The sequence below is a fragment of the Sus scrofa genome, chromosome 2, assembly GCF_054392235.1.
Source record: "Sus scrofa isolate SSC_HxYL_T2T_F1_AM1 chromosome 2, Sscrofa_HxYL_maternal_Yorkshire_Landrace_v2.0, whole genome shotgun sequence".
In the NCBI taxonomy this organism is placed as follows: domain Eukaryota; kingdom Metazoa; phylum Chordata; class Mammalia; order Artiodactyla; family Suidae; genus Sus; species Sus scrofa.
In genome coordinates this window covers 133,454,738-134,031,453 of record NC_139384.1, presented here as the reverse complement: position 1 = coordinate 134,031,453, position 576,716 = coordinate 133,454,738, and the positions used below count along the sequence as shown (strand labels likewise).

The window sequence follows — 576,716 nt, the reverse complement described above, 5'->3', positions numbered from 1 at the left end:
TTAAAGTTTATTAAATTCCCATGGATATATGGGTCTCATTCTGAGGACCTTATTTTCTTCCACCTGTTTATCTGATCTTACACCAATAGCACATTGCTTTTATTACTCTGGCCTCGTGGCATGTCTTAATATCTGGCAGAGCAAGTTCTTCATCTTTATGACTTCTCTTTAAGCAACCAACAGCCATGAACTTTTATTTCTCTCTACAAATTTTACTGCAGCTTTAGTAGTTTCTCTAAAATATCTAACTGGAATTGTGACTGAAATTTCAGTGTATTTATATATACTGAATTAAAGAAAATCTACTTTTTAAATTTTATAATGATTTTTATTTTTTCCATTATAGCTGGTTTACAGTGTTCTGTCAGTTTTCTACTGTACAGTAAGGTGACCCAGTTACACATACATGGGTACATTCTTTTTTCTCACACCATCATGCCCCATCATAAGGGACTAGATGTAGTTCCCAGTGCTATACAGCAGGATCTCATTGCTTATCCATTCCAAGGGCAATAGTTTGCCTCTATTAACTCCAAATTCTCAATCCACCCACTCCCTCCACCTCCCCTTTGGCAACCACAAGTCTGTTCTCCATATCCATGATTTTCTTTTCTATGGAAAGTTTCATTTGTGCCATATATTGGGATTCCAGATATAAGTGACATCATATGGTTTTTGTCTTGCTCTTTCTGACTTACTTCACTTAGTATGAGAGTCTCTAGTACTACCCATGTTGTTGCAAATGGCATTATCTTGTTCTTTTTATAGCTGAGTAGTATTCCATTGTCTGTATATACAATATCTTCGTAATCCATTCATCCATTATGGATGGTTTTTTCCATGTCTTGGCTATTGTGACTAGTGCTGTAATGAACATGCAGGTGCATGTGTCTTTTTCAAGGAAAGTTTTATCCAGATATATGCCCGGGAGTGGGATTGCTAGGTCATATGGTAATTCTGTATTTAGTTTTCTGAGGTATCTCCATACTGTTTTCCATAGTGGTTGTACGAATTTATAGTCCCACCAACAGGGTATGAGGGTTCCCTTTTCTCCAAACCCTCTCCAGCATTTGCTATTTGTGGACTTATTAATGATGGCCATTCTGACTGGTGTGAGGTGGTATCTCATGGTAGTTTTGATTTGCACTTCTCTAATAATCAGTGATGTTGAGCATTTTTTCATGTGCTTGTCGGCCATCTGTATATCTTTTTTGAAGAAATGTCTATTCAGGTCTTTTGCCTATTTTTCAATTGGGTTGTTGGCTTTTTTGCTGTTGAGTTGTATAAGTTGTGTTTATATTTTAGAGATTAAGCCCTTGTCAGTTGCATCATTTGAAACTATTTTCTCCCATTCTGTAAGTTGTCTTTTTGTTTTTTTATGGTTTCCTTTGCTGTGCAAAAGCTTGTCAGTTTGATTAGGTCCCATTGGTTTATTTGTGCTTTTATTTCTGTGGCTTTGGGAGACTGACCTGAGAAAATATTTGTAAGGTTGATATCAGAGAATGTTTTGCCTTCTAGGAGTTTGATGGTGTCTTGTCTTACATTTAAGTCTTTAAGCCATTTTGAGTTTATTTTTGTGCATGGTGTGAGGGTGTGTTCTAGTTTCATCGATTTGGCATGCATTTATCCAGTTTTCCCAGCAACATTTGCTGAAAAGACTGTCTTTTCCCATTTTATATTTTTGCCTCCTTTGTCGACAATTAATATGACGGTAGTGTCTGGGTTTCTTTCTGGGTTCTCTATTCTGTTCTATCAGTCTGTATGTCTGTTTTGGTACTGATATCCCACTGTCTTGGAAAATCTGCATCTTAATAATATGAATTCATCTAATTCAAGAACACGAAATGTCACTCTATTTATTTCTATCATCTTCCATGCTCTTCACTCAAACTTTAAAGTATGTCAGGAAAATTATTTAAAACTTGGAAATAAGTCCAAAAAAGGTGAATGGCCTATCTTTTCAATATGACATGAGGGCAAAGGCCACCAAAGGATGGTTATGAAATGTATTTCATTTATCTCATTGTTGACTATTCATAAAAGGTCTCAGACTTAGTGAGATTCCATGTTAACTTCCAGAATCTTGTCCAGTAGATACAAATAATTTTGTGTCCAATGAAAGAGATTACACCAAAGATTAACGGTCGTATGTGGGACATTAGTTTTGTAACTAATTCAGTAATCCTAATATTTCTGTTAAATCGCCTATAAATCCCTGGCTTCTTAAGTGCTCTTTGAACTGACCATAACACCTTAATGGTTCCTTTATTAATTAATGTGTTTTAAATCTTTAACACGTTGATTTTATATTTGCATGAAAGTCATGGTTTTAACTTTTTGAAAAGCTCAGTTTGGCAAATTTCTTCAAAAAGGTCTTACATATGCTAGGTTACTTTAAGATATTTTATAGTTTTATCGTAATTATGAATGCAATATTATTTTCCTGGAGATTTCTGACTGATTATTGCTGGTATAAATATTTTTGATTTTGGTTGATGTTGCACCCAAGAACTTTCCTAATCTCATATTGGGTCTAATAGACTTTCTTAGGATTCTATTAGTTCTTTTAGGTAGATAATAATAATATCGGCAATTACTGAGCAGCTCAATACTATAGACGAATACATTTTTATTTATTTATTTTTGGGGGACCACACCTACAGCATATGGAAATTCCCAGGCCAGGGATTGAATCAGAGCTACAGGTGCCAGCCTATGCCACAGCCGCAGCAACTCAGGATCTAAGCTGTGTCCATGACCCACACCACAGCTCATGGCAACGCCAGATCCCTAACCCACTGAGTGAGGCCAGGGGCTGGACCTGTATCCTCATGGATACTAGTTGGGTTTGTTTCTACTGAGCCACAACAGGAACTCTCTATATAGGAATAAATTTTTAAAGGTAGATAAAAGTGGATAATTTCCCAGAAAATTATCAAATGCCAAAATTAGCCCTAATTTTACAAATAATTCCTTTGAGGTTGATCTTAGTTCTAGCTTCTCTCCAAAAAAGTTCATATTTATGGTATTTTTACTTAAATGATCTCTTTTGATAGCCACTGAAATTCTATGTGTCAAGCACTAAGCCCATCATGTACTGAAGAAGATTAATGTGTAAAGGGTAAATGCACTATACAAGTCACAGCACTAATTCTGGTGGATCCCTGTCAAAATTTCAGTTTTTGTGCCTTGAAATTTGGTACAATTTTCTATGGGAGAAACTTATGTCTATCTTTCCACCCCTGTCCTCCGGGTAATTTTACTACCTAGAAGTTCACAAAAAACAAAGTTGATCATAGCAAAGAAATGTTCATCAGCTAGTTGGGTAACCATTCATACAAGATTTTACTTTTGCCACCCTTAGAACCAGAAAGGAAGACCAACTTGTTACTGGAGGAAAATGAGAAATACAAAATGAGGACATCTCATCAGGGTCTTATTTTCTCTTTGGACTTTGGAGGACATGGCAGGTTCTTTAAGCACCTTTTAAGAACTGCTTATGGAAGGGTTGCCAGATTCGGCAAATAAATGTACAGGGTACTCAGTTAAATGAATTTCAGGTAAACAATTATTACATTAAAAGCCCATCCCATGAAACATTTGTGATATATCCAATACGTTTATGTGTATGTACTATATATCCAGTGTATATTATATATACACAGTATATGTTATAATTTTTATAATAACCCTGAAAGATTATTATCAACATTTTAATATAAATAAGGAAGCTGAGATTCACAGATATTAAGTAAATTATTCAAGGTCACCAGGTGGTAACTGGCAAAGCTAACCAAGAACATCTAAAGCCCATGCTCTAGTACTGCCTCTCCAGTTCCTCAAACATCCCTGTGTGGCAGGCACTATTTTTCGGTTGACCCCAATTCCTCTCCCAGCCCTCTCCTCCCTTGCTAGAGCAGGGGCTGGGAAAACTCAACTCTCCCTTTCTAGCCTCCATCGCAGACAGAGCAGACCCTGGGATACAGTTCTGGCCAAAGAAGTGGAAGCAGAAGTTGACTGGGGCTTTTGGAATATCTTGATTTTCATGATCAAAGGGACAAACATGAGTCACTGATCTTCACCTCCTCTCCTTGCCAGGGTCACAGATTTGATGATGGGAGATGAAGCCTTCATCTGCGATGACTGTTAAGGAAAAGCCAAGGGATCTATAGACATGCCACCCATCCTTGATGGTTCTGAACCTCTTAACCAAGAAGAGCAGCACCTACGTCCAGACTTGTTATTGGATAAAGATAAAACTACTTGGTCAGCTACAGTTTTTCAGGGTGTGAATTTCCTTTCCATACTAATGATTGGATGTTAGGATTCTCAATCAATTCAAATTCAGCCAACGTGTATTAGATGCCTAATACTTTTAGGCTCATTGATAGATGTCACCATAATTTAAGCCTTACAATACCCTTCTGTAGTGGGGATTATTGTACCCGTTTCACAAAAACTGTGGTTCAAAGAAGCCTGACGATTTGTTCAAGAGCCACAGGTAGCTCTGTCAGGATTCAAAGCTCTGTCATTTGAATCTTATCATAGGCCTTTCTCTTTCAGATATCTGGAAATACTCCTGTGATACTGAGCTAACAAATTGGTTTCATTTTGGAAGTATGCATTCAACAGGAATTTTCCAATTTTCAGAGATGGATAATCATTTTAGAAGGAAGTTTCACTTGTACCAAAACTCATATTCCTTAAAATCACTGAATACATCAAACTGGTCTATGGTTTTTTTATTTTTATGTAGAACAAGCTGAGTTCACTACCATAGAGGAAAGATTTGTGGTAAAAATAAAAGCCAAAACCCAAGGAACAATTTTTTAAAAAACCAAGAAAGGCCTTAAAAATGCTATGTTACAGATGTGGGGGGAAAAAAAAAAACACGGCATATAATAGCAATAGTTACATCTCAAATTGACAGAATGTTAACACTGGAGAATTCTTTTACAATCACATTTTACCCTGAGTTCTTAAAACTATACTGACCACCAATCTCTCTTCATCCAAAGAGTCTTTCAGCAGAAGAAAAGAAAAATAAGTTTTCATCTTAAAAAAAAAATATATATATATATATACACACACACACACACACACACACATATATATATATATATATATATATATATATATATATATACACACACACACACACACTACAGAAAGGGAAAAATATCTGGCAAAGGGCATCACAATAACAAGTTGTGGGAAAGCAATACAAAGTCAGAGAGCTGAGTTTCTACTCATTTGCCCACCGTCTTAATAGGATCAATCCCTCCGGGATCTTAAAAGATAATGAGCACAACCAATTATTTTCTCAGGGCACAGGAACAGGATGAGGAATTATTGCTGTTTTCAGACATAATAACACAAGCTGAACAAGTCGGAAATGTCGTCCTCAAGCAGTTGTCCTTATTTGAGCAGAGAAATGTTAATCACAGGTGAGTCTTGCCAGTGGCTCTCCCATCACAGAAGTCAGGGTTCATCTGCAGTTCAAGCATGATGCTCTTGAATCAAATCTGGTATTAACGAGGTCACACAATCAGGGGATTTGCAGCAGCTGTAAATCTTTTGATCTCCAAGTCAGTTGTCTATTTGTCCTTGTTGGCAAAGAGCACGTATTTACTCTGCTTTCAGGGCCAAATAATTCAAATAGATGCCAGAGATCAGAGAAGACAGCAGTGATTCATGAACCTGGGTAGCTGTGCAGTAGGTCTCTTGACATAATAATAATTGCTATTTATTTTGTACATTAAGAATAATTTCCAGGTACAAATATTACACTCTGTTCAAATCTATTAAGCCTTCAGAGGAAGTAACATGGGAATTTTTGTGGTAGCAGCAGTCCTCTCAAATTCTTTTCCTGTTTCTATTTCTGTTCATTTAGGCTTTATACCTTAAATTTTTTATTTAAAAAATTTTAAACCAACAAAAATATTGAAAGAAGGAAATAATAAATATCACTCATCTAAACTCATAAAAATATTAACATTTTGTCTCCCCTGGTTCTTTGTTTTGTTTTTTTGTCTTTTTGCCTTTTCTAGGGCCACTTGCATAGCACATGGAGGTTCCCAGGCTAGGGGTCTAACCTAGCTATAGCCTATGCCACAGCCACAGCAACGCTGGATCCAAGCCGTGTTGCGACCTACACCACAGCTCGCCACAACGCTGGTTCCTTAACCTACTGAGCAAGGCCAGGGATCAAACCTGCAACTTCACGGTTCCTAGTCAGATTCGTTAACCACTGAGCCACGATGGAACTTGTCTCCCCTGTTTTAATTTCCCTTTCCTTCCTTCCCTCCCTCCTTTCTTCCTTCCTTTCTGTCTCTGGGTTAAGCTTATATTTTTTATATATGAATATATACACTTTCTTGCTCTACCATTTGCAAATAAGTTCCAGACACCATGACAGTTCATCCCAAAATAGCACACATTTACTAAGAATGAGTATTCTCCTATTTAACTATAGTATCGCTTTCATCCAGCCACAATCAAATTTCCCCATTTGTCTAAACTGTCTTTTAAAACTATTTTCCTTTTTTCAATCTAGAATCAGCTCAAGTTCCACATACCGCATTTGCTTATGTTTTTTAGGGTTTTTGTTTTTTTGTTTTTTGTTTTTTGCTTTTTGCTTTTTAGGGCTGCACCAACTGCACATGGAGGTTCCTAGGCGAGAGGTCTAATCAGAGCTGTAGCCGCCGGCCTACGCCACAGCCACAGCAACACAGGATCTGAGCCACGTCTGCGAACTACACCACAGCTCACAGCAACGCTGGAATCCTTAACCCATGGAGCAAGGCCAGAGATCGAACCTGCAACCTCATGGTTCCTAGTTGGATTCGTTTCTGCTGAGCCACGATGGGAACTTCCAATTATGTCTTTTTAATCTCCTTAACTCTTCCTGAAGAGTATTCTTTTTGTTTCTGTTTTCAGAACATTGAAAAATCCAGGACAACTGTCCTATACTACCATCCACCTTCTGGATTAAACTGTTCTTCACCACTAGAATCAGGGTAAATATTTTGGCATAAGTACCACATAGCACACAAGGAATGCTGTCTACTTCCTATTGTCTCAAGTATCTGTCCTAAAGGGTAATTTTCCTTGGCAATGAAAACACATTTTCCATGGGATAGATAATACTTTGATTCCATGTCAATGTCTTGCTACCCCCCAAGAATATTTTACTCAAAAGCTTTGGTATCCTTTAATGATCTTTGCTTGAATCCCATTCAGATGCAAAAATGTGATCTTTTTAAAATCCTCTCTCCTTTTTCTATATTAACTGGTGAATAATCTTCTGTAAAGAGCTTACCTACTAATTTCTTCTTTTCTCTCTCTTTCCCCTCTTCTCTTTGTATCATGATAGATTTATATTCAATGTGATATAATCTATTACCATCATTATTCTTTTTAATGCTCAAACTGTCCCATTTTGACAAGTGGAAACCCCTTCATCCTGGCTTCTGTTATTCTTTTGACATGACCCTATTAGTCTTTGAGGACTTCCTTGCTTTAGGGCATGACAAGATATCCCAGACTTACATTGTATGGTCCTTGCCCCAGACCCAGACTCAGCCAGTTCTCCAAGGAAACCTGGTTCCTTTCAGTACAAGCCAGTATCTGTGTGTTGTAACCACTCTGCAGACACAGAATGGAACCCCTAACCCCAAATTCGGTTGGAATATCAAGACTGATGACACACAGGAAGAGGGTACAGAAGGTTTCGTACTTACATAATGAGGCTTTCTGGAGAGAGCAGGGCCGTCTTCTTAAGCTGGTCTGAAAATGGTTTGCAAGAGCTGAGGACAGAGACTGGAGGGGGCTTTTTATGGTACTTGGAGGGTGAGGCTGCCACAAGGGCCTCTGTGCACAAGCAGGGGATTGTGTGGTTTGAACTTCCCACCAGCACCAAGGGTGTAAGCACCTCAAACTTTCCTATCAGCTTTCCCAGAGATGGGCCAGAAGGGGTGGAGGATGGTGAGGCTAAGATGTCACCAAACATCAGTCGTATTGGGCTACATGTATATTCTTTTTTTTTTTTTTTTTTTTTTTTTTTAGGGTCACACTCATGGCATATGGAACTTCCCAGGCTAGGGGTCAAATCAGAGCTGTAGCCACCCACCTTCACCACAGCCACAGAAACACCAGATCCAAGCCGCATCTGTGACCTACACCACAGCTCATGGCAATGCCAGATCCTTAACCCACTGAGCAAAGCTGGGGATCCAACCCCCATCCTCATGGATACTAGTCGGGTTTGTTAACCACTGAGCTATGACAAGAACTCCTACATTCTTTTCTATAGGTCCATAAGATCAAGATCTGTTACCTAGATACTGTGTGTGCTCAAATTTCCTTCATAGTGTATATGTGAAATACATGCAATACGAACACAAGGCACTTCAAGCTCTTTGAAGGGGAATCAACCTCTGTCAACACACAGCAGCAGCAGCAGCAAAATCATTATTCCTTTCTAGGTTGCTTGACATTTTCAAATTGTTTCTAAATCAGTTATAGACAGGGCTATCCATTTTCTGTTTAGAAAATCAACTTTAGAAAGGCTTTGGGCTTGCATGATGTCAGAAGGCTCCTCAGAGGGTCAAAAGCATTTGAACTTATCTCTAAGTCAGGACATCAAGGCAGTTTTAAGAGCCTTTATATTTCATATAAAAGGTTAGATTAGAGTGGCTCATCATTAAATTGAATTAAGGGTAATAACTTTAAATACTCAAAAATAAAGCTACAGATCTTTGTCACAACAGATAATGATAATAGCAATAATATTAGCAGCTAACATGAAATGAATGCCTTAATGTTCCAAACACACAATACTCATCCTCGTAACAGTTCATTGGATTAAACACCAATATTAATCTCAATTTTGCAGTGAGGAAATTGAAGCCCAAAGATGTGAAATCATGTAACCAACATCCCACAGTGGGTAAGTGAAAGAATGAGGATTCAAACACAAAGCAGAAAAACAACATTGAAAATCCAACATTTCATAACTATTTTAGTTCTGAAAGTAGAGCACAGATTAATTTCCACTAAAGATAGGAAATGCCAAACTGGCTCCAATTTTAACCGAGTCAGCATAAATTTTTATTCTCTTCTGTTTCCTTTTTACTTTAGAATATTAAAGGTACAGCGCCCAAGAGAACAAGGAGCTAAATAACCAGGCGTGGTGCAGGTGAACTGTTTGGACTTTTCCAACCCTCAGGGTCACATCAGCAATCAGTTTGGAATTCAATATGTCCTGTTGGGGCCTTGAGGTGATTTTTTTTTTTTTTTTTTGGCTAAAATCCAGGATTTCTCTGTGTTGTAACTACTCTGAAGAAATAGAATAAATTTGGTTGAAATATCAAGACTGCTGACACACAGTAAGAAGGCATGAAAGGTTTTTTACTTACAGAGTGGAGGGTAGTGAAATGAGAGAGGTGTTGATTTCAAAAGTACCCTATAGTATTTCCATCCCAAACCCCCAATAAAATTAGATTGTGATGATCATTGTACAACTATAAATGTAATAAATCCATTGAGTAATAAAAAAAAAAAATACAAGAAAAAAAAGTACCTATAGACCGATGAGCTAAAAAACACTATTCAGCCACTGATTGACCTTCAGCTTTGGAGATCTCATTGTCATATGTGTAGTGTAATACACTATAGGATTTACGTTTTTCAGAGCACCTTCCCACACACCTTGTTGAATCTCCATGATAACACAGGGCTAATGAGAGAAAATTTACCTACACACAAATGTGAAGCAAATATCTTATGCAATCAATATGTTTACCCAAGTAGAGGGAGTGTGTCAAACACCCTTAAACCTCTTGGCCCACCACTATGCTCAAATGGCTGTGGCAACCAGCTGTGCCGTGGATATAACCTTTGACCTCAGCTGTGCTGCTCATCACTTGCTCTCCCCCCAGGCTTCTCTGTCCACTGAGATTCTGAGCTATGACGCAGCATGGGCAAAACTCTAGTACAAGCAAATTAACAACTCTGGAGCAACCCTTGATTAAAAAAAGTACAGGCACTGGTAAATAAATACTTACCTTTCTCTGTCCCCAGTGAATGATTCTGAGGCACATTCTGCACAACTCCAGGAAGGGCCTGGTAGCAATGAACCCCAGCTGCACACAAAACTGCATCCTGAGATTGGCTTTCTTCCTTGCCTGTTCCACTGTTCCCAATGTGTAGTGTCTCTTCTGCTCTATCAACAGTCAGTTAATACATAGTTAATATGCACATCAAGAAAATTCATAGTCCCTGGGAAGCATTCATTAAATGCTTATCATTCTTAAATGGTAAGATATGCTTCAGGGAGGAATCCAAGGAACATCAGGAAATTTAAGCAACTTATAAAAAAGTCAGTTAATGTTGGAATAAGAAACCATATATATGATATGATATGATTAAAAACATATATTCTTGGAGTTTCTGTTGTGGAGCAGCGGAAACAAATCCGACTAGGAACCATGAGGTTGCGAGTTTGATCCCTGACCTTGCTCAGTGGGTTAAGGATCCGGCGTTGCCGTGAGCTGTGGTGTAGGTCGCAGACACAGCTCAGGTCCTGTGTTGCTGTGGCTCTGGCATAGGCCAGCGGCTACAGCTCCGATTTGACCCCTAGCCTGGGAACTTCCATATGCCGTGGGTGCAGCACAAAAACAAAAAAGACAAAAACATTCATTCTTAAGTCACCTAGGTCTAAAACTGAGATACCTTCAGAATGTGTCTTGATAATTCTGATGCTCAATCATTTAATTGTAATATTAATAAAAAATAATAATAATAGTCAATCAATGAGTGCTTTCATGGCACACTCCATTCTAAATGTTTTGCATATATTACCTTCTAATCCTCACCAGAATCTTGTGAGATTTATAGTATCACTGTCACCATTTTGCAGATAAAGTAAGTGGGGTACAAAATGTTACTATGGCCAAGGTCATAGAGGCAATAAGTGGTACTTCAGGGATGCCAGCTCCAGACAATCAAACTCTGGGGCTCACACATTTAAACATTATTAAACACATTTAAACACTATTAGCATCCTCCAGGGGTTGTAATAATCAACTATATTAATACAATTTAAAATAAAGCATTTAGTACGGTGCTGGATGCATAGAAAGTGCTTATAAACATTAACTTGAAAAGAAAAATACTTTTTGAAAAGTGTAAATCCTGATGGAAAAGTTGACAAGCACTTCATTTCTGTCCATTTATCTTTGTTTCTCTAATTTCTTCTTTTCTCAAATTTCTTCTTTTCTCAGACTCCTTTCCACTGAAATGTTACTGCCCTTCCATCACAGTAACTTGGTGATATTTTATCTTTCCCTTGTTCCTGGTCCCCAATCATCTTCTCCAACTTTTCCCATCTCTTCCTCTCAAAGCTCATTTGTCTCAATTTCAAGGCTGCTGACAGATCAGCATGAGAAACATTTCAGAGTTATTTTCATAATGCTCCGTTCAGAATATCATCAGAATAAATGTTTTTGGGGTACTTGAGACAAACACCCCAAAAAACTTACACAGCTGCAAGCAGTATTTGTCAGACCCATCTATATGTAAGTGGAGGCATCTCAGTGAGCAAAAGGAAATAAGAAAAGCATCTCCCTGCATTGTTGTGGGGGCTGCCTGTAGTCTGAGATACAGAAGAAACAACAAATAAACCCTCAGGTTCATTGACAAGATCTTCTTTTTAATTAATAGTATAAATGCTAACTCACTTACCATAATCTTTCCTCACAAATGATACCACTGAGGATAATTTGCGTATGCAAAAGAGTCACTCAGGGAGTTTTAATTAAGGTGCCTGACAACTTGTCTTGATTACATTTTTCACAACTGCCAAGAAATGTGGAACCACAGTCTGAAGTTCTTTCCCCTGGTAGAAAAATACTGTTTATAGAATTCTGAATGAGTCGGCCATCACTAGTGAAATGTCAGCAGATGACACATCGATGATTACACAACTAATGCACTTTGTCTCCTTAGTTGACCTTGAATTATCCTAAGTTTTAGGAAAGCAACATCTATATTGGCTTGAGTCTTCTCTGGGACTAAGTGGAGTGTGAATTAATTTAATTTAATTATGCATTAAGTATTGCCCAATGAAGAAACATTCCCAGGCACTATAAGTAGACTTATAATTTAAGATCTCCCATTGGTAGACCCAATATTTTATAATAAACTGTAAAAATGGTCAATTACTATATTATATATCTGTAATTTACATAATATTGAACATCAACTATATTCCAATTTTAAAAAAAAAAGATCTTCTGGAGTTCTCTTATGCAGCAGCAGGTTAAGGATCCCGTGTTGCTACTGCAGCAGCTCAGGTTGCTGCTGTTGTAGGTTCAGTCTCTGGCCCAGGAACTTCCACATGCCATGGGTATAGCCAAAAAAAAAGATCTTCTATTGAACAGCTTTTTCAAGGTGGTTGGCATGCTGACACTTCCAAGGTTTTCATTAGTTCCTCTAAACCATTTGCAACTGTTTGTTCCAATTTCTGGACAATTAATGGTTAATTAGTAAAAAATTAATCCACACATCAAGAGACCCTGATGAAATACTCCCCCAGCTGAAGTGTTTACACACTGTTTACTCTTTCAGTCATCACTTGTTCCAAATGAGTAATTAAAGGAAAAGCAAAATTCTTGGGGCCCGCATATTAAATAGCACTTGTGTTTGTCTAATGTCAAAGAGGTGCATTCCTTACATTTTAGGAGGTAATATTCTCATGCCAACGTCAATATGCCTCAGTAGTGACCATATATACATCTATAATTTCGGTTTTGTGTGTGTGCTTTCAGTTTGGTTAACTCAAATATAGTCTCCATGTTAAACATTCTGGAACACTGTCTTCTAGCTTTAATAATTGAAGAAGTTGTCTGAACTTTGAAAAATAATGAAATAAGAATTTTTAAAGAGGAATTTTAAGCATCACTTTTACAGAACACTCTTGGTACAAGAATCAAAATTATTACCAGTGATTTTTTTTTTTTTTTTGGCTTGTTTTAAGAGACTTTTCACTTTTGGCTGATGGTTACATCTCTAAATAGACATATCCACACTCCCTGCTTAGAGATACAAAAGCCCACACAGCTCTCCTAATCCAAATAATAATCTCTTTGCTCATCATCACAAAAGCCCAATATGTATCCTAGAACCTATTAAATTAACAACAAAATCTTTGCTGGTTTCAAGGTGTCACAGAAAAAGCATGCCTGTGAAGACATGTTACTTATTTTATCTCACTATTCCATAGGATGTTCTTACATTCTAGAATGTACCTAAAGTGATTTTAAAAGGTCCTTTCCTGGAGTTCCTGTTGTGGTGCAGCAGAAACAAATCCGACTAGGAACCATGAGGTTGTGGATTAAGGATCCGGCATTGCCATGAGCTGCGGTGTAGGATGCAGACCTGGCTCGGATCTGGTGTTTCTGTGGCTGTGGTGTAGGCCGGCAGATACAGCTCCGATTAGACCTCTAGCCTGGGAATCTCCATATGCCACAGGTGCGGCCCTAAAAAAGACCAAAAAAAAAAAAAAAAGGAAAAAAATAATAAAAATAAAAGGTCCTTTCCTGTGATCCTGTGAATTAATCATAATGACTGCTCTCAATGATGAAGGAGAGTCCTGAGTGTAAGAACTACTGCTTGGTAAAAACTCCAGCTTAGGGCTATGCCATCAGTTAGTCATGGGAAATTCAACTGACGGTAGTTTAAAAACAAGAAAGAGGTTACTTGCAAAACCCAGCTAAAGATGGTAACAATCCGAGAGGCATTTGAGTCCAGGGGAGGTACTGGTGCCAAAGTTAAGCAGGGATCTAAGAGACTAGCCACCATGTGAGGTCAGAAACAAGGCCATAAAGTAAAGGTATCAGGAATGGGCACAGCAGGCAAGCAGCTAGAGGACACCTGCTCCCCAGGTGTGGCACATCCCCATAGGTTCTTAAAGACCTACCACAGCAGCGGTGCCTGGCAGGAAATATTCAGGAGAGATTAAAGCTTTTCCTTTTGAAGATTCGATGGCTATCCATAGCCTTGTACTACCCAAAACCATCCCATGCTCCTGGAAGGCATGCAGCTAACAACTGAGAATGGCACTTTAATCAATTTGTTTCTCGATTCTAGAATGCTATCACTTTAAAAAGAACATTTGAAAGAGGTCTTACACTTAGTTCAGAGAAAGGGGACCCGTTGGAGCCAATATGTTGTTATACCACAAATCATTTAGTGCTGACTCTCGCTCTCTCTATACCACCTTCCCCACACCCATACCATCACTATCAGTCATTTTACCAGGAACCATAACCCAAATTACCCAAAGCTACCAAAAATTTAATTTTTAATTTCAAAAGGGTTCCAGAGGAGGTCAAGGTTGCTAATGCTGCATGGCCAAGGTCAAAGCTTCTCAAACTTTAATGTGCACACAAATATCTTGAAGGATTTCTTTAAAATCCTATAGCTCTGGGGTGATAGCTGAGTTCTTGCATTTCTAAAATGTACTCAGGTGAGGTCAAAAGCTGCTGATCTATGAATTACACTGTTGAGTCTCTTGGTGACTCAGAACCCCATAAGTGCCCAATATTCTTGGTTTTCCTTCAGATTAGAATTCAGCCTATAACCAAACAAATTCTCTAAGGCAAGGGTTCTTAAACTGGACTCCATGTGTCTCCAGCCCTGGTACCAGATGCCTAGGTTCTAATCCCATTTCCTCTGTTTACTTCCTGTGTCACCTAGCTGCTGAAACTCTCTATGCCTCCATTTCCTCATCTTATAGAATGAGTGCAACACAGAACCTGTCTCAGCAAGTCATTGTAAGAATTGAGATGACTCAGGTAGCATGCATCATATGGTACTTAGCATGGTAGTCAAACAACAAAGTTTAGATTTAGAGGAATCTTAGAGGACCCTAAAATGAACTTCATGGCATTTTATGAAGACATCAGAATCATTTCTAAAATAGTCTATTATTTCTAAAATAGTCTATATGCTGAAGTTCATTCCCCCTAGAGAAAGTCTATATCTTTCTTTACCAATGCCATGAGCCAAATTTTTCAGTTTTGGTGGGATAGGTATAGGAGGACTGGACAGTAAACTAACTTTGTGCAATTTTGTATTACTTAGTGTCACTATTATCATAATCTTATTAACAGGTTTTTATCAATTGGGATAAAGTTCTCTTGTGAATTCAGAGTTCCAAGGACATAAAATGACACTGTGAAAATTCCCTCAGGCCACCAATGACTTCACATAGTTGACACATTCAGTTTTTAAACATCATCACCTGCATGGTTAGCATGCCTACTCAACAGATCCCTATGGGTCAGTTCTATCCCAGCATGTCACAGAACTGGGCACATCACTATTACAATACTGCACCAAAATGTCAGAGTTCGGAGCAGAAAAAGGGTTATTGCAGGGCCATTCAAGGACTTGAGTGGCTCATGTCCAAGAAGAATCCCAAACTCCCTGAAGGCTTTCAACAAGGACTTTCTAAAGGCAAGGCAACTAACCTTGAATGATTAATTGTTACAAACCACTTTGTGTAGGTTCCTTTGCTCTAGCAGCTGTCCAAGTAGGTCAGGTCATGGTCACAATGTTCCTATAAACCTCCAACAAAAAAAATTTATTTTCTGTTCTGCAACTTTTTATCTCCATATCAATGGGCTCTTAAAGGTCAGAGACTTGGAAATTAGCTATCCTGTATATTTCAGGTTATAGGCAACATTCATTTCCAAAAAGTGCAGAGACAGCATGACTTAGCAAAGCTTACCTTCTTTTACAAAAGATGTAGAGCCAACCTGGGGTCCTGGGGATGGGTGAGGTCAACCTGGGGGTCACAGGGATGGTCAGAGTCAGCATGACTAAACACAGACAACAAAGCACAAAGGTTAAAGTAAAAAGGAACAGATCTAATATGGAGTCAGATTTATTCTTCCTTTTTACAGCAGAAGGATGACAGCACCATAGCAAACATGTCCTGACTGCTTGTTGGGACAGAGTCAGCTATGAGCAAGGCAGGCAGAAAACAACATTTCATTGTTCCTGAAGAACTTAGCATTTACAAAGACTAATGGGACGTATTAAAGACAGTAGCAAAAGAAAGCTGGAGAAAATTCAAAACACACTCATGAACAAATTCATGAACAATAATCAGAGTTGAGAGGATCAAAGTTGAGGTGAAGGAAAATAATACTGAAAGATCTGCTGTATTCATCATCTTGCTTACTGTTTAGTGGGCAAAAAGAAGGCCAGATTCAGAAGAGAGTAAAGAGAAATTTTTGAGTGTATGTATCATGGGGAAGATGTGAAAGCCCTGAATAAAGATTCAAAATGTTCCTTTTGCTACAAAAATCAGTTTCAAGCAATCCATAGGACTACACAGAATATTAATATTACACACACACAAAATAGAATCACATGAGCATTCAAAGAAAATACATCCAATGAATGCTATTATGAAAAATCAAGGTGAAAAACTTTGTTTTCTCAGATAAATACCCAAATATCCAAACATAAACTTTCTTTTAAATTTTATAGGTAAACACTACACCACAAAATATCGCTAAAAAGTGCACAAAACACAGCCATTTTTTGTCAGGATATCCACAGACCACAACATCCCTCTAGAATATATGTGAATGGATAGCATAAAAATAGTTTCTATCTTCAATCATAATACCCTACCTTAATTTTTATAAGAATGATTATGGAATCATTCTAACAGCTTATGCAATTTATTAAATTAGATAACTTGCTGAATTTGTAATAACTTTTAAAACACTATTGAATAGTTAACACTAAGTCCAAGGTTATATTCATTTTTTATAAGAAATTATCACACCAAATAAAACTAATTTATAACACTGCTCAAAGATATAAGGGAAGGAGTTCCCATCATGGCTCAGCAATAACAAACTCAACTAGTATCTATGAGGCTGTAGGTTTGATCCCTGGCCTTGCTCATTGTGTTAAAGGATCCGGCATTGCAATGAGCTGTGGTATAGGTCACAGACACGGCTCAGATCCTACGTTGCTGTGGATGTGGTGTAGGCCAGCAGCTGTAGCTCTGATTAGACCCTAGCCTGGGAAATTCCATATGCCATGGGTGCATCCCTAAAAAGACCAAAAATAAATAAATAAATAAAAACAGGTATCAAGGAAGACTGTACTTGTATATACTTGAAAAGACATCCCATGCTCAAGGATGAGAAGACAATATCATTAAAATATCCATACTATCCAAAAAACTACAGATTCAATGCAAGTCCTATTGAATTCCAGTCCTATACAAAATTCCAGTAGTAGAAAAACATCCTAAGATTTATACAAAATCTTAGGTAGCCAAAACAATTTTGAAAAAGAAGAACAAAATTGGAGGCCTCATACTTCCTGATTTCAAACATACCACAAAGCACCAGTAATCAAAGTGGTGTGGTACTGGTATAAAGACAGATATTTAGACCAATAAAGCAGAATAGAGAGCCTAGAAATAAGCCCTTGTTTATATGGCCGAATGATTTTTGACAAAGGTGCCAAGAGTACACATGGGGAAAAGACAATCTCTTAAACAAATGGTATTGGAAAACTAAATATCCACTTGGCAAAAGAATGAAATTTTAGCTCCTTATCTTACACCATATACAAAAATTAACTTGGAATGAATTAAAGAACTAAGTGTAAGACCTAAAACTCTGACATTCCTAGAAGAAATCACAGGGGGAAAGTTTCAGGGCATTGCATTTATCAATAATTTCTTGGATATGACATTAAAAGCATATACAACAATGCAAAAGTAGACAAAGAGTACTACATTAAATACAAAAACTTCTGTGCAGGAAAGAAAACAACTAAAAGAGTGATAAGTCATCCTATGGAATGGAAAAAAAGTATGTGAAAATCATATATTTAACATGGGGTTAATATCCAGACTATCTGAGGAATTTCTGTAACTCAACAAAAAAGAAACAACTAGCTGATATAAAAAAGGGCAATGACCCAGCAATCCCACTCTTGGGCATATATCCAGACAAATCTTTCCTTGAAAAAGACAAATGCAGAAAAAAAAAAAAAAAAGAAAGAAAAAAAGGAGTTCCCATCATGAAACGAATCCAACTATGAACCATGAGATTGCAAGTTTGATCCATGGCCTCACTCAGTGGGTTAAGGATCCAGCGTTGCCATTACCTGTGGTGTAGGTCACAGATGAGGAACAGATCCCGTGTTGCTGTGGCTATAGTGTAGGCCAGCAGCTGTAGCTCTGATTGGACCCCTAGCCTGGGAACCTTCATATGCTGTGGATGCAGCCCTAACAATTAGAAAGAAAAAAGAAAAAAGAAAAAGATACATGTACCTGTATGTTCATTCTCTGCTCACAATAGCCAAGACATAGAAACAACCTAAATATCCATTGACAGATGAGTGGATTAAGATGTGGTATATATAAATAATGGAATACTACTCAGCCATAAAATAAAAAAAAATAATGCCATTTGCAGCAACATGGATGGAACTAGAGACTTTCATACTAAGTGAAGTAAATCAGAAAGAGAGAGACAAATGCCATATGGTATCACTTATATCTGGAATCTAATATATGGCACAAATAAACCTTTCCACAGACAAGAAACTCATGGTCTTGGAGAACAGACTTGTGGTTGCCAGGGAGGAGGGGGAGGGAGTGGGAGAGACTGGTTATCTGGGGGTAATTACAAATGGATAAGAATTGAGATCCTGCTGTATAGCACTGGGAACAATATCTAGTCACTTGTGATGGAGCATGATGGAGGATAATATGAGGAAAAAGAATGTATATATATATGTGTTTGATAGGGTCATTTGCTGTACAGTAGAAAATTGACAGAACACTGCAGACCAACTATAATGGAAAAAATAAAAATCATTTTTAAAAAATGAGCAACAGGCTTAAATAAACTATTCTTCAAAGAAGATAGATAAATGGGCCATGACCATATGAAAAAATGTTTAATATCACTAAGCATATGACAAGTGCAAATCAAGATTACAATGAGATATTATCTCACATCCATTAGGATGGCCACTATCAAAAGAATAGAAAATAACAAGTGTTGGAGAGAATGCAGAGAAAATGGAAACCTATGCATTTTTTTCCTTTTTTTTTCTTTCCTTTTTTTTTTTTTTTTTTTTTTTTTTTGGTCTGTTCTGTGGTATATGGTGATCCCAGACCATGATTCAGATCCAAGCCACAGTTGCAGCCTACTGTGCCCGGCAGGGATTGAACCTGAGTCCCAGTGCTCCAGAGACGCTGAAGATCCCAATCTGTGCCACAGCGGGAAAGAACCCTGTGCACTCTTATGGGAATGAGAAATGGTGTACCCATTACATAAAACAGTACAGAAGCTCCTTTAAAAATTAAAAATAAGTCACATATGGTGAATGTATATTTTATACGATTATTAAATATATTAGTGTCCTCAAAATACTAGAGAAATAAAGTCATTATTCAATTTTTTAAAAAAATAAAAATAAAACTATTTTTATTTTTTAAATTTAAAAATAAAACTACCATATAATCCAGCAATCTCACTTCCAGATATAAATGCAAAATAATTCAAAGCAGAATCTCAAAAATAAAACTGCACACTCTTGTTCATATCAGCATTATTCACAAGAGCCAGGAGGAAGAAGCAATCCAAATATCCACTAATAGATGATCAGATAAACAAAATGTGGTACATGCAGTGAAATGTTATGCAGCTTTTAAAAAAGAAGGAAATCTTGTTAAAAGCTACAACATGGATGAATCTTGAGCTGTAGGATAAATAAGTCAGTCACAAAAGGACTAATAGTATATGATTCCTTTCACATGAAGTATCTAGTGTAGTCAAAATCCTAGAAACAGAAAGTAGAAAAGTGGTTGCCAAAGGCTAGAAGGAGGAGGGTGGGGAAATTAGTGTTTAATGAGAAGTGAGTTTCTCCTCTGCAAGATGAAGTTCTAGGAGTTCCCATCGTGGTTCAGAGGAAACAAATCCGACTAGCATCCATGAGGACACAGGTTTGATCCCTGGCCTTACTCAGTGTGTTAAGGGTCCGGCATTGCCATGAGCTGTGGTGTAGGCCAGCAGCTGTAGCTCTGATTTGACCTCTAGCCTGGGAACCTCCATATGCCACAGGTGCATCCCTAAAAACACAGAAAAAAAAAAAAAAAGATGAAGAAGTTCTAGAGATCTTTTGCACAACAATGCGAATACACAACATGACAAAACTATACACTGAGAAATGATTAGGATGGTAAACCCAATGTCATGTGTTTTTATTACCATTTTTTAAATATATACTGACGTCTGAGTGCTAACCACAGAAAGCATCAATTAGTTTGTCTGAGATGCAGACTGGACACTGGGGGGTTTTTTAGGTCGCCCCCCCCCCCCCCCCGCCGCCGTGATTCATCAGTGCCATACAGGACCATGGGCCTAGTGCTGTCAGTTTACAATTTTTTTCTTATTACAGCTGTGCCTAGAAGTTCCCAGGTGGGGGTCGAATCAGAGCTACAGCTGCTGCAGACCTACACCACAGCAATGCCAGATCCGAGCCACATCTGCCACCTATGCCACATCTTGGTGCAAGAAGGGATCCTTAACCCACTAAACGAGGCAGTGACTGAACCCTCATCTTCACGGACACTATGTCGGGTCCTTAACCTATTGAGCCACAGAGAGAACTCCATGATTTTTCCAAGAGAAGCTAGAACAAAGATTTTTATGTAAAAATTTCTGATTTTTTAATGCTGGCAACTAATTTTTAAAATGCTACACAAACCAATCTCTTGTGATAGAACATAATGAAAGATAATATGAGAAAAAGAATGTATGTATATATACATTTTTATATGTATTTTATACATACATATTCTTTTATATGCATTTTATACATATATACATATGACTGGGTCGCTTTGCTGTACAGAAAAAATTGGCACAACATTGTAAATCAACTATACTTAAATAAAAAAATTAAAATAAAATGTTATGCAAAACCAACACACCATTTGCAGCCTCTTGGGCTATCCATCCCCAAGTTCCCTTTTAGTTTAAATTTTCTGTGCATCAAAATTAAGTTGCCTGTGTCTCAGTAGCTAACATCCTTACCAGGGAACTCTCCTCTGGCTTCTGAATCTTCCCTATGTGAAATACTGAATAAAATGAGTCAGTATGCACAACAGGATCTCGAGAGGCGTAGCATAGTTACAAGTCCTCAGCATGTGTCGGTGATCGTTTTGGCCAGTAACCTAGACTGGAAGTTTTTGAGCAACTATTTCAGGCAGAGAAACCTGTTTTTTTTTTTGGGTGTCTGTTTGTTAGATTTCCAGTTTGAGAGAACACCAGTTTCAGTTGAATGGTACAAGGATTCCTAAAGATATTCACCATAAAAAAAGCTGAAATGCTTTGATATCAGTAGGACTGGGGGACTGAGGAGTGAAATGATTGAGTTTCATTTCCTGCCTTACCAGCTGGCTCACCTATCCAGAGTAGACTTCACAGAGCCTCGGTCTAGGTTCAGAGGGAAAGCTCAGGAGCTTGAGAACAGAAAGCAGTGAGCTGTGCTGAACAGCTTCATTCCCTGCTCCAAACAGAGGAGCCGCTGCTGTTATCTGTTGTATTGAGTTTCCACTTAAGCTTTTGTTAGAAGGGGCTCAACTGCTTTAAAGAAGGAAATTTAAAAAAAAAAAAACAAACCAGACCCAGATGTACATACCTACAATGCTCATTAATAATTTTTCAGATGACACCAACAGAGGTAACACTAACTCCACAAATAAAAAATATAAGCAAGTGTGTTGGGGGTGGGGGGATGGGCTGGGGGTTTGGGATGGAAATGCTATAGAATTGGATTGTGATGATCATTGTACAACTATAACTGTAATAAAATTCATTGAGTAATTTTTTAAAAAGAAAGAAAATATAAGCACAAATGAAGAGTGAAGAAATAGATAGAAAAGAAATTGGAATTCTGAAGCTCTCCAGCAAACCAAAATAAATGTTATTGTTTAGAACACAACTCCAACCTGAGGGAAAGCATAACAATTCAGCATGGGGGAGTTCCCGTCGTGGCACAGTGGAAACGAATTCGACTAGGAACCATGAGGTGGCGGGTTCGATCCCTGGCCTCGCTCAGCGGGTTAAGGATCTGGCGTTGCCATGAGCTGTGGTATGGGTCACAGATGCGGCTCGGATCTGGCATTGCTGTGGCTCTGGCGAAAGCCAGCAGCAACAGCTCTGATTAGACCCCTTAGCCTGGGAACCTCCATATGCTGCGGGTGCAGCCCTAAAAAAAAGAAAAAAGACCAAAAAAAAAAAAAAGAATTGAGCATGGGGATGTAAGGCCCCTTAGCCATCCAACCTGCTCGCAATGGAACAACACTCCACATGGAGGAACACTCCAGCCTTATGTGTCTGTGGGAGTGAAAAGCATGCTTAGCCGTGAGCTTAATTAAATGTCTATACCATGAAGCTTGAGGAAAGAGTAAAATGACTAAGATTATTCCGGAAGGATAAAAAACACTATGAAAGATTTAATATAGAGATAAAGGCTACAGAAGCAGCAAAAGAAAAAATATCAGACTATATCAAAATTGGACTTTATCAAAATTTAAAACTTTTGTGCATCAAAGGACACTTTCAACAGAATTAAAGGTAACCTAAAGAATAGAAGGAATAGAAAAAAATATATGTAAATTATGCATTTGATAAAGCAATAATATCAAGAATACAAACAGAATTCTTAGAACTCAACAAAAAAACCCAAACAATCCAATTTTAAACATGAACAAAGAGAGGGTTTCCCTTCATGGAGCAGTGGAAACGAATCCAACTAGGAACCATGAGGTTGCAGGTTTGATCCCTGGCTTCACTCAGTGGGTTAAGGATCCAGTGTTGCTGTGAGCTGTAGTGTAGGTCGCAGATGCGGCTCAGATCTGGTGTTGCTGTAGCTGTGGCATAGGCTGGCAGGTCTAGCCCTGATTAAATCCCAAGCCTGGGAACCTCCATATGCCACAGGTGCACTCTAAAAATTAAAAAAAAAAAAAAAAAAGGGACAAAGGGAGTTTCCGTCATGGCTCAGAGGAAACGAATTTGACTAGAATCCACAGGACGCAGGTTCAATCCCTGGCCCTGCTCAGTGGGTTAAGGATCTCTCATTGACATGATCTGAGGTGTAGGTCACAGATGTGGCTTGGATCCTGCATTGCTCTGGCTGTGGCAAAGGCCAGCAGCTGTAGCTCCAACTAGACCCCTAGCCTGGGAACCTCCATATGTTATGGGTACAGCTCTAAAAACACAAAAAATAAAATAAATAAAATTAAATTTTAAAAAATAGACAAAATACTTAAGTAGAAATTTCTCCCCCCAAAATATACAAATATCCATAAGCACATGAGAAGAAGCTTTATATCTCTAATTATTAGGGAAATAAAAACAAAACTACAATGAGATATCATTTCCCATCAATCAGAATGGTTATTATAAAAAAAAAGAAAATAACTATTGCTGAACATGTGGGAGAAACTGGATCCCTCTAGCAGGAATATATAACAGTACAGGAGTTCCCGTCGTGGCACAGTGGTTAACGAATCCAACTAGGAACTGTGAGGTTGCAGGTTCAATCCCTGGCCTTGCTCACTGGGTTAAGGATCTGGCATTGTCGTGAGCTGTGGTGTAGGTTGCAGATGTGGCTAGGATCCCACGTTGCTGTGGCTCTGGCATAGGCAAGTGGCTACAGCTCTGATTAGACCCCTAGCTTGGGAACCTCCATATGCTGCAGGAGACTCCCTAGAAAAGGCAAAAAGACAAAAAATAAATAAATAAATAGATAAATAGATAAATAAATAAATAAAATAGTACAGTCACTGTGGAAAATAGTATGTTAATTCCTCAAAAAATTAATAATAGAATTACCATATGATCCAACAATTCCACTTCTGGATAAATACCCAAAAGAATTGAAAGTAAGGACTTAAAAAGTGATTTACCCAGCCACATTCATAGCAGTATTATCCACAACAGCCAAATGGTGGAAGCAACCCAACTGTTCATCAACACATGAATGGATAAAGAAGGTGGAATATTATACAGCCTTAAAAAAGAAGGAATTTCTGACACATGCTATAACATGGATGAACCTTGAAGATATTATCTGAAGCGAAATAAGCCAGTCACAAAAGGACAAATATTATAGCATCCCACTTATATAAGATACCTAGAGTAGTCAAACTCATAGAGACAGAAAGAAGAATGGTAATTGCCAGGGGCAGGGATGGAGGGAGAAAAGAGGAATTAATCTTTAATGAGTACAGTTTCTGTTTTACAAGATGAAAAAAGTCCTAGAGGTGGAAAGTAGTGATGGCTGCACAACACAAATGCCATTGAACTGTAAACCTCTTTATAAAATGGTTAAAATTATATATGTATGTTTTACCACAATTAAAAAATGTTTAAGACAAAAACTATAACAATCATGAAAGCATACTGGCCCACAGGACAGGTGAGTTTCATGAGCTGCCAGTCATAGGGACTTAACATACATTCTATTTACAGTATCTTCCCACTTTATTTGATAGACATGAGAATCCATAATACATCAGGGTGAATTCTGAGTGCACCTGCAAGACTCTAACCTGCACAAAGACTCTAACCTGGAGAGACAAATCAGCAGAAACAAGAAGGAATGCTCAGAAGGGCTGGTTGAACACAGAGTTGGGTAGGAAGAATGAGAAATTTCAGGTGAAAAGGATTTTAGTGAACCTATGTTTCTTATTGGCAATGCTGCTTACAACAGACATTCAGCTACTTATTATCACAGGATAGGTAAAAGTCAAATGGTGCCGTTGGTGAGAATGAAGTCTTTAGACTACTAACAGAACAATACTGCAGACACTAGGGATTATTTATCAGATGCTGAATGTAGTGCAGAGAGAAACTAAAGAAATCTCCTCCTAAAAGCATATATAATTGCCTCATGGATACTGCAACAATCTCATGGCTTGAGACAGCAATGATTTCACACATTTCATAATTCTGAAAGGTCTGGCCTTACTTCCTCTGAAAAAGTGAAGATTATGATTTGTTTTCATCCTCTGTGCTTCAGATGACTCTGAGAAATTCAGACCTGGTTAGCATGATCAAATGCAACCATTAAACATGCTTAAACGTGCTGAAAGAAATAAATGGATAATAAATAATGTAAAACTAACAATGAATAAAGCATATTTGATATGCACATGGATCAAGAACTAATAGCAAATTCACAACAAATAAGGGGAAATTCTAACAAAATCATTGGAGAAAAGCTCCAAAAAACTTGGTTACAAATGTGAAAAAGAATTTTCAAGAAAACATCAAGTCGATTAAGCTTTTTGCAAAATCTAAGGACATAATGTATATTTTCAACACTTGAAACAACCAGCTTTAAGAGCAAATGCAGAGCTCTCAAGTTCATGGTAGTACCAGAGAATACAAGTCCTGATGTGCCCGAGGTGAGCAGTGAAGGAGGAAGATAAAGGCATTATGTCTAGTAGGGGTAAGACCAGCATGAAGACACATGAAAAGCAGCCAAGAGCTCCATCAGCAAGTGGTCCCCAATCCACTGGCAGCACAGTGGTAACCAGACACCTCCTCTCAATGGTAGAAGCATGTGAGAGAAGGATGCACAGTGTCCAAAGCCATGCCCAGCTTCAGAGGCCAAGTTCTATCCAAGTGGACAAAATGTAACTCACCTACATGCTTTTCCTCTTTTTACTGAAACTCCTCTTGGCTTCAAGTTGCTGAATAGTCATATCATAAAAGCTTTGTCCCATTTCATTGAGAAAGCCTTTTCACGGTTCATTTTTTTTTTCACCTCCCCAACCCCATGGCATATGGAAGTTCTCAGGCCACCATAACACCAGTGTGTTCCACTGTATTTAACTTGGACTTGTATTCAGACCATTCAGACACAAGGATACAATCATTTCTTAAATTGAAAGGAATTTAAAGCTTTCCCTACCCTCAGTCTCTACTGTAAGGGCTAAAAGATTTCCCTATTTGTCTCCCTTTCCCGCTCACTTTAGACAGGCCATGCCCCCTCAAAAGCATTTATCCTATTTCCCTCTCTTCCATCTGTGTTTGGGTGAAAAAAAAAATCATCCATTCATGTCCAATCTTTTGGATCATTTCTAATCAGTTTTCTTCATATCTCAGCCCAGAATTAAAACCTTAGGCAATCCTTGAAGAGTAAACTGCAGCCAACTAGCAAATTCAAAACAAGTCCAAGGTCAGCAGCAAGCAAATCAGTGAGACCAGGGTTCATTACTTAGACATTAGAATCATTTGACATGAAAATGAAAGGGAGGGTTAATTAGTTAATGAATCTGGCACAGTAGCAGCCAGAGAGGCAGGGGAGGACAAGACAATGAATGAGTTTAGAAACCGAGAAAATATTATGAACAAAGAGGATCATGGCCTCCATGTTCCTGCTTCTCTCCTTAAGATCCGAACATCCTCTGAATCCTTTTCTTTAAGAGTGCGACCCTTTCTAGCTCTGGGAGGCTTGACTGCCTGTAGTGAAATGCCAGCATAAATGAAAATCTAATAGCTTTTCACCTGCAGCACCTGGGCAAAGTATACCAGGCTTCAGACAAGCTGAAGAGCCTCAGTGTGCTAAGGACAGAACAGCTGGTCCAGTCAGTGCTCATTTGTGGAACAGTTCCTATAATCCCAGCTGGAGCTGGAAAGGAAACTCTACAAAGATAGTTAACTCAGAGCTTCCATGCAAGAAACATCTGCCACCTAAGCAACGTTGTGCAAGATGCCTGCCTCCTTGGCTGTGGCAAACGGTCACAAAAACAGCCACCAGAAAGAGTGACGATGTTGGTCAAAACATTCTTTCTGGAGTAACACAGCAAGTCTCTGCTGCCACCAGCTCAGGCTGTTAAACGACATCTGGCCTAGGAATAAAATGAACCCTTGGTTATTTACAATGCATTTGGTCCTGTTCTGTTGAGAGGTACTTTAGCTACCTTTTATTTTATCAATAGAGAATATATTCTATGTTATTATATCTATTCTACAAAACCTATAAACATTGTTATCAAAAAGAATAGTAAAAAAAAAGCCTTTTTGGGAACATAGTGATAGAAACCTTCAAACGACCCAACTAACTTCAGAGTACTTTCTTACCCCAGAATTATTCCTATAAGCACATACTATGGAGATAATGTATTATCCACATAAAAAGTTCTCTTTGTTTGTATGTAATAGCTGAAACATACCCTATCTTCTCATGCAATTCTTAGTTATTAAAGTTCTTTATATGAACTATTTCTTAAGATCTCTCCTCTTCATACCCATTAACCATCACTGATCTTAGGCACATCCTATGCCAGAGATACTCAGTAAAAGGAAATGAAAAGATCGCATATAATCAAAGTGATTATAATCAAACTATATAATCGCATAGTTCACATCTGCCATCCAAAACTAACAACTCAATAAAGGCCATAAACCACCAAAATCAATCATGATAAAAAGAAATTCTTCCATGTTCCACTCCCAGCTGATCTCACATTGTTCTACTTCTACTCTTGGCTTTCTCTTCCCTTTCTAGGTCTTTTCCCATCTCTGGGAAAAAATCCAAACTTACCTTCTGAAAGAGAAAACTCACTGCCTTTAGTGAATACTTACCCCTACATCTTCCATCACTACGCAAACCTTGTCATGCACTGTCAAGGAGGGTACCTAATTTGAGCTCCCCCCACCACCACCACTCCGCATTTTGAGGGGAGGAGAATGTGCAAAATTTCCCTTAAGAATGAGATTGTATGCAAAGAGCCATCCAAACCTTTGGGCTAGAATATTTTTTCTGAATTTCACTCTTTGAGGAAAAGGGTTTCTTTAAACCATGGTCCTAGAAAATGCTAATGTGTTGGCAATGGACTTACTCTAACTTTAAGGGAAGACAAATGATAGCTTGTTTCCTACAGACACTTCCCAGTCTACAAACTGAGTTGGTTAATGCTTGATATTCAGTACAACATGAAGGCTCAAAAACTATTAGGAAGATTATTATGGATGACCTCATAGCCTAAGACAGTGGCCTACAATTCCTTCCCATTACTGGTCTGTCCTCAAAGCCTAATGATTATTCCTGCATATAATGTTACACTTTGGTTTTTTATCATTACCAAGCTGTCAGACATAGATTAGGAGCAAAGTCAAAGTAATAGGAAGTTATGTCCCCATATTATTTTTTAGCAACCAATAGTTCCCAGTGAAGGAAATGAATTTTATTTTTCACCAAAGTCAATGATACAGCACTAGTCTGGAACTACAGTGCTAGACTCTACTTACTGGAAGTTTAGTTCATGAGATCTCTGGATTTCAGCACAGAAACCCAGAGCTCCACTCTTCAGGCCTGCCTCTGAGTTACTATGTAATCATGCCTAAGTCATTTTTTGGTTTCTTTTCTTTTTCTCCATTTGTAAAAGGGTGATGATCCAAATTTTCTAAGTCAGAGACCTTACTTCAGTATATTTTTTGTTTTGCTTTTTAGGGCCACACCTGAGGCATATGGAAGTTCCCAGGTTAGAGCTATACCTGCTGGGCCACAGCAACACAGGATCTGAGCCGCAGCTGTGACTTACACCACAGCTTGTGACAACACTGGATCCTTTAACCCACTGAGCAAGGCCAAGGACTGAATCCGTGTCCTCATGGATACTAGTCAGATTCTTAACCCACTGAGCCACAACGGGAACTGGCAGGATTTATTTTTAAGCTGTAAAATAAAATAGCTTTTTTGTTTTGTGTGTGTGTGTGTGTGTGTGTGTGTGTGTGTGTGTGTGTGTGTGTGTGTGTTTTGTGTGTGTGTGTGTGTGTGTGTGTGTGTGTGTGCGTGTGTGTCTTTTTAGGGCTGCACTGTTGGCATATGGAAGTTCCCAGGCTAGGGGTCAAATCGGAGCTATAGCTCCCAGTCTACACCACAGCAATGGCAGATCCAAGTCATGTCTGTGACCTACACCACAGCTCACAGCAAAGCCAAATCCTTAACCCACTGAGCGAGGCCAAGGATCAAACCTGCATCCTCATGGTTACTAATCAGATTCATTTCCACTGAACCACGATGGGAACTCCCTAAGCTATGTTTCTAAAAGCCCTAAAATTCTATAGTTATTTCAGGTGTTACATATAATTTGATTCAAATTTTTCATTTTTAACATATACTTTAACACCTTGGGAATATTCTAGGAGTCACTAACTCACACGTGATATACATTGGATTTTAACATATTTTGGTGAACCCTACTTTTAAGATATTGTCTGGTTAACTCATGCTTGTCTGCAAATCTTAGTCTAAAACTTCTACCAAATATGTGTATATAAACCACCTTACTCTGAAGATGTTACTCATCAGTAAAGGTGTATATTAGTCCCAGTCTTTTTTATAATGCTAGTACCTGGCTTATTCTCATTTCTAATGATGTGTAATCAAGTCCTCACACATGTGAAAAGCTTTGGCAAGGCCTACATGCTAAGCAAGTCCATGTTGGGTGTGTGCAATACCTAGCCTTACAGAACTTTTGGGCAATGTGACAAGACGGTGCCAGTGGTGTGGTGAGAAATTATGAGTGCCAAGTTACATGGGCTGGCTGGTTAATGGCAGACCTTGCAATCATGTTGGGGACTCATGTCAGATTTTCAGGATGACAAACAATTTTAAGTCACAAAGGCTTAGATGAGACCCCGCTCTGGGTTTCATACAACTGGATAGGATCCCAGACAGGGTAGAACTGAGGAGAATGGAGAATCCATGGACCGTCTTATAGCCTAACCCTTCAGCACAATATGCTCAGTATGTATCCTTTAAGTTTATCACAGTAAACTGAAACTTCTCTAAGATTCATATGATACAGAACTCAGTTTTCCCATACCAGGAACCCTGTCCTACAATAACATGTCCCTCCTACTTATATACCACATAAAATTCAGACCCATCCCCTGGGAACATAGTCTTATCACATAATAGTCCATTATTTAATAACAAATTAATTTCCAACAGATAACGTCTTAGTATTATTGAATTATAAGTCTTGTCATGCTTATTAGAAGTTTGCATGCTTCCTGTCTGACTTTGATGCTTATGAAAAGAAATTCAAGCAGTAGTTAAGTACTGCTGGTGATGCAGTTTTGAAATGGAATTTCCTATTATACCTCCCTTGACTTTCTGGGTAAATAATAATTTGCAGAATGTCCTCAGAGCATATAGCATTCTCTTACCATTTTCAACTACCTGCCTATTGAATCAGTATCTTCAAAGTAGAGTTTATACTTTGGAGTTTTACAGAAAATTCTACTTGTGAAAGGATCAATTACTGGGGAAAAAAATATGGAAATGGCTATATTGAAGCTATAAGCACTGAGAACATTTGCAAATCATCCTGATAAGTTTAGCCAAAACATCGAATGTTTAGTTCATGCTTATTTTCTCCAAGATATGAATAGGCATCACAAATAAAAGAGGGAGACTGCTTACCTCATATCAACTCAACACACCGAACGGCTCTCCAAAATCAAGTATGCAGTTAACGCATGAACATAAAAAAGTAAGTTTTGTGGGGAGACATGAAATTTGGGCTTCAGCTACATCAGAAAGAATGCAAAAAATGGTTCAATATACTCGAAGCAATCAACATCATACACCACACTAACAAAAGAAAAATAAACCATGTGATCATATCAATAGATGCAGAAAAAGCATTTGCCAAAATCCAACATCCATTCATGATAAGAACTCTTACCAAAGTGGGTACAGCGGAAACATACCTTAACATAATAAAAACCGTTTATGACAAACCCATAGCCAATATAATACTCAACAGAGAAAAGCAGAAAGCCTTCCCATTAAAATCTGGAGTAAGACAAGGATGCCCACTCTCACCAATTTATTCAACACAGTATTGGAAGTCCTAGCCACAGCAATCAGACAAACAAAAAATAAAAGGTATCCAAATTGGAAGACAAGCGGTAAAACTGTCACTCTACAGATGACATGATACTATATATAGAAAATCCTAAGGGCTCCACACAAAAACTACTTGAACTGATCAATGAATTCAGCAAAGTAGCAGGACACAACAAGATTAACATTCAGAAATCAGTTGCACTTCTATATACTAACAATGAAATATTAGAAAAGCAATGTAAAAAAAAAAAAAAAAAACCTTTTAAAACCTCACCCCCAAAAATTAAATACTTGGAAATAAACCTGACCAAAGAAGTGAAAGACTTATATGCTGAGAACTATAAAACATTAATCAAGGAGGAGATACTCTTGTGGCTCAGCAGAAGCAAATATGACTAGCATCTACAAGGAGGCAGCTTCAAACTCTGGCCTCACTCAGTGGGTTAAGAATCCAGCTTGCCATGAGCTATAATGTAGGTCACAGATGAGCTTGGATTTCGAGTTGCTGTGGCTGTGGCATAGGCCAGCAGCTGTAGCTCCAATTAGACCCCTAGCCTGGGAAACTCTATATGCCAGGTGCAGCCCTAAAGACAAAAAAAAAAAAAATTAATCAAGGAAATTAAACATGATTCAAAGAAAGGGAACTATATTCCATACTCCTGGATTGGAAGAAATAATATTGTTCAAATGGCCATACTACCCAAAAACAATCTACAGATTCAATGCAATCCCTATCAAATTGCCCGTGACATTTTTCAAAGAAATAGAACAAACAATTCAAAAATTAATATGGAATCATGAAAGACTCAGAATTGCAAAAGCAATCCTGAGGGGGAAAAAAACAAGCATGAGGCCTAATTCTCCCAGAGTTCAGACAATATTACACAGCTACAGTCATCAAGACAATGTGATACTGGTATAAACACAGACACACAGACCAGTGAAACAAAATAGAGAGACCAGAAATAAACACAGACACCTACGGAAAATTAATCTTCAACAAAGGAGGCAAAAATACAGAATGGAAAAACATCTCTTTATAAAGTGGTACTGCGAAAACTGGAGAGCTGCAGGTAAACCAATGAAACTAGAACACACCTTCACACCATGCCTAAAAATAAATTCAAAATTGCTGAAAGACTTAAATATAAGACAGGACACCATCAAACGCCTAGAGAACATAGGCAAAACATTCTCTGACATCGACCTTACAAATGTTTTCTCAGGTCAGTCTCCCAAGGCAACAGAAATAAAAGCAAAAATAAACCAATGGAACCTAATCAAACTGACAAGCTTTTGTACAGCAGAGGAAATCATATAAAAAAAAAAAAGACAACATATGGAATGTGAGAAAATAGTTTCAAATGATGCAACTGACAAGGGCTTAATCTCTAAAGTATACAAACAACTTATATAACTCAACAGCAAAAAAGCCAACAAGCCAATGGAAAAAATGGGCAAAAGACTTGGAAAGACATTTCCCCAAAGAAAATACATAGATGGCCAATGAGCACATGAAAAAAATGCTCAACATCACTGATTATTAGAGAAATGCAAATCAAAACTACCATGAGATACCACCTCACACCAGTCAGAATGGCCATCATTAATGAGTCCACAAATAGCAAATGCTGGAGGGGGTATGGAGAAAAGGGAACCCTCCTGCACTGTTGGTGGGAATATAAATTCGTACAACCACTATGGAAAAGAGTATGGAGGTACCTCAGAAAATTAAATATAGAATTACAGGCAATCCCACTCCTGGGCATATATCCAGATAGAACTTTCCTTGAAAAAGACACATGAACCCGCATTGTTCATTGCAGCACTATTCACAATAGCGAAGACAAGAAAACAACCTAAATATCTATTGACAGATGAATGGATTAAGAAGATGGGGTGTATATATACACAATGGAATACTACTCAGCCATAAAAAACAAAATAATGCCATTTGAGGTAACATGGATGGAACTAGAGATTCTCATACTAGGTAAAGTAAGTCAGAAAGAGCAAGACAAAAACCATATGATGTCACATATCTGGAATCTAGTATATGGCACACATGAACGTATCTACAGAAAAGAAACAAACTCATGGACATGGAGAAGAGACTGGTGGTTGTCAGGGGGAGGATGTGGTATGGACTGGGAGTTGGGGATGGTAGATGCAAACTATTGCATTCGGAGTAAATAGGCAATGAGGTCATGCTGTATAGCACAGGGAACTGCAGCCATCACTTGTGATGGAACGTGAGAGAGGATAATGTGAGGAAAAGAATGTATGTATACGTGAACCTGGGTCACTTTGCTATATAGCGGAAATTGACAGAACCTTGTAAATCAACTCTAATTTAAAAAAGAAAGAATGCAAACAGGTCCCATGATGCCACTATTATGTCATCGACATTTTTTTCTTTTTTGTATTTTGTCCTTTTTTTTTTAGGGCCGCACCCAAGGCATATGAAGGATCCCAGGCTAGGGATCTAATCAGAGCTGTAGCCTCTGGCCTACACCGCCAGCCACAGCAACACCAAATCCGAGCCACATCTGTGACCTACACCACAGCTAATGGCAACGCCGGATCCTTAACCCACAGAGCAAGGCCAGGGATCGAACCCGCTCTCAGCCTTCCTGCCCACTCAGTCCCTTCTTTTTACCTCTATTCCTTTGCCTCCTAGAAGTGGGCTCCAAATTCAAAATTAAGCTCCTCCTATAAGACATGCAATTGACCTCCCAATTAAAGTTGTCGTTAAGAATATCAATAGAGTGTCTTTCATTAAGTAAGAGCTTACACTTTGTTTCCATATTTTCTCCTTTTATTTCTCAAATAATAGAACAACAAGAGAAGAGCCTAGTACTCTTTATTATGCATTTTAGTGGCTAAGAAGCAGAAGAATGTGAATGACCACCCATTCTCCTCCTGTACCTATTTTTTAAACTTGATCAATAGTTATTAACTTAATCTATTATTTCCAAGACAACAATCACTTTCATGTGCAGATATGAATTCAGCAGGACTGGCTTATTGCCTAAGATATTATAATTATTCTAAAATCTTTAACTATTTTCTCTTAGACTATTTTTCCCTTGGAATTTCACATATCTGATGCCTAATCTTATATGCTTAAACTGAATGCATTTAATTGTAAAATCAGATGTGCCTTTGTGCTTTTTGTATCACTTCAATATTACTTGATTATTTAAATAATACTATAGTCAAAGAATGTATATAGAGAAATATGAGTTAGCCATAGAGACAATTTTAGTGTTTCTATTATTTACTACCTTTGGGTAGAAGGCAACTTGACAGCTTTTTTTTCAGAAAATGACTTTATAGGGGAAGAAAATGACTTTATAGGGGTTCTCTAGATCCAACCCAATCATAAACATTCCAGTTAAAATTGTTAATATGAAAAGTGGAAGAAGCCCAACAGGGAAATGAGATAGCGAAGAGAAGGCAGGCATTAAAGGCTGTTATTCGCCAGGCAAAAGTGTGGGGAAGTAGAGCTAATCCACAGAGAAACTCTGGGAAACTCAACCATCCCACCTGAAGGGCCAGGGAGGTGGGGCATTTAGCTATCCACTCCCATCTGTTGTTGGTCAGTGGTTGCTGCTGGGAAGATATTAATTGCCCTCACTTTCTCTGTGCCATCTGCACAGGCAGAGCAGACTTCTACAGTTCCAGAAGCAGTTCCTGGGCTGGAAAATGGCAAATAATGTCACTTGAAAGTTTGCCAAACACACGAAATGGTAAAGTCTAAGATACAAAGGAAGGACACTGAATGAACTGCCATTAGCATACAAGTGACAAAAGCAAATTCAGAGGGCTTCACAAGTGATCTTAATAATTAGCACAAATAATAAGAAATCTCTCTCTGCAAAAGCCTGAGAGGCACTCTTCTCTATCATTTGAATAATGATTGCCAGTTGCCACTTAAACAGTTCTTATCTGCCAGGTACTGCACCAAATGCCCGGTGTCCATGATCTCATTTAATGTGGACAACAATCCTTTATTATCACCAATTTATAGATGAAGAAGTTGGGCTCAGAAAGATCAAGTCATTTACTGAAGTAACGGACAGCAGCCAAGGTCTCTCAGATGTCAAAATATTTGCTCTTTCTGCCTCTTGCTGTTTTCAAAGGTCCCCAGATTGACAGATATATTTTTCTTTAGCTTGAGTATATAATTAGCTCTGGAAATTCTATCTAAAAAACATCACAGTCCAACCCTTTCAAAGAAAGACCTGTGTCTTCAAATCTTTGAAACCTCAGTGTGTGTCCCAAAAATGGAAAGACCTCCCACTCTGGTGACCATGCTATTCCTGCCGTGTAGACTTTTATGAGAGGCTCTCATTTGGAACTTTGCAACTACCCCTTGATGGTTAACACTTTCAAAGACCTACATGCCCCATGAACTACAAAACCATCTCTCTTCTGCTTCTTTCCCTTCTGACTTCACTTTGCTTTGCCTGGTCATGCACAGGGAAGTGGGTTTTTTTTTGTACCAGCATTCCAGGCTGACTTTTCTTTCACCTCTTATTCCACCTTACACCAAGAGGCACTTGTGTTCTAAGATTGCCACATACAACTTTAAAATAGATTTTCAAAGAACATCTGACTGGTGGAACTTCAAATAGCTCAAATATTACCATTTTCAAGAATAAACCTAAATTCTAATCTATTTTCAATAGTCTTTTGCAGCCACAAAGACCCACTTCCTCTAGCAAACGACTTAGTGCCTATGTTGTAACTACCTTTTTAACTCACAAGTCTCTCTGACTGAACTATAAATTTCTTAAAGCCTGAGAATGTTTTCCTCACTATTTCATTTCTAAAATAGTACCTGATATGTGATAGTAAATAACTATTGCATGAATGAATGAATGAAAAATATGCTAGCCAGCTATATGGGGTCAATCATATTCCAGCCCCCTCTCTCTCTTACCTGCAACCCAAATCACAGCCCAGTACTTAAGGTTCTCCTCCCTGGTCCTGCAGCATATGTGAGATTACAGCAACATCCTTCCCATCCCAGAAACCTCCATTACTTATAGTGTCACTTTTTATTTTTTATTTTTTTGGTAGCAGCCAAGGCATGCAGAAGTTTATGGGCCAGGGCTCAAACCCATGCCACAGTAGGGACAATGTCAGTTCCTTAGCCGCTAGGCCATCAGGGAACTCCATATATACCTCTGCTTATGATAATTTGTTCTCCTTGACTCTAGTAATACCAATGTTGCCAAAAATTTGACCAGTCTTCTCCACCACATCTAAAATCTTCTCAGCCATTTGTAGCAGCTTCCTTTTGCAATGCCAGGACAGGCCACAAAACAGATGATAATCCCTTTGCATGCTTCAGGGAACAGCACCAAGGGAAGAGCACTTAGGGAAAGCCACTATCTGCCCAGAATATTTATGGCATTTCTGTAGCCTTGGCACTGTTCTCTCTCTCTCTGGGAGCGAAGGTTCAAAAAGAACATTAGCGGATTTTCTGGACCTTCATAGTTATAAACAAGCTTCACCTTTGAAACAGAGTCTAGAGAGAACCAAATATAAAAGCCTGTACAACAGATGAAGCCTAGGTCTCTTCCATGATCTTCCTTTTGGAAACTATGTGTACTCCCTTGCCATCTCCATAAGCCATGAAAGGTGAACTTGAAACTGAGGATTTTGCCCTGTCATCAGAAACATCCATACTTGGATCTGTCTTTCCAAGACCACATCTTTGCTATCCAAACCATTAGAGATGAGTCACATATCCAGAAATATAATAGAATTATTTCTGTCTATCAGGAGACCTGGAATCTCTCACATTGCTCCTGATAAATCACCCAGGACAGCAAAATTTTACTCATGAAGGGTAAAAGCTAGGTTACTCCCAATTTTCACAAGCCCCCTCATCACTTGTGAATCACATGCTGGCTAAGCCTAGCAACGAGAAATATGGTGGCGAGGATGAAACATACTTTGGGGCTCCCCTAGGATAGCATCTTCCAGACTTAATAAAAGGCCATCAAGAGAAAGGTTCACCCAACCTCAGGGAAATCCTAGGGTTTCTTGCACTGAAGGGCTGGCCGTAGCTTTTGAGCTCCACCCAAAAAGAACTTCCCACTGTACCTGGATCTCCTCAAGCATTTTCTGACTGTCCAAGAACCAGTACTGCCCTACCTGAGCTATCTCCACAGTGGATCATCAGTAAGGCTGTCAGATTTAGTCAAGGAAAAGACAGGACACTCAGTTAAATTTACGCTTTTTTTTTTTTTTTTGCTTTTTCTAGGGCCTCTTCCCGTGGCATATGGAGGTTCCCAGGCTAGGGGTCTAATCGGAGCTGTAACTGCCGGCCTATGCCAGAGCCACAGCAACATGGGATCTAAGCTGCATCTGCCACCTACACCACAGCTCACAGCATGCCGGATCCTTAACCCACTAAGCAAGGCCAGGGATCGAACCCAAAACCTCATGGTCACTAGTCGGATTCTTTAACCACTGCACCACGACGGGAACTCCTAAATTTAAACTTTAGATGAAAAGTAATTATTTGTAAAAATATATCCTATATAATGTTTGGGTCATACTTATATTTAAAGTGTTTTCATTGCTTTTCTGACACTCAGATTTAACTAGTCTATATTTTTTAAAATTACTCAATGAATTTTATTATATTTATAGCCGTACAACAATCTAAACAGCCTAATTTTATAACATTTCCATTCCAAACCCTCAGTGCATTCCCCCACACTCCAACATGTCTCATTTGGAAACCATAAGTTTTTCAAAGTCTGTAAGTCAGTATCTGTTCTGCAAAGAAGTTCATTCTGTCCTTTTTTTAGATTCCACATGTAAGTGATTGCATTTGATGTTGATGTCTCATGTCTGATTGACTTCACTTAGCATGATAATTTCTAGGTCCATCCATGTTGCTAAAAATGCTGGTATTTTGTTCTTTTTAATGGCTGAGTAATATTCCATTGTGTATATGTACCACATCTTCTTTATCCACTCCTCTGTCAATGGACATTTAGGTTGTTTCCATGTCTTGGCTATTGTATATAGTGAAACAGTCTATATTTCATGTTAACCCTACTCATCAGAAATTATGGAGGCTCATAAATATATGAGAGATGCTTCAAAGCATCTTTGACTTTTATCTGTACATCATGAATAGTGAGCACAAACTTTCCATTTCAATTAAATGGCTGTAATGAAGTGTCTTCAATTTTAGGGGTTTTTCTACTTATCGTCATTATCTTCTTTAGCAGAAGAGATGTTTATTTTTTCCCCCAAACTTAATGGCTCATCCACAAGTATTTGAAAGTTCATTAGACAAGGGAAAAATAACATGATACTGAACAGTGAAGGAAACCACCTGGTGTTTCGTAAAGAAATATTAGGGAGATTGAAAAAGCCAGACTGAATAAGCAAATCTCTCCAGGAATATTTTCACAGCTTGATATCCTCCCACACCCTGAAAAGATTATTTCATCAAGTTCTCAGGACCGCTAACCAAATGTAAGGCTTCCTTGTGATTTTATCAAATTGAGGATGCTTTGTACTAAGCAGTGAGCAGAGTAATTGCCCCAGGGACCTAGGGAGTTGGTGGAGCTCTTCTAAAGGCCTGGGACAAAAACAGCAAGCCCTTCTGTAGGTCTACAACTTGGTCCCAATACTACCATACTCTCAGTACTTGTCAATGTTAATTACTTCTCTACTTTTCTTCATTTTTCTGTTCCTATTTGGAGTACATTCCACATTCTTACATAAGGTACAATTCATGCTATTTTTAAAAGGTGGTTGGAAATACTGCATCTATACTTATAGCCCCTGGTTAGCTTTAATCCAGGTGCCCAAGTGTTTTCAAAAGTTGTCAATTTCAGAGTTCTCACTGTGGCACAGTGGGTTAAGAACCAACTGCAATGTCTCAGGTTGCTGCAGAGGTGTGGGTTCAATTTCCATCCCACCTCAGTAGGTTAAAGGATCTGTGTTGCTGCAGCAGTAGTTCAGATTCAATCCCTGGCCTGGGAACTTCTGGGACATTTAAAAAAAAAAAAAAAAAAGTAGTCAGGCCATAAAAAAATAAGTGGTCAGTTTAGTTATCCCACATCAAAAATCATCTCCTGGGTGGAAGCAATAGTGTAAAATGATTAGAGAGGTGTGGACTTTGATTTGTTCTAGCATCATGGGAAAGTCACTTGGCCTCTGTTTACCTGCACTTATCTGTCACATGGGGTTTATAATTGTACCTAGTCTACGTATTTGTTGTGAAAACTACATAAAAAGTAGTAGAAGACACAGAACAAAGTAAGTACTCCACAGTATGGACTATCACCTATTGGAAATTTTTCTCTGTGAAAAGGACTACTGTATCAGTGGATGAGTCAGTGGGAGAGAATGACTCATAAACTCAAGGAATGTTGGAGGTGACTTCGTTCACACTCTTATTTGAAAAAAAGAAAAGTGTGTATGTGTAGAAAAATGTCTGATATAGAGAACAGACTTGTGGCTGCCAAGAGGGAAGGAGTAGGATGGACTGAGAGGGTGGGGTTAGTAGATGCAAACTATTACATTTACAATGGATAAACAACAAAGTGCTGCTCTGTAGCACAGGGAACTATATCCAATCTTCTTAGATAGACTATGATGAGAAATAATATTTTTCAAAAAGAATGTATATATATGTATGACTGAGTCACCTTGCCATACAGCAGAAATTGGCACAACATTGTACATCAACTATACTTTAATTAATTACATAAGATCTTTCTTAAAGGCAAAAAAAGAAAAATGTCTGAAAGTTTATATAACAAATAGTTCCTTATGTTAACTTTGACGATTGGAATAAATTGGGAAAGGAGTAAAGAAAAAATTATGGGTAACTCCAATTTCTATATTACTTGAGTTTTTACACTGAGACTTGTAATAAACTGTATGTGTAACTTCTTTGTGTGCCAGGATAAATATTTTGATGTCTTCCTGATATGTCTGTGTTGTTATTTCGGAATTGCTGGCACTTCTTGACATCTTTGGCTTTACATGCATTTGAGTCATCAGGCCATTCTGAAAGGAGGATATCATAGAACAGAAGTGAAGTCGGAGAAGAGGAGTCTTTGGAATGGGAACAACTTACAATCAAACTTTTCGGGAAGGATTTCATGGAAATTGAGACAAACATCGTATCTTCATGATGAAAAGAATTCCTTAGGATGGATGGAGGGAAGTTGGAGGCAGCTGGACAAAGAAACTGCCTAGGAAGGAACTCACACAAGTACAGAGCAAGGCTCCTGAGACCACTCTGCCTGCCACTCTCCAAGAAAACATGTGTCTCTAGCTAACAGCACTTCACTCATGACTCCTCACCAAGAGAAGTACTTCTGTGGTACCAAGTTATTCTGAGTCCATTATGCCTGGGCATTCATAAACCCTTGTCTAATTTGGGAGGAATAAACTCTCAATGATTATGAGGAAATTAGGGAAGGGGATTGAAAGGTAACTTAAACAGAAAAGAAAAGTTCAGGAGGCAGGATGGTAGAGACAAGAAAAAGATCTTAAAAGATAGAAAGGATTTGCCAAAGAAGAGCAAGAAAATATTCCTAATGGCTTAGCCTGCAGCTAGGAAGTTAATGAAGATTACTGATGTGAGAGATTATGGAATAGAGTAGATAAAATACATTAGAAGTTGCTGAGAACGTGGTGAGAGGCGTGATTATCAAATTATAAGTTGGCTGCAACAGTAATTTAGGAGGACACTAGGAAAGGGCAGTAAATGTCCATGAAATGACAGTAGCAGGTGGCAAGTTGTTTCAGAGGAAGATCAGTCTTGTAGCGTGTGTATCAGAGGGGGCCAAGTATGAGCTAACAATGAAATATTAAGAGCACGTGGTTCCTTCATTGAGTGAACCCAGCCCCATGGCCAGCCCTGAGAACTAGCAGAACTTCAGGAAATCCTAGAGGCACTGGGGCTAGATTTTATTCATCAAGACTTGAGAAAACAACTGCAACTCAGACCTTCTCTTCGAACCCCATCTTTCCTCCCTCAGCTTCACTGGCCTCTTCCCTCACCCTCAAGCTATGGACTAATACCGCAGAGCAATATGGATCACTAGTGTCCTCCATCCCCTAGCTACTGGGTTCACATCAGTGGAGGACCAAAGACAATAACCAAGTAACAGAACATAAGGCTGTATCAAGAAGAGATTATGATAAAGTGGCTTTTTGTGACAGTGGGGACCAAGGCAACTGTACATGCCTGGTATCACCTTAATTACAAGCATCCTTAAGGGAGAAATTCTCAGAAGGCAGAGTCTAGCTATCTAGAGGTTCTGCCCCATCAAGCCCACTCCAAGATCTGAGTAACATCTTTGTCTCCCCACACACATCTCTCACTCTGTCTATTCAGAAACATGGAGTCTTCTTTCCTCCACATTTCTCTTGAGGGATGTAGAAGTAAGTGGTTCTGGCCAGCCTAGACTCCCCTGGGATCACCAAAGAATGCCTATCATTAACCTCCCACCTTCTGGGAAGCTCCTAAGATCTTCCCATTTGGAGGAGTTTTAATCTGAGCTTCAAATTTCTGACTGGAGATGGCCTGTTGGAAGATGTCTAAAGGCAAGCAGCCAAAACAAACAAACAAAAATAACTAAATAAAATGTCAATAATCTATAAGGAAACTAGAGGCCATTTAAAATATTTTATTCCTTCAGACAATATTACAAAGCTACAGTCATCAAGACAGTGTAGTACTGGTACAAAAACAGACATACAGAGCAATGGAACAGAATATAGAGCCCAGAAATAAACCCAGACACCTGTGGAAAATTAATCTTTGACAAAGGAGGAAAGAGTCTCTTTGGCAAGTAGTGCTGGGAAGACTGGATGGCTGCATGTAAATCAGTGAAACTAGAACATACCCTCACACCATGCACAAAAATAAACTCAAGGAGTTCCCGTCGTGGCACAATGGTTAGCGAATCTGATTAGGAACCATGATGTTGCGGGTTCGGTCCCTGGCCTTGCTTGGTGGGTTGAGGATCCGGCATTGCCACGAGCTGTGTTGTAGGTTGCAGACGCGGCTCGGATCCTGAGTTTCTGTGGCTGTGGCATAGGCTGGCGGCTATAGCTCCAATTCAACCCCTATCCTGGGAACCTCCATATGCTGCTGGAGCGGCCCAAGAAATGGCAAAAAGACCAAAAAAAAAACCTCAAAATGGCTTAAAGACTTAAACATAAGACTATAAAATTCCTAGAAGAGAACACAGGCAAAACATTTTCCTACATCAACCATACAAATGTTTTCTTAGGTCAGTCTCCCAAGGCAACAGAAATAAAAGCAAAAATAAACCAATGGAATCTAATCAAACTGACAAGCTTTTGCACAACAAAGGAAACCATTAAAAAAAAAAAAAAAAGACAAGCTATGGAATGGGAGAAAATAGTTTCAAATGATGCAACTGACAGGGCTTTATCTCTAAAGTATACAAACAACTTATATAACTCAACAGCAAAAAAGCCAACAAGCCAATGGAAAAAAGGGCAAAAGACTTGGAGAGACATTTCTCCAAAGAAGATATACAGATAGCCAATGAGCACATGAAAAAAATACTCAACATCACTGATTACTAGAGAAGGGCAAATCAAAACCACAATGAGATATCACCTCACTAATGATAGTCAGAATGGTTATCATTAATAAGTCTACAAATAACTAATGCTGGAGAGGGTGTAGAGAAAAGAGAACTCCCCTGCACTGTTGGTGGGAATGTCAATTGGTACAACCACTGTGGAAAACAGTATGGAGTTTCCTCAGAAAACTAAAGATAGAACTAACATATGATCCAGCAATCCCACTCCTGGGCATATATCCAGAAAAACTTTGATTCAAAACGGTACATGCACCTCTATGTTCACTGCAGCACTATTCACAACAGGCAATATATGGAAACAACCTAAATGTTCATTGACAGACGAATGGATTAAAAAGATATGGTACATATACACAATGGAATACTACTCAGCCATAAAAAAGAATGCAGCAATATGAGTGGAACTAGAGATTCTCATGCTAAGTGAAATAAGTCAGAAAGAGAAAGACAGACACCATATGATATCACTTATAAGTGAAATCTAAAATATGGCACAAGGAGTTCCTGCCGTGTTCAGAAGAAACTTATCTGACTAGCATCTATGAGGGTACAGGTTCGAGCCCTGGCCTCACTCAGTGGGTTAAGAATCCGGCATTGCCATGAGCTGTGGTGTAGGTCACAGACACAGCTTGGATCTGACATTTCTGTGGCTGTGGCATAGGCCAGTGGCTACAGCTCCAATTTGACCCCTAGCCTGGAAACTTCCATATACCACAGGTGTGGCCCTAAAAACACAAAAAATAAAATAAAATAAAATAAAATAAAATAACATAAAATAACATAAAATAAAATAATAAAATAAAAATATGGTACAGATGAACCTATCTACAGAACAGAAACACTCACAGACATGGAGAGTAGCCTTGTGATTGCCAAGGGGGAGGGGGAGGGTGTGGATGGACTGGGAGTTTGGGGTTAGTAGATGCAACTATTACATTTAGAATGGATAAGCAATGAGGTTTGGGGTTAGTAGATGCAACTATTACATTTAGAATGGATAAGCAATGAGGTATAACACAGGGAACTATATCCAATGACTTGTGATAGAACAGGATAGAAGATAATATGATAAAAAGAATGTATATATATATGTATATGTATAACTAGGTCACTTGACTGTACAGCAGAAATTGACAGAACAGTGTAAATCAAGTATAATAAAAAAATCTAATAAAAATAAAAAATAAAATATTTTATTTGACACTAATGATTCCACTGAATATGGAAAAGAAATTCAATCTAGTTAACAGATAAAGTCACAAGACAATTATAGGAGAAAAAGAGCATCTTTGTCAAAACGCCCATCAGTAAGGGAATAGTTAATTATATTAATGATTTGGCACTGGAAGAAAATAAATTTGCCTAAATAATGGGATTGCCTTACAGCAAAGATTCATGTCAAATCTCTATATTAAAGACATCAAAAGATCTCCAATCAAAATATTAATTGTAGAATAGAGCATAATTCATGGATCAAAAATCTCTATAAATCTATATTTTTATTATTTCTCTTTGCACCTTGAATTTTTTCCCCATCCAGTCAGCAAGGCACTCAGAGTTCATTACATTAAGAAGGTAAATACCTAGCAGAAATGAGAGAGAAAAAAAAGAAAATTCCCATTTTTGAATTGTTGAAATCAGAAGCCACAGTAAAAGTGAGAATCTTTGAACAAAAAATAAACCTGCCCTCAAGTGTAAAAAGTCTTCCCTATACTGGGAGGCAGGAGAGAGAAGAAGGGAAGAATGAAGGGAGAGAGATGGGTGTGGCCAGGAATGAGGAGACTGTGCTTTTAGAATGATATACCCAGGAACAGAATCAGAATGTAAAGACAGTCCAGCCTGCACTTGACTGATGCCTCCAGCCACCACTCCCAATCTCAGATGCTCAGGAAACTCAGAGTGAGTGAGAATAGGTCAGGAGGCTCACACTTCGTTGCACCTCCCAGACAATCTGTGTGGTGAGAGTTACAACCATTCCCTAATTGTGAGAAATCCTCGTCTCTTTTCACTTTTTGCTCTAGTTCATTTAAGAGGATTTCGGGGGGGTAGGAAGTTCAGTTACTAGAATCCTAGCCAATAGTTTCAAAGATGGTTTCGGATATGGCTTCAAGGTACAATGAGGTTACCTTCCTATGAGCAGGATTCAGTCTTACTCAAAATTCGTTTTGTCAGTGGCCTCAAAGAGAAGATCTCATGTGATCAATGTATGTACTTGTCACAGTCAGAAAAGCATTCAAGCCACAGGTCCCATTTCCCCGCTTCCTGGTCAATTCAGATCTTAAGAGAATATGTGAGCACAGCAATGACTGCTTCCTGCCACAGTGTGAATCCTACCGACAGGCCCTCGTTTTACTCCTACTCTAGGCATACAGGGAAGTCTCTATCCTGGTAGAAACAGCAGTGAGAACACTCACTTTATAACCAATATCCCACCATGGATTAAAAAAAAAAAAAAGATCCTACCGTATAGCACAGGGAACCATATTCAGTATCCTGGGATAAATCAAAATGGAAAAAAATATTAAAAAGAATGTATATATGTATATAACTGAGTCAATTTACTGTACAGCAGAAATTAACAGAGCATTGCAAAGCACCGATATTTCAATTAAAAAATAAATTTAAAAAAAAAGTCAAGCCAAAAAAAAAAACTAAACCAAAAAAAAACCAACATTCTACCAATTTATGTGGAATAAACCCTAGGTGTTTAAAGAAGTCAGTACAAGAGAGAGGTCAAAAAACATCCCAAGAAATGTAGAGGAGATAATATAGACCTAGGAAAAGAAGTGGGGGAGAGCTAATTCTTGGTGGGCTCAATGGCAGGTAAAAAGGAAAAAAGGTGAAGATTATAGAGTATGCAGAGGTTGTCAGAGTACCAGTGGCATCTCCCAGACCATGCCGTGAGTATGGAAGGCTGGGATAAGCCTCAAATTCTGAATTCTTCAGAATGTCAGTTAAAGGAGTCACTAGGCATCTTGAGGTAAGGGATATGGAAATGCAGGTGAGAAAGCCTCTTTCAGATGGAGAGGCTGGGGAGCTTAGAGCCAGTTAGGAAGCTGGCTTCCTCTTATTGTTATTATTATCATCATTATCCAAATAATAACAACGAGACCAGATCCCTGGAACTATTGTTGATTTACTGAAGCCCCATAGAAGTCTCCTTATACCTCCTGGAAAAAAAAAAAAAAAAAAAAAAAAAAAGGATGGGACTTGGGAGTTAGACCTTATTCTGCTTACATTGAGAAAAAATCCCTCAACTTCCCACTATTTCCTTGGAATTCCATCAGCCCTATGAAAACCTGACTCTGGCCCTCTATTCAGATTAGGAAGACACATTATTCTTCCCTTACCTTAAAGACCATGGACAATTTCATGCATCAAAATAAGAACCTCCTAGAAGCTTTTAGTTCCAGTGGTAGCAGTGGTGTGGAGATGAAGTTCAGAGGTGACAAGTTCAAAACCTTGATAGGCTAAAATAAGAATTTATTTAGCAGGTAAAATACGTCAAGAACCATAACTATATCAGAGCTCATTGGCTCAAACTCTTAATATAGCAATGTCTCCTCCCAATTCCTGATGGAGGTCAGGTTGCCCCTTTATGACACTTAACAAAGTCTCACCATCTCAGGAGGAACACGTTCCATGGACAGCTTCAAGACTGAGAAATTTCTCCTCTGTTCTAGTGGTTCCTTGTGAAGTCCCACTTCCAAGCCAGACCTGAAGAAACACGCACACCACTCCCTGCCTCTAAAGTTACTCTTCACAGTGTTTTTAAACATGACCCATTAGACATGGTTTCCATAGCCACCTGCCATTTCCCAATTACTTTATCTGAACTCAGTGTAATGAGTCATGTTCTCACGGGAGATGTGGTTTCCAGCCTGGGAAAAATAGTCATACAGAAGCCTCATCAATCCCAGGAGTTTGGGGACTGCTGCTTCTGGAAAAGGCTGGTGGATGTCTTTGGTGCTTATGTGAAACTTTGTTCACAAACTAGTAGAGGCACAGATAGAAATGATGGATACATAGAAACATAGGTAGATAATTTATTAATATATCCAAGAAAGGTTTAGAAAACACCCTTTATTGCATGTGATATTTATACGATATTCATATTGTCAAAGGATGTTAGACTGAACGCTGGTCCCTTCATCCTCCTTCAGGCCACTGGCATTCTGCCTGCTGCTGGCCCCAGGGCCCTCTCTTCTCCCTGGAATTGATACAACAAGTGAGGCAAAACAGGGCCAGACGAGAAGCGATATGAGCTCTGCTTGTCAGAGTTACCCTTCACCTTTGTCTTAGAGCTCAGAGCCATACACACCACAATGAGTTTGTTTCCAGATCAACTACAGCAAACTGAAGGCTCTGGAACATGTCCAGCTCTCTTGGGACCTCATTTCCACTTGACTCTCACGCACATTCCCCTCTGTTCCAGAAGGCTATGTGCAGTGGTCAGGGTGAGATCCCAGCTCAAGCCAAGCGCTCTTAGACCTCAGATTTCTGGTCCTGCCTTTGTCCTCTCTTCAGACCATCACTGGCTCTCTCAGCTGAGAAGAGCTGCTGGTAGTGCATCCTCTTAAAGTTGAGGTCAATTGTGGAGCGCCTGAGAAAACTCCCAGTCAAAACTCTCCACGTGCTTATTTAATCAAGAGAGGTCAATTCTCCAGAAGCTGGGTATGCCCCAGGTTGATGAAGGGCCGTGCCACCATGTAACCCAATGCAGCTCTGTGGCCCCTTCCCTTAGACTCCTCCAGGCCCTTGTGACATAGGCTCAGCAGACTGTGCCAGTCTGAGGTCTTACCTCTCCAAGAGAAGGCCACACCATGTTCTAGGATCTTCTGGCCCATGAATCTCAGTTGCTGTGTGGAAACCAAAAGAGAGAAAAGTGCTTTTTGGTGAAAGAGAATTCCCTCAGATGCTGAAAAGCTCCAGATCAATTCCCACATAGAGTCGAGACTTTATTAAATGCCTGGGCAGGAAGCAAGGGGCCCGGTTCTCCTCCCATTCAGTTGCTCCCTGAGGTGACAGAGCTCCCAGCTCTCCTTTAGGCAAGCAAGATCCTGGGTTGGAGAGCCAGCACCAGATGGCAGAAGGGGCAGGGACCAGCCCTGGGCAGTTCCCCCACCCACCTCGCCCCTGCTTACTTCCTGTCCTTTGGAGAATGAAACACACAGCCTGGGCACTGACTCCAGGGTCTCTTCCTGGTGAGATCTTCCCCTGTGGGCTGCTCTTCCTCATGCTCCTTCTCTTCTTGCTTCTCTTCTTTTTTCTCCTGCTCTTCCTCCTCTGCCTCTTCCTCCACCTCCTCCTCGGGGGTGATCTCCGACTCCAAGTGGCCTGCCAGCTGGGCCATGGTGAGGTGAAAGACATGGCAACTGAAGCCCTCCCGGATGCCATACTGCACGTGCTCCTGGAGGCTCTCCAGGGTGGAGAAGACCCGGCAGCAGGCCATGCACCTGAAGCCAGTCTCCATGGTCACCAGCCAGTCAGGTGTCTTGGCCCGGGGTCTTTCCTCCCCTGCGGGGGACCCCAGTAGGCTGTCTGACTCTGCCCTCTCCTCATGCTCCTTCTCCTCACCGCTGGGCTCGCCATCAGACAGGAGGTTCCTGGTGGACACATCGGAAGGGGGAGTGCCAACCCGCACATCCCCACGAAGGGTCACTTCTTCCATCCTTGGCTGCTTTTCTAGGGACTCTGAGGGTTTCTCGGTCTCCCAGGAGATAGCAACACCCTTCTTCATTTGTACCTGCATGTAGTATATTTTCAGGCCCCTTTCCTCTTTGTTTACATATGGAGAGGACACGCAGGTCTTATAGGATGAAGGGGATGAGAAGGAGATGTGTTGTGACAGGGGAGCAGGTGCCCCTTGTTCCCCAACCTGGACCAGGGGTGCTCTAAGCTGAGGACTGTCTCGATGTAACCTCCGGATTCCTGAGAAAGGAAGTGAAAAACATAAACACACAGGAGGGGCCACACAGAAGCTGAGGGACAGAGGGCCTGGCTGCTGGAGCTGTGTCAGGAGCTTGGTGTTTGCTGTCCATAGGATGGGGTAGTTGCGCCTGGGGGCTTTTTAGCATGTGTGTATAGGGATCTGAAGAGGTGTCGGTATAAAAGGGTGTGGAGTACGGGGGCGGGGGTGGAGGGCTGAGGTAGTGAGGGGTGCTGGTGGATGGGTATGCTATGAAAAAAATGTGAGTTTGTGTATTACTGGCGTGTTGTTGGTGGAGTATAGGCTGTGGTGATCATGGATCACATGTTGCCGGGGTTGGGGGGTTGCTGAGAACAGATATATGTGGAAAGAAGTTGTGTGCATGACATGTGTGGACCTGAGCTGGAAAGTCGTGTGCTGAACAACTCTGCCTGTTTCTGGAAGTAAAGGCAAAGACAAACCCTACATGTCTCTGAAGATGCTTAATCTGGTCCTCCGCCTTCCACCTTAAGCCCAGACCTTTCTGGCCCCTGCTCCTGAACCTTCCACTGTGATTGGACCAGAACATACACACCCCCACACTGAGCTCAGACCCACGCCCTCCTAATAGCTCTGCCATCCTACCTGGGCTCCTCCACAGAGCCTTCATCACCTCTGATGACCCTGGGTTTCCTCTCAGCCTCACTTGGAGCTATGTGCCTCCTGCCCCACAGTCAAACAGTCCTGCACCCTTACCGCCATGGATGAGCTTCCAAGGAGAAGAAACACAGGAGAAGTATTCAGAGGCAGAAGAGACCTCCCCTGCCCCTGGGCTGCAGCTCGGGGCCACCACAGTGGATCCATGCTGAGGGGCACCCTCTTGTGGCTTCAAGATTCCTGAGGAAGGTATGAAAGGCTCAGAGAGATGGTGGGTTGGACATGTTTATTCATCATTCATCTGTCCAACAAACATTTACTGAGTGAGTGACACAGGTCAAATATACATGGTTTAGAGTGTTGTTCCTGGCAGATACACCAGTATTTAATTTAAATCAACAATTATTCACAACCCACAGGATGGGAGAAAATCTTTGCAGATAAAGCAACCGACAAGGAAATAAACTCCAAAATATACAAACATCTCACACAGGAGTTCCCTTCATGGCTCAGAGGTTAACGATCCCAACTAGGATCCATGAGGATGTGGGTTCGACTTCTGACCTTGTTCAGCGGGTTAAGGATCCAGCATTGCCATGAGCTGTGGTGTGGGTCAAAGACACGACCTGGATCCTACATTGCTCTGCCTGTGGCATAGGCCAGAAGCTGCAGCTCTGATTTGACCCCTAGCCTGGGAACTTCCATATGCCACAGGTGTGTCCCTAAAAAGCAAAAAACAAAAAAATCTCATACAGCTTTCTATCAAAAAAAATAGTAATAATAATAACCCAACAAAAAAAATGGTCAGGAGCTCCCATCATGGTTCAATGGAAACAAATCTGACTAGGAACCATGAGGTTGTGGGTTTGATCCCTGGCCTTACTCAGTGAGTTAAGGATCCAGTGTTGCTGTGAGCTGTGGTGTAGATTGCAGACAAGGCTCAGATCCTGCATTGCTGTGGCTGTGGTATAGGCTGGCAGCTGCAGCTCTGATTCACCCCCTAGCCTGGGAACCTCCATATGCATCATGTACAGCCCTAAAAAAAGACAAAAAGACCAAAATAAATGGTCAGAAGATCTGAACAGACATTTCTCCAAGGAAGACAGATTGATGGCCAAAAAGCACATGAAAGGATGCTTAACATCACAAATTATTAGAGAAATGCAAATTGAAACTACATTGAAACTAACACAACATTATAAGTCAACTATACTAATTGTTCTATTAGTTTCTTGTTAGGAACATAGGCCTGGGCAGTAACTGTGATTTTGTCTGAATTGTGAGTATCATGAGTATCAGGTTTTTGATAAGTGGGAGTCATTGTGGAAATGTGTGCATTGGTTCCTATGGAGACTGTCTGCATGGTTTCTGCTCACAACTCAGGAATTATGGGATGTGTAGCTTTTCCTGATTACATGGTGTGGCTTGTATTTGTGGTGTGTGTTCATTCATTCCACAATATTCACAAAGAGCTACTATGTATCAGGCACTATTCCATTACTCAAGATTCTGATAATACTGAACATCCTAGTAGAGGAAAAGAGACACTAAGCAGAAATACAATAAGTAGAAAATAGGTCAGCTAGTGCTAAGTATATAAGGGTTGTCAGATAATAGCAAATAAAAATATAGGACAGTCAGTTAAATCTGAATTTCAGATAAACCAAGAATAACTTTTTAGTGTTCGCGTTCCCATGCAATAGTTGGTAGTACTTATTTGTATGGCCTATACACTATTTGGGGCATACTCATACTGAAAAATTACTGTTTATCTGGATTTCAATTTTAACTGGATATCCCATATTTTATCTGGCAACCCTGGTAGGGATTGGTGAGTTTGTATTTTATTATGCTTTGTACACAGTGGATCTGGTATTTCTAAGCAATGTGTTACAATGCGGTGTGTAGGACATGTGGCTGGTTCTTGTATAGATATTTAGAGATTGCTGAAGGCAGCTGTGTTTATGTGAGAACTGAGGAGATGCATGTATGCGTGTATGTGAGTGTGTGTGTGTGTGTATGTGTGTGTACACATGCACGCGTGCATCTAATCTCCAGAGCTTGGTGTGGGGGAGAGGATTGTGATACAAGCGGTTTGTATGAAAACGTAGTGATGAGAATATAGGGGTGATGTGTGTGAATACCTACATGTGCTGTGTGTGGTTTAATAAAGTTATATATATGTGTGTGTGTGTGTGTGTGAGATATCTTGCTGTACCAGAGTGTATATGGGTGTACGAGTGACTGTTGCTTGGAACAACTCTAACAAGAACTCTGTATACTCTTACATACACTGAGCATCACCCAGGCCCAGGCAGGGTGACAAGAACCTTACCATGCAGACTTGCTATCTGATAAGCATTCCACCCCCACTCTCCCTGCTGCTACACACACACACACACACACACACACACACACACACACACACCCCAGAAGATAGATAAACATGTTCTGAAGTGGAAGGGGCAGGAGCAATCATTGCCTTCCCCATCCTGTTCCAGCTAGTGCCTGAACATCTGCCTATTGTCTACACCTCCACTGCCAGAGCCCATCCTACAGTCTCCAGGGCCCTGGACCTGGTAGGAGCTGCTGGGCTCTAATTGGGAGCAGAGGCCTCCAGGTGGAATTCTAGGGTGGGCTCCATTCTGTCCCAATTCCTCCATGTGACCACCCCCTCTCCCAGGGCAAGCAACGGGCGTGCATTTAATACATGCAGGCACCAGGTGGCCAGAGGCTCTCAGAGGTCCCCACGGGACCCTGACGACATCCCTTACCCTCCCCTTCTGGCTTCAGTCTCTGGAAGGCCCTTCCCGTCCCTTGATTTCCTTTGGGAAATACTTCCCATTGAGGGAATAAAATCCCTTTGCTTCCCATATGATGCCACCCCTAAGACACACAATCTCCTTTCCAACAGGCATTTCACTTCTCAAGACATTTTTCCCCAAGACCTTCCAGTCACCAGGCTTCTCTTTTCTCTTTGAACCAAGCATCTCATGGATGTTGATCAGCACCGTTCACGTCCCCCACCTCACGACTCCAGGGAAAGATCAAAGAGAAGAGGAGAGAACCGGGGGACTGAGAAAAGCTGCATTTCTAAGTCTACACGAGCAGGAAGGCACCTGTTACAAGTCCTACATAGCTCCCAGGAAAACATCCTCAGACCGACAGGGTTGACTTTCCCAGTCATCCAGAGGCATCTGGCCTTTCTCTACATCTCTCACCACAGGCACCCTGGAGATGGACATGGCAGCATCAGCTGAGACCAGGTCTCTTGTTCCCTACTTCACAGGTGACAGGTACTTCACAGGTGGCACATGCTCCACAGCTCCCTTCCTCGAGAAGGCTCAGGCTGGCAGAAACCCACGTGCCCCAGACAGGTTGTCCCCCACATACCTCCTCCCTGCTCGGCAGTTTCCTGGGACTCTTCATTTTCCAGATGTTTCCTCTTTTGTCGCCGTTTCATCATATCAACTTACAGAGTCCCTTAGAAGATGCCTCACGTCCGGCTCTTCCTCTTCCCTATGGGCTGGGCCTTGTTGGCTCTTGGGAAATCGGGTGAAATGATTCGATACAAATAAAAACAGTCAAGTCTCCTAAATGGCTGAAGAACTTGGACCACTTAGTGAACCAGCAGCACGGCCCAGTGCTCACCAGAGCGCAGGCTGTTAAGGTTCAAAGGTCACCAGGCCCACGGCAGGATTCTCTGACCTCAATGATGACATCAGAGCATTCTGTGGACCGAGGCCCAGCATAATCTCTGCAACAGCACAGATCCCATTTTCAAGAACAATTCCTTTTTCTTGGTATAGAGCCTCTCCTGTGAATTCAACTCACATCTTTCAAAGGTGGCAAGATATAGAGATGTTAATGTTCCTTTTTTTTCCTCCCTTTATTTCATCCTTTCCCTTCTGCATTCAAGCATGTAGCAGACTCTGCGTTCACTGGCCAGTGGAGGGGCACGGCAGGGCGCAGTAGCAGTGGCATGCTGATAATCTTGGCTTTTATTTCTAAAATCCCAAACTCCATGGAAAAGAGAGAATACTTGAGCAGAAACATAACAGAAGCAGGTTTTTGAAATGAGGTCTTACTTCCCTGCTGGAGTATTAAGACTTGCTCATTAAGCCAGAGGAAGATGTCTGTGGATCTGAAGGAGAAGGCGCCTCTCAAATGTGGCTGGAGGGGTAGAAAGGGCAAAAACAAAGGAGAAGCCTGTGGGTGCATATAAGCAGAATCACGGCAACCTGTCCCAGGAATGGCACAGGAGCCACCAAACCTAAAGGAGGCCTGGCACCCAAGCCGATGGACATCTACACTCCAGTCCACAATGACCATGCTCTCGGCCTCACCCTCCAAACCTTGGCCCAGTGTAGGACTTCCAAATAGGGATGGGTGGTAGTCCAAACAGGACAATAGCAAGATCAAGGCTTGAAATACAAACTAAGTGGGGTTATAAAAATTTTTTCATACCATTTCTTGTACACCTCTGCTTGTGGGTTGTAATTTATACCAGTTACAAATGGGAAGGCTTCTGAATCCCTGTTTCCACCCTAGAATGAGAGACACCTGATGGTGAGATAATAGCCAGGACCCAGTGGGAGTGCTGGTGAGTAGGGAGGAGGTGGACTCCCAAAAGGTGGTGCTTCATTAGAAACACCCAGCGGACTAAGGCGGGTCCAAATTTGAAAGAGCACTGGAGAGTGGCAGTTTCAGGCAGTGGAAGAGTAAAGAGAAGGCAACAGCAGCCTTGTGAAGGGTTGCTGATAAGATTAAATTTTCCCATTTCTCAGAGAAACCCTAGAAAATAATTGGCAAGGAGGTTTTTGTTTCTTGGGGTTTTTTGGGTTTTTTTCTTTTGTTTGTTTGGTTTTTTTTTTTTTGGTAATTTTAGAACCACACTCATGGTATATGGAGGTTCCGAGGCTAGGAGTCTAATCAGAGCTGTAGAGGCCAACCACAGCCACAGCCACACCAGATCGGAGCCACCTCTGCGATCTACACCACAGTTCACGGCAACAGTGGATCCTTAACCCACTGAGCGAGGCCAGGGATTGGACCTTCAACCTCATGGTTCCTAGCCAGATATGTTTGTCTGTGCCATGACAGGAACTCCCTTTTTTTTAATTTTTATGGTAGAAATGTTCAAACCTACACAAAGTAAAGAGAATCATATAATGGGTATGCAGCCCCATTTACCCATCACTCAGTTTCAACAATCATCAAGATTCTGCCATTCTTGTTCTGTTACACATAGCCACACACACACAGAAACACAGAGACACACATGCACTGTCCACATAAAAAATCCACAAACTGAAAGCTGAGAGTTAAGTTTTATTTGGGATGAAATTAGGACTTAAGCCCAGAGACAGCATCTCAGGTAGCCCTAAGAAACCACTTGGAGGTGTTGAGGGAGGAGGTAGAATATATAAGAATCTCTGCAACAAAGGACAGGTAGCGGGAACAAAGAGGTCTTGGCTCATGGAAATCATTTATTTGATATCAGGGTCAGTATCCTGAGTTTTCACAGCCTGCAGGACTCACTGGGTCTCACCCTTGGAGGTGATTGCATTCACAGATAACTGTGACATTCTTTTATTCTTAACTACAGACAGCTCTGAAATACCACCCAAGGAGGAAAAGAGGGAATATATAAGGATAGGATAAAGGTGAGAGGGAGGTGCATGCAGCCATACACACATTTTACAGAAGTTTGTTGCTGATCTCCTGAAGGTTACTGCTAGTCACAAGGAGCAGACATAACCAGTGAGGATTCTGGTGTTTTTAGAGACATGAGGAAATACGAGAATTGGGCACATAAGATCTTTTTCTAAAAATATGTGACGGAGTTCCCGTCATGGCTCAGTGGTTAACGAATCCGACTAGGAACCATGAGGTTGTGGGTTCGATCCCTGGCCTTGCTCAGTGGGTTAAGGATCCAGCGTTGCCGTGAGCTGTGGTGTAGGTTGCAGATGCGGCTCGGATCCCGAGTTGCTGTGGCTCTGGCATAGGCCGGTGGCTACAGCTCCGATTCAACCCCTAGCCTGGGAACTTCCACATGCCGCGGGAGCGGCCCAAGAAATGGCAAAAAGACCAAAAAAAAAAAAAAAATTTAAATGTGTGACTATCTGAAGGCCTGTTCTTCCAGTTTTCCCAGGGCAGAGAGTGCCTTACTCCTGGTTTCCACCTTGAGCTCCACTCAGGCGGTGCTGAGGGTTTGTAGTGGCTCATGTTTTACCCCATGTAGAGGCTGATGGCAAGTGCCAAACTTCAGTTCACACACGCACGCACATACCATTTTAGATTTCTGTTCATTTATTTTGGCTTAGGAGTTTGGGGAGGGTGGGGGAGGTACTATGTTTTATAGCAAATCTCAGACATTAAGTCATTTCTCTTAAATGCAGTAGCATTATCTCCAACAGATAAGAATTTGTTTCTAACATAATAACAATACCTTTATCTTACCAAAAGAATATAACCATCATTTCTTCATACCACTTTATAATTTCAATTTCCTCCAACTGTGTTAAATTGTCTTTTTTATGCTTGGTCCATTGAAATCAAGATCTAAACAAAGTTCACACATTGCAATTGGTCAATGTATCTTTTGGTCTACAACACTTCTCCCTACCAATTTTTGGCTGGGTTTTGGGTTTTGGGGGGTTTTTTTGGCACTGACTTGTCAAAGAAACTTTTTTTCCTTTTTAGGGAGGCACTCGTGGCATATGAAAGGTTCCCAGGCTAGGGGTCTAACTGGAGCTGCAGCTGCCAGCCTACACCACAGCCACAGCAATGCAAGAGCCAAGGTGCGTCTGTGACCTACACCACAACTCACAGCAATGCCAGATCCTTAACCCACTGAGCAAGGCCAGGGATTGAACCTGCATTCTCATGGTTCCTAGTCAGATTCGTTTCCTCTGTGCCATGACAGGAACTCCGAAGAAACTAAGTAATTTATCTTGTCCAATTTGTCACACTTTAGGGGCTACTGATTGTATTCCTGTGATGTCATTTAAGATGTTCTTCTATTATCCTGTATTTCCATGTAAACTGGTCATTAGATATAGAAAAATATTAGATTTAGATTCAATTTCACGTGACTACAAGATTATTTTATAAGTGATGCTGTGTATCTTCCTATTGCATCACACTAGGAACTACAAAAAGTTGTTTTGCATTTAATGAAGATGTCCTATGTTTAATTTAAGGTGGGTCAGTGAGTTCAGGTACTGTCTATTAGGTCCCTTCATCCATAAGGATGAGGAACTACAATGTTCGCCAACTTCTCAACAAAGAGCATTTTGTTTTTGTTTTTTATTTTTTGTTTTTGTCTTTGTGCCTTTTCCAGGGCCGCTCCCTCAGCACATGGAGGTTCCCAGGCAAGGGGGTCTAATCGGAGCTGTAGCCACCAGCCCATGTCAGAGCCTCAGCAACGCAGAATCCAAACCGCATCTGCAACTTACACCACAGCTCACGGCAACGCTGGATCCTTAACCCACTGAGCAAGGCCAGGGATCGAACCCACAACCTCATGGTTCCTAGTTGGATTCATTAACCACTGAGCCACGATGGGAACTCCTCAACAAAGAGCATTAATGACCATGGGTGTTCATCACTTTCTTAGGGGTTGAACTTTCACTAGAAATTCTAATTCCATCTTTCCAAGGAGGATGAGTCTTAAGGCATCTTTCTTAGACCCTGAATTTCCGAAAGAAAGAACCTCTTCTCAGAAAAGGAACAATGATTCAAAGGGCACCAGCTCAGGTTCTCTAAGCTAGGGCCAATGGGGTTTTTCACTGTAGGCCCAGGCTAGGTTGGACATACTTTAGTGATTCTTTCATCTCTTCATTCATTCTTCATCCTAAAAATAGTTATTGAGTATCTACTATGTACCAGGCTCTCTATATCCTGTAGTCAAACCTTTATGAACAAAACAGACAAAAAGATTTTCTTCCAAGAAGATTAATTCTGGAGGAGTAGATAATTTTTTTAGAAATAAGTAAAATAGGTAGTAGGTTAGATATGTGCAAAAACCATGAAGAAAAATACAACAAGAAACTGAATTCGGGGCTACAGGAAATAGGGGTATTTCTACATTGAATGAATCATGAAAGGGTTCACTAAAAGGGCCCCATTTCAAAAGACCTAAGGGCAATAAATGAGCTAAGAGCCAACATTATATTTTTCAGGAAAAACAGGGCTGGAGTCCTGGGTCAGGAATGGCTTGCCTGTTTGAACACCACAAAGAAAGCTGGTGTGACCAGAGCTGAGGAGGGAAGAGGTGACATCAGAGAGATGATGAGGGATCAAATTAGATAAAGTTGTATAGGCTACTGTCAATGGCTTTTACTCTGAGTTACATGGGAAGCTTGGAGAGTTTTAAATGAGAAATTGCATTTAAAAAGATCACTCTAGGGGAGTTCCCGTCGTGGCTCAGTGGTTAATGAATCCGACTAGGAACCATGAGGTTGTGGGTTCGATGCCTGGCCTTGCTCAGTGGGTTAAGGATCCGACTTTGCCATGAGCTGTGGTATAAGTTGCAGATGCAGCTCGGATCCCGCGTTGCTGTGGCTCTGGCATAGGCCAGTGGCTACAGCTCCGATTCAACCCCTCGCCTGGGAATCTCCATATGCCACAAGAGCGGCCCAAGAAATGGCAAAAAGACAAAAAAAAAAAAAAAGAAAGAAAGAAAAAGATCACTCTAGTAGGAGTCCCCTGGTGGCCTAGTGGTTATGGATTTGGTATTGTCACTACTGTGGCTCAGGTTCAATCCCTGGCCCAGGAACTTCTGCAGATGCAGCCAAAATGAAAAATAAAATTTAAAAAATAAAATAATCACTCTTAATTGCTCCGTTAAGAATAGAAGCCATATTGGGAGGCAAAGGCAGAATCAGAGAGAACAGTGGGACACTTGCAATAGACCTGGAAAAGAGATGATCCATAAAAGGAAAAATAATTATATTGGACTTCATCAAAACTAAAATCATTTGCTATACAAAAGATTATTTTAAGAGTTAGAGAAGTTAAATTATAGACTGGGAGAAAATATTTGCAAACTACATCTCCAACAAAGAATATCCATAATATATAAAGAACTCTCAAACTCAACAGTAAAAAAAAAATTAACAATTCAATTAGAAAATGGACAAAAGACATGAAGAGACGTTTCACTGAAGCAGATATATAAAGAGCAAATAAGCATATAAAATGATGTGTAAATCACTAGCTATTAGGAAAATGAAAATGAAAACCAGAATGAGATATCACTACACACCTATCAGAATAGCTATGGGACTCAGGTAAAAAGAAAAACTTGTTTCTCCAAATAAATTTTTCTTAGCACCCGCGATGTCTCCATGGAAAGCAGAGTGACTAAAACTTCCTGCTGTCCACAGGAGAGCAAGTGCGTTAAAACTAGAGAGAAAAAACTTCATAAACCATACCAGATGCACAAATGCGAGGTGCGACAATTAACCTCAGGAACTACAAGTCTGAATACTTTTGAACTTGACTTTCTCTGACCCAACCTAAGATTTTATAGTCATCCCAAAGTATCCATGGATGACTGGTTCCAGGAGCCCCCATGAACACCAAAGCCCATGGATGCTCAAGTACCTTAGGTAAAATGGTGTAGTATATTCTGCACTCCTTATCCATGAGTTTCCCATCATCAGAGTCAATCAACCACAGACAGAAATTTGACTTATGTTTGGTTGAATCTAAGGATGAGTATTTACTGAAAAAATATCCATGAATAAGTGGACCCTTACCGTTTAAACCCTCATGGTTCAAGAGTTAACTGTATACCAATTCCAATGTAGAGGGACAGGGGTTCCTCACATCACCTACTGTCGCACAATGCAGCTCAATTCCAACACTATCTTTCCAAAGATAGATAGCATTAGAGTCCACAGGTTAAGGGTTCAGTCCTACAAGACTCCTCCCACCATACACAACACATACACACACCCCAGCAGCAAATCCAGGGTCGCCATTCATGCTTCCAAACAACCAAAGGTAGATCAGAGATTTCAACAACCCCCACTTTGAGGTATGATTAATTTACTAATGCAAAGTGGGCTCACAGAACTCAGAAACATTTTGCTTACTAGATTGCCATATATATATTTACACACACACACACACACACACACACCCAGGAAGAGCCAGGTGGAAGAGATACACAAGTAAAGGCATAGGAAAAGGGCTGGGATCTTCTAGCCCTTCCTCCCTAGAGGACAAGCAAGGGGTGGAAATGAAAGTTCCAACCTTCTAATCACTTGGTTGGCTCCACCAGCAACTAGCTCCCATCCTTAGGTGCTTTCCAAAGGTTACCTCATTAATGTAATAAAAAACATCATTATTGCTCTCAGCACTTAGGAAACTCCAAGTGTTTAAGGGACTCTGTGCCAGAAACATCTAAGATCAAGTATATATTTCTTATTTTATCACACAACAATCTTCAGCTTCTAGAGCACTGCCTTTGAGAGATTGCCCAGTCTATATTTCAATATTTCAAATGATAGGAAAAAATTCCCCTCAAGGCAACTTTGACATTTATCTATAGAAGACTGAAATTTTAAGACAAAAAAGGAGTTTCTATATCCCTTGGGCCTTTTCCCATTCACCCAAGTGATACGCTTTGGAGATCATATCAATCAAGAATAAGCTTGATAATTTTATTGTAACAAATAATTTCCCCAAAGTTCAGTGGCTCAAAGCAACAAAGGTTCATTTCCTGCTCCTTATGAATGACCATTGTGGGCTAGCTAGGTGTTTTGCTCCCCATTGTCCTTATTCCTGGGGTCAGCTTGACAAATCCGCCACTATGGGTCACTGTTATAGCGAGAAAGAATACTGGAGTCATACTAGCAGTGTGAGTTCTGGCCCAAAAGTAACACACATCACTTGCACCCAAAATCATAGACCAAAATCTTGTCATGTGTCTCCCCCTTTTCTAGACTCCTTAGGGAAAAATAATTGTGAGCAGTACTACTGAATAGCACAGAAAGCATATGGAAAAATTCTAATCCCTCTCCATTAAATATGAGACTTGATAAAACCGTCAAGCTGTGCATTCACAAAACTAGGGCTAGAACTCAGATCTCTGAGATCATGATTCAGAACTTTTTTCCATTGTTCTGGTAGGATTTTTATATCAGGACAATGTGGATGGGACTATATTGCACTTACTTTGCTTTTTGTTTTGTTTCTTTTTTACAAATAGATTCAGCAAGGAGCGTTTGGAAACCCCTAAGAAACACTTGCCATAAACTGAAAAGCAACTGGAAAATAATCTAATTTTTGAAATGTTTGACCTGGCAAAGATTAAATGTCTGGGAGACTTTTATATTCTGTATATAGGGAATACAAAGGAAAGAATCTTCCTAGGACTTTGAGAAATAGACAGAAAAACTCTTGACTCCTACTTTGCTACTTTGATTATCTTGTTGACACTTCAGGTCTTTGAGTAATACTGGTAGAAAAAGCTAGAATTTAGCCAAAATAAAAGTATATATAATAGTGTGGCAGTCCCTGCAGAATCACATATTATGGTAAATGCTTTAGCTCAAACCTATTTGCTCATAGATCTGTGCAAAGTAACAAATGGTTCTGAAACATTTATTCCAGATAGCTTTGTTCTTATTACTTTAAAGATAACTTGGCTGCCAAATACTTGCTCCGTGATGAAAAAGAACACATATATGGGAGGAGGATTTATGCATTAAGATATGCTGCTTATTTTGTTCCTGCAGATACAATGCATGTCTAAGAAATCAGAGGCAATCTTCCTCTCCACCTCAAACTATAGACAAATGAGTATATTGCTCCCTTCCCCCCTTCAATTCATCCAGTCATAGCTGTTTCTTTAATATTATTCCCCTGTTCAAATCTTAAATGACTTCCCAATATGAGAAGTATAAAATCTAAAATAGTCAACCAAACATTCAAAGCCCTGAAGGGTTGAAGCCCCTACTGAGTTTTCCTAGCCTCCACTCAACTAAGCTGAACTTCCCTCCCTCAACCAGAGCACAGGCCCTTGCTCAAGTCATTTCATTCAAAAGCACAAGTTTTCAAAGTACACTTTAGGTTCAACTAAAAGTTTACTCTCCACAAGAAGCCCTTCCGGATAACCCAGTGAGAATAGAGCACAGATATGCACAGCATGTTAGCTGTACCTCTGTGACAACTCTTTCCATATTCTTCCTTTGGTTGACAATTAGTGAATGTATCTGATTTCCACACAACATAGGGGAAGAACCCTTGGAAAGTAGGGCCAAGATTCCTTATCTCTAGATTTTCCACATCTCCTTGCACTGAGTATATGCTCCCCTACTTGCTCCTCCACCCCCCAAATAACAAGTGATTAAATAAATTGCCAACATACTGGAACTTCTTCCTCCCCAGGCCAAGCAATGTCCTCACCAGTGGCCTCTTTTTATTTTTCCCCATACCAGCACAGAAGCGCCATCTCTGCATTCATGCTGGCCTGTCACCAGGTCATGTAACTGAACAAAAGTGAGAACACTGTACATCCCATGTGCTCTGTAATCCACTCAACTTCCTAATCTCCATCTAAAACTATTTTTTTGCACTGCCTAAAATGTAACCATAGTTAATACTCAGAATATTTACCCTTCCAAGATTTTTATTAAAATACAAATAACCTCATGAGAAATGGTACTTTAACTTAAACCTTTATCAGCCACTGTTTTAGTAAGGACTAGGGGACAAAAAGGTGAGAATTGGGCCATTTTTTAATGGGACAGGAAATATAGAGATAGGGAAAAGAAGGAATGGTAGCTCATGGGGTGGTAGATATTGAGGAGGTGGCAAAAAAAAGTGCCAAAAATAAATATTTAACCTTCTCATAAATTTGCAACTGACAAAATCTTCCTGAGATAGTGCCCCTGTGAGAGGCCATATATTAAGGGCCTAAGAAATATAAATATATATCCATTGCAAAATAGTAATGTTAATAAACTGAATTGAAACAGAGTTCAAATAACTACGGAACAGTCAAAGTTTATTTATAAAAGAGCCCAAAGATTGGGGTATAACCCCAGGCGTTCTGGGGTAAAGGACACCTTCCCATCAGGACTTTAGCTGCTATGTATGAATTCTATGCAAGGGAAACAGCCTTACAAAGCAGGCTTAGATGATTACTGGTGCTGAAGAAAACCTCTGGCCCAAAGGATTAATCTGAACTGAGCCACATCTTCCTCTAAACCCATTTGGTAGGGTTTTGAAAATCTCCTCCATGAACCTAATACCCTTGGCATCAAATACATGAAAGTAAATGAAATTAACTGGCTCTCACCAAGATCTCAGTCTCTCTTCCAAAGGGTGGGCAGTGTATCCATAATGAGGAAGTAGATATGAAATGCTAACAAAACCCACACTTAAAATGCCTCTTGGTCTGTAAGTCATGTTTCCTGCTATTTATAGCTCTGAAAAGGATTGGAAAGACACCTACTCCTAAGTCTGACAACTGGAGTGACTGAAGATTAGATGTTGCCTTGAGCCTGCAGAGTATGCCCTGAGGAAAGCAATGAAATGGTCAAATCCCCACTCCTCTTGCTGGAATATACACTGTTGACACAGCGAGAGTTCAGCTGCAGGCTATGAGCAAAAACCTGTCAATCATGTTCAGTCCTTAAATGGATAAAACAAGTTAGAGATTCAAAAGAGCTGAAGATTCCTACCTGGCACAGAGCTGGGAGCAGTGCTGATAGCCTATAGGTAATTTTTAAGGCTACTAATTAGTGGGAAGCCCTTTGACTGGTTCTCTGTCTCTTGGGTGTCCCGAAATTTCCATCTCATTGAAATTTGGAAAATAATTCAGGTTCTGTCTTTCCACAGAGAGAGGAGGTAGCTGCAAGTTTTACAAACCCAGAGCTTGTACATACAGCCAAGTTATACTCTCTTACTGTTGAAGCCTGACAATACTTGATACCTGTTCAACTCATTGTCAAATAACATTTATAAGATCCCAGTGCATGAGATGGGATGCTAAATTGAGACTTACCAATTAAACAGTTACAGCAAAGGCCTCTGCATGCCCACTGTTTACAGCAAATACATGAGTATATAGAAAAGGCAAAATTTAAAAAGGCAAGACCAAATGAGAATGGACCAAGTAATGGCTCTGCCATTGTGGATTCTTTCCATTCCCTGTCATCCATCCATCCATTCATCCATCCCCTTAAAATATATTCCAACCCCAGGGACAAAGGTGGAGTCAAAGCCTTAAAGGACAGGCCAGGAGGTACTGAGATGCTCAGGATAAAACATGTCCCAACCCCAGGGACAAAGGTGGTGGCAAAGTCTCAAAGGCCAGGCCAGGATGTGCTGAGATGCTCGGGGTGGGGAAGGACTTTGATGCTTGTGAAATCCAAATCCACGGTACCTTTGAATTTCCTTTGCAATGGCTCCACCAAGTAAATTCCTGGTCCATATTCCAAGATATTCAAGGACTGGAACTCTACCTCTTTCTGAAAAACACAAAAATCTTACATATTTAGGCAGATACAAGAAAAAAATTCTTCCTTGTAAGGACAAATCTACTTCCCCGGAGCCTATTGCTCAGTTGCATCTTTTAGGGTTACAGAGGAAAAAAAAACCTACATTCCTCTTCCATAAGACAATCCTTCTAATATTTGAAGACTGTTATCTCAGTCCTTGAAGTGTTTTTCTTGAGCTACACAACCCTATTCCCCCAAACATCCAGGTTTCATTTTCCTGTTGTGATCCAAACTTTCTCCTTAAATATGTCTTAGTAGCTTCATATTTGTCTTAACGTACATTCCCCAGAACTGAACAAACAGAATATTCCAACGAAGATCTGACCCAGCTAAGTAGAGGGGGTTCTTACCTCCATTATTAGAAAGACTTCTCTTAAGTCTGGCGTTTGGGTAGCCACATCAAACTGCTAACTCCCACAGACCTGATACAGCCTCTTTAAAGTGGCCAAGTCAAAACTCAAAACCATTATTTCTTACCAAGTAAGGTAGCTACATAGTTTTTCCTGACCTCTTTGATCTCCCACCCCGAGACTATCCATCCACTTCACCCCCACAAACATAAAAGCATAAGAAATGGGTAATGTTTTTCACTTTGTACATTTAAAAAAAAAACTGAAAACTTTAATTTGCTCAAGATTCCTCAAAATAACTCAGGTCAAAAATTGTTATCTCAAATTGTTATGCCACTTTGTAAGCTAATTTCATAAATCTTTAAATCCCATGCAGAGATGCCTAATAAGTTAAATCATTTACTGTATCGCGCCTAACTAATAGTAAACCAAGAAAAAAAAAAAAAGGAGTTCCCACTGTGGCTCACCAAGTTAAGAACCTAGCTAGTATCCATGAGGATGAGGGTTCCATCCCTGGCCTCCCTCAGTGAGTTAAGGATCTGATGTTGAGGTGAGTTGTGGTGAAGGTTCCAGACACAGCTTGGATCCCGCATTGCTGTGGCTGTGATGTAGGCTGGCAGCTGCAGCTCTGATTCAACCCCTAGCCTGTGAACTTCCATATGCTGTGAGCACAACCCTAAAAGGAAAAAAAAATAGCAAAACATAGGAGAAAGAGTGAAGGTCTGTCAGAGTCCCTTGAGCTTGAATCTCAGCCAGGTTAATAAGGAGCTGTTGGCCCAGGACAACTTAGGCTGAACCTTGCTTTCCTCTCCTAGAAACGGGGAAAAATATTCCCATTTTTCCATGTCCTTATGTAAGTGTTTGACACAATGCCTGATCTGTGGTGGACAGACAGTAAATGCTGTTTCCCCTTGCACCACAGATTATTACAGCTCACACCTCATTTCCTTAATAGATTCCTTGCTCTTAGAGAAAGGGCCTGAGACTCCCTTGTCATCACATCTCTCAAACACTTGACACCTACCATGAGTAGACACACATTCTTCTTGAAGATAAATGTGAGCTTTTGGCTTCAAATTCAGTTGTACATCATATAGAAGGAATTACATTTCTGTTCAGGTCATTCGGTTTCAAGGAGATATTTTTAAATTTCCAGGGAATAGCTAAGATTACCTATTACAAAAATAATAATAATGGGCTCTCCTCAAGTCTCAGGCAATCATGTTCAAATGATGCTCTAGGTCTCATCGATTCAGGAAAACAGCCCTGCATTGACATTTCTAATATTCTTAATGCTGACCCATTTTTAAGCTCTATTTCTCTCCTGAAGTAATGGTGTTTCAAGATACAGCAAAAACAGGAGGGACAAAAGAAGGCTCTGACGGCAAAGGACAACATGTGATATATGCAATTTCTGACCCACGGCCCAGGCAGCTCAAGTAAAGTTTTGTGGGTCTCCAGTGTCTTCCCTGAGCAATAAAATTAAGAGAGTTCACCCCCACATGGCCTCAAGCAAGCTGAGGTAATTGTTATCATTATGGCTTTAGCGGTGCGAGTGGGAGAAGATGAGAATTCTGCAAGAGATTTATTTACTGCAAAGCATCCCAAATATCTCATTAATCTGCTTTTCATTTGGCAAACTTTTCCTTCATTAAAAGTGCCATGCTCTGCTCTGCAGTTTTTGACAATGCAAAAATGCCTCTGGGAGGCAAAGCAGCAAAATGGAAAGAACGTGGGCTCTGGAACGAGTTAGTCCTGAGTTTGATTTCTGAGTGTGCTACTTACTCTTTCTGTGACTATGGTGGTTTTCCCTAGCTTGTTAAAAACCCCAGCTTCCTCATCTGTCAAGAGAAGTGTCTTGAGTGGTTTACCACATGAGAACATCCCTGAGACTTTGAGGACTGTGTCTGTTTCTACCTTAAGGCTCAAACGTCATCTATAAAATGAAGATCATAATAAGAACAACTTCACACACTCTGTGATAAGGATTTAAATGGATGAACATAGGTAAACTGATCAGAACAGGATCTGGCACAGAGTAAGTGCCATGTACGTGTCTGTCATCATCATCACTGAGGATGGAGTGACACATATAAAGGGTGCTTTGCACGGTGATTTGCACCTGGTACAATAATGCTCTATAAATGTGTGGGAAAACCTCTCCCCTCACAACCAGAGACTTTTCTCTGGAGTCTAAAGAAACTCTTTGGGTGGGAGGAACTTTTCAAAATGATATGCTCAGAACTTTCAAGAAGGGTTATGTAGATTAAACCTGTTCACAAAGAAAGAGACCAGCAGAGGCAGACAGGGAGAGCAGGGATCTTCCCTGGCAAGGTGGCATTGTTAACAGAAAAGAAAATTCCAGGTCTCCTGAAACCCAGAGGACTACATTCTTCTCCCCACATCATGCTGCCTTTTAAGTATTGTCTTGGTTGAGAAACACCTTCCTACAAACAGAGTTCAAATTGTCAGGTGTTAATAAAGTGAGAATAAAGAAAAGACATGGAGTTAGGAGGGTTTAGAAGGATGCTGGAAACAAGAAGGGAGAGGATGTCTCTTCAATAATAATCCTAGAGGTTCCCTCTCAGAGCAAGGACTACTCACCTTACCCTGGTAGGTAAAACAGGGGCTGTGCACCCAAATACATGTGCCCACAAATTGAAATCCAGCAAGCTCTGCTTCCCTTGGTTAACTTTAAATGCTGATGTTATACCCCAGTTTAGGTTAGAGTTTTGGGATTTTTTTTTTTTTTTTTAGAGGCACACCCACAGCATATGGAGGTTCCCAGGCTAGGGGTCAAATTGGAGCTATAGCTGCTATCCTACACCACAGCCACAGCAAGGCAGGATCTGAGCCACGTCTGCAAATTACACCACAGCTCATGGTAATGCCAGATCCTTAACCCACTGAGTGAGGCCAGGGATCGAACCCACAACCTCATGGTTACTAGCTGGGTTTGTTTCTGCTGCACCACAACAGGAACTCCTAGATTTGTTTTGTGTGGACAGCATCACTAAGTTCCAGATTCCTTACTCCTTAGCCGAATGAGAGCCCTTGCCAGCTGATGTGGTGTCACTCACCACCAGTGGGAGGTAGAACATTCCTCCCTTCTGAGTGGAAATATTAACTTTACTTCAGTGCGTCTCCTTCATTTCCTTCCCTTCAATCAGGGGGATAGATCGGACCTTAGGCATTTTGCCTTTCATAGCAGTTTTCATTTCAATAGCTAAGAATTAAAAAAAAAAATTCATCTAAGAAACAGAATTCAGGAATACAAGAAAGAGAACAGAAAATAGATGGGGAAAAGAGAGCAGTCCCAGGTTGAACACAAATATCAATATTGGAGTCCCCTAGCTCTTGAGTCTAGGCTTGATTTTGCACTGAGATTCTGGGTCCCTCTGCCAGAAAATACTAGAAAGTATTTTCATGAGGAACTAAGTGGGAGACAAGGGGATGGTCTTAATATAGTTTTTAGTGTTCCCAGCTTTGTCCATGGCCTACCCACCCTCATGGACTCAGTGCTAAAAAGAGAGGGCTGTACATCTAAAAATAAAGAGAAAGACTACTTAACAATCCTGCCCTGCTTTGAGATCCATGCATATCCCAAAAGCATATCCTACTTCTGCCAGACTCACATCAGGAACTCCAAGAAAGAAATCAGAGGCAAAGTCAAGACTGGTACCAAGGGAGAATGCCGACTGAAAGCAAAACCTGTACCCCCTCTGACGGCAACCAGCCTATACCGGGCAGGTGGGGAGGAAAGGGGGTCTGAAGCAGGGGAGGAAGGAAAGGCATCATGGAACCCACTGGAGGCAGAGAGAAGTGGAGCACACAAGGAAGGATGACAAGTCCTGGGACTCCCCTAGAGGTGGCAGTGGTTTTTTTTGGGGGGGGGGGGTGTAATAGCCAAAGAGCTAAAAAAGTGAAAAATATGGGTTATTACCATTGATGTGACCGTTCTAAAACTCCAGCCTAGTGTGGTCTGAGGAAACCAGCTGACATTGCTAAAATCACCTCCTTCTGTTATTTCTCTACAATTTAACCTGCACACAATGTTATAATGAGGAACACTAGTGGGCTATATTCATCCACACTAACTCTTTTCTGATGCAAGTGTTCTCAATACAAGAAATATGACTCTTGATTCTTAGAATTTAATTCTGTGCTGCTCTTCATACATTAAAGTAATTCAAATGATTGTACCAGTAGGGTGTATGACTTCTGTATCTTTTCTTATAAGTGGGATGGGTTGGTACTGAATCATCCATTTTCTCACTCAGGTTCCCTTGCGACTAATCTCACACAACTGAGAAAGAGCAGGTCAGGGCTAGAGGCACAGTGTGTGTCCATAAGAGAATTTCTCTGCAAAGCAGCAATATAAAGAACTGTTAATTAAGTAAGGAGACCATTAGACTGAAGCGCCTCTAATACATTAGTAGCCTACATAAACAAACAAAAACCTATGCCTGTAATGCCTCAAGGTTAAGAAAGCAAAACCTAAGGACAACCAATCACTAATAGCCAACTCAGCTTTTCCAAATAAGGTGACTGCTTCAGCCAATCAGATCTTTCGCTTACTTTGCTGCCCCTGCATCTTCTCTTTAATACTCTTTCTCCCAGCTCCTACCAGGTGGAGCATTCTAACCACTTCCAGTTTGGTGTTACTTGATTAGAATCAATTTTTGTTGAAATAAATTCCTAAAATTTGAATACGCCTCAGTTTATCTTTGAATAGAATTAAGCAACGCTAGTCCAAAAGATACAAAAAATCGTTATTATTAGCTAGAGCCTAGACTTAAACTGCCTGGGCCTCAGTCTCCTTATGTGTTTAGAAAAAAAAAAAAAACAAAAAAAACTTAGCTTTCCCTGGTGGCCTAGGGGTTAACGATCTGGCATTGTCACTGCTATGGCATGGGTTTGATCCCTGGCCCAGGAACTTCTGCATGCCATAGCTATAGCCAGGGGAAAAAAAAAGAAAAGAAAAAAGAAAGAAAGAAAAACTTGCCACTGAGAAGATTTCATGTGCCTCCCTTTGAGGTTCTTATGAGAGCCAAAAGACAGTGTTTGAAACATTTCTTAACCTATAAAATATGATAAATATAAGGGGCCACCTAGTCCACTGGAGAAATAGAAATTTACTTTCAGGTAAATCAAAATGCCTGCTTCCCTAACTGTGATTTACAATTTAAAAATTTATAAAACATATCACTCCAGTTCATCATAATTCTCATGTGATGACATGAAGCACAGAGGCAAAGAAAAAACCTTCCATCATAGTTTCTGGACAGTTTTAGCTCATTTTAGAAAGCTCTGTATGATATTACATTCTAAAATTCAATATTAAGCTTTCTTTCGGAGAACAAAGAAAATACGTGCCAATACTAATTTGTTCTTGCCACTGTTATCTTAAATGCACGTGGGTGTCTCCTTAAGGCATTTTACAATTCAATATGCCACCAACCTCGTGAAATGTGGCCACACACACCAAAAGTATGACTAAAGAGAAGCATCCGTTTCATGAAAAGAAAAAAAAAAAAAAAAAAAAACTACTGGCTTTTAGTGAACAGAATAAGAAAGAAATTAAATTGGAGTCTGTAGGTGGTGACAGCAGAAGAAGTGGGTCATCCTTTTAAACCTCATTTCCTCCAAAGTTTTATGTTAATAGGGGCCCAACCTCCAAAGAGTGAGTTTCCATATTGCCTAGGGAAAATGATGTCAAAGTAATTTGAATATTTTTCAAATAACTTCCGTTAATACCCTATGCAACTGAGAAATCCCACAGGCTTGTAAATCTTAACAAAGTCATTGTTTCCCGCTCTAAATCCTGCCTTTGGGTTTGGCTCTCTCTTCCTTTCTGGATGAACAGCATTTTCAATCAAGTTGTTTTTCTTGTTACTCTAAGAACCCAGCTCCTTTTGCAGAAAGATAATCCTCATTTTTAGGCTCTCTGGCCTTACCTTCCTGTCTCATCTCTACTAGAACATGAGGGTCATATTCCAGGAATCCCATGCAGTGCAGGGGAGATGCTATGCAGTGGGACAAGTGGCTTCTGAAAACTTAAGAGCAGGGTCACTTCAGAGAAGATGCTTCACCCCTGTGAGTCAGGTTCTCAACTGTAACCGTGGACAATAGTGACACAAGTAAGAATCTGGTGACACTTCACTCAATGACCCTTCTCAATGGAAGTTCTCCTGTCCACTTGCCTCACCTTTGTCCCCCCCACCCTACCCGCCCCCCACCCGAGGTGGGTACCAACTTCCATCACAACATTCGGTCATTTACTTTGTTTATATTTCTGTCTACCCTCACCAGGCTGAAGAATTTTACAGGGCAGCACCTTCACTTTGTCTATTTTAGGAATCCCAAAATCATGTTTGCCAATGTTTGTGATGCAACAGCCTTTAAAGAAATGTCTGCTGGGAGTTCCCATCATGGCGCAGTGGTTAACGAATCCGACTAGGAACCATGAGGTTGCGGATTCGGTCCCTGGCCTTGCTCAGTGGGTTAACAATCCGGCATTGCCGTGAGCTGTGGTGTAGGTTGCAGACGTGGCTCGGATCCTGCGTTGCTGTGGCTCTGGCGTAGGCCTGTGGCTACAGCTCCGATTCAACCCCTAGCCTGGGAACCTCCATATGCCGCGGGAGCGGCCCAAGAAATACCAAAAAGACAAAAAAAAAAAAAAAAAAAAAAAAGAAATGTCTGCTGAAGGATTAATTTGTTAATTGACCAGTCGATTGGTCAAATGAATGCCATGGATGAAAGCACCTTATAAACTTCCCATCGCTAGACAAATGTAAGTCATTATTATGTAGAATTCCATGAATTAGCTTTGAACCTGAGGTAATTAGGCAATTCCTCAAAGTCAAAAGCTAATGGACCTTTGAAATGTTCTTATTTCATAGCATCCTTTGTTTTCGTTTATTTATTTAATCCAGACAGCCACCAAAATTTACATACCTTAAAATAATAACACACTTAAAAAAAAAAAAAAACAGTCCATGCAACAGAAATACTGAAAAATATTCTGCTGGTTAAATTAGCATTGCCTCTTACAGAGGGTTGTTTTTTGTTTTTTGTTTTTTTCACTATTCAATTCATAAATATTGGACACTTAGCTATGTGTCAGCTAAATAAAAGAGTCACAAATAAGGGCTTCAAGATGGAGTAGGGGTTGCATGAAAGGGTCTTGACAAGATCTCTGACATCACCATAACCCCAGCAGAATGAAAGGCCGTAGGACAAATACATATCTACCCAGTGCAGTGGGTCTAGACACAGAGAGGTACAGCAGGCAGGTGGAGAAGACATGAAAAAATTTCATGGAGAAGGTGGTATCTGGGATAAAAGGTCAGCTTTGGACAACATGTCAACCCACATAGACAGGGAGACCAGTGAGGTAGGGCTGGGGGAGGGGAGGAATTCCAGGGAGGCGGGATGCTCTGTGGAAAGTCCGGAAGGGAGGGCCAGTTCCCATGGCTGTTTTTAGCCTTCATTTCCAGAAGTTTCCATTCCATCTGCTCCTGGTATATTAATTTGGCTCTGGTAATAAGACATTAGTTGTACTTAATGTAAACTAACACTGATGTTATTACTGTAAATATCACTCCCTTTTCACAGCAGCAATAAATACTATCTTGAAGCAATGGATCAAATACAACATTTATATAATATCCTAGAGAAAGCATTCAAAATTAAAATACATTTTGAGTATACTGTAATTATATTTTCTTTCATTTTCATTGGAATTCAAAACAAGTATTTCTCAGCCTTTTTTGAAAATGATCTATGCTTAACATGGAAAAACCTTTTAATTATTATAGTGTAACATCTTGCCAACTTCTGCATCATTTCATCCTTGCCAAATTCTGAAGTCTAGCATTAGAATTAGTTTCTCTGGAATATTTTTAGGACCTGGGAATGGATATGTTTAACTGTAAAACATTTCTTAAAAGCATCAAATTCTAGAACAGACCTTTCAATGTGCAGTAGAAATAAAGAATCTGTTTAATGGACTCTCTGTGTTCTGCAGGATACTAGTAGGTGTTTCATTTTAAAATGAGAAATGTTAATGGAAAGAAGCTAAGTAATAGTTTCTGTTTTGTTTCCTCTGTAAGACTTCTCAGAGTCATTAATATGTTCTTGCCAACTGTAAACCTCCAAAGAAGGAACATATGTTTCTATGCTTATTTTATAATTAAATATTTTTAGCCATTATTTCCAGAATTTTGTTCCAGGAAATACTAATCTGAGAAATACTTATCTAATGAATGACTCTAGATTAAAGACAATGCCACAAGTAAACTTTGGGAGGTCAGGTAAGCTTGAGAGAAATTTTTCCCTTATATCCAAAAAAGAGCACAGCTAGCAAGAAAACAGAGTATCAGTCCAGAAATGAAACAAAAGTTATATGAATTATGTGACAAATATCACTTGGGTAATTCTTTCAAGATACCAAAACAGAAACTTTATTTATTAATTCCAAAGACATACTGCAATTTTCCTGTAGTACAAAAATATGCTAAGAAATAGGTATCAGTTACCATATATTAGAAAAGCAGATACACAAGCTGCTATATACAAGTTTTCTCACTTGCTGAACACTTACCATCAGAATATATAATTTAGGGAGTTCCTGTTGTGGCTCAGCATTAACAAATCTGACTATCATCTATGAGGTTGCAGGTTCCATCCCTGGCCTCACTCAGTGGGTTAAGGATCTGGTATTGCTGTGAACTGCAGCGTAGGTCACAGATGCAGCTCAGATCTGGTGTGCCAAGGCTGGCAGCTGCAGCTCCGATTTGACCCCTAGCCTGAGAACTTCCATATACTGCAGGTGAAGCCCTAAAAAGACCCCCCCAAAAAAGATATAATTTAACACTTTACAAAAGTATTTACCCCAAATTCACCATTCAAATCCAAAATATCACTTCAACACTGCAGAGGAAACATTTAGGTTGCACAAAGGCCTCAGAGAAAAGGCCCTTCTCAGCTATTCACCAGACAGTTTTGTGGCCATGCACTCTGATCAAAAGTATTGCGTATTATCGCATCACCTCCCCTCATGATACCGAGAGCAAAGTCTGCTGAAAGAGTAGAAAGTTGGAAAGTCCTGGGGAGAAAGCAGTGAAGTCTAAAAGTAGTGGAAAAGCCCAGTGGTGGAGAAAAGGGAGAAGGTACATGAAGAGAAGAAACCTTGCGAAAGCCGTAAGCTTGACCATGTACGTGTGTCTGTGGTCAGGTCTATGACCTGAGACTTACTCTATTTGTTCGGGTCCCCTCCCCTTTACAAGTAGATAAAGAAAAGACAAGGTTGAGGTGTTGGGAAGTGGGAGTAGTCAGCAGGTATTATCAAACAGTCATTTGACCTGGAGGCCAATCAGATTCACAAGACCAAATGATGGTTTCAGAATCTCTCAATACCTCCCAAAGAAGTCAGACAAACCTCTGATGGTTTCCAGTCACAATATTTATCATAAGTGAATTTTAAATAACCTTAAAGCTACAGTCCTTTTTAGAAGAGAACATAGGCAGAACATTCTCTGACATGAATCATAATGATGTTTTCTTAGGTCAGTCTCCCATGGAAGAAGAAATAAAAACTATTTTTGGGGGGAGACCTAATGGGACCTAATCAAACTTGCTGGCTTTTGCGCAGCAAAAGAAATCATTAAACCAAAAAAGAAAAGACACCCTACAGAATGAGAGAAAATAGTTACAAAAGATACAACTGACAAGGGTTTACTCTCCAAAATATACAAGTTAGCTCATACAACTCAACAACATAAAAAACAAACAACCCAATGGAAAGAATGAGCTGAAGACCTAAATAGACATTTCTCTAAAGAAGACACGCAGATGGTCAGTAGGCAAATGAAAAGACACTCAACATCACTAATTACTAGAGAAATGCAAATCAAAACTAATATAACATAATACCTCACATCAGTCAGAATGGCCGTCATTAAAAAGTCTATAAAAAACAAATGCTGGAGAGGATGTGGAGAAATGGGAACATTCTTACTCTACTGGTGTAAATGTAAGTTAGTGCAACCACTATGGAAGAGTATGGAGTTCACTAAATATAGAACTACCATATGATCCAGCAATACCACTTCTGGGCATATGCCCAGACGAAACAGTAATTCAAAGGGTTATATGCACCCCAATATTCATTTGTATTTATTCAAAATAGCCACCTAAATATCTACTGAAAGAAGAATGGATTAAGAAGATGTGGTACATATATACAATACTCAGCCATGAAAAAGAATGAAATCATGCCATTTGCAGCAACACAGATGCAACTAGAGGTTCTCATACTAAATGAAGTCAGAAAGAGAAAGACAAATACCATATGATATCACTCATATGTGGAATTTAAATACAGCAAAAATGAATCATCTACAAAACAGAAACAGACCCATGAAAAAGGTAACTAGACTTATGGTTGCCAAGGGGGAGAGGTGGGATGTTGGAATGGACTGGAAGTTTGGGATTAGATACAAACTATTACATTTATAATGGATAAACAACAAAGTTCTACTGTATAGCAGAGGGAATTATATCCAATTTCCTGGGATAAACTATAATGGGAAGGAATATAAAAAAGAATGTATATATGCGTATAACCAAGTCACTTTTCTGTACAGTAGAAATTAGCACAACATTGTAAATCAACTATAATCTCTTAAAGTAACAATTTTTTTAGAAGGCTATGGTTCTTTGCCCCTGAGTAATACAGCAATGGTGTTTTAAGACACCTGGCATCTAATGCACATCCTGTCCCAGCCAGTGGGGCTTTAGCACCTGAGGTAGAGAAGAACTCTGATTTGTTCACTAATAAATCCCAAGCACTTACAATATATACTTGTAGGTGCTCTATAAACACTTCCTGCAAGAAGGCTTAATCTCTCTAGGCCTCAATTTCCTTATCTGCTAAAGAAGGATACCAGCTTAGACCAAGAGACTCTAATCATAGTCATGAACTTACTAATGCAGTCTCATCATTTTTTCATTCCTTTGCTTTCCAGTGACAGAAACCTGTCCTCAAATTTCACCAAATAGCCAATGATCAGCTGTCTCTTCCTGATGTCTTACTACCATCTACATTATCAACAGACACTTTGCTTTCATAAACTCAAGATTTTCCAGAAAAAAGCAGGTGTGACTAAGAATGTGGAGTACGAAGACACTCAGTTTATCTCCTCCCATGTACACACCAAAATCACAACTATTTGCAGAGCAACTATCAATGAGAATGACCTAAAGAATAGCAGGAAATATTTCCCACAACTAAAGATATAAATGAAGAACCACAGTGATATGGGTAAGAGTGGCAAAGATGCAGTGAACCCAAAACCCATACCCCTGGGTTAGATGACCAAAAACTGGGAGCATAGCCACACTGAAAATGTTCTCTCCAAGGAGTAAGAGTTCCAAATCCACACCAGCTATTCAACCCAGGAGCCCTGCCCTGGGAAGATGAGCCCCCAGAACATCTGACTTTGAAAGCCAATAGAACTTGTATATGGGAGAGCCAGAGGGCTGCAGGAAACAGAGATTCCACTCTTAAAAGGCACATGCAAAATCTCACACACTCAAAATTCCAGTACAGAACTGATTTGAAGGAACTTGGGTCATACTCACTTGCTAACCTTGGAGAGCCACCCAAAGAGGCAAGAGGCCACTGGGACTGCCCCTAGGAACATAAAACTAGTAACAGCCATTTGGGGGAGCTCATTCTATCACGAGGAAACTGATGCTGGTAAGCACCATGGAGTCCTCCCTTTAATTAGTGCCAGAAACTTATCATCCCATTAATGGACTGGCACCAGCCCCAAGCCTCCCTAGCCCCACAGTCAGCTGGGCAGGGACCCAGCCCTGCCCATCAGAGAACAAAAGCTGGCTCCAGGACCCCCAAGGCCACACAATCAGCATGTTAAGATCTAGGCCCCCCACTACCACCACCCCACCAGCAAGTCAGCCACTTCAGGAAGTAGGCCTCACAGCCAAACTGTCTGGAGAGAGGTGGTGGCAGCACACCCATAGTAGTCAGTTCCACCAAAAAGAAAGACCCACACAGCTGACATAAGTGCAATCCAAAGCATAAATCAATGAAGACTAGAGAATAATATGCTGCTAGGCCCTATAATGTCTCCTACATAAGCCACTTCTTCAAGACTGGGAAGACAATCTACCGAATACATAGAAATAAGCAGAGAATTAGACAAAATGAGGAGCAGAGGAATATATCCCAAATGAATAAATAAGAACAACCATAGAAAAAGAATTAAATGAGGTGGAGACAGGCAATCTACCCAATAAAAAGTTCAAGGTAATGATCATGAAGGTGCACAATGAATTTAGGTGAAGAAAAAGAGAAACACAGAGATAAATTTAACAAAGAGTTATAAAATATAAAGACCCAGACAGAGCTAAAGAATATAATAACCAAAATAAAAATACACTAGAAGGAATCAATAGCAGTCAGATGATACAGAGGAATAGCTCAGAATTAGACTACAGAGTACTAGAAATCACCGAGGCCAAACAGAAAAAAGAAAGGAATTTTTTTAATCAAAATTAATGATAGTTTAAGAGACGTCTGAGATGACGTCAAGAGTACTAACATTCACATTATAGGGGTCCCAGAAGTAGAAGAAAGAGAGAAAGGAACGGGATAACATATTTGAAGAAATAATAGCTGAAACATTCCTAACCTGAGGGAAGGTAACAGACATCCAGGCTCAGGAAGCACAGAAAGTCTCAAACAGGATCAACCCAAAGAGGTCCACATCAAGACACACTGTAATTAAAATGGAAAAATTAAAGATAAAGAGAGAATCTTAAAAGCAGCAACAGAAAAGCAACTAGTTACATATAAGAGAACTCCCACAAGACTATTAGCTGACTTTTCAGCAGAAATTTTGCAGGCCAGAAGGGAGTGGCATAATGTATTCAAAGTGATGAGAGGAAAAATCCTACAACCAAGATTACTTTACCTGATAACTATTTTAAATATAAATGGACAAGATTCTCTAACCAAAAGAGCTAAGGTATATGAACATATTTAAAAAAAAAAAAAAACCAATATCCTGCAAGATACCCACTTCAGATCTAATGACACACACAGAATGAAAGCGAGGAGATGGGGAATTCCCATCGTGGCACAGTGGTTAATGAATCCGACTAGGAACCATGAGGTTACGGGTTCAGTCCCTTGCCTTGCTGAGTGCGTTAAAGGATCTGGCGTTGCTGTGAGCTGTGGTGTAGGTTGCAGATGCGGCTTGGATCCCACCTTGCTGTGGCTCTGGCGTAGGCCGGTGGCTACAGCTCTGATTAGACCCCTAGCCTGGGAAATTCCATATGCTGCAGGAGCAGCCCAAGAAAAGGCAAAAAGAAAAAAAAAAAAAAAAAGAAAGTGAGGAGATGGAAAAGGTATTATACACAAAGGGAAATCAAAAAAAAGCCAGAGTAACAATAATTATATCAGACAAAATAGACTGCAAAATAAAGACTGTTACAAGAGACAAAGGACACTACAATTGAACAAGGGATCAATCTAAGAAGAATATATAACAACTGTAAACATATATGCACCCCAAATAGAAGCACTTCAATATATATGGCAAATATTAACAGATATAAAAGACAATAACACAATAATATTGTGGGATTTTTAACACCCCCATTACGTCAATGAATAGATCACCCAGACAAAAAATCAAAAAGAAATATTGGCCTTAAAGGGCACATTAGACCAAAGGACTTAACAGATATGTTTTGACCATTTCATTCAAAATCAGGAGAATACACATTCTTTTCAAGTTCACATGGAACATTCTCCAGGATAGATCACATGAAAGACAAAAAACAAAGCTCAGTAAGTTTAAGAATACTGAGATCTTAAAAAGCATCTTTTATGACCATAATGCTATGAAACTAGAAATCAAATATAAGGGGGAAAAAAAAAAAAAAACACCTGGAAGGCTAAATAATATGCTACTAAACAACAAATGGGCCACTGAAGAAATCAAAGAGACAATCAAAAACTACCTGGACTTCCTGGACACAAATGAAAATGGAAACAATGATCCCAAACTACAGGACACAGCAAAAGCAGTTCAGAGAGAAGTTTATAACAGTACAAACCTACCTCTCAGTAAATGAGAAATATCAAATAAACAATCCAACTTTACACCTAAAGGAACTAGAAAAACAAACCCAAAATTAGCAGAAGAGAAAAAAAATTATAAAAAACAGAAATAAATAAAACATAGAAACTGAAAAAACAAAAGATTGGTAAAACTAAGACTTGGTCTTTGAAAAGGTGAACAAAATTAATAAACCTTTAGCAAGATTAATGAAGGAAAAATAGGGCCCAAGTAAGTAAAATCAGAAAGGAAAGAGAAGTTACAACCAACACTGCCAAAATACAAAGAATCACAAAAGATTAGTAGAAACAATATACAGTAATAAAATGGACAAGCTAGAAGAAATGGATAAATTCCTAGAAATGCACAATCTCTCAAGACTGAATCAGGAAGAAATAAAAAAGATAAACATATAAATTACCAGTAATAAAACTGAATCAGTAATTTTAAAAACTCCCAACAAAGTGAAGTCCAGGAACAGACAACTTCACAGGAGAATTCTACTGAACATTTGGTAAACAGTTAACAGCTATTCTTCTCAAACGATTCCCAAAAATTACAGAGGAAGGTACTCATTGAGGCCAGCATTACCCTAAGAACAAAACCAGGTAGCAAATTATACCACAAAAAAACTAAATTGCAGGCCAATATCACTGACAAACATAGGTGCAAAAATCCTCAACAAAATATTAACAACCCAGATCCAACAATACATTAAAAGGATCATACAACACAATCAAGTGGAATTTATTTCATGTTTTCAAGGATGGTTTGATATTCACAAATCAGTAATGTGAACACCAACAAATTGAAGAATAAAAACTATATAGTCATCTCCATAGATGCATAAAAAGCTTTTGATAAAATCCAACATCCACTGTGGTAAAAACTCTCCAGAAACTAGGTACAGAGGAAACATCCTTAATACAATAAAAGCCAAATATGACAAGCCTATAGCCAACAACATGCTCAACAATGAAAAGCCAGAACATACCAACACAACAAGGTTGTCCATTCTTACCACTTTTATTCAACGCAGTACTGAAAACACTAGCTACAGCAACCAAACAAGAAAAATAAATAAGAAGAATGACAATTGGAAAGAGAGAAGTAAAACTATCACTGTTTGCAGATAATAATATATAAAAGATTCTAATGATGCTACCAAAAAAGAAATCAGAACTAATAAATAAATCCGGTAAGGGTGCAAGATAACAAAATTAATATATAGTAATCTCTTGTGTTTCTAGATACAATTAAGTATCAAAAAGAGAAATTAAGAAAACAACCCCATTTACAATTACATCAAAAGAATAAAATACCTAGGGATAAATCTAACCAAGGAGGTAAAAGATTTGTGCTCAGAAAACTGTCAGACACTGATGAGGGAAAGTGAGGATGACACAGACAAATGGAAAGATATATTATGCTTACAGATTGGAAAAGTGACATTGTTAAATTGACCATACTCCCCAAGACAATCTACAAATTCAACGCAATCGCTATCAAAATACCAGTGGCATTTTTCACAAAACTAGTACAAATTATTTTAAAATTTGTATGAAAGCATAAAATACCCTGAATAGCCAAAACAATGTTGAGAAAGCATAGCAAAGCTGGAGGTATCACACTCCCTGATTCCAAGCTTTGCTACAAAACTAGTAATCAGGGAGCTGCAGTGTACCTCAGTGGGTTAAGTATCTGGCACTGTCACTGCTGTGGCTTTGGTCACTGTTGTGGCATGAGTTCAATCCCTGGCCCAGGAACTTCCACATGACATGAGTGTGGCCAAAAGACAAACAAACAAACAAAACTGCAGTAATAAAAACAGTATAGTACTCAAAAACAGACACATAGATCAATGGAAATGAACGGAGAGTCCAGAGATGAACCTTACTTACATGGGAAAATATTCTACAACAAGGGAGGCAATAAAATACAATGAGGAAAAAATAGTCTCATTAAATGTTAAAAAATTGAATCTGCAAAAATTAATTTTTTTAAAATACAGCTTCTTCAATAAATGGTATTGGGAAAACAGGACAGCTACATGAAAAAGAGTTAAACTGGACTACTTTCTCACATCAAGTACAAAAATGAACACAAAATGGATTAACATTTTACTTTTATTTTTTGTCTTTTTAAGGACACACCCACAGCATATGGAGATTCCCAGGCTAGGGGTCAAATTGGAGCTCTAGCTGCTGGCCTACAACCACAGTCACAGCAATGCCAGATCCAAGCCACCTATACCACATCTCACGGAAACACCAAATCCTCAACCCACTGAGCAAGGCCAGGGATCAAACATGCGTCCTCATGGATACTATGCATATTCGTTTATGCTGAGCCGCGATTGGAACTCCTGGATTAACATTTTAAATGTTAAGACCTGAAACCATAACTCCCAGAAGAAAACACAATATGCTCTTTGACACTGGTCTTATCAATTTTTTGGTTATGCCTCCTCAGGCAAGGGAAACAAAGGCAAATGTAAACAAATGGGACTACATCAAAATAAAGAGCTATTTCACAGCAAAGAAAACAATTAAATCAAAAAGGCAGCCTAGTGAATAGGAGAATATATTTATAAGTTATATATCCAATAAATGGTTAAAATCCAAATTATACAAGGAACTCATACAACTCAATTTCATAAAAAACAAATAATCCAATCTAAATATGTGCAGAGGATCTGAACAGATTTTTCCCAAAGAAGACAAACAGATGGCCAACAAACACCTGAAAAGATGCTCAACATCACTGATCATCAGTGAAATGCAATCAAAACCACAATGCAATGCCATCTTACACCTGTCAGAATGGCTATCATCAAAAAGACAACAAATAACAAGTAACAGCAAGGATGTGGAAAGGAAGCCCTCGTGCATTGTTTGTGGGAGTGTAAACTGGTGCAGCCAATGGAAACATTTCCTCCAATGTGAAACAGTATGGAGCTTCCTTTAAAAAAATTAAAAATAGAACTGCCATACAATCCAGCAATTCCACCTGTGGATAGTTATCCAAAGAAAACAAAAATACCAATTCAAAAAGATATATACACTCCAATATTTACTGTGACATTATTTTATTTTATTTTTTTTTATTAATTTTATTTTCCCACTGTACAGCAAGGGGGTCAGGTTATCCTTACATGTATACATTACAATTACAGTTTTTCCCCCACCATTTCTTCTGTTGCAACATGAGTATCTAGACATAGTTCTCAATGCTATTCAGCGGGATCTCCTTGTAAATCTATTCTAGGTTGTGACTGATAAGCCCAAGCTCCCGATCCCTCCCACTCCCTCCCCCTCCCATCAGGCAACCACAAGTCTCTTCTCCAAGTCCATGATTTTCTTTTCTGAGGAGATGTTCATTTGTGCTGGATATTAGATTCCAGTTATAAGTGATATCATATGGTATTTGTCTTTGTCTTTCTGGCTCATTTCACTCAGTATGAGATTCTCTAGTTCCATCCATGTTGCTGCAAATGGCATGATGTCATCCTTTTTTATGGCTGAGTAGTATTCCATCGTGTATATATACCACATCTTCCGAATCCAATCCTCTGTCGATGGACATTTGGATTGTTTCCATGTCCTGGCTATTGTGAATAGTGCTGCAATGAACATGCGGGTGCATGTGTCTCTTTTAAGTAGAGCTTTATCCGGATAGATGCCCAAGAGTGGGATTGCAGGGTCATATGGAAGGTCTATGTATAGATTTCTAAGGTATCTCCAAACTGTTCTCCGTTATTTTAAATCGCCAAGACATGGAAGCAACATTATTGTCTGTAGACAGACAAACGGATAAAGAAGATGTGGCTTATATACCCAGTGGAATAACTCAGCCATACACAAAAATTAAATCTTGCCATTTGTGACAATATGAATGGACCTAGAAGATGTTATGCTGAGTAAAAGAAGTCAGACAATTATCTCACTTGTATATAAAATCTAAAAAATATTATCTCACTTGTATATGAAATCTAAAAAACATAAACAAACAAAATGAAAACAGGGAGTTCCTGTCGTGGCTCAGCGGAAACGAAACTGCCTAGCATCAATGAGGATGCATTTTCGAACTCTGCCTTCGCTCATAAGAAGGATCAGGGGTTTAAGGATCTGGCGTTGCCATGAGCTGTGGTATAGGTTGCACACCTGTCTCAGATCCCACAGTGCTGTGGCTGTGGCATAGGCCAGCGGCTACAGTTCTATTTGACTCCTAAAAAAAAAAAAAGAAAACAGAATCACACATATAGAGAACAGCTGATTTCCAGGAGAAGGGGTGGAGAGGTAATGTCCAAACCTCCAGTTATATACTAAGTCATGGGGATGTAACACACAGCATGTGGAATGTGATAAAAAATATTGTAATAACGTTGCATGTGGACAGATGGTTACTAGAGTTATCATGGTGATCATTTTATAATGTATGCAAATGTCAAATTATGTAGTACACCTGAAATTAGCATAATATCATACATCAACTCTATTTAAAAATTTTTCCAGAAATGAAAATAGAGTAGGGCAAAAACTATTTCTTGCCTACAGAATACCTATTCTTTTCCTCTTTCTCAGCAGTAGAATTCAGTTTTGCTAGGACCAGGATATGCTCAGCTAAAACAAACAAAAAGCATTTCCCCATTTTCCTTCTGGGTGCTATAGTTATATGACACAGCTCTGGCCTAGGAAATAAAAGCAGTAAAATTTCATAAAAGAAGAACTGAATCAGTTGACAGAGCTGCATTCTGCTGACCATGGATACAGTGCTAAGATGCTGGAGGTGGGATCACATTCTATAACTTTGAGTAAATAGTAGGTAAGGGCCATTTGCAACAACGTGGATGGACTTGGACCAGTATCAAGCTAAGTGAAATAAGTCAGAGAAAGACAAGTACTATATGATATTACTTATGCGCAACTCTAAAAAATACAATGAATATGGTGAATATAACAACAACAACAAAAAAAAAACCCAGCAGCCTCATGAAGAACAAACCAGTGGTTACTTGTGGGGGAAGGCGGGAGGGGCAATACAGAGGTAGGGGACAAACTATTACATATAAAATAATCTACAAGGATATAACATAAGGAATATAGCCAATATTTTATAATAACTGTAAATGGAGTATAACCCTTAAAAATGCAAATCATTATAAACTTATATAGTAACTTATATAGTATACATGAAACATTCGATTTTTTTTTTTTTGTCTTTTTGCCTTTTCTAGGGTGGTTCCCGCAGCATATGGAGGTTCCCAGGCTAGGGGTCTGATTGGAGCTGCAGCCGCTGGCCTACGCCAGAGCCACAGCAATGCGGGATCCGAGCCGCGTCTGCAACCTATACCACAGCTCACAGCAACATCGGGTCCTTAACCCACTGAGCAAGGCCAGGAATAGAACTCACAACCTCATGGTTTCTAGTCGGATTCGTTAACCACTGCGCCACGACGGGAACTCCGAAACATTCGATTTTTAGAAAACAGTAGGGAAGGACCAAGAGAAGCACTGCCAGGTAGGAACTTCAGGAAATGAACATTGAATCAGAGATAGGAGTGTAACTCTGGGATAACTGGAAGAGTAGAGATAAAAAAGAAGGGTAAGTGAGAGAGGATTGGGCCACAAAAGCTATCAGATTTTCTGATATGAAAATCTGATCATACTTAAGAAAGGAAGGAAGGTAGTACTGGGCAAGAGGAACCTTTAACTAAAATACAAATTCGACAAAATTTCAGCAAACCCAAGGGGAACCTCCAGAGAAGAGATTGTCCATTTGATGATTCTATATTAGCCAAAAATGGCCATGCCCAAGTTGCCTCGGCTATGCTCAGTCATGCCCTGGAGGTTGCCTGGGATAAGTGTGGCCTTGGATCAAAAGCTTAGACAGATCCTGAAAGCACTGCATTTGGAAGCTCTCAAGATGCAACATTCTTCCCTGCAGGAAGATCAAAGCAATGGATCTGCTCAGTCACCACCACAGTGAAGTTCTCTGCCCTGACATCCTTACGCTGGAATTCTTGCCAATAACTCCCCATTTCCAGCTTTTCATTGTGTGAGGAAAATGAAATTCCTAATTTATTTAGCCTTCTGTTTGGGAGTTTTGGTTTTCTGTGCTTCTTCTATAAATTATCAACTTAGACTCCATAGGGTGAGTCCCTAGTTAACAGTAAATGAGATGTGTGGGGAGACCCTTCACCATTCCAGGCTGTGAGAGCTCTAGTCAATGAAACAACAGCCTGGGAGCAATGCTGTCACCAGGCAAATACAGATAGCACCAGTCTCCCAGGAGACCTTGGTAGTGACAACAACTTGAACAATTGCTTGCAAAAGCAGAAATAATACACTTAATGAGTGTCTTAGGGGGAATAACATTTGACCATTAGTGCAAGAATTTTTGGATAGCTATTCACATCTAAGAAATTACCATTTTCTTACTTTTGGAGTCTTAACTGCATCATCAGTGATTGAAATGCTAGAAGTCTGACTTCCAGATAGCCTTAGGGAGCGCACTTTTATCTCTCTGGACTTCAGATTCCTCTTTTCACAATGAGAAGTTTGATTATGCACCATCTTGAGTGTTTATAACAGAGGGCACTGAATGCACAAAATAGGCCACACAGGTGATGCAGAAGCTGTGAGATGAACAGGAGAGGATGTTGTAACCCAGATATTAGCAATAACAGGAAACCAGCACCACTTTCAGGGTAGAGAACAAAGAGAAGAGGCAGTACTGCTGGAACTCAGGTGGGGCCATCAGCCCACAAAGCTGCAACTACGGAGAGCCTGCACAGTGGGAGGTGGAGCCACGGGATAAACTGACCTGCTGCTGGAGCATCAGCCTAAGGCAGAGGGAGGAGGGAAAATAACCTGCTTGGCCCAACCTCCCTCCAGGCTCTCACTAGTGCCTCCACAGGCTAAGCTCAGTGAGAAGCCAGCAAATACAAGAGTTTGGTAAACCACAGCCTTTGTGGGTCAGCCCCTCCATGATAAGAGAACACAGCAGGGAAGGGCAAAAAAGGCCAGGCAGGTCTGAGACCACCAGATCTAGATCAAAGGCACCCACATTCTTTCAGTAGCAGGTCACATGAAAATAAAAATAATTGGAAGGACTGCTTGACCTGATGACAATGATAGGCAGAGAAGATCCATGATTGTCATGTAAACATGGAATTTTGCGCAGAAATAAGGCAAATTTTCCTAGGCATTATTCATACTCAAGATCTCTTGATTTATCAAATGCATCTGGTGTAACTGGCTGAATTCTGATAGTTTAAAATTATATAATTAATAAAACTTATTCCCATCACATTTGCTAATGTGACTCCTGGTAGCTGCCACATATTCAACATGAGCTACTGTGTGTGTAGCTTTTGTTTGGTCATTGTTTTAAGTTTACCCTAAAGTTCCAGGCAGGCAGGACCGGAGGTTTAGGTAGCTGTGGTGCTCTGAGGATCTTTTACTGGATTCTGAGCCAAGACACCAGGATTGCTCCTGATTATAAGAGCCTCCACTTCTCCAGGGTAAAAGCTCCCTCCAACCAGCAAAGGCTCCCAGAAGCTTTGAGGTTGTGGTGTATCTGTCACAGAGTCAGCCAATATTGTCAACCTCCACCAGGCCATGGGGCACTGATTCTTGGTTAGGAGGTTCTTTAAGCCTAGTTCTTAAAGTCATGCACATGATTCACAAACAAGCTCAGAAGAGTAGAGAAATTCCTGCAGCCATAAGCACTTAGCCATTTCTAGCCCTCTGGGGACCAGACTTCTAAAGTGAAATCTTTGGATGTCAGTTAGAGCTAAGCCAAAAGTGAAACTCCACACCCCCTTGGGCAACCATCACCCTGTTTGTTCTCTAGACGTCTGCTGGGCACCACATGTCAGTCAGCTGTGCTGGAGGGCAGAGTCGAAGCCTAGCACTTCTGTTTTTCATGAGTATCATTTTAATGTCTCCCCCCCAAAAAGCATATTAGTTAAAAACAATACACATAAACACGAACTGATGTTCTTCTTTATCCATTCAAGGAAAGGGTGTAATTCCGTGACTAAGGAGCTCCTGTACCCCACCTTCACATTCTCCTCCTCTGAATCCAGATTTCCAGCCAAGAGTGACACAATAACTGCAGCTCCAGGAGGACAATGCCATGGCTAAGTGAAGAGCATCACGATTAAGTTTTAGCTCAATAAAGCTGATCCAGCAAAAGCAGCAGTGCTTATCAGTGAGGTATTAGACAAAAATAGAATTTTAAGAATCTTAAGAATTTAGGAAGGAGTGAAGCAACCTAAATATCCATCAACAGACAAAGAAAGATGTGGTACATATAAACAATGGAATATTAGCCATAATAAAATGAAATACCATTTGCAGCAACATGAATGGACCCAGAGATTTTCATACTGAGCGAAGTAAGCCAGACAAAGACAAATACCATAAGATATCACTTATATGTGGAATCTTTAAAAAAAAAAAAAAAGATACAAATGAACTTATAAAAACAGAAATAGAACCACAGATATAAAGCAAACTTATGGTTACCAAAGGGAAAGGGGGAGAGAGAGATAAATTAGAAGGCTGATATCAACATATACCGACTACTATTTATGAAACATATAGGAGTTCCCATAGTGGCTCAGCTGAAACGAATGTAACTAGCATCCATGAGCACGCAGATTCAATCCCTGGCCTCACTCAGTGGGTTAAGGATCCAGTGTTGCCGTGAAATATGGTGAAGTTCACAGACACTGCTCGGATCTAGCATTGCTGTGGCTATGGTGTAAGCCAGCGGCTATAGTTCTGATTTGACCCATATATATATAAACACACACATACACACACACACAGTGAGCCATGAGAACCTAGTGTATAACACAGGGAAGTATTCTCAATATTTTATAATAACCTATAAGAGAAAATAATCTGAAAAAATATATATACGTATATACACGCTAACAGTTCTTTATTTGAAACATTTAAAAATCGTTGGACTTCCTGTCATGGCGCGGTGGTTAACGAATCCAACTAGGAACCATGAGGTTGTGGGTTCGATCCCTGGCCTTTCTCAGTAGGTTAAGGATCCATCATTGCCATGAGCTGTGGTACAGGTCGCAGACACGGTTTGGATCCCCGAGTTGCTGTGACTCTGGCATAGGCCGGCGGCTACAGTTCCGATTAGACCCCTAGCCTGGGAACCTCCATATGCCGCAGGAATGGCCCTGGAAAAGACAAAAATAAATAAATAAATAAAAATAAAAATCTTTCATTGTTGGGTTCATACTCCTCTGTTTTTCTCTATCACTTTTGAAGAGAAATGATATATAAAGTTTATTTATATATATAATTGAATAACTTTACAGGACACCTGAAACTAACACAACATTGTAAATCAATTAAACTTCAATTTAAAAAAAAATAATTTAGGAAGGAGTGCATATAGCCAACAGTCAGGTTAAGAAAAGAAATCCATGAAAACTAGGTGGGAAAATGTATCTGAGAAGGAAATCTTTTTAAGGAAGATATTTAAGGCAATATAAAGGTTTATTCTGTTTACATTTAACATTAAATGGGTGGGAGGTTAGCGTTTGGAACAAGAATTGTTATTCTTTGCCTAGAAGCAACTGAGTATATTTTAAAGAACTTTTCCCTCTCGCAGGTCTTGAAGGAGGCCTGCCATAATGTCAAGGCTTGATCTTTTTCTTAAAAGGAGGCAAGAGACAGAAGAATTAACTCTACAAAATGGCACTGTGTCACAGCAGAGCCAGCCTACACATCTGCCCTCAGGGGGGCTAAAAAGAAAGAAAGAGCAGACAGAGAGCCTGAAAAGGACAGGGGGGAGGGGCACCTCAAATTTCATGATAAGTTCACTTTGCAGAAGAACAGGATGTAGACTCTGTGATGAGCAGCCATGAGGTTGTTACTTCTATTACAGGCTGGGATGCTGCCGCTGATTTCTATCTGTCTCTCTCCTCCCTCTCTCTCTCTCTCTCTCTTAAAGTAGAGAGCACTTTAAGGCAACACATCTCAAAGGGAGCCAAATACACCAGGACCCCCGGCACCCAAGGATGGGAGTAGCAGCCACTTCCCTTCCACAAAGATTCTTCGGGTGGACCCGCGAGAGGGCTTTGCTGAAGGAAAATATGGGGAGGAAGAGGAGGTCAGCATCAAAAAGCACCTCAGCACCAACTGGATACCAAATAGGAAGTTAAAATAATATCATGTCAGACATGAAAGGATGACTTTGAGGTTTTCAGACCCAACTTTCCTAACTTTAATTTTTTTTTTTTTTTCCTACAATAAACTCACCCCTGGGGCCGCGCAGGAATCACCTGAGAAGCTTTAAGCTTTAAATCTGATGGCTGGTCCCAGTCAAACCAATTAAATAAGACTCTCGGAGGGAAAAGGGTAAGCACTGGAGCTTTAAATAACAACTCCCCAGATGATTCTAATGTGACAGGAGGGTTGAGTTTCCCCACCTTGATCAAGCAGCCACACTTGGAACCCGCCCCACCACCCCCAACCAGAAATTTACTACCTGCCCTGGGAACCCATTCCATCTTCAGACCATTTTGATTTTTTAAAGTTTTCTCTGTGTTGAAGCTAAATCTGCTTTTCAGGACCACCCTCAATTTGTCCTAGTTCTGCCCATAAGGACCATGGAAATCTATACAGTGCATCAACTACGGCAACGACACAAACCTGGAAGAACTTCTTTCCTAGCACAGTTGACAGGCTGAGGTCAAATTTAAGAAAATGAAATCCAACAAGTATCCACAACCTCTTTTACTTGGGGCTAGGAAACTACAGCATGAGGAGACGGTGGGAGAGAAAGGGATTTATCAGAAGGAACTCTATGGTAGATTTTTGGGCAGGGGGCCGCAATTCCACAGGAGTCCTGCTCTCCCAGACTACATTCAGAGACCTGAGATTCCCAGGAGAGATCTCAAGAGACACACTACAGGAGAGAACGAAGGGGACCGCACTTCAAAAGTGATAAACAGGCATATGAACCCAATGGTGAAAGATTTTTAAATGTTTCAAATAAAGAACTGTTAGGAGGCATGCAGATAAAAAAGAAAGCATTAAAGTGAGGCAGAGCAAAGGAGCATCTGAGAATGTACCCTGTGCCAGGTGCCCTACATACATCACTCCAGATAATCATCAAGACAGCCTCTGGAGCTACCTCATTATCTAACGAGATGTTTACATGGCCTCAAGGGAAAAAACTAGGAAGAAGGGGTGGGTTGGGAGCTTTAAAAAAAAAAAAAAAAACAGATATCTTCAATTTTTTTTTCTTTTTTCTTTTTGAAGAAGACTAAAGTAATTACACGCCTCAGTTTGTGGGGCTCAGTTCAGCGGTCCACACAGACTGCTCTCTTATTCTTTTAACTCCTTTATGTGTTTATTCACATAATATTTTTAAATCCCCATGGCCCACCAGCATTGCTCTCCCTCTTCAGAAACAATGTACATTCTTTTATTTGCCTATGTTCTTGTAAAATGTTCTAAGTATTCTGCCAATTTTCTTTTCCTATAGGTCACCATTTTCCACTAGAATTTGCCCCTCTGCCTTGTTAATTTGCAGTCAATTTCAGACCTCAGTAGCTTAATGGCATCAGTACTTTATAATCTGTTAAGATTCTAATCTTTGTAATAACATTGCTCGGATGTAATCAAAATCAACTTTTTTTCTTAAGGATTTCACTTTTAAGTTTCTGTTTAATAAATCCTTCCCCACTTTAGGGTCACAAAGGAATTCTCATTTTCTTCTAATAACTCTATAGTTTAAAGCTCACATTTAGGTCTTTAATTCATCTGGAATCTGCCTGTGATTCTTCTCCATATAATGAGCCTATTCAACCAGTAGCATCTATTATGAATCCTTCCTCTCCCTATTGACTGTGGTGCCTTTATATTAATTTCAGATCAACATACGAGGCTGTTGTTGAGCTCTCCTTTCTGTTCCACTGATCGATCTGCCTGTTCTTGTATCAATATCACTCTGTTTTCATTATCATGGCTTTACAGGGTATCTTAATCGCTGTCAGGGAATATATGTTATCCCATGCACTTTTCTTTCTCAGGATTGGCTTACCATGAAAGAGTTCTGGAGATCTGCTCTACAACCTTGTGCTTATAGTTAGCAATACTGTACTTTTACGTTTTTTACCAGGGTAAATCTCAAGTGTTCATCACAATTTTTAAAAAGAGATTTGCTGGCGTTCTCATCGTGCCTCAGTGGAAACAAATCTGACCAGCATCCATGAGGATGACGATTCAATCCCTGGCCTCGATCAGTAGGTTAAGGATCTGGCATTGCCGTGAGCTGTGGTGTAGGCTGGCCAGCTGTAGCTCTGATTCGACCCCTAGCCTTAGACCCTCTATATGCCACAGGTGTAGCCCTAAAAAGACAAAAAAATTTTTAAATTTCTTTAAAAAGAGAGATTTTCTTACTATTTGTATAAACTTTCTAGTAAAGGCTATCAAGTTCATCTTAAAGCCCAAATGGAATTTTTAATGGGAATTTTCAATTTTTGAGTTGAAATGATAGATAATCAGGGGAAATTGCCATTATATTAGTCCCTTCAAGAGCATGAAATGTTTCTCCATTTATTCAGATCATCTTGTGTGCCCTTTATTTACATTTTAAATTTTTCTCCACAGAGCATTTGCATAGTCCTGGATAAAGACTTATCTTCTTGCAGAAATTCCTAAATATGGACTAATAGACAAATGATATCAGTACCACAGAGAAGCCTCTGGTTAACATGGGTATTTTCCCAACATGCACGTATCCTGTGCTAGCCAGCAGCAGCAAATGTACACAAAGCAACAGACCCAGCTGCCACTGGTCCCTCTGGTCAAGCTCCTTCACTGTCTTGCTTGGTCTTTCCTCCATCTGCGTCAAGTCCCCGGTAAGTGATAGCCAGCAAACTTCTTAAAACTCATTCTGCAACCTCAGCACCACAGATCTGAAGATCTATTTCTTCCCAGTTGGTTGTTGTTCACCTTCCTAGTTCAGTGGCTTCAGAACAGCATGTTCTCAGGGGATGCCCAGGGGCAAGCAGACTTCAACTCAGACCAAGGAAGGACTTTCTGACCCAGCTGTCCTGGGAGGGGTTGGTGAATATCCCTTCTCTCTGCCTCACTTTCCTCTAATCAGGAGGCCCTGTGTGACACTGAGTCCCCACCAAACACACAAGGTCTCCCATCCTGAGTACAGGGAACTCTCTTTTGCTGGGGGCCTGGAGGAGGGGTGGTAGGGGGAAGAGTGGGAGGGGAGAACCACACACCTTTGTGGCACTGCTTTGAACTCAGTGGGCATCTGCCTGGTGCTGAGGGAGCCACCCTTCTCGGCAGAGGTACACTCACATTCACACTAGGACTCTCACTACTCTACATTCATAAAATGAGCCAGACAAGTTTTTATCCTCCAGTGTGGCTTAGAAATCAACTGTTTCTTGAAAGGTTCTTTCAAATTTACCTGTAAAACAATCTGAGTTTAGGATTCCAGAAGGGGAAGATGTTAAATGCCATTTCAATTTATTTAATATTTATGGTTGTATTTAGGTTTTCTATAGTTGGGCTAGTTGTGACAATTTTTTTTGAAGGACTGTATCCACTTCATTTACATTCATTTAAGTTCATTTATTTACATTCATTTATTTAAATTCACTCACACATAGTCATTCACAGTAGAGAAAGACCATAATTGGATAAGTAGAATGCAAACATTAAAAATTAGTCATGTGTTGGAGCTGGGTGCAGCAGGTTAAGAATCTGACTGCAGCGCCTCACGTAGCTGCAGAGGTGTGAGATCAGTCCCTGGTCCAGCACTGTAAGTTAAAGGATCTGAAGTTGGCACAGCTATGGTGAAGGTCACAGCTGTGGCTCAGATGCAATCCCTGGCCTAGGAACTTCCATATGCTGCTGGTGTGGCCATAAAATGAAAAAAAAATGCTTGTGTAAATGAAGAGATGTTTAATCGTGAGAACAATGAATGTACAGGATGAACTCCTCAACCAGAAACCATGAGTTGAAAAGTTGCATACTTCATATTCATCCTGACTAGCTGCATTGTGATGCCATCTAGTGGTAATTGCTTCACTGTAGATTGTATCAATCCTGGACCAAAACTTTCAGGTCACTGGCAGAAATTCTGGGAATTTCCCAATTAGCTGGTTGCCCAATGCTGCAGATTTGGGACTCCTAATTCCTTTGAGGCCCCTTCACAGATGGGGCCCCAAGGCCACCCTCACACCCCCACAATGGCCCTCCCAGAAAAGATAAAAACTTAAGCCCAAAGGCATTTGAGAACACAGGATATATCCTCAGTCCTGATATATAAGTTCATATTATTGTGAGATACTTCTTTGCTCTTTATTTTTAATTTTCCTGCTATGTCTGTATTTGACCTTCTCTTTCTATATCACAGTTAACTGTAACTACTTTCTTTTTCCTTGACACTTTTGTTAGAGTTTGTTGATCTCATTTATCTGGTCAAAGATAACATTTTTTCAAGTGTACAGTTGTACATTGGTCTTTGGTATAATCACGAGAATGGGCAACTGCTTTCACTACCTAATTTCAGAACATTTTCATTACTCGCCAAAAGAGCAGCCATACTCATTAGTCATTTTCCATTCCCTTCTTTTGATCACTGATTTCTGTCTCCATGGATTTCCTATCCTGGATTGATTGTGTAAGTGGAATCATGTAATAGGTAGCCTTTGATGGCTGGCTTCTTTCACTTACTGTAATATTTTCAAAGTTCATCCACATTGTAGCCTCTTTTTATGGTGGAATATTATTTCATCACATGGATATACTCTGTTTTGTTCATCCATTCATTAGTTGATGGACATGTAAGTTTCCACTTTGGGGCTAGTACAAACATTCAAGTACAAGTTTTTGTGAGGACATATGCTTTCAGTTCTTCTGAGTCTGTAACTAGGAGTCAAATGGTTGGGTCATGTGAGAAACCTATGTTTAACTTTTCAAGGAACTGCCAAAACTCTCCACAGTGGTTATACCATTTTACATTCCCAACCACAAAATGAATAAGGGTTTCAATTTCTCCACATCCTAGTGGAAATGAAGAGGTATCTAATTGTGGTTTTGATTCGAATTTCCCTAATGACTAATGATGTTGAGTATCTTTTCACATGCTTCTTGGCATCTGTCTGTCTTCTTTGGAGAAATGTCTATTCAAATGTCTTTCCCATTTTTAATTTGGTTATTTGTCTCTTTATTGTTGATTCGTAAGAGTTACTTATATATTCTGGATATTGGACTTCTGTCCACCACCTCTGAACAATTTCTTTGGTCAAGATTTTATGTGAAAATTCAGGGAGAAGCAGCTTTGAGAGGAGGCAGCTGTCTGAAGTTATAACCCACAAGCCCTAGGGGTGTGAAGAGGCAGAGGTTGCAGCAGATGAGGAACAGCCAGGTCAGCTGGCACATGTTTTTATCAATTATTTACCCCATCCGGGCTCTGGCATTGTCTGGATTTTACCATCCCAACACCAAAGATTTTGGTCTTTGCTAAAATTTCTGCAATAAATGCCTATTTTTAATCTATAACCTTGAGGATATTTTTGATCCTTCCATACTTCATCTGTAAAATGGAGATCGTATCCTTGAAGCTCGTCTTGAGGGTTATACGATGTAATGTATAGAAGCACTCGGCTTGTAGTTGAAATATTAGGTCCTCCTCCCCTCACTATAATGTTTATTCCCATGTTCTGCCTTCCAAAGTGTCTTTTTTTTGGGGGGGGGGGTTGGGTTTTTATGGCCACACATGAAACATATGGAAGTCCCCAGACTAGGGGTCAAATCAAAGTTGCAGCTGCAGGCCTACACCATAGCTGCACTGGATCTGAGTCACATCTGTGACCTATGCTGTGCTTGTGGCAACACCAGATCCTCAGCCCACTAAGGGAGGCCAAGGAGCGAACCCACATCCTCACGAACACTATGTTGGATTCTTAACCTGCTGAGCCACAGTGGGAATTCCCTTCCAAAGTCTTAATCTCACGTATTCTTACGGTTTAAACATAATGAGGGTTTTCTTCCCATCTGACTTTGGCGCTATAGGAAGAGTACTTTGCCTATTTAGATATGTGTGTTAGATGCACAGTGTATTTATTTATGTTTATCTATTGCCAACCTTCTGGGATGACCTTATGTCCCAGAAGGTTAAAAATCAGCCCTAAGTTAAAAAGAAAAGCCTTCTTTTCTGATTGCATTTCTGAATATGTGTTGTTGCTTATCATTTATTTCCCAGAGGGCCTGCTGAATGGACATTTACCCTGAAGCTTCATTTGTTTAAAAGAGTATTAACATAAAGAATCCTCACTAGAGCTCCAAGGAAGATATATTACTCCATTTTTTTTTCTAGACATCTAGGAGCAGAAAACACATACTTTATTAAAAAGATTCAAGACTATTGTTTACAAAAATGATTCATGAAAATCTGATTCACAATTTATTTCTAAAGCATGCAATGGGAAAAATAAGTCATTTAGTGGACATATGAGAAATTGAAGAATCATTTTTTAGTCAGTGTCTGATAAACTCAGACTTCTAAAAATCAATTTCAGTCTTCACTATTCTGGGATAGGTTGATAGGGAAGCTATTCAGCCAAAAAGGATGCTCAATAAGGAATAATTAGCACATAATGTCTATACAAGGAAAGGAGTAATTTTAGAAAATTAAGAGACCCATCTCTCAAAGCTAAGGCAGTCCTAAGGTGATGTTTTTAGTTTTGTATATGATTTCTCCTTTATGCATATGAAAGTTCTCATTTTCAAAAGCCTCAAATTTGGCTTGAAGTAAAAATTTGTTTCCTTTTAGTTTTGTATCCTTTTTATTTTGGTTTAACTCTGTGATCAAAAATCTTTGTTTTTTTTTTTTTAGGGCCACACCTATGGCATACGCAAGTTCCCAGGCTAGGGATCAAATTAGAACTGCAGCTGTGGCAGTTCTAATATGCCCACGCCACAGCAACACAGGATCCAAGCCTCATTTGTGACCTAACCACAGCTTACAGCAACACCAGATTCTTAACCCACTGATGGAGGCCAGGGACCAAACCCACACCCTCATGGATACCATATCAGGTTCTTAACAACAAGAACTCCATGGTCAAAAATCTTATTAATCCTTCATATGAAAATAGCTAACTGCTCTAAACACTGTTTGGAGAAAGGGTGAGAACACTATTACTGTTCTGGCCACATGGTAAACACATAAATTCTCATCACACTGGTGAAGGAAAATATACATAAAATTCCATATTCCCATTGCACTTTTTATGTTACCAAATGAATTAACCTTAACACAAAAAACAATTTTACACCTATAATGATTTGCAAGAGGGCTTTACATTTCATCTTTATCCATTTGATGCTCATAACAGACCTGTTACATAACTGATCCAATGCTTAAAATGACTAAAAATTATGTGACTTTGCCTGCTAGGAGGCCTCTGAGCTGGTAAGAAGTGAAAAATGTTAATCTCCACAAATGAAAATTACTTTTTACCAAAATTCAACAATTTCACAGTGATTATCCATCCATATATATAGTTTGCATATCCTCTCATGTGGATAAAATTTCATTTAATACCATCAAATAAGTTTTCTTTGGGGTGCGTGATTTTTGTATTGTCAACTAAAACTAGTCATGTGTGTCCTGGTGTTTACCAGACCCTTCCTTTTTTCTTTTCCTTTTGAAGTCAGTACTTTCCTTCTTGGGTTTGAGAATATTTCATACTGAAGAGGCAAGCTATCTTCCAGATTTTTAGAAAAAAGAAATTTTGTTGTTGAATCTGTAGCCAACTTTAGCCATCAAAACTCAACCACCTATTTATTTAATCACTACCTGGGAGCTTACAAACCAAGCTCTCATCTTCACCTCTTCACCAAGACTACTGAAATCCCATATGCCACTGGGTGGAATCAACTGAAGGCACATAGACAGTTGGTGCTCCTACCTAGGCAGGGATCAGAATCACCTGGAAACGTTAAAACAGCTAATTCAGTAAGTCTGATCTCGGCCTAAGAATTTGCATTTCTAACAATTATGTGATGAAACAAAATTTGTGTTTTAAGGGAGGACAAGATAAAACTAAACATAAAATTCTGTGCATGTGCCTTTGGGCCCCCCTGCCTAGTGTTCAGTGTGCATCTGTGTTAGCCATTAACCAGGGCTCCTCAAACATGGCAGTGCCTGCTCAACCATCAAGATCATTTTTTTTCTTTCTTCTGACTCCAGCAATGCAACTTCTTAAAAGAAGAGTGTTCTTACCCAGGTTTGTAGGGAGTCGCAGTGACTTGCTGTTCACTTTGTACATGTTTACCTGGACCACATATCCTTGGTGAGCTTTATGTAAAATATCAGTATGTTATTTTGATGTACGACCCTTTGACTCAAAAACGTACATGACTATGCCTTCAACCTCTAACAGGCCAAACAGTTCTCAGAGCTTTCTGAGAATCTGCTTCCCAGGGTATAATCCCCAGTTTGGCTTGAATAAAATTCCCTTTTTTCTTCTTGATAGTTAATTGAACTTTTGCCAACACCTGAATGATGCTGATGCTGCTGGTTCCATGGCTATGAATTGAAAACCACAGCATGAATCCCTGTGCACTAACCTCCAATCTGGAAAGATACTAACTTTTCTCAACACACACCCACTTTAAAGGCTAAAAAGATTAGAAAATCAGCTAAAACCTTCAAGAACGCGTTTGCAGCCTGCACCAACTCTAGAGATCCTGGATTCCATAATCACCTACTAAAGTCACTGCTACTGATTCTCTGGCCTTCTGGATTCTGGATCCTGTTCCCTGGCCAAGATTTTCAGAATTTTCCAGCCTCCCTCTGCTTCATTACTAGACCACTAATGTCCTTGGCCCAGTATCACAGCATTATTGTTATTTATCTTCTGACGCAGATGAAAGTCTAATGAAGGAAAAACTTAACCCATTTTTTGAAGGCAGATGCAAACTGTTCATCGGGTCATAATTTTTCTAAAGCGCTTTTAAGAGTTCAACACTTATTAGCAATTCAGTAAGTCCCTGTACATTTTAACAACATCTCCATACTCAGAGGGAGGGGAAGCATCTGGTATTTAGCCTCTATAACTGCAAATATTTTAATAGCTTGTGAACAATTCTGAGAGGTAAAAACACATCCTCAATGGGCTGATGATTTCAACAGTGACTGTAAGGGCAAGAGAGGCAGGAATGTGGCTACTCGATACCTCCCCTTACAGTCATCTTAATTTATTCCCCCTCCATCCAAGCCATTTACAAATACACTTAAAACATAGCTCAGACTCTCTTAGATCCCTGGCACAAAGCAAGTTTGTACAAGGCACTGTTTGGGTCATGGAGCAAAATTATATACTGCTTACCTTATGTCTAATACTATATGTAAGACAGTTCAGCTAATTTATGGTAAAGAGCAAAGATCTAAAAGCACCTGGTTAATCCAAGGTAAAAACATTATGTATGAGATAGCAGAGATTGCCTGTTTCACTTATTCAGACCTAGTCTCTATGTAACAGAGCCGGAGAGGAAAACTGAACTGCTACAGCTTCCAAAATGAGGTGGCCACATCCCAGCCCCTCAGTAGGCAGGGAAGACATAGCTTGCCTCCCCGGAATCTGAGGCCTCTTCCCCCGTCATACTTGAAGAGAGGAAAACCTCATACTGTAGAGGAATGAAATTGATTTCCACTGGCCAAAAATAATGGGAAGGCTTCTTGCTTCAAAAGCTTATCTCAGGGTTTCCCATTAGGGGCTTCCCTGCCTTAGACAGGAGAGGCCACAGAAGCGAGAAAGGCCTTTGCTGGTCCACACACAGACCAGAACGACTCAGGAGCAGCAGCTTCTGCTTTCTAGGCACAGCCCCCACCACTTTCTTCCCCTCTTATGAGGAAAAGTTCTCATCTCAACCCCGAACACTTGCCGGCTGATTAGATCTCAGGGTAAGTGAGGCCAGTGCTTCATCTCCATCAGGTGTTTGCTTTTATATATCTCATCACTGATTAGAGATTGACAAGTTTTCTCACCTTCGGGGGATTTTAGCCATCAGCAAGTAGATGGAGTGGGAATGTGTAGGGAGTGCCTAAGAAGCACTTTCTGGAAATGGAGGGATGTGGTGGGTAGGAGGCATGAGCCAGAGGACAGTGACACCCCAGAAACACAGCCCTAGGGATGGGAGCCCCTCCTTCCCCAGGACAGGTTTCTCATGCCATCTGAGCCTGAACGCAGAAAGCCTTCCCTCTCCTTTCCCAACTATGGGCCCCACAGGGTCCAGCACCAACTACCTGGACGCCAGGCTCCTGGGCTCATTTGTAATCATGGGTGTGTTTCTGTTGTCACAGGCACTCGGAAGTAGCCCTAGCATTTCCTAGATTTCCTTGTTCATCTTTTCAAACCAGGCAGAGGGTGGTGGGGTTCGCTCTATGTGTGGGGGTCAAATGCAGTAGCTTTTCATTTTAGTGTGCACCTGTAGGAGGGAGCTACCTTTTTTAATTCCAATATTGAGATATAATTGACATACAGCACTGTGTAAGTCTAAGGTATAGTGCATCATGATTTGACTCACATACATCATGAAATGATTACAATAGGTTCTACCCAAGAACAGCCACCTTCTTGTATAGAAACAGAAGAAAAAAAAGTGTCTTGTGATGAGAACTCTTAAGAATTTCATTAAGGGTAGCATTGGTGTTCTGCTTGTGTAAGAAAATGTTCTTGTTTAGAAATGCAGACTGAATTATGTAGGGTTGAAGTGATATGATAGTTGATTATAGTATTCTCTCTACTTTTGTGCATACTTGAACATTTCCATGATAAAAATCGCAAGGATTAGAAGAATATTGTTAAAATAACCACACTGCCCAAGGAATCTACAGATTCAATGCAATTCCTATCAAAATACCAATGGCATTTTCCTCAGGACTAGAATGATTCTAAATTTTGTACAGAAATACAGAAGACCCTGACCAGCCAAAACAATCTTAAGAAAAAAAGAACAAAACAAGAGGTATTGTGCTCCCTGATTTCAAACTATACTACAAAGCTTTAGTCATCAAAACAGTATGATGCTGGCACAAAACAGACATTGATTAATGGAACAGAATAGAGAGCCCAGAAATAAACCCACACTTATATGAGCAATTAACCTATGGCAAAGGATGCAAGAAAATACCATAAGGAAAAAACAGTCTTTTCAATAAATGGTGTGGAGAAAACTGGACAGTTATATGCAAAAGAATCAAACTAAACTACCTTCTCACATCATATACAAAAATAAACTCAAAATGGATTAATAAATCCAAACTTAAATGTAAGACCTAAAACCATAGAACTCCTGGAAGCAAACAGGTAGTATGTTCTTTGACACTAGTCAGAGCAGTATTTTGAAGGGTATGTCTCCTCAGGCAAGGGAAACAGAAGCAAACAAATGGGATGACATCAAACTAAAAATCTTCTTAAAAAAGATGTAGAGATGGCCAACACACACATGAAAAGATACTCAACATCACTAAATCATTAGTGTCATATATAAGGATTGTTAGAGTAAACAGTAAGGTTTCCAGATATCATCTAATACCCAGTCCGTAGTCACTCTTTAATTGGAGAGAAATATTTTTATTTTGTATGGAGAGCAGGAAAACTGAAAATATTGAGAAATTGATTATAGTAATATTATAGACACTACACAACTATCAAATAGAAACAAAACTTCAAAACTTTTGGTTTGGCTGTATTAAAATAACACTAATTAAGACAACTTATTCAACTGCTTGTAACTGATCCCTGATTGACCACAGATCAACATCACAAGCCTGCACGTCATTAAATGTGCACTAGATGCCAGCTGAAATCCCACAGAATGTACACAAGTAGTAGAGATATCTGCTTGCAACTTTAAAATTGTTTCCTTCCAAAGAAATTGAATTGACCTAGATAATCTGTGTTCAGACCCAGGGAAGTGCAACAGATATCAAGAGTGCAAAAAAAATTTTGAACTTCATCAAAGTCCTGGCAACCTTCCTGCCCTACCTTTGTCATGATATACTATGCTCTTAGCTAGGTGAGAACAATGCTAATGTGAAACTTCAGCACAATTACAAAAATGCAATTTTTCTGGGACCTCCGAGGAAGAATTTTCCTGTGAAAACCTTGGAGCCTAGAGGACCAGTGCTGCACCCTGTACCTGTTAAATAACTCCTCTCCCTACCCCCCATGCCGGCCTCAGTTTTCCCACCCACATTGTAACTGTAGTCCATTTACAATGTTGTTAGTTGCAGGCTTCAGAAAACTGCCCTTGAGCAGATCCCTTCTCATGACTCAGTTTGCCGTCTGGGAAGTACGGATGGTTCACCAAAGGCCTTCGGCAATATTGCTGCACTGCCTTCACTGCACATGTGCACAGTCCTTTATAAGTCTAGATATAAAAAGAATAAGCACATCCTTTCAAAGCAAAAAGGATTAAACAGAAGGCAAGAAGGAGCTCCATACCCTGCAGTCCCCTTCCACTCCGCCAGTTAGGGTTTGCCATTAAGGTAGCCCCAGACCCATGTTCTCCTCCTCTCCAGGCCCTATGGCCACTTGGTTCTTTGGACACAGAATCTAGTGAACTCAAAAATCCCAACTTACCCCAGTGGTCAACCAAGACTGTCTTGGACTCCATCTGACAAAACGAATCTCAGAAATGTTGACCTTAACTCGTGAGTGAGGTTGTAAGCACCATTGGGCAACTTTTGTTAGGTTCACATTCGCCTTAGCTTTCAGCAAAAGGGGGAAGGAAAGAGGGATGCGAGGGAGGGAGGGAGAGCTGAGCTTGGGAATGGTCTCTCTGAAACCCAAGGACTGGTAAGCTTGTTAGAGATTTTAAGTCTGACAGGCCAGTTTTCCCAAACCATGGCAGCTGTAAAGGAAATATAATTATACTTAACAGAAGCCACCTGCATTTTGAAGTTAGCCTAAATTTAAAGCTTCTGGGAGATTTAATTAAATTTAATGAAAACCAGAGCTGCTAAACAATGATGTATTGTTATTAGTTATTCCTGAGGAAATTAAGAGCAGTCATGAAGCCATACCTCAGCTTTCACATTTAAACCTCTAGATAGTAACGCCCAAAGTCTATAAATAAGGTAATGCTCTTTTCATGAGCTAAAAGCTTTGTCAAACTACTCATCTGCTCCTATAAGAAAGAAAATCAGAACTAGAACAGAGGAGAAAAGAAGGAAACACAGGGAAGTTATCCTGAGTGTGATACAGGGTTATATCCAAACTGACTTCAATCTTTTGGGCTTCTCCACCACCCCCACCACCGCCTCCAGCAGCATTTCTTTTGTTCTTTAAAGAATTTGTGTTATTTGCCATTGCAGAGCAAGTACCCAGCTAGGTCAGATGAGGATGGTCTGTAAGTCACAGAACCAGAATATGTGGCTTATTGTGCTCTCCTGGTGATCTTACTTAGCCTGGACTCTTGATATATAGAAATAATCATGATCTTTTTGATGGATTTGAGCAACAAGATGGTAGAGGTAGAATGAACACTGAAACTAGGCAGAAATCTACTCTAGGACTAGTACGGGGGGAGTGGGCGGTGAAAATGTGGTTGAAGTGGCCTCATCTGCCTTCACAGAGGACAACCAGACAGTGCAGGACAGGGTGTGAAAACATTTAGGTGAGTCAGAGTCCCCTGAAGGTGGATTGTTGGATCCTATCCCTAGAGTTTCTGATACAGTACAGCTGACATAGAGCCTAAAAAAATTGCATCTCAACAAGTTCCCAGGAGATACTAATTCTACTGGTTCAAAGACCGTATTTTGAAAACCACTCTTTTTTTTTCTTTTTTCTTTTTAACTGTAGTCCATTTACAATGTTGTGTTAGTTTCAGGTGTTCAGCAAAGTAATTCAGTTATGCATATTTTTTTCAGATTCTTTTCCCTTATAGGTTATTACAAAATATTAAGTAGAGTTCCCTCTGCTCTACAGCAGGTCTTTCTATTGTATCTATAGCAGTATGTAAATGTTAATTCACTCATCTAAGACATACTATCTCAGAAGTTTAGAAAACTGGAGGCATTATGTAGGAAATGGTTTCTTATTAAGTGAATCCAATACAAAATGTTGAACAGAGAGTTGAGGTAACTAAGGCACCAATGATAGAAAGTAGGCAGGTAATGGTTGAGTACAGAAGTCTCCCCGTAAGGGCAGGCCCTTCACTATCAGATGAGTAAAGTCTCACCCCAGGAAAGGTGAGCAGAGCTGGATTGGGTCCTAGAGCCAAGACCCACCTGCTGGAATCTGATCAGGACCTCAGCCCTCAAGGGACAAACTACTTCATTGTGGGAGGTCCTTGGGTGCTGATGGAATGAATCTGGGACCCAGAGCTTCAGGGAAGGGAAGCTGGGAGCATCTTTTACAGGAAATATCTGCCCTGCCTGCAGGTAGATTGGAACACGTGCTCCCTTTCCTAGCGTTGAAATATTTTTGACAACTAGAATCCACCCCCTACCCCCACGCAAACTCTGGGCTCGCAAGTGCTCCAAGTCTTGACAATTCCTGTATAATTAAGCAAAGTATCTGCCTCACTGCACTCTACACTCATCTGACTACATTTAGGGCATTGCCTGCCTCAATTTAATGACTCATAAAGTACAGAACAATAAAGTGGTGTTATTAAAACTGATTTCAGATTCATTTGCATTTAACTCTTAAAACAACCCCAAGAGATGCGCCTAGAAAACAGCCAAGAGAAGGGATTCTCGGGAATCGCACAAAGATGCAAGTGGCTCCTTACTCCACGTCTAACATTGTTCCCACAAGTTCACATTTCCTACATTTTGAAAAGGATTTGAACCACATCTACAAAACAGGAGAAATTAAATCTCTCCTGTTTCACTAAGCAAAAACAAAAATCAACAGATTATACCAGAAAACATATTTCATCATTACACTGAATTATGTAACACCTAACACAGCCCATTTCCCTAAGAAAGTCCCTCCCTGAATTAGGAAAGAGAGCTCTCCAACACTAGAGGTAACCAAAAAAAGGCTGCACAAACACCTGCCAAGGACATCAAAAAAGGAATTCAGGCACCCCGTGGGATGGATATTGATGGATGCTATTCATGCTATTGATTCTACATTCTCTTAATTTCTCCATTAAGCTACTTTTTAAAAACAGACTTGAAGTTCCCATCGTGGTGCAGCGGAAATGAATCCGACTAGGAACCATGAGGTTTCAGGTTCAATCCCTGGACTTGTTCAGTGGGCTAAGGATCAGTGGTGTCGTGAGCTATGGGGTAGGTCTCAGATGCGGCTCGGACTTTGTGTTGCTGTGGCTGTGGTGTAGGCTGGCAGCTACAGCGCTGATTCAAACCCTAGCCTGGGACCCTCCATGTGTTGTGGGTGTGGCCCTAAAAAGTAAATAAATAAATAAATAAATTCAATATCCCTATCACCATTTCCATAATTTTTATGTGCAAGATATTTCTGCAAGCACTGTATTTTCAAAAGACAGTGGAAACAGTATTTTCATTGCAACATTTAACCTAAATGATGTTTTTTCATTCTTGCCAGTTTATTTCTGACAAGTTGAAGTACATGGTAAGATGTTTCTTGACAGAACCCATGGTTTGGAATTCCAAAATTAGAGCAATACCCTTACCTCACAATCCCAAGTGTGTATATTTCTTGCCCAGTAGTGTCTTTACTATCTGAAAGTGTTTAATCTTCCTTGATGCACTCTTTCTCCTATTCTATTGCTCACACTGTAAACTTTAAAAAAAAAAAAAAATGTTCTCAGGCATCAACACTGTGATTTTTATTATAAAGGCTGGAAAAATTTTAATGGGGTCATTATACATTCTGCTTGTTAAGCCCAAGTAAAGGTACAGATACATGACTATTTTAAGCGGAAAGCCCATCAAGGCAACATGCCACATAGACTTAGGGTATTAGTGATGCAAGCTGGGTTTGACTCCTGGCGCCACCACATCCCAACTCTGAGACTTCTGGAAAGTTTATTCTTGGGGAAAAAAGGATGAAAATTGCACATAACTCACAGGAACAGAATGCAATAATGGATGCAGGGCGTCAGCATAATGGGTCAGGCAGCAGCAGCATTTTACAGTGATTTACAAAGTCTGCCTGTATCCAAATTCCAGATCTGCCACTCAGCATTATGCTCCTGAGCAAGTTACTGAACCTCCCCAAACCTGTTTCCTTGTCTTTATAGTAGGAGAAACAATATTATCTACCTCATAGGCTTGTTGGGATGATAATTGGGATAATACTTGTAAAACCCTTGCCCAGGGCACTGCAGGTGGTAAGCAAATCAGTGATGCCAATTTCCTTTCCCAGCATCCTCTTCCCAAGCTGCTTCCAAGTCTTCCCACTCACTACTCCCTAACTTGCCATCTTACTTTGCCCAAAAGGAAAAAATAAATACTTGTAAAGTGGAGGCAGCATTCCTTTTAGGGAAAGAATTATCTTTGTTTAGGCATATACATTGAAATCCTCCCAGGCTGCAAAGAGCACCAATGTTCTAGCTGTGAAACAGAGCTAAGCTGTTAGGTATAATAAAGTAGGAGTATGGAGCTTTGGGAAACATGGGGGGTGAGGAGGGCAGATGGGAGAGGAGTCAGCCAGTCTGGAACTTTTCAAAAGTGGGAGTGACCAAGGCACAGCTAGGAACCTGAGAGGCTGGTAAGTTCCACAAGTTGCCCACTAGGCTGAGCTTTGAGGTAAACCCTCTATCCTAATGCTTCAGTACATAATTATGTTGTGTGACTGATTTGAATAAAATATGAAAAAAAATGAATGCTATTCTGCATTTATAGTCAATGCAATGATAAAAGAGGGAGTAGCTGAAAAAGGAGAGCTAAGAGACTGAAAATTTAATGGAATCAGAATATTATATCAAAACATGAATAGAAAAAATATTAGCCAGTGTCCCCCTCCCCAAGAATACTTGGACATGTTGGTGGGGACATTGGCTTTCTCACTGTAAGCAGGACAGAGACTCTTTGAATTAAATACTAAATGAAAAGTGACAATGAGGCTGGAAAACTTGGGCCAGCACCACCTCCATTCCACCAAGACTGCTGGCATCTTGATTATGCCAACTCTTTTTTAATCACTGGTTTTCATTCAACATCCATATACAATATCACTCCTTTTTGATAAAGTGAAATACTTGGTTTGAAAGGAAGACTGGAACTTCAATCCTTATAGACTGCTAAAATCTTGAAAACAGAAGACCTGGTGATGACCAAGTTCAAGCTCTTAACAGCTAGATACCAGCCTGGGACATGACTTGCTGGATCCTCACACAAGTTACCAGCAGCAAATGGACTTGAGTCTTCAGCCAAGTGCAACTATTCCCTACCAATTGGGCGGGCTGTTTTAAATCAGGAAGGGAATAAAATTAAGCCTGAGTATGTATGAGGTCTCACAAAACTAGGGGGCAATTACTAGTTCCTGCATATGTTCCTTAGATGTTAACACATTTTAGCAACAGATAATCTATTTCAACTGCACCAATCAATAATGGCAATGCATGATTGTATCAGATAACTTTGTAATGCTCTCCCTAAACTATCACGATGAAACTCATTCTTTAACATATAAAAGTGAAATTGAGTATGAAAAGAGGCCCATTTGATTATCAGAACTTCTGAGGTTTTTCATAGAGAATAGATTTGTGGTTGCCATGGGAGCGGGGGGATGGATTGGGAGTTTGGGATTAGCAGATACAAACTATTATATATAGAATGGATAAACAACAAGGTCCTACTGTATAGCAGTGGGAACTGTATTCAAAATCCTGTGATAAACCATAATAGAATGAAAAATATATATTTGTATAACCAGTAACTTTGCTGTACAGCAGAAATTAATATATTATAAATCAACTATCATTCAATAAATAATTTTTTTTTTTATTTTTTGGCCAATGCCTCAGCATATGGAAGTTCCCAAGCTAGGGGTCGAAGTGGAGCTACAGCGGCCAACCACAGCCACAGCTACAGCAATGTGGGATCCGAACTGTGTCTGTGACCTACACCATAGCTCACGGCAATGCTGGATCCTTAAGTCACTGAGTGAGGCCAGGGATCAAACCCACATCCTCATGGATCCTAGTCAGGTTTGTTAACCACTGAGCCCTGAAGGGAACTCCCAACTAAACATTTTAATTAATTTAATTTTGAGATTTGTAACCTGCAATTTTTTTTTAAAATGCCTGAGTGATAGTTATAGCTCTACAGTAATTCAATGTTTTCAATAGCAGTAATTTTAAGATACACAAAGATAAAGATCAGCTACTATATAGAAACTGGAGTTAACAGACCATGTCTTAGGCCTAAGTATTATTCTTTTGTAACAGGTATAGTTATAAGCCTAATTAATTCAAGAAAGAACTTGACTTTGCCTAATTAATTCAAGAAATATTTTATCAGAAAAATACAAAGAATATTGGTTTGGATATTAGAGAAGGAGTAGAGAGAGGTCTGGAAAGGAGGAATCCCTAAGGTGCTATAAAAAGGGAATGGAACTTTAAAACATAAAGAAAGGAGGTGTAAGGTACAAGTGAGAAGCATATTTTCACCTCTGCAAGGAAAATCAGAAATAAAAAATGTCACTGGCCTCTCTGGTCCCAGTAATCATACAAAACCCAGCCTTCTCCCATTTCAACTTTAGTGAGAAAATGTTCTGTAATTCCAAAGTTACAGAATAAGCATAAGTCGGGCTCTATAGAAACAGCGCTTCTCAGAGGCCCGTTCTCCTTAATTAAGGAGTATAAGACAAATCATATTATCCTTAAGACAGGGATAGAAAGATATGTTTAGAGATAGTGCTTGGAATGCATAGAAGAACAAACACCAGCCAGGAGTTGGTGACCCTGTTTCTTGGTCTGACTCTTATTTTATTTCCAGTATGACCTGGGACAATGCATTAACTTCTCAGAGTTTCACTCCCTTCTGCCAAACGTGGGTTTTTTGTTTTGTTTTGTTTTGTTTTTTTGAATTGTCAATGCTGAAGAATAGGAACTAACAATTCATATGTGGAAAATTACATTTTTCTTAAACTCATGGGAAAATGTTTATTCTCTAATAATTTTTATAAAACCTGAGAAACCACTGAACATCTGCTAAAAAATGTCTTTTAAAGACAATCATCCTTAATAAGTAACGATAAAACTGGATTCACTCATTCAATTCAATCAGCTACTTAAGGATCAGATATTCTCTTCCTTATTCACATCCATATTTTTAATGCCCGATACACATTTGGAGTTCAATAAATACTTACTTACTGACTATCCATTGATGGCCTTGAATAACGTATTTCTGAATAGCTTACACATTAAGCTAAAGAGTGAGAGGAAATGGTTTGTCCCCACCTGTTCGAACTCCCCTCCACAGGTCTATAAAACTGAGGAGCCTCAACCAGGCAGAGGAAAAAGAAGATAAGCCTATTTTTAAAGGTGACAGTGAAGTTGGCCAGAAGGCAGTGGTACCAAATTCCCCTTTCTCTAATCTCCCACTCTGAAATCTAAGGTGAAATGCTCTATTGCTCACGTCTTCTGCTGGGACCTGGACAAAGATGATGGCTTTCTTTGTCAGAGGCTTGGATGCTACTGAACCCCAACTTCAGTTGAGTTTCAAAAAGGCAAGGAGTTCCGTTGTGGCTCAGCAGGTTAAGAACCCAACACAGTGTCTTTAAGGATACAAGTTCGATCCCTGGCCTCACTCAGTGGGTTAAGGATCTTGGGTTGCTGTAGCTGTGGCGTAGGCAGGCAACTGCAGCTCTGATTAGACCCCTAGCCTGGGAACTTCTATATGCTGCAGGTGTGGCCCTAAGAAAAAAAGGGAAAAAAAAAAAAAAAGAGGCAAAAGATTCAATTCATTATAACACATGTTCCTACCCACCTTCTTATGACATATTCTGACAATAGGACTGTATGTTCTGGTTATGTGCTCATTCCCTGTCAGATGCAGGGACCTGCTCCCCCGGGGATCACCTGCACACAGAAGCAAAGAATTGCCCAATTTACCCCCACAGCCACCTCACTCAATCAGAGGTCCAACTGCTTGTGTTGCTTCAGCTGCTTTTTCTTTCTTGGTGATAGAAATTTTATTAACTTTAGAAACTAAAACACAGTTGCAGTCAGCAGGCCTCAACTTGTATAAGGCTGTCACTTTTGATTTTTATGTCAGAACTCCCCGTTCATAAACATGCTGACATTTTGCTCTCCTTTCCTCACCTCCCCAAGTGGGATAAGCACAAAAAAAAACCTTGTGGCCTTAAAGGACTATCATAAAGCTGTTCTTACCCTTTGACCCAGTAATCCTAGCCCTCAAAGTTTTTCCTAAGGAAACAGTTCAGGAGTTCCAGCTGTGGCTCAGCAGGTTAAGAACCTGACTAGTATCCATGAGGATGCAGGTTTGATCCCTGGCCCCACTCAGTGGGTCAAGGAGCTGGTGCTGCTGCAGCTATAGCAGAGATCACAGATGCCTGGGAACTTTCATACACCATATGTGCAGGGGAAGGAAGGAAAAAAGGGAGCGAGACAGGAAGAAAGAACACAGTTCAGAAGTGGTAAGTCTAAAACGGTAATTTTTTTTCATCTTTTTTTTTTTTTTTTTTTTTTAGGGCCACACCCATGGCACATGGAAGTTCCCAGGCTAGGGGTGGAAGCTGTAGCTGCCAGCCTACGCCACAGCCACAGCAACGCCAGATCGGAGCAGAGTCTGCAAACTGTAATACAGCTCACAGCAAAGCCTGACTCAACCCACTGACCAAGGCCAGGGATCGAACCCTTGTTCCCGTGGATAACAGCTGGGTTCATTACCACTGAGCCACAACGGGAACTCCTAAAACACTAATGTCTACATAGAGTAGTGGTTCATGAATGTTGACAGAAAAAGTAAAGATCTGGGTGATACCTGAGTTACTGGTTTGGGAAACTGAATAAATGCTGGTGCCACTCACTGAGAAGGGAATGCACACGTGGCTGGGAGGAACAGAAGCACTGTGTGTGCTGTGAAGTTTCACCTGCCCTAGTCTGAAAGTAGGAGAGGGACTTGCATACTTTCACAATTCACTTGAATTCATACTTGCATAATTGTTTGAAGCAAATAAAGGTGACGGTTCAAAATTTTGTTTTCTAAATTGGCACTCCCAACACTTCTACCTACAGGCCATATTCAACCCCCAGCCTGTTTTGGTACAGGTTTTTACATTTTTTTTTTTACAAAGCTGTTTTTTTTTTTTTTTTTTTTAAAAAGAATGTGCTACAGAGACCATATGGTCCATATGTGGCCTATAAAAGCTAGAATATTACTATCAAGTCCTTTATAGTAAGTATTTGCTGACAGCTGATTTAACCCGTCATTGTTCTTTACTGACATGCTTGAAACTTCCAAAGAGGTTAAGGAAGATAATATATAATGCACACTTGAAGTGACACTTTTTAGTCTGTGTTTGCTGGTTTACCTTTACATCATCTTCCATGCTGCCTTCAGAAACTTCCCCAACCAACGCTCCCCCCAACACACAGCACTCTCTACTTCTCTAGTTTCTGATTCTTGTCAGCTGTGGACTCAAAAGTTATGCAACCAAACCAAAAAAAAAAAAAAAGGATTCTGGATGAGGCTACCAACAGCTCTTCCATGAGGAAATTTTGGATGTTAGTGCCTCAACACTTTACCCCTCAGATAATTTTTTTATTTTTTAAGCTCTGATAACCCTAGCAGCTAAATGTCACTTACTAGGCAACTTCAGCCAATACACTGCATGCACATATATTATAAATCTAAACACCTTTTTAGCTGATGCTCACAATTTTTCTTTTTGTTTTGTTTTGTTTTGTTTTTTTCCTGAACGATGTGGTGTATGTTAAATACCTGCCTTCCTTCTAGGAGTCTGGAATTTTGGTAGGCACTCTATAATTCAAAAAGATACATGCACCCCAATGTTCACAGTAGCACTATTCACGATAGTCTAGACATGAAAGCAATCTAAGTGTCCATCAACAGAGGACTGAATAAAGAAGATATGGAATATAAATACAATGGAAGGGGTTCCCACCGTGGCTCAGAGGATTAAGAACTCAACTAGTAATCATGGAGATGCAGGTTTGATCCCTGGCCTCATTCAGGAGGTTAAGGATCCGGTATTGCTGTGAGCTGTGGGATAGGTCAAAGATGCAGCTCAGATCTGTAGTTGCTGTGGCTGTGGTGTAGGCCAGCAGCTGCATCTTGGGAACTTCCATATGCTGCATGTGAGGCCCTAAAAAAGAAAAAGAAAAAAGAAAAAAAGAAACACATTTGAATACTACTAAGCCATATAAAAAAATTAAAATAATGCCATTTGCAGCATATTGCGAGCATATTGGACCTAGAGTTTATCATATTAAGTCAGTCAGACTGACAAAGACAAATATTATATGATATCACTTATATGTGGAACCTAAAAAAGTAATATAAATCAACTTATTGGCAAAACAAACTCACAGATATAGGAAACAAACATGCTTACCAAAGGGGAAAAGGAAGGGATCAGGACCAATTAGGAGTATGGTATTAATAGATACACATCACTGCATATAAAATAAAAAGCAAGGATTTACTGTATTGCACAGGGAACTATATTAAATATCTTGTAATAACCTGAAAAAATCTGAAGCTGTACCTCTGAAATTAATACAATTTTTTTAATTAACTATAGTTAATTTTTTCAAAGGAAATTACATATTTGATAGATTTCCAAGCATTATATGTAAGAATTTCCAGCAAAAGGGAGGGGTGAAGAAAGAAAACTACTTGGAAACATAAAGACCTTTATCTTGCCTTAAAGCAGAACACTAGCTATTACAGCAAAGTATGAAATTGAGTACTTATGTGAAAATTCATGTTAAAATTAGAATACCAATAAATCAGATAACAGAAAATAACAAAATAAAGTGTAATGGGCATCAAGTGGCCTTTACTCATTTAATTTCCCTTATAAGTTTTAAATGTTACATTATTCTAAAGAGACTGGACTTGAGTGAAAAATTATTATGAAGACATAGATCTAAGAACAGAAGGATAATCACGTGCCAGCTTACAGTTCCTTGTAAAAATAATAACATAAAAATTAGTAGAAAATGAGTATCTGAAAAGTTATCTGAAATCTGAAAATGTGAAGCAATTTCTCCTGTATCTTAACTCTGACCATTTTTGCTGAATCACTTTTGCGTATTTAGGTGAAGAGAGTATTTAATTTTTCTATTTTAATTGATATTGTAGTATGTCCTTCAAATCTTGGCATAGTCTTTAAGAATCATCTGAAGCTTCTGGCTCAGCATGATGTTCCCTCTGGCCTTCAGTCTGCCACTAAAGAATGCCTGGAAAGGAGAGGGGGGTAAAAGAATGCCAACCTTTAACATGTAACATTTTATACATTTTTTTAAAAGATCATTGTTTAGAATGAATACAATTGAGTTACTAACTCCAGACAGCAAAGGTAACAATGACAGTTTAATGATTATAGATAGCACCCATATTTTCAGATACCTAAGAAAAAAATAAAAAAAAATAAAGATTCCTTGCGTATTTTAGAAAACCACAGAATAATTTATCTGAATTGACAGATCTGCTTCAACCTCTGCTTCTGGCTTTAGTCTATGTTCTTAAATGTGCATGTGAGACTGTATGAATAAAAGGCTTTACTATATTGCTAACAATAAAAATATTCAACTCACAACTTTTAAAAGCAGATTTAAAACATCTACTACATCTTCATGAAACAGAAGGCCATAAAACGACATAATAAGACAGCATAGTGGTAAATAGATCCTGGGCTGTGGCATCAGAAGGCCTGAGTTCAAATCTAGGCTCTGCCACTAAATGCAAGGTGAGCTTGGACAAATTACCTAACCTCTCTGAGCTTCAGCCTCATCTAAAAAGGGCATGACAACAGCATCTAAACATAGCAACTTTATTGTGTGAGTTAAATGAAACAGTATGTAAAATGCTTAGCTTGGCGTATGACGGATGGAAGGAACAATTAAGTTCATTATTACCAACCAAAATGCTGTCATGTTAAAACACTACGAGTTCCTATACTAGTTCTGTATTTGACCTAACAACAGAAAACTTGTACCAGTTCTCCCTCAGTACCAAGTACTCTATCAGTCAGGTAAAAATGATAAAACATAGTACAACTTACTGAGAAAAGACATATGGAATAGATTTTTAGCCAGATTGAAAAAAACAGTAATATCCATGTCTACATAACATTACGAAGCAGCCCCTCAAATACAATCTCACTTGAGAAGCACACCCATCAACCTGAAGTGGGCATATCAGCAAAGTTCAGAACATTTAAATAACCTCTCAAGGCCACAGAACCAGCGAGGAGTAGGCTGGGACTGTTTCTTCAGTGGTCTCTGTTTAACAATGTCTCCTGCTTATTAACTAGCAGCAACTCAATCTCAGAAGCAAATCCTCATCAATTACTTAAAACTTTTTATCCCAGAAATAATAAAAAGAGAACTTCATTCGATCAGAATCAAGTCCTAAGGATTCAAATTGGAGACTGGAATTTCCAAACAGATTGATTTCACTGTGCAATTACAGAAATGATGGTCTACACAACTCTTGAAAAGGAGTCAGTGCTGAGACCACCTGGCCAGATGCTCAAGTCTGAGAGGGACTTGCAACATAAAATAAGAACACTTGTTTCCTTAAAGTAAATATATGGCTATTTGATGGTTGTTATTCAGTGGAAGAATTTTATAAACAAATCTTTGTTCCTCTCTTAACGGTTTTCTTAAGATAGATTCCTAGAAGAATTACTAAATCATGGCATTTCTTAAGTTTCTTGATGCTTCCATATCTGCAGTTTTCAAACTGTGCACTTTAGTGCACTGAGGCATCACAGCAAAGTAACACATATACTATGGAACATCTGATTTTTTGGAGGGAAATACAGTGACACTGGTCAAACACAACATGAAAACTACTCTTGTTTGGATCTAACTACTTAATAAACTGAACCACTGTACTCAAACCAAAGTTCTGAAACCATAAGTTACCACAAAGGAAGAAAGTCAGTGAAACAGCCAAGTGTTTTCCAGAAAGACTATGCCAAATTAATACTCCTCTAGCTACGTTTATGTTCTTATCCCAACCTTAACAGTATTTTCTTAATCTTTGAAAATCTGAAGCAAAAATTAGATACTTTAATTTGCATGTTTTAGATAATGGGAAAAATTAATAGTTGTTCTCATGTACATTAGTCATTTTTATTTCTTTCATTCATTACTGGTTCATGTCTCCTGTCAATTTTTTATATTGAGATCTTAGTGCTGTCCAGAATTACTACAGATTATTAATACCAATACTATGTAACATCATTTTTTTTTTCTCTAGGTTTATGGAATATCCTATGGAGTCCAACATGCAGAAGCCTAAACTACTGCTCTATTGAGCTTATGTTCCTTATTTCTACCCTTGCTTTAATCTACTAAAGGATTAACTGAGCATCTACAGTATACTAGGCAATATTCTATGCTAGGAAAGAGATAACTCTCTGTTCTAATGGAAGTAATGTTATAGGAGAAGAATCAAAAAATGAAATGTACACAAGTAATTAAAGCCTGTTATAAATGCCATGAAGGATTCCATTAGATAATATAACAGGAAGGAACTACTTTGGATAAAGCAAAGCCAGCCATGCAAAAAGATAGGGAAAGAAACTTCAGAAAAGGCAAATGAACAGACACTGAAAGAGTAAAAACTGATGAGAAGGAACTGAGAGGAAAGGCAATGTAAACTGAAGCAGCATTGCAAGTGATGAGGCAAGCAGTGTGGGATAAAGCTGCAAAAAGGAGCAAAGGAAACATCACATATAATAATAGCTGTTTGGATTTATTCAAGCACAAAAGGAAATATGGAAGGTTTTCTTCAAGTGGAATGACCTATAATCTCATTTACATTTTTTTAGGGCCCTACCCACAGCATATGGAGGTTCCCAGGCTAGGAGTAGAATCAGAGCTATAGTTACTGGCCTACACCACAGCCATAGCCATGCCAAATCTGAGCCACATCTGCAACCTACATTACAGCTCACTCAATGCCAGATCCTAAACCCAGTGAGCAAGGCCAGGGATGGAACCTGCATCCTCATGGCTTACTAGTCGGATTCGTTTCCACAGAGCCATGACAGGAACTCCTCATTTACATTTTTAAAGATAACTCTAGCTCCTATGTGGAGAACAGGCTGGTGGAAAGACAAGAGTAGCAGCGGTAAGGACCAGTCGGGAAGTCAGGTGAGAGACAACAGAGGCTTGGATCATGATGATAACCCTGTTGTTGAAAATGAATTCAAGATACATTCTGGAGAAAGACCAAGTAAAATCAAGGAAAGAAAGGATGGGATGCAGAGGTATAGAAGGAAGCCAGGACAATTCTTATACTACTGAGCATCTTAATTTGGGTAGACAGATGATATTGCCATTTACTGAAAAGAAAGACTGTGATTGAAAAGTAAATCACAAGTTCTATATAGGACAAAGTAAGATGTCCCATCAGAGATGCCAAGTAGAGTGCTAGCTGGATCACTATGGAACTCAGAGAAGATGAATGAGGGGGACAATTAAATCTGCAAGTCATCAACATATAGGTGGCTCTAAATATGAAAGGATAGATGGACTCATTTAAGAAAAGAGTGTTATTTTTAAAAAGCCCTGAAATGAGCCCTGAAAAACACCAAAATTCAATGGTTGGGGGTAAAAGAAGATACCAAAGGAGATTAGGAATAGCAAAAAGGAGATGAGGAAAGCAAAACTGGAGAATAAGTGGCATGAAAGCTAAGGGATGAAATTATTTCAAAAAGTTGGTGGCTAACTGAATCAAATGCTGCTGAAAGGCTGAGAAAGACATACATAAACAGTCACTGGGTTTAGCAAAATAGAGGTCATCAGTGAACTTGACCAGAACATTATCAGTGGAGTAATAGATGTTAAAGTCTGATAAGAGAGGGCAGAAGAGCAGTCAAGACAGAATGTTTAACACTTTGCTGCCCAATAAAGTAACCACTAGCCAGCCATGTGGCCACTGAGCAGCACGTTAAGTAGGGTTAGCCCTGGCTGAAATGTATCCTAAGTATGAAATACACTCTGGACTTCAAAGATTTTTTTCTAAAAAGGATATAAAAAATGCCATTAATACTTAATATGGATTATACGTTAAAATATTTGAAATTTACTGGGTTAAATAAAATATATTAAAATTAATCTCACCTGTTTCTTTTTTATCTTTTTTAATACGGCTACTAGAAGATGATGGGGTAGAAGGACTGGAACTTACCTTCTCTCATAAATGCAACAAAGTTACAACCAACTGCTGAGCAACCTTCCACAAAACAGACTGGACACCAATATGGCTACTAGAAAAATTTCCATTACATACACGGTACACGTTTTATGTCTACTGGACAGCTCCGGTTTAGACAATTCTTTGGTGAAAAGCAGCAAAGAAATGATATAACAGGCTGGATAGGGATGTGATATCAAGAGAGAGTGTTTGCTTTAAAATCAAGATGTTAGCTTGCCTCTACACTATGAAACAATTAGGTAGTGGAATGGGAGAGGATAGGAAAAGCAGCAATCACTACGATTAGATACCTGGATAAGTGAAGAGTCTTGGACAGGAAAACAGAAATTTCCTTCAACATAATGTATAAGAAGAAAAGAAGATGGGACAGATGCTGACAAAATAGATCTGATGATGGGAAAGTAAACATTTTCATCTGAAAGGTTTTTTTTTTTTTTTTTTCAAGTGAAGCAAGAAGAAAGGTCATGAGCTGAAAATGAAAGAGAAGTGGGGGAGTTTTGAGAAAACAAGTATGAAATTCTCATCTCTGACAACAAGAATGGAGGCTTATTTGAAAACCATAGTAAAAGAGCTAGACAGTGCTTATAGACTATTGGAGGCTTGTGATAAAAAATTTAAAAGGAAGCCAATATGTCTACTTGGATGGCTCTTCTCCTGACTTCTTCATCTATTCAGGTACAGATGCAAAGATAGAAGAGAATGGGGTTAAAACAGGGTGGCGTTCCAGGCAAGTAAGATGAGAGAAAGACAAGGGAGTTGAGGGCATTTTTCAAGTGAGCTATTATGAGGATGGACCATGGAATCTAAGCTCAACAAGGAGAAAGGAAAAGACAGAAGGGAGCTGACAAAAGGAAAATGGGGCTGTCAGCAAACTGGAGGCCTCCGTGAAGCTGGAATAACATAATAAGGTAACAAAGCTGTAAGTGATGATGCTGGAAAACGGTGATGTTTCAAAAACCCTCAGTGTCAATCAGAACCTCTCTGAAGATTATCATTAACAATAAACACCTAGGTTTTCACCAAGTTTTGCTTTTGTTTTAATTTTGTGACATTTAATTCCATTCCATATGGTAGTGACTACGACAAATTGAATGACATTAAAAAACAACCATTACCTAAGTAACTGCCTAGTACCACTTACTGAGTAATCCATTCACCCCCAAAGGTCTGATATTCCTAGCAATTATATAACTGTTTCCCTAAATCCTATATTTACTCTTTACATATAAGCATTTCAAATATATCTAAAAGAAAACTTAATTACCCACTTGGTAGCCAGAATGACTTTTCAAAATTAGATGATGTCACTCCACAGCTCCACAGCTTCCTATACACATGAAATCTAGATGTCTTGCCAAGAACTACAAGGTCCTATGTGATCTAACCTGTACCCACCTCTCCCTTTTCACCTCCTGCCTCTCTCCCCAGTGTTCATTTAACTGGCCTCCTCACAGTGACAGAATTCCAATAAGCAGAGCTGCCTCTGCGCCTGTTGTTTCTTTAGCCTTACAACTCATTCCCTCACTCTGTTCAGGTCTCTATCAAGCCTTTTTGGAGAATGTTATCTGAAAGAGTCCCTCTATCCTGTCACACGCTAATCCAGGGGTTGGCAAACGACAGCCTGTGGGCCCAAATCAGTCTGCTGCCTGTTTTTGTAAACACAGTGTTACTAGAACACAGCCACATCCATTCCCTTACACACAATCCATGGCTACTTTAACTCCTCAATAGCAGAACTGAGTAGGTACAACAGAGACCACGTGGTTTGTAAAGCTTAGAATGTTTACCATGGAACTCTTTACAGAAAAAGTACGTCAACCACTGTTGTAATTCCTTACCCCAACTTATTTTTCTTCCTACCTGAAATTGTATTTCTTTTCAATTTCCCTCTAGAACTAAGCTCACACAGATGGAGCCCTGTCTGGTTCAATCACACCTAAAACATGAATAAAAGGAGGTACTAAATAAATACCTGGGAAGGAATTAACTGAGGGCTCACTCAGTACAAGGCACTACAATAAATACTTAATACATATTACTGAATTTAGTTACCATAACAATCCTTTGGGATTATTACAATTCATTTTGCCAATGAGAAAGTTAAGGTTTAGAGTAGGTGGCAGGGCTAACTGAGATTCAAACTCAGATTTATCTGATGCCAAAGAACATGTTTTTAACCACTTTTTTAAATTAGCCTTTCTATCCAAGAAAACTGAACATTTTCCCCTTTATTCAAACTGCTCAGTTCCTTATAAAGTTGTATAGTTTTCTGCAAATAAGGTCTGTGCTTTTCTTGTTAGGGCAGTCATTGGTATTTTGTAATTGGGTAGTGATTATAAACAAATTTTTAAATTATATCTCCTAGGAGTTCTGGTTGTAGCTCAGAAGTTAACAAACCTAACAAGCATCCATGAGGACACGGGTTCGATCCCTGGCCCCACTCAGTGGGTTAAGGATCTGGCGTTGCCAGGAGGAGTGGTGTAGGTTGCAGATACAGCTTGGATCTGACATTGCTGTTGCTGTGGCTATGGCACAGGCCGGCGGCTACAGCTCCAATTCCACCACTAGCCTGGGAACCTCCATATGCCATAAGTGCGGCCCTAAAGAGACAAAAAGACAAAAAATTTAAAAAAAATAAATACATTATATCTTCTAGTTGATTCTGCTGCTTTGTGAAAGCTATTTTTAGATAATTACTGCATGTGCAACCACCTACTTCAACTCCTCCTAAGAATCAATCAGTTGATTCTCTTGGGCTTTCTAGCTGCATAATCATAATTCAAAAATAACAAAATTTTCACCTCTACTTTAATTCCTACATCAGTTATTTTCATTTTGTCTGTTTGTAGATTGGCCAAAAGTTTCAGAACAGTATTAACTCATAATGGTCAGAGTTATGGTTAAAAATGGTCCTCTTGTTTTAATCATGATCTTTCCACGGAAATGCCTCTCAATGTTTTGTCTTCAGTAAGACACTTGCTATTATGTTCCATCCTTCTAATTCCAGTTTTCAAAGATGATTAAAACAAGTTCTTAATCTTATATATTAGGAATAAATGTCTAATTTTATGAAATACCATACGGTTTTTCACCTCTGAACTAATAATATTAATATATTAAAAGGTCTAGATGTGGGTTTTATACTGTTTATCTGCTAAAGAAGAATTTCCAAAAATTCAGTTTTAAAAAGTATCAGTTGAGAACAGAGGCAAGATGGTGGAAGAGTAGGGGGACATGCTTGCCCTCTCCCACAAACACAACAAAAAAAAACACATCTATGGGATAAATGACTCGCACAGAACAGCAACCAATCGCTGGCAGAAGAACCTAAGCTCCAATAACGGCAAGAATTTCGTGACATTACTAGGTAAAACAAGAGAAAAGAGGAGAGTGAGAGAAGGGGAATCCAAGCTGGACGGACGCTCCTGAAAGGGAACTGCAGAGGAGAAAGGGATCCCACACTCTGGAAAGTCACCTACTCGACGGAAAGATCAACCAAACTGGAGGAATCTCCAGATGCAGAGAAGAGTGTAGCAGTAAGTCGGAGTTCTGAAAAGCTGAGCGAGAACCGAACAGATCATCTGAACTACGAGCACAGTCACCAAAAATTGAGACGCCTGGGTGGGGGCTGGGCACCGAGACCTTGGCTCCAGAGGTTAGTCCCCGGGAAAGGGCTGGGGGGGCAGGGAGGATCGGAGACTGCTTGGGAGGTCTAGAAACCAGTCTGTCAAGTTTGACTGGGCAGAGACTGCCTGGGAGACTAGAAAGCAGAGCGTTGCAGGGGGAGGGAGCAATACACTAAGGGCGAGGAAGTGGAAAGCCACATCAGAGGGAACCTGGGAGAAGAGCTGGGTCTGCGCCAGTGTTGGGGAGGGGAGAGAAGAAGGGTTGGCCCCCATAGAATACTCCCCATGCCACAGCGAGCTTACTGGCCAGCTAGCTATCAGAAAGTTGTTCTTCGCAGTACATCCCCCCCACCGCCCTGCCACCCATTACGTACATGCCGGACCTGGGGCTGCCTACCATCCAGGAGGGCTAGCCTCAACAAATGCTGGAAACCTACCACCGCAGGGGCTGTCCCTGCCCTGGCCTGCTTGCCCTTTGGAGGGGCTACACACCCACGGAGCAGCACCAAACACCGCCAGCCCCTGGGAAAAGGCCTGCAGCCCAGAAAAATCTAGAACAAGCTTGGCCAGACCGAGAAAAGATCTGCCTAATTCTGAGACAGTCCTTCCGACTCAGGCTGCTCTGAGGAAGAACCTCTTGGGTTTGCAGCGGCCCAGCTAGCTGCTCCAGCCCTCAGGGGGTGCTGCACTCCCACGGAACAGCTGCCCAGCACTGCCACCCCCCTGCAGGAACCCCCGCACCCCAGAAAAGCTAGAACAAGCTTGGCCGGGGCGTGATAAAATCTGCCTAATTCTCGGACAGTCCTTCCGACTCGGGCTGCCCTGGGAAAGAGACTCTTGGGTTCACAGCAGCCCAGCTAGCTGCTCCAGCCCTCGGGGGGTGCTGCACTCCTGCAGAACAGCTGCCCAACACAGCCAGCCCCCTGCAGGAGCCCCTGCAGCCCAGAAAAGCTAGAACAAGCTTGGCCGGACAGTGAAAAGATCTGCCTAATTCTCAGACAGTCCTTCTGAGTGAGGCTGCCTTGGGGAAGAGCCTCTAGGGTTGGCACTGACCCAGATAGCTGCTCCAGCCCTTGGGAGGCGCTGCACTCCTGCAGAACAGCTGCCCAGCACCGCCAGCCTCCTGCAAGAGCCCGACAGCACAAAAACACCAGAGCAAGCTCTGCCTGGCCAAGTGAAATCTGCTCCCATAGTGGTGTGGACCTCCCAGTCCTGTCTGCCCTCAGGAAGTCCTCCTTTGCTTCAGAGAGACCCTGTTAGCCCCATCAACACTCCAGAAAAGCCACACTGCCTCAAAGAAGACTGACCAAAAACACCAGCCCTCAGGAAACATTTCACAGCAGTGAAAAGGCAAGCACTGACGGGCCATGGAGAGTACAACTCCACCAGGAAAAAGAAAACAACAAGCAAGATGAAGAAGCTGAGAAACCACCCCCAGTCAAACCAACAGGGGAACTCACCTAACACAGTCAACAATGAAACAGATTTCTGCAGTCAGACAGACCTGGAGTTCAAAAGAGAAATAGTGAAAATACTGAAGGAATTAAGAGAAGATATGAACAGTAATGCAGATACCCTCAGAAAGGAACTAGAAAATATAAGGAGGAGCCAAGAAAAACTAGAACATTCATTTGCAGAGATGCAAATGGAACTAAGGGCAGTAAAAACCAGAATGAATAATGCAGAAGAATGAATCAGTGATATGGAAGATAGAATAATGGAAATCACTCAATCTGGTCAACAGACAGAAAACCGAATCAAAAAACTGGAAAGCAATATAAGAGACCTATGGGATAATATAAAGCAGGCCAATCAATGCATAATAGGAATTCCAGAAGGAGTAGAAAAAGATAAGGGGATGGAAAATATATTTGAAGAAATTATCGCTGGAAACTTCCCAAATCTAAAGGATACTGAGTTCAAGATACAGGAAGCACAGAGGGCACCAAACAAGTTGAACCCAAATAGACCCACACCAAGACACATTATAATAAAAATGGCAAAAGTTACTGATAAAGAGAGGATCCTCAAGGCAGCAAGAGATAAGCAGAATGTTACCTACAAGGGAACCCCCATAAGAATATCAGCTGATTTCTTTACAGAAACACTACAGGCCAGGAGGGAATGGCAAGAGATATTTAAAGTGCTAAAAGGAAAAAAATATACTCTATCCAGCAAGAATATCATTTCAAATAGAAGGAGAAATAAAATTTTTTCCAACAAACAAAAGCTAAAAGAATACAGCAACACAAAACCCAGGCTAAAAGAAATATTGAAAGGGCTTCTCTAAACCAAAAAGAAAGAAAGGGAGGAAAAAGGAAAAAAAAAAAAAAAAAAAAAAAAAAAAAAGAACAAGGAGAGGAAGAACTAGGACTGAGGAAACCGCAATCAGAGAGCAGTCACTCAAATAAGCCAACATACAGATTTAATCATGAACATGCTTCAAACAAAATAAAATTAAAAAGAAAAAAATTAAAAAGAGTCATCAAAACCATAAAATGGGGGAAGGGATGTTAGGAAGTAAACAACCCTTTTTGTTTGTTTGTTTGTATGTTTCTCTTCTTAATTTTAATATAGTAATGAAGTGTTTGAACTTACAGGACCATCAGGCTAAAACACACAATTAAGGGGTTAGCATACTTAAAAAACAGGGCAACCACAAGCCAAAACCAAACATTGCATTCGCAAAAAATGAAAAAAAACAAAAAAAAACAAAAACACTCAAACAGATAATAACTGGAGACCATCCAACCAAAGAAAGAAAGGAAGAATGGAGAACCACAGAATCAACTGGAACACGAAGTTCAAAATGGCAATAAATAATCATCTATCAATTATCACCTTAAATGTCAATGGACTGAATGCTCCAATCAAAAGACACAGAGTGGCTGAGTGGATAAAAAGGCAAAAACCTTCAATATGCTGCCTACAAGAAACTCACCTTAGGACAAAGGATACATACAGACTGAAAGTGAAAGGGTGGGAAAAAATATTTCATACCAATGGACACGACAGGAAAGCAGGAGTTGCAACACTCATATCCGACAAAATAGACTTTAAAACAAAAGACATAAAGAAAGACAAAGAAGGACACTATTTAATGATTAAGGGATCCATCCAAGGAGAGGATGTTAACTATCGTCAACATATATGCCCCAAATATAGGAGCACCCAGATACATACAACAAATATTAACAGACATAAAGGGAGAAATCGATGGGAATACAATCATACTAGGAGACTTTAATACCCCACTCACACCAATGGACAGATCCTCTAGACAGAAAACCAATAAAGCAACAGAGATCCTAAAAGAAACAATAGAAAAGTTAGACTTAATTGGTATCTTCAGGACACTACATCCCAAAAAATCAGAATACACATTCTTCTCAAATGCACATGGAACATTCTCAAGAATCGACCACATATTGGGACACAAAGCTAACCTCAATACATTTAGGAGCATAGAAATTATCTCAAGTATCTTCTCTGACCACAATACCATGAAATTAGAAATCAACCATGGGAAAAGAAATGAGAAAAAACCTACTACATGGTGACTAAACAACATGCTACTAAAAAACCAATGGCTCAATGAGGAAATCAAAAACTACCTTGAAACAAATGATAATGAAGACACAACCTCTCAAAATCTATGGGATGCTGCGAAAGCAGTGCTCAGAGGGAAATTTATAGCAATACAGGCCTTTCTCAAAAAAGAAGAAAGATCCCAAATTGACAACTTAACCCTCCACCTAAACAAATTACAAAAAGAAGAACAAAAAAGACCTAAAGTCAGCAGAAGGAAGGAAATTATAAAGATCAAAGAAGAAATCAATAAACTAGAGATTCAAAAAACAATAGAGAAAATTAATAAAACCAAGAGCTGGTTCTTTGAAAAGGTGAACAAAATTGATAAACCCCTGGCCAGACTCACTAAAAAGAGGAGAGAAAGAACCCAAATAACCAAAACTGTAAATGAAAAAGGAGAAATCATAACGGAAAAAATACAAAAAAAACGTAAGAGAATACTATGAACAACTATATGGCAACAAGTTTGACAATTTGGAAGAAATGGACAATTTTCTAGAATCTTACAGCCTGCCAAAACTGAATCAAGCAGAAACAGACCAACTAAACAGACCGATCACTAGAAATGAAATTGAAGAGGTCATAAAAACACTCCCTACAAATAAAAGTCCAGGACCAGATGGCTTCACAGGCGAATTCTATCAAACATATAAAGAGGAACTGGTGCCCATCCTCCTTAAACTCTTTCAAAAGGTTGAAGAAGAAGGAATACTCCCAAAGACAGACAAAGATACCACCAAAAAAGAAAACTATCGGCCAATATCTTTGATGAATATAGATGCAAAAATTCTCAACAAAATCTTAGCCAACCGAATCCAACAACAGATCAAAAAAATCATACACCATGACCAGGTAGGGTTCACCCCAGGTTCACAAGGATGGTTCAACATACGCAAATCATCAACGTCATACACCACATTAGCAAAAGAAAAGCCAAAAATCATATGATCATCTCAATAGACGCAGAAAAAGCATTTGACAAAGTCCAACATCCATTCATGATCAAGACCCTCGCCAAAGTGGGTATAGAGGGAACATTCCTGAATATAATCAAAGCCATTTATGATAAATCCACAGCAAATATAATACTCAATGGAGAAAAACTGAAAGCCTTCTCACTCAAATCTGGAACAAGACAGGGATGCCCACTCTCACCACTGCTCTTCAACATAGTTTTGGAAGTCCTAGCCACAGCAATCAGACAAACAAAAGAAATAAAAGGCATCCATATAGGAAGAGAAAAGATAAAACTGTCACTGTACGAAGACGACATGATACTATACATAGAAAACCCTAAGGACTCAACCCAAAAACCACTTGAACTGATTAATAAATTCAGCAAAGTAGCAGGATATAAGATTAACATTCAGAAGTCAGTTGCATTTCTGTATACCAACAATGAAATGTTAGAAAAGGAATACAAAAATACGATACCTTTTCAAATTGCACCTCACAAAATCAAATACCTCCGGAAACACCTGACCACAGAGGTATCATGCTGAGAACTATGAAACTATAATCAAAGAAATCAAAGAAGATCTAAAGAAATGGAAAGATATTCCATGTTCCTGGATTGGAAAAATCAATATTGTAAAAATGGCCATACCACCCAAAGCAATCTACAGATTCAATGCAATCCCTATCAAATTACCCAGGACATTTTTCACAGAACTAGAACAAACAAGCCAAACATTTATATGGAACAACAAAAGACCCAGAATCGCCAAAGCAATCCTGAGAAACAAAAACCAAGCAGGAGGCATCACTCTCCCAGACTTCAAGAAATATTACAAAGCCACAGTCATCAAAACAGTGTGGTACTGGTCCCAAAACAGACAGACAGACCAATGGAACAGAACAGAGAATCCGGAAATAAACCCTGACACCTATGGTCAATTAATCTTTGACAAGGGAGGCAGGAACATCAAATGGGAAAAGGAAAGTCTATTCAGCAAGCATTGCTGGGAAACCTGGACAGCTGCATGCAAAGAAATTAAACTAGAACACACTCTCACCCATGCACCAAAATAAACTCAAAATGGCTGAAAGACTTAAATATAAGATAGGACACCATCAAACTCCTAGAAGAGAACATAGGCAAAACACTCTCTGACATCAACATCATGAATATTTTCTCAGGTCAGTCTCCCAAAGCAATAGAAATAAGAGCAAAAATAAACCCATGGGATCTAATCAAACTGAAAAGCTTTTGTACAGCAAAGGAAACCCAAAAGAAAACAAAAAGACAACTTACAGAATGGGAGAAAATCGTTTCAAATGATGCAACTTACACAACTCAACAGCAAAAAAGCCAATCAACCAATGGAAAAATGGGTAAAAGACATGAATAGACTGTTCTCCAAAGAAGATATACAGATGGCCAGCAAACACATGAAAAAATGCTCAACATCGCTGATTATAAGAGAAATGCAAATCAAAAATACCATGAGACACCACCTCACACCAGTCAGAATGGCCATCATTAATAAGTCCACAAATAACAAGTGCTAGAGGGGCTGTGGAGAAAAGGGAACCCTCCTGCACTGTTGGTGGGAATGTAAACTGGTACAGCCACTATGGAGAACAGTTTGGAGATACCTTAGAAATCTATACATAGAACTTCCATATGACCCCGCAATCCCACTCTTGGGCATATTATATATCCAGACAAAACTCTACTTAAAGGAGACACATGCACCCGCACGTTCATTGCAGCCCTATTCACAATAGCCAGGACATGGAAACAACCCAAATGTCCATTGACAGATGATTGGATTCGGAAGATGTGGTATATATACACAATGGAATACTACTCAGCCATAAAAAAGAATGACATAATGCCATTTGCAGCAACATGGATGGAACTAGAGACTCTCATTCTGAGTGAAATGAGTCAGAAAGACAAACACCATATGATATCACTTATAACTGGAATCTAATATCCAGCACAAATGAACATCTCCTCAGAAAAGAAAATCACGGACTTGGAGAATAGACTTGTGGCTGCCTGATGGTAGAGGGAGGGAGTGGGAGGGATCAGGAGCTTGGGCTTATCAGACACAACTTAGAATAGATTTACAATGAGATCCTGCTGAGTAGCATTGAGAACTATGTCTAGATACTCATATTGCAACAAAACAAAGGGTGGGGGAAAAAAATGTATACATGTAAGGATAACTTATCCCCTTGCTGTACAGTGGGGAAAAAAATTTTTTTAAATTTAAAAAAAAGTATCAGTTGAAAAACTCCACTAAAAAAACTATATGATCTGTCAACTCAGATATTGTGATCAACTCTGTCTTCTTCAGAGTTGCAAGGGAACTATCTTTTAAATCAGAATTTTGGAGTCAGCTATAAACTGCATTTGTCAAACAGGAAGCAATAATGACAGATAAACATTTTAAGAACTTTACCTTCTGAGGGTCAAGCTTGCCCAAGACTACTTCCATGAAAACTTCATCCGAAAGTATGAAGGTTGCATCAGCAGAACCTTTTGCAGGGCCCTGATACACTTTTCCAGCACCATTTTTTAGGTCAATAGCTGTGAAAAATAGAAAGATACCAATATGCGTCATTTTTTTCCTTCACCATATTCTCATATAAAAAAATAAAATAGGTGTTCCTGCTGTGGCGCAGCAGAAATGAATCCAATTGGGAACCATGAGGTTTCGGGTTCGATCCCTGGCCTTGCTCAGTGGGTTGGGGATCCGGCATTGCCATGAGCTGTGGTGTAGGTTGCAGGCACAACTGGGATCTGGCATTGCTGTGGCTCTGGCGAAGGCTGGTAGCTGTAGCTCCAATTAGACTCCTAGCCTGGGAGCCTCCATATGCCGTGGGTGCGGCTCTACAAAGACAAAAAGACAAAAAATAATTATAATAAAAAAAAATAAAGCAAATAAATGCAGACATTTTTAGAGTTTCCAAGTTACTGTGGTACTTATTTTATATTATACCTATTGTTTAGAAAAAACTTTTAAATACTCTTTTTGGCATGTCCTTTTTATAAAGAATATGATCTTTAAAACAGCCAATAATAGTTGTTATCCATTGAAAAAGTTTACGCGATAGAGACGCTTTTAATGTGAATCAATGTAGAGTAATGTAAGGAAGTTAAGTTGTTGGAAGCTATATGGTTAAGGCCTTTTAGATTCAAATAAACAGTACATAGTCAGCAAAGGAAGAAAGCTAAATTTTAAAATAGTTGCAGATTGGTTGGGCTGAGTGAAGGTAATACACATTGTAATCACTTTCAAACTCCTGAATTCATTAAAGGTTCTGCATGAATAAAACGATAGTCAAATTAAACTTTTAAAAAATATTTTAACTAGTTTGTTACACATAATTTATTTATAAAATGTTTATTTCCCTTAATTGTTGTGAATAAACATTAAGATTAGCTTCTTTTCCCTTAAATGTTTTTGACAGATGGATTAAATGTCCCAGAAACAGGAAAACTGTTAAAAATGGACCTTCACTGCTCCCTATATAAGTTTTAGAGCTTATCCAGGAAGCCCAATTCCACTGACCTCGCTTCAGCCTCTGGCATGTGCTTTCTCTTGCTATAGTGAAGGAGCTATAATTGCATCACTCTCCCTAGGAGTGTGCAAAGAACTCCCAATTTAAGGTCAAGAAAAAGCTACACATGTTAAGAAAAAAACCTACAATCTGGTTAGCCAAACCGTGCTCCAAAGAGAAAATTATATCACTCCAATTGTCCAGAGACGAGAACTTTGCCAACGAAACTAAAAATCCCAACAGAGGCACCCAACCTGCTCAGAGATGTGTTGCTGGTATTTAGATAGCAAGACAGGGGAAGGAACAGGGAAGATGGGCACAGTCCAGGATCTCTGGGTTGGAATGAATGTTCCTGGCCATTGAGCCCAATCCCTTGGTCCTAAATTGGCTCAAAGTCAGGTACTTGTGCAACTTCAGTTACACAGGTGAACTGAGGACCCTGTTCTCCATAACCAAGTTGGGATTTGCCATAATGTGAACAAGACGGGGATAACTGACAGCAATTTAAAATACCACGTATTTTAGTGATTAACTGTTTGGCAAGACATTTTTAAATTGCACGTACAAGAAAAAAAAATTAGGTATTCCCTAAGACAAAGCATTCAATGATCTATTTTATGTCATTAAGCTCTATAATGCAAAAGAGACATGCCAATGTGAAATCTTCTTCTAAACTATCATATGACAAAAGACCCAGTATCTACTGATGCCAGCTACTGTGATTTAGCTGTGGCACAAAGACTGTGAAAAAAGTTACATGGCTGAGAATCAAATCAAATAACAGGCAGAGAATCAAAGAGAATGGCAAATCTTTCCAGAGAAAGCTCTAAGATCCAATATGATTGTTATCTTTTATTTAAAAAAAAAAAAAGACCTGAAGAAGAGATGATAAAACAAACAAAAGCCACAGGGCATTAATAATCAGTCGTTACTAACACGGTTCCAATAGTCCCATTTTTTCCAGGGTAAGAAAAAAAAAAAAAAAAACCTTTCCTAGGTTAATTAAAGGCAGTTGTTAAATGTAAGCACCTTTTTCTAATACTGTCAACAAGGAAAGTGGCACTGAGATAAGGGTAAAATCTTAGTTGGTTATTGACACTATACTGGAGAAATTACCCTATTTGCCAGAGAGAATCACTTGTATACTTTAAATCCCTATAGGGGTCTATTCTGCCGACTTTGAGACACAGTTCCAGCACCTTTTCTCACTCTTACTGATCTCATTCATTTCCCTCACCAGTATCTTCAAAAATCCTATGCATTTTTTTTTTTTTTAATGGCAGCAGCCACAGGATATGGAAGTTCTCAGGTCAGAGACTGAATCTGAGCCTCAACAGTGACCTACATGGCAGCTGCAGTAATGCTGGATTCTTTTTTTTTTTTTTAAGCTTTTCTACATGAACAAAATTAGCGATTTTATTATGGAATATAGTAGACATATGGAAAAATGTGCAAAACATGATACACAGTTTCACTGATAGTGATGAAGGAATAACCATCACCAGGATTAGACTACTGCCTGCATTCCACAAGCCCTCCCCTAACATACTCTTTCTTCAGTTCCCATTTTGGCCCCTAGTCCTCTCTAAAAGTAGTCATGACTCTGACCTTTATGCTAATTAATCTCCTCTCTTTTCTTTACAGTTCCCACACCAATGCATACATAGAACAATTTATCTTATTTTATTTTTGATTGGTGGTGGTAGATTGTCCAATGCTGGATTCTTTAACCCAATGTACCAGGTCAGGGATTGAATCCATGCCTCCTCAGCAGCCCAAGCTACTGCAGTTGGATTCTTAACCTACTGTGCCACAGAGGGAACGCCTTGCTTTATATTTATAACTCAACTTCTAACATAGTTTCATCTACAGAGAACGGTTGAATTCCATTATAGACAGAAGGACAGAAAGAAAGCAAAGTTATCATGTTATATCATGTTAATCTATGAAGTATTTTAGAAAAAAACTGACACTGAAATTTGGGGAACTAGTACAATATATTACATGTTTGGCTTTCTTTATCTTCATTCTGAATTAACTTCTTATAAGCACAAATGTCTTAGAGAAGAACAAATATCAAAATGCTAGCTGTGGGTTGTGGGATTATATACCATTATTTTCTTCACTATACTTTTATAAACCAAATTTTACATAATAAAAAGACACTCCCTAAAAGGAACAGCAATTGTTATAATAAAAACAAATCTATTTATATTAAACCAAAATTAATTAAACAAAACTCCAAATTGCTTCCTAGGAATATGTAATAGAAGATTATGTTAAAAACTTTTAGATGCTTTAGATACATTTTAATTTGTTTGCTCCCAATGAGTATATTCACATTGATCTTAGTTATTATGAGGAATAAAACAGTCTGATTTACAAGGTACTTGAACAGCCTACTCTACAAAGAAAGAATACTCTATAAATCAAAGTGAGGCTGGAATGCACCACAATATAAAGGTAAAAGAAATGATGGTCAAAGTTCATTAATAGCAAGTTTCATGATTCAAAATATGAATAGCTGTCAGCTATGGAATGGATGTTTGTGTCTCTCTAAAATCCATATTTGAAGCCCTGATCCCCCAGTAATAATGATATTTGGAAGTGGAGCCCGTGGGAGATAATTATGTTTAGATGAGGTCATGAGAATAAGAGCCTCCGTAACGGAATTAGTGTCCTTACAAGAAGAGACATGAGAGAGATGATCTCTCTCTGCCTTGTGGGGACACAGCAAGAAGGCATCCTTCTGCAAGCCAGGAAGAGGGTTCTCAGCAGAACCCAACCACACTGGCAGCCTCATACTGGACTTTCCAGTCTCCACATGATAAGAAAATAAATTTCTATGCTTTAATCCGCTCAGGCTATACTATATTTGTTACAGCAGCCTGAAATAAGACACTCTCACTGTTAGAAGCAGTGGCTTATCAACCTGTAATCGAATGATGATGAGGAAAGAAAATGGATGTATACTCTCTTCGCTGTCCCTTAACCTATGCAGAAACAGCAGTGACTCTCTTAAAGCCACATATTTTTCTGCCATGACATACAGGCACTGGATACTTAGAAAATTTCTAAAAGATCTGGCTGATTAGCAAAGTGATCCAATAAAAGTACTAGTGCTCAATTATGTGGACGAAATAAAAGAAAATTCCCTAATTTAGATAAAATGTTTTACTCGTCTTTAGTAATTTAGTAATGGTGTCTTACATCCTCAATTTTACTACAAGAATTAAAAATGGACACTGCAATCTTTTAATATACCAGAGCAGAGCACAGTTTGTGCCATGATTAAGAATGTAGTTACACAAGAGAGGCAAAAGGAGTGGTAGAATTTCTTTCTTTCTTTTTTTATTAACTCTAAGAATTTTACTTCATTTATAATTGCACAACGATTATCACAACACAATTGGTAGAACTTTTTTTCCCTTTCTCTTTTTATCACCTCATTTCTTTCGCTTCATAAAATGGCATCAGGGTCCTCTTGGACTTCCAAGTAAGTGAATGGAAATGTGACTGCTTTCTTTCTTTAGCAACTTGGCATATTAGAAGCCTTGCCAGGTTGCTAACATGGCACTTTGATAATTTCCCAGGTTAGATATAATTAGTACCTTTTTTTTTCCTTTCTTTTTATGGCTGCACCTGCAGCATATAAGTTCCCAGGCTAGGGGTAGAATTGGAGCTGTAGCTGATGGCCTATGCCACAGCCACAGCAACACTGGATCTCAGCCATACCTGCAACCTAAGCCCCAATTTGTTGCAGCAATGTTGAATCTTAACCCAATGAAGGAGGCCAGGTATCAAACCCACATCCTCATGGACACTATGTCAGGTTCTTAACCCACTGAGCCACATGGGGACTCTTTAATTAGTACCTTTGATTGCCATCTGTATAGATCAAGAAAATAATTATGATTTAATACTTATAATTAAGATGATGATCCATACTGTTAACTTTGGGGGATGAAGAAAACGATTTTAAAGCCAGTAAAATATAATGAGACTTACTGAGAACTTAAAAATATATCATTTGACCTAATGTGCTTATGTTTAAGAAGAATCAGTCAACTAAGATGACTGTTTAAAGTACTAATTTCAGATGTTACAAAGAAAACTTTAAAACAGTATTTTCATTTCAATTGCTTCCCTACATCTCTAGAAAACATAAGTGTCTTTGGATGCCCTGAAACCTGTTTTCCCACTAAAAAAACAATTTACCAAAGAAGATGAGATTCACCTACCTTGAAAGAGAGGGGCTTCAATTATAAAACAAGGTTATTTTATCTCTATTTATTAAACGTTAGTAAAGAATATTATAAAGCCAGGACTATGACTTACTCCACTTAGCTGCAATTTTTTCACCTTTAGTGATATGCCACTCAAACACAGCATTTACTTTCTTCACCATTTCTTGCCCAATATCCTGAAGGCGGCGACCTATCTCCTCAAACACGAGGTTACTCTGAAGATCTCCACCCTAGCAAAAAGAGAAAATTTAAGAATTTAACTTTAAAAGTTTTGTAGAAATGACTCAAGATGGGAAAAAAAAAAAAACTACCACAAAATAAATGTGTAATCAGGTGATTTTTTTAAAAAACACCTGCACATAAATAAGGGAAACTAGTTTTTTTCACATCAGGATTCAGTCATACCTTCCCTTACACTTATTTATGTCATCCAGAGCCTCAATCCTCTATCGGAATTCAGAATTTATTTAAATTAGAAATAAAGTAGACCAAGAACTAGAAAACCAATGACCTAACTTTAGCAGAAGATATTGGACAAATTCATCAACTTTTATAGTATCATTTCCTTATTTGTAAAATGGGACTAAGTGACAGGAAGCCTGAATTTCTTTCCAGCTCCAAAGTTTCTTAAGTTTCTGATCTTAGATTGTTTTTAAAGGAATTTTAATTTTCATTTAGTTACATGATAAGATGCCTAATAACAGACAAAGATTATGGGTTTGAAAATCTCAACATTACAAAGTTAATATTTTGGAGACAGAGATTATACACATTTTTATTTGAAGTTTCATCATGTTAATAGAGTATAACACAAATGTTTTAATAAATAATACATGCTACCACTGTTTTTAGATCTGTATATAGTCAAAGTTTTATACAAATCTCTAATTTTTTTTTTAAGAGAAAGCAAACACCAGAACGAGACATATACAAATCTTTAAATCAAGAAAAAGGTATAGGATATTTAATTTTTTAATCTATTTTCATCCAAAATACTCATTGGTTAAGATTTCTCATTAAACAACTGATTTACTCTAAAACTATAAAATTATATTCTCTTCAAATATATACTAATATGTTTTAAAAAAATTCTTAAGTTGTCAAAATATTCCTTTTATTCCAAGTAGCTTTGAATTAATGTCCTCCAGTTCAAGAATTAAGAATCAATCTTTCCTTGCTCTTAATTTTCTAAAGTAGCCTGAATATTTTTAAAGTGATCTTAACTGAAATTCATAAATCAGGATATGGCTTAGATATGAGTTTTTATAACCTACCTCAGATGGTATCTTAGCTAAAGTATCAGATGTTGGCACAAGATCCACGTATGCATTTGAAATGACAGTGTCTCCAGTTTCTTGGACCTTAGAAAGGATACAAGAGGGGGAAAAAAACAACCAGTTAATTCTAATGATGCCAATGAAAATACAATTTCATCATGAAAGAGTATAAAGTCTTTCAAAGAAATTTACATTCTTCTTCATGTGAAAGAGAAAATAATCCAAATTAAATAGCTCACAAATCAAATGTCAAGATGAATAAACATGAAGGCCTACTGGTCTGAGACAACTGTTATTAACCCTAACTGTACAATCACCTGGAGCCCTTTTAAAAAATACTCATGACCAGGTCCCATCTCCAAAAATTCCACTTTAAATGGTCTGGTGTGGAGACTGAAGATTGGTATTTGGGGAAATTTTTTTTCTTTTTTTAGCATAAGTATGTCTAATGAGAAGTCAAGATGAGAATTGTTTAATTCTTATAGATAGTAAAAGGCATGGCATAATATCCACATGAGGTAGTGGTACTCAGTGCATTTGCTGAGTTAGTGTAGAATAAATCTGAGGAGAAATACACCACTGTCTTTTTAAAGTAGTCATTTCAGTTCTTATTTCAAATAGGAAGTATATATAATATATATACTTAAAGAGCCTTTTATCAAAGCATTCATTAAAGGAACTAAAATTCCAATTTCTAATACTTCATCTCAAATTATTTCAATTGAATCCTTTCACGAAATTATGGTATTGCTACAAATGCATAGGATAATATCTAAAACTTAAGGTAACATTAGTTAAAACTGATTTTTACCAATTAGATAATTCTCCCTTGACTACTTCCCATTATACTTTAGAAAAAAAAAATATTTCAAAGAATCTGTTCACTTTATTTCAAATCATATACAGTGGAAAGCATGGAAAGAAACCATTCATGAACAAAATATACTTCGTATTACCTTCTTGCAACCAAGAGAGGGAAAGAAGGATTCTTGCAAATAAACTAATAGAAAAAGAATAGCTCCAAGCAACTGGAGGTGGGGGGTAAAATAGCAAATATACTGAAAAGATAAGATGTACTTAGAATTTATCAAAACATCAAAAAAGTATTATATTTAGACATTAAATTCTTTCTTAACCCTTTAAGTTTGTATCTATATAAATTATTTCTGTACCTGCTCATTACTAGAAAATAGACTCTATAATGCTGTCATAGTCCTTACCATTTTGAGTTCATAATCCCATTCAAAAAATAAAACTTAGATGAAATAATTAGAAAATAAGAGGCTTCTAGAATGTATGGCACAAGCATTAACTGCAAGAGGATTTCAGAGAAAGCCGGTATGTGTGTTTATACAGGTGGAGGAAAGAGGAGTAGTAAGGAACTGCCTCTAAGGACAAGGCACAACTTGAACTGAAGCCTAAAACATGAAAGAAATTTGAAAAGTGAAATAAACAGTGTGTATAAATGAGGCAGGAAAATGATACTGTAAGCAGCAGGAAGTAATAAGGAGTATGGCAGTCATACAAAGAAGAGTTCTGAAAAGTTCTTTATTTATGAAAGAAAGCATGATACAGTTTTCTTGAAAGAGAGAGAGAGAAAGAGAGAAAGAGAAAGAAAGAAAGAAAGAGAGAGAGAAAGAAAGGAAGGAAGGAAGGAAGGAAGGAAGGAAGGAAGGACGGACGAACATCAGGGCCTGAGAACTAAGCTTCGAGCCAGGCAGACCTGGGCATCTATCCCAGCTCCACCACTGACCATGAGCAAGTTATTTAGGCGACCTGAACCTAGATATTCCTGTATTAAATGTAGAGTTGTTATGCACATTAGAGGTAATGGTCTGGACTGCCTATAGGCACTCAGTAACTGGAAGCTGTTATTATTGGTGGTGATGTACAAACTGTTCAACACAAAAACAAATACCGTATGATATCACTTATATCTGGAATCTAATATACGGCACAAATGAACCTCTCCACAGAATAGAAAAACATGGACATGGAAAACAGACTTGTGAGTGCCAAGGGGGAGGGGCGGGGAGTAGGATGGACAGGGAATCTGGGGTTAATAGATGCAAACTATTGCCTTCGGAATGGATAAGCAATGAGATCCTGCTGTATAAGCACTGGGAAATATGTCTAGTCACTTATGATGGAGCATGATAATGGGAGAAAAAAAGAATGTATACGTGTATGTGTGACTGGGTCACCTTGCTGTGCAGTGGAAAATTGACAGAACACTGTAAACCAGCTATAATGGGAAAAAAAAAAATTATAAAAAATAAATAATAAAAATGGTAGGTAAAAACAACATTTAAATGGCAGCTTTAGAAGAAAAAATACCATTAATCAAATAAATAATAGGAATTTGATTATGTAAAACCTGAAGAATAAATAAAATAAACTGCTCAACACAAACTATCTTTGTAGTACACATGATCAAGCCAAAAAGTATTAGCCTGGTCACTGGTATTAACAAAAATCACCTTTAAAAAACTTATAAAGGATGACTGCATGTTCTTTTAGTATTTTATTGGAGTACTCCTAACAGCCTCACCCTAATTACTTAACTCTATAGACAGAAACACTTTAATCTGTCTTGTCACTTACTACAAGCCCAGATATAAGATGTTAATTTGTGAATTTTTATGTGACCAAGATGTACATGGTTTCTTGCCAGTAGAAAAGATAACCATAAAAGATATGGTTTTATTGTTCTATAGGACAATTAATTAGACAATTAATTATCTCTAACTCTGTGAAATTATTTAGAATGCCTTCCCTCTTGGATGACATAAACACTGTTGCTTTAGTTCTCCTTTCAACCAGTTTTATCATCTTGCTAGCTCCCTTACTAATTAATTTTCATCATGTTTGCATTTTATATCTGTCTGAGAGTCTTGCCTTTAATTTTCTGAAGATTATATTTTGACAACAACTTGAATGAAAGGTTGAGCCAAAAAGACATGGTTGGTTGGGCTTTCAGAACAGGCACTAATTTAGTGGAGAATAAATCAGAAAATAAAAAACAAGGTAAGGAGGCATCTTGGGTACAGAGGCATCTTACTTTCAACTAAAAGTTACCACTGATTTAAAAAAAAAAACTAAGTTTTACCTCATATCCACAGTATTAACCAAAAGAAAGCTAGGATGGAACCTAATTATTGTGTATAGCGAAAAGGGTAACAAAATAATGTACCTCTAACTACATTATTCATACCTTGGTTTGAAAGTGGATTCTATTTCCTTCCTTCCACATCTCAGTTTGTAGAGTTTGTCCTGGGTATACTGGTTTTGCAAAACGAACCTTTAAAATAAAAGTGTTTAGGGTTAAGAATGTTGTAATATGAAACTTTTCTACTTGGTGGGGGGAAGGTGGGAAGGAGCTTGGAGAGTATAAAAGAAAGAAACAGAGGTTTGACTATATTTGAAGTCATAAAGGAGTAAAAACAGTGATATGATAAATTAGTAGAGAATGAATATAGTTAGTTTAACTCTTTGTCTTTCAAACTATAGAATCAATAAATAGTTTAATCTTGACAAATCAAGAAACAAAAGCAAAATCATATTAAGTAGGGTCATACAGGTAATCACCAGAACAACTTAAAAAGAAGCAGTTAAAAGTGGTAACTAAGGAGTTCCCATCGTGGCTCAGTGGTTAACGCATCTGACTAAGAACCATGAGGTTGCAGGTTTGATCCCTGGCCCCACTCAGTGGGTTAAGGATCTGGCGTTGCCACGAGCTGTGGTGTAGGTCGCAGATGCAGCTCGAATCCCATGTTGCTGTGGCTGTGGTGTAGGCGGGCAGTTGCAGCTCTGCTTAGGCCCCTCGCCTGGGGACCTCCATATGCCACAGGTGCAGCCCAAGAAAATACAAAAAAAAAAAAAGGTGGTAATAAAGTCAGGGGAATAAGATCTGAAGTATAAAACAGAATAATTCATTTCATAATTTTCTATACTATCTTACTCTGTGTACATATTATTGGATAATAATAACTATAAAATACTTATAATAATGAAAATAATCAGTGTTATCAAAGGCAAGGCATTAAAAATAAATTTTCACTGCTTCAGAGAGCACAGACAGATAAAAGCTTTTGGAGCTACTTAACAGTGACTTAAGTTTTTTAAATGTGTATCTTTTGACTTATGCAAAGATACTATGAGCAGAGATAGTTTTCTTTGTAATTTATAATGGATGAAAACTTGATGCCAACTTAAAGATACAAAACTAAAATCAATACGCAGCCAACATACTGATATAGGTGTTATATTTATTAAGAGTTCGAATGCAGCCACTTAACATTTTCAATTAAATTTAGTCAAGTTATAAAATAGTAAAAAAAAATTTTTAAAGGTACATCTCAATTTTTTGTTAAGGCATATATGCTGATGTGTGCATGCTAATTAATTTATAAAACAATCAAATTAATCTGTTAAAAGTGTAACTCTGTATGGTAACTTTCATGATGCATGTGTAATACAGGTATTTACAACTACAAAAAGAAAACATACTGACTGCCAAGTCAATGAAATACTAAAAATAATAACGTTAGCATAACACCTATTTTAAGTCTCTAAAGCTAAAAGGGAAGTAATATTTAAATTCTTAATAATACACATATACCTTAATTGCCTTGAATCTCAACACATCACGATCTGCATACTGCTGTAAAACATGCCTGGCAGAAAATCCAAATGTACATAATCCATGTAAAATGGGCCTATCAAAACCTAAAAATTACAGAGAATTTGTTAGATATAAGTATATTTCATGTTTAAAAACCAAGAACAGTTCATTCGGGATTTCAAAAATGCATTTTTAAACTCCAATAGCCAGAATCATACCATTTATGTTAAGGAACATGGAAAATATTTTATAAATACTTCTCCTTGAAGAAAAATTATCACATAAATCAAGAAAGAAAGAAAGAAAGAAAACAAGAAAGGAATGTCAGAGATTTGGGAACACAAAGAACTACTTTAATTTTGTCTGGAACCATGAAATTACCCATGGTGATTTTAACATCCTATGTGTAAGTTGATCTTTCTTTAACCTTTCAGTTCTTTGCCCTCTCCTACCATGATCTTACCCTTCATGGTAACTCAGATACTCATCCACACAGTCCTGTCCTAGAACTTGAACTAGGAGGTGCTACCTTCCATCATAATCTGAACTTTAAGTACACCATTTTCTGAACAGTACTTCCTACCTTTCCATTCTATACGTTTTTCATAAACATACTAGGAGATAGCTATTTTTCAAATATTATTCAAACTACCAGTCATAAACAGTAATGTCCTTAAGTATTATTTAGACAACTAAGCCAATATATATATTTTTTTTGTCTTTTTGCCTTTTCTAGGGCTGCTCCCACGGCATATGGAGGTTCCCAGGCTAGGGGGTCTAATCGGAGCTTTAGACGCCGGTCTACGCCAGAGCCACAGCAATGCAGGATCCGAGCCACATATGCAACCTACACCACAGCTCACGGCAATGCCTGATCCTTACCCCACTATGCAAGGCCAGGGATCGAACCCACAACCTCATGGCTCCTAGTCGGATTCATTAACCACTGCACCACTACAGGAACTCCATGAGCTAATATTTTCATTGGCACTTACTATTAGCAACTCACCTGCTAAGCTAGCAAAGTCAGGATCAATGTGCAGGGGATTCCAGTCTCCACTGAGCCGGTACAAAGCAGCCTATGAAGAAAGAATTTTAAGTCACTAGCACTCAGTGCTTTCTGAGAATACATGAAAAGAAAAATAACAAAAACAGTTATTGCATAAGAAATGAATCATAATGTAACTAAACGAAGCTTTGATTTAAAAATAACTTTCTAGAGTTCCCAGTGCGGCTCAGTGGAAACAAATCCGGCTAGGAACCATGAGGACGCGGGTTTGATGCCTCTCGTTCAGAGGGTTAATGATCTGGTGTTGCTGTGAGCTGTGGTGTAAGTCACAGATGCAGCTTGGATCCTGCGTTGCTGTGGCTGTGGTGTAGGCTAGCAGCTGTAGCTCCGATTTCCACCCTGGGAACTCCCACATGCCGCAGGTGTGGCCCTAAAAAGCAAAAAATAAAATAAAATAAACTATCTCTAACAAAAAAAAGATTAAATGTAAATCAAATGCTTTGTGTAACTCCTGCCACTGAAATCAGCTGGGGAGAGGTGAGGACTGTCAAATGATAAGAAGGGGAACAAAGAACTACATCTGGGTATAACCCTAGTTACCACTGTCTAAGGAGAAATTCACAAAAAGGAAATGATCAATCCACTCTCATTAAAACCCAATGATGATAAGGTTAATGTTTATAGCCTTTTCTAACCAAACAAAAACTTATGCCAACTTTCCTAATGGGGTGTTTCAAACTGAACCTGCAACCCAATACTCGATATATAAACATCCAACACTTCTCACAAATTTTCATTCTACTAATATACTAAATTCTGAGATGGGCTCATCCTGCAAAAAAACCGGACTAATAGCTTACCATTAAGATTAGATTTCTGCTTAGTCCAGATCTTCACATTACTTCTGTACTTAGAAAAGGCAGGATTAGCAGAAAGATACAGACAAAATGTGTGGGTGGGGGGAGGAAGTCACCATACATAATCCAGCTTTGAATTATGCATTGGTCAAACTAGAAAGTACTTTTCAGTACCGAAGGAAGGAAATGCACAAAAGAGCTAACAGTAAATATTAATGCACCTATGTATTAACTTTGGGTCTGCTTCAAGACTTCACTTTCTTATCAATTGCTATGTTAAGTTTTTCAAGATGTTTAAAGACTAGCCATGTCAGCACACCTGACTTTCTTAGTGGTTTTTTTGTTGTTATTTTTAATTATTGACTATCCTTTTTTAACAAATTTTATTTATAGAAAATAATATTTCCTATAATTCATAGGAAAATGTCGTTTACTTTCTAATATGCTTTGTACAATTCCAATAAGCTCTTTCCCTCTTCCATTACTCTATTAGTTTTGTAAATTATTCACTTTTTTAATGACCCAGTATTTTTCCCTTTATATAGCTTCTAAAAATAAATCAAATCAACAGTTGTCAAATAGATGTGACTTACAAGATTCTGTAAAAGATGGCAGGGGATTAAATGATAATTTTTAAAAAGCTCTTCACAAAAAATAAAACACTCGGCAAATACACATCATCATGTGGCATACAAATGAAGGAAAAGACAACTTTCAGGGACCGGAGCACAGACAGATCTAGGTTCAAAGCCAGCTCTGCTGTTAATAGGCATTAATCTTTATCACCCTAAGCTTCAATTTTCTCATTTAAAAAACTGAGAGGTTAATAAAGCTTCTTCTTCTTTTTTTTTTTTTTTTTTTTTTTTTTTTTCGTCTTTTCAGTGCTGCAGCCACAACATATGGAGGTTCCCAGGCTAGGGGTCTAATTGGAGCTGTAGCCACCGGCCTACGCCACAGCCACAGCAACATGGGATCCAAGCCACGTCTGCGACCTACACCACAGCTCATAGCAACGCCGGATCCTTAACCCACTGAGCAGGGCCCATGGATTGAACCTGCAACCTCATGGTTACTAGTCGGGTTCATTAACCACTGAGCCACAATGGGAACTCCTAATAAACTTCTTAAACCTCTTAAAAAGCATTATCCTTGATAAATATTAATCAATAAATGTGAACCATTATTATTATTTTAAAAGATTTTAAAACAGTATAAGACAATCGAGTTTTTAAGACTAGTACCAGGATTCCAATCCCATAGATATCATCCCCATAAATGAAAAGAAACAACTTCATTAAATAAATCATATTAAAGGAATATGAAAGTGTTCATATTACTTCAACCATAGCATTGCCTCCCCCAGGTGGCAGAGTTAGCAAAGACAATAAAGATGAGTCATGAGAAATGACTAAAGTCAATTGATTGGATGTTTTGACTAAATTTAATCACTATGCAAAACAACCATTCTCCAAATAATAGGGAACAATGACAAGGACTTTCATATTTCAGAAGAAAAGCTAAAAGCTTCTTTTGTTTTGTTTCATTTCTGCCTAGATGTAAAAATCACTGAAATTCATACACACGAACTAAAAGAAACAGCTATATACTGTCTTATTTGTGCAACTACATGTACGTGGGAGGATCTTCTATATATGAGTAAATTAGTTCTTAATTTTATTTATTTAAAGGTACAATTAAGTTATACTAAATGCTAAATAAAAAGGCTCAGGAACTAGTTCTTCTCAAATCCTCACAATCTTCAAAACTACACAGATCCTAGGCCTACAGTGTAACTAAAGAGAATACCACAAACTTCAAATTCCTATAAATAGAAAAATAAACACTAACACCCAGCAGTGCTGTCTTAGAAGCACCCTCTCAAAGCTGCTACGGGGCAGTGGGGAGGGGAGAAAGGGAGCGCAGAGGAAGTGCTTGGAAGAGAGAAGAGGGAGAAAAAAAGAAAAATCACTTCTAGACAGAAGGTCTAACTTTAGCACAAAAATACTAAAAATCCTGGAAGATTAGAGTATGGACGACAGAGAAAAGAATTAAAAGTGCGGGAATTGCCAAATAAATGGTAGTCCTAGGAAGGCGATACTGCTGAGGGAGAATATGATAAAACAAAGACATTACCTTTGGAGAATGAATGGTGAATAAAAAAGAAGCAAGAGGATAAATTTATGATCTCAAAGAATAAAGAAAACTTTAAAAAATTTATTAACACCTCATCCCGATATCCCACTCCAAAAAGCCATCCATTAGAGAAAACGCCCTTTGCTACACTGACAGAAGATAGCAATCTTGAAGTGCTATCTTCTGTCTTGAAGAAGGAATATTGTAAACCATCCCAAACTACCAACTTTACCCACAAAATTCACACAGGTAAGTGATACCTTCAACTGCATAAAGCTACAATAAGACTAAAAAAAATAAGAACCAAAATATTAATATAAACTAAATTTCCCATGGCCAAAAAATAAAATAAAATAAACACACATATTAAAAAGGCCCACTAGCTACATGGGAAAACTGACCTGGAATGAGCAACACTGAGACATATCCTAGTAAAACTACGAGATTTTTAAAGATAAAGAATCCTAAAGCCTCAAGTAACTTAGAGGAAGATAACTAGACTGGCATCAGACTTCCCAAAAGCAACATACAAAGCCAGGCAACAACAGGACACCATTTTAAGAAACTCAAGATTTCATATCCAGCCAAGGTGTCTCAGTCATCTAGGGTACAGAAAAACAGTTTTAAATACATAGGAACCAAAGGAATACCATACACATGAGATCTTGGGGAACTACCAAAGAAGGAGCTTTATCCAAACAGAAGGTATGGGGGAATCTTTGCCGAAAGGACCGATATATATTCAATTGCAAATGTAAGACTGAGAGAAAAAAAAAAAAAATGGGGAAGTGTGGAAGAATAACACAGAAATTTTAGATGTCCTTAAAAAGTAAAATTAATGTATCCCAAAAGATGGGAGCACAGGGGAGAGAGAAAATAAAATAGGATCTTTAACTGTTACGCTGCAAGCAACTAGAAAACAAAACACAGCAATAAAAACTAAAAAGCCAAATAGTAATAAATGAGAAAATTGGGAATTAAGGGCATATAAAAAAGGTATAGGACTTCACGTCCAGCCTAGATTGAGTACCTGGAATGGACTTATTCTTTCACTGTAAACTAGGAAGAAAAAAAATTTTTAGGTAAGACAGGGAGACACTGTTTTTAGACATTTTACAGTAGGCAATGCAGGATTATGATTCTTGATAGAAGAGAAACAAGCAAGATGAACTCTACAATGGCCACAGGTCTCTGCCTGATGGCACTTCCCAGACTGCATGCAGTACAAGAGAAACCCAAACAGCAAATGAGTACAGATAGTCTCTAATTCACACTGCGAATTAGAACAATGCGAATGTTCTAATTTACTTTGTGAGTTACCGAGATAAAAATCAGAGTTCTGGGAGACAGAGCAGCTGGAGTGTATCTGTTCTGAAAAGAAAGAAGCTACACAGAAAGAGCTCTAGAAATTTAAAAGGAGTCCCCTTGAGGGCATACAGAAAGTCCCAGGAAGATGAGATACCACATGCAGAAGAGGCCATGTGGAGATTAGAGGCACTCCAGCCAACAGTCAACACTAAGACCCCAGACTTCTGAAAGAGCCATCTAGGACTTTCCTGACCCGCCCAGCCACCATCTGAGAACAGCTACTCGAGTGACAGCCAACATCATTTGTAGCAGGAGGACCACCCTGTCAAGCCAGAGTCATGAAATACAACATGTCATTCTTTCAAAACAAAGTTTTAAGGGTAGTACTTAAAATCCACATGGTAATTTAATAAAGAATTATATTTTAATGGATAGTATAAGCAATATTCCAAAGATTAACTTTATTTAATAATGATGATAGCTAAAATCCTAATTGTTAGAATAAGTAGTAAATGTATCTGGGGAAAACTAAAGATATTTGCTTTCATTCTCCCCAAATACAAAGCTTGACAACTGTTATCTATTTATTCTTCAGTCTTTCTTAAGTACTGGGGATGAATTTTCTCTTTACTAATTATGAAAACCCATAAAGTATATTTGTAATATCATACCAGTTAGATGAAGAAATTCTCCAAAAGACATGAAAAATAAAATATCCTAGAAGTGGTACTGGTAGAGCGAAAAACATGGTGGCCAGTGTCCTTACTGACTGAAAAGTTACATACTTAAATACTCGGCACAAAGTTTATGCTACAACAGCATCATTTGTTCCTTATTTCCACTTCTCCTTAAAGATGTGTACATCCCCAATCATTTCCCACCACTCTCCAATGTGAATGTTCTTTTTTTTTTTTGGTCTTTTTAGGCCACACCTGTGGCATATGGAGCTTCCCCAGACTAGGGGTCTAATCAGAGCTGTAGCCACAGGCCTACACCACAGCCACAGCAACGCTGGATCTGTTCCTCATCTGTGACCTACACCACAGGTAAGAGAGAATATCCATACACCACTTTAGTTCTGAAGCTCCAACTTTTTGACCAAACCCTTCTTTATCACTTCCTAACAAGTACCCCTCCTCTGAGTGTCTACAGCAATTACTTTACAATTTAAAGCTTTGTATTTGTATTTGTTGCTTGGAAGATGCCCTAGTTATTAAGACATCTATGTCCTCTACCTTAGTGTCGTTTCAGTTCCTTGTCACTAGACCACACTTCAACTTGACTTATAGCTCCTACAGTCAAAACAGCCGACACATCCCCTGAAATTTATGCAAAATTTTATGCAAAATGTTCTTATGTTTTTAAAGAAAAAGTATTTCATTTCTATCATATTCTCAAACGACCATACGAAATGGTCAAGAACTCTGTCAAATGATTAGTGCCCATGATTTAAACAAAAAATATTTGTTAACTTATAAATTGTCCTTTGTCACACAGCAAAACAGTCAAGTCTGCCAAAATCTAACAAAAAGTTCTATTCATCTGAAAAATAATAAAAGAAGAAAATCTCTCTGCTTACTGTATATAGAAATTCAAGCCATGGAAACTATTCAGCTTTTTTTATCTAGAGCCGATACATTCTATTATTTCAGTAACCCAAGAATAATAATGGAGCTCTGTTGGGCTCTTTTGAACCATGAAACCACAAAGCTTTTTCTATTCCTTAGTGCCCTAATAAAATTAATTTCACTCTAAGGCTTTAATTAAACAAAAATATGGGTGCTTTCTTAAGAAACTGATAAAAAATAGGATGAGAAGACTATTTAAAGGCAAAAACTAATTTGAGGAAAAAAGTATTGTTCTTTCAATCATACAAGTATACAGTGTAGAAAAAATACAATTATTCATTACAAACTTTGCCAATCCCAACCCTCTCCCCAATTTTTTTTTCCTCATCCAGGGCATTTGGAAGTTACCAGGCCAAGGACTGAATCTGAGCTGATGCTGCGATCTACACCACAGCTGTGGCAATGCTGGACCCTTTCCCACTACACCACATACACACTGTGGTATACGGAATGACTGGCCAAAAGGAAGAGTGCAGAGAAATGTACCCAGTAGTTTGTGAAAATCTCTATGGGAAAAGAATCAGAAAAAGAACGGATGTGTGTATAGGTATAACTGATTCACTTTGTTACACAGCAGAAATTAGCCCAATGTTGTAAATCAACTATACTTCAATAAAACTTTTTAAACAATGGAAAAAAACAACTTAATTCTTTCTCGCTCATTAAATTAATTTCTATTTGCTAACAAACATAAACCTACAGAAGTTCTCATATCAAGCATTTCAAAATTTGCATCAAAAAAATAAGTGAACTTTATAAATAATGTGCTATCATTATGTGCTCACTCATACTGTAACTTCAGAGCTTTACCTATTCTGTTCTCTAACTCTGGCCCCCTTAGAGAACAATCTTTAGGTCTCTCAAAAACAAAGTTGCTTATCTCATCTGTACGGTAACTTTTTATTCCTAAAGTAAATATTCACTGGAGTTCCTGTTGTGGTGCAGCAGAAACAAATTCGACTGGTAACCATGAGGATGTGGGTTCAATCCCTGGCTTCGCTCAGCAGGTCAGGGATCCAGCATTGCCATGAGCTACAGTGCAGATCCCAGACGTGGTTTGGATCCCAGGTTGCTATAACTATGGCAGCTGTAGCTCCGGTTTGACCCATAGCCTGAGAACTTCCATATGCCGCAGGTGCTGCCCTAAAAAGCAAAAATAAAAAAAATAAAAAATCTTTGCATGCTCACAGGGCATTTTACCTCTTCCATCAGAAAACATATTATTTATACCAAACAAAAGAGATTAAATCACCTACCCCTTCTATGATGCTTTATTGTTCCTTTAAAGTTAGCACAAAATAATCTGTCTCCAAGAAATGTAGCTCAGCTTTCTCTTCCAGTAGAGAAAAGGGTAACTAAAATTTGCCTTTTAACTCACTTTATCCTGCTCTTTCAGGTTTCCATGAAATTCTTCACTACCAAGCTAGGCAGTCTCTTTAAGGCAAGCACTCCACTGCCAACAAAGCACGATGCTTTTTCCAAGACTAATGAGGAGTTCCCTAGTGACCTAGTGGTTAAGAAGCTGGCGTTGTCACTGACATGACACAGGTTCAATCCCTGGCCCAGGAACTTCTTCATGCCACAGGTGCAGCCAAAAAAAAAAAAAACTCAAATAACCAATGAAAAGCTATTTTATATGTCCTTTTTCTTTAGGTTTTTTTAAACAAATTTTATTAAAATTGATATACAATGTTGTGCCACTTTCTGCTGTACAGCAAAGTAAGATAATGTGAGAAAAACAATGTAAGTGAATGTATAACTGGGTCACTTTGCTGTACAGCAGAAATTGTATATTGTACATTGTATATCAACTTTAATAACATTTTTTACATTATATATATATACACGTGTGTGTATATATATATATATATATATATATATATATACAGTCTCCTTCTTATATTATCTTCCATCATGGTCTATCCCAAGAGACTGGATATAGTTGCCTGTGCTATACAGTAGGACCTCATGGCTTACCTGTTATAAATATAACAGTTTGCATCTACTAACCCCAAACTCCCAGTCCATCCCACTCCCCCCAACTTTCCCCCTTGCATTTTATATTTTCTTTTGATAACTAGCAGAGAAAAAAACCGATGAGTAAAAATTCAGAAACAATGAATTCCAACTACAGAAATGTATCATTATTTTTATTACATAGAAGGACATAGCCACTACTTTTGGACTCACAAAATTATAGGGTATCAGAGCTATAAAGTTAAAAAGTGTCAGGAGTCAGGTGGCTTTATCCCTTTTCAAAAATACCATCTTACCTGATTAAGTGAGGTGGTATCTGTAAGTATAGCATCAGGAGGTCTATTAGGTATGGCTACAGCTACCTGAAATCAAAAAACACCGTATGTTAAATAATAATAAAATCATTATTATTCTGTAAAACCCAAAGTAGAATCTGATCAACAGCCATGTTTCAGTATACAGTGGTTTCTCGGGGTCCAAGGGTGATTGGCTCCAAGACCCCCTCATGGACAACAAAATCTGCAAATGCTCAAGTTCCTTATATAAAATGGTATAGTATTTGCATATAATCTATGCACATCCTCCTACATACTATAAATCATCTCTAGATTACTTATAATACCTAATACAATGTAAACGCTATGTGGATACTTTTAGAACTTCCTGGAATTTTTTTTCTCCAAATATTTTTGATCCATGGTTGGTTCAATCTGCAGATGCAAAACCTATAGATGCAGCAACCAGGGATATGGGGGGCCAAATGTAATAAAATCTGCAAGTTGGATACAAAGGTTTTTTAAATATTTTATGTTTGGACATAATGACATTTAAAATTTTATAAGTGCTAGTTTCATCTACATTATGATTTCCCTAAAATGACTCTGTTTAATGAAAGGAATTATATAACCAGATTCATTCTCTAGGCCACAAAGGAGAAAAAAGTCGAGATTGTTTTCCAATGCAAAGAAGACAATAACTAAAGAATTAGACAAACAATTCATATCTAAAGGGATTTATCTTTAAATGTACTTTACTAAGGGTGTGGATCTCTTTGCATTTATATGCTATTTGGATCTGTTGAACTTCTTGGACAGGTAGATTAATGTTTTTCATCAAAGCCATTATTCCTTCAATTATTTTTCTCTGCTTCTTTCTCCTTTTTCTCTCTCTCTCCTCTCTTTCTGGTACACCCATTACACAAAAGCTGGCATAACTTAATGGTATCCCACATTTCTCTGAGCCTCTTCATCCTTTTCCTTTTTTTCATCTTTCTTCTCTCTGTTCTTCAGATGGCGATAAAGAGATAGATCCATCTTCAAGCTTTTTGATTCTTTTTTTTTTTTTTTTTTGGCTGCCATGCAGCATATGGAGTTTCTGGGCAAAGGATCAGATCCAAGATGCAGCTGCTGTTAATGCCAGATCCCCAAGCCACTGAGATGGGCCAAGCATCAAGCTCACACCCCAGCACTCCAGAGACTCTGTCAATCCCAATGTGCCAACAGTAGAAGATTCAAGCTTTCTGATTCTTAATTCTGCCACTTCATATCTATTGTTAAGGCCCTCTAGTAAATTCTTTGTTTCAGTAATTCTATCCTCAATTCCAGAACTTCTATTTGGTTCTTTTTAAAATAATTTCTATGTACTGACATTCTCTATTTGATGAGTCAATATTATCATACTTTAATATTTTACATATTTTCCTTCTTTAAGCATGGTTTCTTTGAATATATTTATAATAAATGCTTTGAATTTTTTGTCTGTTAATCCTCTTAAAGGGAATTTCTGTTGTCTGTTTTGTTTTTTCCTATCTATGGGTCATACTCTCCTGTTTTTGTTGTTTTTTTTTTTTTTTCAGGTCTTATAAATTTATGTTGATAACTGGATATTTTATTTTATTTATTTGTCTTTTCTAGGGCTGCTCCTGTGGCATATGGAGGTTCCCAGGCTAGGGGGTCCAATCGGAGCTGTAGCCGCCGGCCTATGCCAAAGCCAGAGCAACACGGGATCCAAGCCTTGTCTGCAACCTACACAATGGCTCACGGCAATGCCGGATCCTTAACCCAGTGAGCAAAGCCAGGGACTGAACCCACAACCTCATGGTTCCTAGTCGGATTTGTTAACCACTGAGCCACGACGGGAACTCCACAACTGGATATTTTAGATAATATATTGCAGCAACTCTGGATAGTGAGACCCTGCACACTTCTGGGGCTTGTTGTTACTGTTAACTTGTTTATTTGTTTAGTGACTTAGCTAGATTATTTCAGTTAAGTCTACTTCCCCCAAGTGTGCAGACTTTGATGCTGAGGCTCAGAGAGTGCAGCCCTGGGCAAGCATGGTCAGTCTGGGATGACAATGGTTTTAGCAGGGCTCTCCGTGACCTTCTCCCCTTGATCTTTCTGTGAAACTGTTTTTCCAGCTATGAGGCTACACTAATTGCCAGATGATTGCTCTACTATTTTCAACAATGCCCTGGGGAATAAAACTGCTCTACAGTCTGATCCAATTAAAGTCAGGGCTCTTTGCAGAGATAGTCTTTGAGGTCAGTCTTTGAGGTTTCTAAAGATCCCATGACCACTCTTATCTATCTCTTTCCACCTGATCATCATTAAAGTAATCTTACCTTTGAAAGCACCTTTCTTCTGATCTTCCAAATACTCAGGGCCAAAATGAGTCAGTTTCCTCTGGAAGAGCTCCAGAGCTCTCTATTATTATAGCCTGGCTTGCCTTCTGGGCAAAACTTCTGCACCACTGCAGCAGAGATAAGGGAAGGATAGTGGCCCACTTTTCTCTAAGTGACATCCTCACTTTATAAGAAGGGTACTAGGCAAGGTTAGGCACTTTGGCCTTCTCAGCTTGCCTCTAGCACCAGAGAACCCCCACCCTACAAGCAGGTTGGGGTAAGCACAATCAGGACCCCAGTATTATCAGCCTGCCATGGTAGGACAGACTTTCCACCCTACAAGTGGGGGCTGGGTGGAAGAAGAATGCCCTATAATTCTTAGCCACTTTTTCCTGGAACAGAGCTTCTGCAATACAAACTGGTGGAAGAATAAGAAAAATTAGTGACCCGCTCCTCCTAGGAGGTTAGAATGGCCCTATTCTGGGAGCTGAGGAGAGGGATCCTATGTCCTTAGCTACATATGCTGGAGTGGAATTTTGTGACAGCAAACTAGGGGGAGAGGGAGGAGAGAGGTGTAGCTCAAATGCCAGAGTCTCATTGTTCTTATCAAGACACAGATTTTCCTGCATAAATATCTCTTCATTTGCTATATATCCAAGTCTCAGAGACTTTAAATTTTTTTTAATAATTTTTACCAGTTATGATTGTTTCACAGGTGAGAAGGTCCAAGGAATTCTTCAGTTTACCATTCCAGTAGCAGGCTCTCAATACCGCTTTAAGTAATACTTCACCCCAAATAACATTTATTAGAGTATCATCTTATTACCCCAAATAAATTAGAGGTAAAGGTCAGGTTAAACTGGTGTAAAATCCAAGTTACAAAACAATTTTAGGAAAAATATGTTTTTGGATAGACTGAGAACTGAAGGGCAACTAGAATTGTTTTATATGAGAGAAATGCTTAAGTCATTTAAAGAATGAAGATTTTAATTTATGCAAAAATGATTTTTATGTATTAGATTTTTCTAAAGAGTTTTGGGAAAAGGCAAAGTTAGTATAATAAAGATATTTCCATAATTATCTCGGGTACAGTATACTTAGCTCAGCCAGGCTTTTCTACATATATGTTATATATTAAAATATACAAATATAAACACCACCTCAAATCCAAGGAATACATTCTGATGCAAAGAAGTGTGGATTACTGAGACCCTACACTATGAAATTACACATAAGTTCAAAATACAGAAAAGGATCCTTAACAACACATGTATTTTGCTTAAGTCACAGTCTACCTTGTCTTTGTCCGATGTCCGTTTTCCACCAAAGCCTCCAGAGCCCATAACGAAGACAGAGAACTGATTATAACATATAAGTTCCTTTCCAGAGTAAGAGTAGACTGAAAAGTAAATGAAAGAAAAAAAAGAAAAGAAGTTATTATCAAAAGATATAACTAGTTAATCAACATACGATCAACAATTCCTTTAAAAGCTTCAAAAACAAAATCCAATTACTAAAAGGTTTTTTAATGTAAGAACACTCAACTATGGGTTACAGGGTACTTATTTTAATTCATTCACTCCCAGTCTCTCGAAGGCAGAGCAAAGAGTATCCTTACAAATCCTTTCGTGACTATGAAACAGCAGTTCCTCTCACTTCTTCTTAAACTTCCCCAACTGCCTTTCACATTTCAATTCTCTCTATTGCTAACATTTCAAACAATTCCATTTTAAAATGGAGGTAACCACATTGCCAAATTCTCAGACATTCTTTCAAAGCCTTCAAAAGAGCCTAGAATATACATGAGGAAATAAGCGAGAATCAAGGTATAAGCTTCAGGAGGGCAGGAGCATGGAAGCTTTTTGCTCACCATCAAACTCCCAGCTATTACAACAGTACCTGAGACAGAAAAGGTGCCTTATAAATACATATTAAATGAATTAATGAATAAATGACACGAGTGAGCACATTAGTGAATAAATAATGAATGAAAAACAGCTGTCCCTTTCTCTACTGACTGATTTCCTACTGAGACTTTGAATATCAGCTGAACTTCTAGCTCTACAAAACTAAGGATATGATTTTGAATTGCATACTAAGGAAAAATTGAATTATAACAAAAAATAAGGAAAATCATGGCAATCTGTATTTAAAATAATAGTTTTAGAATTCCCATCATGGCTCAGCACATTAAGAACCCAACCAGTATCCATAAGGATGCAGGTTCAATCCCTGGTCTCAGTCAGTGGGGTTAAGGATCCAACGTTGCCCTGAGGTGTGGTGTAGGTCGCAGAGGAGGCTTGGATCTGACATTGCTATTGACTGTGGAATAGGCCAGCAGATGCAGTTCCAATTCAACTGCTAGCCTGGGAACTTCCATATGCCACAGGTGTGGCCCTAAAAAGAAAAAAGAATAAGATTTTTATCTTTATTACACAGAAAATTGGATATATAATTTCATCTATACTTTATCTATAAATTCAGATACATGTTTACCATTACTAAGCTATAGCTAAATAAATGGGGTAGATCAAGAGAGAATATTAAAGCTGACGTTACTGTAGAACTTTCTCTGGCATGTCACATTTGACAGAATGGTAATACTAAAAAAAAAAACTGTGAGGCTATTAGCCAACATCTGTAATGATATCAACATATTCAGTATAACCTCCTATATATTTAGAACAAAAATATAAAACCTATATTCCAAATACCAGACAATATTAAGCTTTCTACTATTTCTGAATTTTTGATATTTATTTCTTCTGTTCTCAAACTTTAAAATAAATAAATTTTAAGCAATGTATCTTTACCTAGGTTTACTACTATGAGTCACTAGTATTTCAACATTTATTAAAGTACTACTATCTTTTTTTCAAATAAAATGTGGCTGTGGTATTTAAACCACATTATGAGTTCAATAGGTGTGAATGCACAAGGTTAAGAACCTAACCACCATTTACAAGAATGATTCAGGAGTCAGATATGTCCCAAGTTCCAAAAAGCTAACATAGAAAAGAATCACCCACAACACAGCTTAATTATCAATTGAGGGCTGTCTATGTATTTATTCCGGCAAAAACATACTCCGGCAAACATAAATCTCCTCTATGTTTGCTATACTGGCCACATTTCTCACCTCTGTCCTTTGGTTACGTTGTCACCAGTCCTCTGAAATATCCCACGCTCCTGACCCCTACCCGAATCTATTCCACACCCTCCTCCCTTATTTTCTAAAAGAGCTGTAAATTTTCAGAAAGATTATCCTGCGTTCTCACAAGTGACAACATAAATACAAACTTATTAATCAACTTCTATGGTAAAGTATTGTTACATAGAAAGCCTATCAATCTAACAAGATCATCATAAAAATTGGAAATGAGTTACCATCTATAAGAATTACTAGACCAGATCTTTTATCCAGGACATCAGCAACAACTGCTTCACATTTTAAGTCTCCTAAAATAGGAAGTAAAAAAATAATAATAAAGAGACCGTTTTAAAGACTCTAAGTTACTATTTGACGACATGAAAGAATCTGACATAACTTCTACTCTAAGATCAGCAAAACTAAAAAAGTCATGGTTTAAAATAATTTTCGATATAATCTTGAGTCATTCAACATTAAAAGTAACTAGAATACCTGAGTCACTAAATTTGACACATCAATAACTCTGATATTGGTTTTAAAAATTAGGTTTTAAAAAATAACAATTTCCAACCCATCAACAAACATTTGTTAAGCATACAAATAACACCATTTACCCCATTCCTTCTCAAATCTCTACTCTACTGGCTTCAATGAGACAGTGTTTCTAACCAATCTGTTCTTTTATGACTCTTCCTTCCATCACGTAACTGGTAAGATTTTGATGGATTATCATTGTTTGGGAGTGAACTCATCATCCTTTCTCTAACATGCTTTTTTCTCTTTTGTTCCCCATATGAATGACTGATACTATATATCCACCCAGCTGCCAAGCCAGAAACTTCAGCATGGCCCTGTCTCATAAAATAGTATCTAGGAGTTCCCGTCGTGGCTCAGCGGAAACGAAGCCAACTAGGAACCATGAGGTTGGGGGATCCATCCCTGGCCTCGCTGAGGATCCAGCATTGCTGTGAGCTGTGGTGTAGGTCGCAGACGCGGCTAGGATCTGTGGCTGGGGTGTAGGCTGGCGGCAACAGCTCCAATTGGACCCCTAGCCTGGGAACCTCCATATGCCACGGGTATGGCCCTCAAAAAGACAAAAACAAAAAACAGTATCTACATATGTGCCAAGACTTGAGTATGTAGAGACTGGGAGCAGCTGGATTATACAAAAAATTTCTAACCTCACCCTGAAGTCTACGAACAGCCATCTGGGGTTCTTAATAGGCAAATAACAAATACACTTGCATTTTAGAAGTAACATTCTGGCTGCAGTGAGATAAAAAGACCTGAAGAAATCAAGAATGGAGAGGCAGAAAGAACACTTAGAAAGTGAGAGATGTTGACTGTGGTGTAGACCAGCAGCTACAGCTCTGACTTGACCCCTAGCCTGAGAACCTCCATGTGCCTTGAGTGTGGCCCTAAAAAAAACCAAAAAAAAAAAAAAAAGAAAGAAAGAAAGAAAAACCACCACCACGAACAAAAAAACTCTATGCCAGTTTAACACACTGACACAGTTTGAAAGTCAGTCAAGAAATAAAATTATGGTATGATCAACAACTCACCTGCGTTGGGAAGTGGTTTATATAACTCCAAGTAATGCTCCCCATGAAGAACCTACGTTAAGGTAAGAAAATTTTACTAGTAGACTTTATTTTTCCACAGGTTCCTCTGTGGACACGGCTAATCCCAAGTGGAATTGCACTGTGCCCACATTCACATTTCTACTTCCCCCAAATTATCTGTCTCAGTTTGGCTCCTACTTCTTAATTCTGTGATTCAGAAATAATCAGTACCCAATCTAAAGACTGTCAGTTCTCTGGAACAGAGAAGAGACACGTGTTTTCTTTCTTGACATTCATCAGTCATTGTTGACTGATAATGGTGGATTATTTGCCAATGGAGATACTAAACTAGGTGTATTCCCAGTGTTTGTTATGGTACCTGGAACTTACTGGGTGTTCAATAAATATCTGCTGAATAAAAAAGAGTAAACTGGCCAGTACTAGTAAAGCAATTTTGGGTCACACCTGCCAAACACAAATGACTCAACCAAAACACAAAAATAAATCACATAAACACAAAGTAATAAAAGCATTATCAGTGTCAACATTTCCTTAGTATAATATTTTATAAATTACCTACCAAGAGTATACACTAAGGACCCTATGTAACTTCACAGTCACTTAACCCGAATGATCCAAAGCAGGAATATAAAACTATATGCTGGAAACCAAGAGGACAGTAAATCCAAAACCTGACCCTCATATCCAAATGGCCACAGTCCACTGCTATGGGACAGCTTAATTCCCCACCTTCCGCAGATCCCAGAAGGGAAAGGGGGCGGGGGAAGGTAATGGGAGGACAAATGAGGGACCGCCTCACTATTACACAGCCTGAAAACAAGGCTGGGAAGACTGGGATTCATATCCCAAGACGGCCACCATTCCCAGCTACAGATTTTGAACACCCTTCATGATTTCCAACTCCTTCCAACTCTGAAGAAGAATTTGAAACCTGTGCTTTAATTGTTTGCACTGACATTATCCAAACAGAAGAACTGTATGCAACAAATACCATGGGAGAGAAACTAAAACCAACTGCTCGCCATATATTTCTTGCCTCCCTGCTGACTTCATCAAATACTCTAATAAAATAAGAGTAGATTCTCACAGATTCAGAGCAGCAGTGTGCTAATCAATTCTCCACTAAATGGGTTCTCCAGTTCAAAATCACAGAAATCCCTTCATAGCTCTTCAATTCAACAATTATCATCAACTGGCCTTATGACCTGAACCTTACTTCAAAAAATAAAACATACCCCACACCTCAGAAGCTTCCTCTTCATTGCTAGCCCCTTCCTTCTTCAAACAATTTCTTCGCTTTTCTTCTCAAATACTCCAGTAATTCTCCTGGTATTCCTCATAGCTCGCCAGCTACTCCTTTCCAGTTTCTCTTGCAAATTCCTCCTTATCTCTTTAAACTCTAACCACTAAAGGAAAAGCCCTAAACCTAAGCTTTTCTGTGCTTACATTTACACACCAGAGGATTTCATCTGGGGCTCATGTCTTCGTTTTTATTTTTATTTTTTTTTTTTTTGCTTTTTTAGGGCCCCACCCATGGCATACGGAGGTTCCCAGGCCAGGGGTCAACTCAGAGCTGTAGCTGCAGGCCTATACCACAACCACAGCAATGCCAGATCCAAGCCACATCAGCAACCTACACCACAGCTCATAGCAACACCAGATCCTTAACCCAATGAGCAAGGCCAGGGATCAAACGTCCTTCCTCATGGATGCTAGTCAGATTCATTAACCACTGAGCCACGCCCAGAACTCCTAGTCTCATGTCTTTAAATCTCACTCCAATGCAAAGAATCCCAGTAGGACCTCTCTCCCAAACTCTAAACCACATATTCAACTGCTCACTTTCTATCTCCACTTAAATGTGTAATAGGCGTCTTATATGTGTCCAAAACCAACTCCTGACCAACCCCATCTTAAAGTAACTGTATAAAGCTATTTTATTATACATAGTAATATGTCATACGTAACTACTAAACATATTAAATATACTGTAGATAATTAATTATAAATAGTATATATAGATATATTTCATCCCAATAAACCAGACTAAAAACCTTCATCCTTGACTCCACTTTCTTCCATGCATATCCAGACTTTTGCTTGAATTACTATAACAGAATCCAAACTGGCATGTTTGGCTCCCATACAATCTATTCTCTACAGAGAAGCAAAAATGAGTCTGTGAGTGAACACAGTCGTATCACTCCCCAGTTCAAAGTACTACAGTTAGCCTCCCATGTTAGAGCATAACCTCAAATTCTTACAAGGACTACAAGGTCCTGTTTTACTACCTTTGCCCCTGTGCTCACTCTATAGCTCTATCAATCCCCCTGCTGTTCCAAAAACAAAGCATGCACCTGCATTGCGGCCTTTTATGCTTGTTCTCCTTGCCTCAAATATTCTTCCCTCTGGCTCCTTCATCATTATCGTCAGGTAAGGAATATCGTTCAATTTATAAGTAAGAACACTAAAGCGTAGAGACGTTATTTACCCTTGGTCAAATAGCAAGTAGTGGTAGAGAGAGAATTAATAACATTATGCCAGGGTTGTATGTGGGACCATACATAATTACCACTCCCTTCTTTTTGCTTACCTTCTCAACTAATTCTCTTTTCTTCTTAAAAAGAAAAATCAAGATACGTTAAATCTCTACTCCTGAATCAATCACTAGAAACTACTATATTAACACACCCACAGAGGATGTGACATTTACCAATCATATTTAAAGAAACAGAAGTAAAGCAAAATAAAGGTTTCTTATCATACATACCTTTGTGAAATTGACTGAAAGCCCAGGAATCTCTGCTAATCCTCCACCCCCAAGAGATTTCTGAGCTAAAATAACTCCAAAAGTTGGCAAACAGGAGAAATCAGAATTTCCTTCGTAAATAAATTTCAAATCTTTCGGTTCCTTGATCGACGCCCCCACTCCAAGGGCATACATAATAGTGTCCACCTCCGTATACGAAGAAGAAAATGGTGGAAATTTATAGCCAACAGCTTCAACCTATGGAACAGTTGTCGAAAAGAAAATTTTGTCACTGATACTTTTGTCAAATCTTTAAATTTCTAACTTTTCAAAACTATTAACTGTTTACCTACCTAGTTTTTTCGTTTTTTATTTTGTCTTTTTAGGGCTGCATCCATGGCATATGGAAGTTCCCAGGATAGGGGTTGAATCAGAGCTGTAGCTGCCCGCCTACACCACAGCCACAGTAACTCAGCATCCAAGCCATGTCCGCGACCTACACCACAGCTCACGGCATTGCCAGATCCTTAACCCACTGAGCAAGGCCAGGGATCGGACCCGCATCCCCATGGATACTAGTCAGGTTCATTACTACTGAGCCACAGCAGGAACTTCCCATACCTAGTTTTGTGAATAGACTACTCAAAAATACCAAAAAATATATAAATTTTTTATAAAAAGTGATAATGAACTGCAGTATAAGATCTAATATAAAAAATTCACTCTAAACAAATAAGCAAAGCACTGCTTAATGCTTGTAAAGTAGACAGTCTCATAGTGGTTGTAGTTAAAATGAGATTTTTTTACCTTAAGTTACTACATGGACCATCATGTATCTCATTGGGATTGTATTTTTCTACACATTGATGACATGCCTAGCTAATGTGTGAAGCATATATTAACTTATAAAAGAATGATGTCTAATCTTCCATCACATTCATTCTAAAGCAAAAGCGTACAGGAGTTCCTGTGGTGGCTCAGCAGAAACAAAACCAACTAATAACCACAAGGTTGTGGGTTCGATCTCTGGCCTCAGTCAGTGGATTAAGGATCCAGTGTTGCTGTGCCCTGTGGTGTAGGTTGCAGACGTGGCTTGGATCCCATGTTGCTATATCTGTGGGTAGGTGGGCAGCTGTAGCTCCAATTCGACCCCTAGCTTGGGAACTTCCATGTGCCACAGGTGCGACCCTAAAAAGCAAAAAAATAAAAATAAATAAAAAAATAAATAAAGCAAAAGTGTACAGACAAGAGCTGAGAGTTAAGGATTTTTTTTCTTTTTTATTAAAGAGTGGTTTTTAGGAAGGAAGGAAGAGAAAGAAAGAAAGAGAGAGAGAGAGAGGGAGGGAGGGAGGGAGGGAGGGAGGAAGGAAGGAAGGAAGGAATAAAAACAGGAATAGGTCATAGAAACAGTCCAAGAAGCCTAAAATACTCACTCTCTGGCCCTTTACCAAAAAAGTTTGCCAACCCCTTCTCTAAAGCCAAAGCACATTTATAAACCAATCATATTCTCAGGGTTAAAATTAGATTGCTAATTTTATCATTTTGTCTGCCCTAAGACATAAAACACAAGTGAATACATCCAATGGATTTATTATTTATGTACTATATTTTTTTTTTTTTTTTTTTTTGTCTTTTTAGGGCCGCACTCACAGCATATGGAAGTTCCCAGGCTAGGGGTCAAATCAGAGCTGTAGCTGCCGGCCTATGCCACAGCCACAACAACCCAGACCCTTAACCCACTGAGCAAGGGCAGGGATTGAACGTGCATCCTCATGGATACTGGTTAGATTTGTTACAGCTGAGCCACAATGGGAACTCCCCACGTGCTCTAACTTTTTGAAAGAAGTACTGGAGGCAGTAAATCAGCAAACTTCAACTTTTTGAAAGAAGTACTGGAGGCAGTAAATCAGCAAACTTCACATAAGCTATAACCACAAATCTATTAGAATTTCTGACACAACTTGCAATTATGTTGAAATACTTTCAAAATGTAATCTATCAATGCTCTTCCTTAAAAAACTCAGAGGAGTTCCCATCATGGCGCAGCGGAAACGAATCCAACTAGAAACCATGAGGTTTCAGGTTGAATCCCTGGCCTCGTCTCGCTCAGTGGGTTAAGGATCTGGCGTTGCTATGAGCTGTGGTGTAGGTTGCAGACACGGCTCAGATCTGGCGTTGCTGTGGCTGTGGTGCAGGCCGGCAGCTATAGCTCCGATTAGACCCCTAGCCTGGGAACCTCCATATGCCATGGGTGCAGCCCTAAAAAGACAAAAGCCAAAAAAAAAAAAAAAAAAAACCTCAAAAAGGGTTAAAAAACTTAAATGACTCAAAAGAGGCACTAAATCAAACATCCTTTTCTAAAAAGGTAGAAAGTGGCTAAAGTGGGATTATCAAAAATGCTCAAAAAAAAACCATTGTCTATTACACTGAAGAAGGTAAGTTACATTTAATATTTTAGCCTTAAGTTCATTCAAATTCTATAAATATCTAGTACATGTTTTATAGAAAATTTTATGGTCACTTATCTTTCCTATTAACAATAAGTTAATAGCTTGGAGTTCCTGTTGTGGTTCAATGGTTAATGAACCTGACTAGTATTCATGAGGATGCCGGTTCAATCCCTGGCCTTGCTCAATGGGTTAAGGATCCAGCATTGCCATGAGCTGTGGTGTAGGTGGCAGATGTAGCTCGGATCCCATGTTGCTGTGGCTGTGGTGTAGGCTGGCAGCTACAGCTCCAATTCGACCCCTAGCCTGGGAACCTCCATATGCCACAGATGAGGCCCTAAGAAGTTAAAAAGAAAAAAAAAATTAGTTAAGAGCTTGGAAAATGATTTTGTGTGTGTGTAAAAGAAAAGAAGAGAAAAGTAAAGAAAAAAATCTGCAGAGAAGGAAGAGCTTTAGGTTTTCTCCCCCACTTACAAGTCCTGATGGGGCTGCTGAAGTTGCATGACTGAGATTATTTGCTGAAATTCCTCCATCTGAAGAATCTATTTTACTTAGAGCTTCAATTACGGTGCTAACTGAGTCTTTAAAAAAAAAAAAAGATAAAAAAACAATAATACTTTTGTTAAAGATATTTTAGATAGTCATACCTGTTACATCCAGCAAGCCTGCTCTAGAACCTTTACTGGCATTCATGAACTGAATATACGACGCCAGGTTATTATAGGAAAAAAATTTGTGAAAGATTCTGAATAGACCAAAGATAACTGGGTGTTTTCAATGAAAAACCAAGACACCATCCCACACACCCAGGCTATGATTCTAAGAAGGCTTTGAGCTTTGCAATGTCTTTGTGTGATTTCACAACTCTGTAAAATAGAACCCCTATCCACAGATGTGCAATTTCCACCTGGCAGGGGACAGCTAATTTCCCCTCTCTCCCCACCATGCAGGAGGCAACAATGTCAAGAGTACTGCCCCACCCCACTTCCACCCCCTAAGGTCTCTGAACAAGTAATAGCTCAGAAAATAGTACTATAAATTCTTCCAGAGGAAACCACCATGATGACCAGTGACTCCAGATAGAGTTCAGCAGCTGCTGTCCTGGGGTCTAAGAGGTTAATAAAGGAGACTCATGCACATATGCCATAAGTTTCCACAGTCTCTGACACCTTTTAAAAACAAACTTTAGATATACGGGCCACCTTCTAAACTCAGACAAAACCGTAACTGAACCACAGAATATGAGATAACCAGGGATGTCTGCCATTCCTGGAGACACTAGTGGAGAGGTTTCTTGCTTATGAATCTTCCCCTTATTTCCCCACTTAGGTTGCTGCTTAGGTGAGAGGCTATCTAACTGAAAGTAACCTTGGTACAGGCAGACAGTACTGCCACTCAGAACCACCTGAGTTAACTCTTGGCTCAAACACTGAGAAAGCTTGGGCTACCTATTTAGTTGTTCTGGGATTTAGTTCTATCATCTGTGAGAAGTGGATTGGGTGTTCTGGAAGTCTCAATTCTATAGAAAAAGTAAGATTTCTTTTCTAAAACGCACTTCAAATACTAGAGATATCTTTAATTTATAATTACATAATTCACTTAGCTTGCTTTTTATCTTATTCTAATATTTTAAGGCAATAAAGTGAAATTTTGACAGCAGAGGAAAATTTTTAAGATATTTCTTCCTTTTTCCTTTCCCTCATCTTCACTGACAAGTGACTGTTATTCAGACTAAATTTATCTCAAATATCAATAAAAGGAGTTTCCGCTGTGGCTCAGCAGGTTAAGAATACCAGCAATATCCATGAGAATGTGGGTTTGATCCCTGTCCTCGCTCAGTGGGTTAAGGATCCGGCGTGCTGCGGCATAGGTTGCAAGCTGCGATGTAGGTCACAGATGTGGCTCAGATCTGGCATTACTGTGGCTGTGGGGTAGGCCAGCAGCTGCAGGTCCAATTAGATTCCTAGCCTTGGAATTTCCATATGCCACAAATGCACCCCTAAAAAGCAAAACAAATAAAAATTTTTAAAAATTAAAAAAAAAGAATACAGAAAATGCTATTGCTAATGGCATAATCATGTTACCATATGACTGAGAAAAGTATAAGGAAAATTTTAGTGAGTACACCAGCAGATAGGAAAGTGTCATTAAGGGTTAAAAGAAAAAATAAAATAGTAATTTTTCAGATATATTCTCCTATCAAACACTGAATATAAAATTACCTGTAGGGAAATAAAAGATTGTTCTATAAAATAATCCTGATTCATGATCTTTTCCGCAAAGATCCTTTAAATTTCATAATTATATGCACATGGGAGTTATACTAGAAGAACTATTATGACTTTTATTGCTCATCTATTTCTATAGCATATCATAGATAATTCAATAGTTAAAGGTAATGAGCATTTACTAAATCCCTTCTATGAGTTCAGCACTATGCTAGCACCCAATTAACAAGGAGGATATACAATATACTGTTTCTGCCTCCAAAGCAACTTACTATGCAGATAAGAAACCACATAACCTATGAAACAAAAGTAGTGGAAAACAGTTAGGACTAGATGCTCAAATGGTAACAGTTCAGCTAAGAGAGAGCTCGATGTAGCCCAGTATATCTGGGAAGGTTTTGTTGAATATCTGGGGCTTGAGTTTTCTAAAGAAGTACTCAATTAGCAGAGGTGATAAAAGTAGGAAGGTGCATTCTAGGAAGGCAGAGAAACAGCAGCAAAGACAAAGTGCTAAAACAAAGCAAAAACCTCTTCACTGGACAGAAAAGACCTAAGCCTAAATAGAATAAGCTTAAGAAAACATTTTAAGAAATGAAGAAAAATCAAGTCAGATAAGGAACATGTGATTAGATAATGAAAGACTTTAAAACCAATCATCAGATGGGGAATAAATGCATTGAGCACAAATGGGTAAACACCTCCTACCATCTCCAACCACACTCACACCAACAAAACAGGATTATGGACAGTGAGAGGAACATATATATCTTAAATTGGAGAGTTCTAATACGGCAGGAGCCGACAATATGCTCTAGATGATCTGCGTGTCTAAGTTACTACAGTTAATAAGAAGACAATTCCATAAGAGAAGAGAATGCTTTGTTGCCTCTGATTCCCCATCCAGGATTGCACTGACTTGGGACTTTACCTTGAATTCTCTGAGGCTTAGTGGCATTGTCAAAATCACAGATCTTCGTCCAGTTAGCCTTCACCGCCTCAGGAGTCATTGGCTGATTCTTCTGTCTTACAAGGGCTCCAAGGGTCCGCTCCCAACGTACTAGTTATGGAAAGAAAACTAAGATACTGAGCACACAGTTTAAGAGAGACAGAAAGCAGGAGTTCCCATTATGGTTCAGCAGTAACAACCCAACTAGTATCCATGAAGATGCATGTTTGTTTTTTTTGTTTGTTTTTGTTTTTTGTCTTTTGTCCTTTTGTGGCCGTGCTCGCAGAATATGGAGGTTCCCAGGCTAGGGGTCTAATGGGAGCTGTAGCCGCCAGCCTACACCAGAGCCACAGCAATGCAGGATCCGAGCTGCGTCCGTGACCTACACCACAGCTCACAACAACACCGGACTAGATGCTCAAATGGTAACAGTTCAGCTTAACTCACTGAGCAAGGCCACGGATCAAACCCACAACCTCTTGGTTCCTAGTCAGATTCGTTAACCACTGCGCCTTGACAGGAACTCTGAGTGCTCTGAATTTTTTTTTTTAACTGGAATTTGGAGAAAAGATTCTAACTTCTAAAAATTTTTACTACAACTCTTAAAATGCATTTTTTCCTAAAATAACAAACCCATTAGGATAATGCCAATTTTTTTTAAGTATCTGAAGGTAAACGGAAAAATCTCTCTTTCCTCTGACTATGCCAGACACTACTAAAGACAGAATGAAATGCTGAATCAGAAAAAATTAAATTATATATAACCACACCAAAAGATTGACTTTATGACTACTGATCACTCGGTAATACATTTCAGGTTAACAGAACAGAGCTTTGTGGGACAGTAAACTGAAGCCTAGTGGTGATAACAGGTCCAAGACTCCAGATAACCAAATTAACGTATCAGACAGTCCCAAATAATTCTCCCTTTTCTCTTGTTCCTTTTCCACAGGAAGTAAATGAGGCTGCCCAGATTCACAAAAATCATCACTGCTGCATAAGTTCCAAGAGGAGAATTTTTAACAATGTTTTTTTTTTTTTAAATGCTAGTGATTATTTATTCCTATTGAGGTTCAGCAGTAACAACCCAACTAGTATCCATGGAATAAATAATCACTTGTAGCCTTATTTAAACACAATGGTAAGACTTTCATGATTCTTAAATTGAAGACTTGTCTTGGGGAATGACAGAAATGCCTGCTTCTAGAGTTTTCCTCTTAAAGTAACAGATTCAGCTTTTACTGCAACAACTGATCTCTTCTTAAAATAGACATCATAAGATACTTAAAAAGGCTTGAATATTGCATTTAATAACTGGAGAGAACAGTCATTAATGACGAAAATATTTATGCTATACAATATGTGGTAACAAACTTGTCCAGTAATAACAACCTTTTAAATAACTTAATTAATACTGATAGCAGCAGCCAACTGAAAACTTGAATTGTGATACTGGAATTTTCACCATTTTTTAAAAAATGCCATAAATCAATTATCCAGTTTGGAGCTCACAAGGCTTAAGAACCTGGGTAAGAAAGGACTGAAGCCAAATTAATGTACTTTGGGGCTAAGGAGAATAATTTACATAGATTAGTTGCAATTTCTCTTCTAGAAAATTGTCCAACATGATTCTTCACTGTCTCCTCCTGCCTTATGCTCCAAGGAAAAAAAATCAGAACTTGCCTGTTGTGCCATCAAGGATAGGGCTCCTTCCATCTTTTCAAAAACGGCCCTCCCTCCCACTCACTTCTCTGCTCAAGAAGCATGTGGGATGTCAGAGATGCAGGAAGACAAATATCAATATAAAGAGAGACTGTGTTGTATGAAGCAAGAGTCAGTTCTGAATAAGACAGAACAAACAGTGAACAAGGACTGGAGACATGAAAAAACTTGAAAAGATTACTGAGGAGTTCTCATTGTGGCGCAGCAGAAAGGAATCCGACTACGGACCATGAGGGTACAGGTTCGATCCCTGGCCTCGCTCAGAGAGTTAAGGATCCGTGAGCTGTGGTGTAGGTCTCAGACGTGGCTCAGATCTGGCATTACTGTGGCTGTGGCATAGGCTAGCAGCTACAGCTCCGATTAGACCCCTAGCCTAGGAATCTATATATGCTGCAGGTGCAGCCCTAGAAAAGACAAAAAGACAAAAAAAAAAAAAAAAAGATTATTGAAAATGTCATAGGCCTGCAGGATAACTTCCATGTTTTAAAAAAGACCTGTTGTTATAACAATGTTTGACTTTGAACATGCATGCACTAGATCCAATGGTTAGGCATCTGATAAAGTCTTTCCCCACCTCTAGTTGGATATGCAGGTTTAAAGATTTAGAAATAATGTATGCAAACCAAAAACCAAAACAGACTTACATTTTCCAATCCATCCTGCTCCAACCTACCAAAAAGAAAAGAAATAATTTATACATCTAATTTGAAATCACTAATAGAATTTTCACAATTAAAAAAACAGGCAGCTACCTTTTTAAGTGTTAGAATGCTACATGACAATGGATGAAAATAACACTACTCTGCAAAAGTCCATTGGCCATCATGACTTTGCACCATCCATGTTATCAGAGTAGAAAAATAAAGCAGCACAATATATTAGGGATGCATGTCACAGAAAAACATGACTCTACAGAGAAACTAAGATTTGATCCCACTTGTACTGACTAGCTGTGTGACCCTGGACTTTCCTAAGTCCTAGTTTCCTCTTAGGTAAAATCAGAATAATAATGCATTCTTCATGAAATAACCATGAAGGTTAAAAAATATAAAAACAAAAATTTCCCAGCACATCACTTGAAATACAAGTCCCTCCAGAAAGACTTAGAGTGAATAAAAAAATAAAGAAAAAACAAAGTAAAATAAAACAAGGATTTGACTTAATGGTCTACATATTTAATGAAACACCTTTATACAGAGATAAAGCAAATGACTAACTACATTAACCACCATGTAGAAAAGATAGCATTTTTTCCAGAAGTCTTTCGAGGAAATTCTCAGGAGAAAATGTATGATGCAAAGAAAATCTGTCATATCCTCAAACAACACAACTACAGTGTGCCAGAACTTATCACAAGAAATTCCAACAGAAGAAAATGTATCAGTAGAGAGCACACTTCTCAGTGGCTCTAAACTCAAGGGTGTGGCTTTTTAATCACCTTTTCCTTTGGATTAATAGGCCAATCAGCCTTGATGATATGAGAGCAGTAAAGCACTAAACCGTATGGATGACCGGCAATTGAAACCTCATCTCTTACATATTTGGGGAGTAAAGCAATAAGCTGCAACCTACTCTCAAGTGCTAAAAACAACACTTTCAACTGAGCAAAACTTCTGTATCTGCCACTCTAAATACCTATCAAAATTTTATAAACAAAGTGGCAATTTATGTCAGGATATTACACACATTTCTTACTGTATTTTATCCATCTCCCATACCAAATGTCCCTCACTAAAAATGTTCACCAAACAGTAAAAAAGATAACAATACACAAAACTTCATCTACAGCATTGTCCTAAGTATCTGTGTATGTTTGCGTATGTGTGTAAAATGCATAACTACAAAAAAAGACTATTCATATAAAATGCACATCTGATAGAAGACTGGAAGAGAATACATAAAAATAGTAACAGAAGTTATCTTTGGATAGTAGTAATGTGGATGATTTTTATTTTCTTCTACATACTTCCCTGTATATTTGAAGTTTTCTACAAAAAGCACAGATCATTTTTGTTCACAGAACTAATAAATACCATAATAAATACCAATGTAAAAGACCAAAAAAAATGTTTTAATCCCTTAATGAGATAGAAGACAGGGAAGCCAAATTTTGAGCCCCAGATAGCTTGGTACTATTAACTTTTCCTCTTCCTTAAATCTAGAGTTGTAAAGTTCTTCCACCTCTAATTTTCCACAACTCGCAAGGACTGTGATTAAGAAAGAAGAGGCAACCACCTCTGCTTAGACATGTGTAGGCTGTTTTTCATTTACTAATCTGCTTTTTATTCAAATAAATCCGGTTAATATTCCCTTCAAACCCGAGCCAAGTTACTCTGCTACCAAGACATATTTTTGGATGTCACAGTAGGCCTCATATAACAGGTTTATTATTATATAACCATAGAGAATCAAATAAAGGGGGAGTGGTCTAAAACAGTTCACGGCAGAAAAGAAGAGAGATCAAACTCAAAAGAGGACTCAAAAATGTATAAATTAGCATCAAGAAATCCAAAAGAATTTGGACTATAAAGTGAAAACTGGATCTCAATGGACTATGTGTGTTTTTCATTTTTACAACAAACATTTAAAGTTTTGCAACAGGGAAAAAGAGAAAAGGTTATTTCCAAAGTTAAAATAATAAATTGTGTTTACCGACCTCTCAGGTGCAAACTAAATTCCTGAAATACTAATGTAATAGTTAAAACTGAAAAGTGATTGCTAAGTATGCTAAGAGTTTAAAAATACGATCTCACAACAAAACCCCAAGAAAACTAAACTCAGGGAGGTTAATCTGTATAATATTCCAGCAAGCCAGCAATTACCAGAGCAGGAAATAAAAACCTGGCCTGGCTGATTTTATTTCATTTTTTTCTTTTTCAGCTGCCCCCCCCCCACAGTATATGGAAGATATGGAAGTTTCCAGGCCAGGGAATGAATCCAAGCCAGAGGTGCAACCTATGCAACAGCTGTAGCAATGATGGATCTTACCCACTGCACCAGGTCAGGGACAGAACCAGCGCCTCCATAGTGACTGGCTAACATTAAACCATCAGCTCTCCCCTTCCACTTTACCACTCATTATCTCCAACTAAATGAAACTTTCTATATTCTGACTAAACACATCAAACCAGTTACATTTTCATTCAATAAGATTATCAGAAATGAAGAACTAGGGGGAAACAGAATAAATAAAGTTGCTATTACTTTCTCTAAAAAGGACACTAGTGGAATTCCCATCGTGGCTCAGTGGTTAACAAATCTGACTAGGAACCATGAGGTTGCACGTTCAATCCCTGGCCTCACTCAGTGGGTTAAGGATCCGGCATTGCTGTGAGCTGTGGTGCAAGGTGCGGCTCGGATCTGGCATGGCTATGGCTCTGGCAGTAGGCTGGCGGCTACAGCTCCAATTAGACCCCTAGTCTGGGAACCTCCATATGTCACAAGTACAGCCCTAGAAAAGACAAAAAGATAAAATAAATAAATAAATGAAAATAAAAAGGACATTAGTCGTACTTGTTCCTTAATTAGAACACACATATTAAAAAATACACAAGTAGGAGTTCCCTTGTGTCTCAGTGGGTTAAAGATCCGGCACTGTCACTGCAAAAGCTCGGGTTGATGTTGTGGTGTGAGTTCGATCCCTGGACCAGGAGTTTCCCCATGGCCAAAAACAAAAAATTATGTACGTATATGAATACATGTATATGCATATGTATAAAATATACATTACATATATTTTATACACACACACAAGTGATGTCAACTGATGCAGATTTTTAGAAACATGGAAAATACTAATTTTTGAATCATTTTTTACATTTAATTACACAAACATTGCTTTGGGCGAAAGCAGAAAGATGCAGAATACCTCAAACACGCTACCGTTTTCCTCACAACTCTCATGGCAAAGCCAAAGGACCAGGGGTGCCACATATTCTGGCTTCAGAGCTTCAATAAGATCTGAAATAATACCAAAAAAAAAAGAGTTTATAAACAAGAAACAAACAAGAAACATATACATATTTAATCAATCATTTTACTTAGTGAAAATTCCTTACTTATAAAATGATAGGATCAGAGCCTTTTTTACAACAAAAAAATTAGATATACATAATTACTTAATGTTTGGGTAATCTATTCAGAAGACCAGTTAAAGCCACCTAGGCAGACTGGTGATCAAAAGTATATACAGCGTAAGGAATTTAGGTACCATTCATTCTAAAAAGATTCTGCCCCCCCCCGCCCCCCCCACCCCCAGCTATTTAGCCAGAAGCTAGAAAACTACAAAACAGCCTTAACAGCTGTAATGGCAGTAAGATAATGATGTAAAATAGACCTTGCAACCCTTACTGAGTAACAAAGTACACGAAGTATTTTCCTGTGGCATACCTTCTGTGAGCAGCTTAAGACAGCAGAAAGGCACCACAAAGGGAGCATGAACATCTCGATTTTACTGCTGGCTCTGCCACGCTGGCAACTTACAATGTTGAACATATCACTCAACTCTCCTGGACATGTGTCCTCATCAGTGAAATGGTAATTAAAATGTGTTGCCTACCTAATCTACCAAGTTGTTCCAAGGTTCAAATGAGATACAATTTGTTAATACACTTATAATCTTAAAAGAATCAAATAAATCAAATAAATGCAAATTTTAATTGTGAAATGACAAAATATAGTTCTATATTTTAAGATAACAAAGATGACATTTACAGTCCCTGTAAATTAGAGAGCAGCTCTAAAAACCGTTTAATTTGTATCCTCTAAAAGTCCTGAGGTATGCAAAAAATCTAGTGGCACACTGTCCTCCATTCTCTATTTATACTCAGGAGGAGAAAACCAAAGAAAGACTCCAACCATCTCAAATTACGTAATGAAACAAATTCTTAACCTATATATACCATTCATCTCGATACCTAATATTCCTTAAACTTCCTTACTAACTAGCAAAATGGATGTTAGAAGATGGTTATATACAGAGTCAGATGTTTGAGCTGACTAATTTTGTATAAATGGCAGCTGGCGCTCCAATTAGACCCCTAGCCTGGGAACTTCCACATGCCCCAGGTGCGGCCCCAAAAGCAAAAAAAAAAAAAAAGAAAAAAAGAATTAAAAAAAATCAAATCGACAATCTTTTTTTGAATTTATGAGCTTTGTTTATATTTACGGTATCATTGATATATTTGGATTTTTTTAATATAATTTTGTTTGTGATGTCTGTTAATACTATTTTTTCTATACATCTCTTTTGTTACTGGAGATAATTTCATTTATTTACTCTTTTCTCTTAGAATATACATACTCTATTCTTTTTATGGTTATCTTGTATACTATTTTAACCCTTGTTCTGAATGGTATATTGATCTAAGAACACTTTAACACTAATAATTATCCACCTTGTAACTCATGTGTTATTGATTTTTTTGGTCTTTTTAGGGTTGCATCCATGGCTTATGAAGTTCCCAGGCCAAGGGTTGAATTGGAGCTGTAGCTACCATCCTACACCACAGCCATGGCAACACCAGATCCGAGCTGTTTCTACAACCTACACCACAAGTCAAAGCAATGCTGGATCCTTAACCCACTGAGCAGAGCCAGGGATTGAACTCGCATCTTCATGGATACTAGTCAGGTTTGTTACTGCTAAGCCACAATGGGAACCTCAGATTTGATTTTTCATTTTTTATTACTCAGAGGGGGCAGTTTACGAAAGAAATACCTAGAACAGAAAAACAAGGAAAGACTGAAAATAAAAACTTAGAAAAGGAAAAGGAATGAAATACCAGGAAAATATCTATCCCCGAAAAAAACATGTATTTTAAAATGAGACAAAAGAAAATTTTTTAAAATCTGAGGGACAGTACAACACACAATACAATCACAAACGATTTGATTGTTAATAATATCTGGTAATTCTAAACACATATAAAATCAATAAAATAGCCTCAAAAATTAAAAATCAAAAATTGATAGGGAGCTCCCACTATGGCACAACAGGTTAAGGACCTGGCATCATCTCTGCAGCACCATGGGTTTGATCCTCTGCCTGGCACAGTGGGTCAAGGATCTGGCATTGCCACAGCTGTACCACAGGTGGTAGCTGTAGCTTAGATTAAATCCCTGGCCTGAGACCTTGCATATACCTCAGGTGTAGCCAAAAAGAAAAGAAAAGAAAACTGATAGATACACAAAAGGAAACTAGTATCCATTTATATATTATTTCTAAAGCATAAGATTTAATACCTCTTATTTAACAAATGAAAAGTTGAGCTTTAAAAAAAGCCAATAAATATATAGAATATTTTAAAAATGTAATTATCAGGCTTGCTATGCTATAAAGAGCTCTGCCATCACCAACCAGAAGATACTCTTCTCAAGAACTCAGCGAACATTCACAAAAACTGATTATACACCAGCCAGTAAGAATTTGCTGACAAATTTCAAATAATCAGTATCAAATCATATTTTTGACTACAAAGCAATTGCTTAAAACCAGTAACAAAAAGATTATTAATTAAATCCTCACATATCTGAAAATTTAAAGTACTCCTACTACATTATGTGGTAAAATATATTTGAATAACATGTCAGAAGAATTCCTACATAGTAATAGGAAAAAGACAATTATTCAAAAGCAAAATAGCCCAAAAAAACATGTCTCTTCACAGAACAGGAACATGCATGGTCAATAAGCAAGCATATAAATTGATGCATTAAGCCATCAGTAATCAGGGAAATGAAAATCAGTATCATAATAAGATACAATTTTATACTCACTAGAATGGCACATACCGACAATGCCAAATTTTGAGGAGGACCAGGGTGGAGGAAAGGCTTAACTCAGGAGTCCTGGATTACTTCAACTATACAATTCCAACAAAGTGTGTCTTCAGACTGGCCTTGGTCAGCTCCTAAGAGATGAGCTCTGAGCCTTGGAATAGTCTACCTAGTAAAAGTATTTTTGTTTGCTCAAGTCCTTGGGCACAACTGAACCAGTCTGATCTGATACCTTCTGCTAACAATGTGATTTATGATGACTGTCTTTGCTCTGAGGGACTGGATTCTAGGAAAATGAGGTCCAGCCACACAGGGGTGGCATGCTTATCTATCTGAACTATAATAAAAAGCCTGGACACCAAGGCTCAAGGGAGCTTACCTGGTTGGCAACACTGCGCACATCTTGTCACACATCACTGCTGGGAGAATTAACTGTATCCAGGACACCTGGAAGCTTGACTGGTTTCTCCTGAATTTGTCCTAGTGTGCCTTTCTCTTTTGTTGATTTTAATCTGTATCTTAACTGTGAGTTTATCAGCTTTGTCTGAGTACTATCTGATTCCTTCCAGAGAATCATTGAGCCTGAGAGTGATCTTGGAGGCCATGACCCAACCAGAGATCAGTGAGAACTCTACAACCACTGGTGGATATTAAACTAGTTTAACCCATTTGAAAATAATTTAGCATTATCTAAGTTTAGCACCTCTATATCTACATTCTATGACTCAGTAATTTTACTTCTAAGTATACAAACTAGAAAAATTATTGTTCATGTGACCTAGGATGCTTGTATAAGAATGGCAAGAATGTTCAAAAAAACAAATTGGAGTTCTCTTGTGGCTCAGCTGGATAAGGAGCTGGTGCCGTCATTGCTACAGCTCAGGTCGCTGGTGTGGTATACAGGTTTGATCCCTGGCCCAGGAACTTCCAAGTGCCACAAGTGCAGCAAAATATCAAAAACAAAAACAATCACACTGGAAATAGGGAGTTCCCATTGTGGTGCATTGGAAACATATCCAACTAGCATACATGAGGATGTGGGTTCAATCCCTGGCCTTGCTCGGTGGGATGGCAAATTCAGAGTTACTGTGAACAGTGATATAGGTCACACACGAGGCTCAGATCCCGAGTTGCTGTGGCTGTGGCATATGTCAGCAGCTGTAGCTCTGATTCAGACCCTCGCCTAGGAACTTCCACATGCCACCAATGCAGCTTTTGGGCAAAACACACACACACACACAAAATCCACTGGAAATAAACCCAGATGTCCATTAATGAGATAAATTCACATGGTGGACTATTACAAAGTATTAAAAATGAATGAACAACATCCATATATAACATAATCTTAGAAATGTTAACACCTCATGGAAAAAAACAGAGCAATTTCCAAAAGAAAAGTACAGTTTATTACAATTTCATGAAGATCAAAAACAAGCTAACCAAGTGCTTAGTTAATAAATAGATGGTGTTCGGCCATCTATTTATTATTTTTTCTAAGGGTAAAAGAGTGAAAACAGAAATATTTTCTTTAAGTGATTGTCTCTTGGGAGGAGCACGGGGATCAGATGAAAGGATAACAAGACAGCTCCAAGTTACTGCTAATTCCCCAGTCTGGGGGTTGCATGACAGCGAGTCTTCAAGATGGCCCCTACAATTCCATCTCCTCTTATTCACCCTTGCTATAGTCCCAATGGGATAGAACACTGCATGACCACTGAGATAGGAAAGAAGTAACAGTATGTCATTTCTGAAATTAAACATTAGGTTATAAAAGATACTGCAACAGTCTTGGAGGCTGTTTCTCCTCTCTTTCAAATTTTTAGCTCCAGGAGAAGCCAGCTGCCTTATCAAGTGCTGTCCTACAGACAAGCCCACATGGGGAGAAACTGAAGTCCCCAGACAATAGCAGGAAGGAACAGAGGTCTCCTGCCAACTTGTCAAGTGCAGATACGAGCTTGGAAGAGGCTCCTCCAACCCAGCCAAGCTTTCCAATGATTGGAGTCCCAGCAAACATCTTCATTAAAACCTCCTTGGAGACACATAACCAGAATTTCCCAATTTATTCACTCTAGATTCCTGACTCCAGAAACTGTGTAAGAGAATATGTTTGCTGTTTTAATCCAGCAAATTTGAAGCAATGTATTAAATAGTAGTAAATAGTGAATACAGCTTGGGAAGTAAATTCATGGGTATTCATCTTAAGACTATGTTTCATTTCATGTAAGAAACATGTATGTTATAAATATATGTATATATGCAAAAGTCTCCACACAGTACTCATAATACCTGGGTCTTTAATAAATAATTCCTTTGATAGCCTACAAGTGAATACTTCAGAGGAATAGAAGAAAAACACTGTGGCAAAATAAATTTTAAGCTCTTTCTAAACTATAAAAGAATAATTAATGCAAAAATTTTAAATAACAGATTTAGAATCTGAAGAGCCTTTTTAAAATGATCTACAGTAACATTCTCAGGTCGAGAATGATTAAGTCATTTGTCTAAAGTAGATCTTATTCTCCAAACATCTTTCATTAGAGTTCGGTGGGCATAAAGGAAACTACATTAAACACTGATCAAACACTTCTAGGGGACACACCTGTCCAAATTAATGGAAGCTACATTCTTAAAGGAAAACAAATTTAAAAACTGAAGGTTTCAATATTCTCTAGAAATCTTGCTGCTTCCCCAAAAAAATTCCCAGCCAATGGCAAAAAGTGACTCAGGTAGAAGTCTAACAAAGAAATAATAAGCACAAAATTCTAAGTAGTGATTATGTCTTGGCATGAAGCTGAAGAACAAAATAGAAGATATAAAGTTAGTTGCAAGTAATGTTCCAGTTTTTGGGTTGAGTAGTGAGTTCCTGATTATTCATTACATTTTAATATTTTACTTCTTACCAGTAATCAATTCAACATTGTTATGCATATGCACGTAGTATTAAAACATGAATTATATCTGTCTTTCACATGATCTAATTATGAAACAAGAATTCCCTTAAGATACGAAAGTCTAAGGAGTTTTTAAAATAAGGAACTTCTTTTAAATGGCCCTGTTGACAAGGAAAAGGAAAAAAATTAGATCTTAGGTACAAATAGCTATTCTACACTAAAGCAAACTGGTTTGGCATAGCTCTTAGGAAAAGTTAGCAACTATACATTTGATATTACAAATCCCAAGTTCTATAATGAATGTTAGCTCAAACGTGAAAAGTAAAATGGTACTATGAATAAGCATGTATGTTTCATGAAGCAGCTTATTTTAAAATAATTTTACTCATCAACTGTTTTATACTATTCCAAAGATTAAATTATTATGGATGTTTTCTTTTTGGAAATATGTTAAAACCAAGAGTATAAAAAACCATACATAGTTTTCCACCAGTTAAGTATTCCATTTATTTTATATCTAAATAAACAAATACTGGCTCTCAATCATACATTTAAATTTTTTTTTTTTTTTTTTTGGTCTTTTCTAGGGTTGCGCCCACGGCTTGTGGAAGTTCCCAGGCTAAGGGTCCAATCAGGGTTGTAGCCACTGGCCAGAACCACAGCAACACAGGATCCAAGCCGAGTCTGTGACCTACACCACAGCTCACGGCAATGCAAGATCCTTAACCCACTAAGTGAGGCCAGGGATCGAACCCGCAACTTCATGGTTCCTTGTCGGATTCGTTAACCACTGAGCCACCACAGGAACTCCTAAAATTTTAAACTTAAAATTTTGTTTCATGTTTTCAAAGAACAAAGTTGGAAGACTCATTTTACCTGATTTCAAGACTTGCTATAAAACTACAGTAATCAAAATATCATGCATGGTATTGGCCAAAGGACAGACACACAGAACAATGTAAGAGAGAGAGAGAATTCAGAAATAGACCCACACTTATGTGGTCTCTCGATTTTCCACAAAAGTGCAAAGACAATCCAAACCAAGAATGAGGAACCGTCTATAGGACAACCAACTAGTAATATATTCAACAAATAACTGGTACTTTTTTTAAAAAAAAAAAGGAGAATGAACTACTAGGTGTTAAATGAAACAAGAGATACAGTAACAAAAATGCCTATGGACTTTGTTTAGATCCTTGTGGAATTAAACTAACTCTAAAAAGATATTTTTTATTTTATTTTATTTTTTGTCTTTTTTAGGGCTGCACCCGCAGCATGTGGAAGTTCCCAGGCTAGGGGTCTTATTGGAGCTGCAGCTGCTGGCCTACTCTGAGCCGCGTCTGCGACCTACACCACAGCTCACAGCAACACCAGATCCTTAACCCACTGAGCGAGGCCAGGGATCAAACCCAAAACCTCACAGTTCCTACTTGGATACGTTAACCACTGAGCCACAACAGGAACTCCCTAAAAAGATATTTTTTAGGTAAATGAGAAGTTTTAATATAAATCTGGTATTAGACAATGTTAACGAATTATTTTGTTTGGTGTGATAATGGCTTTGTAGTTATAATGTCCATATCTGTTACAAACATAGTTCCAAGTATTTATTAGGTAAAATATAATGTTTAAGATTTGCTTTGAAATATTACAGAAACAAGAGAAAGTAACTAACCAAATAAATAAATAAAACAAAGTCACTGTGAAATAGGCCTAGAGCATTTCTGTTATTTCAATCCTCCTTAACAAAGGCCTGTCCTCAAGGGAATCTACCAGAGGCTTATCTGACCTAAAGTAGGAGCAATCAGATTTCAGATAAGGGGAAGAAAAAAAGACTAAGCAATTCTTCTGAAAGTCAGAACCCAAGGACTTTGACTTGTTAAAAAAAAAAATGGGGATTTAATCATAAGATTATACAATACTTCCCCTCCCTCAAATCTTACTGCCATTCCGACAGGGCTCCAGGATAACAACAGTGGATTATAACTGACAGAGCTGCAAAACACATGCTGTACTTAACAAAGAGTTTCCAGGGAAACCCAAAGACAACGGGGGACACAAAAACAAGGACAAAGAGTAAAACGTAGCCTCTCACACCAAGAGCTAAAGCAACCAATAAACAAAGCCTAAATCCTATCCAGATAAACATGAAACTGCAGAATGAAGTCCCATTTATCTCACTATTACCCCAATACAGCATGTTCAGTATTCAACAAAAAATGTCAAGGCAGGCTAAAAGGTCAGAAAATTACTGGCTGAAAAGACAAAGCAAGCATCAGAACCAGCTCCAAAGAGCAGAGATTCTGGAATTATCCGACTAGGAGTTTAAAATTATTGTGATTAATATGCTAAAATTCTAATAAAAACAAACTGGACATCATGCAAGAAAAGATGGCTTCTATAATCAGAGAGAATGCAATTCTATGGGGAAGAAAAAGAAATGCTAGAAAACAAAAACAATATAGTAACAGAAATGAAAAAAAGATTCAGTAAGCTTGAATATGTGTCAATAGAAATTTCCCAATTGAAATAAAAAGGGAAAAGAAGAAGAAAATGGAAACAGAATATCCAAGAACTGTGGTATAATCACAAAAGATATAACAGGCACATAATGGAAACACCAGAAGGAGAAAGGAGGAAAAAAAAAACAATAGAAGAAATACTTTAAGTAGTAGATGACTGAGAATTTTCCAAAGTTAATGACAGACACCAAACCAAACCACAGATAGATCCAGGACACTCTGTAGATATCAAGTAGTATATTGCCAAAAATTGACACATATTATTATGCATACTATATTCAAAGTGCGGCAGAAAATCATGGGAGAAAACAGAGGGGGAAACACCTTACCCATAGAGGAACAAGGAAAGAATTATGTCAGACTTCCCTCCAGAAACCATGTCAGCAAGAGAAGAGTACAGTGAATTATTCAAAATGTTGGAAGAAAAACATTATCAACACAGAATTCTATATCCAGCAAAATTATCCTTCAGAAGTGAAAGACATTAAGAGAATAAAAAGACACGCTACAGACTGGGAAAAAATATTTACAAAACACATATCTAACTAAGAACTTGTTTCCGAGAGTTCCCATCATGGCACAGTGGAAACAAATCCAGTTAGTACTCATGAGAATGCAGGTTCAATCCCTGATCTCACTCAGTGGGTAGGGGATCCAATGTTGCCATGAGCTATGGTGTAGGTCACAGACGCAGCTCAGATCCCACACTGCTGTGACTGTGGTGTAGGCCAGCAGCTGTATCCCCGATTTGACCCCTAGCTGGGAACCTCCAAATGCTGCAGATTCGGCCCTAAAATGCAAAAAAAAAGAAAAGAAAAACTTTGTTTCCAAAATATGCAAAGGACTCCTAAAACTCCACAATAAAAAAAAAAAAAAAGACCCCAATTTAAAAGTGAGCAAAAGATGTGAACAGACACATCACCAAAAAAGACAAATAAATGGCAAGCACAGAAAAAAAATATACACATCAAATGTTATTAAGGAGCTGCAAATTAAAATGAGTCTATTAAAAGAACTAAAATGCAAAATACTAACAATAATAAATGCTGGCAAAGATGTGGAGCAACAAGAACTTTCACTCATTGCAGAACACAAAATGATAGAGCCATTTTGGAAGACAGTTTGGAAAGTTCTAAACATATTCTTATCATACAATCCATCAATAGTTCTCCTTAATATTTACACAAACAAGGTGAAAATGTATGTCCACACAAAAACCTGCACATGAACGTTTACAGCAGCTTAACTCGTTACTGTCAAAAACAAAAGCATTAAAATGTTCTTTGATAGGTGAATGAATGAATGAACAAATTGTGGTATATACCACATAATATTATTCAGGGATAAGAAGAAATGAGGTTCAATCCTCCCAGTCATTCGGGAAAAAGAGGGGAGGGAAGAAGAGATGGAACAAAGGGAATTTTTAGAGAAGCAAAACTATTCTGTATGATTTGTCATGGTGGGAACATAACCTTATGAGTTTGTGAAAACACATACAACTGTCTATCATAAAGAATGAGTCCTAATGTAAACTATGAGCTGTAGTTAATAAAAGCGGAACCATACTGGTTCATCAATTATAATAAATGTTGCACACTAATGCAAGATGTTAATAATAGGAAAAACTGTGTGGGAGGCAGACTACATGGGAACTCTCTTTACTATCTGCTCAGTTTTTCTATAAACCTAAAACTGTTCTAATAAACACAGTCTATTAATTTTTTAAATAATTATAATTATAAAACAGTAAAAATGCTATTACCTCATTCTACTAAAAAGAAAATGTATATATGTCTACCTACCCAAGGAGAAAGTTTACCTCAGTATAAGCTCATTTTAAAAAATTTAAAAAAATTGTTTTCCTTTGTGCTTTCCTAACTATTCTACAATGAATATAAATTACAGAGGATTTTTTAATTTGTAAGGAAATTTTTTTAGCTACTCAAAAAATTAAGTACTTTTGCAAAAGCTCCACCCACACAGGTCTGTAGGAAATAGCATTGAAAAATCTCAACTACTTACCTTCAGGCAGAAAGCCTTGGGTCATCCTTGATCCAGCAACAGGAGCAACAGTGTTACAATGAATGTTATTTTTCTTGCCTTCAACTGCAAGACTATTTGAAAGGCCCAAAAGACCCAGCTTTGCAGCACTATAATTTGCCTGGCCAAAATTGCCATATATTCCTGCAGCTGATGAAGTCATGATGATCCTAAAGGGAAAATCACTCTCAGCATCATCTTTTCTATGTTTCCATAATGTTGCAACTCTAAATATTTTTTTTTTTCATTACTACTACACCTGTCAAAAGCTATTCTGTATCCTGCCTTTAGGTTCCTAAAGTTATGACCCATATATCTAAATTAATTTTAATAATAAAAGTAATCTCTCTAAATTCAACTACAAGATTTAACTACTTTAAAAAGAATTCCTGGTCAGGACTAAATGAATTCAAGTGTAAGAATGTGCATTCATTAACTACTGAAAACAGCACTATTAATAAACAAAGTGTAAATTTACAAGTTAAAATTTTAGAGAGATATATTAAACAGTTCTAATTCTTTAGTCCTCATCATTTTGCTTCTTTCTCTTTCTGATATTAAATGCCTCATATTAAAACAATGCCATCTCATAATCTGACCCAATCTCACTCATTATACTTAGTAGAACAAATAAAATAAATCATATCATCTACTTTCAGAAACTGCTAGTATCAGAATAAAACAGAAACTCCAATAAGAGCGGATATCACTTCAATAAAACCAAAAAAAAAAAAAAAAGAACAAGTATCACAATTTCCTTCTACTAAATGTGTGTGAACCCTAAATTAACAGGAATAGCCTTTACATGAGTACATGGAGCTATGTGCTAGGTCTGCCACACCTGAGTCACGTAGATACAGCTATGAGAATCCTATGGTTCCTCATTGATAAAGACTAACTCATGTTGACCAGCGAGCTAGGAGAAAACAGCCACTCATCTCTCCTCAGCTGGTCAGTGGACACACAAAAGGATATTTTGGGGAATAAAGTACAGCTGAATCCTCAATGTCTATACTGCTAAAATGTCAGAGAACAGCAGGAAAATCATTAATAATGAAAAGCAGGAGGTGATAAGAAATATATAAGCTATTGCCCAATTCATCTAATCTGTGACTGACACCAGTTTTATGAGGAGGCGTGTGCCAAAACCACATTTTTAAAGTCCCTGCAGGAGTTCCTACTATGGCACATGGGGCTCAGAGGTGTCTCTGCAGTGCTGGGACACAGGTTCCATCCCAGGCCTGGCACAGTGGGCTAAGGATCTGGTGTAGCCACAACCACAGCATAGGTCACAACTGGGACTCAGATCTGATCCCTAGCCTAGGAACCCCTTATACAGTGGGGCTTCCAAAAAAGAAAAAAAAAAGAAAACAAACACAATAAAAATCCACACATTGTGCATTTTTCAGTGTCAGAGAAATTCTTCTTCTATGTACACAAGAACCTACACACAAACATGGTCCCCCTGACAGCCACACACAACCCTACCTTCCAAAATTCTGTTTCTTCATGTGATCCCATGCTGCCCGAGTCACCATGAATGAGCCCCGCAAATGAACTCTCTGGATCATATCTAAAACAAGAAATGTTTATTATGAATATTATCAAAAATTAGATAGGCATGTCTCAGAATCAACACAAGCAATGATATGTTTATATAAAGATGTTGATCTTATACCTAGTCAAAATCAACTGTCACAGTGCACACTGAGTAATCATTTTTGCTTTAGTTTCAATTACATAACCAATTAATAATTCATACGATTTTGATGGTGATTTATGATTACAATTTTATCATGAATACAATGCCACCTAAATAAGATATCTACAAGTATCTAAATACAAGGCCATCTTTAATTGATGCCTACTTACTTTACATAAAAATTAACTAATACAAATACTCAAGAATTAAATATATATAATTGGGACTCAACACAAACATTAATTAAAGCATAATCAAAACCACTCAGTTCATCATCAAGAAATGCTTATCAAGTGTTCAGTATATCCCTATACGCCAATTTTTACCAGGGTTTACAAATGACTTAGAGAGAGTTGACAGGGCAGAAGTAGAAAACAGCGGGAGGGGAGGGGGAAAAAAAAGAGAGAAAGAAGCCTATTTGTTTTTGGAAAGAAATACCAATCTAATCAAGAGGCAACTTAAGGGAATGATTCAGAGACAAACTCTAGATTTACACTTATTCTGTTAAGACTTGAGGCGGAAACACTCTAGCCCTAACTAAGCTCAAAGAAAATGGCCAACACATCTTTCTTAGCTCCTTTTTGACCCCAGTCATTTTTAAAATGGAAAAGGAAACTAAACTTTGCTTAATTCTAAGTCATAAAGATAGCATGCTTCTTTTCAAAGAACTTCTGGTGATACACTCTAATAGCTGATTTATTTCACCACAGGTATCCATGCCTGCCAACTGTCTCAGCCATCAAGGCTCCTTTTAGTTCTGAGGGCCAATGCAAATAAGGGCAGAAAAGGGCAGAGAAAAGGAATTTCATAACTGTGACTTCTCATTATCTAAACTCAGTCTTTCCAACATGATATTCCTAATGGAAAATTTTCCTACTTATTAGAAGCTTCTAAACTACATTTAGATTTTTCCCACCCCAGTTCTTAGATCTCCATCATTTTCAGTGCCTCGGAATCTCTTCCACAGCCTGCTCTTGCTCTTGAAATAAGACTTACAATGCCCAAAAAGTAAAAAATTAAACTAAATTCAAAAAACACTCTTAGAGCCAAAGACAAAAGGCAGTTACAAACAACTAATGCTGCAAGAAAATGCTAACAACCCCGCAAAGAGAAAAGGGGAAAGAAATGAAAAGCACAAAAGCGTTGGGATAACTTCTGATAACAGTTTTTAATTTTTTTCAATTTTTTTCAAATGTTAAAAAAAGGACTACTTCCAAATGTTCATCATTTTCAGTTGTAAAGCTTATTCATCACTTTCATTAGCAGAAGCAAAAATAGGAGAATAAAGTTTTCCCTTAAGTGTATAAACTTATCAAATTTAGAAGGCTAAATGGATAAGTATGTTCCCCAGAGAACATATATTTAAAACAACTTACCCCAGTCTTCATCACTTATTCTACTAAAGGAACGGTCCCTCAGAATTCTAAAAAATTGATATTATATATGTTGACAAGAGAAAGCAAACACTTAAAAAAAATTTTTGCATGTACATTACTTCACTGAAAACAAAAAAAGAGATACTCACCCAGCATTGTTGACCACAACATCTATAATATAAAAAGATTCAAGTCACAAATATAAAAGCGAACATGTTAATTTGTACCCTCTTACAACTCACATTTCTTTCAGGAAGAGTTTTCCCCCGATGAAAAAATATATATAATAGATAACAAGTGCTATCAGAACAAAATTTCATACCTATAGCAAAAAAAAAAAAACAAAAAAACTGATTCACAAAAGCACAAGTATCATATTATATCAGTGCTTTCCTCTCAAACCTACATATCGAATTTTTTCTCTAACTTCTGCCAAAATTCTATTAACTTATTTACAGATTATCAGTCACATAATTCTTAGGTTCTTAGAACTCAGTGATAATCATAAGCCATCCCTCGTTTAACCTCAAAACCTAGTGAGAAAGTTAAAAATGTAAATGTTAACTTGCCACTCAAAAGTCAAAAGCCCAGAAAGGAAACCATTAGACTAAATCAATGGCCTATCTCAACACATAATTGCATTCTCACTATAAAAAAGGAATTATTTTAGGCCAGGGATGGAAACAGCAACCTCATGGTTCCTAGTCGGATTTGTTAACCACTGCGCCAGTATAGGAACTTCCATATTCTTAATAAATAAAAGATTATTGAACTACTAGAGGGAAACTACTGCTGATAAGCCCAACATGTTTACAATGTGACAAACATTAACTTTTGTATTTTGGTTGGCTCCCCTGCTTTTTTGGTCTAGCACAGGTATTTTCGCTCTAGTGGTTCAATAATCTTTTACTTATGAAGAATATGTGGGACTGGGAGTTCCTGTCATGGCTCAGCAGTAACGTAACTGACTAGCATCCATGAGGACTAAGGTTCAATCCCTGGCCTTGCTCAGTGGGTTAAGGATGCGGCATTGCCATGAGCTGTGGTGTAGGTCTCAGAATCAGCTGGGATCCCATGTTGCTGTGGCTCTGGCACAGGCCAGTGGCTACAGCTCCGATTAGACCCCTAGCCTGGGATCCACAAGTGCAGCAAAGACAAAAAAAAAAGTTTCTAATACAAGAAAGTAAAATTTAAAGTAGTTCATTGGAAGGTAGCAACTGTTCTACTGGTACCATAAACTCAAAGAAACATCACCTATTCTTCCAAAAGCATCCAGCGCTGCCTTCACAATCTTCTCTCCTGCTTCCACTGAATCTGAGGGGAAGGTAAATTAGTACAAAGCTTTTATAAATGACTTCTAAATTCTGTGGATCAGAGCACAGGACAGATACTATTCCTTCAAAAGAATTCATTTCCAAGAAAAATACATTTATGTTGCAAGCAGACAATAAACTAAAACATAGAAGATCTAATGTTACAAAAGAAATTTAATCCCTAAAACGATTCTTTAACTTACAAAGAAAAAAGGAGAGGGAGTAAATAATAAGTATTTGACAAATAATATCTAAGCACTGCCTAATATGACTTTCTGTGAGGATGGAAATGTCCTATTTCTACAATGTCTAACATGGTAGCCACTAACCACATGTGGCTACTGGGTGCTTAAAATGTGGCTAGTACAACAAATTGAATATTCAACTTTATTCCATTTCTATTTAACTTTTTTTTTCTTTTTTTTTTTTCTTTTTTTTTTTTGTGTGTGTGTCTTTTTAGGCCCACACCCACGGCATGGAAGTTTCCAGGCTAGATGTCAAATTGGAGCTGCACCTGCTGGCCCATGCCACAGCCATAGCAATACCAGATATGAGTCACGTCTTCAACCTACACCACAGCTCACTGCAACACCAGATCTTTAACCCACTGAGCAAGGCCAGGGATCGAACCCGTGTCCTCATGGTCACTAGTCTGGTTCATTACCGCTAAGCCATGATGGGAACTCCAAACACAGTGCTTTTGTAACACTAACTACAAAAAGTAAAGCTCAACAAAATACTATAGCTTCAGTTATATTCTGCTAATGAGCCCAAGAGAAGGGTTCATTTCTCAGAGGTGAATGTCAAATGGTCAATTCAACATCACCACTGCCCCCTTCCACATTCTCTGCAATCACAGGAAGAGCCAGGTCCCTTCCCTGGGACCCATATGGTCCTAAGTTAGATCTGCCAAAAGAGATACTCACTTTAAAGTAACAGCAAAAGTAGAGTAAGATTGATGATGCAGGCAATCTTGTGAGTAGACTGCAGATGTAAGCTTGGCAGCACATCTACGTGAGCTCTGGAGAATCACCTGTTGCAGGCTGAGATGGTCACTGACAGTTTTTCTGACATGTACCAGCCAGGCCCTCTCAATGGTAAGCCTCTAATTCTCTGTATAAAACCTCCAGGCTTAGAAAACTGAAAGGGGTTTCTGCTTCCCTGACTGAATCCTGATTGACTTGTATATCAAAACTAGGGAACAGTGAGGAAATTTTTATCTCTATAAAAAAGGTTTTAAAGCCCCAGAATTTTTCTTTTTTAGGTTGAGAACATTTTTCTAGGTCCTCAATGTGAAAAGAAGACACTAAAATGTCTGGTCTCATTACTCTCTTGAACATTCAAAACAAATCATATCCAACTTCCTTTCCTCTAAAATTTCAAAATAAAGTCACTGGAATCTAATGTTCTCCCTCACCCATAAACACAATCTAATCTGCAGAAAAGTTAGTAAGCACTACCTTTTAAAGTAACACTATCCAAGAAGGTTCCTTACACCTGGCCTGGGAACTCCATATGCTGCAGGGCAAAAAAAAAAAAGAGAGAGAGAGAGAAACAAAAGAAGGTTCCTTATAAATACTATTAAAATCAACACATCAAATATAAAGGTTGTATTTGCTATTTTTCTAGTGGCTTTATTTTTAATGCCTAACTTTGACTCTTAAGTTGTTAAAAAGATAAGAATGATGACTGGGGAGTTCCCACTGTGCCTCAGTGAAAACAAACTGACTAGTATCCATGAAGATGTGGTTCGAGCCCTGACCTTGCTTACTGGGTGGGGAATCTGGCTTTGTGGTGAACTATGGTGTAGGCAGAAGACGAGGCTCGGATCCCATGTTAATGTGGCTGTGGTGCAGGCCGGCAGCTGCAGTGCCGATTTGACCCCTAGCCTGGAAACCTCCATGTGCAGCGGGTACGGCCAAAAAAAAAAAAAAAAAAAAAAAAGAATGATTACTTGTGCAGAATGGAATATGAAGGCGGGGTACAGAAACAGGACATTTCACTTAACACTGTATCACTTTAAGAAATATTTTTAAAAAACAATTTTAAAAAGAAGTTCATGTTATTCTGTAGAAACACATAAGCCTTTCAGCTATCTTTTAAGAACAAGAACATATTCAAATCCATATCTACAACAATGTACTAATTATATCATGTCATCATTAATAAAAATATTAAATAAAAAACTGAATAAAAGGTAAGACTCACGAAATAATCTACATGAAAAGTTTTAAAGTCTCACATATTATATAAAATACATTGCCAAACATCTTGGGCAGACATAGATAAAATCTTAACTTCATTATTAAATTGGAATGCTGAGATATTTGCTCAATGGTTATAAACATGAGGAAATAGCATTAGTTGAGGAAAAATAAAAGAACAGTGTAGTTCTCTAAAATACCATTACCAGGAGTTCCCACTGTGGCACAGTGGTTAACGAATCCGACTAGGAGCCATGGGGTTGCGGGTTCGACCCCTGGCCTTGCTCAATGGATCAAGGATTGAGTGTTAAGAATCCGGCGTTGCCATGAGCTGTGGTGTAGGTCACAGACTCAGCTTGGATCCCGCGTTGCTGTGGCTCTGATATAGGCTGGAGGCTATAGCACCGATTGGACCCCAGCCTGGGAACCTCCAAATGCCGCAAGAAGTGGCCCTAGAAAAGGCAAAGAAAAAAAGAAAAATAAATAAATACATAAATAAAAATAAAATAAAATACCATACCATAGTTGGCCACTGCCTTTCCGCCTTTCCTTCTGATTTCTTCAACAACTTTATCAGCAGCTAAGGAGCCTTTACCAACTCCCTTCATGTCCCCTCCTAGATCATTCACTGCAATGCAAAAATAAATAAGAATTCAGTTCTAGGCCTTAAAAATATGAGTTGGAAATAAAATTCTATTATTAGTGCATCTCTTCAATCATCTACCAAATTTCTTCCACCTCATTCCTATCTTACTGAACACACCATGAGATATGTACTTTAAAAACATGCCTCTTTGTTTTTAAATATAGATATGAAGCAGCAAAAATACTGAAACATGGGTTCATGTCATGAAATTTTTAACTGTGCAATACCTCTCCTTTTTTGGAAAGAGAAAGAAAAAGGACATGATTCAACCCACTTTTAGCAAGAGAAAAGAAAGAAAAAAGAAAAAAAAACACTTTTATGATTAAGACACAGAAAAACAATATGGACATTCTTCAAAAAATTAAAAACAGAACCACCATATGACACAGCAATCCCACTTAGGGGTATTTATTCAAAAGAATTAAAATCAGGAACTGAAGAGACAGCAACTCTCCAATATTCATGCAGCACCGCTCGCAATAACCAAGACGTAGAAAAAAAAATCTAAATATTGACAGATAAAGAAAATGTGGTGTACACAAGCAATGGAGTATTATCCAGCCTTAAAGAAAAAAAAAAAAAACAAAACAAGAAAATTTTGCAATAGGTAACAACAATGATGAATTTCGACAATATGATAACCCAGTCACAGGAAGCCAAACACTGCATGATTCCATTTACATGAAAGTACCTCGATTAGTCAATGTCATAAAATCAGAAAGTACAATGGTGGCTACAGAAATGAGGGGGAAGAGAAAATGCAGAGTTGCTAATCAATAAACATTAAGTTTCAATAATGCAAGGTGAATAAGTTCTAGAGATCTTATCTGCTGTACAACATAGTGCCTAGAGTTAATAATACTGCACTGTACACTTAAAAATGTGCTGTGTAGCTCTCATATTAAAGAGTTTTTACTACAATTTAAAAAAAAAGATTTAATACATAATGTGAAATATCATCTCAATGTTAAGAAAGCCTTTGTTTATACGAACGATGATTAAAAAAAAAGAGTACAATATTGAACTCTCAGGAGTGCCCATCATGGTGCAGTGGAAATGAATCCAACTAGGAACCATGAGGTTGTGGATTCAATCCCTGGCCTCGCTTAGTGGGTTAAGGATCTGGCGTTGTTACGAGCTGTGGAATAGGTCACAGATGTTGCTGTGGCTGTGATGAAGGCCAGCAGCTGTAGCTCTGATTAGACCCCTGGGAACTTCCAAATGTCAAAGATGCAGCCCTAAAAAGCAAAAAAAAAAAAAAAGAGCAGCCCTATAAAGCAAAAAAAAAAACATATACATAGAACTCTCGGAGAAGCACACTTGTGAATTTTCATAAAATACATTGTGTCATAGTCTACCATGAAAGAAGTAAAAAGTACTGAAAGACATCAAAAATTACATTAACAACTAATATGTGTTGTCACCAATTTAGACCATATGTAATTTATATGTCTAACAACTGACCACACCACCTAACATCCCCCTATATCCAATTATATAAATACAAACATTAATTGAGCATTTACTGTTTGTAAGGAAATCTACAGAGAGACACACAGATATATAAGAATGGTGCCTATTCTCAAAGAGCTAATAATCTATTTTAAGTTAAGTATACGGTAACTATTCTAATGCACCAATTTTACCATCAAGTGTATAAAGGCCACCACAACTAAATAACAGGGACAAATAACAGTTAATTTACATAATAATTTAAGGTAAAATTACAAAATAACACGCAAAAAAAACAGATGAAAAGATATACATATCAATGCCAAATAACTTGGAAAAAATAGAATTTAAGACAAATACTTGGGACAAAGAATTAATTTGCACTACAGAATAATCACTTTTTAGGGTTGTTGTATATACTATGAGGAATATAACAAAAGGTCACTAATTGATAAATGGCATGGAGGCATATACTAAAATTTAAAATCATTTAATATTATCAAATTGATAACTACCATACCTTAAAAAAAAGATTTTTTTTTTCTTTTGAGGAATAGCTCTCTAAGGGGGGGATGAGGATGAAGGATGCAAGTGGGGCTGGGTAGTAAAGGAGACAAAGAGATGATATACAAAAAAGCTAATGCCTAACACTTCAAATCAGTTAGTCAAATATGTTTTGGTTTTTTTTTTATAATTTTTTTTATTTTCCCACTGTACAGCAAGGGGGTCAGGTTATCCTTACATGTATACATTACAATTACATTTTTCCCCCACCCTTTGTTCTGTTGCAACATGAGTATCTAGACAAAGTTCTCAATGCTATTCAGCAGGATCTCCTTGTAAATCTATTCTAAATTGTGTCTGCTAAGCCCAAACTCCCAATCCCTCTCACTCCCTCCCCCTCCCATCAGGCAGCCACAAGTCTCTTCTCCAAGTCCATGATTTTCTTTTCTGAGGAGATGTTCATTTGTGCTGGATGTTAGATTCCAGTTATAAGTGATATCATATGGTATTTGTCTTTGTCTTTCTGGCTCATTTCCAAATATGTTTTTACATTTAAAGGAAATGAGTTTTTCAAAATGTGGACTGGGATATACTTTTTCTAATAAGATAGTCTTATCAGTCTCACTGCAAATAAAAAAAAAATGCTGCAAAGACACAAAATAATGGTGAAGGGCTTACATAATCCTTCAGAAATTTTTTTTTTTTAAGTGTAAAACAGATTCTCAAGACTACATTCCTATTAAATTTCCATACAATTACCCAAATGACAGGAAACAATCAGTAAAAATACCAACATTTTAAGACATGCAGCTAACAGCCTTTTACGACCCTTTTTAACTGAGCAAGGAAAAGTTCAAAAGCAAATTGACAAAGCCAGTGTTTAAGCAAAGAATTGCTCAATCATGCAATGAAATACTACCCCCAAGTGGAAACTGTTCAAAGTGCAATCAAGTGTAACCAAAGGTAAGCACTGAAGCCTAGCTAACTTACTATGATCAGTGACATGCAGTGAAAACAGTATCAGAATAGATTTATTCAAGATAAGTCTCTTTGTTGGAAAGCACAAATTTAACACTGTCCCCATTCAGTTGTGCCACCATCACCAGACCTATATGGCAGGATTACAACCTAACTAGAAAAGCACTGGTTCACAATGAAAGGCTTGGATAGCAACAATATTAAAAGACTTTTTGCAATTGTATACAAAGATAAATGTATCCAGACTATGTGACACTGCTACTGCTTAATGTATAACTAAAATTATAACTGTAATAATAGAATAATTTTTTAAAATACCATTACCATCTTATACTGGTATGTGCATACCTTACATTTTCAAAGACCCACTATATACATTTCTGCACTTTATTTCCATACACCTCTTTAGGAGTTTGGCAGAAACAGCTTTCCTATTTTCACAGAAGAGGAAACTGTTTAGGAAAGGTTAGGTAACTTGTTCCAGACACTGAGGCTTGTCCAGGCTCCAAGGCTGTATGAAAAGGCAAAATCCTCACTAATTCCTGGACATACCATAATGCCATTCTGTTCTCTAAGGTTGTAAACAAATTTCTTTTATTTGAATTATTTCCACCTAAAAAATAGAATTCACATTTGCTTGGGGAGAATATAGAAGAAACAATAAATCAGCCATCCCAGTCAAACAAATATCTTTAAAACAGGCAGTAAAAATAGTAATATTATGAAAAAAAACAATATTTTCAGCTGAAACCATCAAAATATTCTCAAATGTAATATATCTGTAAATCTTCCATATAAAATTCAGTTTATAGCTCTTAAGAATTTTTTTTTTGTGAACTGTAAAACCTTTTGCCTATTTCTGTCATTTTAAATATATCAGTGACTTGGATAGTCTATTAAACCTACATAAATTTTCTTACTAAAAAACGATCCTGATATTTTACTTAACACTTGCTATATGCCAACCACTAGGGCAGAAATATACGGATCCAGAGGATTCTAAAACACTCTTAGAACCGATAAAAGTACTCTATAAATAGAGAAATTGATACCTAAACACAAAGTACTAAGTTGTCAGCTATAGTCTAAGATAAGGACCATGTGTAGAGAGAACACCTGTTTCGCCAAATCCTCACAATACTGGACATTATCATGCTTTTCAGTTTAACAATTAAACAATTGTTTATAATTTGTAAGATGAGCTACAAATTATAAATTGTAGCTCATCTTACTTTACATTTCTTTGACCACTAGTAAGGTAATATTTTATTATAATAGGCTTATTGGTCATTTATATTTGTTATTGTTTTGCCTACCTAAATCACATTTCATTTGGGTGCTTTTCTGGCACGTCCTTTTTTTATAAAAGATTTTAATCCTTTGTCATGAGTGTTGCAAATTATAAATTCCTATGTTGAAATGTTAAGAAACAGACCTAACATCTGAGCATTCATATTATTTGATGAATAAGATGCCCTGTTTTTCAGCGTTTTGTTACATAAACCAGATTGAGCAATCTGGAATTGTGTTTAGTAATCCTATTTGCCCTAAGAACTTTGCTTTCAAAGCTGGTTTTCTTGTTCTTTCTACCCTCAGCCCAGTCTTCTCTAACTATTGGCTCCAAAGACTAGAGCAAGAAACATATGATGGGTCTCCTGATATCAGGGCTGGGAAACCAGCTGAGAAAATATACATCACTTTCAGTTTGACAGGGCCAGAGTGAAATTCAAATCGAACTGATCATCATCTTCATCAAACTGTCCCACCTTCTCAGCATCACTTTGCTGAATGATTTACCTCCCAGGTACTCTTGCCTTTCTCCCATTTCTAAACAGCACATGCCATTGAGCCACCAGGTCTTGTCATCAATTATATTCTTCAAAATGTTTATCATGTTCCCACTCTGTATTCAGCACTGTGCTAGATGCTTTGGGCTCTTAATATAGTTTCTACACTGAGGAGTTTCCAGTTCTTGTGAGGACTTGCTCCTGGCCATTCCTTTCTTATACCATCATTTCATACCCAGATTACTGCAGTTTCCTCCCCAGCAGTCTTTTCCCTCCAATATTAACCTCTCCAGGCCATTAGCAGACTGCTGCTGGTTAACGGCCATAAAAGAACCTTTATACTATGTCTTCTCTTGCTCAAAATCTGCCCTAGTGGAACCCTATTATTCACTGCCAAACTTTCAGGATGCCTTGAAGTCTGGCCTCACTTTCCTGCTTCAATTTACTATAGATAGTTCCTACTTTTTTCTGTAGCTCACTGAGGGAAATTTTCATACAGCAGTTTCAAACCTGCCACTTAATTATCAAGAGTAATAATGTTATAATGCTTTGTATTTGAATAATGCTTCATAACTATGCTTACACATATCTGTATATTTATTCAATCCAAAGATTTGACACCAGCTGAGTCACATCTATCATCAGTGACACATCTAAAAATTACTCTTATTTCCAAAATAAATGGTGGGAGTTCCCGTCGTGGAGCAGTGGTTAATGAATCCAACTAGGAACCATGAGGTTGCGGGTTCGATCCCTGGCCTTGCTCATTGGGTTAAGGATCCAGCGTTGCTGTGAGCTGTGGTGTAGGTCGCAGACGAGGCTCAGATCCCGCGTTGCTGTGGCTCTGACGTAGGCCAGTGGCTACAGCTCCGATTCGACCCCTAGCCTGGGAACCTCCATATGCCGCGGGAGCGGCCCAAGAAAAGGCAAAAAGACAAAAAAAAATATTAAAAATAAATAAATAAATAAATGGTGGTTCCAATACTACAAAATCAAAACAACTTTTATATCTATTGATTATATAACCGATATCCTTTTCAATGAGTAATCCAAGAAGTATATAAAAAGAGCAATATTTGTTTTTGAAGAAGTTATTTACCTTTTTTAAAATGCTTTTAAGAAATTCAAACCCTGCAGATTCAGAAAGTCTTTTCTAACCATTGCACTATCCCAGTCTCTCTTAGGGATAACTCTTATTAACCATTTTTTGGATGTCCTTCCAGACATTTCTGTTTTCTATGCTTGATGGTTTTCCTCCAATCCTGACAAAGTTTCCTATAGCAAACGAAAGCATTAAGAATCATTTCATTGATTTTAGAGCTGTGGGCCCAATAGAGATTTCTTCCTATATACTGTTTATGTCTTAACTGCTACGAAACTGCTACGAAAAAGTATTTAAAATGCCTTAAATATAAAATGCATGTTCAAGTACTATTAAAGATTAGAAAAGTTAAGAAAGTGTTATATCAGAGACTGAGAAGCCTACTGACAGCATGCACCACTGGTAGTTACTCTAGTTGGGGACAGTGTTAGGTTTTCCTTGAAGCTTCCTGATAGCCAAGGAAAAAGGGGTAAACACAGAGTTGCCATACTACTTTCACTGTTTGGTGGAAATAAAAAATCACCCTAGTTCATCAAGAATCTTTTCCCGAATGGCCATAAATGTACCTAAATATTTGAAGGCCTTCATAATTCAGTGTTAGTTTAGAAAGCAATGTCTTAAATTAGTTTTCTTTAAGGGACCTAATCTGTCTCAACAAGAACAAATCAAAGGTATCTTTAAGAGTTCCCATTATGGCTCAGCAGTAATGAACCTGACTAGTAACCACAATGACTTGGTTTCAATCCTTGACCTCACTCAGTGGGTTGGAGATCCGGCGTTGCCATGAGCTGCCGTGAAGGTCTCAGACACAACACAGATCTGGGGTTGCTATTGCTCTGGTTATAGGCCAGCAGGTACAGCTCTGATGTGACCCCCAGCCTGGGAATTTCCATATGCCACAGGTACAGAGCTTAAAAAAAAAAAAAAAGGAAGAAGAAAATGAGAGACTGAGTCCTCCAGAGTTCAGTTCTGGGACCTCTTCTCCTGTTTATCTGTGCTCACCACCTGGGTAAGCTGATCCAGTCTCCTGGCTTTAAATACCCCCTAGAAACTGAAAATAGTCATATTTATATAGCTTCAACCTATCCCCCCAACTACAAAGTCTTAAGTCCCATTGCCTACCTAATATCTCCATCTGAAAGTCTACTGGGAATGCCCCTCTATGAACCCAGCCCTCCCTTCCATCTTTCCTATCTCAGTAAACAAACACTCTGTCCTCCTTTGTCCCTTTCAACCCGCATTAGCAAATAAGCAAATCCTGCCATATCTACCTTCAAAACACACCCAGAATTTAACCTCTCTGCACCACTACTGCCTCCTAAGTCAACAAGGCTTCAGCCGCACTTTGATATGACCTTGAGCAAAGCACCCAGGACATGGTAGGCAGTCATTCATAATGGTTTTTTCCCCCCACCAAAAAATAAAGTAGGTTAAACAATAAAAGAACCAATGAACAAAGCATCTTCTTTACAAAAGGCAGTATTTTAGGTCCTTACGGAGATATAAAAGATAAAATGAGGTCCTTGAACCTAAGGAACTGAGTGGAAAAGACATAAATAAATAATTATAAGGTAAAAATATTAATAAATAAATAGCAATATTTTTAAAAAGGAAAGAAAAGAAAAAACAATAATTGTGCTTCAGAGCTCCTGCTGTGGCACAAATGGATCAATGATATCTCTGAAGCGGCAGAGACATGAGTTTGATCCCTGACCCAGTGCAGTGGGATTTGATCCTTGGCCTAGGAACTCCATCTGCCATCCCTAGAGCAGCAAAAAAAAAAAAAAGACTTTAGACCTTGGCATGAAATATTCATGGGAAAATGTGGCAAAGAAGGCCTCAACTACATACCCCCTGGCCAAATACCGCAATGTCAAAGTATGTTCTTGGCACAAAAAGCAAACTGAATTAACAGACAATGGTTATGACATTAAACAAGGAACATCCAAGGTCTCTGTGACCCTTTCATAAAGATAAGCTACATATCCACACTGAGAGAGAAGAGTATATTAAATATCCTGCCTTGGTTTTCTTTGTTTAGAAAACCTGGCTGCCTGTTTACTCTTTTGTTATACATATCTCCATAAACAAACTGGGGAAAATTTTTCTCTGTGTATTCCCTACTTAGATGTAGGAAAACTGAGATTGGGAGGTTACTGTGGGCCAACAATTTCAGTCCAGGAATAAGAACTACTGGGCCATACATCTGCCCTATGTCCCTACCTGGCACTGAGCACTCATTTAAACATTCCCCACAAAGGCTTGGCTGCAGACACTCCTGTCTACACCAACTGTCAAGTACACCAAGCACTGCAAACGACTTACATTATTAAAACCTCCCACCTTGAGCATTATAAAATACAGCATATTCAACTCACCCTCCCCCAACATAAACTCATGAAAATGCCCCTTCAATTAAAAATTTTAAAAACTGGGAGTTCCCATCGTGGCTCAGTGGTTAACAAATCCGACTAGGAACCACGAGGTTGTGGGTTTGATCCCTGGCCTTGCTCATTGGTTAAGGATCTGGTGTTGCCATGAGCTGTGGTGTAGGTCACAGACGTGGCTCGGATCCCACGTTGCTGTAGCTCTGGCGTAGGCCAGCGGCAACAGCTCCGATTAGACCCCTCACCTGCCAACCTCCATATGCATCAGGAGCAGCCCTAGAAAAGGCAAAAAGACACCAAAAAAAAAAAAAATTTAAAAACTGTTGTAAAAATTTTTTTAATTTTTGAAAAAAAATTTGTTCTGCTTTTTGGGGCCATACTCGTGGCATAAGGAGGTTCCCAGGTTAGGGGTCCAATCGGAGTTGTAGCCACAGGCCTACACCAGAGCCACAGAAACACAGGATCCAAGCCACGTCTGTGACCTAAACCACAGCTCATGGCAATGCCAGATCCTTAACCCAGTGAGCGAGGCCAGGGATCGAACCTGCAACCTCATGGTTCCTATTGGGATTCATTTCCACTGCGCCATGATGGGAACTCCTGCTGAAAATTTTTGATGAAACAAGATTAAAAAAACAAAAACAAAAACAAACAAACAAAAAAAACATACTTTGGATTCCGTGATTCCAAACTTCCAGTTATAAAAATGCACTTATTTCTTACCCTAACAATGTATTTACAAGGACTCATCATGCACCAGCCTTCTACATTGAAAAATTACAGCCCACAATACACCAAATTCAAGAATTTCCTTTTATATAATGAGTGCTGACCCATCTTTTTCAATTCTGTTAGGATGCAAATTCTGAGAACCTAGTTTACTTTAAGAAATAAGTTACTAAGTCAGCCCCAAGAGGGAACCTTTTTTTTTTTTTTTTTGCTGGAAGAAGGAAAACACAGTGATGAAATTTGACCTTGACAAATTACTGGATGTAAATACAAAGGTGACTGGTTTGTGAAGACAGTATTTTAGTTCCCAGCCACTGAATGGAAAAAAAAATATATCCACTTACCAACAACTGATGCACCTCTTTCTGCAAAAGCCAGGGCATAGGTTCGGCCCAATCCTATTGAAGAAAACAATAAATCAGAAAGTTAAGCAAATGGTAGCATAATTTTTTGGTCCACTCGACTCAATCCCAATTGTAAAGTAAATGGTGAACATCTACATTACAAGAGTACAGTCTTCAGTGGTACTCTCAGCCTTTACTTCATCCTCTTCTACTTGCAGGGATTGGAAAGCTTACAACTACATTTTCCACCATTAAACATATTTGCGTGGAATCTGGAAGGAAGGAATGAGGCAGAAGCCACCTTACTGTGACTTTTGGCTATTGCTGTTGTTTAAGAAGCTGATTTCTTGAAGCTTCCCAGATATTAAGTAGATACAGTAGAGGTGTTTAGATCTAGCTCCCTAATCTCTGGATGGCAGCTTCCATTCTCTAGACCTCTGGGTCCAGCGACTATTTGGGCTGTGGCAGTTCCAATGGCAGCCTCAAGAGGTAGTGGCTCCACTTACGGACCAGTTTCAAATTGTTCCATGAGGAATTCCAAGAGGAACTGTTTAAAACCCAATTGTCTATATTAAATCCTTTCCTGTTTTAAATATATAGTAGTTTCTACATCCTGCTGTGAACTTTGACTGTATAATCACCACACACAGGAAATATTTAATTCATACTCAGAGATAAGAGATGTAAATTTATACATCCAAAAATGGATACACAGCTACATAAATTTTATAGGCATAAAACATTTCGGGAAGACTATATACATAAGAGAATGGCGATTAGTGGTTACCTCTTGGGTACAGAATTGTGTGACTAGCAACAAGGGGTGGAAAGCTTACTTTTGCATTGTTTAAATTGTTTAACACATACAGGTTTTTTTAATGTAACTAATACATTTAATTTAAATTAATAAATTTAATAAATAATAAATTCAGTTTAAATTAATTGATAAAAAGTAAACAAATAACAAACTGAGATGGCTAAACTATCAGGCTCTTCTAAAAACAAGCCAAAATAAAATGTTTTCCAAAATTAAAAATCACCAAATAATTTATTTTATAGTTTAATCCACTCTGGATGAGAGGGAATCTAGCTAATAATTTAAGTCGCCTCATATTTTATCAGATCAAGGCTGAAGCACTTATTCTAAACATGAGGTTCTTATAGAAATCAAGTACTCATGATCAGAACACACACACACAAAATTATAGTAACAAAGTAAAACTTATCAGATGAAAGACGCAGGGTAGGTTTCTAGTAAAGATTGATCTAGGTTAATCAGAGAATTACCACAAAACCAAGCTATACAATTTTCTCAAAAGATATGTAAGTAATCTACTTTTATCATAAAGGCCCATGCAAACTGTACAGAAATCTGTATACAAAATTAAAAGTGACATTCTCTTCCCTGTTTCTTTCTAATACTACTAGCCCATTAACAGATACCTAAGCATCCTCCCATGTTTTTATATTTGTATTTACATAAACATTATTTAAATACTTTATGTGTTAGTCTGTCTCCCTAACTAAACTAGAAGGTCCTTAAAAGTTAAGGTTATGTCATTCTTTTGCATTTCCCACAATGCCCAGTACAGTTTTACAGCCAAAATGAACAAAAAGTTAAATCCAAGAGCCTCTATTTTATCTTAATCCTCTTTTAGGTCCTATCTTAACTTCCTCTCACATCCAAATTCATTGCCAATCATCCTCTCTCTCCAATTTCCCTTTTGGCCTTTTAGCACTGTCAAATCTCAGCTGATTCTTTTCTCAAGCTGTTTGTTCAGTGCTCTCAGCAGTGGACTTCTCTCTACTTCAACTTAACAGAGCCTCAGAGACTAGCTCCCTGGACTACTTCATTTTCTAGCTTTACCAGAAGTCAAAGGACCTCAAAGCCTCTCCTGACTTTAGAATCTGCAACTACTCACACACTTCTCAAAATCTCCAGACCTACAAGCTGCTATTTTATAACCATCTCCAATTCATAATGGCCAGACTTCCTTCTTCCATTGCCCAACTCCACCACTCTCACCCAGTTACTTCCCCAGCAACGCTACAGTCAGCTAACAAATCAAATTCCCAATATACCACCAATTAGGGCAAAATTGTTTTCGTGAAGCCTAGACCATTCTTAACTCCTTATGGGTCTTCCATTAAAGTATTCAAAATTACAAGCTAAACAACAGCACCTGAATACTGCAAAGATATTTCTGTTCATCTCTAAAATAAGAGTGGTTTGGAGGTGGACTACTTCCCAGACTCAGACCCAGGACAAGCAGGCAGGGAGGCTCTCATGGACATTCTCCTGGGATGTTCAGCAATGCCTCAGTTCTAGGTAGGTATTCTCAAATCACAACTCTAAGACCTCAAGGACAACAGCCTTTGTCCTGAATTAGATTGGAATTAGATCTCAATCTCTCATAAATGATGGCCTAGTGTGGACCTTACAACAGTCTCAAATTTACCACAAAATTATATTCCACCCTCAGATCAGTATTCAAGTCTAATGGCCAGTAATTGTACCATAATCCAGGCTCTTTAAAATACAAATCTGTTTATGAACAGGAGATGCTAAATTCATAACTCTCAAGCCACAACTCATTAATACTTCACAAAATCAATTTAGTGGACTGCAATCTGTATTTCTCAATGAAAGAGAGCAGAAAAGTTCAAAGTGCACTGCATTTACTATGCACCACGTCATGAATTTCTTTCAAATATAGATGGCGGGGTGTGCGCGCACACACACCAGGTCTTGGTGTAAAATGTATTTCATAGTATGGATCACTCACTGTCAAAAGAGATTTAAAACAGGAGACACAATCCTTATTTCCATCCCGTCAAAGTGTAAACAAAATGTTTTTCCAAAACTGGATCATTTTAGAATGAATGATCATTTTAGAATGAAGTATTTAGCTACAGGTACAAAATACTTGGCTACCAACTAATACTAAAGACATTTTTCTGAACAGAAGCATAAGAATTTACTTTATTAATGGAGATGTGAAGGTACAAATGAATTAACTGACAGAATTCCATTGTTTGTGATTTTTAACATACAATTCAAATTAATTCTTCATTAAGTCCATAAGGCACTACCAGTGGGGGATCAATTAAGACCAAGATCCCTGCACTTGGAGGTCGGAGAGGTCGTGTATTGGTGGTAAAAATAGAAAACCTCAACGCAAAGCATTCGCGTGGGTATGACTGGTTTGTTTTAATTCTGTCCTTTAAAAATAGGGTTATTTCTCATAACAAATCACCATTTTGCTTCGGAAGTACAGGAAGATCTGGCCCATGTCAAAAAGGCCTCTGCTCCTCAGCTCCTGCTGTCCCCATGACACTCTCAATTACGTCCTTTATCAGGCACTGAGTTCACAACCCACGCCAAGACTCCAGTGGACTAGTCAATATGGTGCTTGGCTTGATATACATACAAAGTCCAACCAGGAGGAATCCAATCAGATTTTTTTTTTTTTTCTTTTTAAGGAAGGCCCTCTAAAGAACTTAAAATCATCCAACAAAGGGAAGGATGAGTGACTTTTTAAAAGCAAGGGACTGACATATCTGCTACACCGGGGGTGACTGCAGCTCCCAGACGGCTTTTCCACCACATTTAAAAGACTTAAAGCGGCCTAGATAGTCTACTGGCAGGAAGAGTCCCAATGGATACTCACGGATGAGCTCCTGAAAGACCTTTCACCTAGTTCTGCAACCCGCAGCCCAACGAAGCCTCTCTCCTCAGGCAAGATCCTAAACCCTGAGAAGTCCACACGGGTGGGGGCTGCACCAGGAGTTTCTGGCTCTCCACTCAAGACTGGCCAGCCCCACCTCCCCCGCCTCAGCAGATTCGGCGTCGGGAGGACAGTCGTTGTCCGTCCTCCCACCACCCCCAGGGGATCCAGCCGCTCACTCCGCTAGCTGCCCCGCCACCGCTGTCCGCAGTCCCGACGCTGAGACCGCAGCCACCGCTGCGAGAGCAGCGGGACCGAAAAGGAGTGCTCCGGGATAGGAGCGACCCGGACGTCAGCCTTCCAACCTTTGCATGCCTACCTCCCCCGGCACCGGTGACCAGCACCACACGCCCGTAGAAGTTCAACATCGAGGCCATAAGTCCGGCCTGCAGAAGAACCAGCACAGCTCACACTGCCGGACAGGGAAAACCTGAGGCGAGGAGGAGCGGCGCCGAAGGCATTAACCGGCCAGTTTCTGGGTAAGAGAGTGACGTAGTATTTTTCCAAGTGCGCCTGCGCGGCCAATCCCTTGGAACTCTGGGAAATGTAGTCCACCGTGCCTCCAGGCGCTGCTGGACCCTGCCCAGGAGGCTTGGGTTGAAAGGGCTAGTTCTGCTGCGGAAGTAAAGGGAGCTGATGGGACCTTTGTGGTAAAATGGCTGACTGGGCCGACCTTGTATTTATCCATTCACCCGTCCCTTTGTCATTCACTCAACAAGCGTTTTCTGGATCTTGGCGAGGATGCAGCCCCTATCCTTAAGTAGCTTTCAAAAATAGCTCCTGAGAAGTAGAGGTACTCTGACCAATGGGTAAAAGATTTCTCAGAATGGACCTCTGGGAACTGTCAAAAATGCAAAGTACTGAGCCCCCACGCTGACATCCCAAATGGAATTGATTGACTCTACCGGTCCTGGAGTCTGAGACTGGCCAAGACCGCTTGTTTCTGCCAGGAAGGTTTTCTTTTTCCACTTGGCTTCACACAGCCAATAATGAAATCGATGTTGAAACTGGAACAGCACGAGCTTTATTTAATCACCAAAGAATGGAGAAGCGGAAACTTAGGTCACAAATCAATTTCTAAACCCAATTCAGATGGAGACACCACACATGTAGGACGATGGAGATAAAAGGGAGGTAATTAGGAAAAGTGGGAGGAATACTCAGTCATGACTTAACCAAGAACATCGATGTACTTCGGATCCAGAACTGAAAGAACACTCCTCCGTAGTCTTCGTAGTCTTCGTATGGGCCTTTCCCATTGTTGCTGTGGTAATTGTCAAGGGACAAAGCACTGGTAGGTGTCATTTAGTGTGCTAATCTATTGCAATGAATGTATAATGAGGCTAAAAGTCTACTGGAAGTCAAATGTTCTGCCATCTGGCACCTGGTTTGTTCTAACCTGTACTTGTTTTTCTCTTTGCAGCTTCCTCCTGAAACTTAGACTAGAGCAACTGGTTTCCATTCAAGGAAGGGGAAGGGCTATGATTCTGGGGCAATAGTCTTGGCCACAAAATATCAAGGGACAAAAAAAAAAAAAAAAAAATGTCCAGGGGTGATTCTAAATAACTTTTGCTTTTGGGGGTTGAATATAGTCATATTATTAAGCACCTAGGGGTAGTAAGCACAAGTTTACAGATGAAAAATAAGGTGTCCCTGAGCTATTCAAAATTAGGTGGTATAACTTTACCTACAGTACAGCATGCTAAGACTTGTGCCGAAATAAACAAACCCTTTCCCTTTTGGTGAGAAAAGGGGAAAACTTTCCAAAGGAGATGACAGACTTAAGAAGTGTGCTTTGCAAATAGAGGATATTATAGGTAATAGACAGAAGTAGAAGTACTAGCTTGACAGAGGTGGAGGTAAGTTCACGAAAGTAAGCAGAATCAGTCAGATCACATTTAGGTGTTTAAATTTTGAGCTTAAAACATGTTAAGCAAGATTACTCCAGAGAAATGTTTACATCATGAAAAGGTCATTTTGCCCCACTACTGAGAATTGACTGGAGGTGAACAGAGAGAACAGATAGACACCTATTGGAGAAAACTGTAGAGACCAAAAGTAATGCAGAGGAAATATGGAAGGAGGGGGCAGTAATACAGAGGTATATTTGGAAATGGAGTTAATAGGTCTTTTTTTTTTTTTTTTTTTGGCTTTTTGTCACCTGGTGCAAGTGCTCCGATCTCCATGTGTGGTAGATGTTTCAATCTTCTGTTGTAGTCTTTCTTGTTTAATCCAATAACCCCGTTCTTTGTGTGTTTTGTTTTGTTTTTTAAAGGGTGGGGAAGAGTCTATGTGCATTATTTCTACTTTCTAGAAATGTAAGTGCAAAAGCAACTCAACTATAATCTTCAGTGACGTGGGCTTAACCACAGGCCTGCAAGAAGAGCAAGATTGAAGGCTTTCTCACCCATCTCTGTGGTGTGAACAAGTTCACTTCCCAGACTCAAAACTAGGCTCTTAATAGTCCACAAACCAGAGCCAACAGGGCTAGGTAAATGCAAATGCCTAGTACAGTAAGTGCCCAAATAAATGTCTTGAATTTATTTTTATTTATTTATGTTTTTTTTTTTTTTTGTCTTTTTGTCTTTTTTTTTTAGGGCCACACCTGCAGCATATGGATGTTCCCAGGCTAGGGGTCTAATCGGAGCTACAGCTGATAGCCCACACCACAGCCACAGCAATGTGAGATCCAAGCCGTGTCTGCAACCTACACCACAGCTCACGGCAACACCAGATCCTTAACCCACTAATCGAGGTCAGGGATCAAACCTGCAACCTCATGGGTCCTAGTCGGATTTGTTTCTGCTGCGCCACTACGGGAACTCCAAAATATGTCCTGAATTTGAATGAGAGGCAATTCAGGTTTAGGAATTAGCCTTTGAAGTAGTGTGAGGTATACTGTACACTGCAAAAGAGTGTTGCTTTATCTTGCTCTCAAGTTTTCATTCTTGGGGTGGGGGTGGGGTGGTAGAAGAGGAGACTTAAATTTACCAGCTAAAGGTCACTTAACTGTCTGGGATAAATGCAGTCTTTCAGGATTTCTCCCTCCTCCCTTTAGCCTAAATGTCACCTTAAGATAGAAGAAAGGTTTGACAAAGGTAGGGATGATCCATGCTGGCCTCGGCTTTTCCCCCAAGCTACTTGTTGATAAAGTCTGTGACAGATAAAACTTGAGATTTTTTCTCTCCGCATAAATGAGGGGTCTCAGTGGTCCTTATCCTATCTGTCCTTGACCCCAACTCAAATCTGTCTAGCCTCTGAATCAAGTTTACATACGTGTGAGGGCTCGGTATTCTTAGAATCCCCTGTGCATTTTCTCTTACTCTCAGAATTATTTTAGCAACTTCTATGTGGGTCTAAAATTATTTCAATAAAAATAATATTCAAATAAAATTTTTAAAAAATCTCTTCCATGCCAGCTAGAAGCCAAGTGAGATGGAAGTAGGATATTCAGCCCATTAGCACAGAAACCAACAAGGCCACTGCCACTCTGCTGCAGTCACTTTATGGTTATTCCAAGTCACTTGCATTGGGGTTCCCATTGTGGTGCATTGGTAATGAACCTGACTGGCATCCATGAAGACCCAGGTTCAATCCCTGGCCTCACTCAGCAGATTAAAAATTCAGCATTGCCGTGGGTTGTGGTGTAGTTCGCTCAGATCCTGCATTGCTGTGGCTCTGGTGTAGGCCAGCAGCTGTAGCTCTGAGTTGACCCCTAGCCCGGGAACTTCCAGGTGCCACAGGAGCGGCTCTAAAGAAAAAAAAAAAAAAAAGGCAGTGTCATTTGTATGGTAGTGTATTCTCAGAGTCAAATCTATCTGGTGTTTCTATCCTTTTCACTTCCCCATCTCTTCAAGCCCTCGCCTGGAAGCGGAAAAGAGGTGTTGGGTCCCTGAAGATCCAAGACTAACCATAGAGCCTGCTATCTACCCTCCTAAAATTCTATTTAATCTTTCCTGCTAGTCAGAACTCCTTCAAAGGTTGTCCTCTTTGCTCAGACCTTGTGGATATCTCTTTTCTAAAGGGTTACTCTCACAAGGGGGACACTAAGCTTTATGAATTAGTGTGTGGTGAGCTGGGAGACCATGAAAGGATATTACAATAAAATAGTATTTTTTTTCTTTTTTTCTACTGAGTCTCTGAACCTGCTTCCTATTGGTGGAATACCTCCACCTCTTTCCTACCTCAGGCTGAGAATACCAGATACTCACCTTCCTAGCTAGACTCCCTGGCAACTGGGCATAGCATGTATCCTAAGTTCTGCCAATCAGCTGCTTTCTCCCCAGGCTTTGAGTTGGGATGGAGAGAATGACACACTCTATAGAATCCATTCTGTTACAGGTGATGGAAGAGGCCATGGCATCAGTTCTAGAAGGGGCACTGCCACCACTGGCAGTGGTGGCAGAGGTGTGAGTGGCCTCTAGTATCTGGCTGCAAGGATGACAGTGTCTTCATTACACCACCTGTGGCAGGATTGGGGCCTGTTTCCTGACTGCAGAGCCCTTGACCTCACTTCCTGGCCTTCCTGGAGATGCTGTCAGCTGTTACTGAGCTGAAGCTGGTTTGAGATTGCAGCTGCATGGGCTGATTTAGCACTTAAAGACCACAGTAGCCAAGTTTAATATGAAAATAGATTCATTTGGGAACCAACACAAGCTTTCCAGGAACTCATACTGCATAAGTCAGGATCAAGACTTGGATAGAGATAGAAATTTTTTCCTGAGATCATAAGAAGCTCTCTAGGGGACCCTGTCCTGCAAAAGCATCTGTAATTTGCATGAATTTAAGACCCACTGATTTACACTTTGGGATTAATATATACTCACTCCTATATATAAAATAGATAATCAACAAGAACCTACTATATAGCACAAAGAAGAATATTCAATATTTTGACCCAAAATGGAAAAGAATCTGAAAAGGAGGTATATATGAATGTATAATTTCATCATTTTTCTGTACACCTGAAACTAACACATTATAAATCAACTATATTTCAATTAAAAAAAAAAAAAGGACGTTCCCATCATGGCTCAGTGGAAACAAACCTGACTAGTATCCATGAGGACGCAGGTTCGATCCCTGGCCTCTCTCAGTGTATTAAGGATCTGGCTTTGCCCTGAGCTGCGGTATGCGTCATAGATGTGGCCAGGATCTGGTGTGGCTGTGGCTGTGACTGGTGGCTACAGCTTAGTTTCAATCCCTAGCCTGGAAACCTCCATATGCAGAAGGTGCAGCCCTAAAAAGACAAAAGAAAAAAAAGACCCATTGATAGTACCAGGAATCAAACACCTCAGAGCTGGCTGTTTTTTTCAAGCTCAGCTTAGTCAGTAGAAATCTAATGAATTTTTTGCTAATTTTTTCTTCTTTTACCTTGTTTCTTAGCCTTGGATGGATGCCCCAGAAAGTATCTGCAGGAATGAAATCTTTTTACCAGTGCATCTTTTGGAGTAGGAAAGTTTATTCCATGTGACCTTACTGGACCTTTGAAGCACCATCTTGGTGATGACAGAGACTACAGCACAGCTAGAGAAAGCCTTAGGTTTCTGCAAGAGGAGAACATGAAAGCACAACTCTCCTCTTTACGGAAGATTTTTCCCCCAGTTGAGTTTAGGTTCACAGACCCTAGTAGACAGGCACAGGGCAACTGGTAACCTGACAAGCTCAACCAAGGAGATTTTCTCTTCCCTCCATTCTGCAGATAATCCTAAATCAGTTGGCTGGCATCTGCAATAAAGGTCTGGACTGTGCTAGCATCTAGGAATATCCTTTTTGCTTGTGATAACTGCTGCTAATGTTTTTCTAAAGATCATGGGTGTGATGCTGTTGCTCCACTGACCTTATTTATGTGTGCTGTACTCTTTGGAAACGTAAGACACATGGTAAGAGAATTACAGTTGGGTTAATTAATCCTACTTCAGAGGATAGGGGGTTACATGGTATAATAGAGCAAGATATGGTTATAGCCCCTAATGGTGGCCTTGCATGCAAGTTAAAAGCTTTTAATAAAAGCAGGATCAGAGTTCCCATTGTGGTTCAGCAGTAATGAAGAACGCAACTAGTATCCATGAGGACACATGTTTGATCCCTGGCCTCACTCAGTGGGTTAAGGATCTGGCGTTTCCCTGAGCTGTGGTGTAGGTTGCAGATGGGGCTCTAATTCTGGGCTGCTGTGGCTGAGGTGTAGGCTGGCAGCTACAGCTCTGATTGGACCCATAACCTGGGAACTTCCATGTGCTGTGGGTGCAGCCCTAAAAAAAAACAAAAAACAAAAATAAATAAAAGCACAAACATGTTTTCCATTTTAAACTCATCCTTTGTGCACTCAGAACCCTATGCAGGAGGTAAGAGTTGAATATCCATGCATTCAGCCTTTCTCTATTAAGGGTTCTCTGAGTCAAGCACTGTTCTTGGCACTCAGGACAGAACAGACAAGGTCTCTGCACTTACAGATACTACATTCCAGAGAAGAGAGGGGATAAACAACAAATAGATAAATGACTTCTTATCATTACAAGTGTTAAGGAAAAATTGTATCAGTTTATCAAAGAATGCTCATCATGTTCTAGGCACTTTGTTAGTGTTTTATATAACTCATAACAGCCTAAAAATTAGGTGCTATAATTATTTTTGTTTTTAGATGAGAAACAGCACAAAAAAGTGAATGATTTAGCTGGTATGCAGGCAAGAGAGGATTCAGATCCCAGGGGTATAACTCTGTTGCCTGAAACAAGATAATAAGATTCAAAAGCGATCACAAGTAGAGACAAAGGAAGGAGGTACTAATTTAAAGACCGAAACCAGGAAAGGCTTTTGAGCCTGCGGATATTGAGCTGAGACTTAACTATTGAGAAGAAAGGTCAAGCACAGATTGAATGGAGCTTTCCAAGCAGCATGGACAGCACATGAAAAGGCCCTGTGGGGAAAACACCATTGCACCTCCCGGCACAAAAGGAGGTTCACAGAGGGGAGACAGGCACCGGACTGTGGGGAGTCTTGTAGGCCACAGGGAGGTAGTGTGGATTTTATTTTAGTTATGATGGGGAGCACTTGAGAAGCAGGAAAGGAAAATGATCCCATGCACAAAACAGTATATTCCCCTCTGTACACTTATAAGAATGTGAATGTGTGAAAAAAAAAAAAAAAAAAAAAAAAAAAAGCCCAGGAAAACATACCACCTGATAAATGGTTAGTTCTGGGCATGGGTTGGAACCATGGTAATGATCAGAAGGACTTTTGCTTTGTTTTTTACCTGAAAGCTACTTGTGTGATTATACACATGAATAAATTTGGATGGCAATTTATGCTCCATAAAAGTCCCATGTGTTGGGTAACTTAAAACTCACTCCGTTACAAGCAGATACATCACTTAGAAATAGGCGCTTAAGTTTCCTCTTGTCCTGGCTTGACAGTAGTCTTCTTAGCATTAAATACTATTTCTAGGACTGAATGTACTACACAGTTTATCCTTTCATCTACTAAAGGACATCTTGTTTGCTTTCAAGATTTTGCAAGCCACAGACTTTTTGTAACCTCATCTTAGAAACAACATCCTATTATCCCTGTGGTGTTCTGTTCATTGGAAGCAAATCTGTAAGTCCAGCCCACATGTCAAAAGGGAGACATCACACAAGAGTGTGGATATCAAGATGAGGAAGATCATAGAAGCCATCGCGGAGGTGGCCTACGACACCAGGGGAGACAAACGTTTACAGCTTGCCTGATCATGCCCAAGCTGCCATGCCAGTTAAAGATGCCCTTTATAGAGTCTGTGCCTGAAGAGTCTGCTTTTGTTTCATTGTAGCATAATTTACCAAAGTACTAAAAAGCACTGAGTAACACAGTGAATGTTCTTGGCCCTATTGAGAATGATCATAAAGCCATGCACAGCTTTATAAAATTTGCTACCAGCTCATTTTACCAGAAAAATAGAATCTATTCCTGGCATATTTTCTTGGACAGCTGCCCATCCTATTCAGGTTTTTTTAAAAAGGGACCTCCCAATTAAACCCTGCCATTTGTTCCACTCTTCTCTGTGCTCAGAGTGGAGTATATTATAAAGACAGCCAATAAATAAAATAACTCCAGCATTATTGCATATATCATATCACATATATTTACCTACACTTCTGTGCAGAAATGACAATGAACTGAATATGTGGTTTTACAAAGTACACATCCACTTGAGAAGTATTTGGATGTAACGTTAAAGTGCAATGTGCAAAATTTACAATAGAGGATATTTATTAATACTCATAGCAAAAGTATATATGAGCATGTAATATAATTTTTATAGAGATCGATAAAATATCACTGGGATGTATACATGAATTCAGATCCTATAGTTTTAGTTTTTGTAAAGATAATTTATTTACTCTCAGCTGGAATGCAAGTGGGAGATCTGGTGCTTCTTTTCCTCTTCATATCCTAAATTCCCTATACTAGCACATGTGGGGCAAAAAGTGTATGTGAAAACATTTCTTGGTGGCAATAGTGGATCTATATACTTATTTGCAATTTTTTTTTTTTTTTCTTTTTAGGGCCGTACCCGCAACATATGGAGGTTTTCAGGCTAGGGGTCGAATTGGAGCTGTAGCCGCTGGCCTACGCCACAGCAATGCGTGATCCGAACCACGTCTGCAACCCACACCACAGCTCATGGCAATGGACGGATCTTTAACCCACAACCAGGGATCAAACCCACAACCTCATGGTTCCTAGTCAGATTCGTTTCTGCTGTGCCACGCAGGGATCTCCGTATTTACAATTTTAGCAGATGAATCCCTTCACGCTCTGAGAGAGGTGTCCAAACGCAGCATAGAACTTCTGCTTTTTGCCTTATTGGGCAGTTACAAGCAGCATAAATGGGTTACCATGTGAAACAATGTAGTGATTCCTGCTTAGGCTAAAACAGGAAAGACGGCTATAGTTAGAAAACAGTGGCACCATGTCACCACAAGAGGGAGCGCAGAGCCACTGAGATGCTCTATCTCATTCAGGCTTTTTTAGGGATAGGCTCTATATTACTCTTGAGAAAACAGAACTTTTTGCTCTTTCTATGCCCCCACCCTCTTTCCTCTTCTAATAATCCAGGGACTTTCTTCTGGCCTAAGCCAGGACCAATACTTGCAGATCTCCGAAGAGATAAAGAAAATAGAGTTTATTACTCCCAGGGCTGTTCCAGGTTGACTTTCCAGAGGAATATTCCCCATGCAATACTGATTCACACAGAAGTGAGTTCCTGTCTCTGTGCTGAAGGTCCCCTCCAGTGCCTGCCTCTAGCTCTCTGAATTGTCGCCCAAGCCGGAATATCTGGTTTATAAGAACACATGCAATGTTCAGTTATTCAAGTAGTTTCTGAATTACCTTATCATGGCACTAGAGCAGCAAGTTGATACAGTGGCCACCAAGTAACTTTCAAAGGCCAACAGTAAGCATTCAAGAAGCAGACAAAGGTTAAATGTAGAGCCTAGGAAAATATGTCTTTCTTAGAATGACATAAATAGGAATCCTCAGTTTTAATCCACAATGCTTACTGAGTCCTTTGCGCCTGGGACAAATTCTAAAACTCCAAACTCCATAAATGGTAGCACATCTTACCCAATTAACCATAACCCAGTTAACAGGGTGTTTGGAGACTGTTTTCATTGTTAGCACAGCCTGCAGGAAAATAATGATGAATAAAGCTGAGTAAGATAGTTTTCCCTCAGCAGAATTAATCAGACACTGCAGGCAGAATGTCAGGCAAAGAACACAGGGAGGAGTCAATATGATGGGAGATAAGCTAAGACTGTGACAGTAGAAATATGATTCTTTGAGTCCTAAATAATGCTTAATAATACACACAGATTCAACTGAACAGGTTTCCAAACTATGATTTAAAAAATTTTTTTGGAAAATCAATGAGTTCATTCTTTCAATAGATTTCTGTGAGAACTCTTCTCCAAAGAGGTCCAAGTATTGTACTGAATAGAGATGTGAACTTTTAAAAAACACAGAGGCAAAGCTTAATCTAGTCATGGTGGTGGAAGAAAAGAATGGGACATGGAAAAAACAATAACCAAGATGGCTTAAAGACTGAAGATGACTCCAGATGACTGAAGAAAGAGCAATGGCTCAGTCTTTGGGCCTGAAAACATTCAGCTGGCTAAAGGAATGAGAATACAGCCAAAGCCTTGGACAACAGCAGTCTTGAAAACTTAGGAGAGCTAATTGCTATCTGGGAGACACTTCATATCTTGAATCTTGGAATCTTCCAATAGATTTCAGATCCAGAGTGTCACATGATGTAATTCCCAAAACTCCTCTCCCTGACACTCTCCTATGAACACTGGTCCCTCTCCTACGATGCTCTTTTTTATGGAGAAATATATGCCTCCGACTCACCACAAACTTGTATTCTTGCCATTGTATGAATGTTCCTTCCCAGCTTTACATCTGCCCTAGTCAATATGATTGTACAATTGGGGCCCCAAAGCTCAGGAACTTCTAAGAATCTGACCAGCCTCGTACTAAGGCTGAGAAGTCTCTGTGTCAAGTTCTGTCTCAGAAGCCTCAGCAATGAAAACGCTCCATCCCTGCAGTCAGGGGAATATGAAGCTTTGATTGGTCAGACCTGAGTCACATGCCATGTTTAGAGCTGGTGGTGAAATTAACTTTACCTACATTGCGAGGAGAAGGGTAGATTCCTAGTTAATGTTAGAAGCTATTATAAACAGAGTAAATGGGAGTTTCCATTGTGGTTCTGCAGGTTAAGAACCCAACATAAGATTTCCCATTGTGTTGGAGTTCCCGTCGTGGCGCAGTGGTTAACGAATCCGACTAGGAACCATCAGGTTGCGGGTTCGGTCCCTGCCCTTGCTCAGTGGGTTAACGATCCAGCGTTGCCGTGAGCTGTGGTGTAGGTTGCAGACGTGGCTCGGATCCCGCCTTGCTGTGGCTCTGGCGTAGGCCGGTGGCTACAGCTCCGATTCAACCCCTAGCTTGGGAACCTCCATATGCCACGGGAGCAGCCCAAGAAATAGCAACAACAGCAAAAAAAAAAAAAGACAAAAAGACAAAAGACAAAAAAAAAAAAAAAAGATTTCCCATTGTGGCTCAGCAGTAATGAACCCAACTAGCATCCATGAGGACACAGGTTTGATACTTGGCCTTGCTCAGTGGGTTAACGATCTGTCATTGCCATGAGCCGTGGTACAGGTTGCAGAGGCAGCTTAGATCCTGCATTGCTGTGACTGTGGTATAGGCCAGCAGCTGCAACTCCAGTTGGACCCCTAGCTTGGGAACTTCCATATACCATGGATGCAGACCTAAAAAGATCAAAAAAAAAAAAAATCCAACATAGTGTTTGTGAGGATGTGGGTTCAATCCCTGGCCTCGCTCAGTGGGTTAAGTATCCTACATTGCTGCAAGATGCAGCGTAGATCACAGATTCAGCTTGGATGTGACGCTGCTGTGGCTGTAGCATAGGCCAGCAGCTGCAGCTCTAATTGGACCCCTAGCCTGGGAACTTCCATATGCCACAGGTGTGGCCCTAAAAAGAAAAAAACAGGAAAGAAAAGAAATAAAGAAACAGAGTAAATCTGTAAATTCTGGTAGCCAAGAAGCAACCCTTGCCCCCTCCACCATTTCTCAGTACTTCTCTCTCCATCACTTCCTAGCCAAGCCCATTTGGCTTCCAGGGAACCATGGATGTCTGAATCTAGTGCAAATGGGGCCCTTGGTGTTGTGCAGTGTGGTGGCTCTGACTATCAGCAACCATGCAGTGGTCATTGCTGGGTGATGAGGACTGTTAGTAATCATTGTGCTCAATACTCTTTCACAGTTTTTGTTAATTTTTATTGTTACCAAGTTACTGCCCCCCACCACACATACACATCACAGGGAGACAAGCCAAGCCAATGATAACACCTGATGGCAACAAAAAAGACATCAGATAACAGCCATCATGGTGACAGGGGAAACTTCAAGGATGGTCAGAGTGATGGAAAGTATTCATTATCACTATTTTATTATTTTTTATTTTATTTTATTTTATTTGTCTTTTTGCCATTTTGGCTGCTCCCACGGCATATGGAGATTCCCAGGCTAGGGGTCCAATCAGAGCTGTAGCTGCCAGCCTACGCCAGAGCCACAGCAATGCGGGATCCAAGCTGTGTCTGCGACCTACACCACAGCTCACGGCAATGCCGGATCCTTAAACCACTGAGCAAGGCCAGGGATCCAACCCGCAACCTCATGGTTCCTAGTTGGATTCGTTAACCACTGAGCCACAACGGGAACTCCCGTTATCACTATTTTAAACTCAGCTTTGAACAAGATTTGTTATCCATACAAAAGTCACATCAAATAAATCATTTGTTTCAAAGAAATAAGTCTATTTTTCCCTTTTAGTACTGAATTTAAAAAATAAATAAAAACAGTAGATATTTTTACCCACATCTGGTTCCTATATTAACTACATGTAATCAAATCAATTATTGAGTGGTTCATTAGCAAAGAGTGTTTTTTCCTTCCACAATGAAACATCTCCAAATTTTCAGATCAGCAAGCAGATATCACAAGAATATAACAATTCTACCCAGGAAAGACATCCCTCTTCCTCAAAGGGATCCAGTTCTGCCCCCACAGTCTGCAGTTTGCCACTGGAAAATCTATCAGCCTTTTGGGGGAGGCTGGGGGTACTGACTCCTGGGAACTAGGTCTCCTGATGCTCTTGGACCTACAGTGAAAAAACGTGTGCTGGGGACTGGAGTGTGAGGACCCCATCCTACTAGGCTGGAGAGTGCGGAGGCAGGGCCGTGTGTGTGGTGCCTGTAGGATCAGGCACAGGATCAGGAGGCAGGCAGCCTGGGCTACTGCCCCACTTTCGCCACTTATCACCTGTGTGAGCTTCAGTGGTCCTTTCTTTCTGAGCCTGAGTTTTCTCACCTGTAAAATGTTGACAAGAGTTCCTACCATCTAGAGTTATGATGGACACAAGATGGTCCTGTGCATATGCCAGGCACATAGTACTAAATCAAGATTGGGTTGGATTAGACTTCTTCACTTGGGTTGTGGGTTTGTTTTTGTTTGTTTGTTTGTTTCCATTCTCTTTTTAAGTGCCCAGGAGGTAAACCTTGGCCTGAATTTTTTACTTCCTTCAGGAGAAGGACCGTCATTGACAACTTATATCAGCCTTAAAGTGAGCAAGGAGAACACCATTAGATAATTTTCCTAAATGTAAGAAAACAACCAGTACTTAGATTTCCCTTACCCACCAACTTGGAAGAACTAGCAAACGAATCATAGTCAACCTAAGGAATGTTTAAAATACCTACTATCCTCTTTCTGGAGAGCTTGTGCTTCTGGTTTATGTTATTTTTACACTTAGTTCTGGCTCAATAATACACTATAATGCATCACACAATCTAAAAAGGAAATGTCCAGAGCGTTATTAATGGTATAGCTTCTATTTATTGAGGATGTACTAGACATCCTGCTCTGAGGGCTTTATGTGTCTTAATGACTATTTGAGATAGGCACTCTGTATATGCCCATTACACAGATGAGGAAGCTGAGGCTCAAAGAAATAAAATCACTTTCCCAAGCTTCAACTACAAAGCTTCTTAACTCTAGGACACTTTGTTGCCTTCCAAAATACATTTAAATATAAGCACATTGGCTGCCAGTAACTCTAGACTCACAGCCTCATAGTTTCAAGTCCAATGGGAAGAAAAGATGGTTCTTTGCCAATATCTTAAGCAAAAGTCCTAAAATGATTCACAGTTGAGCTTGAATATTGGGATGCATTACATATTCATTCCTGAATCAATCATTGACACCAAAGGGAGAAGACGCTCTGATTGGCCAGACCCAAATCATGTGTGCAGCTGTCATCAGAGGTGCCATCAACATCTGGATAAAGTTTGGGACAGGTGGTACTCCTATCCTACAGGATGTTATTAACAATAGAGAATGGATGCTAAGCAGCAACATATAAGTAACATTAACCTAAGCCATGATAGGTCGTAATTCCCTGTGAGCCTAGGGACCCCACTACACATTCTTTTTTTTTTTTTTTTTTTTTTCTTTTTTGGCTGCCCCATGGCATATGGAGTTCCTGGGACAGGGATTGGATCTGAGCCGCAGATGCAACCTACACTGGATCCTTTAACCCACTGTGCCTGGCACTACAGAGATACTGCCAATCCCATTGTGTCACAGTGGGAACTCCTCAACTACACATATTCTTAATCAAACTCCATGTCCATGAACGACAACAAGACATAACAGAAGAGATCAGAACAATTCCTAAAATTCTGGCCAGATAATGACTGCCAATATCTTGGCAGAGGTCCTGTGTTCTGGCAAAGTAAAGATTTAATCAGCTAGTACAGAGCATTTCTCACTCAACAGTTAAGTTATGCCAGAGTCAATACCTGTGAGTTCAGAGAAGCGTAATCATTCCCCTACACTCACTTTGTCATGATCTTGGAAATTCCAGGATTAAAAACAAAGGAGTCATAACAGAAACTAAAGGCACTAGAGCCAAGCAGGCTCAGAAGATTTCAGCTTATCCTAAAGAGCCTACAGAGGAGAAAGGCTCTTCTCAGATGGTGTCCATATGGTTTATACATAGTATACATGGAATTTATGTTGAATCTACAGCCAGGGACAAAAGTGATGCAAAAGGAACTGACCAATCACCTTTCTTAGAGCTGGAATCCACTGAGAACATGACTCACTGGGATGAGAGGGGTCATTGTTGGAGGGAGCCAGCAGACTAGCAGGATGGAATTTGGTTCTGGTTGGATGAAACTGTTAGCATGGCCCTGGTACCCTTGGTTAAATATGTAATCATATTCCATAAGTAAAGAGAAAGGTCCACAACATAATAGCTCATGAATGTCTTCAAAACAAAGATTAACATTTATCTCGAAGTACAAATCTTCCTTAAATTATAAACTGCTAATTTAAAATGCCCAAGGATTAGGCCAGTCTCCTAAATCAACTCTCTGTGTATCAGATTGCTTTGACATAAAACAGCCTGGGTGACGGAGTTCCCGTCATGGCGCAGTGGAAACGAATCTGACTAGGAACCACGAGGTTGCACGTTCGATCCCTGGCCTCACTCAGTGGGTTAAGGATCCGGCATTGCCGTGAGCTGTGGTGTAGGTTGCAGACACGGCTCAGATCTGGTGTTGCTATGGCTCTGGTGTAGGCCGGTGGCTACAGCTCTGATTCGATCCCTAGCCTGGGAACCTCCATATGCCAAGGGTGTGGCTCTAAAAAGACAAAAGACAAAAATAAATAAGTAAATAAAATAAAATCCAACAACTAGCATTTTCTTCGAAAAGGCAGCTGCTAAGTGCAGAGGTACCTTAGCCCAATGACCTGGCCTCAGGTCATCCTCAGCACCATTCCCATCGTCTCCACTTCCCTGGCCACATTCTCCAGGGGGTGATGGTGGTGGCGATGATGATGATGGCGGCTAACAGGAATCTAGCACTTACTACAGGCTAAACACTCTTCTTTACCCAAGTGCTTTACATGGATTATATAAGTACTACAGTTGTCTCCACCTCATGGGAGAAAATAACCAGAAATGGAGAAAATAGGAAAGGCACAAGGTCACTGTTAGTCAGCGACTCCCTCATCCACAGGTTTAACCCAGTCATGGTATTTGTGAGCATGACAGTAAGGATTTTCTCACTTTCAGTAACGAGTTAGTTGTTATTTCTAATTATCATCAGCTTTCTCATTTAGATATGCATGAACAAGTCTCACATAGGTAAGAACAGGACTAAGATGATTTGGATAATTTAAAAAAAAAAATTGGGGGCGGGCTGCACTTGTCGCCTATGGAAGTTCCCAGGCTAGGGAGTCAAATACAAGTGGCAGCTGCTGGACAACGTCACAACCACAGCAACACCAGATCCAGCCCCAGCTGTGACCTAGACCACAGCTCACGGCAATGCTGGATCCCTAACCCACTGAGCAGGCAGGGGCCAGGGATTGAACTGCGTCCTCATGGATTCTAGTCGGGTTCATTACAACTGAACTACAGTGGGAACTCTGGTTTGGATAATTTTTAGACAGCAAATTTCTTTGACCTACCACAGGACATTCTGCCATTGAACATCTGAAACTAGAAAGGGGTGCTCAGGATTCACCTTAGCCACCTACCCATTTCTGGGAGCTACAGGCTACTGTACAGAGTGTAGGGTTCTCAGTATCTGTCCTGGGTTCAAGCCCTGGCTCTGCCACTTACCAGCTGAGTGACTGGGATATATTCTTATCTTTTCATTGTTAGTTTCTTTTCCATACAGTAAAGAATAATAAAAAGTACCTCTATGAGAAAGTACGCTATAAAACATTTATGTTATTTTAGCCCCAGTAAATGCTTCATGACAACATCATATTCAGGGTGGGAAAGCCTGAATCCCAAAATGATCCATGTAAGATATCTGCAGAAGGGATAGAAAATTGAGAAGACAGGAAAGGATTAAATTCAGAGGTATCCATTCTTTCTCTGCAAGAACTAATCCTGATTGAAATACCCTAAATGTTCTACTTCCACTTTCCTGGAGCAAAGAAACATTTGATCATCTGTGACAACTTCCATCAAAGTTTCCCTGGTCTACTCTCACTTGTATGGAGGTTTTCACATTCTAACTAGCAGCGGTGCTGCAAAAGGTGAAGAAAGGCAGGGGAGGGATTAGGAGGCACAGGCCAGGCAACCGGCCTCCCCCTGTACACGGGTGACCTCAAGAGTGCCACTTCTTGAGATACCAAGAAGCTGATGGTGATGGTTCATTGCCCTCATGGAAGTATGATCCCTGCTCCAACTCAGTGGTCTTGCTTCTTGATAATATCTGCTTCTTCACTCCCAAAACTGTCCCTAAAAGCAGCTCTTAAACCTTTGAAAAGATGGACTGAGCAGAAGGTTGAGAGAGTAGGAAATGGCCTCAGAAGTTTACATTTTAAAATTTACTTAGGTCATTTGTTTTTATCAGGCATCAGAATTACTGTTGGTTGACTGCTGACCTTAATCCATATTTAACTCTACAATATACCATAGAGAGTATATTCACAGTATTTGCTACCTGAAGTTGGCAGTTAGCCGCTCTTAGAGATGATGCTTCAAGAGAATATTGGATGAATCTTTTTGTGTGTGTATGTGTGTCTTTTTAGGGCTGCACCTGTGGCATATGGAAGTTCCCAGGCTAGGGGTCCAGTTGGAGCTGCGGCTTCTGGTCTACACCACAGCCACAGCATCGCAGGATCTGAGCCATGTCTGTGACCTACATCACAGCTCATGGCAACGCCAGATCCTTAACCCACTGAGCGAATCCAAGGATCGAACCTACATCTGCATGGATACTAGTCAGCTTTGTTTCTGCTGATCCACGATGGGAACTCCCTATTTGATGAATCTCGTGAGTAAGGGAAGCCAGACACAAAAGAGTACACACTGCATGATACCCTTTATATGAAGTTCAAAAATGTGCAAAGCTAATCTAGTGCTAGAAGTCAAAATACTGAATGCATTGGATGGGGGACTTCTTGGTAATAGAAATGTTCTTTTTCTTAACCAGAGTACTGGTTAACTGGTGTGTTCACTTTGTGAGAAATTTCTAACACTGTACCTTTATGATTTTCTCTATGTATGCTATAACATAAGTTTACTGAGGAGGAGGAAAAGAAGTAAAGGAGGAAGAGGAGAGAAAGGAAAATGGAAAGAACAAAAAGAAACAAATGAAAGTTTAAAACAAAAAAGTAAACACAGTATTAAGAAGCTGAAAAGATGTTCAACATCATTAACTAAAATCACAGTGAGCTATCACTATATACCTATTAGAGAAGCTAAAATAAAAAACGGTGATAATGCCAAACGCTGATGAGGATGGGGAAAAATATGGTCATATATCGCTGGTGTGGATGTAAATGGTATAGCCACTCTGGAAAATGAGTTTTACAGTATTTATCATATGATTCAACAGTCACTCTTGGGCATTTATCCCAGAGAAATAAAAACTCATTTCACACAAAAACCCGTGCACAAGTATTCGGAGAAACTCTATTCACAGTAAAAAAAATATATTGGAAAGAACCCAAATGTCATTCAATGGGTGAATGGTTGAATAAACTCTAAAACATCCAAATAATGGAACATTACTCAGCAATAAAAAGGAATGAATTACTGATACATGCAACACGCCCATGGATTTCAAGGGCATTATGCTTAGTGAAAAAGAAGTCAATCCCAAATAGTTACATATCGTGTGATTCACACACAGGTAACATTCTTAAAGTGATAAAACTACAGAGATAGAGAACAGAAGATTGGTTATTAGGGATGAGAGAGGAATGAATGGAGTGGGAATGGGTGTGAATAGAGAGGCAGGTAGCATGAAAAAGTCCTTTTGTGGTGATAAAACTATTCTGTATCTTGATTATGGTGGTGGTTACATGAGTCTATACATGGGATAACATTACATAGATGAATATGAAAAAGAATATATACATATAACTTAATCACTTTGTTGTATACCAGAAATGAACTGTACAGTAGAAAATTGACAGAACACTGTAAACCAGCTATAACGGAAAAAAAATCATTATAAATATGAAAAAAAATTATAAACAACTATACTTCAATTAAAAAAACTTTCAGAATAAAGGAGGTTTTGTTTTAAAAAAATACATACACACACAGGAATGCAGGTCAGAAAAAAGTGAAACATTTAGTGAAAATGAAATAAAATCATCATCTAATATCAATGTTGATTCGTAGTTTTGAAATTGTACTACATCTAAGTAACAGATCAGCACTGGACCAAGCTGGATAGGGGGTACAAAGCATCCTGCACTATTTTTACAACATACTATGAATTTATAATTATTTTAAAATGAAAAATTTAAAAGAAAAAGAGAAGAGTTTTCAATTCTATCCAATTTAGATTAGTCCTATGCATGTTTGCTAAGGCTGTTCCCCCCAGCCAGGGTTGTTACCCCAGAATTCTGTCTTAGTGCAGAGCACTGTCAGAAGAAAACATACAGTCTTTACGTGGAAGCACATCTAAAGAAAATATTCTCAAATGCTAAGAGAAAGGGGCAACCAAACTATGCTTCTTAGACACATTGGTTTATCTCTCTTGCATGATTTGCATAACAGGTTTCACCTCCACTTAGACTTTCAGGTTCTTTTCCTAAAACTGTAATAATTTATCTGTGGAAAGAATTTCTTAAATATGATGAGAAGCAAAGAGAGGAATTAAAGGTAAGTAAGCCACTTAGGGGAAATATCTGCATTGAAATCAGCATTAAAAAAGATTGCAAAGCTTAGGTGGTCACCTATTCCGAATTCATTTTCTACTGAGAACGACTGAGAGGAAGTCAGAGCCTCTCACCAAGAGGGCGGCCTTCCTGCCCCTTAAGCTGAAAGGAACAGGAGTTGCTCTCCTATTAGTGGGCTTGCTTCTTTTAAATTCTGGGATAAGACAGTGTGGCAAACCCAACTTTAATGCAGATTAGAGAGGCCATCCTCCTTCTTGGTCTGCTAATTATTAAAAGCCAGACTTTTAGAACATAGTTCAGGACAAAGGATAGCTTTTTAGGTCATCACTCATGTTTACATATTATTTTTTCTTTGTTGAAATTATGTGGCTAGTCAAGAGAGAAAACACACTTCAACTTCAAAAGACCAATTTTGTAATCAGGAGAAATTTCAAAATGCTGTCCTATTAGTGAGTATGGGGAAGTGTTGATGTGTCCAAATAGAACTTGGACAGCAACTATGAATCTGACTCAGTGAAAAGGAAAAAACCTCCCATCTCGTCTAGAGCCACAGGAGAAGCCACTGGGGATGCAACAGTCAGGGCTTAAACCATCCCCTGGACTTCATCCTCAGGCTGTATTCCTGGACCTGTTCTGTTCCTTTGCCAGCAGGGGCACAGGTGGTTTGTTAATGACCCTGGGATCTCAGGATAACGATTAGGGACAAGCGAGCAGACAGAACCAAATGGTGCGTAGGGCCCAGTGAGATCTGGCTCAGTGGCAAGGCTGGAAAGAAACATGGATGGGCCACCTGCACAGGCTCAGTTCAGTCATGTGTTTCTGTGTCCTGAGGCCTCAGGAGCACAGAGGTACCTCACTGAGGACAAGGATAAGAAACCAATGTTTACCTAGCTTCACAAGTTGGGCTACAGTCTATTTTTGAATAAAAAGGAATATTAAATTCCTTCTTGCTGCTATTTTTCAGATACTCCCAAGAGTTAAAATACTAATTTAATGTTAATTAAAACATTACTTCTCAGTTTTCACGTAGATTCTTTCACTTATTATAGTTTGTAATCAATATTTTTCCATGGGACTTATTTACAATCATTTTTATTTTGAGTAAAAAATACGGCTTGTAAACATTTCTCTTTTACCTGTGTATATGCACATACACTTTGAAAAAGAAATCTCTGGAGTCCTCGTCATGGCTCAGCAGAAACAAATCTGACTAGCAACAATGAGGATGCAGGTTCGGTCACTGGCTTCGCTCAGAGGGTTAAGGATCTGGCATTGCCATAAGCTGTGGTGTTGGTCACAGACGCAGCTTGGATCTGGTGTTGCTGTGGCTGTGGTGTAGGTCAGCGGCCACAGCTCTGATTCAACGCCTGGCCTGGGAACTTTGATATGCCACAGGTTCAGCCCTAAAGAAAAAAAAGAAAGAGAAACCTGTCACTACTTAAGCTTTTGCTTTTAAAGCATGAATTGAACACTCAAACTGAACATTTAAAAGCCAGAAAGCCTATGTGGGGCTTACAAAGCCTTTCTTGGACTCCTCCTCATCCTGGGAAGCCCAGGTTAGTAACTCACCTGTGCACTGTTAGGATCCCCACCAGTCAGTCAACTCCTCAGGTACAGGAACCAGGTTTTCATGCATAGTTCCAAGGCCCAGCCTGGTGTTGGCATCCAATAATAGGCGTCCAATCAATTTTTAAAATTGAATAGATTCATATATCAGGCATAGGTGGGATTCACATCTTCACATGGACAAGAATGTTGTAATTAACAGGTTAGCCCACTATTATTTTACTATATGCATATATACATGTAAATGTATATATATGCATGTATATATGTGTGTGTAAATATACACATGCATATATTTTTTTTAGTTTCTAGTTAAAAAGAAACTAAGAAACTCCAGACTCTGTAAGTACTCTGTTGTCTCTGTTGGAGCCATGAGGGAAAAATAATGATATGGCACCTAATCTCCAAAGATGTCTCCCCCGAAACATGCATCCTAGAGTTCTTATTCTGTGTAGGTGATCCTATATTAAATCAAAGCTGAGCATGTATGCAATAAAGGGATAACTCAGCAGGCTTGGCATGGTCAAACCCTGCAATTTCCAGAGAAAGTACTGACCCTTGACTAACTCCTGGGAGATAATCTTTTAAGGCCTTGGCATACTCTGTCTGATAAGAGTGCCTTTGTATATCTAGGGCCTTAAGCTACAATTACCTAAATTAATTATGTGATTTATAGTAAAATCTTGTTTTCATTCACCTGGGGCTCTGGACCAACCTCTATCAGTGCGACCTCTGGAGGAAAGGGAAAGCTCAGTTATGTGGGCACTCCATGCTTATGTGATTGACCTTTAATAAAAACCCTGGATAACAAGGCTCAAGTGAGCTTCCCCAGTTGGCCAGACTTTGTCTATGTTATCACACATCACTACTGAGACAATTAAGTGTTATCTGTAAAACTCTACAGGCACAGGACAGCTGGAAGCTGATACTTAGTTTCTCTTGGACTCTGCTCTATGTTCCTGTTTCCTTTGTTGATTTTTTTTTTTTTTTTTTTTTAGGGCTGCACCTTTGGTGTATGGAAGTTCCCAAGCTAGGGGTCAAACTGGAGTTGGAGCTGCTAGCTTACACCACAGCCATTGCAATGCCAATCTGAGCCGTATCTACAACCTACACACAACGCTGGATCCTTAACCCACTGAGCAAGGCCAGGGATCGAACCCGCAACCTAATAGTTCCTAGTCAGATTCATGGATACTAGTCGGGTTCGTTTCTGCTGCGCCACCACAGTTGGAACGCCTCCTTTGCTGATTTTAATCTGTACCCTTTCACTGCAGTAAATCTTGTGCGTATAGATTTTCTGAGTTCACTCTTTCTAGAGAAGCTCCAAACTTGAAGGCAGTCTTGAGGACCCTACACAAAGCCTGCAATTTGCTTAAAACCAGCAAAGTGAGACAGAAGTGACACTATGCCAATTCCAGGCATATGCTATAAGAAGGCCTGGAAATTTCTGCTCCTGTGCTCTTGGATGTCCTGAGTAAATAGTAAATAGAGACCCCAGGAAGAGGGGAGGCCTAGCCATTCCAGAAGCACAGTCAAAGCTCTGGAAGACGCCAGTCCTACCTACCATTTGATTGCAACCACGTAAGCACCCAATAAAGACAATGCCCACTTAAGCCCAGTCAACCCAAAGAATCATGAGCGATAACAAAATGGTTGTTTTAAACCACGACTTTGGCTTATTAGGAAGAAAGAGATAACTAAACCCACCAGGTATGGTAAAATAATTGAAGAGATTCAGAACTTATTTCACTGAGAGATCATACATTAGTAGCTGTCAGAAACTATTATTTAAAAACTCAACCCAAAACAATTTTTCTAATTCAAAGCAAGAAACTTTTTTTTTTTTAAGGGGACTGGAGGGATTTAATAAAATTCTCTCAGGTTGCAGAAGTCTATTGTTTATTTTATTTTAAGCTTGTTTTCACAGCTGAGGTGAACAATACCGCACACGGGAATGGTCTTCAGGAGGTTTCAAAGCCCTTCAGATTTTAATTTTATCCTGAAAATGAGACTATGAGGTGTCTGATTTTATCCACATTTTAGAGATAAGGTGAGAAACTCCCTGGCCAACAAGGAGCTGGAAACACTGGTTTCAACTGCCCCAGCGCACGTCCTCTGTATGTTGCTGGGTTCCATCCTGCCACCCTACAGCGAGCTCCCAGGAAGAAAAGCTTCCAGGCTCCTGACACACAGTGTTTGAAAATATCATGGAGCATTTCCACTCACGGATTTCACTGCATGTTCTTCACTGACTATTTCAGCAAGCTGAAAATGTGATTCCTTAGTCATGAGAACACAAAGTCCAAATGATTAGGGAACAGCCAGAATGCTGGCACTTTTATCATCAGCAAGTCCTCTCCTAGGACATCAAATGTCTTATAAAAATTACTAATTTGCTTGGCAAGTATTCATCCTTTAGTAAAAACAAGCGGTCTTAGAAAAGATCTGACAAATCACTTAGGATGGGTAAGTGGAGGCTCCTGCTCGACTGATAAATGTCCGCTTCCAGGAAAATGGAAACTGGACTTCTTATAAAACATCAATCATCCCACATAATGGTGACCATCTAGGCAGGTAAACTCAGAGTTGTCACTTCCACGTCTGTGTTTATACCTCACATCAGGCAGTTTTAAATAACTTAATCCATCTGTCAATTTTTATTTTTTTAATGATGATTTTTATTTTCTCCATTATAGCTGGTTTAGTGTTCGGTCAATTTTCTGCTGTACAGCAAGGTGACCCAGTCACACATACATGTATACATTTTTTTTCTCACTTAATCATGCTCCATCATAAGTGACTAGATACAGTTCCCAGTGCTATATAGCAGGATCTCATTGCTTATCTATTCCAAAGACAACAGTTTGCACCTATTAACCCCAAATTCCCAGTCCATCCCACTCCCTGCCCCTCACCCTCCCTCTTGGCAATACCAACGTACAAAAGAAGTGTATTGTTTTGGATCATTCTGTGAATCAAAACACATACCTTTAAAAATCGAGTATACTTTCCTTGTGTTAAGAATAAACCCCAAGGAGTTCCTGTGTCTCAGTGTTTAACGAACCTGCCTAGCATCCATGAGGATGCAGGTTTGATCCCTGGTCTTGCTTGGCAGGTTAGGGATCTGGTGTTGCTGTGGCGTAGGCTGGAGGCTTCAGCTCTGATTGGACCCCTAGCCTGGGAACCTCCACATGCTGCAGGGGCAGCCCTAAAAAGAAAAAAGACAGAAGAAAAAAAAAAAAAAGAACAAACCCAAGGGTTAATAGATGGGAACTATTGCATTTGGAGTGGATGAGCAATGAGATCCTGCTGTATAGCACAGGGAACTCTATCCGGTCACTTGTGATGGAACATGATGGAGGGCAATGTGAGAAAAAGAGTATCGAATGTACATATGTATGACTGGGTCACTTTGCCAGAAACTGACAGAACATGGTAAATCAACTATAATAAAAAAAATTAAAAAAAAAAAAAGAACAAACCCCAAGGGCTTGATCAGCCAGCCACCTTACTTCCCAGGGGCAGAAATACAGACACAGCTGTTAGTGGGGAAGGCAGAGAATCCCCTTAGCCACCCAGGAAGCAGGATGAGGGGTCTTGTCCACTGGCTAGCTACCCTTACAAAGATCACCTGGAAAGCTGGTGGACACAGAGCGCAGTGCTCTATACTTAAGATCGTTTTCCAAGGCACAGATGTTTTTCTCCTAACTGAACGCTGGCTGACTTGTCTGTATCCTTTTTCAGTGTTCAGCAGACAGTAAGTCTTTGCAGCGGCTTGTCCCCTATAACTTGGGGCTGATGTTCCTTGCTGGATGGAAAACACATCTTTGACTAGCCAGACATGAATCAATATTATACCAAAAATTCCATTTTGGGAAATTCCCTGAGATAAAAGGTTCTTTCTGGCTCTGGGCACATGTAAGTAACCATCAGGACACCCCAGTAAAAGAGAAAATGGATTTTCAATCATTTGTTATATAGTGATATGTGATGATAAGCTCCTAAATATTTTCCTACTGTCCCATTTTGGAAGCAAAAAGTTAACTCATTTTTCTAGTTAGCGCTGCAGTGATTTCATTAGGGGGTTTCTATGAAGGCTTTAATTGGATCATAGCCAGGAAAATTATTTCAGAGCTAGGATAAAATTGTATCCATCATAAATAGCACTGATTACTAAAACCTGCTTTGAGTTTAACAAACCACATAGAAACTTTATGTCCACAAATGCAACAGACCAAGTAAAACAGTAATTTTTCAACCACTGCAGAGTTCAACTAATTTAGATAATGCAAGACTGGCTAAAAATGTAAAAATATTATAAATACTAACATGCTAATTTTGCTTTATTAGGATATTTGGATTTCCTAGCAATTCAATAGTACTTAATTTTTTCACAACAAATATTTCATCATACAGATAGACACATTCATCTTTCATTTATTATTTGTCAAGATTGGTAGGCTAAATTATAACCTAGCTTAGGTGTTCTCATCAAGTGTCTCAAGGACAAATTAAAATCCTCAGGAAAAATTCAATCGATATGTACAGATGACAAAAAGTCGTATTTAAATCCTTAAGGGTGGAGTTTAAGCTTTCTGTTTTTTTTTTTAAAGTATTAATATGGTGGGAGAAAAATTTCCAGATAATTGTGAATGAGAGATACTGACACAGAAGATTAAAAAAAAAAAGCATTATTTCTGTATCATTCAAGTTCCTAACGCTTGCTCTTCTTTTAACCTAATTTTGAGTTGTGTAAGAAAGGTCTAATAATCAGAAACGCACAAGACTATTTTTAAACTTACTTACTCAGATATTTCCAGCCTCTAAACCTGGAAAATAATGTTGAAGCTTTAAATCGATGCCATACCTTTTCTGGGAAACACAGTGTGGACTGCTGCTTGTCTTGGTTGCCTGGACATAGAGGGGCCTATGCATCCATGGAGAGACCACCCAGGAGCAGGAATACACTGTACACAGGGGTCACTGTGCAAAGTCACCATTAATTGGAAGCACCTTGAAGTGAAATTTCAGAAGGGACAGAAATCTGAGTCATGAGATGGCCCCAAATTGGAAGCCACGTTGAAAAACTTCCCAAGATAGCTTTACATAAAACCTTACGCAGATCTTTAGAGAATAGGTCAGACTTGCATAATTTAAATACCTTCTAGGAGTTCCCGTTGTGGCGCAGTGGTGAACGAATCTGACTAGGAACCAAGAGGTTGCAGGTTCAGTCCCTGGCCTTGCTCAGTGGGTTAAGGATCTGGGGTTGCCGTGAGCTGTGATGTAGGTTGCAGACGCAGCTCTGATCCCACACTGCTGTGGCTCTGGCATAGGCCGGCGGCTACAGCTCCAATTTGACCCCTAGCCTGGGAACCTCCATATGCCGCGGGAGCAGCCCCAGAAATGGCAAAAAGACAAAAAATAAATAAATAAAAATAAGTAAATAAATAAATACCTTCTAAAATGCTGGCATGTGAAAACCCTTTTCAGAAGCACATTGTCCACTCTTCTCTGAAGCAATGATGTTTCTAGAATTGACTATCCATACCATCTTTGAATGAAAATAAGGTTTTATTGATATCTTGGTTCTGACAAAATTAACTATGTGACCTCAGGCAAGTTTCCTTAATTTCTTTTGCCTTGGTTTCTCCATATGTAAAATGGTGAAGGTTATGGCAGGGATTATATGATTCACTGTGCCTGGCACATAATATCCACTCTGTAATGTCAATTGTTAACACGAGTATTATCACTCACCTATTTACTCATGTTTGCAGAGAAGCCATCAGCACAAAATTAAAAAAAATCAATTATAACACAATTTATGATTTCTTTCCAAAACATAAGAAGACTCAATTTTTAAAAAATGTTCCTAAGACCCTAAAATGACATTGAACTTGACTCAGAATTATCTACCTAAGCATGTCTGGATTCTTTCCAACTTTCCACCCCAAATAAATTCAATAGGGAAGTCCCGTTTTCATCAGAAATGAACATGCTGATCAGACTTTGTCACTGGTCCTTCTGAAACAGGCCTTCCAGGCATAGGATTGGTAAGGAGCTGGGTTCCCTCCAGAAGATGATGCTGAGAGATGGCAGCAAACAGGCTTTCCTCTTTCAGGATACTCCTGCCTTCCTTCTGGGTGAAGTTAAGGGCTGTTCCTCCTCTCCCCCATGCCCATCTGAAGTTGGTCTGAAGGCACAACTCTAGGATCCAAAAGTGCTTGGACCGATCTGAATTTATCCCTACATCCTCTCTCTCCACTTGGTCCTGTCTACAGCTAGACATGAGCAAGAAGTGCCCACCAACTTCCTAGACACTGTGTTCTACCTTCCCTCTGCTGAGGGAGATATGATGGAGAGCAGAAAGCACCAGATCATTAGCTCCCAGAGAACATATCCTTAGCCTTCCTAAGTGAGGAAAGCAGAATCATTTAACAAAGGTTGTGAAGTGAAATTCAGAGGCTATTTAGCAGGCTCTAAAGCTAGAGGGGTCGATACTATAATCACTATGCTATTGTTATAACTTATAATGGTCACCTGCTGGACCTGAGAAATGAGAATGGTGATTTCAGTTCAAATCTTCGTGTCAGGATTTACCATCAAACAAGAAGATACTCTTAGCCTCTGCTGCTTGACTCAGACAAGCACATGAAGGTCCCAGAGAAAGTTACCACTTCCTTTAGGCCATAGTGTGTTAAAGATTTCAACCTCTGGAATTTTTATTTGAAGGACCTTTCCTAGTAAGCTATTATTTTAATGTCAATACTCTGCGAGGCAGGCAAATTCAAGGCAAAAGAGTACACTGAATCCCAGACACAGTGACTGTGCAAATATTTAGTGCTGGTGGCTGAGACTGTTATTTCCTAGGTGAAAGAGTTGGCCGGACAGTTTCTGTTTCTCTTTTTACAAAGTAAGCAAATGCTTACTTTATCATTCACACACATAAAATTATACAGAAACAAAACACAAACCACTTGGAATGCAAATATTCTTTGGTTTACTCATCAAAATAGCAAACAACAAAATAGCAAAAACCTTATCAGTTAAATAAAAAAGTGACATTCTTTATTTACCTATCAAACCTTACTCAACTTTGAAATGCATTAATTTTCATTCTCATGTTCCACAGCAATATCCTTTCTTCCCTCTTACCCCGCATCCCCCTAAATTAAGTTATTCTGATGGATTCATCTCTACTGATTTTTTTTTGGTTACACCCACGGCATGCGGAAGTTCCTCGGGCCAAGGATCAAACCCTCACAACAGGAATGACCTGAGTCGGATCCTTAACCTTGCATACCACGAGAGGACTCCGACTCATCTCTAAAGTAAGGATTGTTTTATCATTCTTAATACCGTTTACTTCTAGAATGGTCTAGCTCTCCCCTGTATCTCTTACATTTAAACTGCATGTGAAAAAAAAATGGAGATTTTGTCAGCACATTTTCAAGATAACATGAAAATAAAGCCCTCAGCAAGCATTTCAAGGCAATGGTATGCCATTTGGGGAAGTTAGCATGTTTTGGAAAGTATTACTGTTGGTACTAAAACACAGGACTCGATTCCAGAAGCACAGACTTCTATTAGACGTTATTCACAATGTTAAATACAGTTGGTTACTACAATATTGATTCCAGAGAAGCAGTTTTCTATTATTCTGAGGGTTCCATTTGATTGCCTTAATTCTTCAATGTCTTAATTCTTAAGATGGAATTCTTGAAGGTCAATGACAAAATCTTTAACAAAAAAACTTTAAGAAAAGGTAAACTTGAAAATGGAATTGTTTCAAAAGAAGAAATGATAGTAAGAGAGAGTTCTTGGCTTTTTAAAAGAGGTACACGTACATAGTAAGGAATAAAGGTGAATCAAAATACACAATTCTGTACACGTTAGAAATAGCCAATGTGCTACCAACACAACAACTGCCCTACGAAAGATGTCTTTGGGCTTGGAGTCATGTCTATTTTTCTTTATATAACTCTAGTTTGGCATTATATAACCATACGCTTTTTCTGTGATCTATTAACCTCTGGGAAGCTTTTTACCAGAATTTTTGGCATTATGCATTTCTTCAAATAGAACAAGCCTTATCAAGCATTGTCATTGATGTCAGACAACTGAATTACACAAAGTCTTTCTGAAATATGCATAACCTCTAAAACATTATTTTTTTCCTTCATAAATCAGCAGTGTTCCTCCTTCCAGTAAATCATGAGCAGTCACAATCCTAACTCACATGCTCATATGTTATCTTCATCCAACATTTTGTTGATACCATCACACAGTTTCTGTAAGTGCGGTTTGAAATTTCCAAAGGGATTATACAAGGCGGCCAAGAAATCACAATCTGAAAAATGATCAAAGACCTTGTTAATCCGTCCGTGTGACTTGGCGGTGAGGTGACGCTGGATGATCTGGTGGAGCAGCTCTCTGCACTCATTGAGCAGCCTGGATAGCACATTCCGGTCAAAGGTGAAATCCACCTGATGAAAACTGACCACGGTCATAGCAAGTTGGTGGACTTTCTTCTTAAATTTCTCCATCAGTGCTAGCTCATCTTGGTTAAATTGATTATTCCTGTAGAGAATGGCCAGCTTGATGACTGTTTTGATGAGGTTTTTTATGATTTTCTCTGCCTCCTTCTTGTTCTGGGTGTACTCCTTGGTCACCCTGTAGAGCTCATCCAGCACTTCGCTACTCGTGTCGTCAATCAAGGTGGTGGCGATGGACTTGGACACCATCTTACCCAAGATCTTCTTTTGTGCCTGAACGGCCAGGTTTTTGGAATTAAAGACATCTGTGGCCACTAAAAACAAAGTGGAGGGCAAAGATAAAAGGTTGGTAAATATCAGCAAGAGAAGCAAATTAAAGATCTGAAGGAGCATTTTCCTTCCCATGTCCCCACTCTATGGTTTGCCTCCCATCTACTGGCATTAGTTTCTGTTCAGAAAAGACCTCAAACAGGAGTTCCCACTGTGGCAGCAGGAGTTCCTCCTGTGGGGTTAAGAATCTCACCACAGTGACTCAAGTAGCCGCAGTGGCTAGGGTTTGATCCCTGGCCGGGAACTTCCATATGCCATGGTACAGCCAATAGAAAAAAATATAAATTAATTTTCCTACATTTTTGGCAATTAGGTTCTCACTGGTAAAATTAATAGGTGGTTGTGCATAACCTTTAAGGTTTTGGGAAATTCAAGAGTTTTACACCTTCTACTTTGTAGTCAATATTTTGTTTAAAGTTAAAGGGCTCTGATTATAGAGATAGTATATAAACAGTAAGTTTTTATGCAGTTTTTCCCTAGTTTTGTTTTGTTTTGTTTTGTGTTTCAGGGCCGCACCTGCGGCATATGGAAGTCGCCAGGCCAGGGGTCAATTTTTTTTTTTTTTAATGACAGCTGCACCTGCAGCATATGGAAGTTGCCAGGTCAGGGGTCAAACTGTAGCTGCAGCTGGGGCCTAACCACAGCCACGGCAATACCTGACCTAAGCTGCATCTGCGACATAAGGGGTAGGTTACAGCAATGCCAGATCCTTAAACCACTGAGGGCGGCCAGAGATTGAACCTGCATCCTCATAGACAACGTCGAGTCCTTAACACACTGAGCCACAGTGGGAATTAAAATTCGTTTTAATTTTATAAGAAATACATAAGAATTATAAATTTAACTCCGCAATTGCTCTCTGAGCAACAATAACCAAGAACAATTTAAAGTCCATTTAGGCAGAGCGTCCTTGCCTCCCCGCTTGCATCTCTCACAAGCGTCCTATCCTAGTCTATTTCTTGCCTATCAAAAAAAAAAAAAAAGTCCATTTAAATGTAAGAAGGATAAACAACAAAGCCATGAAATCGAGTAAATTGGCAAATTTGTGGAAGCTAATGAAAAGGAATGCCCTACTTTATAGTCTAAAATTTGCAAAAAGTCAAATTTCCCAAGACATTCACCAGCATCTACCAGTCTGATCATTCTAACCGTCCTGAAATTCAACCCTCCAAAGCTGAATGTTTGAAAGAAATATTCCTTGGAGAGCTTAGTATCACTTGCTACTTCTATTAAATGGTCATTGTGCCCTATAAATTTTTATACATTTTGAGGAAGTAACCCTACTCTATGAGCTAATGAAATGTGCTACAAGAACAATATACGTTGAAAAAACTGATGCTTAGAGTTCACTTTTGGAATTATAACATAATTGGACAGAGGTTTAAGATACACACAACAGGAGATGTATTAAATATTAGTAAGACCCTGTGTGATGCTTTTAGCTTGCAGCCAGTCAGTAAGGATGCTACATAAATGTTTATCCTCCAAAGCAAGTTTTGTTTTTCTCTCTGCATGGGCCAGTGTAGAAGCGTAGGCCTGGGTGCTGCAAAGCAGTAATTCACTAATAAAAGATGAAAGGCTCAAAAATACAGATATGTAGGAATGGGTCAGGGTATCAATGATATTATTAGAAATAATGAGAAAATGATTTCTAGTTTGGATAAGTTAGCAACATTAGCAAACAAAAAGGTAGCCACTCCCAAATCCATGAGGGGAGGGTATATAATAAAGCAGCTCCCTTAATGTGGAGCTGCCATGTCAGACTTGAAATGTGGGCCAAAGTAGCTCATGTTACATAGTACAGATAACTGCCAAGGGTTCTTCATGATCATTATACACGGCCATACACCCTGAATTAACATCTGGATTGAACTAGAAATGGTGCCTTCACAAATGTCGATATTTAACCTTGTAAAACATGAACTGAAACTGAAGAAGAAGAACTGAAATACTCTTTGAGAAAGAAAAGTGAAAAAACATGAGAAATAGCCAATATTATGAAGAAAGTTTTCGAATTTTTAAATATTTTCATAATTCAAGCAGTAGTCTATTTCCACTCCTGTTCTTCAAAGGTTTGCAAAAGAGCATATGGCTTAACTCACACTACAGAATTTATGTCAAAATCAATCTTACACATGTAGTTAATGTTATCATATTAAGACCAGTGACCATATTCCAGGACTGAACTTAAGATACAGACCTCTACAAATAAAAATCTAATTTATATAGGAAGGGATACTCCTAAATTTTCAGATGCATGGTAATTAACTAGGATTTCAGGAATCTGGGTTTTTTTTTTTTTTAGCCACACCCATGGCATGTGCAAGTACCTAGGCCAGGGATCAAACCTGCTGCCACACCTGTAACCAGAGCCACGTCAGTGATAATGCCAGATCCTTAGCCTACTGAGCCACGAGGTCATTTCAGGAATCTTTTTTTATATAAAGTTGAAAGTTATTCTGTTTTTAATCTATTAGAATGTTGCACAAACATCCCATCTGGGATTTACTGCAATGCCTGTTAGATGGAAATACTGTACACTGTGAAATGACTGAAACCAGAGGGAGATGGGTTCAAAAGATTCTGCTGTGCTCCTTCTCCCAAGGCTGAACTTGCAAGTTCATACCTTTTTCTCCCCTCCATTTTATGGCCACACCTGTGGCATATGGAAGTTCCTGGGCCAGACAATGAATCAGAGCCACAGCTGTGACCTATGCTGTAGCTGCAGCATACCAGATGTTTTAATCCACTGCACTGGGCCAGCAATCAAACCCGGGCCTCTGCAGTGACCCAAGCTGCTGCAATTGGATTCTTAACCCACTGCACTACAGCAGAAACTCTAAGTTTGAAACTCTTTTAAACTACTTTTCTTTCTTTTAGGGCTGCACCTGTGGCATGTGTAAGTTTCCAGGCTAGGGGTCGAACTGGAGCTGCAGCTTCCAGCCACAGCCACAGCAACACCAGATTGGAGCTGCGTCTGTGACCTACACCACAGCTGACGGCAACACCAGATCCTTAACCCACTCAGGGAGGCCAGGGATCAAACCTGTGTCCTCATGGATACTAGTCGGGTTCATTACCACTGAGCCGCAAAGGGAACTCCTAAACCACTTTTCTTATTCAATATAATTGTCGCATTTAATTGCAAACATAAAGACAAAATAAGTCCATGGTATAGTACTTTAATTTCTTGCAAGAGAAAGGCTACTGCCAACTAAGCAAGATCAATTTGCATTTACTGGGAACCAAATCTGAACCAGGAAAGAGAAGACGATCTCTGAGACTTTTGCATTTGTTTCAGGGGAACTTCAAATCCTGCTCTAGAAACACAGCAGTGGCTTCATACTTTCATTTTATCCTTTGGATCCTATCCAGTACAGTCAGCTTTGAAAACGAGGATGAAGCTGTTTCTCCCACTCTGCAGGGAAGATGAGCCTGCCGTAGATTTCTTTCCTAGCATTAGCGAAGGCTTTTCCAGAGCCAAATGGGGGTTGCGGCTGACAGTTGCTGGCCAGGACTGTGTGGTCAGTGATCATGAAATATGATTATTGCTTCTTGCAAATTAACTGCCCTTAGCCATTCCTGCTCAGGCTTGTTTGTCAGCTCCACATCCTCTACTGGATCACTTAAAGGCCTAGTGCAACTCACAGTCAGTCCTGGACCAAGCTCTTCTTCTTCACACTGTCCTCACCACTGTGTGACCTCATCCATTCCCACGGCTTCAGATGCCACCCATGTGGCAGCGACTCCCACAGTTATAACCCAGCCCTGACCTCCTTTCTGGACTCATTTTGCAAATGCACTCAAGATTTTCTTTTTCCCTTGGTTACTTTGCAGGCATCTTAAATGTGCCATATCCAAAACTGAATCCCCATTCCCTCGTCTTCCCCACAGCACTCCTCCTCCATTGTTTGTTATCTTAATTAATAGCATCACTTCCATCCATGTGCTCAAGTCAGAGACCTGGGAGTCATCCACCATACCATCCCCTCCCTGAGCCAGTCCATTAACAAGTTCCATTCATTCTGCCTTCCTCCAATCCTCTAAATTCTTTTTGCTCCCTTCCATCCCCATGGCCTAGTCCAAAGCCCCTTTCCACTCTCTTCCCACAGGGCAGCCAGAGCTTTTGAAAATGTAAATGAGAAAATGATGCTTCACTTAAATTCTTTGCGAACCATCCCACTTCCTGGTTCCTTCCCATCATTTGCTTACATTTTCATTGTCTGCCTTTCCTTAATAAGCCAAGGCCTTGGAGAGTCAATCCTCTATGTCTCTATCTCACCTTTCCTGGCTTAATCAAAGAGTTCATTTCATTAACATTTGCTGTAAGGGAAACTGATACTTACAGAATCCTGGTTTTAGCATTGACAATTATAAATGTGGAGATGAACACTGATATTAAAGACATAATGACCCCTGTACACACACACACACACACACACACACACACACACACACACACACACACAAAGGTGCTTAGAAAGGGAGAAAAACCCCAAACATTTTTGTGATGTTTAATTCATGAAAAACTAGTTTTCTCAAATTCACAGAAACTATCCATAACATTATCCAAGTTAAGAAATTGCTAATTTAGTGAAATACTCACTTTCTTTACAACCTCACAAGCAAATACATAATTTCTTTGCCCATCAAATTTGTTATACTTGGAACTTTTAAACAGTGACTATAGAAGCACATAGATGGCATTGCTAACTCCTGCCTAGTTAAAATTTGATCCTCTGGGCCCAGTATTAGAAAGGATGGAAAAGAAAGCAATTTGGAGAGCATGTCTGGCTGTTGTGGTCTGTACATAAAAGTTCTTTAAACAAATATACAAAACCTTACGTCTCTTACATTTGAATTACTCCAAATCTAAATGGGGCTTAGTAAAAAAGCCCCATTATCACTGGGAGATAAGAAAGTACCCATAACCAAGAGCAAGCACTGTCACTAGAAGTCAAATGGCTAAGAGTTGACCTCCCTACATTGGGATTTGGTAGCGCTCCAGGAGAAAAGCAAACAATTGTTGGGATATCAGACTTTACACTCAAAAATCCCCAAGTGGGAAATTTAACAGGCTAGAATAGAAACAACAAAAAGAGAGAAATAAAAAGAGAGTGATGGCTAGGGAAAGGGCCATAGCCAGCAAATGCAGCAGAGGTTCAAACTGTGAAATGGCCCGAGCCTGGAAAGGTCAAAAGCAATGACCATGGCAGCAAGCTGGAGGCAGTCTTATCCAGAGAGAAAAGCCAAGTGCCAGGAACCTTAATGCCCAAATCGCCCTTAAGTCACACAGATAGAGGCCCTAACACAAAAGAATATGTTCAATACATCTGAGGTCCTCAACTCAATGTCCAATGACAAATGCAGATTTTTGTAAGTATGCAGTTAGTTACCTGACCCCAAGTGGTTAAAAACCAATGGTATGCACCCTCACTGGGATAACTTAAGTCATTCCCTCTGCTCTCCTAATTCCTTCAGAAAAGTACATGCTCATTTTGAAAGGCAACATATTAAAGAAGGCAGATGTCAGGGAAGTTGGTGACTTTGAAAGGGGTCAAAGGTGGGGAAAAAAAATCACTGGGTGGTTTTCAATGGAGTACTGGGAATTGTAAAACACGCCCTTGCAGATTCCTCTATCTGTTCTTCAAGTAGCTATTTCATAGCTCTGAGGGTAAATTCAGTAGCGCTGCAAATGGCTCTCATCCATGGAGACACAAATAGATTCTGTCTAGTGGAAGTGCAATTGCTTCCTCATTCTCTTGTTGGCCTGTGTTGCATTCTCTTTTGAACAGATTATTAAGAGCTTACTGATTCCTCATTAATTAACAAGTTAAGTATAACATTTGGCATGTCCAAGGGGGGCGGGGTTTGGAGAGGGATGCAGGGGGAGGTTGGGGTTAGCAGATCTAAGCTATTATATGCAGAAGGGATATATAACAAAGTCCTACTGTATAGCAAAGAGAACTATAGTCAACGTCCTGTGATAAACCATGGTGGAAAAGAGTATTTTTTTAAAAGAATGTATATATATGTATATGTATAATTGAATCCCTTTGCTGTACAGCAGAAATGAACACATTATAAATCAACTATCCTTTAACTTAAAAAAACTTCAGCATGTCCATTTTGTATTTTTATCAGTCATGAGTTTACCTTCTTAAAAATACCCTTTAACACATTATTTTCATCAAAACCACATAAAAAAAACTGCAGTAATATACTCTTTAGTGAGAACTAGCATACATTTTCTGTGGTAATTAATCCCCCCAGGGCCCTGGAATGGAAGCATATACTTACAAAAGTCCACTATTTTCTAGCTAATGGTTCCATGAGCTGTCATACTGGCCAGGGATATTACTAAGACTTGACTTTTCCCATCTATGAGATGAGAATAAAGATCTCCACCTCGGGAGTTCCCATCGTGGTGCAGTGGTTAACGAATCCGACTAGTGAACCATGAGGTTGCGGGTTCGATCCCTGCCCTTGCTCAGTGGGTTAACGATCCGGCGTTGCCGTGAGCTGTGGTGTAGGTTGCAGACGCGGCTCGGATCCCGCGTTGCTGTGGCTCTGGCATAGGCTGGTGGCTGCAGCTTCGATTCGACCCCTAGCCTGGGAACCTCCATATGCCGCGGGAGTGGCCCAAGAAATAGCAAAAAAAAAAAAAAAGACGAAAAAATAATAAAAGAAAAAAAAAAAAAGATCTCCACCTCTAGAAGTTATTGCAGAGATAAAGGGAAGTGGACCACAAGGTGGGATCTCAAACAGTGCCTGGCACAGAACAGCTTTCTCCACAGGCTTGTTTAAAGAAGTCAGCAAATTAAACTTCAAATACCCTCTGATGTTCTTTAGAAGCATATTTGGTCAAAATTAATCAACTCTTTCAGGAAATAATATGGCGCTTAGAAATGCAAAATGCCAGGAGTTCCCTAGCAGCACAGCGGGTTAAGGATCTGGCATTACTGTAGCATCACTGTTGTGGCATGGGTTTGATTCCTGGCCTGAGGAACTTCCACATGCTATGGACACAGCTGGAAGAAAAAAAAAAGGAAGAAAAGAGAAATGCCAGATGGTTGTGTGAAAACACAGACCTCATATAGTTTAGTTAATGAGTTAGAGATCCTTTTCCATGATGATATTAAAAAACTAACATATTTAAATTTTATCAGGGAATTTCTCTTTAATGTGTTGAATCTGAGCAATAGATTCAGTACTACAAGAACTCTGATAGGTAGCATGAGTGGATTTGGTCTAGAGAAAACTGGCTCATGGGGAAGAGAATCGAAGCCTACTAGAAAAAGACAGACAGTATCAACAACCACACAAAACTGTGTTAACGGGGAAAATGTAGAGTAAGTGGGCCAAATATAAAGCCAAAGTAAAAACTCACAGTGGCCAACAAGATTACTCCATAAAGTCACAGCTTCTCACCCAGAGAACCTTCCAGAGAACAAGAGAACTAAAGGCAGAGATTCCAAGTAAGAACAGCATGGATGGAAACAAAAGCTCAAGGTCAAGAGTCCTGGGTTAAAGACTTGGAGAGATGTAATTTCTTTGAACCAGTTTTCTCATCTGGGAAGCAGGGCATCATTTCAAAGTGCATGGCTTATGTGAGAGTCAGTGAGCTATAAATCAGAAAACACGCAGTAGTGTGCTGAGCTTGTGACGAGAGATCACAAATGCACAGTTTTGCTCCCTTATTTAATACACTTGAGATAAGAAGCAGGATTCAAATGCGATATTTGCACATACCACTCCTTCTATTCGTTTCTCCTTATATCTTCTAGTTTCCAAATTTGTAGACAAGAGAAACTATGTACCAAAGAAAACACTATGAAGACTTTCCCTGTGTGACCTCAGGCTATTTTTGTTGCTTTAATTCTGGAATCTTTTCAGCACGATTTTAGTGTGTCTTTTATTCCACTGGCTTAGTTTTGTGATGATTTTGAAACTGAAAATGCCATTTCCGCAGTTCCCACTGTGGCTCAGCAGTAATGAACCTGACTAGTATCCATGAAGACACAGTTTCCATCCTGGCCTTGCTCGGTGGCTTAAGGATCCGGTGTTGCTGTGAGCCATGGTGCAGGTCACAGAAGCAACTCAGATCCTGTTTTGCCATGGCTATGGCGGAGACTGGCAGCTGTAGCTCTGGTTCGACCCCTAGCCTGGGAACTTCCATACGCCATGGGTACAGACCTAAAAAGACCCCAAAAACAAAACAAAACAAAACAAAACAAAAAAACAAGAAGAAGAAGAAAATGGCATTTCCTACATTTTGACAGCTTTAACTTCATATGAGATGCCATCTCTGCTTTTTTTTTCCACTTAATTTGCTCCTGGAATCATGTGATGCCTTGATTGCTTTGTGCAAGGAAGGAACTCTGACAAGACACCCCTGCTGTCTTTAGCTCTACTGATACCAGGATGGGAAAAAAGTCTGATGATATTTATAGGAAGTGATATTGTTGGATCCCACAGAATGTCTGTCTTATAAATATTGGGACAGAAGTCACAAGAATAGAAATGAATTTTGTGGCTACCTCAAGTCAGAGTGAGAGGTTTACAATCATGAGGAACCCCTGGATGGTCATTACATTTTGAACTTACACTATGCCCTCCCCAGAACTGCCTAGAATCTGCATTACCTTACTGAAGCTTTACAATAGCCCCAAGATGGAGGTTATTATCCCAATTTACAGATAAGGTAACTGAAGCCCAGGGAAATTAAGTGGCTCTCAAGGCCATACAATCAATAAGTGGAAGAGATGAGCCTGAACCCAGAAATGTCCACCTCCAAGCCATTCTTTTAAGAATTATGTTCTACTACACCAGTTTTAAAAAAGAATAATAATAATAATAATAATAATAAAGCTTCTTCATGAAGGTGCAGGAAGACCTAATAATATTTGACTAAGTGAAGCGAAATAGAAAAAAAAAAAAAGAAGAGAGGGAGAGACTAGGTCTCCACGTGGGGAGGATATAGATTCCATATGGAAGATCAATCCAGCTAGGCTTGAAATAGACTGTATTTCCATGGAAAACTGTGACTAGTTTTAAAACATTTAAAAATATAATTAAAAAATAATATCCTTACATTACTCAAAAGCGAAAGTGTAAATATATGTAAGTGAGAAGCCTTGCTCTCAGCTTTGCTACCCACTAGAGAGTCCTGACCCCAACCACTGCTACTCAGAGGCAACTGTTATTCTTAGATTTTTGGTATCCTTTCAGAGTTACTATTCTTCCTGCATAATTTAGCATATATCTGAATAGCCAGATACTGAACAGGGTAAAGAAGTCTTGAACATTTGCAATTCTTTTTTTCTTTTCTTTTTATGGCCACACCTGGAAGTTCCTGGGTTGGAGCTGCAGGTGCCCGCCTACGCCACAGCCACAGCAATGGCTGGATCAGAGTTGCATCTGCAACCTACACCATAGCTTGTGGCAACATTGGATCCTTAACCCACTAAGTGAGGCCAGGGATCAAACCGGCAACCTTGAGGCCACTAAGTTGTGTTTCTAAACTCCTGAGCCACAGTGAGAATTCCAAAGTTTGCAATTTTTAAGAAACATAACTTTTGAGTGATGAGGGACTATGACCTGGGTGATTCCAGTTTATGGAATTCTCTAATTCCATGCACGACTCTGCACATTACCTTTGTTCCCATGTATGCAATAGCAATAAGAGGAGTGGTGGGATGGTGGCAAGTGTGAAACAGAGGTCTTTATTTAGTTGCGGGGGAGGGTATGATTAGAGTAATCCTGTAGATTTTATCACCTCAATGGGATCCCTTTGAAAAAGACACTGTTAAAATTACACCAGAACACATCTGTGACTATCCTAGCAGGTAAATAAAAAAGGTCACCAAAGACTACTTAGGTACTCAATCACTAAAGACACTCAAAACTAATTAAGAAAGGGTCATAACTAAGGGATACCCAAATATTTAGGAGCTGAGAAATTTCTTGGGAATCCTACTGGAGCACTAGTCAGCTTTGATCCCAAATAACATTACAAACAAACAAACAAAAAAACCTAATTCTTCAAGAAATTAAGAGTCTTACAGGGGAAAAATTCTTGTTAAATAAGTTTGGGAAACAGTGTATATGACGGTCCCACTTGAGTTGCCAAAACTGTACTAGTGATAGTAAAGGTATTGAAATCAGTGCAGCAAAGAAACATTTTAACTTCACTTACCCAAGTTTTTCAAACTTCACAGAGGACCCATTAACAAAATTTGTAGGATGAGGTCAGTGAAAACTCTTGGCTAACAAATTGTCTTGGGTTCTTTCTATCCCTCTGGAATGGATTTACAATTGTTTTGCGTAAATAGGGGAGGGCAAGACAGACAGGCAAAGCCAGGCCACATAATGACTCTGGAGCATGGGTTCCAGAGGCTCACTGGGTCAAAAGCCTGCTTCTTCCTGTGTACCCATGTCCCTGGGCTAATTACCTAACCTCTCTATGACTCAGTTTCTTCATGTGTAAATGAGGATACCAGAGGTTTCTATAACGATTAAATGAGAATAATCCATACAAAGAGTTTAGAACAGTAACAGATATAAAATAACTAGATCAATTAACATGAATTCTTTTAATTGTGAACTATTGTCATCCTTATTATTTAGGTTGATATTGATGGTTCGGCTGGTATGGGATGATACAGTCTTATAACTATGACTTATAAAATAGGAGAGAGGGGAGAAGAGAGAGGATATTAACCCAAAAATATGAAAACAAAACTTGTGAATGTTTATAATGTATCTGTGGTTTCAGAGATAAATAACCTATCCTTGCTCTCCAGGCACTCAGTCTAACGTGGGATGGGGTCAAGGGGCAGATGAGCACACAGCCAAAAGCAACGGTAGCAAAGAGGGGAAACAATAATTTTGCTGGAAGCGGTGATGGCGTGAATTTAGGTTTGAGGAAGATTCACAAGAGCAGACTGACCCAAGAAACTGCCTTGAAGAAAAAAGAAATTCTGCCTTACAAAAATAAATATGACTGCATTCCAAAGCTGACCTGCAGAATTCGTATTGGCCAGTTAGGGATTAAAAATTTTGCCCAGCAGTGTATCTATATGTCAGAAACTGAAGAATGCATGTGGGTGGGATTTCAGAAAAACTTCAAACACAAACCATGTGTCACTTGTTGTCAAGGCCCAGAAAAACTCACTACAAAACTGCTCAGTTTCCAAGAAGGCATCAACTGGGGGAGGACAGGTATCGCAGGTCCTGGGGAAGCATCCTTCATGGCAAGGGGCATCTGCAGCAGAAGGGCCTGGAGCCTTTTTAGAATAGAAATAGAGTTGCCAGACCTCCAGAACTGGGATTCTCAGGACTGTAGTCTAAGAAGCTGCATTTGATGGATGGTTCTGATGGAGAGTAACGCTGGAGGACCCTTTCTCTGAGGTGTACTCCTTCAGTGCTGTACTTTACGATTTCAGACATAGTTTGGCTATGAAGACATGGTGTGAGAAGCCCATAAACAGATGGAACTCCCTCTCAAGTTTTTTCACAAGACTAGATAGGAGCTTGTGCACAGAATCCAGAGAAACTTTTTCAGAACAGTACTTTTTAAAGCCTCAAAGAGAATAGAAAAATTAGTCTCTTTTTTCCCATTTGAAGTTTTATTGAAGTATAGCTGATTCACAATGATGTAATAATCTCTGCTATACAACAAAGCGATTCAGTTAGATGCATAAACATATCCTTTTTTTTTTCCCACACTTTGAAAAGTTAATCTCTTTAAAACATCCTTCAACCAAAACTTCAACAGGGCCTGACTCTATAACTAGGCCAGAGATGGATTTGAAATTAAAGACAAATATTCTACACGTGTTTATAATAAGGTGACTTTAGTGAACTATTCTTTTTTCTTTTTAAAGCAAATGAAACCTTATTTATTATGTTGCATTAGGATACCTTATGTTTCTCCTAAAGACTTCAGTTAAGCTACCTAGGTTTATTTACATATTTTCTTGAGGACCTGAAGCCTTTCCACTGTTGATATAATCCAAGCCTCCACCAGACTGTAGAGGAAAATCTTCTAAACAAGCTCTATGATTTTCTACACTTTCCCACCCCACTAAGTTCTCCTATCCTGCCAGAGGCTCTGGTTCCTGATGAATATTTATATTCATGCAGTGCTTCGAACACCAGTAACAGACTCTAAAAGCCAACATGCTAGAGTGTGATTTAGTTACTGAACCAGCCCCTAAAACTGGCATCGATGGTCAACACCCCCTTTCTGGTCTCATCAGGCTGCTCCTGGATGAATAACAAGGACAATGAGACATGTACCGCTGGCATTTTTGTGGCACCCCAGTTTGCAAAATATTTTCACAATGAAACGTCCATGTGTTTTTGAAGGTGTTTGTTCTTCTTTGGTCCTCTTTGTACTTAACCCTGAGGAAGCCAGATGAGTCAACTGAGGCTCAGAAGTTAAGGGACTTATCCAAGGGCACTGAAAGAGGGGAAGAGCTGAGGTGCACTGCTGCCAGCTGAGGTGCAGGGCTACTTGGTAAGGAAAGTGAAATGAGGAGTGTTTGCCCTTTATGAAATTGCTATCAAACGTGGTGATGAGCCAGCTGCATTTTAACCCCACTTCCTACAGCTTATCTGCTCCCCAAGATAAAGCAACTCCTTGAACCAAAAAAGGAGGAGGATAGGTCTTACATGTCAAGGGAAAAAAAAAAAAAAAAGGATAATTCTGTGTCTAAAGTGCTCCCTTGCTGAAAAAGTCCTGCTTATTTTTAAGGCTCAGTTTAGGCATCATCTCTTTCAAGAAGCTTTTCCAAATCCAATGGCATAGTAATCTCTCCAAACCCAATGGAGAGAATAAAGTGTTTCTTCTTTTAATCTATTTGCGGCCTGCCTGGTGAGAGAGTTAAATTCCTATCTTATCTTACTTGGTTATGATCCTTGACAAGTAAGGTATCACTCTATTAATCTCTCTATTCTTCAGAGTGCTTAGCATGTGCCCTCCAACTACCATGCAATAAGTAAACTCCATTGCTCTCATTTGCTCCCATGAGATCAGCCTTTTACAGCCATTCATGAAGATGCATCAGGAACTCAATTCAAATTTCATACATCTAGAGCTTACCAAATGAATTTACTTGTACTTCACAGACAAAAACATCATCCCACTGCTTTTCTCTCCTGTCCCTTGCCAAAACAACAGAATAACCAGTCACTTTCTTTCTTTTTGTTTTTTACTTTTTTTTTTGTTTTTTGTTTTGTTTTTGCTTTTTTGCTTTTTAGGGCTGCACCCTCGGCATATGGAATCAAAGCTGGAGCTGCTGGCCTATACCACAGTCATGGCAATGCCGGATCCTTAACCCATTGAGTGAGGCCAGGGATCAAACCCACATCTTCATGGACACTGGTCAAGTTTGTAACCCTGATAAGTCACAATGGGAACTCCAAGAATAACCAGTCACTTTCATTTGGCGAAGTGACCATATTTAGCTAACTCAATCCTTGCAGTAAGTGTTCTGGAATCTTCCATGCGAATATCCCACACCCATCTGTTTGAGTATTTTAGAAGCAATAACCTCTTGGCCTCAGCTTGGGCATCTCTCAAATATGCATCTTGGCACAGCCTCCCAACATTCTTGTCAAAACCTTTTCCCCAAAACTGTATTAAAAGGTTAATAAGCTAGTCAAGCATTTTATAGTCATGTCAAGGCCTAAAAGGCTAGATCCCATTAAAGGTAAACAAATGGTAAGATAGGATCTGCTGGGCCTTAAAGTAAACTGTCTCATTCCAAGGATCAAGATACACTGAAGCTCTGAAATTCCAGCTTAAAACCTTGAAACAAACAAACAAACAAACAAAACCAGTGGTTTATAGAAGCAGTATGCATGTTGCCGGCTACCTCTAGTGTGGTACTTAGGTTCCCTGTGAAGTGGTTTCTACTCTTCTCTCTAACCCCTTTCCCCCTGTTCCTAATGCTCAGGTATCCATCTCAGTTTTATTTAGATCAGGATGCCCTGCAAAGGTTGTTACCTGGATACTCCATTGTTTGGCCAGTACGGTGTTGTACTGTTCTTAGAATGAGTGGTTCATGTTGTAAAAAAAATTAAAAATTTAACATCAAAATCTATATTTCTGTTTTTTTAAGGCCATGCCCATGACATATGGAGGTTCCCAGGCTAGGGGTCCAATCAGGGCTACAGGTGCCAGCCACAGCCACAGCCACATCAGATATGAGCCACGTCTGCAACCTATACCACAGCTCACAGCAACCGTGGATCCTTAACCGGCTGAGCAAGGCCAGGGATCAAACCCGCAACCTCATGGTTGCTAGTCGGATTCATTTCTGCTGTGCCATGATGGAAACTCCATAGGTTTTTTTGACCAAAATGGGCCCACATTTCCACCTAGCAACAATGGTCTTGAGGCAGACTGTGGCTGCTACTCTTAGAGGAGGGATACTCTTCCCGGTTTACCACAGGCCCTCCCTGACCATCTTCACAGGGTTATGTTCCATTCCCGGGCTCTGTACCATTTCTGTGGATAGCTTCTTCCTGATAATAAATGTGACTACATTTTAGAGCCAACCAATACAGCTGCTACTGGTTCTTTAGGAATTCGAAATCTGCCTTGCAGGGTACCTGTACATTAGAAACTGCAGGACATGACATGTGTGAGTCTCGAGGATTTTAAAATAATTTAAACCTAAATTATTTATAGTCAGTGAGTGTCTAAAGAGGCTTTACTGGAGAAAAAGGGAGGAAGGTTAGGAGTAATAATAGTATGTTTTCATAACACTTGTTTTTTAGCCACAGGCTTCAGGAAGCTACCTTTGGGCATCAAAATCTCCCCCTAATTTCTTGCATTTGGGGGGGGGCAGCACCTATAGCATGTGAAAATTCTCAGGCCAGGGATCAAATTTAAGCCATACCAGGGACCTAAGCCACAGCAGTGACAACACCAGGTTCATTTAATCACTAGGCCACAAGGGAACTCCATTTTCCTAATTTCTACAGAATGTACTCACTGGATCTCACAGAGGTAGTGAATTTGTTAAATTTATAACTATCCTGGGAGAAATTTGAACTTGAATTTTCCATATCAGTTTAGACCTCCAAAGAGTAAAGAAACTTTTAGTAAAAAAGCCTTCTCCCAGTAGTCACTCATTCATTCACTCAACACATTTTTTAAAAAAAAAAAAATTTATGACCACACCTGCAGCACATGGAAGTTCCTGGGCCAGGGAATGAATCTGAGCCACAGTGGTGACCTGTGTTGCAGCTGTAGCAATGCTGGATCCTTTAACCAGTGCTGGTTTGGGAATCGAACCTGTGCCTCCACAGCCACCAGAGCTGCTACAGTCAGATGCTTAACCCATTGCATCTTGGCCAGAACTCCAAAAAATCATCTTTTGATAACATTTGAAACTGCTAAGAATTACTGAATAACCCACACTCTGCAGAGATAATTCTGTTTTTAGGGTAAGTGTTGCCCTTTTTTTTGGGGGGGGGATGTTCCTGGGCCAGGGATTGAACCCATGTCATAACAGTGACAACGCTAGATCCTTTACTTACAAGGCCACCATGGAAGGAACTCCAACTACTGCTTTTTTAAGATTAAAAAAGGCATATTTTTAAGGATAAATTTATAAAAAACTGGAAATTTAATTAAAAAAATTTTTCTTTTTGACTTTTTTCTTTCTTTTTTTTTTTTTTTTTTCAGGGTCGCACTCAGAGCACATGGAAGTTCCCAAGCTAGGGGCTGAATTGCAGCTACAGCTGCCAGTCTACAGCACAGTCATAGCAATGTAGGATCTGACCTGAGTCTGTGCCTTATATATAACACAGCTCATGGCAATGCCAGATCCTTAACCCACTGAGTGGGGCCAGGGAGGAACCTGTGTCCTCATGGATACTAGTCAAGTTCGCTACCACTGAGCCACAATGGGAACTCCAAAAACTGGAAATTTTAAAAACGCATAAACTCTACTTTTCTTTGCTAGCTTGTTATAAGAAAAAGTTGAGGAGTTCCCTTGGTGGCGCAGTGGTTAACGAATCCGACTAGGAACCATGAGGTTTTGGGTTCGATCCCTGGCCTTGCTCAGTGGGTTAAGGATCCGGCGTTGCCGTGAGCTGCGGTGTAGGTTGCAGACGCGGCTCGGATCCTCCGTTGCTGTGGCTCTGGTGTAGGCTGGCGGCTACAGCTCCAATTAGACCCCTAGCCTGGGAACCTCCATGTGCCACGGGAGCGGTCCTAGAAAAAGGCAAAAAGACAAAAAAAAAAAAAAAAAAGAAAAAGTTGAAACATGAGGGTGATAACATAAGAATCTTGAGTTTTCTATTTTGTCCTTATTGTAATTGACTAAATATTATATGTAGAATTAAAAATAAAAGGCCCTCAACATCATAAAAACAAATAGTTTTGTTAGAATAACCATGATCCTTTGATGCTGAGTCATACTTGGTATATTAAACTCATTCTTCAGTTAAAGAAAATAACTAAAAAAGGCCAGTATAGTTGATCTCTTTTAAGGACTAAAAAATGTTTCCCTAAGTACATTAACTTTCTGTCTTGGAGATGGATTACTTCCCTGATGGTAGATATTTGGGTGAAATAAACTTTGGCAAATAACATAACTGATCAATTTCACCTCTAGTTGCCAAATAACACAATAAATCACATCTCCAAAACACTTTGGCAACCCCCACCTTTTTGCAGCTTTGTCTTTCCGCCTACTCACTCTGGGCTCCAGAATTAAGGTCACCATCCCACCTCTCCCCATTTCTATCACCAGTCCTACTTTTAGAGATGGAAGAAGCCCTGGAGACCACAGGAGGAGAAAGAGGTCCAGAGGTCAAGCAGGGTTACAATGTGACCCCCATTAACTGCTTGTCGCTGGCTCTCCTGGAAAGGTGCTTTGTGTTGGGTTATCAGAATAAGCAAAGAGTAAGTCCTCCATATAAAAGAGAGCTTACAAACTTTGGGATGGTAACATGTTTTGGTTGGGTCCCTATCATTTTTTTTCTCTTTTTAAAACTGAGATAAAATCCATTGCACATAAAACTCACCACTGTAACCCTTTCAAAAGTGTACAGCTCAGTGATTTTTATTTATATCACAATGTGCCACAACCACCACTATCTAATTCCAGGACTGTTCCATCAACCACGAAATGAGCAGTCATAATATTTTAATTTTCTTATTAGTAAAAACATGTAAAAGTTGGGAGCATGGACATTAAAAATGCACACTTCCAGCTTCTAAAGAAAAAATCTGACCTTCTGGTAACATTTAGGGGTGTGGGGGGGTGTGGGGAGCTAAGAAACAGGTCCTGTCTGGTTTCCCATCTGGCCACACACCCACAGGGCCAGGAAATTAGCCAAGGCATGTGAGTTGGCCATCCCTGCTTTGAAGGATCAGGGACTCAGACCTTTCTGAGTCACTTTTCAGACTTGGGTGTGACTGTGGCAGTGATTCTAAAGGGCTTGCAGTCCTCTGCTATCAAGCTGAGCAAGGCGGCTTCCTCGTTCTGACTCGTCAAAAGGTTCCCAGTCTTCCACTAGCTTCTAGAGTCACCTTTCCCTCAAAATGCCTTGTCTTTTCCACCCTAGGATATTTGCTGAAATCTCTCTCTTCACCCAAAAAGCCACCTGGTATTTACATGAACAACAATCTAAACCCTTATCCTTTGGGAACTGCTGTCACAACTCGCCTTTGTTTTCTTTTTTAATTAAGAAATGAGTAATGTAATTTTTAAAGGTTACTTTCCATTTACATTATACAAAATACTGGCTCTATTCCCTATGTTGTAACATACATCCTTGTAGCCTGTCTTAGCCCCAACATTTGTACCTCCTGCTCCCCTAGCCCCCATATTCCCCGTCCCTCCCTCTTCACCAGTAACCATTAGTTTGTTCTATATGTGAAGCTGTCCCTTTTTTGTTACACCTACTACTTTGTTGTATTTTTTAGATTTCACATATAAATGATAAATAGTATTTATCTTTGAGTTATTTCACATAGCATAATGCCCTTCAAGTCTATCCATGCCGCTGCAAATATTTGCCTTTGTTTTCTACTTACTATCTGTATTTTATTTCCCTCCAGTTACTTAATATCTTAGTAAAAAAATAAATAAATTTATTTAAAAAGGGACCCATCGGGTTCCCTAGTGACTCAGCAGGTGAAGTATCCGGCATTGTCACAGCTGTAGCTCAGGCCACTGCTGTGATGTGGGTTTGATCCCTAGCCTGAGCACTTTTGCATGCTGTAGGTGTAGGCCAAAAAAAAGGGAAAAAATGAAATAAAAAAATAAAAAGAGAACGACATACACTATGTGAAGGGAAACTGGTATTCTTCCCCCTAAATATACCATAATTATAAAAATCATTGAAATTTTTCCAATCATAAAAATTACGTCGATGAGAACCCAACACTGTTCATTTCAAGCACGATATTGTTGCCTGCCAAAGCCCAGGAGCCCCATGTCTACCTGCATAGCACCAAAGAGGTGAGTCAGTGTGAGAAAGATGGCAAAGGTCACCCAGTCCCAAACACAGGCATTCTCTGGAAATGATGCAAGGGATTCCAAGCGAGCTGACAGGGACTAATCGTCTTGTAAAGCTACTGAAGATGATCTAACTCTATCCCTGGGGCCTCCTAAAATCACTTACTGTACCACCACCAATGGCACACGCACCACACTTTGCAGAATCTTGTCCAAAACGTCCTGCCAAGGCTACTCATCTCCACAGCTATGCCTTAGCAATCTCAGCCACAGACAGCCTGTCCTGCACCTCGCTAACCCCAATAATGTGGCAGCCCCCTGACAACGACTTCCACATGCACCAGTCAGCTACCTCCTTCGCACTGAAAACCCCTCAAGGACAGAGGTAGGGCTTCCACGCTGCCTAACCTCTGCTGAAAGCCACTGGCATTAACTTACACCTGGCCAGACACCTGGCGTATTCTGCCTTGACATCCCTGGTGAGGAGAGTTCTGAAGTGACTTTCAGAAATTGCAAACCAGGTTCTAAGTGAACTGAAACATGTCCTAATGGATGAAATGCCCATATGGTGAAAGACACACTTGAGGATATTATACAGCATAGACTATAGTAACAATGGGGGTGCTGAAGTAAGAGCTATTCTGTTTAGTCAGGCTTTGTTTTATTTTTTATTTGCATTTATTTTTATTTTTTGCTTTTTAGAGCTATCCAATTTATTCAAGCTTTGTTTTATTTATTTATTTTTATTAATTTTTACTTCTTTGCTTTTTAGGTCCCTTTTAATTTTTGCTTTTTAAAAAAAATATTTTTTGCTTTTAAGGCATATGGAAGTTCCCAGGGAAGGGGTCAAATCAGAGCTACACCCGCCAGCCTACACCACAGCCACAGCAACATGAGATCTGACCTGTGTCTGCAACCTACACCACAACTCACAGCAATGCCGGATCCCTGACCCACTGAGCAAGGCCAGGGATCAAACGCCCATCCTCATGCATACTAGTTAGATTTGTTTCTGCTGTGCCACAATGGGAACTCCAGTCAGGTTTTGTTTTAAAGGAAAGTAAGTGTGCCTGGCGCGCTGGAAAGCGGGGCACGGTGCCTAGGCTTTGTCTCTGGGGTAGACAAAGGGGCTGAGTCTGTGACGACCCCAGGTGTCACTCACACCCAGGAAGAACTGATTCACATTACCTGGTTCTACTTGGTAGAGACACAGGACAAAGATTTCCACAAGCAAATAAAAGCAATGTTCACTAACCAAACATTAAAAAATATGTATTGGGAGACAATTTATATGGTAAATTTGTACTTCTATGGTATCCAGATTAATCTTTTAAAAGATTGGAGGCCTTAGAAGATAGTATACATGGTGCATTGACACTCATTTTATAAGGCTAGAAACATAATTTTACTGTGTCAAATGATTAGCACAGTTTATGATCATATCTTTGTTCTTGTGAAATATTCCTGATCATATCTAGTGGTTACTTTTTACTGATAAATAACAGAACCTCCAAATAAAACTGTTCCTATGGAGAAAAACAATCTGCTTTTTTTTTTTTTTTTTTTTTTTTTTGTCTTTTTGTCTTTTCTAGGGCTGCTCCCGCTGCATATAGAGTTTCCCAGGCTAGGGGTCTAATTGGAGCTGCAGCCGCCGGCCTACGCCAGAACCACAGCAATGCAGGATCCAAGCTGCGTGTGCAACCTACACCACAAGTCACAGCAATGCCAGATCTTTAACCCACTAAGCAAGGCCAGGGATCTTTAACCCACTGAGCAAGGACAGGGATCGAACCCCCAACCTCATGGTTTCTAGTCAGATTCATTAACCACTGAGCCACGACGGGAACTCCAATCTGCTTTTTTTTTTTTTTTTAATTTTCTTCCTCATATGATTTCTAACATCCTCATTAGTACAAAAAGTAGAAGATATCTTAGAAAAGTAATGTTGAGTTTATCTCTCAGATGTGAGACAATGTCCATTATAAAGACTAAACGCTTAGGAAAAACTTATTCAAGTATTTAAAATGTATGATTTGAGTCCGTTTTTAAATTTGAAAATTAAATCTTTCCTAACCGAACAGTTTTCCCCTTGAACTAATCTCCTGTTAATTTTCAATTCATGTCATGTAGTCTAATCCTGCTTTGAAATGGATGGTAAGGCGAGTTAACAGATTTGCCAAAAAGAAGGGCTTTTCCTCTTACATTTTCAGCATTCATCTTGAATGCCATTTGTTGATCTTAGAATGAAGGAAACAGATGCTACTGTTAGATATGAAATGTCATCTCCTGCAGTATTTTTAAGCTGTCAGCTGTACAGTTAGTCTTTATATAGGCAATAGACAAGTGCTTTTCTATACCTTTATTTCCTCAAAACATACAAATACACAAATGCCAGAACTCCACCCACATTCCAATGCAGGGCACATTCAATAGTAAATATCCAGAATGAATTCTGCCATATTTTCCCTCTTGATAAATCAATATGAAATCTTTTCCCACTACATCCTATAAAATAAAACCATATAATATACTGCTGCCACCAAAATTTAGAAATTATGTTTTTTTTTTTTTTCTCTTTTTGTTTTTTCTAAGGCCGCACCCACGCGTGTGGCACATGGAGGTTCCCAGGATAGGGGTCGAATTGGAGCTGTAGCCACCGGCCTATGCCATAGCCACAGCAACATGGGATCCGAGCCGAGTCTGTGACCTACACCACAGCTCACGGCAATGCCGGATCCTTAACCCCTGAGCGAGGCCAGGAATCAAACCCCCAACCTCGTGGTTCCTAGTCAGATTTGTTAACCACTGAGCCACAATGGGAACTCCTAGAGATTATGTTTAACTGAATGTTTAGAGACTCTAGCTAACATTAAAGGATATGTAATTCTTAAATAGCAGGTGTCTAGCATCTGTGAGTATTTTTCTTTAATTAAATTGGTATTTTCACAAAATGTAGCAACCTTAGATACGGGCAAAAAAAAAAAAAAAAAAAAAAAAGGAAGGATGTTTTAGAACTCTTGGATTAAGATTCCAGGTTCCAAATGTAGGCCTTAATAATCTTCTCGGTCTCCAAAGTTTTAATGGTTTCTAATAAGGTATCAGGGGTTAGGGGTTGGGTCGTATTTTCTTGAACTAATTTATGGCTCATTGCATTCTGATGGAGGAAAAGAATCTGAGATATTTTAATATAGTATTTTCCTTTATCATTGGGAGTGGCTGAGAAGATTCCTGGAACACTAGGTGGGGGCTGGTGTTCAGTCAGTAGAGGTCTGAGTAACAGCTATTTCTTTGTCTTTGGGCTCAAGGCAAAGTGGTGGCCCCAGCCTAGAAATGGCCAGCACATCCGGCCCCTCTGGTCTTAGAGGCAAGATTTTCTTTTTAGGCATAATTCAGATCATTTTGGTCAGCAATTTAACTTTATCATTCATTATTGGATAGAATTTCCAAGCACATATGTGCATGGTTAAAGAGAGCTGAGGCCTTTAATTTGCTTTCAAAGGCTGATAAAGCCCAACTCTCATCTTCTAGGTATAAACTAACAACCGAAAACTGAAATTTTAGTTGTTCAAAGGATTTACCCAGCCCCAAAGACTATTACATCTGGATCCACCCTGTGTCTCTGTCCCTCAATCAAGTACCATTTTTCTCTTCTCTAATCTTTCTCCTAAAATTGCCTTTTAAATTGGATTTAACTAGTAAAAAGCTAATTTGGGCTGATCCATCTATGTCCCAATGGCCAGAACTCAGAACTCCACAGATGTATGATTCCAATGAAATGAAAAGGAGATGCTTTTCTGGTAGAGCAAACAAAAAAACTAGTCAAGGAGTTCCTGTTGTGGCTCAGCGGAAACGAACCCAACTAGTACTCATGGGGATGAGGCTTCAATCCTGGACCTTGCTCAATGGGTTAAGGATCCTGGGTTGCCATGAGCTATGGTGTAGGTTGCAGATGTGGCTTGGATCTGGTGTTGCTATGGCTGCAGTTCCAATTTGACCCCTAGCCTGGGAACTTCCATATGCCACTGCTGCGGGGCCTCCCCCCGCCGCCCAAAAAGCAAGAATTTCAAACAAAGGTTGCCTAACCACTTCCTTTTCCATTGCACCAAAAGACGCACCAGAAGTGTTCTGATGATAAAACCTGTCAGACCGTAATTTTAAAGATAATTCTCTAGTTTCTATCACTTTTCAAGAGAGTAGTAAGTTAGCCTGTTACAGCCTCCATCAGCCCCAATGGATCTGGTCTGCTCCAAGCCCTCCCATGGGTGTATACTAATCTTAGGCCTGACCGCTGAGATTCAAAACACTGGCTAAAAGACTGGTTATCACCTCCATGGTCTCAAGGGAACCAGCAAAAAGAAGGCCCTAACAAGCCTTCTTAAATGCCCCTCCTAGGCACAACATATTCTGAATGTCTGCCTTGGTTTTAGCGGAGTTCTGGCACTGTGAATGGTACAACCACCTACTAAGCACAGTGCCCTCCTGTACTAAAGCAAGACCAGATGCTGGTCTGGATGGTCGAATCTCATGAAAAGAGCAGGGGTTTACATTATTCTGCAAAATAGTTGGATCATATGTTTACCCTCACACTTCATTGGTTATTGAGCATTTTCCATTTGCCTACAATGTACCCGTCACCATAAACACTAGAGAAGTCTTGCACAACAAAAGCACAAAGGTAGAGAAGATTAACATTATAGATCAGGGAATCATTTTATTCACTGAAAGCTTGGCTTGTATACACAGTTCCCCCTTCCGTCTGAAAACATCTTAATCGAACAGGTAGAGGTTCTTTGGAGTACAGGATTCCTATATTTTCAAAAGACTGGATTTTTATGAAGTTCTAACCCAAGGCATAGCAGGGACTACTCTAGTCTGCCCTGCCTTGGTCTTGAAAACAGAGGAGGAGCAATAAGGAGAAGCACAAAAGAAGCCTCAACGAGGAGTCAAAGCCACATATGGCCAAAGTACAGTAACCACGACTCCATTCTTTTTAAGTGTATGATTTATTACTAAATTTGGCAAATGATGCCTAGTTGTCCCAAAGAACCATTACTGACCTCAACCTAACCCAAACTAAAAATATTTGCATGCATTTTGTATCTTAAATCATCATTTCCCAGCAGTTTCTTATTTGAAAAACAGAAGTTCAGAGACAAACACTTGCAGAGTTAAGAGAAACCCTTTTTTTTTTTGGTGGTGGTGGTGGTGGTGGTGGTGCTAGAGACCTTCTCATCTAATAAATGTTCTATCTAACTTAGCATTTCCATAAAACATGGTAGTAAGACTTCTTAAATCCCTAGGATACACACACACACACACACACACACACACACACACACACACACACACACAGCTGTTTAGAATAAAAAAGAAAGCAGAGGAAAAAACTGTATTAAGGAAGGGAAAATTATTTAGGGAGACAGTTCAGACAAAATAAAAAATGAAGTTATCTTTACAGTTCTGAAACAATAGTAGGCAATAAAATGCCAAAAAGCCTTTCGGTATCTGTCAAAATAGCACAAATCCTTCCTGAGGTGGTAAGGGGTTATCTGACAAAAGAAATTTAAGAATCACCAGAATGATTGGAAATAATTTTGGGGGGCAAAAAAAATGCTGCTTCATGTGGGCCTTAGATTCAAGACAAATCACACAGTACATACAGCAGTCCGGGCAGGTCCTTGCTGCTTTCAGTTTAAGCTCCTACACAGGCTGGTAAAGATTATTTCCCCATTACCTACCTCAGGAGGGGGATGATTTAAAAGGAGTTCAAACTCAAAGAGGCAGCAAAGGAGAGAAAACGGACTCTGGCTGATTCTCACGACTATTCAAATATCCACTTATTACATTAAAAAACAAAAACAAAAAAACCCAAAAACCCCCCACTAACACCGTAAAGTAAGTTTCAATCGGTATAACAGAAAATGTCAGGTGAAGTGACGGCCTGGAAAAAGTGAGAAAGCCAAGGGGCTGCCATGAGCTTCACATTTATCAGGCATGTTGAAATGAACGACAAAGACCTATTCTGTCCAGAAATCCCCCACTTTATTTTTAAGCCTGGAAACTGGTTAGTCATATCTATACTGAACACTTCCTGTCCAGGGGCATGATGATGGCGACAAACTGCCAAGTTTAGTAGCTGCCTACATTCGCTCAATTGAGTCATTCATGGGATAAAAAACAGCAGCAAGCATTAAAAAAAAAAAAAAAAAAAAAAAAACTAGCTAACTGAAGCTTTAAAAAACATACAGTGAAAACAGGTTTGTCTGTTTCACAGAATGAGGATAGACAGTGCCATCAAAACAAAAAAGAAGGAAAACAACAAACAATATTAATCTGAGACTTTTTTCCTGGTAGTTTCTGTGATATTCTAGCATCACTACCAATTATAATAGTTCTCCCACTTCCACCCTCTAGATTCAACAGTCCAATTGGCATTCCACATCTTCATTTACAAAAATGCCCAAAGATGCAGAAGGTCTCAAGGAACTCAGCAGCAACAACAGAATCAATTTATTCCTTTTTTCTTTTAATGCGATCTAAGTATATTTTTTTTTCCATTTTTTTTTTTTTGATCTAAGTATATTTTAAAGGAAGGGTCTCCTGAGAATTTTAAAGAAATAAGAATGCAGAGAACTAAAATATGCATCAACAATGTATTTATCCACTGGTCCAATATTATGATGTTACATTAAAAACCTATCTTTGAGAAAGACAGGAAAGCAATTAAGGATTTTAAGAATGACCCTTTTCCCTAGCAACCCTGAGGGCTACGTCAGGCTTCAGCTAGGCTGCCTCTCCCAGCAGCAATTATAATTTACCTGATTAACCCTTAGCCGTGTTGAAACAAGCCAGCTTGGAGTTCCATCGCTGAGGAGCCCAAGGAGCCCCTCCCCTCCCCCATGCCCTAAGCACTGGCACAGAGGGGGCGACCCCAAAGCATGCTGGGGTGGATGGCGAGGACAGGAATGGCAAACACCTACTCCTGCATTTCTAGGTTATCAGCTTGATCATCAAGTCAGAGCAATGGTTGAGCTAGCCAAATAATTTAAACCAGTTCTGCCCATTAAACTCTGCTCACCATCAGACTTGTTAACCAGTGAAACCCCCAGAAATTAGATGCAGCTTCAATGGGTGTGTGTGTGTGAGAGAGAGAGAGACAGACAGACAGACAGACAGACAGACAGAGATGACTCTCTATGCCTGTAATAGTCACTTACTAAAAGTCCCACTGGCCTTCCATCAAATGGATGGCACAGTACTGCTGACAGCTTTGAGATGATTCTTCCAGGCTGGCATTACTGCTTTTCTAATTCATCTTCTGCCACAGGCAAGCTTTTTGAGGAAATCATTATTGTAACTGAGTAAGAAAGTCACTAGGAATCCAAGCCAATGCAAAACAGTCACCCTTGCTTCTGACTGGCCCCAATCTTTAGCTGTTGGAAAAGCAGCAGCATTCCTCAGTGTCATGTCCTTGTTTTGGGGCCCCTGCATTAATGCTGCCTGAGAAGAACTGGAGCCCTTCTGTGTCCTCCGAACATTGTGATTTAAAGGGCACCAAGTCTGCATTGTACTTGGGAGACTAGCGCCCCTTCAGACCTCCTGTTCACTGCAAAATCAAAATAAAGAAAACTGCCAAGATCTCTCACCTCAGTCACGGTGGTCTCTTGCCTAGTTATACTGCTGCTCACCACTCTAGTTTCCCTTTTTTCATTTCAGAGTTACTTCCTTACTTCTCCCTTCCTCTCCCTCCACTTGGAGGCTCTGCATCAGGCCTGGGTCCCACCTTGTACCTTCCACAGCCACCACTCCCCCTCACTCCCACTATTTCTTCCTCATTGTTCCTCTGAAACTTTAAAACCTGCCAAGGGGCCACTCCCTTGACTTCCTTCACTATTCTGGTTTTCCAGTAGTTCTCTTTCCCTTTCATTGGCATTGGCCCCTGAATTCTACCTCCTTGGAGCCTCTCTGGAGAGACACCTTCTTTAATGATCTCCTTTCTAATCTTTTTTTTGTTTTGTTTTGTTTGTCTTTTTTTTATGGCCATACCTGTGGCATATGGAGGTTCCCAGGCTAGGGGTCAAATAGGAGCTGCAACTTCCAGCCTGAACCACAGCTACAGTAACTTGGGATCCAAGCCACATCTGCTACCTACAATACAGCTCATGGCAACGCCGGATCCTTAACCCACTGAGAAGGGTCAGGGATCGAACCCACAACCTCATGGACACCAGTTGGGTTCGATACTGCTGAGCCACGACTGGAATTCCTAATTATCTCCTTTCTCTGAAAAACTTGCGCGTTTAGACTTGTGATACTGGGGAACAGTGCATTTTCATTCTATCTTTTTCACAACTAATTTGATTCTCATTTTAACCCTCGAAAAGGGAAAATGGTTTGGTCAGTGCTTTACAATAAGGAGAACAGTCAGCACACTAATACTTCACTTTCATCAGATAACTTTACAGAAAGAAAACGTTCCTTAAAGCCAGTCCACCCTTGCCTGCTTTCTACAAAATGGGAAATGAGTACTTCTTAACAGGTTAAATATCATATGTAGGCCACGGGCGGGTTCTGCCTCTGAGTGTGATTATACGTCTCCTTATTTATCCAGCACCTCCTGGGTGAAGCTGTTAATCACCAACACAGGCATTATCTCATTGCTTCTCACCTCAGCAGAAACTTAAAATTACTGAGAATGGCCCCTTACTTGTGTGGCCCAAATCCTACACAACACGTATAAGCCCTCAGAGGTTCACATTACATATCAAATCTAGGGTGCCCCTGGCAGAAGCATCAGCAGTTTGCCAAGACAGGCAATCCTGTCACAAGAAGAAAAAACTTGAGCAGAAAGGAACTGAAGGTGAAAGGGAAGAGAGAAAAATTCCCTAATTCTCAGAGTGGCCAAAAATTTTTCCTAGTATAAAAAGCTGGATTAAATTTCCTACTTCTATTCACTTCTTAGCGTCATGCACCAGAGCTGATTTTGCGAAATGCCACAGGGAGAGGTCAGGAGTGATGGGGGTGGAGATCAGGAAGGAATCTGCCGGCATTTAGCACTTGGAGGGTGTGCACTGGTGGAGATGTTGAAAGCCTCCCTTCCTCAGGAGCGTGGGTGCTGGCTCACAGCTAGGGCAGTCACCCCCTGGGCCCCACATGCCCTCCCTCACTCCTTCAGTTGCCTACTAGATAATGAATGAATGCTCATGAGGTATCCTGAGCAGATGAGCTCTTCAAACTTAGGCTCCCAGCTTTTGCCCAAGGAGAAGACGGCAACGCATATTCTACAGCACCTCTCCTTAGACATGGTTGACCGCCGTCTCCACGGGCCTCTCAGCCTCCTGGCTTCTAAAGCCCTGTCCTCTCCTTGGGTTCCTCCTATATCTTGAGTACTTCCTTTTTCTGTTTCCTTTATTGGAGGCATCTACCCCTTTCCGTTGTAAAAGTGGGTATTCTCAGAGGCTAATTCCACAGTCCAGCCCTCCCCTCTCTCTTCAATCTTTCCCTCAGAGATCACATGAAGGAAATGAATTCTCTTTTTTTTTTTTTTTTTTTTTTTTTTTTTTTTTTTGTCTTTTTGCCTTTTCTGGGGCCGCTCCCTCAGCATATGGAGGTTCCCAGGCTAGGGGTCGAATCAGAGCTGTAGCTGCCAGCCTATGCCAGAGCCACAGCAACGTGGGATCCGAGCCGTGTCTGCGAACTACACCACAGCTCACAGCAACATCGTATCCTTAACCCACTGAGCAAGGCCAGGGATCGAACCCGCAACCTCATGGTTCCTAGTTGGATTCGTTAACCACTGCGCCATGACAGGAACTCCAATTCTCCTCTTCTGATTGGACAGTCACACACTTTTCTATCCAGGTGCCTTTAACCAAGCTCAGATCGCCCTCCAGAACTCAGGGCTCGAGTTAGCTTAATATTCCTGAGACATTACTTTGCACCTGCCCTTTTCCAGCTCGATATCTGCCCCCAATTCCTCACACTAATCGTGTTTCCCTCCTAAATGGTATCATGGACATGCTTTAGTCTAACAACAAAGCCTTAATTTTTCAAATGAGGAAACTCAAGTTCAGAGAAACTTAAGCAGCAAGTGAAGGCTGCAGACAACCGAGGGCAAAGTCAGGAGGAAAACAGGTCCTTTGACTCCCAGTGCCTTGTCTATAACCCATAGCATCCCTCTGGGCAGCTAGGCTGACCCCATGTATCAGTGCAAGACAGCCCACCAATGCAGTCTCCACTCCACACTGGGGGTAAGCCTCCTTCCTTCTCTCTCATCTCCTTTCCTCTTGCCTAAAGGGCCTATGAATTCCCAGCACTGCTGCACAGGATGGAGTCTGGTAAACATTCTCCTAGATTCTCAAAGGTTCTGCTGCCTCATCCTCAGCCATACTCATCCTAAGCTCCTCATCAAGTATTTTGTGCTATGAATGCACATGTGATGTGTGTGATAACCTGAACACTAAGTTCTTCGAGGGCAGGGCTGTCTACATACACAATCTGCTTCCCCAGGCCCCTCAGAGGAAGCCCTAACTTGGCCAATATTGGTTTCTATGAGTATCCAGGGCCCAAGGAAGCAGCTGTGATTGAAAGAGAGAGGCTGCACCCAGCACACAAGCAGCAGAGCCTGTGCTCCCAGGAACACCTCTGGTCCCCAGCATCTCAGTTTAGCTGAGATGGCCACATGAAAACACATACCTGGGCCAGGTAAGCTGGCATCAAGATTAGGTGGCAGGTCAAACTAGAAAGACATTTCATGAATTGCTTATTCTTCTCCTAGAAGTTGGCCCTGACTCAGGCACGTGAGGTGTTAAGGTGTCAGGCCTCAAGCTGTTGTGGTCACCAAGGGCATTCTGCTTAGTGGCCTCTTTGATTCAGGATTTCCTTGGAAGAAACTTTGTTTCCAGTAACCTATAAAGTTAAATCTTGTTTGTCATACGAAACTGGAGAGTGTATTCCCATATATGCCCAAACATGATGCTATATACACAAACACATACCCCCATACACCTTCAAAACCATAAATACCACAAGGTACCAGCCTAACACACAGGACTTGCAGGCTTACAGCTTCCCAGAGCAGAACTCCCTCAGCCATTTACTGCCCACTCCATAGTCAGTCAGTCAAGACATACTGTACCTCTCATCTAACTCTTCTTCAAGATCCTTAAGCCCTTAGAACAAGATATTTTTTTGTCTTTCTGGGGCTGCACCTGCGGCATATGGAGGTTCCCAGGCTAGGGGTCGAATTGGAGCTGTAGCTGCCAGCCTACACCACAGCCACATCCATGCCAGATCCGAGCTGCATCTGTGACCTACACCACAGCTCACGGCAACACCAGATCCTTAACCTGAGTGAGGCCAGGGAATCAAACCTGTATCCTCATGGATGCTAGTTGGGTTCGTTTCCGCTGAGCCATGATGGGAACTCCAGAACAAGATTTAAGACACATGATAAATACCACTGACACTGCTATATGTCCTATATGAAAGTTGTTAGGAGAGTAAATCTTAAGCGCTCCCCAGATGGAAAAAAATTTTTCTATTTAATTTTGTACCTACATGAGATGATGGATGTTCACTAAACTTAAGTGGCAACCACTTCATGACATATGAGAATCAAACCATGATGCTATACACCTTAAACTTACACAGTGCTGTCGTGTCAATTACATCTTAATAAAACTGGAAGAAAAAAAGATTGAGGCAATTGCTCTTTCAGACATCTTGATCAGCAGCTGGAGAATGCCTGAGTGTGTTCTGAGTCCCAGCATGCACCAGGCCTGCAGTGCTCTGGGGAAAACCAGGCTGTGGGCCGCCCATCTGCTCCTGCAGCTGCACGTCTGGTGTCTGAATGCCGGCTCCCTTCCCACCCACACGAATGCACACCTTCTTTCCAAGGAAGAGTGCCGCTGCCCCACCAGCTACTGAGCTAATTTTCCTGAAGGAATGAAAACAAGTGAGCTCACTGTTAAAATGCCTCTCACTTGGTCTACCACTTTCAAAGCCAGGGATCTAATAGGACCTATTTGCAGAGCTAAGCCTTATTGCACAATGCCTCTTCATCTTTTACTCTCCTGAAGCACATGTAAGAGAAGGTGAAATAGGAAATCTCCATGTGCTCAACATTCCATTTAGGTTTCGGAAATTCCCCCCAAAAGGTAGTGGATGACACTCACACAAACAGATTAGCTTGCCCTGCTTCCAGATGTCTTGCAAAAATCCAGGATGCTAAAACCTACACTTGTAAAATTTCTTGTTTGCCAAACAGGCACAAGGCAGGTAGAAAGAGCTTCAATGCCAACTCTCTAGGCTTTGGTTCCTCAACTCTAACATGATAAAGGTTAGATGAAAGGACCTGCAAAGTTGCTTTTAACTGTAAGTCATGGTGATTCTACTCACACTTGTAGGGGAAATCATTTTAATTACAAAAGGCTTCTCACTGTAGAGCTTCCTTAAATATTACAGATAAATGTTATGATTTGATTTTTTTTTTTAAAGATAGCTTATACTATCTTTTTTTGTTGTTGTCTTTTTGCCTTTTCTGGGGCCGCTCCCTCGGCATATGGAGGTTCCCAGGCTAGGGGTCGAATCAGAGCTGTAGCTGCCGGCCTATGCCAGAGCCCACAGCAATGCGGGATCCAAGCTGTGACTGTGACCTACACCATAGCTCACGGCAACACCGGATCCTTAACCCACTGAGCAAGGCCAGGGATAGAACCCGCAACCTCATAGTTCCTAGTCAGATTCGTTAACCACTGAGCCATGACGGGAATTCCCAGTTTATACTATCTTTTTAGCCACAATCTACTGAAGAAAGAGAAGTATCAACCATGTTGATCTCACTGTTTCTCAAGTCATTAGCCTCTTTCTCATATGGATGGAAATGTTGACAAATAAATGGTTTGTGGCAAATCCAGCCACTGCGTTCTTTTGAAATGAAATCATTGGGTCCTGAGACTTTGTCTTACTCTACTGCATTCTCTTTTACCCACTCACTTTTGGGCTACTTCCTAGATCATCAACAGCCAGGAGCAGGGAATTTAATCATCCATGTTATACTGGTTGTTCCAACAGCATCCTAATATGAGGACAAGAAAGTCGTGATGTAAATCCCATCTGATGGACATTTCAGAAGTGAGGAAGAAAAAGGCCCCAATATAATTAAGCTTAAAGAGCTGGGGGTGTCAGGCAAGGCCAGGTTATCAGTGATGTCCACTGCAGAGGAGACAGTATGGCAGAGATCTCGAAATGGATTTTCCATTTTTAGTCCTTATCAGCATACCGCACCCAAAGGCTAATGACTACATAAAAGGAAACACAATGGCATCAAAGTCCAGTGTTTTGGAGCATATGCTGCATCTTCTACATTATATATGACATTAAGGTCAGCCGCACCAAGGGCCACGCATTTCATCAGAGCCAAACTACTGCTTCATTCCCTGTGCTAAGCAAGGATGGGGAAAGGGAGAGAAAAGGGGAGAAGAGTCATGCTGAGCAAGGAAAGTGATTATATAAGCTGTCACCGCATGTGAGATTAAAACCAGGAGGACACTGCCTGGTGTGGCAGCTTACGTGATACCACTGGGTGTTTTGATTATGTAAGGGGATATTAATAGTTACCAACATGAAATGACTTTTCTATGATCAATACTCTGACAGGTATTGGTCCCATTTGTACTGGTGGGAGTCTTTACTTTTTGTGTCCTTGAAGAGTTATAATTCCTAGGAGGTGGGGTGATGCTGACCATGAGGTCCCTGGAAGGCTCTGAAAGGGGCCCAGTGGCACATGAGCTTAGGGGGGCGACGCTCAGGCACACTTCATCCTGGCCCTTGATAGACTTCAGTCCCTTGACTGGCAAGTTGATTGATGCAGATGGGCTTCCTGAAAACCCACCAGGAAATGGGAATCCCAGCTCTAAAAGAGTATGGCTAGATGGACTCAAGATTACCTGGAGCTCAGAGAAACCACTGCACAAGCATTGAGAAATAGGTTAGGCGCCTGTTAAATGGTATTTAAGTCTAGGAGGGCTACAATTGAGCGTGCAAATGCCTGTGCAGGTACCCAACAAATTACCATATAATAAGGAGATATGACGGATTGAGTGAGGAGAACATAAGGGCGCTCAGAATCATTCACATGTGATCCTGCAGATTTTAAAGAAACTTGAAACTCCATGGATGCTACAAAGTTACCCAGTTGCGATAGTGCACATGTAACTGAAACTTGCTTCACATCACTGATCTGGGGAGTCCACGCTCTCCAATCACAAGCTGGTCACTGGCACAGAAAGTGAGGTCCCTCTCTTGTCCCATTGCACTCTTGTCCCTCTTGCTTCAGTGGACTCCAGGCACCTCCCGCTAGCCCTTAGCTTGGATTCTGGGCTCCTAGATCTTCTGCATCTGAGGTGGAAGGAGGGGCTCAAGACCCCCTGCCTGTGTGCCCGGGCCCTTCTCTTTCTCCTCCCAGACACCTGGTCTCTATGCTCCTGGCTTCTCAAAGTGGGGAGCAAGCAGACACAGGACCACAGAAGGCATCCTCCTGAGTGCCAAGATGACTTGAGGATGAGGGATGAGGGCAGCTTTTGGACATTCCCAGAAGTACCCCATCAGGCTTGAAAGCACAGATTCTAGGGATAGCCAGCTTCCATTCAAATCTAAATTCTATCTTTTGTCGGTTTAGGCATGGTTTTTAAACTCTTCAATCCTTAGTTTTCTTAATTGATATGTGGAATTGAAACAAAGGGTTATGAAACAAGTATAAAAGAAGAGATATACATATATATATATATGCATATGCTTAGAACTATGGTGGCACAAGAAAGCACTCAATACACTTTAGTTTCAAAATAGTTTCTTCAGTCGTCAAGGCAATTTGAGATGCTCACAAGCCACATTAGGCCCTGACCCTAGTGATGACAGACACTGCTTATTTTGCTTCTACCATTTAAAGTACTTTCATGGAAAACTGAAGAAACACTAAATAGATTTGTCTTCTAGGTTTGGAAGGCATTATTTCTGTAAAAGTGAGACTAGACACTTTGTTATACAGCACAAATGATCACAACCTTGTAAACCAACTATACTTCAATAAATCCAAATATTTCTCAAAAAAAAGTGAGGGGGCTATATAACTTCTAAGTAGCACTTTAAAAGTTTCATATCAGGTGATCTCATTTTAAATTGATTGATTTGGTAATACTTTACTAGGCCCTCCCATATGAGAGGCCCTAGATCAAGCGAAAATAAAATAAAACATGTCCACATCTTGCTTTCAAAAGAAGTTCATAATGGGAGTTCCTATCATGGCTCAGCAGAAATGAATCTGACTACTATCTGTGAGGATACAGATTCGATCCCTGGCCTCGCTCAGTGGGTTAAGGATCCGGTGTTGCCGTGAGCTGTGGTGTAGGTCGGAGACATGGCTCAGATATGGCACTGCTGTAGCTGTGGCACAGGCCAACAGCTACAGCTCCAATTCCACCCCTAGTCTGGAAAATTCCAAATGATGTGGAGGCAAAGTACAAGAATCCTAACAACAGTAACACATGAAAACATGGTACAACTGAGGGTGAGGCGAATATAGGATATTTTGGACACACTGTGAAAGATCATCTACTCCAAACTGGGTACAGTGGGAGAGAGTACCCACTTGAGGAGGGGCAGAGAGTGATCCCAACAAAGGAAATGACACTGGTTGAGGGAACAAGGAAGTAAAGAAATAGGGCACCACCAGGGTTGGAGGAACCAGTCCGGGGGTGTGGTAGATGTTGGTTGCTATTTTGGTGAACCACGTCAGAAGTTCTTTCCTATTTCTGAAGAAACCCTCATATTGCAGGTGGTCCTTGGAGTCAGATCCCCTAACTCCCACTCCCAAACTGGAACCAGGAATTCCCTCTCCCAGCGACAGCAAGGGTCAGAGACACGATCTAGCATGGACAAACCTGCTGGCTTATTTCTGAAATTTCTTTTCTTTTTTCTTTTCTTTTTTTTTTTGCTTTTTAGGGCCACACCCACAGCATATGGAGGTTCCCAGGTTAGGGGTCAAATTGGAGCTACAGCTGCTGGCCTATGCCACAGTCACAGCAACGCAGGATCCGAGCCACGTCTGTGACCTACACCACAGCTCACAGCAACACCGGATCCTTAACCCACTGAGCGAGGCCTGGGATCGAACCCGCAACCTCAAGGTTTCTAGTCGGATTCATTTCTGCTGTGCCATGATGGGCACTCCTGAGGTTTCTGAATGTCAAGGATGACCAACTACTCATTCACATTTGGAGTCCCAGCAGTGACAGTAAAAAATGTAAAGTAGGCAAAGGCCATGGGGAGGTCCTGACCAGGCGATTCTTGGCTGCATTTCCTGATGCGTTTTTTCAGAGGCGAATTCTTTTTGTGAATGTGTGAACCACCCCATATACTTTCAATAAATTCTTCTGCTTGTGATAGCAGGAATCAATATCCATTTCTGGCAACCAACAGCCCTGATGAAGAGAGGTGGGAGCTTGAACGGGGAGGGGGGGGGGGGCGGAGAGGAAGAAAAGCGGATATATGCACAGATAATGAGAAGCATCAGGTGTCAGCTGGAAGCTGAAGATAAAGGAGAGGGCAGGGTCAAAGACAACTAGGAGATTTGCAGTTTGGAAGCCCAAAAGACTGTGGTGAAATATTCACAGAAGTATTCAGGGAAAATACAAGTGAAGGATCAGATGTGTGAAGAGTACGCAGTGATCAGCTCACTATGGGCTTGTTGAATTTGAGATACCTGTATGATATTCAAAGCACGTGTTTATCTGGACTCATAGACACAGAGAACAAACTTAGGGCCACCAAAGGGAAAAGTGGGGAGAGGTGATAAACTAGGAACTTGGGATTAACAGATACATATTACTATATACAAAAGTAGATAAACAATAGGACCTACTATATAGCACAGGGAAATATATATTCAACATCTTGTAATAAACTATAATGGGAAAGAATCTGAAAAAAATATAAATACACTGAATCATTTTGCTGTACACCAGAAACTAACACAACATTGTAAAACAACATTTTAATAATTTTTTTTTTAAGACGTTCCTTCATGGCTCAGTGGTTAACAAATCCGACTAGGAATCATGAGGTGGCGGGTTCGATCCCTAGCCTTGCTCAGTGGGTTAAGGATCCGGTGTTGCCGTGAGCTGTGGTGTAGGTCACAGACGTGGCTCGGATCTGGCATTGCTGTGGCTCTGGCATAGGCCGGTGGCTAAAGATTAGACCCCTAGTCTGGGAACCTCCATATGCCATGGGTACAGCCCTAGAAAAGATAAAAAGACAAAAAAAATAATAATAGTAATTTTTTTTTTAAAGCATGGTGTTTACCAGGTCACTGGCAGTAAAGCTGGCTCTTAGAGAAGCCCACAATGGAGGTCTAGGAGATGGAAAAGAAACAGCGAGAAGAAGGAAGGGAAATCAGGACAGTGTAGTCAGAGGAATTAAGGAAGGAGTTTAGGGTTACAAGGATACTGTTTTCCTAGCATTAATGCTGCTGGAAAAAAAAAAAAAGTCAAGTAAGATCAAGACAAAAATATGAATGCTGGGTACTGGTAATTTTAGCACCTGGGAAATCACTGGTGTTTTGGATGATTTCAATGGAGTGGTAGAGAAAAAGACTTCAGAGGAGGAGGTAGGAGAAAGAGCGAGAAAGTAGGAACCACGCAAAATTTAAAAAACAAAACAAAACAGGTTTTATTGTTTTTTTTTTTTTTTGTCTTTTTGCTATTTCTTGGGCTGCTCCCACGGCATATGGAGGTTCCCAGGCTAGGGGTTGAATCAGAGCTGTAGCCACTGGCCTATGCCAGAGCCACAGCAACACGGGATCCGAGCCGCGTCTGCAACCTACACCACAGCTCACGGCAACGCCGGATCCTTAACCCACTGAGCAAGGGCAGGGATCGAACCCGCAACCTGATGGTTCCTAGTCGGATTCGTTAACCACTGCGCCACGACAGGAACTCCCCAAAACAGGTTTCATTTTAAAGGAGAAATAAATGTTTAACATTGAACAAAGTATTAAGGATTAACTTGAGAGACTGGAGATCATTCACTCATTTTATAAATATTTACTGATCACCTTTTACTGTGTAGGTCTAGGAGGCACCCTGGGGAATAAAACAGACATGGTCTGGCCCTCACGAGCTTGTGTTCTAGAGAACAGACACTAAACAATGTGTTGAACACGAGCAAGGAAATGACTGGGTGCTCTGAGAGCCGTAAGGGGTCTTAATTTAGGTTGGGGGTTCAGAAAAAGCCTCTCCAAAGAGCTGAGCACATAAAGGGGGTCAGGAAGGGAGAAGCACACTTTGGACAATAAGACCTGCATGTGCCAGTACTCCAAAGATGGGAGCTTGCGCCCATCTATATGCAGAAGGGAAGGTGCCAGGAAAGACAGGAAGCCAACTGGTACAGTGAGGAGCCCAAGGCAGAAGGAATGGCCTTCATAGCAGGAACTATGCCGGTTCCACAGACACTGGGAGGGTGGGTGTGGGTGAAGGTGAGTCTGTCAGTCTGCAAGCAGGAAGTTGAGGGAGTTGTCTGATGGTTACTGTTTTCTTTGCGAAACAGCAGGTCTGGTGAGGCATGAGAGAACTGGGAGAGGTGGTGGTGGAAAGTGCTATTATGGGCAGGAGAGGAGGAGCTGAGCTCACTCAGAGCTCAAGCCTTTTGAAGCACCCCCTGCTTAATAATGGCTTCCTCACTTTCTAGTACCAATGCTTCAATAACCAGGACTCCTTGATGCTTGGCATTAGAAAGATCTTAACAGATCTTAACTGCCATTCAATTTTCCTACTTCATCACTAAGTGATTTGCTCAGTAGGAATCAAGTAAATGCCAAAAATATGGCCATCAACCTATCTCTTAAGTAAGCCCTCATCCACTGGCAACTGATGATATTCTTTCAACAGCTTTCACCTATTTAATAAAGTCTATCTCCTCCTTCCTGTCTCTTGCTTTCCTATTCATATTTTGCCTGGATATCTTAAACTCATTCAACTCTTTATAAAGTGAGGTCTGGGTTCTTTTTCTCTGTTTAATACTCAAGCACAATCACCTATTCATTTGTAAGTAGGCAAAATTAAATCAATTCTTTAGGAGGTGGCTATTAACCAAGGATGGAGATTCAACAACTCCTGGCACAGAGTCAAGTACGTCCTAAGCTATGATCGCTTAACAATATCCCCAGTCATTTTCTTCTACATTCACTCACATACACAAATATGTTGGCCTCCAAGGATTTCTGAGTCTGACTTGGTATTTTTTTCAGATTCGACCCCAAAGTATATTAGTCTCTCACTGCAGTTCAGAATAATGACTTAAAAGTCTCTTCCATTACAGCAAATCAGGCATGAAGCATCCAAAGGCAATTTTCTTGCAATGCAGACATTGTGAAGAGCTTGTGGTGAGCTCTCACTAAACAGGGTAAATAAGTCCATAAGGAGAAAAAAAAAAAAAAGCTAAGGAGAGGGGCCAAGATTAATAAGGATAAAGTATATAAAGATAACGGCTTCTTTCATAGACATCTGAGTAGTGGTAGCTAAACAGAGGGTTCTAGACCATGGCCAATAGCCAGTCTTGCAAGAATTGACAGGAACACACACGAAAAACACACATATATACAGACACTAGTCCTCTATTTCCTGGCAGAAGCTACCGTGATTCCACTTGTTAATAAAGTATTTTTTCCATCTTCCTCAACAGGTATCCCATATCCTACCCTAAATGCCATCAATTTAAAACTCTAGCACGTCATATTATTTAAAAAGAAACATTCCGAGCTTTCTGAAAAAGCAGAAACCAAAAAATAATTTGCTACACATCTGTAGGAAGTAAATGATGGCAAGTGGAGGGGTAAAGTGAGGAACGGGCAGGGGTGGGGCAGGAAGACATGCATTAAGGGACCTCTTCTCACTCCAGTTTTCAGGCTTGCAGTGGTAAGCTGGGCAGGAGGGAAGAATGTGGGTGCTAGTAGAAAAATGTATCATATGTTCTGGGAGACTGCTTTTCCACCTTCTCCCCACTCCCTTTATATCAAAAGAACAAGAAAAAGAAAAAAGAACAAAAAACAAGCCTGGGAGAAAAATACCAGTTCAAATGCTGCTCATAATTCATACAAAAGTTCACCACTGGATTCTCTGAGCCCATTTCCTATGTGCCGTGGACTACTTCTGACTTACTGTAAATTGCCATTTAAAAGACAGAAAAGGAAAGCGTCCAGCAGCAGGACAGAGAACACAGCAGCAAGGAAACATTAACCGCCCCCCCAGCTCCACAGCAAGCTCAAAAACAGTGCTCCTAGCTGTCATTTTTCATTCACACCAGCCCCATATTTCTATTACACAAGCCTCTTTTTTACTGACTGCTTCCCTTGCAGGGCACAAGGTAAATGCCAGCCCTTTACTTTGGGAGGGGAATCAATAAAAGACAAGATGAGGAAAAGAGTTTCAAGGGCTCCCTCTGACTGATATCTAGCAAATGGAGAAATGATGGGGTTCCTTTCTGCTCCTCAGAGCTGCCCTGATTGACTTGAAAGTTACCAGTTTCTTAAGAGGCTACTTGAAACGAAAAGAAATTTCAGTCTCCTTTCTTATTCTCTAATTTTCCCCAACCATCCCCACTCCTACCTCAACTCACAAGAGGGCTTTTGTATACATGAAGCTTCAGGAAACAAAGCATACAAACACTCACGCACAAATAAACTCCCCACACTAACACCCGCGTATAATTGTGTTTGGGTTGGAGCTTTTCCAGCCCTGTCACCCGTTCTCTGTTAGGAGTAAGTGAAACCCTTGGCTTCGGCAAAGTTAGAAACAGACAAACTCAGTTTCAAGCTGCACAAGGCCTCCCTCATATCGTGCATGCGCCCCCCCCCCCACAAGCCCCCAACAAAATAAATCCGTGGCTAAAAAGCCAGCAAGGAAAAAAAGAAAAAAGAAAAAACCTACTCTCCGAATAAAAATTTTTCACTTCTCCCCCTCGCTTCCCCTTTTGGCCGGAAACACAGCTTTTCCAACTTCTGAAACCCGTTTCAAGGGACCCTAGACTCTTAGGGGTCCTCTTCCAGAGGATCCGGCTTTCAACTGTCCTGATACAGGCAGGCAGCGCTCTTCCAAGGATAGTTTGCTTTCTTGGAATCAATACTGGGGCCGTTTCGTTTCCAGGGAAATCTCAAAGGCAGCTTTTCTTGGGCTGGCCGAGCTAGGTCCAACTCTCCCTCCCCTCTCCTCTGAACGGCCGCTGGTTGACAAGGGTACAGGGTTCGGCGCATTCCGGTCTAAGGGAACTTCGAAGGCGCAGGGAAAGCAGACAAAGTACCCATCGCTCCCTTTTAAACTCCCGTCTGGTCCCCTACTCCGCACTACGTCCACATTCCTCCGCAGAACTTGGTGGGAGCCCCCCATCGATATCAAAAACATACCTTCCTTAGATTCTTCTGCTTCGGAGTGCATGGTGTCAGGGTGAGCAGCTGCAGGGGCGACCACCGCTGACATGGACTCGGACGAGCTGCAAATGTGCTTGGACGCCAAAACCCGCACACGACAGAAAATAAAAGGAAGGAAAGCCACTAAAATCAAAACCTCCGCGGGGCGGGAGGGCTGGTTCTAGTGCAGGGATTTTCAGGGGGAAAGTTCTGCAGAGTGACGAATCGCGTCTCAGTTGGGCGGCAGGAGTCCGCCCCCGGGGCCCGCGCGCCCCAGCCCGTCGTCGCCGGGAACCAGGCGGCTGGTGGCTGGGTGCATGCAGGTGGGGCTGACTCTGCGCTGGGGCCAGCACGGCAGGGGCGGGGGGCGGGGGGGACCTTCAGGGTCCCAGACCCGCCATGCCTGGGAAATCTATACACAGGGAAGAAAGAAAGTCTCATCTCAGCTCGCGCTGGTGTTTTACATAAATCATAAATGCATAGGCAGGCACAGAAATGCTTCTGAATCTTTAGGTTGCTTTTTTGCAGGCCCGTGTAACTTTCCGAATCTCAGGATCTTAGCCGCCCAAAATGAACGCTTTTCAAACTGCTCGGTTCCGTACGTTACTTTTGGAAGAAAGTAATAGGGATATGGATCCATGGGGCTGGAAAGACCTGCTTCACAAGCCCAAGATGGGGGGCCTTTTGAAGAAAGAGTGTGTGGCGGGGGGGGGGGGGCCCTCACCCCTTACCTTTGCACAGGAAAAGCAGACTAGGCGGTTTACTCATGCAGTATAATCAGAGCGATCACTCTTACTCAAACCCGACCAGGTGAACTACCGCCTCTGCAGCTGCCCCAAGGGCCCTCCGCAAAGGAAGGGGAGGACTCCTCCCAAGGAACTAGTAACTCCTTGGGATTAATTCCACCCAAAAAGCCCCAAAGAGGGGAGATATTTATGCTTCTGAAATGCTGACAAAAGCTGGAGAGCCTGGAGAACAGATCTCAATTCTGCCCCCTGGTCGTGTCCACAAGCTCCTACAACTGGCTGAATAGGAGTCCTCAATCTTTCCTTGAGAAGTGGGGACAGGGGCTGGCACCCACATACCTGTCTTACTGAGGTATTTTGCAGAGCTCTAGTTTTATTACCAATCTAGGGCAAGAGATCCTCAAAAAACATACCTGAAAGATCCATTAGGAAATTGTGAGAAAAGTTACATTCTTTTAATAAATTTATTTTCCAGCTGCTTTCTTTTTCTTCATTTCCTCCCTTTTTTTAATATGGGCAAAAAAAAAAAAAAAAAAAAAAAAAAAAGCAAGAAGAGAAGCTCTACAGTACATCAGGAAGTTCAGTGAAAAGAATATACAAAAGATAGACATTTAAATAGACATTTCTCCCTCTCCTCCTCTGGAAAAGGAGGATTAAAAAAAGTATTATGTATTATACAGATTTATGTGTTGTATTAAGTAAGGTAATATAAGCAAAAAGTGATATGAAAACCGTAAAATCCAACACAGATTATTACAAACTACTGCACCATTAAAAGGTAAATTTTTGTAAAAGATGCTTTTGGGTTTTATTTCAATATTGACTGTGAACAGACAAAAGGGGGGTTTATGCTATTCACAAGCAGTGAAGAAGTTATTATACATATTAATATAAGGCTCTAGATATTAAATCACTTCCTACTGCTGAGAGATTCTCACATGCCCAAGACACCAAGCAAAATTTTATCTCAGTTTCACTGAAAGGGCAGGATGATGAGAGGAAGACATAGCCAGTCAGAGAGGAGAAACATCTGGAAAATATCAGTATTGTAGAGCCTTCCGGAAAATGACCTCACTACCAAAAGGGTAAGAGCTGCACCCTTTTGAAAGTCACAGTTAACTGTGAGGTCCCCTCTGCCACACGGCCTCCTGAGCTGGCTGGGAGGTGCTAAGCCTCGTACCTTCCCTCTGTAACTTCAGACTCGTGGGGGAGACACGAAGGTCATTCTGAACCCAAAGAAATGCTCCCTCACTGGTCAGAATCCACCTTCCCTGTCTTATCCAAGCAGTCATTCTGGGAGCCTCCCCAGCCCACCAAACACCTACCATCTGTCCTTTCCCTCCCCGCCCTCCCAGCAGCCCAGACTCTCACAGATGTCCACCAGGAACCCCTCAGGATCTCACCAGGGCTGTCAACTCACAAAGATAGCTCCCATTCATCTATAATTGGAGTAAGATGCAACACCTTTTCAAGGTGATGATTATGCAAATTCACACAACCCAAATTCCAGGCCCCAGTAGCCACAGGAAGGACTCACTTTCACCCTGTTCTTTCAGAAAGTACCCCCATGAGAATGATTTATTAATGTCCTTTTGCAAATCCAATTTAAGTACACACCACATAAGGTGTGTTAAAATACAGGTCCTTAATGTCCAACTTGTTTTTACACTGGGTTCACCAAAAGGCCTTCAGCCCTGCTCAGGTCAGCCAAGGAGAACAACTGCTGAATGAACAGTTCAAGCACTGCTGTGTCAGCCGCCTAATTCAATTTAGAGTCATTTTAGCAGCTAGGTTGATCTTTGAACTTTCTCTGTGATCCTCAGGAAACCTGGCAAGAAACTTCTTTTATATTTAAATGTAGTCTGGCAGTCACCTTGGGGAAGAATGTCCTGATGGAACTCAAGAGCAAGGCATGCTCCGTTTATTTCAAAAGATGGTATCATAGCTTCTCTCCACTGTGTCTTACCCTCCCTACAAAAACCACTCTTCTTTAGAATCCAAATTTCTAGAATCCAAAGTGTCCATGTCTTTCTCAGAAGTTCTACAGACCTGTGTTTCGCTGTTTGGAAGCATTTATTTCTATGTTCTGTGGCTAACTGAAATTGTCTCTCAATTTCCTTAGCCCCCTAAAAGGAGAAACCAGCTGATTGTGTTAGTAAAATAAAGTATTAGTTCAGTGTCTGCCTTGAATGAGCTCTTTCTGACTTCTCACTTCATGCCTCCGAGGTACAACCGTATAATATGTAACATGAGAAAGTCAGTTAAACGGTTTATACATTTTGTATGTGTTCTAGGAAATCATCAGAAAAACTACCCAGGGCTTTCTATGTTTATTTTTTCCACAAGACTCTCTGGTAGTAGCCTAAAAATAGTAGATATTCAATACATATTCATTGAATAAGAAGAAAAAAGATTACATGGATAAGGATGCTCCACAGTCCTCATATATAACCTCAAAGCCACTTGCCCCTGGGCAAACTACCCTGTCCTCTCCCACCCCTCCCCATCCCTCTGCAGGATGGTAACAAAGATTCTCTGATTCTCTGCAGCTTCCCTGGTTGTCTTCACTACCAGACAGATACTAGGTCAGTCATTTCATCTTGATTTTGCTCTGCTTTTGTTCAAAAGGGGATTGGTTACTCTTCTGCCCTAGTAAATATGCTCCAGTGCATCATAATGATGTTATCTCCTGTAGGTAGAATCTGGTCCCTCGTGTATGTTTAAGGAATACTCCAATATTACCTCTTACTGTGGCTTGGAATATGCTAGAAGTCACATGACAAGCTCTTATAGACCACATGATACAAAATGGCAATTAAGTCAGCAACACTTCTCATTTAATACCGAACCGCATTTAAATACTGTCCTGCAGGAGTTCCCACTCTGGCACAGTGGGTAAAGGATCCAGTGTTGCCTCAGCAATGGTATCAGTCGCAGCTGTGGCTCAGATTCAATCTCTGGCCCAGGCTGCCATATGCGGCGGGTGTGGTTGAAAAAGTAAACAAATAAAAATAAAATAAATAAATACCATGCTGAGCATCTACCCATGACTAACAGAGGATCTCCTACCATGTGTGTCAAGATGGAAGAGTTAAAATGCTAAGAGTCTGGTGGTTTTTTCCATGCAGTCAGTCATTATCAAATATTTATATGTGTGACATGCAAAAGGGCTCTGTGCACCCGGAGCATACTGGTATGATTTTGGTCATTTTAACTACGTGAGTTCAACCTTCCAAGCTACCTTGGTTCTAAGGAAGATTTACTAACACTCTATCTCAAATGAACTTTATCACAGAGCAGCAGAAAAATCTCTTCAATTATACCTCAATAAAGCTATTTTTGTTGTTGTTGTTAAAGCCTGGGCTTTGGGCCTTTTGCTTACAGCTGCCCTGATGTCTGCTAAAAACAGGGGATGTCTCAAGTTTTCAGATTTACACAGAAGAGACCAGCAAAATTGTCAAGAGGAGGTGCAATTCATCCAGGAGGTACCACTTACTGCGCTCACATTCAAGAATGTTGTAAGTTCTCTGCTGTGAAAAAGACTAAGCATCTCTATCGACTTGTTATAGGCCTATAGCTTCTAGGCTATAAAAACCTCATGTCACAAAAACGGTCATTTCATCAATATTTTAATTTCTGCCTGGCTGACAAGAGGCTGAATGTATACAAATAACATCATAGGCCAGGGCAAAAAAAGAGTTGTTTACTTAGTATAAAAAGTGGCTTTCTTCTATTTGACTTTGAGGCTTTCCTCATCTTTTCTTGATTATGTCTATACCATTAAAAGTTGTAAGAGCAGAGTTCCCATCATGGCTCGATGGTAAATGAATCTAAGAACCATGAGGCTGCGGGTTCGATCCCTGGCCTCGCTCAGTGGGTTAAGGATCTGGCGTTGCCATGAGCTGTGGTGTAGGTCGCAGACGTGGCTCAGATCTGGTGTTGCTGTGGCTCTAGGGTAGGTTGCCAGCTACAGCTCCGATTAGACCCCTAGCCTGGGGACCTCCATATGCCGTGAGTGTGGCCCTAGAAAAAGACCAAAAAAAAAAAAAAAAAAGGTTGTAAAAGGCTTCTATCATCCATGTATAAAGTTGGCTTTCAGTTCCTCCCCTCACAGGAGGGTCTGTGTTCTTGGTGTCACCTGGTTGGGGCTGCAGACTTTTCATCCTTCTTACTCTCCTCAGATACTCTCTTACATTTAACCTCCCAAAAAGAGGGGTAAGGCTAAATGGGTGCCTCCCCACAGCTCCTGCCTGGCCCAGGTGATCTTGCTCTCCTTGCCTTAGTGAAGTTTTATTCACTAAAAGTGGAGAAAGGGCCACTCAAATGACAGTGAAGGTCACTTATGAATCTTCTCAGGAGGCTAAGCCCTGAGCCTCAAGTGGCTGGTACTGGGATGAGGTATGGGGGGCAGGCGAAGAGCGGAAGAAGCCTAAGGATGAGTGTGGTGACGGAAGAGTGGGAAAACTGCCTCTCGGGACCTGTCTCAAAGTCTCATTCCCTATGGCACTTTCCATTTATCCCTTGGCTCACTAATACTCTGGGTGCGGGTAGATAATTCTGAGGGGATGGGAAGAAGGGCTGACATAAGGGTGAGCACCATGTTTCCTAGGCTCTCATTGTTTTTCTTCCTCTCCTAAGAAATTTTTCTTGATAAAAACCTTTAGCAGATGATTACACACACACACACACACACACACACACAAGCATGCACACACACACGAACGCTTAAAATCAGGTCTGAAAAGATTATCTGAAGTATTTATGGCCCAGGGTCTTTCTTTCATGATACTTAGCTATGCTGCCTTGCATTTATACAGGTTTTATTCAGACTTCCCAGTTAGCTCCCTTGGGTCATCATACTCATTTTACAGATATGTAATTAAAGAAAGGGAGGTTATTCAATTTGCTCAAGGTCACAAAACTAAGTCATAATGTTCTTCAGACTACAGTAAATGCAGACTAGGCCTCCTGCCTCCTATATCCAGACTTTCTCACTCTATTAAACCACTCATGCAAAATTCACATGCTTTATTTAGCAGAGGGATAATTCAACGATTGCTATACTGCGAGATCCCCAAAGAGCTGGAGCTGGCCATGATTCTAGCATAGACCACTTAAACCACTCTGTTTGAAGGCTTAGATGACAGCCTCAAATCAAAGTTATTCCATTCCTGATATTCATTGTTTTAAATATGCCACAAGGTTTGTGGGGTTTTTTTTGTTTTTGCTTTTTGTTGTTTTTGTTTTTTGGCTTTCTAGGGCCACACCTGTGACATATAGATGTTCCCAGGCTAGGGGCTGAATTGGAGCTGCAGCTGCCAGCCTATGCCATAGCTACAGCAACACAGGACCCACGCCACATCTGCGACCTATACCACAGCTCATGGCAACAATGCCAGATCCTTAACCCACTGAACGAAGCCAGGGATTGAACCCGCATCTCATGGATACTAGTTGGATTCATAACTTGCTGAGCCACAATGGGAACTCCAAATAAGCCATAAGTTTAATAGCTTCTATTTATTAAGCTACATGAAACTATAAATCTCTTTTTTTTTTTTTAAATTAAAAGTTAGGCCAGGACCCTGACCAAACATCCATAGATGTGAGGTTGCCAAGACCAGGGAAAAGAACACCAGACTCAGTTGGGGTGAACTGGGCCTGATTACCATAAACCCAGTAAGCACTGCATCATTTATGTTAGGATTTTTTTCTCACTTTTCTTCTAAAAATGGGCAAACCATTGAAGCTCTCTGACCTTCTGTGTGCACATCTATAAAATGGGGATAATGCCACTTATTCAAGGTAGTAACAATAATGAAATGAGATTGTGACAAATAACTGAAAACTATCAAGTCGCCTTAATCACTTTTCCAAATACCTTCCTGAATAGGGCCAGATTATTTTAGTTTGCGGAGCATCTACCTGGAAGCCACAATGGCCCTGCAGATATTCCAGACAGGTGTAGCAATTTAGTGCGTGTGGTCCAGCGATGGAAGGTGAAAATAAAAGGGGAGAGCCTCACCGTTCCCAGGTTATCGGGGTCAACATGGATAACCTGAGAGGAGCTACAGAAGGGATTCACCAGGAAGAAGAGAGGCAGGGCTGACACTGGTTCCAGAAGGCAGTGGCACACCTGACCTCCGCATCCCTGGCTTAGCTTCTGAAAAAGAGCAGGATGAAAAAGTGGTCAGACATCACAGCCACAGAAACTCAGGCTGGGAAGCAACCTTAGAGGTCATTTATTCTAATCCTCTACCTAGCTGTGAAGTATCGCCTAGACTCAAGTCATAGGAAGCCAGCAATCATCCAGAATTTCCTTGATTATCTCTATTAACAGAGACTCCTTTAACAGACAGTCCACTTCCTCTCTGATCATTAGAAAGTTCTTCCTTAAAATGAACTGAAATTCAAGTTTAAGGGCATTAACATTCAAACTACTTCCACTCGAACCATTGTCTTTACTCCTGAGAGCAAGGAAATAATTTTGTGCTGAGAAAAATATTTTTAAAGTGAATTTTCTTTTTCAACAACCTAGTGAAGACCCCCCTCCTACTGCCGAGTGATTGCAGTTGAATGCAATCTAAGGCAGTTATGCAACTTTCCAGGGCCAGCTACACATCTGCTATTGATTATGGTGAAGAATTCAGAAGCAAGCAGCTCTGCTTGAGGTGGCAGCAGTGACAGTCTCTTTTCTTCTTGATGTGTTCACTCAAATGGAGTAGAAAACGAAACCCAAGACAGGGCAGGTAATGGCCCAATCTGATCACATCTGAGCAGTTAGGAACTTTGCACAGGTTTGTGAACAAAATAGGAAATCTACTAGAAAACAGAAGTTGTGCTCTTATGTGGAATGTGGACCACAGACTCCTGGTCTGAGATCTGTTTGAAAGTCTAATCCACTCCAAGTTGTCAGATTTGGATTTTAACACTGAGTTTCTGACATAGGGAGAATCTCTATTTAATATTCGCACCAACTCGTCGCTGTTTAAAAGACAGAAATCGCTGGGCGGTGAAGCTATAGGGCTATTGAAGGCTGCCAAGGGAGAGTAGCTAAGGCTGAAACTTAGCAGACAAACACAGCAGGTGGTGAAAATGTGAACCACAGCAGAACTTATCCGAACAGCGTTTCAGGGGGAACGGGGAGGCTGTTTTGCAGGTAGCACTGAAAGGCAAGGATCAGAAGTTTCTCCATTATAATAGGTTGGGTTACAAAACTGGGTTATTTGGCTTCTCCCAAAAGAAGAGCTATAGAAATATTTAACAGTTATGACTCACAAAGTTGTAAATATCACCGAAATGAATGTATTTTCTGGAAAACTGGAAAGATGAACAGTGTGCCTGCCTACCTATCTAAATAAGACTTTATTAAATCCATTCGTTTCCTAGCAGAAACAGAAGAAAGTTAAAAATCACTATCTTTCTGAATCTGAAAACCTTTTTTTTTTCGTCTTTTTTTTTAGGACATATGGAAGTTCCCATGCTTGGGATCAAATAAGAGCTACAGCTGCCAGTCTACACCACAGCCACAGCAATGCCAGATCCCAGCCGCATCTTCGACCTACACCACAGCTTACAGCAACGTTGGATCCTTAACCCACTGAGCAAGGCCAGGGATCAAACCTGTGTCCTCATGGATACTAGTCGGATTTGTTTTCACTGTGCCACAATGGGAACGCCCTGAAAAATCTTTCAACAGAATTTTTACCACTGAATTCAGCAATGTCCCGTTATATGCCATTTAACTTTCTTAATTTCAGTTATGTAAAATCAGTGCAAAACAGAAAGAGAGGAGTCCCTATTGTGGCTCAGTGAGTTAAGGACCTGACTTTGTCTCTGTGAGCATGTGGGTTTGATCTCTGGCCTCGATCAATGGGTTAAGGATCCAGGGTTGCTACAAGCTGCAGCGTAGGTCACAGATGCAGCTCAGATCCCACGTTGCTGTGGCTGTGACATAGGCGTCAGCTGTGGCTCCGATTCAGCCCCTAGCCTGGGAACTTCCATATGCTGCAGATGTGGCCATAAAAAGAAAAAGAGAAAAAAGAATCGAAATGGTATATCAGGCATGAATAAATGGTTTTATGCTGCAGAGAAAGCATGAGACAGCATTGGGACTCTCCTGGTCCCTCCCTGACTATTGTCTCTGCATTGGCTCTCACGCTGTGAGAAACTCATGCACTGATGGTTAATGTTGTGTTGAAGGCTCTGCATTTTCTCATATCAAAGTACCTCTAAAGACAACTATGTGGTCCCAAAGGAATAGGAACCTGTTCCAATGTAGTAAGTCCTATACTAGAGGACAGTGTGTTATTCTCCCACCTGGTAACTTCTCAAAACATTTTTAGGGCACAGTGGAAATGAGTCCTACTAGGAACCATGAGGTTGTGGGTTCGATCCCTGGACTCGCTCAGTGGGTTGTGGTTCCAGTGTTGCCATGAGCTGTGGTGTAGGTCACAGACATGGCTTGGATCTGGCATTGCTGTGGCTCTGGCATAGGCTGGCAGCTGTAGCTCCGATTGGACCTCTAGCCTGGGAACCTCCATATGCCACAGGAGCGGCCCTAAAGAGACAAAAGACAAAAAAAAATTTTTTTTCAAAATTTCAAAAATAATATTGACCCCACGCAATTTTTACTTGACACATGACGACTCTGTACTCTTAACCAAGTCGGTACCTTAGATTCTCATATGTTAGAATGATGTGGTCAGAGTGGGTGAGAGACACTTATGATTTTAGCCCTGAGATTCTTCATTTGTTTGCCATGGTGCCTGAAAGCACTACAGCAAACTCATGGGGGTGTTGCAGGATATTTCAAATTTTTGAGGAAGACACAGCATTATTCAACATCTCTCAGACACTGTGTGAACTACTAGTTCAAGGCAGTTCACAGTGTAACGTGAGACTGTGCTATATTACTTTTGATGACATCACTGCTTTGCGAAGCTAGGTTGTTGGCAGTTGCTGTACTAAAAAGCAAATATTATGTGAAAAGTAACGTGAAACAGGAAATTAGGGTATGTGATCCGATCTGAGTTTAAGGTTTGAGAAATTGTGAAGTGGCTAGTGATCGATTTATTACTTCACAGCCCCCAATTCACCCTTCATTACCTGCTCTGAAAAAATAAAAGTGGAACTTTATGTATTTTTTCTTCTGCCAGCTGATACAGTTCTAAGCTTTGGCAGTGCAGTGCTATGAAGAGACATTATGGGAAGAAGAACTTTTGGGAGTTCCTGTTGTGGCTCAGTGGTTAACGAATCTGACTAGGAACCATGAGGTTTCGGGTTCGATCCCTGGCCTTGCTCAGTGGGTTAAGGATCCAGTGTTGCCACGAGCTGTGGTGTAGGTCGCAGACGCGGCTCGGATCCCGTGTTGCCATGGCTCTGGGGTAGGCTGCCAGCTACAGCTCCGATTAGACCCCTAGCCTGGGTACCTCCATATGCCACAGGAGCAGCCCTAGAAAAGGCAAAAAAAAAAAAAGAAGAAGAAGAAGAACTTTTGCTTCCTGGTTCTGGTGCTCTTGGTGCAAACTGCTACAAGCATACACAGCTTCGCTAGCCTCCAGTTCCTGCAATGCAGGTACCTTCTTTAGCAACTGACTCCTGCTATACATGATGGTCAGCACCCACCAGCCTCCAGCAGCTTTTGCATATAAAATGCATATCACATAAAATTTACCATATTAATTATTTCTAAGTGTACAGCTCTGGAGTATAAAGTACACATACATTGTTGTACAACCCTCACCGCCATTCATCTCCAGAACTCTTTTCATCTTTATTTTTTTCTTTTTCTTTTTCTTTTTCTTTTTTTTTTTTTTTTTTTTGTCTTTTGTCCTTTTAGGGCTGCACCTGTGGCATATCAAGGTTCCCAGGCTAGGGGTCCAATCGGAGCTGTTGCTGTTGGCCTATATCTGAGCCGTGTCTGCGACCTACACCACATCTCACAGCAAGGCTGGATCCTTAACCCACTGAGCGAGGCCAGGGATCGAACCTGCAACCTCACGATTCCTAGTCAGATTTGTTTCCGCTGTGCCAGAACGGGAACTCCTCTTTTCATCTTTCAAAACTGGAACTCTTGTAAAGGAACACGATAGAAGACAATGTGAAAAAAGAATGTATATATGTGTATGACTGGGTCACTTTGCTGTACAACAGAAACTGACAGAACATTGTAAATCAAGCATAATAAAAAGTTAAAACAAAACAAAGCATGCAAAACTGAAACTCTACACTCATTAGACACTAATTCCCCATTCTCCCCTCCCCTCAGCCCCTGGCAACCACCAGATTACATTCTGTCTCTCAATGGGACTGCTCTAGGTACCTCATTTATGGGAATTATACTGTAATTGTCTTTTTTGTGACAGGTTTATTTCGCTTAGAATAATGCCCTCAAGATTCATCCATGTTGGAGCATGTCTCAGAATTCCCTTCCTTTTTAAAGCTGAATTATATTCCATTGCATGTCTATACCATATTGTATGTATCCATTTATCCATCAGCAAACACTTGGGTTGCTTCTACCTTGTAGCTATTGTGAGTAATGCTGCTCTTAACATGGCTGTACAAACACATGTTCAAATCCCTGCATTCAGTTCCTTGGGGAATATACCCAGAAGCAGAATTGCTAGGTTGGATGGTCATTCTACTTTTAAGTTTTCTAGGAACTGCCATACTGTCTTGCTAGCTAATATTTCTTTATATTAAACTTTCCCATTCAAATTTTGTGGTTTGTGGTCCTGTTTGGACCCTGACTGAAATATGCAAGGCCCAAGGGGGAGCACACATTCTATGAGTAACTGGTGAAAAATGAAATCAAAACATTATTTTTTTAATCTTTCAATTTATATGCATTATTTTTTCACATGGCTACAAAGCCATTAGTACATAAGTACGTATTAAGCTATTTGGACCTAAGCATTTAGTACATGAAACTATTAGGTATTTCCTGTGTCCTAGAAACGACATGAAAAAATGACTGAGACGTTAAAGGTTTCATGAGTAAAGATGTTGGGTGCCTTTGCTCCAGCCCGTTTCCAGCTGCCTGTAGGACCTGTCTGCTTGGAAAGTTCCTTAGGCTCACCTTGTCCTTATAATGAAGGGGCACTGTGACTGTCACTGATTGAGGCTGCCTTGTCTCCCCTTATTTCTAATCTTGCCAAGTCCCACAGTCAAGATGTTTCCTGAATAGGCTTCTTTTTTCCCCTCCATTCCCCCAGTTGTTAGTCTAACTAATCCTCTCTAGCTGGAATTATCTAACAGGTGCAAGCTAATTTCCCTTAAATGAGACCATGAGTTGAAAATTCAAATGCCCGCTGAGGCTAGAAATACAGTAATTCAGACCTGCCACAACAATTGACCGCCTCAGTCCCTACACCCAGGAAGGCAGCAGAGCTAAGCAGGCTGTGAGCCAGGTGCCCAGGATGCCAGTCAGAACACTGCCCTGTGTCTCCCAGAGAAAGTGCTGGCAATGCAAATGAGCATGAATGACGCTACTAGTGGCAAAAACATGAATGCCCCGCTCCCTCAAAACTCTCACAAGTAGATATGAATGATTTGAAAAGGGAGTAATCGTTCAGAAACTTTTTTTTTTTCCAGAAACTTTGACACTTGTTTTCATTACCTGGAGATTACTGGAAACAAACCTTATGACACATCATGGCATCTTGTGCAGCCATACTCTGGGAGCAAGGTGGTAGATCTCTCTTTTCTGTTTTGATATACTTTTTTTTTTTTTAATCCCTAGGCCTAGCTCATAAAGCCAGTGAACTCGACTTCCACTGTGAACTTTTAACATAAAGTTGATACACTGCATGCTAGCTTTGAGGCAGATTTGTTAAGCTTTTGGGGACACAAGATTATATCTTGTGGTTTTTCTTTTGTATTCCTTTCAAGAGAGTAGAGCACGTCAGACTCTGTGAAGGCACTACGTAGCTAATAAAATAATCATTCAATCATCTCACAATACTGAATTAAGACAACATGTAAGAATAAGCCTAATTTCTCCTTACCTGAAGAGTACACTACAAGGAACTGTGTACAGAAATATCTGTTATCGTCAAAGATCGAAAACAAGAAAAGAAAATTTGCATTGCATCTGGAGAACTGAGGCTGGTAATCTGCAACAGTCTGAAACTCTATCAGATAAAGAGCCAAGAAGAAAATAATTCTGACAGCTGCAAACCTTCTGTTTTACAACATGCACCAAATAGACGCACTTCCTTTTAACATCCTCATAAACAGAGAGGGCTGAGCAAATGCAAACAGCCCCAGTAGAAGCCACTGGAGTCATGGCTTCACCTAATGGATCTGCTTATCTTTCAGAGGCAACCTCGCCAGCCCCCTATTGAACCCTCCACAGTTGTCCTAACAGCCATGAATAAGATGGATTGAACAAAATTCCATTTCAATTGATGGGGTTTCCAGGACCAGCAAGGTACCAGCAGCAGCTGCCCACTTTAAAAGAGCAAAAGCCTCAGCTTCCTCAGAGTGGGAATGCTGTTTCCTTTAAGAACTAACATCCACCACTGGGCCACCTGAACATATATACTAATAAATCCCAGATGGGAATTCCAGACACCTCTTCTACTCAAGACGTGAACGCCTCTCAGGCAATAAACATTCTATTAAGCAAGTCTCTTAGGAGCAAGCTTTCCCTCAGAGGCTGTTTGCATTTATAACATACTGTGTTTTCTCTGGCCAATTTGGGATCCGTCGTTGTACAATATGTAATTAATTTAGTCATCTGTTTTCTTAATGGATGGAACTAACCTGTGAATGCAAAACAGCAGCACCCTGGTTGTCCCAAATAAACTGTACTCTGGACCCAAGGAACGAAAAAGTATTCCACTTGGCCATAGCCTTAAATTCTAAACCAGAACCCCAGTTTCGTGCCCATTTATGTGTTTAAATTAAGTGATGTCTTAACATAATCAGCAGTAATAAGTATAATTTATCAAGCACCAACAGTGTGCTAGATATTATGCTACACATATTACAGACCCTATCTCTACTCTTACTACATTTTATAGCTCTGGAAGTGCTTCCGCATACATTGTCACTGATGCTCATGATAATCCTGTCAAGAAGGCACCTTGGGTATTGCTAGCTCCGTTAGCTTCTGATGAGGATACAGAGCCTCAGAGAAATTAAGGGGCTGGCCCAAGGTCACATCTCTAGGACTGAATGTAAACTGAGACTGGAATGCAGATGCTCTGAGCCCCATCCTACTTTTCTGGACATCATGATGTATCTGAAAGAGCAGAGCACTAATACTTTTTATTTAAGGCAAATATGTCATATGCTCCAAAAGAAGAGGGAAACAGTGCAGTAAGAGAGGTCGGACAGCAAGGTCTGGCTGACTTGGAGGAAGAGGGAGCCAGAGAGAAACAGAAAAGGGGAAGTCCAGAGGAGGAACAGCTGTGACAAGGGGGAAGGCGGTTCCACTTCACACAACTGAGTCTGAGGTCTGAGCTGTGCTTGAGCATCTTCTGCCAAACCAATATCCCAGACAGCCAGGGCTCTTCAGGGAGTGCAGACTGCTCCCCCACATCTCACAGTCTTTAATGAAAACATTTCTACAAAGGGGTTCCTGCCATGGTGCAAGGGGATCATGGCATCTCTGCAGTGTCAGGACACAGGTTCGATCCCCTGCCCGACAAAGTAGGTTAAAGGGTCCAGTGTTGCTGCAGCCGTGTCGAAGTTTGCAACTGCGGCTCAGATCTGATCCCTGACCTGGGAACTCCATGTGCTATGGGACAGCCAAAAAAAAGAAAAAGGAAACAAAAGATTGCAACAGATTGCATAGGATAGCTCCCTTCACTAAACAAAGGCTATGGAACATTATTTTTTTTTCTACAGAGGAGACTATTGTTGTTAACAACATCCTTCTGTAATGTAGATATGAACCTACATTTTCTCACTAAAATTTGCCTAACAAATTTGTCCTTTTTCATGGTCTTTACACACCATCAACAATTCCTACCCAATTTCAAGAGACAAGAAGAAGCATGTGATCAAGGTTTCACATTCTTAATTGCTCTAGAAATCCTGTCCCAATACAGAGATCAACAGAACAGATGGAATGCTCTTAATATAGGAGAGTCATGTTTTCAGAGGTGAAAGGAGAGACTCTGGGTTCTAAAGTCAGTAAAATAAAACTGCATATAGTTAAAATTACCTTGAAAATTTCTTAAATGGCCCAGAAGGTACAGTACTGTCTACACAGTTTGTATCTACACAATACTTATCAGTTCCTGTAACTCTTAGTCTATGTTTCTCTGCAGCTGCCAATCAGAAATGAAGTTCTTCCTCCAGGATGATGATAAAATCATCATCACGAACTTGCCTGATCTCCTATACAATATGTTCCCCATTCTGCTGTCAGTCAGAACTTTTAAGCCTCATTGGTTCCATTGGTTTCATCATCAGGTGGCTATTACTTGTTCAAGATCAGCAGTGTAGTGGGTTACTGCCTGGTAAGGAAGTGGCTGAATGGGAATGACAAGGATTTCCTGACACCTGTCTTCTTCTTCTCTGTCAGATGTCACTTTTTATTGACAGCATCTAACAACCCCTCTACATCTTCTAACTGGAGATTCAAGGGACCTAAGGAGAACCGAAGGTCGATGAGGGAAGTCAGGGGTTTGTCATCAGTTCTAGAGGAAGCTGCAGATATGACTGTTCAGACGTCATCTTCGTTTAGCTATTTCTTCACTCCACAAATATTTATTAAGCATCTACCAGGCAAAAGGCAAATGGTGTAAATAAAGCCATCAGGTTACCTGCTCTCACAGAGCCCACAGCAGAGTGGGGGAGGGGAGGGACACTAATTAAAACATAGTTTGATAAATGCAATAGCACAAAAATATGAGGTGCTATGAAAGCTCAAAGGACAAGTATCTAAACTAGACCTGGGGGAGGGAGTCATCAAGGAAGGCTTCCTGAAAGAAGTGATGCCTAAGCTAAGACTTCAGAGTCAAGGAACTGGTCAAGGAAGTGGAAGTGAGAGAAAAGGAACAATGGCTCCGAGCAGAGTTAAGAGCATGTGTAATGGTCCACAGGGGAAAGAATAAAGAGTCAGAAAGGAAGGCTAAAGAAAAGGCCATTGGATATGATACTCAGCTGGCCACTGGGGATCTTTGAGAAAAACAACTTAGTTAACAGGACTAGATACAGAAGCCAAATTGCAACGGGTTGCAGAATAAACTGGTGTTAAGGTGGTAGAGAATGGATTGATGGATGGTTCACTTATGGAAACTCACTGAAGAGAATAAGTTGGGAGAGTACTCTGAGGAGGAAGCACTATCAGAAGAACACAGTTTTTGGAGTTCCCGCCGTGGCGCAATGCAAACAAATCTGACTAGGAACCATGAGATTGTGGATTCGATCCCTGGCCTCGCTCAGTGGGTTAAGGATCTGGGGTTGCCGTGAGCTGTGTTGTAGGTTGCAGACGCGGCTGGGATCCGGTGTTGCTGTGGCTCTGGTGGAGGCCGGCAACTACAGCTCCAATTAGACCCCTAGCCCGGGAACCTCCATATATCACGGGTGCGGCCCTAAAAAGCAAAAAAAAAAAAAAAACCCCAACAACAAACCCACAATTTAACACAGCTTGAATTCAGTGGCTTTGCCAAAGGAATATTTAAATTCACGAAGCTCCCTCACCAGCCAACACCAGACATAAAGAATCTGGGTACCATCAATTGCTCACAAAAATACCTTTGGGTAATTTGCAAGGACTCTAACACAAATTTAAATCACATAAGTAAAAAAGAAGAAAAGTTGAACCACCCGCCTCCCTCAAGCTCAGTGGCTGCTGCTGGTTCAGCAGGTCTTGCCTGAGCAGGGTAATACAAGGTGTTATCTCTGAGGCGCCTGAGAGGCTCCCAAGCCCCAAATTATCCTCTTGGCTCTACAGGAAATATTCTCATTGAGGGGTGGTACTGTGGGCTAAACTTTGCCCTCTTCTCTGTTCTACCATCAGTGTCTTTTAAAAAGACAAGCATCCTTTGGAGACAAGGACTGTGGCTCACTAACAGTTAAATGAATTCACTATAAATGAAGTCTTTATATTTGATTTCTTTATTCCTCCAACAGGGTATTCCAGGTGGAAGCAGGAAGGCAGAAATTAAGAGTGTGGGAGGGGTGGGCAAAGAGTGAAAGCAAGCTTATCGCCCTCCCAGTTGCACCCTGCTCCTTAACCCCAAGCCTGCCTAACACCACGAAGAGGTAGAGGAGTAAATAACCCTGCAGACAACTTGCCAGGCAGGTGGGTGAGTTTCAAACACTTGGGGTTTGTTAAATTTAGTGATGCAAATTTTTTCTAATGATGTAAAATACTCAGAATTCTTTTCATTGAAGAGAAAACCTCTCTGCTTCTCTTAAATTGATTCAGCCTCCAAAAACCATTGACCCAAAGAAACCATTTTCATTGAGGAAGTGATCTCTTTAGAAGTATTTGTAATTTGCAGGTAAAAATTATGGTGTCCACTTATCCCAATGAAAGCCTTCTAACTGAAGGTAAAAGCTAAAATCTACTACAAAAACAAAAATACAATAGGCTCACATCTACAAGATCTCTGGCATCTCTGAAGCTGAGCAAACATCAATGATAGCTGAACTTAGTCTGCCCAAGAAATCACTAACTGGTAACCTTAGGGGTGAATTCAGCTCAGAGTTTTTCTTAGACCATGTAAGCTTTATTTTTCATCTGAACTTCAATGCCTTTAGATGGGAACTCTTCAAGTTTGCCATGGGTCTAAAGACTTTCAACAGTTCATACAAAGCACTATTTGCACATTCATATTTCCTGCCTGGTTCTTGCAGACACTGGAGTTTAGGACCACTGCTTTCTATAGACTGATGTTAAAAACAACCTCCCCTGCTAAGATAGAGCTCCAGGGCTAGTGTTTCAGAGTGGAGCATGTGTGGGTTATTGAGCAATAGTATCGCTGAAAAATGATAAACCACAACAGTCTGCAATACCACTTGCAATCAGACTCCGAACCAAACGGGAGAGCAGAAACACCACTGGGGCTCAGTAGTCCCAGGACAAGCCACGTGACCAGAGCTTGGAAACCACTTTTGAACAGAAGCGTCTGCCACGAGTCACCGTCTGATGTTGCTGCTCCCACAAGATCCCTGACATCTGGATGTCACAGAACACAAGCTCGGCAGCCAAAACCCAAGCCTGGCTTGGCAAAGCAAACAATCCCTCTATTCAGTGAGCTGTGCCTGTACCCTAGTATCTGTAGTATCCAGCTAACACTCAGCTCTGAGCAATTCGCACCCGATGATACTCAGCCAGTTGCGACACTTGATGGCTATTTAAGATGTTTATCGCACACAACAGAGAAACTATGCTTATCACCCGCCTGTCCATCAGTGCTGGCACGAAGGATTAAAGGCCCCACTCCTACCCCTATCTCAGTCCTATGTGACACTTCTATCACACTTCGCTTAGAACTCAGGAATCAGAAACCTAGTGCTCAAAGGTAGCCTTTGAGGTCCTTGCAATCTCCTCCTTCCTCAAACTTGTTCACAAATGAGAAATTAGGTCCAGCACGTTGATAGAACAAGTCCAAAGACTCAGCACATACGTGTCTTAAGAGGGACCAGAACGTTGATCTCTGAGTCCTCCACCGTGGAGGTATCTTCTCTGTGACCGTCAGAGCAGCCTTCCTGTCCTTCTGCCGCCCAGCCCAGTGATCCTGGATGTGATTTCTGTGACCCACACAGACAACCTCATTCACTAGAGGTCACCACTAGGGTTCAGGTCAAACCCCACTGATAATAAAGGGGTTCCTCTGCTTTGACTGGTTCTCTGTGCACGTATTTCCCTCAGGGATGTAGCCGGGAACACTGGCTGGCTGGGGACAAGGCTTGAGAATTTGGGGTCCTATACCCTACCCACAGATTTCATCTACAAAGATAAACTGGCACCTCCAATTTACCCATCGCTAATTGGGGCTTTCTTTCTTTCTATCACCATGGCTTTCACTCCCCCAAGAGCACTCTGAATGTTGCCCCATGTCTAAGCCAATCTCCTGGAGATCTCAGCTAGAGTAAACTAAAGGAAACGCTTTGTGACCAAGTGCCCTGTTTTGTTTATCTGCGTGCAGCTCCAAAGTCTTTACATTATCCAGAGCCCAGGAATATCAATTAAAAAACAAAAAATAAGCAAATTTTGCAATTAAGCTCATATCTATAAAATGTAAGGACAGTCTTTACAGGGACATATAGTCTTATTACAATGAGCAAAAAAAAAAAAAAAAATTACACTGGAGTTCCCACTCTGGCTCAGCGGTAAGGAATCCGACTGGTGTCCATGAGGATGCAGGTTCAATTCCTGGCCCCGTTCAGTGGGTTAAGGATCCGGCTTTGCTGTGAGCTGTGGTGTAGGTCACAGATGCGGCTCATATTCCATGTTGCTGTGGCGGTGGCGTAGGCTGGCAGCTATAGCTCTGATTCACCCCTAGCCTGGGAACTTCCATTTGCTGTGAGTGTGGCCCTACAAAAAAAAAAAAAAAAAAAAAAAAAAAAAAAAAAAAAAAAAAAAAAAAAGCAAACATAAATAAATAAATAAATAAAATTACACTGGACTCCCATGTTACAGGGGGACATATAATTACCACAGGTTGAAGGGATGCTTGTAATTAATTTTCTTTGGTTCTTATTCTTTTCATTCAGTGCTTATCAGAGAGTAAGTTCTCATGGTTGAGAACTTGCCGTCCTCATCTTTACTGCTGTCGTGGCTCATGGAGTCTGTATTCTTGTTCTCCCTGGTGGCACCTGCATCATTTGTCAATGGAGGGGGGAATGGTGGGTAAACTAATATGCAGAGTTCCATTTGCTGTATTAGACCCTAGCCAGTCACCAAATAAGAAGCAACAGGGAGGAAAACCACAGTGAAAGGAAGCCTGTGTAGGAGACACTGTGGCCAATTCGCCAACACTTCCATCCCCTCATCCTTGTGGAGCCGTATGTTTGTTTGAGGGAGAAACTGGACCCCAGCCCCAGCTCTCAGGTTCAGCCCTGACCATTTCAACTCAGCCAGAGTAACCCCATCCCCCTCACCACAGAGTGACTAGTTTAGGTAATGAAAGCCTAAGCCAATTGACATAGCACATTCTTTTTTTGTTTATTTGTTTGTCTTTTTTTCTAGGGCGGCACCCCAGGCTAGGGGTCTAATCAGAGCTGTAGTCGCTGGCCTACCCTTTAGCTACAGCAACTCGAGATCCAAGCGAGCTTCATCTGCAACCTGCACCACAGCTCACAACAACGCTGGATCCTTAACCCTCTGAGCAAGGCCAGGGATCGAACCCACAACCTCGTGGTTCCTAGTTGGATTCGTTAACCACTGAGCCACGATGGGAACTCCAACACAGCACATTCTTTAGTCAAGAAACTGGCTTAAGATTGGGCACATGGCCCAAATGGGGTCAAGGAGACATCGCAAATATGCTGGGGGCTGACAGAAAAGGTCACTCACTCCTCTGATAGAATTACCAAAAGCCAGCTGCTCTCTCTCCTACTGGACAGTGTATCGTGGGTATGAAGTTAGAATTGCTGCACACCCTTAACCACCATGAGAGATGCCAGCTGAGGATGACTCTCAACCACAGAAGGTAGATTGGAGAGAAAGAGGGTTCTTAACATCACTGTACTGCTAAATCAAATCTCATTCTATTTATTTTGTAGCTTAAAAAAAAAAAAGAAAGAAAATCCTTTGTATGAGCCAGTCTCAACTAAAGTTCCTTTCTTACACAATCGGAGCCATAACTGACATGACATGCCAGGCAGTGAAGGAGAGGTGTGCTTGAGGACTTCTCATTTTGCTGCCAGCCTTACCATGTGCCCAGTCCCGAAGGGACAGTGGGCAATGGAGCCCAAGCATGCATGGCTGATCCAACTGTTCTCTCCAATTTCCTCAAGCTTGCTGCCTAACAAAGGTCGGAGCTTGGGCCAGACGCCCCCTCTCCTGCAGGGCCAAGTCTTGTCTGCCAGATGGTCTTGGTAGCTGAGGGCAGACACCCTGGTGGGGGTGGGGGTAGGAGGAAGGAATGCTGAGAAACCTTGGCAGACAGGAAGGAGAGCCTGAAAGGTGGGACCTGGGTCCCTGAGCATCCTCCTCCACTCCCAGCCTGGTGCTGCCCACCATCCCTGATGGGGCTTCTCGATAGACCATCCATGAGGACTCTTGCCTTAGAGGCTTGGCTGCCCCCTGACAGGCGCTGAAAGGGCACGACTTGTAGGGGAGGGAAAGGAGCTGGGATGGTGTGTGTATCAAAGCTCCAGACCCCAATCTGGAGTCAGGAGTCGGGAGCCAGGTCAGGCCAGCCCTGGGATTTCTCCCAGGAGCTAAGGATATGGTGAGAAGCTCAGGGACACATTCACTGAAGGTAAGAAGCTGTTAAGTAGTGAGCAGTGAAGGGGCAAATCAACAGTGGAAAGCACTGACCTATTAAGGTCAGGCCAGATTTTTGCCTTAGGATATACTCAAAGTCTACCTAAGGCTGCTTATTAAAAACACACACACACAATACACAGCTAATCAAATTTCAGTCCTTCCAGGTGAATTTCCACACAAGGACTTTCTGGAAGGTGGAGCAATCAGCTACACCCACGGCATACGGATGTTCCCAGGCTAGGGGCTGAATTGGAGCTGTAGCCGCTGGCCTACACCACAGCCACAGCCACAGAGGATCTGAGCCATGTCTGCGACCTACACCACAGCTCACAGAAACACTGGATCCTTAACCCACTGAGAGAGGCTAGGGATAGATCCTGTGTCCTCATGGACGTAAGATTTTGTTTCCACTGAGCCATGACAGGAACTCCTGTGTTTAATTAGATTGTCTTTGGAGGCACCTTAACAGAGTGCTCTCATTTTCTCTCTCCCACATGCAATAAATATTTAATCTTTTTTTTAAATTAAGAAAAAAATTTAATTTATAATTTATTTTTTATTTTTATTAAAGTATAATTGATATACAGTGTTGTGTCAATTTCTGCTGTACAGCGCAGTGACCCAGTCATACATATACATACGTTCTTTTTCTCACACCATCTTCCACCATTTTCTATCCCAAGAGACTGGATATAGTTCCCTGTGCTGTACAGTAAGACCTCACTGCTTACAGCAGATACTTGTTCCCAAGTTAGAAATGTAGAACTGCTTCTTGTCAAGCTTTCTTAAGCCTACTTACTGCTCGTAGCAGCCCCCATCAAAATACCTCCATTTCTGCATTTGCCTTTTGTCCTGAGTTGTGATAATGAAATTTCCTCCAGCAAGCCTTCTCAGGTCCTCCCCAAAGCTGGCTCCAAAGAGGAGCTCTGTCAGAAGCGCCACTTTCCTAAAGACCACAAACCCAGGGACCACAGGGGTCTGGGCCCACAGGCTTCAAGGGGAGACAAAACATTTCACTACTGAAAGGATTCCAAAGAATTCAACCCCTAAAGGCAGTGGGATTTTGGAGCTCATTTATAGACAATGTACAAATATAAAGATATGAAATTGCGTTGTTTGGCCAAAACAAAACAAAACAAAACAAAAAAACAAAAAAAAAAGGAGGGAAGTGAGAAAGTACTATGCAAACAAATGTAAATGCAAAATGAGATGGTGATGTACATTTTACATGCGACCTTGCAAATGATCTTGCGCAAAGACCTCATGTTCGTTTTGTGCAAGATACAGGTGATTAAGGGAGAGGAAGTGATACAGGCAACAGCATGAAGCCACTCTCCTCTATACTTAGCACTAATCTGACCTTTATCTGAAAGTGAGGTCAGAAGATTGGGCCTATGTCCAGAGGACAACTGTCATGGGATCCAAAGGAGAAGGAAAGGGAAAAAAACAAAAAAATAAACAAACTTGAATTGGCTCACAGCAAAGCAACAAGATACAGAGTGTTGAGCAAAAACTAACCAATTGCTCTCTCCTTACCTGGTAATCCTGTTTTCAAACTCCTTTTAAGTAATATGTAATATTCAATCTTACTAACTTTAATGGGGAGAGGTGATACTGAGAACTGTGATCAAATATTTGGCATTCTTTTGTTCCTTTTTTATGGCTGAGTAGTACTCCATTGTGTACATATACCATATCTTCCTAATCCAATCATCTGTGGATGGACATTTCAGTTGTTTCCATATCTTGACTATTGTGAATAGTGCTGCAATGAACATGCGGGTGCATGTGTCTTTTTTAAGGAAAGTTTTGTCTGGATATATGCCCAAGAGGGGGATGGACTGAGAGTATGGGGTTAATAGATGCAAACTATTGCCTTTGGAATGGACTAGAAATGAGATCCTGCTGTGTAGCACTGGGAACTATGTCTATTCACTTACGATGGAGCATGATAATGTGAGAAAAAAGAATGTAGACATGCATGTGTAACTATGTCATCATGCTGTACAGCAGAAAAAAATGTACTGGGGAAATAACAATTGACTACAATTAGAAAAAAAAAACATTTGGGACTGCAGAAATCGTAGGTGAACTATATCCAATTAACTTAGAAACAAACGTAAGGACTTTATGAGATGGTAGGTTCTTGACTTTAATCACTGGGAAAGCCCCGAGAATTTATCTCCATACTCACACAAAGAAAGGCAAGTTGGGCAGAGGACTCCTCTGAGTTAAGAATGATCCTTTCTTGTGTTAGCTGTGAGGCCTCTGCAGGCAGATAGGACACCCTGGGGGAGAAACCAAACAGCTGCTGAGGGAGCCCATGGCACTGGCTTCCTCTGGGACCGCTACACGTGGAAGTCCCAGCCTCTGTGTGGCTGTGCATCTCCCCTGGGCAGGTAGGGCGCTGGGAAGAACTCAGCGGTTAGGAGGCAGGCTCCCACCCTGGCTCTGGCACTGTGATGCTGAAAAACCATGGACATCTGACTTGATGTCTTTGTCTTCAATTGCATTTGTAAAATGAGATTAGACCATATCAGATGGCTTCTCCTCTCATGCCCATTAAAAGTTAAATTCATCGTAACTGCCCATAACGGGCCACGTAATCTGGCGCCTCACCACCTCTCTAGCTCACTTTCCGTTCTCTTTTCTTAAGACCACCATAGCTATTTCTGGAACACCATGCCCACCCCATCTCCGGACCTCTGCATCTGCTTGCCCTCTGCCTAGAATGTTCCTCCCTAGGATATGCACAGGTGTGGTTTCTTCCCATTTCTCGGGTGAGTCTTAGCACATTCTCTGTGACGACAATTGTACACCCTGCACACACACCCACACCAATCTTCATCCTCCTTTTCAATTTAAAATTTTTTTTCCTCCTTAGCACTTAATACTATCTCACCTACTACATATATTTTATATTTTTATCTTGTTCATTGTCTCCTACAGTGGAATGTCTGCTCTCCAAGGACAGGGATTTCTCTCCGCTTTGTTCACTGGCCTATCCCTGCTACCTGGAATAGTCCCTGATACAGAACAGGAAATCAGCAAGTTTTGTTGAATGGAGGCATTCACGGATGGGTGGAAGGGAAGAATATAACTGTCTTCTAGCTCTGGGCTATGGTCAAAGGGCTCTCCTCTGCCACCACTGTACAGGATGGACACTATCACCACGAGAAAAAACAAGCCAACCCAGACCCATAAGTGCTGTGCTTTCACTCTGCTGCAGAACCTCTCAAGTGCTGCTTCTTGCATACTCCATGCTCTGAGCTTAAGCGCCATGCACACCCTACACTCTGAGCATGACCAAACAGTATCTATGAGAAATTCTTTATATTGGCACTTGACTCCATTTTTCTAGAGTTGAAATTAACACCATTTGAGGGAGAACTGTTACATCTATCTTTCTCTGATTCTTTATCTAAAATCCCAAAGGAAAAGAGAAGTGAGCTCCTGTATTGCCAAGATACCCACACTCTGAATTCAGCTCTAGTGAGAGGAGGTGGTCATGCTCCCGGTGCATCCCAGCCACTTCCACTAGGTGGCAACATGGTCTGAGTGTGCTGGTATCTGAGGCTGACTTTTACCAGTAACACGGACTAGAGAAGCACCCCCATACCTCTCCTGTTCACTTCCTCACTGACCTCCTTACCTTTTCACCACTTTATTTATTTTTATTTTTTTAGACCCCCCCCCCCGCCCCCGCCCTGTGGCATATGAAAGTGCCCAGGCTAGGGGTCAAATCTGCGCTACAGCTTCCAGCCTACACCACAGCCACAGCAACCTGGAATCCAAGCCGTGTCTGTGACCTACACCATAGTCCATGGCAACACTGGATCCTTAACCCACTTTTCGAGGCCAGGGATCAAACTTGGGCCCTCATGGGATACTAGCTGGGTTTGTTACCGCTGAGCCACAACGGGAACTCCAACTTTAAACCTGGCTATTTTCAACCAGTGATTTACAATTTGCTCTTAAGTGGTTCATGCTTACTCACGCAAGTGTTTAACTCAATCACTTCAGCCTTGGAAGCTTCATGTATGCTTCTTCCTGCCATAGTACATTACGTACTCTCACTCCCAGGGCAGAACTTGACCTACAACTCACTTTTCCCCCAAAACTTGCCCAGTCAAACTGGCTCTGATCCCAACTGTAGATACATGATATATAGTCACAGACACTATCTTTCTATGTTGGATAGAATGTGCCTATATACATATATAAAGAACGCTGACAGGGCATCACTGCATAACTTTGGGCATCTGGTAGGCAAATGTACATTTTACATAAATGATATACAGGTGACCATATTCCATATAAGAGAAGTAGTCCTGGCTCTACGGAATAGCACTGGCTGCCAGGGGGTCAGTTATGGGCCAAGAAACTGCATATGTGAATACTCATTTATGTCCTCCAACTTATAGTTCCTTCCTAGTCTTCAATGTAAGATCTAGAAAGTCTTTTGCGCAGAAAAATTTTAGTTAAGCCTCAACAAGTATTATGTATAGACTTGAACAAGTGTCTAAATACCAACATAACTTTAAGGGCGATTTTAAAATGCTCTTATTTCAATCCTTGAAAACCTTTCCAACTTACCTTAAAATAAAGTCTACTTGTAGAAGCATTAAGTAAGGCTGAAAACAAGGCTAAGGTGTATTTTAAAACTACAAAAGGCTTTATGTGTGGGGTCAAATTGCTCACTGGCTGTTGGAGGAAATGGTAGCAGCAACATTCTGACCAACATCTACATAATGGGAGAGCAGAAATAAACACGCTTGTGTTTACAGGTCTCCGTAGCTGTCACCACCACAACCAGACCACTGGGAACCAGAGATGCCTTAGAATTAGTGAACACATAGGAACTGTAAAAAGGAGAATTTAAAGGCAAAAGTTATCCCTCGTTTCAGAGCCCCATTTCTGAAACATCTCCATCCTTCGTGTGCTTAAAAATGAAAACATCTATGTGCAAACTTCAGGTGCCATGTTTTTCACACACAGAACTTACACCTCCATCAGCTTAATACCAGTTCCCCGTACCCAGTCATAGCAAAAGACAAAAAGAAAAAAGCTGTGATTTGTTGAACACAACCACTTTAAAGCCATGACCAAAGGTTATTCCCCTGTAGACAGTGACAAACCACAGTGCTTAGTCATCTGAACATTCCACCAGAATCCACAGAGATGTTACATCCAAGTTATTAGTCTGAGGGCACTTTTAACTCACCTAGCTTCAGCATTTTCCCCCGTATCAAGCAGAAGGACAGCCGCACAGAGAGTCACACAGACCAGAGGAACACACAGCAGCCACCCTGTTGTATATCCTACAGCAACCGTATCACCTTCCGGGACTGTCAGTCCTCCCCGAGAATAATTCAGAAGAATCCGTATCGTCCTTTCAAAAAATCAGCCATAAGCTTACCAAACAAATGCACAGGAGACACTGGTCAACAACAGTCACTTTCAAAGTTGTCTTGCTTGTTATTCTGGGAGCTGGGTTTCGTCACCAGTGGAATGCATTATATAGCCTTTAATTGTGAATCCAGAGAGGTCTCCACTTCCACAGCAGGGACAGACTGGTTGCTGCCTGCACTTGCTACCTGTAAACTACAGTTACCCAGAAACACAGGGATTACCTGTGATAGGTGAACAGAAGATATTTTCCAAATCAAGCAGAAACAGGAAGTCTAATGTTTCAACATGCTAGAAATGAGGCGTAGATACTTAAAAAAAAAAAAAGGGAGCAGCCCCAGTCACAGATGCCTGGAAAAAAGAAAATTAAAAAAACACCTCATTCCTACCTGGCCAGTGTAAACATGTATGTCTATTCATAGTAAGTATTGCTTAAAAGGTGTTCTCACTCACAGGAGAACTAGAGAACAGAGCTTGGACAACAGTGCTGTTTAAAATCATTAGTTTTTTGTTTTTGAAGAGAATATAAGATCTTCCTAAAGAATGGGTTGTGTCCTACTGTACAGCACAGGGAACTATATCCAGTCTCTTGGGATAGATCATGATAGAAGGTAAAGTAAGAAAGATAATGTATATTTATGTATGACTGGGTCACTTTCCTGCATAGCAGAAATTGGCACAACATTGTAAATCACCTATACTTAAAAAAAAAAAAAAAAGATGGAGTTCCCGTCGTGGCACAGTGGTTAACAAATCCAACTAGGAACCATGAGGTTGCGGGTTCGGTCCCTGCCCTTGCTCAGTGGGTTAAGGACCTGGCGTTGCCGTGAGCTGTGGTGTAGGTTGCAGACACGGCTCGGATCCCGCGTTGCTGTGGCTCTGGCGTAGGCCAGTGGCTACAGCTCCGATTGGACCCCTAGTCTGGGAACCTCCATATGCCATGGGAGCGGCCCAAAGAAATAGCAAAAAGACAAAAAAAAAAAAAAAAGAATGTGTTGTGACTGCATTCAGGCACACACAACACATACATGTACATACAATGAGACATATGCATATGCACAGTCTAATAGTCTCTTTAGAAGCTTATTTATTTACATCACCACCCACAAATCTTCCCTTATCCAGCCCCCACTGGGCAGGGGCTACAGTCCCACAAAGCCCACTTTAAGAGCACCAACTCCATAAAGTCTTTTTCTGAGGATGCCATTCAGGTGCTAGGGTCCCAGCCTCCTCCTTTAACCCTCAGAGCACCTAGACTGAGCTTCCAGAGAACACTTTCTGGCTATTTGTCAAAGTTGTCCCTATGTTATCTTTGGTGGCATAGCTCTTTTACCCCCAACTACAAGGTAAGCGTCTAGATTTTTTTATCCTCTGTAGCACTAACGCTCTGCCTTGAGCCTGCAAGGCACTCAGCAAAAAAGATAACCAAGTGGAACGCAAGGGACAAGTGCTCTGGAGTCTGCTAGGCCTGGTGCAAACTCCAGCCATGCTACTTCCTAGTTTTCTAGACTTGCAAGTTACTTCACTTCTCTGAACCAGTTTTTTCTCTGTCAAATGAGAATAACCCCACCTACCTCACAAAAGTGCCATCAAGATGCAAAGAAAATCGTATAAAGCCAATAACATTTTGCCTGATGCCCAGCGAGCACTCAAATAGCAAGAAGCATTATTGTTGACCCCAATCAAAACCAAAATGCTTACCGCTGATTTGAGGAGGAAGCTGAAAGAAACCTATTACACATGACTGACTTTTTTAGCCTACCTGACATGTGACTAACTTGTAGAGGTTTGGTGTTTATATGTTAGAAACCACCCTTTCACATTCCCTTGTGTTACCTCCCCCAAATTGGGACTGGCCTCTTGATGCTATGACAACTTTGTCAGGGACTAAGAAGATGCCAGGAGAGAACTCCTCCTGCAAACACAGGATTCTAAATCATAAAGACTTCCCAAACCCTGGTTCACTGGCAATTCCAAGGGTACGTAAGAAAATATAGGGAGCAGAAATGTTCTACCTAAACAGAGGAACCAGTCTCATATTTCCTTAAAATGTGGCCTCAGTGGGATCTCCATGGTTAGGTGGCTACTGCACCACTTTGTCCATAGAGCAGCACAGTGAAGCTGTAGGAAAAGAAGGTAGGAGGGACAATGGCAAAGCATCACATAAAACAAATGCCACCATGGCGGCACAGCCCTCACACGTGCAGGCAGTGAGGGAGGCAGGGCCATGGTCCTGACTCCAGGCAAGGGCCAGAGGAGGTTGCTGGCATTATAGTCTCTTGTATCAGCTGGGCATCTCCACATGCCAAAGGTCTGATGCCTGGTTGTGGAGTGAGCGCTCCACCACTGGGAGAATAAAAAGGAACACATCTGGAGGGGCTACAAATCAGGCAGGAGGTCACTGCCTTAAGACATCCTGCCCTCCTCTCCTATTTGAGACAAGAACGCCCAGGTCCTATGCATTCAGAGCTATTCAAATCTTCCCACTTAAAGTAGTCTTAGCAGTTGTAAACTTATCTGTCTGTTTATCTGCCTATCTATTTATTTATTGTCTTTTTAGGATGGCGCCAGAGGCGTATGGAAGTTCCCAGGCTAGGGGTCCAACTGGAGCTTTAGCTGCCAGCCTACACCACAGCCACAGCAATTCAGGATCCAAGCTGCATCTTCGACCTGCATGACAGCTCACAGCAACATGGGATCCTTAATCCACTGAGAAGGGCCAAGGATCAAACCTGCATCCTCATGGATACTTGTCAGATTCTTAACCCACTGAGCCACAACAGGAACTCTAGCAATTGTAAATTTAAGTTCTGCTCCTCTCACTACATTTGGGAAGAAACAAGAATCAGAGACAGAGAGGCTAAAGATCAGGGAGATTGTGGAGTGGTCAAAACTCAAAGAACTAGCCTTATATAACAAGATATCTAACTTGCTTCAGCTGCCTTTGTAAATATGAATATAGCACTCCTGTGCTTCCCTAGGACTTGCAATGAGGACATTCTTGACAGATTCAAGGATCAACTGCTGTGATGGATGCCCAATGCAGAAGCATCATCCATGCTCTGAGACAGGGAAAGAGGAGGCAGCCAGGTCTTCTAGCCCTAGAAACCCTCCGTGATGGTCCAATGGCTGAGGAATCTTTCCAGATCCCACCTCATAATGGTGACTGGTGCTCAAAAGAAATCATGGCTCCATCTCTTTCCAGTGAGCTTAGCTTTGCAACTGAAGCAAGTTCCTGTCTAGCACCCCCATATCCACGGGCTTCCATGTGGCCCCCAGCTGGCACTGCTGGTGATGGAGGCACGCCAGGGCTTTGCAATAACAATAAATACGCTGTCGTTAGGGAAGTCTGGGTGCATCTTATCTGGTATTTCTTCTCCATCTCTCTGAAGCCACATGACAGTGGCTTTTTGAAAACCAGAGTCTCCTCCTAAGCGTGCATGCTCTCCACATTATCTCAACATCTCAGAGAAAGGCTCTATCACTTCAATCACTCCACTCTCCCCACACCCGGGGAAAGTGGGTGGGAAGCCCAGTTTCCAAAGAGGGAGGGTAAACAGCATATTCAACAGAGCCCTGTAAGATGGGGCAGAGCTGAGAAGCCATGAGAGCTAAGCCAGGAGACACAGAACCATGTCCAGAACACACACACACACTCTCTCTCTCTGGCCTAGTTTCATTGCCTGCTTATTACATGTCCCAGGGAAAACATTTCCTGCACAGCCACCCACATCCTTATCAGCAGTACATTTAACCAAAATTACCACAAGTATAACGCAATTTATGGCTGCATGAGAATGTGTGCCTTCATTTGTTTATTTCAACTGATTCTACAGTTTCTGAGGCAAAATGGAAATGGCTGCAAAACACCTTGATCTTTGCACTTTGGCATTCCCAAGATGCTCCCTGGCCCCTAGCACAGGATCTAGTAACTGCCAAGGAGAGTGTTGTTTCTTTTCTGCCCAACCCTCCTCTCTCCCCATCAGTCCTATCTGGACCCTCCTCTTGGGCCTTCTCCCCATCATCTCAACCCTCTCCATGGCCTCCCTAAAACCAGAGCCACAACCAGAACCTCCTCCTTGATTCAACTTGCAACTCTTTGTCCCTCTGCTCTTCTTCAACGAAGAAGGAGTCACTGGCAAATTTTTTTTGGGGGGGAGGGGAGGAAGGCTAAGGGGGAATTATTCCAGGGGACTTAGCACCCAAGGTTGGGAAGGTGTTCCAGAGGCATTTTCTGGATGTTATCACAGGGACGGCTGAAGGTCAGACTCACCTTCTCTCAACCAAGGGGGCTTGTGCCAGCACGGAGAGCGTGGTTCATGCACAAGGGTGGCAAAGTCCCACTAGATGCCCAGGAGCGTGGAGGCTTACCCTACGTTCACTAGGCTCTCACCCAAACCCTGGGAGTGGGCACCACTAGCCCCAGGTTACAGGTAAGGAAACCAAGCACCATAAAAATTTTTTTTTTTGGTCTCTTTAGGATCACACCTGTGGCATATGGAGGTTCCCAGGCTAGAGGTCGATTTGGAACTGCAGCTGCCAGCCTACGCCACAGCCACAGCAATGCCAGATCCAAGCCGCATCTGTGACCTACACCACAGATCAGGGCAATGCCAGATCCTTAACCCACTGATTGAGGCCAGGGATCAAACCTGTAACCTCATGGATACTAGTCAGACTTGTTTCCACTGAGCCACGATGGGAATTCTCCATAAATTTAAACATACCTGCTCAGTGCATTATCTGCATGGGGACACATACTAAACTATTTATTTCTTATTCCAAACCTGCTGGCTTTTTTCTCTCTGTATCATATCATGAAAGTGTCCTTGGTTCACCAGACAGAAAGCACAAATAGGGGACTATCTGGAAAATAAAAATGAACACCTGGAGACCCACCTTTCAAGGTCAGGCAAAGTAGTGAGCTCAGGAGTATGAAGAGGAGCTGCTGGCAGCCAGCTGGCCTCAGGGACAGGGCAGGAGTAGAGATTTCTCAAGTTCACCATCATACTAACTGCCACTCACAGCCTCCCCCAGATGGGCTGCATAAAAAATAAGTGTGGCAAGGACCAAATGTATAGCCCAGGGAACTTTACTCAGTATTCTGTAATAACCTATATGGTAAAAGAATCTGAAAAAGAACATATATATGGATATAACTGAATCACTTTGCTGTGAAACTAACAACACTGTAAATCAACTATATTCCAATGTAAAATAAAAACTACTAAAATAAAAATAAGCTTGGAAAGGCAGACTTTTCTATCACATAGTATTTCTGTGTTTTAAGTATAAATTTTATAAAATGTTACTCAGAAGCAAACAAATGAGTAACTACATAAATAATTGCTAGCTGGTCAGCAGCACAGCTGCAGTGAGAGCCAGATCTCAAGACTTCAGAGTGAGCATTTATGTCTTGTCTTCCTAGAATGCAAGCTCAAATCTCTCTTCACACTTGTACCACCAATGAAAACACTAAATCAGCCCTTAGAAAGCAAAGAAACACGGAGCCTGTTGCAATAAATATGCTGGCACTTGAATGCGGTTTGTTTTCTGCTGAGCTGAATATAAACAGAGTCCTGATATTTTACAGCTTTCTTCCACTGCAAACCTTCATGTAAAACTGAATGTCATACTATACCTGTAATAAAATACTAAACTAATTAAACTCTAAATTTGCCAAGAAAAACTCTCCAATGGTAGAGTAAATTTCTAGAATTTCTAGTTCACATGCAACATGTGGTATTTCCCAAGGTGAATTCCTCATCCTCCCTCCATCGCTAAGCCTGATCATTTTCCTCTTTGTTTTAACCTCACTGGATGCCAGCATCACCCTGTCACTCAGTCATCACTGATTCCTCTCTTGGCTTGGATGGCCTCTCATTCACCAAGTTCTGCTGCCTTTCCATCTGTGCTTCTCCCATTCTCATCTGGAGTCTGTTAAATCCTTTGCTTTCAAGGTGGCAGAAGGTGTTTCCTTGAAAAGAACTTCACATAGGTGGCCATCAAAAAATAACTTTCAGGGGGAGGGAGTGGGAGGGACAGAGAGTTTGGGGTTGGGAGATGCAAACTATTTAGACTGGATAAGCAATGAGGTCCTACTGTATAGCACAGGCAACTATATCCAGTCCCTTGGAATAGAACGTGATGGAAGATATTCTAAGAAAGGGAGTGTATATATATGTATGACTGGGTCACTTTGCTGTACAGCAGAAATTGGCACAACACTGTTATACTTTAATTAAAAATAATAATAATAGGAGTTCCCTTCATGGCTCAGCAGAAACCAATCCGACAAGAATCCAAGAGGATGAGGGTTTGATCCCTGGCCTCGCTCAGTGAGTCAGGAATCAGGCAATGCCTTGCCATGAGCTGTGGTGTATGTCGAAGATTCGGCTCCAATCTGGCATTGCTGTGGCTGTGGCATAGGCTGGCAGCTAAAGCTCTGAGTCAATCCCTAGCTTGGGAACTTCCATATGCCACAGGTGTGGCCCTAAAAACCAAAAATAAAAATGAAATTTGAGTTTCCGTGGTGCAGCGGAAATGAATCTGACTAGGAACCATGAGGTTGTGGGTTCGATTCCTGGCCTTACTCAGTGGGTTAAGGATCCAGTGTTGCCGTGAGCTGTGGGGTAGGTAATAGACGTGACTCAGATCCTGTGTTGCTGTGGCGTAGGCTGGCAGCAACAGCTCTGATTAGACCTCTAGCCTGGGAACCACCATAGGCCGCAGGTACAGCTCTCAAAAGACAAAAGACAAAAATAAATAAATAAATAAAATAATAATAATAATAATAATAAACCAACTTTCAGAAACATTTCAATGTAGGGAACCATCAGAAATAATAGCATGTTTTAAATCTAGTTTCTCTTGGATTTTGCCCTCAGGAAACACACATATCAGTTCTGCCTGTTTGCAGGGGAAGGATGACATATCACCCAGTTCTGGGCCTTTTCCCATTTGTACCCAGGGCCCCATACCCAAAATCAACACTCATTTTCCACCCCATCCTCCTCAGTCTAACAACTGAACAAATGAACCAAACGACAAGCTGACCTCAAGCCGACTTCTTCCACATGGTGACTGAGGAGCAGCCATGGCCAGCAAACCACCTCGCATCCCCTGGAGAGATGCCAGAGCCCCATCTTCCCTTCCCATTAATTAATCCTACTCTTACAGATGAGGAGGGGGCTCCGGGAGCCCAGAGACTCCTATCCTGTGGTATATTTCTGTCTCCCTCCTCTATCCTCTGTCACCCAAAGCCTCTCAGGACAAAGGAAGGCACATGAGCTAGTTGGTTTTTTTTGTCTTTGTTGTTTGTTTGTTTTGGCTACGCTCACAGCATAAAGAAATTTCCACACCAGGGATCGAAGCTGCACCACAGCAGTGACCTGGGCCACAACAGTGACAATGCCAGATCCTTAACTGCTAGGCCACAAGGGAACTCCCACATGGGCTAGTTTAATCTAGAAAATGCTCGCTAACACAGTGAAAGGATGGGCTGAAACTAAATTCATATGCCTCCTCACCCCCAAAGAGCTTCTCCTCTGAGCTCCGTATCTCATCTCCACATCAGCCACTTAAGACTTGAAACCTCAATGCTATTGTAGACCTCACCTTCCCCACCAGCCACCAAGTTCTCAGGTCTCCTCACCTACACAGCACCCCTCTATCCTCCCCCTCATCCCAACCCCATCTCTCCATCCTATCTCAGGCTTCATCCTCTGGTCTCAACTTCCTGCTCCTTTCACCTACTTGCCCTCATGGCACATCTTCTCAAAGAAGAGCACCAAAACATCAGCACCTGTGCCTAGAACGGGGTTTAAAAAATGATTCTGCACCCTCACTTTTCCATGTCACTCTCCACTGAGGAATGTACAGTGCTTGCCAACTGCTCATGGACCAGGTCCACACTGTCAGCTTAGGATGTAAGGTGGTCCCCAGTCCTGACCCACTATGCTCAGCACCATTCTACTCCCGGGCCTCTACTCACTCACTTGCCTTTCTTGGCCTCTGGAGTCCTTTCCATCACTCTGAGGTACAAAACACTGCCAACCTCCCAAGGCTCAGTTCACACAAGGCCTGTCATGATGCCTGTAGCCAGAGGCCAGCTCCGCTCCTCTGTTGCCCTATGCAACTCAGAAGCTTCCTTACAATACATAGCTTGTTTCGCTCTAAGGTAGAGCCATTGCTACATACATCTCATTGCCCCAGTGCACTGCACATTCCTAGGTGACAGAGAGATTTCTTCACTCGTTCAACAAAACTGACCTGCATTTACCTGGTACCTCCTGCACACCAGGTGCTGACTTAGGTGCTGGGCACATGGTGGGAAATAAAACACAGGAACTGACCTTCAATGGGAGAAAGATACAGCAGCCAAGAAAACACATAAGTAACTAAAGGGCAGATGGTGAAAGATGCTAGCATGGAAATGAACGGGGGCTCTGGTGAAGACTGCTCTCTGGCAGAGGTGGCATCAGAGGTCTATGCCAAGCGGCAGAAGAAGAGCAGGAAAAGCAGCAGGAAGAGCAGGTGCTCCAGCCTGAGCCACGACAAGCTTGGCCTGCTCCAGAGAGAGGAGTGGAAAGGGGGCCGGTGTGGCTGCAGAGCTGGAAGCACAGGGAGTCAGGCAAAGATGGGAATAGGTAGGGCCATACGACGCATGGCAAGAAGTTTATATTATATGGTAGGAATGTAAAACAGGTCAAATGTCTGGAAGGCAAAGTGGCAATAAAGATCAAAACATTCAAACTCCACATGCCCTTTGAACCATTTCCAGGAACACATCCAATGAAACAGAGACAAGCGTAGACAGCTGCTAAACACGAGAGAGCTGTGTAGTGTTATGACAATGGTGAAGATTAAAAACAGCTTACAAGATCCCCAAATGGGGGGTTTGTTAAGTGAGTTATGGCACATCCATATAATGGCATGTAATACAGTCTTTAAAATGATTTTGTAAAGAAATTAATAACATGAGGATTCTGAACAAAGGCTACAGAGCAACATGTAAAAGTAAAGAAATCATATTAAGTACTATGTAATTTTTATAGAGAAAAACTCTAAGCACACAGAAAAAAAGCCTGGAGTTAGATTCACAAAATGTTTTTTCTGAGTGCTGAAATGAAGTACCTTTTTTTTTTCATGTTTCTGTTCAAATTATGATTGATAAATACACTACACTACCATGTGAGGCTTGTGTAATTTTTTAAAAGCCTGTGAAAAGAAGGTACAGCAGGTGAGGTGTTCCCGCTGCGGCGCAGTGGGATTGGAGGTGTCCCTGGAGTGCTGGGACACAGGTCTGGTTCCCTGCCTGGCACAGTGGGTTAAGGGTCTGATCCCTGGTCCAGGAAATCCACATGCTATAAGGCAGCCAAAACAGAAGGAAGAAAGGAGGAATGGAGGGGGGAGGAGAGAGGGAAAGAGAGAGATGGAAAGAAAGAAAGACAGAGAGAAAGAAAGGAAGCAAGCAAGCAAGCAAAAAAAGAAAGAACCAAAGGGAGAGGGAGAAAGAGAGAAAAAAAGGAAAAACGAGAGAGAAAGAAAAACAGCAAGAAGGACGGAAAGGAAGAAAGAGAAAGGAAGGAGGGCAGGACGGAAGGGAGGGAGAGAGGGGAAAAAAGAAAAAAAAAAAAACAGAAAAAAAAAGAAATAAAAAAGATATAGCATGGTAGATACTCTATGTGATCACAAAAATAAATTTATGATTGTTTTGATCAAGAGATGGCCAGGTCAAGCTTCTATCTTTTCAGGGAATCTTTGGAGCAAAAGAGAAAAACAACCCAAAAAACCAAGCAAACCAAAAAATTCCCTAGAACTTCGGGCAGGAAGTGTGTCATTCCTCTTGCTGATCCCTCTGACTCAGCACTGACTGTGAGGCCCTGCTGAGTCCCATAGTGAAGACGTTAGAGCTCAGAGTTCAGAGAGACTGGAGGCTTGGAAACCTCGCCCAGGAGCTCCCAGCCCTGGGGCGCAAGTGTGAAACGCAGACCTGGACCTTCTGAGGAAAAAGCTGTCTCTAAGGAAAAAGACACTTCATTACAGCCAAGACCAACAGCCTCCCTTATATTAGCACAGGTTAAACAGGATTACGTTTCTGTCTATTTCTTTTAAATAAGGTTCACTGCACAAGACCCAAACATACCGTCCAAACAGGTTTGAAAATGTAATCAACAGTTAGGACAAGTTCCCACAAGTCACAAGTATTCTGATCCTGGCTTACGCAGGCAGGCCCAAGTTGAAAAAGTTCCCCACAGGGTCCTGTTCAGCCAGGGTGCCTCCCTGACGCAAAGGTGGTCTGGTTCCTGTGTCCTGTTAGGCAACCTCCTAAGCTCAGCACTCAATGGCCATTCCAAGTGCACAGACTGAAAATGATTTGCTAGCAGAATCCCAGGCACGTCTTTTAGTTCTGTTTTTAATAATGTCCTGGAAGCGACAGAGCTGGGGGAAACATATGCACACGACTGTACAAGAACGCAGACTTTTTTTTTTTTTTTTTAACTTTGGAAACCTTAAAATGTTTAAGACAAACTAAATCAGAATTTGAGGACACTGCCAATTACAATCCACGGCCTCTGCCTTCCTACATTCATTCAATCGATATTTACTAAGTCCTTACTGAGCCCCATGGTAGCTCCTAGGATAAAAAATAAACAAGGGGGCCTGACGAGGGATGTGATGCACTGGGGAGGTGGGATGGGGGTGTTGGGGGTGAGGCAGATACTTCCAAGATACTCTAATAGGTACAGTCAGTTTGGGAACAGGTTATTAAGGATCTTATGAGCCTTGCAGAAAAATTTATTCATTTATTTATTATTTTCTATTTTATGATTTTTATTTTTTCCATTATAGTTGATTTACAGTGTTCCATCAATTTCTACTGTACAGCAAAGTGACTTAGTCATACATATACATTTTTTTCTCACATTATCCTATATCATGTTCCATCACAAGTGACTAGATTTAGTTCCCTATGCTATCTAGCACCTATTGAAAAATTTAGACTTCATCAAAATTTTAATAAGGCATCTCAAGCAAGGGATGAAACAATCAGATGGATATTTTTATAAGGACCAATAACACCACAGCAAGCCAGACTGGTATGGAGATAGGAGCAGGGGACATGTGGCATGTCAACTATCTTCGAAGAAATCTAGATGAGATGTGATGGTGGTGACCTGGTCTCAGTTGGTGGCAATGGGCTAGGGTACAGATTCTACAGCTATTTAATGGGAGAAGTGATGATATTGGCAATTGGTTAAGGCAGAGGAAGATGCCTTCCAGGCTTCTGGGTAATCAAGTGGATCATTTACTAAGGGAAAACTGGAAGAGAAGGTAAGTTCAGCTTATTTCACATTGAATTTCATTTGCCTATGCTAATGCAAGTACTGATGAACAATTTATAAGTGGACGCACAAAGGTAGGTTAGGAGAGAGTGATTGGGAGAGAGGAACTTTTTTTTTTTTTTTTTTCCACTATGCCTATAGCAAGCAAAAGTTCCCTGGCCAGGGACTGAACCCACAACCAGAACCATTGAAGTGACAATGCTGGATCCTTAACCCGCTGTGCCACCAGGGAACTCCAATAGAAGAGCATTTTGGTGTTTGTTTTTTTGTTTTTCTTTTTAGGGCTGTACTCATGGCATATTGAAGCTCCCATTCTAGGGGTCGAATTGGAGCTACAGCTGCCGGCCTACAGCATAGCCACAGCAACTCACGATCTGAGCCACATCTGCAACCTACACCACAGCTCATGGCAACACCAGATCCCCAACCCAATGAGTGGGGCCAGACATTGAACTTGTATCCTCATGGATACTAGTTGTATTCGTTTCCACTGTGCCACAATGGGAACTCCCTAGAGGAGCATTTTGGATGGGCCTTTTCCTGGGTGGTATCTGAGCAGAAAGTTGAGAAGACGGAGGGAAAAAGCCAAAGGTAAGTGAAGGGGGAGGGCCTTCCAGGAAGAGGGAAGGGTGGGTGCAAAGGCTCTGAGGTAGGAACAAGCTTAGAAAGTTTGAAGAACCAGCAAGGCAATGTGGTCCAGAGGAAGTGGGGGTGATAGGAGATGAGGTTGGAGAGTTGAGCTGGGGTCAGGTCAAGGGAGCCCTGTGGCTCAGGGTAAGGAGGGTAGATTTCATAGATTGTGATGGGAAAACACAGGAGCACCTACAACAGGGAGTAATAAGGTTTTCTGACGACCTGAGGAGATGTGGCCAAGAGGGGACTGAGAGGAGCTACAGGGAACATTAGGACGCTACCGAGGCCGCTGAGATGAGAAACGAGGGTAGCACAAGTGGTGAAATGTAGGATATACATATTTGGAAGAGGAACTTACAGGGCTGGCCGTTGGATTAGCTGTGGAATGCTCAGGGATCAAGATGCTGCCTAGGCTTGTAGCCTGAGAGTTCTGCATACAAATGTGTCGACAGAGAAGGATGAACCCGGGGGAAGGGAGCAGGTCTGGGTGAGGGATGAAGGGTGGGGGTGGGATCAAGATGTGATTTCTGAGAGGAACTTCAAAAGAGACAACAGAAGAATCAAGTCTGGAGTTCAGAAAAGATGTGTGCAGTTCCCGTCGTGGCGCAGTGGTTAAAGAATCCAACTAGGAACCATGAGGTTGCGGGTTTGATCCCTGCCCTTGCTCAGTGGGTTATGGATCCGGCATTGCCGTGAGCTGTAGTGTAGGTCACAGACGTGGCTCAGATAGGCCGGCGGCTACAGCTCCGCTCAGACCCCTAGCCTGGGAACCTCCATAAGCCGCGGGAGCAGCCCAAGAAATGGCAAAAAGACAAAAAAAAAAAAAAAAAAAAAGAAAAGATGTGTGACCTACTTTGATTAAGGAGTCCTTAGCTAGCATTAGATGAAATCACCTGTCTTCTCAATCCTGGCTGCATGTTACTATACTCGGGTAAAAGAAACAAAAACAAACAAGCAGTAGTTCCCCTTGTGGCTCAGAGGTAATAAACCCGACTAGTATCCATGAGGATGAAGATTTGATACCTAGGTCCACTCAATGGGTTAAGAACTCCGATTTGCTGTGGCTGTGGTATGGGCTGGCAGCTAAAGCTCTGATTCAACCTCTAGTCCAGGAACTTCCATGTGCTGTGGGTGCAGTCCTAAAAAGACAAAAAAAGAAAAAAAGAGGGAGTCTTCCCCAGAGATTCTGAATTAGACTCGAGTGAGACATGGCCCCTCCCCGTTTTTACAGAAGTCAAGAACCACTGCCCAGGAGGTGTGGAGACTGCAGGGACTTCAGAAGGGGGAGTTGAGGTGAAAGGAAAGGTGGGTGTGAGGTCTGGAAGCATTTTAGGAAGAAGGAGGGCAGTGCCCCTTGTGGCTCAGTGGTAACAAACCTGACTAGTATCTATGAGGACGCTACTTCAATTCCTGGCCTTGTTCAGTGGGTTAAGGATCCAGTGTTGCCATGAGCTCCGTGAGCTGTGGTGTAGGTCACTGATGCAGCTTGATCTGGTGTTGCTGTGGCTGTGGTGTAGGTCATCGGCTATAGCTCCGATTTGAGCCCTAGCCTGGGTTGCATCCATATGCCTCAGATGTAACCCTAAAAAGACAAAAAAGAAAAAAAGAGGGAGGGATGAGGGTCTGCTGAGGCTGAGGGATGGAGAAGCAGCCACAGGTCTGTTAAAGCAGAGGTCTCTGTTGACCTGGCAGGAGCAGGTTTTCTCTGTTGACTTTGACAGGAGCAGTTTTGGAGAAGTGGAGGGGTGAGGATGGCAGCGAGAAGGGGAGATCGCATGCAGAGACACTTGGGAAACTTCCACCAGACCAAGAACAGAGAAGTAGCAAGAGCTGGAAGGCTACGTGGATTGAGGAAGTTTCTTTTTCACTTGCTTTTTTTTTTTTTTTTTTTCGCCTCTGAGTCTCCTGTGCTAACATTTCTGGCAAAGTGCATTCTTCTCTGCATCTTTGCTCTCACTTGCTTCTTAAGGTGAGTGAAAAAAAGGTACGTTCTGATGCTGATGAGGATGTTCCCACATGGAGAAAGAAAACCACGTTGCAGGAGAGGAGCTACAGTTGCAGGACAGGCAGAGGCTGGGGAGTAAAAGCCACTAGGGACCCTGAACTGATGAATCTGAAATTCCCCTTCAAATGCCAGGTGTCTTCATTTTCCATTGCTCAGGGGACATAGTGTCCTAAAAATCACAGACTGGCTAGAATGAAATGAAGCTTAAAGATCATCATCCAATGTTCACTCTTAGTCCAATGCCAGATGGCCACATCCTCTCCTGTATGTAGCCTTCCTGACAACCTCCACTGACATGGAATTTCTACACCTCTTCACTCCACCCCCTACTCCTCATAACTCCATGGTTCATGATCTCTTTGGACACTGCTAGAACTGAGCCAGAATCTGTTTTCCTGTACTTCTATCCACTGGCTCTGGTTCTATACCTTCAGGCTACAAAGAACATGCCTAATCCCTCTTCTATGTCTTTCAAGCATCTGGAAACTATGAACTCCTGCCCTACCTTGTTAATCCCATACTCACCAAACCAAATCAATTCTTTTTACATGTATTGAAAAAGAGATCCCCATTTTAGGGAATGTCTAGATAGGGGTTACCAACCAATCCAGCTGTTATTTTTTTATTTTCATTTTTTATTTTTCTATTTTTTAGTGCCAAATGGGAGCAACAGCTGCCAGCCTACACCACAGCTCACAGCAGTGCTGGATCCCTGACCCACTGAGTGAGGGCAGGGATCAAACCCACATCCTCCTGGATACCAGTCGGATTCATTTCCACTGTTCCACAATGGGAACTCCCCAGTTGTTCTTTAATGTGATGAAGGTGTAGAAAAATATACTGCAGTAAAATTTACACCAATATATATACAAATAACCCACAATAAACCTGGTTTCCAAGAAGCTGGAAATGCTCCAGGTGATTTCTACTTCAAGGTTTGGGCTTAACCCAGTCAATCCTTAAGCACTAATTTAATTCTCCTCCCCCCCATCCTGTCCCCCAATTCCAGCAGAGAACAACTCCCACCTCACCCCTTCCACACACACACATCACGTATGCACACTCACTCGTACTCTCAGCAGAATATCTGACCATTTACTATTAAGCACACCTGTTATTAAGCACACCTTGTAATGGTTCTCACAGCTATCACGTTGTAACTTCTACACCATAAATATGAATTAATTTTCTGCAAATTTGATTCAACAAAACTCGAAAGTCAAAACAAAAATCTAAATATTTACATATCTAAAGAGAACTTTTTAAAAAAATGCAATTATCAATTAATTTAAAAATAGAGCTACAGAAAACCAGGCTCACATTAAAATTAAAGTATCCCCTGGATCATGGAGTCATTGCTAAAACTCAATGAAGAAACAGGATATGTTATTCCAATAGACATTTAGAGTATTCGTGCCAAATATTACATGAGCTGTTATTCTTCTAGTCTTAATTTAAAACATTCCAACCACTGGGTGTAAAAGAGACCCAGCACACAAGACTATTGGCACAGTGCCTCAAATCACACTAAACTAGACTAAAACAATTTTAAAGGCATTATGGCAATTAATACAAAATGCAGGAGTTCCAGCTGTGGCACAATGGGATCAGTGGCGTCTTTGGCTGCTGGGATATAGGTTCAATCCCTGGCCTGCCACAGTGCATTAAGGATCCAGCATTGCAGCTGCGATGTTGGTTGCAACTGCAGCTCGGGTCCAATTCCTGGCCTGGGAACTCCATATTGCTGCAGGGCAGCCAAAAAAAAAAAAAAAAAGTAAGTTATTAAAAAAACTTACAGCAGAAACTGGAACACTATAAATCAACTATACTTTTTAAAAATTTAGGAAAACCAACAAATAAAAGCACATAGTAGGCCCTGAAATATTACTGAAGGAATAAACTCCATTGCACTGGAGTCAAAGAACCCTCCTCAAAAAAGGAGAAAAGTGAAAAACAATTGTAGATATAACCCCAGATTCACATACATGAATTTAATTCTAATACAAAATGTTGACGTTGAACATTAAAGATACTGCTTAAAATTTCTTGAAATCTCTTTAAGGAGATTAAATTTTTTTTAAAGAATTTGTAATCAACCACTTGCATAAGGATCAGTTAATTCAGAGCAACTTTAAGAGCTTTAACCATCCACTTTCATAGGTTTTTGGAAACAAACAGTTCTGAGTATATTCAGTATGCTATATTTACATATAATGATAAAATTCAAGTAAACACCTTGACAAGGGTACCCAGAAAAAGACAACTTGTTTGTGGCAAATATCGTTTATATGTGTCATACTCTGGAAAACTGGGTGTGTACAGAGAGAAATAAAGTTCACTAAATTAATTATACAATGTCATAAATAGAGGTTTAAAGAACCTGCTGAAATTAATCTTGAATGTCTCAAAATTAAACTACACTGCTCTAAAATTAAAAATGCCTTTCCTAGCCTCCCCTTAAACAATCAAAAGGTAAGAGGAGAAAGAATGCTCTATAGCACATAAAATCATATATCTTATAACTCATGTATAATCACTTTCAAATGGTTTACTCCCTAATTTTAGAAAACTGTGTGGAGTCCCTGCTGTGGCACAGTGGAAACAAATCCAACTAGTAACCATGAGGATGAGGCTTCCACCCCTGGCCTTGCCCAGTGGGTTAAGTATCTGTCGTTGCCGTGCGCTGTAGTGTAGGTGGCAGACATGGCTTGAATCCCACATTACTGTGGCTGTGGTGGCGGCTGTCACCTTCACAGGGTGAAAATGCCAGCTCTACAATAGCGACAACTTTGGGCCTGCCATCTCCTGAATGAGCACCACTAAAAGCAGCCTTGGAGAAATGCTGAGTTAGAAATAATAAAGAAGCATGCAAACAATCTGTGGGCTAGAGAGACACCCGGAGAACCCACAAGGGAAATGAAATCAAACCCTTTGGGTGGGGAGGGTTCATCCTTGGAACAGGTGATATTACCAGGGACCTACCCGGAACTGACAGCAAAGTTTGAGTCCTGTACAAAAGCTCCATGGCCATGAACTGCCCAAATTCTTCCCTCCTCCTTCTCACACCTCCACATCTCTGCCAGCCTCACTAGGCTCAACAACACTGGATTTAGTTCCAATTTTTGTAGAGAATGGCATGGCACTGCGCCTGAGGGCACCGTTCCCCTAAGTGCCTGTTCTCTGGCTGTGGCTTTCCCGTCAACCATGTGCCAACCTACTAGCTGTGCTAACAGATTGACTGCTGTTCTTTAATTAGGAAAAAAGCAAGTAGACACATGTGTATAAACATGATAGAGATTCTTCCCTCAGTTCAGGAAGAATACTAATCAGCAACTCATCTTGAGTATTTACGATGTATACAGTACTTTGCTAAGAGCTGTCCATGTATTATCTCATGAACTACTAATAGCACTGGAAAGGAGATATTACTACCGCTGCCATTTGTTAGCCAAGATTATAGAGGCTTATGTAGTTTAGGAAACTTAAGGAGTTCCCTTCGTGGCGCAGTGGTTAACGAATCCAACTAGGAACCATGAGGTTGTGGGTTTGATCCGTGGCCTTGCTCAGTGGGTTAAGGATCTGGTAATTCTGTGAGCTGTGGTGTAGGTCACAGATGCGGCTCGGATCTGGCGTTGCTGTGGCTGTGGCATAGGCCAGCGGCTACAGCTCCGATTAGACCCCTAGCCTGGGAACCTCCATATGCCACAGGAGCGGCCCTAGAAAAAGCAAAAAAAAAAAAAGACACACACACACACACACACACACACACACACACACACAAAGAAACTTAAGGCAAAGCTTCATTGGACCCATTTCTCTCTGGCACCGAAGCCCAATCACTACACAACGCTCCCTCCCCTGATTCTTCAAAAGGAGTCCAAATCATGCTTTAACCGAATCTACTGTAAATGTTTCAAGTTCTTACTGATTTGGGTTTTACATGCTAGGTCAGGAGAAAATTTCCCAGATACAGAGAGGATGTGTGATACCCAGATTCATCCCAGACTCTATCAACAAGACCACAGGATACTGTGTATGTCTTTGAACTTGCCTGAAGCCAATTCTGGAGTTCAACGTTGACTCCTCACACTCACCGGGCTTTACTGACTTTTCTTTCAAGTCTCTCCCTAATGCTCTTTTGTCCTTGCTAAGACTCTCATTTCTCACTCTTGGATTTGCAAGTGCCTCTGAGCTGGCTCACACCAGCTCATGTAACCGCAACCCATCTTGCACACAGATGTCAAATCTTCCTTGAGTGCGGCTTTCAAGCTGTCCCTCTTCTGCTAAAAAATTCTCCAAGAGTTCCTTTTTTCCGATGGCCCCGACTCTTTTGCATACTTCTGAAAGCTCCCACCATCCAGAATTCTCCTTCCTATTTCCCACTACAAAATCTCAAAACTCTAGTTTGACCAGCTTCCACACTCTCTGTTCACACCGATCTGTGTAACCTGGCTCTGAGAGTCCCATTCTCCATGTCTGGATCAAGCCCTAACTCCCTCACTTTGAATCCTTTCTTGCATTCATTTATTCATTTAGATTATACACATAATATATCATGTGAATATAATTATTTTTAATATATATTAAATATATAAATATATATGCTCATACATTAATTATAAACTACTATTAATTATAAGATACTATATAACCAACCATTTAAGTACTATATATTAATTTACTATACTTACACGTCCTATTAATATATTAGCACATTAATATAATAATTTTAATATGTATAATTTAAAAGTCTAAGGCAAAACTACCCTCCTGAGACACTCTCATCTTTGGATCGAGGGTGGTCTCCTTCCTCCATAAAAATTTTTGAGGCAGTGTCAGGCATTGTTTTGGGTGCTAGAGATAGACCTGTGAGGGCACGAGGTAAAGTTCCCTGTGTTCCTGAGAGTCCTTCTCCAGATTTCTACAGGACTTTTTATGGCCAAATCCATCTCTTCCAAAATTGCCAGGACCATACACATTCATGTTCAATGAGTTTAGTAAATAAATCCTATGTGCTATGTCCACCCTTCTTGAGGAATCAAAATGAGAGTCCTACAAAAGAAAGTGGGCCATTTTACTTGATCTAACCTGGTATTTATCACAGAAAACTTTTTGTGTTCAAGAGAGAAAAGCAAGTTTCCTCCTGGGAAAATCTAGTTTTACTATTAGTTTGTAAGTTCCCAAAGGGTGAGGACTATTGCTTTGAGCACCAATTCAATCCACAGCTCCTTACTAAATGAGGCAGGTCCTGTCCTACTTGCTGGAGAGTAACGGGTGAACAAAACAGACATCGGCCATTCTTAACCACTAGGCTACATCGCCTCTGCTATACTGTCTGCTAAAATTGCATTTGAACAAATTACTCAACAGTGTGAAATAATAATTATTATTCTACAGGGTGTAAAACTAACTCAATTTTGTTCTTGACCTTAACCCCAACCAACATACAAATACCTAGCACAGGGCAAGCACTCAAGAATTTGCTGAGTAAATGAATCAGTCAATTCCATACAATTCAGCATTTAGTTTAGAAACTAAACTAGATGCATAAAAATGTTTCATGTGCTTTAGCTTCATCTCCCCTGAGTATAAACTTCTCAAGCAAAGGATCACGTTCTGTTTATATATAACAACTAAAACCACTCCAACTTAGGGCTGCTCCGTAATACACAACCTTAGAATTTAAAAGAAGCATGTATGTCTCTGGTTGCAGATGACAAGGTATTATAAATAGAAAATACTAAAGACTCCACCAAAAGACTTTTAGAACTAATAAACTCAGTAAAAATGCAGGATACACAGTCAATGTTCAAAAATCAGTTACATTCCTAAACACTAAAAATGAACCACACAAAATAAAAATTAAGAAAACATCTCATTTAAAATAGCATCAAAAATTAATACTTAGGAATAAACTTAATGAAAGAAGTGAGAGACCTCTACATTAAAAATTACAAGTCATTGTTGAAAAACACGAAGACACAAATAAATGGCAAGATATCCATTTAACGGAAGAGATAAAATTGTTAAAATGTCCATATTACTCAAAGCCATCTAGAGATTCAGTGCAATCCCTATAAAGATTTTGGTGGCATTTTTTACAGAAATAGGAAAAAACAATTCTAAAGTTCATATGGAACCCCTAACAGACAAAATAAACCCAAATAGCCAAAGTAATCTTAAGAAAACAAAGCTGGAGGCATTACATGTCCAAATATACATGTTTCAAAATATATGACAGAGCTATAGTAATCAAAACAGTATGGTACTGGCATAAAAACAGAGACCTGAATCAATGGGGCAGAATTGAGGACCAAGAAGTAGACCTATGCATATACAATTAACTAATATTTGACAAGGGAGCCAAGAATAGTCAATGTGGAAAAGATAGTCTCTTCGATAAATGCTGCTAGGAAAACCATATATATTCACATGCAAAAGAATGAAACTGGACCCCTATCTGTTACCACTGACATACTGGATTAAAGATTTAATGTAAGCTTTGAAATTATAAAACTCTTAGGAAAAAACAAAGGGAAAAAGCTTCTTAACATTGGTCTTGACAATGATTTAATGAATATGGCACCAAAAGCACAAGTAACAAAAGCAAAAATAAACAAGTGAAACTACATCAAACTAAAAAGCTTCTGGAGGGCAAAAGAAATGATCAACAAAACAAAAAGCCAATCTATGGAACGGGAGAAAATATTTCCAACTGTACGTCTGATAAGTTTGGTTGCTATCCAAACATACACATAAGGAACTCACACAACTTAATTAAAAGTTACCTGATTAAAAAATGGTCAAAGGAATTGAATAGACATTTTTTCAAAGAAACTATTTAAAGGGTCAACAGGTACACAAAAAGCATTCAATATCACTAATCATAATGAAAATGCAAATCGAAACCACAGTATAAGATCACCTCATACCTGTCAGAATGGCTATTTTCAAAAAGACAGATTGCTGACAGGACATGGAGAAAAGGAAAGCCTTGTGCACTCTTGGCAGAAATATAAACTGGCAGGCCACTAAAGAACACAAAATAAAGGTTCCTTAAAAAGTAAAAATTGAACCACCATATGACCCACTTCTGGGTTATATCTGAAGGAAATGAAATTATCTCAAAGAGATATCTTCAGCAGCATGTTCACTGCAGTCAAGACATGGAAACAATCTAAGTGTCCATCCATGAATGGATGGATAAAGAAAATGGAATATCACTCGGTAATAAAACACACAAAAAAAGAAAATCCTGCCATTTTCAACAGTGTGAATGGAACTCAAGAGCATTAAGCTAATGAAGTAAGTCCGAAAAAGACAGATACTGCATAATGTCACTTCTGCAAAGAATCCCACACAAAAACGAATTCAGAAACAGAGAGCAGACTGGTGACTGCCAGGAGAGGAGGTAGGGAGGGAATAGATGAAGGTAGTCAAAGGGTATATCTCTAGTTTTAAGATGAATAAATTGTGGAGATGTAATATACAGCATATACCTCAAGCCACAGTAGTGACAATGCTGGATCCTTAACCGCTGGGCCTCCAGGGAACTCCTAACCCCTTTTATTATTGAAGCCAAAAATAAAGATTATAATAACCATTGAAACAAATAATTGCTCTTGTTTTGATTGGCAAGACTTTTCCCCAAGTACAAATTGTCCCTATTAATTTTATTTTCTCTTTAAAAGTATGTATCCGATTTAGTGCTGACAGAGCTTTAAATCAACCCATTTGCCTTTACATTCTTTCTCTGTACTCTGGTATTCTTTCACATTCTTATTTCCCAAACTTGAAAGTTCTTACTCTTCCATGTTAACAAATCTGTCCCCTTTGGCGGTTACATTTTAGTTCCTGAGAATGTCATTTAAGCTTCTTAACCTGAATTCCCACTTCCCACTGAAATAACTTTCCTTTTCCTCTGATGGTAGACATAAGACATTTTCTTTATACAAATTACAATATGCTGAACACTTACTATTTACTATATGCCTCATGTTCAACTATGTAATTTATATTTTATTTACTTATTTGTCTTTTGTCTTTTTAGGGCCACACCCACAGCATATGGAGGTTCCCAGGCTAGGGGCCGAATCAGAGCTGTCGCCTCTTGCCTACACCACAGCCATAGCAACCCCAGATCCGAGCCATATCTGCGACCTACACCACAGCTCACTGCAACACCAGATCCCTAACCCACTGAGTGGAGCCAGGTATCGAATCTGCAGCCTCATGGTTCCCAGTCGGATTCGTTTCCACTGCACCATGACAGGAACTCCTGTACTTTGTATTTTAAAATCTCATTTTAAAATAAAAATAATCCACACATTATGAGGTCAGTGCCATGATTTCTATTGTGCAGAGGAAAAGAAGTTAGGCAAAGAGTCGAGGTCACAACACTAGGAAAGAGCAGGGTCAGAATTTGAATCCAGATCTCTGTTTCCAAACCCCAGCTTAGACCACTGAGTCAAACCATAGGATCCTTCTCAATCTTTCCCCAGTTAGACTCACTGATAACATTTGTTTTTTCCTTTAGAGGTTTTTCCCCCAGCTTTATAGATATATAACACTGTATTTGTTTAGGATGTACAACAGTGACTTTATATACATGTAGACTGCAAAATGATTGCCACAGTAACTTAATTTAACATTTCCATCACCTGGAGTTCCCGTCGTGGCTCAGCAGAAACAAATCCGACTAGGAACCACAAGGTTTCAGGTTCAATCCCTGGCCTTGTTCAGTGGGTTAAGGATCCAGCGTTGCCAGGAGCTGTGGTGTAGGTCACAGATGCAGCTCGGATCTGGTATTCCTGTGGCTGTGGTGTAGGCCAGCAGCTATAGCTCCGATTAGACCCCTAGCCTGGGAACCTCCATATGCTGCAGGTGCAGCCTTAAAATGACAAAAGACAGGAGTTCCCGTCGTGGCGCAGTGGTTAACGAATCCGACTAGAAACCATGAGGTTGTGGGTTCGGTCCCTGCCCTTGCTCAGTGGGTTAACGATCTGGCGTTGCCGTGAGCTGTGGTGTAGGTTGCAGACGCGGCTTGGATCCCGCGTTGCTGTGGGTCTGGTGTAGGCCGGTGGCTACAGCTCCGATTAGACCCCTAGCCTGGGAAGCTCCATATGCCGTGGGAGCGGCCCAAGAAATAGCAAAAAGACAAAAAAAAAAAAAAAAAAAAAAAAAGACAAAAAACAAAAAAATACACATAAAAAGTTAAAAACATATCCCAAACCTCACATAGTTACATTGTTTTTTTCAATGGTATAACTTCTTAAATCTACTCTCTTAGCAACTTTGAAAATACAGAATACAGTATTGTGAACAATAGTTACCACCCTGTACTTTATCTCCCAAGAACTTATTCATCTTAAAACTTTGACCAGCTTCACCCATGTTCCCTACCTCCCTCTTGCAAAATGTTAAATGCCAAATAAGCCTGCCTACTCCTTGTCCCAGCACTTTACCTCTTACCTAAACAAGATCACATCATACACATTAGCTTGGAATTTAAGACTATATCGTGAGCATCTTTCAAAATGAATATATAGGTCTATTTTCTTCCTGTCATGGCTCAACTAGTCCACCACGTGGCAGTGTAACAACTTAGTTAACTAGTTAAACTAGGTTTGGTTAAGTCTGATAATCATTTAGGCTGTTACCAATTACTTTCTTCTACATATAATATTCCTGGGTCTATCTTAAGAATACATTTGAGCATAACACATCTATGCATATGTCCAGTCATTACCTGAGAATGAATTCCTAGAAGTGGAATGGCAGGGTCAAAAGTTATAGGTGTTTTAAATTTTGATATACATTGCCCGACTGCTCCCCAGAAAATCACCAATCTGCCATCTTATGGATAGTATTTGAGATTGAGAATGTCCCTATTTACCCACTTTCTCTGCCAACCCTGGCTTTATCAAACTCTGCCTTATCAGATAAAGTGGGAAATAACATCCCAAGGCACAGAGATCCAGCCAGTACTGCTCTGTATTACCCAACATTTCCTCCTGGATAAACATAATGCCTGGCTTCCCTCTGAAAATGTTCTAGATAAGAATTGCATTTACACCGATTCTGATTTATAACAAGGTTATCAGCTAATGCTATTTTCAACAGTCCATATTATGAAGCTAAATATAGTTTGCAAAAGAACAACAAAAAGAGCCCAGGAAAAAAAAAAAAAAAGGAAGAAATACAAAGAATGCAGAAGAAAGATAATCCAGAGAGGGAAGGAATGGTCTTTGAAGGATGTGATGGAAACTGGGTGAGGAAATATTTTGCAATGAAGAAGCCAGTTCCCGACTTTGTAATCATTCTGGAGAAACAACAGTTGTAACATTCTGCTGAACCTCAAAAGGACCACAGGTCTGTAGATATTTTATTCCTCTGCTTTATAGCCACATTCCACAAACCTGGGCTTTGTTCTTCCTTCCTGAATGAACACACACATTTCTTACTAATCTTACTCCACTTTTGCTAATCACCTCATTTTCCCCTCCCATTGATATAAAAGGGTTCATGCATTAGGCTCATATTCATTTTTACCTTTCAAAATTCGCATTGCCATTTCCCCTTTTGAGTCCCTTTAAAATGAATACCTTAGATTAGTTAAGCCTCTGGAGTACAGAGTTTTTGGATCTTGAAGGAAAGACAAAGGGAAAGAAAAGGAGAAGGACAAGGGCAAATGCCTACTTTTAGAGCATTTTCATCAGCTTTAATACTAGGCTGTAGCCCAGACCAGGTCGGGTTCTCTGCCTTCCCCAAGTGTTCTGGGAACCGTCCTTCCCTCCACTGTGGAGAGTTGTTCTGGAGCCCTCTAGGGGGCGCTACAGGCCTTGCCCTACAGCCTTGTGCCTTCCCCAGTAAGGCTCCCTGGCTGGGGTTCCTGTCCTGGGGGGAAGTTCAGTTTTGAGAATAAGGCCCTGGCTCCCTCCGCTAGCTCAGGGCCTCCCAGGGCGAGCCCCCTGTCTTTCTAGTCTTGACACAGTGCCCACCAGAAACGTGCCAGCTCCAGTGCCCATGGCAGCATCTTGTGGGGGAGGGGCACTGAGGAAACACCCAAACCCAGCAAAGTCACCTGAGTTCTGAGAGCTACAAGTAGCCTCAGTGCAGTTAGTGATGTCTGTCACCCTGAAATCCATCTCCTTGGGGAAGGAGAAGTGGAAAGATGGGTGGAGACAGGGAAAGCAAGAGCCACTTGCTGAAATTCTAGGTGCCAGGTATTTTTTTTCACATTATCCCAATTAAGCCTCTCACCCCCTTGTGTGCCTGATTTTATTTCTTCCCATTTTCAGTGGGAAATCAGTGGCTTAAAAGAAGTAATGGAAGTTACCTTTGTGACTCAGCAGTAATGAACTCAACTAGTATCTAGGAGGATGTGGGTTTGATCCCTGGCCTGCTTAACAGGTTAAGAATCAGATTCTGCCGTGAGCTGTGTTGTAGGTCACAGAGGCCACTCGGTTCTCACATTGCTGTAGCTGTGGCATAGCCTGGAAGATGTAGGTCCGATTCGACCCCTGGTCAGGGAACTTTCATATACCACAGGTGTGGCCCTAAAAAGCCAAAAAAAAAAAAAAAAAAAAAAAAGGTGAAGTAGCTCAACTCTCCAAGACATCACATCTGGGAAGCATTAAACTGAAGTTCACATAATGGTCTGCCCTCGATTCCTCGGGCCCACACCTAACTGCCATTAGCAGGAGAGCGGAATTTTCCAACCTGAGGCCCACACACCCCCTGCAGCCCCTGAGTGGGCCCTCAGGCCTCAGAATGCCCTGAGACTGGGGTGCTGTGCGTGCCTTTTGAGGGAGGGTCACTCCAGACATCCCCACACTTGGTCTCATTGCTCCTCCCACAGTGTGAATCCTGACCTTCAAACACGTGTAAAACTTCCCACCTTGCTCTCACCCTCTTTCCTCTACTGTTCTTTTCCTTGGTCTGGGGAGCCATCATGCTAACATACTATTCATTCATTCTTTCATTCAAATTTTTTTGGCCATGCCTGTGTCATGTAAAATTTCCCAGACCAGGCAGAGAGCCAACCCATGCCACAGCAGTGATAATACTGCATCCTTAACCACTAGGCCACCAGGGAACTCCTTAACATATGTAAATAACAACTGTTGGAAGTGAATGACTTCCAGAGAATGTGCTGGAGTGAACCACGGCTGTCCTAGGTTACCAAGCCTTGCCCCCCTCAAGCTTTCGTCAGACGCTCGGAAGGATCCATAACCAAAAAAAAAAAAAAAAAAAAAAAAAGGTGGAAACTAGTGAGGAGCACCCCCACAGTCTTTTTTTTCCTGTAAGAAATGAAAACAAAACATACTTCTAAACAGATCTCTTTGTGTTGTCAGGTCATCCATTCAGAGACAGGGGCACCCACAGATGTAGGACTACACCGCATCTTGGTCCAATAAAGTTATTGTGTGCCACTCAGGTTGAGCAAGGTGAATACTAATGTGTGTTACAGGAGCTTTTAATACAGAGGAAGGAAGTTGTGGTTTATGCAGAGGAGGAAACTGCAGAAGAGGTCTTTGATCTTGGTATTTCAAAAAAAAAAAGCAACTGAAAAGGTAAATAACTGTCACCTTCAATACCAGTTGACAGTTAACAAGAAACAGTTTCAGCAATTTCATTACACACATGCACAACGGCTTTTGCTTTTTAGCTTAGGTACCCTGCCAGTGCACTGCTGGAACAGTCTTCAGAAAAGACCAAAAAAGCCAAGACAGCCAAGAACATTTATTAAGTGCCAGCTGTTTAAGGCCTACTCGTAAGACCACCCCTGATGTAATGGAAGTTTTCGGTGCCAAGAGGCAGGAAAGTGCAGACTGCGAGATGTACTGCACATAAGCTGCTAAACTAAAAAATAAAAGCAGAAGAAGAGTGGTAGAGAGGAAAATACAGGAGATTTGTATTAATTAAACAGAAAGTGAGAAACAGGTGTGAGGGGCCAAACTCGCCAACGCCAGGCTCCTAGGAAATGACACAGACAGATCACCCTGAAAGAGTTTGCAGGCAGAAGACTGCGGGAACATCAGCAGGACAGGAGAACGGGCTGTCGTTTGCCCCAAAGCTGTCATTTCATGACTCAGGTGTGCCTTCAAGCCCTGCAATATTCACTTAATAATATTCTTTTACTGTTAATTATCAGTTGGGCAAGATCCACAAAATACCACATGTTCAGTCCTAAGTTTCCTCCTCTGGTAAAGAGGTTGGGATCAGCTTCTAAATTCTGTAATTCTAAGTGACATGGCATTAGTATCTCCCAAGGTGCTGTTTGTGACTTGAGTTTTCCTTGAAGAGGGGCTTTTTGGTAAGTGAATACTTGTTTTAAAAATTGCACATGCAGGAGTTCCCCTGCGGTGCTGTGGCTTAAAGGATCTGGCATTGCCGAAGCTGCAATGTAGGTGTCTCAGATTCAGTCCCTGGTCCGGGAACTTCCATATGCTGCGGGTGCAGCCAAAACATTTTTTTAAATAAATAAAATTACACAAGCAGACTGAAAGACAGTAGTAGTTGCTGATAGACAAATAGTGTGACTATAAGACTCTGGCTCGTTCCAAAGCTGCTTCAGTGGGAAAATAAAAACAACCGTATTTTCACATTAAATTAGAATAAGAATAATTTCCAAATATGCACATATGTACATACACATACATATACAGACACACTTACTAAAATACACTGTATTCTGAGTCCATTAATTATAACATACGAAATTTAATAGCAGGAGTTTTAGGGGAAGGACTACAACATTGCAATGCATCTCCAATTAGAAATGCTACAAAATGAAAAACAGCTGTCTTAGAATTGAAAGGCTATGGCGTGAATGGACAAAGATAGGTGCTTAACTAGCTGTATCTACGCACCCTTCCAGAAATTTTCTCAACAAGGGGCCCCAGCAGAAGCTGATCATTTGTGTTTTGGGCTCCTTCTCAACCTTGAAAACAGAGACACTAGTAAAAGAATTTTAGAAAAGTTGCACTAAAACAAGTGTTATGTGCATAGCTTTTGATCCAATAATTCTATTTCTAAAAAACTTATAAAAACTTATACTCCACTGTATAAAACCACTTATATGTAGTATCTAAAAAATACAGCTAGTGAATAAAATAAAAAAAGCAGACTTACAGATACAGAGAACAAACTAGTCATTACCAGTGGGGAGAGGGAGAGAGAGGTGATATAGGAGGGTCGGGGGGGGAAAAAGGTTATTATGGGATTATATGAACTCATGTGTGTGAAACTTTTGGATATTGTAAAGCCCTAAAGAATTTAAAGAAGCTTTCATTCAATACAAAAATAAATAAATAAATAAAAAGAAATGTCTCAGTTCTAAGAGTAACATCCTATATTTTATTGACTATAAAATGAACATTTCTTCATATCTTAATGTCCGGAAAACTGATGTACAATCAGTGGCATCTTAGAGTCTATGAAATACAGTAGTATGATCCTATTTGTGAACATATATACGTGCTTGAATACGCAAAGAAATGTTCTGGAAAGTTACTTCTAACTGGAACATAGAACAAATGTTTTATGTTTTATTTTACTTGACCCTATAGTCTTTCTTAAGGTTTGTGGTATTTCCTTCAAGACTTCCAAATAAGAACCAAGCAAACCACATGGAAGTAGTTCCAGATTCCTAACAGGTAGTAGCTTGGACAACCAGTGGGAAAGGCTATTCCTTTTGGGAAAACCATCTCCATGAGATTTTTTCATTTTACAAAAAGCAAGTAAGCAAAAAACCAAAGCAAGGCCCAAAGAAAGGGAGATACTGAGGGGAGAAATTCCTAAAATGACTATCAAGAAGATGTATTTTCTCAGACATTCCATTTTCTTTTGCAAATCAGCTTAAGTTCTGCTCATAGAGTGAACCTACATCTGAGAGTTCACAGCACCAAAACTTATACTTGAAATGCCTCTTCCTCTGCAGTTTCAGTTTGGAGTTTATAGGTTTAAAATTTAAATTAATTTTAATTTTAATTTTTTGTCTTTAGGGCCACACCCACGGCCTGTGGAGGTTTCCAGACTAGGGGTCTAATCGGAGCTACAGCTGATGGCCTATATCACAGCCACAGAAATGCCAGATCTGAGCCACGTCTTCGACCTACACCACAGCTCACGGCATCACCAGATCCTTAACCAACTGAGGCCAGGGATGGAACCTGCATCCTCATGGATAGTAGTCAGATTCGTTTCTGCTGAGGCACCAAAATTTAAATTTGAAGATTAAATTTACATCAATCCTCCCTCTAAGCAATGTGGCATTATTTTTCTCTTTATATCAAGATAGAAGGCCTATTACATTGACTTACTTACCAATGATTTAATCATATGTCCTCTTTCAAAGATAGTTTTCACCTCACCCATCATTCCTTTAGGACATTTCCTGGTACAGCGCAGCTTAAAATACAGGGTTAGAATTTAGGAAAATGTATCACCTAAATCAATTCGTATTAAACAGAGATGTATTGATTTGTTTCCTGAGGCATCCAAAAGGGAAATCTGTGCTACAAGATTTATACAGAAGATCATTTGAAATAATTTCTAGGAGTTCCTGCTGTGGCACAGTGGATTAAAGATCTGACTGGAGTTCCCGTCGTGGCGCAGTGGTTAACGAATCCGACTAGGAACCATGAGGTTGAGGGTTCGGTCCCTGCCCTTGCTCAGTGGGTTAACGATCCGGCGTTGCCGTGAGCTGTGGTGTAGGTTGCAGACACGGCTCGGTGTAGGCCAGTGGCTACAGCTCCGATTCGACCCCTAGCCTGGGAACCTCCATATGCCGTGGGAGCGGCCCAAAGAAATAGCAAAAAAAAAAAGACAAAAAAAAAAAAAAAAAAAAAAAAAGATCTGACTGAGGCAGCTCAGATCACTCAGAGGCATAGGTTCGGTCCCCGGCCCAGCACAGTAGGTTAAGGATCCAGCATTGTCACAGCTGTGGAACAGCTTACAGCAGCTGTTCAGATTCAATGTCTGGCCTGGGAACTTCCGTATGCCATGGGTGTGGCCAAATAAATCATCATCATAATAATTTCTAAGAGGATATTATCAATTTATTGAAAGGAAATGATTCCCTGAAGAGAAAACAGGGATATTTATGCTACTTCCATCTGAGAGAAGTGAGTTCATGTAATCACAGGCTTTGATTCCATAATATCATCAATAAGACGGTAACGGTGATGACTATGCATCAGATTCAGATAAGGACTCCAAAGGACAGGCCTTGAGGACTTTGCCCATGGTTGCATCATGAATCATCACAGTAGGGAAAGGGCTCAGGTTTGCCTGTGGGTCATGAAGGGCCACAAGCTTTCAAAAGGCCATCCCTATTTTCTGCAGCAATCGCCATTCTATCCACTTCCCCACAAGCTCGTTCCCCTAGGCAATTCCATCTGTGTTTATCTTTTTCTTTTTCTTTTTTTGCTTTTCAGAGCTGCACCCTTGGCATACAGAAGTTCCAAGGCTAGAGGTCCACTCAGAGCTGCAGCTGCCGGCCTACATCACAGTCACAGCAACGCTGGAGCCAAGACTCATCTGTGACCTACACTACAGCTCATGGCCACACCGGATCCCCAACCCACTGAGCGAGGCCAGGGATGGAACCTGCATCGTCATGGGTACTAGTCAGACTCATTTCCACTGTGCCACAACAGAACCCCCTGTGTTTATCTTTTACATAAAGATTTTTGTCTTACTAGTCAAGCTAAGATTAATAGAGACCACGCCAAAAACTGACAATCATTGATGAGGAAGTAGTCAAGTTAAACAGAAGATGTTTAAATGTCTTTTTGGTATACCCCTTGTTTCAGACCAACTGGCCTTGTAAACTCCCGGTGCCTCACTGTATTCACTCATTCATTCATTCCCTTAAACAGAGTGTGCCCACTCTACTCCCTAACCAGGGAGCCACTCCCTATAGACAGGCAGCAGGTGTGGTGGATGAGGCTGCAGAACCATGTGCCTAGAATCCAATCCTACTTCTGCCAATAGTTGCAGCCAAACCTTGGACGAATTGTACTCAGTTTACACATCCTTAAAACAGGAAAAATAACAGCATCTATTGCACAGTGTTGCTAAGTGGATTAAATGACAATACAAATTAAACCCCTATAAAAGTGCCTAGTATTTATTTATTTTAAAAATAATTTTTTAGGGCCACACCCATGGCACATGGAGGTTCCCAGGCTAGGGGTCGAATTGGAGTTGCAGCCTCTGGCCTACACCACAGTCACAGCAATGCCATATCTGAGCCACATCAGCAACCTACACCACAGCTCATGACAATGCCAGATCTTTAAGACACTGAGCGAAGGCAGGGATCAGACCTGCATCCTCATGGATACTAGCCAGATTCGTTTCCGCTGAGCCACAGCAGGAACAACAGTGCCTAGTATTTAGTAACTGCCTAATTAATGCTGCTATAATTATTGCTGTGGGAGAGGCAGGCCAGTAGACCCAAACTACAGTAGAGTATAATAAATTCTGTGACAGAGGCCCTGGGAGATCCAGAAGGGTAGCATCTACTATCTATGGGCATTAGGGGTTTAGGGGAGCAGGGCACACTTGGGAGCATTTCAAAGAAGTCTAAAGCAGTCAGGCAGTTTAGTACCCTAAGCAGAAGGAACATTATGTGTGAAAGTTAGGATTCAACTAAGAAATAGTTCGGAAGGGCTGAAGTACTTTCCAAAGAGTGCCTTTGGAAAAGGGGAAGGAAATGAGGCTGGAAAGCTGGACTGGAACCAGATAACGAGGGCCTTAATATGTTAAGTGAAGGAGTTTGAACTCTAGCCTAAAAGCAGGGGGAGCAATTTTGAGAATTTGATGCTTGGGAGGGACAGGATGGGATTCCTGTCTTAGAAAGAGTCCTATATTTAGAAGGGATCAGCATGAGGTCCTGCTGTACAACACAGGGAATTATACCCAATCACTTGTGATAGAACAGGATGGAAGATAATATAAGAAAAAGTATATATAGGTTTATCTGGGTCACTTTGCTGTAGAGCAGAAATTGACGTAACATTGTAAATCAACTATAATAAATTTTTTTTAAAAGAAAGAGCCCTCAGGAGGATCCACGAAGAGCAGTCTCTCCACTTACACTCAGAGGGCATAAAGGGGTAAGAACGTTTCTATTCCAACTGGTTGAAATGTTGACAATTGGAAACCACCTACCTGGTAAATTTACTTAGGTGAAATATTTCACCCCCAAACAATGGCGGGAAACTCTTGCACAAGGTGATAGAAACTAACTGTTGTTTTATATTTACTTCATACTGTTGGGTTCACTGACACAATGGCACAGGCAAGAATTTACGGGAAGAGTGACCGTCTCGTGAATGCATGTGGCGCTGCCGGGGAGAGGCTCGCCCTTTCCTCCCTTTGCTTCCTATTCTGCCCCTGGTTACTCTTTTTCCTGCATAGGACTTTCACTTCAACTGGTTTTTTTTTTTTTTTTTTTCTTTCAGCTTTATTTGTCTGAAGCAAGCATTTAACCCTTCTAGTTTCTATGCCCCTATACATCTTTTAGAGAACTCCTTAGTTCACTTTCTTGCTCCCACATGATGGCGGGACCGAAGGACCCATCTCCAGTTTTTGAGGGCTCTGAGGTTTAAGTGTAGTATTGACCTTCAAGAGGCACAGCTACTTCTCCCTGAGCCCATCCCAGAGCACAAAGCGTTGCTCATGCTGCACATGGCAGAGGAAAGCGGAGGAAGGAGGAAGGAGGCCACGAGTTTTCTGCAGAACATGCTGTCAGTAGCAAAACATTAACTGGGACCAAGGCTCCAGCTTCCAAACTCTGAGCATTTTCTACCAGGCAACACACACTTTAAACAAAACACAATGCTCATTAAAGTGAGCATACTCTTCATGACCTCACTGGCGTGGGTAATGGAAACCCAAGAAGTTATCTCTAACTGAACTGGAATGTTTATTCTGGCTGCAGAGCTGTTCCTCTAAAGGAATCCACCCGGAAACCAGGCCCCAGTTCCTCAGTTTATCCAGTTTTGTGGCTTCTGCTTAGTACAGCTCGAGGGCATAGGAAGCATTCTTCTCAGAACAGAGAAGCAGAGGAGGACACAGCAGGCATGACAGGTGGGTCTTCCTAAGCAAAGTTCTCAAACATAATAAAATCAAATGAATGAAGGCAGAAATTATAGTTTTAATGACTCAAAGTCTAACAATTTACAATATCCAATATCTACCTAGAAGTGGGAGATCCCAATTCGAAAGTATCTCTCTTTCAGTGCTGATGCAAAATTAGGGCAGGGAGCAAGTCCAGGGTTATTTTCACTTTTCTCCTCATCACCTGACAGGAAACCTGCTTGGCTTGGCTCTTTTGGGTTTTCATTTGTTTTCGTAGGTGAACCAACTTAGATCATATGCTGTGCGTGTTAATTAAGAATGGAAATTAATGCGCTGAGCCAGCTAACCGTGATGAAAAGATGAAAGTCAGGCAAACAACATCCTTCATATGAACTTAGACAATGCCCAGTAAAAAAGGATGGGAAAAAGGAGCAGGGAGCACCATGGAAAACTAGATGCCCTCCTGCTCAATATGGATGAATAATATGACACTTCTGCTGAATCACTTCTCCAGGGAAGTAGAAGTCATGTTCAATCCACCCTTTCCAAGGAAAGATGCATTTCTATTTTTCACACTTACCCAGTGACTAGCAGGAAACATACTAGAACCAGAGGAGAAAAAAATTACTCAAGGTTCTAGAAATCATTTTCTCTCATAAAAGGATGCCCATATCTCTGGATTCTCTCCCTTGGAATATAAGCCTTTTGAGGTCATCACCATGAAAGCACAGGGACCTCTTTGTCTATAAAATACCAGTAAGCAGTTACAGGAAAGCTATTGATTAGAATCAAATGACCTGAATATACAATAGGTGGTTTGAAGGTCAAGTTCAATGCCCTGGCCAGCATGACCCCAAACAGGTCACCAGATTTAGTCCTATGACTCAAAATATCTAATGAGTGAATGACCAATCTTTCCTTTCTGTTATTTGCTAAAAGATGGGAACTGAAACAACAAAAACTATTTCAGAGCTTGATGGGACCTTAGAAATTTTATAATCTCAGTGGTGTCTTCTTTCCTAAGATGAACTGGAAAATTCCTAGGAAGATCTATCTCTCACCCCTCCTCCAGTTCTTGGACTCTCTTTCCTACACCTTTTCAAACACCAGTTACATGAGACACTGGAATGGGGAAGGGGACTATTGGGAATATCCTTAGGATCTTGGTTGATGCTTGGAATGTATTTTACCCTAAAGAATAGGACTGTACTTCTGGTACATTAGGAATATGTGTCCTGATACTTCCAAGCCGGTTTCAATTCCTCTTCTACATAAAGACAATCTGTTAAAAATTTTTACACATTGTAAATCAGAGTTTCACGGCAAAATTAGCTCTAGCAACATTCCCTGAGGGCCTAGTAAATGCTAGACAAAGAAGTGCATGGCATTTACTAGGACACAAAGATGGGACTACATGGCTTCCGGCCTGCAGGAACTGGGGCACATAAGTAACTGACAAACATCACATAACAACTGAGGTGTATGGAAAGTGTCAGGAAGATCCAGAGAATGAAGCAGCTGGTGCTGCTGAGGGAGGATCACAAAAGGCTTTTCATAGGAGATGATGTTTCACTGGGGCTTTGAAGGCTGAATAGGAGCTGGCCCAGTAGAGAAAGGGGACCAGAGACTAATAGTCAATAGGAACAAATCCAGTCACTGAGGGGTACAAACTGGAGTATTCCAGATGGCATGGGCACAGGATGCCCAGCAGGAAACAGCGAGAGGGAGGATAGAAAGACAAGGTGAAGCAAAACATGAGGAGCTCTGAACACGAAGTTTAGACTTTAATCGGTGGGCAACAGGGTTGATTAATTGGGTTTTTAACAAGTACAAGTAACACAACTGGGGAGCAAGTCCAAGAATGGACTAGAAAATGGGAGACAAGGGAGAAGATTTCGAATAATCATGCTAGCAAATAAGAATCTGAATTCCCGACAACTGCCTCCATCTCTGTCAAGTTAAAGCTTAGGATGTACTGTAATGTCTTCAGCCTGAGGCAGCCCAAAACCTGCCTCAGAGATAGTGGGTCACTGCCATAACTGGCATCCACACCTCCAGTTCTTTTTCCCCAGAAGAATACCTCTGCCTCCTCCTCATCTACCTCATGAGGAGGTAGCATGAGCTTTGTGGAAGAAAGGCCTTCGATAGAAAATATGTTCCAGTGCAACCAGGAGAGTAAAACTGATAAGAGCACAGCCTCTAGAGTCAGAGGTGGTCCTGGCACTAAGTTTTTTAATAAATCTTATCGAAATAGTTGACTTACAATGTTGTGTTAGTTTCAGGAGTACAGCAGAGTGATTCTGTTTATATATATTTTTTCTTTTCAGATTATTTTCCATTATAGTTTGTAAGATATATATATATATATATATATCCATTTTTTCTCCAGTTATTTTCCCATATAGTTATTATAGAATATTAAGTAGAGTTCCCTATGCTATACAGTAGTAGATCCTTGTTGATTATCTATTTTATATATAGTGGGATTTAATATAACTAACTTGTACCAGCTGCTTGATCCTCGGTAAGTCATCAGCTTCTCTGGCCTCAACTTTCCTCATCATAAAGTAAAAACAAAAAACTACCTTCAAAATGTTGATATGAGGTTTAAAAATAGATCCTTATTTCAGTATACAGTAAGCAAGGAAAATAATATTCATTCTTATACCCACTTTTAACAACAGACAGCATCTTTGTATGATGGAATTGTGCTTCTAAGTGTCAGGTATAAAAAAATTCAACTATTCACAACTATTACAAATGACATAGTTTTAGATGGTCTGCTTTTCTAAGACTGAGGGTTCCCTGTAAAGCCATAAACTTATTTTAATTTTACCGTCTCTAAAGTGTATGACACTTACTTAAATAGAATATGCTGATCAAAATTGAACCTTCTTTCTAACGATGTGATCACAATGAATTTCTCAAGGTATGCGGAAGGTTTAAGACTTTCTCTGCTGAAGTATAGGAAAGAGCTAACACATTACAAGTGACTTGAAATATAGCCCCAATATTTTGTAACTATAAACAGGCTCGTTAACATTTATTCTGAATTACATAACACATAATATTGTACATCAACTACATCTCTATTTTTAAAAAGTTAAAAAACAAAAGGAGTGCCCATTGTGGCACAGTGTAAATGAATCTGACTAGCATCCATGAGGATGCGGGTTCAATCCCTGGCCTCACTGAGTGGGTCAGGGATCCAGTGTTGCTGTGAGCTGTGGTATAAGTCAAAGACATGGCTCAGATCTCCCGTTGCAGTGGCTGTGGTATAAGCCAGCAGCTATTGCTCCAATTTGACCCCTAGCCTGGGAATTTTCCACATGCCTCAGATGCGATCCTTAAAAAAAAAAAAAAAAAAAAAAAAAGAAAGATACTCATGTTGCAACAGAAGAAAGGGTGGGGGAAAAACTGTAATTTTAATGTATACATGTAAGGATAACCTGACCCCCTTGCTGTACAGTGGGAAAAAAAAATTAGAAAAAATTAAAAAAAAAGACTTGAAATATGTGGATTTGCTGTCCATGCATATATGCCCCAAGAACATCAAGGCCATTCCCCACTATAACATGTAAAAATGCATACTGCAAGTGTTATCTGACACTGACACAATAATTGGCTTGGGATCACCTTTTTCTTTAGCCTTACTTTTAAAATTTTTATTATGATTATTTTTTGCTTTCTAGAGCCGCACTGTCAGCATAAGCAGGTTCCCAGGCTAGGGGTCAAATTGGACCTAAGGCTGCCGGCCATAGCCACAGTATTGCAGGATCTGAGTCTTGTCTGTGACCCACACCACAGCCCACAGCAACGCCAGATCCCCAACCCACTGAGCGAGGCCAGGGATCGAACCCAAAACCTCATGGTTCCTAGTCGGATTCATTTCTGCTGCACCATGATGGGAACTCCTTTTAACTCTTTTTTTTTTTTTTTCTTTCTTTTTTTTTTTTTTTTTTGGTCTTTTTGTCTTTTCTAGGGCCACACCTGAGACATATGGGGGTTCCCAGGCTAGGGCTCTAATCAAAGCTGTAGCTGCCAGCCAACACCACAGCCACAGCAACTTAGGATCTGAGCCACGTCTGTGACCTACACCATAGCTCACGGCAATGCCGGATCCTTAACCCACTGAGAAAGGCCAGGGATCGAATCCACAACCTTACGGTTGCTAGTCGGAGTCGTTAACCATTGAGCCATGATGGGAACTCCAACTTTTTTTTTTATTATTATGCAAAGTTGCAAACTAACACAAAAGGAGAAAGATGGGCATGATGAGCTCTCACTACACATCGCCCACATTCAACAATCAACACTGCCCATCTTGTTTCACTTATACCTCCATCCCTTACTCCTTGCTGGTTACTGTTTGTTTTTACAACTTTATTGGGGTATAATTTATAATTGGAATTGTACGGTGCAGTGATTTTTGATAAATTTAGAAAGTTCCATAGCCATGGCCACAAGCCATGTTTGTAGCCAGTTTTAGACCATTTCATCATCCCACAAGTGCCTGTTTGCCCTTAATTCTCATTCTCACTTTAGCTTCAGGCAACTACACATTGGCTTTCTGTCCTTACACATTTGCCTTTTCTGGACACTGAATATAAAGGGCATCTTGCAATATGTAGTCTTTTACATCTGGTTTCTTGCATGTAGCAGAATGTTTTTAAGGTGCCTTCATGTTGTAGCAGCCAAAGTACTTACTTTTATATTGCTGAATAGTACTCTACTGTATCCATATATCACATGTTGTTATCCACTGGCTAACGAATGGGTATTTAGTCTGCTTCCAGTTTTTAGCTCTTATGTATAATGCTTCTATGAATATTTTCAGAAAGTATTTGTGTGAATCTATGTTTTTCTCTTTGGGTGACCCCTGGAGGTAGAAATACTGGGGTCTTATTGACTTCTACCCAAAAGAATCACAAAATATCAGCGTTTGAAAGGACCTTAAACATACGTTCTTACCTTTTAACAAAAGAGGAATCTGAAGTCTAGAGGCATTAACTGATTTGCTTATAGTCATAGTTCACTGGTGACAGAGACAGAAATTCAGAACTTCTCACACTTTTTTTTCCTTCTCTAGTCAGTTTCACTGTTCTCCCCAGAAACACCCCTCCTGGAGCCCTTTGTGCTCTGCTCTGTTCTGGATTGGCTGTTCTCTCTGTCGCAGAGCTGCTAGTAAGGAAATTCTCTCTTTGGTCAAAAAATGATTCCCTTTCACCTCTTGAAGACCCTCAGGTACCCCCAGCCCCAAGGCTCTCTGCCTCATCTCTGGGGAACCTGAGAACTCATTTCTAAGCCTTCCTGGGAGAAGTTCAGAGCTTCTTCTGGGAGAACTGTGAGCACATCAGTTGCTTCTGGTCCTCTCCCCTCACCATCCTGCGGGTATTTCATTCTTGACCCTTGGTCTCTGCAAACTCATCTGCAATCACTTTATCAGCTTTTTCTCTTTCAGTACTGGGTGATTTAAGGCCATAGACATCTTCTAGGTTTATAAGAATAGAGTTTGAAGATAATATTCCTGATCTTTTGCCTTTTTCATTATTTGGGGTCATTTCCAAGGGAGAAAGCAAATCGTCTTTGCTGGTTTAAAACCAGAAGTCTCCAACTTTCATGAGACTGGTGAAATACTTGCTAAATGAAATCTCACGGACAATGAACATTTAATTCAAATGAAGAAAATTCTAAACCAGAGTTTTGTTCTATCAATGTCTTAACCCATGCATGAAAAAGGCTGCCCTTCACTAGTCAAAGAAGCAAGCAGCCTTGACTTCACTCTGTGGCTGGTTATTATTCCATTTGCCTAATTCAGGCAAAATAAGAATTCTGTTTGAAGCTGAAGATAGCCTACAGACTTTTAAAAAGAAAATTATTATCCCAAGTTTCCCATAAATATGTTGGCAAATGGCTAAGCATACAGAACTGATTCTGAACACTCTTCCACCTACAAAAATCAAACCATGGCAATTGCTCTCTCTTTTGAAACATGTTTAGCTCCAAATTAGGCACCACAGGCCAGAGACAGTGGCTGTACTTACATACAGTAATTGGCTGCTATTATCCAATCAGTTAGCAAATATTTACTGGGCACCCAGTGCGCAAAGCACAGCAGGGGAAAGAGAAATGGATCAAGATATAGCCCTTATGACCCTTATAATCTACTTATGATAAGACAAACTCATGAATAGGTAAACAGTGCAAGGAAGTGTGTGATTAAGGAGCATGGGCAGAAGTATTAGAAAAGTTGAGAAATTACAAAGTCGACAGCTTGTATAGTACCAAAGAAAAAAAAAGGGAAGGCACCAAAACCCTTAACGGTCACAGAGACAAAAGCTAAACTAGGCCAGTGATTGTGTGTTTCACCTGCTCAAAAACCTCCAATGGGCTCAGCACTAAGAATCATAAAAAGCCCAAACTTGCCAGCTTGCAGCTTGCAACTTCGAGACCTTACAGGCCCTGCCCGTTTCACCTTGCCAGTTTTTTCCCCCTTTCTTTTTTTTTTTTTGGCCACACCCTTAGCATTTGGAAGTTCCTGGGCCAGAGACTGAACCCACACCACAGCAGTGGCAACACTGGATCCTTACCCCACTGTGCCACCAGGGAACTCACTCTTTCACCTTGCCAGCTTTTGCTCCAGCCGAAAGCTCCTTAAACACATCAATTCCTGGTGTTGTTCAATCCCCTCTTTGCTCCTGAAGCCCGGCCCATCAACCTCCTTTCCTACAACCTCAACTTCTGAAAGTCCATCACTTTTACATTCCACCCCCTTCCTGGAGGCCTCTTGAGATAGTCGGCCTCCTACATGCCCTCCCACCCCCAACAATTCTCACGTCCTGGCCTTCACACCCTAGTATAGGCTCTCTCCACCACAACATGATGACCTGTGCGACTAGTAGGATATTGTACAAGTGATGCTGGGTGACTTCCAAGGCTTGATATGTATATATATATTACCTAATGTATCTAACCTCCCTTTTCCCTTTCTACTGTTGTAACCATAAGTGTGTTTTCTATGTCTGTGAGTCTCTGTTTTGTTGTAAATAAATTCATTTTTATCTTTTTTTTTTTAGATTCCACATATAAGCTCTATTGCATGATATTTGTCTTTCTCTGGCTCACTTCTCTTAGTAGAGTATAATCTCTAGGTCCATCCATGGTATTGCAAATGGAATTATATCATTCTTTTTTTATAGCTGAGTAATATCCCATTGTACATATACACCACATCTTCATCCATTCCTCTGTCGATGGACATTTCGGTTGCTTCCATGTCCTGGCTATTGTAAATAATGCTGCAATGAACACTGGAGTGCGTGTATCATTTCAAATTGTAGTTTTCTCATGATTTCAGAATCATAGTAATTCTATTTTTTGCTTTTTAAGGAACTTCCATACTGTTCTCCATAAAGGTTGTACCAATTTACATTCCCACCAACAGTGCAGGATGGTTCCTCTTTCTCCACACTGTCTCCAGCATTTATTTGTGGACTTTTTGATGATGACCATTCTAGCTGGTGTGAGGTGATAGTTTTGTGGGGGGTTTTTGGTCACACCCAGAGCATAAGCAAGTGCCCAGGCCAGCAACCCAAGCTGTTGCAGTGATAACACCAGATTCTTAACCCATTGCACGACAAGGAAATTCCCTTATTTCTATAATATTTAGTGATGCTGAGCATCTTTTCATGTGCCTCTTGGCCATCTGTATATCTTCTTTGGAGAAATTTCTATTTAGATCTTCTGCCCATTTTTGTATCGGGTTGTTTGTTTGATATTGACTTGCATGAGCTATTTTTATATTTTGGAAATTAAAACCCTGTCAGTCTCATCATTTGCAAATATTATGTCCCATTCTGTGGGTTGTCTTTTCATTTTGTTTATGGTTTTCTTTGCTCTGCAAAAGCTTTTCAATTTAATTAAGTCCCATTTGTTTGTTTTTAGTTTTATTTCCATTACTCTTAAAGACTGATTTGAAAAGATACTGCTGAGATTTATATCAAGAGTATTCTGCCTATGTTTTTCGCTAGGAGTTTTAGAGTATCTGGCCTTAGATTTAGATCTTTAATCGATTTTAAGTTCATTTTTATATATGGTGTACATCTTAACCTTTTCTTTGGAATTAGATTAACATTGCCCAGAAGAGAGAAACTTTCTCTCCCTTTTTTTCAATTCTATGCATGCTTTAGCAAGACATTTAGTAATCATTAGTTGATTCAATGATAAAACAACAGGAAAACCAAGTGAAATTATTGATGAAATTGGGCCTTAGGCTGACTTCGTAATAATTTAGATGATTCTATAATGTTTTTAATGTTTAAGGACTTGGGAGTGTGAAAGTAGTAACAGCTGACTGTCTGGATTCTGACCCCAGCCCTGGCTTTTAAGAAATATTGCCAGGAGTTCCTGTTGTGGCTCAGCAGTAACAAACCTGACTAACATCCAGGAGGACATGGGTTTGATCCCTGGCCTCGCTCAGTGGGTTAAGGATCTGGTGTTGCTCTAAGCTGTGGTGTAGGTCGCAGACAAGGCTTGGATCCTGCATTTTGGTGGCTGTGCCGTTGGCTGGCAGCTGCAGCTCCAATTCAACCCCTAGCCTGGGAAGTTCCATGTGCCACTGGTGTGCCCCCCATCCCACCCCCCAAAAAAGGCAAAGAAATATTGCCAGGAATACAGGAAGACCTTGCCTCACCTTTACCTCAGGACTTGCCTCTCACCCTGACATTCCTACCTGATCCCAGGGCAAGAGAAACTCCAAGTGTCACAGGCACACAGGCAGTGAGGCAGGGCAGGAGTCAGAGACATGATAGGGAAGGAGACTGGCAATAATAAACAGTAAACACTTAAAGAGTTCGCTGTTGGTCAGTCAGGTCCAAGCTGCCTAAACTTGGTAGGATCCCCAGAAATCAAAGATACTTCATAGGTTTTTAATTGAGAAGATTTCTTCTGGATCCTCTCATATTTTAGAAAGGGTTCCAGCCCAATGCAGCTCCTTTCTGGAGTTCGGACTGAGTTGTGGTCTAACCTAGTCTTTGTAGGTCTTCTTAGGGCTCACTGTAGCTGGTCTGGGTCACTAGTAAGACTGAATACCTCTTGTTAGATCACAAATGAAAGAAGAAAAAAATCAGGACCAATCTTTTGTGGTTCCTTTTATGAAACAAACCATAGACACCACACAAGGATGCAATCACCCTTCTAGCAAACACAAAGAAATCCGATCATCATCCTTATGCTAAATTACAGCAGGTTATATACAATAAGTAGAGTAAAGCAAGATACAGATCTTCCTTGACTTGTGATGGGGTTATAGTCCCAATAAATCCACTGTAAGCTGAAAATGTCGCTAAGTTGAAAATGCATTTAAAACACCAACCTACAGAACATCATACCTCAGCCAAGCCTGCCTTAAAAGCACTCAGACCTCTTACTAGCCTGGAGTTGGGAAAAATCATCTCACGTAAAGTCTTTTGTAACGTCAAATATTTCATGTCATTGATGGAATACCATACTTAAGGTGAAAAACAGAATGGCTGTGTAGCTACAGCATGGTTATAAGTGTGTAAATAGTTTACCCTCCTGATTATGTGGCTGCTGAGCTGCGGCTGCCCACCATCACAAGAGAGCATCCACCATGGATCACTAACCCAGAAAAAGACCAAAATTTGAACTACAGTTTCTGCAGAATGTAGAATGCTTTCACACCGTCTTAGAGTCAAAAAATTGTAAGCTGAGCCACAGTAAATAGTCTGTAATTAAAAATACCCAAATTCTAACAGGTGAGCTGACCCAGAAGGGAAATTTATGTTGAATTGACATTTGCATTAATGACCCTGATAGATGATAGAAACAGCAAAATAATGAACAACTTCCATATGGGAAAGCTGCAAATCACATTTGAAGACAGTTGGCTCTCATTGTAAAAAGGAGCGAATGTGGCTTTAAGTCAACAAAGGGAGTACAAATCTAGTCAATTTAGCTGAAGGCCAACACAAGAAGATTAGTTCCAAGAATGAGTATGTCAGGTTTGTTCGAATTCTGTGCAGTTCAATTTTAAATGCATTTCTCTCTCTTTTGGAGACCTTATCCACAGACCTCAGAGATTCTAGTATTTAGGCTAATGATTTCCACATGTTAAACACACCTCATTGCCTATAGGCACCAATCAGATGAGTTTCTTCTGAAAAAGGAGGCTAGAGTCTGATTCTTCTATGTAAAATTATTCCATTCTATTAGTGGGGGAGACCTGAATTTCATTAGCAAACAACTTGAGGCTAGTTATACAAACCTGCTGATAAGGGAAGGCTGCCTTCCAGCTGTTCCCAACACGCCTTTGTAAATAAAGAACCATTACTTGGGCAAAACACTAATCTCTTAAAGATGTGTATTTCATTAAAGAAAACATGTTAAAATGGCTCATGATCTTAATCTCATTTATTGTGCTGCAAACTTCAATCAAATCACTTAATGTTTTTGCTCTAGAGTATCTCAGCAATATCACAATAAGATCATGTCTTTTAAAAATATGCAATGCTGACATTCCTTCAGGCTACATTTTTGCTTTTCGGTCTCCATTTCTTGCTCAAGAAAGGCATCAACTGAACTCCAATCCTTTCACTGAGAAAGAGAATCAAAATGTCCATAAACACATAGGAAATTGTGTTAAAGGCAAGGCAGAATATACTGTGCATATGCTACGGTCACAGCAATAATAAATAACTCTGGATGAGGATGTTAAGAAATACGAAAAATGAAACAAGTTGTTTGTTCACACATATCTAAAACACTACTTTTTTTTTTTTTTCCCATTCTAATTTCCTTTACTTCTGCAGGGAGTTGCCTTAACAGTGGGTGTAGTTTGCTTACTTTTTAAACTTACCAGGGTAAGATCTCACCTTGGCAGACAAGATCTTATGAGATAGTTACTCATATAAAGGGTGTGCCTGGACCACTCTAGAAAGATGCCTGCCTGCCTGCCTTTTCCTGCACATTATTCCTCAGGAATACCAATTCAAGAGTTTCCAAGTTCAATCCCTGCAAGGGGAAAGAAACTCTGTCTAACCTGCTACTATCAATGGATTCCCCAAAAATATCCTGTTTTTAGTTTCAAGTTAAAATAATCCTTTAAATGGAAGGAAAAAATGGTATTTGGATAAGTCATAAAAATGAAATCATTCGTTAATAGCTATTCCCTGAGAACAAGGGTATAGAGGTAACTTCTAGAGATGAACAAAACTGAGTTACTGCTCTCAGGAAGGATAACTAGTAGGGTGCAGACAGCTGCAAAGATGCAAACAATGCCGTTTAAGTGGTGATGCAATTGCTATAAAGACATGGGACCAGAATGAGCCATTCAAATTCTTAAAAGACAAGATTACTTTGGGACTTTTTTTTTTTTTTTTCCTGGTAAAGAACAGAACCAGGAAAAATTGCATGGAAGATGCAACCTTTGGACTGGGTCCAGAAGGATAATCTAATTTTGTCCAGTTAAGAGAAGCAATGGCCATGCAGGAAAGGGGGATATAACCAGCAAAGACGAAAGCAGCAAAGAGTGGAGTGTGTTCTAGAACAATGCACAATTTAGGAATGGGACCCAAAGGGAACAATGCACAAGAGTAGTAGGGATCAGATCTGGCCTTGAACATGGAAAGAAGGGTGAGGCAAGTGAGCAAATATTGTCTTTTGGAGCCTGGGCAAGGAGCTTTGCACTTATGATTCTATTTAATCCTGACAACTTGTTTTACACACCAGATGATTGAGGCTTCAAGAAGGCATGTACTGTTCTGAAAAATATGTCTATCACCTACACATCCCAAAGCTAGCCCTGTGCCCAGTGCAGAGCAGGACCTTGGCAAATATATGTATATATATATATTTGCACAGAGGACAAACCAACAGGCCCAGTGCTGCTGCCCCACCATATTGCTCTTTTGGGCTTGTTTCTGATAGACAGTTGGAGACACTGACAATTACGAGTTAGAAGATACAGACATAATTTAGCAAACTTCCTCCAGTGTTAGTAATCAGAGAGCTGTGTATTAAGAAGAGGTCAGCAGGAGTTCCCTCAGTGGCACAGTGGGTTAAGGATCCAGGACTGCTGCAGCATAGGTTGCAGCTGAAGTTTGGATTTAATCCTTGGCCTGGGGATGTCTACAGGCAGCAGATGCAGCCATTAGAAAAAAAGAAGAAAACCTCTGGGGAGGTGGGAGGTTTACCTAATGTTGGGAGACTACTGTGTTTATAGACAGTATCTCGCTTTGCCCAGTATGCTCTGTATATACAGATTTTACTAAGGAAGTATTAGACTGTCTCAAAAGCTCAACTGAAATCTAAAATCTCTCCTTTACCACATGTATTTTCATTATGAAATTTAAGAACGATAGACGATATAAAATGAAAAATTAAACTCCTTTCCCCTCTTCAAACCCCAAAGTTTCACTATTAATTGTGTATTGTTCATCCTTCAAAAAAAAAAAGCTTATGCACTCAAACTTATGCGTTTTTAAAAACATAATGAGATCATTATTTTGCTCTTTGATATAATCTGTCTTGGAGATCTTTCCATATCAGTGCACAGAGACCAATTTTGTTCTAAAGCTGTATAAAGTTTCATCTCATGGAAGCACTATTATGTATATAAGCTCTTGATGCATATTTGAGTTGTTCCAAATTTTCATTTTGTTTATGCTTAAAAAAAACACTGGAGTTCCTGATGCAGCAAAGTGGGTTAAGAACCTGATTGTAGCAGCTCGGTTCAATCCCCGGCCCAGTGCAGTGAGGAGTTAAAGGATCCCAAGTTGCCGCACCTGTGGCGTAAGCTGCAGCTGAGGCTCAGATTCAATCCCTGGCCTGGGGTCTTCCATATGCCATGGGGGTGGCCATAAAAACAAACAAACAAACAAAACAGAACAAAACACACTCTAATGAACTCTTTTTGTCTCAAACTGGATTGGCTTGTGGTCACTTGTATCAGCTTTCTGGAGAGTCACAGATGGACTCTGGTGTCAGACATAATTTAGCAAACTTCCTGCAGTGTTAGTATAGTTAGCAGTCACTTATCTTAGCAATGAAGTGAACACAAAGATAACCTAAAAATAAATCTACTCACAGAAGTATCTCATTTTGCAGTCCTGGAGCCTTCTGGAAAGACCCTGGGCCAGAGTTCTAGGTCCCCATCTTGAGCCCCTGGTATGGAATTCCTCATTCCACCTTGGGGCAGGGTGGCATTCCTTCCAGAGGAATCCAGGGCTCTACCCTTCTTGTTCTACCAGGGGCTTCAGCCTCTCCTGGTTTCTATGCTTAAAATGCCAATGAACAGATGGTAACAATCAGAATCACTGATATTTCAGAGCTGAAGGATTAGAGATTATCTCATCCACCTTATACTTCTTAGAGGGGGCAATTATGACCCAGATGGTTGACAACCTCATGAAAACCACCCAGTCTGTCATGGCACAGCCCACCTTCCACATGCCCATCCAAAGCTTTTTCCATCACCCAGTGCCAAATAACATCTGCATCTTCTGCTTAATTATTTCAAAAAGATCATGTAAGCAAAATGTGTCTATAATATCCTCCTGGGTAGAAATAATGATGCTTAAAAAAAAAAAAAAAAAAAAAACCCAGACCATTCTGAGAACACAGGTAGAGACAGCACAGAGAGTAAAAAGTTTTTAAAAACCCTATTACAGATCATTTTAACTTCTTTTCCCACCAAATTCACTACTAGAATGTCAAACAACTGTCAAAATTGACACATTTAAGCTTCACCTGCCTTCTCCTGCCCCTTCCGGAGGTGTTAACAAGCAAGAGCTGGTAAGACTGCTGACTTGTTATCAGCAAGACAGGCAGCTCTCACTTTGTTTGCAGCCCTGATAATGGATTTTCAAACCTGGGATTGTTCCCGCCTGTGAGAATCTGGAGCCCTATTTCTATTACGCCCCCCTCCCCTCCCTCTCCCATTCATACCACATAGTCTTGAACAGCTCCAAGAAGTCTGTTCAAGATCTAAACATTACACAGTTGTCAGCTCCACCCTCCAACCCCTGCAGCCCAGCAAAGTTACCGACTGTGGGCAAAACCCACAAGCTGCCCTGCTGAAGTCTGTGTTTCTTTTCTTTCTCCTTTTTTTTTTTTTTTCTTTTTGGGCTGCAGCAGTGACAATGGGAGGTTCCCAGGCTAGGACCTGAATAGGAACTGCAGCTACTGGCCTACACCACAGCCACAGCAACATCAGATCCAAGCTGTGTCCACAACTTACACCACAGCTCAAGGCAATGCCAGATCCTTAACCCACTGAGTGGGGCCAGGGATCGAACTTGAGTCCTCATGGATACTAGTCAAGTTTGTTACCGCTGAGCCACAATGGGAAATCCTCTTCTTTTTTTTTTTTTTTTTTTAAATTAGAGTTGACTTACAATGTTTCAGGTGTATAGCAGAGTGATTCATTTGTGTGTGAATTATTTTCAGATTATTTTCCATTATAGGCTATTACAAGACATTGAATATAGTTCCAAGAGCTATACAGTAGGTTCTTGTTGAACCTATGTTTCTTCATGAGGAAGTACAGCAATATGATTAAGAACTAAAGGATTTCAGTATCAGCTTTGTTTTTGGCCTTGGATAAGGACTTAAACCCTCATGGTCCCAGTTTCCTCATCTTTAAGATGGGAATAATAATAATAGAACCTAGGGTTTGGTAAAGGCTCAACGTTTATTGAGCTCAGTACAATGCCTGGTACATAGTAAGTGCTCAGTATTGAGCCTCAACCACCACAGCTGACTCACCAGAAGCCAACTAGAGGCAAATGCAAAAATATAGGCAGCTTGGAGCAGGAAAAGAAGAAAAAATCTTCGGTATGATTTCTGCTGAATTAACAAAAGCAAAATAGTAAATGGGTACATTTTTACACAGGTCGGTATTTGTCTATGGAGATTCCTAGGAGCAAACAGGTAATTTCCAGGACTGTCTCAATAGAGACCTGAAATGCTAGATCTGGGTTGGTGTAGCCACTGTGGTAAACAGGATGCTGGTTCCTCAAATATAGAATTATCATATGACCCCACAATTCTACTTCTGCATATTTATCTGAAGAAAACAAAAACACCAATTCAAAAAGATATGTTCATCTCTAAGTTCACTGTAGCATTGTTTATAATAGTCATGATATGGAAAAAACCACATTCACAGACAGGTGTGTGTGTGTGTATAAAACATACGTACACTATATATACATATGTAAAACATATATACTGTATATATATGTATGTATGTATATAAAATGGAACATTATTCAGCCATAAAAAGAATGAAATCTTGACATCTGTGACAACACGGATAGACTTTAAGGGCATTATGTGCAGTGAAATAAGTCAGCCAGAGAAAGATAAATAGTACATGACTTGACTTATATGTAGAATCTAAAAAACAAATGACCAAACAAAGAGCCTAGAATGGTGGTTGCCAGAGGGGAGGAAGGGATAAAGAAGGTAGGAAGTCAACAGGTAGAAACCTACGGTTATAAAATAAGTCAGACATGGGGATGTAACTTATAGCGTGGTGACTGGAGTCAATAATAATGTAGTATATATCTGAGTTGCCCAAACAGTAAATCTTACAAGTGCTCACCACAAGACAAAAAAAAATTTTTGTAACTGCAGTGACAGATGGTAACTGTGGACTTATTATGGTGATCATTTCACAGTATATACAAATATCAATTCATTATGTTGTATACCTGCAACTAATATAATGGTATATGTCAGTTATACCTCCCCAAACCCTCAAACCAAACCAAACCTAAACACTACACCTGGGAAAAGAACTTGCTCGGGTGGGTCAGGCTGGTACACTGCCTGCGTGGGCCCAGCCACACCAGTGGGAAGCCTGGCAGTACAGTTCCTCACCTCAGGGGCCTGCTGAGAACAGAAAACCAGGACACACAGAGCAATTTGTCATGTCATGGGTGGCTTTTCCACATCACTGACTCCCTGTTATACCAGTAAGATTTCCCTGATGTGGTCAAGGCTTCTCCTTCACACCTGAAATAAGAGGTGCCCCTCAGCATGCACATCCCCCAGGGAAGAGCCACTATTCCACTACTTCTGGATTATGCTCACCACTACATTGGCAGGTGGGTATTTTTAAAAACTATGTGTCACAATTTTTTTGTTGGTGTTGTTCTTTTTTTATTATTATTATTACATGGTTCAAAGGTACTCAAGAACAAAGGAAAAAAATAACCCATGGCCCACAGGCCAGGACCTAACAAGGAGAGCCACGGCAGGGCTGTCACTGGACTGTAGTGCAAACCAGGCCATGGTCATGCCCATAAGATGAGTGCTCTGAGACGTATCAGATACCAGAGGTCAAAGGTCACAACTCAACTGATAAATGAAACATGTGACTGACCTGGGTAATAAAGCAGCAAGCAGCAGAGGCTTTGGTCAAACTGACAGGCTTGCTGATCAACTGGCATTTGTATTTCAAAAACTAAACAGTGTGCACGGTGAACAAAATGTATCAGAGAATCACATCTGGGCGAGGACTCCCATTAGGACGGCCCACCATGGGTTCTGGTGGCCAAGAAGTGAAGAGGAAAAAGGAAAGTCAAGAAAGGAAAGGGCAGGTGGCAGCCCCAGCATCCTCAGAGAGGTGGGGGTCTGGGCCCCACCTGTCAGGGGCTCTGGCCCTAACACCCACAATGAGAGGTCAACGTCCCATCTACCAGGAGGGCAAGCAGATATGGGGACCACGCTCTGTGAGCCTGGGGTTCCTAGTGTGCTCATCTTGAAAAAGCACTACCATGAGAACATGGGGTAACAATCTGACACAGAGAGTACCAGACAAGCCAGGTCCCACGGGAGCAGCGCCCACATACCTTCCGCTCAGAGAAGAGCCTGCCTCTGAGAGCACGTTGGTACCTGAGGCAAAGCCGCGTCTGATTGAAGGCAAAGAGTCAAAGGGGAGGGGCAGTTCCTAACAGGTTAAAGGAAAAAACCACATCCTTCCCCTTCACTGATTTCAAAACAAGAATATATTTAGTGCTATCTCTAGACACCTGACAAGGTGCAGGTGAGGCACAAAGAGAAAAAGCTATAGTTAGTGAGGGCAGGTGGTTATTGCAAGTTATCAGGAAGGAGGGATTATTTGGCACCAGGGTTGGCCAAGTCATAAACGTGGATTTGGAAACATACTAGCTCACGCATCACTGCACTGGAATACTAGGTAGAAAGCAGATTCAAGGGAAGGCATGTACAGTGGGTGCTCTCAAAAGTGACCCATAGAGGGAGAGAAAATGAGATTGTCATCATCATCGCACTGTGGACTAACAACACGTTCTCAGGAGAAAAGAGAGTAACACGAGTTCCCCTTGTGGCTGAGCAGTAACAAACCCGACTAGTAACCATGAGGACTTCTGTTCGATCCCAGCCCCGCTCAGTGGGTTAAGGATCCTGGGTTGCCATGGCTGTGGTGTAGGCCAGCAGCTGCAGCTCTGATTCAACCCCTAGACTAGGAACTTCCATATGCTGCAGGTGTGATCCTATTTAAAAAAAAAAAAAAAATGTAGAGGCAGTGACAAGAGAACTGATGGGAAGTATGACATATACAGGTACCTGAAGAACTAAGACTAAATGAGCATTAAAAGGGAGATATTTTAGTTTGCGATGGCTATGTGATCTGACAAAGTAGACGTAATACAATCTTTAAAAAATTGGGGAAGAGCACATGCCAAAGAAATCATTTTTACTGTTTTCACTAATAAAAGCTGATTATTTGGAGACTGGTGTATGTGTAATACAGGACAATAAAATGGGTAATTAAAAGATATTCTGTCTCCCTTAGGACTAAAAAAGCACAGATTCTAACTATGGAAGAAAGGAAATATAAATTTAACATAGAAAGTAAACAAAATCTCATAGTCTTGAGCTTGATTTGGAAATATCAATACAAATTCACAAAGCATATTATCTTTATATGTGTGTGTGTATATATATATATGTATATATGTAAATGTGTGTCTGTGTGTTTCTCAGCTTTGACTAATGAAATGGCCTAGAAACAATGACCATTCCAGTGAACAAGCATCCCTAGGGCCCAGGTTATGGTGCTTAAAAACTATCCTCATGAAAATAAACCAGGGATTCTTGAAGAAGTAATTGATTCCAGGTTTAAGCAGAAAATGTACAAGACAAGCATGGATCACCTTAATACACCAGATAACATGGAAGCTAAGGTCATGTCAGAAAGATTCATGAGTCAATCTGAAAAAGCTCCTGGAAGTCAAAGATGGGATAATTTGAGTCTTATTAAATGTATTTAATTTCATGATCAGAGCAATTAAAAAAAAACTAATTGGTCACCTTCTGACAAAGACAGGAAACCAATTCTTGAAAACTGGCTAAGTTAAAGGAGAGAACTCTGCATTTATCCTGCTTTTTCTGTGTGATCTGTGTAATCAAGTAAGAGATTGAAGGCAAATCTATCTTTATAAAATTATTCCAGCTAATAAAGAAAAGCAAAACAGCAGAATAAGAATATCATTATTGCACAATCTCCAATGAATTAATGGGTCTAGACATTGAGGATCAACAGTTGCTAATGGAAAAAAAAAAAAAAAAACTAGAAAAACCAGACATCGTGTACCTCCCAATAAAAGAAGACAAAAGCACCTGTTATTGTTCCAAAGGGATCAAACCTGAGTCTGATCAAGCATCTGGACCCAGATGCAGGAAACAGAGGACAAAGATCTAAGTTGAAGTGTACCAGAAGGGTGCATCTTTCTTGTTATCAAGACTGTGGGAAACTCTACAGATCAAACAACCCAAATCCTCCAGCAACAAAATTATTCTTTTAAATAAGGGAGGATGTTAAGGAAATCTGTAGATTAAAAGAGAACTAAAAGACACAAATTTTTGAAAAATTGGCAAGACACAACCACAATGTGTTAGGCTACTCACTTGGGTGATAGAACCATAAAGAGATGCAAGGAACTGATTACTGTAAAACCTAGAATGGCATTTACTTTTGGAGGGATGAGGGAGAATGTGATTAGGAAAGGGAGGGTATGTGAAGGCACTTTTGGGATAACTGCTAAAGTTCTATTTCTTGACCTCAGTGATAGTTGTACGTTTGTCTTATAATTCACGTGTATTTGTTTTCTGCATTTTGCTATTGTATTTTACAATAAAAACGTTAAAAATGTTAAGAAAAAATCTAACATTTTCTCACAACATAAAAAAATAAATTCAGGAGTTCCCGTTGTGGCGCAGTGGTTAACAAATCCGACTAGCAACCATGAGGTTGTGGGTATGATCCCTGCCCTTGCTCAGAGGGTTAACGCTCCGGCGTTGCCGTGAGCTGTGGTGTAGGTCGCAGATGCGGCTCGGATCCTGCGTTGCTGTGGCTCTGGTGTAGGCTGGCAGCTACAGCTCCAATTAGACCCCTAGCCTGGGAACCTCCATATGCCGCAGGAGTGGCCCAAGAAATGGCAAAAAGACAAAAAAAAAAAAAATTCAAAATGGATTAAAGACCTAAATCTAAGACTGAAAACCATAAAACTCCAAGAAGAAAACATGCGCACTCTTTGGCAAAAATGATAGCAATATTTTTTTGAAACTGTCTCCTAAGCTAAAGGAAACAAAAGCAAAAATAAACAAATGGGTCTAATTAAACTTTAAAAGCTTTTGCATAGCAATGGAAACCATTGAATGAGATAAATTACTTGCAAACAGCTCATACAACGCAGTATCAAAAAAAAAAAACTATAAACAACCCAATCAAAAAATGGGCAGAAGACCTTCAAAGACATTTCTTCATAGAATGGTCAACAGGCACAGGACAAGATGCTCAGTATCACTAATCATCAGAGAAATGCACATTAAACCCACAATGAGATATCACCTTACATCTGTCAGGATGGCCATCATCACAAAGACCACAAATACCAAGTGTTGCCAAGAATGCAGAGAAAAGGGAACCCTTATACAGTGTTGGTGGGAGTGTAAACTGGTGCAGCCACTATGGTAAACAGCATGGAAGCTTCTCAAAAAACTAAAAATAGAGTAACATATTACGCAGCAATTCCACTCCTGGGTATATTTCCAAAGAAATTGAAAACACTAATTTGAAAAGATATTTGTACCTAATATTCACAGAAGCATTATTTATGATAGCCAAGATATGGAAGGAACCCAAGTGTCCATCAATAGATGACTGGTCAAAGAAGAAATGGTGCATATATACAATGGAATATTACTCAGCCATACAAAGAATGAAATTTTACCATTTACAACGACATGGATGAAAATGGAGGGTATTATGGTTAGTGAAATAATTCAGACAGAGAAAGACAAATACTGAATATTACCACTTGCTTGTGGAATCTAAAAAAAAAAAAAATTACATAACAAACCAGAAATGTATTCACAGATATGAAGAACAAACTAGTGGTTACCAGTGGGGAGAAGGAAGGGGGGAGGTGGCAAGACAGGGGATGGGATTAAGAGGTACAACTGCTTAAAAAATAAGCTACAAAGGTATATTCATAGCACAGGAAAGATAGCCATATTTTATAACTTAAAATGGAATATAATCTATACAAATAATGAATCACTGTGTTGTACATCTGTAACTAATATCACACTGTAAATCAACTACACTTCAATGAAAGAAAAAGCAGTCAAGTAACATTTTCTTTTATTTTTAGTTTAAAAAAAAATGAAAGAAAAGAAAGTCTAGGTATGTTAGCACAAGAGCCAACTGACCCAAAAGCCAGCAAGTGACAGAGGAGGGAAAAAGCCCCAGTAGACAGTCAGTTGGGGGCCACTGTCTTATGAAGTTCTATTTCATTGTACTGCTCATGCTGATGGTAAATGACCTCATCTATACTGTTTTCATGACTGTTTGCCTTATAACACTGCAAATTATCTTTTAAAGCTTATAGCAAATGTCTCCTCCAAAATATCTCAAAGGCGCTCTTAATTCTTCATGATCTCTTAGATGTCTGAGTGGAATTGCAAAGATCTGGTGGGTGTTGAGTTCTCACAGACATAAGATTAATCACTTGACTCAAAGTCGTAGCATTCAGCATCTCAACTTAGGGCATCTTCAAGTTCCCTGAATTAGACAAGAAAGTTACACCCCCTACTGCCTAGCTCCAGATGCAAGTTATTAGCAAAAGCAGATTAAAAAACAAATTTTCGGAGTTCCCCTTGTGGTGCAGCAGAAGCAAATCTGACAAGTATCCATGAGGGTGAGGATTCGATCCCTGGCCTCGCTCAGTGGGTTCAGGGATCTGGCATTGCTGTGAGCTGTGGTATGGCTTGCCGACATGGCTCAGATCCCATGTTGCCTTGGTTGTGGCGTGCGTAGGTCAGCAGCTGCAGCTCTGATTTGACCCCTAGCCTGGGAACTTCCATGTACCATGGGTGTGGCCCTAAAAATAAAAAAATTAAAAAATAAAAGAATTTCCCCAAATATTAAGCATCTTAAAGTCTAGGATAACTGCCACACCCTAAGATGTTACTACAGCTTTGGCAATGTGAATTCAGGACTAAGAGAAGAAACACATGCTCCCAATGTGTGCACTGAACTGTGAGGACAGGACTTTGGAGCAGCAGCTGCACTGTATCCCCAGCATCAGAGTCACCTGACAAGAAGCACACGTGGCCTGGTATCTACTATGGCAAATCCCCACTATCCAGGCATGCTGCAGGGGGCAGTCTCTGCACAATGACTATCAAGAAGGTGTCCCAGCTTTCGCTAAATCTGCCTCACACAAAGAATGTATAACCTGCAGACAAATTTGCCATCACTGAGACTGGCTTCTGTACAAGCCAATAATGAAAGACACATTCCTCTGCATTATTCAAATTTTCCAATTATTTTCCAATACGAAATAGGAGATAAACGCTATCTTCTCAATTTGATAGGAGCAGCCCCATTGATCTTGAACTCCAACATCCTTACTTTGAAATAAATCTGTCAATAGCATCTGAAATAAACACAGGATTTTTGGTACAATCTGCATATGGCAATGGTCCATGGACGACAGACCCTAATTGCCTGGACTCCCTTGGTCTTAAATGCATCTTGCAGAGGAGACTGGGTGGCTTGCGAAGGTCATCAGGTGAGTAAGTGTCAGCTGTGCTCACTCTCACAGTTCATCTTTCTACTATTAAAAAATGACAAAGTGTCAAGTGTATCTCAACTTTTAAATGTGAAGAATAAAATGAGACAACCTCTGAAGTACACTCTGACTGGTTGGAGAGGTAACCACCTTTGAGAGCTCACAGCAAATGAGGGAGTTTGCAACCGTTTTATTGAGAGGTAATAGTCTACAGCAGTTCAGAGAAGCATGGGAGACGGGTGAGCTGCCAGGCAGGCATCTGTGGCTGGTTATTTAACCTGCCCAAACCTCTATTCCTCATCTCTAACTGTGGATTAAAATTTCTCACGGATCTGTTAGGAAAACAAAATTAAATAATGTGTATAAAGCACTTAGCACAGGGCCCGGCCCATCATAAGCACTCAAAAAATATTTGTCATGATTATTGCTACTGGGGTGGTGAACATTTCCAGAAGCATAAAGAATTCTATTTGATGAACATCTTCCGGTTTCAACACAGCAGGCTGTCTCCAAAGTAAGGAGTCCTATTTTTATAAACCTACAACAGTAAAAAGTCACTGCTAGCATGAGAATTAGAATATATATATATATATATATATATATATATGAATGACTGGGTTACTATGCTGTACAGCAGAAACTGACACAATACTGTAAATCAACTATGCTCTAATAAAAATAAAATTTTTAAAAAGTCACTGCTAGTAGTAATTAAGGACGTATATATGAAGAACTCCTTGCACATCTTTGTTTTTCTCCCAGCTACTCATCATGGGTGGTTAACTTTAATTCCAATAAAACCTGGGAAGAAGGAGTTCCCTTCGTGGCGCAGTGGTTAACGAATCCGACTAGGAACTATGAGGGTGCGGGTTCGGTCCCTGCCCTTGCTCAGTGGGTTAACGATCCGGCATTGCCGTGAGCTGTAGTGTAGGTTGCAGATGCGGCTCGGATCCTGCGTTGCTGTGGCTCTGGCGTAGGCCATGGGCTACAGCTCCAATTCGAACCCTAGCCTGGGAACCACCATATGCCATGGGAGCGGCCCAAAAAAAAAAAAAAAAAAAAAAAAAAAAAACCTGAGAAGATTATTTTCAGTGAGAGTGATGGCTTTAGCTAGACAGCTTCCAGAACGTGGGAGCCTGGGGCTGGTGCAGATGTTACTTGTCTGCCTGATAATCATGCCTCGCCCCCTCGTTCCTACTGAACAGTCAACCTCGCACAGAAGTTTTCCCTCACTGTCCACTTCTTATGTTCACAGCTTCCCTTGCAGCTGCGACTCAGTTCTGGTCCGTGAGGTCTGAGGAGGCTTCAGGAAAGATTTTATCTCTGATCAAGAGAGACAGACGCTACAAGATACAGATTTAATCACCACCCTCTCTGTGGTCAGCCCTCCCTCACCCCCACAAGCACTTCCTGCCTTTGAATGAGTTTGGAGAAGCCTAGGATATCCCTTGATGAAGAAGTTACTTTCTGTCTATGAGGTGTTAAGTCCGCAGGAAGTAACATCCTGAGGATGGGAGAGTGGAAGGATGGAAAGAAACTGGTCCCTGATACTGTCTGAGGCACTGATTCAATTCCAACTGGATTGGACCAACCCCAGACTACCCTTCCTGTTAGATAATGTAATGTCTTTACTGTTCAAACCACTGTTGGCTGGACTTTTTCTTACCTGCAGCCTAAAGCATCCTAATTGTTATAGGTTGAATTTTGTCCCCCTAGAATTCATATGTTGAAGCCCTCACCCCCAAGTACCTCAAAATAGGGGTGCATTTGGAGATGGGGGTCTTTAAAAAGGTGATTTAATTGCAGTGAGGCTCTCAGACTGGGCCTGGGTGCAATCTGAGTGGTATCCTTATAAGAAGAGATTTGGGCACAAAGACCCAAGGGGCTCATGCACAAAGGAAGTTGAGAGAATCTGTTGTCAGCTCTTCAGGCTGAAGGATTAAAAAATACCTGATGGAAACAGATCTGCACTAAAGAATGAAGAGTCTCAAATAAATGGATAAATATAAAAAGCTTTTCCCCATGTTTGAATTTCTTAAAAGATCATTGTTTCAAGTGAAAAGTAATAGCCATGAGTTCTGAGGGTTATATAGGTAGAGGCAAAACACACGATAATAACATCAAGGGTATTATGTGTAATACTCTTTACAAAAGAGATTGTTGTAGATAGAATTTTGCCTACTCTCCTTAAAATTCACATGTTGAAGGCCAACCCCCAATGTGACTGGAGAAAGGGCCTTTAGGTGGTAAAATTAAATGATGTCTTAAGGGTGGGGCCCTATTCCAATAAGACCGCTGTCTTTTCTTCTTCTTCTTCTTCGGGCTGAACCTGTGGCATATGGAGGTTTCTGGGCTAGGGGCTGAATCAGAGCTTCAGCTGCCAGTCTACGTCATAGCCGTGGAAGCACCAGATCCTTAACCCACTCAGCCAGGCCAGGGATCGAACCCACATCCTCAGAGACACTATGTCAGGTTCTTAACCTAGTGGGCCACAATGGGAACTCCATGACTGCTGTCTTTATAAAAAAAAGACACAGGTACATGCACACAGAGAAAAGACCTTGGGAAGAAACTACAAGACAGTGTCCATCTGGAAGCCTAGGAGAGAGGCCTCAGGAGAAATCACACCTGTCAACACCTTGATCTTGGCCTTCCAGCCTCCAGAACTCAGAGAAGTAAATTTCTATTGTTTAAGCCACCCAGTCTGAGGACTTTGTTATGGCAGCCCAAGGAAGCTGTTAAAGTGATACAGTACACTACTTGTCATCATGAATATACAAATACTAGGGCAACCATCAAAGGGAATAGAACTTAACAAAAGACTGACTGACAGATAAAATTTGGGGTTGGTGTGCTGGTAGGGAACTCAAGAGTCCATGTGTGCACCAGGACTGTGGTGATTCATTCTCTGACCTGTAGTCTGTCTCTGCAAGTTACTGCCCAGCCTCCTCCATCTGCCCCTTTGCCCAAATTATGAGGCTGGAAAGCCGCTGGCATGCTGTACTCAGGGGCAGCAAACCTGGAGAATGGCTGGTTAGAGAAGAAGGCTGAGGCTCAGATCAGTCCACTTTCATCTTTGTTGATCCCTGGTCAAATATTTAAATCTAGAGGGGAAAAAAAGAGTGATTCTACTAAAATTAGTGTTAGGTAGCATCCGTGGCTGACCATAATTATTCATCATTTTCAAGGCCCCCATTAGAATGATACACTGAAAACTGACCAGAATTCAGAAATCAGGCAGAAAGTCTCAAGTACTGACACAACTCAATAGGCAAAAAAAGCAAGAGGAGGAACAGGAGGAAGAGGAAGTGGAGGAAGAGGGGGAGGGCTGGGGGGGAGCAGGAGGAAGTTACAGCAAGATGCCTACAAAGCAAAGTCCGTTTTCCGGTTCCCCCACTGACCACCATTACAAAATGAGAGGGGCACTTTCAGAACAGAAAAGCTTCCTGGAGGTACCAGGACCCAGCGCAGGGAAAACAAGCCCCACTCTACCCCCGTCAACTCCAGAGTCTCTGGCCTGGGGCCTCCTCTCAACAGGTGTCATTCCTGGAAAAAGGACACCAATCCTATGTCAGTGATCTACAAAGTGACATGAGGTGTCCTCCCAGTCAGCCGGCACACTCAGAAATGAGGTCAGCATGGCCAGTGACTCAGAGTCTAGATTGTGAATGGGTAACTGTGGATGAATGAGTGCTGAGCAGATTCCCTGGTGTCTCTGCTTTATGGCTTTCAATTCCTGGATCTACTTGTGGGACACCACTATTGGTTTTGGTTATTATTTTTTGCTCTTGACCTGGTTGTTGGTCAACATTTTTCCACCCAGTGAGGACCTACTTAAAAAACCACTGTTATTTCTTAGGATGGGTATACAGGTGTTTATCTTGTGCATGTTCATGTTAGTCTTCTTTAAACTTCAAAACTACTCTGTACTTTCAAAAGATTTGCAATTTCCAGTGCCAAAAAAAAAAAAGGAAAATAAGAACAAAAAACCCTACAGGTACCTGCTGCCTGAATAATCTTTATAGAACAAGACATTAAAACTAGTCTCCCAGGCTAAGGGTTTTCAATTTGCTGTGGATCAGTCATGAGGGGTGGGTAGAAATGCAGGTTCCCAGGCCCGGCTTTTGTGATGCTGCAATAGGTAGAGTCCAAGAAGCTATACCTTTGGGGTCAGTCTTCCCAGGTGATTCTAACTTGCAGTCAGCTTGGGAGCCTTGGCCCCAGATGAGCCCTAAAAAAAAGTGGCATGCTGTACAAGTTCCAAGTTTTATTTGGCAGATCACTTCTGCAGCTGCGAAGATCACAGCCTCCTCAAACCAGCCCACCTGGGGCACAGGGCCAGGACCCGTGGCATGGACGCCCAGCTTCCCCAGAAGGCTCCTTATCCACACAGAGTCTCTCACCTTGGCAAGAAGAGCAGCTGATCTTTTTGGGAGCCTTCAGTTGTTTCAGGTCATGAAAGCCACGGAGCAAAATGGCTAAGTGTGTGCAACACAGAGGCCATCACCAGACGCTGAGAGAGGGCTGAGCTCATCGCCTCTCCCAGGTACATGCTCTGTGAGTCACTGGGGGCCTATCACTGCACCCCAAGGCTGAAGGAATTCCATCATTAAGTCTAGACTGCTCTGCCCTTCTAGGGCAGTGAGAGTACTGAAACAAACACCAGCCATTTCCCAGAAAACGATCTCATCTTTATAAAGAGAGAAGAAAGGGGGAAAAGGGAGTTGTTTCCTGATCAGAGAGGGGTGGAATCAAGTACTGGACTTCTTTCTTGAAGGTCTGAGTCATCACAGACTGTTTCGAACTTTGCAATCTTTTGCCAACACAGTGCCTGCCATTTTTCTCAGAGGATGGTGGCATTTCTGCAGGAGTCCCTTGTAGCATCTCCACGTGCGTAACAGCCTGAAGACGACTCAGGAGCCCGAGGTGGTAAAGGATGCAGACAGTGAGGGCTCCACAAGCACACACCACAACCTCTGCCTTCCTCACCCTGGTGCACAGTCATATAAGGAACTTCCTTTGTGAAATAAAAAACAACAAAAAAGTCAGGAGTGGAGAAGGCTTGAACTCAATGAATTTGGTTTGAAGGAGTAAGAGCCAGGATTAGAGAAGGTACTGGCCTGGTGGGCTGGTGCTTCCTTTTTGGCTCCTTTCAAATATTCATGAGTGTCCAGTGTGCCTGTAGAGGGCTATGCTTCCAGAAGAGCTTGCCCCAGTGGACAACCCTGCAGATGGCACCCTTGCCCTCTCTCTCCTGGAACTCTCACCACTTCCTGTGAGGACTCGCCAGCCCACGTCCTCAAGGCGACTAGGACATATCTTCCTGTCTAGCCTGTAAAACCAAGTTTCATCCATTACCGGTTTTAAACAAGGGCCTCCCCTCTGCTAAAGGCCAACCCACTGCTCACTGATTTTTCTTTTTCTTTTTTCTTTTTTTTTTTTTTTGGCCTATGGGGTTCCATAAGGGCCAGGGACCAGAACCTAGCCATAGGAAAGAACTATGCCGGCTACAGCAACATTGGATTGGAGATGGAACTTCTATCTAGTGCCCCAAGGTCACTGCCAATCCCACTGTACCACAGCAGGAACTCCAGAACAGGTCTTTTAAAAGCTTCCCTCATGCATAGGAAGGCTTAGCAGACACTATGGCTCTTCCCCTGCTCAGGCACATAAAACCCAGATGGCCGGCTCTGCCTCGTTTCTCTTTAGCAGCAGCAGCAAAAGTTCCCTATATGATCACATGACCCTGCCTCTGGGAATCACTGAAACTGTGCTACATTCACCCCATTCTCTGGGCTTCTCTGGAATCGTTAGAGGCAAAAAAGGAAAGTTCATGCTAAAAGCTCATGTGGTACAAGTTACCACCCTCTCTACTCACTCAGCTATGGCCCAGTATCAACACCACCATCTTGAAATGACAGCGATTTGGTCAATCCAACAAAGTCACCCACTTGCTTCTGCACATTGAACAGGAGGAGAGGAACACCCTGCTTTAATCCACACATCAACCCTATGACAGAAACATTATCCCCACTTCTCAGGTAAAGAAACAGGTTCAGAGCAGAATGTCCTAAGTCACACAGCCAATGGTGGCTGAGACATGACCAGCTGATTCCAGCAATATCATCTGAACCAACCACTTTTTGACCAAACTAAAAGTCATCTTTATTCCCAATGTTTAAGGAAACTACAAGTGGAATTTTGGACTTAATTCCACTCTCTGTTATTAAAAAAACAAATCCTGATTTGTTTATAAGTCATCTTGGGTTGCTCAAGTGGAAGCCCACTCCTGTGACGTCTTGCCCCTTTTTTTGTTTCTTTTTTGATGGTGGGGTAGGGGATTCCTGCAAGCCTAGCCCTCAATCACCTCCAGAGAAACATCATCATGTTGGTCTACAACCTCTTTTGCTCTATTTAAAAAAGCACAACCCTAGGAAAACAAACTTGTTGATGCCCATCTAGCTTTGTAGTTGGCTCTGAGTCTTTGCTACCTTGGTTCTGACCCATAAACACTTGCTTCTAGAGAAAAAGCAATTCCTCTCTAAAAGGATGGGTGGATGTTATTTGATTACTGTGGAGCATGTGACATTTTATAACAAGTTTCCTTAGGTAATTTCTAGGCCTGAGATGAAAAGCCAAGGAAACAAAATCATATGGAATTGGATTTATTGCAGTTACACCACCGGCTATTTAAAAAAGGCATCAGAAGAAAGGTGCTTATCTCAGTTTCTTATTATTGAGAAATAAAAATACTTTGAAAATAGTTCCTATACTGTCCTAAGCAAGTGCCTTTACTTTCCTTTGTGAAACTCAGAACTCTGAACCCATCTTTGCCACCAGCAATTTACGTTTAGGGACCTGTTCTCACCAACAAAGATTTCTGTGCAAGTCCCAGGCTTCAATGGGAACATGAGAGAGTTGCACAGTGCCATGCGTATAGCAAGAGCTCAATAAATGTCTGCTGCATGAATGAATGGTGCTCCTGCAAGCTAGCTGGAGGGGATGCACCTCCAAACGTGTATAACTTGTAAACAGCCAACGCTGCCATCTAAGGCTCATGGGCCAGATGATTCCTCAAGTACCACTTGCCTCTCACATTCTAGAATTATCTTGCCCCCACCTCTACCCCCAGAGCTCATTTCCTCCTAAGGCCAAAACGTAGAATGCAAACTGATGTTCACCTGATACTATTTGACCTCATTTAAATTTTGCAACAAGTTTCACTAATTTTTTTTTTTTTTTTTTTTTTTTTTTTTAGCTCACAATGAAGCATCCACTTTTAGCTATTGAGAAGCACCACTGATGGACAAAGTCTAGAAACTGCAGTCGGCTCAGACCCTAGGGCCAAAGTCATCAAAACCAGAGACAGGAGAGCAGGAAGTAAAATGTTCTGCACATGGAAGCATAAATGTTGTTGGGGTGTTAAAAGCTTCTTTTCAGTGTTTGTTGAGTTCTCACTGTGTGCATTTGGTGCTAAATGCAGGATGTGGGCAGTGTGAGGAGAGTTGGGGTGATAAAAGCTAATCTGGCACTACTTCTCTTAAACTCTGTATAGCAGAGCTTACTGTCTCTGAGAATGCCATGTTGAGGTAAACCATCCCATTTTTATCCAGGTTGGCCCATGGGCATGTCCCCACTGCCCAAGCCAGGGCCCTTGGTGCTGGAGTTGCACTAATGTTCCCTTGCCTCCCTGAGAAAACAGGTGGTCTTTATTTGTTCACACCCACACTCCTCTGCCTCCTGGAGGTTACTCCATGCTCAACTCCCTCAATTTGTACCAGGCAAACACTGAGGGGGTGGAGAATGGACTATTCTTCTTGAAAGCCCTGCTCAGTTCTGACTGAGTACCAATGAAACCTCCAAGACATAAATGTTCCTTTCAAGGGCCTGATCCAAGCAGAAAAGGATTAATTGAATCAATTAAGTAGGAGGTCTCTCTAGTGCTCAGCACTATGGCAGCCTCAGCTCTAAGCACCAGCTATTTGAAGTTTCCCAAGTCATAAACCACCTAGAAATAAAACTGCTCCTCCCCCCACCCCACAGCATTTCCTAATGAGTACTGTTGGGTTGTAATCATTTCTCTCCACACGCCCTTTCCTCCAATTTCAACAGAATGAAGAACTGTAGAGAACTGGCCTCATAAAATAATCTTACTGCTGGCCCTTGCAGTGTGTGTGCTCGCCCTCAGTTTCTGCCATTCTGTTGGGATTCCAGAACAGTCTGCCCTCACAACACTCATTACACAGATGATAACTATATCTAGCAATATAGTCAGAAACAGAAAATTAAGAGACAGAAAGATAAGCAGATTTTCCAGCTCGTGCCACCCCTTTTCCCATTAAATTTAAACACATGAGAACAAAAGGCACAGTAAAGTTTCCCTTAGAGAAAAAAGTTTAAAGGACCATCTATGTAGGATCACTACCCTTAGGGAGGAACTTTCTTATATTCAGTAATTTCTAAAGACTCTTAAATGAGGAGACAGTTTAAATGGATATAATGGTTAATAAGGCCCATGTCTGTTAACGCAAAGAGCTAATATCAAAAACTCAGTATCTAAATTATTCATATTTTACAGGGACGTAGATGGCAGTCCACTTGCCTATTATTTACTCAAGATAGATGGAAAACTCAAAAAGTGAGCAAAGAGTGGAAGAGGCAAGTGATGTGTATGGAGGGGAACTAGCATTCACAAAAAAAAAATTTACAAAAAAACCCTTCTGTATTACCAGCTAGAATATTAACAATAATTTGCTGACTTAACGCCCCATGACAGATCTAATTAGAAGGTGGCAATAAATGTTTCCAGGTGTTTAATTAAGTGTGATAATTATTTCTTTCCTTAAAGACAGATGGAGTCATATGTTTACATTTCAAAGCATAATGTTTCCTTAGTTAAAACCATGTGGAAATGTAACACAGGATTGAAACTAGGATAAAAACACCTGCAGTGATAAGCAGCATTTAAAGTGATTTCTCACCTCTAACTTTCATCTGCCAGGGCACAAAGGCAACTTGAAGTCTGCTCTGTTCTGGTTATTTTTCTCGGCCACATATTTTTGCTTTCCTTACATCTCAATGAATAATTTCTACTTAACGTGTCATCTCCCTACCAGCATCTCTTAAATGAATTCTTATCAAGAAAGTGCAGAAATTTTACGGGCATCTCTACTTTCACAGCAAAAACATAGCAAGAGTAAACTAAGATACAGAAGAATTTAGAGACTATTACAATTGGATGGGACCTCAGCAACCAGAGAATCATTTCATAAATGGATGAAAGTACTGGGCTACTATCAATTAAACCTGTCTTTTAGAGCAGAAATAGATCCTACCTGGAGACAGTACTGACTTCTGATAAAAGTAACTTATGGAAGCATAGTATTATCAGTCTTAAGTAACTCAAGGATTTTGTTGTTTCAACACGGAGCACTCGACTACTGCCTCCCTCTGCCCCTGAGTTTCTCAGGTGTAGCTCTTTCTACCTATGCTGTGTTTTAGAAAAGCAGCTGTCTTTAGAAATCCGGTGTAAACATAAGCGCCCAAACCCGGGTAGTTGGTCAGCGTGGTCTCAATCGTGCTTATGGTCTAAGACGCTCGTCAAGGGTTCTGGCATCAGGTGCTGAGAGCTCGCGAGCCCACTACGCGTGTAAGGACACAGACACACACACACAATCTTTCTTCCTCAAAGGAATTCTCCACCGAAAGATTTCAAGGCAAAACTCGAGTCCCTGCCCGTTTTACAATGCAGGGTTGGATTACAATCTCAGGCCAGCATCTCGGTCGACAATCTGGGGCATCCTGATAACTCTAACCGGGGCAGTCCTTTGACTGCTGGAGCTGTTACCCAGAGGGCGTGACACGGGGGCGGGCGGCGGGGGAGGGGGGGGCGCGTCTGCCAAGGAAAGAAGGAATAGTGATGGGGCTCAGGGCAAGAGGTGGAAGTTAAGAGGTCAGCCCGAGTCGGTAAGGGCTCCTAACCAGAGGTCTCAGATTGTCGCTACCACGCAGGAACTGGGTAAAACTCCGGGGAGTTTCCGGAGCTGTGTGAGCCTGCACACACACACACACACACACACCACACTCGCTCACACGCACTCACTCACACTCCAGAAAGTTTCAGTGAGCGGAAAACGCGCCCCCAGGAGCAGCCCGCAACCCAGCGGCCGGGGAAGCCTCGCAAAGCTGTGTGCGCGACGGGCGCGCCTGGGAGGCACTTACTCGGAAGAGGGGGCCCGGTGGCGCTGGGACGCTAAGAGGCGAACTGGGCGATTTGACTGCGCAGAGTTGCCTGGTCGCTTCAACCCTCGCGGGCTCCAGCGTACTGACCAGCAGAGCGCGGGTCAGAGACGGCGGGAGAAGAGGAGCCAGGGGCGGGACAAAAGAAGCGAGGGGCGGGACTAGGAAGGTGGAGAGGGGCCGGGAGGAGGAGCTAGGAGGCTGGAGGTGGAGCCGGCCCAGGAGGAGGAGGAAGGAAGTCAGGGGCGGAGCGTGCCGGGGGCGGGGCGGAGCGGGGGCGGGGAGGAACCGAGCAGCCCCGGAGGAGCGGGAGAGGAGGAGAGGCGAGGCTAGGAGGAGGGTCTAGGAAGCCAGGCTCTGCAGGGAGGAGAAACCCGGCCGCAGGGACTGCATGGTCTGCGTTTGGCGCCCGGAATCTGGAAGGGTCAGTGCTCCGGGACATGCTAAAGAGGTATGGACAGCGGCCTGGGAGCTGTACTCGAACTGCAAAGCAAGACCTTTGGACTCCAGGAACCAAGACCGGCTTGGGAGATACTCAGGGAAGATGTTAACCTTTCTCAGTTTCTTCGGTTGTGAAAATGAGATGCAAACCTCGCTGTGCGTAGAGACATTAAATGAACTCATGCATGTTTGCACCATACTAGCACCTAACAAGTATGAATGAATGTTTTCTTCGGGTTTGCCATTATCATCATCGACATCAACCTTATAAGCTCCCCAAATAGCGCCTGCACTTTATTTTTTGCTTTTCAGCCTGCCCTGGCCTCCAGTCTACCAGGTGAAGTATCATGCGCTCAGGATTCCTAGATTCTGTTCTCAGAGCATGCAGGGCTTCCTCTCAGAATTAAAGGCTCATTGGCTCATTGAAAAGTCAGTCTGGTCAGAGCCACCTCCGCAGACCTCAGGGACTGTCCCTGCCCGCGGAGCCCAAGGCTGGCTCTTCACCGGAATAGGGCAGAATTTGGGCCCTTCCCTCTGATGAGAAGCCCTGACCCAAGTTTAGCCATTCTCAAGAGTGAAGGTGCTGGACCCTCGTGGGAGTATGATGACTCCGTCCTCCATTAAGCATTTACTATATGGTGGCTTTGCGCAGATGGCTGGGAATATTAATTATACTAGCAGAACTTAACATGTGCAAATCACTGTTAAAATCTTCACAACAACCTGGAAATGTAGATTACTTTAGCTACCTCAGTTTTTCAAAGGGAGACGGAGGCATAGTGAAGTAAAAGAGCATGCCCAGAGTATGGGTGGGACACTGGGAAGTAAACACTGGATAGGGGAAATAGACAAAAATCACAACACATTAGGGTTTAATACCCCAAACAGGAATATATGGAAGGTCAGAGATGTTTAGGACACTGTCTTGCTATGGGGAGGGAAGTGTCAGGAAGATTTTTTTTTTTGGTCTTTTGACTTTTTAGGGCCACACCCAGAGGTATATATGGAGGTTCTAATCAGAGCTGTTGCTGCCAGCCTGTGCAGAGCCACAGCAGTGCATGATCCGAGCCACATCTTCGGCCTACACCATAGCTCATGGCAACGCCAGATCCTTAACTCACTGAGTAAGGTCAGGGATTGAACCCGCAACCTCATGGTTCCTAGTCGGATTCATTTCCCCTGTGCCACAAGGGAACTCTAGGAAGATCTTTCGAAAGGAGGTGATGTCTGAACTCAATTTGGAAGAAGCTGTTCATAGATAGCTATAGGTGAAGAAAGGGCATAGTAAACATCTTTCAAGCAATAAGAAGTATTGGGAAAGAAGTGCAGATTTGAATGAAGCTAAAACAATGAAAAAGGACCAAATCTAAGTGGTTTCTTTCTATTGGAGCTAATGAACATTAATTTGACCCTTGGTTACTAGAAAGTCAGAAGGATTTTAAGTATGGGGGCATGTCAAATCTTCTAGAAAACAGCATAGAGAATTCCAGAGCCAGCAAACTGGCTTATGGAGTTATTGAAATCTGTCAGGTTAGGACACAATGGTAGGCAGAATAATAACTCCAGAAAAGAGATCCACACCCAGATCCCCAGAATCTGTGAATATGCTACCTTAGATGGCAAAAGGGACTTGGCAGTTGTAATTAAGGTTAAAGACAACGAGATGACAGGATTATCCTGGATAATTTGGGTGGATCTAATCTAATCATGTGGTTCCCATTTAGTGGAAGAAGAATGAGTCAGAGAGATTCAAAGTATGAAGGACTTGAGGACCTGGGTCAGGAGCCAAGAAATGTATTTAGGTGGCCTCTAGAAACTGGGAATGGATCTCAGCAAAAAGAAAGACAGAGAGAAACAGAGAGAGAGAATCTCAATCCTACAAACGCAAAGAAATGTATCCTCCCTTAGTGCCTCCAGAATGGAACCCAGCTGTAGAGTTCCTTTCTACACTTTGATTTTTATCCCAGTGAGACCCATACTGGACTTTTGACCTGTAGAATTACAAAATAATACATGTATGTTCTTTTAAACCTCTAAATTGGTATTAATTTGTTGTAGCAATAATTACAGATGTTGAAGGCTTAACACTAAGTGGATAGAAAGAAAATGGATTCAAGCCTTGCCCAGGTCCTGGAGATTGATGGGATGTGAGAGGTGAGGGAAGTAGAGTCATCTAGGTTGATTTATAGGGTTTCTGGATTGGCAAGCTCAGTCTTTGCGGTGCCACCCAGTGGAAGGAGAGACAAAAGCAGGTCCTTCCAAAATGCTTTGAGTCTACAAGGATGCAATTAATTTAGGCTTAAAAAGTTTGTACACTCCCAGGCCTCCCCTACTCTTCAAAATGTTCGAAATGATCCCTGGAAGCCCAAGGGCATGGATATTTGTATTTGAGAATTCTAGTAATGGATCTGCTCTGTTATAAGCTGGATGGCTTTGGACAAAGTGCAAAGACAATGAAACTTGGCTTCTTCTACTGTGGGAGATAGAAGGAGGAGCCACAGTTATGTGAATGCTGAGAGAGTCAGCCAGAATGTCATGGTGTCTGTAATCTCAACCCAGTAACTTTCACCACTGATTCATTTCAGTCTCTCTTGTCTCAAACTGAACTCTGGAGCAGCATCCCTGGAGATGCTTCTATTTTTATAGATAAAGATTCTGTAATCTTTGGGAGTTCCCTTTGTGGCTCAACAATAAGGAACCCAACTAGTATCCATGAGGATGCTGGTTCAATCCCTGGTCCCACTCAGTGGGCTAAAGGATACAGCATTGCTGTGAGCTGTGGTGTAGGTTGCAGATGTGGCTTGGATCCCATGTTGCTGTGTTTTAGGCCAGCAGCTGAGGCTGCAGCTGGACCCCTCACTTGGGAATTTCCATATGCTGTGGGTGTGGCCCTAAAAAAAAGTTTCTATAGTCTTTATCTCCATTATTCCACACCCCTATTACAGCCTCTCATTGTTGGCCCTCACACTCTTCCTTTACTTCAGGTAGACTTGCATTTCTCCCAATTGGCTTCCTTTCCTATCCAACATAAGGCCAAGAGCCAATCCCTCAGTCATGCATGGCCATGCCTCTTATTTTACTCCTTTGTCCTTTCTTGTACTCATCTGGCAAATCTTTCCAGCCATCCACATTATTCCTATGGAATACTTAAGAAGAACCAAAAAATGTGAAACCTGATGCTCTGCAGATTCATGACCTCTGATCTCAGCTAAATCCTCATGCAGCTTGGATTTTCTTTTGCATCATGGGTAGAAAGGAGAAGGGGGTTGGATCTTTATCCCTTTCCTCCAGAGTATATGTTGAGGAAATCTAACGCCTTCTGCTCGTGATATAACAATCTCACCTCCTGTTTCAATGAATATATGTATATATAATATCAATAGAGAATTTTCTTGACTTCCTGCCCCAGCTACCAAAAATGCCATCTACGTCCACACTCATCTTGACTTCCTTTCCTCTCATCCCAGTGCATCAGAACAAATCCATTTACCAGTTCTCTGGGTCCCCATGGAGCCCTCCCTTCTATCTACAGAGGCTGTACTCCATTAAATATTCCTTTTCTTTATCTTCAGTCTCCCAACTTCTATGTTCTCTTCTTAAAACATAAAAAATGCTAAGATGTTAAAATAATATAAAAATTTTAAATCTCCATGGATCCTATTAACTTTTCTCACCACAACCCACTTTACTAGGCCATCTAGACCTGAATGGCCACAGGGGCAGAGAGTACAAACAATGTAGGGTGGCCATTGCCTCAGTGATTACTCTAGGAGGCCTGGGAAGGAAGCTCTACAATCCCAGGCAATTTACATTACTATCATCAAAGAACAACCAGTCCTTCTCTTTAATAAAGACATAGGACTCCACCTTATTTCATAGTGTGGTATTATTTAGAAATTATCAAGATAGCTTTCCTATTTTGGGCCAAAAATACTTGGATCATTCCATTTTCTTTTTTTTCTCTTTTTCTTTCTTTCTTTCTCTTTTTCTTTCTTTCTTTCTTTCTTTCTTTCTTTCTTTCTTTCTTTCTTTCTTTCCTTCCTTCCTTCCTTCCTTCCTTCCTTCCTTCCTTCCTTCCTTTCTCCCTTTCTTTCTCCTTCCTTCCTTCCTTCTCTCTCTCTTTTTTTGTCTTTTTGGGGTCACACCCACAACATATGGAAGTTCCCAGGCTAGGGATCCAATCATAGCTCCAGCTGCTGGCCTACACCACAGCCACAGCAACTCAGGATCCAAGCATGTCTCCCATCTACACCACAGCTCATGGCAATGCTGGATCCTTTAACCCACTGATCAAGGCCAGAGATAAAACCCGCATCCTTGTGGATACTAGTTGGGTTTTGTTACTGCTGAGCCACAATGGAAACTCCTGGATCATTCCCTTTTTGAACTAGCACTTGTATATTTCCAAATTGGGGTTGTAAAATACATTAAAACCTAGGGTTGTAAAAAAACATTAAAACCTAATAACTAGTCTATTATTCAATGGCTAATTGTTTTAAAATAATTGCAGCTACATGTAGATTAATGAATTCTCTCAGACCAACATGCACCCCCTGCCCCTGCCCAAAAAATCCCCAAACCTATAAATCACATGAAGTGGAGATAGCTGTAATTACAGCTGCATGCCAAAAATACCTCTGTGCATACCTTCTATTTTTACTTCTGCCCAGCTGAAGGTGTAAGAACTAACTTTAGATAATAGTAAAGTTTTTAAAAATCTTCCAAACCAGTTTTCTGTTATACTCTTCTTTTGGTTCAAGCCTCTATGGTTTTTACTCAGTGCCAGCCTCCTCTTTTTGAGTGTAAGGAAATCACTGCATGGAAATAAATACACCGTGAAATGTGCCAGACAAAATGTATGCACAAGTACTTTGAGAGGAGAGTGGAAGTGACTCACATTCCTTGCGGAGGAATGGAGATTTCACAGAGAAGTTTCCACCCAACGAAGTGGAAAAGGATGAATTCAAGTTTGCCAGGTATTGTGAAGAGACAGAAGAAAAATACGGTCTAATCTAACATTTTTTAGCAGGCTAAAACTCTGAAGCATGGATGTGTACCTTAAAGACAGCCCACAGAAATATCTATGTGCCCTGTGTGTTTTAACTACATTTTCAAGGGAGTATATCAATGAACATGCCTGATTCAAAACATAGTTATAACTTTACTATCTTCCAAGATCGTTACTGTCTGATCATCTGATTGTCTACTTCTGCAGCTCTCTTTCCAGTCGTATTTATTTTCAGGGCATTATCAAAATATGTAATCTTGTCCTTGAAGTAACAATTTGAGTATGGTAAAGAGTACATTTTACCTAAATAGAACTCTAGATGCAGATTGTGTAGGGTAGAATTGTTCAATGTCATGAAAACTAGAAACTTGGGGATAGAGAAAAAAAATCAAGACTTTGGGACAAGTGAGCTTTTCCTCTTACTTCTATAGACCTCAACCCCCCACTCCTATTACACATCACTAGTGATTATATCCTTTTTTTTTTTTTTTTTTTTTGGTCTTTTTAGGGCTACACCCAGGGCATATGGAAGTTCCTGGGCTAGGGATTGAATAGGAGCTCCAGCTGCTGGCCTATGCTCCAGCCACAGCAATGCAGCATCTGAGCCAGGTGTGAGACCTACATGACAGCCCGCAGCAACCCTGGATCCTTGACCCACTGAGTGAGGCCAGGGATTGAAACCACACCTTTATGGATCCTAGTCAGATTCATTTCCCACACAACACAGTGAGAACTCCATATGTTGACTTTTTTAAGTGGTTACTTTCCAACTGTGATTTCCTCCCTCCTATTTTTTTACTTCTTTTTTGGAGAACTGTCAGTATTTCTTTTAGAACGGGCTTAGTATTACTGTACTCTTTTAGTTTTTGTTTGTTGGAGAAATTCTTTATTTCTCCTCTTATTTTAAATGATATTCTTCCTGCGCAGAGTAGGCTGCAATTTTTCCCTTTTAGAACTTTGAATATATCTTGCCACTGTCTTCTGGCCTGTAGTGTTTTTTTTTTTTTTTTTTTTTTTTTTTTTTTTTTTTTTTTTTTTGTCTTTTTGTCTTTTTGCTATTTCTTTGGGCCGCTCCCGCGGCATATGGAGGTTCCCAGACTAGGGGTCGAATCGGAGCTGTAGCCACTGGCCTACGCCAGAGCCACAGCAACTCGGGATCCGAGCCGTGTCTGCAACCTACACCACAGCTCACGGCAACGCCAGGTCCTTAACCCACTGAGCAAGGGCAGGGACTGAACCCGCAACCTCATGGTTCCTAGTCGGATTTGTTAACCACTGCGCCACGACGGGAACACCCCTGTAGTGTTTCTGTAGAGAAATTAGCTGATAGCCCTATGGGGTTTCCTTTATAGTTAACTCTTTGTTTTTCTCTTGCTGCCTCTAGAATCCTTTTATCCTTAACTTTTGCCATTTTTATTACAATACGTCTTGGTGTCAGCCTTGGGCTCAACTTGTTTGGGGCCCTCTGTGCTTCCTGTATCCTGATATCTGTTTCCTTTAGATTTGCAAAGTTTTCAGACATAATTTCTCCAAATATATTTTTGATCCCCTTTTCTTTTTCTTCTTCTCTGGAATCCTTATTATGCATACATTGGCCTGCTTTATATAATTCCATACCTCTTGTATCACTTTCATATTTTTTCATTTGGTTTTCTGTCTGCTGTCCTGCTTGGGTGATTTCTATTATTCTAGTTTCCAAGTCACTAATTAGTTTCTCTGCATTATTCATTCTGCTCTTCAGTGCCTTTAACTAATCTTGCATCTCTGCAAATGATTTTCTAATTTTTCGTGTCTCATGTTTTCTGGTTTTTTTCTAAAGTAATATGCATTACTATTCATATCTGCTCTTAATTCCTTCAGTATTTTCAAGTATCTTTTTTTTGTGTGTGTGTGACTTTTTGTCCTTTTTTCAGCACCACACACATGGCACGTGGAGGTTCCCAGGTTAGGGGGTCTAATTGGAGCTGTAGCTGCCGGCCTACACCAGAGCCACAGCAACACTAGATCCGAGCCACGTCTGCGACCTACACCACAGTTCATGGCAACGCCAAATCCTTAACCCGCTGAGCGAGGCCAGAGATTGAACTCGCAACCTCATGGTTCCTAGTCGGATTTGTTTCCGCTGTGCCATGACAGGAATTCCCTCACCTATCTCCTTTTTGAACTCAGTGCCTATTAGACTGCAGGGGTCTGTTTCATTGTTTGCTCCTTCAGGTGAATTCTTCTCTTCCTTTAACTGGAAATGTTTTCCAAGATTCTTCATTTTGCTTATGTTTTTCTTATTCTGTGAGTTTAGGGAAAACAACTACTGTAGTCTTGGAAGGATATTTATATGCCAGAGCACCCCTGGGTATTTTGTGAGGGCTTACTCTTTATTCTTGGCGTGAGGTCCGCTTTTGTTTTGGTTGCTTTCTGTCTTTCCTCAGTGTGTGCATGGTGTTATCCCCTTGATAGGGTGCTATGCCTGCTTCCAGGGAGATGAAGGCAATGAGCAGGGCTAATATCCAGTGCCTGATTGCTGGGCCCTTGACAGTGGTGAGAACCTACAGGAAGGTGGCAAAGGCTGCTTCTAGTAGCAGGGTACTGGAAAATGGCAGCGACCCTCAGGCAGGTGTAGGTGGTGCCTGGAGCTTTTGGTAGTGGCAGTGGCAGGGCACATGTGTTCCCAGGGGAGTGAGAGCAACAATGGGTGGCACTTGGTTGCAGTGCCCTCCTCTGTGCTGAACTCTGAGGTGACTGGGGCCATAGGTGGTGCCTATTCATGGACCCCCTAATGTAGCAGGTCATGCCCTCCTCTGGAGTCTGAGATGATTGTGGTGGTTTGCCCCTGCTCCTTGCACACCAGGCAAGAGGTGTCCTGTCACGCTTAGCCCACAAAGGAGGCACTGCCACCCGTAGCCTATTTGTGGCTTGTGCTTGTGGCCCCACCCTTGCTGGGCTGGCCCACACTGGTGCCTTGCTGCTTGTGGCCCCACCCTCTGAGAATCTGCATGTGTTCAGAGAAAGATATTACTATGGCAGTTCACCCTTCCTCTTATTGCCCTCCCCAACAATGGTGCCTTGCTTCTCCTGCAGGCTTTCTGCTGGGTTCTCTCAACTGTGGTGCTCAGCTTCCCAGCCACTGGCACACCACTCCTTAGCCCCTCAGGCTGTCTCCATACACCCAATCCTACTCTTCTCCCTGGAACTGACCTCTGGAGACTGAGAGGTGGTACTGATGGTCTATATAGCACTCTCTGCTTTGCCCTCCTCAGTCCAGCTGCTGAGCTTTTCTTGGAGGCTTTGAGGTCCCTCTGTCTCAGCTAATCTCCCTGTCAGGTGGCTTTTCAGGGTATGCGTTCCTCTTTCACAGCTACCTCTCAAGTGCTGGTTCCATCCTGCTTCTTTTCTCTTTTTGTCCATCCAGTTATGTGGAGGGTTTCTTGCCCTTTTTGGAAGTTTAAGTTCTTCTGCCAGTGTTCAGTAGATGTTCTTTGTTAATCATTCTACATGTAAATGGTTTTTTGGTTGTTGTGTTTCTGGGAGAAGGTGAGTGGCACATCTTACTCCTCCACCATCTTGATCCCGCCTCCCACCCAATTGCTTCTATCACCCATCTGTATTTGCATTGGGAGAATATTAAGAAATATTTGTTCCAAGGAAACTTGTGAAACAATGCCATACTCCAAAGCTGCATTACCTCCCTGAATTACAGGCCGCAGCCATATAGGAAACAACCAAGTAAGGAGAAGGGGCAAAAAAGTCACGAAAAACTCAAAACAGATTTTTCTTTGAAAATAACTGCAGCAAAAGTCATACATATTTCTAAGACTGACAGGTACATATAAGTAAACCATGTTCAACTTTCTGCAAATACTCTGAAATTTAACATCTTAATTTTTCTACTTAAGTAATTTAGCATCAAAAATATCTCAACAATTCAAAGAAGAGGATTCCTGACACAAAATCACTTCACTTAGAATAGTTCCCAAAGTCCAAAGTCCTACTTAGTATTAAAAATACAGCTTTTCTTCATCAACACACACACACAACTATTTCTGGTATCACATTACTGAGTGGGGTTTAAATGAGTTTAGAAAAGTACTATCTCCTTTCATTCTCCCAGGTAAAATTTTTGTGTGTATTCTTCCATATATGTCCATGTGTCTACATACACAGTACAACTAAAGACTAAAAAAAAGAAACAATAGGGGATATAACAACTTTTACTTCAATTTTTTTTCTCATTAGTTTCTTTTCAGATCAACAGATATAAATCTAACAGAGTTGAGAGAATATTACATCGTACGGATTACCAAAATTTATTCTACCATTTACTTACTAATTAACATTTAGATTTCCAGTTTTCTTGGGAGTTCCTGTTGTGGTGCAGCAGAGACAAACCCAACTAGTATCCATGAGGATGCAGATTCAATCCTTGGCTTCCCTCAGTAGGTCAGAGATCTGGCATTGCTGTTAAGCTGTGGTGTAGGTCACAGACACAGCTCAGATCCTGTGTTGCTATGGATGTGGCATAGACCAGCAGCTGTAGCTCTGATTTGACCCCTAACCTGGGAACTTTCATATGCTGTGTGCGGCCCTAAAAAGCAAACAATAAAAGAAAAAAAAAAAGATTTCCAGTTTTCTTGCTCCACTCAATGTCTCAGAAAACATCTATATATTTTTGTGCATAGCAGGGTTGGGTTTTATTTTTTTTATTTTTTTATTTTTTTCTTTTTAGGGCCACACCTGTGGCATATGGAAGTTTCCAGGCTAGAGGTCAAGTCTGTGCTGCAACCACCAGCCTATGCTACAACCATAGCAACGCAGGATCTAAGGTGCATCTGTGACCTATACCACAGCATGCAGGAATGTCAGATCTTTAACCCACTGGTCAAAGCCAGTGATGGAACCTGCATCCTCATGGATATTAGTCCAGTTCTTGACCTGCTGAACCACAACGGGAACTCCTAGTGTTTTTACCTTAAAGGACAATCTGAAAAGACTGCTGAGTGAAAGTATGTTTTTCAATCTTAGTATGTATCTAGGTAACTTTATGTGGCAGTTTATTTCTGCCAGCAATGTTTCACTCTGCCCACTTCATTGCATCTTCACCAAACTGATGTCCACTGTTTCACTTTATACTTATTTGGTGGATAAACAGTGGTATCACACTCTTGCTTTCTTTTTAAAAAACATATCTTTAACTATTAGTGAGGATGAACATACTTTGTGCTTGCTGACTTTTTCAATGTCCTGTGCTGTGAATTGAGTGCTGATTTCTCTCTTATTTATCATTTTGTATTAAGGACAATTTTCATACCACTATATATATTTATTCTAGTCTACCTGTTCTTTTGACTGTGGTCTCTTATAGTATGATATTTAAAATTTTTATTTAGTAAAAGATGCTTCTCTGGGCTTCCAACACTGTTATAAAAACATCATCACCACTCTAAGACTATGTGAATATTTTCTTTAAGTAGGTATACCCCTGTATTGTGTACCATTTGTTGAGATTAATTTCAGAAATTCTGCAATAGTTTTTTTAAAAACAATTTTAAAAAAGAAGAAATGAGTTGAGGCAAGTCAGAGAGAGCAAGAAAGGAGGATGGAATTGACTGTCTCATGATTCTATATAAGGAAAATCCTACATTTTAGAAAAAGAGATTTGCAATGTTGTGAATTTTTCCATCATTACAAACTCTCATTCTCAGAAAGTGCACAATTTAAAAATGTATTTCGCTCTATTAGTGTGGACGGAATTTTAGATGGATGTACATCATTTTATATTTAAACATACATTCCAGCTATTTTCATTCTCAACTTTTTAGAATAATGTTTACCCATTAAGCTAAAAAAGATAGTAGAAAAGGAAGAACAGGGTATCTGGGAAGGTTATGCAATCTTTCCTATATTAACCAAATACAAATATAGAAATTCTCTAATTTAAAATGTTACATATACTTCAACTAAAGTAGCATAAATATTATTTAAGACAATAGCATGCTAAAAAAAGTCACTGCATGATTGTTTATTTAAAATATTATGACTCTGGATGTAAATACATATACGCTTACATAATTTATTATTCATATAAACCCTCAATTAAAATGCTAATTCTTCATCCACGATGCCTTTTTCCTAATAAGCATAATAATAAATTTTCTATCTCATTGAAAGTGTTTAAAGCTTTTTAAATCTTGATTTGTGAAGAAATTACTAAAAAATAACTTAAGCTTAACTACATCAAACAATAGTATTGTTTGCAATGCTGTCACAGATTTCTCCATGGCAATAGTCACGTATCGTTATTGCACAATTTACAGGTACAGGTTATTATGTGCATACACACTCTCTACATAATGACAGTGTCTTCACTGCAACTCGCTCAACACATTTAAAATTATGAATACAATTTACAAAATCCTTTAACAATATACTTTTAAGATAAAACTATCCTGAGGATATTACAAAATTCATTTTACCAGCCCTTCATTTCTTTGCTTCATTTGACTCTTTAATTCCCAAGATAATAATTGTCCATATTTTGTTACATAAAAATGTTCTATTAATGTTCCTATTAACAAAATATATTTAAGCTAAATAGTATATAATTGTCCTTTAAACACTTAGTCCCACCTGCCTCTAGTCTCCTTGGTTAAAATCAAGTATTATCAAGTTTTCTATAATTCTGAATCAGAAAAGGTATAGCACATAACAGACAATATGATTAGCACATTTAAGTTAAAAGCATTGTGCATTTTTTTATATTTTGGTCATATTTTATAATAAAATAATATATTTTGGCAAAAATAATAAAATATAAGGTTTAGTTTATTTTCTATTAATGGCAGATCTGGCAGGTATTTTACATTTGTAAATACTATCTATTTAATTTGACTGTTTTCACATTTGTGTCTAAAAACACTGCTATAAGGTTTTGAAAACTCTGAGACTAAAAGCACCTAAAAAACAAGAAAAAATAAGATGGAAGTAAAATGTTTGGTGCTCAAAAATCCTTTGACAAATCTATTTGACTACTTTCAAGTGTCTCATATGCCAACACAGAATCATTATTGCCTGCTAAAATTTACTTGACTCAATGTCATCTTTAAAATAATAATTCTGGAAGTCTTCCTGAAGTTTATTTGAAAATTAGGTTGAGAATTCAAAAGTTAAAAAAAAAAAAAAAGAAAAAAACAGTTGCAAAAAAAGTTGTTATTCTGGTGGCAGTAGTTGTTATGGCACAAAAACAAAAAGACTTGTAGTTTTCTCTTATGTATATATACAGACTAAGTTCCAATAAGATGTGTGCGATATATTACATATATACACACAAGTACACACATATAACTTAGGCTCCAGAGGGGAAACTGATGAAAACTTTACAAAAAGAGCCATTTGGCTCATTTATCACTAAAGTCCCAATGATAGTGTTAATGGAGATATTATTTTTTTTATTCTTACCCAAATATCAATCTATCATTAATTAAGACAGGAGTCTGAGATGTGTAAGTTTAAAAAAGGAAGTGAATGTATGAAGTGGTGAATTAAGTGATTACTGATGTGCAACTGCCTTTACATAAAGGGTATTTTTACTATGAAACAGATTCATGAAGAAATCTCTGCAGAAGAATTTATCAACAACAAAACGCTTTTAAAACTACAATACACTCACTATAACATACTATAAATATGTATTATTACAGCATTACTTATACATTTTACTTTAGGCAATAAAGTCTAATTCTGAATGACCTTGTTAATTTTAAGGCATCAGTGCATCAAAGGCAAAGCTCCATAAAATAAATATAAAGACAAGAAAGCATTAGCTTATTTGTGGCATGAGTGATTACTGTACATCATATGTGTTGGCCACTTCATGGAATAGGTAAATAAATTAAACATCTTACTGTCAAAATGTCACAGCATAAATTTCACATCATTTTTCAACACTTCATTTAATGGGCTAAACTGATCTGGCAGTATTCTCATTTTCATTGTTCCATCAGCTCCACATGAAAAAATGTGATTTGCAGGCCCTGTCTCAATTTGCATTACTCCAGTTCCAATGTTTCTGAAAAGAGATTGCCGAGCATGTTCATTGATGAAAGTGTGGAGAAGACTAAAGGTAGAGAGACTCCAAATCTGAAAGACATCAAGAACAAAATAAAAACTGGGGTTGATATTTACCTTAAAAATCCAAACAAAAGATTTAGACCTGTCTTTTTGTACAAATAAGGAATTTCTAAAATAAAAATGGAGAAATATCTATATAGGTCTACAGTCCTTTTTTTTTTTTTTTAAACAGCAGCACCTGTGGCATACGGAAATTCCCAGGCTAGGGGTCAAATCAGAGCTGCAGCAGCAGGCCTATGCATAGCCACAGCAATGCTGGATCTGAGCCACATCGGCAACCTATGCTGCAGCTTGTGGCAATGCAGGATCCTTACCCAGTGAACACAGCTAGGGATTGAACCCGCATCCTCACAGAGACGACGTAGGGTCCTAACAGGAACTCCCTACAGTCATATATTTTAATTCTATATAGGGTGTTGCAAGTCTACAAGTCTCTTTGATATTATTACACTCTTCAAAATCAATCCAGTGAGAGAAGAAGGTATTTTAAATCCTTTGTCGGAGCTGAGAAAACTTAGGTACAAGAAGGTTAAATGTACAATGCTATAGAAACTTGCAATATTATAGAGACTACAATCAAGATTTCCCATTTCTCAGCAGTTTCTGCTGTGTAGTTGTATAGTGCGGCATTCCTTTCTCCATTACATATAGTGCCCACCAGGCTATAAGAACCACTGGAAAAAGCAAAGTACCCAACACCTAGAGGTCTTCAGACTAGGCAAAACTATATTCTAGCTCCAAGAAAAAGATGTTCTGAGATATTTTAAAAGTCTTTCCTCCTATTACTAAATTTAGAAATTTAGTAATTCATTCTACTCTAGACATAATTATTATAACTTCTAAACACTACCTGGTATACTACCAAATCTTTTAACTTGATTAAATAATAAACTTCAGAGTGAGAGTATGAACTAATCTAAAACATGGTATGACTTATTCTAAACTAAGTAGTTCAAATAAGAAACTAGCTTCAAAGTGAAAAAACAAATACTGTATGGAAGTTGGTATATATATTTGACTTTAAGAAATGCCTTTTTTACAATTCGACACTTCTAGTTAATTTTTTTTCTGGCTGAGAATCATGAAAACAATATATGCTCATTCTAACAAGGTAGTCCAACTTATTTGTACTAATTAATCTCACTTGTACTTAGAGTCCTCTCGTGGGTTACTGACCATTAGAATAACTTAGGGACTAGTCTTATCCTTGCAGATCTTTCCAAGTGTGGCCAGAGAACCTTCTATCAAAACTACTATGTCTACGTTCTAAAAATACATATTCCTGAGCCTTGGACTTACCAACTGAGTATTCTGGGAATGGGACCTAGCAATAGTATTTCTGGGGTGGGATATATTTTTAATAAGGTTTAATATTCAGACTTCTAAGTCTGAAAAACAGGAGTTTGAGAAGGATAGTTATAGGCAATGGCTTATCCAGGTACATTCAGAATTCTTGAATCAGGCACTGAGTGATTAGAGGCTGATATGATGAAGGGCAAAATGGGGAGAACTTTAGGGTAAGGGGGAAAAAATCAGCATATTTCACAGTACCTGAAAATGAATTCATAAATTCACTCTGAACATGGAATCAAGACTAACATCTGAAAGATGTTCATATCCATGGAAAATCAACTTCTTTTGCGTGTATTAATTAAACAGATTTGAAAACAATTGAAAAACAGATGATTTTCAAGATAAAATTTTCTTTCACTCATTGAAAGATTAAATAGTAACTAACTTTGTTGACTATAAAACAATATTTCTATTATTTAAATAGACTGGTATCATCAATATGATTAAAGATCTAAGTTTTCTAAAGATTTCTTTTCATTTTGTGGTTACTGTGGCACTACTATATTTACCTTTATGTTGCCTTCAGCAGATCCTGTAACAAAGTACTCTTCAGTTGGATCAATAGCAATGGCTTTAACAGGAGAATCATGGCTCTGGAAAAGCTGCCTCTGCTGTCGTTGCCGAAGGTCAAATACACAAGTAAAGCCCTTTCTGCCTCCTGATATTAGCAGCTGATGTTTCGGAGCATATGCCAAAACAGTGGCTCCACTGTCGTGACAAGTAAAAGCTGAAAATTAAAAAAAAAATAAAATAAAGTAAAAACTATATAATAGTATAAAAAAAAACAGACTTCTGGATTTTGGCCAAGGTGGAGTGACAAACTAGACTGACCCTCCTGCCTGAAACAAAGTATCAAATGATATATAAGAAACAATGGTTTGAGACATTGGACATTAAGGGATGAAGAATGATCTCTTAGAGATGGGAAACCAACTTAACTGCCCCAAGCTTACTGCCTATAGAGTATTCTCTGGACAAGGCATAAGAAAGGGAAACCTAAGTTGATCTGTGTTCCTGTTCCTATCAGCCATGGTTGGGGGCGGGGGGGGGGGGGGAAACAACTTTCTTAATTCACAAGACACTGTATAGAATACTCAGAAGAGTACTGACTCAATAGCAGGGCAAAATTTGCACTATACTAAATGTGACTTTGGTCCTGTTTAAGGTATGTCTCCCAAATCCGTTTCTAAGTAACTTAGTCCCAGGGCGAAGCTCAAAAATATTTACACAATACAAAAATAAGCATCTAGCAAGGTAAAATTCACAATGTCTGGCATCTAATAAAAAATTAATAGGTGTGCAAAGAAGCAGGAACCATGCAAAAAGAGAAGAAAATCCATCAACTGAAACTAATCTAAAAATGGCACAAATGGAGTTCCTGCCGTGCTAAGTGGAATCGAATCTGACTAGTAAGTACTATGAGGACACAGGTTTGATCCCTGGCCTTACCCAGTGGGTTAAGGATCTAGTGTTGCTGTGGTGTAGGTTATAGACATGGCTCAGATCCCGCATTGCTGTGGCTGTCGTGGAGGCCAGCAGTTACAGCTCCAATTCGACCCGCAGGCTGGGACCTTCCAAATGCTGCTGCAAGTGTGGCTCTAAAAGCACAAAAAAAAAAAAAAAAAAAAAAAAAAGGCACAAATGACAGAAGAGGTAAATAAGGAATTTAAAAAATCATTAGGTGTATTCTCTATGTTCAAGAAGCTACATGAAAGATTGGGTCTGTTAGGTAGACATATGAAAGACATACTAAAAATAAGACTCAAATCAAAAGTCTAGAGATTCAGTGGAGTTCCCATCATGGCTCAGCGATAAGGAATCCAACTACTATTCATGAGGATATGTGTTTGATTCCTGGTCCTGCTCAGTGGGTTAAAGATCCAGTGTTGTCGTGAGCTGGGCTGTTGGTTGCAGATGCGACTTAGATCCCCCGTTGCTGTGACTGTACAAAGGCTGACAGCTGTAGCCCCGATGTGACCCCTAGCCTGGGAACTTCCATATCCTGCAGGTTTGGCCCTAAAAAGCAAAAAAAAAATAAAAAAAAAATAAAAAAAAAGTCTAGCCATACAAAACTATAATATTCAAATAAAAATATACTGGATAAGCTTAATGGCAGATTAAACACCTCAAAAAAAAAGCTCAATGAACCTTAAAACAATATAAGCATCAGAAGTATAAAAATACAATTAATAGCTTTCTTTAAAAAAAAAGATTTGTTTACCCTAACAAATCCTTGCAAAAAATTCTGTTAAGTAGGTCACAGACAATATGGTATAATGAGAAAGAGCGAAGATTTGGGGGACAGGTCACCAGAGTTTAAATCTTGCTTTTGTCTGGGTTTAAAGATATACCTTAAGTGAATTATTTAACCTAAGTCTTAGTTACATTATTTGTAAAAGAGGAAGTAACACCAACTGCCTAATGGGTATATGTGAGGATGAAATACTCAACACAATTTAGTTATTATTGTGAGAATGTAAATAAAACTAATTATAGAGAAGGGATTTAAAATTTTTTTACAGTACTTTGAGATATGACTTAGAGTAAAATGCAGACATGCTAAGAGTACACCCTTGAGGAGCTCTGACAAATGGATATATCTGTGTAACCAACACTGAGAACAAATTCAGAAGATTTTCATCATCCCAGAAAGTTCCCTCCTGCCTCTCTCAAAAAGGCAATCACTATTCTGATTTCTATCCAGTTAGATTCACCTGTTCTTGAACTTCACGTAAATGGAATTTTATAGTATATGCTCTTTTGTGCATGGCTTCTTTTTCTTCAACATGTTTTAGATGTTAATCCACGTTGTTCCATGTATCACTAGATCAAGCTTTTAAATTCTGAATAATATTACACACATACATAATATTTTTCTGCTGGACTTTTGTGCTGTTTCCAGTTTTTGACTATTATAAATAAAGCTGTTAAGAACATTCCTATACCAGTCTATTCCCACTGTTCCACAGTGGGAACTCCTTTGGGTGCTATTTTAAAAGTAATTTTTAAAAAATAAATTTCAAATTCCAAGTGTTCATTGTAGGTATAAACGAAGGCAATTAACTTCAGTATATGGATCTGATATCCTGTGACTTTGCTAAACTCGCACATTATTTCCAGCAATTTATTTTCTATATTCTTTGGGATCTTCCACCTAAACATGTCAGCTGTGAATAAACGCAATTTTATTTCTTCACTCCCAATCTGTTTACCTATAATCTGAGTCGTGGAAGTGACAACACCAGATTGCTAACTTGCTCAGCCACCAGGGAATTCTGAGACAAATGATTTTCTTTCTTTCTTTTTTTTTTTTTTTGTGTCTTTTTGCCATTTTCTTGGGCTGCTCCCACAGCATATGGAGGTTCTCAGGCTAGGGGTCGAAATGGAGCTGTAGTCGCCGGCCTACACCAGAGCCACAGCAATGTGGGATCCGAGCCACATCTGTGACCTACACCACAGCTCACAGCAACACCGGATCCTTAACCCACTGAGCAAGGCCAGGGATCAAACCTGCAACCTCATGGTTACTAGTTGGATTTGTTTCCACTGTGCCATGATGGCAACTCCCATGATTTTCATATTATCTATGTCCCACTGTCCTTCATTAAAGTATGTATTAACTCTTCAGAGTTAATAACATATATTGCATTTTTCTGCTTCCAAACTCTACCACCATGGGCAAAATATAGTAAATGTGTCATTAAAAATAAATCTATTTAAAAATCTTTTTTATTTATTTGAGATTTAGAAAATGTTTTCAAAACTTACCATGGACTAAACTATTGGCAGGTGCTACAAGAGTGTCCCACAAACATATGTTTCTGGAAAAAAAAGATTACTAATTGAATGACACAGTAAGTCAAAAATGGAATAAAAATAAATATGTCTTACATTACATAATGATAAAACAATCAACATAAGAAGAGGATATTAAACTTGTTAACACATATGCACCAAATACAAGAGCACCTAAACATATAAAGCAAGTAGGGAACTTTAACACCCTACTGCCATCAGTGAGCAGATCATCCAGAGAGAAAGTCAGTAAGGCAATAGTTGTGTTAAACGACACAAACAATCAGCTGAATCTAAATGATATCTACAGGATATTACATCCCCAAACAGCAGAATACAAATTTTTTTCAAGCATATGTTCAATTTTCTCTAGGATAGATAATATACTAAGTGGCAAAACAAGCCTCAACAAATCTAAGAGGAAAGAAACTGCATTAGGCACTTTTCTAACCACGACGACATGAAGATAAAAATTAACTCCAGAAAGAAAAAAGGGGGGAAAAAAAACAAATCCAAAACACATGGAGACTAAACAACATGCTACTAAAAAACCAATGGGTCAGTGACAGTATCAAAGAAAAGACCTTTAGACAAATGAAAATGGAAGCACAACTTTTCAAAAACTATGGGATACAACAAAAGCAATTCTAAGAGGGAAGTTCAGAGCAATATGGGCCTTCTTAAATAAACAAACTAACCAACCATTTACCGCACAAAAATATTAGAAAAAGAATGAACAAGGCTCAAAGTCAGCAGAAGGAAGGAAATAATTAAGATGAGAAAGGAGGTAAAACAGAGATTTAAAAAACCCCAGAAGCTATCAGTGAAACCAAGAGCTGATATATACATATTTTTTGGCCATACGTGCGGCATTTGGAAGTTCCCAGGCCAGTGACTGAACCCACATCACCACTGTGACCAGCGCCACAGCTGTGGCAATGCCATATCTTTAACCTGCTGTGACACAAGGGAACTTCCCAAGAGCTTATTTATTTATCTATTTAAAGAAAACAAAATTTACAAACTTTTATCCAGGCTTATCAAGAAGAAAAGAGGAATTCCTGCTGTGGCTCAGTGGGTTAAGAATCTGATAAAGTTTCCATGAGGATGCAGTTACAATCCTTGGCCTCGCTCAGTAGGCTAAGGATCCAGTGTTGCCACAAGCTGTGGTATAGGTTGCCAATGTGGCTCAGAGTTGGTGTTGATGTGGCTGTGTCATAGGCCTATAGCTGCAGCTTTGATTTGACCCCTAGCCCAGGAACTTCCATACGCTGCAGGTGCGGCAGTAAAAAGAAAAAAAGAAGAAATAAAAGAAAAAAGAGAGAAGACCCAAATAAACAATGTAAGAAATGAAAAAGAAGTAACAACTGATACTACAGAGATATAAAGAATCATAAGAGAATACTATGAATGACAAATTGGACAACCTAGAAGGTATGGACAAATTTCTAGAAACATACAGCTTGCTAAGAATGGAGTTGAGAAAGTTGAATAGACTGATCACTAGAAGCGAAAATGAATTTGTAAGCGGAAAAAAAAAACCTCCTAGCAAACAAAATTCCAGGACCAGACAACTTCACGGGGAAATTCTATCAGACATATAAAGAACTAATACCTTTCCTTCTCAAATTATCCCAGAAAACTGAAAAGGAAGGAACACTCCCAAATTCATTCTATGAGGTCACCATTACCCTGAAACTAAAACCAAAGACACTACAAAAATACAAAATTATAGACCAATATCTTTGATAACTACTGACACTAAAATACTCAAACAAAATATTACCAAACTGAACCCAACAATACATAAAAGGGATCATACACCATGGTCAAGTTGGATTTATTCCAGGGTCACAATGATGGTTCAACATTTGCAAATAAATCATTATGATACATCACATTAACAAAAGTAAGGATAAAAATCACATGATTACCTCAAAAGATGCAAAAAAGTGTCTACTGAGATGTCCATGCATGATAAAAACTTTCATCATTGTGTGCATAGTCTGTTTAAGACAATATAGTCTGTTTAAGACATACAGCCAACATCATACTCAATGGTGAAAAGCTAAATTCAGTAATAAAACAAGGATGCCCATTCTCTCCACTTTTATTTAACATAGTGCTGGAAATCCTAGCTACAGCAATCACATGAGAAAAAGAAATAAAAGATATGCAAACTGGAAAGGAAGAGCTAGAAGTGTCACTATTTGCAGATGACATGATACTTTACATAGAAAACCCTGAAGTCTTCACCTTCCAAATTCAGAACTAATAAACTATAAGATTAATATAAATAAGTCTGCTGTATTTTATACACTAATAAATAACAGAACAAGAAAGTAAAAACATAATCCTGTTTAAGATTACATCAAAAGATAAAATGCTAGGAATAACCTTAACAAAGGAGGTGAAAACTATAAAGCATCAATAAAGGAAACTGAAGATGATACAAAGAAATGTAAAGACATCCTATGCTCTTGGACTAGAAGAATGAATACTGTAGAATAGCCAGACTATCCAAAGCAATCTACAGATTTAATGCAATTCTTATCAAAATACCCATGACATTTTTCACAGAACTAGAACAAAACAATCCTAAAGCTCATATGGAACTACAAAATACCCTGAACTACCAAAGCCATCTTCAGATAGAAGAACAAAGCCTTGAGGAATCATGCTCCCTGACTTCAAACTATACTACAAAGCTACAGTAATCAAAACAGCACAGTTCTGGCACAAAAACAGACATATCAATGGAATAGAGATCCTGGAAATAAACTCAAGCACCTATGGTCAACTAGCCTATGATAAAGGAGTCAAGAATACACAGTGGAGAAAAGACAGTCTCTTCAAGAATGGGTGACTGGAAAACTGGACAGCCACAGTAAAAAATGAGACTAGAACATTCCCATATACCACATGTAATAATAAACTCAAAACGTTTTAAACATATAAACGTAGTAATAGAAAACCATAACACTCCTAGAAGAGAACATAGGCAGCACACTGTTTGACTGATTGATATACTGACTTATTAAATTCAACCACACACTTTTATTTAAATCATAGCAATGTTTTCTTGGATCAGTCTCTTAAGGCAAAAGTAATAACAGCAAAAATAAATAAATGGGACCTAATTAAACATAAGCTTTTACATAGCAAAGGAAATCAACAAATTGAAAAGACAACCTACTGAAATGGGAGAAAACTGAAAATGATATGATCAATAAGGGGTTAATATCTAAAGCATACATATAGTTCAAACAACAATATCAAAAAACCAAAAAATTCAATCAAAAACTGGGTAGAAGACCTAAATAGACATTTTCCCAAAGAAGACATACAGATTGCCAACAGACAGATGAAAAGATGCTCCATATCATTAACTATTAGAGACATGTAAATCAAAATAACAATGAGCTATCACCTCACAACTGTCAGATGGCTATAACCAAAAAGTCCGTAATAAAAAATGTCAGAGATGATGAGGAAAAAAGGGAACATTTGTACACTGTTGACAGAATGTAAACTGGTAGAGCCACTGTGGAAAACAGCATGGAGGTTCCTCAAAACACTAGAGAACCACCAATGATACAGCAGTTCCACTTCTGGGAATACATCTGGAAAAAAATGAAAACACTAATTTGGAAAGTTACATGCACCCCACTGTTCAAAGCAGCACTATTTACAAGAGCCAATACATGAGAGCAACCCAAGTATCCGTCAAGAGATGACTGGATTAAAAGATGTATGAGACACACAAACACACACGAAAGAATATTACTCAGTCACAAAAAAGAATGAAATACTGCCATTTGCAGCAATGTTACTGGACCAAAGAATATTTACTGAAATAAGTCAGAGAAAGACAAATACTGTATGATACAACTTACATGTGGAATATAAAAAAATACAAATGAGCACAACATTGTAAATCAACTATACTTTAATAAAAAATACAAGTGAATGTGTATACAAAACAGAGAGAGACTCACAGATATAGAAAACAAACTTGAGGTTACTGAAGAGAAGAGGTAGGAGTGACAAATTAGGATTAAGGAATTGAAAGATACAAACTACTATATATAAGATAGATAAGCGATAAGGATATACTATATAGCACAGAAAATTTTAGCAATTATCTTATAATAACCAGTAATGGCGTATAACCTGAAAAAACACTGAATTACTATGCTGTATACCTATAGCTAACATAGTATCGTAAATCAAGTGTATCTCAATTTTTAAAAAGTATGTCTCATCGCTATGTAACATATGAACAATGCCTTAGAAAGTTCTTAAATGTATGACATCAAATAAGTAATCAATATTTATGTACAATTAAATTTTACACAAAATATTTCAACATTAATAGCTTCCAAAATTGAGTAACTTTAACACGTAATTATAAGAAACGCTATATGAAGTCTGAATATGGAAACTACTTCTTGTATTCACTGATTTTCTAATCTAACAGTTCTTCTGACATATATAAATGGCAGCATACTTTGAATTTCTTGAGCACAAAGAAAGTTTATTCCTACTATGAATGGAAGCAGCTTCTACTCTTTTCTGTAAGCTTTAAAGGATGCACAAATATATATAAGAATTTCTATGAAAGATGGGCTGAAAATTCCATATTCTTAAAATTCCTACTTTGAGTGCAAAGTGAGGTTTCAAGACAAATATAAAAGCCCAGCAACCGCAGAAGCCTGATCTCAGCACAGTATGAGTGAAATCAGAGGTGTGTGTAGATGTGTGGGCAGGAAAAGACATTTTCTCACATATTTAAGCTTTCTGGGGTGATGGGGATGGGCTGCCACTTAACTAATTATTACACAACTAACTTTTTTTTGAGTTTCTTGTGTTCTTATTGTGAAACAGTGATAAATATCAATCTAATAAAGCAATGGTGAGGATTAACTAAATAGCATGGCCAATAAATACTACTAAATAATACTCTTTCCTTTTTCTGGCTTCAAGAATTCTTATCACAGAGGAAATAATATGGAGAAAAACTCTACCAACAATTTAATTCTTTTCTCCTTCACTGAAGTCTTAACATGAGAATATTAAAAATCCTCAAGGAATGGATTTAGTTTTTAATGGCACCAGAATTTCCTTAGCTTTACAATTACAACACCAAAAATGCTCTAAGAAAAAATTCTCTGTAATAAAAATATTTAAAGGCATAATTATTGGAGTTCCTGTCGTGGCGCAGTGGTTAACGAATCCAACTAGGAACCATGAGGTTGCGGGTTCGGTCCCTGCCCTTGCTCAGTGGGTTAATGATCCGGCGTTGCCGTGAGCTGTGGTGTAGGTTGCAGACGTGGCTCGGATCCTGCGTTGCTGTGGCTCTGGCGTAGGCCAGTCGCTACAGCTCCGATTCGCCCCCTAGCCTGGGAACCTCCATATGCCGCGGGAGCGGCCCAAAGAAATAGCTAAAAGACTAAATAAATAAATAAATTCTTAAAAAAAAAAAAATAAAGGCATAATTATGAAAGCATTATTGAGATGTAAGGACATCAATTAAAAAATAAAGCTTAGCTATACATACACAGACTTCAATTTCAGTTATCTCTTACCTATTGTCAGTTGAAAGACCAGCTGTAGCTATCAGAGAGGAGGAACTAACGAAGACAAAATCATTGGCTGTTTTGTTATGACACTGCCAAGTCTAGAATGATTAGAAACAACAAATGTTACTACTGTCACTAGCAATTTTATAAGCAGGTAGATGCGTTAATCCGAAAGTGATCATGTAATTTGTGGTTTACTTTAGTTTAAGCCTTTTTCCCCCTTCAAACATATGAGAAAAGTTGCAAGAATAATACAGAGAAGTCTCATATATATAATGCCCACATACCAATTTTTACCATTCTGGCACACCTGTTTTGCCTCTCCTCTTTCATACACACACACACACACACATTATTCCTGAACCATTTAAATAGGCTGTATATGTCATGACCCTTTATGAAGCCCTTTGCTTTTGTTCAACCAAAAGTTCAAAGGGAAACAAAAGGTTAATGTCAAATATTTTTCTTAGAATACTTGTGAAAATTTTTGTCTTAAAAGACAAAAACAAGAATTATGGAGTTCCTGTTGTGGCTCAGTGGTTAACAAAATCGAGTAGGAACCATAAGGTTGCAGGTTCGAACCCTGGCCTTGCTCAGTGGGTTAAGGATCTGGCATTGCCGTGAGCTGTGCTGTAGGTTGCAGACGTGGCTCGGATCCCGTGTTGCTGTGGCTCTGGTGTAGGCCAGAAGCTACAGCTCCGATTCAAACCCTAGCCTGGGAACCTCCATATGCCCCTGGTGCGGCCCTAGAAAAGACAATACAACAACAACAAACAATCTACTTTAATTCTTCAAAGCAAATAACATACATTTTAAATCTAATTTATTTTTTAGTTTTTTTAAAAAAAGGGCAGTTCACAAGGGAACATAAACTTGTACAGTTGACCCCTGAACAACATAGCTTTGAAGTGCATGATTCCACTTACACAGAGATTTTTTTTTTTTTAATAAATACTTATTATAGTACTACACCAGCCAAAGCTGGCTGAATCTGTGGATGCAGGACTGTGAATATGGAGAGTCAACTGCAAATTTATATGCAGGTTTTCAATTTGGAGGGGGGTGTCCAGTGCCCCTAACCTCTACATTGTTCAAGGGTTACCTGTACATTTAAATCTGTTGGCTTAATAAAAATCTGAGGAAAAATATTCTTTCAAGGTACCCTGACCAACACGGCCTTGCTTGCTTTCATTTAGATCAGTACGTTATTCTAGCATTTAATCTTGGGTCAATTACCTAGAATCTTACACCATATTTTTAATTTTTTCTTAATTGCTATTGCTTAGTCCTATGAACGGTTTGACTAAAGAACCCAACAAATATATATTCAGTGTTCTATGAAGCTGTGGAAGGTTCATTAAGCCTGCATGGTCCTGAATAGAGGTGTACCACTTTTCTTTTTTTTTCTGAAAAGAAGATGGGCAAGGAAATAATAACAATAGCTATATGCAGAATAATATGTATATATTATTATATATCTCGTAGCTATATACGGGATATTGTTTCTACTTTGTTCATATGGTATAGTAACTGAGGAAAAATATCCAGATGCACTGGTCTGTTGATCATTGTTTTTAGGTATCACAGCCACTAGAGTTTAATGAGGGCTTCAGTAACCCACAGGTTGCATGGGTCTCAAAAAGGTACCATGTTGGTTCTATACAGGTTAATTATCCAAATTACTAGAGATTAAGGATTTTTGTACTTCAGAGAGAAATTTTCATGTAGTACAAGGGCAGAAGCTTTGAGTAAAGAGAGTGAATACACAGGACTAGACAGATTTTATATTTTGGCTTTGATATTTCCTGTCTCAAGTACATATTCTTGGTTTCTTTAAAAAAAATTTAAAATGGCTTACCAGGTACGGCTTAGGCATACTTCCAGTAACTGGACAACATTTCCAGTTTGTTTGATACAGACTTAAATATCCATCAGCATCAACTATTCCAAACTTAGAGAAAAAAAAATATTTTAAGGTGTTTAATACAAATACAAAATCACATATTTACCCTTACCCTCACTATGAATCTCATATTTGAACTCTGAAACATTTGACTGATAAAGTGTCTGACTTTTCATTTTACCTATGCATGGATCTAGTCTCAAAAAACATTAAGCTACTGCTTTAAAAAATTCCAGGGTGGATATAAAGGAAACGAATACTAGACATCCGTTTTATGATACTATTTGATACCACAGTCTGTATATTCTCTGCAACTGCTCCAAAAACAGGATACTGGATTTACACATTAAGCAATGTGACAAAATTTTGGCATATATAAGATAAAAAAATTGTTCATTTTGAAGAAGACAAAATAAGGACTTCCAAAGATATACACTATAGAAAGCATATAAACAGCAGTAGGAAGTAAAAATGAAACACAGTTCTACAGTTACATTTTTTAACTTATTATAGCCATATTTTTCATTCATATGTAGAAATCAACCTTTCTTGTGCTGTGCAGTATTACATTGTACAGTTGTATTCTAACTTTTAAAAGCCTTTTCTTACAGAATTTGCAATTATTCCTATTATAATAAAAAGTGCTGCTTTCAACATTCATTCTTGCATGTATACCTCTGAGTATTTGTTTGGGAGAGACATCTAGAAAAAGGAAAGCTCTGTCAAAAGGCACCATTTAAAAATGGTAGGTGAGGAGTTCCCGTTGTGGCGCAGTGGTTAACGAATCCGACTAGGAACCATGAGGTTGCGGGTTCGGTCCCTGCCCTTGCTCGGTGGGTTAGCGATCCGGCGTTGCCGTGAGCTGTGGTGTAGGTTGCAGACGTGGCTCGGATCCCGCGTTGCTGTGGCTCTGGCGTAGGCCAGTGGCTACAGCTCCATTCGACCCCTAGTCTGGGAACCTCCATATGCCGTGGGAGCGGCCCAAGAAATAGCAACAACAACAACAACAATAACAACAAAAAGACAAAAAAAAAATAAAAAAATAAAAAAATAAAAATGGTAGGTGAGGAGTTCCCATCGTGGCTTAGTGGTTAACGAATCCAACTAGGAACCATGAGGTTGCAGGTTCGATCCCTGGCCTTGCTCAGTGGGTTAAGGATCCAGTGCTGCCAGAAGTTGCAGCACAGATCACAGATGAGACTTGGATCTGGTGCTGCTGTGGCTGTGGCGCAGGCCTGCAGCCATAGCTCTGATTCAACACCTAGCCCAGGAACTTTCATGTGCCCCAAGTGTGGCTGTAAAAAGAAAAAAAAAAGAAAAAAGAAAAAAAAAATCAAACAATCAGGATGTATCTATGCATGTGTTGTTTCACAATACTTCTGTCTAGTACTTGGTAGGCCCTTCTTCTAAAATTCCACTTTTTGCATTATGGAAAAAAAAAATTTTTTTTTTGGCTTCACCCAATGGCATTTGAAAGTTTCTGTGTCAAGGGTTGAATCTGAGTCACAGCTGCAGTAAACCCGGATCATTAACCCACTCTGTCAGGCCAGGGATTGGGCCCATGCCTCAGCCATGACCCAAGCTGTCACAGACAAGGTTGGATCCTTAACCTGCTGTGCCACAGCAGGAACTCCTGGGGAAATTTTTATTTTACTATTGCTTTTAATACAATTTAGTTTCAATTTATTTCTTGGGTTATTTTCATCATGGGATAATTTCCTAATGTGTATCTCCCAATCACAAACATGATTTCCAACTACTTCCTTTCTGCTATTCAGCCCTTGTAATCAGTAGTTCTCCTACTTATGTCATTTTTGAGAATTATGTTTTTAATTTCCACAAATTCTTTACTGTTCTACTGCCTTTGTTTCATAGCATCCTGTTCTTATTTCACAATATAGGATCTTCCTGAATCTGAGGAATTACTCCTTATAAGTTTTTCTTCTGCTAAAGGCCCTCTTTTAGGCTCTTAGTTTATCTGCAATGTTCAATGACTTTTGACAAAATGATCAGCATTACTGTGATATAGTATGGGCGACCTGCTCCATTTACTTTGTAGGTTTCTCTGCTAAGGGAGACAGCACGCTTAGGTGTTGTGTTATTTGGTACCATCATGGCCAAGGCTAATTAATAGTAAGCTGACTGCCTGTCAGAGACACTTGGGCAGGCAATAAAGAAGAGTTTGTTGTGCCTTAAAATAGCCTGTATGGAAGGTTATAGTGAGTGTAAATTCTAAAAATACTTCTAATTACAGAAGAATGTAAATGCCACACTTCAGGTACAAAGAAGAGGCTGAAGATTGTTGAAAAGAACAATACAACCTCACCTATGGTATAATTTTGCTTTTTTTTTTCCTTTTTAGGGCCACACCCATGGCATATGGAAGTTCCCAGGCCAGGGGTTAAAACAGAGCTATAGCTGCCGGCCTACACCACAACCACAGCAACATGGGATCCAAGCTTCATCTGTGACTGAGCGAGGCCAGGGATTGAACCTGTATCCTCATGGATATCAGTTGGATTCACCTCCGCTGCACCATAATGGGAACTCCCTAATTTTGCAATTTGTAATTATAACTTTGTTGGCAATATGAAGAATGTATTAGAGAGCTAGGGGTGAAATATAAAGAGTACTTAGGAATAATACAATATTGACACCCAAAGTGGAAAAACATGAGCACATAAGTGATATTAACATACATCTGAAAATATAGTATAATTCTAAAGGCTTCTGAATTAAATCCCCTTAATTTCCTATTAAGGAGCAAAGAATGCTGCTAATTGGTATTAAGAATTTATATGCTCTCAATCTGGTTTCATAATTACATGAAAAATCATCACTGACTTTTGTGAAATGGTAAGAGATACTAATAAATGTGATAGGCAAAAAGGTTGTAGCATATCATGAAAGTAACACATGAGGAGGGTGGAAGGTTTGGAAGCTGAGGGAAAAGGGAAGGCAAGATGTACCATTAGCTAGGGCCTGTGTGAATGTTTTTAGTGAAGCATAGCCCTGAAGACAAAAAGCAGGTTGGTTTCCCTTTTAATAGCTGTTTAAAGTCCTAGTGAGATACTAGGGGCATAAAAAAGCAGTTTGAGGCAAGCAAGATTTTGGGAAGTGAAGACAGTAACAGTAGAGTTTGGCAAACTTTTATTAAAAGGCCCAAACAGGAGTTGCCCTTGTGGCTCAGGGGAAACAAATCCAAGTAGTATCCATGAGGATGCAGGATTGATCCCTGGTCTCACTCAGTGGGTTAAAAATCCGGTGCTGCCGTGAGCTGTGGTGTAGGTCACATTGGATCCTGAGTTGCTTAGCTGTAGCACAGACTGGCAGCTGTAACTCTTATTCCCTACTCTGGGAACTTCCATATGCTACAGGTGTGGCTCTATAAAAGCAAAAAAAAAAAAAAAAAAAAAAAAAGGCCCATATAGTAAATATTTTTGGTTTGCCACCTATAGTCTTTGTTCTCCCGAACTCCGTGGTTGTAGTGGGGAAATAATCACAAAAAACAAATGATGAATGGATTACCTGTGTTCTAATATAACTTTATATACAAAACAGATGGCTAATGCCATGTTCTAGCTAAGTGCTTCTCAAAACTTTAATATTGTGTACAAATTACAACTATATATGGCTAAAATGTAGACAGTGATTTGATAAGCCTGGAGTAGAATAAATCATCTGCACTTCTAATAAACTCCCAGAAGTTAACCTACTACTTAGACTTTGACCACACTTTGAGTAAGTTCCAGAGGATAAAGAAAACAGAGTATTCAATAAAAAATGTATAAGGTGGTCCTATAATCATCTGGCCCCTAATTAAAATTTTAAAGTTATAAATAATTATTAATAATTCATATAGATGGGTTAATACTTCACCATAAGCTATTCTCTTCAGAAATCTGAATGAGTAATATTCAGAAACCTTCAACAAAATCAAACCATTATTCCTATTTGTACTTTTATATACTACCTTATTTCCCTGATAGTTAAATCTCATTCTTGTAACTCTTGAATTGCCACCAGGTCGGAAACAGGTTATCTGCTGAGAATGGCCCCATTCAAACATTCTAACGCTTCCATCTTGAGCTCCTGTCAGATCTGCATTATAAGAGGGGAAAAAATACATTTCAGGAATCTTTGGCAAATTTATTTTTTAATCCAACATGAATATCTTTATGGAAGAAATAACTTAGGTATGAATCATAGTCAATTTACATGAATTTATTACCTTTATATGAAATATCACTTGAATCCGCTTAATCTTAAAAATAATTATGATATTCTTTCACCTGAGGACATCTCCTCACACAAAACAAAAGAAGCACTTAAATTAGACCTTTATAAATTTTTTCTTTTCAAATTATCTTAATTATATTTTAATAGCCTTTTTAGCAAATAATGTTTATGATAAAAACTTAAATTATTGGGATTACTTTGTATGGTGACAGATGGCAAGCAGACTAATCAGTGTTCATTTTCTAATGTATAAAAATGTTCATTCACTATGCTGTAAACCTGAGACTAACATAATATTTTAAGTTAATTGTACTTAAAAAAAAATACCTTGGGATTACTAACAGCCAATTCTTAACAATCATACTACTGCTTAAATTTATGCATTTTTCTCTGGAAAAAAAAAAAAAAGATTGCAGGTCTTTGAAAGCCATGCTCAAAAGTCATTTCTAATAGTTGTGACTGGCCTGGCATCTCAAATATGTTCTCTGTTTCATTAAAAAATATGAACAAGCTAAATAATTGTTAAATTCTTCACTTTACCATTTACCGAAGGTGCAATACTAGGAAAACTTAATATCCCTGAGCCTATTACCTTCTTATAAAAGGTAAGTCATGATATATAAATCACTGGACAATTCTGAGAAGTAAACAAGATAATTCATATAAGTCATTCAAAAATATGCTTAATATACAGGGCTAAATTTATGTTAAGAAGAGTTATCAGTATTAATGTGGTTTAGATGCAGTGAGAAATTATATTAATGTATATAAAGCATCTAGCACATTGCTAGTCATATTATCAGTCAACTTTCCCTCATTCCTTTCCAAGTATTTAAAATAAAGAGCTTCGCACCTGTTTTGACTTAACACTGAGCTGGGTTGGAAGTGTAGGTAGAATTTTTTGAGACTAGGGATGTTAACTCTATCCCTTCTCCTCTACAGTCTTGCCTAGCTAATCAAAAACATTAACTGGAGGAGTTCCCGTTGTGGCTCAGTGGTTAGCGAATCCGACTAGGAACCATGAGGTTGTGGGTTCGATCCCTGGGAGTGGCCCAAGAAATGGCAAAAAAAAAAAGAAAAAAAATCAACTGGATTAGATGCATTTAAAAACCACTCAAATTTTTCTATTATTTATGGTTTTATTCATTTGAAAAAAACAATTATTAATTCCTTACAAGAAAAGTGAAATACTATCTTAAAGCCTCATAAACTAAAATTAAAAAAATAAAGATTCCTATAATTAGGTTGTCTGAGCATGTATTCCTCATAAGTAACTTAAGAGTGTTATATCATATAGGTAAGGAACAAGTTATTAAATGCAATCTTAAAAATCTTAATATATTCATTATTATTTTCAAATGGGGCTTTCCTATTAAGACTTCCATTACTATTTTAATTCAACGCATCAAATTAACTTAAAAAACTTCCCTGAAGTAGAAGTCCAAATAATTGGCTGATAGTGACTAAGATTTAAAAAAAAATCTGTTCTAAAAGAAGAAAGGAACTATTCTGAGGTATCTGTAACTCAGAGTAAAATTAAAAAACAAAAACAAAAACAAACCCTATTTCAAAGCATTTCCAGGACTTTATAAAAGGAGTCTATTGTTGAGCTGAACTACTATCTATGGGACTGGTTCATAACATGAAAAAATATAGTGTAAAAAAATCTCACTGAGTAATTTAATTAGCATTTAATTTTAATACTGCCAGTTATAGTAGTTCTCTGAACAGAGTAAGGACTCACTCCCAGTCAGAAGTTATCTGAAGCTACCAAAAAACTCTGAAAATAGGTCCATTAATTATCTCTGAAGCTAGGGATCATTTTATTTAAATTTACAGGCTTGAGGTAGAGGATATTTATAAACTAATTACCTGTCATGACAAACACTTTGGGGCTGAAAATAAATGAAGTCTCTTCAATATTTCAAGAAACTTCTAAATACTACTGCAAAGAGTAAGGAAAGATTTTAAGCAATGCCAAATTTTCTTGCTGTGGAAGTAATTTTATTTAAGATTTTGATTCCTTACTTTTGACTCCTTACTTCATATGCTTCATGACTGTTTTTAGTTCTTGCTTTACATTGGACTTACAGATAACAAATATACACTTCTAGTGTTGAATAAATTCAATGTGTGGAAACAGGCAAATTTTTAATATTATTTGTTACCTATAGCATAAGTAAGAGAAGCTACCCTCTTTGTCTTAAATACAGTTTTCTTTAGCCCTTTTATTGGACATTGGTATACAACATTGATAACAGATGCTTAGAGAACTTATAATTACTAGGTAAAAAAGAACAGTTTTTTTGTCACTCATATTTTATCAGAATATCTCTCATAAAAAAGGTGGTATAATTTTTTATTGGTTATTAAATTAGAGGGACATGAGTACCTTTAATATGCATTTTTTTTTTTTTTTTGTCTTTTTGCCATTTCTTGGGCCGCTCCTGCGGCATATGGAGGTTCCCGGGCTGGGGATCGAATCGGAGCTGTAGCTGCCAGCCTACGCCAGAGCCACAGCAACGCAGGATCCGAGCCATGTCTGCGACCTACACCACAGCTCACGGCAACGCTGGAACCTTGACCCACTGAGCAAGGGCAGGGATCGAACCCGCAACCTCATGGTTCCTAGTCAGATTCGTTAACCACTGCGCCACGACGGGAACTCCAATATGCATTATTTTTACTATTTTTGTTACTGTGTGATAAGACAACTTGGAGGGCATGACTTAAAAATCATATTAAAAACACTTGGATGAGTTCCCATTGTGGCTCAGCAGGTTAAGAACCCAACGAGTATCCATGAGAATGCAGGTCTGATCCCTGGCCTCACTCAGTGGGTTAAAGATATAGCCTTACTGCAAGTTGCAGTGTTAGGTCACAGATGTACCTTAAATCTGGCATTGCTGTGGCTGTGGCATAGGCCTGCAGCTGCGTCTCCAATTCGATCCGTAGCCTGGAAATTTCCACATGTCACCAGTGCGGCCCTAAAAAGTTAAAAAAAAAAAAAGACAAAGCAGTTAAAAAAAAAAAGTTGGAATAATCACATGCTAATATGAATACTGACTCCAACCCACTAGTTAATTTTAAAGTTGTCTCTATTATTTTCTCCCCTTCAATACTTCCAATAAATTCCCCATTAAGTTCTTCATTAAAGGAAGAAAAACTTTTGAGATTCCTAGGAAGATTAACTGAAAATAAATATCTTTAGAATGTAAGAATTTACTAATAACCATTCCTTATACTTTCTATCAGAGTATCAAATAAAAGAAAAACCAACAAAATATTGATAAAATACAAACTGATTATGATGAGGCTATAGATGACCAAGATAGGCTTCTGATCTATGTAATAAAAGATGAGTGATCCAATTATTAAAACAATAATTATCAACTATAATTTAACACTGTGTAGAGTCTGGAAATGTTCTAAAATAAAATGTGCTAAGTTACAAATATGCAGTCTAAATGCTAAAAATTTACACATTAAGCCTTCTCTACTAATTCAGGAAGACTACTTTCTCTATTTTTTAACCCAGCTTTGAAATGATTTTACTTGCTAGTAAACATTCTCTACAAAAAAAAAAAAAAGTAAATAAAATAAATGTTGACCGTCTTTCAACTGAAACTAAAAGTTTCCTTTAAATGCCTTAAAGTAATGATTAATTATTATCAACTTACAATAAGGAAGAGTTGGATGAGAAGTCATTCTTCTGACATTATTAATGGCTTTCTTAATCATCTGTTACAAAGAAAAATCATTCTTTTATAGTTACAATAAAAAGAAGTATTAAAATTTAAATTATGACAAGAAATTCAAGTAACTTTTAAAAATTGTTTATGTTATTTCATAACTATCATAATAGGTGCAAAAATTACTAAACATGGTAACAGAAATGAAATTTAACCGCTCAGCTCTCTTACATTTAAGTGTACATTCATTTTCTGCATCACTGACTAGGATCTAAGAACAAATTCACCTCAATAATTTAGTCTTACCTCCTTTCTTGCCAATTCTTTTCTGATCCCATTAAATTTATTGGAATAATCCTGAATAATATAAGGTTAAAAAGACAGGCAGAAGCATGTGAAAAAAAAAAAGAGGTAAACAGAAAACTGCATAAATTTTTAATTTATAGTTTAGAACTATTTATTTACTTATTTTAAAATCATGCTTTGAATGATTTATACATAGCCTGTCAAAGAAGAGTAAAATAAATGTGAAATTAAATGGATAATTTTAATTTATAGAACGTTTCCTATTTATACACCATAACTATAATTACAGTTATTTTAAATTTGTAGCACCAGTCTCATGTACATTTTTTGTTGTTATTGTTCTTTTGGATTTTAACTTGTTCAATTAGCCCCAGGTTGTGAGTAAATTGGGAATTTGGTTGGGAGGGAAGGAACTAGGCCAGCAAACCCATTGGGGAATAAAAACACTAAAAGATATATATGGATGCAGTTACATACCAAAACAGCAGAAATGGGTCGTAACCAGTATTCCTTTGTGTAAGCATTCATAATTTAATAACCAAATAGGATTAAGAAAATACTTTATCAAATTCTCTACACACAAAAAAATGAAAACCTGATGAATATTACTTTTGTTTAGTAGACTTCATGTTTAAACCTCATGTCTCTCTCAAAGATTCCTGTACTTTCTTTTAATTATCATTTTTTTTCTGATTAAAGTATCAAAGGAAAATCATGAGTAAAAAATACAAAAACAGAGGGTTAAGTTTCTGAAAGTATATGAAGACTGTAATAAGGGAAAGAAATCATTATTTTAGAAGATTTATATTTAAAAAAAAACACATTATACTGGTGTCTTTGTCTTGAGGATGGAGTGGGATAATCCTAACACTTATGTTTATGAACTACAATGACTCAAACTAAAAAAGATGTCCTTCTAACATTGAGATAGGAAGAAAATTAAGTCCTAACAGGAATGACAAAGGTGAATTTCCATATCATAATAATCTGGAGAATAAACAAATCTTTTCTGAGCACCTGCTAAATGTTAAACACCATTCTAGTTAGAGATCATCAGTGTATAAGGGAGGCAAAACATAATCTCTCAAAGAGCTCACATTTCAGAGGATATAAAAAAGACAACCAAATAATGAATAGATTACCTTTGCTAGAGAAGCAAAGGAAATCTTTGGGAACCTGAGTTGATATTTGAATGTTAAAGAGGAGAAGAGTATTTTAAGTAGAAAACAATGCAAAGGCATGGCAATGAGCTTAATGTGCTCAAATGACAGAAAGGTCACTGTGACTACAGCAAAAAGAATCAGGTGTGGAAACAAGGGAGATGGCAGGGATTAAATCACATAGGGCCTTCGAGGCCATGTTAAGGACTTTTTGTTTTCAAGTTGTGCCAGGAAATCTGAAAGTTTTAGGTAGGGAGACAATGAATAATGTTTTAGGAAGAGCAACTCTGGGTGCAGTGTATAAAACAGAGGGAGCAGTGTAGAAGCAAAGACCAGAAAGATGTTACAGGAAGAAGTTTATTATATTCTCTGAAAATGGAGTTGGAGAAAGTGCTTATTATTTCTTTTTGTATATTTTGCATATTCTCTTTAAGTCCTAAGTTCTTTAAAAGATATCAATAGGTTTTAGAAATGAAATTTTTATTAGATTTTATTTTTTAAAGAAGTTTTAAGTTCACAGAAAAAGACAAATGAATTTTAATATATCACTGGATAAAAAGTAACTATTAATGACCAAGTCTTTTCATTTGAATAATTACCAGATTGCTTTTTTAGGACTGCACCAGTGGCATATAGAGGTTCCTAGGCTAGGAGTCTGACTGGAGCTGTAACTGCCAGCCTACTCCAGAGCCACAGCAATGCCAGATCTGAGCTGCGTCTGCAATCTACACCACAGCTCATGGCCAACGCTGAGCGAGCCACTCAGCCAGAGCCACTGAGTGAAGCCAGGGATCGAACCCATAACCTCATGGTTCCTAGTCAGATTTGCTTCCGCTGCACCATGATGGGAAATCCCAAATTCTTCAATTTAATACTTAAACACTCCTACTTGAAATCAATGATTGAAGGGAAATAGAGAGTTTTAACACAAGCTCTACAACAAATTTGAGATAGTGACCCGAGTTAAATTCCTTTACCTTTCTGGATCTCAATTTTCATCTAAATAATGCTAAGTAGGAGTACTGTAACAGCCACAACAGATATCTCATACAATAAAAATATTACATGAGTGACAAAGGAACTGCATTAAATATAAAATATAACAGGAATTATTAAAGATGATTGAGCCCTAACTTAATTACCCTTACTAATTATAGTGGATTTTTTTTTTTTTAAGCCAAGGAAAGAATTCTACAGGACTTAGGAAACCAAGTTCCCATGTGGTGCAGCGTGTTAAGGATCCAGCAGCTGTGATGCAGGTTGCAACTATGACATGGGTTGTCTCACATACTGTGCATACAGTCAAAAAAAAACCTGCCCCCAAAACAAAAAACAAAAACAAAACCCTAAAAACCTAACACCTAGAAAGCCATTGAAAAAAATCACCAGTTTTGGGTTTCTTTGATTCTGTGTATAAATTCCTATATCCTAAATGTCAACACAGGACTCTCCCACGGTATAAACATGGATCACATCCTAGGTAATCAGGGCTCAATAAGACCCCTCATTACTACAGAAAAATTCAGTTTCAGTTCATTTGCATATTATATTTTGCTTACTTAAAATTATATCACTTTTACTTTTTCAAAAAAAAAGAACCCATATCCGTCTCAGCATATCAGTATGTTAGCTGATAACCATTGAAAAATATTATCTGGACTAGGGGTTGGCCAAACTTCTTTGTAAAGGATGAGATAATAAATGTTTTGAGCTTTATGAGTTTATAGTTTCTGTCTCAGATACTCAATCCTCCACTGTAGTGTGAAAGCATCCACAAATAAAATATTAAAAAAAGTGACTATATCCAATAAAACTTTATTTATAGACAATGAAAACATAATTCTTATCATTTTCATATGTCACAAAATATCATTCTTCTTTTGATTTTTTTCAATGGCTGAAAAATACAAAGACCATTCTTAGCATGTTGTCTGCACATGAACAGGTAGTATGCAGGATTTGACCACAGACCATAGTTTGCTGAGGCCTAATTTGGACCAGAAAGTTCCAAATAATTATTACTTAAAATAATCTCTTTGTATTTTAAATTATTTACTTAAAATAATTTTTGTTATCTTTTTCTTTTCTTTTTTTCTTTTTTGGCTGCCTCACGGCACATGGAGTTCCCAGGCCAGGGATCAGACCTGAACCACGGTCATGACCCAGGCTGCATCTACAGCAACACCAGATCCTTAACCCACTATGCTGGGCTGGGGATCAAACCCGCATCCCAGGGCTCCCAAGTTGCCACCAATCCTGGTGCACCACAGTGGGAACTCCTTGTTTTCCTTTTCAAATGAAAACATATTATTCTTATAATCAAAACTTAGAATTTTCATGACTTACCAAAAAAGAACTAAAAAAAAATGTTTATATCATCCTTTACCTATTAAGTTACAGGGGAAAAAGAGGATATTTAAAAACTAATATTTTTAACTTTACATACCACAGATGCTCCTCTGCCAGTCTGTGTACTACCAAGCCATGGCATGTTGATTGGAGTACCAGGATTGCTATGTGTATATGGGGTTGTACCTTGCACAGCTGTTAAATCATCACGAGCATGTATAACCAAGAAATCTTCTGACCTACAAAGGAATATCAACTAGAATGAGAGCAAACTATCAGTGCTTTCTTTGTCCTATTATACCCGAGAGCTCTAACATATGAGTTTGTATGTACCTTTAAGGTTAATTTTCTTCCACTCTAAACTCCTAGACGATTACTTCATACATGAACAATTTCAGATCCCTTCACTTCTTCTCTTCTAAACCTCAAGTCCCCTTTTTTTTTTTTTTTTTTTTTTTTTGTCTTTTTTGTCTCTCTCTCTTTTTAGAGCTGCACCCACAGCATATGGACGTTCCCAGGCTAGGGGTCCAATCAGAGCTGTAGCCGCCAGCCTATACCAGGGTCACAGCAATGCGGGATCCAAGCCTTGTCTGTAATCTACACCACAGCTCATGGCAACACCAGATCCCTAACCCACTGAGCGAGACCAGGGATAGAACCTGCGTCCTCATGGATGCCAGTCAGGTTTGTTAACTGCTGAGCCATGACAGGAACTCCTTTTTTGGTCTTTTTTAGGGCCGTACCTGTGGCATATGGAAATTGCCAGGCTAAGGGCTGAATCAGAGCTGTAGCTGCTGGCCTACACCACAGCCACAGAAACCCCTGATCCTTAACCCACTGAGTAAGGCCAAGGATTGATCCCACATCTTCGTGTGTACTAGTTGGGTTCATTACTGCTGAGCCACAAAAGGAACTCCTGGAGTCCCTTACTTAAAGCTCCTGTTACCCACTTCTTTACTCTTTAGCACATCAATTTCCACTTTAATTACAATCTGGGAATATTTCTATAAATATGATTATTTGAAAATTATAGTTCTGGGGATATCATCATTTATACTGCAATGTCACTGAATAAAAACAAAGTATAAGGGTACCCTTTGGTTTCCAATTCTATATCATCATCTACCCAAGTATAGATCTGTGTAGCCAGGATTCCAGAAACATCTAGTTCTTGAACATCATGGCTCGAAGCAATTGCTATGCAGTTTCTATTTGCCTGAAAAATAAATCACATAGAAATTTTTAAATAAAAATGCAAATAGGTCTATGGGCTAATTGTGAAAATGGAGATACAAAATAGCCTCTAGAAATGATAACTTTAAGGTACAGAATAAACAGTATTCTCAAAAATAAATACTTTAAATTAATTTTAAAATAAAACTCTGAACAAAATAATCATCAGCTTGAGCTTGGAGATATGCTTATGTTCTAAGAATTCAAGAGCATTCAACAGAAAGCCAGTTATAAAAGGAAATGCATGAGCTACTTTATTTCTTCTCCCAGCACTGTCTTTCTAGTTTACTAGAATGGTACAATCTTCTTAAGGTTTGCATAGTTCAGAAACATGGAAGATAAAGAAGAAGGTAAGAACCCTGGATGGTACAGAAAAGTGAGGGAGATAAGGCGCTCCAAACTAAAGAAATAATGGTGAATTATTCCAATAAGATGGCATCACTTTTACCTAAAGCCTTTCAATCTTAGCAAGAAAAAGAGAATCTGGGTAAGGGTCACAAAGAAAAGGCACAGGGGTAGAACAAGAGTGGGGAAAGTACATCAGAAGATGTCATAAATGAAAAGTTGATCAGATTAAATGACACAATTTTACACATCTATGAATTTAAAATGTTCATCTCTAAAATAGAAAAAGGAGAGATATTGACAGCAAAGAAAAAATAGGACTATTATGTAAAATGCTAAAAGGAACTAATAAGAAAAAAGCTGAGACCCCAGAGATAAGTGGAAAAAGAATATTAATTAGACTGTTGGTGGAGTTCCCGTCGTGGCACAGTGGTTAGCAAATCTGACTAGGAACCATAAGGTTGCGGGTTTGGTCCCTGCCCTTGCTCAGTGGGTTAAGGGATCCGGCGTTGCAGTGAGCTGTGGTGTAGGTTGCAGACGTGGCTTGGATCCCGCGTTGCTGTGGCTCTGGAGTAGGCTAGTGGCTACAGCTCCGATTCGACCCCTAGCCTGGGAACCTCCATATGCCGCAGGAGCGGCCCAAGAAATAGCAAAAAGACAAAAAAAAAAAAAAGACTGTTGGGAGATAATTCTCCAAGGCACTTTCCATTTCTGCATGCCTTGTGAGTCAATGACTACACTATTTCACAATATTATTGCCAGGATGTCTACACAGGCAAAGTCTCTTCCTCCAGATCAAAGGGCAGGCATGTTTATTGTCCATTAGAAAAGAGCTGGGTTCTCTGAATTCAGTGTTCCTCTTCTGTAATGCATTCCATTTTGTGAAGGTACCATCTGGCCCACTTGCTATTGCTTTGTGAAAACTGTAGCTCAGGAAACCAGTGCAGAAACGCTAACATTCTACTACTGCTTTTGCTACTGGTAATAAATTATTCTATGTCTTTGGTCTTGGAGTCTTGCGCCTTCTAACAGTATCCATTAAAACTGAAAGCTAACTTGTTAGCCTGAACGCAAGGATCAATCTCAGACCCTTCACAGTTCTTGACACAAATAATTCACAACAAAATAAATGGGGAAAAGTTCAATCTCATCACCACTTTTTTTTTGGCCAAGCCCATGCTTGTGGAAATTCCCAGGCCGGGGATACAACCCATGCCACAGCAGTGACCCAAGCTGCTGCAGTGACAATGCCAGATCCTTAACCCACTGTGTCACCAGAGAACTACTCATCAGCATTTAAAAATAATGCAATTTAAAGCAAAAGATATTATTTCTCAGCTACAAATTTAACAAGGATGTAAAAAAATAACAATAAATTGGGAGAAATAAAATTTAAATAGGTAAACTCTTACAGAGGCAACAGGAGACTCTCTACATATGGATGACTATTTACTACTAGTTACTTATAAACATCCAAATAAAAGAAAAAACTAGTTTGCTTTATAGCACAGAATATTTAAAATCACATTGTCTTCAGTGGAAGGAAGGTACCTGTAGGATATAGATATTCTGTATTTGTATTTCACATGTATGTTAACATATTACATAGATATTACAAGAACTGCCAGGCTAAGGGGTTAATTCCAAACTTGCCTGCTTTGAACAGAACTCGTCACTGTTCAGGAGTGTCTATGAGGAAAATTAGACAAAGAACCCAGGGAAAGATGAGGACAGAATGATAAAGAAACTATCTAGGAGAAATCAAAGAAAAGACAGACACAGCATAGGAAGATGAAGAACCAGCTAGTAAATGATTTGTGAATGGGTAATGTCATAGGATATACATCTAAATATTTAAAAAAAATTATTTTAAAATTAGGAAGAAATATATATATATAAAGAAATATATATATATATAAAGAAATATATATATATATAAAGAAAAAAATTATTTTAAAATTAGGAAGAAATATATATATAAAGAAATATATATATAAATATATATAAAGAAATATATAAAGAAAAATATATATAAAGAAATATATAAAGAAAAAAATATATATAAAGAAAAATATAAAGAAAAAATATATAAAGAAATATAGAAAGAAAAAAAATTATTTTAAAATTAGGAAGAAATATATATATATAAAGAAATATATATATATATAAAAAGAAATATATATATATATAAAGAAAAAAATATATTCTTTAAGTTAATGGAAATAAAAAGAAACAAGTAACTAGATGTCACTATACATTTTGCAGTAAGACCATGAGGGGAGATTTAAGACAAATTTCAACCTTAAACCACTGTACCCAAGGCTGCTATGTGAGGAGCTTACAGACGACTCTAAGGAGGATGCTGAATAGAAGGCTAAGGAATAAAAAAAAAAATACCCTCACTCTAGTTGGGCAACTATTGTAGCTGAAAGCCAAAGAGAATTTCTGTGAGTCATATATAAACTTAATTTTGATCTATATTAAGAAACACATTCAAAATATTCATATAAGAAAAACAGGAAACATTTTCTTCAGATGAACTGCATGTGATGTATAAATTCTACAGGCTATTGTATATATAAATGCTTAAGACTTTTCTCTGTGTAGTAATAAAACATTTTATCTGCTATATATTTAAAAAGCAAATAAATTATCAAACAACATAATCATTTATAAAGTAAAAAATTTACTCAGGTTCCAATTTAAGGAGCAGAGAACAGCTTTGGGAAAGGGAAATACTGATACTGAATAAGCTGAAAGAATAGGAGACATTTTCCAACTATGAACACTTAAAGAAAAGAAAAATATCTATGTACTTACTTTATTAACAGCAAAGGCAGTAATGATATCAGATTCCTTATGAATAATTCTTGCTTTACCTCCAGGATATCCCAAATCTGCTTCTATCTAAATAGAGAGAAAGAAAATATAAAAATAGTGATTTTAGTAACAGATTAAAACAACATACTAATATTTCATTTAATACTTGTATAAATAAGAAACTTTAAATCCAAGGGTAATATTTTATATGCTAAATACTTCTAAAACAAAATTTGGCAGGAGGATTTTTTTCAAATATGAAGATAGTTGATATAACACACAACTTCATTAACCTCTTTATGTTCTTAAACTGCAATGAGTTAACTTTAAAATATTCTAATCACTAAAGTAAGACAAGTTTACCACATTTCTTAGTATTAGAACCCTTTGATAGTATTTTATAAATATTAAAAGGTCAGACAGTAAGAGACTGTGCAGACCAATAAAGGGTCATGTTGCATATTCTTTTTTTAAAAAACCTCTCTAACATATAAAGACCATTCTAAGCTCGTGGCCTAGAGAAGAAAAGTTAGATATAGCCAGTTGAATATATTTTACTGACTCCTGATCTAAAATATAATTTATAGGAGAAACCTGAAACCCTGAAAGGCAAAGTAATTTGCCCAAATCAGTAATCATTTCAATAGTTGAACATATCAAAGTTCCTGCTGTGGTGCAGTGGAAGCGAATCCGACTGGTAACCATGAGGTTGCAGGTTCAATCCCTGGCCTCACTCAGTAGGTTAAGGATCTGGCATTGCCATGAGCTGTGGTGTAGGTTGCAGACACGGCTCAGATCCTGAGTTGCTGTGGCTGTGGTGTAGGATTGCAGTTGTAGCTCCCATTCAACCCCTAGTGTAGGAACCTCCACATGCCTCGAGTGTGGCCCTAAAGAGCCCCCACCCCAAAAATAAATAAACATATCATAATTCAAGGTACTTTAAACAAGGGAATATATTTGAGCTTTTGCTTATTACCCCACAGATGTATACATCTTCCTACTCAGGAAAGAATACTCTATAAATACTAAAGCAAACAGGTAAAATGAAGAGCCAAGTGTTAAGAGCTGGAGACGTTACTTAATGTATGATATTATTTCATTTTATTTTATCATTCCTAACTTTCAATTTATTTATTTATTTGTTTAAATTTTGTCTTTTTAGGGCAGTACTCACGGCATATGGAAGTTACCAGGCTAAAGGTAGAATGAGAGCTGTAGGTGCCGGCCTAAGCCACAGCCACAGCAACACCAGATCCAAGCCACGTCTGCAACCTACACCACAGCACAAGGCAATGCCGGATCCTTTAATCCACTGAGCCCTCATGGATACTAGTCAGATTTGTTTCCACTGAACCGTGATGAAAACTCCCTTTCAATTTTTAAAATGAATTATTATAAAATGTTTCACAACTCATTGTGAAGTGCAAAAAATTATTAACTTGAAATTAGAGGACAAATTAACTCCCTGAAAAATTTATATAAAAAACTACAACCAGGAATTCCCATCGTGGCACAGCAGAAGCGAATCCAACTAGGAACCAAGAGGTTGTGGGTTTGATCCCTGGCCTCGCTCAGTGGGGTAAGGATGTGGCATTGCCGTGAGCTGTGGTGTAGGGTGCGGATGCAGCTTGGATCTGGCATTGCTGTGGCTATGGCGTAGGCCAGCAGATGTACCTTCGATTAGACCCCTAGCCTGGGAACCTCCATATGTCACAAGTACAGCCCTAAAAAGCAAAAACAAACAAACAAACAAAACCTACAATCAATCCCTGTCCATTGTTTGACCACAGAACTGAGTAGGGTTAGCAGTATTTTTAAAAATGGCAACTTGGAGTTCCCGTCATGGTGCAGTGGTTAACAAATCTGACTAGGAACCATGAGGTCGTGGGTTCGATCCCTGGCCTCTCTCAGTGGGTTAAGAGTCCAGCGTTGCCATGAGCTGTGGTGTATGTCACAGATGCGGCTCAGACCCCGTGTTGCTGTGGGTTGCTATGGCTCTGGTGTAGGCCAGCGGCTACAGCTCTGATTCGACCCCTAGCATGGGAACCTCCATATGCCACAGGAAGCAGCCCTAGAAAAGGCAAAAATAAAATAAAATAAAATAAAAATGGCAACTCATTTTGTCAAATGACAGTTAATCTGCAAAGTTGAAAAAGACTTACAACCAAACCAAAATAACCATATGCAAACAAAACTCTGTCACTGGATATAAAAATGTTGAATATATTCTAATCTAAAATGCAACCTGAGGAGTTCCCACCGTGGTGAAGTGGGTTAAGATCGAGTTATCTCTGTGGTGGTATGGGTTCAATCCCTGGCCTGGCACAGTGGGTTAAGAATCTGGCATTGCCACAGCTCTGGTGTAGGTCACAACTGTGGCTTGGATTTGATCCCTGGCCCAAGAACTTTCATACGCAGCAGGTATGGCCTAAATAAATAAATAAATAAATAAATAAATAAATAAAATGCAACTTGATAACAAACATAAACGAACTTTATTGTTCATATTAGCATTTTGGTTGATTTAAGGGGGAACTTCTTTTCTAAAGAAAATCTTCACTCTGAGTCCCATCAATCCAGTAAGAATGTGTAAGTCAAATTCTGCAATTTTATGACAAAATCCCAACCTATCTGCCACCTATCTGCCTGTTATCCAAAGCACACTACGTGTCTAGTACTGGTTTTTTTTGTTTGTTTGTTTGTTTGTTTGTTTGTTTTTTAAGGGCTGCACCCTTGGCATATAGAAGTTCCCGGGCTAGGGGTCAAATCAACAGCTGCTGGCCTACACGACAGCTCACAGCAATGCCAGATCCTTAACCCAATGAGCGAGGCCAGGGATGGAACCTGCGTCCTCATGGAACTAGCTGCATTCATTTCCTCTGCACCACAATGGGAACTCCCTAGTCTTGGGGTTTTGAAGGAATTAGAAACAGAGACAAATGACAAATGATATTTCCACGGAATAGAGCGATGTTCTATTTGCTAGTAATGGATGGGTGGGTGGGTGGGGGAAACATAATGGTTTGATTGGCAGCAACCCTTCAAACTTTATACTCCTAGGGAGGAAAGCTCCTTTAGGTATGAACTTCAAAAACCCTTCTTCAAGGTAGGAATACTCCTGTCCTCTCATTGTATAGATTTACTAAAACACTGTTTCTTAATAGTGTGGTCCCAAAATGACCTGCATGAGAATCTGTTAAAGGGGTTATGGTGGGAAGGAGGAATGGCATTTAGTATTAAGGGTTTATTACACATGTTTACTTCTGAGAACAGTCATACGTGGTAAAAGATAAGACTGGGGAAGTAGGCAGGGTTCAGTCTGCACAGAGCCTTACAAGCCATAATGAAGAATTAGTATTTTATTTTAAGGCTAAAAAACTACTGGAGGGTTTTGCTATGGGGCAAAACATAAAGGATGTGAGAATGGTTGTCAGGAAACTAGTTAAGAGGCTACTAGAGTAGCTGAAGTGGAAGTCAGTGGTGAATTTAATTAGGGTAGTAGGAATAACGGTAATGATTAAGTGATTAGAATTAGTATAAATTTTGCTAATGGGCTGAAGTTAGAGTATGAGTAAAAGAGAGGAAGCAAGATGACTCCTACTTTTAAGACCTGACTCAATAATTGGTATACGACAAAAGGGAAGGAAAGAGGGGGTTTAGGTTGGTTTAAGGGAAGACAGGTAATTTTATGTTTTGACACTCAGGGGGAGGTAACTGTTAGATTATATATGCAAGTGTGGCATGCATGAAATGAGCAGGACTAGAGAGATTTAAGAATTATTAGCCTACAGATAATATTTACGTCATGAGATAACCCAAAGAGAAAGTAAAGCTAGGAAGAGAAAAGGACAGGGAACTAAGTCCTAGGGCAGCCAACATTTCAAAAATAGGAGAAAAGACTGGTTAGTCCAGGAGTGGAAAACAGCACTGTGAAAGAGAAACGATGATACTGAATAAACTGAAAGAACAGGAGACATTCTCCAACTACGAGCACTTAATAATCAAAGATGATGTTATGGGAACCAAGCAAAGCGAGACTTTCAAAAAAGTAGCTGGGGTCAACACTATCAAAGGATACCAAAGAGCTGAATTAAAAGAAGACAGAGAATTGACTCCAGGAACTAGCATAGTCACAGACTAGGAGTACCTCAGTGGAGTAGGCTGGAGATAATATTTATCTCACTAGATTAGAGAAACATGTGACAGCTGGTGAAGAGGGAGGGAAGTCCACTGGGGAAGGTTCATAGGGGCATTTAATAGATTTGATAATGTTTTATTTCTGAAGCTGGGTAGTACCTAGATGATACTTGCAATATTATTCTTTAAGTTTTCTTGAACGACTTTAGAGGCAACTCTATAAATAAATTTTCTTAGATAAAGGATTAGAAAAATGGGGTGATAGATTAAAAGGTAGGTTTTTTTTTTAAAGGAAAAATATATTTGCTTATGTTGAAGAGAATACTTTAAGAGGTAAAAATTTATTACAGAGGGGAGATGAGGGATAAGTACTGAAGCAAAGTCCTTGTAAAGGTTAGATAGACCAATGGTCTGAACCAGAGTCCACAGTGCACAAGTAGATGATTTGACCTTGGATAAAAGAGTGACAGTTCATTTACTGTAAGAGAAGGCAGAACAAAACATCTACATGTAGAGCAGAAGTTAGATTTGGTGGTGGGACAATTTGGTGGTCTAAATCTCTGCTGACTGTATTTGTCAAGACAGAAAACAAGGTCATCCATGGAAAGTAACAAAGAAATATTGGAAGGTTAAAGTAAGAGCGAAAAAGTGGGGCAGATGGAAAAGAGGATGAAGAAACAATTATAATGGTAGAGTAGTTTAACTTGGGTTTTGTGGCTATAACTTTTGTTTTCTTGGCCATGCCCACCAAAAAGGGATAAAACTGGCCCACAGCAGTGACAACACTGAATCCTTATTGTTAGGCCATCAGGAAACTCCCTATAAATTTTAAAGAAGGCAAACCCCATTGGTTTGTCTTTTTAAACTACACTCAGCTATTTGGGTACAGACAGAGTAGACAGAGAGCTGGGTTTAAACAGGTTTGGAAATTTTCAAGGCAGTGTAGAGAGAATAGAGCAAAAGGTTGAGGCGAGTTTCATAATGATGGATCATGGAATCTAAGCTGAGGAATGAAGGAAGTGTGGATGTGATGGGCAAATAAAAAATACATAACTTACATGTGTTACAAATATTAAGGCCATACAACAAAATCATAGTTAAAAAAAAATGACAATGTATATAGCCTTTAAAGGTCTTCTTAATGTAACAGAACTCCTAACCTTTTTAGCCATATTAACAAACTAAAAAAAGGAAAAAACATATGATCATACTAAGAGTAGCAAAAAGAAGTCTGACAAAATCGAGAATCTATGCCTAAACACTCTCAAAAAGCTAAGAAAAGAAAGAAAACTTCTTCAACCTTACAAAGGGCATCTGGAACAACATTACAGATAACATGACAAAAGACTGAATATTCCCCCCCTCCCCCGGGATTAGGAACAAGATAAAAATGTCTGTTTTCACCATTTCTATACAATATTAGACAGGACAATAAAACAGTGGGGTATTAGCATAAGGAAAAGGAAATAGATCAATGGTCTGAACCATAGTCCAGAAATAAACCTCTACATATGTGTCTACTGACTTTTTAAAAGACAGAAAGGCAATTCAGTGGAGGACAGGATAATCTTTTCAACAAAAAGTATGGGGCCAATTGATACACAAATTAAAAAAAAAAAGTAACTTCAATCCATACTTGGCACCACATTAAAAAATTAACTCAAAATAGGGTCATAGATCTAAATTGTAAAACTAAAACTTATAAAACATCAAAAAAGCAGAAGAGGGAGTTCCTGTTGTGGCTCAGCAGTAACAAACCCGACTAGTATCCACGAGAATGTGGGTTGGGTCCCTGGCCTTGCCCTCAGGGTTAAGGATCTGGTATTGCTGTGAGCTGTGGTGTAGGTAACAGATGCAGCTCTGCTAAGACCCATAGCCTGTGAACTTCCATATGCTGCATGAGTGCAACCCCCTCCATTTTTTTTTTGAGAAATTTCCCCTCTAAAAATTACTCTGTTGAGATTGTCTTAAAATCAGAATACATGAGTCAAATTCTCATTCTTTCTGCTCTTGTTCTCAAGTATTCTGAGTACTTCACTTTGCATAAGGCAATGAATTACATTCTACTAGTACCAATAAAATAAATGCTACATAGTATTATTTAATACATTTTCAGCAATTAATATCATAGGAGAGAATTTTAACTTCAAAAGCGATACCTGCAAAAACAGAACAAGACCACTATACTTCTATAATACCTACTGCAATTACATTTTATTAAGAACTTTAGTTTTAATTACTCAGAAAAATCTGTAGCCAAAACAGGATACAATCAACTTCCTTTAGCCAAAACAGGATACATTCAACTCCCTTTAAAATTGCATTCTCTTCATAATAAAACAAACAATTTTTATGATTGCAGTATTTAACTTGTTAAAAGAAGGGTAATTTGAGGAAATAATAATTTAATTGCATTGGAAACAAAGTCCGGTCCAAAACTAAAATGCAAACCTTTCGTTTTTCTTGTTAAAGAATGCAATTCCTAATTTCAGTTGAATGATATTTTGTACCTTATTGATGTTTGGCTCCTCCATCATAGAATTTTTGATAGTTTCACAGTTGTCCTCTAATGACTTCATCAAGAAAGAACAACCACATGACAAAGAGTAAAGATAAGATGTAACATGCCAAACACTGGGGATATTTTTTAAAATTTTATTTTTAACCAAATTTATAAAACAAAAAACAAACAAAAAAACCAACACCCACTGGACTAAGTTAGTATTTTAAAAATTTTATATATTTTAAAAGAAGCATGTGTGGGGATGCATGATTAGGGTTTGGGGAAAACTTAATTTCTCAGAACTCATTAACCATCACTATAATTTTACTGTATTTCCTAAGACATTTTTACTCACTTCACTCATATGAAATGTTGACACTAAAGCAAGTTTGAGCCCAAAGTACTTTATATTATAAATTTCAGAGCTACTAGTGCCAGAGTACTATCAACTGAAAATTAAAATCAAATTGTTCTTTTAAACACTACTAAGTCCTGTCTCTATTATGATATTTCATTTCTCAAGGCAAACCTGATTAGAAAAATTTTTATTTCTAATTTTCTAATTCTCTTTTCAAGATTTAGTGAGAAATAGCCAATAAAATGCTCAGAGGCATACTTCCTTCTTAAAAGGGGATATTAGCACTTGTTAATGGAAAAGCTTGTTCAGAACCTTCAGTTCTCAGAAAACTAAAGAAAACAGAAAAAAGAACTGGAGATGAAGACAGCTGTCAGGCATTTTTAAAGTTGGAAGTAATTCAGATATATTCTATTTGCAGCTATTAATACACTTCCAAATAAGTACAAATAGGGAAGAACTTCGATTTTAAAAAATGCAAACTACACTATACAGAAAAGAGAAGATCTGAGGATATACCAGGATTTGTGCCAGCAAACTACACTATACAGAAAAGAGAAGATCTGAGGATATACCAGGATTTTAATGTCAGATGAACAAAATTTCACCTACAAACATATAAAGAAATAAAGAAACAACAGCACTCACAAAATACTCTCCATCATCTCCCACTGAAAATAGGGGGCCTGTCACGTATCTATTTCCTAACCATCTGAAAAGTCCCAGTGACATGGACTCAACTACTTAAGTATAATCATTCATTTTATACAGCAGAGAGATGGAAGGTAATTTTGCTAACACCAAAAAGAGGCTAGTCAATTTTCTAGCAAAGATTAAATGTATGCCAACTCTGTAAAGTTAATATTTTAATTAATTCCATCTAATTTGTTTCATTATATATAAAAATTTTCATTTTATATTTTTATTAAAATGTCACTGTCTTTAAGAGTATCACCATCAAGAATAAAACAAGGTAGTACATTTCTAATAACTACCATTAATGATAAAAGTTTTAAATAAGCTAAATCTATTGATCAAAATACTGCAAGGTGTATTATACTAAATTTTGGAGATAAAAAACCTAAAATCAGAGCAAGTATTTAGCTTACTGATAGCTATAAAGCTTTTAGTCTAACATCTATACTCATGCTTTTTTGTTTGGCTATGTTTATGGCATGTGGAAGTTCCCAAGGCCAGGGGTTGAACCCGTGCCATAGCAGCGATCCAAGCCACTGCAGTGACAATGCTGGATTCTTAGCCTTCTGTGCCACAAAGGATGTCCCATATTCATGGTTTTGATTAAAATAATTACAATATAAAATAACTACAATTTACTTAAGATATCTTGATACTCCAAAGAAAACTAAGAATAAAACAGCACAGGAATTTAAAATGTATAGTTGTACTCATTTATCCACTATCCCTCCTTATGTATTCTGGCTTGGTTATGCTCCTCTATTCCCTTAATGATTATATTTCCTGATTCAAATATACAATCTAGTGGTACAAGAGTTTTTTGTTTTGAGAACTATTTCCCAAACAGACTAAACTTATCAGCTGTGGAGAAGTGTTTTATTTTCCTAACTATAATAATCAAATATAGCAATAATTTTTATAAAATGAATTTGTACTTGAAATTACTATGCCAAGTTTCTATGTTGATATTACAAGGTGCATCAAAGAAACCAAAGACGGGGGTTTCTGTCGTGCCTCAGTGGTTAACAAATCTGGTTAGGAACCATGAGGTTGCGGGTTCGATCCCTGGCCTTGCTCAGTGGGTTAAGGATCTGGTGTGGCCATGAGTTGTGGTGTAGGTCGCAGACATGGCTCAGATCCCGTGTTGCTGTGGCTCTGGCGTAGGCCAGAGGGTACAGCTCCAATTAGACCCCTAGCCCGGGAACCTCCATATGCCCCAAGAGTGGCACTAGAAAAGGCAAAAAGATAAAAAAAAAAAAAGAAACCAAAGAAGTAATAATAAGTAGAGTAAACATGTTTTTTTATACAGAACAATACAGTAGTGCTTTATATATCATTATCAGGATGCTTTAACTTATAATAAATGATTTCAAGTGAAAGTATGTTTAAAATAAGAACTATTATCTCACCAGTAAATTTATTCTAATTAGTCTGACACTCCTACAGAGTGCATTCATTTTTAGTTTTATTTACACCAAATTTTTCTGAACTGTTTTAAAGATAATTCATATACTCAATATTTATAATATATGTGACATCAGGTTAAAGAGAAATACATAAATTTGCATTGTATCTAATTGTATGTATTTAACTAAATTTCAATGTTATACTAAGGTATACAGATCAAAAGTCTCCTGAGTTAGTAAGAACATTATGTATTTTGTTTCCTAGCTTGGCTAATTCAAATATATTTAAATAAAATCAGACAAAGAGTAATAATGCACATACAGTTGCCTCTTAAGTTAGTTCTTAAACTGAGAGACAATGAGATATACGTGATTTTCCCTTTTCAGTAAGACTAGATGCTATCTTGTTATTTTGCTATACTTGTCTATTAAGAAGCCAATCTATTTCCTTATTTTTTCCAACTTAAACATCTTCCTTTTTCCCTCTAACTTCCAAAACTGTGTGAAGCTTGCTTTTCAGACAAGTTCACTGCTTTTCAAAATATGATCCACTGACCAGCTGCCAGTCTTGAACTCTGCTACTGACCCATGAGAAGGTAAGGAACTGACTTTATCACTAAGCTTACTGTTTAGTTTATCCAATATTTTTAATAGCAAAACCTTCCTTTCAAAGAAGGAAGTAATATGCTAATTTACATTCTAGTACAAGTTCCCCACATCATCAAACTGGACTTATTAGCAGCACTGAGCTACATGAGAAAACTAATCTTTATGCTGATAACATCAAGGTACAATCAACCAATTACAGTATAATTATCAATTAACTGGAGTTTGTAAAAATTCACTAAGAAGTATTGATTAATACAGTAAAAAGAAAAAGAAAAACATCTGCAATGTTTTCAGTATACAAACCTAGTTTCAATGAAACTTCTAAGGTAAACTTTATCACATGAAAACCACGGGAAGTTTCCAATTTGTCTCTTAATATGGTAATCATGACAACTCAAAACACAGGAAAGAAGATATAGAATATTAAGACAAACAGTGACTCAAATACATCTGAATCAGTTACTTTAAATTAAACTGATTAGGAAAGTACTGACCCTGTCTATCTTTTTCAATCATTTTTCTATGCATTAACTGCATAGTATGTTTTTAAGACATAAAAAATTAATTTTTAAAAAGTCTGTAAAATGCAACTTATTCCTTATCATTACAAAATACAAAAGACTTTAATAATAAAATAGCAATCAAGTTTTAATATACACAGACCTCATTTAGACACCTTTTCTTTGTGAATATATTTCTGATAAAGGTTTCCTGAATTTCTTCCTGCTTCACCAAGTACTGCCAAAGTCTCTTCACAGACAGTGCCAGATGGTGATTCGATCTACAGAGAAATAATACATCTCATTACACATTTCAGGGATTTCTGGTTAACCTGACCACACTTTCTTGGTGCTATATGAACGTTCATAATAATAATTTAACCAGAATCACATTATCTAGGGTAGCAATCAGCAAACTTTTTCTTTTGTCTTTTTCAGCTGCTCCTACAGCATGTGGAAATTCCCAGGTCAGGAAGTGAATCTGAGCCACAGATATGACCTATGCTACAGCTGCAGCAACACTGGATTCTTAACCTGCTGTGCCATAGTGGGAACTCCTTCGGCAAACTTTCTCTTGTAGGATAAGGTAGTAAATACTTCAGGCTTTGTGGGCTATGTGGTCTCTCCTACAACTACTTAACTTTGTCACTGAAGTGGGAAAGCAGTCATAGGTAATACTAAAATGAAAGGGTGTGGCTATGATCTGATAACCTTATTTACAATGCAGAAGGAGAGGTGGATTTGGTCCTGTGGCCTGCAGTTTGCTGATCCTTAATCTAAGAACAGAAGATCTAACAAAAGAGGTATACTTCCTAGAAGAGATCTAGAATCACTGCTACTCAGTGTTGTTTGGGAACACAGAATGGACCATGAACTCTGTTACTGATGTGCAATGAAGTAAGAGCCAGTGAAAGAATGTAAATCAACTACGTGACTAAACCACTATTGTTAGTTCAATTAACATTTTTTTTGTAGCAAGACATTCCTAATGAAGCAAGCACTGAACTGATTTACCTTTTGGTGTAAATGTTTTATTTTTTTATATATAGTAAGAGTTTGCTAACTGGCTATTCTGAATAGCTCTTTTCTGTGTTTTTGTTTTGTTTTTCTTTTTTTCTTTTTTTTTTTTTTTAGAGCTGCACTAGCAGCATATGGAGGTTCCCAGGCTAGGGATCCAATCGGACCTGTAGCGCTGGCCTACACCTCAGCCATAGCGATGAGAGATTCGAGCTGCATCTGTGCATGAGTTAAGTGTAGGATCCTTAACTCACTTAGTGAGGGCAGGGATCGACCCCTGTGTCCTCATGGGTACTAGTCAGGTTCGTTAACTGCTGAGCCATGAAAGGAACTGCTGAATACCTCTTTTCTAAAGCAGACGTCAGTTAATACTGGCCCACAGTTTAACTCCAGCCTACCTTTCGTATTTGAGAATAAAGTTTACTGGATTATAGCTTTTTCTCTACAATGCAGGGTTGAATAGCTGCAACAAGGATTGTAGTGACAGCAAAGCCTAAAATATTTACTATATCAACCTTTGCAAGAAATGTTTGTTAACATCTGGACTACAATACGCATCACACAAAGATACAGATATGAGCCTAGAACAACAAATTAAACACAGAAGTACTTATTTTCTTAAAATACCACCTGACAAAATTCTGATTTAGTAAAACTCAGACTTAAAAATAGTATTCATTTGAAAACCTACTTGAAAGGAGTGTTTGAAGGTTCTAGCAAAGCTTTGTGGCGGAGAAGTGCAGGACCTGCCGACACACTCTCTTCAGAGGTATGACTCGCAATATAGTTTTGAGGTGGCCCACCATGGATTTCAAGTCGTCGAAGAAGAACTTGTTCCCAACACTGCAGAGTTTTTAGAACAGCATGACAAAGTGGTGAACTAACTGGAAGCTCTAAAAAGAGAAAATAAAAATGACCCACATTTATATTCTGTAGTATAATGTTATATTCTGTAATAAAATGTTATATTCAATGTTAAGAATGACTGAAATAAGATATTAACACACATTTTTGGCAGAGGAGATGTGAAAAAGGGATGGGCACAGAAATTCAGAGGACTGAAAAGGAGGCCATAAATCTGTATAGCATTTCAGATTAGGCCTTCTCGGACAGTAGAAAAAAATGGGTCATCTAAGCCAAATTTACATCACATACTCCATAATATACCACTAGAGCTTGGTAATAATATTTATGACTTGTGATTTAAATAACTGCTATATCAACTACTGTTTTTGACTTTAATTTCACATGAGAAAAGGTATCCAAATATTATAAAAATATGTATGGGAAGAAAGTTAATTGCTTTAAACCTTTGTATCAGCCCGATTTTGTATGGCGCATAACTAGACCTCTTTTGAAAATGAAAATAATACACCACAAGGCAAAAAAAGGGAAATAATACTTACTACAAAACAGCACTTTCCAGATCTACACTTCCATACTCCTGTGTCCTGATCCCACTTTCAACTTTTAGCTATTTCTATTTACCTTTGAAAATCTAAATAACAAGCTTGTTGTGAATTTTTTTAATTTTAGAAATGATTTATTACTATGGAATATGAGAATAAACTTTTCCATCACTCCAATATAGTCACATAATTACTTTTGGCTAAATTGGTGTTCTGGTGTCTACCTTGTTTTATTCATATATGAATGCAAAAACGTGGTAATTATTAACTCCTAGGGAGGAAAAGTTTGTACAAGAAAGCCGCATGATAGTATACCAAGTAGTTCAGCTGTAATATATACATTTATTTAGTTAGTTTCCTGTGTCTACAACTACAGAATCCCCAGCACCTTGGCCAGAGCTATAAGTACAGTCAATCACATCAGGTTCAGATCCCCTGCTTTTTGGATGCTGTCCTCCTCAAAGCACCTAACAATATGATAGACCCATTTAAAGATGATTGCTTTGGTTAGAAGAACTCTATCATCTACAACATAAAGTCACTCAACTTTTTTTCCACTAATTGAAAAAAATACAGAATAGTAAATCAAAAGCACTGGCAATATAGTTCATGTTAAGCTATTTATTACCTGCAAGATCATGACCTGCAAAGGGATAGAAAGTCTTCAAATTGCTGAGTACCAACTGCACCATTGCCAAACGCATCAATGACCAACTAAAAATAAAGCAACAGTAGGTCTGTTAAAAATTTGTTCAGGGATTTACAAGAGTACACCTCTGTCCCAATAATTCACTATTAGGAAAATAAATCTACCTAGAAAAATATATCTCCACAAAAACAAAACAATATATATACATGCAGTTACTCATGTCGGTACTATCTACAATAGCAAAAGAATAGAAACAACCAAATTACCCATCAGGAGAGTAATGGTTGAATAACCACAGTTCTGAATTATGGAATATTAGGGTAGTCATAAAAATGAGCCAAAAAAGATCTTCAAATGTTAATATGAAGTGAACTTAAGCATGTATTAATAAATAAAAGTAATAAACATTATAATATGGCATGCTATCTGTTTCTGTTTAGAAATATTCTTTAGTATTTCTGTGTAAGAAAGCAAAGGAAATAAAATTTTACACACACATAAACACACACGCTTATTTTAAAATAGAAAGATAACCACATCACAGCTCACAGCAACTCCGGCTCCTTAATCCGCTGAGCAAGGCCAGGGATCGAACCCAGAACCTCACAGTTCCTAGTCAGGTCTGTTAACCACTGTGCTACAACGGGAACTCCCATCTTAACCATTTTTAAGTGTATAGTTCAGGGGCATTAAGTAAATTCACATTGTTGTGCAACCACCACCACCGCCAACCATTTCCAGAATTCGCTTCATCTTGCAAAACTCAAACTCTATAACCATTAACCGATAACTCCCTATCTTTCCCAACTCTTAGCACTGGGCAACCACCATCCTACTTTCTGTCTCTTACAAATTTGACTACTTTAACTATATCATATAAGTGGAATTATACAAGTAATTGTCTTTTTGTGACTGGTTTATTTTACTTCGCATAATGTCCTCAAGATTCATCCATGTTACAGTATGTGTCAGAATTTTTGTTCTTTTAAAGGCTGAATAACACCCTATTCTGTATATAGGTACATACTGTTTATTGCATTCAATCTGTTGACAGACAGCTGGGTTGTGTATGAATAGCACTATTATAAACATGAGTGAACAAGCACTTGTTCAAGACCTGTTTTCAATTTCTTTTGGGTACATATCCAGATTAAACTGCTGAATCACACAGTAATTTAATTCTACTTTTAATTTTTAAGACCTGCCATACTGTTTTTCCACAGTGCCTATACCATTTATATTCCTACCATAGGTGCACAATTTATCAACATCCATGCCAGCCTTGTTATTTTTCTTTTGTTGAAAGTAGCCACCCTAATGGGTATGAGGGAACCACTAATGAGAGATTTGCATTTGCTTAATTTGTGATAGTACCTTCCCATGTGCTTATTTGGAAAAATACCTGTTTGAGTCATTTACCCAATTTTTAACTGAGTTATTTGGTTTTTTTTGTTGTTGAGTTACACAGTTTGACTTTTGAGCCATATAAATATCACATATATTCAAACAACAAAATTAGGTCAGTGGGAAACAAAAAAAAACAACCCAAGTACACCAGTAAGTAAAAATCTCATAATGATTTTTCCTTTTTTAAATTTTTAAAAAATTATTTATTTATTTGCCTCTTTTTTTTTTTTTTTGGTCTTTTCTAGGGCTGCACCCGTGGCACATGGAGGTTCCCAGGCCAGGGGTCTAATCGGAGCTATAGCCACCAGCCTACACCACAGCCACAGCAATGCCAGATCTGAGCCGCATCTGTGACCTACACCACAGCTCACAGAAATGTTGGATCCTCAACCCACTGAGCGAGGCCAGGGATTGAACCCTCAACCTCATGGTTCCTAGTCAGATTCATTTCCGCTGAGCCACAAGAGGAACTCTTTGTTGTTGTTGTTGTTGTTTTTAATTTATTGTTGCTTTACAATGTTGTGGCAATTTCTTCTGTACAGCAAAGTGACCCAGTCATATGTGTATATACATACACTGCCTTTCTTAAATTATCTTCCATCATGGTGTATCCCAAGAGACTGGAAATAGTTTGCTGTGTTATACAGTAGGGCCTCATTGCTCATCCATTCTAAATGGAATAGTTTGCATCTATTAACCCAAAACTCCCTGTCCATCCTACTCCACCTCCCCCCTGCCCCTGGCAACTCTAAGTAAGTTTTCTATGCCTGTGAGTCTGTTTCTGTTTAAAAATATTAATTCTTCCATTCCAGGAGCATGCATGGGATTTCTCTCCCTTTCTTTGAATCCTCTTTAATTTCCTTCATTGATGTTTTATAGTTCTCAGCATGTAAGTCTTTTACCTCCTTGGTCAGATTTATTCCCAGATGTTTAGTTTTCGGGGGTATGATTTTAAATGGAATTTTTTTCTATTCCTTCTCTAATACTTTTCATTGTTAGTGTACAGAAATGCAACCGATTTATGAGTGTTAATCTTGTATCCTTCTACTTTGCTGAATTTGTTGATCAGTTCAAGTAGTTTTTGTGTAGAGTCCTTTGGGTTTTCTATATATAGTATAATGTCATCTCCACAGTGGTAATTTTACCTCTTCTCTTCCAATTTGGATACCTTTTATTTGATTGTTCAATAGCTGTGGCTACGACTTCCAATACTATGTTGAATAAAAGTGGTGAAAATAGATGTCCTTATCTTGTTTCAGATTTTAGTGGGAGGGCATTCAGCTTTACTCTGTTAAGTATTATACTGGCTGTAGGTTTGTCATAAATGGGTTTTATGATGTTATGTTCCCTCTATACCCACTTTAGGAAGAGGTTTTTTTTTGTTGTTGTTGTTTGTTTTTTTGGGGGGGGTCTTTTTGCCTTTTCTAGGGCCGCTCCCGTGGCATATGGAGGTTCCTAGGCTAGGGGTCTAATCAGAGCTGTATCGGTCGGCCTACATCAGAGCCACAGCAACGCTGGATCCAAGCCGTGTCTGCGACCTACACCACAGCTCACGACAATGCTGGATCCTTAACCCACTGAGCAACGCCAGGGATCGAACCCGCAACCTCATGGTTCCTGGTCAGATTCGTTAACCACTGCACCAAGGCGGGAAGTGCAGGAAGAGTTTTTATCATGAATGGATGTTGGATTTTGTCAAATGTTTTTCTCCATCTATTGAGATGATCTTGTGGTTTTCGACTTTTCTTTTGTTAGGTGGTGTATGACATTGAGTTGCACATGCTGAACCACCCTTGTGAACTTGGGATGAATCCCACTTGGTTGTGATATGTGATCTTTTTTATGTGTTGCTGGACTTGGTTGTGGTGTATAATCTTTTTTATATGTTGCTGGATTCGGTTGGCTAAAATTTTGTTGAGAATTTTTGCGTCTATATTTGTCAAAGATATTGGCCTATAATTTTCTTTTTTGGTAGTATCTTTGTCTGGTTTTAGTATTAGGGTGATGGTGGCTTGATACAACGTCTTTGGAAGTGTTCCTTCTTCTTCAACTGTTTGGAAAAGTTTGAGAAGGATGAGTATAAGTTCTTCTTTGTATGTCTGGTAGAATTCACCTGTAAAGCCATTTGGACCTGGACTGCTTGTAGGGAATGTTTTTATTATATACTCAATTTCATTCCAAGTGATCTGTTAAAATTAACTTTTCTTCTTGATTCATTTTGGTGGGTTGTATGTTTCTAGAAAGTTGTCCATTTCTTCTAGGTTGTCAAATTTGTTGGCATATACTTATTCATAGTATTCCCTTATGGGTTTTTTTTTTTTTTTTTTTTTGGTATTTCTGTAGTATCTGTTGAGATTTCTCCTTTTTCATTTCTTATTTTGTTTACTTGAGTTCTTTCTCTCCTCTTCTTGGTGAGTCTGGTCAGAGGTTTGTCAATTTTATTTACCTTTTCAAAGAAATCAGCTCTTGGTTTTACGATTTTTTTAAATTATTTTTTTAAATCTCTATTTTATTGATTTCTTCTCTGATATTTAGTATTTCCTTCCTTCTGCTGACTTTAGGTTTTATTTGTTCTTCTTTTTCTAATTCTCTTAGGTTGTAGGTTAGGTTGATTGATTTGAGATTTTTCTGGTTTTTTTGAGGAAGGCCTGTATCACTCTGAACTTTCCTCTAAAAATTGCTTTTGCGGCATCCCACAGATTTTGTATGATTGTGTTTTCATTGTCATTTGTCTCAACATATTTTTTTTAATTTCTTTTTTGATTTCCTCATTGACCCATTGTTTTTTTTAAGTAGCATATTGTTTAGTCTGCACATAGGCAGTTTTTTCTCATTTCTTTTCCTGTGGTTGATTCTGAGTTACATGCCATTGTGGTCAGAGAAGATGCTTGAAATAATTTCTGTACTCTTAAATTTGTTGAGGTTAGTTGTGCCCCAGTGGTCAATCCTGGAGAATGTTCCATGTGCACTTGAAAAGAACATATATTCTATTTTTTGGATGTAATGTCCTGAAAATATCAATTAATTCTAACTGTTCTATTGTGTCATTTAGGATCTCTATTGCCTTATTATTTTCCGTCTAGAAGATCTGTCCATTGACGGGAGTGGGTTGTTAAAGCCTCCTGCTATTATTGTATTCCCATCAATTTCTCCTTTTATGTAAGTATTTGTTTTATATATTTGGGTGCTCCTAAATTAGGGGCATATATATTGATGAGTGTACTATCTTATTCTTGAATTCGTCCTTTTATCATTAAATAGTGTTCTTCTTTATCTTTCTTTATAGCCTTTGTTTTAAAGTCTGTTTTGTCTAATAGGAATTTTGCAATTCCTGCTTTCCCATCATTTCCATTGGCATGAAATATCTATTTCCAACCCCTGACTTTCAATTTATTTGTGTTCTAAACTGGGTCTCTTACAGGCAGCATATTGGAGGCTCTTGTTTTTTTTTTTTACCCAGTCTGCCACTCTAGGTCTTTTGGTTGGAGCATTCAGTCCTTTGACATTTAAGGTAATTATTGATAAATACCTAGTTATTGCCATTTTAAAACTTGTCTTCTAGTTGATTCTATCTTTCTCCCTTGTTCTTTTCTTCTTTTTTGGGTTGGAAGATTTCCTTTTATTTTATGTTTGTGTCCTCTTTTTGGTTTTTGTGAATGTATCGTTTGTTTTTGATTTGTGGTTGCCTGTTTTTCACATGTTAACCCCATCCTATATCTGTTTGCTTTAGACTGACAGTCATACAGGCTCAAACACATCCTAAAAAAGAGTCTAAATTTTTACTCTTCTTCCCGCATTTTATGATTTTGATGTCCTTTACATCTGCATGTTTATCCTTTTGTTGTTCCTTGTGTTTACTATTGCATTCACAATTAGGTTTTTTTTTTTTTTTTTTGATCTGTATACTGGCTTATTTAAGTGATTACCTTCCAATTGTGATTCCTTCCATTGTATATTTCTTACTTCTTTCCTAATTAGAGGAGAACTTTCTATATTTATTTTAGAATTGGTTTAGATTTACTATATTCTTTTAGTTTTTGTCTGAGAAAGTTATTCTCCTTCTATTTTATTTATTTTTTTGTCTTTTGTCTTTTTAGGGCCACATCCATCGCACATGGAGGTTCCCAGGCTAGGGGTCAAATCGGAACTGTAGCTGGAAGCCTGCACCACAGCCACAGCAATATGGGATCTGAGCCACATCTTCGACCTACACCACAGATCATGGCAATGCTGGATCCTTAACCCACTGAGCAAGGCCAGGGATCAAACCTGTGTCCTCATGGATGCCAGTCAGATTCGTTTCTGCTGAGCAACGATGGGAACTCCTCTCCTTCTGTTTTAAATGATAATGTTGCTGCGTAGAGCAGCGTAGGTTGCAAATTTTTCCCTTTAAGTACTTTGAATATATTTTGCCCGTACTGTTCTGTACAGAAATCAGCAGATAGCCACATGGGGGTTCTGAGTCTTTGTTTTTCTCTTGTTGCCTTTAGAATCCTCTCTTTATTTTTATCTTTTGCCACTTTTATTATAATATGTCTTGGTGTAGGTTTCTCTGAGTTCAACTTGTTTGAGGCCCTCTGTGCTTCCCATATTTGAATATCTTTTTCCTTCTTTATTTTTTTAATTTTTTTGCTATTTAGGGCCACATCCATGGGATATGGAGGTTCCTAAGGGTCGAATCAGAGCTACTGCTGCCAGCCTACACCACAGCCACAGCCACAGCCACAGCAATGCCAGATCTGAGCTGTGTCTGTGACCTACACCACAGCTCATAGAAACGCCAGATCCTTAACCCACTGAGTGAGGCCAGGGATCAAACCCTCAACCTCATGGTTCCTAGTCAGATTCATTTCTGCTGCACCACAATGGGAACCCCTGTTTCCTTCTTTAGATTTGGAAAATTTTCAGCCATAATTTCGTCAAATACATTTTCAATCTCCTTTTTTTTTTTTCTTCTCCTTCTGGAATCCCTATTATGCGTAGATTGGCACCTTTTATATTATCCCATAGATTTCTTATATTGCTTTCATATTTTTTCATTTGGTTTTCTGTCTGCTGTACTGGTTGGGTAATTTCCATTATTCTATCTTCCAAATCACTTATTTGTTTGACTGAATTATTTATTCTGCTGTTCAATGATTTTAATTCAGCTTTCGTCTCTGCAAATGAATCTTCTAATTTCTCCTGAATCCTCCTTATAGTTTCTAGTTCCTTTATAAAGAATATGCATTACTATTGATAGCTGTTCTTAATTCCTTCAGTATTTTCATTAACTCCTTTTCAAACTCTGTATCTGTTAGACTGCGTAGGTCTGTTTCATTGTTTGCTCCTTCAAGGGGAATTCTCCTGCTCTTTTAACTGGGAATGGTGCTTGTGCTTCTTCATTTTGCTTATCTCTTCTTATTCTGTGAGTTAAGGGAAAATAATTACCTACTGTAGTTTATAAGTGGGAGCATCCCTGGGTAGCTTGTGGAGATTTATTATTTTTTTGGCAGGAGGGCTCCTTTTAGTTTAGATGCTTTCTCTTTCCTCATGCCGTGCAGGCCATTATCCCCTTTAAAGGGGGTGTGAAGGTGTGTAGCCTGGGAGGTGGTGGCAATGAGCAGTGCTTGTAGGCAGTACCTGGGCCAGGAGCCCTTGGCAGTGATAAGGACCCACAGGGAGGTGAGGGTGGCAGCCTGCTCAGAGAGGTGGGGACAGTGCCCAGAGCCTTTGGTAGTGGAAAGGGCAGGGTGTGTACATTCCCAAGGAGGTGACAGCAATGGGGGGAGCTTGGCCACAGGACCCTCTGCTGCTCCCTGAAATGACTGGGGTCTTTAGGAGTCTGAGAGTTTGCAGCCATCCCTGTAGCCCACACAAGAGGCAACCCACCACCTGAGATCTGCTGCATATACAGAGAAAAATTCCTATGGTGTTTTCACTCCCCCCTCCCCTCACAATCCGCTATAATGGCACCTTGCTTCTCCTTTGGTTCTAGGTCTCCTCCCCTACTCCTTCAGCTGTGATGTGCCACTCTCCAGTCCATGGCACACTGCTCCCTAAACTCCCCCACAAGTGGGTGTTTCCACACATTCAACCCTAGTCTTCTCCCTAGAACTGACCTCTGAAGCTGGAGTCTTAGCATCCAGCCCCACCTGGTGTGGTGTGTGGGGCGGTGGTACCAATGGTCTGTGCAGCTCTCTCTTTGCTTTGCCCTCCTCAGTCCAGCTGCTGTGATTTACTCCAAGGCTTTGAGGCTCCCCCTCTGTCCTGGTTGGTATCCTGGTCGGTAGGTGGCCTCCCAGGGTACAGATTCCTTTCATCTTTGATAGCTCCCTCTCAGGGGTCTTGGTCCCAACCCACTTCCTTTTTTCTCTTTTTTTTTTTTCTTTTCCTTTTTTTCTACCCAGTTTTGTAGAGGGTTTCCTCCCTTTTTGGAAGTCTGAGATCTTCTGCCAATGTTCAGTAGATGTTCTGGGTGACTTGTTCTACAAGTAGATTTTTTTTTTTTTTTTGATGTGTTTGTGGGAGAAGGTGGGTGCCACATCTTATTCCTCTGTCATCTTGATCCCCCCTCCAATTTTTCTTTTCAGTAAAGGAGTACTTAATTTTCCCTAAAATACTTGCTTGACATATACCATGTCACAATAAAATATATTTATACTATGTCATAACTATATATATATGTGTGTGTATATAAATACACCATGTTGTAATAAAATATATACCATGTTTCACATATAAAAACATTATCAGTAGAGACAAGATGATATACTGTCACTTATGCATGCAAGGATAATGAGGCAGTGGAGCTCTGGGGGTGAATGATTTGATCTTTTTTTTTTTGCTTTTTAGGGCTGCACCTGTGGCATATGGAGGTTCCCAGGCTAGGGGTTGAATTGGAGCTATAGCTGCTGGCCTACACCAGAGCCACAGCAACTCTAGATCTGAGCTGTGTCTGTGACCTACATCACAGCTCACAGCAATGCGGGATCCTTAACCCACTGAGCAAGGCCAGGGAATGAACCCGCAACCTCATGGTTCCTAGACAGATTCATTTCCGCTGCGCCACGACAGAAACTCCTGTTTTGAACATTTTTAAAGTGTAATCATTGACATCTTTGAGTACTCATGTACTAAAAAGGTGTCAGATTTTTTAGGATAAAACAGTGCTTTTTTTCCTTTTTTTTTTTTTTCCTTCCCCCAGGAGCAAGGGAGCAAGAGGCAAGGAATGACCTGGCAGCAAGGTATGTGAGAAGTGAAAAAGTATAGATCATGCATTTATGGGTAATCAAAAATTAACTGTGGAATTATTGTTAAGGGAAGTAATTAACAATTTCAATTAAAAATATCTGAGTTACAATAGGTCACCAAGCTATTAATTTTACAAGGATTATTTTCAAAAATACATAATTAATTTTTTAAAGAAGCCCAAAGTTAAATATTCCATACCTATATGAATTTGAATTAGAATGCTCTTGGAGGTGGAAATCTGAAGCTAAAACATCATCGTCTTCGTCATCACTTTCCAGACTCTCCTCTGAATCATATTCTGCTCTACTTTGGGAAGGGGGTAGAAAAGGCTAAAATAAAAAATTCCAGAATTTATCAGGCAACTATACGATTTAATACATTCAATTATATAATCTAAAATTAGCAATTTAACCCAACTTCAGGTACTTCATTATAAGAAAGTAAAGTAATCTGTATTTGGCTGCTTCTTTTTTGACATTCTATGCCTTCGACATCACTTTACACACTTCTCTTATTTAACCAATCAACAAAAAAAAATTAAGTATCCATTATGTGTCAAAAGATAACCCATATAAGAAATTTTAAGACATATGCATAGTTATTTCCCTCAAAGAATTTATATTGTAGTGGAAAAAAATAAGCAAATACAAGAAAACTAAATACAAATTACATTTAGTTGTGCTATAAAAAAAGAGACACTAGTGGGATCAAGAACATTAAAAGAAGTGAGGTAAGATGATCATGAAAGGCCTCTTTGAAAAGTGGCATTTAAGTGAGACCTAAAGAACAAGGAATAAGCCATATAACAAGAGGGAAGAAAAGCATTTTAGGTAGTAAAAATGGTATATAGAAAAGCTTTAATATGGGAAAGAGTATGGTATGGAAAAAACAGTAGTTTGGCTGAAGCCTACTATAGAAGACAAGTGTTGGAATAGAAGTTGAAGAGAACAAATGACACATCAGGAAGGGTTTTTACACAACACAGTAAAATAATGAAACGGTACTAAGGAGTTTTAAGTTCAGGACAAGTGTTGAGATTGATACTTTAAAAATATTACTATGACCATGCAGAAGAAAAGTCAAATAGAAAGTGTAGAACTGAAGACATCAGTAACTAAGACAAGAACTAACGCATTCATAGTGTACTCTGGGGAAAGCACTGAAAATTTGCTGATCAATTTGGAGAGGAAGGGAAAGAGAAAGAGAAGATGATTTCTGGGTGTCTGGCTTGAGCAGCTATAAGGATGAAGATGCCCTTTACTAAAATGGAAAGACCTGGGTTGTGAGAGAGGAAATACTGAGGAAAACAAATATCAAAAACCCAAATCTCAAAGATTAAGATTCCCAGGTCAGGTAGAAAAAGAAGAATAAAGAAAGGAGACTTTTTAAAAAAAATACTGAGGTTAGGCAAGAAAATAGAAGAGAAATTCAAGAGAACAAGAGAGAAAAGTAATTCTAAAAGAAGGAAATGGTCACATGGGTTGAATATGACTAAGAGGTCAAATAAGATGATGATAAAGAAGTTTCCATTATACTCAATAGTATGGATGCCACTTGGATCTCAACAACAATGATTTCAGTGGGGTAGCTGTATCATAAGTCATACAATGGGTAAATATGAACAGGACCTATGTTAATAGAAAGAAAATGTGCATACAGTTGGGAAAGCTGAATGAGGATGGGAAGCAGAGAAATGGGGTAATAGCTGGAAAAAGTATGGGGGTCAAAGCAGGATTTGGAATGGGAGATAGCAGAGCACATTTCTATCCTGATTGGAAGGAGTCAATAGAGAGGAAAGAGTTGAAGACATAGAAAAGAGAAGAGAAGAAAAGCAAGGATGGGATTCACAGCAGCACTAAAGTCTTTGATAGTAAGGACACACCATCAATAATAAAAAGAGGAGAGAAAAAGATGGGAGCTTCATGACAGAATGATGAGAGTTTTATCTGGTTCTATTTTTAAAAATGACTTATAGGGTGAGGTCATCAGTTAAGAGTGAGGATGTTGAAAAGAAAACATAAAATCTTTGGTCCAAGGAAGCTCAATAAAGAAACATAGCAGGAAGGGCAAAACTTACTTCTGGAAAAGGTGAGCAAGAAGCTTGGTAAGACCTTTCCCTCAAAATGAGGGATAAAACTGGACACAGTTTTCAAAAACAATCATTTGAAGATACTGGAAACTGACCAAATACATACAACTCATGGAAAAGCAGTTATTAAGAAAAATATACTGAACCTCTTGTAGAGGTAAGCAGCTGACATTTTGGCTGGGGGTTATCTATCCCCACCCTGGCACGCTGTGGTCCCATTTGTTTTATCAGGGCCAGCACTGTGAGGGAAAAAACTGCTGCCTGGTCAGAGGGGGATGATTTTACTAAGAATTCCATGCCCAGAAGCACTGTCAAAAATAATAGAATTATCAGCAGCAAACAGGGAAGGCTAACATCTCAACTAGACTAAGACTGTGATACAGATTGGAGCAAGGGCAGACCAGCCAGAAATTTAACCAGATCCAGGAATAAGACAACTAAAGAAGGCCTGCTAATCAAGAATCATATACCCAGGAAAACTATGCTTTAAAAATGAAGATGAAGTAAAGATATTCCAATACAAATAAAATCTCAATATACATTTGTTGAATGAATCAATGCCTCTGCAAAAGGCAATGTGTAACAAGGTGATATAAATCACTTTCTTTACCCTGAAGCATGCAGAATATGTGAAAAATAAAATCCACTGCTTTACAGGACTCAGGGATTCGTGTCATCAGGAAGCAGTAAGCTGACAATTAATATAAGGAAGTAAGGAGAACACCTACAAGTTCAGAAAGTGAGGAATTTGGCTGATCACAGCAGAATCAGAGGATACCAAAAGAGTTCCTGCTTGGCATCGTGGTACAGGAATGTAAAAATGACGATGCAAGCTGAAACCGTGTAAAGCAATCTTAATAATCAATGGAAAGATTACAAATGTTCTGTGACCATTAAACAAATTTAGCAAAATAATAAAAACTCTTAAAGTTAGCTATAAATGTATAGGAAAATGAAAAAAAATAGTAAAAATAGTTATTTAGTATACCATAATTAAAATATTAGAAACACTGAGAATTAAAGTGTGTTTTCTTAATAAGAAATTCATCAACAGTACCGTAAATAGTGCTGGCCGCCCTCTAACTTGATATAACTCAGGATACAAAGAAGGATCTTTTTTAATCTTTAGCAAACTGTCATACTCCTTCCTAAGTTGTATCAGCTTCCAACTTTTTATTCTTTGCATTTTTCAATAGTGTGAAATATTATGCAGAGTTCCTTTAATGTGAAGTGGTTTTTTTGGCCAATTTCACTATCTCTGGGATATTTTCATTCTTTTGTCACAATTTCCCCATTTATGTTGATAAGTTAAGCTTCACTAAGTTCCTCTGGCTACATATCTAAAATCTTTTAAATGACAGCAATGTCAATATTCCCCTAATTAGGTATTTTTTCTATAGCTTAATTTACATTTTATTTGAATTTCACTTTCAGTCCTATCACTTTTCACTTTTTGGTTTTCTGTTCATCTTTGTCAGCCAGCTCCCTTTTCCGTTTTTCTGACAGTTTCGTAAAATGTCACTTTGGTTTATCACAGGAGATAAGGAGGTAAGATGACTACATGATTTTCTTTCTACGTATGAACTGAATACTGAATGATAGGTGGTAAATGATGAATCACAGACAGACCCTGAAGGAACTGTTTACTGGTCACTAATCATGAAGTACATCAGTTTTTACACAGTGATTTATGGACTGAAAAGCTAGCAAGAAGTTTATACTTTATGTGATTACTCATATTTAATAAACTGTTGTTAAGTTTACATTTGAACAGCATTGAGGGATTGATGTTATTTAACTAAAAACTGAAATCTATGTATATCAGAACAATGCAGGACTGCCTGGAGTGCAGAAAAGGAATTAAGAGTGTGGATGGCAGTTTGACTGCTGGCAGTCTTGATTCCTTAACTACTATCAAGTACACTGGCATTATGGTGTTAATCAATCTATCTTTTCATCTTGCCAAGAACTTAGTCTTTTTTTTTTTTTTTTTTTTCCATCTCTTTAGGCCCACACCCGCAGCATACGGAAGTTCCCAGGCTAGGGGTTGGATTGGAGCTGTAGCTGGCCTACGCCACAGCCACAGCATCTCGGAATCCGAGCCTTACCTGCAACCTACACCACAGCTCACTGCAACACCAGATCTTTAACCCACTGAGCAAGGCCAGGGATGGAACACACATCCTAATGGATACTAGTTGTGTTTGTTACTGCTGAGCCACGATAGGAACTCTAAGAACTTGGTCTTGTTAAAATGCAAAAATCGTAATTTATAAAAGGACTACTTGAAAAATGGTTGAAATATTGCCAAAATATTTCAGGATATATTTTGGGATAATGTAGCCTAAAAAAAACGAAAATTTTCTGCATCATTGTGGGAAAATATTTGGAAGCACAATCACATTTATTTTAAACATTTAAACTTCTGTTTAAACACAAATGAGATCATTTGGATAACACTTTTATTACCTTAGCAATGAAATAGTCCCAGATACTGAGTTCAGGTGGGATGAACTTCTCTTTAACTATAGGTGACTCCTGGTTTATTGGTGGTGAGGAAGAGGTCACGGGGGCAGATTCTCTGCAAGACATTTTTGACGGCCTAAAACGTTTGTTCTGTTTCTCTCCTTCCTCCACCAGTGAAGAAACTAACAAGAACAAAATAAAGTATTACTAAAATAAGTACTATTTTTATTGTACTGATTTTATCTAGTTTAACATAAAACCCAAGATTAACTACATACCCAAACTGAGACATTTCTTTACGTTTTAGAGCTACACCTGCAGCATATAGAAGTTCCCAGGCTAGAGGCCCAACTGGAACTACAGTTACTGGCCTATGCCATAGCCACAGCAACAAAGAATCTGAGCTATGTCTTCGACCTACACCACATGACCATGCAGGATCCTTAACCTACTGAGCAAGGCCAGGGATCAAACCCACATCCTCATGGATACTAGTTGGATTTGTTTCCACTGAACCACGAGGGGAACTCCCTGAGGCTATTACTATAATAGTAAGGTAAGAAAACAGTGGAAGAAGTGAAACAAAAATCACCCTGTATAGCAATCTTTGTTTTTATCTCAATTTGTTCCTTATTCTACGAATGTTGACTTATCTAATCTATTTGTAGATAACAGGATGTAATGTCTGTCTAAAAATGAGTCCATAATTTAGCTAAGACCATGACAGAAAATTATCTACATCTTTTTATTTTGTGTTTTCAGAATATCATGGGGAGGGGAGTGCAGAAGAGTATCATGGGATGTTAATGATAATGAAAGGCAACAACTCACTTATGAGACTCTTCAGTAATCACTTGGCCTTTTATTTATGATAAAACTACATTTTTCACTGAAAATACAAAAAAATTCAAATACCATAAATACTTATTCTAAAATGACTCAAACTTTTAGAAATGGCTTAGAAATAGAATTTTCTAGTGAATGGAATAACAAAGAAGAGAGAGAAAATGCAATCTTTATTGTTTTAACCACTAAACACTTAACAGCCATTATTCTCTTAGTATTATACTTTAGAATATTAAGGGCATTAGTATGGAAAAACAAGTTATACTAAATCTTTTTTTTCTTTAGGTTAGGGGTCTCATCAGAGCTACGGCTGCCGTCCACACCACAGCTGCAGCAACACCAGATCCAAGCCGCGTCTGTGACCTACACCACAGCTCAGGGCAAAGCCAGATCCTTAACTCAGGATCGAACCCGAAACCTCATGGTTCCTAGAGAGATTCGTTTCCACTGCGATACCACGGGAACTCCAAGTTATACAAAATCTTTAATCAACACTAAGTTAAGAAAATGCAAATCACCAGTAGAAAATCAAGGATTCACTGGACATAGGCAATGTCTAGCTGGTAAGTAAACAGCTACATATTAAGGCGCACCAATATTCTCTTTCAACGGTTCCCATGAGAATTTACTTACCTCCCAAAAGGAATACAAGTATTTGTGCTGTAATACAATTTTGTTTTATTGCCTGAAGCTACTCAGCTTGCATAAACAGCATGCTCATGCATTATATCAAGCTACAGCCAAGCTGAGTTTAACAAAGTAACTTAGTTATTTCAGAAAAAATGAAATTAAGATTAATAAAATTAGTATACTGAGATTGCTAAAAAGTGGTATGATTATTATGTAATCTTCCAAATGACTTTAAAAGGAACCATCAGATTCAATGTACAATTTTTTCTCTGTTCTTATAAGCAACTGATAACTGGCAATCATGTTTCTAACATATCTGTTGCATACATTTATACACTCTAAAACTTAAACACTGGTTTTCCCAAATTCTCACTAAGTAAAAAGAATATATGGGTATTTTTCTTAATTGGTCAAAAACTTAATGCTATGTTTTAGGATAAATTTATCACTTGACTTCAGTATTTCTATTATTCTTGTTTTGTTTTCAGATTATCAGAAGGCATGTGACATGAACACAGATGCTAAGGGAAAAAATAAAACTAACAATGCTAAATTCATGGATTTTACCAAAACTGCTATGTCTATTAAAAAAGTAGATTTTTTAAAAGCAAAACATAAGGCACTTCTTTTTAAAGAGAGAAAAATACTTGAAAGTAAAGTGCGCAAACCGAGATACCTCACATGATAATAAAAAGTTTACCACACTGTGTGGAAATGTTTAAAATTACAGACTCAACTCCAGAAGTATAAAACTTCTTATCAAAACACTTTTGATGAACAAGGACAATAGTGGGAAAATGGCAAATAGGTCCACAGTAATGAATGTTATATTATCTGAAATGCTACAAGTAAACAGGACCTAAGTGACACCTCCTTGCAAATAAGCAATGATCTGAAACTTGTCATGCTCCCTCTTCTTTTCCTTCAGATTGCAGAAAGACCTAAAACAAGTTTATGCTTAACTCATGTTGTGTTCAAGTAATCATGAAGCTTAGGGGCACCAAGAGATGCTATATAGCTGCTGGATGCTTAACTATTTGCTTTTGAAAAAAACTAACAATAAAATATCAAGACCTGTGCCACTCCTTGGATAAAATTGATTCTACTGTTCCATTATTAAGGTATTAAATAGCTATTTTACTAGTAATAAAAGAAAAAAAGCAGTATTAGTGAGAAATCAAAAGGAACATGGGTATAGACTATAGACAGAGATTATGAATTAAAAAGGGTATGAAGAGGTTAGAAAGTGGGTAAAGAAAAAATAAGGTATGCTGTGGGAATAATGACAGTTCTTATAACTCCAAACATTATTAGAAAACACAGTAAAAATTCTTAAAAGATTTTGTTTTGTTTTATAATATGCAACAAAAAGCAAAAGTATAGATTTCTGTTAGCAGAAAAAAAGTAATTTTTCGAAAACTATTGCTTAGCTGATTGTATACTTTAAAAATTAACCATAATAACAAAATAATTCAGAACTCCATGAATGTACACTCACACTATAGTTTTAATTAGAAAAAAATCTCATTAAAATATGATGAAATCAATGTAAAGTTCATTAAATAATAAATTACTGATTTATGTACATTAACTTTTTTTTTTTTTTTTTTGCTTTTTTAGGGCCACACCCATGGCATATGGAGTTTCTCAGTCTAGGGGTCCAATCAGAGCTACAGCTGCTGGCCTATACCACAGCCACAGCCATGTGGGATCCAAGCTGTGTCTGCAACCTGCATCACAGCTCACAGCAACACCAGATCTTTAACCCACTGAGCGAGGCCAGGGATAGAACCCACAACCTCATGGTTACTAGTCGGGTTCGTTAACCATTGAGCCACTACAGTAACTCCCTACATTAACACTTTTGTTAAGCATTCTCACCTGCCAAGCCTACGTCTAATTGAAATCATCTACCATTTTCTTATATTACAAAGCTTAAGTCATACTAAATTTTGTCACGAAAAGTACATTAACTAAATAACAGACATGTAGAGAGAAAAATAACTTAGTTCATGAGACCATAATTACAAAGAAAATTAAAATCAGAATTTTTACCAGAAGAAGGAAAACAAATAGTGACTTTTAAAATCCTTTCATAGTACCAAGTTTATGAAAATACTTTTAAAAGACAGATTTTTAGGGGTTCTGAGAGCATGTATTTCATTTTCAATACACAATACATTGATACAGAATAGGCTGCCAGGTAAATGAAATATTCTAGATTTGTCAGTTTTCATTTGGCCATATTTAAACACCAAAAACTAATATATGTAAATTGTGGCCAAATTCATACCAACTTTTCTGAAACATTATTTTAGTCCCTTGGGCAACAATGTATACAGAATATTACCTAATGCAATTATACTCTTGGGACATCATGACTATGTTTAGCAGTAAATCGAATATGCAGGACTGCTTACTTACACCCTAAAATTTATCAAGCTGCCATGCTGCTTTAGTTGCTGTGCTTTCAGAACTACATAACAGTGCCTTCAAAAACTGAGATTTCAGAACTTCATCTTATACTGAAAGCCACAAGCCCTCCTTGTCTCTTGTGTCTTGGTTGAGTTTCTATTCTCAGATTTTGTCTCTTCAATTGTCAGTTTATCTGCCTTACAGGACTGCTACTTCTATTACTCTTACTGCCTGTACTATCTACTGTCTTCACTTCTTCCTTTTTTTCCATTTCTTTCTTTTTCTACCTGCTCCTTCACAATTTTAGATCAGCTTTAAAAACAGGAGGCTTCATCATTAAATGAGTGTACTCTTCTGGTTAAATGTTCCTTCAGTTACATACATGACTGATTGTATTCAAAATAGTTTGAGTTTCCACAGACAAAGGAGCATCACATAATCTGGATGTGGCTACATACAGCTCTACCAATTAGTAAACCACGTGTTTTAAGTATCCTATGTTACTCAGCTACCACCTCCCAAACCCAAGAGGTTAAACACATAGATACAGATAATTTTTGATGACTTTGATTATTCAGGATTCAGTAAAGAGACAGAGCTCATAATATGGCATTTGTAACTACAAACAACTAAATCTAAGTGATTAAACTAAGAATAACCTGGACTGTGTAAGGGTGTTTACTTAATCTGTTCTCAGAATGCTCTAGGAATTGTTGAAGTTGAGACCTGCTGACTGGTTGTAAGGAATTTCTTTCTTTTTTTTTTTTTTTTGACTTTTGCCTTTTTAAGGCTGCACCTGCAGCATACGGAGGTTCCTAGGCTGGGGCTCAAATCAGAGCTGTAGCTCCCAGTCTACGCCACAGCAACAGCAATGTGGGATCTGAGCCACATCAGCAACCGATACCATAGCTCATGGCAACACTGGATCCTTAACCCCCTGAGCAAGGCCAGGGATTGAACCTGTGTCCTCATTGATACTATTCAGATTCGTTTCCTCTGAGCCACGACAGGAACTCCAAGTATGTATTTTTAATTTCTTACAAGTATGTGGACATTCCATATCAATAATCTATCCCATTTTAACATTTTACATTCATAAGATAATAGTCTTTTTTTTTTCCTGGGGCGCACTCAGGGCATATGGATGTTCCCAGCCTAGGGGTCGAATCAGAGCTGTAGTTGCTGGCCTATACCACACCCACAGCAATACCAGACCCAAGCCGTGTCTGCGACCTACACCACAGCTCACAGCAACGTTGGATCCCCGACCGTCTGAGCAAGGCCAGGGAATGAATCTGCGTCCTCTGGATACTAGTCAGATTTGTTTCCGCTGAGCCATGATGGGAACTCTAACAAGATCACAGTCTTTAATCTCAACAGACCTACAAATCTATTCCTTCAGCGACTTTGAATTTTTCTTTAGATGAAATCAAATATCTGAAGTCAAGTATATATTCTACGGTGAGTTTCATAAGTTAGTCTTTTCCTTTATTTATCCATATAAAAAAATAAAGCATAGGAAATAACTTTAAAAATTAGAAAGGAGATGTTATAGAAATTAAAATATTGTTAAAAAAATTTTAAGCCAAGCTTATCACATATGGGCTAATAAATAACAAAAAGAAAACTTGAAGGCAGAAAGCATCATGAAGATTCTTTTCAGGTTAAAAAGCTTGTTTCAATCCTTAATTAAATGCAACACATATAGTTTCCACATTAGAAAAGGTAATACAATTGTTTAAAATATTTACTTTACACAGTTTTATCAACACTTAGAAATCCAAAACCCCTAATGGCTGGAATCATAATATGCAGAACATAAAGCAGCCTTATTTGAAATCTTTTTCCAGTCAAGTCATAGTCTGATTTTACATGATTAGCACTTTATTTCAACAAATTCAAAAATAAGTTAAAGTCCAAGGAATAGAAAACATCAAAACAAAGAATTTTAAAGCAGAAAAAAAAAGCAGGGATGGTGTTCTAAAATGCTAATCATTGTTTTAAATCAAAAATATGGCTTGATTAATGGAAAATTTTCAATTTTTTATTTTAAGTGCCAAACAAAATAAAATTGGCCCACTGTTCCCCAACCCCTCCAAAACAACACAAAGCAAGCTGAACTGTAAAAGCCTATTTCTAAAGCTAGTATCTTGCCTGCAAGACTGGGAGGGCTATGAGAACTGATGGTTGAAAGAGCTTTGGAAAAGCCCACACATTCCATGGAGAATACCACTACCTGGTGGGGGCTAGGCATAGCAAAGTACCTTCCTGCCAAAGAAAGAAGAGAGAATCTGTATTTGGGATAGAACAAAAACCAGTGTTACAGAATATTTCAAAACAAATGAAAATTTCAACAGTAAAAGATTTTAAACTACATTAGATAGTTCTAATCACTGGTGCATGAGTATTTCAAAGTTTGAAAACTACACCAGAAACTTTTTATTGCATCTTTACCATAAAACTATTTGTTCATGCTTTAAGAAAATGGTCTGTAACAAGAACTTCTGTAAATAAATTAAAATGTAATTATACTTAACAAAGTTATCATTCAGATGAATAAAAAAAGCTTTAGAATTGAAAAAAAAAAGATAAAAAAGATTTAAAAACTAACCAGGTAAAGCTTTTGAGTGTGTCTGTTCTTTGCTGGGAATATGCGCACCTCCACCAAATACAGCAGACCACATTTTTTCATTTAGAGGATGGGCCATGATCCGAAATAGTTCGTTACTAGAATGTGTTGCCAAGCCATGGATGAAGAGGCTAAGATACACCGCTGTGAGAATCTCACAGAGCAAGACTGTAAGTCCTGACTGGGCTTCCTCCCCAGAAGAATTCAAAAGTCGAATGAGAGAAGTTATTCCTAGGAGAAATAATAAACACAGCTACTGCTGACAAAAAGTTTAAAAAAACATAAAATGACTACATTTTGGAAATACTTTAATTGCATCAAGATTAAAATACTTTCTTCTCTAGATTCACTGACTGAAATCTGATTCAAACCTGAGAGATAAAATTTAATTGCCATAAATCTTTTTCTATTACAACAAAAGCAAAAGTATAAAAAGTGACAACCCAAAACATCCGAGTTATTTTAGTATGATGATCAAAGAAAAACTAATGTTATATAATTAATTTATAGTGAGTAGTGAATAATAAACAGGTATCAATTCTAACAATACTTACTTATAATTATCATATGAAAAAACCAAGCCAAATCTACTTTTTCTTTATTTGATTAAACTCAAAAAGGCCAAGAAAAAACTCATACATATGTAAATTATTTATACCTGGCCACTGTGCTGGTGATGTATTGGGAGTTACAGCTTCATCTAAGCTTCCTGTTTTCAAAGAATGTCGATGGGGAAGCAGTACTGTCTGATACACCATTCCAGTAAACTGATTTGTTTGAAATGAACTAAAAGAAAAAAATATTTAAATAATAATAACCTATAATAACCTACAAAACAACAATATAACAATGGTAATATACAATGATCTAAAATGAATTTCACATGTAATATTTCCATGTTTTAGATCTAACTTCTAAGGTACCTTAAATACAAAATTTTGAATATTAGTTACACTGCCTTGCATTTAAGTACTATATAGTCCAGTACTATAATAAAACAAAGTGTCCTTTAAATTTTCTAAATTAAAACAGCTATGATAGGAGTTTCCATGGTGGCTCAGCAGTAAAGTACCTGAGTAGTATCCATGTGGACAAGGGTTTGATCCCTGGCCTCTCTCAGTGGGTTAAGGATCCTGTGCTGCAGTGAGCTGTGGTGTAGGTTGTAGACTCAGCTCAGATCTGGTATTACTGTGGCGTAGGCCAGCAGCTGCAGTTCCAATTCAAGCCCAGCCTGGGAACTTCCATATGCCACAAGCGCAGCCCTAAAAAGACCAAACACAAAACAAAAAAACAGATATGACAGCTTTTAAAGATACTTACTGAAAGCCATAAAATATGTACAAATGAGAAAAGTAAATCATTATTGACCATGAGCTGCAAGCTTATATATCAAACTTTAAAACAAGCTTACTGAGGAGTTCCCACTGTGACTCAGCAGGTTAAGAACTTGACTAGTATCCACGAGGACGTGGGTTTGATCCCTAGCCTTGCTCAGTGGGTTAAGGATCTGGCAGCTGCCACAAACAGCAACATAGGTCACAAATACAGCCTGGATCCTGCATTGCTGTGGCACAGGCCAGCATCTGCAGCTCTGATTTGACCCCTAGCCTGGGAACTTCCATATGCCACAGGTGCGGCTCTAAAAAATAAAATAAAAATAACAAATAAAAGTAATTTTAAAAATAAATAAAACAAGGTTAGTTGGTTGAAAACAAAGTCAATTTAGGTTCAATTAGATGTTTAATGGCTAGTCTATGCTACACCAGGGTAGGTTATATCAGGTATATGTACCAAGTAACTGGATGTTTAATGAAAACCACAGTTTCTGTCCCCATGAAATTTATACTCTGGTGGGGGAATCAGACACAAATAATTTTACTACATTGTTTTTAAAGATAAAACCTACGCACACAGTGATGTGAAAGCAAAAGGGAGGATTATTTTACACAATTTGGGAATTCAGGATAAGCTTCCCTAAGTAAATGACACTTTAAGCTAAAACTAAATTTTGATCAATGAACAAAATAAATTACCTGACATAAACTATGAATTAAATCTAACAAAAAATGATATGAAAAACCTGTTAAATCTTGTCAGTAGTTCCTATATCATACTTTAAGTATATGAATATAATATTTAAATATAACACATTTATTGGTTTAAATCTATTCTAACTGGCAAATCTTCTTAGCCATAAACTTTGATGCATATGTAAATAGTTTCACTTGCTTTACTTTTCAAGACAGTAGCGTAACAACAACAACAACAAAAATATCCCCTGCTAAAAGGAAGCCAACAGAAATGATAAGAAAGTTAAAAATATGTTCTGGAGTTCCTGTCGTGGCGCAGTAGAAATGAATCTGACTAGAGACCATGAGGTTGTGGGTTCAATCCCTGGGCTCGGTCAGTGGGTTAAGAATCTAGTGTTGCTGTGAGCTGTGGTGTAGGTCACAGAAGTGGGTTGGATCCTGTGTTGCCATGACTGTGGTGTAGGTCAGCAGGTGTGGCTCTGATTTGACCACTGGCCTGAGAACCTCCATATGCCACAGGTGCAGCCCTAAAAAGAAAAAAAAAAAAAGTTAATGAAAACAAAGCCACGCACAGTAACAAGACAGTGAACTTTTTGAGCACCAAGGTCAAAGAAATCAAGTTAAAGCTACCATGAGCAGTAAGCTGAGGAGAACTGTGGGAGAAGTCAAACACCTAAGACAAATAGATAATCAAAAATCAACACAAAGGAAAGGCAAAATCATGTAAGAGACAATAAACTCAGGGAAATACCTATACCTGAGGAAGGTGTATTCAGGAAAAGATACATTAAGGAAAATGGTTTATACTCAGAGATGTTTAAAAAAAAAAAAACCAACAAGAAATAAAGACAGTAAGTTATAAAAAAGAAGTGACTAGGAGTTCCCATTGTGGTGCAGTAGACATGAATTTGACTGGTATCCAAGAGGATGCAGGTTCGATCCCTATCCTTGCTCAGTCAGTCGGGGATCCAGCATTGCTGTGAGCTGTGGTATGGGTTACATACACAGCTCAGACCCAGAGTTGCTGCTGCTGTGGCGCAGGCCAGCAGCTGTAGTTCAACTCCATCCCTAGCTTGGGAACTTCCATATGCCATGAGTGCGGCCCTAAAAAATGCAAACAAAAAAACTGGCCATTAATAACAATAAGCGGATTAAAAATGAAAAAAAAAATTTCTAAAACAAACTCAAATAAGCTAAGTAAAAGACAGGACATTGCTGAAGAATGAATTAGTGTCTGGAATATGAAGCAGCTAGGATTTCTCCTTAAATGAAGCAAAAGAAAGAAAAGGATGATTTTAGAGAGCTACAAGAAAAATAAGAGGGACCCACAAGTTTCAGTACCTATCTCTTATAAGCAAAGAAAATATAACCTATTTGAAGAAATACAGTAAGGGAATTTCAAAGAACTAAAGAAAAGAACCCTACGGTATCAAGCAATACCTTTTAAAAGCCCAAATGAAGTATAGTGAAACCTTAGGACATAAAGAGAAAAATCATAAATATCAACTATTCTGTAAAATTTTTCTCAATTCCAAGTCTCCCCCGTCTGTGCTCCCTGAGTCTTTTACTATCTATCACCTTATAAGACAGATCATTTAAGTATGAAGTCATGTCATTTATCAGTTCTTGTTTGTCTCTAAGTAGACTGACTTTAAGAAAGTCAGTGTATACCACAATTTAGCCAGTAATCAATAAAAGGCTGCTAAATAAGTCATATTGTTTATTTAGTTGAGATGCATTTGCCATAAAGATGTAAGCTAAAATTTCAGAGACGGGAAAAAAAAAAAAAAAAGGACCCAACGCTTCAGCATATACTTTTTGCATTATTTAAAGTGGACTGCTATATACAGTATTTCTAAAGCAAGAGCACACAAATTCTCAAACCTCATCAGTTACTGCAAACATTCTTAAATTTCACAAAAAAAGATATTTACCTGTAGTTATGACTACCACAAAGGCACTGATAAATACAAGCAGAAAGTGAGGCTGCTAAAGTATGCATTACATATACCTGGAAAAAAAAACACACAATTACTTTAAGTATAACTTTAAAAAAAACCCCACAAAATTATTTTAAGTATAACTTTAAGAAAAAACACAGCTTTTTTTCAAGCCTAATAAAATCAGTATTTTTGAAAAGATGAAAAAATTATTTTGCCCTTAAAAAATGATTTCTTTTGCCTTAGCACTCTATAAAGAGGTCTCGTTACAAATTAAAAACAAACAAAATCTGAGGCCTTTGATGGAAATTATAAAACACAAGCCTGTTACCTAATTACTCTTTCAAGAGCAAACAAGAACAGTTGTTAGCTATACAGCTGTGCGATGAGCCATGCATTAGAAGCAAGCCCTCTGAGATAACCTGCTTCTTTTTTAACCAAAATATGAAACCAAACTTGATAAATAACACTTCCTTACGAACAGATCACTAAAGAATATGCTACTGCATATTCAAGTTGTTACACAAAACAATTTGAAGAGAGTGAAATTTCAGAGAAAGGAGAAGTATGAAAGACAGTGACTGAAAGGCAAATATTTATATTGAGGAAGACATGGCTCTAAACATGACATGACAGGAGAAATAACAGAAGCCTATCTGAGGATGAAGAGAAGCTTAACCTAGGTAAGAAAGTAGACTAAACTATTAAAAAGATCAGGTTTGTAAACTAATTATGAAGTCTGATACTCTTCCGTGCAGATGAAAATCTAATTGCTATTTTCCCTTCAATTATCAATAGATATATGATAGGAAATCAGTAATAGAATCATAAAAACGAAGACAGCAAAAACCACATACAGGAGGTAACAAAAATGATATTTTCCAGCTTCTCCAATCAAAAACATGGACTCTATCTCTCCACTAACTGAATCTAGGCTGACACTGTGAATTGCTTTGTATAAGTGGACAAAGCAGAAGTGATATATTATTTCTGAACCTAGTTCTCTAAAGGCCTGCAAACTCTACTCTTTCTTTTTAAAGCTATGGAACCACTAGGTGAAATAGTCAATTTTATTTATTTATTTTTTTCTTCGTAGGTCTGCACTTGCGGCATATGGAAATTCCCAGGCTAGGAGTAGTCAGAGCTGCAGCTGTTGGCCTACGCCACAGCCACGGCAGCATAGGATCTGAGCTCTGTCCGTGACCTACACCATAGCTCTCGACAATGCCAGATCCTTAACCCACTAAGTGAGGCCAGGAACTGAACCTGCGTCGTCATGGATACTGAGGTGGGTTCGTTACCACAGAACAAGGATGGGAACTCCAAAATGGTTAATTCTACGTGTCTACTTGACCAGGCCAACGGGTAACCAGGCTTTTGATCATACATTATTTTGGGTGTGTCTGTTAAGGTGATTCAGGATGAGATTAAAATGTGAAGTGGTGGACTGAATAAAGTTTGGTGGACTTAATAAAGATTGCCCTTTCTACTGTGAGAGGGCCTCATCTAATCCATTCTGGACTTGAATAAAACAAAAGGGCAAGGCCCAGTAGTTATGCTGTGAGCCACCCTCATGTTCACTGCAGCACTGTTCACAATAGCCAAGACATGGAAACAACCCGAATGTCTATCAACAGATAACTGGATTAGGAAGATGTGGTATATATACACAGTGTAATACTACTCAGCCATGAAAAAGAATGAAATAATGCCATTTGCAGCAACAAGGATGGAACTAGAGACTCTCATCCTGAGTGATGTAAGTCAGAAAGAAAAAGACAAATACCATATGATATTACTTTTATCTGGAATCCAATATATGGCACAAATGAACCTTTCCACAAAAAAGAAATTCAGGGACTTAGAGAGTAGACTTGTGGTTGCCAAGGGGGATGGGGAGGGAGGGGGATGGACTGGGAGCTTGGGGTTAATAGATGCAGACTATTGCCTTTGGAATGGATAAGCAATGAGATCCTGCTGTGTAGCACTGTGAACTATGTCTAGTCACTTATGATGGAGCATGACAATGTGAGATAATAGAATGTGTACATGTATGTGTAAGTGGGTCACCATACTGTACAGTAGAAAAAAAATTGTATTGGGGAAATAACAATAAAAAAAAATACAGGAAGACATCCATCATCCATGCTGTAAAAAAAAAAAAAAAAAAAAAAAAAAGAACAAAAAGGCTGAGTGTAAGGAAACTTCTGCCTACAATGAGCTGGGACACTAGTCTTTTCCTACCTTTGGATTAGAATGGAAACACTGGGTCTTCTTGGGTTCAGGCCTGCTGGTATTTGGACTGGAACTTATCCTCTTAGCCTTTCTCAGGCCTTTGGACTCAGACTGGAACCATACAATCTGTTCTCTTGGGTCCTTAACGTGCTGACTGAAAATCTTGAGATTCTCAGGCTCCATAACTAAGTAAGCCAATTACTTATATAATAAGGCTCTTTCTATATACACACACACACACACCCTACTGGTTCTATTTCTCTAGAGAATCCAGACTGATACTCTAGACTTACCTGCTGGTGGATGAGACACATCTCAAAGTGTCTGGTCACCCCAAAATGCGTCAGCCCTGCAAAGAGTCTACCCACCAGTAATGTACATAAAGGCCATCCTAGATCATTCAGAATCCAGTCAATCTGTCAGCTGACCAATGACAAATGAAGGTCTCCAGCTATCACTCCAGCTGGCGCAAACCAGAATTGCCAAGCCAACCAACAGAATCATGAGCAAAACAAACCATAGCTTTTTTAAGCTATTAATGTTTCAGGGTGGCTCTTAAAGCTGAAAAAGCTGATAGACCAGCTTATTATTAAAGATAAATACAGACTAAAGTTTAGTTAAAATGAGCACAATCTAAAGAAAATCATACACCTAACTGTATAATATATAATATGTAATGTGAGCAGTACAGAAAACAAAGTTTATACAAGAGGGTAAAAATGTAGGAGAGGTCACCATTAGACAAGAAGAAAATGGAAATAGCATGCTATTGGTAGGAGGGAATCAGATGACAGAATATGAGGAGAAAAAAAAGATACTAACATACTAGTACTTTTTACACAATATTAAGTTTCTGTCTCTAAAAACAATCAGCTATTTAGCTAAGTATACCGCTGAAGAATTACTCACATATGTGCATACACACCTATTACTCCTTACCTTAACGAAGTAGTTAAATAAGACGAAGTAAAAATTAAAAATTGAAGGGTATAAGTAATACAAGTAAGATAAGCCAGGCCTATAATCAGAAGTTTTTCTTTGACTAAAATCAGTATAAACTAGGTAAAAATCAATATAAACTTGATAAAATAACAACATTATGTATAGTCTAATGTTTAAATTGTTTATAAAAAGCCCTAACACTTATCTTTGGAGTTCCCTTCATGGCTCAGCGATTAACAAACCCGACTAGGATCCATGAGGATAGGGGTTCAATCCTTGGCCTCGCTCAGTGGGTTAAAGATCTGGCATTGCTGTGAGCTGTCGTGTAGGTCGCAGACCTAGCTTGAGATCCCACATTGCTGTGGCTATGGCGTAGGCCAGCGGCTGCAGCTCCAATTAGACCCCTAGCCTGGGAACTTCCATATGCCACGGATGAGGCCATAAAACAAAACAAAACAAAAGCCTTAACACTTATTTTTTAGTTTTATCATAGTATACAGATAAATGTCTAAAACCAAGCATACTTACTTTATTGCTTTGGATATCAGGATGGGGTGGTGAATCAAACTTTATTATAGCATGAAGAATATCATGGGTTAGGTTACTAAGGTGCAATAGAGGATTGGCAACTACTGTTTTGGCACTGGCTGTACAAGCGAAGAGGAGAGGCACTGAGGTTTGTTCTGACAAAGGGCTGGGAAATATTGGTTCAGGTGTTTCCTTAAAAATAAAGGGAAAAAATGTTAATTATTTATAGGTATAATCCAGTACTTAAGTAATTCAGAGGTCTCTTTGAAAAATTTGAGAACAATTAAAAATAAAAGCATAAAATCAAAACTACCATGAGATACCACCTCACACCAGTCAGAATGGCCATCATTAATAAATCCACAAATAACAAGTGCTGGAGGGGCTGTGGAGAAAAGGGAACCCTCCTGCACTGTTGGTGGGAATGTAAACTGGTACAGCCACTATGGAGAACAGTTTGGAGATACCTTAGAAATCTATACATAGACCTTCCATATGACCCTGCAATCCCACTCTTGGGCATCTATCCGGACAAAGCTCTACTTAAAAGAGACACATGCACCCGCATGTTCATTGCAGCACTATTCACAATAGCCAGGACATGGAAACAATCCAAATGTCCATCAACAGATGATTGGATTCGGAAGATGTGGTATATATACACGATGGAATACTACTCAGCCATAAAAAAGGATGACATCATGCCATTTGCAGCAACATGGATGGAACTAGAGAATCTCATACTGAGTGAAATGAGCCAAATACCATATGATATCACTTATAACTGGAATCTAATATCCAGCACAAATGAACATCTCCTCAGAAGAGAAAATCATGGACTTGGAGAAGAGACTTGTGGTTGCCTGATGGGAGGGGGAGGGAGTGGGAGGGATCGGGAGCTTGGGCTTATCAGACACAACCTAGAATAGATTTACAAGGAGATCCCGCTGAATAGCATTGAGAACTATGTCTAGATACTCATGTTGCAACAGAAGAAATGGTGGGGGAAAAACTGTAATTGTAATGTATACATGTAAGGATAACCTGACCCCCTTGCTGTACAGTGGGAAAATAAAATTAAAAACAAAATAAATAAATAAAATAAAATAAAATAAAAGCATAACAGAAACTTTTATAGAGTTAGAAGAAACCGAAGGAAGTCAGCATTCTGCAATTACAATGAAAAATGATGGGACAAAACTTTCTTGTCATAAGGATAAGTTCATCACCTCACAAAGTGTAAGAATGTTTAACATGAATTAAGCAGGTCTGAGGAGGTGATACTAAATTGTCATTAAACCACAACACATTCACAACTCTAGAAATTCAAAATATGAAGCACTACACAAAAAGGAGCATTCCTTAAAGCACCTATAATAAAGAAAATCAACAATTTTATTTTATTTTATTTATTTATTTTTGTCTTTTGTCCTTTTAGGGCCACACCCTTGGCATATGGAGGTTCCCAGGCTAGGGGTCTAATTGGAGCTATAGCTGCTGACCTACGCCAGAGCCACAGCAATGCCAGATCCGAGCCGCATCTGTGACCTCCACCACAGTTCACGGCAATGCTGGATCCTTAACCCACCGAGTGAGGCCAGGGATCGAACCTGCAACCTCATGGTTCCTAGTCGGATTCGTTTCCACTGCGCCACGCCGGGAACTCCCAAAATGAACAATTTTAATATTTAAAAACTAAAAAAGCAAGCTCAAAAACTGTTTTTCATACAAGTACTATTTTGACTGATTATCATGTACCTTTACATGTACCAGTTACATACCTGCTGTGATTCTTGTAAAAGCAAAATCAATTCCATTCTCACAGATGCAAGTCCCCCACCATGGGATCCATGCAATATGCAGTAACTAAGAAACATCCTCAAGAGTGACTGGTATTTCAAAAGCCACTGCCTTTTTTCTTGAAAATTTTCTCTCAATTGTTTCATTTTTGTTTGATGAAGCAAATCTTCAGCATCTTCATTTAATCCATATGCATCTCCATTTTCACCAAATGCAGACTGTAATTCTTCAGGATCTGAACAATAGTCACAAGTTCTCTGAAGAGCTATCACCTCTTTTTCAAGCCAGTGGTACAGTTGGTATCGCAATTTTCCACCATCTATTTCATAGCCAGTAGATAAAGTACGAAGTTCTACTGTAAGAATCTTTAAACATGCTCTAAATTTTAATTGAACTGCAATTATATCTTCTGATGGATTTAAAACATCATTTTCATCTATTGTGCTGAGAGATTCTGTGTAATTAGAACTTGTTTCATCTAATTTCATTCCTATGTTTCTCTGTAAAGGTTTTAGTTCTTTCATTGAAAGAGGGAGATCCTCATTTTCTTCATCATTGTCACTGTCCCATTTTAATTCTAAAGAGTCATCCTGAAATACAATACTTGGTTGGCTCCAGTCAAAAGAAAGAGTGGAATTTGACTGCTTCTCCGAGGAACCTTCTGAGGAAGATCCAAAGCCATTCATCAGTGACTGTGACCAATCAAGAGCAGAAGCCTTATCATCCCTTGCATCCATTTTCAGTGGAGAAGAAGGAGAACAGACTTTACTAGTATCCAGAAAACTAGAAGTTCTACAAAAAGGTTTCGTTTTTTTGATGACTTTTGGCATCTTTGATAAGACTTCCAAAGCCAGCATGGGGCAGCCAGCTTTTAAATGAGCACTGGCAGTAGTAAAAAATAATCTTCTTTCACTTAAATTAATTGTTCCTGCCAGTCCATTTCTTCCTGTTAAACTCATGTGTGTGGAAAATGCATTAGATGATCCAAAATGACGTCTCAGCAAAAGAGGATGTGTTCTTAGATAATTGTAGAAATTAAAAACTGCAGGATTACAGGCTGACATCATGATTTGATCTGAAAGTAAATTCAGTTTATGAGCCAATAAAAATTGTTCAAGTGTTGTACTACAGCCTGTTTTCTCTACTATGGCACCTTCATCTACCCAGTCTTGTGAGAAAAATTTGAGACTACACTAAAATATGGCATCAAATAGACAAGAAGACATTTGTAATTAAAGTTTCCTAACACAGTAGGAAAACAAAGGTTATGCTGATTTCACATCTTTTCAAGTAACAATCTAAGATATTTTAAAATACCTAGTTTCACACTCTTGGTTCTTTTTCTCCTACCTTCCTGGACACCCTTCTCAGTCAGTCTGATTTTTGCTGGGTCTTGTTCATCTTCTCTATTTTTAAATGCTGAGTGTCCTAGAGTTTGGTACTTAACTTCTTTTCTATCTATATTCCCTGAGTGAACTCCTACAGTCCCATGGTTTTAAACTATCTATATGTGGATACTTTGCACATCTCTATTTCCAGTCCCAACTTAATCTTGTAAATCTAGAATACTATATTCGAAGGCCTACATTATATTTAAATATACATATTCTTGCCTCAAGGCCTTTTTAGTATGCCCATGGTATAAAAACCACTCTTTACCCAGCTATTTTTGCCTTGACTGATTACCACTCATTATAATTAGGTCTCATTTCAAAGGTCACCTTATCTGAGAAGTCTTCTCTCTCTAAAGCAATACTCTTGGAGTTCCTGTTGTGGCACAGCGGAAACAAATCTGACTGGGAACCATGAGTTGCGGGTTCGATCCCTGGCCTGGATCAGTGGGTTAAGGACCCGGTGTTGCTGTGAGCTGTGGTGTAGGCCGGCAGCTGAAGCTCCAATTAGACCCCTAGCCTGGGAACCTCCATATGCCATGGGTGCAGCCCCAGAAAAGATAAAAAAAAAAAAAAAAAAAAAAAAAGCAACACTCTCCAATATATTTTCCTGGCCTTCCCTATATCATATATCCACTAAAAAACCAGAAGTTAACCTTGACTTTCATTGTTTTCACATTCCATATCCAATCCAGTCCTACCTAGTCAACCTTAAAATTATATCTAACCATTTCTCTCTGCCTGGTCTATCACTATTTTTTTCTTCCAAACATTTATAGTCAAATGTTGGTAAATCAATGTTCAATACATCAATTTCATAAAAACAGAAAATCCAAAGTCCTTGCTTTTCAAAGGATTTTCTTTTCTGGAGTAAAAATACACAAATAACCCATAAAGTCTTAGACCATGTCTTCAAATTACTTTGTATTATCCTGGCACCCAACAGTATGTTCTAAACATAGCAAACACTAACAAAACTCCCAATCGTTAATATCTTAGAAGTGGAGCTTACCATCATATTCTTTGCTTGGTTGCTTTATTAATGTTTCCAGAGCACTACTGTAGTCTTCCAAAATCCAATATGCCATGCTCCGAAGAAAAGGATCATAATGCACATTTATATTCAACAAATTAAGTTCACTGACAGGAGAATCAATTCCCAAAACTTTTTTACGTAAAATAGACTTATATGTTGCAGATGTATCAAATTCAGACTCATAGAGTCTTGCTATTACAAGAGCCAACTGAATGTCATTCAGTTTCTCAAGACATACCTTCAAAAAAAAGAAATATTGCTTATAAATAAGCAACGATGTCTTTTGCCTTAAGGTAAACTCAACTGACTCACTAATAACTGACAAACACAAAGGATTATTAATATGTGAAATTAGTGAACAAGGATAATAACAAACATAGGCTGCTTGCTTCAGCAAATCTACTTGACAACATTTATGTTAATCTACCTGCTAGTACTAAATATATATTTGCAAAAAGCATTAGCCTAATGGGGAAATACTGAGTAATTCTTAGTAGCATCTATTCAAATGACGTATTTTGCTGAGGTTTTTTTTTTCTTTTTTGGCCATGCCCACAGCATGCAGAAGTTCCCAGGCCAGGGATCGAACCTACCCCACTGTAGTGACAATGCTGGATCCTAAACCATTAGGCCTCCAGGGAAGAACTCCTCAAATGACATATTATGTTTTATTTCTGAGCTTTTAACTTTTCCTTATCCACCTCAGCAGACTATAGTGTTTCCAAATCAAAAAGCTATTTCAAATCACTTATATGGCCTTGCTCAGTGGGTTGAGGATCTGGCATTATTGTGAGCTGTGGTATAGTTCACAAATGCAGCTTGCATTCCATGTTGCTGTGTTGCATAGGCCGGCAGCTGTAGCTCCGGTTGGATTCCTAGCCTGGGAACTTATATATGCCACAGGTGTGGCCCTAAAAAGCCAAAAAAAAAAAAAAAAAAAAAAAAAAAAAAGGAATAAAAAAGCTGCACGTTCCATCAACTAACACAGAAGCCAATCATTGGTTCAAATATGTTTACAGTATAGGACAAATTTTTTTACATGTATTTTTAATTTTTTTTTTTTTTGCTTTTTACGGTTGTTGTTATGGCATATGGAAGTTCCCAGTCTAGGGGCTGAATGAAAGCTGCAGCTCTCAGCCTATGCCATGGCCACAGCAATGTGGGATCTGAGCCACATCGTGAGCTATACCACAGCTCATGGCAATGCTGGATCCTTAACCCACTGAGCAAGGCCAGGGATCGAACCCCCATCCTCGTGGATACTATTACCGTTGAACCACAACAGGAACTCCCAAATTTTTTATTTTGAAGTCCGTTCAAAAATATTCTTTTTTGGGGTCTTTTTAGGGCTGCACCCATGGCAAATGGAAGTTCCCAGGCCAGGAGTCTAATCGGAGCTGTTGCTGCTGGCCCATGCCAGAGCCACAGCAACACCGATTCCAAGCCGTGTCTATGACCTACACCACAGCTCACAGCAATGCCGGATCCTTAACCCACTGAGCAGAGCCACGGATTGAACCTGCAACCTCATGGTTCCTAGTTGGATTCATTTCTGCTGTACCAAGATGGGAACTCCCATAAATATTCTTAAGAGTCACATCAACTACCTATCTCTATTAGCCAACACAACCTGGTTAGTTTTAATTCTGTATAAATATCATTCAAGCTAAATGACAAAATTTTAAACTCACTATTAAATATTACCAGTTACTTTAGGCATTAATCTTTGTGTATTTCCAGTACACTTACGTTGAAATTAAAAAAATAAAAATTTAAGCCATAAAGAATTTAAAAGGATGATAATGCTATTTTTTAAAAAAAATCACTTATTACCTCAATTGCATCTCTGAGGCAACCAGCTAAAAGAAAGAATGCGGCAGAATGTTCAAATCTTTGTTTTCCTAACAAAGAAAAAGCATTCTTTAAAGCTGCTTTACGCCATCTCTCATCCTCGAAATTGTGTCCAAAAAACTGGGTCATCTTAGAGTCTTTTTGGGATCTATAAAGGAAAAAGAAAGCATGAAAATTTTGGAACACAATGTTTCTATATCAGAATCATTTCACAAAGTTAGTTAACTTAAAAGTTAAGACTCAAACATTTACTAGCTCATAAATTTCATCTCCTTTTTGAGTAAAGAGCATTTACGGTAAACATTTACTTTTTCATATGCATTTCAGAGATTACTGGAAAAATTTCTTTCAAAAATACAAAAACTGTATTAACAGCACTGTGAGAAATTATTTTTAAACCCATGCAAAATATATAATTTTACTAACCTCTTTGCTCTTTTACCATTTAAACTTAATCACCTTTACCCCTATTGCCCACCTGAGGATGACTTCGATGATCAAAATTTAAGTTTCTACATCAAAATAATCCTAAAATCTAGTCGCTCAGAAAATTGATTTAATACCAGGATTTTTCCCCAAAGGCTGCTGTTCATATGGATACACCTAGAACTGAATCCAAAATAAGCAGTAATAAAAATAGTGGTAATCATGTTCACCAAGTCTAGCGGAAGACAAATGAAAAAGAAAACTTCCAAGTGACCCTAGTTCAAGATGGGGTCAGAGCCCTTAGGAACAGGGTAGTCTGGAGGGATAGCCTGGTCTATGATCTCTTATTAGGGCAGAGGATAATGCATTTTACAGATTTCACAAATTCATCTTCTTCCCCACTCCACACCAAGTTTCTGGTTTAGTTCTCTGTTCCATAGGAACATCAAGAGAAGTTATAAAAATAAGAAAAAAAGGTTTTTCTGGACTGATAAACCTAAAAAAACTAAAGTGATCTCATCGAAATTCTTCTTATCTGTAAGACACCTGGGCTTCTTTCACATCTCTTAAGTACAAAAATAACTAAGAACCAATATGAGTCAAATCTTTACTTCATTTTGAAGCAGTTTTATCACCTACCTATATAATCCCCAAATCACGGCTTTCTTTTTCATGGCAAGGTAAAAAATGGCAGCATCTAAAGGATCATTCTTTTTATAAAAGGCTGCTTTGGCTACCTATAATTAGAAAATATTGGTCAAAATTTCACAGGAAGTTTTTAACTGAACAAATACTTTCTCTTATACACAATTCTCTACTTAAATGTTTAATAAATTTTAAAAAAATGTGTATGAATGCAGGCACATATACATACATTTATTTGCCTTTTATTTTATAATTACAAAAGTAATCATGATCGTGGCTCCTAAGGTTACAGAGAGGTGGGAACAGGACTATGCTTTTTATTACAAGCTCTTTTGTACTCTTTCATTGTCTTAAATGTGTATATACATATTATTTTGTAAAAACCAGGCATATACTACTAAACAAATATGTCAACTAGCAATTTAAGAATTAAAATACAAATTTTAGAAGTTCCCACTGTGGCTAAGCAGGTTAAGAATCCACCTAGCATCCATGAGGATGCAAGTTTGATTCCTGGCCTTGCTCAGGGTGTTGTTGCCGTGAGCTGCTGTGAAGGTCGAGGATGTGGCTCAGATCTGGCATTGCTGTGGGATGTGGTAAAGGCCAGCAGCTGCAACTTGGATTTGACCCTAGCCCAGAAACCTCTTTATGCCGCAGATGTGGTCCTAAAAAAAAAGAAATACATATACATACACACACATATATAAATTTTAAAAATTATATCAGCATGCTATTTTGAAAGATAAAGACTATTTTAAAACATCTTACTGCTTTACAAAAAGAGTAACAGGAAAGGAAATATGGAATATCAGTTAAAGAAACATGAAAAATATATTAATTCACTTTTACACAGAAATAAAACACTTACCTTTTCTATGCATTTGCGTAATATGCGGGTATTCCGGACCCACCAGCCCACACCCATAGCTCTAAGTTCAGACCATGTGGGATCATCTTTCTGCATCGCTGGCAACATGTTCAGCAGTTCTTCTTCTGCTACAGAATGAAACGCCCAGGCAAAATGACTAGTAGACAGGCCTGAAGAAATGTCAAAAATAATGTTTGTGAGAAATATAAACATGACTATATTATGATTATCAGAAATGTATGTTTCATATGAGCAATAAGAAAGCCTAAAGTTTACAGAAGACTCACAGTTATAATTAAGTATTTGGGGTTGGAGGGAATACGTGTTATTTATCTTTTTTGCCTGCTTCTCTAACCAACTCAATCACATCAGTATTTTCAACAATGAGCATGTATTTTCTATAATTAAAAATATATTTTTTAAAAAATATGAAAAGTGCTATGGGAAAATGCTACTCTGCTACGTATTTCTGTTCTGTGGTATGTCTGACCTCCTTTGGTCAACATTTGTTGTGTGGTCTTAATTCTATGGCATTAAAAAGCATAAAGGAGACAATACAGATGGTGAACAGAACAGACTGCAAAAACTCTGAGATCAGAATGTGTAAATTAAATTCTAGTTCTAGTATGCTAATTAACTATATAACTTTAAGCAAATTGGTCTCGATTCAATTTCCTTCAATATAAAATATGACTAATTATGACACCTATCTTATTGTTGTGAAGATTAAAAGAAATAATATACTTAAAGCTTTGGGATGGTACCTAGCACATAATAATTTTTATTACCTATATCATATTAATAATGTTTTATACTTATAAGGCATCATTTACACCAGCAAGACTCTGAACCTACTGGCCTGCACATGTGGTGTTTAACGTTCAATTTCTATTTTGTCTCTTCACATTACACTTTGCTTAGTATTACCAGATGAAGTAAATGCCTATAAGATGTGGCTTTGACTTACACGAACATACAAACTCAAATTTTTTTTTTTGTCTTTTTGTCTTTTTAAGTCTGCACCTGTGGCATATGAAGGTTCCAGGCTAGGGAGCCAATCGGAGCTGTAGCCGCCAGCCTACACCAGAGCCACAGCAATGTTCGATCAGAGCCGTGTCTGTGACATACACTACAGCTCACCACAATGCTGGATCCTTAACCCACTGAGCAAGGCCTGGGATCGAACCCGCATCCTCATGGATGCTACTCAGGTTCATTAACTGTTGAGCCACCATGGGAACTCCCCCCAATTTTTAACTTAATATAAAGTGCCAAGGAATATGAAATTCCCACTATACCCAAGACTTTGGAAATAAACAAACTGTAAGACCTAGATATAAGACCAGACACTATCAAACTCTTAGAGGAAAACAGGCCACTCTCTGACATAAACTACAGCAACATCTTCTCAGATCCACCTCTTAGACTACTGACAATAAAAACAAAAATAAACAAATGGGACCTAATTAAACGTCAAAGTTTTTGCACAGCAAAGGAAACCCTAAACAAAACGAAAAGACAACGCATAGAATGGGGAAAATCTTTGCAAATGAATCGACTGACAAGGGATTAATCTCCAAAATTTATAAACAACTTCTGCAGCTCCATACCAAAAAAACAAACAACCCCATCAAAAAATGGGCAGAAGATCTAAACAGACAGTTCTCCAAAGAAGACACATGGATGGCCAAAAAACACACGCAAAGATGTTCAACATCACTCATTATTAGAGAGATGCAAATCAAAACCACTCTGAGGTACCACCTGACACTAGCCAGAATGGCCATCATCAAAACGTCTACAAACAATAAGTGCTGGAGAGAGTGTGGAGAAAAAGGAACCCTATCACACTGTTGGTGGGATTGTAAACTGGTGCAACCACTGTGGAAAACAGTGTGGAGATGCCTCAGAAAACCAAAAACAGAACTACCATTTGATCCAGCACTCTCACTCCTGGGCATCTATTCTGAGAAAACCATGACTTGAAAAGACACATGTACTCCGATGTTCACTGCAGCACTCTCTGCAATAGCTAAGACATGGAAACAACCTAAATGTCCATCAACAGAGTGGATCAAGAAGATGTCGTACACATACACAATGGAATATTGCTCAGCCATTAAAAGGAATGAAATAGTAGCATTTTTAGCAACATGGATGGACCCTTATCCATAGCTAAATGCAAAATGAGAGGAAGGAAGAAGCAAAAAGAGAAATAGAGACAGAAAGGAAAAGAGAAAACAGAGACCAGTGAGCAGAGGCTAACCTGTAGAGTCCCCAAAACATTGTTTAAACCTTTAGATCCAATAATCCTAGAAGCTACCTCTATCTCATGAACTTGCTAGACAATGAGCCAGTAAATATACTGTTTTAAGTTACCTTAAATTTAAGTATTTGTTACTTTGGGAGTCCTGACTAACAATAATGTATCTGAAATACTATTAAACTAATATCTGAATACATATCAATGTTAACAGCAGTTTTATGGGTGAATAGATTTTTATCTTCTGTGTTCTGCACTCTTTTTTTGTAAAAATAAAAATTGAGTAGGTATTATTTCTATAATAAAAATGGTATTCAAATTCTGGGGAAAAATGATTTTAGATAGGTGTCAAAAAGAAGAAGAGAAAATTTAAGGAAGAAATTAGAAGAATGAAACAATGTTAACTGGTTTTTAACATAAAATGTATTTGACAACATAATACATAATATCCAATTGCCCAATTTCCATTTCTTCATTAGTTTCCATCTACTAAAAATACTTGAGTATTTTTAAGCAGAGAAATGAGGTGAAAGTAAGTATTTTTAAAATAAATGAAGGAAATTCAGAATGTGTCAAATATGTCATCATTGGCATATGTGGGCAAAAACAAACTTAAATGTTCTGAAGCCCCTCTTCTACTCTCCTTATTTCCTTTTAATAGATTACTAAGAAAGTTACCTTGGTGAAGTAGTTGAGCTCGATAAGCGGGAAGAGAAGTTGTAAGAAAAGTATGAAGTCTAACAGCCAAAAGAAATTTTAAGCCACATTCATCAAGAGTTTCTCCACCTATAAAAAAGAAAAAAAAAAAAGTATTTTTACTTATAAAAACCTGTTTTGTTAGCAAAACACAATAATTCTGGCAAGCAGCATATGTCACGGCATCAAATACAGGGACAAAACTCTGTGAAAACGACAAAATTATCAGTGAAAATATTATCTAATATTTCTTTTTTCTGTACAATTATACATTACAGAAAATAGTTGTATAGTTAAATAATTTTAAAAAATAATAAAGAAGAGAATAAATTGACTCCAGATATTTGACTGTTTAAAATAATATGACCTCCAATATGAATATTTAAATTAAAATGTGACTGAATTTTAAAATAGTTTAATCATCTCTACAGTACATATTATATATAGTATTTTCCATATTGATTCAAGTCATATACCCATTCCAAGAATTGCTAACACTGGAAGAAATGGCTGTATGGCGGGAGGGCCTGATTTTTACTTTAAATGGTTAAAACCGTAAAACACCTTAATATAGTCATATTAAAAATAATATCTTCTAGTAGTATTTCATGCCACAATTCATGACCAACAAGCAATCAGCTGGAGTTTTAACATCATTAAGTAGACAGGTCAAAATGACTTGGCATAATGCATCTTTGTGCACTTTCTCAAAGTACTATGATTTATGGGATCAATAGTACATATTCAAGTCAAAACTACTGTGAAGGCAACAATGCTGAATGCAAAAACCTTCATGGCTACCATTTTTAAAGGAATTATTTAAGATTTTTTTTCCGTGAAATAAAAGGGGGAAAATATCATCAGTTTTCTCTCTACTCCTATACCCAATTTAGTTTTACCTTGGCTTCTGTCTCTGCTTTCTCCAATATCAGTGCTGGTAGTTGCAATTGTATCTGCTAAAGCCATCAAAGACATCTGCTCCATCCGGCTGAGTCCTGGCAAACTAGAATGAAGTAAATGGCCAGAAAGAACCTGAGCATGCTCAGGACCAAAGTAAGTTGGACTGTATTGTGAAAGGTCAATAACCTTGGGCTTTGTATTTGCTTCTTCTGTCTCTAACACATGACTATCAGTTGTTAAAGCTGAGATCTGAAAAAGCTCATCATAATTTTCTTTTGACAACTGTTTTGAGTTATTTAAGGTACTCTGATTACCAGATTTCTCCAAGGATGAGTAACAATTGTCATCATCTGCTGCAAGTAAGGCATATAAAGGAAGTGGAGGGACAGAATCAATTTCTGTATAATCTGTATTTTCACTCTTGTTGAATGCCTGGGGGTCTCTGGTAGTACTTCCACTGGCACTAATGGTGAGAGACCTAAGGCGGCGCTCATGATTAGATTCAGTTTCATTCAGAGCCACAACTTCCCCAGCAATGCACTTGACAAGATGTGACAAGATGGCCTTTGCTCTCCGAACTTTGCCAAGATCCATGAGTTCCAAAAGCTGCAAAGGATGGTACTGAGGTAAAGTTGGTGAAAGAACGTGAGCTGCTTCAAAAAGACCTGAATCTTCCATATCCACAGAAGGATCAAGTGCAGTTTTCTTTCCACAGATTTTCTGAGCAAGACTGGTCATTGATCGAGTCAGAGCTTTCTTTGGAGGATGTAACCCAGAACTTGATGAGTTACTCTGCTTTATTAAACTTATTATAGATGGCGTACTTCCACTGTATGAATCAGTTGTAACAGGTTCTTGCTTAGAAGGTGGCTGCCATTGGGAATATACATGCATTTCACAATCCATTCCTACCACCAAGATGCCATCCCGGACCCATGATAAAGAAACAGGAAAAGGTGGAGAACCTTCTACAGAAGAAACCAGGTCCACACTTCGTAACAGTACAAATTTAGAAATAGGCACAACTTTAGTACCCTCCCAGAGAGGAAATGCCAGGCTTTCCATACCAGTCTGTTCTTGTACCTTGCCAGCCAGGGGTCCATACATAAAAAGTTTTGATCCAATTCCTACAGTCAGAATATGAGAACCATCTTCTCTAGACATCCAATCTAAGTGAACTAAATGCTTTGTGTTTGATGTGATATTCTCTTTACTGGCTAGGTATACTTCTTGTTTATTATAGGCCACTAAATTGCTATCGATACTGATGCCAGAATCCAAAACTGTATTTAACTCATCTAAATGAATTGTTTGTTCAAGGACCCAACATGAACCTCCTGTAGACTCACATTCAAAAATACTTACATGCATCACAAAGTCCTGAGAAGATCTACTATTAGATGCTGGCTGCTTATATGCTACTGCTAAACGATTTGTGTGTGCACAACTGACTTCTACAGGCCTACCAGGTACAATTATACTACTATTGCTCTGCAGTCCATCTTCAATAAGTAATGGCCATTCTTCCCAAATGTATATAAGATCCATTTCTCCATTCTTTGATGTGGCAGATTCTCCTTCTGTTACTCTACATCTCCAGAATCTTACTTTCTCATCTGAGCATGAAGTTGCCAATAGATAAGGAGCACTGCATATAGGATATATGGAAGAAGAACTCAGATGTCCTAAAATAAAAAAAAAAATAATTCATTAACAAAATGTCAACTTTGGTTAAATATACCTATTTTCATGTACTAAGGGTTTTAGTCTTTTTATGAACTAGTATTAACAACATGACAGTCAATATTTAGTTTAAGGGTCAACAAGATTAGTAAGAAGCTTTAATGACATCAGAAAGGACATGTTTTACCAAAACCTAAAGCTGAAAGAGAACTCTGAGATAATTAAATTCGATTCTTACACATTATAGGTAAGGACTCTTGACTAAATGTGTAAAGTGTCTTATGTCTAAATCAAATAGCTAGACTAAGGCAGAATTAGAAAACCTAAATTCTAGTCCTGGATTTCAACCTAGCAGTCTTTTCACAACTCTTTGCTAGCATTACATATTACTGTAAATCTCACACTAAAGATATCAGTACATTTTTAAAAATCTGTCAATTTCCACTGGCTCCTCCTATATGATATTTTTCAATACAATTTTGTGAATGGCTTAGGTTTACCTAAGTGCCAAAATAGGTCCTCCACATTGAAGTATATTTCGTATAAATGATGCTGAGAAGATTCCTAAGAGGGATATAATGTTTCCTTTGGCTTAATGAAATTACATAACTCTTACTTTCCTAAATCAGGGGTCAGCAAACTGTTTCTTTAAGGGCCAAAGAATAATTATTAGGTTTTACTAGACTTTGAGTCTCAGTTGTAACTATTCAACTCTGTCAACTAGAACAAAAGCAGCCATACACAAAAGTGGACAAATAAGTGTAGCTTATGTTCCAAACTTATTTACAAAACAGGTAGGTAACCATTAGTTTACCAATCTCTACCCTAACCTACTGAATATAAACTGCTAATCATAATACAAAAATGTTATACAGGAGTTCCCGTCATGGCGCAGTGGTTAACGAATCCGACTAGAAACCATGAGGTTGCGGGTTCGATCCCTGCCCTTGCTCAGTGGGTTAACGATACGGCGTTGCTATGAGCTGTGGTGTAGGTCGCAGACGCGGCTCGGATCCCGAGTTGCTGTGGCTCTGGCGTAGGCCAGTGACTACAGCTCCGATTGGACCCCTAGCCTGGGAATCTCCATATGCCACAGAAGCGGCCCTAGAAAAGGCAAAAAGACAAAATAAATAAATAAATAACATTTATTATACTTTAAAACAGATTTCAACCTAATTTAATACCTTTTTTTAGGTTCTCAAGTATATAATTAACATTGTCCATTAGTTTCTAAGCTGAAGAGAGATAAAGAGGTTACCTTTCCCAAAAGTCTTGGTTTAAAAAAAATTTTTTTCTCAAGACTACAAAAAAAGCTTTTGCCACATGCTACTCTTCTGCCAAACAAAACAAATTTCTTCTTTTGCAGTAGGACTTCTTTTTTTCTTCTAAACTCAACTTGCACCAAAGTTAAAGATGATTGTTTTTAGAGATGTCTTCAGTTTCTCTTACATTCGTCATATACTTTTGGTGTGTGTGTGTGTGGTCTTTTTAGGGCCGCACCCACAGCATATGGAGGTTCCCAGGCTAGGGGTCCAATCAGAGCTGTAGCCGCTGGCCTACGTCATGGCCACAGCAACACCAGATCCGAGCTGCGGCTGCAACCTACACCACAGCTATGGCAACACGGGACCCTTAACCACTGAGCAAGCCCAGGAATCAAACCCGTGTTCTTATGGACACCAGTCGGGTTTGTTAACTGCTGAGCCATGATGGGAACTCCCGTCATATACTTTTTTGTTGTTGTTGTTGTTGTTGTTGTTGTTGTTGTTGTTGCTGTTGCTATTTCTTGGGCCGCACCCGCGGCATATGGAGGTTCCCAGGCTAGGGGTTGAATCGGAGCTGTAGCCACCGGCCTACGCCAGAGCCACAGCAACGCGGGATCCGAGCCGCGTCTGCAACCTACACCACAGCTCACGGCAACGCCGGATCGTCAACCCACTGAGCAAGGGCAGGGACCGAACCCGCAACCTCATGGTTCCTAGTCAGATTCGTTAACCACTGCGCCACAACGGGAACTCCTCGTCACATACTTTTTAACATTAGAATTCAATAATGAAGATTACACTGGTCTGGCTAAGGACAACAGCTCTTAAAATTGTGTCAATACTAGTCTTACTGTTTCAAGCTTTCACTTTCCTTGTATTGATTTTTCTTTCATTAAAATACAAAAAAAAAAAAAATCCAGAATGTAAAAATTATCAGAACACTGTTAATGTTCCCACTAACTTCTGCAATTAGAAAATATTAAGTACCTGATAACATGGTAAACTGAAAAATACTCAAAGTAATCAGTTAAAAAAAAAAGATAGATAAGAAGAAAAGACCAAAAACCCACAGTGTGACTCTGAAAATGAAAGAATTGAGTGATAAAAAGATGGATTTTTGTGTTGGTTTTCTTGATACCCTAGAACAGTGATTCTTGATTTTATGTATATTGGAATCACCTGGAAGGCTTGCCAAAACAAGACTGCTGGCTCCACCCCACGGTATGTGAATCAGTAAGTCTAGGGTATGGTCCAAGAACTTTTATTTCTAATAAGTTACCAAACAATGCTGATGCCACTATTCTGGGGACCACATTTTGAGAACCACTGCCCTAGGATAAGATGATAAATATGCATCAAGAACCACACACTTGGAATCCTTTACAGCACACAGCTCCAGGCAGAACAACCAGTATTATCAAAGCTGACAAATAAGGTACAACCCCATTATTATCTCCACCCTGGAAACTTTCACTTGGTCTCCACAAAAGAGTAATAAAAACTTGTTTTAGAAATCAATATTTAAGACTAAAACTGGCTGACAAATGACAGAGAACATTATGGGAAATTTAAAATTTTAAATTTTAATTTAGGTTACTTAAAGATATTCTTTCCATATCTGCTTCTGTGTGGATTTAAAAAGCAGGAGTGGCCTCTATTTTTTAAATGATTTTTATTTTTTCCATCATAGCTGGTTTACAGTGTTCTGCCAATTTTCTACTGTACAGCAAGGTGACCCAGTCACACATGCGTATATACATTCTTTTATTTTTAAATACACAGTAAGCACTCAGGTATTACAAAGTTTGGTTGCTCTCCTCAAAAAATTTACAAACATGGGAGTTCCCATCATGGCTCCGTGGTTAATGAACCCAACTAGTATCCATGTGGAAGCGGGTTCACATGGCCCCTGCTTAGTGGGTTAAGGATCCCGTGTTGCTGTGAGGTGCGGTGTAGGTCGCAGACGCGGCTTAGATCCTGCGTTGCTGTGGCAGCTGCAGCTCAGATCTGGGAACTTCCATATGCCACTGGTGCGGCCCTAAAAAGACAAAAGACAGTAACAACAAAAAATTACAAACCTGCTGATGGCTTAACACTTATTATCTCAACTCCTTCTGGCAAATGCAACTCTTGGCTATAAACCATTTCTGAAGACAGAGTCAACTTGCTGGTACTCTGAAGATTTGCTCTGCAAGCCTGATACTTCTGTGAAAAAGGGGATAAGATCTTCTCTGGAGAAGAAGAATAATGTTCTTCTGGCTGCCAAACTGCTTCAGATATTTTTGTATCTACATTTTCATCTATATAACATAAAAGAACCAAAAAGCAAGAGGGAAACACTATAAACATTGTAATTGCTTCATTTTACAATTCAAAACTGTCTTACAGGAGTTCCCATCATGTCTCAGTGGTAACAAATCCAACTAGGATCCGTGAGGATGCCTGATCCCTGACCTCACTCAGTGGGTTAAGGATCCAGCATTGCTGTGAGCTGTGGTGTAGGTCACAGATGCATCTCGGATCCTCTGTTGCTATGGCTGTGGCATAGGCCAACAGCTATAGATAGGTCCAATTGGCCCCCTAGTCTGGGAATTTCCATATGCCACAGTGTGGCCTGCAGTGTGGCCCTAAAAAGCAAAATAAAAACAAAAACAACAACAAAAAAAACAAATAAAACCTGTCTTATAAAAGATGAAGTAAACATGTTATGATCCTTCACAGCAAAAAAAAAAAAAAAAAAAAATCAGAATTTCTTTAACAGAAAAACACTACAAATACCCTTTCTTAATGAGAATAATTTTTTAAAAATATCCACAAAATTATCTAACCATACAAAATTTTTAAATTTAAGCTTAAGGTTAAATAAAACTACAAAACTCACCCAATGAGACAGGAATGGACTTTAAGTGCAAATTCCACATGTGTAACATTGAACGGTTATCTTGGGTGCACTCTATTACGATAAGGTAGAATTTTTCAGAAAATCCATTAGGTGAGCTACCTGTTGATACAACATTATTATGAGATAACTTAATAAACACCCAATTAAAAAATTCAAAATTCTTAAAGTTCCAAAGTGGAACGTAATCAACTTTATTTACCACATGAATTTGTACTACCTTAAAATTTTAACAATTATATGTATGCTATGATTAAGTTTCATTACTGAATTGACAAGCTTAAAAAAGTTACATATTATAGTCATCACCCATAACATTGTTCATATAAATGAGACCAGATTAACTAGGTCATGCCTTTTTTTTTTTTTTTTTTGGTCTTTTTGTCTTTTTAGGGCTGCACCTGAGGCATATGGACGTTCCCAGGCTAGGGGTATGATCAGAGCTGTTGCTGTCAGCATATGCCACAGCCACAGCAACACCAGACCCGAGCCACGTCTGCGACCTACACCACAGTTCACGGCAACACCAAATCCTTAACCCATGGAGCGAGGCCAGGGATCGAACCCACAATCTCATGGTTCCTAGTCGGATTCATTTCTGCTGCTCCATGATGGTAATTCCTTGTAGATCATTTCTGAAGCATATGAACTGTGTGATAGATACTTTAACTCAACATGTCATGATGAACGCTGTGTTGCCAAATTTTAAAGTAAATAAGATTCCTAAGGGAATGACCTATTAAAGATGTCTCTAAGAACCAAAATATAAATATTCATCATATGACATACTATTGAAGAAATTTTTTCTTAGTGAAAGCCACACAATTTAAGCAGCACAGAGGTTGCTCAAAGTAGTCTAAAACAAGGCATCTATCTAAAATATATCACAAAATCGGTGGTTAATCATTGCCTGAAAAAAATGAACTTTTTCAAATGATGGACTTTAATTCAAGTTTCGTTAATTATATAAGCTGGTCTGCATTATGTATAAAATTATATGAAGAAAAATTACATTAACTACACAAATCATAGAAATATGAAAAAATCAGAGAGAAACTATTATTAGAGTGTGATGGTTTTGTCCTTTTTGAAATTTGCAAAGTAAAAAAGTTTTCCAAAAAATTGGGAAAGAAGGATAACCATAAATATCTTAAATCACATTGTTTTAAGAGACTAAATGAAAAAGTAACTTTAGTAATATATTATGGCTGAGTTAGGCATTTACATTTTAAGAGTTAAGAGAAAGGAAAGGATAAGAGATCACAATATAAGAAAAAAAGAGCAGAAATCAGTCTATTTCTGACCATTTTAATTAGCAAGAAAGAATGCTCCAATAATGAAAATATCTGTAAAACACCGTTTTCTTGACACTAGAGCAAAATAAGATGAAAGTATAGTCCCTTAGTATTTTTTGGGAAATTCTAATAATGAAAATAATAGTTCCTGAGGTAAAGTCAGTAACAATTACCTGAGTATTTGAAGAAAAACTAGAAAAATTACTTAGTCTTAAAGAAAAAAAGTTAAAAATTGAAGAATCACAGAAAAGAAAATACTAGAATGAAGAGTGTAGCAAAAATCAACCTTAAGCATAGTAGAGTAATTTCCTTAAAAAGTCTTAAAGAGACTTGGATTGTTAACATTTTAAAATTTGTATTAATATTTTAATGCAAAAAAGGGGAAAATAACACTTTGTTGATATAAACAACTCTTTATCCTGTACCTGACATCCTTTTTTTCTCCTTTTTCATATCTTTCAATCATTGTATTTAGGGGTTATATAAACACTACAAGTATTTTTTTCACAGTTCATGCATTCTCAAAGACAACAATAGAAGACTAAGAAAGCAGTGGTAAGAAATTAGACATTCAACATAAAAAAAAAAAGCTCAAAAAAGTACTTATCAAAGATGAGAAAACATGAAAAAAGTGAATAAACAATGTACAAAAGAAAAATAATCTGGAATACAGAATGCAGTTATTAATATAACTTGAGGCTTGATAACTGACTTTTTAAAAATGACTTTTATTTTTTCCATTATAGTTGGTTTACAGAGTTCTGTCAATTTTCTACTGTACAGCAAAGTGCCTCAGTCATGTATATATACATTCTTTTTCTCACATTATCCTCCATCGCAAGTGACTAGATAATAGTTTCCTATCCTATACAGCAGGAATGACAATTGACTTTTAAAATAAGCACCCACTGTACAGTTTCTTGGTAAATAGTTTTTGAGTTTGGTTTGGCTCTGTAATTGAAAATGATAACCAATATATTTTAGCTTTACTTTGTCCTGTTTTCCTTTATGCAAAATGATAGTTAACACTAGGTGGAGGAGTTTAATATTATTTTTAAAACTTTAATTATAAGAGTATTCATTAAGACAGCAATTATAACTTCAAGTTTAAAGCTAATTCTTTAAATTGTAGATTTTTAAAAGGTTCGGTGTCAATATTATCCACATTGTTAGGCCCGGACTCCTCCTATGCAAAGAGTTCTCACACATTAATGATAAAGAACATGCCTATTATGCATTTTAAAAAAAAATAACTGACAAATCCCTTTAATTTTTTCACTGTTATTGCTTTGATAATAAAAAGATACTAATATCTATTAAATATCTCAAATGTACATAGGAAAAATTTAACCTCAAATAGCTAGGAAATATTGTATCAAATTATCTTTATTAACTGCCTAACATACTCTACATCTTATTTCTCATTAGATTAAAAAAAAAATTCTTTTTTACCTGCATCAGAAGATAGTCTGTGTTTTCCCAAATTTTTCTTCTCAAGATTATTCAAAATGAAGTCTTCTTGAAAAACATGAAGCAGTTGGGTTTTTCTGCCCTGCTGAATGTAAATAAATACCAATGTAAATTGACATATATATTATTTGCCTAAAGCAAAGTGGCCAGGAAAAGAATACTTACAAGTTTGGTAATGGGATCTAATGCGATAATGCATCCAGGCCTGGCTGTTGACTGTTGACTTACGATGTTAAACACTTCACCAACATATTTCTGTTTTTGAAAAAAATAGATACCTCCTTTATTAAACAATTAAAAAACAATAACAAATGATGTAAAATTTCAGGCATAAAATATAATAATAAATAAGTTCAAGTGAGACTAAATAAGTGCACAAGTTCCTTTCATTATAAACATTCTAGGATTTTACTAGGGAATTACATAGGAATGAAGAGTCACAGTACACTTGGTACAGAGAAAAACAAAAGCAATGCCTGGTGATTGTTAAGGGGAAAACGTATTTTATATAAATAAGTGTGAAAGACTGACTTTGATCTCATGGAAATGTTCTAAGAATCAATGCTTTTTAAGCATTAATTTTGACAAACAAAGCTAAAAAACAAGTTCACAAACTGTTTACATATGCTGATTTCTTAAGCCACCTATCTCCTGACTGCTCTAGTTAAAGTCACACTGTTAAATTAGATCTTCATCATACTTGATCTATCAGCAGCATTTGATTCTACTGATTACCACCTCCCCCTTGAAATAATTTTCTTCATTTTGGCTTCCATTAGACACCACATTCATGCAATTTTTAACAACGGAATGCCCCAGGGCTCAATCCTTCTATCATTTCTACCTTTCAACTATATGCTCTCCCTCAGTGATCTTATTCAGCTCCACAAATTTATAACCTGTCAACCACTTATTTGCTATTTTCAGCCCAGGCTGCAGTCTTAATTTCAGAGCTCTTAGAGATCAAACAGGCATTTCAAAATCAACATTTCCAAAGCCAGGCTCTTGTATTTCCCTACTTCTCAAAATCAGCTGCTTAGACTTTTTTCTTAACTTCTCACACAATCTCCATTTCTAGTCCAATCCTCACTACTCACATTCAAAACACATCTAGATTTGACCAAATCTTATCATCTTTATTGCTACCACTTGCTACCATTCTAAGTGCCTCTGACTACAGTAATAGCTTCCTGAAGTGATCGCTCTGATACCACTTAAGCTTCCCAAGTCTTATCTAAATAGTAACCAAAGTGATCCTTTTAAAGCCGAACTCACTGTCATTCTCTTCAAGAGTTTCCTTTTCTTATCTGACCAGGCTAACTTTCTGACTTTATCTCTGGCTACTCTCCACCTCACTCACTCTGTACCATCCACAATGGCCTCCTTGCCATTTCTTACACACCAAACATGCTCTGCCCTCAGGATCTTTGTACTGGCTGCTCTTCTTCCTGAAATACTCTTATCTCTAAATACCCATATAGGTAGCTCCTTCATTTCCTTTAGGTTTTTACTGCAATGGTACCATTTCACTGAGGCTTTCCCTGACCAGCACTTTAGCTGGCACTCCCCACTACATATGCAACACTTTCTCCAAAGTATTTATTAATATATTTTTACCTTTTACCTATATTTCTTCACTAGAATGTTAGCTCATATATTTATCTGTTTTGCTCACAGCTATATTCCCAGCACTTAAAACAATTACTGAAAAATAGAAGGCCCTAAATACAGATGCTTCTACAGTTACACTATATACGTGTTTTCAAAAAACTTTGTGTTCTGCAAAACCATGCAATAATAATAACTTAGGAAGAAAACAAGACTGGAGCAGACCACTGACAACTCTGCAACTCTGCAACCAGAACATTAACAAAGGCATTAATTGGTAGTTGAGAAGACTGGTTGAATCTCCTAAACAACAAGCTCAGTATGGCTGAAGGTGACCTCAGGGCATATTTTAAAACATCAAACCCAAAAGAATGGAAATACTGGCTGGAGGTGCTTAGACACTGCATATGGTGGGTAGCTATTAGTTGGGCACAGGAACAAGAGCCCTTTGTCCTAAGAAAAAAACCTTTGCAATGGTGTTGAAAGGACTTTTGCTGATAGTGCAATCATCCTGAAAGCTTTTTTCTTTCTCCGTTAAGATTAAAATTCCACTCCTGTTATTTTACCTTCTCTTGCTAAAAAAAACCTATAGATGAACCAACATAACTTCTACACTATACTGCCAATAGTCACCATTGATCTCTGAGTGAAGAAGTATTACAGAAATGCAGATCGTAGGACACTAGACTCTACTTTTGTGAGAAATTAAAGATATGATTTCTTTTTAAAGGTGGTTAAGAGCACTGTAAGAGTACAATGCAAATGTGAAAAAAATAAAAATAGACACATTTTATTATAAATTATATGTCACAATTGTAGAACATGCTCAATAAGTATAAATTAAGTACTAAAAAACATCATATTATATTTTTAGTTTTAAAAGCCAATTACTTACAGAAATTTCAGGATTGGAAAGCTCATACAAAAGTTTCTTGGCATCAATAACTGCTTCATATAATCTCAGATACTGCCCATCACTTGCTACAAAGCATGCACTAGGAGAATTGCAGTACGCACCTAGAAGTATTTTTAAAACATGTGAAATTTAACCTTTAAGCAATAATGTCAGAAAATCTAAATTTCCCAAATAAAAACCAGAATGCTTACCTAGACAGTAACTGGGTATAAGAGTTGGAAGCCATGCCACATTGGAAAATGCAGAAACATGAAGAGAATTAATTCGAGCAAGCTCAGAAACACCTCCAGAAAAAGACAATGGCCCAACTGGATCAACTCTCCAAAGAATAAGCTCACTGTAAACTGCATTGGGATCCTGAAGGGCCATATCAATAGTTCTTTTATTCTGTTGTCCCAAAGAACATTCTTCAATATTCACAGCATCATAAGGTTGCTTTTGGTTATCAACATCTGGTGTCCTTAATGCATTATGGTGTGACGTTGTCAGCAATAATGGTAATACTGAATGACAAGCTAAATCATTAAGATGAAAGCGATGACCACAGTATCTGGATTTGTGGGAAATACTGAGAACTGTAGAAAAAGCAGATTCTTCAGCAAAACTGACCAACCACTGATTCAGAGAGCCATCAGCATGCTTTGAGATCATCATGACATTAGGGGTAAAAATACTTAATTTTAAACTATTAGTGGATTTACTATGACCAGAAGAGATAAGCATTGACGTGGAACGTGTCAGGCTGGAAGGTTTTTGTTTCCCTTGTTGAATAGCCAGGTCGACATTCTTCGTACAGGCATACATCACTATGCTTCTACAGAGAGAGTTTGCATCACCTGTGGGGAAAGCTACAGGAATTCTGGAAACAAAGGACACCTAGAAGTAAGAAAATAAACGTTAAAGTGCATGAAATTATAAAAAGAGGTTTTACCGAACAGTACTAACCTAATATTTAACAAAAAGTAGCTCTCCAGAGATCATAAAAATTGTACCTGTACTTGACGAAACATACCAGGCTGGTATTCGTCCAGCCAATCCACATGCCAAACTAGCAAAGAACCATCCATGGGATGAATACTGAATAGCATGTCTGCATTTTTACTCCATTCTGAGAGAAGTACTTCAATCTGATGATCAATGGCAGCTGAGGGCAATGGTGCGAAACTTGAATTTGGTACCAATTTATCATTGCCCAATTCCTTCTTTTCATGATTTACTTTCAGATCATCAACACCGTCATCCATTTCTACAAGCAAAAGGTTCATAATCCAAGTAAGTGCAATCAGCTACTACTATGAATGAAGAAATATTTATAAAAATGCATTCAAGATGAAAAACACAGGTTTTCATATAAATAAGAAATGGGTTTCCCTTGAAAAATACCTGCTCCAGGAATACAAGGCCATTGAAGTTAACTCTGTAATCAGGAAGAAGGCTTAAAGGGCTGAGTCAGTGGATTATTAGTATAAGGACTAATATTGGACTGGAAAATAGGTAAACTAATTTCTAAACTCAGATATACCACAAATAACTACACAGAAGAAAGACTACTTCTCTGGATCTTAGCTTTGCTCCTATTAAAATGATGGAATTGGGGGAATTCTCATTTTGGCATAGAGGAAACGAATCCAACTAGTATCCATGAGGATGTGGGTTCGATCCCTGGCCATACTCAGTGGGTCAGGGATCCAGTGTTGTTGTGAGCTGTGGTGTAGGTCGCTCTGATCCCGTGTTGCTGTAGTTGTGGTGTAGGCTGGCAGCTATAGCTCTGATCCGACCCCTAGCCTGGGAACTTCCATATGACAAGGGTATGGCCCTAAAAAATTAAGCAATAAATAAATAAAATGAATTAAATTAAACAAGAGAGTTGGAATTGGGCTGAATTTTTAAAATATATTATTGGAATGTAATGTGTACTTTCCTCATAGTATCAGATCCAAAAAACCTGAGTACTACATTAGCTTTTCTCTGGTATAAGCACTTAAAACTGATATGACATCTTAAAGAAACCATTTTAAAGAAATACATTAATACTGCCCGAACTCCAGATGTTCTTTAACACACAGGTAATTAAAAATAAATTAGTATACCAACTTATTGATAGAGGTAAATATGTATATTCTGACCTCTATGTCAAATATCCTAGCCCCTGTTCCTGATTAGAAATACAGAGCCTTTCTTGAAATTCCCACTGTGGTGCAGGGGGTGAGGAATCCAACTTCAGCAGCTCAGGTTGCTGCAGAGGTGGGGGTTCAATCCCTAGCCTGGCACGAAAGGTTAAAGGATCTGGTGTTGTCACAATCGCAGTGAAGGTAGCAGCTGCGGCTCAGATTCAATCCCTGGCCCAGGAGCTTCCATACACCAGGTTAAAAAAAAAAAAAAGAAAAAGAAAAGAAATATAGAGCCTTTCTTAAAGAGACTCTCAAAAACTGTGAGACTGTTTACCAGATTTTAAAAAATTAGTCAAGACATATAAATCATTAAGAAAAAGAACAACAGAAAATTCGGCAAAAGGCATGAAGAGGTAAACCACAAAAGGGCTAAGGTAATTCTGTTCAATTTTAACTTGAGAAAATACAAAGTAAAATAAGATGCCATTTGCCTACACCAACTGAGCAAAAAGCAATATAACAAGATCCAGTGTGGGAGTTTCCTGATGGCCTAAGCTTTTAAGGACTTGGCATTGTCACTGCTATGGCTCTGGTACAACTCCTTGCCTGGGAACCTCTATAATCCAAGAGTACAACCAAAAATAAATAAATAAACAAGTCCCCGGAGTACAACTTCAACTTTTTTTTTTTTGCTTTTTTTTTAGGGCTGCACATGCAGCACATGGATGTTCCCAGGCTAAAGGGTCAAATCAGAGCTACAGCTGCCAGCCTACGCCACAGCCATAGCAATGCCAGACCTGAGCCGGTCTGAGACCTATACCGGATCCTTAACTCACTGAGTGAGGCCAGGGATTGAACCCACAACCTCATGGTTCCTAATCGGATTCATTTCTGCTGTGCCACAAAGGGAACTCCCCCAGAGTACAACTTTTTCAAAAACTACCTTTATACATATATTTGTATGAACCCAGAAAAGAATAAATCTGGAAGGACACTCATCCCAAACTTAACAATACAGAAACTTTATACTGTCTATAGAGTTTGATTTTTTTTTCTAATGAACACATATAATCTTACAAATAAAATAAAACTTTCTAAAAACAATAACATTTTTGGATGTCCTGCTGTGGTGCAGTGGGTTAATGATCTGACTTGTCTCTGTGGAGGCACTGGTTTGATCCTTGGCCCAGAACAGTGGGTTAAGGATCCAGTATTGCTGCAGCTGTGGCTCAGGTCACAGCTCTGACTCAGACTCAATCTCTGGCCCAGGAACTTCTGTATGTCATTTGTGTATCTGGCAAAAAAAATTTTTTTTTTTTGCTTGCTCTTTCAACTCCACTGAGGTTAAATTCACGAAGTTCAATGCAGAGCTTAAGGTCTTGATATAATGCTTCTCAAACTTTAATATATATACAAATCACTGGGAATTTCATTAAATTTCAGATTCTCGTTCAGTAGCTCTAGGTGGAGTTTGAGACTGTGCATCCCTAACAATGTCAATGCTGCTAGTCCACAAATAGTCCTCTAAGTAGTATGGTCATTGTGGCTGATAGAAACAGTAGTACAGAGAATTCTAAAGTCCCGTATCATCATGAGGAAGAAAGCCAGGTGGAAAAAGAACATCTACACTGGATTATTATGAGCAACTTCAAATATGCATGACACTACTGCAATTTTGACGGTTACTTCTAACAGTAGCTGGTATTACCCTAATATAAAAATCTTCGCTATTTTGAACAAAATTTTATATTTTTTTATCCTTCTTAAAGCTTTACCTTCATCAGATTTTACATCTGCCTGATTAGAGTCTTCTACACTGGTCTCAGAAGATGGTTGTTCAAAACTTTTTCTAAGTTGTTGTAAAAAGACTTCCATGGATAAAGTAAAATGCAACTCTTTATTATTTAGCCAGTGTACCACAAAAGGTCCACTCTTCTCTTCATTTTCACTTAGACTCAGGGATGTAATAGAAGGAAGAAGCGGAATGTCTAGAAAGAGCAATAAGAATAAAACAATTAAAATTTTTATCATTTTAGCATACAGAACATTCAGGTCTCTTATTTTTATTATACACTATTACATTTATCTTTAAACCTCTGACATATATTTTATTTAACCTATAATGAAGACTCCAAATATAATGGTTGCAACAATTATTATTAAAGAAAACAGACATAAATGGTAAATTTAACTTACTTATTATAAAGATAAAATACATTCTAGTCATACAGCCTAACTTATTTCTACACACATACATGTATATTTTTCTTTGATTCTATAAAATATTCTCATTAAGAAATATGCCTATAATTTGCAGATGTGCTAATAGGGTAGTCTTCATAATTTACATACAAACTTTGGTTAGAAAGTATTTTAACCTGATCTACCATTAAAAATGCCATCATCAAGTTGTCAAAAGAACTAGTGATATGTTTATCTCATAGCGACAATTTTCTTTTACTTAGATACTACTTATTTATTAGCACCAAGGTTGAAGTTAGAAAGTATGAAATTGAGGTTCCCTTCTTATATTCAAGAAAGGTATTTAAGACAAACCAACTCGGCTGGAAAAAAATTGTTCGAGAGTTCCCGTTGTGGCTCAGCGGTAATGTACCTGCTACCCATGAGGACACAGGTTTGATCCCTGGCCTCGATCAGTGGGTTAAGGATCTGGCATTGCCATGAGTTGTGGTATAGGTCGCAGATGTGGCTCAGGTACCGCACTGCTGTGGCTGTGGTGTGCCAGCAGCTCCAATTCAATCCCCGTCCTGGGAACTTCTCGTGGCCCTAAATAAAAAGAAAAAAAAAAATTTTTTTTCCTTGATATTACTTTTGATATCACTGGTGAACTAAGTATACTGAAGCACAAATTCAGAGTGAACTGTGAAAACATGATAATCCTTAATTAACAGAGATAAAGAAAAAAAAATATCTATTATATTAAATTAAATCCAAATCTAGATCGCACTAGTGTCTGCTGAACAGTAAAGGCTGGAATGGATTAAGAAAAGGTAAATAATTTTCTCCAGAACAAATCTGTTGATTTTTTTTAAAAAAAGAGATAAATAATTTGAGTTATATGTTCAAACACAGTCTACTGTTAGACACCAATAGAATCAGTACTATATGGGATGAACAATAAAGGAAAGGATAAAAGAATCTTCTCTGCGTCCCTTGTATTGTAGGCAGGTTCTAAGTGTTGACAGACATTATCTAATCCAAGAGCTCTGTTTCTAACTATATATTCTTTAGTAGAATTATTTGACTAATATTTATCTACCCCATACCTGGTTATATGATTCATGAGCACAAGGATCACACGGTTTTGATCACTCCAGTTTCTTCCACTATCTCTAGTTCCTATACTGGCACAGACAACACTCAATAAAAGCCCTGAAGGGTTGAACTCCCAATCTCATTCTTCCTAGGTGGATACACAATAGTGCCCCCAAGAAACTTAATGGTAGGATTTTCTGATTTTCAACTTACAACCAACCCAAAAGAGTTAAGCAATGTATGAAGAATATCACAGGCTTAGTTGTTGAGTACACAATAAGGAGGGGCTTATGTTGACTTTTAGCAGAAGCTTTCTGGATGAAAAGAAACTCACTTTTCTTTTGGCTCCTGACCTCACTCAAATAACTTGGTAAAGTCATTTTTATGAGAAATCTTCATGGAAAGAGTATAAGAACTAGAACTAAAAGAACATATTATCATGAACTCCTCTCCTGTCTACTTCTATTAATGGACAAATAAGTTGAAGCCAAATCTGAACTGGGCCTTGAGAAAGAAACAGAACATTGAGAAAGGTTATTCTAACAGATCTAATTTGGGGAAAGTAATTCTCCACACGGTCTAATATAGCTCCTAATATTACTATTTTCCTTTGAATTATTCTATATGTATCATTTTTTCTTAGGTTCATACAATCTAAAGAAAGGTTTTTGAGTTTTCCTTATTGGGAGGTAGTCATAGAGATGCTACATTGAAACTTAGGGTTTCTTCTCCCCTAATACCTTAGCCTTTTTCCATAAAAGTAAGAATTTGAGCTTTCTTTATTCTCAAAATATTGTCCTTTACTCAGCAGATACTTTCAAAATTATTCCAAAGATCTTAGAGTTGCCTGCAGATACTATAAAACTCACAGTACGTTTTTATAAGATAATAATATAATCTTTAATAAAAATTATTCAATATTCTCACATTTACATTTTCTTGGCTCACTGATTTTTTTAAACCTGAGACTGTTGAAAATCAAATAAAAACTAAAAAAAATCAGAATACTCTTCACTCCTACCACAAATACTTCCACACTTTAATTGATCAAAGCATTTCTCACTTTAATTCAAGTAACTAGTAGACCATATCTATTGCTGTATTTCCTTGAAGAATGCAATAGTCCAAATCCAATGTGCTATGTGGACACAGGTTATGCATAATTTATGTTTAAGAATATCTCAAAGTATACAAAAACTCATCAATAGTGGTTGTCTTCTGAGGAGGAAGACTTGAGTGGGATAGAGGTGAAAGAAGCATATCATGTAAAATATTGTTTCTAACTTTTTTCCCCAGTAATATTCTAAAGTTCCACTATAAATGATCCAACTGTGCCCACTTAGTTTTTAAACTCACAGAAAAGACCTAATAAGCACTTAAATCTTTAAATTCATAGATAGATCCTTCAATCTGTTTCACAGCATACATGTGACTACAGAGATAAGTTTCTTAATTCCTCTAATTGTAACTTCTACATATTTCTGCTCAATTTCTGAAATGGCTCCAAATATCAAGTACAAAACACACTGGTTTTATTTCAACAACTACACAATAATTACAAAATATTAGTCTGAGGTGTTAACCTCTAGGTTAAGTACTAGCTCAGATCTTAATTTTTGAATAAACTAAAACAGATTATCTAAATGACCTATCAAGGTCAAAAATCATAGCCTTAAAAAGCAAACAAGTAAACAAAAGCTTCTTTTTGTGTAATCAGTGAGCTAGCTATAATGAAAAGTTAAGCAAGTCAACTACAATTTTTTACTTATTCAAAATGTAAAAGTATAACTTACTTGTTATAAAATCAATTTAGTCAACTTGAAAAGCATTTTCCGAACAGTGCTTTATTACCTGTGGCTGGGTTGATGCTGGCTGCAATATGAAAGTGGCAAAGTGCATTGGCATGCAGTGGAGTGTTCCTGTGAACCTGATGAGGATCTTGCTGATGTGGCAGGTATCCAGTATGTGCTACAAGTGCAAGGGATCTCCTACGACCCCTACGAAAATGTTTCAGATTTACCTTTGTGAACAAAAAAACAAAGTTAAACAATGCAAAACAAAGTAAAACTAATGCCTATGTTGTCATAAGCATATAGGTATAGGTTACATAATGACTATCAGACATTACACATATCCTATTTCAAATAAGTTTATATGAACAAATACCTTGCAGTATTTTTGTACAGCAAACTTAAAACTTGAAATAAGCTTGGAACTTAGATGAACTCTTCTTTTAACCATCAAGTAATCCTTTAAATTTTATTTAATATTTTCTAATAATTAATTTATCAAACTTAATAAAGTTTACAATTTGCCTGTGGAAAATGATGTCTCTATGCATACTGCTCTCTTTGAATCACAATTTGCTTCCTATGACCATAAAACACTGAATAATATTATCATTATACATTAGGATTATATTTCATAGTTTACAATGTACTCTCACATAGATCATCTTGTTTGATCCATAAGGCAGACAATGCAAATATTGTTATTCTCATCTCTCATATGATAAAATAGTTTATACAGAACCCAAAGTCACCTAAAAGTGAAATAAGAGTCTTCAAGTTCCCAGTCAAGGACTTCTTTCAATTATTATTACATACAACCATTCTATCAGCTGTTGAGTCTCTATACAATATATACTTAATTATATACTGTGCCATTAGAGCACTGCCTAAGTTTGATAAATAGTTGTTCCATAATCATATAAAACATTCAAAGATAAATCATTTTTAGGTCATTTTCTATTTTCAATATTAGGAAAATAGTAAGAAATATCTCTGTCTATGTTTAATTAGCCCCAACATCAAAAAACGACTTTTACTTTCCATACTATAATAATTAATAAAATAAACAATTCAATTTCTTGGGGTTTCTAAAGAAAACAAATACAGATCAGATTTTAATAAACTAATCATTCTTGTAATAATGACAGCACAAAACAAGCTCTAAAGAATATAATACATTATTTTTACAGTCAATTCTTTGCATTCTCAGATCTTTATTTTATATTATTTTGGCTAAGTCGAGTATAATCATCCTTTTGTTATCATCTGTTAACCTAAGGTTAACCTAAGTTCCTGTCATAGCTCAACGGAAATGAATGTGACTAGCATCCATGAGGATGCAGGTTTGATCCCTGGCCTTGCTCAATGGGTTAAGGATCTGGTGTTGCCGTGAGCTATGGTGTAAGCTGCAGATGCAGCTTGAATCCCATGTTCCTGTGGCTGTGGTGTAGGCTGGCGGCTCCTGCTCTGATTTGACCCTTAATCTGGGAATCTCCGTATGCCACTGTTGCAGACCTAAAAAAAAAAAAAAAAAAAAAAAAAAAGGTTAACTTCATAATCAGAGACAGTTTTATTCTAGACAAAATTCTTCAGAATACTTGAACCCTCAAAAACTGAAAATTTTCTGAGAATTGTTTTCCTAAGACACATATATTTTTTCATAACTATCCATGACTTTGAATATTAATTAAGATGAATGTTAAAAAAGGTTTTAAAACTTGTAGGAAATAACATCTAACAAAAACACTCACATCTAAAGCATTGTGAACTCGTTCTTTACTGGTAACATTTCTCTTGAAGTTATTTGTTAAATTAATTGGTTCAGTCCAATGGCTGCAGTCACCTCCATAGAGTAAACAATCATTTGGTAAAAATGTCTCTACCCAAAGACGACATACATTATCTTTGCAGCAGGTCAACAGTACATTACATACAGAAGCCCTAAGGAATAAAAAGATTTTAGAGGCAAAAATATAAATTTCTCATGGTATCACATTCTACAATGTTTCTGTAATTATTTAAATGTACACAACTAAGGTATCAATGGAGAAAATGTTAATATACATTTATGCAACACATTTAGTCAAAACCATTACTATTGAGTTGGGCATTTTATTTCATCACAGCAAATGCCTGCTAACCTATTTCTCTTCTATCTAGAACTCAGTAGTCCCTATATCAATAATCTAAGATTCTTCAGATATCCAAAAAACTGAGATCATGTCATAATCGCTCTATTAATAAGCAAAGAAAAAACCCTTCATCTTCTAATAAAATTTTCTGATTCATTCAGTAGCTGCTTATTTGAATCATTTCATAATGTTTCATTTTTACTTCCTGTAAAGGTACATACATGCACACTTGTCATTAATAAGATGCAGTAACTATTTAATACACTTACTGTCTCCTTTCCTAAGATAGATGCTAAAAGCAGTCAGGTTCAAGAACAGAACACTCATGATAAAATATGTATTAGCCACCTCCTTCTTCAGTCATTCTTGACTTTTAGGGAATTTACTGTCTTGACACCCCACAAAATAAAAGCAAAACAGGAATTCCCTTATGAAATAGTGGGTTAAGGATCTGGTATTGTCACTGCTGTGGCTCACATTCAATCCCTGGCCTGGGAACTTTCACACGCCATGGATGTAGACAATAAATAAATAAATAAATAAATAAATAAATAAAACCCAAACAATTACATATACTTTAATATACCCCATAAGCATCAAGAGCTCAAAGGTTGAAGCCCTACCAGCAACAACTACCTTTCTATTGCATAACTCTAGGAATTCAGAAAAAAAAAAAAGTTGCAAGGTCTTGTAACAGACATTTATTCAAAAAGTATCTAGCTGACTAAAAAAGAACAATCAGTACAAAGTTTCTATTATAACTTAGTAAGCTAAAAATAATAAAATTAAAATATTCTGTACTAGTCATTTTTTAAAGCATATCTGCCTGATTTTAAAAGAACAACAGCAAAGGGAACACAGCATGTTTTGTCTTGGTAGCTCTCTCCTTCAGGTTCTCTCCTCTGCTCTAACAGCTCTCTCCCTCCCCCTTCTTCCTCATGTCTACATCTCTGCTTTTCTCCCCATTCCATCCACTCTCTGGGCTTCTCTCCCTCTTCCTTCTCCTAAAATTCTCTGCTTCTCAGCCTCTCTAAGCCACCCTCCCTTTCCACCTTTCCTTTTATCTCTCACCTCTACATCTCCTACGGCCCCCTCCTTCTTCTTAACTTACCTCTGTTTCTCCTTCCTTTCCTCATCCTTATGCCTCTCCCTCCTCCATTTCTTCTCTTTTTCCCTCTATCCCACACTGACCTTTTCCTTTCTCCTTCCCTCTTTTTTTTTAGTTTCTCTCTAGTACACTCACATACACACAAGCAGTGGCAATGAGATTAAAAAATAAACAGAAACAGAAGAAAACACATCACAAGCAATATGGAAAGTTCAAAGTTCATAGTGCCCATCAGTAAATGAAAGAATGGGAAGCCTTATAAAAGAAAAAGCAGAAGATAGGAGACTAAAGGGCTGAAAAGATGGCAATCAGGAGAGGTACAGGAACTTAGGCAAGTCCAACAAAATGAGCTAGAAAGGTGCACTCAGAAGCATGGACAGGGCTTAGACTGTGGAGTGTGGGCAGCAGCCCCAGGGTGACTCTCTTCAGGATACCACACCTTACAAATAGTACAAATAGCTAGCAGGTAATATAAACATGTCATGGAAGAAAAACCTCAGTGTATCTGAGGCATTTCTCAGGCAATAACTCCCTTCCTCACCTCTTCATCAAAGTATTTTATTATCTCTTCAATAAGCATATCATATTCAGGTATAGCACCCCCCAAATACAACCTTATTGAGGGCAACTATATGATGGTTAAGTGTCTGCAAAACCTGTCCTATCTTGCTATGTTTTTTTTTGTCCTTTTGCCTTTTCTGGGGCTGCTCCCATGGCATATGGAGATTCCCAGGCTAGGGGTCTAATCAGAGCTGTAGCCGCTGGCCTACGTCAGAGCCACAGCAACATGGGATCCAAGCCGCGTCTGCAACCTACACCATAGCTCACGGCAACACCAGATCCTTAATCCACTGAGCAAGGCCAGGGATCGAACCACTTCGCCACAATGGGAACTCCAAACTAAGATGGTTTTGAAACCAGTTATGTAGAATCCTTTTTTTGGAGCTTTTTGGAGATATAACCAAACCTCCCAACCTGCCCTACATTCATCAATTTTTAATGTATATACAAGTATATGCTCATTACAAACATTTCCTGAATCCTCTCTCAAGCCAGCAGACCCCTTGAATAAAGTATTACCATTTGACTGAGCACCTTAATTTCATGTTAAAAACAAAGCACCTATTTCACTCACTGAAGATGCAATATCAGAGAGAACAACAGTCTTTGGTAAGATCTCTTTCATTCTCATGAAAAAGGGTCAACTTTCCCACTACATACCTGTAGGCACCTGGTAAAATAAAAATGAAAACTAAAAGAACTAAGGGAGAATATTATTCTTTAATATGGATCCAAAAGTGAAGTCCTAGAAATCTCTAAAAAGATGCCATGACTAACAGAAAAGTCTAGTTCTATATCACAGTTCCCAGTGCTGCATAATTTAGTTGATAACAGAAGAACGAACATAGGCATGGGGAAAAATAAACCTGCTATGCCTTTTTGTTGTCACCAGGTATTGGTAATGCCCCAGTTTAAGCTACTGCTTCTGTTTATGATCACTTCTACAAACACTGAGTGAACTAGGTTGGGAGCAGATGTTACTGCCCTCTCTCAAAAGAAACAATACTTTATAAGGCTTTTTTTTTTTTTTTTTTTTTTTTAGTATTCTGGTGGTCTGTCTGCATATGAAAATATATGGAGTATCAGAAGAAATCAGCCTTCAGGTGTTCCCGTCATGGCACAGAGGAAACAAATCTGACTAGGAACCATGAGGTTGTGGGTTTGATCCCTGGCCTCGATTAGTGGTTAAGAATTTGGCGTTGTTGTGACGTATGGTGTACATTGCAGACGCAGCTCGGATCCCGTGTTTCTGTGGCTGTGGTGTAGGTCGGCAGCTGTAGCTCTGATTAGACCCCTAGCCTGGGAACCTCCATATGCCACAAGTGCGGCCCTAAAAAGATAATATTAAAAAAAAAAAAAAAAAAAAGGAAGAAGAAATCAGCCTTCAAAATAATACAATCTTCTGATAGTTTTAAAAGTTTTATAGTTTCTGATGACAGTTTTTTTTTTTTTTAATTGGGGTCATTTACAACCTTTAAAAGGAAAGTTAACATATGCCATAGCTCACTCTATTCTAAACACATTTTTGTAACATGTGGGCAATAGTCTCAAAGTTACCAGAGCAATAGTTCTCAAAGTGAAGCTAGTATGAGGATGCTTTTGCCAACAATATACATTGTCAGCACCACTCTCTCTTAGCCCCAAAACTGTGAAACATACCCCTAACAAAAGAACCACACTGTTCCCAGAGTGTCATACTTTTATGTTTTGTTAGGTTGCAGGGCTGCAGTAGGAAGAATGCTAACTATTGCACCAGAAAATAGCTCAAAAAAAACCAAAAAAACCCAAAAAAACTAGGTATACTAATGATGAGTAAATGTCATTACACACTTGTCCAAACCTATATAATGCACAAAACCAAGAGTGAATCATAATGTAAACTATGGGTTTTAGATGATAAAAATGTGTTGACATAGGCTCACCAACTGTAACAAATGTACTGCTCTAGTGGAGGATGTTGATAATAGGGGAGGTTGGGCATGAAGGGTTATATGGAAAATCGCTGGGAACCTTAAACTGCTCTAAAATAAAAAGTCTAATATAAAATAACTTTTTAAAAAGATCTAAGTATACTATTCTGGCTCAGAGAGCAAAACTAGTCAAAATTATCCAAGTGTGCTACAATGGTTCAGTTTAAGAAATCTCAGATGACAAAAAGATAAAGGAAAAATTGTACTGCTCCACGGTGTGGCTAAACTGAAAACAGCCGTGTGAAATAAAAAAAAAATTCTGATACTTAAGTAATATAATATCTTTGTAAATTACTAAATGTAGGCAAAAACTCAATGGGATAGCAAAGTCTTACAAGGACTAAAGGAAAGAAAAGAACTACTAACAGGTGTGCTTGTGTATGCATGTACAGGTTAAACTAATACAAAGTTCAGGACATTATAGAATGTATTAAACATGACCTTTTCCTCAATTAAAGAAATATTTGAGGCCTCATGGTATACTCTCTCAATGAACCTGTGTTTTCTTTTTAAGTAAAAAATAAAAGGAAGTCAGAGGAAATATATATAGAAGGTACAAGGTAAATGAGTGAAATGTGAGAAAGTTGATGCAAATGGTAATTTGGAGAATGATTAAGAATGAAAGAATTGGAGAGTTCCCACTGAGGCTCAATGGTTAATGAATCTGACTAGGAATCATGAGGTTGTGGGTTCAATCCCTGACCTCGCTCAGTAGGTTAAGGATCTGGCGTTGCTGTGAGCTGTTGTGTAGGTCACAGACGTGGCTCGGATCCTGTGTTGCTGTGGCTCTGGTGGAGGCCGGCACCTACAGCTCTAATTCCACCCCTAGCCTGGGAACATCCACACGCCGTGGGTTCAGCCCTAGAAAAAACAAAACAAAAAAAAAAAAAAGAGAGAGACAGAGAAAGAAAGAAATGAAAGAATTGGATACACAACACAGAGAAGAAAAAGATGCACAATGCTATTTCTTAAAGACATCTGATTTAGAGGTAAATTATCCTTGCACATAGCTCTCCTCTTAAGCATCAATCATATTTAACCCATGGCCAGACACAAGCATGCCAAGAACTGTATAATACTATGTATTACTTGAATCTTCATAGGCAAAAGACCTATAGCAATGGATTCTCAAAGTCAGAAAAGTAATCCGAGTCACAAAGATGACATTCTCTTAATACATGGGAAAAATGACTAATCCACTGACCTAGGCATATATTTGCTTGTTTTACGCCAGGAAAATCCATTCACAGCTCGAGGATGGGCCAGATATACAAAAGAAAAGTCAATTTCTCCTTGGGATTGTTTTTCAGAACTTTTATCTGGAGAGGTAACAGCTGTCCGCCAGTTTTCTACATTATACCATACCTTTAAAAGACAGTCATCCTAAGGGGGAAAAAACCAAAAACAGAAAATATCAAGGACAGAATTAAATTAAAACTAAGTCAAAAAGCAGAAGTAAGATTTTCATCCCTAATTAAAGGAACCGAGGCATGTGAGGAGGGCTTAACCATGGAGGAATTAAGAAAATCTGATTCTAATACTTTTCTATTAATATTACTTAATTGTGCTCCAAATATTAAGGTATGTAAATGTGGGTGTTTTGCAAGGTTGGTTCAAGGAAAAGGTCAGTTACCATTTGGTATAGAAAATAGAGTCATTCAGGAAAGAACTAAAGATAAAGTTAAGGGTTCATTTTTCCACTTATTCAAATACCAAGTAAGAAAGCATTAACACTAGGAGACTTAGATGGCTAATTTTTCAAAACAAAGAACAGTTTTTACTAATTATCATGTGAAAGTTCAAAGAAAATGTTGAAGATGATAATAACCAGTTAGCAACTACTACTATATAAAATATTCTAAGTACGATCAAAATTGCATCTCCTAATCTGAGAAGGAAAACAAGAACAAGGGAGACTAGAATGTACCAGGTTCTGCTCTTAGGCCATTAACTGCATTTCCAATGCTGACTGTAAAGTTAATCAGATTAAAGAGCTATACTTTTCACTAAAAAAACCTCACTGAGGATTTAAGGCATATCTCATATTCTTAGTATGCATGTTTTGACCTATGGGAACAATAATTTTAGACTATAAATTGTATATAAACTGCCAAGTGAAGCAATGATGAAAAAAGAATTTCAAGGGAATACATTATTCTGAAATCAACATGTAATAACAAAGAAAACAGTTATCACATGTCTTTCTAGAAAGTCCGTAAATATATTTCACTTTATATATAACCTAATATAACTGTCAGCTAAGAAATATAAAAACTAGCTATAGTTTATTATTGACAGTATACTACATCTAAGACACTGTGCCTAACACTTTACATACACTGTCTAAACTAATCACATGATATTGGATATTATCATCCTCACTTTATACATGAGAAAAGCAAGGCTCAAAGAGATTAACTACTTGTCCAAGATCAAAAAGTTGGTAAATGGCAAATTTATATACCCAGATCTACCTTTAGTTTATGCTGTTTCAATTATATCATACTGCCTTTTAACAAAATAATATTCAGCCAATTTTTGCTACTTAACATTTTTAATAGAAAATATTTTCAACTTAAAGAATAAAGCTAGTTTATTTTTTTCTTAAGTTTCAAAATAACCAGAGACACAATTTGACAATAATATTTTCACAAATTACCTTCCCAGCAGTGGCAAAAAATTCTCCATCAGGTGAAAATTTCATTAAATAAACTTGGGAAGCAGTTCTATAAATTAAACAAAGAATAATTTTCAAGAAAAATTAAATGAATGAATACAACATTACTTCAAATTATATTTGGTAATTTGCTTCAAATAGAAAATTTTGTAATAACACAAGTTTCATACTCACTTTTAAGTATATCTCAAGATATAAAATAAAAAGTAGAAAACTTTAACTAAAAAAAGTACTTTTTTAATGCAAAAATACACATAAGAATCATGTAAGGAATGACTCAGTCTTTCTTTCTTTTTTTTTTTTTTTTCTTTTTAGGGCATATGGAAGTTTCCAGGCTAGGGGTTGAATCAGCCACAGCAACACAGGATCTGAGCTACATCTGAGACTTACACCACAGTTCATGGCAATGACAAATCCCTTACCCACTGAGCGAAGCCAGGGATCAAACCCACATTTTCTTGGATACTAGTTAGGTTCTTAACACACTGAGGCACAACAGGAACTCCAGGAACGACTCAGACTTAAAAGCTTAAGACAAGAAAGCCACAGGGGTCATTCACTTAGAATGTGAGAAAGAGAGAAAGCTTTCGTATTTTAATCTGGAAATCTAATTTCCAGAGGCTTGAATACTTATATCCCATTTTCATTGATGATAAATTAGTATTTTAAAATGAATTCTATCTTAAGGTAGAATTTGCACAATTAAAGATTATCGGGTTAATGGGAGACTTGCAACCATTGTGGATTTGGCCTTCTAAGTCACCAACATACTTGGTGCATATTTGTCTTTTCTTTTCCAAGGAGCTTTGGCTCATTTCTCTTCATTGCCTTCCCTCTGGCTACCTATATATATTGATCCAGACACTTGTCACTATCATCGTTTCCTTTTTTTTTACTCAAGTTCATGCTTAGATTCATTATAAACTATTTGTAAAGAAGGTCAAAGAGGAATTCTGTCACAGTTTATTCCAAATAAAAATAACTCTTCTTCCTATTTTAAATGTAATAAATACATAATAGAGAATACTGACAAAAATGGGTGAAAAAAATAAAATCTTCTACAGCTTCACCAATACCACAACACCTATTCTTAGGCAAAACCACTGTTAACATATTAATACACAGACTTCCAAATCCTCTCTTGTGTCAGGAACAAAATGGAAACCAAGGTCACAGTTACAATTTTTTTTTTGCAATATTTATTTTAAAATATGTCATGAAAGAAAGGGTGGGGGAAAAAACTGTAACTGCAATGTATACATCTAAGGATGACCTGACCCCCTTGCTGTACAGTGGGAAAATAATAAAAAAATAAAATAAAAAATAAATAAATAAATAAAATTTATAAAAATAAATAAATAAATAAATAAATAAATAAAATAAAATATGTCATGAGCAAAAATGGTACAACGAACATTTTTGCACGTACATTTTTATGTATCTGGTTAATGCTAATATCTTTAAAGTAAATAATTAAAAGTGCTTGATCTCTGTGATTGTGACCTTGTTGCCCCTACAGTCTTAAAAGAGTAGCTACAGAAGTCCTTTAAAGAGGGAATTGGATTTCACACCCCTTCTGCTCAAAACCCCCAAGAGCTTCCCAAGTCAGAATAAAAGGCAAAAGTCTCACAATAACCTAGAAGCTGACTCCTCATTCTGATCACTGCCCCTACCACTCCTCACTCTGTTCACTTTCCTCAAGCTACAAGCTAAGCACACTTTTACCTCAGAGTCTTAAACTAGTTCCCTCTTCCTACAACATTCTTCTCCCAGAGATGGGCACATATTGCTTACTCACTCACTTTCTACAGGTCTATGTACTCAAGAGTTACCCCCACTCTTCTTCCCTTATCCTACTTACTTTTCTATCTTACTTTCTGGTCTTCATCTAACACATACATGCAGTGTTTTAAATGCACCGCAAATGAAAAGAATCTGAGAGAGAATGGATATGTGTTTATGTATGACTGGGTCAATTTGTAGCACAGCAGAAATTATCACAGTTTTTTAAATTAACTATACTTCAATAAAACTTAAAAAAAAGCACCACAAACAAACTGTGCTCAAACTCAACTTTTAAATGTATTCTAGTTAGTGTAATCTTCAGTTGATCCTAAAATGAAACTTGCATAGTTTCTAGTCCCAAACCTTTACTGCTCAAAGAGCAAACCATCTCAAATAATTAACATATCTAGTCCAAGTCACAAGTGTGTAATTCTGACCATGACTTAAGATTATTTCTCTCTCCCAAATTTATGAAATACATTTAAAATTCCCAGTTCAACCCAAGGAAGCCCTTTACTAGATTTTCAGTGAAGGCAATATAACACTTTTTTGCTCTTCTCTCCCCATCCTTACGTGAAAGACTCAAAAGCAAAGCTGTAACTTTTTCTAAAGAATTATCTTTGCAAAATCCTATTTCCTTTCCACATGTTAACCCTTCTTAATATCCAAGATCTAGCTGAGGGGTACAAATAACACAAAACCAGCTCCTTTGAAATCTTCTTTATAAATTCTATATACAGGCTATCTGCCTTACTCTGACTCTGGTATCTGATTTATACCCTATTACTGCATTGTATAAAAAGGACTCAGGAAGAACGCCATTCCTAACATCCTGTCATATGATTTACTGGTGTATTGTCTATGTTGCCCTATTTGTTCACAGCTATATTCCAAGCACTTTTACACTGCCTGGCACATGAAAAGCACTGAAACAAATACTCGTTGAATGAATGCAAGAAAACTGGAATTGATATCTCAAGGGTATAAAAAAAATTAAGCCTGCTGATTCATACTTCCAAATTGATCTTTAGAAAGATGATATCGGAATTCCCGTCGTGGCTCAGTGGAAATGAATCTGACTAGTATCCATGAGGGCGCAGGTTCGATCCCTGGCTTCCCTGGCCTCGATCGGTGGGTTAATGATCTGGCGTTGCTGTAAGCTGTGGTATAAGTCACAGACGCAGCTCGGATTTGGTGTTGCTGTGGCTGTACTGTAGGCTGGCAGCTACAGCTCTGATTCTACCCCTAGCCTGGGCACCTCCATGTGTCGTGGGTGTAGCACTAAAAAGACAAAAAAATAAAAAATAAAATAAAAAGATGATACCAACTGTGTGCCTTTACTAACAGTTAAGAGTAGCTTTTCTCCACTCACTCATTACAATAGATAACATTTATTCTCTTCTTTCTGGGTATTTCACATTACTTGATTTTGAGTGTGGTCAATCAAGTCATAATATGTTCATTATTCATACGTACTACTGTTTAAAAATTTCCTTTTCCCTCTCCATTTTTGTTGACTTTTGAGATGTCTGTTATTTTCCAATTATTTTTTGAGACCTCCTTTTAAACAAGGCATTAACCCAAACTTGCACATATTTCCCACCAAGTTTTGGTTCTTTTCCTTATGGGGTTTCTGCTTCACAGAAACTTTTTTTAAAATTCATTTATTTCCCTTTTTCGGCTGCCTCGCGGCACATGGAGTTCCCAGGCCAGGGATCAGATCTGAGCTGCAGCTGCAACCTACTCCACAGCTGTGGCAATACCAGATCCTTTAAACCACTGTGCTGGGCTGAGGGTATAACCAGCGTCCTAGTGCTGCAGAAATGCTGCCGATCCCGATACACCACAGCAGGAACTCCCAGAAACTTTTTATTGATACATGAAACTATTATTTTTCCTTTTCTTTCCTTTTAGTTTATATTTCTGATGTCATACGTAGTTTTTCTAACTCTAAAGCAACAATTCTCATCCAAAAAATGATAGAACACAAATGACAAATGTTAGCCCAATATGTAATTTTTGATTTTCTAGTAGTGACATTTTAAAAAGTAAAAAGAAACACATGAAATTCATTGTAACATATTTTACTTAACCTAATATATCCAAAATTGTCTCATTTAAATGTGTAAACAGTTAAAATTTAGTAAGATTTTGACATTTTTTTCCTTGTGCAAACTTTTAAAAACCAGTGTGTATTTCATATATCACATCCCAATTCAATATTTAATTTTCTTCATATAGGCCTTCTATATTTCCTACGTTTCTTCCCAGTCGATTTATTCAACAATTACAAAAAGAATCATCAGGAGTTCCCATTGTGGTTCGGTAGTAATGAACCCGACTAGTATCTGTGAGAAAATGGGTTCGATTCCTGACCCCACTCAGTGGGTTAAGGATCTGGTGCTGCCTTGAGCCCTGGTGTAGGTTGCCGACATGGCTCAGATCCCACATTGCTGTGACTGCAGCATACGCCGGCATCTGTAGCTCCAATTTGACCCCTAACCTGGGAACTTCCATATGCTGCGAGTATGGCCCTAAAAATAAACAGCAAAGAGAGCATGGGAAATGGTGAATTCTCTGTATATAAGAAAAGGCATGTCACAATGAAAGTAAATCAATACTTTTTATGTTAGTTTGGTTTTATGCAAACTAAAACACATTTATAATATAATAAGACCACAAAGAATAGGTTTATCGGTTTAATCCCCTAATTACTTGCTTACTTGCAATGCCAAATGCATCTCCAATCCCCAAAATTGAGATCTGTTTTATCTGGATTTTCTTCTTCAGCTGTCTTCTCCAAGTTTGCATTGGACCAGAGTTGCAAACAGCTAGAACCAGTTAAAAGTCGATTGCCTAAAAAATACATGCATCATTCACCAATTATTATTTAGGCATTTAATTAGTGAGTTAAGCTACATGCTCAAGAGTTTCAAATAATACTATAAAGATAATACAATTTTTTTAAAAAGTTAAATAATAAAAAGAGATTTGAGACATGGGAGAGTAAGGCTATATTTTAACCTTGCTGAAGCAGTTTAGAAAAAAAAAAAAAAGAAGAGATCTTATAATCTCTAATTCAACAAACATTTATTTTTTTGTCTTTTTGCCTTTTCTAGGGCCACACCCACGGCACATGAAGGTTCCCAGGCTAGGGGTCTAATCAGAGCTGTAGCTGCCAAGCCTACAGCAGAGCTACAGCAATGCTAGATTGAGCTGCGTCTGCAACCTACACCACAGTTCACGGCAACACTGGATCCTTAACCCACTGAGCCAGAGATTGAACCTGCGTCCTCATGGATGCTAGTTGGGTTTGTTAACCACTGAGCCATGGGAATTCCTTAACAAACATTTAATGAGCGTTTTCTTTGGAACAGAAACTGTGCTAGGCACTGACAATACAATGAAAAATGAAAACACTGTGCTTTTTCATGATGAATTTACATGCCAGTAGAGAAATAATATAAACAAAGTTAACCATTCTTGAACTGTTAAGTAATCTACTCATTATCACAAAATCTGTAGTCAAATATGTGAACATTTATTGGGAGCTAAGTATATGATGGGCTCCTAAAAATAAATAAAATACCAAATAAAATTGAAACTCAGCCCTTGTCTAATAAAAAAATAAATAATTACAATAAATGGTAATACTATAGTACACTAACCATATAATTTATCATCCAAACAGGAACAATTGTGAAAATAAAAGGTGCCACTTAATAATCATATGAGAACAACAGGCATAAACTGGGACATGAATCCCCCTATCCATGGTAGTTATATACAAAAAGCTGTATTAATGCCAAATTTAAACCAAGGTAAAATTTTCACTCTTTCCACTGTATGCATAAAATATACACACAGGATAACAGCTAGTAAGCACCAATCTCATGAGAAAAAATTTTAAAACTTTTTTTAAAATCTAAAATAATCTTAGTTTACCTTCTAAGACAGTTTCCAATAGTCTGAACTTTGTGTTCTAAATTGACACTTTTTCTCAACCATTTCATCTACTATGTTAAAACTTAAGCTGTCTTATCTATCTTCACTGATGACTTCTAGTTCTATGTTCCAAAGATAATTTCTTTTAAAAATTCAGATTCAGGAGTTCCCGTCATGGCTCAGCAGAAACGAATCTGACTCGTATCCATGAGGACACAGAGTCAATCTCTGGCCTTGCTCAGTGGGTTAAGGATCCAGTGTGGCCGTGGGCTGTGGTATAGGTCACAGACGTGGCTTGGATGTGGTATGGCTGTGGCGTAGGCCAGCGGCTACAACTCCAATTCAACTGCTAGCCTGGGAACTTCCATGTGCCGTGGGTGTGGTCCTAAAAAAACCCCCAAAAATCTAAAAAATAAATTTAAAAAATTCAGATTCAAATTTCTACCTACTGAATATTTCTATATGATATGCAATATCTCAAATTCCATACATCCAAATAAAACTTACACGTTCGACTATCTTGAACTCCTACATATCACTCCTCTTTTGATCACAGATACTCTCAAAGTAATCTGAAATCCAGTTGCCAAGTAATGTCAATTCTACTACCTAAAAACATTTCATAGCTATGTATTTCCTTTAGTCACGTGATATTAATTGAGCACCTACTATGATAAAAGCACTGAAACAAGTTCTCATTTCTCATTCTCACTACCATGACTACATATTCTCCAAAGGTAATTATAAATAACACAATACTGATTTTCCTGTTTCTGTCTCTGATCATTCTAAGTTACTGCTACCAGAAAAATCTGGCAAAACCATAAAATCATCTTGTCACTAGCCACTCTCAAAAACCTATACACTTTATACAATAAAAAAGAGATACGCTAAAGTTCCTTGGCATGACTGTAAAGGCCTTCCATACACTGCAATCTTATCTCATCGCCAGACTCACTCCAGCCTCAATGAAGTACTACTAATCATTAGAATATATCTTCTGCTTTTTCTTTCTTTGCACATTGTGATAAATTAGTAAATATTGCTTTTGAATTTTTTTAAATATATAAATAAATGATACATATTATAAACATTATTTCCTTAGAATTCACTTCACTTTCCCACCATCCGCACCCTCCCAACCTATTTCCACCCTCACTGTTAAAATCTATCTACACTCATGTCAAAAGGCTCCCCTTCAGTTGAACTTTGATTCTCTAGAGAGAATTAGTGTCTCCTTCCCAAAATAACAGGTATCCCTACAATAGCTGGACACTATTATAGGGCATATTTTCCTAATTTCAGTGTAAGCTCTAAAGAGCATGATCTGTTTTACTTACTTTTGTGTTCACCACAATCTCACAAAAAGCACACAAAATAGAACTGAAATATATGAAAGTAAAAAAAAAAAAAAAAAAGCAATAGCCTAGACAAGTGTTATTTCAATTCAGTTAATCCTCTTGCTCCTTACCTGCAGGATCCCAAGTTATATTGTGAGCTATTGAGTCCAGAAAAAATTGGCCACTTTTCTGCCACTGACTATATAATTCCTAAAACGAAAAAAAAGTCATTTAGTAAATTATTATGGGCATCTTTTCATTGTTCAATGTATACACTGACACTGTTTTGAAAAATTTTTTTTAAATATTTTTGGTTAAAGTACAGTTGATTTACAATGCTATTATTATTTTTAATAATATATGCATTCATTTTTTTGGTATAATTGACCATGTAGTCATATTTAAAGAGAATAAGATGTTCAGTCCAGTCAAGTAAAATAAGGAATATGTTATGGAGGAGATTAATGAGAAAATATCCACTCCTAGAAGTCCAAAAGTCTGTCTTTAGAATATTTAAACAACCAATAAATATTAGCCACCTACAACATATGTATTAATCTCATATGTATTAATGCATTAATCTTTTAACATTATAATTACTACTTTATTATTATAGTTACAAAGGTTTAATTTTAAATGTGCCTGTGTCTCTACTACTTGAGGATTCCTTCTCTTTCAATGTTTCATCTTCACCTGACATCACATGGTATATATAAAAATTCAGAATAAGAGATATTAAAACTTCCAGGGAGTTCCTGTTGTGGCACAGTGGAAACAAATCCGACTAGTATCCACGAGGTTATGGGTTTGATCCCTGGCCTCGCTCAGTGGGTTAAGGATCCAGTGTGGCCGTAAGATGTGGTGTAGGTCACAGACACGGCTCGGATCCTGCGTTGCTCTGGCTGCGGCTGTGGCTGGCAGCCATAGCTCCAACTGGACCCCTAGCGTAGAAACCTCCATATGCCGTGAGTGCAGCCCTAAAAAGCAAAAAAAAAAAAAAAAGAAAGAAAGAAAAAAATATTAACACTTCCATTATATTACATAATTTAAGGGCTTTTCATTCCTTAAAGCAGTATTTTTCAAACTCTTTAACCTGAAAACCAGTAAGAAATACATATTGCATTATGACCCGGAACACACACACACCCACACCCACACATAAATACAACCTAAGTTTACCTTTACTATATGTGATGCACTCTAACATTTTCTATTCTCTTTCATTTTCTGTTAAATACAGATTGTGGCCTACTAAGTAGATTTCTCTAACCCCTAATAGATGAAATACATAAACACTCTTAGTGGTTCTCCTACTTCAGTATGAAAATAGCCTGAGATGTTTATACTAAAAATTCAAACTCTCAGGACCCATCCTCAAAGGCTCAGGTTCCAAAGGTCCAGGAAGGAGCACAGAAATCTGTACTTTAAATCAAAATCTCCAGGTGATTTTGATACAAGTGACCTACAGAATATGCTTTTATGAAACACTATCTTTCAGGAATGGCTCTCAGTCACAGCACACATCAGAACGTCCTCTAGAATTAGATATATAAGGACATAGGCACAGCCCTATACCTATATATTTAGAATTCCCCATGGCATAATCCAGACACATATATAGACTAGTGAGTCTAAAGGGTACTTTTTGTAAAGAATCACCATCTTAAAAGGGGATTCCAGAATGTACAAATAAAATATTTTTTTAATGAGGAGCTGAAGATTCTCCGAGACTATAGCCTAGAATTAAACATTCTGTTCATCTTCCAAGTCCGTGATTTTTTCCATTTGATCTTTCCATTTGATCCAGTTTACTTATCAGGCTTTTTTTCTTTACCCTCTCTGCAAAGTCAGTGCTGACTACCAATAAACTAGCATCTTCTTACTGAATTTTTCACAGTTATATTAAAAAATTATAATTAGTAGAAAAGAAAATGGGCAAAACGTGAAATTCTCAATTCTACCCCTATTAGTAAAGGTATTTTAACAAACTGATTTTTAAAGTTAGTTATTTCATTCAAAAAATATGTATTGTGGAGCTCCCATCGTGGCTCAGTGCTTAACGAATCCCACTAGGAACCATGAAGTTGTGGGTTCGGTCCCTGGCCTTCCTTAGTGGGTTAAGGATCCGGCATTGCCTTGAGCTGCAGGTTGCAGACGCGGATTGGATCCCGCGTTACTGTGGCTCTGGCGTAGGCCAGCAGCCACAGCTCCGATTAGACCCCGAGCCTGGGAACCTCCATGTGCTGTGGGAGTAGCCCTAGAAAAGGCAAAAAGACAAAAACAAACAAACAAAAAAAACATGTATTGAGAATTATTTGAAATGTAGTATTTTGGGTGGAACAACCCCCTTTAAAATTTGTTTTAAAAACTGACATAAGCATATGAGAGCTCTAATATTTGATTCGTTAGGTAATACATAAACACAAATAGAAATGAGAGGAGAATTGTGGACTCTCCTTCAATGAAATTTTAAAATGTGTTATTTAACCCTGAGAAAATATTTTTCATTAACACAAGTAGAGGAAAAAAAATGCTCACACTTAAGAATCAATAGTTCTCTGGTTCTACTATTAGTTCTTTCGCTCAGTAGCTGTTTCATTGCTCAAGTCACTTATTTCCTTTGGGTCTCTTCTGACTTATTTATAAAAAAGTAATAATAACAGCTGCCAAACTAAGTCAGAAGGAATTTATATGATACTAATGAGCTAAGTGAAAATGAAATGAAAACTATTAAAAGATGTAGAAAGTAAATTTATTATTAAAATGTTAATTCTTTCAATTTAACACATTTAACACATTTCCACAGTCTTTGACATCCAGAATGAATAGATATTAACCAACTTCAGAATTGGGCAGAGCCTCTTAAGACTCACTTGCCTAACAAATAGCTACAGAGCAGAAGAGAAAGAAAACATTCCTATGATTCCTACTACAATGCTCTTTAGATCACACTATGCTGATCCTCTCTCACATGGTTTAAATCACTAGTTTAATCTTTAGTAGAGATGGGTACAATAACCTGGTCTGTCTTTTATATTTAAAAGCATTTAAACACCCAAGAAATCTACTATGTCACCTCAATATTTATAAACTAATGTTTAAACCAACTTTCAGAACTATTTCTGAATATGGTTTCTTTATAAAGAAAAACACTCATTGAGCCACCAACAATTATATTACATGATATAATACGTGCAAGATGTTAAGTCCAGGAAGTATGTTAAAACTTTACAATTAAAACATGTCACTTTAAGACAAAACATATAAGGCAGAAAAACTACACAAAAGTAGATCATAGCAACAGAGAACAAGTGCCAAATACGACTGGACAATGATGTGTACCACTATAAATAAAGTAACTGACAAACTTCAAATTGCTGACTCTTCAAATACTTATTATAAAAGGAAAAAAAAAAAGATAGAAGAAAGCATTTCAAGACAATTCATTAAGCTAATTTTTTTTTTTTTTTTTTTTTTTTTTTTTTTTTTTTTTTTTGTCTTTTTAGGGCTGCACCCGTGGCATATGGAGATTCCCAGGCTAGGGGTCGAATTGGAGCTGTAGCCTTTGGCCTATGCCACAGCAATGCCAGATCTGAACAGCGTCTGTGACCTATACCACAGCTCACGGTAATGCTGGATCTTTAACCCACTTAGCAAGGCCAGGGATCAAACCCACGTCCTCGTGGATACTAGTCAGGTTCATTAACCACTGAGCCATGACGGGTTCTCCCAATTCATTAAGCACAATTTAGTTTAATTCTATTTCAATGAAAGAGTTGAACACAGTTTTAATAAGGAAGTGGTATTTAACATGTCTTTAATGAGTGTATAATTTACACTGCTTTTATGTGATGATCATTTTAATTTTATACTCTTAAAATAGTCTTTTAATACACAAGACATTTCTATTTCTAAAAGAAAAAGATAAATTACTAACCGAATTTTTCTTTTGCTTCGGTAGGTTAACAGGTTCAAAAACAGAGATAACATTTCCATAGGATGCTGCAATCTTTTAAAAGGAAATAAAGAAAACTTATGACACGTTAACTTATAAATCAAAAGAGCAAAAGAAATGAACAGTATAACTTAAAATATACCCAATACAAAATTTCCTTCACCAGTACTTGAGAAGGTCAGTTTTGGGGACTACCATATCTGGGTCAGAATACCAGTACTCTCATTACTGTGTAACTAGCAAGTTAGTCTCTCTGAACTTTAGTTTACATATTTATAATACTATCTTCCTAACAGAATTATTTTGAGGACTGAAATAACATTTGAAAAATATCTGGCATAGAATTATCTATATAAGACACATAGTAAATGTTAATTACCTTCCTCACAGAAGAAAAATGTATTGATGTAATTCTTGTCAAGTATGGAATCCAACATGACTTAAAAATCAGTTTTTAGGTTATCTGTCCTTAAAGTTCACAATTTTGGCAGTGTATATTTAAGTTTTTAGAAATAAAACCTGTCTATTCCTTTGTGAACTCTCTAAAAAGTGCTGAATATTTTCAATTTATTTTATTTGAGTACCCTGAAAATTTATTCTTTAAATCAATAGAGCATAACCCTTCCTGGCTCTGTTTTATAACATGGCTACTACTATAGCTTAAGTCATAAATGAAAACTATTAAAATAATATCAAAGTATTAAAATGAATACATCATAAATCACATAGATATATAGACTGAATGAATCAGGGATAAAAATAAGAACATATAATCTAGTGAAGAGGGAGTAAGAAATGAGGATATAACATTCACATGGGAAAAAATAACTTTCAAGGACTATTTTTAAGTGTTCTGAGGAGTTCTTAGAATACAGAAATCATCTGTATTGAGTTAGTCTGAGAGTGTTCAGTTTAGGCCAATTAAGTGTGAGTAGGATTTCAGAGTGCAGTGAGTATTCAATAATAGGGCAGAGTATGAATACAAGCATAAATATTAAAAGAAGTAACTAATGTTTGGAGGTGACTGACCACCAGCCCAGTTAGAGGAGAAAATTAACAGACATGAGGCCAAAAACGCAGGTTTAAGTCATGTTATTCAGGGACTCACACCAAGATGAACAATTTGAACTTTTCTACAATAATGGGAAACCAAGAATGTTTTTAAGCAAATGAATAGCAAGATAAATGCAGGTGAATTTTCTTAGAAAAAGTAACCCGGTAAAGTACTACAAAAAAAAAAAAAAAGTAATAATAAAATATTGATGCCTATGGTATCAAGAAACATTTCCTTCTTAAAAGTAAACAGAAGTCCCAAGTGCCAGAACATACAAATTTTCTTCTTGATACCTAAAGGAATCATCTGATTATATCAATATTTTTGAAACAAAGGAAATTTACCATTTATTAGAGTGATTATAAAACAAAATGACCTCTTCATTCTAGCCAGGACTGTCATAAAATCTGTCTTATCACAAAAATATAATTCATATTTGAAATTATTAATTTCTAACATTAACCAGCTCTATTTGCATCTAGATGGTATAAGCGAGTTTTTACACAATGATGACTGCAGAACTACAAAGCTAAGAGATCAAAACAAGCATGAAGATAAGGGGAAAAAATTCTAAATGATTTTTAGCATTTCATCATAAAAATCATTTCTGTAGTATGGTGAGAATAAAAGGCTGAACAAAAGAAAGACAGATGAGAGACACTTGTAACTCTGCTGAAAAGATATAAGGAGATAACTGTTTACAAAGAATGAGTCTAACAAATTCTTATCAGGAGTTTATCTGTAAATATACTAAAGTTTATTGTCATTCTTTTCCCTTAATCCAATCAATTTTTTAAAAAGTAAGCTTTACATCTATTCTAGAGGTAATAAATATTTTATTTCTTGGCCAATTCATAGAGAAAATTATGCTATGTTTCAAAATTATATAAGAACAGAATTCCCGACAATTTCTAAGATACAGCTGAGTCAGGAATTTTGTTCTTTCCAGTGCATCTTAGAAAGCCAAAGAAATCTGTAGCTACATTGTCTTAGAAACAAAAAGAAAGTCTCTAATTCAACAGGAAATAGATATTTCAGAGACTCTCTTGACAAAAACCACATTCAAAACAAATCTCATATTACCATAAGATTACAAACCTTGCCTTGTTGCATTGAACAATCTACACATCCTACTTGAATATTTCCATGTTTAGCTCCTGGGATTATTTGCAATCTTTCAAAATCACTTCCCAGTATAACAATGTCACATCCAGATGCATAAGCCTAAAAACAAAACAAGAACAAAATAAAATTAAAACGATAAAATTCTCAAGAAAATATTCATCATGTAGGACACTGGCATTAAATATCATTTTTTAACAGACTAACTTGATTCTTTTTAAAAAATTTATTATTTGAAAATATTTCCTTTACCCTACCCATACATAGTCCCATTAGCAAATTTGGTCAGTTCCATCTACAAAATATATGTGGATCCCTTTCACTTCTTACACCTCCACCCAATGCTACTGTCCCTACTTACCTACTATATATAATCTCTCTCTTGCACTATTATTTATACTCTGACTGCTCCATTCTTGCTTCCCTCTAATTCCTTCCCACACTGAGTGATCTTTTTAAAATGTTTATTACACAAAGTAATTTTCCCTTTTTAAGACTCTTCAATAGTTTCCTCTTTCTACCCGAAATAAAAAAAATCTCAACTCCTTACAAATGTCAATGCCCTAAATGATTGTCCAAACTCCCCAAACCTCACGCTAATCTTTGCTTCTCTCAACAGGCTCCTGCCCCTATACTGCCCTTCTTTCTGTTCCTTGGGCATATCAGTCTTTTCCTCCCAAGAAGTGGTTTATCTTCCTTCTATCTGCCTGGTCTTCATCTAGCTAGCTTTTTTCAGCAAGCACATCTCAGTTTCTGAATATGTTCTTCCCCCCAACCCTAATTACTTTCTATCACACTACTGTTTTTTCTTCTCCATAGTATAGTTAAGTTCTAAGACAAAAAGGTAGAGTTCAAGTTTATCTTGTTCCCTGCTCTTAGATCACAGAAGTTTCTTTCATTTAAGAGTTTCTGGCTGTTATCCTAGAATTTACATATATAGGCTAGCATGCAGCATAACAATGACAATACAATATCTATCACAAACTGTTTTCCATCTTGAGAAGTTCCTAAAATTTTATTAATTCTTTACTTTCTTATTTTTGCACATGTACATAAACCTTAATGTAAAAAAATCATAATATAAACTTTATGACTATAATTCCTACCAAAGCCAAAATAGTTCGGTACAAGCTACAAAAAAATATCAGACAAGGTACTTAAGAGAACATACAAATAAATCTGCTCACAGTTATCAACAAGAAAATGGGCCCTAAATTGGCAGACAACCTCTTAGTGGCCTAGTGGGCAAAAGAACTCTGATCTTTTGATTTTTGACCTGGTGCTGTTTCCATAGCAACACAGGGACTTCCCTAGTTAGTCATGCTTGCCTGGAATTTTCCTAAAAGGAATTAGGGGAAATCAAGTCTGGTTTAACTAGTGTTACAAAGTGGAAAAAACTGGCTCAGTAAACAAACAAACAAAAAAATCTCATGATGGTCTACTCATCTATGTAAATATCTACAGTAAAACCATAAGGCTTGTCACAAGACTATCAGCAAGAATTCCAAAAACTAATTTATTTTAAGAAAAAATTTTCATTAACAGTACTCCATAGTACCTTAATATTTTAGAAACTGATTTTCTCCTGAATATTAATTTTTTGGCCATGCCCACAACATGTAAAAATTTCTGGGCCAAGGATGGATTGAATCCACGCTGCAGGAGCACCCCAAGCTGGTGCAGTGACGGTGCCAGATACTTAACTTGCTGCACCACAAGGGAACTCCCTGAATATTAAATTTTGATAGGATACTGATTATCACTGTTTACTAAGAGACTGTTAGAATGTGTACAATTAAGATTTTCTCCTCATGAAACATATTTTTTCCAGTTTCCATTAACTAGAAAAAAACACTATATGTACATATATACACACACACACGAACACACAAACAGCAGGAGTTCCTGCTGTGGCAGAGTGGTTCAGGAATCTAAGTGCAGCAGCTCAGGTTTGCTCCCTGGCCTGGCGCAGCGGGTTAAGGGACCCGGTGTTGCTGCAGGGTAGGTCGCAGCTGTGGCAGGGATTCAATCCCTGGCCCAGGAACTTCCAAATGCCACAGGTGCAGCCATAAAATTTAAAAATAAGTAAGTAAATAAATAAATAAAATAAAATAAAAATGTGTCCTTAACTTTGCTTTCCTTTTGTTATATCTGCAATTATCTACCTACTTTCATATACTGTGTCATACCTACTTTTGTCCATCACAACTCTAAATTTTCCTGAATTGTCTACATTAATCCTCAAAATATCTCACAAAATTATTGTTTAATACAAGTATTAAACATTTACAGAGTTAATCAATGCAAAATTATCTCAAAAATAAATACCCAGCCCTACAAAGAGAAAGATGCCAACTTATTATGCAAATAAACCCTGACCATTAAAAGACCTATCCAGTTCTGGATTACCCTTGTTATTCTGATGCTGCTATATCATACTATCATTGACTAGTACTTCATTTTTTCTTAATGACAGTACTAGAAGGTACAAAGCTATTTCTCTCTAGGTTTGGTAAACTTTAAATAAAAACTAATGATCTTAATCTGGAATCTCTATCTTATTCAGTCTTTCTTCTTTCAGAGTTATATCTAATGGATGGTAATAAACTAGTAAATGGGGGGAAGGATATAAACAACTACAGTCCACAATTCATGAGCTATTCTGCTTGAGGCTTATGATAAAATTCTCTTGGTTTTGCTTGTTTAATTAAATATCAATCTCTAGTTTGACTATATAATTAAATGTAAAATTCATTAAAGACTCAAACTATATTTGCATTTTGTTCCATTTCTTAATCATTCTAAGAACATGTAACTATCACCATAAAAATCCTGCCGTGAATAGAATAATGATTGAATAAACTATTACATATCCACAACGGAGTATTAAAAAACTATAAAAAGAATGAGGAAGAAACCTAGGAACTGACTTAGAATGACTTCTAGGGGATATTAAAATATGAAAAAGCCAAGTATAAAAGGGCATATAAGGCATTTTTGTGTGTGTAAGGAACAAGGAAAGTAAAAAAAATAGATGTACCTGCTTACTACAAAAAGAAACAAAGGGAAGAAAAAAATAGGGAACAATAAAGTTGGTTACCTACAAAGGGAGAGAAGATGGAATGGAAGCACAGAATAATACTTTTTTTTTTTCCTTTTTAGGGCTGCACCCACAGGCCAGGGGTCAAATTGGAGCTGCAGCTGCTGGCCTATGCCACAGCCACAGCAATGTCTGATCTGAGCCACATCTGTGACCAATGCCGAAGTTTCGGCAATGCAGGATCCTTAACCCACTGAGCGAGGCCAGGGATTGAACCTGCATCCTTATGAATACTAGTCAGGTTCTTAACCCACTGAACCACAAAGGGAACTCCAAGATTTCATTCTTTTTAATGGCTGAATAATATTCCATACATTTCATTTACACACACACAGACACACCACATCTTCCTTAGCCATTCATCTACCAAAGGACACTAGTCATGACTTCTGCAACATGTTAAACACCACGCAAATTCAAAAAGAAATTAAATAAAGCAGAATGGGTGGGGGACAAAGGAACTAATTCCATTTCAAAAAAACACTATACACTGAAAGAAAAAAGGCAAGAAGGAATTAAGTAACTTATGAACACAGAATCTGACAATATATTTTCGGTCTTGGACAGTGAGAAGAAAAAACTAGTCCTCCTGCGTTTCTCCTTTACTCTCACATAATTACCACATTCACAACACTTTTGACAACAGATGTGTGGAGGTTTTAACTATACCAATCAATTCTATGACACCAACTGGACAACCTACAACTTAACTCAATCCTGACACTACCTGGAGCTAGCATCAGATCCCACAGGCTAAGTGTTCAGACTTAACTGAGACTGCCCTTCACTTCAGATGCTAGTCACGAGTAGTAGGTTGCCAAATTATCCACAAGTTCTGCCACATTTCGCTATAAATCAGAGGTTCCCATGAGGTTTAGTTATTTATTTACTAAAATAACTCAAAGAACTCAGAGAAACACTTATATTTACCAGCTTATTAAAGGATATGATACACAGCCAGATAAAGAGACAGGATGATGTCTGGGAGGGTTCAAAGTTCAGGGGCTTCTGTGCTCATGAAGCTGAAGTGCACAGCCTCCTGGTACGTGGATGTGTTCACCAACCTGGAAGCTCCCCAAACCCCATATTGTTAGGATTTTATGAAGACTCCCTCATGGAAGTATGATCAATTATTACTTCCATTTCTACCTCTTCTCCCCTCTAGAAAATGGACAATGGGGCTGAAAATTCCAAGCTTCTAATCATGGCTGGGCCTTTGGTGACCAGCTGCCCCATTCAGGAGCTCACTGAGAGTTGCTCCATTTAGAACAAAAGATGTTCCCAGTCCTCTTACAACTTAAGAACTTATAAGGGTTTCAAGAGTTCTGTGTCAGGACCCACGGTCAAAGACCAAATTTTAGAACAAGAAATGCTCCTAATACTCTTCTCACTTAGGAATTTACAAAGGTTTCAGGAGCTCTGTGCCAGAAGCGGGGGGCAGAGACCAATACATACATCTTCTGTTATATTAAAGGCAGGGTGAGGAGAAGAACTAACAAATTCTGAGCTCTTTTGTAGGTTTTTTAAAATTATAGCAGTATGGACATTGCAATGCTGAAGCTATTTTATTTGGTTTTGGGTTTTTTTTTTTTTTTTTTTTTCTTTTTTAGGGTTGAACCTGTGGCATATGGAAATTCCCAGGCTACGGGTCAAATCGGAGCTACAGCTGCCAGCCTACACCACTGTCATGGCAACACGGGATCAGAGCCGCATCTGTCACCTACACAACAGTTCACAGTGACACTGGATCCCCAACCTTCTGAGCGAGGCCAGGGATCAAACCCATGTTCTCACGGTTACTGGTTGGGTTCGTTACCACTGGGCTGTGACAGGAACTCCTGAAACTATTTTAGATGCATTATAGAATTGAGCAAATGAGCCAAGGTTCTCACTGTGTAAGAAAGACCAAAGAAATGAAATGCAAAAGACACAGTAGAGTCTGGTAAGACTGAGCTAGAATCAGAAATATTGGTATAAAATCATGCTTTCCAAAATACATATATTTTCATGTACACATGTAAACATGTGTGTATATGTGTATGTATGTGTATGTTATATACATATACATGTGTCTATTTGCTAGTTCTGTCCATTGAAAGGGCCAAGAAACAAACACTCTAGTAGCAATGACATCACTTAGCATCTTGATCTTGGTCTCCAATATCACTCCCTATTAAAAGAAATCAGCGCTCCTCAAAGAAATGTCTTATTACAGGGCCAGGGAGGGTAGCTACAATGAGAGCCTAGAACACCTTGTTATGCCAAAAAAGAAATGAGGTGCTTTAAAAAAAGAAAAAAGAGAAAAAAATACCAGGCAAGAATCATCATCAGTGGGTGCTTACTCCAGAGGGAAATTTTGATAAGGATCAGGATATTTGTATAGTCTTAAAATGTCCCTCACACATGGCTTATCAGCTGGGAAGAGGGAGAAAAGAAAAAGTTATACAATGGAGAAATTGGGCAACACCATGATGGGTCATCAAAATTAACATTACTGGAGTTCCCATCATGGCACAGCAGAAACAAATCCGACTAGGAACCATGTGGCTGTGGGTTCCATCTCTGGCCTTGCTCAGTGGGTTAAGGATCCAGTGTTGCCATGAGCTGTGGTGTAGGTTGCAGATGCGACTTGGAACTGGCGTTGCTGTGGCTATGGTGTAGGCTGGCAGCTGTAGCTCCCATTTGGCCCCTAGCCTGGGAACTTACATGTGCCGAAGGTGCAGCCCTAAAAAAGCAAAACAAATAAATAAATACGTAAAAATAAAAATAAAAATTCAAAATTAACATTACTAACGACAGATATCATGTGCCTCCAAATATGAAACCTACAGAAGGACACAACATCGCTGATGCAGAATTCTGGCCAAGAATGCATAACCTCAACCTAAGTTAGAGGAAACATCAGACAAAAGCAAAATGAGAAAAGGTTTGTTTTTTAAAAGGGGAAGGGGTACTATATTCTTGAAAAGTCAAGGTCAAAATTAATAAAGAAAAGGGAAAAGAAAGGTGATGCTAAAGAGACATGATAACTAAATGTAATACCTGATCATAGACTGAATCCTACACTGGAAGGGGTAAAAATGCTATAGAGAACACTGTTCTATCAACTAGTAAAACTGGAACATGGATAATACATTAGAAAAAAGTGGTATGTAAATTTATGAACTTAATAACTATACTGTGATTATGTAAGAGAATAAATACTCCTATTACATGAAACACAAACTAAAGTATTTAAGGGTAAAAAGTCATGACAAATATAACCTATCTTCAAATGGTTCATTAACAAAATATGAAGACACTTATAGCATGCACAAATGATAAAGAAAACAGGGATAAATTATTAACAATAGCCAGACCTAGGTAAAAAGAATATGGGTGCTCTTATACTATTTTCATTTTATAACTTTTTCTGGGCATGCAATTATTCCTAAATATTTTTTATACAGTAATGAAAACATCTCAAACCTAAATAATTATCTCAAAAAGTTTAATTATCTTAAAACAGAAGATGTTGCTACTCTTTGTGCTTTCCTCTATCTCTCAATCACTGTGGTCATCTGAGCCTTTAGCTGGGCAAAATGCTAACTACTTTTCACTGGTATCCCAGTTAATCTTCACAACAAATCTTCTGAGATATTCACTATAATTAATCCATTTTACTGATAAGAAAATTCAAACTTAAAGAGACTGAGTAATGAGTTCAAGTGTCAGAGCTAGTAAGAGGCACAAATGAGGCTGAAACCAAGTTATAACTAAGGGGAAAGAACATGCTCTTACTTCTGCTATGTAGCCATTAATGCCTTATAAATAAGCAGTGATGCGCATTTAACAACTGTCTCCTAATTTCTTGCCATAATTAAAAATAACTTCTTCAGATGTGAAGCAAATAGAATCCCCATAATTGCTAGTATGAATGTAAAATAAAATGATATCACTACTGGAAATTCCAGGAGTATAGCTGGAATTCCTACACACAGGTAAACTCTACCTCTAAGTTTACACTCAACAGAAATGTATCCATATATACACTAAGAGACATGTAAAAGAACATTCACAGCTATTCATAAAATCTCCAAAGTAGAACCAACTGAAATATATAATGGAATTTATAAATAGGCTGTAGTATAATCATACAATGCAATATTACAAAGCAATGGTTCTCAAACTGTCTGGTGTCAGGAATACTTTGCACTCTTAAGATTAAAAGTATTGAGGATAACCACCTTAGCTTCTCCCTCCCCAAGAGCTTCAGTTTATATGTGGGCAATTGTATGTATGTATGTATGTATGTATGTATATATTTATTTATGGCTGGACCTGCGGCATGTGGAAGTTCCCTGGCCAGGGATCAACCCTATGCCACAGAAGTGATCCAAGCCAATGCAGTGATGCCAGACCCTTAACTTGCTGTGCCACAAGCAAACTCCAATATTTAGTCTTTTAGAAATTAAAACAGAAAACTAGTATATCAATTGATTCAGTAATCAAAACTTTCCAACAAATAAAAGCCCAAGACCAGATAGCTTTACCAGTCAATTCTATCAAACATTTAAAGATTACTTAACAGCAATCTTTCTCAAGCTTTTCCAAAAAAGCTAAGAGGGAATATTTCCAAACTCATTTAATAAGACCAGTATTATCCTTATACCAAAGCTACACAAGGACACTACAAGAAAACAAAATTACAGGCTAATTTCCCTGATGAATATAGATGTAAAAAATATTCAACAAAATATTAACAAAGTGATTTCAACAGCACATTAAAAAGATTGTACACCATAATTAAGTGGAATTTATCCCTGGGATGCATGGATGGTTTGATAAAGGCCATATAGGACAAGCCCACAGCTAATATACTCAAGGTAAAAAGTTGAAAGCTTTCCTCTAAGATCAGGAACAAGACAGGATGCCCATACGCTCATCAATTCTATTCAACATAATACTGGAATTCCTAGCCAGAGCAATTAGGCAAGAAAAAGAAAAAAAAAGGTGTTTAAATTAGAAAGGAAGACATAAAACTATTTCTGCAGATGACAAAGTATTACAGAAACCCTAATGACTCAAAAAACTGTTAGAACTAATAAATAAACTTAGCAAAATTGCAGAATACAATATCAGGAGTTTCCACTGTAGTGCAATGGGTTAAGAATCTGACTGCAGGGGCTCCAGTTGCTGTGGAGGTGTGGGTTCGATCCCTGGTTCAGTAGGTTAAAAAGCTGCAGCTTGGATTCAATCTCTGGCCCAGGGAATTTCCATATGCTGCAAGTGTGGCCATAAAAGAATTTTAAAAAATCCAAAAATCAACAACAACAAAAAAATCAACTGCATTTCTATGTACTAACAACAAAGTATTCAAAAAGGGAAATAAGAAAACAATTCAGTTTACAATAGCATCAAAAAGAATAAAATGCTTAAGAATGAATTTAATCAAAGTGAAAAACCTGGTACACTAAAAACTCTAAGGCAATGATTAAAGAAACTGAAGATAACACAAATAAAAAGACATTTTGTGTGCTTGGAATGAAAAGATTAATATTTTTAAAATGTCCACACTACACAAAACCACAGATTCAATGTAATAGCTATCAAAACTTCAGTAGTGGAATTCCCTGATAGTGCAGTGGGTTAAGGATCTGGCATTGTCACTGCTGTGGCTCAGATCTGATACCAGGTTGGGAATTTTCACATGCCATGGACATGGTCAAAAAAATTATAGTGGCATTTTTTAACTAGGAAAAAAATCCTAAAATGCACATGAAAACACAAAAGACTTCAAATATCAAAAACAAGCTTGAGTAAGAAGAACTAAGCTGGAGCGATCACATTTCCTCACCTCAAACCACATTACAAAGCTATAATAATCAAAATAGTAGGTATCAGCACAAAAACAGACAAATGGGGGAGTTCCCATCGTGGTGCAGTGGTTAACGAATCCGACTAGGACCATGAGGTTGCGGGTTCAGTCCCTGGCCTTGCTCAGTGGGTTAAACGATCCGGCATTGCCATGAACTGCAGTGTAGGTTGCAGACACGGCTCGGATCCCACGTTGCTGTGGCTCTGGCATAGGCTGGTGGCTACACCTCCAATTTGACCCCTAGCCTGGGAACCTCCATATGCCGCCGGAGCGGCCCAAGAAATAGGAAAAAAAAAAAAAAAAAAGACAAACGGACCAAGGAAAAAGAATCATGAACCCATGTGCAACCCACACATATATGGTCAACTAATCTTTGACAGAGTCACCAAGAATACATAATGGGGAAAAGACAGTTTCTTCAATAAATTGATACTGGGAAAACTGGACATCTACATGCAAAAGAATAAAGTTGGATCTTTGTTTTACATCACACATACAAATCAATTCAAAAAAGGATTAAAGACAAACAGAAGACCTGAAACCACAAAACTAGAAGAAAATATAGGGAAAAAGCCCCTTGACAATGGTCTTAGTGATGTTTTTTGCACACCAGAAGCAACAAAAGCAGTAATAAACAAGTAAGACTACATTAAACTAAAAATCTTCTGCACAGCAAAAGAATAAAATTGAAAAGGCAACCTACAAAATGGGAGAAAATATTCATAAACTTCATCTGATAACAAGTTAATATCCAAAATATATAAGGAATTCATATAACTCAATAGCAAAAAACAAACAATCTAATTAAAAAAGGGCATGGGGTCTCAGACATTTTTCCAAAGACATACACATAGCCAATAGGTACATGAAAAGATGTTCAACATCACTAATCATCAGGCAAATCAAAACACAGTAAGATATCACTTCACACCTTTTACAATGCTACCATCAAAAGGGTAAAAGATAAGTGCTGGTTAAGATATGGAGAAAGGGGAATCCTTGTGAACTCTTGGTGGGAATGTAAACTGGCACAGTCACTGTGAAAAAACAGTATGAGGATCCTTCAAAAAATTAAAAGTAGAACTATCATATGTTCAACCAATCCAACTTCTAGAATTATATCCAAAGATGATGAAAACACTATAAGAGATATCTGCACTCCAATATTCATTTAATCATTGTTCACAACAGCCAAGATATGGAAACAACCTAAGTCTCCATGGACAAATGAATGGATAAAGAAAATGTGCTTTATACACACATACAAATACACACATAGTTTGAGGTTAGTATATGCAAACTGTAACATTTTGAGTGGATAAGCAATAAGATCTTGTTTGTATAGCACAGGGAACTGTATCTTATCACTTATCATGGAACATGATGGAGGATAATAGGAGCAAAAGTATATATGTATGTATAACTGGCTCACTTTACAGCAGAAATTGACAGAACATTGTAATCAACTGTAATAAAAAATTCTGTACAGATTTTGTACAGAAATCAACTGTAATAAAAAATTTTTAAGAATATTATTTAATCATAAAAAAGAAGAAAATCCTGTCACTTGTAACAACATTGATGGCATTATGCTAAGTCAGACAAAGACAAATACTGTCATATGTATTCTACTTATATGTGGAATCTAAAAGCAACGTACTAATAGAAACAGAGAATAGACTGGTGGTTGCTAGAGGCTGTGGGTAGGGAAATTGGGAGGTGTTGGTCAAACGATACAAACTTTTAGTTATAAGGTGAGTAAGTTCCAGGGATCTAATGTACAGCAGGATGACTATAGTTAACAATATTGTATAGTACAGCTGAAAGTTGCTATTGGAAAAAAGCTTTAGTGTTCACATCATAACAACAACAAAGTGGTAATTATGTGAAGTAAATGATATGTTAACTAACCTTACTGTAGTAAAGACTTCACAACATACATGTGTATCAAATTATTACATTGTATACCTTAAACTTACACAATGTTAATATCAACTGTATGTCAATAAAGCTGAGGGAAAAATAAGATGAATCTGTAAAGATAATCCAAACTGGATATCATGTAAAAGTCACCTGAAATAGACATATCTTCTTATGGATATTTCTAATAGAATATTTAAATTAATTCAATCTCTAGAGTTTATACAGTATGATGAACTAATAAGCATGGAAGTACACCAAATCAAACAGGAAAAACAGACTTTAATTTTAAATGGACCATGTGGAGCTCCCGTTGTGGCTCAGTGGTAACGAACCTGATTAGTATCCATGAGGATGTGGGTTTGATCCTGGCCTAGCTCAGTGGGTTAAGGATCTGGCGTTGCCATGAGCTGTGGTGTAGGTTGCAGATGTGGCATGGAGCTGGCATTGCTGTGGCTGTGGCATAGGCCAGTGGCTACAGCTCCAATTTGACCCCTAGCATGGGAACTTTCATATGCCACAAGCGTAGTCCCAAAAAGACAAAATAAATACTTTCTTTTATTTTAAATAATATTTATTTAAATTAAATAACAATATTTAAAATGAAGTAAAATACAATGGGTCATGTACCCAAAGTTCATAGCAGCACTATTTATAGTAGCCAAGACATGGAAACAACCCAAATGCCCATTAATAGACAATTGGTTTAAGAAGATGAGGCACACGGATATGACAGCATTAGCCATAAAAAAGAATGAAGTATTGCCACTTGTAGTGACATGGATGGATCCAAAGAATATGATCCTAAGTGAAGTCGAACAGAGAAAGACAAATACTGTATGGTATCACTTATATGTAGAGCCTAAAAATATAATACAAATGAATTCACATATAAAATAGAAACAGTCTCACGGACATAGAAAATAAGCTTATGGTTACAAAAGTTTCCTTTGGGAGCCGTGAGGGATTAATTAGGAGTACTGGATTAACATATACAAACTACACACATAAAACAGATAAGCACAAAGGGTTTACTATATAACACAGGGAACACTATCTAATGTCTCACAATAACCTATAGTGGAAAATAACCTGAAAAAAATATATAACCAAATCACTTTGCGGCACACCTAAAACTAACATAATATTGTAAATCGACTATATTTCAATTTAAAAAGTTAATCAATATAATTCACATATTGACAAAATAAAGAAAAATTAAATAAATAAAATGGGTTATGTATGATTTAAAAATAATCTATCTGCTACTAAGCCATAGCAGCGACAACACCGAATCCAAAACTACCAGGCAACCAGGGAACCCCTGCTACTAAATTCTTAAATAAAAATAACCCATCTATCTGATTTTGAATAAAAGCCTAAGATGTAATACTATACATAATATTCTAAACCAAAATCTAAAGCTAGTTTTATAGATTTTTCTAAAACAATAAATAATTCTCAAAAATTCATTTCAAGGTGTCATCAAAACAACGAAAACAGCATTGAGTTGTCAAATTGCCATGCTACCTAAGTTTCAAAATTAATATACACATATTACAATTGGTACATTAGCTGCTTCTGTCAAAAGATCTATAATCAGAATAACCTATTATTAAGCAATGAAAATTAAATTGACAAAAATCCTTGTATTAGGCACCTGTAACATTAGGTTTACCAATTTTGAGACTAATCAAGGTGCAAAGAACTCAATTCACATGTGTGCTATCAAGCGTATAACTGAAACATGATTTTTAACTTTAAACTTTGGCAGACAACCTTTACGAATATTCTAAATTTCAAAAACTACCCAAGGTTGTATCAGTCAGCATTCTTTCAGAAATCTTGTGATTTCTGTAAAACACTTCAATTTCCTGTTTTCACTGTTTTGTTTTAACCAATCATACCAAGTAAATATCCCAAAGAATTTCTTCCTGGTATACTTCCTGGTTAAATGACTTAAATTTGGCATGTTGTAATTAGTATTCTCGTTTTTTAAAATACAACATTAAAAATTAGGGTTACATCAATAATCTGGAAAGTACCATTATACTATTTAAAACATAGTATTTTTTAAAAAGCCAAATATTTTTTAAAAAAATCCAATTTGTACTCATTTAATGCCCTATGAGCACCAAAAAAATCATTCTTTCTCTAGATACAAACAGTATCAAACTTTCCCCTCCTGTATCTTCCTCACCCACAAACACTAAAACACTTCTAAAAAAAAAAAAAAAAAACCTCCTCTAAAGACTTTCCTACAGGGAACAAAAGAAAAATTTAAACTGAAAGATGTTTACCACAGAAAGTTGAGGAAGCAGAATGCAAGTTTAGCCTGCATTTCTCTACCAACAACTTCATAGCTGTGGTCAGATTCTGACTTCTACTATGAGTCCCCTTGGCTGGGAAGAGACTTGTCTAATAGAAAAGTGAGTCTGGAGCTATTACATGTGTGCAAGCTCTCATAGAGCAAAGGTATTTAAATTCCAAACTAGAAAAAGAAAGTCCTAAATATTTACATAATCTGTTTCTTGAAAATTGTGTCCCTTTCCATTCTATTCAAAACACAATTTTTGGAGTTCCTGTTGTGGCACAGCAGAAGCAAACCCGACTAGTATCCACGAGGATGTGGGTTCAATCCCTGGCCTTGCTCAGTGGGTTAAGGATTTGGTGTTGCCATGAGTGGTGGTGTAGGTCACTGGCACGGCTTGGATCCCCCATTGCTGTGGCTATGGTGTAGGCCAGTGGCTGCTCCAATTTGACCCCTAGGCTGGGAACCAAAAGCAAAAACAAACAAACAACAACAAAAAACAAACCACAATGTCAACAATAAGTATGGATAATCTACTATATATTGAAGCACATATTAGCATGCACAGAAAATTAGAAAATGCAGGTTCTAATTAACTATGCCTTTTTTTTTTAACTTAATACCTGTCTTTTACAAATAACATACTTTTTATTCTAAAAACAAAAGCTGTCAACAGATCAGGACCAGGTTGCTCACATACTTTCACTCTAAAAACAGTAGGAAATTAATAAAGCAAAAGGAGTGAAGAAGAATTCATATAAAGAAAGAAAAAAATAGAGAATTTTTGCTTAGTGTACCTAAAATCTCTCCTGGTTGCTCATCTGTATTTATAGTAAAATGTGTAAACTGATTTTGAAAAAAAAAGTTTAAACTTTAAAGTATTTTGTTTTGTTTTGTTTTTCATGGCCACCCCTGTGGCATATGGAAGTTCCTGGGCTAGGGACTGAATCTGAGTGGCAGCTGTGAACTACACAGCTGCTGCATCAACACCACATCCTTTAACTCACTGGGCGTTCGTCCAGGGATGGAACCTGTACCTCTGCAGCAACCCAGTGGGATTCTTAACTCACTACACCACAGCAAGACCTCCTCAAGAATTTTATTTGGACTCAAATCTAAATTATTAAAGATATCTTAAAAAACAGCAATTTTTAATTATACAGCAATAAATCTTCTTTATCTATTATTCATCAACTCAACCAGTATTTGTCAAGCACTTTTTATGTGCTAGGCATTATAATGAGTTTAACCTTTATAATAATTGATATTTTAAAGGGTTTCATGGGTAGTAAGCAATGTACTTAGTATTTTTTCATGTAACAACCCCATGAAAAAGTTCTTCATTTCATTTTACAGAAAAGAAAAAAGAAATTCAAAGAATATAAAAGAACTTGCCCAGAGACATACAACTAACTATAAGGGACCAGACTGCAAATCAAATTCAGGTAATAACTCTACCATTAAGTGACACCAGCACCTCAATCACCTTTCTAGGCACTCACAATGAAACTGTGGAAGACATACACAAGGCAAGGCAGGTTAATGATAAAATGCAAATGCAAATAAAGTGTTCTTAAAGTATAAGGGACAAGGTTACTGCCTACCAGGAGTTTTCTTATTAAGAACAAAGTCAAAATAGTTTGATGCCAGTTTTAGTAAAAAAGTGTCTAAAAGTTAGACATACTAACTGTATCAGAAATTGCTTTTGCTGTGCCTTTGGCATGCATAAGTTCCCAAGTCAGGGACTGAACCTGAGCCACAGTGGTGACAACACCAGATCCTTAACTTGCTGAGCCACCAGGAAACTTCAGCAATTGCATATTTTAAAATCTAGAATCCATGAGAAATGTCACTTAATTTCATTCAACTTAAAATCTATTGGACCATATTCAGAAGACAGAATCTCTTGTAATCTTTCAAAACAAGAATAAATTACCAGCAGATATGCAAAGGGAGGAATTACAAACATAAGTTTGTTCAGGGAAGACATAATGTACCAGGGGAAACAAAATATCCTTCAATGGGCCTACAAGATAAAGATTTCATGTTCCTACCTCAAGTAAAATTGGAATTTAGACAAAGTTTTTAGTGTACACATAAAATTCATCATTAATATTTGCTCTCTTCCTATGAAAAGAAAAAGCCAAAATCAAGAGGCTAAAAACAAAATTCAAGGAGTAAACAATAGATTCCACTTTTTATAGAAAAAGGAAAATTTTCAAGAGAAATAAATTTAAGATGCACATAGTGTCCAGAAGACCGAAGGCAAGAAACTTCCTATAACGGAACTCTCAATGTAATATTAAACAGTCAGGGATAAGTAGCTGCAAAGGAAAAAGATGAATGTTAATAAACTACCACCAAAATTATAGAAAACTGGGATCTTTTTATACTAACAACTACATCAACTAAATGTTTATTTTTACCTTATTTACTGGACTTCCTGGGATCTGAGAGAAATCTGCAGTGGGCCTGGTGGGAGATGATTAAAGCCTGGTCTATGGAAACAGACTTTAAAGTTCAGAAAATCTGAGCAACGAGCTACATGATGGTATAGGATGATCTTTAGCACATTAACTCACCTCTCCTTTAAAATAACAGAGGCATTCACCAAGATTTTACATACACTCAGAAGGGTCATTCAGGTGTATAAATGGGCCAGCATATTGTATATGCCTTGAAGTTCACACAGGTGCTTACGTAGATTCTGACTGCCTTCCTACAAAGAGTTGTTAGAATTGACACTGGAGGAAGCATTCACATAACTTGAAGAGATGGCAGAGAATGTAATATTACCATTCTATAATCTCCTACTAGAAAAATCTCCTTAGGATGCTTTTTATTTCCCCCTTCAAAATAGGGAGAGCAGTGAGCAATGTTCAACTTCATGAGGGCTACAGCTGATCATTGAGACCTTAAGACTTCATTCTTCTGAGTGTATTGAGACTAGGCAAACATTTACAATGAAAATCTCTAAAACTGCTAGTGTCAAGTGCAGCTAAGGCGTGTATGAGTCACTCTTCAGGGGAGGTACAGACTCTATTTGAAAGCAAAGTACTTGGCACAGATCTAAAAACACAATTAAGGCATTAAATGCCCATACCACGTTAAATGACTACTATTTTTTTCTATTATTTATTCTGACTGGAAAAGATCACCGAAAAAGTCAAAAGTAGATAAGAAAACCTGGGGCATCTATTAAGCTGTTTATTTTGTTTCACTTATTTGTGCAAAATTAAGTTTTACTTTTAATCGCAATTAAGAGACAGCTGTACAAGTTGCAGCAACAATCATGAGGGTTATAAATATATTCAGATAAAGGCTATCATGTGCAATACTGACTTGCAGCTTTAAACTATTATAAAAACTATAGTTATAAGGCAGAGAATATCACTATACTGGTAAATAGCCAGAAGTCTGTGGCCCTAGTCCTTTCAGTATTTGGGAAAGACCAATGAAAAACAGGGCACTTTCAGTAAACCTTAACCTGAAATTACCACTACATAGCAAAGAGGAGTTATACTGAAAAAACAGTAATTCAACTTTTAGTAATTAATACGAACAATCTAAAATAAAGTTTCCCAGGACTACTCAACTGTACGATATTCAAAAGATGGCAGGAGTGAACTATTTACAAAAAATATTTTTTTCTTTCCAGTTATCCTTCAATGAATTTAAAGGAAAGCAAATGAAAAGCACTGTTTTTCACTATATTTTACCCAGCGCTAGTTGATAGCAAACAATTAGTAACTGTGTTTTTAAGGCACACACTCTTTTTCAACTACAAAGATACTTGACCTTAGAGTAAGAACTGAAACCAATCCCAACTATTCCTAAACTTGACAACATTACACAGCAATGATTCCTGGATAAACGACTTTGGTAAACCAGCCCGAAGACGTCAGATGAAAAACTTTAAAAAAAACTACAAAACACTCTAACTTCCGAGTTCAGTCGGTACAAGGGTTTCTGCCTCCTTGGTCCTCAAATGTCAGGTTCGCCGCCGTAAAGGGCGGGAACCTTCGTTGGGGATGTGGGGACCCCCGTGAGGGAGACGAGGCTTTCTCGGCCTCTGCCTGGCATTCTGGGCCGAGGCCGGCTGACTCAGGGGCGCGGACTCGCCGCGGGCGACGCGAGAGCCTCCCTCACTCACCGTGAATCGCTGGTCGCCGACGCTGCCCACGGAGAAGCAGTGGTCGCCAGGGTTCACAGCCCCGGTCAGCACCTGGTGTAGGTTCATGTCGGCGTCTTAGTCCAGCAACGGACGTTGCCTCCCGCTCATGCCCAGGGCCAGCTGCCGCTTTCCTCCCTCCCTCTTTCCCTCACGGGCGGCGGCCGGGCTTGGGAGGCGACGGCGGCAGCGACAGGCGCCAGGAGCCGGAGCCACTCAGCCACTGCCCGCAGCTCATCCCGAGCCCCCGCGGGCGAGTCTGGGAGGGGGCGGGCCGGCAAGCGGGAGGAGCACCGCGCGTCCGCGCACCTGTCACAGCCCGCGAGGGCCCAGGTGATGCTCAGTGTTGACCCAGCCGCCGCGACCCCGAGCCGACCCACCGGCCAGGAAGGCCACGCCGTCCGCGACACTCAGTCTGGACTGTGGCTTGCCGGCTGGGACCGAGCCCCAGTGGCGCAAGCAGCACGCGCTCTCCCTCACCACCAGACCTAGCCCTTCCCGGCTCCGGTGCCTACCACCCCCACTGGCCTTCGCTGCTCTCTACGCGTCCCTAAGGCCTTTCGGCCGAAATATCGCGAGATTTCTCGCGGCTATGAGGAATACTGCAGTAAAGAATTTATTCCTGCCACAGTATACGGGTCCGCAAGTGGAAAACACCTCTTTGAGTGAAATATTGGCCAATCCTGAGCTCCCGTTCACCCAAGGCTCCGCCCACCACTGAGGATAGACCAATCTCTTTGAGGCTTGTGAGCGACGTCGTGCGTTTGAATATTCAATGTAAGAAGCCTAGCAAAAGCATAGAGAGCCTTGAATAAACTGAGTGTTGTCAGATTATGCTTTCGTTTAGGGCTTGATCTGACTTTTGGGCCAGAAAGTTAAAAGGGAGAAGTGTATTACAAATGCAGTTGCAGTGTCTTGGTCCTGGTAGAGACTACAAGTCCCAACAAGCACCGCTGCCTTAAGCGGCCCGCGAGTTTGGCCAAGTGAAGGTGAAACTAGAGGCGTCTCAGCGCAGAGTTAACTCTGGTCGAGCGCGTTTCCAGTTCGCTAGAAAGAAAAACTGGGGGAGGTTTCGACCCTTGCTAAGTACTAAATTTAATTTAACATTCGTTTTGAAGTAGTGCTGGTAATAATACTACACCGGCCCACGTTGAGATGGTGTTTTGGGAAAAAAACCTAAGAATTCCAATATGATTAGTGTCACGGCCTCTCACAAACTTTGAGACTCAACTCTAATTGCATTTTGACAGTTTTGTATTATTATTGATAAACATTTGTTTACGTCTTCTCCCATGTACCATGAGCCTCTCAGGGACAAACTGACCTGTATCCCACGTGTCTAGTGCAGTGCCATTTCCAAGGTAGGAGTTCAGAAAACGTTAAATGAGTAGACATAAATAGCAGCTCCCCACCTAAAAAGAGTAGTTGCTTTTTTTTAATGCCAAATTGATTTTGATTTCATACACTTTTCTTTTGGTGAAAAAAAAAAAAATGGGAACAAAACCCAAAAAACTTCACACTAATACTTGGATGGGAGGAGTACTAGTAATTTTGTTTTTACTTTCCCTAAGTTTTTTCCGAGGAACATAATTTTTTTTTTTTTGCAACTTAAAAATTAACTAAAAATAAGTTTGAGAGCCATCTCCCTATTTTAAATTTGAGAGTTGTAAATGAACGCCCTTATTATATCCCAGTATCCCCATAAAAGTGAAGGATTGAAAACTTGTCTTTAAAAAAGAAAAAACTGTTTTATTGAGGTCTCACATAGTTACAGTTTAGGGTTTGTGTTTTAATTATTAATTCAGATTTATTTAATGTTGCTTTAAGTCAGTTTCATTTTTAAAATCTTAAACCATGATTTTTCTATGTTCAATATAAATTTTGTGTCTAGCCCAAAGTTTAACATGTTTACTCATTCTGTTCTGCCCATCTTTTGGTTTTGAAGTGCAAGTGGTATGACAGAATAAAAGAAACTAAGGAATCTAGCAGTTAGGAAATCTGAGATTTACTCCTGAGTGCACATTTGCTGTATGACCATGGGAAAAGTCTCCTTAATTTTAAGACAGTTTTCTCCATCTCATCTGTAAAATTAACAGGTTTCACCTGATTATCTACAATATTTTGCTTGGCATTTTCATTCCTAATAACATCTGTTTGTCTTTATTAAATTCTTTCATCCTTGAGATAAACTGTTTGAATCCTGGCCTACCCACTCCTTTAGACAAGTTACCTAATTTCTCTGTGCTTTCATTTCCCTATTTATAGAGTAGGGGTAGTAATAGACTTTCTTCATATAATTATCATAAAAATTAAATGGGCACAGTGTTTAGCACATAGAATTCAATAGAAGTTGGCTACTATATCATCATCATCATTATTAAGAAAACCTAACCTTTTGACATATACTTACTCTTTCTAAAGTTTTCCAAACAGTGTCAAACCTCAGTCCAAATCAAATTGTCCAGTGATGTTTGAGACTGCCACAAACGTTCTGAGGCCATCCTAGTCTGGATCTAAAACTTGGACTACACTACAATAATTGTTGAAAAACAAAGGCATTCTTTTGCCTCATTCATCAGAAGTGCTTCTACTGTATTGTTAAATTACCTGTTAAACAACCTATCTTTGATGTATAGCAGATGAATTTGTTTCAGCGAAACAGCAAAATTTTTGTGATTTATCTTTTTTTTCACTACAACTCCGGCCTGCTGTCTGGTTTTATACAGTTCTTGAGCTGAGGATATTTTTTAATGCTTTTAAATGGTTCAAAAAAATGAACAGAAGAGGAGTTCCCGTCGTGACTCAGTGGTTAACGAATCCGACTAGGAACCATGAGGTTTCAGGTTTGATCCCTGGCCTTGCTCAGGGGGTTAAGGATCCGGTGTTGCCATGAGCTGTGGTGTAGATTGCAGACGCAGTTCAGATCCCAGTTGCTGTGGCTCTGGCGTAGGCCGGCAGCTACAGCTCCGATTAGACCCCTAGCCCGGGAACCGCCATATGCTGCGGAAGGCAGCCCTAGAAAAGGCAAAAAGACCAAAAAAAAAAAAAAAAAAAAATCAACAGAAGAAAAATATTTCATGATATATGAAAATTATATGAAATTCTCTTGTCTATAAATAAAGTTTTATTAGAACACACCAATGCATAGTCGTTTAGGTATTGTCTACGGCTGCTTTCGCACTACAACTGCAGAGTTAAGTAGTTTTAACAGAGAGCCTATATCCTGCAAAGCAAAATATTTGTCATTTTGCCCCTTAGAGAAAAAATTTGCTGACCCCTAATGTATAGGAAGGATCCTTTGCTGCTCTATGGTCTATAAAATAGATTTTACTGTGCAGAATGATTGTTATACTGAATGACAACTCCACTTAATTAGTAAAACATTTAATGTTATTTATTATTGCATGAGGATCTTTAAATACATCTATGGTATCCCTAAGTCCCTAGTATTTATCATAGCACAAAGTGGATACTCACTAATAGTTGAATGCAAGGATGAATATGGACAGGATCTGACTTACATATATGGAGAAAGAGTCCCTTAAGAACTACACTGGAGAAGTGGCCATAGACAATCCTTTGCTTTCATACTGCTGCTCTTCATAGATCACTCTGTAATGTTACTCACCTCCCCTTAACAAGGCTCTACCCAATCCTAAATCCGGTCTTGACTTCTTATACAAATTGAGCATAGCTCTGACCTTGCAACAAAATTATTAAGGAAATTAGGAAATGTGGAAGATGAAGGTAAATTATACATGTCAGCCTTTCATCTACCCCTCCTGTCCCCTTCTCCCCATGGGCCCCAGATCCACCTCCCTGAACTCAAAAAGTCCAGAGAAATTCTTGAATCTAATTATTCCCTGAACTGTAATGGAATTTTGTCATTTTGTCCTTTGAATGCTCAAAGACTGTGTGTGTACTTATGTGTTTTTCCCCCTTTGGTTTCTTTCATTCTTTTTTTTTTCCCCTAGAGTTTATTTAGTTTTTTTCCTTCAGTTCTATTTCTAAGAAATAAAAGAGGAAGGATGGCTCTGAAAAAGGAAGTCTCTTTTGAAAAATAAAATTCTGTACACTTTGCCTTATTGCTAGAAGCAGTATCTCTTAGTAAACCAAAGTACAATGGTTTCTGGGACTGGCAGGCCAAAGAGAAGTTAAGCTCTTTTCAGTGCTAGTTTTAAAGGGAAAGGGGGACTTTCATTAGACTGGTGGGTGGTGACAGTGTAAAGAAAAGCAAACAAGCTGAACTCTGAGATTCTTGAAGAGGAAAAGGAGCGTATAAGAAGTCAGCTCAGGAGTTCCCTTTGTGGCTGAGCGGTTAATGAATCTGACTAGCAACCATGAGGCACAGGTTCGATCCCTGGCCTCACTCAGTGGGTTAAGGATCCAGAATTGCCGTGAGCTGTGGTGTAGCTCACACACGTGGCTTGGATTCTGCATTGCTGTGGCTGTGGTGGAGACTGGCAGCTATAGCTTCGATTTCAGCCCTATCCTGGGAACCTCCATATGTCTTGACTGTGGCCCTAAAACGCCAAAAAAAAAAAAAAAAGAAGCTCAGATGGAGAAGTAATCAATCATACTAGTTTCTTACTAGCTTATTTACTGAAATCCTTGTCATTACCCTCCTCCCCACCACCCTCATGCTAAACCCATCAGTATAAATCCCTATTCTCCTAAAGCCTATGCTAGGGGAGCCACCAAGAGCATTTTCAGTCCCCACTGCCAACACCTTGTAGACAAGGGAGGTTATAAGCAAAGGGAGTCTTTAATCCTGTAACTAAGGCTGAACTGGGGACTATGTTGCTGGGATTTCACATAAGCGTTCTGAACGCATTTATCCCATAAAAATAATGTGAGGGCCTTTCTGCATCTAAGACTTTGACAGTCCCAGAGATCTGCTAGTGTTGCCAACAGCAACCTTGCTATAGAAAAATCCATCAGGAGTCTTACAGGTTAAACAGATATTTGAGTAACGAGATGGGACCCTAGTCATCATTTAGAATATTGTTGCTACAGAAAAAATTAATTCCACTACCTTTAAAATATGAAGATTACCATTAAATACTCTTGGCTCACCCTCACTTGCTCAGCTGGAAGTTCTCCATCCATAAACATTTAAAGGCCGATTATTTATAAAAGCTACTGTTTATTAAACACCCACTGTACACTATAATAGGTATTTTGCTTATTTCATTTAAATCTCAAAAACACTATAAGGGTAATATCTCTGTTTTTCAAAGGGAGAAACCTAAACTCAAAGAAATTCAACAGCCTTCCCAAGGTCATGTTAAATTTTGGTCATATATCACCACCCAAAGATTTGAACTCAGATCTTTGGGGCTGCAAATGCCTTCTAAGTATCCTCCAAAGCCCCCTGAATCCCAAAGTGAATGCAATCAGAGCCTACCACTTACTTCCTAGCTGCTAAGGTGAAGACACAGCAGAGGGGAGTAAACATCTTTAAGCTGGGTCTTCAGTGATTCTCTGGTTAAAAAAAAAAAACGTTCTTCCCAAAACAAGTTTCTTCTCCCTTTCCTCAAGATGGAAACTTACCTGCTTATCTTGACCCACATCCAAACTATAGAGGCCAGCTTTTATTAAAAGGTAAAATAAACATCTCCAACCAGGAAACTTCCTGATACACAGCTAGTTATAGATATTCATATGGTTAAAGGCAAATACTTTTAGGAATGTTTTGGAACTATCAATAAGTCACATGCATCAGCTGAGGCTTGGATCAGATTGTGCCTCTTCTAAGGCCTATTGGAGTTTTCATTAGGGGAAAGCTGAAGTCAAGAGATGTAATTTTGAAAGGGAAAGGAGAGGCCACGTAGAAGATAGCAGCAGGCAGTTTTATTTAGCCAGAAGCAACTTAGGAGCATTGACTCTCGGACAGGAATGAAAAGGAAGAACTACTTGAATCAAAATCCTAGCAAGTTATTTTGTGGATATTGACAAATTGACTCTAAATTTTTATGGGATGCAAAAGACCCAGAATAGCCAAAGCAATATTGGAGGAGGAAAACAAAGTTGAAAGGCTGATGCTATCTAATTTCAAGTCTTACTATAAAGCTACAGTAATCAAGACATTGTGGCTTTGGTGAAAGGATAGACAAATACATCAATAGAACATAATACAGAAAGCAGAAATAGACCCTAATCTGTAGTCAACTGACCTTTAACAAAGGAGCAAAAGCAATACAATGGAGCAAAGTAGTGCTGGAAAAACTAGACAACTTTTCCAGCAAAGATAGTGCTGGAAAAACTAGACAAACTGTATAGTCTAGACACAGACCTTACACCCTTCAGAAAACCTAACTCAAAGTGGATCATAGACCCAAAATTAAAATACGAAACAATAAAACCCCTAGCAAGTAACATAGGAGAAACCTAGATAACCTTAGAATTGATGATGACTTCTAATTCTTCTTATTCTTTTTTAAGTGACCGCACCAGTGGCATATAGAATTTCCCAGGCTAGGGGTCGAATCGGAGCTGCAGCCACTGGCCTGTGCTACAGCCACAGAAATGCCAGATGCAAGCCACATCTGAAACCTGAGTCAGGGCAGGGATCGAATGCACATCCTTATGGACGCTAGGTCAGGTTTTTAACCCACTGAGCCACAGCTGACGCTCCAATGTTGATTTCTTAAATACAAATACCAAAGTTATGATCCATGAACGAAACAATGAATAAGCTGAACTTGGAGTTCCTGTCATGGCTCAGTGGTTAACAAACCCGACTAGCATCCATGAGGATTAGGGTTTGATCCCTGGCCTCACTCAGTGGGTTAAAGATCTGGCGTTGCTGTGAGCTGTGGTATAGGTTGCAAATGGGCCTCAGATCCCGCATTGCTGTGGCTTTGGTGTAGGCCAGTGGCTACAATTCCTATTCAACCCCTAGCCTGGGAACCTCTATATGACGCCAGTGTGGCCCTAAAAGACAAAAAGACAATAAATAAATAAGTTGAACTTCATTAAAATAAAAAACTTCTGGTCTGTGAAAGAATATCAAGAGAATGAGAAGACAAATGATAGATTGGCAAAAAAATATTTTCAAGAGATACAAGGATTGTTATCAGAAATACACAAAGAATTCTTAAAACGCAATATGACAACAAACAACCTGATTGAAAAATAGGCCAAGGACCTTAATAGACAGTGCATCAAAGATACACAGATGCCAAATAAGCATATGAGAAGATGCTCCACATCATATATCACGAAGGAGTGCAAAATAAAACAATGAGAAATAGCTACATATCTAATAGAATGGCCAAAATCTGGATCACTGACCATACCAAAGCTAGAGAAAATCTGGAGCAATAGAAAATCTCTCTCATTCATTGCTGGTGAGAATGCCAAATGGTATAAGTCACATTGGAAGACAGTTTGGCAGTTTCTTGCAAAACTAAATATACTCTTAACATATGATCCAGCAATCATGACCCTCAGAATTTACTCAAAGGAACTGAAAAGTAAGGCCACACAAAAACCTGCCCAGGGATATTTATAACAGCTTAAGCTTCCAACTTAAAAACTCAGAAGTAAATACTATGTCTGTCAGCAGGTTAAAGGGTAAATAAACTGTGGTACATTAAGACTATGGAATATCATTCAGTGCTAAAATGAAATGAGCTATTAAGCCATGATGACTCATGGAGGAACCTTAAATGCATTTTACTTAATGAAGGAAGCCAATCTGAAAAGGCTGAAAATGTATGATTCCAATAATATGACATTCTGAAAGAAAGCAAAACTATAGAGATGGTCAAGAGTTGGTAGTAGGGGATGACTAGGTGGAGCGCAGGGCGTTGAAAATATTCTATGTGATAGTATCAAGAGGGATACGTATCATTATACGTTTGTCTAAACCACGAACTTTGGTGATCATGATGTGTCTGCACAGGTCCATCATTTGTAACAAGTGTACTGCTCTGGTTAGGAGTGTTGATAATGAGGAAGCTAGGTATGTGTGAGGGCAGGGGTATTTGAGATATTTCTGCTTTTTTTTGTTGTGAATCTAAAAATTCTCTTAAAAAATGAAGTCTTGAGAATTCCCTGGTGGCTCAGCAGGATCCAGTGTTGTCACTGCTGTGGTGCAAATTTGATTCCTGACCCAGGAACTTCCGCATGCTTCAGGCATGGCCGAAAACTGAAAATAAATTTCAAAATTGTTAAAAAAAAATGGAAAGGGGACTATGATTTGGTAAATCATCAGAGCTTACGATTTCTCCCTAGCTGAAAATGTGAGAAGAGTTAGGGAGGTAAATTAATGAACAGAATTTGGGGAATGTTTCTCAAGCAGAGGAAGGAATAATTACAAAAGACTGATATATTCTAAAAGCAAAGACAACAGGTGTGTGGAGGGTAGGGAGGTGGAGATTGTTTACCCATTTCGATTATAAACAAAGCTTATCAGGAAGCAAGTTTTGCATTTAATCATGTATGTATTATGGAATAACTGATGAGGCAGAACGCAAAATTTTCCAACGAAAGAAACTACCAGCCTCTTTTCTGCCTAGAACAACAGAGCGAGTGCCCTTGAAGCAACTAGAGCTAGGTGAGAGTCACCTGAGTGACTCCTTTCAGTATGCAAAATAAGCTGAGGCAACTTCTGCATAAAGATGGGAGAATGAAGTTGAGTCACACACTTTGTCCACCAATATCTAAGTAACACTCTCTCTATTTTTTGTTTTCTTTCTTGTCCTTTTCTTTTCTCCCTTTCTTTTCTCTTCTTTTCGTTTTTTTACTAGCAAAGTTTTGTCAGTAACAACCGAGTTAGGAAAGGGACAGAGATAAACCAGAAGGTGATGACCACTGTACAAGTAGAAGCTGCTGCTGAAGCTTAGTGTGGGTCTACTTGTATTTCCCAATAACAATTCTTAAAAATTAAAAATAAATCATTAGAATTCTCACAAATAATTCCAAATTTAGAAAGAAGTGGAACTGAGAGTATATCCTTATATTTTTCCCACGCTTTTATCTAGGGAAGTAGAAATACCTGCTATATAGGGATGGATATAAAGAGAAATCAACAACCACATCCTGGGCTACCTCTCAGTGGTCTATGCTTGGGCTCCAGGACCCTACATTGCATTGGGGAAATGGCAGTGGTAGTTTCCATGACAATGGGATTGTGAGTCTGGCTAGTATCAGAGAGTATATTAAAAGAAGATGACTTAAATATTCAAAATTCCATCAGAGCAAATGCTTTTAGCCTCTAGGCCATACTGCTTCATCTCAGGTTCCCTGGCCATGGTAACTGTCTCAGGGATGGACCCCTGGGTGGATCAGAATCCTTATCTGGGTTTTTTTCTGCTGCACCTAGCGGGGAAAACTTATATTTTTGAAAGAAAGGACCATTATCCCTGAACACAAATGATGTCTGAGTGTTTAAGAAAAGAATAAAGAGAGAAAAGTACTTTTCATTTTTTAATTTGTTTTTTTTTTTTTTTTTTTTTGTCTTTTGTCTTTTTGTTGTTGTTGTTGTTGTTGCTATTTCTTGGGCCGCTCCCGCGGCATATGGAGGTTCCCAGGCTAGGGGTTGAATGGGAGCTGTAGCCACCGGCCTACGCCAGAGCCACAGCAATGTGGGATCCGAACCGCATCTGTGACCTACACCACAGGTCACAGCAACGCCGGATCGTTAACCCACCCGAACCCGCAACCTCATGGTTCCTAGTCGGATTCGTTAACCACTGCGCCACGACGGGAACTCCTAGTTTGTATTTTTTAATTGAAGCATAGTTGATTTACAATGTTGTGTTAATTTCTGCTCTACAGCAAAATGATTCATATATATATATATATATATATACACACACACACACACACACATACATTCTTTTTTAAAATATTCTTTTCTAGTATGGTTTATCATAGGGCACTGAATATAATTCTCTGTGCTGTACAGTAGGACTTTGCTTTTTGTCCCTTCCATGCATATAATAGCTCACTTATGCTGCTAATCCCAACCTCCCAACAACCCCCACCACCCCCTACCCCCCACTCCTGGCAACCACAAATCTGTTCTCCTTGTCTTTGAGTCTGTTTCTGTTTTGTAGATTGGTTCATTTATGATATATTTTTTATAATGATGTTTATTTTTTCCATTATAGCTGGTTCTATCAATTATGTATGACATATTTTAGATTCCATGTTTAAATGATAGAATATGGTGTTTGTCTTTTTTTTTTTTTTTTTTTGTCTTTTTGCTATTTCTTGGGCCGCTCCCGCGGCATATGGAGGTTCCCAGGCTAGGGGTCGAATCGGAGCTGTAGCCACCAGCCTACACCAGAGCTACAGCAACTCCGGATCTGAGCCGCGTCTGCGACCTACACAGCTCACAGCAATGCTGGATCCTTAAACCATTGAGCAAGGCCAGGGATCGAACCTGCAACCCCATGGTTCCTAGTCAGATTCGTTAACCACTGTGCCATGACAGGAACTCCATAATTTTTTTTTTTTTTTTTACTGTTTGTCTTTTGACTTATTTCACTTAGTATAATCTCTAGATCCATCCATATTGCTGCAAATGGAGTTATTTCATTCTTTTTTATGACTGTGTTGTATTCCATTATGTATATGAACCACATTTTCTGTATCTATTCATCGGTCGATAGATGAACCTAAAAGCTGTTTCCGTGTCTTGGCCATTGTGAATAATGCTGTTATGAACATAGGGGTGCATGTATATTTTTGAATTATTGTTTGTCTGGATATATGCCCAGAAGTGGGATTGCTTGGATCATATGGTAACTCTATCCCTAGTTTTCTAAGGAAAGTCTGTGCTGTTTTCCATAGTGGCTGTACCAACTTACATTACCACCAAAAGTGTAGGATGGTTCCCTTTTCTCTGCACCCTTTCCAGGATTTGTTAGTTATAGACTTTTTAATGATGCCCATTCTGACCTGTGTGAGATGATACGTCATTGCAGTTTTGATTTCCTTTCCCTAATAATTAGTGGTATTAAGCATCTTTTCATGTACCTATTGGTCATTTGCATTTCTTTGGAGAAATGTCTACTTAGGGTCTTCTACCCATTTTTTGATTTTGGTTGTTGTTGAGTTGTACGAGCTATTGGTATATTTTGAAGATTAAGCCCTTTTCAGTCTCTTCATTTGCAAATACTTTCCCCCATTCTATAGGTTGACTTTTTGTTTTATTTATGGTTTCCCTAGCTGTGCAAAACTTGTAAGTTTGATTAATTCCCATTTTTTAATTTTTGTTTGTATTTCTATTGCTTTGGGATACTAACTAAAGAAAACATTGGTACAACTTATGTCAGAGAATGTTTTGCCTGTGATCCCTTCTAGGATTTTTATGGTGTCATGTCTTACGTTTAAGTCTTTAAGCCATTTTGAGTTTATTTTTGTGTGTGGTGTGAGGGTGTGTTGTAACTTCATTGATTTATATGCAGCTGTCCAACTTTCCCAAACCACTTGCTGAGGAAATTGTTTTTTTCTCACTGTATATTCTTGCCTTCTTTGTCAAATATTAATTGACCATGGGTGTCTGGGTTTCTTTCTGGGCTTTCCATTCTGGTCCATTGATCCATATGTCTGTTTTTGTGCCACTAGCATGCTGTTTTGATTACTGTAGCTTTGTAGTATTGTCTGAAATACGGGAGGGTTATGACTCCTGCTTTGTTCTTTTTCTTCAGGATTACTTGGGCAATTCTGGGTCTTTTAGGGCATGATTTCAATTTAGGATTATTTGTTTTAGTTCTGTGAAAATGTCATGGGGAATTTGATAAGGATCACCTTAAATCTGTAGATTGCTTTGGGTGGTAAGGCCATTTTAACAATATTAATTCTTATAATCCAAGAGCATTGAATATCTTTCCATTATTTAAATCATTTTAAGTCTCCTTCATTAATGTTTTATAGTTCTCAGCATATTATTCTTTTACCTCCTTGGTTAGGTTTATTCGCAAGTATTTTATTTTGGGGGAGTGTAATTTTAAAAGATACTGTTTTTTTCCATTCATTTTCTGATATTTCATTATTAGTGTAAAGAAATGCAACAGATTTCTATATATTAATCTTGTATCCCGCTACCTTGCATAATTTATTTATCAGTTTGAGTAGCTTTTGTGCAAAGTTTTTAGGGTTTTCTATATATAGTATCATGTCATCTGCATGTAAGGACAATTTTACCTCTTCCCTTCCAATTTGGGTATCTTTTTAAGGTTCATTTTTTTGGGGGGGAGTAAGAGGATATCATGATAACCTCACTTGAATCCTTGGTCCAGTTCTGTGTAATACCCATCCTACCCAATTATTATGTAGCCAAAATGTTCCCCACCTGCTTCCCCACACCCTCCTTAAATTTGTTTGAATTTTAATTCTGCCTCTGTCACTTCAGATCACAAGACTAATACATGGTAACTTAAAGTCCAACGAGCATGAGAGTTCCAATTTTCCTGAATCTTTGGGGAATATTAGCATGTGAAATAGAAGAACATTAGATATGAGAGAAAGGCAGATATACCATTCCTGGAAAGTGCTTAGTGCATAACTCAACATTACTGATTTCAATTGCTGCCTGCAGGATTTAAAAAAAAAAAATGCAAGTATAGATACCAGGTAGAACATTAATTCCACAGAAAAACGTATAATAGAGCTCTGAGCAAATAGAAGAAAGCAGAGTTGAGGAACAGATGAATTGGTTGTTCTCATTTTACCTGCTTATTTTTCCTTTACATATAGCAGAGGAAAGAAAAAGAGAATCTTTTTCAGAGGGAAATTCAATAAGTAGCTTTCTAAAAAAATTTCCTACCTCTGTAGTTAAAATTGCTAGACATTCAAATGACCATAATTCCCCTGTGTTCTGGAAGAACATTGCCATAATTTTCATGCAGAGGTTTTTGATTATAGTTCCTGGATCAAAAGCATCCATAGAGAGTTTCAGGTTGTAAATAGTGCTTTAATTAAAGCAAAGTATCTGAACCAATCATGGATTTTTACTAAATAGAATTTTTTGCCTTCTGTATCGCAAAAGCTGGAGGTAGACAAAAGAAATGCCTTTTTGCTATAGATGATAAAGTCACTTTAACTGTATTCATTTCTGAAAAAGAAAACTCATCTCCAAGTTTGTGTTTTTCAAAAATGAAATTGAAAAATATACAGGACAGTATTTTTAACTGTTTCTTTTTTTTTTTTAACCTGGTTCTAACTTTCCACCTTTTGTTAATGATGTATGATGTGTAACATGGTACTTTTGTTTGCTTAATATTCTTCCTAGAAAGCGTTTATCCTGGATAAGCAGGGAGATAAGATTTTGAAAGTTTCTCATAGAAGGGTAGGAATGGAGACAGGCTGCTCATTAACTGCATTAGATGACTGGCATTTTACTACTATAATGAAAAAATAAGGAGAAAATAGCAGGACCATCCATTTTGGGTAGGTAAGGCTAAGACTGATTCCAGCATTTGAATCTGAAGTAATGATCAGACACCTATGGTAGAAGATAGTTGAGGAAATGGGATTGGAGCTCAGGAATGATTACAGAGCAGTGATACAAAACCAAGATATCCATTGAAAGTAGAAGGAGATGACCCTCTGGAAGAGAGGTGGTTTCCAAGGGAGAGTGTGAAGAAAGCAAGGAATGGAGAACCAAGAACCAAAGCTTAATGACTACACATAATAGTAATCAGGGGTCAACTAGCCTAATGCAGTCAGGTGAATGGGAGAGTCATTGAGGAAACCTAGCAGAGGCTTTAAGAAGCATGTTGCTTGGGGGTGGGAAAAAAAAAAAAAAAAAAGGATGCTGCTCAGAGTGTAAAAATAATTATAAGTCCAGGGAGAGAGCATTGGATTTAGGATTCTAGGAGATCATGGATGGCCTTATAAATGCATGAAAAGGACTTAAGGAGGCATCAGCTGGCAGCAACAGCTATAAATTGTCTTTGCCTTTGTACTTACTCATTGTCTTTTTCTCAAGGCAGCTACTGAAAGAGGAAAACTGTAAAGAAAATTATGAAGCAGTGAGGAATTAGCCCACCACGAGGGACTCAGTCGTCCAGCCTGGTCTTGAATCTGACCTGGACACTGAGAGTTCTTGAATAGATGAAGGCAGAATATCTATTTTTTTTCCCTTGCCTTCTTTCTGTTTTCTTTTTCTTTTCCTTCCTTCTTTCTTTGCTCTCATACTCCTTTTAAAAAGCTTTTTGTTTGAATTTTTGTCTTAAATTTCCGCAATATCTAGAAGGCTCTGACAGGGAAAGATGCTGAGTGGAAAATACCTAGATTACACTAGATAGAAGGGCAATGGTTTCCTAGGCTTCAGTCAGAGAACAAGTCCTTTCTAGCACTGGCTCTGGACCACTGTCCTGAAGAGTCTAATTACTTTGCTTCTCTGACCTTGATTGCTACTTTTAAATGAGGCTTTAAAGCCTGTTAAGTCTCCTAAACTTGCCAAGCCCCAATGCCTCGGTCTAGTCAGCAATCTTGCCCTGCCCAGACCTCTTGATGTCTGACCACACTGCTTAGCTAATCCCACTTAGGTCACACCCTACTGCTTATGCTTCCTTTGGAAAGGCCCATCTAAGAGCTAGCTCATTACACAAATAGAAAGACATTCAAGATTCTTGATGGACTAAAAACCAAAGATATAAGGAGTCCAGGATGGAGAGGTTGGATTTGCAATGCTAAGTGTAGAAATAGAAATGGGGACTTTGGTTAGAGAGGATAGAGGTGGGGCAAGAAAGCTAAAGTTGGAGTTCCCTTTGTGGCTCAGCAGAAACAAATCTGACTAGTATCCATGAGGATGCAGGTTCGATCCCTGGCCTCACTCAGTGAATTAGGATCCTGAGTTGCTGTCGCTGTGGTGTAGGCCACCAGCTACAGCTCCCATTAGACCCCTAGCCTGGGAACCTCCATGTGTCGAGGGTGCAGCCCTAAAAAGACAAAAAAGAAAAAAGAAAAAAAGAAAGTTAAACTTGACAGTCTTCATCTTTTCTGTAAAGAAGAATGAAAATCCTTTTCAAAGAGGAAGCATGAATTATATAGTACGTAAATTGTGTCTTGACAAAGCCTTTTTTTTTTTTTTTTTAAGGAGTGCATGTAAGAGATGGGCTAGGATTAGAAAAGTATTAAGTTTCATAAGTCATATCCATATTAGCATTGCAGTTGCTAGTAATAGATATCCTTAATGATGATTCTATGTAGAGTGATTGCAATTGTCTATATGTTCTCTTTTCCTTTCCTATTGAAATATTAGATTGCACCAAAGGTTTCCACAGAAACTTTTCTCGTTTTCTTTTTAGGGCCACACCTGCGGCATATGGGAGTTCTCAGGGAAGGGATCGAATCCAAGATGCAACTGCTGGCCTATGCTACAGCCACAGCAATGTGGGATCTGAGCCACAGATGCAACCTACACCACAGCTCAGAGCAACGCCAGATCCTTAACCCCCTGAGTGAGGCTAGTGATCAAACCGGCTTTGTCATGGATACTAGCTGGATTCTCAGCCCACTGAGCCCCAATGGGATTTCTTCCATAGAATCTTTTCTAACAGTCATTCCAGGGAAGCAACAAATGAAACATAAGCCTACATTTTCTAATCAACAAATACAAACATGGTGGATGTAGTAAATATTCTAATGCATAAATAATATTTATACAGTCTCTTTTAGGTTGTATATAAGTGACTATGTACCAGTATTGGCTTAAATAATGAAAACATATCGATGTGTCATACAATAAAAATGTGCAGGATGATGCTGCAACAAAATGTGGGATTTCTCCTAATGAGCACACATTGACTAGAGCAGTTCCAGGTTTTTCTTCATGAGAAAACATATGGGAAAGCAAGGAGGATGGAGAAGGAAAGAGGCATTCTCCTCACTTTCTACTTTTCTTTTACCAGGGACGAAAAAGAAAAGTTAACAAGTAAATTTCCTGTTATATCGCCATGGCCCAAATCGGGTCACACTGCAAACACCTCACATTAAAGGAGCCTGTGGAAGTGAATAACTGGCTTTTTATCTTTAGAGAAGGAAGAACAAGAAAGGAGGGGAATGGAAATGTCTTTTAGGTAGGCTACCAAACTGTTCGCTACATTATCCACCAGAAAAAAGTACACTACAATTGAAAAATGTTAGCTTAAGGAAGTTCCATTATGAGGAGATAACATTATACTAAGACAAATCTCAAAAAACTGAGGACTAAGATTTGAGAAAAATAGCATGCTTGAAGAATGAATAAAACTTTAAAAACCAAAACTTGAGCATATGAAAATTAAGATAGTTTTGTGTATTAGATTCCACTCAGTTTGGAAGGACTATAGATTTCTTGCAGTAGCATTTAACTTTTCCTTGAATTCTCCTGTATTACCCCTGGATATATACCTAGGGGACCAAAAGCCTGGCTGTTTGTGTCTCAAATAATTTAGCTGTGAGTTTTCCTAATTTCTAACTAATTGTGCTATTTGCTTTTATTTTTGTTCAATTTTGAACTGGGTCGCTTTTGGCATCTCTATTCTTCTCAAAGAGATTTTAAGTAAAACACCACAGATCCTAAATATGGTACTAAAAGATGAAGAAAAGTGCGATACTTGGGAAATTGTAACCTAATTTTCAGACTTTGGATTTCTGCAAAAGTCCAAAACTTAGCAAAACAAAACAACTGTTTTTCATGCAGATTGTGATCATGTCATATGTTGTTAAAGAGTGCTACTAATTAGTAACTCCTCAACTCAAAAGATATCTTTGTACTGTGGACTAGGGCCTGCCATAAACAAAGGAGGTTGAGGTCATCAAGCCGTCAGCCATAGCAGCCCCCAACTGTGCACTATGAGAGCATTCAGGATGGAGAAAAACAAGATAATGGCCCTAGATAGTTAAAATGCATATCAAAGGAACAATTTCAATAAGCCTAGACTTCTGCATCTCTATACATAGAAAAGCGCTAAATTCATTAACTTGAGATGTCTGGTTATAATCTTTTCAAGTTATGACTATCTGATTTTTTGCTGTTGGGTTTTTTTTGGGGGGGGAGATTGTTTTGTCTTGTTTTTACAAAAAGTCCTATATATCTTTCCTCTTCCCTTAACTCTTCAGAACTTGCTCAGCCTTATCTGAGAGCCTGTCTCCTGGGCTTAAGTCCTTAGAATGTTTGCTGAATAAAATATAATTTTCAGCTTTTAGGTTGTGCAATTTTTTTTTCAGTCGACAATACTTTTTTATTATACAAAATGAGAAAAGGAACAACACTGGTTTTTCAATGTTATTAATAAACAAATAAATTCATACATTATAGCTTTAAAACTCTGACTATATTGACCCTTGAATTTTTATTTTTAAAAAAGGATTTAAAGTGGTAGCCTATGCACTGAGTCTATAGTATAGAAAAAAGAAGTCCTTACGATAGACTCAAAACTTCAGTTTCTATATCTTTTCCAGTGTATCACAGCTGATAATTTCTAAGAATAAATAAGAAAAATTATTACCAAATTCTGCTTGTAACCAAAAACATTCTTTCCAAAGATTGTATACTAAAGACATTAAAGAAGAAAGAAGATTCACAAATAAGAGTCTGTGGGGGTCCACACAGAACCCCAGATTTGGTATAAAGATTATTTTAAGCTAAAAATATTTGAGAGTCAACAGATGCAGAAAGAAGCTACTTTGGAGCTTCACTTATTAAAAGCAGAAACTTTTTGGAAATGAGGCTGCCATAAATTTCCTCTTCTGGCAACTTTTACTCCCAGGAAGGAAGCCAAAAGTAAACCTGTCATAAAGCCCTTCTCTGGAGAGATCTATAGCTTCAAAGAAGAAAGACCATAGTAGCTGCATAGACAAATATTATCACAAACTTTTTATCTCTCCTTTGTTCTCCTAAAACCCATTTAGTGTCTCTTAAATAAACTTATAATTCTTCCTATAGAGGTCTTTTCTCTTTTCCCTTATTAAGTCAGGCATATAAAGCTCTAACTTTAGCTATCTAATGACCTAGCTATTTCTTATATTAGTTCCCTTAACAAATAAACTGTTTTCCTTTAGTTAATCTGTCTTTTGTCACTATGATTTGCAGACCCCCATTAGTGTACATAAGAGGGTAGAGAAAAAGACTGCCCAGCATGTCTGTAAATTTTCACGAACGGTGCAGTTTGCATTTTTTGTGGGACAGTTTTTTGTTGCATGGGATTGTCCCTTAGTTTCAGGACATTAAGTGTCCCTAGTCCCTGCCAGTAGTGCTCACATACCCCAGTCCCCCCATCTCACAACATGTCAACTAAATATACCCTACACATATCCTAAATAAGACTGTTAGATAATTTTTGGATTTCATACTATTTTAGAATCATTTTGATATAAATATGTTCCAAATATCATATTGGGTATACTTATATTAAAAAATAATTTATTGTTTATATGAAATTCAAATTTAACTAGGCTTTCTGTATTTTATAATCAACTTTTTTCTTATAGAGCAATTTTAGGTACACAGCAAAATTAAGAGGAAAATACAGAAATTTCCTATATATACTTGTCCCTTACACATATATAGCTTTCTCCATCATCAATGTCCACTACCAGAAAGTTTCATTTCTTAAAATTGATGCACCTACCTGGACACATCATTATCATCACCTCAAGCCCATAGTTCACATTACCATTCACTTTTGGTGTTGTATATTTTATGGGTTTGGGCAAATGTAGAATGACATCGATTGACTATTATAGTATCTTACATTGTAATTTCATTGCCCCTAAAATCTCTGGGTTCCAGCTCCCTGTATTTTTATAGGCTAATTCTGGCAATCCTAACCTAGGGGCTCCCTAAAGAGGTAATACCACCCCTCATGAAAACTACTTCCTCTCAGAGCCTTCCAACTTGCCTGACATTCAAGAGTTCAAAATATTGCAATTATTCATTCATTCAGCAAATATTGCCTTGCAACATTTTTACTGGGTATCTTACTGTTTACTGCGTATCTTAATCCTCAGTAGATATTGTAAAAAACAAAAATAAAGCAAGACCCCTAATCTCCAGGGACTGTCAAATGCTGGCTCCCCCAAATCATCTAAATCACCTGTAGATATGACAAAGCTGAGTGCACTGTTTACTGCAGTAAGAGAGAAATCTTAAGACAAAAGAGTCTTAACAGTGTTCCAGAGAGACAAGGGCAAATTTGTGATGTTTATTGATATTTCAGAGTTGGTTTAAGGCAGGTCTTTTAACTCAAGGTGGGGAAGAGTGTTGATTAGGATTTGTGTATGGATCATTGTATGGATTACACGAATGTTATAGTTTAGAATTAGTGGACATAGCAAGGTGAGGCTTTTGCGGCAAGTCTCAGGATGTAAACTTTTGTTTGTTGCAGTCTATTGAAGACTTGATGGTTCTCCCAGGAAATTGCGCCATTTGATGTTTTCCTTTAGATCAAATAGTTGTTTGCCTTTTCCTGGAGAAATCAGTAATTATCCTGGACAGTTAAGCTTACAATTTCAGAAGCACATTCTTGCTTTTCACGTTTCCACAACAAGTTCCTCAAAGACTGTAAATTTTGTTATGATTCTACCTATAACCAAAATGTGAGTGACCTTTTGTTGTGTTCTAAAGATGACTTAATTTCAAAGACTGATTCTCTCTACTTACTGTTTTGGCTAAGAAAGGCTGTAAGTTTCCCCCCAAAATTTATCATTTTATCCAAGTAAAGTTCATTAGCTACGGCATGATATATCTTGAGGAGATAAACACTTCTGGCAGACTACAGGCCGTTCAAAACTTTGTCAGGCCAGTAGCAAAGACACAATAAAGAAGATTCCTAGATGGCATTGGCTTTTTTTTTTTTTTTTTTTTTTTTTTTTTTTTTAATTATTTCTTGGGCAGCTCTCACAGCATATGGAGGTTCCCAGGCTGGGGGTCGAATCGGAGCTGTAGCTGCCAGCCTACGCCAGAGCCACAGCAACGCGGGATCCAAGCCGCGTCTGCAACCTACACCACAGCTCACGGCAACGCCGGATCCTTAACCCACTGAGCAAGGCCAGGGATCGAACCACAACCTCATGATTCCTAGTCAGATTCGTTAACCACTGCGCCACGACAGGAACTCCCGGCATTGGCTTTTTCAGGAAGTGGATTGCCAACTCTTCTGAAAGAATAATATCTTTGAATAGTGCCTGTTAAAAGCAGCTTTATGAACTAAGTCTTTGATAAGGGAACCTCTTCTTCTGAACCTAAACATGAACAGGCCTTTTGTGAGTTAAAATGAGCTTCCCACTGTGATTTGTCTGACAACAGTAACAATCACAGTAACCAAACTGGTAGAAACATTGGCAACATGTTTGGAGGACCTCCTTTAAATTTGAAGTTCCTTCATATTGTACAATCTTTGATTCTTACTGGGAATACACCACAGCTCTTAGTAAATAAACTTACCTCCTATGAAACCCTATTACCTTTTCTGTTACATATTTCCAATCATTGTTTTAATACTTTAAATGCTGCTACTTTCTTTCCATTATCTGAAGAGGAGGAAAACTCATGGCTCTAATTTCTGTTTGTAAAATCTATGCCCTGAATAGATTTATTAGAAATCTCTAGGAGTTTCCGCTGTTGGCTCAGTGGTAATGACTCTAACTAGTACCTATAAGGATGTGGGTTTGATCCCTGGCCTCCCTCAGTGAGTTAAGGATCCAGCATTGCCATGAGCTCTGGTGTAGGTCACAGAAGCAACCTGGATCCTGCATTGCTTCGACTGTGGCACAGGCCATTAGCTACAGCTCCAATTTGACCCCTAGCCTGGGAATTTCCATATGCTGCAGGAGCAGCCCTAAAAAGATGAAATAATGAAAGAAAGAAAGAGAGGAAGAGAAGAAAGAAAGAAAAGAAGGAAGGAAGAAAAGCAAAAGAAAAGAAAGAAAGGAAAAGAAATCTCTTTGGAAAAAGCAGACTTAACTTCATTTCTGGGTAGGTGATATTTTTAAAACTAAAAAGAAAATTTTCAGGTTAAATTTTAAAGATAGGTTAAAAAAAAATAGCTTCATCCCTAGACTATAACCCTTTGCCAGAAAAACAAAACAAAATGAAAAACAAAACCAAAAACAAACCCTCTGCTCAAATGGCAGAATTTATCATGCTCACTAGAGCTTGTTAGCTAGATAAGTGCATTAACATTAACAGGGATAGTAGATATGCTTTGAGGGCAGTTTGTGAAGTTGAGGTGTTCTGGAGATAAAGAGAATTCTTGATCCCAGGAGGGGCCCAATTAAGAATAGACAACAAATGAAAGAATTTTGAATGTTCTGTTTCCTAAAGAGTAGTTATTATAAAAATAGGAACTCATACAAAAGGCTGAAGGAAATGTTCTGTCACTCAACTAAGATCCTAAACTTTGGAGTTTCCTGGTGGTTCAGTGGTTAAGGTCCTGCCGTTGTTACTGCTGTAGCTGTGGTTACTGCTGTGATGGAGTTTAGAATTTTCCCATGACATGAGTGTGGGAAAAAAAAAAATCTTAGACTTAATGATACCTCAAAAAACGAAATCTTTGGAGAGGTTCAGAGAGTTTATTACAGAATGATAGTGTTCAACTAGAGTTTAGGGTCTAGCCAAGTGAGAAACACCTAAGATGGTAAATGCAGTAGGGGATATAAGTATAATGGCAGAAGTAATGGAAAGGTAATAATGTAGGAAGGTGCTGAGCTTTTTATGGCTGCACCCGAAGAATATGGAAGTTCCCAGGCTAGGGGCTGAATTGGAGCTACAGGTGCTGGCCTGCTCCACAGCCATAACCACAGCAATGCTGAGTCTGAGACAAGTTTGAGACCTACACCACAGCTCATCGCAATGCCAGATCCCCAACCCGCTGAGTGAGGCCATGGATGAACCCACATCCTCATGGATACTAGTCAGATTTGTTTTGCTGTGCCATAACAGGAACTCCAAAGGAAATGGTCACTTCCTAAAAAGGGATGGAGTGTGTGGTGGATCTGGAACAGTTTCTTAGAGCAAGGTACATCGGAGATAAATCTTTGAGGATGAGAGTGAGAAGGGCAAAGGGAGTGCTTTCCAGACAAACTGAGCAGTTCAACCGCAGGCTTGAGACAGCTTGGCCAGTTGAGGGACTTGCAAATATTTCAGGTGGTTAGAACAACTGGGAGATAAATAAGAGTTGAGGAGTTTCTCGTGGGGGATATGTGTCCCTAATCTCTGCCTCAAGTAAAGCAATTTAAAGGAAAGGAAGTAATTGGGTAAAAGCATAATTCTTGATTAATAAATTGAATGTTTTACCTGAAAAGCCTCTGTTTTTACTATTATAAATATATCTCGATCTTGATAAATAGACTTATTTTTATATGCCTTAAGATTTAGTTTTAGGAAAAGAATTATGCCATATGTTCAATTCTATTGATATACCCTTTCCTACCATAATCTAGTTGCTGCAAATTTTTGAAACCTCATTCTGGATCAGCATAAATTTGTGCAGATGTACCTACTTATGGGCAAATGCTATTCAATTTGAAAAGAAGTCGCATTCCAATACTGCAAGGGCACAAAGCGATTTTTAGACATGGTCATTATTTTTATGCCTGAATAACAAATACACATGTGTGTCTGTATGTGCACTTGTATCTGAATATGTGTATTCACAAGTATCTTTTCCTATTTTTGTAGTATCCTTTTACAACCTAAAAGCAACATTCCATGCCATCACATAATGGTTTCTGAATTATTATTGCTACGTAGCACTGTTGTTAGTAAACATTGTACATGGAGAGAAGTATTACAGTAAACCAGCTGAACCGCAATTCAATGCCCTTAATCCAGTAAGTTTTTATTTAGAACATAAGCAAAGTAGAGCCTAATGATAGACACAGGAACATGTCAAATCCTTGTTTTCTTTTCTTTTTTTGGACCTTAGGTTTAGAGAGTTAAACTCATGATCATACTTCCTTGTTCATGGCACAAATGTACAACCCTTCCTCCTATCCTTTCACTTTAAAAAAATTTCAGTTAAGGGAAATATTTTACACATGTACTCTTATTCCCCAGGGTTTAGAAGGAAGTCCTAGGAATCAGAGATACCAGGGTTTGGATCCTGATTCTTTGCCACTTAATGAGCATATAATCTTGGGTAGATGATTTGACCTCTCAAGAATCTCTTTTCCAATCTCTAGAATGGGAATAGTAATAAGCCCTCTTGGGGCTATTATGAGAATTAGATTGCCTACCTAGAGTGCTTTGCACAGTATCTGTTAAGTGCTCATTTCATTTTTGCTACTGTTATTAGATCACTAATGGCATAAGAACTTTTGGACAAATAGCAATCCCAGCTAGGAATATTCGTCATTAATATGCTATGTAACTTTGAGCAAGTCACTTTGTTTCCTCTGTTTCTGCAACTAAGAAATGGAAATGACATTACAGTTGTTTGTAAATAAGATTGTGAATATTTAAAGCACTAAGTAAATGTTAATAACTTGTCACCTCATTAAAATCTGTAGTTAGTTTATAGTCCTGAAGATAAGTATAATTAACATCTGTTATTAGCAGTGTGTCTTGCACTCAGGGATTAATGAGACATTTCAAAGATGAGCAAGTACAGAGCATTAAACCTACCAAAGGTTATGGTCTCAGTAAGATAGGAGGAGCAGATATTTTAAAAGGATGGGCAATTAGAAATGAAATTTATCTTCTCTGAAGATTTTCATGTTTATTCCCAAACAGTAAATAATAAGCCCTCTGTGAATCTTAGCAGCTGCTCTGTTAAGAAGTGGGTGGCGCTGATGATGAGATCTTCAATGGGAGCTGATATTGCGGGTCCCTACGCCACTTGAATAAGCATGGCCATTCCTCTCTTCGCAGATTCCTAATTCTGACATAAAATTTAGCTCCCTAAAAGGGTTAGCGGCAAAGGAGGAAATGTTATCTTGGAGAATGATGGAACTCCTGGGGAATTCTAGGGCACTCTGCTTTGACCCTTACTTCTCAAGGCACAAGATTCATTATTGTTATTGGCTCTTTTAGTTGAAGGGCTGTTTAGAGCAATGACTTGGAGACTTACTAGAATGTCATTCACCTAAGAAGTAAAACTGGGGCGTTCCCGTTGTGGCGCAGTGGTTAACGAATCCGACTAGGAACCATGAGGTTGCGGGTTCGATCCCTGCCCTTGCTCAGTGGGTTGACGATCTGGCATTGCCGTGATCTGTGGTATAGGCTGCAGACTCGGCTTGGATCCCGTGTTGCTGTGGCTCTGGTGTAGGCTGGCAGCTACAGCTCCGATTAGACCCCTAGCCTGGGAACCTCCATATGTTGCGGGAGTGGCCCAAGAAATGGCAAAAAGACCAAAAAAAAAAAAAAAAAAAAAAAAAAAAGAAGTAAAATTGGAGGAAGTTGGTTTAAATTGAAATAATCGATATGAGCATTACCATCAAGATAATAATGTGAGTCACTTCATGATGACATAAATAACACCAGTTCTTTTTTCCCCATCACTAAAACTCTAAAAGTTAGTAGAGCACAGAGGATAAGCATGTGGGCTTTTAAGTTAGTTGCGACAGTTACTGTGTGTTACTGCCTTGGTTTCCCCATCCGCAAAATGGTTAAAAATAGTACCTTCTTCAAGGAGTTTTTGTGAGGTTTGGATGAGATAATGCATGTAAAGTGATTAGCCATAGCTTCTAACAAACAGTACATGTTTAATATGTAATTTATAACAAATGTTAGTGGTGGTTATGACTGTCTTAAATCAAGTAACAAGATGTATAAGCCTCTTCTGATATTCCTAGTTCTAGCCAGGATTACCACAAATTTAAACATGTTCACGATTGGGGCTTCTCATAGATTTAGACATATAGAAACAATTCTAGAACAATTCTATGCCCGAGCCATTGTAAGCACATATATGAATACTGTTAAATGAATGTCCCTTCAAGTACAACAAATGTTTTCCTTTCCTCTGTGAACCTCACATCTCAGTCTCAGAGATTTTTTTGTTTTGTTTTACCTTACTATTTTCAGGTTTAGTTTAGCTGAGGGAGGTTGTTTATGCCATCACTAAGTCATGCAGTATCTAATCTAGTCTTGATCTGAAGCTGTCAGAAGCGGCTAAAAGAAGCCATAGCCAGTTGGTTTTAGCTGAAAAGTATGAAGAGTTTGGGGAAACATTTTTAAAAAAGAATAGGACATTATTTTATTTCCCAAGATTTAAATGCCTTGCATGTATATTGACGTTTGAATGGCCTTCTCTATGGACTAACTCTGGCAAAACTTTAGTTAACATTTTCCCTTATTCAGTTTCCTCAGCTTAAAGCTCACTATTGTCCTAATTGACTAAAATTAATTTTAATATTAGCCCAAGCAAAATGTATTAAGGAAGGTAACCTTTTACCACCACTCTTTCTCACATGCATTCCAAAGCAAGATAGTAGTTTTACATTGTGAATTGCTCTCAAATATTCAAAACACTGTCATTGATCATTTAATAAATAAACACTTTTAAAAACTGTAATAATAAATTCACAACAAAATTTAGCAGAAAAATATTTGCCTACAATTGCCAAGGGGAAGCCTAGTTGAGTGTACCTATTCATATACTTTAGATAGGTTTATTTTTACTTTTTTTTTTTTTTTTTTGTCATTTTAGGGTCACACCCCCGGCATAGGGAGGTTCCCAGGCTAGGGTCGAATTGGAGCTGGAGCTGCCAGCCTACATCATAGCCACAGCAATGCAGGCTAGGAACCACATCTGTGACCTATACCACAGCTCATGGCAACACCGGATCCTTAACGTACTGAGCAAGGCCAGGGATTGAACCCGCATCCTCATGGATGCTAATTGGGTTTATTTCCACTGAGCCACGATGGGAACTTCAACAGGTTTATTAAATTCCCTTTCCCTTACCACAGCTCTTAATCCAAACTTTATCTTCACTTTTGGTGGATCAAAGTTTGTTGCTGTGGCAATACTGGATCTCATGGCACTAGAATGTGGTCAGGTCAGAAAACGCCAGAATCTGCAACTCTTTCTATGTTCATAGCTCTGTTTATGACATTTATCATTTCTGTCTATATGTGATTTGACTGTAAGAGATGCCTTTTAGAACTCCTGCTGCCTGGGATAATGACTTGTTGAAAGGAAGGAGGGAAAGAGAGAAGGAAAGAAGGAAGCGGGGGGAGGAAGGAAGGGGTATCAGTATAGAGCTAGAGTCTAGGGAAATGGGTCTAGGAAAACACTACTGTCATTATGCTTATCTACCCTCTGTATACCACTCTGTGGGCTACTCTTTTCTGTCTCTATTCAATTTCTCAGTCTAATTCTAGCCTTAAAGAGAAGTAATTCCAGGAGTTCCTGCTGTGGCACCATGGGAACAGTAATGTCTCTGCAGTGCTAGGACACAAGGCAGCACAGTGTGGTAAGGTTCCGGTATTGCCACAGCTGTAGCATAGGTCACAAATATCTGATCCCTGGCCTGGGAAACTATGTGCAAAAAAAAAAAAAAAAAAAAAAAAAAAAAAAAAAAAAAAAAAAAAAAAAGAGAGAGAGAGAGAGAAAGAGACAGGGAAGAAATTTCAAATTTTTTTTCTTTGTTGTCATGAGTGGATTCAGTAATCATAGTAATCACCAGGCTAATGGAAACATTTTTTATTACAGGAATTTTTGTTTTGTTTTGTTTTTGTTTTTTTTTTGTTTTTAGGGCTTCACTCACAGCATATGGAAGTTCCCAGGCTAGGGGTCGAATCAGACGTAGGATTGGAGCCACATTTGAGACCTACACCACAGCTCACTGGCAAAGCTGGATCCTTAACCCACTGAGCAGGGCTAGAGTTCAAACCTGCATCCTCATGGATGCTAGTTGGGTTGATTAACTGCTGAGCCACAGTAGAAAGTCCTTACAGGATTTTAAATACACTACACTGATTCTGTTTCTGTTAGCCCTGGAATTGGTAAAAACTTCTGAGACAAAAAAGGGAAAAGAACCTTAACATTGTTTTCCCTCTGTACTCTAACTTGCCCTTTTATCTGGGACCCAAAAGTTAATTTTGGAATCTCCCCCCCTCCCTTTTTTCCCTAGAGAGTATATTAATGCAGAGTGACACTCAATAAAATACAATTTTTAAAATGGCTTTTGAGAGTACTGCTCTTTGACACCAAAAGATACTTGATTGAGTGCATTCTTTATGATTGCAAGATAGTACAGCTCACTAACCTGAGGGATAGAATGGCAGTTGCTGTCTATTTTACTGTTTCAAAAATAGGATTTTCCGAACAGATTATCTTGTTGTCGATCTTAATATTTTAGGGGAAACACATTAATTTTTAAAGCGTTGTATTTCCTTCTTTGAATAGATAGTATAGTCAACTGGTTTAAAATTTAGAAGGTACAAAAAGGTATACAATGAGATATCTTTCTCCTGCCCTTTTCTCCCAGCCACCCAGTTTTTGGAGGTAACCACTGTGTTTTGGGTTCTCTTCCAGACATATTCTCACGCTGATTTTTGACATATTTGACTTAATCTATGCACATATTTGACCCAGCCTCTAAACATCAAATTCGGTTATTTTTTAAAGGAGTTGTTTCTTCCTGCTTCCTGTTGGCTATAAATCGATGCACAAAATTAAAACATTCGGTTGAATTAAAGTCACATTTGAGATTGAACCTTTGTATGTTGAATCATTGGCAAATATTGTCTCCCATTCTGTGGGTTGTGTTTTCATGTTTTTAATGGTTTCCTTTGCCATGCAGAAGCTTTTGAGTTTAATTAGGTCCCATTGGTTTATTTGTGTCTTTATTGTCATTACTCTAGGAGGTGGATCAAACAACATCTTGCTGTGACTTATGTCAAAGAGCACTCTGCCTAAGTTTTCCTCTAAGAGTTTTATAGCATCTGGCCTCACATTTGGGTCTTTAATCCCTTTTGAGTTTATTTTTGTGTATGGTGTTAGAAAATGTTCTAATTTCATTCTCTTACATGTGGCTACCCAGTTTTCCCAGCACCATTTATTGAAGAGACTATCTTTCCTCCATTTTATGTTGGGGGGAAGGGTAAGAGGAGGAGACTGATGGGGAGTTTGAGGTTGGTAGATGCAGACTGTTACATTTAGAACGGATGGGTGGGGGGTTCCTGCTGTAGAGCACAGGGAACTGTATTCAGTCTCTTGGGTAAGAACCTGATGGAAAATGAAAAAAAAAAAAATGTGTGTATGGGTTGCTGGGCCACTTTGCTGTACAGCGGAAATTGAAGGACCATTGTAAATCAGCTATACTTTAATTTAAAAAAAGAAAGAAAAAAAGACGCAATAAAGAAAAAAAGTCACATTTGAAATGAGCTTGATAGAAGGTCACAGTTTCTGGGGTTAATAATAATGCTTCTCTCTCTTTTTTTAAGGAGAAAGTTAAAATCACCTGTGGCATATAAAACTTCCCTGGCTAGGGGCTGAATTGAAGCTGCAGCTGCCAGTCTATGCCACAGCCACAGCAACTCCATATCCAAGCTGTTTCTCTGACCTACACCATAGCTCATGGCATTGCTGGATCCTTTAACCCACTGAGCAAGGCCAGGGATTGAACCTGCATCCTCATGGATACTAGTCAGGTTCTTAACCTGCTAAGCCACAATAGGAATTCCTACATAAAGTTTTAAAGAAAACCAATTGTTAAAGAATCCAGATGGGCCTTTAAGAAAAGTAATAAAGCAATGTCATTTCTTGGGTTTGTCTGATAGTTAAGTGGATGACTTGTATATTAGGGAATTCTTTGTTGTTGTTGTTGAGTCTTGTCATGTGGGAGAATGTCAAGTCAAGCTTCAGATCCAATACCACAGTGCCCTTCGCTTATCTTTACCTTTTTCTGCATTTTTTCTTTTTCTGGCCACGCCTGCGGCATGCGGAAGTTCTCAGGCCAGGGATTGAATCCATGCCACAGCAATGACAATGCCAGATTCTTTAACCACTAGGCCACCAAGGAACTCCTCTTTCTGCATGTTTTTGGCAATCAATTTGTCTTTAGCCTACCTCCTGTATCCTGCCAACATTTGAGTTTTATATCTTTTTAGAGCTGTCTAGTGGGTCTATCCACTTTTGGCTCATTCCACTGTCCTTCTCCTCTACTCTTGCAATCCATCAAAGTCCCATCACATAAACACAGTTACAGCATAAAGAATTAATTCCAAAATAGTCAGATTGAATATACCTGTGTCTAGAAATAGCATTTCTATATGGGACTTTCCATTTAATGAAATTTGTTGCATTGTATCACCTCCTTTGCTATTAATGGGTCATGTGCTTGGATACAAGAATTGGTTCATTAAACAGAAACTTGAGTTAAACAGGTATTTAGTGAAACTGGATTTTCCTTGATTACTCAGGTGTGTCTCAGACTCCTCTAGAAGAAATTCTTTATGAGATGATCATGAGGGAAGTTGTATGGTCCCACCCATAAAGGAGTCCTCTCTTTGGGGCCCTGGGAAGGATGTTATAATAAAGGTACAAGGCAAGGTATTCTCCTCAGGGTACATACCATGAGTCCAAGATAAGATAACTTTCCACTGAGGGCTTTGGTGTATTTCTTGCCATTATCTCTACTTCAGTAGGATTCAATAAGGCTAAATCATGTACACACTTAGGGCAAGGTCCCAGCATTTTATTAGTTCTGTCACCCTAAATTTATACTAACAGAACATGTAGGAACAGTGCTTTTATTTTGTCATTATCAGGTACTGTAACTAGGCAACCAGGAATTTGATTAGAATCTGCTGTTTTCTTGACACAACAATTCTCATTGCCCTCGAGGCTTCCTCCAACAAGGTTAGAGACTCCTGTGACAATGTCAAGCAGTTCAAGAATTATTGGACCATCTGTGTTGATCTATTTTTTCCCAGTGTGCTTCAGAGAGAAGATTTTTCTACTTCATACTCATTTTAAATCTATGCTGCTTTAAATGGATCCCCTGAGAAGTCTCTTACAGCGCAGGCTTGAACATAATATGTTGAAGACAAGCTCACTTGGGTCCAAATTCTTTTGGGGTGTAAGTGAGAAGTAATTTTAATAAGAATTTAAAACTGTATATAAAATATTGATGTTTTATTTCTGGTGTATATTTTCATAAGAAACTTCATTACTAAAGGAAGGAGGAGTGAAAATTCTGTAGTCAGATATTCTTGGTTTATGGCATTGAAATATTTCCTCATTATGTTTTCTGCTACAATGTTATTTGTTACATTACTTATAAGGTGGTCATCTCAGAAGCTCAGATATAGGGAGTAATGACAGAATTAATACAGAACTTTTGACTTGTCTAGTATACTTCTTATGCAGGCACAGTAACAGAAAGAAAGGGTCTTGGAATGGATTTAAGCGGTACATGGCTTAGGCCACTATTTTACCTGAAGGTTAGTGTAAATACAATAGATGTAAGCATAAATTTTTTAAAAAGTTGAAAACAGTATCTTTGCATTTCAGTTTAGTGGGATCTTTAGGTATTTGAATGCCCTAAATTTGGTCTCAAACAACCTACTGTTGAAAACTAGTAGGACAATGACTTTTATTTTGTTTCCTTACTCTGATTTCGGATGGTTTATGATTAAATAATTCTCTTGAAAATTACTTTAGGACTGACAGGTAATGACTCAATGGAACAGTTCCACCTCTGACTCATGGCAGATCTGGTCCAAGTCATTTGACTCATCTGTTTCTCTCATTTAGGAAATGTCACTGTAAATGTACCATTAGGTGCTTGTGAAATGCTTGACTGCACATATAAAAGGTGCTTGAAAATTACTAGGTTAGAGAGTCTTATTTTTAAATATAGTTTTAAAGAACTTCAAACAGATGTTTTAGTTTCATTGTAGATCAATTCTGGGACAATCTATTTATGTGGGGGAAAAACCCCCACCTTCCCTCCAAATGAAATATCTCATTAAAAAGTTTTATAGCTTCTCTATGCTTCTGGTCATTAGGTTAAATAAAATAAATTGAAAGAAACAAACAATTCAGTCCTGGATTTAATTTAAAATTTTCCCTAATTAAGTTCAAAAAATCCACACAATATTCAGAGCCTACCATAAATTAAAATAATTAAATCAGTTGCTTACTACGCTTAGGTTAAGTAGAATTAAACCTGTCTGCAGCATAATTTTTTTAAGAAGAACAAATGTCAGTCTCCTAATACTATTTCCATGAAACAGAATGTGTGATGTAATATATAAATGATATACTGATGACTTTTTTTTTTTTTTTTGTCTTTTTAGGGCTGCACCCATAGGCATATGTAGGTTCCCAGGCTAGGGGTCCAATGGGAACTGTAGTCACTGGCCTATGCTAAACCCACAGCAACTTGGGATCCGAGCCGTGTTTACGACCAACACCATAGCTCAGGGCAACACCAAATGCATAACCCACTGAGCGAGGCCAGGGATCGAACCTGTGACCTCATGGATACTAGTCAGGTTCATTAACTGCTGAGCCATGACGGAAACTCAGCTGGTGACTCTTTAAAATAATACTTTATTTTTTAGAACAGTTTCAGATGTACAGAAAAGTTGAGAAGCTAGTTTAGAGAGTTAACACATGTTTTGTACTTAGTTTCCCCTATTTTCAACATCTTACATTATCATGATACACTTGCTATAATTATTGAACTGATATTGATTCAGTATTTCTAACTAAAGTCCATAGTTTACTCAGATTTCTTAGTTTACCTAATGGCCTGTTTCTGTCCCAGATCTCATTAAGTTACCACACTACGTTTAGTTCATTGTATTCTTAGGTTCCTCTTGGTTGGGACACTTTCTCAGACATTTCCTAATTTTTGATGACTGACAGTTATGAGGGCTATTGGTGATATGAGGGCTATTGGTAGTTTGATTTCTAATTTGGAAATAAAAAAGCTTCAGGCAAGTAAAATTAATGCACATAGACTTTGATTTTCTGAATTGGAGAGGCAGTAAGAAGTACCACAAAATGCACTGGGCCAAGAATTACAAGTCCTGGGATTCAGTCCTAGTTTTACAACTTTAGGCAAATGATCTTTTAAAGAAAATATTTATGCAAACAATTACATTTAGAATGGATGGCAATAGGGTCCTGCTATGTAGCACAGGGAACTATATCCAATCACTTGTGATAGGACATGATGGAAGACAGTATGTGAAAAAGAGTGTATAAATACTCAAAGTGACTGGGTCACTTTGCTGTACAGCAGAAATCGGCACAACATTGTAAATCAAGTATACTTTTAATTAAAAATTTTTTTAAAAATAAAGAAAATCTTTATGTAATAAAGAGGATTAAGGTTTTTAATAGTCCTTTTAGTTCCAATTCTCAAAAATTCATTTTAATCAGTTTTCCACCCTATGGAGCAGCTTTTTAAAAATGGTGGATTTGTAGCAACATGGATGGAACTACAGATTCTCATCCTGAGTGAAGTAAGTCAGAAAGAGAAAGACAAATACCATATATCTGGAATCTAACATATGGCACAAAGGAACCTTTCCACAGAAAAGATAATCATGGACTTGGAGAATAGACTTGTGGTTGCCAAGGGGGAAGAGGAGGGTGCGGGAGGGACTGGGAGCTTGGGGTAAACAGATGCAGAATGTTGCCTTTGGGATGGATTAGCAATGGGATCCTGCTATGTAGCACTGGGAACTCTGTCCAGTCACTTATGATGGAGCATGATAATGTGAGAAAAAAGAATGTGTATACGTATATGTAACTGGGTCACCATGCTGTGCAGTAGAAAAATATATATACGAATAAATAAAAAAATAGAAATAAAATAAAATAAAATGGTGGATTTGGGGCTGCAATCCTATTTGATTCCTGAGGGTATATTATAATGGGACCCTCTCTCAGCAATTCTCTCATATAGGCCCCAAATCCTTTGGGGATATTTCCTTTGCCTCATGGTTAGTACAGAAGGAGGTTTGAAAGTTATTTTCCTGCTCACTCCAGAATCACTTTTGCTTTTTAAAAATATTTCTCATGTTATCTTGTAAACAATAACTTTGAAAACTATGTGAAAGTATCTTTTTATCTTATACTGCTCTATCCGGTATGAGATAACATTTCCAACCAAGGTTAACAAGATCTGTATTAATTACAAGAGAAATAAAGATTATAAACTGTATATATACATATATATATATATTTTTTTTTCTTGTTTCTTTTTTGGCCGCACTGGTAGCATATGGAAGTTCCTGGGCCAGGGATCGAGTCTGAGCCAGAGTTGCAACCCATGCCATAGCTGTGGCAACGCTGGATCCTTATCCCACTGCACCGGGCTGGGGATCAAACCTGCACTGCCACAGAGACAACGATGGATCCTTAACCTGCTGCACTAGAGTGGGAACGCATAAAGTATACATTTTTTTAGTTAGAATTTACTTGTGCTATTGGTGCTTCTTTCTATACTCATTTGCTAAGCCATGGTCTCTTGTCTCTGTTTATATTTTCCTATGTACACTGATTTACCAACTTCAGTGGCTAAGAAGAAACTAAAATTGCTCCATTTTTCCCCTTTCTTTTAATGTCACATCAGCAACTCCTATCTTGCAACACAGTTGTTGGGGCTCATAAGAGCCAGGGCTCAGCAGACCTGAGTTCCTAAAACACACGACTCTACCCTTAATCAGCCTATACTACCAATAAAATTCCTGAAGGCATGGGCAGATCCAGATTTTATGAGGCATGAAAACTGTATATTTCTGGAGGCTCTCTGAAAAAGAATAGACACAATTAGGTTCACTTCTTAGAAGGGGCCCATGCAAATGAGAAGCACTGAAGCTTAAGGTTTGTTAGCTTCATGGTTAAATCTGTCACTGCCAAGTGGTGTGTGTATGTGTGTGTGTGTGTGTGTGTGTGTGTGTGTGTGTGTAAAACCAAAAACAACACAGCCTTCAGAATACTATTTTCATCTGGGATTTTTGTCTCCTGTCTCCAATGTAGACTCTAGTGAGTTTAACTGGACCATCTAAATGGTCAAACTTGAATCTCAGTTTTCATAATTCTTATATAAAATGAGGTGTGGAGAAATGAGACAGAGAATATAACCTTCAGCAGGCCTGAATTACTAACCTAGACACTCCCGGAATCAGACCTACTTCACCAAAACCTCCTGGAAAGGGGGGACACCTAGAGAAAGATTACGCCTGTGAATTCTATTTACCTTTGAAAGCATCTTCCTAACACATTCTAGATCATCTGTCTTTTTGCTGGGCAAGGGGCCACACAGGAGGCGTGGTAAAAGGGCAGGGCTGACTGAAGCAAACATTCTTCTGCCTTCTCCATCTTTAGACTTTAAGGTAATTCCTCCATTTATCCAACACCCATCTGAGATTTAGAAACCAATGATACTTATTTTATTGAAGCATTCGAATTATTTTCTCTGATGGATCAAGATGTTTCATTTGTTATTTATGTAGCATTATTTTCAGAAGAAAAAAAACTCATCCTAATTAAGAAAGAGAGTAAAGAAGTTTGCTATAAAGATACTTAGAGACTTAGAACTGGAACTATAGCTCTCTCTCTCTCTCATGGGTCATAATTTCAACTTCCCTCTGTGTTTCTGCTCTTTATCTGCCTGATGCCTGACTTCTTACAGTTTCTGCTCTCTTTTAACTTCTGCTTGCACATGATTTGGACTTGTTACAGTACTAGAATAGATGCTGGTAATATAGCAGTGAGTCAGACAGCCCTGAACCTCATGGAAATCACAGTGTGGCATGGACTAAACAAATAGTCAGAGGGAGAGGGAGGGAGAAAGAGAGAAAGGGCAGAAGAGAGAGAAAGAGAGAAGGAGGGAAAGAGAGAGAGAGGGAGGGAGGAAGGGAGAATATGCTATGAAACAAACATATAAGACACAATGAGAGCATACCTGAAGGCAGTATAATATAAACTTTGGATCATGATCCATTAGTGTGTCATGAAACAAATCTAGTTGCTTAAGACAAGTATTATTATTATTATTATTATTTTATGGTCGCACCCATAGCATATGGATGTTCCCAGGCTAGAGGTTGAGTCAGAACTGCAGATGCCAGCCTACACCATAGCCACAGCAATGCCAGATCCAAGCCATATCTGCGATCCAAGCCACTGCAGCTCATGGCAATGCTGGATACTTAACCCACTGAGTGAGGCCAGGGATCAAGCCCTGATCTTCATGGATACTAGTTGGGTTTGTTACTGCCAAGCTACAATGGGAAATCCAGGACAAGTATTATTAGCAAAAGAAATAAAAGAAAATAGAATAAATCACACACTGTAAGGTAAGTATTATTTCATCAATTTTTTGGTTTCAGTTTATATTGTCAGTGAATAAACAGACAAAAATCTAGGTCCTTGGAGACGGAGCTTTCTAGGAGAAGGATAGATAATAATAAATTAGTAAGATACAGAATATATTCGAAGGTGATGAAACAAAAATAAAAAGCAAGAAGGAGTATCTAAAAGGTACGGGTTGAAATTATAGAAATAGTAGCCAGAGAAGACTTCCATGGGAAGGTGTTTTTTGGGTAAAGACCTCAAAGAACTGAAGGAGTAAGTTATGCAGCTATTTGGAGGAGGAACATTCCAAGCAGAAGGAATAGCCAGTGCAAACGCCCTGATTGTGTTTTGAAGTAAAGCAAGGCCAGGGTGAGTAAAGGAGAATGAATGAGAGCAGAAACATAAGAACAGGAGATGAGAAAAGAAGGCCAGTAGGTGTTGTGGATCATGTAAAGCCTTGCAATTCATAATAGGGCCCTTGGTTTTGACAGTAAATGAGGTGGGAAGCCACTGGATGATTTTGAGCAGCTGAGTAATATTGTTTGATATACGTTTTAACAGGATAACCCTAGTTGCTAGACTGAATTTTTTTTTTTTTTTTTTTTTTTTTTTTTGCTTTTTAGTGCCACACCCAAGGCATATGGAAATTCCCACGCTTGGGGTCAAATTGGAGCTACAGCTGCCAGCCTACCCACAGCCACAGCAATGCAGGATTGGAGCCACATCTGTGACCTTCACCACAGCTCACGGCAATGCCGGTCCTTAACCCACTGAGGGAGGCCAGGGATCGAACCCACATCCTCATGGATCCTAGTCGGGTTCATTACTGTTGAGCCTTCATGGGAACTCCCTAGACTGAGAATAGTTGTAAGGGAAGTAAAGGCAGAAGCAGGATCACCAGAATGTAAGGTCCATCAGGGCAAGAGTTTAACAGCCTTATTCATTTTGTATCCCTAGTGCTTTATAGCGACTTGCCCATAGAGATACTCAGGAATGAATATTTACCTGTATATGCATCAGATAATGATATGAAAAATATTTCTGAATGTGGATTGATGTCATAGGATTAAAATCTCCTCTCCTGGAGGAAACTGACCTAGTCTTGGTCAGGAAAAGGAGCTCTGGAAATTGACATTTAAGTTGAGATCTGAAGAACTGTGAGAGAAGATGCAGTATGAAGAGGAGAACTTTCCAGGAGTTGTAAATTAGGGAATCATTAACACATTCATAGTATTTGAAGCTTTCTGCAGGCGTATCTGTCTGTGTGGAAGGAAGCAGAAAAATTAAAGCCATTGCGAAGCACCTCCACTTTCTTATTTTTTTGTTCTCATTTCCTGTAACATTTGCATGTAGTAGTCTTTTTTTTTTAAAGTATAATATCTTTAAGGCAGTTTCCTGTATCAGTTAATAGTAAGAAAAGTCAAAGAATTACAAAATTTATACTTAGTTTTTTAAAAATTTTACCTAAAGTGTACTTTGTGGTGATTTTATATACACGTACATTATGAAAGGATTTTCCTGTTCTAGCTAATTAACACATCCAGGAGTTCCCTTCATGGCTCAGTGGTTAACAAACCTGACTAGGATCCATGAGGATGCAGGTTCCATCCCTGGCCTCGCTCAGTGGGTTAAGGATCTAGCTTTGCTGTGAGCTGTGATGTAGGTCACAGACCTGGCTCACATTCGGTGTTGCTGTGGCTGTGGTATAGGCTGGTGGCTACAGCTCCAATTGGGCCCTTAGCCTGGGAACCTCCATATGCCATGGGTGTGGTCCTAAAAACTTTTTTAAAAATTGAAAAAATAAAAAACTCCACATCCATCACCTCACATTTTTTTTTTTGCAAGAATATTAAATTCTACTCTCTTAAAAATTTTGCTTATACAATACAGTGTAATCAACTATTGTCAGGCTATTGTTGGGGCTTTTATTGGCAGCCTGCAGCATGTGGAAGTTCCCGGGCTAGGAATGGAACCTATACCACAACAGCAGATCTGGGTCACTGCAGTGACAACACTGTATCCTTAACACACTGTGCCACAAGAGAACTCTGTTACCATGTCACCTTATTCATCTTTCTAACATCTTCCTGTTTCCCTATCACTTAGCCCCTGGTGAGCATTTGTCTTCTGGTTCTTTGAGCTTGACCTTGTTTTTGGATTCCACATATAAGTATTTGTATATCATGCAGTATTTGCCTTTTTTTTTTTCTGGCTAGCTTATTTCACTTAGCATAATGACCTCAGGTTTCATCCGTGTTGTTGCATATCACAGGATTTTCTTCTTTAATATGGCTAAGTAATATTCCATTGTGTACATACATATTACATCTTTATTCACTCACCCATTAATGTACACTTAGATCAGTTTCCTTTCTGGGCTATTGTGAACAATGTGGCAGTGAACATGGAACTTCAGATATCCCTTTAATATCTTGTTTTCACTTCCTTTGGATAAACACCCAGAAGTAGGATTTCTGGATCATACAGTAATTTTCTTTTTGGTGGAACCTCCATACTATTTTCCATAGTGGCTATCCCAATTTACATTCCCACTAATAGTGTTTAAGTGTTCCTTTTTCTCTATATCCTCACCAACATTTATGGCTTCTCATCTTAATAATAGCCATTCTAACAGATGTGAGGCAATGTCTCATTGTCATTTTGATTTGCATTACGCTGATGAATGTTGAATATGCTGAATATCTTTTCATGTGTCTGTTGGCTATGTACAAATATACAATCCTCTTTGGAAAAAAATGTCTCTCTAGTTCTTCTGCCCATTTAAAAATCAAATTGTATGCTTTTTGTCCCTGAGATGTATGAGTTCTTTACATATTTTGCATATTAACCCCTTATCAAATATATGATTTCAAGTATTTTCTCCTATTCTGGAGTTTTCATTTTGTTGATGGTTTTCTTTCTTGCATAGAAACTCTTTAGTTTGGCATAGTCCCATTTGTTTCTCTTAGGGTTTTTTGGGTTTGCTTTTGGTGTTAAATCCCAAAAAATCATTGCCAAGACTGATAGCAAGGAGCTTAGTGCCTGTATTTTCTTCTACATGTATTATGGTTTCCAGTCTTAAGTCTTTAATTAATTTTTAAATTACTTTTTTGCTGCCCTGTGGCATATGGAATTCCCAGGCCAGGAATCGAATCCGAGCCAGGGCTGCAATGTACACCAACGCTGGATCCTTAACTCACTGTGCTGGGCCACAGATTGAACCTGAGTCCCTACTGCTACAGAGATACCACTGATCTGGTTGCACCATGGAAGGAAACCCTCCTTAATCCATTTTGAGTTGATTTTTTTGTGTATACTCTAAGATAGTGGTCCAGTTTCATTCATTTGCATGCAGCTATCTAGTTTTCCCAACACCATTTATTGAAGAGACTATCCTTATGTCACTGCATATTCTTTGCTCATAATTACTTTAACCCTGTCTCTGGACATTTAGGTTGCTTACCAACCTTGACAGCAAGGACCACGTGTGAGTCATCTGTGTAGCCCCAGCATCTAGCAAAGTGTCTGGCACTTTGTTTAGGCTCAAAATATCAGCTGAATGACTACAAGAAGAAAGGAGATTCATCTAAGTTAAATGATGTAAAAAATGGAAGACAGGCAGGAATGAAAATGACAACTTTGTGGGAAAATGAAGGAAGAATCCTACTTGAAAGAGCAGAGAATCCATATTGGAGGGGTTAGTTTTCATTAGGCTCTTTGAGTTCTTAAGAACAGAGAAACTCATTCAGGCCAATTTTCTTAAGATGGTAGTTATCAATAAGGAAAATAGTGATATAATAGGAATTCGCCTAGAACGATTATGGGCTCCATCTTAATACGTCTCTACCACTTTCTTTGAATTTGTTTCAGGGTTTCCATTTGCTTCTTCTCCAATTATCAACTGCTTCACATACTTTTTTCTCTTTTCTGATCATATATTTACCCCATGAGTTAAGTGAGCAATTTCAGTTCACTCACGGCTCATCAGTGCCTTCTGCCCTCTTTCTACTTAACGACCTTTCTAATTTTGCTCCTAGAGCTAAACTGCCTAATGTGGGGTTGGAAGGCACAAAGACTGACATAACCAAGAAAATGGTTCAGGGAATAATGTTGGAAGGAGAGGTATGGACAGGCCATCATTAGCTCTTCACTGCAGACACAATAAACAATGTACAATTCTCTGTCCCTTTGAACATGCTATTCCCTCTGTTTGAAATACGCAGCTTAAAAAAGTCACTCTTATGTTCTCTCACAATATCCTGCGACTACCTCTAGCATAATACCTATAATTCCTTATTGTAATTATCTGTTTACTTTGTCTTGAATATATAATAAACTTTTCAACAACAAAGAGATTGGGTGAATTAAAATAAATAAACGGAATGTAAGAATGGACAGGTCCTTCTTCTTTACCTGCGAGTAGACCCCAGACTATTACAGTTAGGAAAAAAGCTCTCACAATATCTCATATTAGTGTATTTTCAGATGAAATAATTCTTTGAGTCCCCAGTAGAAGAAAGAGAGAGAAAAGCAAAAATAATATGATAAAATTATCCTCAACCTAAAATGTTTAAGACAGCATGGCCAGAAGACTTGCTCATAGTGGTACTTCTGATGTACCACATGAGCAGATCTGCAAAGGACATTTAGAGGCATGATAAACATTCTTGCCACCTGACTCCTGTGTGACACACTCCTTTAAGGACAAGGGAATGGCTTTTCAGTGTTCTACAATATTGGCACAATAAAGAACACCTGACGTCTTATCTCATTTCTTGATACTTCCCCCTTAGTAATGAAGGTGTCAGCCCTAATATTTAAAAATGTAGAATGGTTTTAGCCTAGGACTATTCTCTGAATAACTTTACAGAAAAGAAACAAAGAAAAGGGTGCAGGGTTATCTTAATAATTTTGTTACCTTCTTAACTTTCACTTTATTTTTCAAATGTTTTTCTTCTAGTAGAAAGAAGGCATATAAAACAGAAGGTATTATCTGATGTTCATGATACATGCCCAACAGGTGATAAAAACAAAATCAAACAAAAACACAAGCTGCATGATTCAGGCTGTACCGTATTGGAATGTACAATGTATTAATTTCTAATGATATCATAGAATCACTAGATATCATTAGAAATTAATACATTGTTCATTCTATTTTTTTTTTTTTTTTGGTCTTTTTGTCTTTTCTAGGGCCTCATCCACAGCATATGGAGGTGGCCAGTCTAGGGGTCTAACTGGAGCTGTAGCCCACAGCCATAGCAAAGCGGGATCCAGCTGTGTCGTGACCTACATCACAGCTCATGGCAATGCCAGATCCTTAACCCACTGAGCAAGGCCAGGGATCAAACCCACAATCTCACGGCTCCTAGTCAGATTCATTAACCACTGCGCCACGACGGGAACTGTTCATTCTATTTTTCACTCTGTCACCTTTGGTATGTTGGTTCTTGCTCACACAAGATGATATAAGCTGATACATCATCAAGTCGAAGAAGAGTCATTTTCTTCCATGGGTCTGTCATTACCAGCTAGGAGAAACTTATGCTGAACATCTCCTAGCAGGCTTCCTGCCATGTCTCACTGGCCAAAATTCCTTCACGAGCCCATGCCTAAATAAGTCATTGGCAAGGGGAATGGAATAACAATAATTGGCACCAATCAAGATCACTGGAGTTGGGGGAGTTCCCGTCATGGCACAGCGGAAACGAATCCGACTAGGAACAATGAGGTTGTGGGTTTAATCCCTGGCCTCACTCAGTGGGTTAAGGATCTGGCATTTTCATAAGCTGAGGCATAGGCCGGCAGCTGTAGCTCTGATTAGACCCCTAGCTTGGGAACTTCTATATGCTGCAAGCTCAGCCCCCCGCCAAAAAGAGATCACCGGAGTTGGGGAGGGGTCTACCCTGCCTTAAAACACAAGACTACCCTGGCCCTAAGAAAGCAGGGGTTGTCTTAACAAGCAAAAAATCTAGAGGGTGGACTACAGAGAAAGCTGTAGAGAAAGGTGGATGTAGAGAAGGATGGATGTAAAGACGGATGGATGTAGAGAAGGATAGATACAGAGATGGATGGATATAGAGAAGGATGTATGTAGCAATGGATATTTGTAGAGAAAAATGGATGTAAAGATGGATAGACATAGAGATATATGGACTATAGAGATGGATGGATGTAGAGAAGGATACATGTAGAAAAGGATGGATGTAGAAATGGATGGATGTAGAGATGGATGGATATTGGGAAGGATGGATATAGAGATGGATGGGTGTAAAGAAGGATGGCCTAGGGAATCAATAGGATCTGCCTCACAAGTCTGTGGCAGAGCAAAACAAGACACAGAAACTCAAAAATTATCATCACCTGGTTTATCTAATGTAAGGACAAATAGCCTCATGTGCATTATTCATTTCTTAGATTTATTATGTGGCCATCTGGGGTGGCAAATAGGATATGGACATTAAAGTCAGGCCTGGTTACTTAGCAGTGATTTAACATGAGTGAAATTAACTTCTCTGCAATTCAACTTCCTCCTTTGTAAGACAGGGATAAGAGTGCCTGCTTCCAAGAGCTATTATGAGGATTAAATCTTATGATGGACATAAATTGCCTATAACACTACAGGCATTCAAGAGTATATTTCTTTCCCTTTATTGAAATTACAATAATTAATAATGATGATTCCAAGTCATCAATAAAATGTTAAATTTTGTTTTGTATTTTCTGTTTAATGTATATCAGAGATATATTTGTCAAATATGATTAAAATAAGAGATTGAAGGTTCATAAAATTTAAAAACTCAGTCATCCAGATACCCAGATTGGCTCATTATTCATAATAGCTACTGATGTTTGAGAACTTATTAGTTCTAAGTTCATTACATACATTTTCTCTTTTTTTTTTTGGCCCTGCCCATGGCATGTTGCTGGAGGCCAGCTCCGGCGGCCAGGGAGATGTACACTTTTTCCTGATAGGAGAGGGATGCGCATCGGCAAATGTACAACACGGAGACAGCCTCTTTGTCCCTTCTTTCAGGGCACTGGACTGCTCAGATTTTATTAGCATAAGTGGTTGATTACATAGACAGTTTTTCACTACAGATTACATCATAGTGTTAAAAGTACATTGGTTAACTATTAGGCTTTGTTTTTTGATCAAATGGTACAGTAGCAATACATCACATTTTAAAATCTTCAACTTACCTAAATTTAATGAGTACAATTCAAGGACAAACAGGTGCAGCATATCATGTGGAAAAGAGGACATCCAGCACAAACCATCTCATGGCCGGTCAATTCCCACAAGCTGAAGAAGTTACAAACAAAAAATCCTGTCTACAGACTAGTGTCTATCTTTAAAGCATCCTTGGCAGGGAAATAGTATGAGAAAATACAAATCAACTTAGTTAGCTACTGCTAAAAGTTTTTAAAGTCAAGGACAAAACTCACAGCTGGGTTTCTTTTGATCAAGAATAATATATGTCTAACTTCTATAAACCTCATTAAAATCCTAACTCTAAAGATTACTGTAACTAGTTAGTAGATAAACACTATATATTAATTAAGTTGGATATGAATAGGGAAAAGTCCTTCAGGATGAAATTTTTATTATATTATTGTTGTAACTTTGTTAAATCACAAATTACCACAGGAAAATAAGAATGGAAAATAAGAATAATAAGTAAATAATCAGGAAAGACTGAGGAAAACTGAATAACAAATAAAACAACAGGAAAGACTAGGTCACCTGAGAAACAATCCATGCTCTCCAGCGTAAACATGGAAATTGTTTTCCCAGGACAGCCCCAATTCTTCCCCATAAACATCAAAATGAGAGCTGTGTAACCTGAGGCCTGCCCTCAGCTTATACCTTACAGGCAGGATTTTTAACCTGACCAGAAGCCCACCTTCAGCTTGTACCACCCAGGTGAGCTTTTATCCTTTCCAGAGGCCCACCTTCGGCATGTACTGCTCAGGTGAGCTCCCTTCCTTGGTTAGGAACTTGCCTTCAAGTTTTTTTTTTGCCATCAGGCAAGGTCCTTTTTTTGAGTCCTTGCATCTCCTTGGCTCCCCACAGTATGTGGAAGTTCCCAGGCCAGGGATCAAACCCATGCCACAGCAGTGACAATGCTGGATCCTTAACTACTAGGCCACTAGGGAACTACTCATATTTTAACTGGAGAGAGAGTGTGTGCATGCTGTCAACACCAGTGGTAAAGGTTAGGAGTGCTGCTAAACATCTTACAATGCACAGGACAGCCCTACATGACAAAATATCTCAAAATTTGTAATAATGCTGGGGGTTAAGTATTAATACCCCTATTTTATGAGGAGGAAATTGACCTCCCAGAAGGTTGAGAAACCCAAGATCACATACCTAGTAAGCAGAGCACCTGGTTTTATCTGACTTTAAAGATCATACTCTTTCAACTATAATGCTTTGCCTGAATAGGGTGAAAAAAATGTCAGTAAACATTTTATTAAAGATTTATAAGATCCATTTATAATACCTACAAAATATATAAGGTACTTAGGAATAAACCACTTAAAATTTTTTTCTGGAGTTCCCGTCGTGGCGCAGTGGTTAAAGAATCTGACTAGGAACCATGAGGTTGCAGGTTCGATCCCTGCCCTTGCTCAGTGGGTTAACAATCCGGCGTTGCCGTGAGCTGTGGTGTAGGTCGCAGACGCGGCTCAGATCCTGCGTTGCTGTGGCTCTGGCATAGGCTGGCAACTACAGCTCGGATTAGACCCCTAGCCTGGGAACCTCCATATGCCGCGGGAGCGGCTCAAGAAATGGCAAAAAGACAAAAAAAAAAAAAAAAAAAAAAAAAAAATTTTTTTCTAAGTCCTTTAAGAAGAGGAAAACATGATTGAAATATATTGAAGTTTTAAATAAATTAAACCAAGTGAAATGTACGATGTTCTTGGTTAGTGTAACATATTGTTAGAGCACATTAAATTCTGCTATAAAAGAAAACAAATGAAATTAATGAAACTCTTTAGATGTGTTAAGCACAGATAGAAGTCAGTAATGAGCACATGTGTATGTTAAATAGAAAGGGTGGAAGGACCAAGAGATACTTAGTACTCATGAATCACTAAATACCTAAATATTCATGATATACTAAACATGTAAGAGGCACTTAATATTTTGGATACACTAAGTACATGTAGCATGATAAAGCACTCAATATTCACGAGATCTTAATTCAACCGCCATCCATTTTTGATACCCATTCTGGCCCCATGTATCCAGTAAACACAAATAAAACCTAAAATTGTTCAATAGGCTAATTGAACAGGTACAGCTGTAACCAACTGTATATGCTCCCAAGTGTCTCCAATAGAGCAATTACATATCATTGGTCCACGGCACCTTCTGTCTGGGCTCTTGCTCAGACCTCAGTGCTGGGCCTTGTGACCATGACATCAAGGAGGCAGGCTCATGTGGTAGAGAGAGCTGAGTACTGTGGCCTTTCTGCTCAGCTGGAATTCTATTCTAAGTGTGTTAACTTACCCCATTTTTCTCCTCTTTCTCACTGTGTGTTAAAGTGTTTTACTAAATCACACGATTCGAGCATTTTAATTTAGCCTTGAGCCTTTCTCGATGATGTCTGGGTTAGCTTGCCAGGTAGTATACAGAGGAGACCATTGCATCAATGTAATTTCCCACATGGCAAGAAGATTCAACATATGAAAAAGTCAATAGATTCAATGACATTTCAGTCCCAACCTCAATATAACCTCTTCCTTGTGTAACTGACAAGCTAATTTTAACATGTATATAATACAGAAGAGCAAAGGTTCAAAGACCAGCCAAGACATTCCTGAGGAAGAAGGGGGAAAAAAAGAAGTAGGTTGTGGTGGAAGCACTTGCCTTATCACATAATTAAGACTTATTATAAAGCTGCACTTATTAAGACCATGCAGTTTGTACAAAAAAAGTGGCTTCAATACCCACTATCGATGGTGACACTGAGGAGAAAAGTCACAGGAGCTGTGGGTATCAGCCAGGGCAGATGACATGGTTTCGATCAGCTGAAGCAGTAGTTCAGAAAAATAATGGATATTGTGGTGCATACAAGGAAACAGAGTAGTCCACAGAGTGTAAAAAGACCACCCCTTGAGAACCTCAAAACTATTTGGGAACATTTTGAGGAGCTGGAAATTTTGCAAGTTGTTTGAGCCAAAGTCAGAGAAATACTGTTGTTGGACTGTGATTCTCAGCTGGTCCCAGGCTGAGGAGGATGAAACTGTATAGATCACGTAAGTTTTTATGTCTCGTGTTCTTTCTTTTTCTTTTTAGGGGCACACCTGCAGTATGGAAGTTCCTAGGCTTGAGGGTCTAATTGGAACTGAAGCTGCAAGCCTATACCACAGTCACAGCAATGCCACATGTGAGCTGCATCTGTATCCTACACCACAGCTCACCACAATGCCGGATCCTTAACCCACTGAGTGAGGCCAGGGATTGAACCCAAATCCTCATGGATACTAGTTGGTTCTTAAACCACTGAGTCACAATGGGAACTCATATGTTTTGTGTTTTTAAAAGGCCCTTTGCTGTAAGATGTTTTCCGTATTAATTCTTATCATATGTTGCTGAGTTGAATTAGATTTCACCTGGAAGATGTTGAAATCTTAACCCCCAGTATCTGTGAATATGATTTTATTTGGAAATAGTGTCTTTTCAGATGATCAAGTTAAGATGAAGTCATTGGTGGCCCCTAATCCACTGAGATGGTGGCCTTATAAAAAGGGGAAATTTGGACACAGAGACAGACACAGAGAGAATGCCAGGTGAAGACTGGAGTTCCAAAGGACTGCTGAAAGCTAGGAGAGAGGCCTGGAAAAGATGTTTCTCTAGTGCCTTTAGAGAGGGCGTGGCCATACCAAGGCCTCCATCTCAGACTTCGAGCTCCAGAACTGTGAGATCAAGAATTTCCATTGTTTGAGGCACTCATTTGTGGCACTTTGTTGTGGCTGCCCTAGGAAACTGATACATACACCAAGGTTGCCTTGTCTGTGACAAGGCAGTTACTTGGGATACAGACTCTGAGACAAAGATTTGCATTCAAGAGGTTGATCAGGAATGCTCTTGGGGAAAATCCCTGGGGCAGGATTGAGCAGTGGGGAAAGGTGAACTTCAGGGTAGTTGCACCAGAGGCCTCTTACAAAATTTATGAGAAACTGGGTCTGGCATGGTTCTTCTGATTTGTGCTAAACTGAGTTTGACTCCCGGGCCCTTGTGTCCCCATATGGACAGATCGCTTAAAGTTGTTTATCCCTAGGAAGGGCATCTAACCTTGGGCAAGGCAGGTCTGTTTGGCTGAGGACAATTGCCAGCAAGGGGCTCAGCTATAAGCCACCAGTAGCTCACACATCTGGTAGCAGGGGAAATGAGTGTGGTCCTGAAGGGGAGGTCTGGGTGATGCACCAAAATATCTACTGCATTGTCTGATGACGTTTTTTTAATCAAGATAAAACAAATCTCAAATCCCATATCCATAATCACTGACTTAATACCATTAAGATTACCTTAAGTACTTATAATAAACTGAGGTAGTGAACTATTCTTAGAGTAAACTGGTATAATATTTATAAAGCTTAGTAGGCCCTGTTATATGTTCCAAAGGAAATAATTTTTCAGTTCATGTACAAAAAGGGGAAGTCACTTAAGGCACAGTAGTATAAATTGAGGTAAAGGTGCTACAGTGCTGCAGGCCAGCTGAGAGTGTTATGCAAGGTGGAAGCTGGCTATTGCACAAGAAATAGCAAAGAATGATCTGAGGACATGTGGGCAGAGCACCTGTAAAAATAAAGGAAGTTAATTTTGTTTGTTTTTAGCTCCCAATTTACAGATTGGAAATACTCTTTACTAAACATGGTTTAAACAGGAGTTCCCAATGGGGCTCAGCAGGTTAAGAATCCATGAGGATGTGGGTTCGATCCCTGGCCTCCCTCCAGTGTTTAAGGATCCAGGATTGCCACAAACTGTGGGTTAAGTCTCAGATGTGGCTCAGATCTGGTGGTGTTGTGGCTGTGGTGTAGGCCTTCAGCTGCAGCTCTGATTCAACCCCTAGCCTGGGAACCTCCATATGCTGTGGGGCAGCCTAGAAAAGACCAAAAAAAAAAAAAAAAGAAAAAAAATATAAACAATGTTGACTGAACACTGAAGATGTTCATAAACAGGAGAGAAGGCTATGGAAAATGTCAGGGAAGTTTTTACAGAGGAGGGTGAATTTAAACTGAACTTTGAAGAATGACCAAAATTTCCATACTCAAAAGGTGTTCCAATTTTTTTTCAGGAAACTAGGATGGGTTTTGGAAATCACTTTGAATGTAGGTGATAATGTTTTAATGATCTAGCTTTTGCTATCATTTTACTTTCAATCTTTTTGTATTTGAACCTAAATGTATCTCCTATATTCATCATATAATTAGATCTTGTTTATTTTTAAATTTAGCTTTGCAATCTTTACCTTTGATTTTATTTTTAGTTTTCTATATATCACATTTTTTACTCCTCTAGTTCCTTACTGCTCTCTTTTTATTGTGATTATTTTCTACTGTAGCATTTTAATTTCATTGATATTTCCCCTCCACTATTTTGGTTTTCATTTATTGCCTTAGTGTTACTCTATGACTTACCATATACATCTTCATTTATCAACCATCCTTCAGATGCGTACTAACCCAATTTCAGTGAGATGTAGAAACATTAGTCTTTTATAGACTTATTCCATCTTCCCCTGTTGTGTTTTTATTGTTATACACATTTCATCTATATCTATAAATGTCAAAAACTCAACAATACATTGTTAATTATTATTTTCTATAACTTTATGTGTTTTAAAGAGGATGAGAGGGGAAAGGAGAGCAAGTATATATTTACGAATATCAACATATTCAGACTCTTAGCTACTTCTTCAGGAGCTTAAAAACATGCCCAGAATAGAAGTGCTTCCAAATTTCAGGTTCATTTTCAGGAGTTCTATCTTAGCCTGCATCTTTACCTTTCACTTGTTAGCTCACAGATGTTCATGAGCAGATGTTTTACATTTCTTGCAGAGCTGTAGTTGCTCTCAGTGAAAAGGCCTGAAGGAATTACCTTATCTGCAACTAGGAACCAGATGACCTCACTCTCTTCTTCTAACAATGGATCAAATCTTTTACTCGTCTTAGTACTACAACCCTCTATTTGTCAAATATTGAGTTGGCATACTTAGTGTCTTATGTTTATTTTATAAAAATGAAGAAAAGCTTATTTTATGGCAAAATGTTATCCTGCTTTCTTGAACTGATTAAGGGAAAAGTGACTTCCTAGGCAACTTCCTTATTGAATAAAAAGTGTGAAACATGGTCAGTGTACAGCAGAGAAGAATTCCAGAAGGATGTTGCCCATGAAGAAAGGGAAAACACTTGCCTTTCAAGCTTCCCCCTTAGGAACTTCTCACATCATTTCAGGTCACCACTTAGTTCCTCAGGTATGGGTTCCTGCCTTTAAAATGTCTTTTCAAGCTATAGATAAAATTTCACTCTCTCACTAGATGTGCCATCAGTCTGTGTGTAGGCATACATATACACACACAATTACGTATGATTTCTAAAAATTATGAGTTTCAGAGTTCCAGTTGTGGCTCACTGGATTAAGAACTCAACTAGTATCTGTGAGAATGTGGGTTCAATCCCTGGCCTTGCTCAGTGGGTTAAGGATCCGGGGTTGCTACAAGCTGCAGTGTAGGTGGCTGATGCAGCTTGGATATGGCATTGTGAAGGCTGTGGCGTAGGCTGGCCGCTGCAGCTCTGATAGACTCCCTAGCCTGGGAACTTCCATATGCTGCAGGCATGGGCCTAAAAAAAATTAAATAAATAAAAATTATGAGTTTCTATTTAATAGCTCCAATTAAATGTCTCCTGATCTTTCTTATCTTCCCTCATTCTGTGTTTATATTTCCCTTCTCCCTCAGAGAGCCCTGGTTCTCAGTAGAATGACTCATCAGTTTCTACAGATCTGCCAGAGTTATCCAGCAAGATTGCCTCAATTGCCCATAGCTGTAACTGTTTAATAATAATAATAATAATAATTTTGCCACTCTTTTTTCCTTTCCCCATCTCACTTTCCCATTCTTCTGCTGGTGCCGTCGAGTTTCACCTCCCAAGTTAACTACCTGCTCGCAAATCCTTGCTTCAGGCTATGCTCTGAGGAAACTCTAAGACACACCCCACCCACCTACACACAGACCAAATTACCAAGAAATGGTCTTGCCAAAACTATCAATATACAGGTTCAAAGCACAATATTACATTAACAATATGGTAAGCTGTATGTAGGAAGTAAAATATAATACCAATTCATTAAGAAAAATTTCACCTTCTTATATTTACATTTAAGCAGTCAGTTCTTCCTTTTTATCATAAAAAGAGAATTTTATTATTAATAGCAGGTTTACATATGTGTTAATATAGAGGCTAAAGGAAGGAGGGGGGGAAAGGAAGGAAGCAAAGAAGGAAGGAAATAAAAGACAGGAAGAGAAAAAATAAATCTTTCTACAGGGTGAATATTCTGTTTTTAAATAACCTATGTCACTGCAAATGACATACTGTACATTAGCAGTATGTCATTTGACCCACAGAACCATGCCTCCAAGGATCAAATGTAGGATTAAATGAACACTGCAGATTTGATTTGAGAAAAAAATTTACTGAAGCATAGTTGAGGGACAATATTATATAAGCTACAGGGGTACAATATAGTGATTCACAATTTTAAATGCTATACTCCACTTATTATTATAAAATATTGGCTATATCCTTGTAGCTTAGTTTATACAGAATATTAGTAGTTATTAATGCCCTGCCCCCACAGTAGCCCCTCCCCCATCCCTCTCCCCACTGGTAACCAGGAATTTGTTCTCTGAAGCTCTGATTTGACCTCAGAAAAAAAGTGGTACTACCTCTCCATCGAATAAGCTATTTGCTAAAAAACAAGTTTGAATTTTAAAACAGCATCTTATTTTTGCCCTGTCATCGCTAGTTCCATTTTAGGATATAAAGGAATAAACATAGGTGCATTCTCAGACCAGTACTTGCTTAATAAAACAGTTCTTCACACAATAAAACAAAACCTCTTTAAACCTTTTAGAGAATAAAGAAAAATGAAAGCCTTCTAGTATGGACAAAAAAGGACAACATAATCTAGTATGGAGAAAAAAGGAAAACATAATAGAGAAAACTGTAAACTCATATAAGGAAATACATATTTAAAAAGTAATTATAGTTAAAAATTAATTGAAATTTTAAAAATATCAAGGGGTTATTCACAAAAATGTTCTTAATAGGACTCTTTACAAATAGTCTACTTAATTTTACCAGTAAAACTATCATAAATTAGCCAAACTCCCTAAAATAGAAATGTCCTTTAGTCTTCTGCATTTGTTTGCATGAACGTTTTAATCATAAAGAGACTCTTTGGTGAAGAACAGAGAGTGCAGTTATTTATGAAACTGTCCTTTAATTCAACCAATGAGTTTAATGAAATTGGTTTCCTATGATTTCCTTTGTCAATCAGTGAGGTGCCCTTTCTCTCTCAGTTGAAAATATCTTCCTCCTTAGCTGTGTCTGGCATGTTCTGAGTGATTCTATCACTCAGAAGCAGGATGCTGGCATTTACCTATTTGACTATCACCTGCCATTTGAATACCTGAAATCCCAAATAAGTCATTTGAAATAGTTCTGACCTTGCCATAGCCTTTGGATTTGGCTGTTGTTTTCACTTGACAAGGGTTAGTTTTCCAACTTTCACCTGGGTTCTAAACACAAAAGACCATGAGTCAAGTCTTTGTTCTGCCACTATTTTTAGTGAATGAATAAAGAGAAGTTTGATAGTCCAATAAATGACCCTAGAAATTGTCTCCTGGTTGTCTGGATGAACTAGCTGGGGCAGGGGACGCTTCTCCCCTCGCTAGTGAAAAGTGCTGTATCTGAAACAACTTTCTTTGGCACCAGTGGCTTCCTTTCTCCCCCATGGGAACTGCTGAACAAAAAACCAGCTTCCCACAGGAGTTAACACCAATTGTTCACACACAAGTGGTTTCTCAGCTCAGACCATTTAGTGCCCAGGCCCAGACTTTAGGTCTGTTGTTTACAAGTCCGCCCTTCTTTTGTTCTTCCAAAGGGAGAACAACAGAGAATGGGATCCCTCTCTTGAAGCTCTGTCCTGTTGTGCATCCAGATGTTCCCTGTCCCTACTTAACTCACCTGTTTGCAAGATGCACAGAGAATGGGGGACCCTTCTGCCTAAGGTGTACACCAAGTACTACTGCCAATGTTTGAAAAAAACAGTTGGCTTTTGGTGTGATATTTTACTTTTTTGACCCTTAGTTTCCATATCTGTGAAAAAGGAAAAAATAATACCTTATCTCATAGGACTGTTTTGAAAGTTAAATTTATCTATTCTGTCAGATAAACACTGTTGAGTTAGATCTTGTTAAGAGAAAAACCACAGGCCCCAAATGGCGTCACTTGTATTATAAAGTCTATGGTACAAAGCTTAGACTTAATACCTAACCTAAATGCAATTTCAAACTTCACCAGAAATGTAGTCTCAACCAACCAGTCTGAAATTTTCTGGTCAGCACCAATGAAGTCATCTGCCTCTTGCCCGCTTTATCCCCCACCCCCATCCCCTGCGGAAGAGGTAATTTGCATGATAAAAGTTTTGCATCTTCCTCCTCCCTCAAAAGATTTTCTGAACCCCCAATAATTATTCACGTTTTTCCCTAATAGCTTCCTTGCCCCATCTGTACAACCTGACCAAGCTTCCTTCCGTTTGCTTGATGAGATGCTGCCCAATGTATAAGTGGCCTAATAAAGCCAATTAAATCTTCAAATTTACTCAGTTGAATTTTGTTTTTTTTAAAAACATACTCTCATGTGTATGTTTGCTGCATGATAAATAAATAAATAAATTTAAAATAAACCACTATCAGAGTTCCTGTTGTGGCTCAAGATGGTTAAGAATCTAACTAGTATCCATGAAGACGCAGGTTTGATTTCTGGCCTTGCTCAGTGGGTTAAAGGATCCAGTGTTGCTGTGAGCTGCAGGTTAGGTCTCAGACACTGCTCAGTGGCAGCTGCTTCAGTGACAACACTGGATCCTTAACCACTTTACCACAATAGGAACTCTAGAATGGGTTTTCTGTTCCAACTTTGTAGTTTTGTGCCCCTATGATCTTCTTAACACTCTGAACTTAAGAGAGACTGTGAGTATTAAATGAGATGATGTGTATAAAAGGACTGAGGACACTTGGTACCTAGTACATGTTCAATAAATTGTTAATTTGCCTTCCTGCTTCCCTGCCTCCCCTCCTCCCTTTCTCTCTTCTTCCTTACTTCCACTAATGCTTGCTTGCTTCTTTTTACACCATTCCGACTTCTTTGCTCCACTTGTCCTGACTCTTTCCCCCTCAAAATCTTCCCCAGATAGATATGAAATGCTTTCCTAGATTCCATAAATTCCTAATATGCTGCATGGAATGCAGAAGTGAATGGGCATAGGGTTGAAGGCATTTTCTGGAGGGTTTCCTGACATGGAGAGGCTCAGCAATGAATTTTCATCTTTGTGACAGTCATTGTTAGCTCGTCAAAAAGTGCAGTTAAATGAACTTATTTTCAGAACAGAAACAGACTCACAGACTTTGAAACAAACAAACAAACAAACAACTTATGGTTACCAAAGGGGACGGGGGTGGTTGGAGAGATGGACTAAGGGTTCGGAATTGGCATATGCACACTGTGGTATATAGAATGATTGGCCCAGGGTACCTGCTGGATAGCACAGGGAACTCTACCCAATATTCTGTGATGGTCTATGTGGGAAAAGAATCTGGGAAAAAATTTTTTTCAAAGAGATAATTCATGCTTTTAAAACTCTTTTGCAGAAGGAAGTTTAAAAACCACTCGCTGTTGCTGTCTCACTATTTCCAAAGCACGGGGCCAGGCAGGGAATCAAGAGTTTCTGTCTTTGGGGAAAGGACTTTAGGGTATGGGGGCATGAATGAGGATAACAGGGAGAAATGAGATGGCCAGGCTCCATGAATTATCTAAATCAGGATTGATTTCAGACTGTTTCAGATTATGGATCATGATTTTTAGTTTGAAAATACTGTAGTAAGAATCAGAATATAAAACCTAGATCCTGTCTAGTTAGATCTTCTATATTTATAGTATAACTTAATCTTTTTTAGGAGTTGTGAATTCTCAGGATGTCAAATATCCATATGTAAAATACATGCCCTAAATTCCTTTTTGGAGATTATGGACGATTTTGGATTATATACATCACTGATACTTTACACCATTGGATTACATTGTCTTAGAATAATTTTGGTTTGGCTAAATATGTTTGTAGAAGAATATGAGTCTTTTTAGTTTTCAGCTACTAGCCTGTTTTATGTAATAGCTGTGGGTCACTGTTTTATGTAATAGTTGTGGGCAAGTAACAACTGATTGAGACTAGGGGTATATGTCTCAGGCTAAAATTAATTGTTGTCAGCTGAAATATATTACCATACTGAATTCTAATTCTGGAGTTTGTATTCAAAGTTATTATTTAAATGCAAGGCTGAATGATTTTGTACACAAAACAGATATTTTAGAAGAGAAACATGATACTTAGAGGAGAAAATTTCAACTTGTGATTCTCTGGCTAGTCTTAAACTGCACTCACAACCCTTCTAAAATAAACATCAAAAAATCATCCATCACATGCTCATGTATTTTCACTGAATAGGGGCTTTGTGTATAACCTGTCTCAAAATGTAAAATTGTAAAATGTATGATTTCCCATATGTGACTGCCACAATGAATCCTCTCAAGCATTCTAACATCTGATATTCTAACATTATTTGTATATTTAGTTTGTCTTTAAACTTCCTCTTTTTTTCACAATACCCGCATCTGGTTCAGCAATTTTGTGATTTTTAAACTTCCTTCTGCAAAAGAGTTTTAAAAGCATGAATTCTCTCTTTGAAAACATGAAAAAAAAGTGTAGTAAAAGTGGTAAGAAATTGAATTACAAGCACTCTGAAGAGAATTTATGTCAGGCACATTTTGCTCATAGGTTTTAAGCTCAATGTATTTTTCTTTTTTAAATCTTTTTAGGGCTGCACCCACAGCACATGGAGGTTCCCAGGCTAGGGGTTGAATGGGAGCTGCAACCGTTGGCCTACACCACAGCTCACCAGCAGCGATGGATCCTTAATCCACTGAGCAAGGCCAGGGGTGGAACCTGTGTCTTCATGGATGCTAGTCAGATTCCTTTCTGCTGTGCCACGATGGGAACTCCAGCTCAAGGTATTTCTGTGGGAGAAATGATTTACAATGATAACCATCTCTAGCTGAATCATCGATGAATGTTTAATGGATTAGTTAAGAAACAGAGTCTTGGGAAATATAAATTCTAATCCTAGCTCTTTCTGATGTAATTTTGTGGTGTTAAGGTGTCATTTCATTCTAAGTTATCTCAATTTTGTACATGATGAAATTAGGTAAATTTTAAATAAATACGCACTTAGTGTGGAAAAATTAAAGATGTTTTATGGTATTACAGAAAGAAACAGCCTCAGAGTTAGAAGATTTGGGTAGTTTTTTTTGTTTGTTTGTTTGGCTGCACTCATGGCATGCGGAAGTTTTGGGGAAGGGATTGAATATATGCCCCAGCCGTGACCTGAGCCACAGCAGTGACACCACCGAGTATGTAACCCACTGAACAATGCAGAACTTCTAGAAGATCTGACTTTTAAACATAATCTTGTCACTTAAAATAGCCATGCTCATTTAGACAAGCCACTTCTTTTCCAGAGGCTACTTATAATTATCTGTCAAATAGAAATAAAAGTATATATCTTATTTACTTGTAAAGCTGTAGGGAAGAACAAAATAAAATAATGTTGGTAAAAGCACTTATAAAGTGATATATGATTTCAGAAATAACATCAGGGCTTTGCTATGGTACCATCTGCCTTAGCTTGGAATTCAATATCGTGCTGTTCTATTTGAAACTGTTCAAAGGGTATGTCAGTAGCAAGGCTACATTATATTTATCTTTGCAGGAATTTTGAAGTTGGTATCATAAAGAAATTCCAAAGAAATTTATTTTAGAATTATATTTCTATTAAATCATATATATGCCATTTCAATAATTTGTTTGTTCTGAGAAATGTCAGATTTTCCTCTGGTCAGATGTTCTCCATTTTTTTTACTTCCAGTCCTATCCTCATGAACAATAAACTAAAAACAAATATAGAAGCGCCAATGGTCAGCTTTATGTTGTAGGCTTCTTTCAAGTCTATAATACAATCACAGGATTTCAAAAGATTTATGGAGCCAGCTCTGGTGAAAACTCTATATACCACATTGATGGCTTGTTTTATTTCCTGCCCCTTCTGAAATCAGGCAGACCCCTGGTATTCCCAGGGTGTAGTTAAATCTCTCATTTCTTATTTTCATATCAAAAGCACTTCTAATAGGAGTTCCCCTTGTGGTGCAGTGGAAATGAATCTGACTAATAACCATGAAGATGTGGGTTCAATCTTAACTTTGATCTGTGAGTTGTCCTTGATCAGAGGGTTAAGGATCTGGTGTTGCCATGAGCTGCAGTGTAGGTCACAGAGGAAGCTTGGATCCCTCTTTGCTGTGACTGTGGCACAGACCAGAAGCTCCAGCTCTGGTTTGACCCCTTGTCTGGGGACTTCCATATACCATGGGTGTGGCCCTCAATAGATTAAAAAAAAAAAAAAAAGTAATGTTTCCATCCCTATCTTTTTCCTAATATTTCAGATTCTTATATCCAACTATATACTTGATATTTCTGTATTAACTACAATGTTGGCACTTGAAACATGGCATGGACAAAACAGAATTCTTGGCATCCTGCTGTGGCACTAATCTCCCTCCCCCAAACATATTCATCACCCCAGTCTTCCCTACTGCAACTGATGACATCCTTATCACTCAGTTACTCCCATCAATAATCCCCCAAATGTTTGCTGGGCCATGCAGAGACTGTGGGACAGAGAGGAATTGTTTTGTATGTGTGTGCTTTCTAAAGTCTGGAAATATTCTAATCAAAAAAATGGATATATAGTTGATCTACAGTATTATATGTTTCACAGCATAATGATTCACGATTTAAAAAGTTTATACTCTATTTACAGTTACTATAAAATATTGGCTATATTTTCTATGCTGTACAATATATAATTGTATCTTTTTATTTTATACATAGTAGTTTGTACCTTTTAATCCCCTACTCTTATCGTGCTCCTTCCCTCTTTTCTCTTCCCATTGAAAACCACTATTTTGTTCTCTATGTCTGTGAGCCTGTTTCTTTTTTGTTATAGTCACTAATTTGTTTTATTATTATTTAGACTCCACATATGAGTGGTATCATAGGGTATTTGTCTTTTTCTGACATTTCACTAAGCAGAATACCCTCCAAGTGCACCCATGTTGTTGCAAATGGCAAAATTTCATTCTTTTTAAATGACTGAGTAGTATTCTGGTGTGTGTGTGTGTGTGTGTATCAATAGAGATATGTCTTTATTCATTCATCTGTTTGTGGACACTTAGTTTGCTTCCACATATCAGCAATTGTAAGTAATGCTGCTTTGAGCATTGGGGTGCATATATCTTTTATTTTAATTTGTAATTTAAAAAAACACTTTCATTTTTTCTATTATAGTTGATTTACAATGTCCTGTCAATCTTTGCTGTACAGCAAAGTGACCCAGTCATACATATACATTCTTTTTCTCACATTATCCTCCATCATGTTCCATCACAAGTGAGTGCATATATCTTTTTGAATTGATGTGTTGCCCCCCTTTGGGGATATATACCCAGTGGAATGGAGTGGAATTGCTGGATCATATGGTAGTTCTATACTTAGCTTTTTGAGGAACCTCCATACTATTTTTCTTAACGGTTGCACAAATTTACATTCCCATCAACAGTGTATAAAGGCTCCCTTTATTCCACATCTTCTCCAACATTTGTTATCTGTGGTCTTTTTGATGATAGCACAGAGAGGAATTTTAATAAGCAGACTTTGCTAGGTTCCTCCCTGTTCACATAGTTATCTATGGTGATAGATAGCTCCTTTCCTGGAATAGGTTTTCTACATTCTTTAGGCAGTTAAGAGGAAGGTGAAAATTTCTTCCTTACTCTTTTGGGCTTGCATTGTTTTCATCTTCGAAGTAATCCACATGCCAGAGACATTTTGGGCTGGCAAATTTTGTTCCCCTACAGTACGTTGAAGAAAACACATGGAAAGAAAGGGGGACTTTGCTCTGTCTCGTACTGACGGCTTGCTGTCAGATCTTTCATTATAACAAAATGTGTGGTCCTCAGTTTTCTTTGCTATAAAATAAGTAGGTTATGGAAGATTATCTCTGAGGAGCCCAGTGGTTCTATTTTTTTTTTTTTTTTTGGTCCATGCCTGCAGCATATGGAAGTTCCTGGGCTCAAACCTGCACCACAGCAGTGACCCTGGCCACAGCAGTGACAACACCATATCCTTAACCTGCTAGGCCACCAGGGAACTCCAAGCCCAGTGGTTCTAGAATTCCATAATTCTATGACGACGGTTTATGTTTCCCTATTTTTACCTCAGGATGAATTCTGGCACCATTTTGAAGCTCCTCATTAACAGATGGGCTCACTACATCAAGGCTAGGGTGATGAAAGGCACAGTTCTTGAGGTCAAGATCCGAGAAGTTTACTGTAGGAGTTCACATACAGGGCTGTTGCTTTGGGTAAAACCAACAAGCAGAACCTGTCCTCTCTCTCTGCACAGGGACTTTAACTCTGCATACTGGTTATAGAACTTCAGCTTTGAAAACCAGTTACTTAATAATTCTTTTGCAACATTTTTCCTACAGGGATAATTAAGAATCCAGAGCAAAACATAACTTCCAGGATGCTTTTAAGCAAAGTTCATATTTTCCTCTATACTTCAATTCAAAACACAGAGTTAGAAGGTGAGCTAGGGTGGGGGTGTATGCCTTTTAATTATTGGCTTAAGTGAGGAATAACCACAGATGACTTGTTAGATCAGGATGCTCTGCGGCTAAGAACTATGAAGGGGGAGGGATGCATTTTTCCTCAAGGAATTTCAAGGTTGAGGGTTTTTTTTTGTTTTTTTTTTTTTGTTTTTTGTTTTGGTCTTTTTAGGGCCGCACCCATGGCATATGGAGGTTCCCAGGCAAGGGGTCAAATCGGAGCTGTAGATGCCGGCCAGAATCACAGCCACAGCAACTTGGGATCTGGGTCTACACCACAGCTTACTGCATGCAAAACTGGATCCTTAACCAACTGAGTGAAACCAGGGATTGAACCTGCGACCTCATGGCTGCTAGTCAGATTCATTTCCGCTGAGCCACAATGGGAACTCCAAAGTTGAGATTTTTTTTTTTTTTTTTTAATCTCCCCTGGAGAGATTTTTTAACATACAGGATATTTTCCTGAAAGCACAAAATCAGTTTCTCTTATGAAAAGAGCATTCCTTGCATCTGGAGAAAGAAGGACACACTTATCACCAGAGATAGGGAATTCGGGATGGAGAAGGCTATGTAAACAAACATTGCTACTTCTTCAGTTTACGACCCTAAGCCCAGACTGTTTGGGTTTTTCACTAATTAAGCACCCACAGCCTAAATTTCTTTGTCCTGCCAATTCCTAAAAAATTCATTGTCTCTTCATCTAACAAATATAAAAGTTGCCTGCTTTGGCCACTTCCTAGGTCCCATATCAATGAGACCTCCATGTGCATTAATTAAAATTGTTTCTTTTGCTTCTGTTAACCTGTCTTTGTCAATTTTATTATTAATCCAGCCACAAGAACTCAAGAGAGGTAGAGGAAATTTCTCCATCCCTGACAGTGGTAATAAATGATTGTTATGGTGAAAATGTCTCCTCAAATAGGACTGTAGTACATTTAAAAAAAAAAAATCAACTTAGTTAACAAAAACATGACTGAAAATTTTAAAGATAGAGGAGAGAAATCATGATTACATTCCTTTCTCAAGAAAAAAGTCACTATTTTATGTAATTGTAATGTATACATGTAAGGATAACCTGACCCCCTTGCTGTACAGTGGGAAAATAAAAAAAAAATATTAAAAACAAAAACAAAAACAAAACAAACAAAAAAAAGTCACTATTTTAGGTAAATTGCAATAGTTCTCAACTTTGGTGCTCATCTAGACTTCCTAGGGAGTGACATATCTGCATCATTAGGCTGGATTTTATCAAGTAATTTTGATACTTGATAAAAGTTTTATCACGTAATTATGAATGCTCCAAAGAGGATTCTAATCACCCCTGTTTGGAAGGGAGAGATTTTCCTTTACCCTTCTAGGATCTTCTAGCTGGCCTAAGAATTAAATTGACATGAGCAGATTAATAGGAGAAAATAAAACAAAAGTTTAATAATAACATGTATACATAAGAGAGACTCAGCAAAACGGAGCAGGTCACCAAAATGGCTGAAGTCATCACCAGTAAGCGCCATTTTCAGCTAAACACAATGTAGGATGTTGGAGGTAGGGGTTTGGGGCTTCAGAGGAGAGGAAGGCAATTGACTTTGAGGTAGAAAAGCAAATGTTTGGTAAACAAAGGTTTGCTAGGCCATGCAGAGTCAATCAGTGGGACACAAAAGAATTTTAACAGACTTTGCTAGGTTCCTCTATGTCTACCACACCTAGTTAACACTATAGTTCTCTATACCTGGGACAGGTCATCTATTGACATTCTTTTAGGCAGTTGGGGGAAGGTCAAAGTTTCTCCCTGAGTCTTTTGGGCCTTGATCATTTTTTTTTTTTTTAAATATTGAAATACTCTAAAGAGACTTTTTAATCTTGAAATACTCTAAAGATACTTTTTTTTTTTTTTTTTGTAGGGCCGCACCTGTGGCATATGGACGTTCCCAGACTAGGGGTCGAATCAGAGCTACAGCTGCTGGCCTACATTACTGCCACAGCAATGTGGGATCCGAGGGGCATCTGTGATCCACACCACAGCTCAGGGCAAAGCCGGATCCCTGACCCATTGGATGAGGCCAGGGATTGAACCCACATCCTCATGGATGCCAGTCAGATTCTTTTCTGCTGAGCCACAATGGGAACTCCCTAAAGAGACATTTTAAGGTGGCAAATTTTGTTCCCCTTTACCCAAAGACTGAGAATAACACAGGCAAGGGAAAACTCACTAGGTGTGAAGTCAGGAGTCTTGAGTGTTCTACACGGCCATTTGCTCTTTGGGCCTCAGCTTCCTTATCTGTAAAAAGTAGGATCTTAGAATAGATCAGTGGTTTTCAACTCCAGCTGCAAGAAGAATATTGAGGTCTGGGGTATCAGCTTTCTCCCCAGATTCTGATTTAATTGGCTTAGGTGGGGCTCCTCAGGTGAGTCCCATGTAGGACAGGCTGGAGAAGCACTCTGTGACATTTTCAAATACCCTTCCTGCCCTAAAATCAGTTGTTTCCAGTAATAGAGGTAATTCTTGCTTCATTCAAATAGTTAAAAGATTTGTCAGTCATCTAAATTGGATTTTTCAATTTTAACTATTTAACATTATGCAGGGATATTTAGTTCAACATGTAAAAATGAGTGTATACAAAACTAACTGGTAAAACAAACAAATTTAGGCAAACAAGATGCCTTAAAAAAAAATCCTGTGAGCAGAGGTTCAAAATTATGTGAGTAGATTAGGAACCATACATTTCCAAATAAATAAAACCTAGAATTTTTAGAAAATATGACAGCAAAAATGCACAGTCAGTAAATATAAAAATTAGAGTAGATCCCTGAGGAAAACCAGGGCAGAAAAACAATCACCTTTTAACATAGAGTTGTTGTCAGGAAAATTAAAGGAAGAAAAAGATAAGCTTTAGACCAATGGTGTAACTAATGAGGACATAGTGCAGGTGATTTGGGAGAGAAGCTGGGTTAAAGGGATGAAGCTGTTAAGGAAGGCCTTGCTCTGAGAAAAAGAAATCTCAACTCCTTCACTGGAGTTAGAGGGAGCAGCAAAGGGTCCAGCATCTGGGAGGGTTGAGGGACAGGCAATCACCACTCTAATACCCACTGGGTCACATAAGAACAATTAATGTCAAAATAATCATGACAGATGTATCTCGGGAAAGTTACACTAAATATAAAATCCTTAAGACTCACTACTAATTCTCATAAAGGAGACATTCTTAAGGAAAGGTAGCCCAAGTAAATCAAGGAATGGGATTGATAGAAACCATCTTCCACTTTATATTACTTGACATTAATCATACCATTTAAATATTCATATCTAGTTGTTACTATCCCGAATTCTTCTTTCTGAAAACGTGGTTTACATGGCCATTGTGCAGAATACTTGTAAGGTAGAGGAAAAACACATCACACAGAGACCTCCAATCCCAGCACTTCAATGTACATATCAGTAATGCTTTCGGTATACTATTTCCTTTTTCTCTTTCATCTGAAGTTTGTATAAATTGCATCTGTAATTTATTTATTTATTTAGGCTGCACCTGAGGCAATGCAGACCCATGCCATATCTGTAATCAGGTCCACAGCAATGACAAAGCCAGATCCTTAAGCTACTGAGCCACCAAGGAAGTCTGCATCTGTAAATTTAGATGTGCAAGTGTGGAAGGCAACATTTTGCCTCTCAAGATCTGGTGTTATGCCTGTGACTATGTTACTTTACCCAGCAGAAGTGTTGAGGTTGCAGTTTGGATTAGGTTGTTACTCAGCTAATTTTATTTTTTTAAAACTTTTAAACATTTTTAAAAATTACAGTTGATTTACAGTATTTTCCAGTTTCTGCTATACAGCAAAGTGACCCAGTTATAAATAAATAAATAAATATATATATATATATACACACTCACACAGATGTACCTGTGTATATATATATGACACACACACACACATTTCTTTTCTTATATTATCTTCCATCATAGTCTATCCCAAGAGACTGGAAGCTGACTTTAAAACAGAGAGATTACCCTGGATTATCCTGGAAATGGAAGTGTAAAAGGTAGATGGAGGGCTGGTCAGGAAGAGGCAGGAGTCAAATCATGAAAGAGATTCAAAACCTGCCACTACACACAGGAAGGTGGCCCTGAGCCAGCATGTGTGCAGAACATGCCACCTCAAACGTATGCTTCTCTGCTATATCGACTCTTCTGAACTAAAGGCACATGAAAAACAGCTAATAGAAGAAAACCACTCTGACCTTATTTCTTTTTCTTAAAAGCAGGAGGTGAAATTCCTATTTGAAAGATATCCTCTCTATATCAGAAGGAAGGTATCTTCCAATCATCAAGGACAGGAAGATGAGATCAAGTGAATGCCATACAAACAGACCTCGTTAAAATAATTCTTACCTTCTTTTAGTTTGCCCACATCTTGAGTCATTTTTCCACAACTGCCTTTTTGTTCAATCTAATATGAAAACAAGTAGGTTTCACAGTATCTTTGGATCTTCATTCCTTATGAAGGCTCCAGTGTGATGAATAAACTTGTATTAAGTAAGTCTGTATTCTTTTCTCCTTTCAATCTGTCTTATGTCAACGTAATTCTCAGGATCAGCCAAAAAGAACCACTTGGGGAGGGAGATATTTCCTCTTCCATCCATTTTGAATTTCTGTGGTGGGACAAATAACACAACGGACACAAGAGAAAAAGAAATAGTTTTGATTAATGGGCATGGAGGTGTCTTTGAAATGGGACCTAGAAAGTGGCCAAAGCAGGCAGCTTTTATACATATTAGATGAAGAAACAATAAATTTGTGAGGAATTGGCAGGACAAAGAAACTTAGGTTTTGGATGCCCACTTATTGAATAATCTAAACAGAATTTGGGCTTGAGATTGCTAGTTAAAGAAGTAACAATGTTTGCTTACATAAGCTTTTAGGCTGGAATTCCCTATCTTTGGTGATAAGGGTCCTCCTATCTCCAGATGCGAGGAATCCACCTTTTCGTGAAAGATTTCCTGCTTTAAGGGAGACAGGAAAGAGGCTCAAAAGTGTTTCTCTTGTGTTGGCTCCTTCTTAAGTAACTTGAATTCGAAATAATCAATATGCCATTGAGGCACATTTTGGTCTGCTGTGGGCCCCCAAAAACCTTAAGAGGTCTAGTAAAGCTAGATGGTTGTCTTCTCTATAAGGTGAAGAACATGAGGGACCTCCAGAAGCTGGGAACATCTCTCAGCCAATAGCCAACAAGAAAATGATATCCACTAAGAACTGAATTCTACTAACAACTTGAATGATGAACAAGGAAATGGATTCTCCCTTAAAGCCTCCAAAGGACTGCAGCCTGCCACTACCTAGATTTTACCCCTAGGACATCTTGTCAGATTTCTGACAATAGAACTGTAAGATCTTAAATACTGTTTTAAGCCACTAAATATGTGGTAGTTTGTTATGGCAGCAATAGAAAACTAAAACAGCAAGGAATGTTCTGTCCTTACTTCATTTAAATCAAAGTTTATTAAATACTGAATCCTATTTTGTTGGGCTGGCAGGGTATTCAGTTCCAGACATTACTAAGATTCCTTTCCCTACAGGGGACATGCATGGTCACAAGGATCTTATTATCATGGACCAAGATATCAGAGAGTCCTCTTAAGACATTCTGTTATTATTTGCTATCAGTGAGATGCCTGGTCCCATATATTCTGGTGGCAGCAACAGGATTTCACAAAGCTGGGAGACCTGGGGTCTAGAGTTCATCTTCTGTAGGCATATAGGAAGACATCCCCTCATTCCTCCAGTCTGGATGTTGTATCAATCCTGGGCGCCTGTGGGAGTCAGGTGGGGTTTCCATTACGCTTTGTTCCCTTCCTAATTAGGGAAAATATTCCTTCTGTTTCTGCTTTTACTCCAAGCACACTCTCACCCTTAACCCATCTGTGCACACACATCAGAACTCTCTAATCTGTTTTTACCTCTCAAACTCCCTTAGGCAAAGAAGCACAATGGTCTGGTTACTAGGAGCTGAGAGATAAATTGAGTATAAATTAACATTTCAGTAGATTATTCTGCAGTATTAATACACTGGTAAGTTGGTTATATGCCTTGAAGGAACTTTTGCTTGCCTTCTTAGTGTCTTGGTATTTCTCAGAGGTGCGGTAGTGGTCCTTATTTTGATACCAGGGTCTATCCCAAGCTGGTAACCTCACAAGAAGTACCAGCTGACTAGGTGAGACATTTCCTCAGGC

The 576,716-nt window shown here is 38.9% G+C and overlaps 4 protein-coding genes and 3 long non-coding RNA genes across 31 annotated transcripts; 1 reads left to right on the top strand and 6 right to left on the bottom strand.

Moving 5' to 3' along the window:
* Positions 1-46,657: 46,657 nt before the first annotated feature.
* FAM170A (family with sequence similarity 170 member A) lies at positions 46,658-101,102 on the bottom strand. 4 transcript variants are annotated; one of them, XM_005654995.4, is made up of 7 exons: positions 100,895-101,102; positions 63,608-63,692; positions 52,594-53,373; positions 49,300-49,440; positions 47,780-48,566; positions 47,437-47,494; positions 46,658-46,845 (listed from the first exon to the last, which is right to left on the bottom strand). In XM_005654995.4, the coding sequence occupies exons 3-6, from the start codon at positions 52,664-52,666 to the stop codon at positions 47,488-47,490; spliced, it is 1,008 nt and encodes a 335-aa protein (XP_005655052.3). In that variant the 5' UTR covers positions 52,667-53,373; positions 63,608-63,692; positions 100,895-101,102; the 3' UTR covers positions 46,658-46,845; positions 47,437-47,487. The 4 variants fall into 4 exon arrangements, with proteins under 4 accessions (XP_005655052.3, XP_084870481.1, XP_084870480.1 ...); XM_085014355.1 differs by lacking the exon at positions 100,895-101,102 and adding an exon at positions 82,389-82,452; XM_085014354.1 differs by lacking the exon at positions 100,895-101,102 and adding an exon at positions 76,792-76,877.
* A 9,851-nt stretch (positions 101,103-110,953) lies between these two features.
* Positions 110,954-198,813, bottom strand: HSD17B4 (hydroxysteroid 17-beta dehydrogenase 4). 4 transcript variants are annotated; one of them, XM_021081510.2, is made up of 24 exons: positions 198,311-198,799; positions 194,640-194,693; positions 185,231-185,338; positions 182,448-182,507; positions 181,343-181,364; positions 181,194-181,240; positions 179,604-179,688; positions 178,098-178,285; positions 167,751-167,842; positions 164,527-164,551; positions 162,143-162,271; positions 159,461-159,567; positions 156,561-156,797; positions 153,770-153,821; positions 152,444-152,515; positions 150,352-150,455; positions 146,730-146,795; positions 138,531-138,600; positions 137,519-137,625; positions 136,112-136,198; positions 132,895-132,981; positions 131,712-131,850; positions 126,272-126,399; positions 110,954-111,647 (listed from the first exon to the last, which is right to left on the bottom strand). In XM_021081510.2, the coding sequence occupies exons 3-24, from the start codon at positions 185,316-185,318 to the stop codon at positions 111,558-111,560; spliced, it is 2,082 nt and encodes a 693-aa protein (XP_020937169.2). In that variant the 5' UTR covers positions 185,319-185,338; positions 194,640-194,693; positions 198,311-198,799; the 3' UTR covers positions 110,954-111,557.
* On the top strand, positions 198,545-205,683 carry LOC146405705 (uncharacterized). Its single transcript, XR_014838631.1, has 2 exons — positions 198,545-199,661; positions 203,753-205,683. It is a non-coding gene; the product is annotated as an uncharacterized LOC146405705 (long non-coding RNA).
* Positions 205,684-226,191: 20,508 nt separating this feature from the next.
* Positions 226,192-360,108, bottom strand: TNFAIP8 (TNF alpha induced protein 8). 6 transcript variants are annotated; one of them, XM_085009414.1, is made up of 4 exons: positions 359,976-360,108; positions 353,917-355,086; positions 267,982-268,396; positions 226,192-228,023 (listed from the first exon to the last, which is right to left on the bottom strand). In XM_085009414.1, the coding sequence occupies exons 3-4, from the start codon at positions 268,052-268,054 to the stop codon at positions 227,458-227,460; spliced, it is 639 nt and encodes a 212-aa protein (XP_084865540.1). In that variant the 5' UTR covers positions 268,055-268,396; positions 353,917-355,086; positions 359,976-360,108; the 3' UTR covers positions 226,192-227,457.
* Positions 342,000-349,062, bottom strand: LOC146405704 (uncharacterized). The gene is made up of 2 exons (XR_014838629.1): positions 344,962-349,062; positions 342,000-344,834 (listed from the first exon to the last, which is right to left on the bottom strand). It is a non-coding gene; the product is annotated as an uncharacterized LOC146405704 (long non-coding RNA).
* Positions 354,424-357,853, bottom strand: LOC146405703 (uncharacterized). Its single transcript, XR_014838630.1, has 2 exons — positions 355,657-357,853; positions 354,424-354,706 (listed from the first exon to the last, which is right to left on the bottom strand). It is a non-coding gene; the product is annotated as an uncharacterized LOC146405703 (long non-coding RNA).
* An 11,332-nt stretch (positions 360,109-371,440) lies between the features above and the next one.
* On the bottom strand, positions 371,441-512,782 carry DMXL1 (Dmx like 1). Of its 14 annotated transcripts, none has more exons than XM_021084664.2 (46): positions 512,191-512,782; positions 494,826-494,951; positions 492,656-492,727; positions 488,850-488,928; positions 486,157-486,289; positions 481,631-481,697; positions 480,176-480,354; positions 474,952-475,141; positions 473,262-473,430; positions 469,910-470,122; positions 467,016-467,269; positions 466,215-466,899; positions 466,003-466,124; positions 463,665-463,754; positions 463,482-463,584; positions 460,717-460,836; positions 459,914-460,135; positions 454,887-456,572; positions 453,970-454,077; positions 451,029-451,198; positions 450,155-450,252; positions 449,072-449,237; positions 447,215-447,476; positions 444,793-445,886; positions 443,012-443,203; positions 439,301-439,377; positions 435,995-436,122; positions 435,319-435,567; positions 434,862-434,975; positions 428,820-428,998; positions 424,460-424,590; positions 415,601-415,686; positions 414,255-414,456; positions 412,710-412,827; positions 408,988-409,050; positions 402,341-402,427; positions 399,037-399,158; positions 398,040-398,181; positions 394,434-394,484; positions 394,116-394,176; positions 390,170-390,297; positions 386,152-386,244; positions 384,300-384,391; positions 378,685-378,737; positions 375,426-375,643; positions 371,441-373,572 (listed from the first exon to the last, which is right to left on the bottom strand). In XM_021084664.2, the coding sequence occupies exons 1-46, from the start codon at positions 512,275-512,277 to the stop codon at positions 373,348-373,350; spliced, it is 9,306 nt and encodes a 3,101-aa protein (XP_020940323.2). In that variant the 5' UTR covers positions 512,278-512,782; the 3' UTR covers positions 371,441-373,347. The 14 variants fall into 14 exon arrangements, with proteins under 14 accessions (XP_020940323.2, XP_020940324.2, XP_020940325.2 ...); XM_021084665.2 differs by having other exon boundaries at positions 463,482-463,581; XM_021084666.2 differs by lacking the exon at positions 394,434-394,484.
* Between the last annotated feature and the right edge of the window lie 63,934 nt (positions 512,783-576,716).

What these genes read in the sequence shown, in the direction of transcription:
- FAM170A (XM_005654995.4), bottom strand. Translation starts at nt 52,666, where the DNA reads ATGATGAAACGGCGACAAAAGAGGAAACATCTGGAAAATGAAGAGTCC. An exon ending in AACTGCCGAGCAGGGAGGAG is followed by an intron (nt 49,441 to 52,593) that starts GTATGTGGGGGA and finishes TACCTTCCTCAG; the next exon opens with GAATCTTGAAGCCACAAGAG. An exon ending in TTGGAAGCTCATCCATGGCG is followed by an intron (nt 48,567 to 49,299) that starts GTAAGGGTGCAG and finishes TTCCTTTCTCAG; the next exon opens with GAATCCGGAGGTTACATCGA.
- HSD17B4 (XM_021081510.2), bottom strand. Translation starts at nt 185,318, where the DNA reads ATGAAGGGAGTTGGTAAAGGCTCCTTAGCTGCTGATAAAGTTGTTGAA. An exon ending in TCTAGTAATTCTTATAGATG is followed by an intron (nt 150,456 to 152,443) that starts GTAACTCATTTC and finishes TTTACTTTTCAG; the next exon opens with TCTACTCTTACTCTGGAAAG. An exon ending in TGAGATTCAAGGCAATTAAG is followed by an intron (nt 136,199 to 137,518) that starts GTATATGTGTAT and finishes TTTATTTTAAAG; the next exon opens with GTTCGTTTTGCAAAACCAGT.
- TNFAIP8 (XM_085009414.1), bottom strand. Translation starts at nt 268,054, where the DNA reads ATGTCAGCGGTGGTCGCCCCTGCAGCTGCTCACCCTGACACCATGCAC. An exon ending in AGCAGAAGAATCTAAGGAAG is followed by an intron (nt 228,024 to 267,981) that starts GTATGTTTTTGA and finishes CTTTGTTTTTAG; the next exon opens with TGGCCACAGATGTCTTTAAT.
- DMXL1 (XM_021084664.2), bottom strand. Translation starts at nt 512,277, where the DNA reads ATGAACCTACACCAGGTGCTGACCGGGGCTGTGAACCCTGGCGACCAC. An exon ending in TAGATCCCATTACCAAACTT is followed by an intron (nt 463,585 to 463,664) that starts GTAAGTATTCTT and finishes ATTTACATTCAG; the next exon opens with CAGGGCAGAAAAACCCAACT. An exon ending in GTGATTTGGGGATTATATAG is followed by an intron (nt 449,238 to 450,154) that starts GTAGGTGATAAA and finishes TTTCCTTTATAG; the next exon opens with ATCCCAAAAAGACTCTAAGA.